At 40.4% G+C, this 576,716-nt stretch overlaps 19 protein-coding genes, 2 long non-coding RNA genes and 3 other non-coding genes across 47 annotated transcripts; 15 read left to right on the top strand and 9 right to left on the bottom strand.

The window, feature by feature from the left end:
* The first annotated feature begins 393 nt into the window (after positions 1-393).
* On the top strand, positions 394-4,578 carry LOC120433560 (CD209 antigen-like protein E). The gene is made up of 6 exons (XM_039599925.1): positions 394-493; positions 605-691; positions 1,778-1,921; positions 2,241-2,383; positions 2,846-2,949; positions 3,425-4,578. The coding sequence occupies exons 1-6, from the start codon at positions 439-441 to the stop codon at positions 3,555-3,557; spliced, it is 666 nt and encodes a 221-aa protein (XP_039455859.1). The 5' UTR covers positions 394-438; the 3' UTR covers positions 3,558-4,578.
* Positions 4,579-38,292: 33,714 nt separating this feature from the next.
* Positions 38,293-41,109, top strand: LOC120433679 (CD209 antigen-like protein E). The gene is made up of 6 exons (XM_039600368.1): positions 38,293-38,596; positions 38,727-38,813; positions 39,374-39,478; positions 39,806-39,948; positions 40,426-40,529; positions 40,971-41,109. The coding sequence occupies exons 1-6, from the start codon at positions 38,542-38,544 to the stop codon at positions 41,107-41,109; spliced, it is 633 nt and encodes a 210-aa protein (XP_039456302.1). The 5' UTR covers positions 38,293-38,541.
* A 54,487-nt stretch (positions 41,110-95,596) lies between these two features.
* On the top strand, positions 95,597-107,187 carry LOC120433562 (asialoglycoprotein receptor 2-like). Of its 2 annotated transcripts, XR_005608617.1 has the most exons (5): positions 95,597-95,703; positions 95,797-95,898; positions 102,744-102,886; positions 103,010-103,113; positions 105,197-107,187. XR_005608617.1 is itself a non-coding variant. In XM_039599928.1 (4 exons), the coding sequence occupies exons 1-4, from the start codon at positions 98,971-98,973 to the stop codon at positions 105,345-105,347; spliced, it is 510 nt and encodes a 169-aa protein (XP_039455862.1). In that variant the 5' UTR covers positions 98,956-98,970; the 3' UTR covers positions 105,348-107,187. The 2 variants fall into 2 exon arrangements, 1 of the variants encoding a protein (XP_039455862.1); XM_039599928.1 differs by lacking the exons at positions 95,597-95,703; positions 95,797-95,898 and adding an exon at positions 98,956-99,082.
* Positions 107,188-110,735: 3,548 nt separating this feature from the next.
* On the top strand, positions 110,736-114,749 carry dnajc15 (DnaJ (Hsp40) homolog, subfamily C, member 15). Its single transcript, XM_031732745.2, has 6 exons — positions 110,736-110,867; positions 112,282-112,333; positions 112,475-112,548; positions 113,050-113,126; positions 113,226-113,296; positions 113,432-114,749. Exons 1-6 carry the CDS (start codon positions 110,763-110,765, stop codon positions 113,500-113,502), a joined length of 450 nt encoding a protein of 149 aa, XP_031588605.1. The 5' UTR covers positions 110,736-110,762; the 3' UTR covers positions 113,503-114,749.
* Positions 114,197-136,607, bottom strand: sestd1 (SEC14 and spectrin domains 1). Its single transcript, XM_039599901.1, has 19 exons — positions 136,310-136,607; positions 134,645-134,714; positions 134,404-134,512; positions 133,666-133,756; positions 133,432-133,545; positions 128,108-128,221; positions 127,897-127,991; positions 127,729-127,784; positions 125,413-125,490; positions 123,634-123,791; positions 121,242-121,364; positions 120,884-121,078; positions 120,606-120,720; positions 120,342-120,507; positions 119,521-119,602; positions 119,308-119,430; positions 117,566-117,757; positions 117,331-117,434; positions 114,197-116,668 (listed from the first exon to the last, which is right to left on the bottom strand). The coding sequence occupies exons 2-19, from the start codon at positions 134,712-134,714 to the stop codon at positions 116,395-116,397; spliced, it is 2,259 nt and encodes a 752-aa protein (XP_039455835.1). The 5' UTR covers positions 136,310-136,607; the 3' UTR covers positions 114,197-116,394.
* Positions 136,608-137,633: 1,026 nt separating this feature from the next.
* On the bottom strand, positions 137,634-147,992 carry LOC116314660 (solute carrier family 22 member 4-like). Of its 3 annotated transcripts, XM_039599904.1 has the most exons (12): positions 147,580-147,992; positions 145,589-145,837; positions 144,125-144,340; positions 143,566-143,669; positions 143,035-143,189; positions 142,589-142,760; positions 141,534-141,660; positions 141,257-141,441; positions 140,041-140,255; positions 139,582-139,764; positions 138,717-138,852; positions 137,634-138,339 (listed from the first exon to the last, which is right to left on the bottom strand). In XM_039599904.1, the coding sequence occupies exons 2-12, from the start codon at positions 145,796-145,798 to the stop codon at positions 138,225-138,227; spliced, it is 1,818 nt and encodes a 605-aa protein (XP_039455838.1). In that variant the 5' UTR covers positions 145,799-145,837; positions 147,580-147,992; the 3' UTR covers positions 137,634-138,224. The 3 variants fall into 3 exon arrangements, with proteins under 3 accessions (XP_039455838.1, XP_039455837.1, XP_039455839.1); XM_039599903.1 differs by lacking the exon at positions 147,580-147,992 and having other exon boundaries at positions 145,589-145,962; XM_039599905.1 differs by lacking the exons at positions 145,589-145,837; positions 147,580-147,992 and adding an exon at positions 144,524-144,643.
* On the top strand, positions 143,688-149,489 carry LOC120433565. Its single transcript, XR_005608620.1, has 3 exons — positions 143,688-143,812; positions 146,465-146,618; positions 149,124-149,489. It is a non-coding gene; the product is annotated as an uncharacterized LOC120433565 (long non-coding RNA).
* Positions 149,490-152,290: 2,801 nt separating this feature from the next.
* On the bottom strand, positions 152,291-163,209 carry LOC116314663 (solute carrier family 22 member 4-like). The gene is made up of 12 exons (XM_031732750.2): positions 163,034-163,209; positions 162,642-162,917; positions 161,461-161,679; positions 159,755-159,858; positions 159,347-159,501; positions 159,034-159,205; positions 157,663-157,789; positions 157,483-157,583; positions 156,267-156,481; positions 155,355-155,537; positions 155,019-155,154; positions 152,291-154,537 (listed from the first exon to the last, which is right to left on the bottom strand). Exons 2-12 carry the CDS (start codon positions 162,849-162,851, stop codon positions 154,435-154,437), a joined length of 1,725 nt encoding a protein of 574 aa, XP_031588610.2. The 5' UTR covers positions 162,852-162,917; positions 163,034-163,209; the 3' UTR covers positions 152,291-154,434.
* A 10,974-nt stretch (positions 163,210-174,183) lies between these two features.
* znf385b (zinc finger protein 385B) lies at positions 174,184-227,207 on the bottom strand. Its single transcript, XM_039599907.1, has 11 exons — positions 226,945-227,207; positions 201,718-201,855; positions 201,478-201,621; positions 201,125-201,238; positions 181,226-181,362; positions 180,971-181,081; positions 178,976-179,171; positions 178,502-178,867; positions 176,431-176,615; positions 175,570-175,665; positions 174,184-175,444 (listed from the first exon to the last, which is right to left on the bottom strand). The coding sequence occupies exons 2-11, from the start codon at positions 201,851-201,853 to the stop codon at positions 175,175-175,177; spliced, it is 1,755 nt and encodes a 584-aa protein (XP_039455841.1). The 5' UTR covers positions 201,854-201,855; positions 226,945-227,207; the 3' UTR covers positions 174,184-175,174.
* Positions 227,208-235,099: 7,892 nt separating this feature from the next.
* On the bottom strand, positions 235,100-249,660 carry cwc22 (CWC22 spliceosome associated protein homolog). Its single transcript, XM_039599900.1, has 20 exons — positions 249,580-249,660; positions 248,803-248,859; positions 247,592-247,812; positions 246,188-246,465; positions 245,587-245,841; positions 245,118-245,246; positions 244,673-244,841; positions 243,530-243,583; positions 243,279-243,414; positions 242,721-242,927; positions 242,566-242,628; positions 242,382-242,480; positions 240,849-240,930; positions 240,272-240,332; positions 237,906-237,983; positions 237,303-237,455; positions 237,079-237,206; positions 236,705-236,806; positions 236,236-236,414; positions 235,100-235,915 (listed from the first exon to the last, which is right to left on the bottom strand). The coding sequence occupies exons 2-20, from the start codon at positions 248,855-248,857 to the stop codon at positions 235,317-235,319; spliced, it is 3,048 nt and encodes a 1,015-aa protein (XP_039455834.1). The 5' UTR covers positions 248,858-248,859; positions 249,580-249,660; the 3' UTR covers positions 235,100-235,316.
* A 3,405-nt stretch (positions 249,661-253,065) lies between these two features.
* On the top strand, positions 253,066-253,137 carry trnag-ucc. Its single transcript has one exon. It is a non-coding gene; the product is annotated as a tRNA-Gly (tRNA).
* Positions 253,138-254,838: 1,701 nt separating this feature from the next.
* On the top strand, positions 254,839-254,910 carry trnag-ucc. The gene has a single exon. It is a non-coding gene; the product is annotated as a tRNA-Gly (tRNA).
* A 949-nt stretch (positions 254,911-255,859) lies between these two features.
* itprid2 (ITPR interacting domain containing 2) lies at positions 255,860-301,374 on the bottom strand. 4 transcript variants are annotated; one of them, XM_039599893.1, is made up of 22 exons: positions 301,243-301,374; positions 293,391-293,510; positions 292,739-292,876; positions 291,757-291,802; positions 288,513-288,562; positions 288,315-288,368; positions 280,522-280,561; positions 279,939-280,034; positions 277,908-278,055; positions 275,683-275,743; positions 269,538-269,645; positions 268,841-269,210; positions 267,282-267,465; positions 266,453-266,498; positions 265,350-265,435; positions 262,978-264,708; positions 262,794-262,853; positions 262,330-262,454; positions 262,122-262,236; positions 261,534-261,599; positions 261,079-261,426; positions 255,860-259,430 (listed from the first exon to the last, which is right to left on the bottom strand). In XM_039599893.1, the coding sequence occupies exons 2-22, from the start codon at positions 293,431-293,433 to the stop codon at positions 259,323-259,325; spliced, it is 4,023 nt and encodes a 1,340-aa protein (XP_039455827.1). In that variant the 5' UTR covers positions 293,434-293,510; positions 301,243-301,374; the 3' UTR covers positions 255,860-259,322. The 4 variants fall into 4 exon arrangements, with proteins under 4 accessions (XP_039455827.1, XP_039455829.1, XP_039455830.1 ...); XM_039599895.1 differs by having other exon boundaries at positions 268,841-269,207; XM_039599896.1 differs by having other exon boundaries at positions 268,841-269,066.
* Positions 301,375-306,515: 5,141 nt separating this feature from the next.
* neurod1 (neuronal differentiation 1) lies at positions 306,516-312,185 on the top strand. The gene is made up of 4 exons (XM_031741454.2): positions 306,516-306,644; positions 307,853-308,126; positions 309,647-309,876; positions 311,032-312,185. Exons 2-4 carry the CDS (start codon positions 307,864-307,866, stop codon positions 311,592-311,594), a joined length of 1,056 nt encoding a protein of 351 aa, XP_031597314.2. The 5' UTR covers positions 306,516-306,644; positions 307,853-307,863; the 3' UTR covers positions 311,595-312,185.
* A 4,065-nt stretch (positions 312,186-316,250) lies between these two features.
* On the top strand, positions 316,251-349,084 carry cerkl (ceramide kinase-like). Its single transcript, XM_031741429.2, has 15 exons — positions 316,251-316,288; positions 316,376-316,529; positions 319,701-319,816; positions 326,997-327,227; positions 334,416-334,547; positions 335,305-335,368; positions 338,041-338,171; positions 338,294-338,368; positions 342,108-342,285; positions 342,874-342,939; positions 343,399-343,436; positions 343,536-343,644; positions 343,771-343,867; positions 345,652-345,848; positions 346,858-349,084. Exons 2-15 carry the CDS (start codon positions 316,381-316,383, stop codon positions 346,934-346,936), a joined length of 1,662 nt encoding a protein of 553 aa, XP_031597289.1. The 5' UTR covers positions 316,251-316,288; positions 316,376-316,380; the 3' UTR covers positions 346,937-349,084.
* On the bottom strand, positions 347,318-370,719 carry itga4 (integrin alpha 4). 2 transcript variants are annotated; one of them, XM_039599899.1, is made up of 29 exons: positions 370,353-370,719; positions 368,753-368,938; positions 368,215-368,333; positions 367,889-367,989; positions 366,512-366,644; positions 365,525-365,592; positions 365,095-365,230; positions 361,517-361,602; positions 361,310-361,372; positions 361,092-361,232; positions 360,681-360,789; positions 358,323-358,417; positions 357,831-357,921; positions 357,702-357,747; positions 357,283-357,437; positions 355,965-356,119; positions 355,689-355,841; positions 355,090-355,166; positions 354,600-354,741; positions 353,689-353,790; positions 353,307-353,383; positions 352,970-353,059; positions 352,702-352,789; positions 350,646-350,753; positions 350,415-350,540; positions 350,168-350,293; positions 349,987-350,085; positions 349,746-349,865; positions 347,318-349,547 (listed from the first exon to the last, which is right to left on the bottom strand). In XM_039599899.1, the coding sequence occupies exons 2-29, from the start codon at positions 368,923-368,925 to the stop codon at positions 349,446-349,448; spliced, it is 3,081 nt and encodes a 1,026-aa protein (XP_039455833.1). In that variant the 5' UTR covers positions 368,926-368,938; positions 370,353-370,719; the 3' UTR covers positions 347,318-349,445. The 2 variants fall into 2 exon arrangements, with proteins under 2 accessions (XP_039455833.1, XP_031597298.2); XM_031741438.2 differs by having other exon boundaries at positions 370,376-370,719.
* Positions 370,720-410,105: 39,386 nt separating this feature from the next.
* trnae-cuc lies at positions 410,106-410,177 on the top strand. Its single transcript has one exon. It is a non-coding gene; the product is annotated as a tRNA-Glu (tRNA).
* Positions 410,178-413,394: 3,217 nt separating this feature from the next.
* On the top strand, positions 413,395-416,660 carry rpl8 (ribosomal protein L8). The gene is made up of 5 exons (XM_031741437.2): positions 413,395-413,561; positions 413,649-413,790; positions 415,390-415,608; positions 415,701-415,816; positions 416,462-416,660. Exons 1-5 carry the CDS (start codon positions 413,424-413,426, stop codon positions 416,618-416,620), a joined length of 774 nt encoding a protein of 257 aa, XP_031597297.1. The 5' UTR covers positions 413,395-413,423; the 3' UTR covers positions 416,621-416,660.
* Positions 416,661-417,866: 1,206 nt separating this feature from the next.
* Positions 417,867-456,333, bottom strand: usp9 (ubiquitin specific peptidase 9). 9 transcript variants are annotated; one of them, XM_031741449.2, is made up of 48 exons: positions 455,867-456,333; positions 451,543-451,811; positions 446,765-446,910; positions 446,323-446,402; positions 444,762-444,874; positions 442,459-442,677; positions 441,394-441,509; positions 441,036-441,287; positions 440,806-440,941; positions 440,559-440,711; positions 438,588-438,692; positions 438,241-438,447; positions 438,008-438,144; positions 437,025-437,063; positions 435,461-435,594; positions 435,276-435,366; positions 434,963-435,076; positions 434,625-434,853; positions 434,154-434,249; positions 433,794-434,005; positions 433,349-433,589; positions 432,996-433,145; positions 432,682-432,802; positions 432,425-432,555; positions 431,629-431,907; positions 431,388-431,513; positions 430,912-431,037; positions 430,562-430,728; positions 430,353-430,461; positions 430,115-430,261; positions 429,849-429,995; positions 429,511-429,718; positions 429,194-429,414; positions 428,702-428,889; positions 428,007-428,180; positions 427,777-427,918; positions 426,800-427,556; positions 425,449-425,572; positions 425,128-425,353; positions 424,869-424,998; positions 424,518-424,703; positions 424,002-424,222; positions 423,804-423,892; positions 423,557-423,713; positions 423,187-423,399; positions 422,593-422,622; positions 421,211-421,309; positions 417,867-420,027 (listed from the first exon to the last, which is right to left on the bottom strand). In XM_031741449.2, exons 2-48 carry the CDS (start codon positions 451,642-451,644, stop codon positions 419,791-419,793), a joined length of 7,827 nt encoding a protein of 2,608 aa, XP_031597309.1. In that variant the 5' UTR covers positions 451,645-451,811; positions 455,867-456,333; the 3' UTR covers positions 417,867-419,790. The 9 variants fall into 9 exon arrangements, with proteins under 9 accessions (XP_031597309.1, XP_031597308.1, XP_039455823.1 ...); XM_031741448.2 differs by having other exon boundaries at positions 430,912-431,049; positions 455,867-456,332; XM_039599889.1 differs by having other exon boundaries at positions 430,912-431,049; positions 455,984-456,332.
* Positions 456,334-460,288: 3,955 nt separating this feature from the next.
* On the top strand, positions 460,289-472,628 carry med14 (mediator complex subunit 14). Of its 3 annotated transcripts, none has more exons than XM_031741435.2 (29): positions 460,289-460,854; positions 461,331-461,357; positions 461,474-461,579; positions 461,676-461,849; positions 461,959-462,088; positions 462,201-462,329; positions 462,445-462,552; positions 463,392-463,524; positions 463,622-463,772; positions 463,886-463,997; positions 464,296-464,421; positions 464,566-464,644; positions 464,965-465,124; positions 465,259-465,453; positions 465,619-465,753; positions 465,861-465,937; positions 466,067-466,215; positions 466,441-466,587; positions 466,691-466,935; positions 468,087-468,356; positions 468,762-469,011; positions 469,477-469,599; positions 469,819-469,995; positions 470,130-470,368; positions 470,718-470,897; positions 471,083-471,190; positions 471,334-471,459; positions 471,595-471,784; positions 471,913-472,628. In XM_031741435.2, exons 1-29 carry the CDS (start codon positions 460,679-460,681, stop codon positions 471,984-471,986), a joined length of 4,296 nt encoding a protein of 1,431 aa, XP_031597295.2. In that variant the 5' UTR covers positions 460,289-460,678; the 3' UTR covers positions 471,987-472,628. The 3 variants fall into 3 exon arrangements, with proteins under 3 accessions (XP_031597295.2, XP_031597294.2, XP_031597296.2); XM_031741434.2 differs by having other exon boundaries at positions 466,067-466,227; XM_031741436.2 differs by lacking the exon at positions 469,477-469,599 and having other exon boundaries at positions 460,291-460,854; positions 466,067-466,227.
* A 1,136-nt stretch (positions 472,629-473,764) lies between these two features.
* si:ch211-218d20.15 lies at positions 473,765-477,724 on the top strand. 2 transcript variants are annotated; one of them, XM_031741428.2, is made up of 8 exons: positions 473,765-474,082; positions 474,369-474,487; positions 475,775-475,835; positions 475,922-475,989; positions 476,139-476,241; positions 476,846-476,964; positions 477,079-477,224; positions 477,315-477,724. In XM_031741428.2, the coding sequence occupies exons 1-8, from the start codon at positions 474,022-474,024 to the stop codon at positions 477,421-477,423; spliced, it is 786 nt and encodes a 261-aa protein (XP_031597288.1). In that variant the 5' UTR covers positions 473,765-474,021; the 3' UTR covers positions 477,424-477,724. The 2 variants fall into 2 exon arrangements, with proteins under 2 accessions (XP_031597288.1, XP_039455848.1); XM_039599914.1 differs by having other exon boundaries at positions 474,369-474,493.
* Positions 477,725-480,972: 3,248 nt separating this feature from the next.
* si:ch211-269e2.1 (cohesin subunit SA-2) lies at positions 480,973-498,303 on the top strand. Of its 3 annotated transcripts, XM_039599897.1 has the most exons (32): positions 480,974-481,129; positions 481,466-481,561; positions 481,655-481,742; positions 482,307-482,471; positions 482,681-482,777; positions 482,862-482,938; positions 483,030-483,101; positions 484,948-485,152; positions 485,240-485,391; positions 485,482-485,555; positions 485,658-485,781; positions 485,863-485,961; positions 486,236-486,315; positions 486,403-486,510; positions 486,589-486,709; positions 486,836-486,953; positions 487,157-487,260; positions 487,358-487,450; positions 487,568-487,654; positions 488,523-488,723; positions 488,859-488,935; positions 489,024-489,111; positions 489,199-489,279; positions 490,505-490,597; positions 490,683-490,857; positions 492,705-492,841; positions 494,618-494,719; positions 494,819-494,970; positions 495,061-495,189; positions 495,274-495,464; positions 495,550-495,625; positions 495,706-498,303. In XM_039599897.1, the coding sequence occupies exons 2-32, from the start codon at positions 481,512-481,514 to the stop codon at positions 495,845-495,847; spliced, it is 3,558 nt and encodes a 1,185-aa protein (XP_039455831.1). In that variant the 5' UTR covers positions 480,974-481,129; positions 481,466-481,511; the 3' UTR covers positions 495,848-498,303. The 3 variants fall into 3 exon arrangements, 2 of the variants coding, with proteins under 2 accessions (XP_039455831.1, XP_031597305.2); XR_005608615.1 differs by lacking the exons at positions 495,550-495,625; positions 495,706-498,303 and having other exon boundaries at positions 480,973-481,129; positions 494,819-494,945; positions 495,040-495,189; positions 495,274-495,412; XM_031741445.2 differs by lacking the exons at positions 480,974-481,129; positions 481,466-481,561; positions 481,655-481,742; positions 482,681-482,777 and having other exon boundaries at positions 482,348-482,471.
* Positions 497,299-516,800, bottom strand: ppp2r3b (protein phosphatase 2, regulatory subunit B'', beta). Of its 4 annotated transcripts, XM_031741457.2 has the most exons (15): positions 516,599-516,800; positions 515,787-516,180; positions 505,642-505,827; positions 505,168-505,271; positions 504,415-504,517; positions 503,013-503,087; positions 502,839-502,925; positions 502,372-502,528; positions 501,674-501,722; positions 501,498-501,587; positions 501,217-501,392; positions 500,475-500,593; positions 500,269-500,375; positions 499,413-499,457; positions 498,318-498,442 (listed from the first exon to the last, which is right to left on the bottom strand). In XM_031741457.2, the coding sequence occupies exons 2-14, from the start codon at positions 516,138-516,140 to the stop codon at positions 499,442-499,444; spliced, it is 1,623 nt and encodes a 540-aa protein (XP_031597317.1). In that variant the 5' UTR covers positions 516,141-516,180; positions 516,599-516,800; the 3' UTR covers positions 498,318-498,442; positions 499,413-499,441. The 4 variants fall into 4 exon arrangements, with proteins under 4 accessions (XP_031597315.1, XP_031597318.1, XP_039455842.1 ...); XM_031741455.2 differs by lacking the exon at positions 499,413-499,457 and having other exon boundaries at positions 497,299-498,442; XM_031741458.2 differs by lacking the exons at positions 499,413-499,457; positions 515,787-516,180; positions 516,599-516,800 and adding an exon at positions 509,440-509,852 and having other exon boundaries at positions 497,299-498,442.
* Positions 516,801-516,857: 57 nt separating this feature from the next.
* Positions 516,858-570,640, top strand: LOC120433564. The gene is made up of 4 exons (XR_005608619.1): positions 516,858-517,014; positions 517,489-517,618; positions 527,551-527,704; positions 570,091-570,640. It is a non-coding gene; the product is annotated as an uncharacterized LOC120433564 (long non-coding RNA).
* The last annotated feature ends 6,076 nt before the right edge of the window (positions 570,641-576,716 follow it).

Here is a 576,716-nt window from a genome sequence, read left to right as displayed (position 1 = left end):
CACACACACACACACACATCTATCTATCTATCTATCTATCTATCTATCTATCTATCTATCTATCTATCTATCTATCTATCTATATATATATATATATATATATATATATATATATATATATGTGTGTGTATATATATATATGTGTGTATATATGTATGTACACACACACACATATATATATATATGTATATATATGTATAGATAGATAGATAGATGTGTGTGTGTGTGTGTGTGTGTGTGTGTGTATACCAAAGGATGCAGAAGTCAAACTATACATACTTTTAGTGGTAGCAAAGCTGCGCAAACCACATATTAAATAGGCAGCTTCCTCTGAACTTAAAATAAACAAATAAACTGAAAGTTTGTGAGACTCTCACACTTCACATGTCCTGTGCCACAGAGCTGAGCTCTCAGAAATAAGCCACATCCTTTCATGCAATGGAGGAAATTTATGTCAAACCTGCCAACAAGACTTTTATTAAAAAACACACAGGTAAGAAAGAAATTACAAAAATTTAAAGTTTAAATTTGTAAATCTTTTATTACTGTTATTCACCCCCTCCACCCCTCACTACAAACATAGTTTTTTTTCTTTTCTTTTCAGGTCAAAGGAGCTGCAAGGGAAGCATTTATTTAGTTGTTATTCTGTTGTTGGGGCTGCTGGCTGGATTTCTCACTCGTGCTTTCTACTGTGAGATGTGTTGTTTTTGTCTTGTTACATCTATATCTATATCTATTTATATATATGTATCTATCTATATGTATATATGTATATGTGTATATATATACATATGTATATATATGTATATATATATATACATATATATATAAACGTATGCCGTATTTTTGGGACCATAAGGCACACCGGATTATAAGGCATATAAAGTGAAACAAACTTTACTAAACTCATTCTTTTTCTTCCTTCACTTCCGTACCATTGATTAATTAATGTTGAATTCTCTCTCAGCTGCTCTATTCCCATGTTGTTGCAGTATATTAGTGACTAACCTCGTATTGTGGATGGATTATCTCAGTTGTTCTCCTGACTGAAGGTTGTTTATATATTAAAACAAAAAAAAATCCCCTCTTAGTTGTTCTTAGAACTGCGCTCTTCTGGACAGAGATCTCCGATGTCGTTCCTGGGATCTGCTGGAGCCACTTGCCTAGCTTGGGAGTCACCGCACCTAGTATTTTTATTTCTCAAGCTTCTCTTGTTCCTTTTTCCCGGTGGTGCTGTCATTCGGAACCACAACATCAATCACTTCTCTTTTGTTTGTGAGTCTTTGCTTGGGGCTTGGTACCCAATCTCGGGTGGAGGTGATGATATCTCCCCCCTGATGTCTCATCCTGGCTCCCCCTTACTGTAGAATGTGTTGTGCCTCATCAATTTCTAGCTGTGAGAGCAGTCCCTTCTGCCGAATGTTGAAACACTGAGGGTATCAGTATCGAAGCTTCCATAGGCACCTCATCCTTTTCATGTAACCCCGTTCCACCGGGGTTACTTGCATAGTAGCATTCCAACAACGCCCTATCATCAGTGGGTGCCCTGGTTCCTCAACACCTGACGCGGACCTTGTTGATCCATTGATCTCTCTCTCGCTCCCTCTCTCTCTCTCTCTCTCTCTCCCTATATATATATAGTATGAAATTCACTTTCATATTTTAACATATTTTCTGTTTCATTAACTACTAACAAAAAATAAAAAAATATTTTGCTTAGCAGAACAGTGTCTTTTAGTGTATCAAACACATCACTGCTTATTTATCTGTATTTCAGACAAAAACTCCTTACAAGATTCAGCTCAATATCTCTCAATGAGTAACAAACTTTCCTCAATAACTGAGGAGAGAGACCTGCTGAAGGCCAACATCACTGATATGACCAAAGAGCTGGAGAGACTGCAGGGTTTGTTCAACCAGAGTGAGTCCTTCTCTGTTGCGTATCTTTGAAAAGGGTTTTACTCCAAAATTCAGTGATTCCGTTTTCCAGCAATAGATGGAAATATTTTGTCATTATATCTGAATTGACAGAAATTTTAGAAAGCAAACTTTAATCTTCATGGATATGTTTCACATGAATCATTGTTGCATCTCCTCTGCATTGCAGTGTCAGGATCACAAGGCATTTTATATATAGATGGTATAAAATATAGATTCCAGTTAATTAACAGAGACCCAATAAATCATTGCTGAATGTTTCATGTTGGTCTTTAACATTTCTTATTTGATGTTTCTTCCAGAGAAAACATGTCCTGCGGGATGGAGCATGTTCAGATGTAGCTGCTATCTCCTCTCTGAAAGATCTGACTCCTGGCATTCAGCTAGAAAACACTGCACAGACCAAGGAGCAGATTTGGTGGTGATAGACAGCCCTGAAGAACAGGTACAAAGTGCATGCGTGTGTTGTATTGTGTTTTTTAATGAATATTGACTTTCAAACCCCACGTTGTTATGAACATGACTTTCCCAATTGGAATAAAAATGTTTCCATAAAAATTTCATCATTTGACTAGTTTAACAAGGAACTATCAAAATAAACAGCAAACATGAGACTCAGACTGAGACATGGACTTGACACTTGAAGAACAGACATGAAAGCATGACTTGACTAGATGTGACGCAAGGAACACAGGGGAGGCAGAGAGACAGAAACCAAGAGACTAGAAACTATAAATAACAATGAAATCAACGACTATTAATAATTCAAAAACACAAAACATGGAAATTCCCCCATTACACTGAAAGAGCGTTGGGTATAAAGCTGATGAGAATCTGTAGCCAGAGGGACAGAAATAAAAAGAGTCTAGTGATTCATAACACAAATGTTTGTGTGCTTGTTGAACAGGACTTCGTCACTTCATTCACCCAGAAAGAGACTTGGATTGGTTTAAATGACATAGAACAAGAGGGAACGTGGAAATGGGTAGATGGATCGCCTCTGACTCTGCAGTAAGTCTTCGAGTTCACCCAGTATATTAAATATATTTGTAATAAATAAATATTTTTATAAATAATATTTATTTACTAAGTAAATATTATGTTTTATAAATAAAGAAGTAATGTTTTTTAATGTATTTATTCCCTTGGTGAAGTTATTTCATCAAGAAAATAACTTCATTGATAAACCTAGACACCAGGAACTGAAAATCTTAGAGACTGTTTTGGCCTTACCCGGATATGACTTGTTATTAACTAAACATTTTATGATGAATAATGGAAAAAAAACAGACCCAGGAGACAACAGCCAACACTATCATCCATCCATCCATTTTCTTACCCACTTAACAATTTGTTATTAGAGACAGAGAGTTGCGGGGGTGTCCATAATTCACAATGAGCTAAACATGCTATCAGTAGTCATTTTTCCCATGTTGTTTTATATCTAATTCAAAGATATTAATTTTGTTTTTTATTGACTCACCAGATACTGGGCATCTCATCAGCCTGACGACCTGTTGTTTAGTGAGGACTGTGCTCATATCAGATATCAAGAAACTTCCTGGAATGATGAAAGATGTGAAAATTCTCTCCAATGGGTCTGTGAAAAACTACTGTAACAGTTGAATTTGTTGGAAAATTGGATTTGTACATATGTTTCAAATTAAGCTGTGATTGTTATTTTATTAGCATTTCTATACATCCTTTTCTGAATAAGTATTAAGCTTTAGTGAAAAACAACCCTTGAAATATACTTATGCCTGTAATAACAATAATAATAATGAGTAACTGACCAATATTACCTTTTATTATAGCACTTTTAAAAACATACAGTCACAGCACATAGTTTTACTTTAGAGAATCAAATGCAGCCCCTTATTAGGAACCAGACTGTAGTTCCTGTCATGGCGGGGAGTCTGTGGTCTGCATTAGTGTGTGCTCAGTGTGGTTTCAGTCAAAAATTACTGTCACTGGGGAAATGGTGTCAACATGTTTTGAATAATTCTGTGGTATTTTTATTGATAATGTTGGTTTATTGCATGAGTTCTGTTTAGATTCTTTCAGCAGTTGTAACAGTGTTTTGGCATCTCAAAGATTAAACCTAAGAGCTTCATCTAGAGCAGACTGTTAAAATTGTTACATTTCAGTCTGCAACATGTGGGCATTATCGAGTAATTTACCATACAATATTAGAGTGTTTTTAGTTTGAAACATAGCTAAAATGTTCTCAGGTGTGCAGACATGAAACAGCACACAGTGGCTTCTACTGGTTGAAATCTGCACTGGTTAAACATTTGCATTTCATATTGCAAATGCTCGCTTGTCATTGTGGCTGCTGAAAGCGTTTAAACTAATGTTATCTTCACTTTATTGTTATTATTCTAGTTGGAAAACTGAGATTATTTTCTCTTGCTGTGTGTGTGTGTGTGTGTGTGTGTGTGTGTGTGTGTGTGTGTTTAGGGTGTTTTACTGTTTTTATGTGTTTTTCTTATTTTTTCAATCTACTGTACAGATTACAGAAACAATTGCTTTTACATGCATAAAGCATTTTACTTGCTAAAAATCTGAAGCAGAAAGTGATAAGGTCTTGCCATTGTTATTTTAACATTTTTAATCATTAAGTGATGCATTCTTATTGAAATGCAGCATGTCAACATGTGTTTGACAGACATTAAATTGTGATTCATCTTCAGAAAAGTGGACAGAAAAAGAGTTTGACTTCTGTGTCTTTTCATATGATTATGCACACCCATAGAACAGTGATATACCCCGCCTGTGATATGTGCAAGAGCAGGAAGGTTAACACCCCCAAGCAGCTTTTATGAAAACCAGTGGGAATGTCTTCTGTAGCCACCAGGGGGCGAAATGGTAACGGAAGTTCATTCACATACACATACAGTCCGGGTCAAAAGTGGCTGCAGTATCACAGAGGGTGGCTGTGTGAGCTGGTCACACTTTATACATGTAGAGAAAACATGTTGAAATCAGTTCTAATGAAAGTAACAGCATGTAGTGTCCACGCTGTCAGTGTTTCTGTTCAGTGACAGTCACCCAGCAGCAGCAGAGCCACCGAGAACATGTTGCTACTAAAAATCTACTTCTCTTCTTCTGCTGCAGCCAACTGCAATAATATCAAGTCTTCATATTAGTTTGGGAGGAAGTTTAGTTTGATTACAGATGGACACTGACAGAATGCACAGAAATATGGATTAAAGTGTCAGCCACTGGGTAAAGTTTGATCTTTTTAATGAAAAAAAATAATCAAAACAAGTTCCAGTGTTTTTTTTAATTATGCATTAAAAACTTTTACCCCAAGTTGCTAAAGTCTTTAGTTTTGCATTCACTCAGTCTCTTCAGGAAAAAATATCAAAGTTTCACAAAGCTGTGCAATGACTTTTTTTCATAGTAAATCCTTTTGAATTCATCAGTGGTGTGAGGGCTCCTCCTCTGCTGCATGTTATAATTGTTTTGGCAGTGAGCGCTTCCAATTCAGCTGTACTGATGGCTGATTACTGTGAGTCTCTGGTTCAATAATACACAGTAGTGTCTTCAGGCTGCATAATTTGTCCAGTTACAGTCACTGCTTGGCTGGAAGAGTCTAAGTTCATACTAAACTTTCTCTTTAGTGAATCTGTCCAGTATGAAAATCCCAGATTTCATCCAAATCCACTCCAGTCCTTTTCATGCAGGCTAATTAATTAACTAACTAATAATAAATATTAAGTGGCCAATTAAGGTGTGGCTTTTCTGAAGAACTATTTTAATAAGTATGAGATTACTATACATCGTAATGTGGCCTGAAATCTAAATAAGATGGACTGAGTATTATTAATGATTACTAAGTTGATCCTTTGCAGATCCTTGCACTTTTACCGTTTTTTTTTTTTCAGGGTGTCGATGACATTGAACTGGAGTTAATTTCTGAAAATGTGAACTGCAGAAAGCAAATTTTTCTTTTGTGATGCGTCTGAAGTTTTTCTCAGTGTTTCCTCATCTGGCATCACTGTGGCTCTCAAGCACAATAATAAACAGCAGAATCGTCAGTAGTCAGACTGTTTATCTGCAGATACATCTGCTGTCTGCTGTTGTTTTTTCTAGAGATGATAAATTGTCCCTGGACTGACAGAGAGTAATAGGTGCTACTACTATCAAAGTAGATCCAAGCAATCCACTGCAATCCTATTCCAGCATCATGGCTGAGCCAAGCAGCATACATATGAATTCTAAACCCTAAATATATACAGACCAGTCTGTGGGATTCTCCAGACCTTTTAATAACTATTTCAGACTGAGTCAGTGTTTAAGCATCAGTACCTACAAATAAATAAATAAAGTCATGGTTAATCATGTAGCTCCAGTCTTACATTCTGAGTAACATATTCAAACATGTTAGCGGTTTGCATTTGTTCTTCTTGTTCTTCAAAGAAAAGAACACATCCTTTTCTTTGAGGGGGTTGTCCCCCCCCGTACAGGCCACCAATTAATAGCATCTTTTATGAGGTCTTTACTTAGGAACATAAACCACTTTAAGGAGTCTTGTTGTGATCTGGTGCTATGTAAAGAAAACTGAACTGAAATGAAATTAAGAAGAAAAAATAATATTCAAAACACAAATATAGTCTTTTATGTATTTTATGTTTATGTGAAAATACTTAAAGTTAAAAAAGAGGAACGAAGCATCACAAAAATATTTCCCTGTTAAGCAGCTTTATTGTATCTTTAACTTTGTTGCTGAGTCACAGTTTATTCGTGTACCTATGAGGTTTAAAAAACAGCTGAAAAAAAGTTTTTGATGTCTTTTGATGTGCTGACATTTTGTACAACATTTCACACTCTTATGTGTTGATCTGTGGCACCAGCACCCCTGTACATTAATTTTGATCACTCTTGCTTAGACACTATCAGGAAAATTTGGTAACAGTGATTATTGATTTTTTGGGGGGAGTTACAACATGTTGCAGGTTAACTAGAATGTTTTGCTGTATGAGCTGTTGGAGAATTTTTCTTCAGTGTTGAGGAAAAATCTTGCAAAAAAAAAGGTTTAAAAGCAACTGAGTAAAGTTTTAATTTGTGCTGTTTTGGGATATTTATAATAGATAAATCACTGAATTTTTAGATAAAATGAAGTACATAGACTAAAATTGTGGTTCAAAACTAGTTTTTTCATCATGTTAAACAGACCTTCCTCTCTGCAATCACCAATGAATACACTTGGAATGACAAAGAACAGGAGGAACATGGAAATGGGTAGATGGGACTCCAGTGATTTTCACGTAAGTAGGTTCAGTCTAGAACTTCCAACAGACATTTCTACATATAGAATCACACTGGTCAGTGGGCAGAGCCAAACTATAAGTCCAAAGGTTTAAAGATAGTATACTAATGACTTGGTTTTCATCTTCATCGTTACCTGAAATTCATTGATCCTAATGTACATTAGGATCAATGAATTTGATGGAAAAATTTAGCTGATGAAATCCCCACACCAACACCAAACATCTGAATTTTTCCTCAATAATAATAAGATTTTTGTTGTTTTTGCTCACCTGCGAGGTACTGGGCAGAACATCAACCTGATGATGGTGGTGGAAACGAAGACTGTGCTCATTTCAGAAATGATGAGAAAACTTCCTGGAATGATCTTCCATGTTCAACTTCTCTTAATCGGATCTGCGAAAAAGCACCAAACAACTTTATGTTTTTTAAAAGTATACAATCACACATTTTGCAGTTTTAGCCGTAATTTTAATTCACAAACTAAGTTTGAGTTTTGTCTGTTTTATTCTATAATGGCTTTGTGTTCTGCTGTTACAAATTTCTATTTCTGTCATGTTAGTTTCACTTCTTGCATCTGTTTTCTCCTGATTTGAAGAACGTTCTTATCTATGTAATTTCTTTTACTTGTGTCATAATTCCCTCCTGTTTGTCATTTCCCAATCAGCCACCATTGTATAAATAGTTTTTACACACTGACCTCAGTAGAAAACATAATGAAGGAGAGTTCATAAGGACTAAGCAGCATTAAAAGCTGGTTTCCATTTCACTTCTGCCTCCTCTTCTCTGCATTTGAGTCCACAATGATCAGCTCACACAGTCACGTAGATGCAGAAACAACCTCCCTGATGAGCTCATGTGTCAGTGCGATGAGCAAAACTTAGGGCAAAAGCTTAAATATGTGTGGAAAATATTCATTATTGGCATTGAGAACTTGTCAGCTATTTCCTGAAGGCATCATCACCCAAAGGCATATTATCACTGTAGATATTTTAATGGGATCACTTTATGAGAAAAAAAAATTGTTTCCCTGATGCCAGAAAATTAAAGTGATCAGTACACTAAGACTGAAAGATTTTACAGTTCAGAATCAGAAAGGGTTTTATTGCCAAATGTTGAGCAGGTTTACAACATTAGGAAATTGCTGCGGTACTTAGTGCAAAACATACTGTCAGGCAACGCTTAAATAAACAAAAAATAAAAATTAATTATTATATTATTGTTCATGAGTCCAACAGCAGAGGGAAGAAACTGTTCTTATGGTGAGAGGTTCTGGTGCGAATGAACCTGAGCCTCCTGCCTGAGGGGAGCAGGTCAAACAGACTGTGTCCAGGGTGAGAAGGGTCAACTGTGATCTGAGCTGCACGCCCCAGTGTCCTGGAGGTGTACAGGTCCTGCAGAGATGGGAGTCTGCAGCCAATCACCTTCTCAGCAGAGCGCACAACATGCTGCGGTCTCTGTTTGTCCCTGATAGTGGCTCCAGCGTACCACACGGTGATGGAGGAGGTGAGGATGGACTCGGTGATTGTGGTGTAGAATTGCATCATCGTCCGTGCTGGCAGGTTGAATTTCTTCAGCTGCCTCAGGAAGTACATCCTCTGCTGGGCTTTCTTTATGACGGAGGTGATGGTGGGCTCCCACTTCAGGTCCTGGGTGATGGTGGTACCCAGGAAGCGGAATGAGTCCACAGTGGTGATGAGGGTGTCAGTCAGGATGATGGGGGGAGTGGGGCTGTGTGCTTCCTGAAGTCCACAATAATCTCCACTGTCTTCTGGGCATTCAGCACCAGGTTGTTGTGGCTGCACCAGGACACCAGACGTTCAACCTCCCTCCTGTAGGCAGACTCATTCCGAGCATTCAGATTGGTTGTAGTGGGAGAAGGTGGTGTGAAATCCTCCTGGGTGTGGGGTGAGGAGGGGGGTGTTGTAGGTGAAGTGTTTGATAGTGGTGATGGCTCTATGGAGGGGGAGAGGTGGGGAATGAGTGTCCAAAGTGTCTCTATTGTTGGGGCTGTTGGAGGTGTGAAGGCTGCTTGATGGCTCGTCAAAACGGCAGTAAAAGTCGTTAAGGGTGTTGGCCAAGCGCAAGTCATCAGTGGAGTGGGCGGTTTTAGGCTTGTAGTTGGTGATATTCCCAAAACTTTTCCACACAGAGGCCGAGTCATTCTCTGAGATCTGCTGCTGCATCTTCTCAGAGTGCTGATGTTTAGCAATGTCCACTTCTTTAGTGAACCTGTACTTGGCCTCTCTGTAGCAGTCCCTGTCTCCGCTTCTGAACGCCTTTCTCTTTTCCAGCCACAGCTTTTTGAGTTTAGGAGTAAACCAGGGTTTGTCATTGTTATAACTCACCCTGGTGCGTGATGGCACAATGCTGTCCTCGCAGAAGTGGATATAGGAGGTTACAGTGTCCGCAAACTCGTCCAAACTGTTAGAAGCAGCCCTCATTGTGTCCCAGTCTGTAGACTCCAAACACGTGCGAAGTTCCTCCACAACCTCGTTGCTCCACAGTTTTTTAGTCCACACGACAGGTTTGGAGAGCTTCAGCCTCTGTCTGTACGCAGGAATCAGGTGGATCATGACGTGGTCAGAAAGTCCGAGTGAAGTGCGGGACACCACGCGATAGGCCCCACTGATCGTGCTGTAACAGTGGTTCAATGTCCTCCTCTCTGGGGAGAGGAGAGGACATATATACTGCTTGTATTTGGGAAGCTCCTGGCTCAGATTGGCTTTGTTAAAGTCCACAAAGCAATAATGAGAGACCGGGAATGTCCGCTCCATGTGCAGTATCTGCTCCGTGAGGGCGCACTGAGCTGCCTGCACATCCACATCTGGCGGGATGTAAACAGCGGCCAAGATGAATGAAGCAAACTCCCGCGGAGAATAAAACGGTTTGCAGTGAATGAAAAGGTATTCCAGAGAGGAAGAGCAGTGCTGAGCAATCACTGTTACATCTGTGCACCAGCCACTATTAATGTAGAAGCAGACGCCTCCACCTGTGGTCTTACCAGAGAGAGGCCTGCCAGTCCGCAGATGAAAACCCTCCAACTTGAGCGTGCAGTCCAGGATGTCCTCACAGAGCCATGACTCCGTAAAACATAACATAAACATAATAGTTCTCTCTAAAGAGAGAATTAGTGAGTCATTATTCCCAGTGGATTCATTAATTTGATAAGGAATTTGCTGTTAATATCCTGAGAGTCAACTGGTAAGTGTTACCTGTGTTGAGAATAGATTCCTTAATATAGATCAGAGTTAAAGAGAATATAGTTTGTGATTGCTTGCAACATTATAATATTGCGGTTAATGGGTGTAAGAATACAAAATAGAAAATAGGCCTGGGATGGGAACAAAGAACTGAGGTGCAGGGCAGAAGGACAATCAACCCCCACCCCAGGACAGTAAGATGAGTTACTGAGGGTGAGGGGCAGACAAAGGTCAATGGACACTACCTTAAAAGGAGACGGGGGTCAGGGTGTCAGCACCCTTGGCCACTGTGTATTTCCATTGGGGGTGTTTACTGTGTGGGGGAGGAGACCAGAGGTTATAACTGTAACTGTTGTGTGGAGTTCTTTAGATCAGCCTTTAGCATAGGACTGCATAGGAATGCAGTGTGCTGATCTCCAGATGCATCTGTAAGAATAATGGGTAATAAAAGGATTGTGTAAAACATGGAAACATCTCAGCGTGATAAGATAAGATAAGATGGCCTTTATTAGTCCCACAGGTGGGAAATTTGTTTTGTTACAGCAAAAGTGCAAAGTTATGTAGCAGAAATTAGAAAACACTGGAATGCAATAAAATACAATAAAATAAAATAAAATACTATATACAATAGAATAAAATAGAATAGAATAATATATACAATAGAATAAAATAGAAATACAAATACTATATACAACTGAGTAGGAAAATACAAAAACACAACTTCTGATCTCTACCAGTGATCTCTACCAGGACCAAAAGAATCGCAGAGACCGGCGTTGTGTCAACACCTGGAAAATTACGCTCATATGAGAAATAATGAGAACAGGAACTGGAATGATATTTTATATACAGCTTCTTTAAAGCGTATCTTTAAAAAAAAGTACCATAAGCCTGTATAGTTTATTGTATATCTTATATTTCTATATGTCCTCCAGTTTAATTCTGCTCTGTGATTGTTACTCAGTTCTACATTTTAATTTTTTAATTCAATTGTGTCTGCATTTGTATCTGTTAAAAAAAAAAAAAACATTTTTAAATGAGCAAATGTATATTAGTGTCAGGAGAAAACAGCTAGTTGATATTTGATATACTTTTATTAGTCCCACAAGGGGAAATTTCATGTTAAGGCTGCCGATCTATTGCACGCAATGGCAGCGCCATCTTACCCTCTGACCATACATACATTACACAAAAACATCACATGGGGAAGACAGGTCAGAGAGGTATAACAATGGAAAATGCACCACATGAGGAAAGATAAGGAGAAAAAATAACTCCCCAGACTGAGCTCCAACAGGAGATCAGTTTGAGAACAGAAAAACACCTCTGCACATAGCACATGAAAAACTCTTAATACACCAAAGAAACACATGACAAGCAACAGGGGTGGGTAAAGGGTGAGAGACAGCCGATGTAGACAGTACATCCGGGCCTGCAGCCTATGCGCTGGTCTCCTTGATCCACCGTCAGCATCGGAAGGGAATAAGCGTCGAAGGCGTTTGAAGGGGGGAGGGGGGATGAGTGTACATCTGCATGTGTATATATATGTCTGTGTGCATGTGTGTGTGTCCAGAGTTCAGCTGAGACAGTGTCCTTCGCCCTGCCAGGCTAAGTAAATAGTCTTCCAGCCAACCCAGGTGGCCTTGCATAGAATGGGAAGAACAGTCTAAACACAGTCGTTATCAGGGTGTTGTTGTTCAGCTCCAGCCATGAGACCGCTGCTGGCGCCAAAGGGGTATCCGCATGAAGTGATGGTGGTTTTTACTTTAGTGCAAACAACTCATATGAATTTCAAAGCTGTTCTAACAGTCCAACACTGGTCTCTCAATCTCCCGTTGGAGAGCCGTGAGTTTCTCCATGATGTTATCAACCTTACGCTCCGTGATGTTGTCATTCTTGTGCTCAAAGAGGCAATTTCTGAGAACTCACGACCGCAGTGTGCTTCTCCAAGATGTGATCCAGTTTGCGCTCAGAGGTGTTATTCCGAGCGAGCCCCTCCAGATGTAATCCAGTTTGCACTCAGAGGTCTTATTCTGAGTATTCACGACAGCTGTAAGCTTCTCCAAGATCTTATCCGTGCTGCACTCAATGACCCATTTTGAGAAACTCACGCCTCGTCCCATCATTCAATCCCAGCGGGCAGCCTTGTGGGCGTTTGAACAGCCGGTTCCGCTTCCTTAATTCTTCGATAAGCCAGGGCCAAGCCAGCTCCGATCAGCAAGAACCCTGTTATCATGGTTCCGAATAGGTAGATATCTTCAGCACTCAGGCTCACCCAAGCCCAGACTTCTCGTTGAGAAAGGCGTGTCAATTGCATTCAGGGACCAGTTGATCAAATCCATAATTCTCTTTTAGGTTTTAGAGAACAGACTGTGAGAGAGTGTTCCAGGGAAAAGTAATACAAAAAAACACGAGACTAGACAAGGACACAAGAGGCTAAGCAGGGAAGCTAAGGGAGAGGAGGAGGAGGAGAGGAGAAAAGTGCGACCGCCTTCGTCAAGAGCAGGAGCAGAAAAAAAAAATACTGTGGCAGTATTGCTGTTTACATGATTTGATCAGGAAACAGTTTTGCTTTAGATAATCAAAGACAGGCTCTTATTCAGTGTGGAGGGCCACAAGTGCCAACATGAATGCATCATTAAACAATAAAATACATCGTTAATTATTTTAAGATTGGAAATGATTAGTTATATATAAAACTAATTAAATATCAATTTATTTAATTTAAAAAAGACAACTTAAATATTTATGTATTTTTAATCATTTAATGATTTATTTTTTATTTGCTCATTTATTTCATTTTGACACTTTTGGCCTTCCACAATTAGGAAGCAGACAAGGATTATAGATTTTTCCAAAGGAAGCTACCGTGCTTTGCTGTGGTCAGTGCACTCTTACTGAACTGGTGTTTCTCAATAGAGGAACAAAATGAAGACAACAGCACAGCTGTAGAAAATCCATTAAGGCATGAACTCACACAGAGTTTGTAACATGCAATGCTGGCCACTAGAGGGCACTGTTATGATACATTTTGATGCATTTAAAGCAGCTGTGTGTTGAGAGTGCAGTACTATTAAACATTTTAAATGACATATTCCCAGGTCATGAAGCTGTGTGACAATTTATGTGACCAGAACTTATGAAATGTTTGTTCACAATATATTTCTGATCCCTGAAAATGTGCTTCCTAGATGGAAAGTATTATTGTATGTTATGTTCTTTTATTTTTATGTTTCTTACGTGGTTGTTATCATTTATTGTTACCCACCCATCATTACAGGTTAAGATTAGCTTTTAGTAATGACTCGCAGAATTAATGGATTTGTGTATATCAAACATCTCATTGTGTATTTGGCATAGAAGGCTGTGTGGTAGGCAAGAGTAGGACCGAAACGAAACACGACACTCAGAGGCAAGAGAAATAAACACAGCTTTATTTGCTGTGATGCTGTGATGCTCAACTAAAAAATGAATCTAAACAACACGGTGCTTCATTAGCACTGAGTCGAGGCTTGATTCATTTGACCAGAGTCATCAATGACGTCAGAAACTTCATTTAGAGCCTAACTGCTTCGGTACTTGATTCTATGGTTTATAAGGAAGTGAATCATTCGCGGGATTTGTGGAGTGTTTTGATGGTGAGAGATAGCAAACCACTGATCGTTCTATTGAACGATACGGAGCCAGCGAGGAAGAGAGGAGGTCCTGTCATGTGGGAGTATTTTAAGTTGATTTTGGTCAGTCAGGTGGGTTTGCCAGCTTTGTGTTCTTGTTGTTTGCCTTTGTTTTGTGTGTGTTTATTTTATCTGAAAACGTGAAAAACGTAAAATATCTTAACAAAAGAAAAAATCTACTTTTCATAATATAAATATCATTATATAACTTTAGAAAGACTTCCATTTGACTTGAATTTAATATAATTAAAAAAAAAATTTTTTTTAATAATCTTAAAATGTTATTCTACAAAATTTGCAGCAATGTCATTTTTCTTTTCTGTCTATTCTTTTTAGGTGACAGAAAGACCGTATACCTGCATCTCTACCAACTTACATTGCAGTTTCTGTGCACTCCAGCCTCTTCTGTTCCATGTGAGAGGATTTTCTCTAAGGCAGGAGAAATTATCTCCAAGAAAAGAAACAGACTCGGCCATTGCACAGTGGAACAGATTCTCTTCTTAATTAAAAACCAAACAGGATAACCTTAAATACATAATGGTTTTACTTTACAAGCACATGAGCATGATCCTTTCCAGTTCACAATCAATTCTACCCCCAGGTCAAAAATATTGGCTTAATATAATATTATTTATAAACATACCTGTCCAGCTGTCCAGTGAATAACACAAGCATACTCCATAATGTGTTGTACATGAATATATTATGTATTTTTCATCTATTGTATTTACTAACATCAAGAAGTAACAAGAAAAGAAAGACCACACCATGGTACATGTTTAAACAAGGAAATAAACCTAACAATTTTTTCATGCAAACCATACATCTTCAAAGCAACACAACGGTTGCCCAAAATCAGACAGAATTGTGAACTTCACTCTGCAGAGTTGGCAGTCATAATGAAGCAGTTCATTTTATTTTGTAGATTCAAGCTGATCTTCATATTTTTGGCCACCAGATGTCACCAGAGAGGACTGTGTTGAAAAGCTTCGAGTAATGAACCGTTTTTCAACACAAGCTTCATTTGGCCGTCACCAATATTCCCTCTAAGCTGCGCGCGTGCGCAATTGCGCACTGCAGGCACGGTCTCTGCGCGCAGAAAATCTGCGTTGCGCACAAAAAAATCTAACCTGAATTGAAATTAAAATTAAAACTTTAACAATTCTGTTTTGCAGTGTTAGTAAGTGACTGGCTGCTCCCGTATGGGATTAGAACGATGCCACCTTATCCCATAGTCCAGCCAATGATGCGATTGACATTCGTATATTCGTGGTTGAAAGGCTATGACAGCGTCCTTATGTGCAGACACCGGTGTTTTAGCTAGCAAAGCAGCGTGGCTGATGTGGAGTGAAGCCACGTTAATGACAACGTGTACAACCATTGGAGATGTGAGCAATCCAACCACAAGACCATTAGATCGCTCTGTGTATGTATGCATGCTGTATAACCCTAATTTAATCTACTGCATTTTAACATACTGCTGTTAGCCCTATTTAACCAAGATACTGTAACTGGAGCCGTTATGTCATGAACACAAATACGTTTTCACAATTATCAAGATAATTACATGTCTTAGAGATCTGTCTGTGTACAGGATAGTGAGGAAGAAGTAAGTGAGGATGATGAAGGTGAAGAGAGCAAATAAAATAAACATTCCCCTGAGAGTGATTTGAAAGATGGGAGGAGGATTTCTCATATTGCAGTTATTTGCATTTTTGGCCTTTGTGCTTTTGAACTACTAGAGTGTAAGTCAGGAAAATATTTACTTCTTTTGTTTTGGAAAATAACACATATCTCTGTTTATGTGTTGTTGCCCTTCTTTTAATTTTGCAGTGCAGTAAACATATCTCAGTGTAATCGTTGGAAAACTAAGATTTCATTTTTTACGATATTTAATACAGGGGAATCATAACTTGTCAGCTCCACTATAAAGTTCTGTGGTTGTTTTACTTTACATGTAGCTTCTGTGACAACCTGTGTTTACTGATGGTGGTTTTGTTGATCTGAGGACATGCAGCGATTTCACACAAGAATTTTTTTATTTTATTTCATTGCTTCATGAGTGATCTGTACGTTTTTTGTTTGTTTTTGTTTGTTTTGAGCTTGTAATTCAAAGATTTCTCTGGATTTTCAAATGGTAACATTAACAGTTGATAAAATCTCCTAATTGATTTGAATTTTACATTTAAAAGTATAATTCCTAAATGCTCATCTAGCTTATGACAGATAGCTGAATCTTTTCCATTTTTTTAACCTGTCAAAATATATGTATATTAAAAATAGGAACATTTCTGATGAAGGGCCAGATGCATGCAGATGTCTGCCGTATTTTTCGGGCCATAAGATGCACCAGATTATAAGGCACACTGGTGATGAACGGGTCTGTTTTCATACATAAGGCGCACCGGATTATAAGGCGTATTAAGCGAAACAGAACAGCCAGATAAGTCAAACTTTACTCAACTCATTCTTCTTGCTTCCTATACTGAACTTCAGGTAAGAAGTTATGACCTGCAGTCTATCTGGGGCAGATATAAACCAAGTGTAGGTGCAGTTTAGTTGTGCTAACTTTTTACAGTCAGTTACAATAACTCGTACTGCGTATTAGCTAGCATTACGGAGTTTCTATACTGCTGGGCGGGTGCTATGATGTTACTGATAGTGAACATTAGTTTGCTCATAAGGTTAGTAGAGTTGCCAACGGAATCGTCCCATATTCAGAGAAAATTATTTAGTATTGTGGTGAAAATGAAAGCAGTTTGTCCCGTACTTCAGCTAGAATGAAAAAGACACAAAGCTGGAGTTCTGTGTCTTTACGCTGTTAGCTGCCTCTTCTTCTCGCATTCTCTCCCCCTCTCTTTCCTGTTGCTACTTCAATCATGAAACTGATCAATGATCAGCTGATCGGCTTTTTTTTGATCAGTGAATGCCGTCGGTGTTTACTGATAGGAAACTGTGGTATGGAAGGACTGTTCTGTTTATAATATTTCTAGTGATACTCAAAAGGTCTCATCAAGTCCTGATTTAATTCGATTTATGCTATGTTATCAGTGTTTGCAATAAGAGCATGGCTGTGGTGTCATATCAATGTATGCTCTCGGTGTTTGCTGATATCAAACCGTGGTATGAGGACCACTGTGGGTAATCTTTGTAGTGATACTCACTCCTTCTTATTTTTTATTTTTTTATTTAGACCTGGTTTAATTCTGGTATAGAACCAGTTGAATATTTGTATATAATCCCTGCAGCTGTCGGACTCTATAACAGGGGTCACCAGCCTTTTTTAAAACTGAGAGCTCGATAAAATTGTGAACAGTTCATCTTTAGTTATATTATAATAACAATTCTATCTTGATATGCTGTCTTATCACAGGTTAATTTTTCAAAAAAGGCCTGGGTTGTGTAGCAGCCAACAGCTCTGAGCCACCCACAAACCTGCCTTTTTAAAATTTTCCTAATAAAGGGAGCTCTACTCCAAAATAAACTAACCTCTCTTTATTCTCTTAAATAATTGGTCTTCACTATGTTCCTATATAGTAGTATATTTTTTCATTAGTATAATATGAAATAAATTCTACATGTGTCAAGCTGTGTGCCAATATTTGCTGTGTAGTAGAACTGAGACATTAGTCATTACAAAAATTTATTTCAAATAATATTAAAATTCTCAAACAGAAAAACATTAAACATAAATATATAAAATATAACTATTTACAGAGAGACGGGAATAAAAAGGACCCAGCTTAAAGTGGAAGAGCCTCAGGGAGAAGGAGGAGACAAATAAGAACATTGTTTCTGCCCTGGAGAGCCTGCTGCTTCATCAGAAAACTACTGATTGCTAGGGTCCAATGTTTCAAAATTTAACACAGCTGTGCTGTTTTCAAAAACGAATTTATAAATTTGAATTTTTACAAATTCTCTCGTGTGAGGCGGCATGCTCTCCAGAGCAGGAACAAGGCTGAGGAGGAAATGCTCCGTTGGAGACTGGCGTGGCCTCTTCAGGGACTCCAGGATGGCCAGCTCCACCGCCGATGGACCGTCCTGGGACCCGTCCCTCGTCCGCCTCGGAGCTGTCATCCTCTGTGGGCCTGTAAAATACAGCACAAAACACCACAAAGAAATGAGAAGGCTGCTACTAGATTTTCATTTTCAACAATGAAAAAAACAGGATATAAACAGATTGGTTGTAGATATTTAGTAAAGGTAATCACAAGGGAATCCAACCGAGTAAAAAGCTATCAGTGCTTGCTGTACATCTGTTGCTACAATTACATACCTGTGGTTGCAGCAGCAGGAGCTCAGGGACTGGGGAGCAAGGAGAAGCAACAGGGGATGCTCTGCTGCAGAATATTGTCTTGACTCTGTCAAGACAATATTAAATGTTAACAGGTTGAAAACAATAGTCATAGAGAAAGTATATACAGTGGTCCCTCATTTACTGCAGCAGGGGTTCTCAGAATAACTAGCCCCTTGCCACGTACTTTCAGGGGCGGATCTAGAAGGGTGGCATGGTGGCAAGTGCCACCCTAAAATGATCCCTTGCCACCCCAAGTGCCACCCCAGTTTTGCATATGACAGTGTTGTTTGTTAAAATAAGATAGCATTAACAGTTTGAGCGTAGTTACAGTCAACAGTGAATATAAATGCTAAAACTGAATATATTGCATAGTGTTCCCCCCCTCCACCATTAACAAATGGTTCAGCCCATAGCAGGACTGGCTTTTTTCTTGTTTTCAGTAACAAGCGATGTTTATGATTGTGCCAGAGCACATTTTGAACAACACCATGGGAATATACTTGCCTACATATGCTATTCAGCATGCTTTTAAACCATTTAAAATTACAATTCATAGTTTTATATGTGAATTATATAATGTTAAATTACTTAAGTATTTAAGACTTTAGTTTACTTCAGCCATATTCCATATAAATCAGGTATCATACAAAAATAAAAATAGAGTCATGACAATAAAAGAATATGACTTTAAGGACTTAACAACATTAGTTCAGTTATAGTACACCAACATCTCTGATACATTAGTACTAAGGGAACACTGAATGACCTGGTGGTTTTTGTCCATAAAACTACTCATCTAAGATTACCACAAAGTAAAAGATCTCTCAGCAAAATTATGCAACATTTAGGCACTATTGCCCCGATCAAATCAGAGAGCTGGGATTTTTTATTCTAAACATGAACTACTGTTACAGCAACAGACATGGACTACTGGTGCCCCACACAACAACTCAATGTCCACTATGTGAAGGAGCCAAACACATGACTTCTCCTCTCGTTAACTGAGATAAACTGCTGGCATATTTGTTTTACATCTATACTGTCCAGTCTCTCCTGGTGGACATGGCATACAGCAGCATTGTTTAATCTCATTTGAGTCATTGTTAACCTTAGCCATCTTTTTAGTCTTCTGAGAGCACTGAAGCTTCTTTCAGCCTCAGTATATGCGTTTTATCCTCAGATTAAAATTATTATTATGTGCTTGATGTGCCTCACCTTTGGCCCTGGCTCCTCCCCTCTGACTGCACTAGGACATATTGCCACCTGATAAAATAACACATTGATTCGTGCCATATAAAAAGTGAGACATGTCAATTCAGATTCTTTGTCAAATATACACTAATGAATCAATTTACATCAGCAGCCTAACAATTGTCAAGATAATAAATACTAGTTAATCTTTAGCACCAAATCATCAGTCAGTCACCTGTGACCTCGCCTCTTCACCTCTGTCCAAGCTACAACATGGCAGAGCTGCCTCTGTCACCTGATAAATAACAGTGAGACATTCCAAATACATGCAGTCACGCTTGTGCTTCAAATACAGTAATGAACCAACAAGTCATCATCCAATTTCACCTGTGATCTTGTATCACCATTACTCTCTGAGCTTTGTGTTGGTTCTTCTGTCACCTGACAAATAGGACATACATGACAATAAGAATAAAATGTGTAGCTGCTTCAGTGTTTCTGTCAATTTGTGCAGATCTTGACTCATCAGTAATGTTTGTAGGGTGAGTGCATTTTTAAAACAATTTGTGCAAACTGCACTACAAGGTGGAATATTTGCAAAATCATGACTACCTCATTATATTTTGTCTCAAAAATTAACCCTATGATTATGTCAGTGCCATTAGGATGTAATATTTTGTCACCAACATTTTAACGTTAGACATCTAATTTTAACAGCCTCTGTAAACTAATATCCTGGCTTCCTCGAGGCTGCCGTTTTCTCTGACAGTTTCAATCAAAATTAGAAATGCTACTCTGGGAGACTGAGATAACTAATAGCGCTGCATGTTGTGCAGTTAGTTTCCAAAACACGTTATTCATGTTTACATACAATTTTAGACTGATGTGGGCCAAAGCCTAGCATAGCCTGTAACGTTATTATGACGGACACATTTTATGAGTGAACTTGGCTTTAAGTGACTTACAGGTTTCCTTTGTGCTGCCATCCTCCTCTCCTCCTTGCAGGTCCTCGCAGCGCAGGCTTGCCGCTGCTAAAACTAAACAGAGCTCCCTGAAAGGCACAGCCAATCACATTGGCCATATTTGTCACATGAGGTAGGACTCCAGTAGAGAACGTAATTTAACTCTTTCTGCACTGCTGGGTGAATGAGACGTTGACAGATCGTTTTTTTCTTTCTATCCGGTTTGTTTTTCTTTGCTCGAAGAGATCAAATTATTGGTGGAGACAATTCAATAATCGCTGGATACTGGTGGGGACATGTCCCTTCCGTCCATGCCAAATCTACGCCCTTGGATTTAAGCTGACAAAGCAACAAGCTGCAGCCACGCTGAGTCTCTATTTCAGCCCATATTGAAAGTTCGGACTTCAAAGTTTTTAAATTTTAATTACAGGCCAGTAAATCCAGAGTTATGATAATATAAGCCATGCTTTTTTTCTAAATACTGTCGTCATGTTTTTGTGTGTGTGTGTTTTAAGCGTTTTCTAAGGACAGCGCGAAAACAGCAAAGAAAGGAAAAAAAGCCACCTCTTTCCTATCGGTGGAAAAATGTACCATGTCAACCAATTAAAAAAAAAAGTCAACAAGTGGGATTTGGTTGTTTAGGAAGAGGGAAAAGTTTTGGGAGTGACGGTAATGGCAACGAGACCGAGTGAGAGAGAGAGAGAGAGTTTTTAGATGTGGGAGATTTGTGACGTTTAGTGTGGAGTGTATACTTAGTGTGTTGTGCTGTCTTGTGTAGTTGTTCTGTTGTGTAGTCGTTTTGTTTTGTGTGTCAGTGAGGGCACTAATGAATGTCACAGAGGCACATTTGCAACGTAAACAGTGTCACTAAGTAGAAAACCAGCGGAGTGATACACCTGCTGCTGTCAGGCCTGCAGGTTTATCCCTGTGCTGTTCTCCTCTGTCTTTTGGTGGAAAAACTTTTTTTTACTGGCACACATCATTTGTGGGGCATCTTATTGCAACACCTGATTGTTCTCTCATTTTAGTTTTAGTAGTATTTTTAAATGGTTGTACAAGATGAAAAAAACGGCAGGTGTATTGGCTGCATTTTTAGATAAATAGTTGTATATGTTTATAAAATGTACAATTTATATTTGCATTTCAAGTTATAAAAATTTACTCATGTCTGTGTTTTTTTTTACAGTAAAAAATACTACTAGGCTTGTAAGTTCTTTGTGTGATTTCAGATCAGTAATGCTAATGCAGTATGTCAGTGAAAAAAACAACTAAATTCAGTTGAGCTGAAAAGAACGATACCAAACAAGGCAAGGGGAAAAAATAAAATGAAACAATTTGAGGGTGAAATACAAACGTAAACTCAAAAGGAGTCAAAAATGGCCGGTTGTATTTGAGACCTCAGTGGGTTAATCCAACAAATCATGAAAAATTAGATTTATATTTTTGTTCATGACAATGCAGATTTCTGACATTTTGTGTAATTTAAGCTGTAACAATGTGATTGTTTTCTAACAAAAAACACTGTGAAACTGAAGTTAGACTTTGTGTTCTATTGTGTTGTGTTTGTAAATGAACCGCCCCATGTTGTGTAGTTTTCTGGATTTTATACTTATTGGGCTACATATTTATTTATTATACAGGCTATACAGTACATAAAATCAAAACTGTAATTATGTGGGCTACAGACAATAATTAGGGTTTATGGACTATATATATATGAAAAACGTGTATACTTACTGCATTTGAATCATTTTAACCATATGTAACCACCTGCATATGTGTTTGAAAAAAAGGCTTTGATTTTGCCACCCCATTTGATTTCTTTGCCACCCTCATGCCACCCTAAGAAAATTTCTCTAGATTCGCCCCTGCGCACTTTATACACTTTTTTTCACACACACATGAATATTACTCACAGTTCTCACAAGTTGATTCTCAAAGTGCAAACCTTTGTAGATTTTAAAACATAAAAGTATTATTATGCCGCATTTTGTCTTTGTCTGCCTGCCACTTTTGTGCGCCTTTTTCCCTCCCGGTGCAGGTGTCTATTTCCGAATGAGGGTCATAGTTATGGGTGTTTTTGTGCTGTTTTTTTTATTGGACGTGATGGTTATCAAAACCAAACATGACAAATTTGGTAAGCGCAGGAGACACGACATGGAGGAGATTTGTCAATCAGGCTGTAGAATGCAATGCGCATTGTTGAAAGCTGTACGGTGCAATAAAAAAGTCAGCGAAAAAGCGAGGCAGTGACGGATGAACAGCGGGACCACTGCGTGCTGTTTATTAATAAACAATAACATATATTTCTATATGACAACATGCATAAGAGCAGAAAGGTATTTGTACATCAGTGGGAAAATAGCGGGGCAGTAGGCGGGCTTGCTAGCTTTTGTGCAGCTTCCCCGGGTCAGTCAAAAATTTCAAAAGAGAAATGAATGAACTTACCAGGTTGCCAGCTTCACATATCTTCCTCCAAGCTAGGTCCTTTTTATTCCTGTCTCGGTACAGAAAGCACCTGGTGTCCTACAGCTCCGGGTGGTTTGCTACGGCGCTGATTAGCCTTTCCTCCATATTGAATGAAGTATGAAGGGCTTTGGCTGGACCTGCCCCTTTGACCTAGGTCAGAGCCACGTCACCAGGCTCCTGATTGGTTGTCGTGGCGTGAATTGATGCTGGAGTTCAGATTTTTCCAACTCGAGTGGTAGACGCGATACGCGCGAATGCACAAAATGCAACACAAAAACTGACGTGCGTATTTTTATTCGCGCGTCAAACACGCCAGACGCGCTACTTTGACGCGCGTTTGACAAGTTTTCACGACGCAAATCTGCTTCTGAATTTTCGCAGAACCCGCAATCGCGCATCATCGTGCTTCTCCATTGACTTTACATGTAAACCTGATGCTCTGGTCGCGTCTATCACGTTCGGTGTGAACACACCGTTAGACAATCTGGATGACCTAGCAGTTTCATATACTTTGTTTTAAAAGAGACTTTGCAGTAATCATAGCAAACAGGAACATGTAGCATAAGGTCAAGCTTTGTACCACCATTGTTTACGTTTCAATGTTCTTTATTAAGGCATGTTTTCAGTTTTAAAAGATGCAGTGCAGAACTCTCGGGAAAACCTCTGGTTTCCCAAAATTAACCTGAAGGGGTCTGAAAAATGCTCTTATTAGGTCATAAGTAGCAAAAATAAATAAATAAATAGGTGGACATTTCTGGTGGTGGAACATTTTGGTAATCTGACTCTAGTGAAAGAAGATAACATTGTTAATAATGCAGATTTTTGGTAATATGGAACACTACATTAATGTTAGTAGTAAGCCCATTTTTAGTAAAATCAAAGAAAACTTAGCTTTGACAGGTGAAAGAAATGTAGCAAAAGTAATCATAATTCTATTCAGGTACTAGAGGATTTAAATGGTGCAAAGTCAATGCTCAGTTTTCAGGATCTGGTCACTCGCACTCAAAGTAATCATTATTTCACTGTTTTAAACTACTTTCAGCTTTCAAATCTCATAATAGCCAGTGGGGAGACAAGTTAAAAGTACACCCAATTGTAGAGTTGGCGCAATACTCACATAAGAGAATAGTTTCATTTATCTACTTGAACCTACTAAAGCAGTTAAAATCCCAAGATTTTTCCATTAAATAATGATGAAAAGATCTGGAAGACCAACAAGGGAAGATAGCCTGGGCCACAACTTTGGCCAATGTTTTTGGTTGATCAGATAATCCCAACCACCAATTTATCCACTTTAAGATATGTCGTCAAACATGCCTAACCACACAGAAAAGACTGCTGATGAAAATAACCTCTCACCCATGCTGCACATTCTGATCGACTGACGTGTTCTTATTCTGGGGCAAGATAATAAAGATACTGTCATTACTGACAAATACCAGTCTTCCTGTTGACCCACTACTACATCTTCTACTTAACAAATCCACGTTTTCAATGCCAACGAAAGTGCGCAAATTATGGTTGGCAGGCATAATTATGCCAAAAAACTAGTGGTTCCGTGGTGGCTCCCACCTCGGTGAAACACACACTTTGTTACATATCTTGTGTACCTAGAACTATCATCAGTCAGAGTTAATCATGCAAACCCCTCAACAGTCCAAAACTACCTAAAGGGAATTAGACTAAAAGATTACTCAGGAATGTTTAATAGGCGAGTTTATACGTGTATTTTCTTTCTTTTTGTTTGAAATTACTGGTCTATTGTGCCTCTTTCCTTATCTGTTACACCAACCTGTGTTGTCATTGGTATGTTCTGGTCATGCTGCAAAGGTGATATGTGTTGGTAGGGGTGGGGTGAGGTGGGGGTGGAAAGGGACTTGTAGGGTTTGGGATTGGGGTAATGTTCCCAGGGAAACTCACTATGATGTATGTTTGTGATGTGCTGTATAAGACAGTTTCCCTTTGTTCTAAAAACAAATAAACATTGCATTACAAAAAAGTGATCAATATAAGTCCTTTATGAGTCGGGACTTGGATTGGTTGAAAAATAAAATATACTGCATCTCTAGTGTCTTTTTTTTCACATTTTAGATACTCCAGCAACTTTTTACTGACAGGTTTTTCTGTTGAATGTTGGTGGAAGAGTTAGGAGCCTTACTGTCCCCCATTAATAAATATATTTTCATGGCACTAAAGAGTATTTAAAGGTTTAAGATCCTAGTCAGCAATCTACACTATTCATTGCTGAGAATAGAAGACATTTTAAAAAAAGAACATTGAAAGTTCTTTATAAAACTGTGGAAAAAAAGTTTGACTTCTGTATCCTTTTATATGAATACCACAGGTCTACCGGCCTAGTTTCAGTGGTAGTGTGGCACTATGTTAAAGATAGAGACATGAAAATAGTAGCCCCCCATTTTTATTTTATACTCAAAGACACTTTCTTTTAGTAAGGCCACTGTAATGTCAGTTTTACTGTTATATAAGTTCCGCCAGCACAGGGCGCTCAGTCTCGTACGCATCGGTAGCTGACGCTACACTAGAAGAAGTAGGCTGTATCCCAATTCAGGGTCTGCAGCCTTAAAGGCCGCATTTTAAGGCCGATTACGTCACAGCGACGGGACGAAGGCTGTCCCAATTCATAGGCTGCTCGAAATGCGGCCCTCAAATGCGTCTTTCATTTCCCTGAATTTTAAGGATGGGTCCGTGTATCCAGTGGCGGTCCTAGCCTGTTTGACGCCCTGGGCGAACACTCCCTCTGGCGCCCCCCCCCCCCACACACACACACACACACACACACACACACACACACACACACACACACACACACGCACACACACACACATATGAAGAGAGAGAGAGTATGCATAGTATGCAAACGGCTACTAAACAGACATCATAATTCGTCATACAATTAGAACAGGACACATCAACAATTGACACGGACTAATTAATATTATATTATTGTATATATTGTTTGGAGTTTAGTCTGTTACTATTACTATTTTTACCATTTCTTCTTGGAGGAACTGTAACCCACATAATTTCCTTAGGGATTAATAAAGTATTCTGATTCTGATTGTTTCAGGATGACCTGCCATTATCCAATGACACATCTGCTTACCTGTATCTTTTGCTCGTTTCTCCTTGTAGGAGCCATAATTAAATGTATTGAATTTTAATGATCACTGGGTTTTCATTTGTTTGGTTGCTATGGTGATGTGTAACGGGAGTCACGTGGGTGCTAGCAGTGACATTAAGAGGGCGCTGTCAATCTGCCTTTAACTGGTTTGATTTTGACAGAGAGGGCTGGGTAGCCGTAGTTTTTGTTGACCGCTGCACAACGAGTTTCCCCTTGTTGCATTAGAGCCTGTGATGTTTTAAGAGTTTGAATCGCAAGCCGATCACATTGCTCTGTAAACTTTTCAAGCACTTTAATAAACAAGCAAGCAATTCCACCTCTCGCATTATTGCGTAAAGTTGACAGCGCGTCAGGAAAATAGGCAGGCTCAGTCCCCCGGCCTCTAGCGACTGTGGAAGTCACTACACTCCTCTTCTTTCTCTTTTTTTTAAAACTTTAAAAACGGGTTGTGTGTGAGACTTTAAATCAACAAAATATAAAATATACATTTTAAATTATTATTGATCCCTTTACCCCGAGTCCTAAAGTGTATATTAATGTTTTTACTCGTAACTATTTATTGTTCGTTTACTAGCACTGTTTTAACTGGAGCCTCGTCGTCTCGTCTCTCTATATACCGGACTTTATGTAGCGGAGATGACAATAAAGTATGTGAGTGAAGTTGGCCCCCCCACCTTCTTCAAATCCAACAAAAGTGGTATCAAACGTTTGTGCTACGTTTGTGCTGGTTTGTGCTGCAAAAATTTTTGTTTGTGCTACTATCATTTTAAAGATATTAATAAAAATTTCTAGAGGTCATCAGAGGTCAACCAGCCCCCCCACATTAATTAAATCAAACAAAATGGGTGTCAATCAACTGTGCTACGTTTGTGCTGGTTTGTGCTGCTAAAATTTTCGTTTGTGCTGCTTCTGTTTTAAAGATATTAATGAAAATGTAAAGGTCAAAAGGTCAACCAGCCCCCCCACATTACCCAAATCCAACAAAAGTGGTATCAAACGTTTGTGCTACGTTTGTGCTACGTTTGTGCTGGTTTGTGCTGCAAAAATTTTTGTTTGTGCTACTATCATTTTAAAGATATAAATAAAAATTTCTAGAGGTCATCACAGGTCAACCAGCCCCCCCACATTAATTAAATCAAACAAAATGGGTGTCAATCAACTGTGCTACGTTTGTGCTGGTTTGTGCTGCTAAAATTTTCGTTTGTGCTGCCTCTGTTTTAAAGATATTAATGAAAATGTAAAGGTCAAAAGGTCAACCAGCCCCCCCACATTACCCAAATCCAACAAAAGTGGTATCAAACGTTTGTGCTACGTTTGTGCTGGTTTGTGCTGCAAAAATTTTCGTTTGTGCTGCTATCATTTTAAAGATATTAATAAAAATTTCTACAGGTCATCAAAGGTCAATCAGCCCCCCCATATTAATGGAATCAAACAAAATTGGTGTCAATCAGTTGTGCTATGTTTGTGCTGGTTTGTGCTGCTAAAATTGTCATTTGAGCTGCTTCTGTTTTAAAGATATTAATGAAAAGGTTAAGGTCAAAAGGTCAACCAGCCCCCCCACATTACCCAAATCAAACAAAATTGATGTTAAACGTTTGTGCTACGTTTGTGCTGGTTTGTGCTGCAAAAATTTTTGTTTGTGCTGCTATCATTTTAAAAATTTTAATAAAATAACGTCTTGATGCGTGCTTAATCATCCAGGTAAGTAAATCCCAAAAGGTTGATTCTGTTCATCTGGACATTTTCAGTTGGAGAAACGTTTCGTCACTCATCCAAGTGACTTCTTCAGTCTCAGCTGACTGCAGGTTTCCCAGATCTTATAAACACATGTGAGTGAAGTTGGCCCCCCTACCTTCTTCAAATTGAACAAAATTGATGTCAAACATTTGTCCTGCAAATTATTTTGTTTGTGCAGGTTATGTTTCCCTAATTTTATAAACAGTACATGTACAGTGTGAGAGAGATGTTACATCTGTCTTCACTTGCATCCCAGTCACAGAAGCGTTGGAGGTAGTTCATAAGAGATTACAGGATCACCCCAACCTCAGCAACAGGACCACTCTCAGCACTGATCAGTTGTGTTTGCTTTTGGAACTGTGTCTTAATTCCACCTATTTTGCATAAGGGTCAGTACTACAGGCAGAAACCTAGGTGTGCCATGGGTTCCCACAGGCCCCTGGTCAAAGTCACCAAACCAGTTCGTAAGCAGGTACAGGTGTGGCCAGAAGGGTCCTCAGAGGCACTGCAAGACTGCTTTTCCACCACAGGCTGCCACACACAACAACACCACAGACTTTCAGGAGTATACAGAAACTGTCATTGCCTACATCCCAAAATGCATCGATGATGTCACAGAGACCAGGTGTCACGGGTTGCTTAGAGGATCCACTCGCAGGACTCCTGAGTAGCGTTTAAACAGAGACGGTTTATTTACAGATCTTCACCAAGTGTATGTACAGACAGTGTGGGGTTAGTGCTATATACAAGACGTGAGGGGCAGGGGTCCAGGGCTCCAGGAAAACGGGGAAATCACACACGCGCTCAGTTCAACCTCTCTCTTCTCCACTAGCGACCAGTCACTCCTTCCACACTCCACACGGGGAAACACGGGGACGGGTCTGGGGAATCTAGGAACAAAGAAACACTCGTTAAGTCTCTGAGACGGAGGCACAGGAAACTTGAGCTAGACGTGTACTGACTAGAGCCTTCACAACAATCCAGCGTTGAACAGCTGATCTCCTCCTTCTAATATACCAGCTGGTCTGATGAGGCCCAGGTGTTCCCAATCCAGGAAGGCGTGGACCGAGGGTGTGAAGCCGCCATGAGTTCCGGCAAAACAGGGGAGAGAAGGAGAGAGGGGGAGAGAGAGGGAAAAAGAGAAGAGAAGGAGGGCTAGGAGTGGAGAGATTCTGATCAGCACCTTGCCGATCCTGCAGGTCGTGACACCAGGACTATCACTGTCCGGGCCAATCAGAAACCATGGCTCACAGGTCAGGTTTAAATGCTCCTAAGGTTGAAAAATGCAAGCCTTCAGAGCCGGGAATTAGGTGAGCCAAAGAACAGCAAGGGCAAACCTGTCACGTGGCATCAGCTACAGCAAAGCTTCAGCGACAGCTGAGATACTTGGAGGCAGTGGCAAGGAATACAAACCATCACAGACTACAAGCCCACTCTGCAGACCGTGGTGAACAAATCCCCAGACAGTGTGTGGAGATCCCTTGCCAAAATCAGTACACGCAAAGCTCCAGGTCCTGATAACATCCTTGGACGAGCACTGACGGACTATGCTGTGGAACTCACAAATGTTTTCACAGACATCTTTAACACATCACTAGGGTCAGGCCACCGTTCCCACATGCCTCAAAGCCTCCACCATCATTACTGTGCCCAAGAAGTCATCTACCTCCTGCTTTAAGGACTACCGTCCTGTCAAACTCACCTCCATCATTATGAAGTGCTTTGAACGGTTAGTCATGCATCAAATCAAATTATCGCTTTCCCCCAACCTGGATCCATTTGAGTTCGCATGCCGGTCAAAACGCTCAACCGATGATGGAATTTCAACTGCCCCTTACTCAGCCCTCACACATCTGAACACTAGAGACTCATATGTCAGAGTGCTGTTCATAGACTTCAGTTCAGCCTTCAGCATCATCATTCCCCAGCAACTCATTCACAAACTGGATCTGCTGGGGATCAGCACTTGCTGTATAACTGGCTGCTAGATTTCTTGACAGGAAGACAGCAGATAGTACGCTCGACAGCAACACCTCCAACCCAAGAACACTGAATACGGGGCTCCCCAAGGATGTGTGTTGAGCCCCTTCTCTTCACTCTGCTGACCTACGACGAGATCTACTACAGGGGTGAAGTTAACCCTCTGGCAGAGTGGTACAGCAACAACAACCTGTCCCTGAATGTGGAGAAGACCAACAGCGACTCTACTTCCTCTGCAAACTGAGAAGCACAAGAGATTCAACCCCATTATGAGCACCTTCTACAGAGGCACAGTTGAGAGTATCCTCACCAGCTGCATCACTGTGTGGTATGACTCCTGCACTGGGTTCTGCAGGAAAAATGACAACGGGTAGTGAGAGCAGCTGCACCTGCCTCATCTGGAAGGTCCTCTCCATTACAGGTGACTCCACTCATCCCTTCAGCAGCGTCTTCAGTTTGCTGCCATCACGAAGGATACTGAAGAGCCTCCGGGCCAGAACACACAGACTGAGAGACAGCTTCATCCATCGGGCTGTCAGGATGCTGACCATCTCTGAATCGAGAAGGGGGGCCCAAGGGTACATCTTTCGCCATCCTACAATGCTGTGATTGTAGCCATTCCCCACTTTCTGTGAATGGTACTCATGGCCATTGATCAGTAGGCTTTGATTAGTTGTCTTTGATCAATGGTCATAAGAATTTGCATACTAACAATCATGGAACTAACCCCCCAGCACATTGTTCATTCAGTGGTGCTAGTTTCCTTCACTATGCAAATGTACTGTTTATAAGAGCTGGGAAACCTGCAGTCAGCTGAGACTGAAGAAGTCACTTGGATGAGTGACGAAACGTTTCTCCAACTGAAAATGTCCAGATGAACAGACTCAACCTTTTGGGATTTACTTACCTGGATGATTAAGCACGCATCAAGACGTTATTTTATTAAAATTTTTTAAAATGATAGCAGCACAAACAAAAATTTTTGCAGCACAAACCAGCACAAACGTTTGACATCAATTTTGTTTGATTCCATTAATGTGGGGGGGCTGGTTGACCTCTGTTGACCTCTAGAAATTTTTGTTAATATCTTTAAAATGATAGCAGCACAAACAAAAATTTTTGCAGCACAAACCAGCACAAACGTAGCACAAACGTTTAACATCAATTTTGTTTGATTTGGGTAATGTGGGGGGGCTGGTTGACCTTTTGACCTTTACCTTTTCATTAATATCTTTAAAACCGAAGCAGCACAAACGAAAATTTTAGCAGCACAAACCAGCACAAACGTAGCACAGTTGATTGACACCCATTTTGTTTGATTTAATTAATGTGGGGGGGCTGGTTGACCTCTGATGACCTCTAGAAATTTTTATTAATATCTTTAAAATGATAGTAGCACAAACGAAAATTTTTGCAGCACAAACGTAGCACAAACGTTTGATACCACTTTTGTTGGATTTGAAGAAGGTGGGGGGGCCAACTTCACTCACATGGTGTTATTAGTCCGCCCAAGATCCTGAGGCAACAAAAAACACAAACACTGGGTGGGCAAGAGAGACAGCAGGATAACCGAAGCCCCTGACAGAGACAGAGCGTCCAAATATTCATAAAAAGGATCAGCAGACCTGAGAAATTGTGGAGAGGCACAATTGCCAAAATGAATTAAATGAGTACATCATTAAACAATTTATTAAAAATCTGCCTTTGGGTGGATAGAATTTGAAATAAGTGTTATAAATGAAATTAATCAGTATTAACTAATTAATTATTTTAGATTTTAATGATTAATGGCAAATTCAATTAATTATTTTATGACATATTTATTTAAACTATTTTGAGGAGAATCCTTATTATTTTGACATACAAAATAATTCTGTGTAAAACAGCAGTTTAGGAAATCATGGTGGTGAAATCATATGCGCGATTTGTAGTCATTTCCTGGACATTGTTATTTTAACATGGCAGACATCCAGTGACTTTGTTAAGGAGAGTAGAGAATGTTGTTCAGGTTCTCAGCACACTGCTCTTCTGTTTTCCAAAGTCCTTATAAATTCTCCTACCCACCTGATAATATGTTCAGCAAGGAAAACTGGTTTGGAAGTTCATAGCATGTACTTTCGGAACGTACACTTTGATTGAATTTATTACTTTTACTCAATTTCCAGCAGGCATAGTTTCATGCAGAAATAAGCTCACTGGTGGGCTGAGCTGTCAGTGGGTTTAGTCAAACTAGTCTTTTGTAAAATATAATAATTCTCTTGTTCACTGACTTGTCAGGAACTGGGTAGTAGAACAACCGGATAAAGTGGGGTGAAGAGGACTGCGTTCATGTACAAACTGATGCATCATGGAATGACCTTTCATGTTCAGCTTCTCTAAAGTGGATCTGTGAAAAACATACAACAGAATAATGCAATATCATTTCCTGAATTCATTGAACAATGCCTGAAATGTATGTACAAATTTAGCTGTGACTTTTTTTTTCTTTTTTTGCTGTTGCTACAAATGTGCAACCCTTTTTAATCTAAAGTTAAAGATGTGTATTCTGAATTTATTAAAAAAAAATCAATCCCTTGTTAAGGAATAAATAAAGATAAAATCTCAAGTCTTGTGTTCTGGAGAACAATGGCTGCAGTCACATTTAGTCTGAGCTCAATGTGGTTCGGTGGATATCAAAACGCCACTGGACTAAATAACATGCAGTCAGAGTGTATATAATTGAAACAATTTTAATAAAATTTGTCATTTGCTTTGACAGTGTTGTTTTTATGTGTAATGTTGGTTTATTTCATAAGATGATCCTAAATTTAGCACCACAGCCCCTTTAACACTTCTTTTCCAGTTAGCCAGCTGTGATGAGAAATTATTTCCCCATGAAAAAATAAGGAAATACTTTATGAATTAATGTTTTATTTTAAAACTGTAAAAGATTTGAAAGTCTGTAGTCATTGAGCTGTGCAACAATTGATGAAGGCAGCACAAAGCACAAGACTGAATAGCAGGTACATTTTTATGCATTATTATGCTGTTGCATAAAAATGCATGGAAGGCAAGCTTTTTGCTTTTGCATCCAGCTGTATTATTGATATGTGTATTGCCTCTAGGCTGTTTCATTGTTGGTTAGCACCCTCAGCAGTCATATGAAAGGAGCTTTAGAAATTATATGCTGTAAAATGTACATTGGTTTTACATGTTCTCCAATTTGAAAGTGGTCTCTTAAATTAAAATGCCTTAATAAATACAATTTTTTAAAATTGTCTATGAAAGTATGATTAGCTATGTAACCAAACAAAATAACTGCTATACACACACATACAAAGGTCGAGGACTGAATAACCGAGATGCCAGGTTTAGATAGTGTGTGTTAGCAGTCTGAATGGTCTGGTCATGTTGCCAGCCTGTTAATGGTGGTGGAGACCCAAAGTGAGCTGAAGAGGACTGTGTTCTTATTAGAAGAGATGAAAACACTTTGTGGGACTTCTCTGAAGTGGTTCTGTGAAAGAATACTGTAATGCATAATATATGCACACACATTTTACAAGGACAGGTATTCTATTTTCAATTTTTTCAGATGTATTCCTTTCTGAATAGGTATTTAGCTTTAGTTAAAGTGCAGCTTTCTGGTGGTGAAAAAAATCAAAAAGAAACAAAATTCAGGAAAACATAAACTGAGGTCCCACTGCTCATACCTTTTCCTATATATCTGATGATTAATCATTATAAAGAGCGCCCAAAAGGCATTACTACAGGAGACTCTGGATAGGAAATTAACAAAAGAGCTACTGTTATACTGATGTATGACATGTATGAATTATAATTTCATTATAATTTCATGACTAGGCACTACTCTTTGTGGTTATGGACCCTGATCTTTTATTTAATAAGTAAGTGTTTCGTTCTTCTTCAGAACAAAAAGAAAGTTTGACTTGTGTTTCTTTTCACATGGTCATCAAAAATGCTGATTCAGTTGGACATTTCCTTTCTCTGAACCCTGAATGTTAACTGAGTTGGTGTTTAACTGTCATTATCAAAAGTTCCCTTAACCCAGTGGTTCCCAAAGTAGGGAGCGTGCCCTCTGGGGGAGGCAGAGCCATTGCGGGGGCGGTATGAGTTAAAAAAAAGAGTCCTTGGACACTGCTAGCTTTTTAACAGGGTAGCCACACAGCGCAAAGAAGAGAATGAAGCATCACAGAATATGCTTCCAAACTGAAACAAAGACTAGAAAATATGATGAAGTATATTTGCCTTTGGCTTCACCTGCATAATGGTAGTGCCAATGTAGGTATCCTCGACAGAATTTGTTTCCCCTGCATTGGAAGCATGCGCTGGGCTGTCCAAATCACAGACAAACAGTATCCCACAGTTGGTTATGTTTTTTAAACCCATTTTGCACAGAGAGGCATTTTTGAAAACATGAAAAAATGTATTGATAGCAATGTCGAATATTCTTACACAGTAAAACAAACAAAAAAAAAAAAAACTACACGTAAAATAATTACAATAATTTTCTGTTATTTGCTTTTCAGTTTATTTCATTGCAACCTGTAATTTATCTGTAAAACAGAGAGAGGGAGAGTCATGAGTATATGTGCTTTTTTCTATAGGCCTGTATAGCACACATCAGAAAAATTGTAGCACAGGTGTAAATTATACACACATTCACATACCTTCATGTGGTTATAGTCTGTTATCATGTGGCGTTTCTTCTTTCTGCCGTCACCAATCGTCACGTCTTGGTGCATGGAACTTAGAACACACACAGTCTTGTTTTGTTTTGTTGTCAAGGAGACACTGCCACTTCTAAGCACTGAAGTGGAGAATACCTCTTGCTGTGCAGTGTCTTTTGCAAGTTGAGGAAGTTCACGCCAGACTTTATTCACCGTGCCCAGTAACGTTGTTTTGCAGCAAATTTTTCTGTTTTCACCCGTTCTGCCCGCGTGTCCTTGTCATCAAATCGAAGGTGTTCCATGATTAAAATGAATCTATCTCGGGACATTGTCTCTTTGATTACTGGCACCAGAAATCTTTCTGACCAGCAATCCACAATGGCACCAGTGGGACACATTATTGCTTATAGGGTTAGGGTTTTTTTTTGTTTGTTTGTTTTTAATTTTTGCTATTTTTACATGAACAGGCAGAGGAGAGAAGACTTGTGTTTTCATATATTGTGAATGTGTGTCTTTCATATTTGCAGGTCAGTCAATGTGTGGGATATTTTGTATAGATACGGCAGGCATTTTTGAGGGTTGTAACACAGATTTTTCTCCTGCCTTGGATCTGAGCTACTCTGAGTGAACAAATGCAAATGTGCCAGGCCTCAAAGATAATGGGTGGTTTGCACAACAAAACCAGGAGGAGAATCGAGCTCACAACCTGTGAAAATCTCAGCAGGGGTGAATAACACCTTGGGACTTGCACCAGAAAATAAAAAAGCCAGTAATTCTAGTAGGTCTTTACGCAAATTTGCGCTGGGTTAGTAAATTTAGCCCCCCTACACACACATAAAACATATTAAGGATTGTACATTAACATAAAACTGTTGTCAGAACCATACTGAATTTCACCAGAAAAACACATACACACACGAAGAGAGAGAGAGTATGCATAATATGCAAACGGCTTACAAACAGCCATTATAATTCATCAGACAATGAGAACAGGACAAGTCAACAACTTAATATTTGTCTGAACACAGTCCAAAAGATTCAGTAAGCTACATCAGTGTCTACTGTTTACTATCATAGCCAAGTGACTAACAAACGTAAACAGACGTTTTCACCATGCCATTCCCAAAATGCGCTGGCCTGATGTCAGGGCAGCATGAGTACGAGCACATTTTTATTCTTATTTTTTTTCCGATGCCCATGATGCTGCCCCCCACCACGATGCCGCCCTGGGCAACCGCCCATGTCGCCCGTATCAAAAACCGCTACTGATCTCACCTATCTGAATTTACAGTTATTTTTTCATTGACATACTCTATTAACACTGAAATGAAAGTCTTCAATTTGGTTCAGTCTATAACTTCCAACAGAGATTTCTACATTTAGAATCACACTGGTCAGTGGGTTAAGCCAAAAAGTCCAAATGTTTAGAGATTGTATACTAATGACCTGGTTGACTTGGTTTTCATCTTCATCATTACCTAAAGTTCGTTGAGCCTAGTGTGTTTATCAACCTTCTCAAAGTTAATCAAAGCTGTTGATGGAAAATTTGAAATTTGAAATCCACCACACCAACATCAAACATCTGGATTTTTTTCTCAATAATAATAAGAAGGTTATTGTTTTTACTCACCTGCTAGGTACTGGGCAGAACATCAACCTGATGATGGTGGTGGAAAAGAAGACTGTGCTCATTTCAGAAATGATGAGAAAAAGTCCTGGAATGATCTTCCATGTTCAACTTAAGTGGATCTGGAAAAAGCACCAAACAACTTTATGTTTTGTTTTGTTTTGTTTTTTAATGATACAATGACACATGTTTTACAGTTTTAGGCATATTTGTAATTCACAAATTAAGTTTGAGCTTTGTCTGTTTTATTCCATAATGACCTTGTGTTTTGCTGTTAAAAATTTTTCTGTCATGTTAGTTTCACTTCCCTCTTCTGTTTTCTCCTGATTTGAAGATTATTCTTATCTGTGTTATTTCTTTCACTCGTGTCTCAGTTCCCTCCTGTTTGTCATTTCCCAATCAGCCACCATTGTATAAATAATTTTGCCACGCTGCCCTCAGCAGAAAACATAACGAAGGAGAGTTCATAAGGACGTTGGAGCCTATCTATTAGAGTTAATTATTTTAAGATTGTCATTAGGGCTGCCACAAACGATTATTTTGATAGTCGACTAGTCACCGATTATTTTGCGATTAGTCGACTAATCAGATCATGCATCCATTGGACGTAAAATGTACACCTGAAAATATGTTAAACGTTTATTTTGTGACCCAGAAAGAATAATAATTGTAATATTAAAACTAACTAGCTGCCGCCATTGTTGACAACTGCGCTGGGCGCGCTATGAATTCTGGAACACAGTTTCTTCTTCTTCGGGTTTAACGGCAGCTGGCATCCTTGTACATGCAGTGCTGCCATCTTCTGTTTCAGTCCGTTATTACACTCTTAAATACTACTACTTATTCCTGCGTCTTTTGGGATCTTACAAAGCTTCAAACGACGCGTCGACTATTAAATTAGTCGTCGACGATTTTAATAGTCGACGTAATCGTGACTAGTCGACTAATCGTGGCAGCCCTAATTGTCATTTGTACAAAGTCATGTGACCATTGCTTTTATGTGTCCTAATATGGTTGTCATTGTGCAGTAAGAGTTAGACGAGTAGGAGCTTTATTTTTCAGCTTTGTACAAACATGCTATAATTCTCCATTACACATTTCGATTTCACACTTCTATGGCAAGTTCCTGTTTTTATAGTTCAGCAAGATGCTCACTCACTTTTTCAGCATACCTCATCCTGTACAGGGCAACTGAAAAGCTTGATAAGGAACCATGCCTTATATGGTGTTAGGAAATGATACACACACACACACACACACACACACACACACACACACACACACACACACACACACACACACAGGCAGCACACAAAGTGAAAATTTGTTGGTAAAAATTGACTAAAAGAGTTGAAATGGAATAGAAATAGACCCGATCGAATTGAATAAATATAAGTACAAGAGAAATAAAGTAAAATAAACAAAAGCCTAAATTAAACTAAAGCTTAACTGTAATGTATTCAAACTGATAATAGCTGATAATAGTGCTTTACACATTCAGTTATCCACCCATTCACACACTGGTGATGGCAAGCTACATTGTAGCCACAGCCACCTGGGGCGCACTGACAGAGGCGAGGGTGCCGGACAGTGGCGCCACTGGGCCTTTCTGACCACCACCAGTAGGCAACTGGTGAAGTGTCTTGCCCAAGGACACGACAACCGAGACTGTCGGAGCTCAAGAAAAGGTTTAGTTTTAGTTTCAGTGGTAGCACAGCTGCGCAAACAACATATTACATAGGCGACTTCCTCTGAACTTGAAATAAACAAATAAACTGAAAGTTTGTGAGACTCACACTGTTAGAGTCAAATTGTTATGTGTTGCCATTATTGTACTTGAATTTGTAAGTCTTGGTTCAAACTATATGATCAAGGACATTCCTTTGTTTCTATTGCCCTCCTATTATCGGCACATCCTATGTGAGGGTTCTGTTTTCTTGTTTATTAAACCTCCTGCCTTTATGACCCTTTTGGTGAGCAGGAGGCCACACAAACGCACCCCCCAAAACAAACACACACACACTCACATGCACATGAATATACATACAGACACGCACATACATACACACACACAACCAGTGCCTTATCTTTTATAACCAGGGGGGGGTGTTTACAACGGGTGTTCGTGAAACTGTGTGTCACAGAAATAAAAGGCTGCAGGGGAAGCTGGTTCTTCGGAGTGGTCGGACACCGAGGGCAGAAGGGCTGCTCTGAGATCCTTCCCTTGCTAGCAAGTAAAATCGATCGATCACTGTTCGTCTTGCTTCGTTAACGGGAATAAGTCTCTAAACCAGCGGGGCCTGTGGAAGCGCAGACCCAACACACACCTTTCTCTTCCACAGAGCTGAGCTCTCAGAAATAAGCTACATCCTTTCATGCAATGGAGGAAATTAATGTCGACTCTGCAAACAAGACGTCTATTAAAAAACACACAGGTAAGAAAGAAATTACAAAAATTTAAAGTTTAAATTTTGTAAATCTTTTATTACTGTTATTACACTCTCCTCTCCCCTCCCCTCCTCCCCCTACTACAAACACAGTTTGTTTTTTGTTTTTTCTTTTCAGGTCCAAGGAGATGCAAGAGAAGCATTTATTTAGTTGTTATTCTCTCGTTGGGGCTGCTGGCTGGACTTCTCACTCTTGCTTTCTACTGTGAGTTGTGTTGTGTTGCTTTGTTGTTGTTTTTTTGTCTTGTTGTATACACACACACACACACACACACACATATATGTATATATATATAAATCCTAGCTGTGAGAGCAGTCCCTTCTTCCGAATGATGGAACACTGAGGTTATTGAAGATTCCATAGGTCCCTCATCCTTTTCATGTAATCCCTTCCGAGAGGGTTACTTACGTAGTAGCATTCAACAATGACCTATATACATACATATATATATATATGTATATATATATATATATATATATATATATATATATATATATATATATATATATATATATATATATATATATATATATATATATATATATATATGTGTATATATATATATATATATAGTATTATATTGACTTTCCTGTTTTAACATGTTTCATTAACTACTCACAAAAATATTTTGCTTAACTTTAAAATAAATCAGCAACAGTGTTCGTTTGTGTCTCATCAAGATTCACCTGAATACCTCTCAATGGGTAAAAAGCTTTCCTCAATAACTGAGGAGAGAGAGCTTCTAAATGCAAATGTCTCTGCAGGGAGTAACAAACTTTCTTCTATGACTGAGGAGAGAGACCTGCTGAAGGCCAACCTCACTGAGATGACCAACGAGCTGGAGAGGCTGCAGAGTTTGTTCAACCAGAGTGAGTCCTTGTCTGTTGTGTGTCTTTGTAAAAGGGTTTTACACTGAAATTCAATGATTCCCTTTTCCAGCAATAGATGGGAATATTTTCTCATTATATCTGAATTGACAGAAATTTAAGAAAGCAAACTTTAATCTTCATGGATATGTTTCACATGAATCATTGTCATCATTGTTGCCTCTCCTCTGCATAGCAGTGTCAGGATCACAAGGTATTTTATATAGAGATGATATAAAATATAGATTTCAGTTAATTAACAGAGACCAATAAAGCATTGCTGAATGTTCCATCTTGATCTTTAATATTCCTTATTTGATGTTTCTGCAGAGACAACATGTCCTGCAGGATGGAGAAAGTTCAGTTGTAGCTGTTATCTCCTGTCTGAAAGATCTGACTCCTGGCATTCAGCTAGAAAAAACTGCACAGACCAAGGAGCAGATTTGGTGGTCATAGATAGCCCTAAAGAACAGGTACAAAGTGCATGCATGTGTTATATTGTGTTTGTTAATGAAACCCCACGTTGTTATGAACGTGACTTTCCCCAGTTCAAATTTTTTTTTAATAAGACTGTCAGCATTCGACTAGTTTAACAAGGAACTATCGAAATAAAACACCAAACATGAGACAGACTGAGACGTGGACATGACACTGGAAACGCTGAAGAACAGACATGAAAACATAACTTGACTAGACGTGACACAAGGAACAAAGGGGAGGCAGAGAGACAGAAACCAAGAGACTAGAAACTATAAATAACAATGAAGTCAACGACTATTAATCATTCAAAAACACAAAACACTTGGTTACAGACCCAGGATCATGACAATTCCCCCATTACACTGAAAGGGCATTGGGTATGAGGGTGATGAGAATCTGTAGCCAAAGGGACAGGAAATAAAAAGAGTCTAGTGAGTCATAACACAAATGTTTGTGTGCTTGTTTAACAGAACTTCATCGTTTCAATTACCCAGTATAACACTTGGATTGGTTTAAGTGACATAGAACAAGAGGGAACGTGGAAATGGGTAGACGGATCGCCTCTGACTCTGAAGTAAGTCTTCGAGTTCACCCAACATATTCAATATATTTGTAATAAATAAATATTTTTATAAATAATATGTATTTACTAAGTAAATATTATGTTTTATAAATAAAGAAGTAATGTTTTTTTTAATTTATGTATTTCCTTGGTGAAGTTATTTCATCAAGAAAAGAACTTCATTGATAAACCAAGACACCAGGAACTGAAAATCTTAGAGACTGTTTTGGACTTACTTGGATATAACTTGATATTAACTAAAGGTTTTATGGTGAATAATAGAAAAAAAAAACAGACCCACTTAACAATTTATTATTAGAGAAAGAGGGTTGTCCATGTATCCATAACTCACAATGCTCACAATGGGTTAAACATGCTATCAGTAGTCATTTTTCCCATGTTGTTTTAAATCCAACTATAATATATTAATATTGTTTTTTATTGACTCACCAGATACTGGGCATCTGGCCAGCCTGACAACAAGTTGTCTAAAGAGAACTGTGCTATGATCAGATATAATGGAACTTCCTGGAATGATGGTGACTGTGAAGCTATTCTCAAGTGGGTCTGTGAAAACTACTGTAGCAGCTGAATTTGTTTGAAAATTAGATTTGTACATATGTTTCAAATTAGGCTATGATTGTTATTTTATTAGCATTTTTATATATCCTTTTCAGAATAAGTATTAAGCTTTAGTGAAAAAACAACCCTTAAAATATAACTATGCCTATAATAATAATAATAATAATAATAATAATAATAATAATAATAATAATAAGTAACTGATCCATTTTATTTGGATAGCACTTTTAAAAACATAGAGTTCAATTCAATTCAATTCAATTTTATTTATATAGCGCCAAATCACAACAACAGTCACCTCAAGGTGCTTTATATTGTACAATAGATCCTACAATAATACATACAGAGAAAAACCCAACAATCATATGTATGAGCAAGCACGTTGGTGACAGTGGGAAAGAAAAACTCTTTTAACGGGACGAAACCTCCGGCAGAACCAGGCTCAGGGAGGGGCGGGGCCATCTGCTGTGACCGGTTGGGGTGAGAGAAGGAAGACAGGATAAAGACATGCTGTGGAAGAGAGACAGAGATTAATAACAAGTATGATCTATTAACACATAGTGAGTGAGAAAGGTGACTGAAAAGGAAAAACTCAATGCATCATGGGAATCCCCCAGCAGCCTATGTCTATTGCAGCATAACTAAGGGAGGATTCAGGGTCACCTGATCCAGCCCTAACTATATGCTTTAGCAAAAAGGAAAGTTTTCAGCCTATTCTTAAAAGTAGAGATAGTGTCTGTCTCCCGAATCCAAACTGGAAGCTGGTTCAAGAAAAGAGGGGCCTGAAAACTGAAGGCTCTCTCTCCCATTCTACTTTTAAATAAGCCTGCAGTGCGAGAGTGCTCTAATGGGGTGGTATGGTACTATAAGGTCATTAAGATAAGATGGGGCCTGATTATTTAAGACCTTGTATGTTAGGAGCAGGATTTTGAATTCAATTCAATACTAGAAAAAGTTGCATTTCCTGCAAAAATATTGTGTGAAGCATAGCTAAAATGTTCTCTCTCATTTGTGCATACATGAAACAGAACAATAGTGGCTAGTACTGGTTGAACTCTGCACTGGTTAAACATTTCCATTTCATATTGCTTAATGTGTGCTTGTTTTAATGTGACTGCTGAAAGCATTTAAACTTCACTTTATTGTTATTGTTCTAGTTGGAAAACTGATTTTTTTTTTTCTCTTCCTGTATGTAGTGTATGTATCTGTGTGTGTATCTGTGTGTGTATAGTGTTTTACTGTATTTATGTGTTTTTCCTTTAAAAAAAAAAATCTACTGTACAGATTACAGAAAAATCACTTTTACAAAAAAGCATTTATTGTGCATTCTACTAAAAATCTGATGCAGAAAATGTTAATGTCCTGCCATTAAAAAAATACAGTTTCATGATATATTTTTATTGAAATACAGTTTCCTCAGCATGTGTTTGACAGACATAAAATTGTGATTCATCTTCAGGAAAGGAAAGGAGTTTTACTTCTGTTTCTTTTCACACGTTTTCACATGACATCATTACGAACTTGTAGAACGAAACCCCCCAACTGTGATATGTACAAGAACAGGAATGTGAAAACCAGGCATAATATCTTCTGCAGCCACCAGGGGGCGCAAAGCTGTCACTTCCTACACATATATAAAAGCATGTTTTTGCTTTGGGGGTTTATGTAAATTGTTTTGAAACGTTGTGCACACCAAAAAGGCAGGATACAGCAGAAAGCAAAAGGTGATGTTTGCATTTTATTTTTATTGCTGAATAATGTTTCTGAACATGAAAGCATGGCACTGCAATGAAAATAAAAAATTAAATGCAAAGTGATTATTGGTCCTGTCAGAGAAGAGTGTATTTTAGAAATGATAAAGAGGGGACCATGATAGCAACAACAATGTATATGTTTAACAGCTGATAACTATTTCATACTGTAACGATGGTTAAATGTTATTTTACAGTGACATGTTGGTTATCTCTGCACACTGTTGTTATTTCTTTAAGATACATGTTTGATTGTGCTGCAGGAAAAAGGGAGTTAATGTGTGCAGGAAGGGAGGGGGTCCTTGTTGTTGTGTGTGACTGTGCGGGGCTGAAGTGAGGTGTTGTATGAGAGCACTCTCCCGGAGTTAACGGCCCGTTTGCCTATGTCACCGAATAAACGGACAAACTGAGACCAAAACGTCTGGTTCTTGAGAACGTTACAATACATTTTCGATTTCGTTTCTTGGAATTGTGCAATCAAAACTGTCACGTCTGCTGTGGCAGACGAGTGGAGCATGAAAGGAACGGGCATTAAAGAAAACCTAAGAATAACCAGAACTAGGAAAACTAACAGAAACAAACCAGAAACAGAGATGCAGGGAGACTCAGGGAAATACGCAGAATGACGGATGAAGATTATCCAGACGAACCAGCAACTAACAGAGGCAGACACAAGGCTTAAATACACAGAGGGATAATGAGGAATGAGTCACAGAAGGAGGGAACAGCTGGAAGTAATCAGACATGACGGGACAGGGGAAACGTAAACTGAGCACACTGACATCAGACACGGACCTTCAAAGTAAAACAGGAAACACACACGCAAAGACACAGACTCAGAGACGCGGGCTTAGCACAGAGACCTGACTACAAGAGAGGGATACACAGAACCAAAACGTAAGAATAAACAAAGATACATCAAGAAATCAAAGATGAACAATACAGAACAGAAAACACTGGGTCACAGACCGTGACATTGTGTTACGTAGACATCTTAACGGTAGTTTTACTAATCATGTGTCACGGGCTGCCGGGGCAGACCGTGTGGAGAGTGTGTGGAGGACTCAGGTGCGGACACAGGCGAGGACACGAAACTGAGTTCGAACGAAAAGCGAGCCTTTATTGTGGCTGGTGACAAGGAGTGCAAACAAGGCAGAAGCACAGTGACAAAACTAAACTATAACTAAACTGGGAAAGTGATACTAGGATAAACTATGAAGACACAGGAAACCATAACTATGAATACAAAGACTGGCTGTGACAACATGGAGGGTGGGAACACAGACGACGCGACACAGACTGCATGAAACACAGAGACTAAATACACATGAGGGATGATCAGGGGAAGTGGCCACACATGGGAGCACAACTGACACACATGAACCTAACGACAGGACAGGAGAGGTGAAACTAAATACACTGACATTGAATACAGACTTTCAAAGTAAAACAGGAAACATGGAGATTAGACATGACATGAACTAAACATAACCACGCAGACATGACGCATGAACCAGGAAGACTTAGTACAGGGGGGAGATGACATAAACAACTAAGGAACAAGACTAAGCAGCAATCTAGAAATAAACTAGGTGAACTAAGCTAAGGCACAAATGAATACAAAAGATACATAAAACTCAAACACTGGGTCGCTCGACCCAGGACCATGACAATCATGTATTGGTTGGAACATTAAAATGCAGTAAATTACCTGCTATGAACCTCCTGTATTTTTTTTCTCTCCTTCCATGCTCTCACATCTCTGATTAATTACTGCACTAATTTTAAGGCCAACTTTTACAGACAGGTGAGAGAGTGCAGACTATCATTAGCATCACAGTTAATTCTTTTCTCACACATTAGGTTATTGTTCAAAATTAAGTTCCAGCAGTCTCAGAAATAACCCCCACATCTGGTTTGGGATCTATGAGGAAGCTTGTGTGCAAGATAATTATGTTCCCTATTTATTTTTCTTTTGAATTGTGTGTATTTATTAGATTAGATTTAAATGAATGAATAAAGAACCTTTAATAGCATACATTTTTAATTTCTCTTTGCTATTTGGGCTGATTGGACCTGATGAATGTAAAACAAAGAATTAACTGATTTTTTTTTTTTTACCTGAGTTTTGTTTCTGAAAAAATGAGATCCACATATGAGAACATTCGCTTTAAATTTCGATAGGACAGTGGCAGTATAATGTCTTTGTAAGTGGATATCAGGCCCTTGTAGAACAAAATTTAGTATTGTGGTCTAGACCAGGGCTTGGCAACCCTGGGCACGGCACACGACCATAGCGGGACTGGCCATTGGGCATACCGGGCCATTTTTTGTAACGGTATGATGAAACAATGAAAGGTGGTGGATTGGCCAGATGCTGGCCAATGTGTAAAATAACTCAGTTGTTTGGTGGTGGCTGTGGCGGAGCTTCCACAGAGGCCAGCAGGTGGATGAGGGAAAGGGAGGCGGGAGGCAGGAGGAGGAGAGACCGAGGCGGCCGCCGGTCCGAAAGTGTCAGGTGAGCTGAACTTCAGGTAAGAAGTTATGACCTGCAGTCTATCTGGGTCAGATATAAACCAAGTTTAGGTGGAGTTTATTTTCGTTGTGTTGACTTTTACCGTCAGTTACAATAACTCGTACTGCGTATTAGCTAACATGACGGAGTTTCTATACAGCTGGGTGGGTGCTATGATGTTACTGATACTGAACTTTATTTATAAGGTTAGTTAGTAGAGTTGCCAACCATTCCGTAAAAAGCGGAATCGTCCCCGTATTCAGAGAAAATATTACGCGTTTTGTATTGAGCTGAAAAGGAACACAGTTTTCCGTACTTCAGCTAGAATGGAAAAAGACACAAAGCTGGAGTTATTCTGTATCTTTACGCTATTAGCTGCCATCTACAAACAAATATAATTCTATAAAGTTGTTCTATATATTGTGCAACTGTTAATATAGAGCGTTATTAAATTTATTGCTAATGCAATCATATGGCACACTGACTTCTGAGGAAATTTTAGATGGCACTCATCATCAGAAAGGTTGCCGACCCTGGTCTAGACAATCCAAAATGTGATGTCCACATATGTGGACGCCAGGAGGTTAAAATGTGACAACACCACCAAATTTAAAGGGTGTTTTTATATATATATATATATATATATATATATATATATATATATATATATATGTATATATAAATATATATTGGAAAACGATCCACCACCAAAGATCCAAAAGAGCTAAAGGCTTATCTGCAGTTCACTGCAATAAAACAAACAACATTAAAATTCACAAAAATCTAATGGGACACTTAGCACCAGGCTCATTGCTCACAGTCAAACAGCAACTACAAAATATACTCCAAGCATACAGTAATGAAACACACACACTTTTAAAACAAAGAAAGTAAAAAGTACACAAGCCTTGTAATTTATACTCCACAGGTGAACTGTCACCTGTGTTGATGATGGTCGTTGTGACATTTGGTCACAAACACAGGAATGCTTTATAGCACTCTCTGTGGGAATTGGGGCAAGTCAAAACATTAAAAAGAACAAAGCAAAACCATAGACAGGACAAGACCAAAAGCCCCAAATAGCAGCTGCTTTTGGGCCCTGCTTTTTCCTGCAGGATGTCTGATCTAAGTTGTCCAGTAGCTCAGAGAATAAGAGACCTGACAGGTGAAGATCAGATGCTGACCTGGCTGCAGAATCACAGAGGCTGGCTGTGTGAGCTTGTCACACTTTATACATGTAGAGAATGCACATTAAATGCAATTCTAATGAAAGTAACAGCATGTAGTGTTCACGCTGTCAGTGTTTCTGTTCAGTGACAGTCACCCAGCAGCAGCAGAGACACTGAGAACATGTTGGTGCTAAAAGTGATCTGCTTCTCTTCTTCTGCTGCAGCCAACTGCAATATATCAAGTCTTCATATTAGTCTGGGAGGAAGTTTAGTTTGATTACAGATGGACACTGACAGAATACACAGAAATATGGATTAAAGTGCCAGTCATTGGGTAAAGTTTGACCTTTTAATGAAAAAAAATCAAAATAAAATCCAGTGTTTTTATTATTATTATTATTATTATTATTATTATTATTATTATTATTCATTAAAAGTTTTAACACAAGTTACTAAAGTCATTTGTTTTACTTTGGTATTTCTTCCTGAATAGAAACAGTCAAAGTTTCACAAAGCTGCTTAATGATTTTTTTTTTTTTCATAGTTACATTTATAAGTGGTATGCTGGCTGGCTTTATGTTATAATTGTTTACACACTGAGGGGTTCCAATTCAGCTGTACTGATGTCTGCTGTCTGCAGTTGTCTCTGGGCATAATTAAACAGCCCTGGACTGACAGAGAGTAAGAGGTGCTACTACTATCAAAGTAAATCCAAGCAATCCACTGCATTTTATTCCAGCATCGTGACTGAGCCAAGCAGCATACATATCAATACTAAACCCTAAATATATACAGACCAGTCTGTGGGATTCTCCAGTTATCCAGTGTGGACATCCAGTGGACCTGCCTGTTCAATAAAACAGCTGGCATTGAACTCTGCTCTTCTCTTGTGAATTTTGGGTTCTCTGAAATTAATTGGATTAATTGGACTCTGAGAACTGAAATTATACAAAATCCCCACTACCAGAATACTCACAAATTACTATCTATCTAACTATCCACTCAATTTAGACTTTGTAGAGGATCTAGACAAGGATGCAATTTTTGTACCTGCATGAAACAATGTTTACCAAATTTGGCAACCTTTCTCTCCTATCTGGGTGATGTCTAACTTAGCAGTCAGGGGTGAGGGGACAGAGGTTTTGGGTGGGCTTGGCATTTATAGGTTTAGTGTTCAGTTTCTAAGGCAACAAGATGCCCCTTGGTTACAATTAGCTGATGTTTGTTCATGTACTTACTTGCTTTGATGATGTTTGCTTTATACTCTATTCCGCTTTTCCAACTAAGTTACTTTATTTCAGTTCTAAATTCTATCAGTCATTGTGTCTAGTATTATTTTGATTATTTGTATTTATTATTATTACTATCAATATTATTATTATTATAACATCATTATTATTATTACTATTATTATTACTTTTAAAGTAATAATCTATCTTTTAAAATCTTTGAATGTGCAATTCATGCTTTTATTACACCCCAGCTGGACTATTGTAACTCCTGGCTGCAGCTCGTCTTCTGACACGTACTAAAAGATGTGAACATATTTCCCCGGTGCTTGCCTCTCTTTATTGGCTCCCTGTCCACTTCAGAATTAATTGTTATTATTTTGGAGGTACTGTAAAACAAAACGTTAAGCATAAGTCTTGTGTGGCCTGTTCATTGAATTTGTTCTTCCTTCTAATAAAAATATTTGACGCGGGAAATAATAAAAGAAATTAATTCCAGATGTCAAATGTAATAATTGGACTCTGAGTTTAAATTGTATTACAATTCCATTACTAATAGAGTTCAACAAGCAACTTTAGAGTTTAGTGGCACTGTGCAGTGCAGATATTCATGGAGGAAAATATTCATTTACAGTGACATTGCAGATTATTATTAATATCCCAGTAGGGCATGCACACACACATCCCATTAGCCACATTTATACATCCCATTGTATAAATGTGGCCAATGACAAACAACACATATCCATTCTCAGTTTTGAGAAGGTGCGTTACGCATCAATTTTCAAATCCATCACTGATGCTACTTTTAAGCTTTTAAGAGGATTAAAAGCAACACGAGCTATTCCTATACTGCAATGTGATCGTGAAATTACATTTTAGATGACTGAGACAGTGTTATTAAAAATGTTGACATGGTAACATGCCTGGTTTCATAGGGACAAGTACACAACATGGCAACGGGCTAGGAAGTATATTTCGCCGTTTGTTTGTTTTTTAATTTGCTGTACCATTGCTAAAAAATAAACACAACTTAAATTTTTATGATGTACATATTTGGCATAAACATTTTGTACTTTGTACTTGTACTACATTATTAGCAAACATCATTCATCATGTATAATGGGCAAATTGTTCCTGTGGAGGACATCCTCGCACAGACATTCAGGTATACCACCAGGATTTATTATATCAGCTGAACTGAATTAAACAGGAAACACAATGAGTTGACGACGACGTAACAAGGAGCAGAGACAAAACCGAGGGATTAAATACACAGGATAATAAAAGGACAGGAAACAGGCAGGAACACGGCTGGTTTATTCTAAATAATGAGGCAGAGGAAATAAAACTAAACATAATGCATGCGGGACAAGACTACCACAATAAAACAGGAAATGGATATGGGACAGCTAAACAATGACAAAAGTCCAAAACCATAAATAAACACTGGGTCAACAACCCAGGTACCATGACAGAGCCAATGTATCTCTGGAGAGAAACAGTGTTTTATACACAGACATGCGGAAGGCTGCTAGTGTGGTATGCAAAAACAGATCTATCCCTGTACACTTCATATTGTGCAGACCTTGTATAACACCTCAACATCGTTAACAGCTGAAAATAAAAGAGTTTGGTTTAGGTATACATCTTGCTTTCCCACTCTCTATCATTCTATCACAGTCATAAAAGGAAGATTCTGGATACAATCCTACATAATATTCATTAGCATGAAATTAGTATGAAATTTGTGTGGAAAGCATCCTTTCTCCATGTCTTCAAAGCTCAATGCCGCAAATCGTTTTGAATGAATCAATCCAGCTCTGCTCAAAATGCACATCATACATCACAATGACTCTGCTTCCTCTCATTGTGACAGTTGGTGTTACTCCTTGCTTAGCGAAGTACTCCAAAAGTGTGTAGTTATCAAAACCTGAAGCGTTGTCAAGAAATTTCAGACACCTGTAGTGATGCACAAATGCACTCACACATGTTAGTGTGTTGAAAAGAACTTGCAAATACATTGCACACACAAAGATAGCCACTTATTATTCTTAAATCTGGCGTCATTATTCCCAATGGATTCATTAATTTGATGTTTGATGTAATTTGTTGTTAACTCTCCTGCAAGTTAACTGGTGATTCTTACCTGGAAAATTGCGCTCATATGAGAAATAATTAGAACAGGAACTGGGATGATTTATATACAGCTTCTCTAAAGTGGATCTGTAAAAACAAACAAACAAACAACAAAGCAAACAGACACGTGCCAATTATCTTTGATCTGGTCAACAGGAGGAGGCCTGACACCAAAAAAGACAAGAGCAACAGAAAACAACAGTGCTGCCTATTATGGCATCTAACACTGTAAAAAAAAAAAAAAAAAGAAAGAAAAAAAAAGCATTTTTTACTGTCAGGAGAAAACAACTAGCTGTGGCAGTATTGCTTGTTTGCATTATTTGATCAGCAAACAGTTTTACTTAGATAACCGAAAACAGGCTCTTACATTCGGTATAGAGGGCCACAAGTGCCAACATGAATTAACTAAATGCACCATTAATTAATTTAAACTATATGTAAATAGTTAAAAATCAATTTATTTCATTTGAAAACATTTGATAACTTATGTATTTATATATTTCCAATTGTAATTAATTAATAGTTGCACTTTTAATTATTTGATGATGTATTTATTTAATTGGTGTTGGCACTTGGGGCCCTCCACATTTAGGAAGCAGACAAGGATTATAGATTTTCCCAAAGTAAACTAAACTGCTTTGCTGTGGTCAGTGCAGTTTTACTGCAGTGGTGTTTCTCAGTAGAGGAAGAGAATCAAGACAACAGCACAGCAGGGGCGGATCTAGAGAAATTTTCTTAGGGTGGCATGAGGATGGCAAAGAAATCAAATGGGTGGCAAAATCAAAGCCTTTTTTTTCAAACACATATGCAGGTGGTTATATATGGTTAAAATAATTTAAATGCAGTAAGTATACACGTTTTTCACATAAATATAGTCTATAACTTAATTATCGTCTGTAGCCTACATAATTAAACACTTTAGTTACATAAAACATGTGAGTTTTGATTTTATGTACTGTATAGCCTGTATAATATGTACAAACACAGGTCTAACTTAAGTTTCACACTGTTTTTTGTTAGAAAACAATCAAATTGTTACATGCTTAAATTACACAAAATGTCAGAAATCTGCACTGTTTTGAACAAAAATTTAAACCTAATTTTTCATGATTTGTTGGATTCACCCACTGAGGTCTGAAATACAACCGGCCATTTTTGACTCCTTTTGAGTTTACATTTGTATTTCACCCTCAAATTGTTTCATTTTATTTTTCCCCCTTGCCTTGTTTGGTTTCATTCTTTTCAGCTCAACTGAATTTAGTTGTTTTTTTCACTGACATACTGCAAGAACTTAAAATCCTAGTAGTATTTTTTACTGTAAAAAAAAAAAAACACAGACATGTTGAGTAAATGTTTATAACTTGAAATGCAAATATAAATTGTACATTTTGTAAAAATATAAAACTATTTATCTAAAAACACAGCCAATACACCTGTCGTTTTTTTTTTTTCATTTTGTACAACCATTATTTAAAAATATTACTAAAACTAAAATCAGAGAACAATCAGGTGTCCCACAAATTATTTGTGCCAGTAAAAAAAATGTTTTTCCACCAAATGACAGAGGAGAACACCACGGGGATAAACCTGACAGCAGGAGGTGTATCACTCTGGTTTTCTACTTAGTGACAGTGTTTACATTGCAAATGTGCCTTAGTGACATTCATTAGTGCCCTCACTGACACACAAAACAACGACTACACAACAGAACAACTACACAAGACAACACAACACACTAAAATATACACTCCACACTAAATGTCATAAATCTCCCACATCTAAAAGCTCTCTCTCTCTCACACACACACACAAACACACACACACACACTCACTTGCTCTGTCTCGCTGCCGTTACCGTCACTCCCCAAACTTTCCCCTCCCCTTCTAAACAATAAAATCCCACGTGTTGACTTTTTTTTAAATTGGTCAACATGGTAAATTTTTCCACCGATAGGAAATAGGTGGCGGGTTTTTTTTTTTTTTTTTTTTTTTTGCTTTACTGTTTTCGCACTGAAAATGCTTAAAAAATACACACAAAAAAACGTGACGAGCATGGCTTATATATATTATCATAACTCTGGATTTACTGACCTGTAATTAAAATTTTAAAACTTTGAAGTCCAAACTTTCAATATGGGCTGAAATAGAGACTCAGCGTGGCTGCAGCTTGTTGCTATGTCAGCTTAAATCTGTCATGTGATTTGGAGGTGCAGCATGTCCGTGGACCATAGAGGGTTAATAACACTCACCTTCCTTCCATTTCCAGAGTGTAACATCCAACCACCTGCGTGAAATCTGAAATTCCCATGGTGTTGTTCAAAATGTGCTCTGGCACAATCATAGGCATCGCTTGCTACTGAAAACAAGAAAAAAGCCAGTCCTGCTATGGGCTGAACCATTTGTTAATGGTGGAGGGGGGTAACACTATGCAATATATTCAGTTTTAGCATTTATATTTACTGTTGACTGTAACTACGCTCAAAGTGTTAATGCTATCTTATTTTAATAAACAACACTGTCATATGCAAAACTGGGGTGACACTTGGGGTGGCAAGGGATCATTTTAGGGTGGCACTTGCCACCCCATGCCACCCTTTTAGATCCACCCCTGCAGCACAGCTATCAAGAATCGCTTAAGACATGAACGTACACACACAGGTAAGTTTATAACATGCAATGCTGGCTCGAAGCTTAACAAAAGCTCCCATTAGATGACACTGTTATGTTAAATTTTGATCTGCAGCATTTAATGGAGCTGTGTCTTGAAAGTTCAGTACTGTTAAAAATTTTAAATTAGATATTCCCGGGTCACAAACCTGTCTGACAATTTACATGACCAGAACTGGCAGGACTGATGAAAAGTTAGTTTACCATGGATTTCTGATCAGTGAAGGTGTACTTCCTAATCAGAAACTGTTATTTGGGGTTTTTTTATGTATTTTATGAGTCTTGTTTTGATTTCCTTTAATTAGTTGTTAACATTTATTGCTACCCACCCTTCATTACAGGTTAAGATTAGTATTGACACACAGAATGAATGTATTCTTGTATGACAAACTTGCAACATTGCGTATTCTTTCCCCCATATTTAAATTTTTTGGTTTGTGTTTGAGGTTGCACTTGGATACAGTCAATATATGGAGGTCCTCCAAATGATGTGACACTAGGGGAGTTTATTGTCATGGTTCTGGGTCTTTGAGTTCTTGGTATTTGAAGTATTTTTGTATTATAATGATTTAAGTTTACTGAGATAACTCATAGTTTGTCTCTGAGTTAACTTGTGATCAGTTTAGCTCCTTGTCTATTAGGTTCCCCCTTGTGTCATTGTCCTCTGTGTCCCTTGCTTTGTGTTTGTGTGCATGTGTGTATCCTTGTGTTTTGTTTCCCTTTTCTGTTCCCTTGTTCCCCTCCTTGTGTGTCATGTGTATCCACGTATGTTTCCCCAGCCTCCCTCCCTCTGACTCTCCCTTCGTCCCTTGCCAGTTCCCTCTGTCTCCCTCTGCATCCCTCTCTCTGTCTCATCTCCCTTAACTGTTTCTCGATTCCCCTCTTTGTCTCTTCCTGTTGTCTCCTAATCCTGTTTCATTCCCTTGAGCATTCCTTCCTCTGGGTTCCAGTGTCAAATACATGTGTCTTAATCTGCATGTTTCCTGTTTTGTGTTGACAGTCTAGCGCCCTGTGTTCAGTGTTTGTTCAGTTTTGCTTCCTCCTGTTTTGTCAGTATGTTTATTCGCCCCCATGTGTTTCCTCTTCCCTCCTCATCCCTCTGGGTATTTATTCTGTGAGTCCCCTGTGTTCATTGTCAGCTCATCTGTTAACCTTCCCTGCGTCTCTGTGTTTCATGTGGTCAGGCATTCCAGGTTTCATGTACTCAGTTTAAAGTTCAGTTTTGCCTCATTCGTCTGCATTTGGGCCAGCATTCATGTAGAGGTAGCTGTTAGTTATTCCAAACAATCAGTCCAAATGTCACTTAAAGCATGAACTGTGTTTCTTTTCATATGACCAGCATTACACAGCTGTAATAAAATCCAGTGATTTGATCTGGTAGATAACCTGAACTTGTGGATCACAAACTCACACACAAAAATAACAATAAACAATTATAATTGATCGATATTCCCTATTGCCAATGATTTTATATATATATATATATAAATATATATATATATATATATTATTTATATATTTGCTTAGCTCTTGTCAGGTAACCAACTGACAAGAGCTGGAGAGATGCCTCTGACTCTAAAGTAAGTCTTCGAGTTCACCCATATTTAATATATTTATAATAGATGTTGAACACACAGAATAACTTCATTGATGAATTTAGATATTATTGAAATCGTAGAGACTGGCTTGTTTTGAGGTGGGGGTTTTATCCATAATTCACAGTGAGTTAAGCCTGCTAGCAAATCACTTGTCATTGGGCCCATAAAAATGTTTCCAAGTTTTAAAGCTAATTAAAAGTTAATAATTCTCTTGTTTCCTGACCCACAAGGTACTGGGCATCTGTTCAACCTGACAAGGTGTTTGCTAAAGAGAACTGTACATATTTTTAAAATTAGACCATGATTATTATTTTATTTGCATTTTTTAAATATTTTTTTTCTGAATGATTAGACGTCTAAATGTACCTCTACTTCCACAGACATATGTACAATAGATACATTTGTCTTCTGCTGGGGAAAAAAATCAACAGAAAAAATTAATTGCGCAAAACATATATAAACTCAAGTAATATTGAACACCCCTCTATTACCTAAATTATCAAATAGCATCTGGAAAAAGCAAAGTATTTTGGATCTTTACTTATTGATAATAAAAAATATATATCAAAATTGGATTTATTTATATTCATTTCAAGGAAAAGGGTTATTTGTTGTAGTATTTTGCATGCTGACCAAATACTGCAATGTAGACAGTTTTACTTTAGAGAATCAAATGTAGCCTCTTATTAGAAAGCCCACAAAGACTGTATTTCCGGTTATGCAGAAGAAAAAAGGCTGCGGTCTGCTTTAGTACATCCTCGATGTGGTTTGCTTCAATACCATCACTGGGGAAATTGTTTCAAAATACCAGCATGGCTAAATATCGGAAAACAGTGAGAGAGTACATGTCTTAAGATAATTTTGTGATATTGTATTTTTATGGCTAATGTTGGTTCATTGCATGAGTGCATGTTTTGCCACCTCTAAGATTAGACCTAACAGGAGCTTTATCTAGAGAGGACTGTTGTGTTAAATTTCATTCTACAACATTTGAGCAAAGAGTTTTCCAGTTAAGGCAACGGTGATTTAGAGTTATTGTTATTTACTATACAATAATACAGTTTTTATTTTAGTATGAAAACATGGGTGAAATGTTCTCAGGTGTGCAGACATGAAACAACACAACAGTTAACATCACCAGGACTGGTTTGCTCTCTATGCATTGCTTAATGTGTGCTTCCTTGTTATTGTGACTGTTTAAAGCATTTAAAGTAATGTTATCTTCACTCTTTATTCTTATTTTTCTATTTGGAAACTAAGATTATTTTCTGTTGCTGTTCGTTGAGTGCGTGCAGGGTGTTATTTGTGTTTTATATGGTTTTGATGTACCATAACTTATTTTTTGAATCTACTGCATCGATTACAGATGAAAATTTGTTTTTAACCCCATAATAAATTTATTGTGCATTCAACTTGCTGAATTAAAACAAACAAAATTAATAAAACAATGAGGTTCTGCCATTGTTATTTCAACTGCTTTAATCATTTTAAAAAAATCACATTTCATGTTGTATTTTTATTAAAATACAGTTTCCATAGCATGTGTTTGACAGACATAAGATTGTGATTGATATGATAAATGAAATGTAATAAGTAAAACAAGAGAATGAATTTAAAAGACAATAAGAAAGTAATTTGAAACGGTTGTATATTGTATTATAAATAATCCAAATATCCACCCATCCAACCATTTTCCACCACTTATCCGGGTTACCAGGTTTTTCAGCCCAATAAAGATTCTTGGGTCAATTCTTCTGTGAGCCCACCACCCACAGAAAGGGGCTGTAGCGTTTCAGTACTTCGTATACAAGTTGGCAGTCAGAGGCGGAGGTACTGGCACTTCAATGGCTGGCTCCAATTGCTCTGCTCAGACTGCTATCCCCGTGACCCGAAACCAGACAAACGGCAAACAATGAATGGATGCTTTTGCATCATACACTGTATTTACACATATTTTTCAGTCAGTGCACTTACACCGTTTTTCTAGCAAAAACATAAAGAAAGGGATGATTCAAGACCTTTGATTCAAGACTTTTCCTACTCAAAACCTAAAGAAAAATTATGGATTTGATCAACTGGCCCCTAAATGCAATTGACACTCTCTTTTCGATGAGGAGCCTGGGTTCGGGAGAGCCCAAGTGTCCTGGAGGGACGTTCCCTGCCGGATACACGATGGATGGTTGGCAGAAGTGGCACGACTTGTGCCTGGTGGGACTGTCGATTGAGGACATTGAAGACTATTTGGAACCATGATAACTGGGTTCTTGCTGATCGGAGCTGGCTTGGCCCTGGCTTATGGGAAATTGAAGAAAGCGGTTACAGCTGTTCAAAACCCCACAAGGCTAGCTGCTATGATCGAAGGTCTGGGAAGAGCTGTGATAACTGCGCGCGTTCTCCATCACCTCCCCCGCCCGAACCCATGCAAATCGGACGCTCCCGGCTTTCACCGGAGGAAAGGGAGCGCTGTTTTCGGGCTGGGGACTGCCTGTACTGTGGGAAGCCTGGTCATCGCATCGCTGCTTGCCCGCTCTGCCCAAACGAACCGGCCCACCGGTAAGTCCGGGGATATGGGTGGGCAGCACTTTAAGCACAACTAGACCCCGATTGTTAATGTCTGTTACCATCGTGACTAACAACGAGACTTTCACATGCCCCGCGCTGGTGGACTCCGGGGCGGAGCAGAACCTCATGGATGAGAAACTGGCTAGGAAGTTAGAGTTATCACTTACTCCGCTTGAACCACCCATCCCCGCGTCTACGTTGAATAATCAGGTGTTTGCTTTTATCACTCACCAAACCGCGCCAGTACAGTTAGTCACATCAGGAAACCACAATGAGCTACTTTCCTTTTTCACTTTCCCTTCCCCTGACACCCCGCTTATCTTAGGTTACCCCTGGCTACAGAGACATAATCCTCACATTGATTGGGCCGGAAAAAGAATCACCAGCTGGAGTCTGTTTTGCTTGGCGAACTGCTTGAGGTCAGCCATTCCCCCCGCCTCAGCGGAACGGATTCCAGCCCCGCCACAAGCACCAGACCTTTCTTCCATCCCCCCAGAATATCATGATTTACAGCAGGTGTTCAATAAAGATAAGGCGCTCTCACTACCACCTCACCAACCATATGACTGCGCCATTGATTTACTCCCGGGAGCTCCGCTGCCCTCTAGCAGATTGTACAACCTGTCTTGTCCCGAAAGAGAAACTATGGAGAATTACATCCAAGAGTCGCTGGCAGCAGGAATAATCAGGCCGTCGTCCTCCCCCATCGCTGCGGGCTTTTTCTTCGTGGGAAAAAAGGACGGGTCGCTCCGACCGTGCATCGATTACCAAGGTTTGAACGACATCACTGTTAAAAATAAATATCCCCTCCCACTAATCAACTCTGTTTTCGAATCACTCCAGGAAGCCACTGTTTTCACCAAGCTGGACCTGCAGAATGCCTATCATCTGGTTCGGATACGAGAGGGTGATGAATGGAAGACTGCCTTCAATACTCCATTAGGGCACTTCGAATATTTGGTGATGCCGTTCGGCTTAACGCCCCGGCGGTTTTTCAGGCCCTAGTCAATGACGTGTTACGGGACTTCCTGAATGTGTTTGTTTTTGTGTACCTGGATGATATTCTGGTTTTCTCCAGGACTCTCAAAGAGCATCACGTCCATGTGAGGAGTGTATTACAGCGGCTGCTCGAGAACAGACTGTACGTCAAGGCAGAGAAATGTGAGTTCCACACTTCATCTATTTCCTTCTTGGGCTACATCCTGGGAGGTGGACAGGTGAAGACCGACCCAGTGAAGGTCAAGGCGGTGCTGGAATGGCCGGTCCCGGAGTCACGGAAGAAGCTCCAAAGCTTCCTCGGGTTCTCGAACTTTTATCACCGCTTCATTCGGAAGTACAGCCAAGTGGCCGCGCCTCTCACCCAGCTCACCTCATCTAAGGTACCTTTCACCTGGCCCCAGAGGCTCACGCAGCCTTCGTTAAATTAAAGCACTTATTAATCCGCACCCATTCTAACCCATCCTGACACTTCTAAGCAGTTTATCGTAGAGGTTGATGCGTCTGATGCCGGTGTTGGAGCAGTTCTCTCCCAGCGATCCGGGCCTCAAGGTAAACTCCGGCCATGCGCCTACTTCTCGCGCCGACTCACCCCCACGGAGAGGAACTATGACGTCGGCGACAGGGAGCTCCTGGCTATAAAGCTCACCTTAGAAGAATGGCGCCACTGACTGGAGGGGGCTGAACAGCCTTTCCTCATATGGACAGACCATAAAAATCTAACGTACCTCAAAACTGCCAAAAGATTAAACTCACGCCAAGCCCGCTGGTCTCTATTCTTCACTCGCTTTAACGTCACTCTCTCCTACCGTCCAGGGTCACGGAATATCAAGCCCGATGCGCTCTCTCGTCAGTATTCCTCCGACAATGAAGCATCCTCTCCCGCCACCGTCCTGCCCACCGCCTGCGTGGTGGGCGCTCTCACCTGGGACATTGAGGAGACCATCCGCCAGGCTCTCCCGGGGGACCCTGATCCAGGTACCGGGCCACCTGGGCGGCGCTTCGTTCCCGCTGCCGCCCGTGGGGCGGTCATTCACTGGATTCATACCGCACGATTCTCATGCCACCCAGGCTTGAGTAGAACGATACACCTCCTTAAAAGACATTTCTGGTGGAAGTCACTAATAAAGGACGGGAAGGCATATGTGTCTGCCTGTGCCATCTGTGCTCGCAATAAGTCATCTACTAAGCACCCCGTAGGTCAGCTCCACCCGCTCACTACACCCCACCGGCCGTGGTCTCACATCTCCCTTGACTTCGTTACCGGTCTCCCTAACTGCTCCGGAAAGTGTGTCATTCTCACCATCGTAGATAGGTTTTCTAAAGCCGCTCACTTTATCCCACTGGCAAAGCTGCCTTCTGCCGCTGAAACGGCCCAAACGTTGGTCACCGATGTTTTTAGACTCCACGGAATTCCCCTTGAAATCGTCTCCGATCGAGGTCCCCAGTTCTCCTCACAAGTGTGGAAGACCTTTTGCTCCATTCTAGGCGCAATCTGAGCTCCGGTTTCCACCTGCAATCCAATGGACAGACTGAACGTCTAAATCAGGAGCTAGAGACTATGCTGAGGTGCGTAGCGAGTCAAAATCCCTCCTCTTGAGTCACTTACCTGCCCTGGGTGGAGTACGCCCATAACACTCTTACCTCATCCTCCACCGGTCTGTCTCCATTCGAAGCGTCCCTCGGTTATCAGCCTCCGCTCTTTCCCGAAGAGGAACTAGCTCTCACTGTACCATCAGCTCCACATCACCTCCGGCGCTGTCAACGGGTGTGGCGCAGCGTTCGCCGAGCCCTCCTTCACGCAAAGGAACGACACGTGCACTATGCCGATCGCCGCTGTGCCCCGGCCCCTGAATATCGGCCTGGACAGGTCTGGTTGGCAGCTGGGAGCATCCCGCTTCGGGGCTATACTCGGAAGCTGGCTCCCCGCTTCATTGGGCCGTATGAGGTAGAACGAAGCGTCAACCCGGTGGCAGTCAAGCTCCGGCTTCCGACTTCTTGGCAAGTGCATCCCACGTTCCATGTCTCTCAGATTAAACTGGTCCGCCACAGCCCTCTGTGCCCTCCTTCCGAGCCCCCTCCTCCCGCCCGGCTCGTCGGCGGCCATCCGGCCTATGCGGTCCAGCGGATCCTGGATGCACGCCGGCGCGGGCGGGGTTGGCAGTATCTGGTGGACTGGGAGGGGTACGGCCCCGAGGACCGCCTCTGGGTCCCGCGCTCCTTCATTATGGATCCTCGTCTCATCTCTGCCTTCCATGCTTCTCTCCGCAGGCAGCAGTCCGGCAACCCTTGGGGGGGGGATGCTCACGCCCACGGGTGTGGCTGTCGACTCCACACCTGCATCCCATCCCAGGCGATTATCAGGTGGACTATTTAATCCAGCTCAGCCAGCTGCTCCACGCCAGTCCGTTAGTCGCCTCTCAGCGGTAACGTACACCCACGGGAAGGCGGTTGTGAAAATCTCATTTTCTGGAACTAACGCTAATCCTTTCCTTGTGCGCTCAGGTAACAGCTCGGCGTGTTTTTGAGCCCTCTCCTGCCTGTTCTCCTGCCCGCCTGGAGTTTGGATCGCTACCGGTACCTATCACCTCTACTTTCCTGGAGCTCCCCGCGGACCCTCACCCCTCCCTCCGGTTCCCACGGCCCCACCTTGACCGTAAGACTAATACTCTGCCCCACGTATGCTGTTATTTCCCCGCTGCCCAGTAACTCTCTTCCTCTTTCTGTTGCAGCCTCCCACAGTCCCAATTACGGTGTTCCTGCGTAACTCATCTCCCGGTCCCTTGGTTTTTCTAGTTTCTCGCGTGTTTTCTCACGTCTCTGCTTCTGGGTCCAGCTTGTGTACTGAACTTCGGTTCATGACAGTTTCGTTCTCAATAACTTCAGTGAAATGCTGTTGTAGGAATGAACCACAAACCTCTGGCACTGTGCGTAAAACTATTGGTCATTCTTGCCATTTATGTTGTCTAAATAACCGTCATAGCAGCAACGATCACAGTCACGCCTGCTTACTCAAGTTGTCCGTTGCTAATATTGGTACAGTAAATCCCATCTATTTTAATACTTTGTGTGTGAAAGTGACATTCTAAATCCAACAACTGGTTCATGTTCCGCAAATAAGTTTCATACCTGCAGTATTTATTTATTAGTTATAGGTAGAAAAGCTGACAGATAGGTGAGAATTAACAGTTATTAGTGTTCAGCCTGGTCTTAATGAGGGACTATACAAACAGTGCTCTCTGCCCCCACAGAATAGGATTTTTCAACTGTAATCAGAGATCATTAACATTATTAATAAATAAACACTTCAATAACAACATTTGTAAAACTGAATTAGGTAGCATCTACCTCCGAACGTTATGACAAAGTTAAAATGAGGGATTTTTGATTTAATTAATTAAAGTAATTTCTACTTTGTGGAATGATCTGACAAGTCATGTCAAGTCAAGTTCATGAAACCTCATCAAAATATCAATCTTGTTTGTATTGGGGCAACTATGACAGCATGTACTCTCCTCCTTGAAACAAGGTTTTAATAAAAACAACAAAAACTGAATATAAAGTAGAAAAACCTGACATTTATAAAATTCACAGTGAGTACAGACTGTATCAATGCATCTCTAACTGGTAACCCTGTCAGGTGGAAGGAATCATGAAGAAAATAGGATTCATAAAGATTTGAAAATAAAACCTCAAGCAGTCAGAAACACAACTGGGTCTGGGTCGTGACTTTATCTTTGAACATGACAAGAATCCAAAACATGCATCGCTCCGAGTGAAGAACAACTGCCAGACAACTAAAGTGCAGGTTACTGACTGGTCTGCACAAAGCCCCAACTTGAATCACATTGAAAATATATTGGGAACTGAAGACCAAGGTCCACGCTAGATGGAGCTTGAAAGGTCTGCCTAATAAGAATCAGATGGGATTAGTCAGGAGACGTGTAAGAGACTTGTTGAAGACTGCAACAAAGAAGAATACATAACTGAATATTAGTGCCAGGGGGGCTAATCATTTTGACCATGGTAAATTTATTTTTTTGCAAAATAATTTTGTTTCTGTTTGCAAAGAAAAATAATGTAAGCAGGATGTTTTGGAAAAGCTGTGTTCAAAATTCCTTTATCTGTTCAATAACACTTCGAAAACCCTTGAGCTTTAAACCATATATTTTACGAACATCTTTCATTGTCTTCTGGTAACATTTTGAAATATTTAAATTTGGATTTATTAGAAAACAGTTCAATTATGATTGAAATCATTCATTTTGATTTATTTCAGATCATGTTTCAGCTACAAATCTCTCTGTCGTGACTAACAACCAAAGAGCTTGACAACCTTCAAAGTTTGTCCAAACACAGTGAATCCTTGTATTTGCTGTTGAGGTTTACTTCTTTTGTTTCTTTGTGTTTTTGTTGAAAGATTCACTGATAAAGTCAGAGTCTTGTGATGATAAAATTATGTTTCATTTCAAATTCAGTGCTACACTAAATTACTTTGACTATTTTTTTCCTATGACTTGCTTTTCAGGCAATCAGGGGCAGGTGGATTTTCACAGATTTTCACACATTCAAGGCCGGAAGGTGTTATTAGTCCGCCCAAGATCCTGAGGCAACAAAAAACAAAAACATTGGGTGGGCAAGAGAGACAGCAGGATAACTGAAGCCCCTGACAGAGACAGACCAACCAAATATTCATGAAAAGGATCAGCAGACATGAGAAATTGTGGAGACGCACAATTTCCAAAATGAATTAAATGAGTACATCATTAAACAATTTATAAAAAAGAAATCTGCCTTTGGGTGGATAGAATTTGAAATAAGTGGTATAAATAAAATTAATCGGTATTAACTAATTAATTATTTTAGATTTTAATGATTAATGGCAAATTCAATTAATTATTTTATGACATATTTATTTAAACTATTTTGAGGAGAATCCTTATCATTTTGACATACAAAATAATTCTGTGTAAAACAGCAGTTTAGGAAATCATGGTGGTGAAGTCATATCCGTGATTTGAGGTAATTTCCTGGACATTGTTCTTTCAACATGGCAGACAGGCAGTGACTTTGTTAAAGAGAGTAAAAATGTTGTTTTGGTTCTCAGCACACTGCTCTTCTGTTTTTCAAAAGTCCTTATCAATTCTCCTACCCACCTGATAATATGTTCAGCAAGGAAAACTGGTTTGGAAGTTCAAAACATTGCCTTTTGGAATGTACACTTTGACTGAATTTATTACTTTTACTGAATTTCCAACAGGCATAGTTTCATGCAGAAATAAACTCATTGGTGGGCTGAGCTGTCAATGGGTTTAGTCAAACTAGAGAGAGAACAAAAGGTTTAGGATACTGCTGACCTATATTTAGCATAGCCTGTAGGGTTAGAAGAACTGCATCAGTTACATTGCTATAAACACTGCATTAAAAAATAGAGAATTAAGCTGATGTTTGTTTGTTTTTTGAGTTTTGTTTTTGTTTTTTTAACAACCAGATAATGGTGGTGGAAACCCAAAGTGGGGTGAAGGGGACTGCGTTCATGTACAAACTAATGCATCATGGAATGACCTTTCATGTTTAGCCTCTCTAAAGTGCATCTGTGAAAAACATACAACAGAATAATATTTCCTGAATTCATTGAGCAACGCCTGAAATGTATTTACAAATTTAGCCGTGACTTTTTTTTTTCTTTTCTTCTTTTTTTTTTGCTGTGGCTGCAAATGTGCAACCCGTTTTAATCTAAAGTTAAAGATGTGTATTTCGAGTATGGACTCAGGGGGCTAAATAATTACGCACACCCCACTTTTCAGTTATTTCAGTTGTGCCATACTCCTCTGTGGGATGTTCAAGGCTTAGGAAATCTTTTTGTAGCCTAAGACTGCTTTAAATTTCTCAATAACCTTATCCCTGACCTGTCTGGTGTGTTCTTTGGACTTCATGGTGTTGTTGCTCCCAATATTCTCTTAGACAAACTCTCAGGCCGTCACAGAGCAGCTGTATTTGTACTGACATTAGATTACACACAGGTGCACTCTATTTAGTCATTAGCGCTCATCAGGCGTGTCTATGGGCATCATGTCTATGGGCAACTGACTGCACTCAAACCAAAGGGGGCTGAATAATTACGCACACCCCATTTTTCAGTTGTTTATTTGTAAAAAAATGTTTGGAATCATGTGATTTTCGTTCCACTTCTCAAGTGTACACCACTTTGTGTTGGTCTTTCACGTGGAATTCCAATAAAAGTGATTCATGTTTGTGGCTGTAATGTGACAAAATTTGGAAAAGTTCTTTTTTTTCCTACATGAAGTTATTCATTTTTGAACAAACCTGAAAACACAACCTAATAAATGCATATCCATTCCACATGCATACTACCCTTTAGGGCAGGGGTGGGCAACTCCAGGCCTCGAGGGCCAGTATCCTGCAGGTTTTAGATGTGTCCTTGATCCAACACAGCTGATTCAAATGACTAAATTACCTCCTCAACATGTCTTGTAATTCTCCAGAGGCCTGGTAATGAACTAATCATCTGATTCAGGTGTATTGACCCAGGGTGATATCTAAAACCTGCAGGACACCGGCCCTCGAGGCCTGGAGTTGCCCACAGCAGCCAAGGAAGAAGGGTGTGTGGGCACCCATATGTCCATCTGTGTGCACAACAGTGTGCTTGAGAGCGCTTGTATTGAAAAGGGTTTCCCATGTAACTAATATCATGTAACTATCTAGAGGGTGTGGGGAGCCATAGCCCTGCCCCCCAAGGCATGAAGCAGGCATGGAGGAGATGCAGGCACCAGACATCCGGAGGCCCCCCAGAGCACAAGAGCTGGAGGGTCATCCGTGCCACCCTCCTGGAAAGAGCTGAGGAGAGCCCCAGACGTGGGGTCAGCCAGCAGCCACGGTGCAGAAGTTACAGGGGGCTGCTGTGGCACGCCCGCAGGCTCTGCCGGCAGTCAGCCGTGCCAAGTGGACTGATTCCTGGGCCCAGAGATCTGAGGGCCCCCCACCCCCCAGATGGAGCCTGAACAAGCCACAGGTGCCAGGCCCCGCCAAGCAACCACCGGGGAGTGAACGGGGGTGTGAAGACCCTCTCTGCCTGTTTATATGTGGTGTTACTGCATGCTGTTCTAAAGTGCATCTAAAACACGGGAGGGGCATGGTGCTTTCTGCCAAAAAGCAGCAGGTGTCAGCACGGCTCCTCCCAAGATCCCTTAATGTCTAAATGTATTTAAAATTGAGAGGTGAGTATTAGAGTTCATTATTTTAAGATTGTCATTTGTACAAAGTCATGTGATCATTGCTTTTATGTGTCGTAGTATGGTTGTCATGGTGCAGTAAGAGCTAGAGGTGTTTTACTTCATTTTCAGCTTTGTACATGCATTAATTCCACATTACACAATTATATTTCACACTTCTATGGCAAGTTCCTGTTTTTATAGTTCAGCAAGACATTCACTTATGCACTTATGCATACCTCATCCTGTACAGGGCAACTGAAAAGCTTGATAAGAAACCATGCCGTGTACGGTGTCAGGAAATGACACACACACACGCAGGCAGCATACAAAGTGAAAATTTGTTGGTAAAAAATTGACTAAAAGAGTTGAAATAGAATAGAAATAGACCCGATTGAATTGAATAAATATAAGTACAAGAGAAATAAACTAAAATAAACAAAAGCCTAAATTAAACTAAAGCTTAACTGTAATGTATTCAATGATAATAGCAAGATCAACAACTATAAACTGGTTTTAATAATGAAACATAGCTGGGACGGAAACCATGCCTACAATGAATGTAGTGAAGGGAATGATTGGAATGATGGGGTCAGCGGGGGACTTGGCCCCAGGGAGGGGTCACTTGACCCTCCCTTCCTTCCCTCCCCATCTCCAGCTGCCTCCCTCTTCCCGCTCCACCACAATCACCCACACATGCAGGGCCTTGGGGTAGGGGTGTGTCACCAGGGTGCAGAGGAGGCATCCCCCCCCGCTGTCCCCTTCTGGCTGCCTCTGCCTCAATTTTATCCCACAACTTAGATATTCACATTACTCACACTCTCATTACACATACATATAGGATCTTGGGGGTGGGCACGCTACACGGAATCCAAATTACCATCAGGGTGTACACCTCACGCCTGGCGTCGTTGCCAACCTCTCAATTTTAAATACACGTAGACATTGAGGGCTAGCAGGAGGGGCTATGCGCTTACCTGCTGCTCTGGCAGGTAGCTCCATGCCCTCCTGGGTTTTAAATGCACCTTAGAACACACATACATCAACACTACATATGAGCGGGCGATCGTGGCCCAAGAGTTGGGAGTTCGCCTTGTAATCGGAAGGTTGCAGGTTCGAGCCCCGGCTCGGACAGTCTCGGTCGTTGTGGGCAAGACACTTCACCCGTTGCCTACTGGTGGTGGTCAGAGGGCCCGGTGGCGCCAGTGTCCGGCAGCCTCGCCTCTGTCAGTGCGCCCCAGGGTGGCTGTGGCTACAATGTAGCTTGCCATCACCAGTGTGTGAATGGGTGAATGACTGGATAAAGCGCTTTGGGGTCCTTAGGGACTAGAAAAGCGCTATATAAATACAGGCCATTTACCATTTACCATTTACATATGAGCGGGTGGAGGGAGGTTTGGAGTCTTCCTACACCCCCGTTCTCTGCGGCCTGCTGGAGCGGGGGGGCTAGGAGGAGGAGTTGGCCGTCCGACTGGGGTCTGGAATGTGGGGCCTCCCTGCTGCTGCGGAGTCGGAACGGTCTACCCCAGCCCAGGGAAAAGGGTAACACCACCTGGGTCTGGGTGCAGTTTCCCCCTCCAGGGGCAAGGGTACCTAGACCCGGTTCTTAGAGTACGCTTGGGGAGTGTGATTGTGTGTACAGCGTCTCTCTATGTCTGTCTCCACGTTGGTTGAGTGTGGAATAATTGTTTATGAGAGCATGAGGGTGGGAATGGATGTTTGTATCTGTGTGTGCCTGTATGTCTGTGTCTATATGTCAGGTTGGGTATCAGACGCCACCTCTCTGGGGACATCTCAGGCAAGGTTTGGAGGCCTATCTCCCCCCACCACTTCCCCTACCGGTGGTGGACGCCCTCAGACATCTGTGCGTTGGTGGTTCTTTGTGTCCGGGGATGGGCGCCCAGGTACACACCGGCTCACTCCTTGGCGGCTGCTTATCGGGGCCTGGAGCCTGGGGCTCGCTCGGGCCACTTCGGAGGTGGGGTGCCGTTGGCCTCTCGGCCCGGGGCTCGGTCACTCAGGCACAGCTGGCTGCCGGCGGAGCTCACGGGCACATCACTGCAACCCCCCCTGGCTTCTGCTTCGCGGCTGCTGAGCGACCCCTCATCTGGGACTCTCCTCAGCTCTTTCTGGGATAGTGGCGCGGCTGCCCCTCTGTTGGTCTTCCTTGGTCTCTTGTGTTCTGGGGGCCTCTGGATGTCTGGAGTTTTGATCTCCTCCATACCTGCTTCATGCCCTGGAGGACGGGGCAGTGGCCCCCTACACCCTCTAGCAGATCATTACATGAAGGAACCTTTTAAAAACAAGCGCGTCCATGCTCACAGGTGTACACACAGGTGATCACACACAAACTACACCCTTTTTGGCTCTTACCTCAAAGCACACTGTGCGCTGTCGATCTTACGTGCTGCACAATAATGTTTAATATTTAGTATTTACTGTCATATTCCCATATATCATTGTGATGTTGTTTATTACTCTCGTTTTTTCTTTCTCAACAGGTGATCCAGGTGATCGATATATGTATTTTTTGTCTGCTTATTCTGTTGGTTGTTGGTTTTTGCCCTTTATCCCCGTCCCTCTTTTCTTTCTCCCCTTTCTTTCCCCCAGTCAAGTCTGTCCCATATTCAGCAAGTGAAAATAAAATAAACAATAAAAGGTGAATCAAATAGACCATTACGGCAAGGCTGGGACGGTCAATTTGGTAAAGTAAATCCGTTGGGTATCTTTCTTCACCTTCAGACAGTAATTCTGATGGCAAAAGAACCAAACGGGACAGGTTAAAAAAAAAAAAAAAAAAAAAGGGAATGATTCACACAAAGACATAATAAATCAAATAGATAGATGTATAATGTATTGTAAGGCTCAAGTATGCAGCTGTTTGTGAGTGCAGTAGCTGCATCAATTTTAACACTAACCTACAGAGTTTTTCTCTCACACCTCTGATTTGTTAGCAGCAGCTTTACTTGCTACATCGTGGCTCTGAACACGAACCTGCTGCTCTCGGCGTCCCACAGGCTCTTGCAGGCCTCTCCCCGGGACCTGTACACGCCAGCGAGTATGAGCAGCCCCACGTAGGCTCGGAACTCGACGCGGCCCATGTCCACTTCCAGGTTGGTCATGCCGATCACCGAGTGCTCTATCTCTGGTGGGAAGTAGGCCATGAAAGAGGACGCCTCGTCTCACGCCGCCGCCACGGCCTCTTCAGTGGGGCCTCGTCCTCGCGGGTCGAGGTCTTCTTCTTCTTTGTAGTCTTCATCTTCGCCTTCTTCTTCATAGTCTTCTTCGTAGTCGTTGTCGTTGTGGTTTCCTCTCCTCCTCCTCGTCGCTCATGCACCCAATGCCTACGGCTTCTTCGTCATAATCATCAGCTCTGTCTGTGCCGCGCGTTATTCCGACATCATCGCGCCCGCAATCTTCAGCACGGCCCTGATCATCAACGCCACCTTCAGTGCGGTCATGATCCTCGCACCAAAGCTCGGCGACCCGCCCCTCGTCTTCTCATCCTTGCGCAACGCCTTTCGAGCCATCTGCCTGGCAACCTTGCAACAGCGGTCCCTCGCTATAACGCGGTTCACCTTTCACCTCGCTGTTTCGCGGATTTTTTAGTGCAAGTTTGCATGCTTTTTTTTTTTTACATCACATTGTGTCCTGTGTCCTGATTGCTGCAGATGATCTCCTCCGTGACATCTCTTCTGTACAGTACAGAATCGCTGCGTCGATCGCTAGCAGTGTGACTGAAGTGCAGTACTGTATGTCCACGATGTCCACGAAACGTTTTGCACCGTCAAAAAATAAAATTAGCTACTTGATTTCACCTATCGCTGGTTATTTTTAGAACATAACACCCACGATAAACGAGGGACAGCTGAGAAATATAACATTTGAATCCCTTCCCTTTTGCTCTGAGGCACGGGGGAAAAAGTATCGACAAGTCGATGAACATCATTTACAGATATATTGGGTAAATGCCCAAGACATCTAAAGAAATGTAAATCGCTGCTTGATTCATTAATTTGCTTAACTTGTTTTGGACCGTAAACAAGGCGCGAATAGGACACCGGAAACAAAGCTCCCCACAGGAGTTTCCACACCGGAAGTAGCATATGCTAACGTGCACATAGTCTATTCACAGTGAATTGTTTTTTATTTTTGTAATGATGTCATATTGCTGTCGGTGGAACTGTTTTTGCAGGAGGATGACAAAGACCAGCGGAGGGGGAGACTGCAGGTTTACATGAAAGTGTGTGGGCCCTGCAGACTTAACCCTTTAACTGCCACTTTTCTGTGTTACTGATTTTTGTGTGAAGGAACCTGTTTTACTGGCTGCCTGTTGGTTATAGTATCACACTGTACTGTTTAAAAATGTTAAAAGTTACAGTTGGAAAAATGTGTATGCAATGTGACATAACTGTGTTAAAATCAGTATCACTCCTTTTACAGCAGCAGGTTGTCAACCACGTGATTTACACCAGGCCTGACCTCAGGGACGCTTCACTGCTAATGTTTAGTTTCTCTTTAGGAGTGCTTGTGAAGGATTCGGCACAGACACAGACAGACATGAATGCAAGATGTGCAGTGATTACAGAACATTTTAGTGTTGGGCTCATTATCACACCACTATTGAGTTCATAGTGTTAAAATAAATGGGTGACATTACTTGAGAAAAGTGTCGAGAGAGTGAAAAGACTTTGACTTTTCACACAACTTTATTTACACCAAATTTAAAAAAAAACTACAAACAAAAACAAAAAACACAAAAATAACACAAAAATGCTACCACGTAATCAGTAACATTCATTGTACACTAAGCATTAACTAAGGTACCCAGCACACACACTTAAAAGAACAAGTGTGCCATCTGCTCCTACTGAACACAAAACCCATCCAAAACCCCACATAGTTTCAAAGGAGTCCAGATTATTAGTCAGAGAGTAAAAAGCATGCTCTACTCTCAGACGGGATGCCAACAATCTCTTTAGACTCTGCACAACATCAGTCCAACCCTGACCTAGCATTTGGTTCTTCCTAGTCTTCCATATTGCCAGCTTGGCTGTACCAAACAAAAAAATGAATCAAAACCAAGGTCCGTCTTTTCTTCACTGAATACTGAGGGCCAAAAACAAACAAAGGTACAGAGAAAGTCTCCCCCAGAGATTCCACCCACTCCTGCAACAAAGAAAATAAACCCACTAGCCGCGGACAACAGACCGCTAAGTGCTCCAGTGTCTCCCTTTCTGAACAAAAAGGACAACCCTCCCCCGTGCTTGGGTCCAGGTAGGCTCTGTGTCTGTTCGTGGCTATTGCTCCATGTACAAATCTCCACTGAAGGTCAGCCATCCGTTTTTCAACAGAAGGCCCTTCAACAGGACCCTCCACCTACCTCAGTCCATTTTGACTCCCTGACTCCAACCAGAGAGCTTCCCACAAGAGCTGAAACCATCCAGCACTTGTGTCCCCAGGGAGAGAAGTATGCCACTCCCCTCAGGCTGCTCCTCAAAGGTAGGACTGACCATCAATGAAGGAAAAACATATTCGCTGTCATGTGGTGGCAGATTTCTTTTCTCATGTATTAATCACATATATAATTATATCACATTAGTTATAGTAATATCACTTTCTCACTTTACTATAGTAAGAGCACTCCTGTCACTAGTTTACATGCATGTGGAAAGTTAACACAGTGAGGCCATTGTAATGAAGACATTAAACAGATAGTGAGACTCCTTCTGCTTATCAGGGATGTAAATCCTTAGGTGACGGCCAAGCAAAAAACAAGGTCATAATTCTCTCTGTGAGGGAGAAGGTATAGCCCCCCGTGAGAGGGGCCAACATGTGAGAGTTTGTAGAATGTTCTTTGTCTGTGTGTCTATATATAAGATGTAAGGGCGGTGGCCACAATTCAGAGATGGTCCTGGTGTTTCACTGGGATGCTCTCTCCACATTGCAATGTGTTTATTAAACCCACTTCAAATCAAGCTCACTGGGTGTGTTGCAGGTTATTGTTAAATTTTCCACAACAGTCATCAGCCCATTGATCAGCTAGGACATGGTCTCCAGGAATATCTCTCAGTGATGGCGACAGAGATTGCCAAATTTCCTTCATAATTTTCTCCAGCACTCTGCCTGTGAAACCACCAAGTGCACCCATTGACATCATTGTAAGATGACCCAGTTTGATAATGCCAGCCTCCACAAATTTGGTCCTTATTGTAGCAGAAGAAAACATAGTGCTGGGAAAAAAGTCATTAAAAAACAGCTGCTCCTCAAAAAGCCACATCCCAGGTCTGGGGTCGGGAGTACGTGCGACCTTCAGTGTCCGCCAGGCGAGCTGTAAAATGTAAAAAGCCGGCCCGCTCTCCTAAGCAGCAATTGAGCAGAAGTCAGCCAGCCGTGACCACAGACATACAGCAGCCTCTGTGCCGTCTGTAGTCTAAAGGTTGTAGTTCTGGACAAAACATCTATTAGGTGTTGTCCCCCCTCCGCTACAGGGAGATACAGTGCCGCCGTACGAAGCCAATGCTGACCCGTCCAGACAAACTTCACTAGAAGCCACTGCACCTCTTCTAGAAGACCGGGTGGTGGCACTAAAACAAGTAATCTGTGGCATAAAGATGAGGCAACTAGTGTGTTAGCTATTAGATCACTACCCCTGTAGGACAGGTAGGGGAGCAGGCGGTTCCATTTAGACAGCTTAGCCTCCACCTTTTCCCGCACTCCCTCCCAGTTCTGCTTCACAAAGTCATCACTCCCCAAGTAAACCCCAAGATTTTTAAAACCGACCTGACCGAATCAGGAAAATATTCCCTTACATTCACTTTTTTTTTTTTTTTTTTTTTTTTACCAAAGGTGTCATCCAGAAAAGCAATGATTTCCTCCAAAGAATACAAATCTGCATTTTGAGAGACACTGTCTGCTACAGAATCAGAATCACAGTCCATGTTATTCACGTCATTAGCATAACAACCAGCAGGGGTCCGGCTGTGCTGCTCCCCCACCCCTCCTTCCCCCAAGGCAAAAACACACTCTATACCCAACTCTGAGCTCCTCATTTTATCTCCATTTTGTGCCGTACTGACCTCAGGTCCAGCCTCCGCCCTCTCTTTCGACTTGGTTATAGTCATGCAATCACTTACCTCACTCCACATCAAAGCCGTAGTGTCTGTAGGAGAAACCCCAACCTCACCTTGCCCCGAAGGCGCAGCGTCCTCTCCAGATAGCGCAGTTTTACCACCCGCTGGAGGCACAGGTCCAGCCGGGACAAGAGCAGCATCATCCTGCACTAGGGCCACAGCCTCAGCCGGGGCACCAGCAGTCTCACCCCACACCAGAGGCGCAGCCACGTTAAGCGCCTGCTGCCCGCTAATCGCCTCCCCAATATCATCCACAGCATGTCCTGTTGCAATCTGCCTGTGAGGACACATTATTTTCTTATGACCCACATCTCCACACTCAAAACATTTCATGTTCCCAGAACTAGCATACATCATGTAGAACCCTTCTTCATGTTTGACACGGAAGGAGACATCCAGTGTCTGTGTGGGGGAGTCTAAAAACATGAACACTTGCCTCCGAAGGGACTGAAAATGCTTTAACTTGGCATCCTTCCAGCCCAGACTCACTGTCCAGAAGCCACTTGCAAATTTCCCAAAGCACTTCAGTTTTTTGCTCCAAAGCCACATTGGGAATAAACGGAGGCACACCCGACACAGTGACCCGAGTGGAGGGCAGTGCGAGGGGTGAAACCTGCATAAATTCATCATTCAAATACAGGCCACTCTCTATAAGCTGATTGACAAACCCCTGCTCTTTCAGGAATATGACAGCCGCTTTATTCATACGTGAAGCATATGAAATGTTTCCATGTCCCACCTGCTCACCTACAGCCAACAACACCTGCACGACAGTGGTGCTTGGCTGTGCAGGTGTTGAAAAACAAACTACACAATCACAGACACCTATGAAACGATCATACAATAAACACAGTGAGAAAACAGGGATAAAAAGCATTCAGTGAAAAAAAAAAATCACACACTCTCACTCAGACACTCCAAACTCACCACCATCAACCTCCCAGCATGCAGTGCGAGAGAGAGATAGAGAGACACACTGTGGAACCCCAACTTACGATATTAATTCATTCCAGAGGGTCTTTTGTACGTCTTTCGTAAGTCGAAGCACCTTTTTCCATCGAAGCACAAGTACAAAAGCTTGCATTTCGATCAGAACCAGCGGATTTTGTTACGCGGGAATTTTGCCGTACACGGGCAGAAATATTGCCATTAAGTGTCTGTGAAGGTTCTCAGTCATCCAGGTCATTGTAGTCAAAGGAGTTTGCAAAGAAAAGCGTCTGGACTTCTTTGAGTTGCTTGAAGACGTTTCACCTCTCATCCGAGAAGCTTCTTCAGTTCTAAGGTCAAATGGCCAAAAGTCCCAGATTTAAACCCAGTGGGAGTATCCCCCCAAAGAGGGACAAAGGACCCCCTGGTGATCCTCTAATCACATGAGCCAAGGTGTGAAAGCGGGTGTGGGACCTAATCAGCCAGGGTTTCGGGTGAGCTCATTGTGAAACCTGAGGGGTGGGGCCAGGTTTCACTTGGGGCCCCCTCAGGCCCCAACTGAAGAAGCTTCTCGGATGAGAGGTGAAACGTCTTCAAGCAACTTAAAGAAGTCCAGACGCTTTTCTTTGCAAAAGAAAAGAAAAAAGACATTGCCGTTAAGTGTCTTCGTAACTTGAATTTTTCATTAAATGGGGTCTTTGTAAGCTGGGGTTCCATTATATCTATATCTATATCTATATAGATATAGATCGATAGATATATCTGATATATTTCTTTGCAAACTCCTTTGACAATAGATAGATATACAGAAAAGATGTAATTCCAGTGATAGCACCGCTGCGCAAACCACGTATTACATATGCAACTTCCTCTGAACTTAAATATAAAAAATAAACTGAAAGCTTGTGAGACTCACACCTTTCTCTCCTACAGAGCCGAGCTCTCAGAAATAAGCCACATCCTTTTATGCAATGGAGGAAATTAATGTCGAATCTGCAAACAAGACGTCTATTAAAAAACACACAGGTAAGAAAGAAATTACAAAAATGTGAAGTTTAAATTTGTAAATCTTTTATTACTGTTATTACACTCTCCCCTCCCCTCCCCTCCTCCCCCTACTACAAACACAGTTTGTTTTTTGTTTTTTTCTTTTCAGGTCCAAGGAGATGCAAGAGAAGCATTTATTTAGTTGTTATTCTCTCGTTGGGGCTGCTGGCTGGACTTCTCACTCGTGCTTTCTGCTGTGAGTTGTGTTGTGTTGCTTTGTTGTTGTTGTTTTCTACTGTTTTATATATACATATATATATATATATATATATATATATATATATATATATATATATATATATATATGTAAAGAGAGAGATAGATAGATATATAGATATAGATAAAGATTTATAGATATAGATATAGATATATATAACATGTTTCATTGCGTACTGGCAAAATTCAAAAATATTTTTGCTTGGGTCGAAAATAAAACAGCAACAGGTTCTTTTGTCTCTCAAAAACATCTTTGCTTATTTATCTGTATTTCAGACAAAAACTCCTTACAAGATTCAGCTGAATATCTCTCAATGAGTAACAAACTTTCCTCAATAACTGAGGAGAGAGAGCTTCTAAATGCAAATGTCTCTGCAGGGAGTAACGAACTTTCTTCTATGACTGAGGAGAGAGACCTGCTGAAGGCCAACCTCACTGAAATGACCAAAGAGCTGGAGAGGCTGCAGCGTTTGTGCAACCAGAGTAAGTCCCTGTCTGTTGTTTCTTTGTAAAAGGGTTTTTCTCCGAAATTCAATGATTCCCTTTTCCAGCAATAGAGGGAAATATTTTCTCATTATATCTGAATTGACAGAAATGTAAGAAAGCAAACTTTAATCTTCATGGATATGTTTCACATGAATCATTGTCATCATTGTTGCCTCTCCTCAGCATAGCAGTGTCAGTGCCACAAGATGTTTTATATATAGATAGTATAAAATATAGACTTCAGTTAATTAACAGAGACCAATAAAGCATTGCTGAATGTTCCTTCTTGATCTTTAATATTCCTTATTTGATGTTTCTTCCAGAGACAACATGTCCTGCAGGATGGCAAAAGTTCAGTTGTAGCTGTTATCTCCTCTCTGAAAGATCTGGTTCCTGGCATTCAGCTAGAAAACACTGTACAGACCAAGGAGCAGATTTGGTGGTCATAGACAGCCCTAATGAACAGGTACAAAGTGCATGCATGTGTTATATTGTGTTTGTTAATGCAACCCCATGTTGTTATGAACATGACTTTCCCCAGTTTGATTTTTTTTTAATAAGACTGTCAGCATTCGACTAGTTTAACAAGGAACTATCGAAATAAAACACCAAACATGAGACAGACTGAGACGTGGACATGATACTAAAAACGCTGAAGAACAGACATGAAAACATAATTTGACTAGACGTGACACAAGGAACAAAGGGGAGGCAGAGAGACAGAAACCTAAAGACTAGAAACTATAAATAACAACGAAATCAACAACTATTAATAATTCAAAAACACAAAACACTTGGTTACAGACCCAGGATCATGACAATTCCCCATTACACTGAAAGGGCATTGGGTATGAGGGTGATAAGAATCCGTAACCAAAGGAACAGGAAATAAGAAGAGATGATTCATAACACGAATGTTTGTGTGCTTTTTAAACAGAACTTCATCGTTTCAATTACCCAGTATAAAACTTGGATTGGTTTAAGTGACATAGAACAAGAGGGAACGTGGAAATGGGTAGATGGAACGCCTCTGACTCTGAAGTAAGTCTTCGAGTTCACCCAACATATTCAATATATTTGTAATAAATAAATATTGTTATAAATCATATTTATTTACTAAGTAAATATTATGTTTATAAATGAAGAAGTAATGTGGGGTTTTTTAATTTATGTATTTCCTTGGTGAAGTTATTTCATCAAGAAAAGAACTTCATTGATTAACCGAGACACCAGGAACTGAAAATCTTAGAGACTGTTTTAGCCTTACCTGGATATGACTTGTTATTAACTAAAGGTTTTATGGTGAATAATAGAGAAAAAAAAACAGACCCAGAAGACAACAACCAACACTATCATCCATCCATCCATCAATTTTTTAACCCACTTAACAATTTATTATTAGAGACAGAGGGTTGTTGTCAGTGTATCCATAACTCACAATGGGTTAAACATGCTATCAGTAGTCATTTTTCCCATGTTGTCCCATCTAATTAACATATATAATTATTGTTTTTTAATTGACTCACCAGATACTGGGCACCTCACCAGCCTGACAACAAGTGGTCTACAGAGAACTGTGTTATGATCAGATATGGAGGAATTTACTGGAATGATGGAAAATGTGAAGCTTCTTGCCAGTGGGTCTGTGAAAAACAACTGTAACAGCTGAATTTGTTTGAAAATTAGATTTGTACATATGTTTCAAATCAGGCTATGAATGTCATTTTATTAGCATTTTATATATCCTTTTCTGAATAAGTAGTAAGCTTTAGTGAAAAACAACCCTTAAAATATAACTATGCCTATAATAATAATAATAATAATAATAATAATAATAATATTGAGTAACTGATCCATTTTATTTGGATAGCACTTTTAAAAACATAGAGTTCAATTTAATTAAATTTTAGTTATATAACGCCAAATCACAACAACAGGCACCTCAAGACACTTTATATTGTACAATAGATCCTACAATATTTGATACAGAGAAAAACCCAACAATCATATGATCTGCTATGAGCAAGCACGTTGGCGACAGTGGGAAGCAAAAAAATCCCTAACAGGAAGAAACCTCCAGGAGAACCAGGCTCAGGGAGGGGCGGCCATCTGCTGTGACCGGTTGGGGTGAGAGAAGGAAGACAGAATAAAGATATGCTGTGGAAGAGAGACAGAGATTATTAACAGGTAGGATTCAATGCAGAGAGGTCTATTAACACATGGCGAGTGAGAAAGGTGACTGGAAAGGAAAAACTCAATGCTTCATGGGAATCCCCCAGCAGCCTATGTCTATTGCAGCATAACTAAGGGAGGATTCAGGGTCACCTGGTCCAGCCCTAACTATATGCTTTAGCAAAAAGGAAAGTTTGAAGCCCAATCTTAAAAGTAGAGATAGTGTCTGTCTCCTCAATCCAAACTGGAAGCTGGTTCAACAGAAGAGGGGCCTGAAAACTGAAGGCTCTCTCTCCCATTCTACTTTTAAATAAGCCTGCAGTGCGAGAGCGAAGTGCTCTAATGGGGTGATATGGTACTATAAGGTCATTAAGATAAGATGGGGCCTGATTATTTAAGACCTTGTATGTTAGGAGCAGGATTTTGAATTCAATTTAAAAAAAAAAGTTGCATTTCCTGCAAAAATGCAGTGTTAATGCCTCACAGCACAACAGCGGCTAGTACTGATTGAACTCTGCTCTGCTTAAACATTTCCATTTCATATTGCTTATTGTGTTCTCTTGTTAATGTGACTGCTGAAAGCATTTAAACTTCACTTTATTGTTATTATTCTAGTTGGAAAACTGATTTTTTTTCTCTTCCTGTATGTAGTGTGTGTGTGTGTTTGTATAGTGTTTTACTGTATTTATGTGTTTTTCTTTCTTTTTTTTAAATCTACTATACAGATTACAGAAAAATAGCTTTTACACAAAAAGCATTTATTGTGCATTCTACTAAAAATCTGATGCAGAAAATGTAAATGTCCAGCCATTAAAAAAATACAGATTCATGGTATTTTATTCATTTATTTATTTATTTATTTATTGAAATACAGTTTCCCCAGCATCTCTTTGATGGACATAAAATTGTGATTCATCTTCAGGAATTAAAAGGAGTTTTACTTCTATTTCTTTTCACATTTTCACATGACATCATTACAAACTTATAGAACGAAACCCCCCGCCTGTGATATGTACAAGAACAGGAATGTGAAAACCAGGTGTAATGTCTTCTGCAACCACCAGGGGACGGAAAGCTGCCACTTCCGACACATATATAAAAGCATGTTTTTGCTTTAGCGATTTATGTAAATTGTTGTGCAACGTTGTGCACACTAAAAAGGCAGGATACAGCAGAAAACAAAAAGTGATGTTTGTATTTTATTTTTATTGCTGAATGTTTTTGAACATAAAAGCATGGTACTATAAAAATTTAAATGCGAATTGATTTTTGGTCCTGTCAGAGAAGAGTGACCATGATAGAAACAACAATGTATATGTTTAACAGCCAGTAAGTATTGTATTTTCAATTTTGTTTCTTGGGATTTGTTAATATCAACACTTCACCGAGTTCTTTTGATTCCTCAGAGGCATCCGATGGAAGACAAAACACTGCTCAGTAGACCATTTAACACTTTATTTCTCTTTTACAATACTTCTAGAAGGGAGATGCGTCCTGCAAGACATGTTGCCGCGGATCTCAAAATGGTGACGGGCACGTGACAGTTTTATTACCGGGCACCCTATTCTAGACTAAACAACAGTATTTTCAGTAAGTTTCCACTACAAGATGGTTCCCTCGTATCTACTGCTCTACAGGAAAACATGGGCGAAAGCTTTGACTGAAGGACACCTATTCTAGTGCCTTTATTATTCAGGGCGTTGTCCACTTAAAACTACTTCTATATGATTATATGACAGTTTTGATTAATACGAAATTAATATAAGGCACAATATTAAAGTACTTCAGATAAGGTCATTCCAACAGATTGCACAATCGTAGCTTACAGGTAAGCTACCTGAGTGAAGTTGGCCCCCCCCACCTTCTTCAAATCCAAACGTTTGTGCTACGTTTGTGCTCGTTTGTGCTGCAAAAATTTTCGTTTGTGCTGCTATCATTTTAAAGATATTAATAAAACTTTCTAGAGGTCATCAGAGGTCAACCAGCCCCCCCACATTAATGGAATCAAACAAAACTGGTGTCAATCAACTGTGCTACGTTTGTGCTGGTTTGTGCTGCTAAAATTGTCGTTTGTGCTGCTTCTGTTTTAAAGATATTAATGAAAATGTAAAGGTCAAAAGGTCAACCAGCCCCCCCACCTTCTTCAAATCCAACAAAAGTGGTATCAAACATTTGTGCTACGTTTGTGCTGGTTTGTGCTGCAAAAATTTTCATTTGTGCTGCTATCATTTTAAAGATATTCAAGAAAATTTCTAGAGGTCATCAGAGGCCAACCAGCCCCCCCACATTAATGGAATCGAAACAAAACTGGTGTCAATCAACTGTGCTACGTTTGTGCTGGTTTGTGCTGCTAAAATTGTCGTTTGTGCTGCAAAAATTTTCATTTGTGCTGCTATCATTTTAAAGATATTCAAGAAAATTTCTAGAGGTCATCAGAGGCCAACCAGCCCCCCACATTAATGGAATCGAAACAAAACTGGTGTCAATCAACTGTGCTACGTTTGTGCTGGTTTGTGCTGCTAAAATTGTCATTTGTGCTGCCTCTGTTTTAAAGATATTAATGAAAATGTAAAGGTCAAAAGGTCAACCAGCCCCCCCACATTACCGAAATCAAACAAATTTGATGTCAAACAACTGTCCTACGTTTGTGCTGGTTTGTGCTGCAAAGATTTTCGTTTGTGCTGCTATCATTTTAAAGATATTAATAAAAATTTCTAGAGGTCATCAAAGGTCAACCAGCCCGCCCCCCCCCCCCCCACATTAATGGAATCAAACAAAATTGGTGTCAATCAGTTGTGCTATGTTTGTGCCGGTTTGTGCTGCTAAAATTGTCATTTGTATTGCTTCTGTTTTAAAGATATTAATGAAAAGGTAAAGGTCAAAAGGTCAACCAGCCCCCCCACATTACCCAAATCAAACAAAATTGATGTTAAACATTTGTGCTACGTTTGTGCTGGTTTGTGCTGCAAAATTTTTTGTTTGTGCCGCTATCATTTTAAAGATATTAATAAAAATTTCTAGAGGTCAACAGAGGTCAACCCCCCCCCCACATTAATGGAATCAAACAAAATTGATGTCAAACGTTTGTGCTGGTTTGTGCTGCAAACATTTTTGTTTGTGCTGCTATCATTTTAAAAATTTTAATAAAATAACGTCTTGATGCGTACTTAATCATCCAGGTAAGTAAATCCCAAACGGTTGATTCTGTTCATCTGGACATTTTCAGTTGGAGAAACATTTCGTCACTCATCCAAGTGACTTTTTCAGTCTCAGCTGACTGCAGGTTTCCCCAACCTTATAAACACATGTGAGTGAAGTTAGTCCCCGAGGTTGACCTCTGTTGACCTCTAGAAATTTTTATTAATATCTTTAAAATGATAGTGGCACAAACAAAAATTTTTGCAGCACAAACCAACACAAACGTAGCACAAACGTTTAACATCAATTTTTTTTGAATTGGGTAATGTGGGGGGGCTGGTTGACCTTTTGACCTTTACATTTTCATTAATATCTTTAAAAAAGAAGCAGCACAAACGACAATTTTAGCAGCACAAACCAGCACAAACGTAGCACAGTTGATTGACACCAGTTTTGTTTGATTCCATTAATGTGGGGGGGCTGGTTGACCTCTGATGACCTCTAGAAATTTTCTTGAATATCTTTAAAACAGAAGCAGCACAAACGAAAATTTTTGAAGCACAAACGAGCACAAACGTAGCACAAACGTTTGATACCACTTTTGTTGGATTTGAAGAAGGTGGGGGGGGGGCAACTTCACTCAGGTCTCAGAGTGGTTCAGTGGGTATCTAAACAATGAAACTCATCTCAACAGTGACACCTGCAGGCCAGTTTGGCCATCGCTACACTTGATGATGCTGTTGTGTGAAACAATGACACAGAAAAACCTTGCAAAATTCAAAGCAAAAATACTTATTAAATCAGACTGTCAATAATTGTGATCATCACGTGTTTTGGAGAAATCCTCGTACAAACAGGGAAGGGAAAAAAAGAGACCCTTAAAGACAGAAAGCTGTGACTGTAATGACCAGTGTGCTTTGGCAAAATTCTCAATTCTCAATCTGTTAACATTCATGTTGCTCACAATAAATCAATTTATAAAGTAAAGTATACAGGCCACAAAGATTTACAGCTGTTTTCTGGGGTGGCATCCAGGGGCGATTAAATCAGACCCCCAAAGATCATAGCTTTGGGGGTGCTGAGCACCCAGAGAGCTGCTCAGCCAGGCAAGATAAACTTTACTCGTCACGAGGAGACTTCTTCCCTGTCTTTGTCAGTCCCTGCATCCTTAAATGTCTCCAGTTGTCCCGAGTTCTCTATGACTGTCTCCTTGTTGCATTTAAACAACTGTTTCTCCCTGTCCTCGTCGTCTGTTGTCTTCGTCTCCGTCATCAGCAGAGATGGGCAGTCACACGTTACTTGTAACGCGTTACTGTAATCTGATTACTTTTTTCAAGTAACGAGTAATGTAAGGGATTACTATTGCAAAAACGGTAATTAGATTACCGTTACTTTCACATAGGAACGCTGCGTTACTGCGTTACTAAAACCGTGATTTTTTGCGAGAACGTCTCATGACAGTGACGTAAGCGAGTGCGACGTTCGTGACAACAGCTGTCTGCAGATCATAATATATCGAAAAGCGGACAGAGTGTAGCATGCAGCGTTTAAAGCGTGGAAGTACTGACCTTATTTTGAGTTTGATTCCATAAAAGTGACAAAAACATTAGTGTCCGTTGTGCGTGGGAAGAAAACTTCTTTTTACAGCGAAAAAAACCCCTAAACTTCCAAGCAAGCACCGAGTGTACTACGACTGTAATGTGAAATTCACAGAGAAACTCGCGGATTCTTCCACTGACCGCTGCAGCACACCTGCACCAGGGTAAACCTCCGCCTACCCCAGTCCTGCTTTACAGGTGAAAATAGAGCAACAGGACCGCTAGTCTTTGACTTTATTTATTTTCTGCTGTGTCTTACTTGCATCTATTTGAAAGAGTGAGTGTAAACACAAAAAAATATTTTATTTTATGTGCTGGAATGTGCAGAAAATAGGTTTAAATGTTAAACAAATTTCTAACAGTCAGAGAATGTTGCATATAATTTAATTTTTGCTTGATGCATAAAGTTAAAAGATTAAAACTAATAAAACAAGTTTTAAAAAGAGACATTTCCATTTGATTACATTTTGTATGATGAATTATGCAGAAAAAGTAGAATTGGGCTGAAAGATCTATCGCTTTATCACCTATTCAGGTTGTAAATCGTGTTTTTAAAAAGTAACTAAGTAACTAATTACTTTTGAAAATAAGTAATCAGTAAAGTAACGGGATTACTTTTGGGGGGAAGTAATCATGTCCCACCGGGAGGAGGCCCCGGGGCAGACCCAGGACACGCTGGAGAGATTATATCTCTCGGCTGGCCTGGGAACGCCTTGGTATTCCCCCGGATAAGCTGGAGGAGGTGGCTGGGGAGAGGGAGGTCTGGGCTTCTCTGCTTAGGCTGCTGCCCCCACGACCCAGCCTCGGATAAAGCGGATGAAGATGGATGGATGGATGGATGGATGGGAAGTAATCAGTAATTAGTAACTGATTACTTTTTTCAAGTAACTTGACCAACACTGGTCATCAGTCATCATAATTTTAACATCTCTGTGCAAGTCTGAAAATTTCTTTATTAAATCATAAGATTCTTAAATTCATCAAGTCTCTCTGTCCCTGGGTCCTCGTCACAAAACATGACATCACTGTTTTGTACATTTTAACACAATTTAATCCCCACATTTGTGAAAGAAAAACAAAACACTTTTTTTGAAAAGTCTGTAACAAAACCATCAAATCTGATAAAGGTTATTTAAATGTTGTAAAAGAAGAATGGATTGGAATAAAAAAATACATATCCTAACCTTAATTAATGGGGGAGAATAATGAATAATGCTCATAATGAGTAAAAAGTAAACTGAGTGCATTTATTGGACAGAGATTCACTTTTAATGTGTATGTATAATATAATAAATGGCCTGTATTTGTATAGCGCTTTACTAGTGCCTAAGGACCTCAAAGCGCTTTACACCACCACCAGTAGGCAACGGGTGAAGTGTCTTGCCCAAGGACACAATGACCGAGACTGTCCAAACCGGGGCTCGAACCAGCAACCTTACAATTACAAGACGAACTCCCAACTCTTGAGCTACAATCACCCCAATAAAGATACATAAAAAACACTCCCAAAACAGAATTATTAGAAATAAATTATTACAAAATATTAACAAAAAACTATAAAAATGGAGGCAACTTTGCCTGTGGTAGAATGTATACAATGTATGAAAAAATCTTTACTCCAGATACTAATTTTACTAATTTAATAATACTAATTTTGTGTTGTAAGATTTATGAGTTTCATGCTTTCATAGTGGTACTTGGGAGAGCACACTTATTTTTATCAGGTGGTACACACTGTAAAAAGTTTGAGAAACACTGATAAGTGTATGTGTGCTTTTGGAAAACATTTAAAGCTGCAGTACAGAATCTTTGAAACAAGCCAGCTTAAATGATTTTAGAATATAAACAGAGCACTCTGCTTCTCTTTACAGCTCCTCACTCCACCAGGGCTGTTTGACACTTTCTGATAGTGTGCAAATGTGATGTACGTACTGCGGCAGTCATTCAGACAACTGGACGGTCCAAAAGTTGGCCTTATGTTGAACCACATAAAAATATATCATTAATTTTAATCTCCCCAATCAATTAGAATGTTATGTTGGAATGTTGTTAAAGAGGGTCAAAAATGTTACAACTCAGTTTGTTTTGCAGATTCTGTATAGCAGCTTTAATATAGGGAGGACACAACTTCCAGATTGTATGAGTAAAATCAGTTTTTTTTTCTCTTCGTCAGTTTAACAGTTTCTGTTTTGCCTGTCACTGTGTTTTGTCTGTTTTCTTACCTGGTTCTTCCTGACCTTGTGCTTTCTCTCCCCTCTTTCCTCTCTCCCTCTTTGGACTGACAATCATACACAAATAGATTGTATTCAATTAGATGAAAAATTACATTAACATGAAGAAATACTATTAAGATTGCTAAAAGTCCTCAGTGTACTTTCAACCAAAAGGCAAATAACCAAACCACATGAACATCTAATAAAAGATATAAATATTGAAACACTGATCCAACATTATTCTTGATTGACGGATCATTTGATTTTACACTTTTACCTGAATGTAGCTCCTTTTTTTGAAAAAACTTCCATATATCTATTATGAACCTGTCTGTCTCTCTGTATACACACACACAACAGGAGTTATAAGGTTAGGGTGCGTACTATAAGTACAACAAGTGCAGAAGTGAGAGGCTTGTGAAATGGGATGGTCGAGCCTTCGGCGCTGCTCAGGTTGCCTAGCAACCATGATACTAACCGCGAGAAACGTTTCATACAGCATTGTTTGACAGAAATTAAGGAGAAAAAAATGTTTTTTTGGTCATTCATTTTTGTTGATTCAAGTTGCAGTCATTTATATTTCCTATCACCTTAAATCTTCACTCAAAGACAAGTATCTTTGACAGTGTGGTGGACCACTGGAGGGCTCCACTCACACTCAGTTCTCAGAAAGTGTTGTTGCTGTGTGTTGGAGGGAAAACTATTCAGTTGTGTGTAGTGATGGGATTTCCGGCTCTTTTTAGAGAACCGGCTCTTTCGGCTCGGCTCACTAAAAAGAGCTGGCTCTTTCGGCTCCCTACCGGCACTTCAGGCTTTTTTGTTGCTTTAATTAATTATTAACAACAATATAAAATTATGCACAAAAGGAATTACTAATGTAAAAAACCCATGGTTTTATTTATATATGTTTATATATAAATATATACGGTTTTCTAGCGTTAACTGAACTTCCAAAACAGAGCTACCTAGATCACATAAATTTCACAATTGAAAGCATATGTTTATTGTTTGTGTATTTATACACAAGCACTCATATATATTCAAATACTTTGAAAAAAAAGTGCATTTACCTGTTACTACCACACACCAAATCCGGTTGTTGGTACTTGCTGGCTTGTGTAGCCACTAGGTAGTTTGCTTCAGAGTTCGTACGTGTTTTGGAGTTTGTACATGCTTTGTCTCTAGGGGCCACCGTAAATATACTTCTATTTATTCACTCCACATAAAATGTAATATAAAAAACAACTTTTTACATTTCAACTTTTAACTATTTACATTTTCAGCTTTTTCCTTTTAAACAAATTTAAAGTGAAACAACACAAAACACTGCAAACCACAACACAATTAAATATAAATTAAAATATGAAAACAAAAAGAAGATGCACATTCTCTGTCATATGGGCCTGTATGAATAAACTTTCTGAATCCTTTATCATCCACAACTGAAAATAGTTGTGGATGATTACTATACGTTTCTAATGTGACGTTGTTGTCCCTGGCTCTCTTTCCCTCCTGCTCTGTTCCTGTGCTACTGCGAGTGTAACTACCGTCCCTCCCCCCTCATCCCAGCGCAAAGCACAAGGCAAGTGAAGCGGAAGAAAAAGTGCGAGAGAGAAGGTGAGAGAAAGAAAAAAAAGAAACCACGGATCTCAATAAGGAGCCGGCTCGCGTCATTCACTTCAAAGAGTCGGCTCTAAGAGTCGTTTCGTTCGCGACCGACACATCACTAGTTGTGTGGTGATGAGTAATAAACGAGGAGTGTTAATCGAGAGCTCTCGTGTCGTCTGTGTTTACCTCCACATTGGTGACCCCTGGCTGGCATGTGGTGGCCTCTCTTGACCCGCTAGCCACCTGTCGTGCGTTGACTCTCCTCCGGGACCCACCCACCCGAGGGAAGTGCGCCGCCCTTAAGGAGCTGCTTCTTCGGCGCTATGCCCTCTCCGACGCAGAGCGAGCCGAGAAGCTCCTCTCCCTCTCAGGCCTGGGTGTATATATAGATGTATTATATAAGAGACAAATATTGTTTGTTTAATATGTTGGCATTACATTACGTTTGGCTTAATGCTTACATATATGTGTAAAAAGAAAATGTACGAGCTGAGCTGTGATAACCGTTTCTGATAGAATGAAGAGTAGACTGATATGTTAAATATTCCTTTATTGGGTGAAAAAAAAATCAGAATATTATCTGAATATTAAACTTGTTGCTGCCTTTCATAGTGTTTAACTTGAAGGCCCTGAGTACTTTCTCCCACACTGAAAACACTGGAATGATAAAATTACTTGAACATTACCTAATAAGACTGATTCAGGACAGACAATTAGTTATTTTACACTTTTCTAGCAGTCCTTCACAAACAGTGCACGGTTTTTACTAAGCTAACTACCTTTAATTTAGTAAACTCCCACTGTAAGGGTGTGTTTTAACTGATGAAACTGTGTCGTACTCAGGCTCGGACATCTGATTGCTGCCTTTTATAAGCTTTATTGCACAAGCATAAGCTAACACCAGTAAAGTAACCGTGCCTTTACAGAAGCCAGGTAATCAACTGAAAGACACAAAATAAAACAACCATACAACATTAACAAAGCAACCCTATTAATGACACTACAGTTTAGTAATAATCATATTTGTAGCTTTAACATGTTATTTAGTCAACACAGAAACTCACCAGCTCGGTTTCATCAGTCATAACAGCAATATCAATGAAAAGAAGATCCGGCAGGTAGGAACTATGAGCGGCTGTTAACATGTACCATCCCAGACTTACATAAATCACTCTGTCTTAAATAAATTTGTCATTTAAAGAAAATTTGGGTCTGGCTAATAATAAATCACAACAAAATAAATTGGCACGTTAGAAATATGGGAAACCACACAAGCAGGGAACAGTCTGTCTATTCTCTCCATCTGTCAGCTGCTGCTGGCTCTTCCTCCTCCTCTTCCTCACACACTGCTGAGTTTGTCCTGGTGGATCGTCAGGGGTGCAAAGCCTCACAGATGATGTGCAGCAGTGGGTCCCTCAGTCTGTCCTCACTCTGGACACTTGCAGTTGTCACACATGGAAATCAAATGTGTGATAAGCTGCAGGATTCAAACACAAGTGTAACTTATAAATACATGTTCATACTTTTATTCCACAATCAGAGAGAAAGAAAAACAGAGAGAGTGCAGGACAGACAGACAGGTGACAGTCTCAGGTGTATACACTGCTACAAAACAGCACAAGAGAAGGAGGATTTAGTGTTTGTGTTATTAGGAGTGCTAAACAAGAAGAGTTCCCAGATGGTCCAGTGGACACATGTGTGATTCCTGTGATTAAAGCATCTTTCTTTCAGCTTAACGAGTGAACCGTCAGCTCGTTCAAACACACGTTAAAGTCCGTTTGGCTCGACACCTCCGAACAGAGACAGCAATATAACATAGCTAACATTAACAGTGCAGTGAATCCTGCTTGTGCCGTTATATTCAGGACTGCAAACCGAGCAGCATCACTGACTTTCAGCTTGTTGTGTTTGTGGATATATGACTGACTTTAGTTATCCATAAAATTATCACATTCTCTGTAAGATTAAGGTCGACTATTAAACGGCGTATATTTTAAAGTAAAGGCTTTAAAACCAAGTTAGTACAAACATCACTAATGTCACATAACTCTGCCAACATGTGGCCAACAGTAATGTTTTAATGTTCTTCATTATTAAACATTCGCATATAAATAAGTGACATCATTTTCAGTACTTACTTTTGACAGTTCACTCTTCGTACTTCGGCCGCTCCGCTTCAGCCGTCTGCTGTATTTTGCGGCAAAATTATCCACACCCACCGCCGTGCTATTAATTGTGGGATATATGGGACCAAGAATCGTGCACCGGACCACGCTTGATATATGGGGAAAACGACAGCGCATTTGGAGTACACATTAAGAGTACACTTCAAATTGGGACAGCCGTCGTCGCGTCGCGGTGACATAATAGGTCTCAAAATTAGCAATTGGACTTAATTTAGCAATGTTTCTGAAGTGATAAAAGCAAGACTGAACCAGAGATTTTACATGAATATCCAAAGTGAGAGGAGAGTCAAAAGTTACCCAGTGGTGTGTCTAGAAAATTTTTGTTGGGGCGGCCAGGTAGGGGCACAGATTTGGAGAAGGGTGGCAGATGTAATTGGCAGATAATGCTAAAAAAAAAAAATTCTACCAACCATTAACCATAATTCAATAACCCTATAAACCTAATAACCGAATGTGCTTTTAACTCTTATTAGAATGAGATTTTAACCACTACGGTGCAAAGTTTTTAGATACTGTGCTGATAATGTACAAGAGATACAATCAGTGCTTTGTCAGTGTTTAGTCAGCATTCAAGGACAGCAATATTTGCATAGTATGTTTACTGACATATAGTGCACATATGTTTTGGGCAAAAACATCTTTGAATATTAAAACAGAAACATTTTTAACATACAATTGGCAAATTAGCCATTGCCAATGCAAAACTTTATCTGCCTATTAAAAAAAGATCTTCTCACAAACTGGTGTTTGATTTTGAAACAGGAAAAAAGTGGGGAAACAACTGAAAAAACTAACATTTGAATAAAACTTGAAAGCAAGTAAATACTTTCTATGCTGCCTTATGGTAAACTTTGGTAATATTGATGTATAAAGAACAACACTGGCTGATGATGAAATACAGTCAGCTGGCATGGTGACACTGCCAGTATTAACCTGCAGGGCTGGACTGGGACAAAAAATAGGGCATTTTGACTACAGACCGGCCCACCAGGTATTAAAGCCATAAAGCCTTTGAATGAAAACAAACGCTGTTGTGACAGTGATGTACACTGTCTTTTTGGTATATGTATGATTTCTATACATTTTACGTCAGATAAAAACTTTGTTCGCAAGATTCAGATAATTATTTAATAAAAGCTAGATATTTTAAATGAGAATAAGAAAGAAAAGTATTTCTTTGTGCCCCCCTTTCCCTGTTAATGCCCTACCTGGCCCCCTGGCAAAACTTTCCTAGACCCGCCCCTGCACAGTTACCAGCTGTCAGCTACTTAGAAAAGGATGCTGGTGTTATTTGTCTCTCAGAAACAGTTAATAACTTCCCTTCAACTCATCCATGTCATCTAAAAGGTAAACCTGTTTCTCCCTCACCTGTTCAGCTCTGATGATTCAGTAAGGACATCTCCTGGTTTCATCTTCATGTTTCCCTCTCACCACATATCCAAACCGACATCATACCAGCAGCTTTTACAGCTGTGGCTCCAACAAACATCAGCTGATACTAGAAATTAATATTAAATAAATTCTAACAACAGCTGATCAAGCTTAAACGTGCTGCTGTTGTTTAGCGCGACATCCGCTGGTTTCCTCTTTCTGGCGCAAAGTGAGTGATAAATAAACAAGAGAGAAAAGCCGATCAGCTGATCATTGATCAGTTTCATGATTGAAGTAGGAACAGGAGAGAGAGGGGGAGAGAATGAGAGAAGAAGAGGCAGCTGTGCAGCGTAAAGACAGAATAAATCCAGATTTGTGTCTTTTTTTCATTCTAGCCGAAGTCCGGGACAAACTGAGAAGATTCAGAGAAAATATTACACGTCTCTTCTCAGCTCAATACGAAACGCATAATATTTTCTCTGAATGAGGGACCATTCCATTTTTTAAGGAGCCGTTGGCAACTCTACTAACTAACCTTATGAATAAAATAAAGTTCACTATCAGTAACATCATAGCACCCACCCAGCTGTATAGAAACTCCGTCATGCTAGCTAGTACGCAGTACAAGTTATTGTAACTGACTGTAAAACAACTAAAATAAACTCCACCTAAACTTGGTTTATATCTGACCCAGATAGACTGCAGGTCATAACTTCTTACCTGAAGTTCAGTTCACCTGTCACTCGGACCGGCGGCTGCCTCGGGTCTCTCCTCCTCCTGCCTCCCCTTCCCTCATCCACCTGCTGGCCTCTATGGAAGCTCCGCCATAGCCACCACCAAACAACTGAGTTATTTTTACACAATGGCCAATCCACCACCTCTCATTGCTCATGCCGTTACAAAAAAAAAAAAAAGTCATCAGCCCACCGGGCAAATGCCCGGTATGTCCGATGGCCAGTCCAGCTATGTTAACCTGTTAATCTTCACCGAAAAATTGTTTTCTGCGGTGCCGTCTTTCCTGCTTGGCTCTCCTACCTTTGCTAACGTGATGCTCTAACACGTTCTCACTCCCTAAGCGTAACATTTTACACTAGGTGACAAATCGTCAACATATTACGTTTTCGGGCACCCAACGTGTTCCTACGTGACGACATCGGAAAACTGCGGACACATGAGAACCGTTTGGACTCAATCTACACATCTTCGCTTTTTCCCTTAAAATCGCTTGGGAAAACACTATTTCACGTCATTAAAGTGCTGGTTAAGGTTAGGAATAAGGTTATGGTTAGGTTTAGGGATAAGGTTAGGTTTAGGGCTGCAATACAGGGCTCGAACCCGCCTTGTACCATAACAATGTGGAAGGTCACCTTTCGCATTCCTCAGGAACGCCGCGGGACGTGACAAAACGTCGGGATGTTACGCCTCGGGAGTGAGAACGGGCTCGATGCTCATAGTGCAGAAGCCCATGCTGCATTCACTTACACTCGGATATCTGAGCTTGACTGTGAAAACATAATCGTACATTTGATGTTTCATTGAATTTTATTGTTTTAGCTTCGGGGTGGCACCTGGGGTGGCCAGTCTGGTTTACCCCTGGCTATTAAAATTAGGGAAGATTCAAGTATTGTGGGTGTGAACGGAGGGGGGGAGAGAACATAAATTATTTCTGTATGCAGACGATATTTTGGTGATGTGTCAGGACCCTACCAATTCTATAACAAAATTGCTAAATGTTATTGGTGAATTCTCTAAGTTATAAGGGTACAAAATTAAGTGGCATAAGTCGGAGGCAATGCCAATATCTCAAACATGTATTGCTAATTCGTTGTCAGCTTTCAGGGATGAAATATTTAGGAATAATACTTAATCCGAATGTTGATGAGATTATGACTGATAATGTAGGAAAACTACTTACTAGCATTAAAACTAATTTAGAGAAATTAGAGAAGAGGGCGCTGCTCTTGCGGCGACCAGCAGGTTGTCTCTGTCTGTCAGTGTCAGTGTTTTAACTTATTTTATTTCATTCTTTTATTCCTTTATTTTATTTTATTTATTTTTTTGCCTGAGGAATCCTATAGCATCGGCTTGTGCTTTGTGGAACTTCTTTTAATGAAGATGGGTTTTTTAATTCGCAAGGTTTTATTGGCAATCCTGACGGTTGTTTGGAGTCAGTGCTACTCTCAAACAATTACATACTCACGGGAGTTTCTTCTGGATCTTCGGTGGAAAGGCCCGTCTCTGGACTCTTTTCACCCTCCAGTGTTTTCCAGCTCTGGATGAGATGAGAGATAGCCTTTATTTGTCAGTTGCAGGTCTTTTGCCCGCAACCGAGATGACAGACCTTGCCGACCGTACATACAATACACAAACATCACATTGGGGAGACAGGTCAGGCTAGGTAGCGAGGAAAAAAAACATCGAAATGTGTAACACAAAAGGATAATACAGGAATGCACAGATATCAACACACCATAGCACAATCAACACAGACAAGCAACATGGGAAAGAGTTCCAGTGTGTACATCTGATCTGGGACCGCTGCAATCTTTCGACTGCGCCTCCAACTGACCCGATGTCCACATCAGAGGGGAGGTAAGCGTTGGAGGTGGCGTTGGATCCGGGGTAGGGAGGGTGATGCGTCGGTGAGTGCTTATCAGTATCAGTATATGTATGTGTGTGCGTGTCCAGAGTTCAGCTGAGACAGTGTCCTTCGCCCTGCCAGGCTAAGTAAACAGTCTTCCAGCCAACTCAGGTGGCCTAAAATTACCCAGATCACAGAAACTGTGCCTTTTGGGGGACAGAGGCAAGGTGCCACAGTTAGACAAAGCAGGCTTCAGTGTTAAACACTGGGCTTGTGACGTGTGTTCGTCTCATTGTAATACTTTGGAAAGAGCCTCGGACTCCAACCCCAAAAAAGTGGAATGACAAAATGACTGAAAATGCCGCATGCAAGAAAATGCTGGGAAGACTGAGCAGCAAGACAGAGTCTCTAACAGAACAATGGGACAGTTTTTGTTTTTATGGGTCTACAGCATGATGACAATGCGGGATACAGTCTGAATTAACAATTAAGGGTCTTGTCTGTGCAACAGTTTATTTATTTTATTTTTTACTATTTACATTTTTTTTCCCTCACTGAGTGTGGTTTTTGTTGTTTTGTGTTGTTATGTTTTTTGTTTATATGATCAAGATAATAAAAACTTTGATTACAAAAAAAAAAGGTTACCCCCAAGGTTCCTGACAGATGATTTCACAAATGTCGACAGGTGACCAAGAGCTTTCATTATCTTAGGTACAAATCTGTCAGGAGCATATATAAAAACTTCAGTTTTTCCTTAATTAAGTTGGAGGAAGTTGTCAGCGAACCAACCTTTAATGGAGTCCAAGCACTCATTCAGTGTCTGCTACTTAGAAACATCTTGGGGCTTAAAAGAAATGTAACTGAATATCATCTGCATAGCAGTGATAGCAAATGTCCTCAAAGGGGCTCAAAATATGATGAAGAGGAAGTAGATGCATTAAAAACAATAAGGGCCCCAATATGGAACCTTGTGGCACACCATATGTAAGGGAAGTGGAGGGTGACCTGTACTTAGAAACCGCCACAGAAAAGCACAGTGCTAATGGAAGTTTATTCACTAAAAGTTTTCTACACATAGCCTATGTCAGTGCGTGTTTATGTGTTGATCAGGGGTTCTATAAGTATTCAGTTCAATTCAGTTTTATTTATATAGTGCCAAATCAAAAACAGTTGCCTCACGATGCTTTTTATTGTAAGATAGTCCCTACAATAATACATACAGAGAAAAGCCCAACAAACATATGATCTCCTATGGGCAAGCACTTTGGCGACAGTGGGAAAGAAAAACTCCCTTTTAACAGGAAGAAACCTCCGGCAAAACCAGGCTCAGGGAGGGGTAGCCATCTGCTGCAACCGGTTGAGGTGAGAGAAGGAAGACAGGATAGAAGACATGCTGTCGAAGAGAGCCAGAGATTAATAACAAGTATAATTCAGTGCAGAAAGGTGTAGTAACACATGGTGACTGAAGAAGAAATACTCAATGCTCATGGGAATTCCCCAGCTGCCTAAACTGCCTAACTATAACTAAGGGAGGATTCAGGGTCACCTGATCCAGCCCTAACTATATGCTTTAGCAAAAAGTAAAGTTTTAAGCCTAATCCTAAAATGGTAAATGGCCTGTATTTGTATAGCGCTTTACTTGGTCCTAAGGACCCCAAAGCGCTTTACACTATACACAGTCATCCACCCATTCACACACACATTCACACACTGGTGATGGCAAGCTACAGTGTAGCCACAGCCGCCCTGGGGCGCACTGACAGAGGCGAGGCTGCCGGACACTGGCACCACCGGGCCCTCTGACCAGTAGAGATACAAATAGAGGTTGTGCACACTGAAGCGAGATACAGCAGAAAACAAAAAGTGATGTTTGCATTCTGTGGTTATTGCTGAATAATGCTTCTGAACATGAAAACATGGCATTGCCATGTTGTTTTTCATTCAAAAATGAAAATTTAAATTTAAATGCAAATTGTCTTGATGCATGCAAGTAAGGAAATCCCCCCTAAAAAGTTGATTCTGTTCATCTGGACATAGCGTTTTCAGAGGGAGAAATACTTCATCACTCATCAAGTCAGAGTCAAGGAGAAAAGAGTACTGAAAGTAGACTGACACACAGACACTAACATACACAAACAGGAAGAAGAGCCTGCACACTAGGGAGTGGCCCCTTCTTTTCTTTGTCTGGAGTGCTGGACAGTTGAAATTCTAGAAATTAAATTATTAACTTGAAATTCCAACCACTAAATAATAAAATCTGAAAACTTAGACTTTGAGTTTGTGTGTCTTCCCGAAAGCTGTTACGTGGACACTCCAAATGCTACAACAGATACAGTGCCTGTACCACAAAAAAAGAGTCCAACCTTCCAGATAATAAAACAGTGCAGTAGCTCATTTGATTTTAAATTTAAATTTAAATGAACTCTGATTGTGCAACAATATGTATGTGTGTGTATTTCTGCCAGAAATAGTTGGTGTTTTGTTCTCAATAAGTTCAGTGAACGCTGTTGTAGGAATGAACCACAAACCTCTGGCACTGTGTGTAAAACTATTGGTCATTCTTGCCATTTACACTTTCTAAATAACCGTCATAGCAGCAACGATCACAGTCACGCCTGCTTACTCAAGTTGTCTGTCGCTAATCTTGGTACAGTAAATCCCATCTATTTTAATACTTTGTGTGTGAAAGTGACACTCTAAATTCAACAACTGGTACATGTTCCGCAAATAAGTTTCATACCTGCAGTATTTATTTATTAGTTATAGGTAGAAAAGCTGACAGATAGGTGAGAATTAAGTTATTAGTGTTCAGCCTGGACTTAATGAGGGACTATACAAACAGTGCTCTCTGCCCCCACAGAAAAGGATTTTTCAACTGTAATCAGAGATCATTAAGATTATTAATAAATAAACACTTCAATAACAACATTTGTAAAAAAAAATTAGGTAGCATCTACCTCCGAACATTCTTGTTGATGTTGTTGTGAACATGTGTGACTTCCTCATGATATATAAAAAAAACACACACACACAAGCAGAACTGTTAATTTTTAAATGACCAAAATTAAACAGTAAAATATCCATTATCAATTTAGAAACTGACTCCTCATAACTTGACAAAAGAAACGGACTCCAGTTTTTAGTATCAGCATTTTAAACATTAAACATTTTTGAGTGTTGAGTTGGCATTTTGTTACTAACATGTTGAAATACATCTGTTTGCTTCTCTTTCAGTTCTTTCATACCTGTGGGATTTAATGATTATTAGGTTTGGCCCATTCAACATTGACATATATTTCCTTTGTGGCTCATAAGGATGCAAATTATATCTCAGAGCTCAACTCTGCAGCAGAGAACATGCAAATCATATCACTAGTGTTAGTTTATTTGGGGAGTTTGAGGAAGTCACAATTTAGCCTTTATAGTCGCACAACAATATACCAGCAATGAAATGTGAAAAGGAGCAAGTCTAATGCTTTTTTGTTTGTTTGTTTGTTTGTTTTCTGAAGAAATACATTTACACTTCATTCTAAAAAAGTTAGTTTGAGTCACAGTTATAAAAGGTGTAGACTGCTGCCCTTTCTTTTTGAAAACAATACCATGCAGATACATGGTGGACAACATTTTTATTATAAGTATTTAGCAAGAGTGATTGATAATCTAGACATCTACCTTATATTATATGCATTTTTGTTTTAAAGTACGTAAGACCAACAGTGACACAAACAACAGGGTTTGCATAGGACTCTTTGCACCTCTGTGAAAAACTAAATACACCCTTACATCTTTCACAAGAATAAACCACAGCAATGAACACTTAACCAAAGAGAAGTTTGACGTTTTGTCTTTTCACATTTCAGTGCTTGTATAGTGTTATGTGAAAGTATTAATATCTGAAATGTGTGACTTCCTCAAAGGAAACTGACACCAGCAGTGTTCAAACAGTTCATATGTCCTGTGCTGCAGAGCTGAGCTCTAAGTAATAATCTGCATCTGAACCATGGAGGAAATTTATGCCAATGTTGAATACCCCAAACATAACAATTCAAAACCTTCACCAGGTCACACAGGTAGGAAAGAAGTGACAGAAAAGAAAATGTATTTTAACATCTATTATTACTCTTGTACATCTCAAATGTTTCTGTGTTTATTTCTATTTTAAGGAACAAGCGGCCGTGAAAGGAGTTTCCATTTAGGAATTATTATCTGTCTGGGAATGCTGAGTGTTTTCCTGCTGATTGGACTCATCACCCTTGGTGTTTACTGTGAGTTTGGTTTTTCATAAATGATCACTCAAACACTCATCAGCCCACATATAAAAAGAGAAAAAAATGTAAAATGGCATCAGCACGTTCTATAACTAATTTGACAAATTACACAAGTTTTGAACTTAATAAGTCTCACTGATCCTAAACATTCACAGAACACAAAAACAATAGTTCCTCATTCACAGTAAAGCAATTTTTTTACTCTCATTTTCCCAAAGATACATACAGGATATGACACGGAATACAGATGAGGACAAAATTATTGACTATGTGCACGAGAAAATGCTAACTTCCTGGTTTGAGGCCGGATGTGGGGTTGCACATTTCCGGTAGCTTTACTTTGCGGTAAATTGCTACTGCGAAGATATATTCCAAAATCATGTCCAAAACTTGAAAATGGAAAGATTGCGTTAAGTTCCAAAGAGCAGAAGGTGGGAACACTCACCACTGTTGTGTCACAAAAAAATCTAATGATAGATTTTGACGTTTAACCACTTAAGCCCCACGTCTCCAGTACCGGGGCCAAAAAGGAGGAGATCACGTTTAATCGGTTATAACGCGGGTTGAGAAATATAAGTCCAGACATGTGTGGTGTCCACAGAAACCTCATAATCTCAGCTAAAATGTCATATAAACCATTTCTACAACCACCAAACACACCGAAAATAAGCCGCGATTAAACGAGCAGTTACGTAAATGTGCAGAAGTCCGCTAAACAAACAAAACCGAACCAGAAATTATTCAGACTTCATGTAAGTAACCGGTTAAAGATAGGCTGGTTAGCTCCCAGAGCTATCACTGACTCCACACACCAAGTTTCACCACGATCAGACCAAAATTCACTGAATTAGCCGCAAAAGAAGACCACAAAAACACACAGCGGCGCAAATGCGCTAAAACAGAAATTGGCTTACCGTCAGATTATTTTCGCAGGTAGCCGGTAACCACGTGATTGACGTTTGAAGAGTTTAGATCGATCGGTTGTTTGCATCACTCAACACAAGCAGAACTGCATCACTGCAGCATAAGACACATCGTCCACATTCAGAAGCACATCTCTGTATAGTGACTGGTCTTATTCTTTAAACAGGCAAATGTTCAGCATTCAAACTACAGATGAACAACAGTCACAGATGTTTCCCGTTATGTCCACACCTACACAGCATGTTAACAAACCGTGAAAAAAGCCACACAAAAAATGAACGATTGCTGGTGAGGGTTTCTATACATTAGTATGAATGAAGGGTATGTTGTGACTTACCTTCTAAATTAAAAAGTGCAGTACTGGATGTCCACGATGTCCACGCATCAAAAAAATAAAATTGGCTACTTGATTTCACCCATCGTTGGTTATTTTTAGAACATAACACCCGCAATAAACGAGGGACAGCTGAGAAATATAACATTTGAATCCCTTTTCTCCTTTGCTCTGAGGCGTGGGGGCAAAATATCGACAAGTCCGTGAACATCATTTACAGATATATTGGGTAAATGACCAAGACATCTATAGAAATGTAAATCGACGCTTAATTCATTCATTTGGTTAACTTCTTTTGGACATTAAACACCGGAAACAAAGCTCCACACAGGATTTTCCGCACCGGAACTAGCATATGCTATCGTGCACATAGTCAATTAGCTTACAACTCAAACAATATGTCCAGACAAGAGAAACACAGTGGTGGCAGTATTATGCATTATGCATCAAGCCAACCTCACTGAATCCACCAAAGAACTTGAGAACCTTCAAAGTTTGTCCAAACAGAGTGAGTCCTTGTATTTGCTGTTGAGATTTACTTGTTTTGTTTCTTAGTGTTTTTGTTGAAAAATTCAGTGATAAATTCACAGTCTGGTGATGATATAATGATGGAGCATCTCAAATTCATTGCTACACTAAATTACTTTGACTATTTTTTTCTATCACTTGCTTGTACAAAACAGCCAGTGTTGGCTATGTTGTGTGCACTGGTTTAAAAAAACGACAATGGTACTTAAGGCTTAGTATATTGTTGTGAAGTTTCAAGATGAGCCATTCAAAATTGTAGGTAATATGACGTTTTTATGGTTTTTAATATTGTATGCAACCTTAACCCGATTTTCACCTAAATTAAATCAGCTCAGGCTGTTATTGATATCCACCATGACAAAGAATTTGAAAATGATATCTCAAAAACTGAGGACACTATACTGCTAACAAACACATAGACCAGGGGTCTCAAACTCACGGCCTGGGTATATTGATGTGAAGAAATATAATGCAATTTGGCCCTTGAAGTTGCTTTTTTTTGTTTGGGAGGATTGGTTTGTTGTTTAGTGCAATGTTAAAATAAGTTCTTTAAAAAGCAAAAGAAATATTTAATATGAACATATTGAGCAGAGAGTACAAACACGTTGAGGGATTGGCCGTGTTAGTTCAGTGAGAGAGTTATTTATAAAGAAAACAGTTTTCACTAGCAGTCAAAAACTAATGTGTACACTTATGTCTGCATTTTTATTTTGTTAAATACATACAAAATTACTTTAATTATTAGCAGAAGTGCTGCCATGTGTCTGGCCAGAAAGAGAGTACCAGTGAGTTTATTTGGTAGTTCAATGAAAGACTTTTAAGTCAGTTAAGAGTGAGATGAAAAATAATTGCGTTCACGTTTGCAATTGTGTCTTGTTATACAATATTTTAAATAAAAAAACAAACAAAACACTAAATTTTTGGAAATATTTACGTGTGTTTTCTTGTTTGTTTGATTGTTGTTGTTTTTTTGTACTACATGAACACTAAATTGGCCAATGCGATGACTCTGTCAGCAGTGGCCCACAGCTCATTTAAGTTTGACAACCCTGATATTGACAGACGAGCAAACAAATCAAATTGATTACACCCTACCTCCCTTAAGGGGGAAAACAAAAGGTGTCAGCTGGATTTACCCGGTTAATCATCAAGCCTCCTCTGCCCGCTCTGCGACACGCTTTCCTGCTCGGATTTGGATAACGTCGCACCAACCGGGAGTTTGTCGAAGCAATCTAAGCACTCTACGTCATGTTTCTAGAGGTGACTTAGTACCCTGGCCACGGATGGCACTGCTTAATGTCAGGTCGCTGGTAAACAAGACCTTTGTTTTAAATGACTTCTTCTTTACTAGCCGCCTTGATGTTTTATTCCTTACAGAAACCTGGATTCGCCCTGGTGAGCTCATCCCTTTCTTTGAACTTCTTCCATTGGACTGTGCCTTTTTTAGTTCACCGAGGCTTTCTGGTAGGGGAGGTGGTTTAGCCTCGGTTTTTAAAAACGTATATAATGTTCGGCAACTTTCCTCACCTAACTTTGCTAGTTTTGAAGTTCAGTTATTGGAGATGACTGCTTCCACGACCACTTTGTGTGTGTTGGTCTACCGACCGCCCAAATATAACAAGTGTTTTATCTCGGACTTTGCCGACTTCTTGGGTTCCGTTCTTTTTAAATATGATTCTGTTCTTATTCTTGGTGATTTTAACATACACATCTGTTGTAAGGATAACCTGCTTGCTAAAGACTTTCTTGCTTTAATGGACTTTTAACCTCCTTCAGTGGGTAAATGAACCAACCCACGTTAAAGGCCATATTTTGGACTTGGTCTTTACGTATGGCTTGGATATCTGTATTAAGGATATAAATGACGCTGGGATTTCAGATCATTTTCCAATTTCCTTTGATATTGGTTTATCTGCCACTGGACCGCAGTCTGGAGCTCTTTCTCATCCGCTACGTGTACTGAGCTCTGAAGCTGTGTCAAAGTTTGCTGTGTCTTTTTTTAGATTTGGCATTTATGATTCCTGACTGCTGCTCAGTTCGCTCATCTGAACTGTTGATGGTTATCTGCTCGGTTGATAGTTATGCTAATATCCTGTTATCTTTTTGTTCTTCTATTCTTGATTCTGTTGCTCCCATCAAAATGAAGCGCTCTAGAACCTACTCTCATTGCTGGCTAAATGATACTACACATGCCTTACGACGTGTTTGTCGCCGTGATGAGAGGAGGTGGATAGTTTCTTATGACTTACGGACTAGCCGCTCAACCTTTCAAACTGCTGCTAGAATGGCTAAGGCATCTTTTCTTTCCAAAGTCATTCTGGCTAATGGTCACAACCCCCGTATGTTAATCCTTGTTCTGATATGCCTTTACTGTATTCACAAGCTCTTTGTGAGCGTTTTCATATTCTTTTTTTAGATAAGGTTTCATCCCTTAAGCTTTCCTCTTCGTCTGCCTCTTATCCTGTCTTTTCCTCTGAGTGTAATTCAACTTTTTATCAGTTTGAGCCTGTGTTACCTTCGACTCTGAAGCAGCTGGTTGATCAACTGAAAAACACCAATGCTGTGTTTGATATTCTCCCATCACACATTGTTAAGAGCTGCTTGGATGTAATTGGACTGAGCATTCTATTCTTAATGAATTTTTCTTTACTCTCTGGATCTGTCCCACTGGCCTTTAGGCATGCTGTAGCTCAGCCTATTCTGAAAAAAAGAGTCTTGATTGTTATGATCTTTTGAACTATAGACCAATCTCTAAGCTTCCGTTTCTGTCCAAGATCCTGGAGTGACTAGTTCATTCTCAGCTTCAGGCGTATTTAGATGCGAACAACATTGCAGAGAAATTTCAGTCTGTCTTTAAGCCACAGCCCAGCACTGAAACGGCCTTGCTTAGAGTTCTCAATGACCTACTTGTAAGCACTGATTCTGGATGCTCTGTGTTCCTTTTTTTTATTGGACCTTTCCTCTGCTTTGGATATGGTGGATCATAACATTCTTCTACTAAGACTTGAGCATACTGTGGGTATAAGAGGCACTGCCCTTAACTGGTTTAAATCTTATCTCGCTGACAGGTCATTCTCGGTTAATTTGGGCAACTTCTCATCTTCCTCGGTACCTGTACGCTGTGGTGTGCCTCAAGGATCTGTACTAGGCCCTATTCTCTTCTCACTATATCTGCTCCCTCTTGGAGCAATTTTTGAGAAGTATAATATTGCCTTTCATTGCTATGCTGATTATATACAGATTTATTTTGAGATTACTGATGATCTTGCTATGTCTTTTCACTATTTTCGTGAATGCATGCGTGAGGTTGAAGATTGGTTCAAGAGTAATTCTCTTGTCCTGAATGAAAAGAAAACGGAGATCGTGGTGTTCGATAGTAAAATCCCCCGTGACCAATTGTGTGCTGCTCTGATGCCTTTTGCTAGCTCCCCTTCTGATTATGCCAGTAATTTGGGCATATTACTGGATAGCTGAGGTCTAGTTTTAATCAGCTGCGCCTCATTTCTAAGGCTAAGCACTATATTGTGCATAATGACCTGGAAAAACTTCTTCACGCATTCGTGACTTCCAGGTTGGACTACTGCAACTCTCTTTACATTTGCCTTTCCTCCTCCCTTCTACTTAGATTGCAGACTGTCCAGAATGCGGTGGCACGCCTTTTGACAGGTAGCAGGAAATTTTCTTCTATCACTCCTGTTCTTGCTGGCTTGCACTGGCTGCCAGTTAAATGCCGTATTCAATTTAAAATACTACTTTTCACATACAGAATTATCAATAATTTGGTGCTGAGCTGCCTCAATGAGCTTCTTAGGTTACACACTCGTGTGAGAGCATTTAGATCTGCTACCCAACTTCTTCTGGAGCAACCTCGTTCTCGGCTAAAGTCTTGCGGCGACCGTGCGTTTGCTGTAGCTGCCCCAGTCTTATGGAACAATCTTCCTGTTGCTATCTGGGCATCTGACTCTGTGCCATTGTTTAAATCATGGCTGAAGACGTATTTATTTAATCTTGCTTTTCCACCTACTTAATATTTGGTGTGCATTGATACATTTTTATCCGTTATGCTTTGTTAACTACTTTTATGTATTATGATTGTCATGGTTTTATAATTGATACGTGCCAGGTCCTTTCTCTTTTCCCTCCCATCTCCTTTTTCCTATTTTATTTTTTGTCAAGCACCTTGGTATACCCTTGGTTTTTTTAGTGTGCTTTATAAATAAAGTTTATTATTATTATCATTATTAACTATAGGTTGAAGTAAAAGTTGTAACTTTTAACTACTATAATAAAATCCTGGGTCCTAACGAGAACAAGATACTTGTCATTTGCATTCTACCTAACTGCTAACTGGGATGTCAGGCCATCTTTGCATTTTTTTGTAACTTCTTAACCGTTTTAGGGCTGAAGGGCAGGACTCTACCATGGCTTTTACAGGGGAGCACCCTAAACGAGTTCCCAGTGTATCAAAGACTTTACATAGGTGGACGGACAAGCATTAAATGTTATATCTGTAGCTACAACAAATTTAGAATCACAAACAAAACTAGAATATATGCTGGGCAAAGACAATGCAAACTTAACAGAGAGAGGACCCAGCAGAACCCAGAAACCTACTGCAGTTTAATGTGTTGACCACTGTACCACCTCGATCTCAGACTAAATACTGTATTATGTTATTTCTTGCTTAGGGGTGGGTGACGACAATAAAACTTTTTGTGAACACTGCCCCGTGGTGATAACAAATCTAATTACATATGGCAAGCATGACATTTGATTTACACCTTCTTTTTTTTTTGTTAATCCAACTACTGCTGAAAAATGTTTAAGCACATACAAACTCAACTATGAACTAATGATTACATCAACTTTCAGTGAAGCACATATTAATCAATTAAAAAAAAAATATCGCTGAGGAAACATTGTAACATCAGTGACATAATGTCTTTGTGTGCATTTTATTTGGCCTATTTACAGAGTGACATCAAGAATTCACAAAATAGCTATCATGTGCCAGGCCTGTGCATCCATAATGCCTCTTGTTCAATGTTTTTTGCAGAGAAAGTGTGTCCTGAAGGATGGAGAATGTTCTGTCATAGCTGTTACGTATTATCTGAAAAGCTTGGTTCCTGGGATGAAGGTAGAGATGACTGCAGAAGCAAAGGAGCAGATCTGGTGGTGATAGAAAGCCTTGAAGACAAGGTACAGCATAACTAGTATGCATGTGTGTCATTGTGTTTGTAAATAGTTATTCAAAATCACACTCCTCAAAATGTTTTATATCAATTACTTTACTCACTGCTTTAAACAATAAATATTTTACAGACATTTATATCTAGTTACATTAAGGAACGTGCTTGGATTGGTTTGAATGACAAAGAAGAGGAAGGAAATTGGAAATGGGTCGATGGAACTCCACTGACTCTACAGTAAGTCTTCACTTTGGGTACGCTCCAGTGGTCTCATTTACTCAGGAAGGTTCCTAACTGAGTGATGTGACCCAGGAGAATCTGCATATCAACTATAGTAAATGCTGTTTGAGTACTGCAGTTTCCTAGGAAATGCTCCTTTTTATTACCTCATTTAACATAAGATTCACTGGAAGTATCCTTTATGAAAAGCAGACCTGACAAATTTTGGAAAGCCAAAATGAATTAAATGACTATATCATTACATAAATGATTAAATGTCATTAATTGATTGAGATTGGAAATCATGGATAAATAATTGATTACATTTTATGTTATAAGAGGCAGAAAACTACACACACCACGTGTATCCTATCGCTATTTATTGTGGTTTAACCTGTCAAGGACAAAAACGTACAGAAATCATAGCTTTCCTACTTTCGTTGAGCCTGGATCGGTGGTGTGGTGGATAGTGCTGTTGGCTCACAGCAAGAGGTTCCTAGCTTCAAATCCACAATCTGGCTAGTTTGCAGTAGGTTCTCTCTGAGTATTCTGGTTTGCTCCCACAGTTAAAAGTCATGCAGTTAGGTTAATTGGTGATTCCAAATTACCCATGAATGTGAGTGCAAATGGTTGTTCGCCTCTATGTGATAGACTGGTGAGCTGTCCAGGGTGTACCCTGCCTCTTAACCTATCACTTCGCGGTTATGCCCCCTGCAACCCAGATAAAGATAGGAGGATGGTAGTCATTGTCAATCTCTTCAATTTTTATGTTAACCAGACTCTAGACTTTGTTGAACATTATGTAATATGAAGGAAACATGTAGTATTTAAGTAACCAAGTAGTATTGGGGTAAAAGTTATTGAATAGTGTTTGAATAAAATGACAAAATTGTGAAGAATTAAAATATTCCAAGAACTCAACTTACTTCATCTAAACATGTTTCAATCACATTTCATTAACACCAAATGCACAGGTTTATTGAATATGAATAACTTGTGTTGATTTAACTAAGTTGTTTAAGTTTCTGCCAAAGCAAAACAATTGTGTGCAACCAATGTCCACTATTGAATTAAGTAAATCCAACATGCTCTTTTTTTCAGTGAATAATTCTTCTGATAAAATTTCTGGGCTCTGTGTGAGGTCCTGTGGACTGAGACTCAGATGAAGCGCAGGATTTTTCCAGGGGGAGAGCCTCATTATTATAAAATGTTCCACATATAAGTCCAAAATTTGTAACAGCTTTACAATTGTAGAAGAAGACAAAACATTTACCATGAGATCACAGTCTCTGTGTGAGTGATGATGCTGTTACTGTACCATGTGTGTAATATGAGAGCATTAGATTTAGAGCAATTGGCAGTAAATTGAGTGCCACATATGTTAATAAATCTGGCCCTAAATATTCCTTCTCCTTTAATGTCACCCTTTGTAATTAAGTTTTATTTTCCACAGGTGTCAAAGGTTGACCTCTGTAAAACAGTAGTCATATACCCGATTTGTAGTCATTTCCTGGACATTGTTATTTTAACATGGCAGACATCCAGTGACTTTGTTAAAGAGAGTAGAGAATGTTGTTCAGGTTCTCAGCACACTGCTCTTCTGTTTTCCAAAGTCCTTATCAATTCTCCTACCCACCTGATAATATGTTCAGCAAGGAAAACTGGTTTGGAAAAGTTCATAACATGTACTTTTGGAACGTACACTTTGATTGAATATATTATTTTTACTGAATTTTCAGCAGGCATACTTGCATGCAGAAATAAGCTCATTGGTGGGCTGAGCTGTCAGTGAGTTTAGTCAAACTAGAGAGAGAGAGCAAAAGGTTCAGGATACTGCTGGGTTATATTTAGCATAGCCTGTAGGGTCAGAAGCACTGCTCAGCAAATTACCAGAGTTATATTGCTATAAACAGTGCATTAAAAAATAGAAAATTAAGCTGATGTTTCTTTGTTTTTTGTGTTTAGTTTTTTGTTTAGTCTGTTTGTTTGTTTGTTTGTTTGTTTGTTTGTTTGTTTGTTTGTTTGTTTGTTTTGGGAGGGGGTCTCCTTTATATAAGTCTTTTGTCAAATACAATAATTCTCTTGTTCACTGACTTGTCAGGAACTGGGTGGCAAAACAACCGGATAACGGTGATGGAAACCCAAAGTGGGGTGAAGAGGACTGCGTTCATGTAGAGCCTGATGCATCATGGAATGATCTCTCATGTTCAGCCTCTCTAAAGTGGATCTGTGAAAAACATACAACAGAATAATTCATTGACCACTGTCTGACATGCATTTACTAATTTAGCTGTGACTTTTATTCTATCCTATCAGTCATTTTCACTCCATTTTAACTTTTTTTTTTTTTTGCTGTAGCTAAAAATGTGTAACCTTTTAAATCTAAAGTTATGCTTATGCCAGTAGAAATACCAGATACTTATGGAAGTGTTTTGTGTATTCCAATATTATTTAAAGAAAAAAAATCAATCCCTTGTTAGGGAAAAAATAAAAATAAGGTCTCAAGTCTTGTGTTCTAGAGAACAGTGGCTGCAGTCACATTTAGTCTGAGCTCAGTGTGGTTCAGTGGGTATCTAAACGATGAAACCCAACTCAACAGTGACACCTGCTGGCCAGTTTGGCTATCACCACGTCTTGATGATGCTGTTCTGTGAAACAATGACACAGAAAAACCTTGCAAAATTCAAAGCAAAAATACTTATTAAACCAGACTGTCAATAATTGTGATCATCACGTGTTTTGGAGAAATCCTCGTACAAACAGGGAAGGGAAAAAAAGGGACTCTTAAAGACAGAAAGCTGTAACTGTAATAACCGGTGTGCTTCAGCAAAATTCTCAGTCTGTTAACATTCATATTGCTCACAATAAATCAAATTATAAAGTAAAGTATACAGGAAAACCCTGCAGTGTTTACTTTAATAGCCACAAAGATTTACAGCTGTTCTTTGGGCTCGTTCATCTTTGTTTTTTGCTCACAGCCCAATGACAACAGATAAATTATCCCATATGTTAATTCTCTGTAGTAACTCCAAAATGAACTAATGAAACAGTACAAAGCACCACATGATGTGTTGTCAGTGAAAGGTGCAGCTGTTTTATTGATAAACTTAAAGACAAAATGTCAAAGGGATTAATCATTCATGTGACTGTGTCACTATATATCAGCATTAACAGTGCCTCAGTTTAGTGTTTCAGACAGCTGCTGATCTCAGACCTGCACACTTTCTGTTTTAAACACTGAATGTACTCAGGTGCATGAAGAGCACATGAGATTTTCTGACACAAATAAATAAACCTGATGAAGGTCAAAGGTTGCCACTCGTATGTAGAACTAAAAACTTGTGATTTTGAATTCTTTCACTGTTTTTTGCCAATAGTGTGTTATTTACCATAAAGTAATTCAGTCATTCATACCAGAGTAACCAGAGAGGATGATATATTTTTAAATATATAACTTTCTACAGGACTGAATAAAATATCTTTATGTAAAAGCCCAGGGCCTCTGAGGATTATACAAGTATTTATAACATTAGACAAACTAAAGATCTCCATCAAAGTGTTGATGAAATCCTGGGTTTATCCATCTTCTGGGGCGGGCCTACAGTGGAGCTCTGAAGATTTCCCTGTAAGGGAGCTGGTGGTGAAGATCATGAGTCCTCCTTGATCCCTGCCTTTAGCTTCAGTCTTCCTGATGTTTGTGAAAGGATGCCTCTCTCAATGAGTGAACAGAACATCTGGCACAAGACAGCTGATGGTCTCCCTCCCCAGTTTTCCCCCCAGGGTGAATGTAGCTGTTGATTCAGTAAAAGGACTAGATGTAACAATCCCTGATAATGCGTTATTATCTAATGGGGGGGGAGACAAATTACACCTATGAAACCTCTTGCTGCTGCTTTTATGTAAAGTTTCCATGTTACCAAGCTGTAGAGTGCTCTGTGAGTGTAATGCAGGGGTCGGCAACCCTAGGCACGCGTGCCAAGGGTTAACTGATGGCACGACCAATGCTGGACTGGCCATCGGGCTTTTGCTCGGTGTTTCTATACAGCTGGGTGTGTGCTTTGATGTTAGTGATACCATAGTGAACTGTATTTTATTCATAAGGTTAGTTAGTAGAGTTGCCTGTAAAAAGACGGAATCGTCTCGTATTCAGAGAAAATATTACGCGTTTCATATTGAGCTGAAAAGGAACACAGTTTGTCCCGGACTTCAGCTACAATGAAAAAAGAGACAAAGCTGGATTTATTCTGTCGTTACGCTGTCAGCTGTTTCTTCTCCTCTCATTCTCTCCCCTCTCTCTCCTGTTGCTCAATCATGAAACGATCAATGATCAGCTGATCGGCTTTTCTCTCTTGTTTGTTTATCGCTCACTTTGCGCCAGAAAGAGGAAACCAGCGGATATCGCGCTAAACAACAGCAGCACGTTTAAGCTTGGTCAGCTGTTGTTAGAATGTATTTAATATTAATTTCTAGTATCAGCTGATGTTTGCTGGAGCCACAGCTGTAAAAACTGCTGGTCATGATATCGGTTTGTATATGTGGTGAGAGGGAAACATGCAGATGAAACCAGGAGATGTCCTTACTAAATCATCAGAGCTGAACAGGTGATGGAGAAACAGGTTTACCTTTTAGGTGACATGAATGAGTTGAAGGGAAGTTATGAACTGTTTCTGAGAGACAAATAAACACCAAGCTCCTTTTTTGTGTAGCTGACAGCCGGTAACTGTGCAGGGGCGGGTCTAGCAAAGCTTTGCCAGGGGGCCAGGTAGGGCATTAACAGAGAAAGGGGACACAAGGATATACTTTTCTTTCTTATTCTCATTTAAAATTTCTGGCTGTTATTAAGTAATTATCTGAAGCTTACAACCAAATTTTTTATCTGACATAAAATGTATAGAAATCATACATATAACATCGAAGCAGCTGGAATCCACAGCTGTGCATGTTCATGGAGCTTGCATTTTCACCTGCTGGACATCACTACCTGACAAGTTTAACTGTCTTCAGAACATTGCAGAGGCCTTATTGACAGTATTTGGCTCTACATATCTGTGTGAGCAGATTTTCTATCACATGAGTGTCCTCAGGTAGCCGTCTGAATGCTGGACACTCAGAGACCCGTGTCTCTGAGTCGGAGACCAGAGATCACATTAAGCTGAAGCTCAGTAAGGCGCCACTCCGACAGCCAAACCCATCTGTTCTCTGGTTGGATTGTTAAATTTGTGATTGACATTGACCAAATCTTACATTTTGAAGAAGAAATAATAAACATTAATTTGGTTAGTGTGTATAGTATATAGTCTGCTGTTTGTTCATCCAACTTGCAACAGATTTGATTACACTCACAATACTTTACTAGAATTTTTGTCTCTAATAGTATTTTCTATTCTCATTAGAATTTACCATCTATGTTATTTTATTATAATTTAAGTTTAAATCTGCCTTTCTCTTCTAACTCTTATTGTTTTATCAGACATGTCCCCCAACAATGCCCACGACAAGGTTGTCCCAGGAGGCTGGCTCACCTCCAGATCCTCCAAGTACCAAATTTGAATTCTCCTTTGAGAAGGGTCTTATGGCACATTTGCAAAATGTGTCAGAAAATGTGTGATCTCCTGATGTTTGTTGAACTCTAATAGTGATAAGATTATAAAAAATAATCTGGTCTTTTATTTTATTACATATTACTTTGCTTTATGTGAAAATGCTGTTCTCATTTAAATATGTAATTTAACATATGGCATGATTCATTGTCTGCAGCGTTAAGTCCTGCTGTGAGCACATTAACAGCTTTAAAATAAAGAAGACAGGGATGTCAGATAGCGGGACAGAATTTGGCACCAGACAACCTGCCCAACAGAACTCCCACCCTTGGCCTCCACCCTTCTTCTCAGAGGAGCAGCCTCAACGTCATCAGCCCCAGTCACTGTAAAACTGCTCAGACATTTCCAATCAAATCACACTTTAAAAGAAAGCATCTGGAAGAAGATAAAAAGGATCTGAGTGACCCAGATCTTTAAAAAAAAAAAAAAAAGGATTGATTGGAAAGACATGAGGAGAAAAATACCGTACCAACATGAAAGGTCAGATCATGACCAGAAGAAATGCCATCATTCTACGGGTTCATCTTGCTCAACCAGTGGCTACAGGACACAGAATTCCATCTTGGCAAGTAAGAGGAAGCCAGACCAAAACTGCTTTGACAGGTCAAATGAGAGGGCCAGAGCAAACTACGAAGATGGCAAGAGCCACGTGTCCGTTAACACCTTCAATCACAGTCGGGCTGAGGACCACCGCTGCAGAGAAGCAAAAGAAGGGCAAGCAGAGTAACACTTGATTTTTCTTACATGACCTGAGTGCCTCACTTAATCTCACTTAAACAAATTTAAAACTTTTGGCTATTGAAAAACATAGACTGTTAAAATTCATCTCAGCAGTAATGAGGCCACTAAAACTAATATTGAATCAGTGTGTAATGTCACTAACATTGTCAGACTCTATAGGTTTCCCTGGTCCCTTTCTCAATCTTGTATTTCAGTGATTCCACCACTGCATATCATTAATGTCTGTCTTCTCTTTCCAGTAGTTATTTCTCATCTCTATACTCTCCTTTCTCTATACTCTCACTTGATTCCTTATGGAAGGTTTTCAACTTACAGCATAAAGTTCCTTCAGGTGAGTTTTGTTGTGAATTGGCATCACAGAAAAATTGAAATGATCAATTTCATTTTTTGAAATAAAAATAAAGTTGTCTACATTAAAAAGCAAACAGTGTCCCTGTTATTGTAATAGTCAGCTAAGTAAGTTAGAAATGATAACAGCCAGACAACCGAGTAATATGCATTATATATGGTTAAAATACACCAAATGCAGTAAGTATACTCGTTTCATATAAATATAGTCTATATTGGTGGCTTTTTTGCTGCCGTCACTTCCAAAACTTTCCCCTCTAACTAAATAACCAAATCCCACATGTTGCCAAATCATTTTTTTTTTTTTATTGGTCGACATGATTCACTTTTACACCAATAGGAAAGCGGTGGCATTTTTTTCCGCTTTTCTTTTTTTTTGTGCTGTGCTTGGAAAACACTATTTTTACAGTTTCTTCTGCGCTAAACATGACAATAGTATTCAGAAAAAAGCATTGTGTATATATTTATGCTATATACACAATGATATAGCTTGTTTGACACATGCGCATACATGTGCAATAATGTTGTGGCTTTATGTTTTGGAGATGAAGCATCAGATTTTATTAGATTTTACTTAGATTTGTATTATTACTGGGTTTTGGGTTTTTTGGGGGGGGGGGGGGGGGGTTGTGGTGGGGTGAGTGTTGGTTTATTTATGGTGTTTACTATGACTTAGCTGGAATGCTGTACTTCAAGTGAGCAAACTTTCATATTCAGCATGAGATCCAATAATTTTTCCTCAACAGTGTTTTAACTGAACTATTTTGAAGCATACTGTCATTTCTGTTTATTTCATTTAAATTAAGAAAATGATTTTTAATGACATTTAGTTACTTAAAAATAAATTCTCAATGTTCCCTGCAATTAGCCACACAGTCCCCACCCCACTAAGTCTATGCAACAAATATGACGACTTTATTGTGAAAGTCACAACCGGATGTGCTCTGTCATTTCTGGTTTTAACAGTTGTGAGGCAACATGGCGAACGCCGGTGGAATGACCGTGGATGGAGACCTGATGCGATGCGCTGAGTACTCGCCAAAAAACAGTGTTAGGTGTGACGCGGAGATAGACAGGCAGCTAGTAAGTACCTGTTTTAAATACTTAGGACTTTTGTGTCTGTCAAACTAAATCGAGGTGGTTTGATAGCAGCTGACGCTTCTGTTAAGTAACCTCAATGACCGCTAATGGTCTATTGCATCAGGTACAGAAGCTAGCGAACTAACCCGAGTAAAGTAAGCTTTAAAGGATGTCTCACAGACACGAGCTTTCAGGGCTAATTGGTGCAATCTTCATTTTCTCTGGGTTAAACAACAGTAGATGAGGGATCGTTACCTGGTTAGCCACAACTAGCTACATGTGGGTTACATGTATGACTCCAAGGAACAGTGACGTTTGTATGTCGATGGGTTAACACAGTGCAGGCCATGTGTGACAGGAGCCCTTGCAGAGCTTCTTTTACATGTCATTAATATTTATTGTGAGGCTTAAAAAATACAATGCAAAATATACTGAGGTTTAAACAGGTCAGATTTGCCTGAAACAAATCTAGGGGAAAGACACGCTTTAAAAAATGCACGTTTTCAGGTCCCATTTATTTAATTATGGAGGTAGGGGTGTTTTAGACATACCTCTGGTATTGAGAAACAGTAAACTATCAGTAGTAGAAAACTACCACTACTTAAATTTTCTATATTAAATATCTGGTACTATGAACATGGAGAGTTACATTACTGGGACAATTTCTAAAAATCTTATTGGGAAAATAAGAGCGATCACCATGATGAATATTGGATATAAGATGAAGATAAATTTGTGCATAAATTGGTACATGGTGTCATACTTGGTATTACAGGGAAGCTGGAAGAAAAGGCATTTTGTTTATTTATTTGTTTTTATTTATTTATTTTGATAATAAGGCTTTAATATCTGTGAAACCATTTACTTTCACATTCATTTGGACTGTTTGGGGGAAAAAACAAAAACACGTGCCTCGGATATGAGAAGCTGTAAACAACAATCGGCAACACGCCTCCAAGTCTGCTTTTAGATATCGGAGGTCCAAATAGTTTGGGCTTGAAGCATCTGGCATTCTGGCATAATTACTCACTTTGAGCTCCGTATTCGTAGCGCTATAGTACCAGACATTCACCCTAACGAATTGAAGTGCCTAGCTGAAGTAGTTTTCTAGATAATAGAAGTTTAAAATGGCCATTCAAAAATGATGCAAGAAAAGCATCAATTTTGGCCTGTTTTTCTCTGTAGAAACATGACTAAAAGCCAGAGTCAGCTTTGATGCTATGGATCATGGGAGGGGATAGAGAGAACTCCAAAGGAAAAGGTGTCTGTTTTAAAGCAAAGGTTATTTGCTTTAAAACACTGTAAACATGATCAGCAGACACACAAGTCAATAAAGTTTAACTTTAAATAAGTAGCTGTGTTGAATGACCTGTCTGACCCAGTGTGCTAACAGCTGGATGTTTCGTTTTGATGACAGGGGCGGACATTAATTGCAGTTGGTCTTGGTGTGGCTGCAGCAGGGTTTGCAGGTAATAATGGTTTGATTAAAACCAGATACACTAACTGGGCAGATTTCTAAAAATCTTTGAATTTCTCTAGTTTAAAAGCTTTCTTTTTTTTTTTTTTTTCTGGTTTAAAATTCTTGTGCATATCTTGTGTTTAATCTACAGGCCGGTATGCATTCCACCTTTGGAAGCCTCTTGGCCAAGTCTTCTCTGAAACTGTGAAGAAGATGCCTACGTCAGTAAGTAAATGATGAACATCCTGCACATCCACTGTAATGCTTATATTTACTCCAGGTGAATAATTGCAACACACTGTGCCACATTAACATGTTGATCTCAGATATTACAGGCAGGTGGATTCAGGAAATACTGGTCTTGAGTCTTTTTTACCTGTCATTACCCAAACCATGTGAATAATAAAGGGAACTATTTTTAGGTTCATAAACTTTTATGCATTTTTTTTTTATGCCTGCGTGTGCACTTGTGGTATGGATTCTATGTGCTGTTTTTTATAAATGTTCAGCATTTGTCGCCCTGAATGTTTCACACGTCATTTAAAAAGTATGTTTGAAATATATTCCTCCTCAGACTGTTAACCTTCTTAAAGAAAGCCAGAGGGTGCTGTTGCTTCAGCCTGTCTTTAGAGGAATGATCTAAAAAAAAATAAAAATAAAATCTGTTCTATCATAAAGTTACTTGGCATACATAACCAAAGGTCTAATACTGTGGTGTCTCCTCAGACTTTTTCATCATACTACAAAGGAGGTTTTGAGCAGAAGATGTCCAAACGAGAGGCCAGCCTCATTCTGGGCATCAGGTAATGCATCTTCTTGGTTTAAATAATCTTGGTCTTCTAAAATGTGGCATATTTTTATCATTTATAATTAATCACATGGATGTATCATGTTACATCCAGCCCAGCCAGCACTAAAGCCAAGGTACGAGAGGCCCATCGGAGGATTATGGTCTTGAACCATCCGGATAAAGGTAAACATAAACCAGATTGATCTGTTATGTGATATTAATTCAAGAGCTAAAGTTGCCTCTAACCAAAGCCTGTCTGTTAGACTGCAGGTAGTGCCGGTTTAGTGAGTTGCACCAAAATTGTTTTTGTGTTTGCAGGTGGTTCCCCGTATCTCGCTGCCAAGATCAACGAAGCTAAAGACCTTTTGGACAAAGAGACTCGCCGATGACGCACACTGTCAATGAGCACTTAAGACTTTCACCCCCCCTCAGCTTCAAAGTACTGCTCGAATGAGCATGAATACCGTACAGGGGAACCCGCTAAAGTTCAAGAGGATCGTTAAAAGGATTCTTTGTTAAGCTGCCAGAGTAACTTAGGTTTAACTGAATTTGTCACTCCTGTGATTATAAGGTTAATACATCCTTAAAAGGACCTGCTGTTATTTTACACATAGAAGCAATGTGTTGCATTTAAATGAAGGGGTTTGAAAGGATATATACACCACCTAGTGGCAGCTGGCTGAAAATGGAACAGTAATTGTGCTGAGTTCATTATTGGCTGTGTAAATATAATGAATAATGATTTATTTAAGCAGCAAGAGAATAAACTCTGTTTATATATTTCGATGTTTAGTGTGGAAGTGAAAAAATAAACTTAATTTGCAAATATTCACAGTAGGATCTATTTTTAGATATCAGTGCACTTCTGTATTCAACTTAAAGTTTCAGAGCTATGTTGTAGCTGTTCTATTAGAAATGTTGAACAATAAGCTGCCTCTGGCAACTCAAACCTTAAAATAACAATACATTTTGTAATTTACCTGCTGTTTCTTCCCCTGTAGCCATACATTTACCCATTAATCTGTTTTATGCTTTGCTCTGCTTGATACAAAAATTGTCATCATGAAGGTGACAAAAAATCCATGAAGTTCAAAAGCTTTATTTAGAGAAGGATGCTGTATTGATGTCATGGTACATGTGAATAGACAGAAGGAACAAAGCATATAGCAATTACACTTACAGCAGCAATTATTGGTCAAACACCAACCAGTTACTGAGAGGTTTGCTTGAAAAATGTCAGGGGGGGGGAAAAACTGTTCTTTTGGGATGTTGCTACGTTGGCAAATGACAACCAGTCTCAGTGCTTTGAAACCAGATACTGGCCTCTGAGTGAACAGCACATGGTCTGATTTCCACTATGATAGGAAGTTTAACGTTTCAAGTCCTTGACAGACGTAAGAATCATGAACACAATGTTACAACAGTGATGGATAACATGTCCCAGAGACCGCATCAACGGGAAATAGTTAAAGTCCAACTGAAATGAAAAAGAAATCGCTCTCCTTTATGCACATTTATTTGTTCGAATGTGTAACTACAGATATGAAGGCCTGAAACCCCTCCTCCACAAGAGTTTAAAAAGAATACAAAAACAATATTTTGAAGAAATGTTTTTAAAAGAAAAAAAACAAACAAAAAAAACCACGGGTCAGTGTTCTAACAGCCAAAACCCTAAATATATATCTGGATATAGCATGTCAGTCCATGATCAATATAAAGCTGTATTAAATGAATAATCTGACATTTACATTTTGATATACTTTATTACATCACACTAACCGTTGTAATCACACACACTGCTCAACCCCAGCCATGATCAGAGTGATCCATCTCCTTATCCTGGATCATGACTCACGTACAGGAAAATGGTGTCACCTGATAAAGAAACTACACCCACTCATTTGTACAAAGCAGTGTGAGAACTGCTGACTCAGCCACACTAAAGCAAGCCATGTCAAACAGTCTCTGCCTTCACTGTTGAGTTAAAACTCATTAACATAAAATTAATGGTAGCTGCTCATCCAGAAACTGAAAAAAAAAGTATGCACATTCATGACCTTTAAAACGGTACCTGATGCTTAGACACCTTTTCCTATTCCCATGTTACTTTGTTTAAATTACAGATGCAAAGTTTGCTGGTTACTAAAGTCAGTCCTTTAGTACATGTTTACCTTTACTAAGATATTTGCAGGAACACAGCTCTGCCATCTACTAAGTGGCTCATGTAACATAAAATGAAGCATCTGAAAAGCTCGGCTATGCTAATGCTAACTTCTGTCTGTGAAGCTCTGCTCTTGCAGGTCAAAGTTGTTTTTTCTCCTGTGTCCAAGAAAATAAAGTTGGACTTTTGTTTTTGTTTTTTTATCTTAAAGCAGAAAGAACTTCATCCAAATAAGAGCCTAAAAGCCATTTTCACTTAGCATAATTTATTTGAGCCGAGTATTAGCTAACGTAGTTTACTACTCTATCTGATGCCACTTTCTCTGAACCCTTGGTAGCAGAAGGCAGGTGTCCTTATTCTATATATGATGTACTGTTTAAGGTGTACAGGCTATATTCCTGCATTATTCATTATTATAAGAGTTTTTATTGCTGGAAAAAAGGAATGACGTGTGTAACACGCTAACATGAGGCTAGGAATAAGGTGATTAATGTAGAGAAAATTTTAAACTTCAGGTAGACTTTAAAACAAATTCCAACCAGTACAAACATTTTACTTTACACCGAATGAAATTTGTTCCTGATGCCTTTTTGAACTTTAAACATTTCCTCGAGTTCCAGAAAGCTGGACAAAAGCTTTTTTTCCAGCCTGTTTGTACTAAAGTATCAGGACTGTTGATGCAGGAATGAGACCAACAGGAAGCTGGGGAAAGCACCATAGAAGCTCTGTGTACTGTAGGGATTGAGGAGGAGAAGGAGGAAGCAGTTAGATACAAGCTGGGACTATTCTCACCTGAAATGGATTATTTTACAGTTGATTATCATCAAAGGATGAGACATTCCAGTAAACAATTCCAGTATTTTACATTTGTTATGCCTGATCTTCCAGAACCAGATGGAGGAAAGGTGTCCAACATGTTTATCCTCTTGCAGGAAGGGTTATGCAGTGATGCTGATGGTGCAGTGTAGTCTTAATGTAGGGAAAAGCCGCTGCAGTAAGAGAAGCAGCCGACAGAAGGCGATCCTGCCCTAGGCGAGAACACGAGAGGTCTGTAGAAATCAGCAGCCCTTCGCTGACAGGCTTCATTAAGGCTGCTCGGTTTAACATCGTCAGCGATCCATTAGCAATCCTGTGTAGCCCTCTCCAAATCTTCTCCCCGCTGCCCTGCATCCTCCTCCTCTTCATCTTGGTCTTCTTTCTCATTAAGTTCCTCTCCGATTACATCTAGTCTTGCATCTTGCCCATTCAACACTTCTTCCTCCCCCTCATCCCCATCGTTGTGCAGCCTCGCCTCCTGCAGTTGCAGCCGCCGCTCTTCCACCAACAGGAGGCGCTCTCTGACACCCTCTGCTGCTGCCGCTGTGTCGCCGGGACTCCCAAAGAACTGCTCACTCCTGAAATCACAACAACTCCAATTATGAGTTGCTTTTGCATCATTACTGACAGGGACTAGAGATAGAGAGCATCCCATATCGGCTTCTCTTCAATGGCTCCCAGTTAAATCCAGAATCAAATTTACAATCGTTCCCCTCGCACACATGCTCTTGAATAACCAGACTCCATCTCATCTTAAAAACCTTTTAGTGCCATATCACTGCAACAGAGGACTTCACTCTCAGACTGCAGGCTCATTTGTGGTTCTTAAGATATCTAAAAGTAGAATGGGAGGCAGAGCCTTCAGCTTTCACACCCCTCTTCTTCTCTTCTGAAAAAGTCTTTACCTTACAATATAAAGGGCCTTCAGGTGACTGCAGTTGTGATTTGGTCCTATATAAATAAAACAGAATTTAACTGAAAACTGAACTCATCAGGTTTGATAATCCAGTCATGTTTCAGAGGACTATGCTGTGACATGACACCTGTAAGCCATGAGGTAGTTTATTACATTTCTGTGTTGATAATTGTCTCTTTGTTAGGTTTATGCCAGTAATTACTGGTAACAAAAGCAAAGTGAATTCATGTGTCTCTAAATAGCCAAATAAGTGTTTGCATGATTCAGGATAGCATTAAACATATAAAGTCATAATTCAGGTAAGTCAAATGAATGTGTACATACCCATCAGGGAAGATCACCGGCATGGTCAGTCTGTCCAGCAGAGTTTTTCCCAAAGAGTCGACTTCATCCAAAGACTCCGCCTCCACACGTTCCTGCTGTAACACCTGGACCATAATAAACATACAATTTAGACTTTAAATAACCGTGTGGCTTATTTTTAGTCAATACTGGCATGCTGACGTGCCCAGACTTGACACTGATGTAACATCTGACAGTTTAAAAGTGTTTTTCTCACCCTCTCAGCAGCAGTGTGGAAGTTGAGAGCCAGCTCCAGTCTCTGCTGTCGCTCCTCGGCGCTGACGCTGAACTGTTTCCAGACTCTGTTGAGGCGAGGCAGAGTGTCTCCGGACGAGCGCGTCGTACAGCGCAGAGACTGGCAGAGGACGACGGTGGCCTGCAGCAGCTGGCGGCCATAATCGTAGGTGCTCTGAAGGAACAAGAAGACAGAAACATATTCAGTTCAATAATATCTAATATTAATATTTAAATATCATAAACTGTTAGACTGACTGCACTTCATTTTGTGCAGACATTCAGACAGAAACGGCACCTGGATGATGAAACTCGAACGACATTTGTGATCCTTTGGCATCATTAGCTTCACAGTCTTGGTTTTGAGTAGCCAGCCTTAAACTAGCAAATGGATTTCCATGAAACTGGTTTGGACACGCTTCCAGCGAGATGAAACTAATTTAGTATGGCTTCTTTGCAAAATGTTTCAATTTTCAGCTACTTGGAGAGTTTGAGTGCCCATTAAGGTCATACTAAAGCATCTCATCTTGAATTGAAGTCCAGACTTGACTAGGGCACTCCAAAAGAATCATTTTGTTTTTGCTTTTGAGCCATTCAGAGGTGGACTTGCTGTTGTGTTTCAGATCATGTTCCTTCTACATAATCCAAGTGTGCTTGAGCTTGTCCTGAAGCAACAAAGCAACCGCAGACCTTCAAACTACTACCACCAGGTTTGACTGGGGTGGCTGTAGCTCAGGTGGCAGAGCAGGTCAGCCACTAATCAGAAGGTCGGTGGTTCGATCCCAGGCTGCATCCTGGCTGCATGCCAAATATCCTTGGGCAAGATACTAACCCCATGTTTGCCTACTGGTGGTGGTCAGAGGGCCCGGTGGCGCCTGTGTCCGGCAGCCTCGCCTCTGTCAGTGCGCCCCAGGGCAGCTGTGGCTACTATGTAGCTTGCTATCGCCAATGTGTGTGTGACTGGGTGAATGACTGAATGTAGTGTAAAGCGCTTTGGGGTCCTATGGACTAGAAAAGCGCTATACAAATGCAGGCCATTTACTGTTGGTATGTTTGTTTTATTAAATGCTGTGTTAGTTCCACTCCAGATGTAAAAGGATTCAAACCTTACAAAAAGTTAAACTTTTGTCAGTCCACAGAATATTTTCTCAAAAGTTTTGGGGATCATCAAGATATTTTTTGACAATTGTGAGACGAACCTTTGAGTTCTTTTTGATCAGCCTTCAGTCTCTCTCATTATTAAATCATGAACTTTGCCCTTAACTGAGGCAAGTGAGGCCTGCAGTTCTTTAGATATGTTGTTCTGTGTTCCTGTGTGAGCTCCTGGATGAGTGGTCGCTGCACACTTGGAGTAGTTTTGGTCAACAGGCCATTCATGAAAGGTTTGCCGCTGTTTCAAGTTTTCATGATTTGTGGATAAGGACTCTCACTGTGGTTCACTGGAGTACCAAAAGCCTTAGAAATGACTTTGTAACCTTTTCCAAACTGTTTCTTTAGATTGTGGCTTGATGAGTCTTGATTCAGCAGCTCTGGCAGTAATCAGGGGCGTCTCTGTCTAATATTTAAATTTGTTTGATAATTTCCAACATTTAAGTGTGAAAAATACACAAAACACTAAGACATGAGGAAGCAGGCAAAAACGCTATCAGCACTGTCATGCTGATGTTTAGGTACATCAGCTGGATTTTTTTTTACATTAGCTAAAGATCAAGTGAAGCGTCTCACCTGAGCGACATCCACAAACTTCCTGTGTTTGTCCAGCATGGTCCTGGTCTCCTGAGAGTCGTCTCCCAGTCTGACGTGAGTCTTCAACAAGGCGTCCAACAACTCACCGAGCCACTCCACTGCCTAACCAGATGCAAGCACGAAGGGATCATAACATAAACACGTGAAATCCATGTGTGTGTGTTTTGTTGCGTTTTGTGTTGCATTCCTCACCTGCAAAGCATCTTCTTCACATTTAAACAGTTGGACCATCTGTAGCATCTTCAGCCTCCTTACGTCCACCATGTCCTCACATCTGCAACACACACAGTTAAATATGCCTTCAAGTCTGGAAAACAAACAACAGAACAGATTTTCACACCACATGCCCTTCCTGCCACAACACCACAGGGAACTGTGTCTAATCTCCTGGGGGGGGTTTGCTTGTTAGGTAATTGTGTAAACTGCTGCCACTACCACAAACAAACCACATACCTCCGAATCAGAACCATTAATGGAGCAGCAATACAAAGTTTATCCTGAGGGTGGAGCCAGAGGACAGGGAAGAGAAAAGTTTAATATTTGAACAGAAAGTTTCTCATTAGAACAACTCCCTTTTTTGTGGGTGTAAACGTGAAAACCCAGAATGTAGATGCAGCCCAAAACTGGAAAGTTCACTGTGTAAAACATTTGATATTTTCTGGAATTTCTTTAAAACATGAAATTAGCCTTGTTAAAATATAAACAAAAGGACAGCAGTATTTCTTTTAAATATCCACATGCATTTTGCACAGAAGCAAGCAATTCTTTTTGCTTTATTCACTCATTTTTTGAGATTATTGCATGAGTGCGCTCTGAGGGAACCACAATCAGGATCGGGGACTTCAGAAATCGGCTTTGGTTTTTATCCTGTTAGGAGTGGGAACAGGCAGTTTTTGACTATAGCTTAAAGTGGGGAGTTAAATACAGCTTCCTTCTTGGCAAAAAACCCCTCCAAAAAAAAAAAAAAAACCCCTCACTCACCCCTCCCTGTAGCAAAACAAGACAAAAGTAACCTCTGCTTGCGGAGCTGCATGTCCTCCATCACAGACTGGATGTGTTGAACGCTGTCCTGCTGTTCTGTGGTTGGACTCTCAGTTTCCTCCAGAGGCCAGGACGGCTGGCTGCACACCTGCTCCAACAACAACGCCCCCTTCTGTCGCAGGGAGGCAAGACCTGCCTCTGCATTAGAGGAGATGGTTAATATGACGCAGCAGCTTCATGAAAACCATTAATTATCCTGACGGAAAATAAGGAGATTGATTGTTCTGGGTACAAACCAACAGTCTGCAGCTTCTCCTCCAGCAGTTTGAGGTTTTGTTGAATAGATGCTCCATCAGCTGGAGCCACATCAGCACAGAGCATGCCCAGCAGACCGTCCAACTGCTGAGACAACTGCAGAGACAAACAACGAACCTGGATTAGTCTTAAGAAGTGATTAGCATTTTCACAGGTCTACCCATCCTGGATAATGGCTAGACACAACATTATAGGTTAGAGTAGATTTCTCTTGATCGAGCTAGGCTAATAGCCTAGCAGTGCTAAGACTGTGCTTTACCTCCTGCGTGGTGGTGTGAAAGCCCTGTGCTGCCTGCAGGACGTTCTGTCGGCTCTCCAGCTGAGCTGCCTGGCGGTAGCAGACGTCGCTCAGCTGCTGCTGCAGCGCCTTCAGCTCGGCCACTTCCTCCTCCTCTCCGGTGCTGAGCAAGGCAGCAATCTGCTGGTTCAACTCCACATAAACAGCAAACCACTCCTGTACACACAGCGAGAGACAGAGTTAGCTCGCGCCTCACAGTCCTCAAACATCGAAAGCGAGTTTCTGTGATCTTTTAACAGGGAAACTGAAAACAGCAGCCGACTCATCAGATTGTTCAAATCACATGATTCTGATCACGGTGATGTGTGTGTTTCGTTACACTGTGCTGGCTCTCGATCTCCTCGTGTTTCTGTTGCAGAGCCTGAGCTGATCGCATCGAGTCCCCGATCGTTTGCTGAGTCTTCAGCAGCTCTGAACCCGGACCCTGCAGCCAGGTGACCACCTGAGAGAGAGAAACACAAAATACATGATCTCCTACAGTGTCAGGAGGACAATCTACTTTGGGTACCTTTGCAAGCTGGCAAACTTGAAAAATGGCAACCATAAAAATATAAGATAACATGTACATTTGGTTGACATCTCACACAGAGCCAGTACACTGAAACTGAAGCATCTGTGATGAATTTGGCTATTTTATTACCATTTTCTTTCATGCTTCCAGTTAAAAAGCAATGAAACTGTCAGCAACTTCAATGTGAGGCCGATAATGCATGAAGGAGAATTTGAAAGAACTTAAGGGAAACCACAGTGCTCAAAGAATCTGACTGCATTAACTACACTGCTTAATAACGTGATGTTAATAAAATAAGAAATAAAAAGAGAGTCTACTCTTTTGGGCCACTACATTAGGCACACTGAATACAAATCAACAGTCAATAACATGGAAGCAATTCCATGTGTTTAGGCATGTAGATGTGATCAAGACGACCTGCTGAAGTTCAAGGTGAGCATCAGAATGAGAACTTTGAAGACTTGAACGTAGCTTGGTTCTTGTTGCCAGACAGGTTGGTCTGACCATTTCAGAAACTGCTGATCTGCTGGGATTTTCCCCCACAAAACCATCTCTGGGGTTTACAGAGAATGGCCCGAAAAAGAGAAAACATCCAGTCAGCAGCAGTTCTCTGGGTGGAAATAGGTTACAGTAAATTAAATAACCGCTTGTTATAATCAAGGTATGCAGAAGAGCATCTCTGAACGTAATAAAACATTGAAGCAGATGGGTTATAGCAGCAGGAGACCACACTGGGTACCACTCCTGTCAGCCAAGAAGAGGAGGCTAAGGCTACTGTTCACAGCTGCTCACAAAATCAGAAAGAGAAGACTGAAAAAGCTTTGCCTTGTCTTCTGTGACATTCAGATGATAGGGTCAGAATTTGGCATAAACAACAAGAAAGCAAGAATTCATCCTGCATTGCATTAAAAATTCCGGCTGTTGCTGATGGTTTAATGGTGTGGGATATATTTTCTTGCCACACTTTAGGCCCATTACATCAAACAGAGCATTGTTTAAATGCCACAGCCTAACCGTATTGCTGCTGACTATATCCATCTCTTTCCTGCTTCGAGACCGATAGACAACTATGTAACAAAGCTCAAATCATCTCAAACTGGTTTCTTGAACATGGCAATGAGTTTACTGTACTCAAACGGCCTAGGTAGTAGAGCCACTCAAGCATCTGGCTTGCATGCACTTCTGGATCATTTCACTCTCCAACAGGAGCCTCGGTGCATCTCAGCGCAGCAGAGTGACCAGCAGGATCTTTGAACTTACTGCTGTCAGACGTGATATCAGTATACATCATCACATGTGATTTCATTAGATACGAGCTTGAGAATTAAATTAGAATGATCAGTGTAAAGTAAACCAATGTTTAAGCAATTAAAAAGGATTTCTCCTTGTCAACATCAAACAGTGGAGCCACACTTTTTCTTTTTCCCCCCTTCTTCACCATGCAAACCTATGTTTCCTTTAAAAAGGAAGCATTTACCTCTGTCTGGTAAATGCTCACTTGTCACAAACTCTAAACCCAGTATGCCTGTTCATGTCGTGAGTTTTAAATACAAGGAAAAACCAGGATGCCAACATCTGTGACATCACATCAAGAAAGTGGGCTTCATGTGCAGAATTGGTGATGGGTCTGAAATGTGTGTAAGGTTTCCCTGGAAAGCAGTATTTGCATGATTTAATCATTTTACTCAATAATCTAAAAACTATGCGAGTAAAGTTACAGCTATCAGTACAAAGGCTGTCTGTGTGCTTGTATTTGTACAGCACGGTAACCGCTTATCCAGGTGTGTGTGTGTGTGTGTGTGTGTGTGTGTGGATCATAACTTAATTGTATTTATCAGGTCAGTGATGCCTTGAAGAGCTTGCGTGCACACATGAACAGTTTGATCAAGAACTAGGCCAACCTTCCACAACTACCTCAAATCCTCCGAGCTAGTGACCGACATTTTTCAGTTACTACGGCAACCCCAGGCTCATCTCCAAGACACTGGTGTTAACCATCAGCCCCTGCAGCTGAAGGAACTCCAGAAACAAGAGAGTTTACTTCATCTCGCCCTCAAGTGCTGCTGAGCAGTGAGGCAGCTCAGTGACACCAAGGGTCAAAAATAAAAGTTGCTAAAAAGACTAAAAAGGATGAAACGCGTGTTTACACATGAAACTGAAATATATTGAGATGGACACTCGATGCATGTGTGCGTGTTACCTGCATGACTTTGGCGTGGATCTCATCTAGCTGGGTGCGTTTGTTTCGCTGCCTGCAGAGCTCCTGGTATCTGGTGTACTGCTCTCTGAGGGAGTCCAGCAGCTTCATCACCTGAGGCTGAGCCAGCAGCTCCTCTTCCATTGGACACCAGGCTGGACCTGAAGTTCAGAGAGAGGTCAGGAAGAAGGTCTGTGGGATTTTAGCATTTCACATCTCTTATCTACTCTTACAAAATTCACTGGCAATGGTTCCTCTTCAGGAAACTGAAATATCTTGTGTACGATACCCCGGCACTATAAAATGAACTGCTCAAATAAAACTTTATCACTGTCTTTCTAAACATTAATAGAAAAACTGAGCTAAGGTGGATGGAGAAAATAAAATAAACTGACCATATGCAAGTGTGAGCACCTCTCTAAAGAAGTAGTTTGAGAAGTTTGCTGCACTGGAACATTCAGTTGTTTTTAATACAATGTCTCAAACCTCCCAGGAATAGATGTCCCAGCAAATTCACTCATGTCAGCCCATGTAATATATTCAGGAAAAGAAAAAACCCTCAAAAGTGGCATCTCATAAGTTCATGACAGTGCAATTAGAAAAGACTTAACAAGTCTGGTTTGTGTTGAAAAGTTGGAGAAAGCCTCAAAAAAAGCATGGCAGCACGACTTAGGTTTGAAAAGCTGCATCCGAACAAACCACAACACTTCTGGAACAATGTTCTTCGGACAAACAAACGACACCACAGTGGAGATGTTTGGCTGTAACGCGCAGCACCACATTTGGTGAAAATCAAACTCCTCTTACCAACTTTCAAACACAGTGATGGAGGAGTGATGATTGAGCTGGTTTTGCAGCCACGGGACCTGGGCAGCTTGCAGTCACTGAATTGTTCATGAACCTCTCTGCACACCACATTATTCTAGTCAAATGTAAGGTCAAATGTGGATTATGCAGCAGGACAATGATCCCAAGCACAGGAGCAAATCTACAACAGAATGACTGAAAAAGAAAAGAATCCAGAGTCCAGAGCTCATCCCGATTGAAAAGCTGGGATTTTAAGAGAGCTGTGCATCAACAGATGCTCCAAATCCAAAAAACTGAAGCAATGGTGTAAAAAAACAAACAAAAAAACAGTGGGCTAGAATTCTTCCACAGTGATGTGAGAGACTGATAAACTTTAAGCTTTGTCAGAGTTCAGAAAGGTTCCATCTAAATTTACTTTCATTTCCATGGTTATGCTTTTACCAACATGTCTGTTTATAATGGAAAAAAAACAACCCTCCATATTTCAAATCACAATTCTTGTTCACTGGGCCTGTTATTTTTCACAGGTTGCAAACAATGGCTAGCAACTTTTCTGGCTCTCTGCCAGTGTAAGGTTTAGTCCCATCAGGCCTCGCGATACTGCGCTGCGCTTACCTCACAGCACTTTGTCTGGTAAATTTGTGATGATTCTACATGTGCTGCTTCTTGAAGACATACCACAATAGAAGCAGATCAGTATGAACTGAATTAGTGGATGCTGAGATCTCAGCTATGATGTTGAGTAGTTGTTAAACAATGCTACACAGAACTCCAGTAGCCAACACAGCATCCACTTACACAGCGTCACACTGTACTGTACACAGTGCATAGTACTCTCCAGGAAATGAATGGCTGCATTCATGCGCCAAACTCCAGAGAAAACAAAGGACACCTCTTAATTAATCTATGCATCACCCTTCTGTCTGAGCTGAGCCAGCAGAGCGACATCTGGGTGACTGACAGCTGCTTGCTCACCTCCCTGTCCTCCTCCTCCTCCTCCTCCCTCTGAGCCATTAAAACGTCGCTGCTGCAGCTCCGACAGCAACTCATGACCTTCAGACAGAGAGAGAGAGAGAGAGAGAGAGAGAGAGAGAGAGGCGGGTTGAGATTTAAAAAGGTGGTTTTAAAAAAAAAAAAAAAAAAAAGCATCAGAAGCAATAATGAGTCAATGCTTGTGTACATGCTGCTAAATTATGAAAGGAGCTGGTGGAGGGAGGAGGGTGGTACTACAAACAAAGACTCCTTTCACCTCAGCCCAAGACGCACGCACACACACACACACACACACACACACACACACACACACACACACACAATCATAGGCCACTCTGTACAGTCAACACATCCATCCTTCCTATGTTTTCAGTGTGTTCTTTAGATTTTGATGGTAGCAAACTTGCAATTGGAAAAAACATATTTAAAAAATAAAATAAAGAAAAAACATTCCCTGTAAATGCAATGATGAAAAGAAAACAAAAACCACACAGCTTGCTTTGTTTAAAGGTAGAGTGAGTAAAATCTCACCAGTAAATCTCAATAGATTGCAGATTGCCGTCAACTGAGTCCTGTTTTTTTCCCCGCTCCCAATTCAAATGCATAATCCTAGCTACAGTAGCCACTGTAGGACAAACAACTCTGGCTGCCATTCATCTGTATTAAGTGTAGGCAGTCACTTCGCTGTTTATCCCAGCTATCGATATGTGTCCACATCCCTTTACTCTGGAGGAGGCCGTAAAACTTTGTGAAAAAAATCTGATATGAGTTGATGAATTAGTGAAGATCGCTTCTGTTCGATGACAGCGATACTGGGGTGATTTGTTGAGGATATCCTGAACTTTTTTGTCGGCAAGCGTTGCCTTTTTTGCTGCTGATAGCCTGTGTTAGCAGCTGTTAGCCTGTGTTAGCAGCTGTTAGCCTGTGTTAGCAGCTGTTAACCCACATTAGTGAATCTGTCTTTAAAATGGATTTAAATAATGTGGCCCATCTCTAGCCAGGTCCAGCCACCGTTTTCAAGAGAGGTGACATGTAGCTTCCACAAACTAGCACAAGCTGACATGTTTTGGGGTTTTTAATGAATTAGTTCGAAGTTTATGAGAGTGCATCAATTTGTTAGAATACATAATGACACACTACTCCGTGTATATTTATGAGTAAAACATTATTTCTTTTTTGCATTAAATAATAAAAAACTACTCTGCTCAATGGTTCTGTGTGTTCTTTCAGTTTTGTGCCCATGGCTCAGGACTGGAGAACACAAGTGTGTTGTGCTGACTGGCTAATCATTAATACCTCCGCTGTAGTTACTGAACTGCAAAACCACCACTTTCTAGAATCCAAGAACTCAATCAAGTGGATAGAGAGTCTCGAGTGGGAGTGGAACGCCCACCTGCCTGATCAATCAGCACTTTTCATTTGACATCACCAGTTAAAATACAGGTTTTAATCAGCAAATAACCTTAAAAACAGCCCCATCCGAGCACCCAGAGTGGCTGACTTCTTTGAAATCTTTAAGAAACATCTGTGTTTATTTTTTTTTTTTTATTTCCACAGTATGCAGCACCCACACACCCAAGCACACTGTAGCAAAGATTATGCAAAATGCCTCGACTTCCTAAATGATCATTCTGGTCTGGTCTATAAAAGCAAAATTACTTTAAATTGTGTCACTGCCCAAATACTTGCAGATGGACTGTTTATGCTCTTGGCAAGCTGTAGTTGTCATGTCTTTGTAAAGCACTCCAGTCAACATTTGATGTATTTAAACATGCTCTATTAATTTTTCCTGTATTAGAATTGTATGTTTCTGCGGCAAGAAGAGCAGAATGATTGTTCAGTCAACCATCATGTCTGTGCTTCAGAATCGAGATATTCTCTACCCTCCTGCCGCCTGCTTGACCTGAAAGCTTGATACAGTTTATCGTTGTGCTTTAGGAGATATCGTAGACATCACTGTGTGCATTGTGAAGAAGTAGGTTGGACCTCAATGGGGAAAAGAAGAGGAATGCATTACATTATTTTTCCATTCAGAAATGTCCACTACCTGATTTTCAAAACCACTGCTCGTCTAATCAGGAGTATTTAATCACTCCTCAGGTCAACAGTAAACAGACCTTTCACTCCACTGAATCATTTAAAGAGGCTTAAAAAAAATCTGAATGCCTCCTCATGCTGGGCGTTGTTACTATCGAGAGTTGCGTGTGTTTTACCTGCTAGTCGAGCAGTACAACTGCAATCAGATTTACATAATCTTGGTTCCTGAATGAGGATAAAGTAAAGAAAACTTATATTTACCAGTCTGAAGGACAGTCTCAGGATCAAACGATGGCAAGAGGGCACAGTCGGCAGATCTGCAGATGATAGACAAGACAGACGGCTCTGGATTTCACCCGTCTACCCTCAGTGAGGTTTAAACTGTAGACGTGTGTGTGTGTCTGTGTCTGTATGTGTGTTTAAGCATACTTGTCCTTGTCCACTGAGCTGCTTTTATCAGCATCATTGATGATCGACAGCTCGTCCAGCAGTGATGTAGACTCCTTCGTGAACTTTTCAAAAACCTGCAACAAAGCCAAACACTCAGTTCTGGTGTCAGGTTACCGTGGCAACAAATATTTTAAGTTACAGAAATACCTTGAAAGCATAAAAAAATAAATAAATAAATAAAAATAGATACCAGTCTCTTGTTGAGCCAGTCGATGTGGTCATAGTCCAGACTTCCTCCGAAATCATCCGTCAGCTGACACGGTTCAATGTAACGAGTCAGCTTATTGGCTGAAACCAGGATCACCTGACAGGAAGCAGAGATGCCAACATGCAACACATGAGTATATCTGTAGAAAAAAAAAGGGCTGTTGTGTTGTCTGTCTAACACACTGTGTGTAAACTTGTAGTTTTTGCAATTTTGAGAAATGTCATGTAGGTTTCAATATAGAAGTAACACAGAGGTCAACCTGAACTATAGAAACTAATACTAAACTACAGAATACTTCAGAAGTTCTAAGTCATCCAGAACAGACAGTCTATCATAAAGCCACTCAATATTACTTTCAGATTTACAGTTTGTGTGACCTTTTAAAACAGGGGTGGGCAATTCCAGGCCCCGAGGGCCGGTGTCCTGCAGGTTTTAGATCTCACCTTGGGTCAACACACCTGAATCACATGATTAGTTCATCACCAGGCCTCTGGAGAACTTCAGGACATGTTGAGGAGCTAATTTAGCCATTTAAATCAGCTGTGTTGGTTCAAGGACACATCTAAAACCTGCAGGGACACCGGCCCTCGGGGCCTGGAATTGCCCACCCTTGTTTTAAAAGAAATGCTTTACTAATTCTTTGAACATCATACCTTTTGTTAGAAGCATTTACTAATTAGTCCATGGCTTCATCACATATATGTAACAGCAAACTAAAGGCTCAAGGGCCCAAATCTGGCCTCCAGTGAATATAAATCTGGCCGTTCTAGTTGTAGCTGTGATCTGCACATCGATATGCAACCTGCACGCACCACAAAACTAAATAGAGAGGCGCACTCAATTGTACCTGCAAGCTAATACAAGAAATAAAAAAGGAAGAAGAAAAAGAAACGTTGAGGGCAGACTATTTCAAGACGGTTGTTAGACAGTACTTCATCCATTTACCATGAGACACTGTTATGTCTTGAATTTTGAAACCACACAACCAGCAGGGAAACTGAGCTACAGACTTGGACGAGAGTCTTCAGAAAGACACAGGCACATACAACGACGAATAAAATTTCTTTCTATCAGCCAAATCTCAAAGTTTCATTAATGGCTAAGTGGTAAGACACCAAGGCAACTTGTTGATTATCTATTGATTTGTTGAGGCTTTTATGTGGATCAATTTGTGTAAATGTGTAATGTAAGGCTACATGGGACATGAATGAGCATCCACTCAGGATATTTTATTTGGATTGAAGTAGGGCATGTCAATAAACTCTATACATTCAAGTCCATAATTTGTTGGACAAATGCTATTTTTTTACCACCACAGAGGATTTTCAATCAAACAATCAACATGTCACTGAAGTGCAGAATATCAGCTTAAATTCAAGGGGATTTAATTAAAGGATTGCATCAACTCTGTGGAATTACAGGTTTTAATACATAGAATCCCAATTAGTCCTCTGGCATGAACCTGAAACGGGAAGAAAACGTCTTAAAAAAAATAAAATAAATAAATGTAAAATAAAAACCTGCACAGTCTTGAACCGATGAATGATGTGTTTATTGATATTGTGACTGTTGATAGGAGAGGCAGGATGAATTGTGAAGTGTACAGGGCTAAAGTCTCTGCTCAGATTCAGACAAATACTGCAAAACTGATCGGACTGTGCATCACTGTGTAAATCAATAATGACCCAAAGCATACTGCAAAAACTAACCAAGAGTGTCTCGATGCAAAGAAATCAAGATTTCTTCAGCGGCCAAGTCAGTCACCTGATTTCAGCCCAGCAGAGCGTGCATTTCAGTTATTAAATACAAAACTGAACGCAGAAAGACTCACAAACATGCAGTGACTGAATGCGTCTGCAGCAAAGGCCCAGCAGAGCAGCTCTAGGGAGGAAACACAGCATATGGTGATGTCCATGGATTCTCCATGTCAGTCACTGGCTGCTACGGATTCTAACCCAATAAACAATCCTTACATTTAAAATCATGTTAGTCTGTCTAATTTGAGGCTCTGATATCAGTGATTGGCGGATTAAACACAGTTTCCTCAATCTCTGTCACATGCCAGGCAGCCAGTCTGTGTGTTCATGTCTCAGGAGCCCTCCTGTGAGACGTAGGTGTCTGAGGAAGGGCATACATAACTAGTCCTTGTTTTCAGAGGACATTTAGAAGCCACTGCACTGAGCGCCAATTGCTTGGATCCATCAACCAAGCGGAGTGCTTAGAACACTTGGAACACTTCTCTTTTGGCTTTCTGAATCTGCAGATGGAGCTTTCAGCATTCCTGAAATGTAGCTTTTAAAAGAGAGCAAACAAGTATGAAGTGCCTTTTGTTTTGTTTTTTTAAATTGCTGCATTGTAAGTAAACCTGCAAAGACAGCTGGCGTCGAGTCGAACTTCCAGTTGTCACTGCAACAGATGCCGGCAGACAAATTGGACTCAGCTAGCGTGTGTCTGCATGTTTATTTAAATGTGAGGTCAGATGTTTGAGCAGCTGTACAACACACACACCCTGCTGTGTCACCCTCAAAGACACTCCATAGTTCGGATGAGTAACATTTCAGCACCATCACTGGAATCTCTAACAGCTGTGTGTGCGTGTGCGCAGAGGGGCGTGCACAGCAGAGATGTGGCCACCAGTGACAACGCAGCATGTGTGAAATTCAGCAACTTGTAGCGACTACAGGAAAAAAGAAAAAATAACCGCTGGGTATGCCAGTGCATACTTAAAACAGGTACATACTTAAAACTTATCTAAACTTTGAAGCAACTGTTAATACATTTAGAAAAGAAAATATAACTGTTTGAGATATGACAGTGTGACAAATATATTAGAGGTTTAGCTAAGCAGCCGCAAGACCACCAGCAATCAGCCACAAGCTCAGTGATGATGGTCTGTGTATGGGCGGTAATACTCCAGTACATTGAATGAGACAGATGTAATTTATGAGACCACCAGCTCTCTTTCTTCTGACCATATCATTTTAAATATTTAGCAGTTCCTGTTGCTCCTGACTTCTGAAATGTCCACGTGTCCTTAAACGCACCACCAGGGAGATTTCTTGCCCTGAGAACAAAACCAAAAAAGCTCCAAATTCGCTACTAAAATAAAGTCACCTTAACATTGGCTGTGACGGATTATCTTTATTTAACAACTATCAAGTCGATACAGATCAACCAACTTGCTCCGGTTACCATGGTAACAATCGTGGAGCCAACGTGGCTGTGGAAATCTGGGTCACAATGACTACTGATCTCTGTCGGTAAAACCATCTGTTGTAATAGAGGAGGAGGCAGACACACAAACACACTCACACTCCATTGATCCTGTCTCAGGTTTCCAGCAGCACTCAGGACAGTTAATGACGCTCAAGGTTATTATAACTGACGTACTTGCTCTGTGCGTGATATCGGGTGACAACAAAGATCAGAAGGTGTGTGTGTGTGTGTGTGTGTGTGTGTGTGTGTGTGTGTGTGTGTGTGTGTATTTTAAACCAAAATCAAGAGGAAAAGAAAATGAGAATGAAAAAAATCGTTTGGTTCATTCCAATGTTGGAGAAAAACTGGGACATTCAAACTGGTCCAAGTCCTCCACGTAAAAGCAGCCATTTCATCCTTTAGGTGTGGCAGTTACACTGTTTTTGTCTGAAGACGAGGACACAAAGTTGCACCAACAACCTTTTGGTGACTGAGAAGAAATCAATTCAACTTTATTTACGTAACGCCAACAGTCACCACACGGTGCTTCATACTGTAATATAAAGACCATACAATAACAGACAGAAAACACGAACAATCACACGACCCCCTTTGAGCAAGCACCTGGTGATAGTGGGAAGGAAAAACTCCCTTTTAACAGGAAGAAACCTCCAGCAGAACCACACTCAGCAAGAGGCAGCCACCTGCTGTGACTGGTTGGGGGTGAGGGGAAGAAGACAAAAGACACACTGTGGAAGGGAGAGCCAGAGATTAATACTAAGTAATGATTAAATACAAAGTGTTGTATAAACACACAGAAAGTGAAGAAGAAACAGTGCATCATGGGAAGCTCCCAGCAGTCTCAGCCTCCTGCAGAGTTACTAAGAGAGGATTCAGGGACACATGATCCTTTTATCGAAAAGAAGTGTTTTAAACCTAATCTTAAAGTAAAAGTAGCGAGGGTGTCTGTCTCCCAAATCCAAACTGGGAAGAAGAGGGGCCTGAAACCTCAAGGCTCTGCCTCCCATTCTACTTTCAAGTATCCTAAAAACCAAAGATTTTCCAGGATGAATAGTATAACTGATTATTTCGCATAAACTGCCCCAAAAGTAACCAGTGCACAAGTGACTGAGTTAAGAGTCAGCACAAAACAAAGTGAAAATAAAATAAATACAATATTAGAACCACTTCTCACAGCCGCAGTAACAGGAGTCTGGAGCCACGCAGCTGTGTGGGGCTATACTTAGGGCAGAGCATTGCACTGCGAGAGACGCCAATATAAGCACAAGCAGCCTGCTGATAATGACCAGTACTTACAAGGTTAAGTTTTACAGGTATCCCACTACCGCCTCTATAGTTTAGCATAAGCACAAAGTGAAGCCGATGCTGATGTGAGCACAGTTTGTAAGGTATTGCCCTGATGCCGATGTGTGGCCATGGATTTCCGTCATAAAATGATGAGCATGATGAAACATGATTGCAAGCAGATGTTATTTCCCCACAAGCAGGTATCCCAACACGTAAACTTAACAACTGCATGTGTAAAACTAAGCAAACAAAGCAGCCAACATATGCTGTTAGGCCCTCTCAAGTGCTAGGGGAAGTACTACCTGCTCTTGCGAGCAGCTGCTTGTGAATTTAAAAGTACACGTGGGAATCAACCTGATTTTTGACAGGCTGGAGATGGAAACTAAGAGAGTTTACACCACGTGTGACAGAAATCTAAAGCCAGAGCTTTGGATTAGGTGCCATCATTTCTCAAAAGCAAAACATGTATAATACTGCAAAAAATAACAGTGTTAGTCTCTGTGCTGTCTTCGTAAGGATATATGGAATATGTGCAGTGTTCACATGGAAAGTTGGAGCAGTGATGAAGGGAACCAAACCCCACTCTAATAATCTGAGGTTTACAAGAAATGCTTCTCAAATGCCGACCATTTGTTTAAAATGGCCCCAGATGGGGAAAATCCCAGCTTCACATGGGGCAAAATATGACTTTTTTTCATTTGAGGTACAAATCTTCAACATCCACAAACCCACTGCTCCGGAGAGAGCGGGTTTTAAGTGTAAAGTTAGCTGCAAGCTGAAGCAGAAGCAGCTGAGAGACTCACCTCAAAGCCCAGACGGTCTTTCTCCTTCCAGAAGCAGAAGTGTGTCACCTTCTTATCCCAGAATTCATCTGGCTTCACCACGCAGACCAGCGACACTTCAGGTGGGATCACATTCTGAAACAGCATCAACGCCATCATTAGCCCACTGCTTTTTAAAGAACACCCATAGCAGCCAATGCATTAATGCAGCTTAAGCCTGCGTTGTGCCTGCAGGGACTCTAAATGTGTTTCTACCTGCAACATGAGCACCACAGTCTTCACGGTGTTCCACTGAGACTTCCGTCCATCCACGATAACAGTGAAACCCCGAGCCTTACACTTCTCACTGGCACAGACAAAGAGAGAGAGTGTGTTACCAACAGCGCACCCACACCCCATCATTTACATACACAGTTTCCTGTTTGAGCATCATTTGGGTGGCCAGCTCACCAAGCTGTTGCTACCGAGGCTACTTTATGTTTTCTTCATCAGTACAAATAGTAACAAAAATAAAGCCTGAGACTATTTTTTTTATTTGTTTTATATGCTATTCACACATTCCCAGCATCGCGTATATTTCTGCTCCTCTTTCAAGTCCATCTATATACCGATTTGTCAGCTATAAGCAACCTACAGGAGCTTGAACAGCTCATCCAGCGTGTTTTGGAAGAAACGAAGCGTGAGCTGAAGAGGCCAGATATGGAAAATGGGACTGAATCACCTGTCGAGCTGCCAAGAATTACAGCTGTCAGATCGTGCTGGGGACGCTCAAAAAGGACGAGCTGAAAAATAGTAACACTTAATAAACTAGAATCATCCTTTAAGCTGGATTTCTACACTCGAGCCACAGGGTTCAGATCCAGCAGCTCCTCGCTGACAAGCCAAAACCCAAACATGTCTAAAAGCATTAAAAGTGAAATCCAACAGTCTCCGGGTGATAACACTGCTCTGGGACACACACCAGACTGTCCTCAGTCGTGTCTCTGTGTGTACCTTGGGATGCTAAGCAGGTAGTCCAGCGTGGCGCTAAGCTCCTCCATGCTGGTCTGATCTGAACTGAGAGGGATGGTCAGGATCAGACCACTGCGCCGGTCTTTGCCCCCTAAAGAGTGACAGGCAGACCGGTGGGAGAGGGGAGGAATCAGATTACAGCTCAAACAGCAGTGCTAACTGGGATGACCCCAGGATTGAGGAAACAGGTGTCGATATTTTATTTTAAATCGAAGTGTTTTACCTGACAAGAAGGCCAGTTTCTTCTTGAGAATGGGGAGGATGGTGGTCGCTTCCATTGTGACAGCAGACATCTGTAAACACACATGCAGACAGTTTTTCCTCCTTAAGTCTAAGGTATCCTTTCTTAAACTAAAAGCAGTCTGAGTAAGTGGAAACGAGGCCCACAGTTACACGTGATAGTCAATAAACTCCAACACTAGACCACAGTTTTCAAACCTGCACGATCAGATGTTGGCCCACAGGCTCACACTTTAATCCACAGCTCTCTGAGGGGCTTGACCAGAATGTGAATGCGCAGTAACTACACAGAAATCCCACAGCTATCGAGGGTACAGCGTCCTTGCAAGTCAGTGCAGGAGCACAACAGCCATAGGTGATAAAACACAGCTCCGGGGGTCGCTGCTAAAACGCTGCGTCCAGCTCCGAAGTGTCAGAGCAATATCAGCGGAGCAGCACTGTGATTTTCGTGTGCGGATTTTCTCTCAGCTGGCGCTTCTCCCGGCCGATTCAGATTCTTGGCTCCGGCCTCGGCCTGCGATTTACTGCCTGCCTCATCGGCATGTCAGCGTGGTTCAAGCAGTCAGCCAGTAAATCAGTCAGTTTGCATTTCTGTCAGCTTATCGGCCGACTTAACATCTGTGGTGATTTTTTTTAACCCCCACCCTTTCTACAGTTGTTGCATTGTTTCTCACACTCTCCTATTAAAGGCTGTGCTCCTTTAAAGAACCAGTCTGGGCTTTTCAGTTAATTACAGCACTGCTGGAGGACTTAATGTAGGCTCTACAGAAAAATGTCAAACTACTCCTTTTTTATTCCATCTCAGCGTTTTTGTAGATTTAGCTCCTTACCATCTAAGCTGCTTTCTGTTGCTTGTAATTTGAGACACAGCAATCACCCCCATGCAAGCCATAACACAGGCTTGCAACTCCTTTAATTTTAGTGTAGTGTTCGGATTCTGTATTCAGTTACACAGGCATGCTGAGTGCAATCATGCAATTCACATAGTGACCTTGACGTGATGTGGCACACAGACGTCATCTAGCTTCTAACTTGAAGTTATATTAAAGCTTTGTGTTTGCAGTATTCTTATTTTTGTCCTTACAGTGAGTCATGTCGATCTGGTGTCTGGAGAGCTGTGGGGTTCTTACTTTATTACATTTGATCACAGTTCTGATGACTAGTTGAAGATTTTGTAAAGGAAGTTTTCTTTCAGTCACTACATATTTTATCATTTTAACCTCTTTCTTAAAAAGTATAAACTCATGCTCCACTATCTTCTGTTTCTGTTCTACTCCTCTGCTAAACTTTGCGTCACATTTATGATTTGGCACAAAGGTGTTCATTGTGCTATTTGCAGCAGATGTAGTATTAGTTAGATTAAGTGATTTGGTCCCTGCAGCACCAGTCTGTGTCCACCTCCTCCCCCTGGTGCTGCTGCTGCTGCTGCTGATGGGGCTTCACCTTCGTTCTCCTGCGGCTTATCCGGCCCAGCTCGGTGTGTCTCGGCTTGGTTCGGCTCGGCCCACAGACACAATGACCTACATTCACAGCTGCAGACTGCGGCTGCTGCAGCCGTAACCTCCCCTTCACCGCAAACCTCGACCCGCCCAGCCTCGGCAGCTCCGGGATCCACAACAGTAGCTATTGATCCCGCACGTTTTCTTACCTTTTCAGTCAAATCTGCGGCATTTTTCCCTGTCCCGATTTTTTTCCTCCTCCTAGTCCCCCCTCCTCTTCTCCTCTGTCGCTTCTTCTCCTCTGCAGTTTTTCCCTTCTTCCTCTCGCTTCCCTCCTCCTCCTATTCTGTGTCCTCTCTGGCGGATTTATCAGCAGATAGTGAATCTGTTCTCCATGAAAAACACCGAGGAGCTCAGCGGGCTCACAGTACGCTTTCAACAACGCTGCAGTCCTGCTCCAAACACACACTCTCACAAGGCAGGCGTTGGAGCTGGCTGTTGTGCGCAGCCTCAGTGTAGCCAAATTAAGAACGCGACTTCCGGTGAAAACGACTTTCCAAATAAATGCCTGGAGGAACAATTTCTCACCACATTACAGAGGAGCCAATGTTTAGTTATGCATTACTTATCACATTTATTTACAACCACGATTTGCACACTTTTGCCCCCTTGTTTTTTGTTTTGTTTTTTTCAGAAACCTTGGAAATAGTTTGTGTGTGTGTGTGTGTGTGTGTGTGTGTGCGTGCGTGTGTAAAGTTTTATTTTCCCCACTTCCTCAGTATTCATTTTACATCAGGGCACACACGTGGCCACTTTGCTAAATAAATAAATATAAATACAAACATAAATATGATGATATATGATAAATGTGTAAGAGTACAGAAAAGTAGTTCAGTGCAAAGAATGCCATGTCTTGTAATTATAAAATATCAACTTTTTCTTAATTGACAAAAAAATTCCTTGAAAAAACAAACAAACAAAACTATGGACTCACTGTAATAGTGGGAAAAGAGGAAGTTTAATTTAATTGTTTATCTGTGAATTATTACATTGGTGTAGTAGAAATTCTAGTCTGGCACCCATCCTCTGTGGGAGGTTTAGTTTTGTATTTATTATTGTTATTATTATCATTATCATTATTATTATTATTATTATTAATTATTTAATTCATTTTGATTTTTTTTTGAAAATTAATTTTAGTTTCATTTCATTTGCAGAGTGGATTTTCTTGTTTTACTTTAATTTTTATTGATTGACAAGCTCTAGTTTTATTTGAGCTTTCATTAGTTTCAGTGTTGGTTTTAGTCTAATTTTTATTGTATGGATGGCATGTGTTTTTAGTTTTAATAACTATAACAACCTTGGTTTACATATATTACACATTCCATATAATGAAATGTGCTATTTAAAGAAAACTGTAATTTTCTTTGCTTATTTCAGCTCACCAAAAATCAAAAATGTGAAATTTTTTGTTTCAGTGAGTGTAGTTTCAAACCAGACAAAACTAGAAATTCAGAGTCAGTGTGAAGCCACTTTTGATTTTCTCACTGATTTATTTAACCACACATAAGCATACTAAGAAATACAAGATAGAGAGAAAGAGAAAGTACACACAACAAGTCACATTTTTTTCTCATTGCACACCAAACCAAATCAGAGGATTTTATTATTAATATTACTGTTCTTATCTTCATCTCTATTATTGTTATTTTTATTATGTAACCACCAACAATCCAAAGCATCGGTAACCAATGCAAGCACTCCACCCTCACGTCTTATATGGTAACTCCTGAATCAAAGTCTTTTTATTTCATCACAAATGATATAAAAAAATTTGTAAGTTTTAAACACAAATTTAAAATTGTATAATCCAAGCATGGCAACTGCTCACACGACTTAAATTCAAGTTCATTTCAAATTTAAAAAATTAAGTTTTTTTCTTTTTTTGTTTCACTTCCATATTCTTGCTCAGGCTGAAGTGTTTTTGTGGTGATTTCTGCTGCGGCCTCACAACAAGAAGGTTCCTGGTCTTCCTGGTCTCATGACTGGGGCCTTTCTACATGATGAGGTAAAGTATCATGTAAAGCAAATTCAATTCATTCGTTCATTTCTGCATCAAGACCTTTAAAAGGCAGTTGAGCATTTGATCTCAGACAGAGAAGTCTCGCTGACAGCTGGCTCCTGGACTCCAGGTGAATTCCCATCAACCTTTTGGTGACAGAGCCCTTTAAACTTGAACCTAGAAGCCAAATGAGGAGAGCTGAATCAGTTAGGCTATATTAAACAATGGATATTTGATATATATTTGCAACAATTGTTTTGTTTTTTCATTTCAGTTTTTTTTCACATTGTACCCGCCTTTATTTTTGATATTTCAAAATGAACTGTATATTTCTTATTCTGGTCTCATGACACAGACCTACCCACATAACACTTTAAGACTGTAGTACTGTAAACAATCAAACCAGATTTTCCTATTTATATATATTTTTTTACAATCCATTCATAGGATATCTATTATCTATTATTATATCTATATACAGTGCAGACATGAACACACCTAAATATACAACCTGCAAAAGCAGCATCACTAGCATAATCAATAGACAAGCTTACTTCTTAATGACTTGCATCTGGTCGATGGTATCAGGAAGCGGTTTTCCAAATGACTCCGGAAGGAAAAGGGAGACAAGGACACTGATGACTGACAGGGAACCCACAGTCAACCACGGCAGGAACTCGTAGAACACAGCTGCAGACAAAACCAGAGCCGATTATTCAGATACTTTCTCTGCTACAGACTTCTGTCATCACTGAGCTGCAGGTCAGTTTGTTAGATTTAGAGTTGAGAAGCTGTGCATTAAGGATGCTTTTGTCATTAAAGTGAACTAAAACTTCATCTCTACACACCGACATCTGTTGCATAAAAAAGGCATAAAGGTTCTGTGTATACTACAAAGTGCTCTATCCCAGAATAATCATCTTAGTATGATGTTTCCACAAAAGTAGGGACGCTTTGCAAACATGTAAATTAAAAACAGACCGCTATTAGGATCATTTAAAGCCTACAGGGCACTGAATAGAGCACAAGGACATTGTAACAAAAACATATTGAAACAGAATGAGTTGTTCAATTTTCCATCTGCTATTTTTTTAATGCACTGCACAACTTTCTCAATCATTTCTCGCTCTTGCCTCAAAACGGAGTTTAGCGAAGTTGTGAAATTTCACTTAATTTCAACATTTTTGATATACTGTCTTGGATTATTTGATTAATTTTGATTTTCATCATATCCCAATAGCTTTATTCTTTTCTCAGACCCAAGACAAGCAGAAAATGTTGGAGAGTAAGCTTAGGACATTTGTAATACGAGTATCCTCAGTTGTAACAGTTGTCCCAACTTTAACTTTCTTCTTCCTCTTTTATTCTTTTGTTGGGGGAGGGGGGGTGGGGGGGTGATTGTGATGCCAAATATCTCACCCAGCTGCAATAGGTATGGGGCGACAGAGGACCCCACTCTGGAGAATAAGGCAGCAGACGACAACATCGTGTTCCTGATGACTGTGGGAGACAGCTCTCCAGTGAGCAGGTGCAGGATCCCTTCGGAAGCCAGGACTCCAAATTTACCCATCAGCACCAGGGTGAGGGTGATGTTGTGATACTCTGAAGGGAGGAGAAGGACTTTAAGCTTATGAGGAGTGAAACAAGTTATTTTCAAACATTGGTGAGCAGGTTTACCTTCTCTCAAATAATCCATTAGCAGCTCTAATTAAGCATGGCAGGATATTTTGTCTATAAAACTCATTTAGGGCAGCACCTCTGACAAAGTGGCTGTGTGTGTGAGGCCTTGTTGAAAAGGCTTATTGTGTTGATATTTTTCAACACAATCAACAGTTATATTCACTAAGAGAGCAAGAAAAGGACAGTGGTCTCACTTACTGTGCAGAGTGATCTGGATGAGGAAGAGTGGCAGCGCCCCCAGCAGGGAGAAGCCAATAAAGGATATGCGACGAGGAAAATATTTTGCGCTAAACCAGCTGACCAAGTGTGCTGGCATCTCCATTAATGACAGCAAGGCGTAGTTCAGAAAGGGGTTGCCATAGATAGTAGTCATATTGAATGATAATCCAAAGTAGCTCACATTCAAAGAAAACCTGCAAACAACAAGAGAACAAACAAACAATAAATAAAATGAATCCTGTTAGGATCGCTCAGAGGCTGCAATGTCAGTTATATCAATAGGCAGTTGTAAAACATGTCAGAGTCCCTGGGGTTCTGAGTTTTCTTTATATTTCTATTCTCTAGTTTTAGTTTCACATGTACTTCTGTGTGTGGTTTTAGTCTGGTTTATATTCAGTTCGTTGAGTTGCTGTGTATTCCCCTGTCTTTAGTCTCTTTTTATGTGTGTGGCCTTTGGCCTGCTGCAGAGGAGGGGTGACACAGTGAGCTCACAGGGCAGCGCAGAGGTGGAGAAGAGCAGGTCTGCTGAACTGGACTGATGAATTGCAACTCTTTTTATGTCTTGCAGTGAGACAGAGCAGGGAGAGTGACAGTTGCAGAGGAGTGCCTGTGTCCTGGGCAGAAGCCCGAAACCACAGTAATCACTACTGTCAATAAAAGCACTGCTAACCGACAAAGCTGAAGTGTCAATCCTTGGGTCCTGTTTCACAATGTGTTTTTTTACTTTCTGTGTGTTCTTTATGTTCAGTTGTCCTCACCTGTGTTGCTACTTGCTACCCCTCTCCGGTTCCTGCCCTGTTATTGTTTGGGATTTTTGCATTTTTTGTGTGAGCCAGCATTAAAGCTCCTTATTTTGAGTTCATGTTTTGTTTCCCAAGTCCTCCATTTGGGTCCACAACCTGCCCGCTACACAGCCAATACATGACAAAATGTAAGTTTGTTCTGAGCGCGATGGTAAAGGAAAGTTCACGGACTGTTTAAAGGGTTCATTCTCTGAAATTTATAGAGAGCAGAAATATTACTGCAGTAGGACGGCAAAATATGTGCTGATGGTGATGTCAGTATGTTAAAAGAAAGGTAGGACCACCACTGAAATCATGGATTAGTAGTTTTTACTGTGTCTTCATCTGGAGTCATAAACCTATCAATTATGTTATCGCTAAGTGAAAGGTTCATGGAGAAAGCTTTAACTCACCAGAGAAACCACACTACGAGTGTGATACTTCGAGTGGTCGTGTTCCTCAGCAGACCCAGGTAACCAGAAACCTCAGGTTGCTGAGGTTGTTCAGATTGCTGAGATTGTTCAGGTTGTTCAGATTGCTGAGGTTGTTCAGGTTGCTGAGGTTGTTCAGGTTGCTGAGACTGTTCAGACTGTTGAGACTGTTCAATGTCCCACATAGAAAATTCATTGCATTAGCCAATGTAGTGTAGCGTGATACAAGTTGGACAAGGATAAGGCCAGAGGCTCTTACTTTTGCTGAGCGAAAGAGGTCAGATGGAAATTCCACTCCGTTCTCCAGAGCAGCAAATCTTAGCAGGAGTTCTGCTTCCTTAAAACGGCCTTTGGACAGTAGCCAGCGAGGAGATTCTGGAACCAGCCTGGTGGACAGACAGACACAAATATGTAGTTTGTTACTAAAGTCAACATAGGTGGGAACTGAGGAAAAATACAAGAGCCTCCTGCTCCATCTATCTGTGTTTGTGAGAGTATTTTTTATTCATCAAGCTGATGCTGGAAAAGTTAGAATCTGGATGTGATGAGTTAGAAATTATCTGGATGCCACGATTGTCTTCTTTTGGCTGTCCCTGTCCAGGTAGCCACAGTGGATCATCTGAGCGCCATAATGATAACTGTAAAAATCTGTGAAAAATGTACTTTGCCAGAAGCCAAAGATTTTGATTTAACACTTTGTGCTTGACTGTGACTGCAGATACAACCTTTGGACTTTGATCATCGAATCTGACAAAACAGGTTCAACAATGTTCAGCTGGGAGGAGATCTATAGGTAGAACGGGAACTGGCATAAAAAATTATAAACTCCTTTCTGGGGTGGCTGTGGCTCAGGTGGTAGCGCAGATCAGCTATTGATTTGAAGGTTGGTGGTTCGATCCTTGGTTTCCCCAGTCCGCATGTCAAATATCTTTAGGCAAGATACTAACCCCAAGTTGCCCTCTGATGTGTTCATCGGAGTGTGAATGTAGAGTAGTTTGTTAGAAGTGTTTGTATGAGAGAGTGTGAATGAGGCATGTTGTATACAGTGCTTTGAGTACTCTGGGAGAGTAGAAAAGCACTATATAAGAATCAGTCCATCCTTCTTTTGTCTCAAGATCCCCCAAATGGAAGGAAAAGGGCATCTGAGGAAGTGGAACAAAATGATGGGTGGATGGATGGAGGCGCACATTTAGTTTACATTACCTTGACAAATTCCACAGTTACACAAATTCCTCAACAACCTTTTATATGCTAAAAAAAATCAGCAAATACTCAAGAAACAAAAATCCTAATAGTGTACTGAGGTCGATTTACCACCAAAAGGGGAAACAGGCCAGACCAGGCAAAGCCATAAACAATGATAGGTGTCTCCAGTTCCTGACTACGTAGGCGGTGCCAGGGAATGCCATCATACCAGCCACATAGAAATAGCTCAAAGCAAGGCTACTGAAGAGAACTCTTGTAACACCGACTAGGAGCTCAGAACCTGTGATGAAAAGGCAAAGTTTAAATGTAATCAGGAAGTTGTACTTAATGTTATATTACAACTAATGTCCAATAAAAGAGTTTTTTCTGTTATCTGTTTACTGCACATGTGTAAATCACAAAGGTCAGTCAAAGGTTGTGACTAGTTGACTATTTGACAATACAAGACAAGTGGTTTCCTTTTTGTTTTGTTTTGGGTGTTGGCTGAAGGCTTATTACATTAAAGACAGCAGCAGTAGAGCAGACTATCCCTGAAAATAAAGAAACACACTTACCAAGTACAAGAAGAAGTATGTAGATGCTGAGTTGACACATGCCCACCATGAAGAAAAGCACATTGAAGACGGCCCAGGACTGAGCAAAACTCAAAGCGATGCTGAAGACACTTAGTATGAAAATGGAACTGAACAGAACAGGTTTCCTGCCAAACCTACAGTAAAAATACAGCAAGAGAGCAATCAGCCACAACATGAGCACATATAGTTTTCTATTTAGATGTTAATGTTTTAAAAAATAGGGTCATTAGCCTCAACAGGGCATTAGCAGCTAGCATGACAGCTAACCAAGAGCAAAAGAGTCATGTGCTCAGTGCACATACATCAGCTTTGAGAGTCAGTACAAAATGCAATTCATTTAGCTCAAACTTAAATGTAACTCAGATTTGGGAAGATAGATCCTTTATTTTATTTAGTCGCATGAGTTAGTCGCGTGAGTTAGCTCACAGCTAACTAGCAGACATATTTTAGTAAAAAACATTGCAGGTTTTCTAACTTTTGAGACTGATTAAGCTGAAACTGTGAATTTACCGGTCAGAGATCTGTCCAGAGAGGAAACAGCCACAGAGTGATCCCAGGAAGTAGATGAGAGAGGACATTGGTTGTTTCCAATTGTTGTCACACACCAGGTTAAACTAGAAGACAGGGTACACATATGGGTAGTCTAAAGCAGGCATAAAAACATAGAAGGAAATACTTGGGCACTAATCTCTATCTTCCAGCAGTCCCTGTGCAGACTGTTAGCTTCATTAGCCTCCATGTTGCTTTGTTGTGATGGGTGAGTAACATCAGTTTGTCTCTGTCCTGATTTTACTCCTCAAGCTGTTTGATTTCATATTCTTGTCACTGTTTGTATGACCACAAGTGGCATAAGGCTAAGATAAACTTTAGAGGATTTCCTTAAGCATTAGCTTCTCATAAATTACTGTGTGGTGGAGGGATTCAATGTTGCCTTTACTGACTTATCATCTGTATTGCGAAATTGCAGTGAAAATGTGGTTAAAAAAAGATTTTAAGCATGTGTTTTATATATATATAATTATTATTTAACCAGGACGTCCTTTGTGATCCAGGGAGACAGTAACCGTACCTCAGTGACTACAGTCGACTCGTAGTGCTCTGTGCCGTAGATCCATCCATCTTTGCACTCCTCCTGCTTCAGGTTGGACAGCATGACCCCTGCACTTGCTTCGAATTCAGAATAGTTGTGGATCTGTGCAAGGTTGGGTTTTATTCTGAGTGCAGACAAGTTCTGCATCACATGCAGCTCATAGCGGCTACAACTGCTTCTCTCCAGATTTGGACCCTGTATAGCAGCAGAGATATTATAAGACACAAACAAGACTGTGAAAGAGTCCTGAATTGAAATTTATGCGAGAATTCTTTAACGTCTGAGTCAACAGTAGAAGCATGACTGCCAGAGGAAAAAAGCCTTTAAAATCTTAAACAATCGGTAAGCTTTTAGCAGATGTGGATATTCTGTACAGACCATTTCCATGACAGCTGATTTAACATCCGCTTTTTGAATCTACAAAGAGCAGTAAAACTCATAGAAGCACACTTCAGGTAACCACAGCTTGTCCACAAAGAAAATGGAGTGGAGTTGGTGATACAAATTATTATGTGACTTATTCCTATGTGAATCCTCCCCCAAATCCAACCCACCACCCACTGTACACTCCACTGCACCCGCCCCACTGGAACTTCACAAGACGTTAATGACAAATAACTGACGTGAACCTCTGCGGTGCAAGAATGCTTTAGGGGAAAGTGACTTGCTGCCGATTTAGGTGAGCCGAGCGTTTCACTGTAAGGCTCTCTCACACTGACTTTACAACAAGGTAATTCAACTACAGCTGCAAACACCTGAGGAACAGCCGGGCAGAATAAAGAAGTCGTTAAACCCTTGATTATACTCTGCTGCGCACACGCACAGCTAGAGTCACCAAGGCCAAGCACGTCTGCATGGATCCTTACACCAACTTGCATCACTCAAAACCAATTGGATCCTAGCGGACTCATGGGAGTGAAAAGTCTAATCAAGGTTTAAACATAACCATCACCACCGAGAATATTTAGCAAAGACAGAAGACATTAAGAAGAAAAGATTTTTTTTATATTAATAACAAGAAGGCACTGTAGCTGACAGTGTTTGGAACCAACTCCCCATGGAAAAATCAAGCTTAGTCCTTCATTATGTTTGCCAGCTAGCTGCTGAGTGGATCTTTCAAATGTTTGGTCCTGTACTGGATGTGTTTTTCTTTTAGAGGTGTTTTACGTGAAACAGGCGTCTGCTGGAACAGAAAGGCAAGTTTTTATTGAATCTACTGCTAAAGTGATCAAAATTTATCACTGCTTTCTCATGTGTGTAATGGAAAGGCAGAATAAATGATAGAAACTTAAGGTTGAGGAGTTAGTTAACAAAATAATCTTACATAACAGAAAAATAAAATAAATTAATTCTTACTGAATCTGAGTTTTCTTAGCCGTTGTCCTTCACTCAAACAATCATTCAAAATCATTTAGCTTGATCAGGCCTGGCTTTGGTTCTCACCTGTATTGGGATACTGGCCTGGATCCAGTCCTGACTCAGGTTGCTGTGTGCTGGGATGTAGCACTGGTGTGGGGGAATGGCCAGCAGAAAGATGACAGACAGGATGTTGTACCCAGAAGGAAAGCTGAGGATACAGAGGAAGAAGATGACCTTCACCTGGTACCAGCCCCAGATCCCTAGGAACGCAATGGACCCCTCGTAGTCCCTCATTTTAGCATTCTATTGTATTCTTCTTCTTTTCAGCTGTCACTGAAAAAAAATGACAAAGTCAGCTACGAGCGGATGAAAAATCTATCTCTCTCTCTTCAAACTGCAAAATCGTATCAAAAAGTTGAATACGGGTCACGCCAGTCGCAGCTTCAGATTTTTTATCCCAGACAAGACAGAAGAACTCCACCTCTCATCCTACTAATTCTAAAACCATCAGTGCATATTAACTCCTCCATACCATAATGTGCTTTCTCACGTGGCAAGGCGCTTCACCACATGTGTGAACGCGAGGGGAAGGGGGCAGGACACAAAAGGACAAACTACTAACTGCCCCTGTGCTCTAGGACATGTATACTCAGAAAAAAAGAGAAAACAAAAGGTACCACGTTAAAGTGTCAGGTTTTGAGTAGGTTGCTTTTAAGATTAAGACAGCCACATGGGTAACACAGCCCTGTCACAAAGTACACAAATGGAAGACGGACAAAAGGAATTTGGACAGTGTTTCATTCGTGGTTAGTTTATGCACAAAATGCGTTCACGGTTGGGAGTTGTGGTGTTCACGGACAGTCATCATACTTCTATATGAAGTAAAGAGACATCTAAAGATCTCAAGATCCAGTTTATATGTCAGTCCACTGTACAACAATGTGTTGCTACTCTTCACAGGAGTGTGTGACCTGCAAAGATTGTGAGAAGAATCGCTCCAGCTTGCTCAAATCTGGGTTCAGATGTCCACTACAAGACAAAAAAAATGACCTAAAGGGCAAAAGCACCCAAAAGAAACCAGTGTGAGATGTTTTGTTACCTCCAGACACGGGAGGTAAAAGTGAGAAGTGAGAACTGCTGCCATGAATCAGAGATGAGATGCTGCAGCTAATAAGAGCTGACTGGACAGACTGTTTTTTGAGTTATTCGGAAGAAAAACTCGATAAACACTTTTAATTTCCAGTGTCGGTACATTAATAGAATAAGAGTAGAAGTGAATCGCTTTAATAGTTATTATTACTATACGGAATTATTTTAAGAGGCCATTTTAGTTCTTTGTCTGATTTGTTTTTGTTCAAAGCTTTTCTGTTTCTCTAACTGCCTTTGACCTTCTGCACTGACACGAAGAACAAATACCAACAGCACGATCTACACCTTGACACTGGTGTTTGGAAGCTGTCTGCAGATTGTGAATTACTAGGAGAGGGAGGACGATGAGAGTGAGCGATTTGTCATCAGTGGTTATACAATGTCAGACAAAGAAGTTAGCCAAGTTGTGCAACATGTGTTAAACTTAATACTGGATTACTGGAAGAATTACTCTGTTTACTATGAACATTTCATGAAACAGCTTCAATGATAATGTGATTCACAAAAATTTCTGGCACAACTTCACCTACTTCCAAGGTGCGTGGAGAGGATGAAAAAATAACAATGCAGAACTCCAGCAACACTTAAAGGGAAGAGGAACAACTTTATTGACTGACCAACGTGTTTCGGCTTACGGCCTTCATAAGGGTCATCATCTGAGTCCCAAGCAAAGCCTTAAAGGCTGCCGTCTTCGGTCTTTCAATGAATATTTTTAAGATTATACAAAATCTGAGCTCATATGACAATCTGTGAAAGAGAGAATAAGAGTCTCACAATCCTATCTTCCACAACGTAAACTATTGATGTTACGCTATAATCAACTGTCAGTCAAAATTACTAGAATCTCATCCAATCTATGTCACATATGGCTGAGTGACATCATGAATCCATTATAAACATCATTCTTCAGTTTGTGTGTTACTAACCTGATTAAATAGAGCGCAGAATAACTGTTCTTGATTTCTGTCACATCCAAATCTGTTAGTTGAGAATTTTTAAAACAGTTTTAATATATTTGGTCTGTTGCAATAGTCAGTTATCTTCTTCTTCTTATGTTCCCGGTACAGCCTGGTGATGCTGTTGCTTCAAGCGTCCATGAATGCACGATTATTCAGTGTGGCTACACAGATGTTAAACAGTTAGTTGGATTTTGGGATGTTTCCTTTCTGGTGAAAATAAATAAAACACTCAGCCTTTCAAGAGAAAAATGCAAATTCGTTGATGGCCCAACTGAGACAAGGACTATGAAGCTTAGACCAGCAGTCCCCAACCTCTTTTGCGCCATGGACCGGTTTATGGTCGACAATATTTTCACGGACCTGCCTTTAATGTGCCGTGGATAAATACAACAAAATAAAACCAGTACCGCTACACAGAAAAAAGAATTATTAATAACACGCAGGAAAAGGCCCAGGGAAACCGAGTTAACGATAAAAACGATAAAAAAATAACAATAAAAAACAATAAACAACCTGAAAACCATAAATTTCACACCTGAGCCTCAACTCTCGTGGTCCAGTACCAAACGACTCACGGACCAGCCTGGGGGTGGGGACCGCTGGCTTAGACCAAAGGTCTATCAGTGCATAAGATTATGCAGGCAATCCTCGGCCTTTTAATACAATCAGTTTGCGAGTAGCCAGTGTGAAGTCTTTATAGACTTAGGAAATTAAAGTGCCTACAAACACATATTGCTGTTCATTTGATCATGCCTATGTCAAAATATTTTTTTAATAGCTTCATTCAAGTATCTGATTTCATGTTGCACAACCAAAAGAAAACAGATGGATTCTGCTGTTGGAAAAAACTGCAGAGAGAGTAAAACCACTCTGCTGACCCATGTGAGTTAGCTTTCAGCAGGACTGTTTTACACAGTGCTGCTTTAAAGCCTCATGAGTAACATAGTTATATATAACAAAAAGTTTTGGTTATAATTCAGTGTTGCCATGCCCTCACTCCGGTTAATTAAATCTGCACAAGAACAGCACCTTCATTAATGTGATTAGTAAAGCATGGGCTTCATGTCATGCTGAGGCCAGTTTGAGCAACATATCTGTAACCGATGACATACACTAAAATACTACAGCACATCTCATCTCTTTGACACGTTTTAATAAACTTCATTCTTTAATGCAGATGTATTCCTCTTAACATGAACAAGGGTTCAAATGCCTCATTTTTAAGCAGAGGAACTTTGCCCTGCCTCTCTTAATATGTGAAAAGTATTTGTTGTCCTTTAACTTGCTGTATGTGTTTTCTTATTCAGTTTTAATGAGAATGAGTAACAACATTTGCATCCTGTGCTGGTTTAAGTCCATTTCCTATTGCAGTATTTTGTTGTCATGTTTGGGTGACATCAAATAATATCATGCTTACAACAAGTGTGTTTGCTGTTTTTATGTAATGTTTGTTTTTTTTTATTCAACATTATTCAACTGTTTTAATCAAGAGTCCACTCTGTTTGGTTTAGGTGAGGGTGCTGCTGGGTGCAGCACGTAGGAGGCAGACCAGCTCAAATGCAAATGGATGGACTTTGGCGGGTTAAAGACTGTTCCATCTGACTGCACCTGCTCATTTCATCCATTGGGCAATGACATTGTCAAAGTTCAAGTCCGGATGTTTGAAAACAGATAATTCAGTCTCTAAAGGTTTATTTTTAATTTTATTTTATTATTAAAACAACTCCCAAAATCCATCAAGAACATGGAGCGAGTGGGAAATTTGGTAAATGGACGGGTTCATTATATGGCACGCTTTTCTAAAGAGTGCTTTCTGTCTAACATTCACTCGCCGATGAACAAAGAATATATTTATATACGAGCCTTGTTTGGAATAAACATTGGCTGACTAAGTGTTGCTTGTGGATTTTATCTTCAGACATTTTAAGCTGTATTCTGCCAAATATCTTTTAAAATGACATCTTCTTTGTGCTGCTCAGTTCCTGGACAAACAAGGTGGACAGCCTTGTTTGTCCAGCCTGACCTGAGCTGGGTCTGGCCTCTACACAAAATGCAGTTCCACCAAAGAAAAGTCTTTTGTTTTGAGTTTGGGAACAGGATCAGTTGTGTTTAGAATCAGTTTTTTGTCACCTCGAGTAAATCGGAATCATTCACTCAGCTTTCCTGGAGGTGGTCCCTCTTTTCTCGTGGATCTGATAATTGTTCTCCAAACAATGGAGGAAGGAGTGAGGTGTGTGTAAGGTGGGTGGAGAAGGATGGAGAGGAGGGATGGAGAGAGACTGAAGGGCTGGAGAAGAGGAAAGTGGAGCCAAGGAGGTGGAGCGAGATTAGGGTGAGAGGCAAGGCTTCACCAGCTCCCTCTGTGGAAAGAAGGAAACAAGGACGGCGGAGAGCACAGAGTAACAACACAAGAAAGACAGCTCTGGAATGAATCAACATGATAAAACTGACTAATAACAATGACAAATAATTTATAGACGATTTAAATTTATAGACGATTAAATTAGTGGACAGTCTGTGAAAATGAGCCTTTGGAATGGTTTAATACTGATTTGTTAAATCATACAGCATATAAACAGCATGTATTAAATATATACACAGCCCTGTGAATTCATTCAGCAAACATGAAACAATACGTTACAATATAATTAGTGAGGGTTCTGTCCTGTTATTATTAATGGACCCGGTGAAACCCGTCTTTGCTATTTGGTGTCAAAATAAAAAGAATAAAAAAGCAAACAGTCTAAGTGTAGTGTCTGTCTTCAGTGGGAAACAAAGGATTCAGAGCTGCAAGACAGAAAGACTAGCTGCTTTAGAGATGGAAAAATGGTGCTGGTTTTAGTGTTTTGATGCGATTTGTTGACAATAAGTGCAAAATGCCGTCTGTTCCATCCTTTAATTTCCCTTTCTGCAGAAATCCTGTATCTTTAAAACATACGAGGGCTGGGACGTCTGAGTGAAGGCATACTGGCAGCTGCAATAGTGTTAGTTCGTGGCCAGTCATGCCTACTGAGTTTTCTGGCATACTAGTTGTGATAGGTAACCTGCCAACATGAGTCATGAGCCAGCATACTCCGAGTGCCAATCCCACGCCCAACTGGGAGGGTTGTATTCCAAAAACCCCCAAATTCTTTCCCAAATCAAATACGAGGATAATCGTATAAGAGTATAAGAGAAGGATAGTTGAAGTTGAACGGCTTTGAAGAGAGGCAAGGTTGCCGTGGTTTGGACATGGGGGAAGAGTGGATATATTGGACAAGATTCATGCAAGAGAAGTGAAGGGGAGGGTGCGACAGAAGAGGATGATAGGAAGAGGGGGCGGCACATGATCTGCTGTGGGGACTCCTAAAGCGAGCAGCTGAAAGAAGAAGAGCTGGAAGGTCCTTGAGCAGATGGGAGAATAGCTCCTCCAAACACCTACAAACTCTGAGAGCTCCGACCTGAGCTGGGTTCTTAGTTCTTCAGCAAAAACCCAACAACATCACTTTTCCTTTTTTTTTTAAGCTGCTTTGTTTGACAGCCAAAGCAAGTCATCAGAACTTCATCTAACCTCAACCTTTGTGTTGTCTCAAAACTATGCATTGATGTGTGCATTATGACTAAACATCTCTACTTTGGTCTCGTCAGTCCACAGGACATTATTGCAGAGGTCTAAGAAGTAGCTTTCTATTGGAAACCCTTCCAAACAAGCCACGCTCTGTCTTTTTCTACTTTGAATCTCATGACTTTAATATTTCAAATTCTGACTGAGGACTGTGAAGTATTGCAACAAAGTTTTGGCAGCAAACTGCCCAAACTTCTGTTGTTACAGGAGTTTTTACATTTGCTTATGATCAGTTAATCAAGTGTGTTTTGTTAGCTGCACCTGGCTGCTGCTTACACTCTTAACTCCTTTGGAACATTTTAGGGTTTGCTTGGTTTTTCACAGAACTGCAAAGAGTCCTGTAAATACTGGAATTTTATATTGGAGTTAAAGAATATGCATAATAATGTAGTAGCACTAAAATTTCAGTGGTTATTAAATTTCGTATAGATCTGATGTTCAGTTAAATTGTAGATAAGCACTTTTTTTTTCAAAATTAAAGACATGTATTTATTTTATTTTTATATTTATTTTACAGCGAGAAAGCACTTGTTTTTACTGATTAATGGCTTTAAAATGCATTTTGAGGTTTCCTGCAACTGAGAATCTTTGAAGTATGTTTGGAGGATTTGAAGGGCGCCGCATTCAGAGAATCATCCGTGTATAGAGTGGTAGCCTTTGAAGGTGGAAACTGGAGCCATCATAGAGGAGCCCACAAGCGCAGTCCCTTGAAATTTGAGAAGGTTTTGTCCTGTTTGAGGCTGGATTTTTTTTTTTTTAAGTCAATAGTAGCCCAGAAATTCAGCTCTGACTGTGGTGATTGCAAAGGCAGGAAAGGACTCTTGTTACTCATTATAAAAAACACGTACAGCATGTTAAAGGACAACATAAAAACAGCTGCCTTTATGATTTACATATTAAAGGGCAAACTTATTTATCCAAAAGCATTTTGGATAAATAAACATAAGATCATTTTGCTCTTATGTTTTGAAGGGCATTAGTTAAAAAAGTTTCAAACACACAGAAAGCCGAATAAACAGATGTGGAACTCCTAAATTAATCATTATGTGAAACTGTCTAAAATGGTCATTGATCTGAGTTGTCATGGAGTCTTTATTTGTGGATTAAACATTATTTAAGAGGAACAAATTCCCACACAAAGTTTGATAAAGAACCTTGAAACTGAATAAGTTAAAAAAACAAAACAAAACAAACAAACATGTAGAACAAGTTAAAACCAAAGAAAACAGGTGAATTTATGTTTCACATATTGAAAGAGGAAGGATAAAGTCCTGTTTTGTAGTCAAAACAATTTGAATCCTTAATTTTCTCTTTGTCCCTTATGTTTTGAAGGACAATACAAAGTTTCAAACACACAGAAACATGTGAGAACAATGAAGAACAAACTTCTCAATTAACTATTATGTGAAACTGTGTAAAAGTTCATTGATTTGAGTTGCTGTGGAGTCGTTACATAAGAAGCTGAAGTGACTGCTGTTACTCATTAAAACTGAATAAGTAACAAAACATGTACAGTAGGCGCTTTCACGATTCACTTATTACATGTTAAGAGAGAAAAGGTAAAGTCTCGAGTCTCTGTGTAAATGTTTGTTGATTTGTGGTGTTGTCGAGTTTCTATGATACCAGGAACATGTTTCTATTAAAGAATACATGCGGGTTATTTCAATTTGGTGACGTTGTGGCTGCCGCTGAGGACAGATGGAGCTGTGCTGTAGTACAGTTCATGTCATCAGTTACAGATATGTCATAGTTTAGAAGCTGATGCTGCTCAGTTTGGCCTTACAGTTGACTTGAATGACAGTTCTGATCTATTCAGAGCCTAAAGTAATCTAACTAAACACCTGTGTTTAATATGAAGTGTCAAAATGACTGCTGTGGAAAAGCTCTATTCTTTGTACTTTGTTTTGCCAAAACATTAGAAAGAGGATTGAAGATGATTCATTTAAATTACTGCACAAATGTTACAGTTTAAAATTCCCATTTGGGATCACTTATTTGGAATTACCAAGCCTGAACCATTCAAATAAGACAGGATGGGCCCTCGCTGTTGTCCAATTTTAAATCCGTGCAAACTGTTGCCTCAGTTTCCTGTTCAGCTCACAGGAATGGAACTTGTTGAGGTTTTCTGCTGCTGTAGCTCATCTGCGTCAAGGTTCAGTGTGATTTTTGTGCACACCTCTGTTGTAACAAGTGATTTACTGTTGCCTTCCTATCAGCCCAAAGCAGCCTGGTTATTCTTCTCTGACCTCTGGCAACAACATGGTATTTTCATCCAGAGAACTGGATATTTTCTCTCTTTTGGACCATTTTCTAGACTCCCAAGAGATAGTGGTGCAGGAAAATCCCAGTAAATCAGCAATTACTGTTCAATTCAGTTTAATTTAAATAGCAGCCAACTCAAAGGCCTTTATGTTGTAAGGCAGAGAACCTACAATAGAAATTTCTGAAATACTCAGACCAGCTAGTTTGGCACCAACAACACACCAGATTCAAAGTCACTTTAGTCACCTTTCTTCCCTGTTCTGAAGCTCAGTCTGAATGTCAGAAGACCGTCTTGACCATGTATATATGCTTAAATGCACTGAGTTGGTGTCTTATGACTGGATGATTAGATATTTGCATTAACGCACAATTGAACAGGTGTACCTAACAAAGTGGCCAATGAGTGCATACCCAGTGGCTAATTGCTATTTGTGTCTGAGCAGTTTTAATGTCATTTTCTGATAATATGTCTTGCTGGACTGAACCAAGAACTCTGTTCTTAATGACTGAAATACAAAAAAATTGCAATCTAGCAACTAAATCTTCATCTGAAATGTATATTTTGTGATCTTTATTTCTTAAACACATTCATGTTCATATGACTGACAATAATGTTTATCTCAAAGGCACAGGTGTTTCAAACGATGGAGGAAAAACACTAAACTTGACCTTCATCGTGGTAAACAGATCACTTTTTACCCCCCTTTGCTTTTAAAAGGTAAAAAAAAAAAATACACTCATTGTGTATTAGCTCCCCTTGTTCTCATCTGTAATGTGGAAAGAGAAGCTGTTGTATCGCTGGAAGTTCTACGGTTTCTCTCACAGTCTTTGAAGATGATGGAGACAGAAAACAGCACAACTATCCTGTCAGAGTGGACTAAGGTCTAATGTTTCACATTCTGGTGTTGGTGGTAGCGTTGGTGAAGGCAGCTTCATCCATTTCTGTGTCCGAAGTCTTAAAAGCGCGTTGAACAGATGATCTCAGGCAGAGAAGTTTGGTCTTTAGCTGATTTCATGTCATCCTTCTGGGGTGGCTTGAAGGCACACGGCCACCTGAATCTGGAAGCCAGAAGAAAAGAGCTGCATCAGTACGGCTGATACTTTGTGGCTTTTTGTTGCCTTTTTTTGTTTTATATGGAAAACACCAATATTTTCTACATATTGCTAGGTCCATATATATTTGGACACTGACAAATTCTATTTTTTTACTGTTTTCATGGGCAGGTGTAGGCAATTCCTTCATTATGTTATTATCAATTAAGTAGATAAAACGCCCATCAGAGAAATTGCTAGAAAGACAGAAAGTGGTAAACAGTGGTGGATGATCACAGGATTGTGTTAAAATGCTTTAGTTCCTTACATTTGCAATGCTTTGTTTAGTCCATTGAATTAAAGCTGAAAGTCTGCACTTCATCTGCATCTGAGTTGTTTCATTTACAAACTTACTGTGGTAATGTACAGAACATTAGAGCTTCAAATATGCCCCTGAAAACAGAGCACAACCCTCAGTAAGAGCAGTCATAAGGTTGGACAGACTTACCTCTGAATTGCTTGCATCTGATCGATGGTGTCGGGAAGCGGCTCTCTGAAGGTCTCCGGAAGAAAAAAGCAGAGCACGACACTGACAAGTGACAGAGAACCCACAAGCATCCACGGCAGGAACTCGTAGAACACAGCTGCAGACAAGACCAGAGCAGATTATACAAGATTAGTGAAGTCAGCCTTTGTCTGCTACAGACTGCATCACTGACCTGCAGGCCAGTTTACTAGATTTAGAGATGGGTAGCTAAGCATTAAGGGTGTTTGGGGTTTTTTTTAACGTATTTTCAACACAACAAGACTTCCCTTAAAGATAATCTGAACCCAAATATCTCACCCAGCTGCAGTAGGTATGGGGAAACAGAGGACCCCACTCTGGAGAGCATGGCACAGGATGACATCACTGTATTTCTGATGACTGTGGGAGAGAGCTCTCCAGTGAACATATACAAAATGCCCGTGCCAACCAGAACGCCAAATTTACCCAGCAGCACCAGGAACAGGGTGAGAGCTGGATGGCCTGGAGGGAGGGGAAAGAGGTAAGCTTTTGAGGACGGAAACAAATTATTTAGAAACACGAACCAATAGTCAAAGAGCCTTCCCTCTCTTAAATGCCAGGCCAGACTTTTCTATATATGTTGTTTTCCACCAGCTGCAAGCAGGTTGCAAGCATTTAAGACATATTTTACACATATTTTATAAATGCCCATGCTATACTATTGTTTGATCTGTGATTTTTGTCTGTTGTTTTGGGGTTTCTATATTGTTGCAATATATCATGCATAATAAAGGTTTTGAAGCTATAAATTACATATTATTGTCGTGAAGTGAAAATCATAGTATACACAATTTTAGAAGGAGTACTAGGAGTATAAATGCACTATAAATTGGTCATTTTAGCCAGGTGGTTGGTGGTTGCTAGGCAAAATGTTGATGTCATAATATCTGATATAGATAAGAACCTTTAAAGGCTTGCAGTGTACCCGTGTGTCAGTTTTGTGTATTATCTGAAAAAGAGTGTTTTGGGCAGCACTACTGGCATATTGGCCCAGAGATGAACTTGCGACCTGTCCAGTCCTGCTTCTCACCAAAAAAGGCTCTTAAGAAAATCAAAGTTACTCTGGGGCTTGGCCAGCCAAACAATTATGTGTTCAAAATATTTATTGTTTTGATAAATTAATAATTATATTGACAAAGAGAGTGAGAAAAGTGCAGTGGTGGAGTACTAGATTATAGTGGTCTCACTCACTGTGCAGAGTGACCTGGATGAGGAAGAGTGCTAGCGCCCCCAGCAGGGAGAAGCTGATAAAAGACAGGCGGCGGGAAAGCCTGCATGCACTTAGCGAGCTGACAGTGTATGCTGGTAGCTCAACGGCTGACAGCAAGAAGTAATTCAGGAAGGGGTTGCCATAGAGGGTAGACATATTGAATGACAATCCAAAGTAGGTCACATTCGTAGAAAGCCTGCAAACAACAAGAGAACAAATAAGAAAAAGAGAGAAATTAAATCCTGTTAGCATCACTGAGACGCTGTAATGTCGATTATATCAATAAACCAGAACGTCAGTGACATAGAAACTTGTCCTGCTCACAATCTATCGCAATTCACCGGTTATGATTATTAAAACAGCAAATGTCATGTGAACCTCGACAACAATTCGGATGAAGACCCATTAGATCAGGGACGTCAAACTCATTTTACATTGAGGGCCACATACAGCCACATTGATCTGCACTGGGCTGAACCAGGGAAACTCCTCTTTCGGTCAGCTCTGTACTAGTTCTGAAAAAACTGGAATTTTTCTCTGTTTTGATTGTTATTGTTTACCTGTTACTTAATTACTTGGGTGTTGTATGAATGACAACAGGGGGTGTCTCTTATCAGTAGAGAAAAACTGTAAAACTTAAAATACAGTTAAAAGTCCAAAATGTCTGCCGTCCTTCATATTTTATAAAGTCATCCAATGGGTCAGATTGTAGTCTTTGCAGTGCCAATTCTGGCCCCGAGGCCTTATGTTTGACACCCCGGAATTAGATGATCATTATATGTAAGTTTAGTTCAATTCTGAACAATTCTGTAGGAGGAGGAGCGAGTCTTGTGAATTCTTGAGGGGCAACTGGATGGATGATGGATGCTTCATTACAGGATGAGCAATAGCAGGGTCCGTCGGCTGGAATAGCTAGAAACTGCAAAAAATGTAAGTTTTTCATGAGAATGGCACTAAAAGAAAGGTCACTGACTGTTCAAAGGGTTCAAAATACATCCTGATGATGTCAGCATGTACAAAGAGATGTTGGCGGCCACAGAAGTCACTAGTAATGTCCTCCCTAGTAACCTTTAAAACATGGATTACTTCCTTTTAATGTTCTTGCTCCAGAATAATGAAACTATCAATTATGCTATACTGTAGTTAGCAAGAAATCAGTTCCTGAGAGCACCTGCAGTGGAGAAGGCTTCAACTCACCAGAGAAACCAAAGTATGAGTGTTACACTTCGAATGCTTTTGGTCTTTAGGAGGTCCAGGAAATTGAGGGTTTCACCCTTCTTGCTATCAGACTGTTGAACCTACAGTGACAAAGAAACGTCACTGCAGTGGGCACCATAGTTTACAGTGTGGAACAAAGTTGATGTCAGAAGCCCTTACATTTGCAGAGAGGAAGATAACAGGAGGAGCTTCCACACCGTTCTCCAGAGCCGCTGACTTTAACAAGAGTTCTGCTTCCTGCAAACGGCCTTTAGACACTAGCCAGCGAGGAGACTCTGGAATCAGCCTGGTGGACAGACAGACACAAATCTGGATTGTCTACAGTTCATTAGTCAAGTCAGCACTTAGGTGGAAACACATCTACCTGAGTAGACTGACACAGTGTTAATTATTCATTAAGTTGCTGTTGGAAAATATAAGTTCAGAATTTATCGCAGAACAATAAGAACACCTGTAAAATTAGTGAAAAATCTCCAAATAGGTGTAGGTGGCATAGTCAAGCTAAAGAAAGGTGTAAAGTTTCACTTCAAACACGCATTTAGTGTTTGCTTAGTTGATCCACAGTAGAAATACAACATCCATGCTGAAAATAAATGAGCAGGAATGTGTGCTAGACGTCAGCGGGTTTGTCTTGAGTCTACAATCCTGTTTGCAGTATTCATGATCAGGATCTGAGCTGAGGCAATAAGGGTCCACTCCTTTGGTAGATAATGTGATCAGAAGGTCACCTTCATTATAATTTTTGCAGCCGAGTGTGAAGTGGCTGGGATGACAATGAGCAACTTAGCCAGAGGCCATGCTTCATTTCAGTGGTTGTTTGTCATCAAACTAACTATTGCTTCCTTTGGGTATTTCTCAATCTAGAATACAAGTGATGGGAACATCGACTATGAGATGGACAGGTGCATTTGTGTGGGCTAACTGGTAATGTGTGTCTTATGTCAGGTCTTTGTGGTGAACAGAGAGCTGAGCCAGAAGGCAATGACTTTGGTTTACCAGTTTATCTATGTTCACACCTTCACCTATGAAAATAAGGACTATGGAGTGACTGAAAAAATGGGTAAGAATGCAAACACACCAAACCCATTTTCTGAACTTTAAAGGGCTTGCCCAGTTTTGCAGAAATGAGCATCTAACAAGGCCTTCTAGGCATGCCCAGCTTGAAGGAGACCTAGAGAGATTACATATCTCTTTTGTCTCAGTTTCCACCGAGGAAGAAACAAAAGGACATCTGGATAAGTGGAAGAAAGTGGTGGATGGATGGATGGATGGATGGATGACGAACAGATACTAAGGTGCACATTTAGCTTAATGTTGGTATTAAGCATCAGTGTTGGACAGTCCTACATGTTTTTGGTCAGAGAGAAAAAGCTCATGATAGGCAATGAAAATGACCTAAAATACTTTTTACACTGAAGTGCATTTACACAAATTCCTCAACAATCTGTCTATAGCACACTCTCCATTAACTCTAACTCTGAAAATGTCACCAGCAAAAAAAATCTTGATAGTGTACTGAGGTCATTTTACCACCAGAGGGGGAGGCTGGCCAGCCCAGGCATGGCCATTAACAGCGACAGGTGTTTCCAGTTCCTGACCAAGTAGGCAGTAGCAGGAAGCAGCATCATACCAAATACATACATGAAAGGTAAACACATGCTGGAGTAGAGAACTCTAGATGAGCCAACAAGGATCTCTGAACCTGTGGAGAAATTTCACAAGAGGGCAGAAGTTGTTGATTAAAGGGTTTACTTTGTTTTTCAATGAAATTTGATTAAGAAAGCAGCAGTAGAACATGCAGCCATTGGAAAGTAGTATCCTGAAAATAAGAGAACACACTTACCCAGTACAAACAGAACTATGTAGCTGGTGAGCTGACCCATGCCAACCATGAAGAAGAGCACAGTAAAGACGGTCCAGGACTGAGCAAATTTCAAAGCAAGGCTGAAGATACTAAGTGTGGCAATCGCACCAAAGAGAACAGGCTTCCTGCCAAAACTTTAGCACAAATACAACAAAAGCGCAATCAGCCACAACATGAGCACACATGTTCTTCTTTTTAGATATTTATCTTTTTGGTTTTTTAAAAGGAACAAAGCATTAGCAGCTAGCATGACCACTACCCAAGAACGCAACATATTTTATTTGGTACAGTGTGAGTTTACTCACAACTAACTAGCAGACATATTTTAATGAAAAACGTTGCATTTATGTTAACTTTAGAGACTTGTTGAACTGAAACTGAATTTACCGGTCAGATATCTGTCCAGAGAGGAAACAGCCACAAAGTCCTCCCAGAAAGTAGATGAGAGAGGTCAGTGGCTGTTTCCACCGGTTGCCACACACAAGGTTAAACTAGAAGACAAGGAAAACATATGGATATTGTGAAGCAGTCATAAAATTCAAGAATATTGCACATGTAGATACTGGAATATAAAGCAAACATGGGAATTTAACCTGCAACTAGAAGGGGACTCAGCAAGCTCACAGGCCACTGCTCTGTCTCACAGTTATACAGAGTTATCCAGATCCCCAGCAACATTAAAGAAGTTGCTCCATTGCCCATATTCACATCTTCACTACATATCAGAGGTGAGAATCACAAAACAGACAGAAAGAAGCAAATACCTGGGCACTACTTTCTGTCTTCCAGCTGGCCCTGTGCAGACTGTTAGCTTCATTAGCCTCCATGTTGCTTTGTTTTGATGGGTGTGTAACATCAGTTTGTCTTTGTCCTAATTTTTTTCCTCAGGCTGTTTGATTTCTTATTCCTGTCACTGTTTGTATGACTACAAGTGGCATAAAGATAAACTTTAGAGGGTTCCCTCAAGCACAAGCTTCTCAAAAATCACTGTGTGGTAAAGGATTCGATGTTGCCTTTACTGACTCACCATCTATATCGCCAAGTTGCCCTGATCTATGTCTCCTGCCTGTTTTCTTGGCTGACTGTTTGCCCGATGTTTTGCTTTTAGGTAACTCCTTTTATTGGCTGAAACTGTCTCTTTGGAACCATTATTTGTATCCTGGCTGTGTTCAAATCACTGTGTGGGCTTAACACGCCACAAAAATAAAATTCAAATAGTGTAATTTACACGTAAATTTGCTAAGCCATCCTATTTATTTATTTATGTATGTTTGCCTTTATTTATTTATTCTGTGTTCCATCGATGGAGTTGCTCCTCCTATCTTAGTGCAGTCATTTGAGGCAAGCCACCAACTGGCGGCTATTGTAACAAGCTCCAGCTGGTTTTACAAACTGGCCAAATCATTATATCCAGTTATTATAGTTTTATATTTTCCAGTTTGTTTTCATGTTGATTTCATTTAGACTTTTCAATATTGTTTTTATTGTTCGAGCATGTTTAGTTTTAGGTTAGTTTTTTTTTCTTGGTTTCTGTCTCAGTTTTAGTCTTTTTAGTTATTATTGTATAGAGGGCATATGTAAAGGGCAAGATTTAGAATAATTATTACAGATCTTTCAATAAAAACAGAGAACTGTTTGAAAACAGTCTTGAAGACATCCAGAGTCTCAATAAACATGTCCACAAGTACTGCATCAGGCAAGTTTTAAATAACAAACTAAGATAAAACTAAGATTTTTTATTTTAGTTAATTTTCTAAATTCACAAAATCATTTCAGTTTTAATCTTTTCTTTTAAATTGCTATTTTTATTTTAGTTAACTAAAATGTTTGTTTTTTTACCCTTCCAGTTTTAGTTTGTTGTTACATTTTAGTTAACTATTATAACCTCGGGCCAGATTGCATCCCAGCTAAATGTGCTCCAATATAAACACTAATATAAAATAGTGAGAGGGACACTTGACTTTAACAGTGAAAACGGGGGGGAAACGATTCTAAGTATGTGTTATATATATATATTTATTATTTAACCAGGAAGTCCTTTGTGATCCAGGGAGACTTGGATCTGGACAATATCATCAAGACAGTAACCGTACCTCAGTGACTACAGTCGACTCGTAGTGCTCTGTGCTGTAGATCCATCCATCTTTGCACTCCTCCTGCTTCAGGCTGGACAGCATGACCCCTGCACTTGCTCCGAGTGCAGAATAGTTGTAGATCTGGCCTAGGTTGGGTCTGATTCCCAGCTCAGACAGGTTTTGCACCAGGTCCAGCTCATACCGGCTACAACTGCTTCTTTCCAGCTGCCCGGCCACCTGTTGAGCAGGAAACAATATATTTGTTATTGCCAACTTGCACTGTAGCAGCAGGGAGGTGACCTGTGCCAGAGCAGGCTACATCAGTTCAGATTAGACCAGTTCTGACTCACAGCTGGATCCAGAGCACCGATATAAAGTAAATGAATACCTGATCATCTGAAAAGTTTTCACATTGTCTTTACATAGTATACATATATCTATATATATATTTTTTAAACTGTTGCTGTTAAATTGTTATTATTTTCTTTCCTCTACATTTATGCATCAACACAATTTAAATTATTGTCTGGCGTGACATAACAGCAACAGCAGCCGCACACCTCTGCTGTAGTTTTTCATTGTTTTACTGTGAGAGATCTGAACGCTCCGTCCGCCCATGCCTCATTGCTGATAACAGTTTTCATTGAGAACAGCTGAGAATGAAATCTTGCACATGTAGCTTCTTAAATATCAGTTTCACTGTTTTGCGAACAATAGTTACTTTACCTCCGCCGTGCTGATATGTGTGTGGGAGTTAAAGAAAAATGAACAAATGTGAGGACAACATGTTACTGACAAAGTAACCGTCATGAGCTTGTGCAGTGCAAGAGACCAGCAGGGGTAAATGACTCGGATATCTTGTTGCAGATTTAGGTGAGCTGACTGTTTTAGTGCGAGGCTCTCTCACGCTCATATTACAACAAACGTTTCTCCCACAAAACGTTACGTCCAGATGAACAGATTCAACTTTTGGAGATATTACAACAAAGTAATTCAACTACAGCTGCAAACAGCAGAGGAGCAGTGGGGCGGAATAAAGGGCTTTTGTCATGTTTTTTAGCAGCAACCATCAGAGTGTAAATACAGTTAAAATTCATCTGCACTGACAGAAATGATACAGATGACTATAAAGATTGTGGATGAATGAATGATTGCTTTTGATTACTCTGTGAATTACATCCAGAATCATTAAATCTTACCTGCAGTGGGATGCTGGCCTGCATCCAGTCCTGGCTCAGATTCCTGTGCACTGGGATGTAACACTGGTGTGGGGGGCTAGCCAGCAGAAAGATGACAGACAGGATGTTGTACCCGGCAGGAAGACAGGTGACACACAGCAAGAAGAAGACTTTCATCTGAAACCGGCCCCACGTCCCCAGAAACGAGATGGATGCCTCATAATCCTGCATTTTACTGGCCTCTGTTGTGTTCTAGTCCACTCTGCTTGTTACTTCTCAGCCTTTAGTGTATTGTCACTGAAGAAATTCAGTCACAAATGAATAAAAAAACATTAATACTGTCACGGTAATGTGCATAGAAGTGGTATAAAAAAATACCAATAAGGAGGCCAAATTAAAATATGTGCAAATACCTTGTGTTGCCTCAAAGAGAAAAAAAACTTCAGCTACTGCTGCATTGAGTGCAATATATCGTGGCTGACTGGATAGAGTTATTGTCAGTGTAGTATCAGTGTCAGCTTCCCTCTGGAAGAGCTCTCTGTTGCTTCAAAACTTTTATCCCTGGCAAGAAAAAAGAACTCCACCTCTAACTCCTCTCATCCTCCTCCTTAAAAATCTGACTTCACATTGAAACTACTTATGACAACTCATCATATCAGAGAGAGAGAGAGAGAAAGCAGGCAGCTGAGGAAGAGACAAAGTGTCTGTTTTACAGGGGAAAGGTCTAAGCAGAGCGAGTGCAGCATTTAGACAGTTGCAATTTATTCTTCTTTTTTTTTTAAATCAGGTTCTTTGGTTCAGGACATTCAATTTGAAATAATAAAAAAACACACTACATTAACTCTCTGAGCACTAGGTTATTATCAGTGATGATCTTGACATGTTTTATCAAATTTGTAATCTGTTGTTGTTACTTTTTGTGTGTCTCCAAATACAGGGTTAGGGTTTTGCCTATTGTCATCAAACCAGATGACTTACAGTGCCAGGTAGTCCCTTTAAGTAGGTTGTTTTTAAGATTAACTGTAAATATTACGTAAAAAAAAAAAAAAGAGGTTGAATGATTTAATGACCCTGGTGTTTGTCAACCACAGTAAAGCTGCTGGTTGCTGTTCTTCATAGAAGTGGGTGCCCTGCAATGTTACCAAACAGTAACATTAATGAACCTCAGAAACATGTGGCACAGTTTGAATTTGCAACAGAACATCTGTTCTCTTCAACAAGTTTTCTTCAACACTTCTGGGATTCATTGTTCCAAAGCAAGATGCCCACACATCCCCACACACAAAGGGACTATCGGGTCCTGAGGACCATCGCTGGAGCAATCAGAAAACACAAGCAGTCCAAAAAGTGACAAATGACCATCTGCAGGCATCATGACCTCAACAAGAGCCTGGCAGGTATCGGTGGACCTCGAACAGCAGCTGAAGTTCCCTGATCACCCTGCAACCAGACGTTTTTGTGTCTGTATCAGATGAGTACACTGTGGACACTGGACTGATTACTGTGAGTAGATGGGATCGAGAGCCAGGTGTCTGGTGGTGGAAGCTTGGAGCAGTGGCTTTGTGTAGCATCTGTAAAGAGAAAAAAAGAGGGCCAAGGGGACAGAGTGGCTAGCTGCTCAGAAACACACTGAGGTATGAATCCCTGATCAGCCCCAGTGGGATCACCTTGAGGGTTAATGAAGCTTGACCCCTAAAACACCCCATTATCCCAGGAACATCACTGAAGTTGCGTCCAGACAGATGTTTGGACACAAACCCATGTTTGTCACTGTGTCCCAACACTATATATTGGGATGTTATGGAACAAGTGCATGACCTGAGGGTTGGGTGATTCAACAGGATACAGGAGGACCTCAAGAACCAAACAACAAAATTGCTAAATTTAAAAAAAAGAAGAGGAAGATAAGATGTTCAGCAAGCACTAGGATGCCTCATGCAGGATGTCTGTTTCACACACCAGCTCCACTACAAGGACCTGAACTGGCAGTTCAGATCTTAAGTTACCTGTGGACTGTGGTAGTTCTGCATCTGTTAGCACATCTTTGTCTTAGATAAATATACAGTTCAACTCCAAAAGAGCTCAGGATTGATAAATCCTTTATTGACCCCCTGTATGGTCATCCAGCTTTAACAGAAGGGCTAAAATCTTGGATCTCTGGAGTAGATTGAAATGTGAAGCTGTTGTTCTAAGGGTGACTTTGTTTGTGCTGATAGCTCATTAAAGCAAACTGTGGATTTCCTAAAATACTCAGCTTGGTCCTTCTGAAGGAAGCTGTATTAAACGTTTATAAGTACTCATCTCTCTGTTGATGTCTGTTCTCTTTTATGACCATGCTGACCTGACTGTGTTATGTGAAAACACCTAGACTATATTTTGTAATGAGTTTTTATTTTATTTATTATCTTTTAGATTTTGATTCAATTCAGTCATTTACACTTTTGTTTTTCATCTTGATGCCATTGTTTACCCATCAGTGCCTTGAACCCATCAGTCACTCCTATCACACAACCCACCACTGTCTCACTCTCCTCATACAGGTCCTTGCTGTCATGTAGACAAACCAAGCTCAGAAAACAGACACTAAAGCCTCTTCATGATTTTGTATTTATATTTTTTGTATATTTTTATATATCTATACAAACATTTTTGTCAGTTTCCATATTCCTCCTTACATTTTGTTTTATTTGGTTTATTTTATTAGATTTATTTTTCCTTTCCACTGAGCAGGATATCTATCGGACCTACTGTAGCCTTATATACACCCGAGAGCTCTTAGATCTGGTGATTTTTGCGCTTGGCCACACCAAAGTCGAGGCTGGTTAATAGAGGCGATCATGCATTTGTGGTGGTGGAACCTAAATTGTGGAATGATTTACCTCTCCACATTAGACAGGCTCCTACCGTCGATCTTTTTGAATCCTATCTGAAAACACATCTCTACTCGTTGACTTTTGAAACAGCATGAGAGTTTTGGTTTTTTGTTATCTGCTATTTGGCATTGATGTTATTTCATACTTGTTATTTGCTATCAGTATTTTAAGTCATTTTACTGTGTAATTTGTATCTTTGTACAGCACTTTGGCCAACACTACTGTTGTAATTAAATGTGCTAAAATAAATAAAATAAACATAAACAGTGGACATCACTGGTGAATATCAGCACCTGTGTGAGAATCACCAAGATATCAGACAGTAAGCTTTTAGAGTCATTTTGAGCTGTTTTATATTCAAGTTGTGGTCACTGGTACGACATTAGTATCATAAGATGAGATTTTATGAAAGCGCTTAAATTCAAAAATGATTTTCTTTGGTCTTTTATGACAATTTTTTAGGATTATATGAAACTCGATGTCACATGAAAATCTGATGATGTACTGTTCTCACTGAGGCAGGTGCCGTACCAGGGGGTAAAGCAGCCTGTCAGAGCGTACAAAGCTTCTCAAAGGTTCGAAGATGTTGAACCTTGAGTTGCTCCCGATGTGTTCATCAGACAGTGAATGTTAGAAAGAAAGCAGTCAGGTTTTGTCGATGGATTTTGGGAGGTGTTTTAATAATAAAATTTTAAAAAAATAAACCTTTAGAGACTGAATTATCTGTTTTCAAACATCCAGACCTGAACTTTGACAACAGCATTCCCCAATAGATGAGTGTATACAGGTGCAGTCAGATGGAGCAGTCTTTAACCCGCCAAAGTCCATCCATTTACCTTTGAGCTAGTCTGCCTCCTACGTGCTGCACCCAGCGGCACCCTCACATAAACCAAACAGAGCAGACTCTCTTCTGCTGTGTGAGAAAGGGCAACGTCAGGATAATGTCCTGATTTCATACACCTGACGCTGAGTTCACGTGTAAAAACAACTTATGTTGGATCAGCGACGAGAGCAGGAAATTAAAGTGCCTACAAACACATATTGCTGTTCATTTGATGATGCCTATGTCAAAATATCATTTTAATAGCTTCATTCAAGTATCTGATTTCATGTTGCACAACCAAAAGAAAACAGATGGATTCTGCTGTTGGAAAAAAACTGCAGAGAGAGCAAAACCACTCTGCTGACCCATGTGAGTTAGCTTTCAGCAGGACTGTTTTACACAGTGCTGCTTTAAAGCATCATGAGTAACATAGTTACATATAACAAAAACATTTGGTCATAATTCAGCGTTGTGTAGGGTCTGTGTGACAGCGTTTCTTCATCGAAGTCTTCTCTTACTTCAAAAAGAGTAAACACGGCTGATGTAGGACATACAGCAGTTTTTAATGAAAAAAAAAAGAATTTACAGGAATAAAATAAGAGAAATGTTGCATAATATAATTTGCATATTCACATCATAATAAACAATTTTCGTTAAAAAAGAAGCTCAGAGAATAAATTCTGTACATAAAGAAGCCGACAAGGGTTCTCTAAAGCAGGAAGACTGGAATATAAAGGGAGACATCTTTCACATTCATCTCGAAGCTGATTTTAACGCACTTCAAACATTTCCATTCAAGGTCAACCGTGAAGGATTTGAATGAAGATGGCTGGCTAAATGTATCGAAGCTGAACCGTGTGCGTCACCAGTTTTTCCTTCCCACTTTAAAACCTGAATATGCTTTTAAAATATATTTGGCGAAAATTGACAAATAACACATATAACACTACACCAAACTATGTTTTGTAGTTATCTCAAATATATGAGATGCTTAAAAAGAAAAAGAAGAAGCCCTGTGTGTAGTAGTTTGGGTGAACCGCTCCTTTAAACATTTAATTCACTTCACCGTTTGCATGGCATTGGTGTTCATGGAAATGAGCTCTTTTGTTGAAAGCAAATAGTCAACATTTATTCCAAGGATGCACACACACTCAAACACAAACACACTCACCATTTAAACAGTGCATCCCTGTTTAATTCATACCAGTGTTGCAACTACACGCCCCTAAATATAAAGTCTACCAAGCCTTAAGTGCTGAGAAAGCAGCATCTGATCTGTACATTATTGCACCCTGATGACATCATGGGACAGGAAGTTGAGAACAGCTGATTCGATGTAAAAGTGTCAGACAGCCTCAGTTCATCGGCATCATTAACACAGATTTGACATACAAGAACTGAAATGAGTTACTGTGCTGTGAGATCAGTTACTGCATAGAAAACACACACACACACACACACACACACACACACACACAAATAAACTGTTTGTTTGTTACTGGAAGACTGAGATGCTTCAAGTTCTTCAGGAAGAGGCAGGAAGACATTTAAAATACTGACCACTTGAAAACACGGAAAATTCATTATTGACGATGACGTTTTCCAAATGAGAGGGTTACTGACTTTTTCTGCTCGTGTTTCTCTTTCTGATACAGTCTTTTAGCTGTGCAGCCTGGTGTGCTTTTTTTCTTACCATGGCAACAAAAGTATTTACATAAAAACAGCGTAGTGACATTTACACCAATGCTGTAAATGGGCTTGTGTTAGCCATTGATCATTTCTAAATGTTCTAAATTTCTAATTAGGTATATGAAACCAGAGATAACCTCCAAAAACCAAAGAGAAAGAAACCATCCTTTAATAATCACTTCTACTTCAAGCAGTGAGGGAGGCAGAAGGAGAAGAAGAAGACTGCCACATAGAATCAGTAGGAGTTAACTCCCAATGCAATGGAAGGATGGGGTCAAAGAAGTAGAGCCATTGCAGTCCTGGAGGGAGCTCTGGGGCTCTGAGCAGGGCTTGCTGGTCCTTCTTCTGTGTAGGGATGGGTATCGTTTAGGTTTTATCCAATACCAGTACCAAACCGGTACTTTTGAAACGGTGCCGGTGCTTAAACGGTGCTCGAACCAGTGCTTAAAGAATGGAGAACACAAAATTGGTCCAAAACCTCTCATGTTCAGCTGTTTTTTGTAAAAGATAACAATGTTAGCCTTTTCTGCAGCTATAGGGCATATATGGTATCACTCTTGGCTGGAAGCAGTGCTTAAACAATGGAAAAAACACAAACTTTGTCCAAAAACCTCTCATGTTTAGCTGTTTTCCACTTTTTCTTTGGTCATTTTAGCCTTTTTGGCCAGGGTGACGGGAGCATCTGCCATCAAACAAGAAGACAGCCGCATGTAACTACGGTGGTGTTTGCTAGTTCACCTTACATGCATTAATTTAATAACGTGGTTAGCCTACTCAACGTAAATTACACACGAACAACATGAAGCTACTCACGCAGAGAAGAACGGCTGCTGCTGCCATCATCATCCATCATCATTTCTGCTACACTGGCAGGGCTAGGGGCCAGGACTCTACTCTTTGGAGGATGTTGCTAACTCCGGGTCCGATAACAGGCAACCCACCCGCAGTAGATGTGCACGGTGTGAGGTCTCGCAGCAAGCTATCAAATACGGCGCATTTCTCGGCTTTTAACAAAATGCTATATGTCGCCAGGTATTTCATCAGATTCGAGGAGTTACCTCCTTTGCACAGAATCACAGTATCACCTTAAAGCACTTGTTGCAGGCTGCTGAGTTTGCATCTTTTGCTGTGAAGTACAGCCAGACTTCTGACTGCTTCGCCTTGGGCATTTTTAATCTGTAGCTCTGCTCTAAAAGAACGTACGTACCCTACTACGCTTGCAAAGGTAAAATGATTGGCTAGAATCCAAAGTGTATGACATCTCAGGGAAAAAAAGCACCAAAATAAAGCACCAGAATGTGCGCTGCTTTTCGGTCTGGTTACTACCGTTTATGTCAGAACCGGTGCCATAATGGCACTGGACACCGGTACCCATCCCTACTTCTGTGTGCTATGACTGACTTCTTTCCAGTCCCAAGCAGCTTTAGCACCTGAGACAAGGAAGAGGATGCATCCTGCAAGCAGTGTCAGGCAGGCTCATGTATCCTGAGCAACATCTTAACTGGATGTCCAGAAGCGCAGCTGGTGGTGGGATGATAAGGTCCTCACAGACACCACAAACAGATTTCTAGAGGGTTAAAGCTAGTTTTCCACTGCCCTCCACTTCTGACTTCAAGCTTCTGACTGACAGACAAGAATTCAGACCTCATAAAGAGGTAGTAGGGATCACGCTCTAACCTATCTAGATGTACAAAAACGTCCAATAAACTGCAGCGAGGCAGGTTCCAGTGTCTGGTTGTTGAGACCATTTCCAAAGTATAGTGTGCATCCTCATTTCTAGACTAAAGTCAGCTGCCGTGGACAACATCCATGAGGAATTTCCTACAAAAGACTGACTTGGAGGCCAAAGGACTAAAGAAAGCCAATGAGGAGCTACAGCAGCCAAGACTAGCTCAAGAAGATGAAGCTATGGAAGAGTTCCCAACAAAGCACAGAGGACGCAGACAATGCTGCCACCAGGCTATCATGTGAAGGCCACCACATGCTGCGCTTCTAAATGTAGAAAAGCATCGCTGATGTTTACGTCACCCTATAACCCTGTAGAAGAAATTAATGTAAAGTTTTAAGAAAATGAGCGCATTTATCCAGTAGTAGACCAATTTTACCATTAAAGGTTAGGTTCACATTTCCTCAAGACTACTGTAACACAGCACTCACATGTCGGTGAGTCAATGCTCAGTGTCGTTGATAATGTTGTCCGTACTGGCTGCAAATAAAATATGAACCCATCCTTTAACTCCAAAGTCATTAAGACTGACACCAGTGTTAATCTGACCAATAACATGCAGCCTTTTACCTGAGCGGGCACGTGTTCCCGCTCAGGTAAAACACACAATATCTGACTGCTTTCCTGTGACATCGCGTTACATCAGAGTATTTGTTTCACAGTTTGATGAGGAGACACCATGACATCATTAGTAACATTAACTTTTTCTCTAGTTTCCAGTGCAACTGTGAAAACAAGAACCTGAAGGTTAAAAGTGCTAAAGGAAGCTATCTGCTAGCAGTACACCAGACTGACAGCCAAAAGTCCTGCTACTGCCCCCTAGAGGCTCCAGTGCTCAGTGTGTTGGACAGAAAACTAAACATATTAAAGCACTGAAAGTTCATCCCTGTGAACAGTTTGTGTGATAATGCTAACTCAAAGGCCCTCTCAAATGCTTTTTTCCACATCCTTCAACCACATCTCCTTAAAGCTTCATCACATGACCTGAATGACTGAAATGGAAAATTGAATTAAACAAAAAAAATCAATTATTGCTTACATAAATCAGCAAATGCGACAGCACCCTATGATTTGATGTCACCCAGACATTACAACAATATAATGCAAATGTAGGAAACATACACAAGGTGAAAAGTGCATTTTAAATTGATAATATTTTCATCGAGCCTCAAAGCTTTGCACCAAAACAAGATAAATAACCACCCCGTCAACAAAGAAAAAAGAAAACAAACGAACGTCACTCTGAATGTTATTCTCCTTTGTTTACCAGGTAGCACAGAAATTCAGCAACGGTTAATCTAAAGACAGGATTTAACTATTGTTACTCATTAAAACTGAATAAGTAACGAAGCACGTAAAACAAGTTAAAAGCCAAGAAAATAGGCCCCTCTGTGTATCACATATTAAGCTGGGGTAAAGTCGTGTTTTTACTCAAGATTTTGTTGCCAAAAAAATCATTTGAGCTCTTCTGGATGGCCTAATTTTCACTTTCCTGTTGTTCTTGGAAGGCTGATTAAATATCCTGCAATGCTGGCGTGTATTCACACACTCAGCAGGTTTGACAACACAGATTTTTCTCTGCTCCTAGATCAAGTCTATTTTTATTATCTTGGGTAACAGAGCTGGACTATAAAGAACAAGTGAAAAACACAAAAACACACCTCAATTCACCCAAAGCTCTGAGATGTAGCTGAAGGTTCAGAAAACAGCCAAGAAGTGGACCTTTGAGTGATGATGAAAACGGTCATATGAAGGCCAAAGAAAGCTTTAAAAGCGAATGGGTTCATCGTGCACCTTGAGATAACCATCCCTGGACCAGAGTGCTAAATGGACCAAAAGTCTTAATTTAAGCATTTACTGAAAAATCAAGAAAAAGCTTTAGGTAAATATATACAACACACAATGTAAAATAAATAATTAGAGCACAAAAATAACCAGAGAAGCATTAATTAAAGCTGTAGGTAAAAGTTTGTTTCGTCGATGGAGAGTCCGTGAGCTTAGTTGCAGGTTGTGGAAAGTTCTAGTAATGTTTTAAAACGTCTCTCCAACTCTTCAGCTTTTAGTAAAAGTTCTGCTCAGATGCTTCAAACTCCAGCAAGTTCAGTGACAGCAGGAAGATTCAATAAAACTAAAGAATCAGACACAAGGCCCTTTTCTCCGTCCAGAGTCCAAAATCATTTTTCAACAGGCAGTGGAGACAGGGGGACAGGACACGGGGACACTAGTCACACATTAGTCACACAGAAAGCAGAAAACAGTCGGCGACAATGATGAGCAAAGCTTTAGATAACCATTAACGGTTATGTAACAATGTTGATCCGAGAGGCTGTCTGGTTTAAACTGCTTCTCATGTTTCCACTAAAGAATATATCTGGTTTATTGCAACTTGGTGAAGCTGTAGCCGCCAGTGAGGACACAGAGCAGGATGTGCTGCAGTGCTGTGTCAGGTCATGTCATCAGTTGCAGATGTTTTACACTTTTTAAGGATTTTAAAGCTGATTTTAGTATTCACGTAGCTCACATGTATCAAAATTCAACTGTTTTGGGGCAAAAAACAGAAACATTTTACACATTAAATTGCATGCTTGCCTGGCGGTTTGGATGGAGGGAGATATTAGAACTGAAAAACAGTTGAATAAAAAGCTATTTTATTTTATTTCTGTTCTTTTTTAAGGAAAAAAGTAAGTGAAATTTTTGGTCAAGTTTTTATACATCAGTAACCAATTAATAAAGTTTTAATGACATCACCAAACAGATCATTAGGTCAAACAATCGCAGAAGCTGAAAACAGGCCGCCTGTTTAGCCACACAGTTCACACCACCATATCCCCACTAATAAATAAAACCATATACAGTTAAGCCCATAATTATTCATACCCCTGCCAAATTTTGACTTAAAGTTACTTTTGTTCAACAAGCAAGTTATTTTTTGACTGGAAATGACACAGGCGTCTCACAAAAGATAATAAGATGATGTACAAGACGCATCATTGTGGAAAAAAAATATTTCTCAGCTTTTATTTACATTTGAGCAAAAAGTATCATGTCCAGAATTATTCATACCCTTTACAAACTGTCACAGTCTCTGGGAAAATCCAAAGTTCCATCCATTCCAAATAGTCAAAGCTGTTCTAAAGCATCCTAATTACCCTGATTAATTGGAAATAGCTGTTTTGATCAACTCAACAGGTGAAAAACGGCAGCTCTCTGCAGGTGGTCTGTGGACATTCATGGCTAAGACAAAGGAAGTCAGTGAGGACCTGCAGCTGTGCATTGTGGCTGCTCACAAGTGAGGAATGGGCTACAAGGCCATATCCAAATGTTTTCAAGTTCCAGTGGCTACAGTGCAAAGTATTATTAAAAAATACAAGATGTTCCGCACTGTGGAAAATCTCAGAGGACGTTGTCGGAAGCCAAAAGTGAAACCTGTGCTGGCCAGGAGAATAGTGAGAGAGGTGAAAAAGAATCCAAGGATCACCACCAAGGCCATTCTGGTGAATCTGGGCTCTGCTGGTGGCAATGTCTCAAGGCAGACAGTCCAACGGACACTGTTGGGTTCCACGGATGCAGACCAAGGAAAACGCCACTTCTCCAGGCACTTCTAAGGCATGCAAAAGCTCGTTTGGCCTTTGCAAATGCTCATCTGGACAAAGAAGAAGATTTCTGGTCTTCAGTGTTATGGTCAAATGAAACAAAAATTGAATTATTTGGTCACAATGATGTTGCCTTTATTTGGCATAAAAATGGAGAAGCCTTCAACCCAAAGAACACCATCCCCACTGTCAAACATGGTGGTGGGAACCTAATGCTTTGGGGGTGTTTTTTAGCCAATGGACCATGGAACCTAATCACAGTAAACAGCACCATGAAAAAAGAGCAATACATGAAGATTCTCAACAACAACATCAGGCAGTCTGCAGAACAACTTGGCCTTGGGAACCAGTGGACATTTTAGCACGACAATGACCCAAAACATACAGCAAACGTGGTGAAGAAATGGTTAGCAGACAACAACATTAACGTTTTGCAGTGGCCTAGCCAGAGTCCTGACTTGAATCCAATTGAGAATCTGTGGAGGGAGCTAAAGATCAGGGTGATGGCAAGAAGACCCTCCAACCTGAAAGATTTGGAGCTCATTGCTAAAGATGAATGGGCAAAAATGCCTGTGGAGACGTGCAAAAAGCTGGTCTGCAATTATAGGAAGCGTTTGATTGCTGTAATAGCCAATAAAGGCTTTTCTATTGATTATTGAGAAGGGTATGAATAATTCTGGACATGACACTTTTGCTAAAATATAAATAAAACCTGAGAAATATTTTTTTCCACAATGATGCCTCTTGTACATCGTCTTATTATCTTTGGGGAGACACCTGTGTCATTTCTGCTCAAAAAAGAACTTGCTTGTTGAACAAAAGTAACTTTAAGTCAAAATTTGGCAGGGGTATGAATAATTATGGGCTTAACTGTAGGCTTTATTGTAAACCATGTAGGTTTCGGAGCTGCACGGCAGGACGTCTAACTGTTTTTAGAGATGAACAAACATAGCTGGTTTTAGTATTTTCATGCGGTTTGTTGACAATAAGTACAAAATGCTGCGTACTCCATCCTTCAACTTTTTTTTAACTTTCTTCAGGAATTATGTATAAGTGAAACACGAGAGAAGCGACGTCTGAGTGAGGGCACGCTGACAGCTGCAGTAGTGTTAGGTCATGATAGACGACATCTGCTGAGTTTCTGACGTCTTATTTGTGCTGCTAAGCTCCTCGAGCAGGTCAGAGAACAGCTCCTCCAATCCTCTTCAACCTCTGAGGGAGAACCCAAACTGGGATCTCGATCAAAATGTTCCCATCAGCTTTTGTGTCTGGCCTCATCAAAAAGTCCAAACTTCCTCAAAACCCACCTCCCAAAAAATCAGTAACAGCACTGTTACCTTTGTTGGTAAGAGTTTGGGAGCAGGTTCTGGGTTGTCTTTAGATTCGGTGTCTTGTCAGCTCCGACAAACCAAAATACGTTAAAAGCCCAATTTTTAGCCAATGCAGGCTGCTAAAAACGGATATTTGTTCTAGACTTGGCTTTCTCTAAGGTAGGCCCTCTGTTTTAGATTCTGGAAGTCTCTACGGTCACTTAGTGCTTTCTAAACAATGTTGAGCAATTTCTGTATTTTTGGTTTCCAGTAACTTCACATGTCTCGATAAAAGAACTCTTTTGATATTTTTTATTCTGCTTTTTCGTTCATCCACTGGTTCTGCCCAGGTTCAGGATTATTTAAACGAACATCTCCTCTTCTGGTGGGCAAGAGGCAGTTCACATCTCTCTTAGTGAGGAGGTTGCAGGTTTGAATCCCTGCAGTCTTAATGCTGATGTCTCCCATGTCCCCGTAGTGGCAACAAAAAGCATGTCAGAGGTCAAAGTTCGCTGGCATGACTTCCTGCTTCTGCTGGCATCAGTACGGCGTGAAGAGAATCGATCCTTGGCTCGCTCTGATTGGTCCAGGTGCTGGACGGAGGAAGGAGGCTGTGAAAAGGGGGGAAGAGGCCGGAGGGCGAGGGTGGATAGAGATTGCAGGTGTGAGGGGGGAGGACGTCGGTGTGAGGAGGGGGGAGGAGGACAGAGAGGATGGAGGGAGTGATAGAGAGGGGGTGAGCGGAGAAGATGGTGGAGCAAAAGGAGTGGAGAGGAATGAAGGTGAGAGCGCAGGCTTCACCAGCTCCTTCTGAGCAAACAAGGAGAAGAGAGAAGGAGAGGAAACAAAGAGACATCGATGAAAAACAAAACAGAATGAAGACAAAAGTAAATAATAATACTTAATTAGAGGAAGGGAGGTAAAGAGACACTCACGGTGAGTGAGCCGCGCTGCTGTTTGTTGTAAGGACTGTACTTGGGTTTGCTGGGTTTTCCTGCCACTCTGTCCTTGTGCCTCCTGCTGGAGATGTGCTGCAACAACAACAAACACTGTCAGAGTGAAAGCAAATCTGAGGGCAGACAAGATCAACAGCGATCGAGACTATAAGCTACACAAGTACAGAAGAACCTGCATCAAATTCAGGATCAAGAGTTCACGATGATTCACAAACTACAAGCAACCAAATATGAGTATGCTCACTAGTCTAAGTTTATTTGTCGCTTCAGGTAAAGAGATGTAAAATACATTAGTCCTGATAACATAAAGCAAAAGCCTTTCTAGAGGTTAAAAACCTAAATAAGATGAATAAACATTAATTTTCCAGTTTTAACTGTGAGAAGACTGTTTGTGCTTTAAACAGAAAATGACCCGGGCTCTGAAACTACATTAAAGGTACAGTATGTGAAATCTCACCACTAGGGTGTGCAGGTTAGAGTCAGGTGAGTTCGATTTTCTTACCCCATCACAATTTAAGTGCATTATCCTAGCTACGGTGGCCACTGTGTGACAAAACTCTGGCCATAGTTCATCTGTAGTGAGTGTAGGCTGTCAGTCCACTGTTTACCTCAGCTGTCAGTATGTGTCCATGTCTATTTACTCTGGAGGACGCTGTAAAACTTTGCGAAAGGAGTTCAATACGACGATGATCACTTCTGTTCGGTGAAGCAATACTGAGGTGAATTGCTTGTTTTTTTGAGCCTGTGACTCGTTTAGTATTGTGTGGCAAATATTTGAGTGCATATGAACAGTCTGACAACCTTCCTTTAGACATTTGTGAACCTGCTGCGAGTTTCTACCTGTTTAAGCTGGATCTCCGAGTTGACATGGACATCACAGATCTGGCAGTGGAAGGTTTTGTTCTGCAAGCCGGAGCCCTTCAGTCCCGAGCTGCTGCCGTTCTTCAGCTTTGCTCCAGGTCGAGGGTAGGCTTTGATCGGCCCAGCGCCACTACGAGCCTCCAGCATTGTTTTATGTTTTGATCCTGAAAGCAAAGGAAAGCAAGTTCAGGAAACAGGAATGTTGGTTTTAAAAATATCTTTAAATATGGGTCTGTTTTTTTAATTTCATCAAAATAAAACCTGTACACATCGTCTGCTTCTATACTGATATCTTCCTGATTATCATCCCGGTTAACCAACCTTTCTATAAAAATCAACTAGAAGTGACTTGCTGAGGATAAATACTCATGTGTGATTATCATAATGTGGCAACAGAAGTCCAGAAACTGTGCAGAAAGCTCTCCCTGTTGATGTATTCCAGGATTTCCACAAATCCTTTTGGCCATATTGGATTATGAACAAGTTTAATAAGTTTAATGCTTGTGTGTGTTTCATGCATGAAGCACAGCATTTGTTTTTTGGATATCTTTTAATGTCACAGGAGTAAAAGTAGATACCAAAGATCTCCAAGCAGGGGCAGCACAGAGCTGCTGAGGGAGATTAACAGACACCTTCCTTCCACCTTTCAGTGTCATTAATCCAAATTCTCCTCTTTCTAAATGTGTTTATAGTTATATAGCTAAATGTGAAACTGTTTATATACCCTTGTATGTTTCTGTGAGGAAGTAAAATAACTACAAGCACTTGAACTGTCCACCTAATTTATAGATTCAGAGATATGAGGAGTGAAAAAAACAGCATATGTTCGGGTGAGCTTCCCGCAGCTTTCAAAAGAAAACTTGGTTCGATGTGAAAGTCTTTTGTTTTCCTTTTTTGGGTCTGACTTAAAGTAAACACAGGACAAGGCCTCGTGGGAACTGCATTTGTAATCTCCATCCAGGAAAATTCTCTGGTTGACTTAATCACTTGATTGCTGGTATTTACAGATGGTAACATTAGTTGAAGCGCTATGCTGAGATGGACAACAGACATATTTTGTATTATTTTAGTTTTATCACCTGATGCTTACTCTATTTTAGCACTGTAAATAATAAGCAGGAGAGCTGCTCAGCCGATATTGTAGTTGGACCTCTCTTCAGATTTACAGCCATGGTAAAAAGACACTCTGTCAATTCAAGAGTTTTACATATCAGGAGATAATAGAAATAAGCTGATGCCTAGCAGGTCTTGAAATTAAGTAAATACAACCTCAGATGAGCTACAACACGTCAAATGTTACACAATATAAATATTTATTTAACAAAAATGAAGGTGATACACAAAAAAAGTTATGTGAAAAATATGTACATCTTTAGTACTTCCACAGGAATTAAGACGATAAGTAACAAAATGCTCAGGAGGAAAGACATTACCATCAGGGACTATCAGCCCATCAGTCTGGGAAGAATTAGAAGGACAGTTACCAAATAATTTGAAGTCTATCATTGTACACTGAGAGATTTTATTCACAAGTGCATGACAGCTTCCAGTCTTTCCAGGAGTGGACATCCCAGCAAATTCAGCCCAAGGTCAGACCGTGCACTGCTCAAAGAAACCAAGAGCTACATCTCAGACTCTACAGGCCTCAGCCAGCATCTTAAAAGCCCCGAATTGGATTATGTAGCAGGGCAATGATCTCAAACACACCATTAAATCCACAACAGCATGGCTGAAAAATAAAAGAATGGCCCAGTCAAAGTCCAGACTTGACACTGACTGAAATGCTGTAGTAGGATGTTGTTTTCTTTTTTTGGAGGGGAGGGGCGGGGATTAGTTCTATCTTTATTAACCTGATTTTTGTACATATTTCCTGTACTGTGCTGAAGATGAATCATCCTTCTACCCTTTAACTTGTCCAGAACCGGCAATTTTCATACATTCAATATTAGGTAAATGTAAGTGTGACAAAGAACTAGAAGCCAAGAAAATGGTTTTGTTTGCTAATCCTAATGCAGATCATATAAAATCAAAGGTACATATTTCTTGTCACCTGCATTATGAGCCTCCAGCTGAGAGAGCGAGTTGACTGCGACTTTACAAAGAGAACAATACAGCAGCTTTTTCGCCTTCTCCTCTTCTGACTCCACTGAAGGTGAAGCATCCTGGGAGGGTGCAGTTGGAAGAGGAGCAGGGCAAGACGAGGTGGTGACAGGAGCGGAAGCGGAAGAAGCTTTGGAAGAAGAGGATGACGAAGAGGAAGAGAGGCCTGGAGCTGGGAGTCCCGATGGGGGGCTGGATGGAGGAGGCTCACTGCCTGCTCTACTCGAAGAGGGGGAGGAAGAAGAGAGAGGGGAGGTAGAGGGGAGGAGGAAAGATTTGACAGGAGACGGGGAGTCTGCAGTTCTGGATAAGAAATCTGAAGGGAGAAGAGTAGAAGGAAAATGAACAAAAATGAAACAATATCCGACAAAAACATCAGCAGTAACATAATTCACATCAGTGTTATTATTGGATAAAAATTAACCTGTGTGTTGATTAGTGCTGCTGTTAGCTGAGACAAAAGGGGCGGGGACAGCTGAGACAAGAGGGGCGGGGCCAGCAGGATTACAGACGCTCCCATTGGTTTCTGCAGGATTTGACAGCTTAGCCTTGGCTTTGTTCTCCTGAGACTTGAGCTTCTTTGCGTGACGACTTCCTCTGTAATGAGCCTCAGCCTGAGACTGAGATGTTGAAATAGAAAAGTTTTAGTTTTGTATTTGAGCCATTCAGCGTCCTCCAAAATAAAACCAATGTGAAAGGACCAGAGACTGCAGTCAGTGTCTGGAAAAGCCACTTCAGAGCAGCTATAACAATGAACCCTGTGCATTGCTTTATAAGGTGATCACCTTACAGAAGACATAAACATGTTTACAGCATACAAAAAGTTTGGTCTCTATGGCTATTCTCCCTTTAGTAATTCAAGGTAGTTGTTGAAACATAGAAGGCATAGAAAAGCATGCTAGCAAAGCAGCAGCAGCACAGCAGCTCTGGAGCTGCAGGCATTCATGCACGCTATAGGACACCTGTGTTTTGGAAAAGCTCAGAGCACAATCGCTGGAGTTACACACATCAAAACAGGGACAATAGGCTTGAAGCATAAAAATACATTTATGTTTTATTTACAGACCTACACATAGCATGCATTAAATCCAGGCCTCTGGGCCACCTGTGTACACAGCTGGACTGATTAAAACAGGACTTTACATATAATGTTAAATGCACAGGAGATGGACCTGAGGCCACGTTCGGGCTGGCGATGCATGAAAAATGTGCAGCCCCCTTGTTCTCCGAATAAAGCCGGAGCATCTGTGCAGCAGGAAGGTTAACAAAAAATTGCCATAGCTATTTTTTTCATCATGCTCAGCTTTTCCCAACAGTGAAACATCATCCAGTAACGTGGCGTTTTGGCCAATCAGATGAATGCGAGCCCTCGTTTTCTGGGTATTCACACTGCAACATGAAGTGCAATGTTTCCCTAGTGTGGAAAACTTTAGTAAGTCATAACCAAAGTACGGAACATACTAAATTATGGCAAAAGGTGTAAAATATGAAGTAGAAAGCTTGTACGAGAGGAGCGTGAGAGTGCCTGTGTTAGGATGTGAGCGCTCTTGTGACGAGTCCAGGTAAACAGATGATCTCTGCACTGTAAATATTGTTTATGTTGTGTGTCACCACACAGAGTAAGAGTGTGTAAGCACCCCGTAACAAACCCCTGGATGAACAGTGTTCCCATGTGACCGTCTAGATGACTCAATTTTTACACAGCCCATTAGACTGAGCTCACGCTCCTCTCTTACTTCTCTGAGCCGTGATTCCTGTTTTCATGTTCACTCATGAATAATTTCACCAGCTCATGAATAAGTGATGTTTGACTGGCATGTTCCTAATGAGGCAGCTCGTTACCGCACAGCAGTCGTCTGTGAATGGGCAGAGTGTCGTTTACGCAGATCTGTGTCATTAGGGTGTGGAAGGGGAGGTGTTACACCTGAGCATACGCACCTGTTCTTTTCCACGAGCACCTCATAAAATTATACAAAAAAAAGAAAAGACTTCATCTCTCTAGTGGTAGGACCCTCCTTTCCAGCAAGACTAACTATAAACTGCTTGAGAATAAACTTCCATCCACAGTAACGCCAGTGAAAATTTAAAATTCAGACAATAAACGGCTGTTTTTTGTTGTTGTTCGTTTTTAGGATCAGATCTCATAAAAACGCAGGACTGAAATGCGGTCGTTAACAGTAACCTCAGATTAGCTTGCATGGCAAATGTTAATTTTAGATGTGCTGAATTATATTTATGATTGCAAAACTAATTCAGTTTCACAGGCTTTAGGTGCTAATGAGCAAACATTTCTAAGACACAGTGCTAACTTTTTCTAGCAAACTTGTAAATGTATTAATAAGCAAACACTTCATTTATATTTATAGCTTGTATATCTACCAGAAACAACACACACACACACACACACACACACACTTACATCAGAGTTGAACCTCAGCTGGCAGACAGTACAGGAGATGACCTGTTTCTTTTTCGGTACCATGGTAACACCAAAGGTGTGGTTGATGACAGCCTTCTGCACCGGGTCCATCTGAATGAGACACACAGAGGTCAGAGGTCACGAGCTTGTTTCAAGCCGAGTACTGATGACACCATGAAAGATTTTTTTGTTCAATCTATTTGACCTGCAGCAATGACACACGTTTACCTGTCGCTAACACACACACACACCTACCGTGTTGAAGTTTGGGAAAAGTCCAACTGGTGACGTTGTCTCGACAGGAAACGGCAGAAACGGTTTCATCATGACTGAGGGACCAGTGGCACCTATGAGACCTGGCAATGCTCCGCCCACTGCACCACTCCCACTTCCTGGGAACAGACACGGAGTTTAAATAATTGATTTCTAATACCCTTGTTTTCACACACTTCAAACAAACATAGCAACAACATGAAGGTTTGCAGGGCAGAGTTTCTGCTTTAAGGGTAAAGTTGAAACTTATATTGACCCAAATCACATTTTCACTTCACAGCGTTGCTACAGTCACACCACAACGCGAAAATAAGGATATACTCGTATTATTCCATACTGGAAACATCTAGAAATGAATCCAGAAAAAAACCCTGGTTGACTCGTATTCACTCGACATAAAACGGGTGAACCATTTTATGATGTTACAGGTTTAGTTTGGTCGCTTTTGGCTACAAAAATGGTAAAAATGCAAATATTGAGTTTTAATAATGATTCCTCAGCTGATTTGTCATTAGTCTGTTGACACTTTATGAAGGTGAAATTAAATAACATTTATTGACACATTTAAGAACTTTTATCCAAACATTTGTTGAATAATAATTTCATAAATAGCCTTTTATGAAATTAACCAGTTCCTGATACTGATGTAAATGTATATTCATCAGGACTGTTGTTATCAGATTAGAATGAGGACCAGAGACCATCTGTAAGGATCAGGAAATATATCTAAAGCTGTGCCTGTTAAAGAGAAAGACACACTTCTTGGCATATTCTCTGTCGAGCAAACAAAGGGAGCCCATCTTTGATATTCTCTGCAGTTACGACCTGGAAACCTGAGCAGCGGATCTGCTTAACAGTACCTAACATATGGATACAGAACATATGGAGCTGCAGCTGCTCGGGGCAGAGAGAGGCAATAATACAGAAAGACAAAGCGAAGAGAGGGTGAACGATTGGCTCACATAATGAGTCCACGTGTCCAGCTGCCACACGGCCAGAAAGACCTGCTCTGTACATGTAAACTTTCAAAAGGCAGGAAGTACATTAACCGAACAACCGCGGTCATGCAGAATCCAAGGTGAACCCATCACACTATACACAACTATAACAAAACATTTATTCAACAAACAAAACTTGAGTACTCTAAATCTGCCTAGAATTATTAGCAGCGGATTATTTGGAGGGCAGTTACATGTAAGCAATTTTAGGAAAACACTTGAAGATGTTTGAATCCACCTGCTGCTGCTAGTTCATTCTAGTTACCTGATGCACAGAAGCATATTATCCTATGTGTATGTTTATAGTTGCAGCATGTCAAAGCCCTGCAGTGAAATCTTTTGTAACAACAGGGTGTGGGTGGAAACGCTGATGCCATCTGAATCAGGCCTGATGAAGGAGGGGGAGGCGGTGGAAGAAGAGGAGGAGGAGGAGGTTTCTGGTCATGTTGGTTTAGTGCATATGTCCAGTGTAATGTAATGAAGGTAAACCTGATTATATCCCATTTTAAATAACAGTCTGGCCAACTCTTTATGACTTCTAATGCATTCATGTGAGCACTATAACCCATTTACATCCACTCTACATGAACTCTAATTGTACCATTATAAAAGATTATAAATAAAATATAGAAATACGACTCTACTTTAAGACCTATTATAATCTATTCTGATGAGCTATAACTGACTGTGATCTACAACACATTAAACCAGTCACAATGTATTAATCTTATTCAGAACAAACAAACAAAAAACTTCACTATAGCTCACCCCAGACTTTAAATACTGTAAAACTCTATGCACTATAAAACACCTGAGAAATCTAGGTTTGTCCTGCATGTAGTCAGTGTGTGTGTGTGTGTGTGTAACATTAGGCTAGCTGTGGAAGAGCTTAGTGCCAGGCTGCTGACTCTCTAAGTTTATCCTCATATAGCAGCACTGTGAGTCAGTGTCTGTATTTATAACTACAGCTGATTATTAAGTTCAGAACAACATGAGACGGTGTTGTAATCGAATGTGAAGGTGGGCAGATACGGCTCAGATCACGATCTGGATCCGGGAGGTTATTTATGATAGTAAATACACATTAGCGTCTATTTTTAAATGTGGCCTATTGTGTCAGCTTGGTGGATCTGTTACAAAAAACTACAACGTCATAACTCCAACAACAAAAATATTTGTTAACCTACTGCGTCATACTGGAGCTCCCTCAGATGCATAATGCCTTCAGAGCTTGTTTAAGCACCACTGAGACCACTTTGATCTTAAGTTCAGCCAATTTAAAAAGCCTTTAAAAAGCCTATTAACATGTAATAAAGCCACGATGTTAAGATTACCTAAAAAACACTCAGGAGAACCACTGGAGCCTCTTCAAACTCCACCGATGCCACGTGAAAAAATGCTTGAGAAACTTTTTTTTTAAAGACAGTAAAAACAAGCTGAACCACAGAAACCACTTCAAGAAAGCCTAAGCATTCTTACTCCTCAACCTCAACCAGCACCTTTCTCTTTTCAGTGATCTCATTAGCATTAAACTCTATTTTTACTTGGGTTTTTTTAGGTGTGACATGTCCTGAATTCTGGGACAATAGAGGATTTACAGTGCTCTAGTCATATTAAAGAAACGGTGAAACTACCTAAAGGACAAAAAAAACTTCTAACGACCTCCCTGAATCTACTCAAGGATGGCTTAACCTTCTTCAAGGACCCTTTTGAGGACTTTTTGAGGACCCTTTAAGCCTTTACAAATCCTGTATCTTAAGCTGGCTGACTATTTTTCTAGCTTTAATGTTTCCTGATGCAAATATCTGTTGACTTTATGTTGTGACTGTACCTGCTAAATTCAGTTACATGTTAGGCTCTGGTGTAGACCATTCACGATCGGTATGAATTGAAGATATTTTTCAGTATGTGTGAGTATGATGAACAGAGTGTTGAGAGAGTGGTCTTAATTCTGTCCTTCTGTCCTCTGAGATCTGGTTACAACACACACACAGTAACCCTTCTCCCTTACACTAAGTTGCTGTTCTAAGAAGCTGCTAAAAATACTGATCTAAACATCTGCTATTGCACTCCCATGGAAACACTTCATAAACCAGCATGAAAACTGGCCAACAGCAAACTAATGAGCCAGTCAGCTTTATTTCAGGCTGTTGGTGATTTGTCAAAAGATCCCCGAGATGCGGTACTAGCTGTAAACAAACACGCAAAAAGTTTCCTTACAAGATTCTTTAAATAAACTATTTCCATTCGCAGCGTGTAACTTTGCAAAGTAGGACAAGCAACAAAAAGCTGACAAGTTGAGACGCTTCAAACTAGAGCTGGCAGGTTTGCACCTGTCTGATAATAACACTGACCAATTTAGGCTGGCGCCCAATATAAAAGTCACTTAGTCTGACACTGAAATTGTAACCAGAGACATCATGAAATAAAGAGAAATAGAACCCTGTGAGGGAATTTTGTAACATTTCTGCCCCTGTCACCAAAACGTCCAATCAACAGTTGAACTGGGGAACATTTGAGCCAATCGTGTTGCTGCACTGATGCATGTGCACAGCACAGGTTCAGAACTGTTTAAACTCTGTGGTGGCAGGATAGATATGCTCCCTGTGGTGGTTAGATATGCTTGCCATTTGCAGCAAAGACATTGTTTTTCTTGGCTGACCATATTCAGAATTTAAATTAGCACGGCATTTGTTGCCATAAAGATGGACCGTGTTGGCACTGAGAACTGAGCTTCAAATTAAGTCATAATGTCTTGTAGCTGTGTATATGATATCTTGCAGTGTTTTTTAATCTGATTTGGCTGACGTCTCAGTAGATGCATTTTTTTATGTCTCAGTAAATATGAAAATTAAAGATATGATTCTCTGGGCTTTAAAAATAGCTACCCAAATAACGCCCCAGAGGTGTGACCAAAATGGCCGTCAAATGGCAAATACTCTGAATTGCCAAGACTTACACAGAAGACTTACCGCCTACCACTTTGGAATGGCCTAAAACTGGAACCTAACTAACTAAGCAAATTAGAGTAGTCTGACACTAGAACTGGATCTGAGTGGATTAAACCAGTAAAAGTGGAACTGCCCAGTTTGGTTGGATAATAGAACCTACCAGCTAAATCCACTCCAGAAAGCACCAAAGGTCATCTGTGCTTCTTGGTGAAATAGACTATGATTTCTCATAGGGATAGACGGAGAGCTAATTAATAACACTCAAGGCAGCCAGGGATACAGAGTGGGTCTCAATCACAAACAGCGTATATGCACAAATCTGTGTGTGTGTCCATGCATATAAACTTTTACGCTCAAATTTGTGTTTGACCAACGCTTTCTTAGACTTTTATTCTTATACTCTCAAATAAACTGAACTGGCTCAGTCAAATGATGAAAATGTGAACAATGTGAGCAAATTTTTTTTTTAAAGTTCAGAATTAGAATTAAATAACTAAATTTATAAGAGATTCAAATACATGTGAAGAACTTAGGCTTTAGCTTAGTTTTTCATTTAATATATTCTAGTCAGAAACCCTTTCACCACCGCGTTTGACCAGTACAGAAACCTCTACCTGTAGTCTGTTACTCTATTTTTAATCTCAACTTTGATATGAAAATTCTTCTTTTTCTTAAGATTAAACAATAATTAGCGGCTTTTTATTGATTTTAATCACAGTCTTGAGAAAACAGAAGGCGTGCAGATCATTATCTGTTGCTACTGTTTCGTTTTCTTGAGCTGCTTTATCAGATTTCTCTTTGAACTTCCCTCCTTCCTTCTCTACACCTTGAGCTACATGCCAGCTAGCTAGGTAGCAATTCTAGTGTCAATCTCTTTGCAAAGTGAGAGACAAAAGGAAGAAACAGCTCCAGTAAATCCACACTTACAGAGTATTATTGGCTTGAGGCCAAAGGACTCTGTGAATAATAAAATTGTAACTAAGCTAACAGGAAAGTCAGGACGCTGAAACCACCCACACACTTCTGAAAGAAGCTGTTGTCATCAAAAATAAATCAAATATTCTGTGTGGGTACACTATGATTGGAGGGTGCTAGTGCGCTATGGTAGCTTCTTCTGTTTCACTCAAAGGTTAGAAATGTGAAGATTGCTTGCTATAGGTCAAAGGTGTACATTCAGGAATTCTCTTATCCTCTAATTAGAGCAATAGCACTGAAGTTACAAAATTCCTGTCTTAAATTCCTGTAGAAATCACACCATGTCAGAGCTCCAAACATTTTAAATGATCAAAGCGTCTCTCCTGGCGTGTCCTTTGCTGACATCGGCAGCTGCTGAGATTAAGCTGCCTATAAACTGATTCTGATCCTTTATTCATTTGTAGCATCCAGCTTCCTGCTGGTCAGCCGAGTTTCCCCGTACAGCAGTGAGATTTATGGCTCTGACTGCAGTCAAGGTCATCTCTGGCATTCACACCTCTCACACACACATCCAAACACATATTTACGCTCGCAGTTAGTTCTGCTCGGAGGCTCATATGATAAAGACATGAGAAACAAAAACCTTGCACGGTGCTCTGCTGCACCGAGAGCTGCAGACTGCGGCTCCTGTAAGTGATCTGACCCGGGCAGCTCTGTGCCCAGTGGGTGTGGTTACTGAAAAATGTGGCTGATATTTAATCAGTCACATGCCCCTGGTGTATAAATCCAAATGGAGTGGATGAGCTGCACAACCTTTCGCTTACAGTAGCAGCATAAATTGATACACAGAGCATTTCTGGTGTTTGCAGCAGGTTAAAGACTGATTTATAGTGATTGAGAGTGTAGAAAGGAGCACTGCTGAGCCACTAATACGGAAGCATTTCTGTTTACAATTGTTTTCTTGTTAAGGTCTATTAGAACTGTTTTTTTCTCAATTCCTAAACATATAATTCAAAAAGATCTGGGCTTTTTTGTAGGACAAGCCAATCCCATTGTTCCGTACATTCAATGTCTGATGAATACTGGAATATAAATACCAATACCAAATACCAATCAATTTCAAAAGGGCAAAAGACATCAGAAAACAAACTGTACACACATCATCATGCACTGAAAGGTCAAAAATCCAACAGAAGTACCAAAAGAGCAAGGCACATTTTTATAGGCTCATGCATTTTGGTGATTTTTTAGGACTTATTTGATAAATAATATTGCTTAGCTGAGCAATTAACTACACTAACAGCCAGCTGAAGACATCTGTGCTCTAGTTTTGGCCAGTCAAGTTCTAGCAGTTTATTAGGATCTTACTTAGCACTAATTAGCGGGTATCCGTGTCTGTGTGATGACAGCATAGAGACAGTATACGGATGTAGTCTGCTAACCAAGATAGCGACAGTCAGACCAATCTGTGATATCACGGTGGCTATGTCTATCTTTTATATACAGTCTAAGATTTGTATGACAATCACTGGCATTTAGTTAGTCAGTCATTTTTAATGCAAACTTAGATGTCTTAGCTGTGACTACTTGACATTAGCGTGATAAAGACGTGATAAACCTATCACAAATGTAACAGAGGGATTACAGAGCAGCAGCATGAAGGCTGACTCTGTGATTAATTACTTGTTCCTTGGTTCTTTACTTGTTTTTATTATAATTGTAATAATAATAATAATTATTATTATTATTATAATTATTATTATTGTTATTATATTAACTGATGTAACAAAAGAACTTCTCAAATCTGAGCTAAATAAAGAACGTCTTCTCTTACCTTATTTTAAACTGTGGTTGGTCTTCACATTAGCATTACCAAGGTCTCAAAACTGCATTAGAAACATTATCTGACTATAGTGGTATTGTTGAGACTAGACTAAGTAAGGATGGCTTATTTGACGTCATTATAAAGACATCTCAGTGTTATCTTTGCAGTAAGATTCCCCTGTGTCCATCATAGGTGTGTAATATCCATAGCCAAGAACAGACGGAAAGCCACTGTTAAAAAGACAAAAAAAAGTCCTAAATGCATTCGTCAGAGACAGAAGACAAGCGGAAAAGGAATATAAAATCGGAGAAAGTGATTAAAGCTCGTGCCGTCTTGATCACTAATCTAGTGTTCCAGAAAATTCCTCGTCAACATCCACAAGGTTCTGTTCCTCGTGGATGTTGATGGGGAACAGAGCCAGAAAATGCTCCTCTGGAAAAGAGAATTGTCTGTGGTGTAATCTTCAGTATGTCTTTATCCACACTGTTAATGCAGCTTCACTCTACATATGATCATCCAGCTCAGAAGACTGAAGAGAAACATCTGGTGCTGTTAATCAGACCCTAAAGGTATTAGAATGGATGGAGCTAAAGTAACTCCACACTGCAGGATGTGATGAAGATGAAAGAGGAGGAGAGGATGTCGATGGAGATGGAGATGGAGATGAAGACCGTGATATTTCTTTGCGATTTAAACCAAATGAATGGTCCTACCTGAGCCAGATGACTTTTTTGGGGGTGGGGGCTTTATCTCAGTCCTGAAGTTTTATTTCCCACTTTTCTTCCTCTTCCTTCTGTATTTATTCAGTTTGACTCTACTTGTCCGTGTTACACTGCTGTAGTCTTTTAACAAACATGCAAACAGCCAAACACACCCACCACGTACTCTGTGTGTGTGTGTTAGGGAGAGAGAGAGAGGGAGTGAGAAAGACAGAGAGAGGGACCGTATCAGGTGACTGGAAAAGAGTGGCATGTGTCATCGCTATCTGGACCCCCGAGCCTCAACGTCAGGTGTGTGTTTCTCTATGTGTGTGTGTTACTTCCTAATCCCTTGCTGCTATTTCCTCTAGAGACAAGTAACTCTATCCCTGGGGATGAGAGAGAGAGAGAGCGAGGGAGAGAGAGAAAGAAAAGACGACCACACACACTACTTACAGATTATACCGGAGGATTAAAGATTACATTACCCCGCTGCAGTCACTGCTGTGTGTGCATGTGTGTGTGTGTGTGTGTGTGTGTGTGTGTGTGTGAGATAAGATCAGAGCAGTTGCCGGTTCACACGTCTACGGTTACCACGGGTATGTGTGTGTGTGTCTGCGTAAGTGTATATTACTCATGTTGTGTGGACATAAATCTTTTTACACAGTCACACTGAAATCACCCGCCTCCCCGTCTGGTGACAAAAAGCAAGTCCCTTTGCTAACTTAAAATGGAATAAGGGCTTATGGCATTTTTAGAAACTCAAATATTATAGCTGCAGTACCGCAAAAGAAACTGGGAATCTGCTGCCAGGCTATCGGCTACCTGTGCAGACGCAGCGAAAGCTCATGTGACGACATCAAAATAACGAGAGCGGCGGAGACAATGAGTAAAAGTAACCATGTGTTTGATATATTGTTATTTAGATAAAAGAAATGCTGACTGATTTAAGTTTGGAGTGGGAAAGTTTTAGCGACATTCCCAACAGAAATGGAAAATTCTGGGGGAAAAAAGCATCGCAGTTAAAGGATACCCCACCAGTGCAAAAATGTGCTCTCAATTACAGCTCAGGAGGCACAGCAGGTCCTCTACTCGGCATGTCAAAGTGTCCTTGGACAAGACGCTGAACTCCAAATTGCTCCCAAAGCATCCATCAGAGTGTGAGTGTGTCTGTGATAATTAGGAGGTGCTTAAAGGCATAGAATAAAGCAGTGCATTGATGCAGCTAGTAGGGCCTTAGGTGCTCAGTTACAGTAGAAAACCATTGAATACAGTTGGATCTGTAACTTCTTAGACAATAGCACGACTTCTGCAATTTTGTTTCTGTGCACCAGTGAAGTGGCTTTATTTGTCCGATTACTTTTTTAGCCTTTGAAAACACGTCTACGTCTAAAAGTGGCTGTGATTCCTAAACAGTTACTGCAGTACTTTTGTTCAATTTACTAAATTAAAGATAAAAGTAGCTGTCTGGTTTAAAATCCACTGTGGTGGTGTACAGATGTAAAATTACAGAAATGTGTTTTTGTCTAAAAAGTTAGCAACGTAACTGTAAATACCAGCCCGTTAATTCAAAACTCCATCATGAGCATCGTGTCCCACCGGTCCCAACTGTTTATCATGTATATCTTATGTGTACATGTTGGTGACAGCCTGCACTGGAACAAATTATGTCCCGTTGAACAAACAATTTCTTGCGCTCATCTAACACAGGCGTTCTACATAACAGACATTTTCATCTGAGGCAGTAGGCAAATACAGATTACTGATATTAAAGGATTTTATATTGTCTGTTCAATCAATATCTATTGGTTAGTTTGCAGCAGTTAATTTTGAAGCTGTTGGTAATTATGAAAACAATGAAGTCATAATGTTTTATGTTATGTTATGGTATGTATGCACCAACTATGACACGACTTCTATATTTGCTTAGCGGCTATGAATGTCATCAGTAGTAGCAGCCTCTGTTTCTGTCTCTGCGTTTGTTGGTTTTCTGTCTTATTTTGATAGTCTCTCATCCCGTGTGTGTTACGTTCAGTTTTGCTTCCCTCGACTCATTAGTTGGATTTTGTTCAGCTGTGTTCCCCAGGCGTCTCCACTCTGCTCTTACCTCATGTGTATATTTAAGTCCTTAGTTTGCTTCTCTTGGTTGTTTTATTATGCTTGATTCTATGAAGGTGTGTGTTTCCTGTTTTCTGGGGTTTTTTTCTCCCTGGTTCTGTTTCTTGTTGGATTACTTGGGAATTTTTTATTAGAGATCAGCCAGCAATAAAGGTTTGCTTTCAGTTCTACTCAGAAGTCCCGTATCCTGCATCCTTAGGTCCTAAACCTGCCTGCCCTGCTCCCCCACTTTCCACTCATGTGTCACTAAAGAGGTTCAGGTGAGCAGCCTACAAGTGGAGCCTCTATGCGCCGAGTTCCGCCTCAGGACATCCTTTACAGTACAGTATCTGTCACCTGCTTCCCACTGCAGAAAACCCTGCAGCTGAAACCACTGCAGCTGCACATGAAGCCTGAAAGTATCAGGATATTAATACACCACTGATCCTTTTGGGAGGAGAACCCGTCTCACTACCTTCATCTGCATCTTAGACATTCCTTATCCACAGAGAACGAGCTGTGGAGGGACATAGGCAGAGTGTGGATCTGCTGACGGCAGCATTAGACATCACACTGCATTATTATTATGCAGAGAAACACACACATTAGCATAACAAGCTTGTGTGTGTGTGTGTGTAAGTAGGTCATGTTCAGAACCTTCTTCATCCAAAAAGAAGACAAACACACCCAGAGCAGACCAATCAAGAATATGAAAGCAGACAGGAGAGCTCCTGTCTGAGACTCGAGAGAAAACAGTAGAAGCAGACAGAAACATAACAGCACAATCACCTGCAGGAGAAAATTCCTTAGACTCTATAGTGGGGGCTGAAAATGTAAAGCTTATCCTGAGGGCAGTGCTAGGGAAAGGTCACTTTCATTAAAATCTTAAAAGGTTAAGAATTATCATTTTCTGCAACCCTAAAAAGAAACACCACGAGACAAAAGACTTTCACTTTGAAATTAGCTGTGAGACGAGCCGTAACAGTGTTTCTTTATATGACCTGTAGCTCTCTCAAAAATATTCTTCTAGTATTTTTTTTACTGCTAGCGACAAGATTGTGAAACTTTAATATCTACATCGTGAATGAAATCTAAAGCAATGATCCGGCAACAAAAGCTACCCTAAATAACACAGCTTAAAAAACAGACTCCTTAGACTCTTCACTTTATCTCCATTTCATCACTTTTCATTACCCACCCACCTGTTAGTGCAGCCACCAGAGATCAAGGGTGTCAGATATCAATTTGAAGTTAAGCCGATGATGCACTCTTGTATCACTTTCCAAATGACACCTTTTCACTTCAGCTACAGGTTAGAAAGCAACAAAAACAGTACAGTAGGACAGTCGATGCAGCTAACTAAATAAAACAAAAGCAGTAAACCTCAGAGTCCTCGCCACAGCACATCTATATATAGCATCACCTGCTAAATCTAGTTGCCATAGAGCAAGAGGTGGGGTTTACCATGGACAGATCACCAGTCTATTGCATGGATGGAGATGGAGACAAAATGGAAAAAGCAAAAACAATCACAACTGCAGTCAATTTAGAATCAGCAGTTAACCGAGCATGCATGTATTTGGACTGTGGGAGGAGACCCACGATGGGAGAACATCCACACTCCACAGAGAAAGGCCTCAGATAACTTAGAAACCATTATGGTGTCAGACGACAGTGCTAACACCACACCACTATTCTATCTGTATTATATTATACCATAATTATTATGCAATATTTATTCAGGTGGAAATATCTCATTTGAATGAGAACAGACTTAAATCTATGAATGTAAGCCTTTAAGGACATCACTTTCAGATTATGTTCATTTGCTGTAGATAGTTTTTTAGGCATGCTGCATCTTTCATCCTCCACTTTTCTAGCCTCCTCACATTTTTAAAGGACACACTGCATACCATGATGAGACATGCCAAGATTTTGACTATAGCTCTTTGGAAATCATCTTGTCGGTGCAAAAATGCTATTTCATGCTTGTCAAACTGGATACATTCTAGGTTTTTTGCAACAGACTGCTAGTAACAAAGTGCTTAAAGATATAATTTAAATTGGTTCTTTGCTAAGATCAAAGCACAACAGTGGTTCATCCTTTGATTTAGGCGTCTTTTTTATGCTTGAATGATTTGTAAGTCATTGTTTCTCTGAAAATGGTCAGGTTCAAAGACTGGACTGGAAATAAGGGGGGAAAGCAGCTAATGTCCAAAGAAAAACACAAAAAAAACTTCTATTAAAAAATTACAAGCAAGTCTGGCTTCTTGGAAGCAACATATAAAAGAATGAGGGGTGAGTCAAGACTTTTGCACAGTACTGCAGTCCACAGATTGTGGACACTGCCAAGAAAGGTTGATCTGCATAAATCAAACCAGACATGGTTGCAGTGGTAAAGGGAATCTACAGTGTGTGTTTTTGTCTCCTAAGCACACGATGCTCTGTGGTGATGAGCAGCAGCGTGCATGTAATCACAGCAGTCACGCTATCTATTATAAGAGGAATGTCAGAACAGCCAGGAAGCAGTCACAGAGTCAGTGGGCTTTACTCTCTTCTTATGTGATACACAGTTATGTCTATGAACCTTCATGTACTACAGGGAACCCTAATGTTCATCTATACACTGAGATTTCTGAAACATATCTGAGCGAGCAATGGTAGTCAGAACAAGTCAGGCAGACAGATCCACTTGTATATATGTTGGTGTGCATTCCCTTTTTTTGCATGTAGTATAAATCCTGAGTGGAAATTCCACCAATTAGAAAGTAAAAAGTCAGTTTATCTGCATGCTTTATGTAGGTACTAATTTTGAACACACTGTAGTGCTAGCTGTAGTGAAGTTGCTGAAAACTATGAGATGAAGCTATGCGAAATTCACACATATTAATATTCCTCTTGTAATTACCTGTAATAACTTTATTCGAGTCTTAAAATGAAAAAAAAGAAGAATCCAAATACAGTAAAACAAATGAGTAAAAAAATGCATTCATGTGTACTGAAATAACAATGCTAGAAACCAGCTCCAGACAATGGTATAGATAACCCTTCTTAAATATGTATAATAATCCTCTGATGAACAGCTGAGTCTTTCTCTTGGACAGTAACAGTTTTCAACCTTTTTTAGACAAAACTCAGCCTCAGTTCAAAGTGTGAATCCAGGTCACAACCTCCAGGTTCCCCCGTAAACACCTGTGTGCCCACATAAATGCAACATTTCAGCCAGAATTTAAAAAATAAAAATAAAAATAGCATCAAAGAACAAAACGTCTGAATGTGGCGCTAAAACAGAAATAAACAGAATAAGAATTTCCTACCTCGACTCATGAAACTACTCCACATTACGGACAGGAAGACAGCTGTCTCACCTCCTCAGCCTCCTCCTCCTCTCTCTCTTTCCTATCATCTGCTCCCCTGATAACAAAAAAAAACTAACCAAGAGAAATCCCACACCAAACAGCGCAGACTCGCTGCCTGACTGTTTGTGTGAACGCAGAGAGACACGTGTGTGAGGGTAGAGGAGGGCGACCGCCACACAGCGAGAAAGAGACAGAGTGCACAGTGTATGTGAATCACTGAGGTGATGATATTCATGGTGAACGGTGATGACAGCCCCTGTGTCTCAGTGGAAATCCCTCTTTCTCTCTCTGTCTGTCTCTCTCTGTGTCACCGGGTTGCTCGCTCACTCTCAGTTTGTGGCATCATGACAAAAAAAGACAAGGAAAGGAACAAACCAACAAATTATTTATCTACTGACCAACAACAGGCTTTGTCCTCTACTGTTTTCAAAAATATCATGTCCACGCAAACAGTGCTGCAAAAAAAAAGTCCGCATAAGCACTTGTCTCTGTCCACGTGCACGTACAAAACTACAACTGAGCGCCATCAAGAGCAAAGGCACACCAGTGAACAGGCTGCAATATAAGCATGACCTCAAAGCCTGGTTGGCCAACTTCTAAGTATTCACCCCTGAATGAGTTTTCCACAAGTCTGTTTTTCTGCAGTCCTGTTAATTTCTACATAAACCTCAGCTAATTTTTCTAATGTCATTTTAGTCCTACCAGACACTAGTCCTCAGCAGCAGTCCTCTACTATCCTGTCTACAAGCTCTCTACTTGATCTTAGCTGGTCCAACGTCTCTTCCACTAGTTAACTATCTCTAAAGTTTTCAACTAGACCTAGAAAAGTTATTTTATTGCTTTTACTAGCTGTACTGTACCAGCTCTCTGGACATTTTCTAGCCCCAGTCCTACAAATTTCTACAAGATGTGTATATGTTCTGCCAGTCTTATCAAATAATGAGTTTTCTATTTGACCTTTGCTGGCAGAACTCTAAAGCACTGACAATCTCTTACTAAAACTTTATAAGCCACACAAGTTTCACTAGTTTTCTGCCAGACTTTGTTTCTACTAGGCCTCCCAGTTTTTGTATGTCACCATACCTCCACTAATTTTGGTACATTCACAGCTAATTTGCTGGACTTTTAAAGTCCAAATATAACCAAGCAAACTAGAACACCTTCTTATTCTAGTTTTTGTCTCTTTATTTGTCAACCTAGTCTGCTCATTTATCCCTCCCTTACTAGCTGCTTTTTAGTCCTCATCCATCCATCCAACCTTTTTCTGCTGGTTATCAAGGTTTGGGGTATGGGGCAGTAGCGGAGCAGAGAGGCCCAGACCTCCCTCTTCCTGGCCACCTCCTCCAGCGAAACACCAAAGTATTCCCACGCCAGGTGAAAGATGTCATCTCTCCAGTGTACCGTTGATCTTCCCAGGCTTCTTCCTCTAGAACATACCTGAAACACCTCACCTAGGACGCATGCCTGAATCAACACCCTTGGATGCGGATCAAGCTCCTCACTCTATCTTTAAGGCTGAGCCCAGACACCACTGCAAGGAAGCTCATTTCCATTGTTTGTATCCACAGTCGCTACATACAGCTCTTAACTATAAGTGAGTAAAGAGACCCCAACTCGTCTCTGGTGCTATTCCAGCTGTTTAAGTGGAGAACCACGGCCTCAGGCTTGGAGATGCTAATTCTAGTCCCAACCATATCTGCAAAAAGTAGACATAATCCCGTCCTGGACGGTGGGAACTCTATTGGCAGGGATATCAGTGGCCCACCTTTGAAAGTGAGTACCTGGTGGCCAGATGTTAGCCCACGGGGCCCAGCTGGGCAGAGCCTGAGAAGATCCACATTGGCCAGACATCCTGTGGACCTACCACCGATAGGAAGCGCCACACAGGTTTGGTACATTGTAGATTGGGCGAAGCCAAAACTGACAGCAGTCAATAAACTAATCAGCTCTACTGCATGCCATACTGCATGTATCAGCTTTATACTGGTCACACTAGTCTTTTACCAGTGTCTTAGCACCAACATGGGCATGAATTATTTTGGGTTAGTGGTCAAGGATATAGTCAGGGAGGCACAGATCATTGGTTCATAGCTGACCGTACATCCTTACTCGGTCGCTACCGCTGAGCCTGTTGTCATCACATACAGCACTATGAGTGTGTGAATCCATCAGCAGGATCTATTCATACACTGCTGAATACATCAACACAAGACCACACATCAACACTTGCTCTGCCCCTTTGCTGTCTAACAAACATGCACACACTGTTTCAATATGTGCCTATTAATAACTCTTTATTTTCCTGCTTATTATGAATGAGGTTTGAGCAACACAACACTGTGACCTTTATTAGCCCAGGAGAGCTAATTAGAGCTAGCTTATTCACGCACACACAGTCAGATGACAAAAGGAAAAACAGAAGGTTGATTTTGACATTTTCACTGTACGTAAGAAGCATCCAATCAGAAACTCAGTTTTTACAATTACCTTTCACCCTTTTCTATAAACTCCAAACACCAAACCCAAAGTACATTCACATGACTTCTGACTCCAAATAATCCCTATAAAATAACTTTATCTTCTCTTAAAATCAAACATTCATTAAAAACTAAATCTATGGAACGTTCATAACCGCACCTCTTCAAGAAATGGAAAACACAGTGCTTCCGTCAACCTTTCAGAACATCACCAAAATACATTTAGTTAAAGCAGTAAACACATTAGACATTCGAAAAAAGCACACACACACACTGCTGTTGTTTTCAGCAGCAACACTGCAGACATAGAGAAGAAAGAGGGGAGAGAAGAAAAGAATACTATCTACAGGAAGAGAAGAGAAAAGACGTAAAGAATATGGAGGAGGCAAAGAGATCTGAAGAAAACAAGAGAGAAAGAGAGTGGAAGTAAAGGAAAGAAATGAAGGAGAGGAGTAAGGAGGAGAGGAGAGGAGCTGTAATATTGTAAATGTAATTAGTCTCATGTGAGTTAATCTCTTCATTTGTACTGAGAATGTGGATCATGGGAATTCACTCATTTAATTAGCAAATTTGTGGGTGTATAAATGTGTCTTTGTGTGGGTACAAGTGTGTATGCTGCCTCCTGGTGGTCACTAATTGCCACTGAGGCAAAAAAAAATACTGTAAGTACACTCAGTACAGCACATCCACACTTCATGTTCTAAAAAGTCATGGCTCTCTGCCTCTAAGCTAAAAACACAATCTTTCCATTTGTAGTTTTTTTTTAAAGCTTAACTGATGGGTTCAGTTTAAAATGTACACTTCACTTAATTAGGTACACCTTGCTCGTCCTGGGGGCTTGCGTGGGAAAAATCCCAGCAGATCAGCAGTTTCTGAGAAACTCAGACCAGCCCATCTGGCACCAAGGACCGTGCCATATTCAAAGTCAGTTAAAGCGGCTTTATCATCCATTCTGATGCTCCGGGTGAACATCAGCACGTCGTCTCAACCATGTATACATGCCTACATGACCTGAATGGCTGCCAAGTGATTGGCTGAGTATATTTACGTTAAGGAGCAGAAGTGGCCAGAGAGTATATTTGTTTGCACACTGGTCACATACTGAGGGACTGACATTTAAAATACTTTACACAGGAGAACTGACAGTCACTAGTGTATGTAGATGTAGATGTACTAAAATCATTTTGTTGAGAAATAGGTGGATGAGGGTGTGATGTTTATCTTCTTTATCCAACAAGATCAAACTCTTCCTTAAGGAGGCAGGATAGACAAAAATGCAGTTTTGGCAGCTGGTTCATTAAACATTAATGTAATACATACAGGAATATAAAGCTGAAGGGTTTGGAGAGTGTGTGTTTAAGTTTGTTATTGAACATGCTCCAAATTGGAATTAGTATTGCACTTTGTCACTGACTTGAAAGTGCAGACTTGTGGATCCAGAAAATGATTTTCCACAGGAGAAGTTTAAACCTGAGGGTTATTTTTTCATATTCCCTCTCTTCTGCTGACATAATGAGCCACGTTGGCACATCAGCTCATAAACAGTCCCATTACTCTTTTTTTAGTTAGAGGTATTTGACTCTGTTTTCTGCATTTTTATTAGAAATCTGCAATGTGGAAATGTTTTTAAATTAGTAGATTTAATTTCACCTGACGAAGCTGAAAAGCAGCAGGTGACACACCCATGACTTCCATTTGGCTTCCTAGCTAATTTTATTAATATCAGGATCATGAATTTCCAATTATCCATGCATTATTCATGGCTGATTCACCATCTTATGCAGTCCTCCTCCTCCTGTTATGTAATTCATGTTTTGAATTTTTACCCACATAGACTCTGTGCACATATTTACGAGATTATCTTCATTTTGTTGCAGTTTCGATGGGTATTTCTTCTTTTTTAGGCAGAAGTTATGATGTAAGTTTTTACTGTACTCATGTATTATTACATGTCTTTGACAGAAAATGTTAATTGTGGTATTTCATCTTTTCCTGGTTTGTAATAATATCATCAAATGTCCTTACCAAGTTTTACCTGCATCATTACATACAGGCTTCTCTCCAGGCAGAACTGGAAGGCTGTTTATGTAACGTTTACACAACAATACATCACTTAGAACTTATACATTTTGCTATATTTATTCATTTACTTTAATTTCCATAACTTGATAGATATGAGTCAGTAATAGCAATCCAGTAAATAGACAGATCCGATAGAGTCAGTCTCTTTCTTGAGTGCAAGCCTCGTAGTGTAGTATTTTTAAACTATTGTGATACTTCTACTTGAGTAAATAATAATTTTGTCCTTCGTTACTGACAGTTTGTAACTTTTGGAGTATTTCTGAGGTCTACTCTTCGTGCAAGAAGAAGAAAAACATAAAAGAAAATGACACAACTTGACTCTATGGACCCGGCTTCTTCGGACAACCAGCCGAATGACGATCCAGAAACAAAATAATCTGCTCTTCTGATTTACAGCAGTTTTATATGAAAGCCATCCTCTCTGGAGCTCACTGATAGCAGCAAATGCCCTCCTGCAGCACAATGATTGTGATGTCATCCGACCTGACTGCTGATAGGCTGCTCAGCCAGGTCACTGTCACACACTGCACGCACACACAAATACACACTTAGCCTGGCCTGGAGGAGCACTGAGTTCAGGCCAAAGAGCTTTTCATCGTCGAGCGAGCATCACGTAATGGAGAGAGAGAAAGAGAGCACGACATGATCATTCAGGCTGAGTGTGTGTGTGTGTGTGTGTGTGTGTGTGTGTGTGTGTGTGTGTGTGTCCAATAGAGAGAGATTTAATCTTTAATCAGCGTTATTGTACCCTGCACACTGATATGGACACACAGTATATAATTACATCTGCTGCACTTGCACATACACAGGTGTCAGTGGGTGTATGTTTCTTGCTCCACTCGACACTACAGCACACCTTTACAAGTGTCCTGCAGCTTTGTGTTTTCAGCAACAAACTGGAACAGTCCGACAGGAAGAGTCACACAAAGATGCCGTGACAGCAGCTCTGCGTGGAGACTAATACATTTAGGGACTAACACCAAACGTTCACAATGCATTTGAGAGATGTCGGGGTGGATTCGAAGCGGTGCCGTGTCCCAGTTTAATGACCTGCTGCTGGCTGCTCCACTTTAACTCCTTTACATCTTACAACACGTTCTCACTCTGCTGACCGGCAGCTTGACTTTAAGGAAGCGGGGCTTAACCTCTGAGGAAGCTCCGAAGCTGTTCCAGTCTCCTCTGATCAAACAGCTAAATGGGGTCGAGGCATGTGAGCTGTAACTTCACCAGCAGAAGGCGCTGCGAGAAATGCTGCTATTGCTCTGTTATAAAGAATTCAAATGCTTTAGGGCTGTTAAAACAGACTCGACATATAGCATCACTTCAGACCCCAAACATCAGTCTCAGGAAAAGTAACCAAATTACTGAAGTCAGTAGGAAACTGTAAAGGTCTACACGGCTGGGTTTTAGGACATGGATAGAAATTATGTACCAGACAATTTTATTATATAAGTGATTACATACTGGAAGTGTTATGCTTGATTTGATATATTTACTGGAATTAATATGTTAAGCATTTGATCTATATATTCAGGCTAACAATTTAGGATCCTGTACATTATCCACATTCTGTATCATATTTCATCAATACTTTACACAGAACACTTACACTGTATTTTATGACCTCATAATTTGTATTAATAGTTGACTTAGATATTCTTAAACCTCTTACAGATTTTTTTTAATGTTGTGGTTTTAATAAGGATTTTAAAATTCTGAATTTACATCTTTTCAGTCTAAAGACGATTAACAAATGCTTTAAATTTGCGACCCGACAATACTAAAACTAAACCAAACCATTAAACCATTTTATTTTATTTAAAAATGTTGAGGTATTCAGATATATTAATTTGTGTTTTAACTATAAGAGAAGTCAGGCAATTACAAAAGTCACTGAGAGCCACCGGGAACCATCACGAACTGCATATAATCAATTTAACACAGATATTTTAGAGTGAATTACACAAATGGACTGACTGATGGACTCACAGCCTATACAACAGCAGCCACAGCATAGCTCACAGTGATGACATAACTAGCAGGTGCTGAGGCGGAGCTAAACATACAGAGGCTGCGTAAAAAACTGCAGCGATGATGTCACTTGATGCGGGTTCAGTTTATCCTGTCAGACCTCAATCTCCAATCTAGCATTCACACACACACACACACACGCACACACACACACACACACACACACACACGCACACGCACAGTGTAACCTCTCCCAGGGGGCAGCAGCTGTTGATGATGGATGAGCCAAAGTCACGCTCGCTCAGCAGACAGCAGTCAGACTTTACAAATTAACGTCCTGTTTAGCTCTTTATGCCCCTCTGGGTATCCTGACAACTCGCATGCCTTTCACTCAAGATGGTTGGCATGGTACAGACTAGTTATTTCCTCTCACGCAGGACACGAATCACCTGCCTGTTGGTCTTTAACTGAAAATGTGAGGCAAAACAAGATGTAGCCCTGGTCCTACCTGCAGTTGTGCTGGAAGGAGCACTGAGGCCTGAACCTAGGCCGGGAGTGGGAGTTAGTCCTCCAGGCTGGGAACTGAGCCCTGTGACCTGGGGAAGAGACCTGGACTGGGCCCCTGCTCATATCAAAGACATCAAAGACCCATTAGAACATATAAAGAGCCGACAATAAGAAGAAGAATCTCTGCTGCTGCTGCACTTGATTATTATTTAGTTTCTTCTCCATTCAAATCTTTGTTTGGATCTCGGGGAACACAGTTAACAGTTATTGAACTGATCCTACATTAGCTGATCTTTACATGCGCTCATGCAGACGCTGCTGTGATATGACAGTCACATTGCAGAAGGGAATTACCTCCTGCCTGCTGCCCGTTCTCTCCAGCCTGCAGCTGTCTCACTCTCCGGAGGTGAGACCTGCCATTGTAGTGCAGCTGGGCCTGAGCAGCAGAGGTCAGCTGCAGGTTACACACCTCACACAGCGAGTACGTCCCGCTCTGACCTGAAAAGAAAAGCAGGGACGGGAGGAGAAAACTACATCGTTTGCCTTGAGTTGCAGAGGTATACTGTGCTGCTGATCACTTAACATGTCAGTCACCTGAGGATGTGGAGTGAGGGACAGAGAGACTGATGGACGTAGGTATGGGCGTGTCCATCAGCTCTTGACACATCCCTCCAAAGCCAAAGATGTGCCCACTCTCCAGGAGCTGAGAGGGGCTGAGAGGAGTCTTCATCCCTGCAGAACAGAAGAGAGAGAAACACAAATTACAATCACTGTTCTCAGTTTTTATTCAACATGGAATTATTAGGGGATAATTCTTCAAAAAGTTGCATTAAGGTTTAAAATAACTAAACACCAAAGACATCTATACTTTTTCATTTACCTTGAATGAACTTTGACACTTTGAATTGAAGAGCTGACCATCAGAAAAACCCTTATGATACAGGTTTTGTTGACCTGAACATGAGCTAAGCATGTGCTATAAAATAATATATAAAACTATAAAACAGCGGTGCAAAAAGGTTAGAGAGTTATTTTCATTTGCCTACATCAGGAGTCAGTGTGCTAGCTCCAAAGGCTTACCAGCTCTGTAAGGAGTCACTCTCTCAACAATTAAATAAGTTGCAAATCCACTCAGATGACCTTCAAAGAAACTGAAACTGAAATTTCTTAATCACACCAGTTAATATCTGTTACTAGAAGAGATTATCTTAAAGACACTAGCAAAGGAATCCAGAGAAACATCACAAGATAACACTGAAGTGATTCAACATAGCGGCTCTGCCTGCAGCGCCAGCATGAAGGTGACACCAAACATCGGCATGGCTTAAACAGGAAGACTCGCTGAGGGACGGACGGGTGGACGGACAGACACGAGTGAGGCCTGAATGACACCGGATACGAAGCGCGAAGCATCAAACGCTCACAGGGAAAGTGATGAAGTAATGACTAAGAGGAGAGAGAGGAAGCATGACATATGTGTGTGTGTAGGTCAAACCATGACTGTGTCCATCTGCTGTCCTGGCAGCGCTGCCAAGTCACATGACCTCCAATAAAACACACACACCCTTTCATTTAGTTTGGTTTACTGCCACAATGTACATTACTCATATAAATACAGGGACACGATCATTACGGCACTAACTCAAGGTCTACTCCTCTCTACTGTCGACACTCGATTTCGCCCCTGTGCACAGCGACACAAAGTAACTCATTATGCTTGAGTGAAACTATAGTTTCTGCACATAAAAAACATTAAATTAAAAAAAATTATTAAAAGTTGTGCACTGTGTGAAACAGTGCTGACAATCTTTCTTTCATGTGAGTTTGTGACAGGTTACATTACACTCATATAGTCTGAGCCATTAATAATGTTAGGATAGGTATTTGGTGTTTGCAGCTCGAGGAATAAAAGTAAAGGCCCTGCTCATCCCATTCCATTTTATTTATGTAGCGCGAAATCACAACAGCAAGGGCCTTTTCCCCTTATATTTTAAGGTAAAAACCATACAATAACACAGAGCAAACTTCACCAATCACACACCCTCCTTTGAGCAAGCACTTGGTGAAAGTGGCAGGGAAAAACTCCCTTTCAACAGGAAGAAACCTCCGTCAGAATCAAGCTGTTCTTCTTCTTCTTTTTTCTCTAGTTTCAAAGTCACCTGCTTCGTTGCCCATCTGCCTCTCCCGTGACTAGAAGGCTTGTTCTTGAACCCGCTCTTCAACTTTTCAACTGCCTGATTATTCACTGTTCTGCATCCCACAGTGAGCAGCTGGGTATGCTGTTCTGCCTCGGCTGATAAGTCTGTCTATTTGAGCCTTTTGGGTTGATGTGCTTTGCCCATTTCAGCCTGCCATAATGCCATTAGCTCTGAGGTTGGCCACTAGACCAGGTTTGGCCTGAGACTAGCTGGAGTGATCTCTGGTGGGAGAGTGTTTTCTGATCTAGATCAGTTTGCATCGGCCAGTCCAGGGCAGTACACAGGAGCGTAGCTTGAAACATCTCCCTTAGTTTTATTTTCCAGATTTTTCTTTGTTCATTCGTCATGCACAGTTTCCCTGTGTCTTGTTAGACTCACTGGCTCACTGGTAATGCAGCATTTAGTGTTGTAAAGGTAAATAGAGACTAACACTCTAATGTGTAAGGCAGAGACACAAAACAACCCATGTCACGGTTCAGTTATCAGGAGACACTTCCTGTCTCGCTCCCTCTTCCAGCTGGTTGTTAGTGGTGGACTTTATGTTCTGCAGACAGCTGGTTAATCTGCCACTGTGATGAATTAGCTTCAAAATGCACACACACACACACACAGACACACACACACACACACACACACACATAGAGAGAGAGCGAGAGAGCCAGCTGATGCTGACATCAGCTTCAGCAAGGGAAGGATTAAATATATCTGCTCTATTGAGCTGGGAATTACACACACACTCTCACACACAGGTAAATACATGCACACATCTTCACTCTCACACACAAACACACAAAGTAAGACGCAGACAGAGAAAGACTAAGTCAGTGAACTGAGAGTTCAAGATCCAAATGAAATGTGTGTTTAGCTTCTCTGTTGTAGTGTGTGTGTGTGTGTGTGTGTGTGTGTGTGTGTGTGTCTGTATGAGTCTAATCCAGGCTGACCAGGCAGTCAGTAATCAGAGAGGCCAGCTGTGGGTTATAATCTCATACATACATAAGCACACACACACAGACACACACGCACACACTGACACCGGTCAAGCAACAATGTAATTCGTGACTGAGGAGGAAAAGTAAAAATATGTTCAGGTAGAGTTTCTCACCAACCTGGAAAAGACTTCAAAGAAACACCTGACTGAGTTCCAGCCTCATCTGCATGTCTTTAATGTTGCGGTGAAATGCAGTCCATCATCTCTGTCAGTGTGTGAGTCTCAGACTGTGACTGCTGAATCCAGAAGTGCAAGACCATAATGAATGTCGAGAACTGGATACTAAACTCAAAGATGGCACTTACTCATCTGAATTAAAAGTGTTCTGCTGATGGCAACCCCCTCGCCCGCCCCCCTCGCTTCCATACTGTGCAGCCCACTGAGCATCACTGACCTAACAGACACCATAACACTCAGCCTCTAACTTTACATTGGGATGAAGTAGACCGAATAAAGCTCCAGCTAGAGGTATAATACCTCTATGGATTGAAAAGATATATACAAAAACATAATAATCAGCCTTCTTTGCAGTTGGAGGTGTCAACAGTTTTACACACCCTCTTTATAACAGTACTCTATGGGAATAATGCCATTAGGGCCGCTGGGGCTTCTTTTATTCTAACAGTGGCCACACTTTTAACATAAGTGGCCACTGTTATTCTGTGGAAGGCCCTTAACAGAGCTGTGCATAAATAAATGGCAGCAAACGTCAATGAAGTGAAGCATTCTTATAAAGAAGAGTGGAATAAAAGTGCTCCACATAAATGTAAGAGACTAATAAAATCATACAGAAAACAATTACTTCATGTTATTGCTGCTAAAGTTGGTTCCACAAGCTACTAAATCAAGGACTTAGTTTTTCAGACAACGAGTCTTCTGAAAACTTTTGCATAATTTTTGCATAACTGTATGTCGCATTCTGTGATGCATGCTGACCTTATTTGTACAAGACTGACTGAGAAGACGAATTTCAAGCTTTCATTTTTTTCAAAAAATCTCTTCTCTGTTTATAACTAATGTCTTCTATCATCTTCAACATCTTCTCAACAATGTTTTGGTGGGCTCACATAATAAGGTAAAGATTTTACAGAAAAAGACCCAACAAACCAAACAGCAAGAACTTACTGGCGGCAGTGGGAAGGGAAAACATCTCAAAATGCTTTTCCCCCCCTCAGGGCATTTGATAAATCCCCCATGACAGAATTACTTACTTTTTGGGGGGAAATCAGAAAGCTGGCCTAGACTGCTCCGTCCATGGACACGTGAAGCTTGGTAAAAAAGTCCTTGTTACTTTTTAGCTTAGCTAGCAAAGGTTTAGATGTTGATTCCCACTCTGCATCAGCCATTCTTGCAGCTTTCCCCTCATTCAAACTGTAATTCTTAAATTCTTCCCATCATTCCGATCCACAAACTAACGTGTAATACTCAGTACAATGGTGCCAAATGTAACATTACATATAGTACAAAGCACCAGCACCGTAAAATATTCAATAACACCCACACTCCATGGCTGCTGCTACCTACCAACAAGTCCAATATCCTTTTTTAGCAGAACTGTATGTGTATTTATGAGTATTTATACTTTCATATTTGCTACTTTAATGTTATTACACTCACTATTTTGCTCACTATTTAAATTAGCTATCTTATTATATTACGTTTTTATTGTATTATTTAATTCTGTGGATGAATGATGAGTGTAAGCAGTAAGAATGTATGGCTCTGCTCCAGCTTCACTGTACAATGCCCATGTACCTGTATCTGTATCTTTAACATGACGTCGCCTCTGCCTTCATTAAATAAATATTTCGAAGTCTATGTCTTGTTAAAAATTCTACATTCTGCACCAGTGTTTTTCTTTTATGCGAGCTGACATTTTTCAGGTCTAGCAAACTCACATCTCTCACAAACATCCATTTCAATGCATTTACAGTGAAGCTCCAGTCATCTGCATGCACCTAAATAAACTTTGAAAAACAGCAGTCACCATCAAAATAATTTCCCACAAAATTGCAAAAAAAAACAGTAATTCATTCCCTGATGGAGCTTATGAAGGAGTGTTTGGATGTTGAAATGGGAAAACCGCATGCTGTCTAGTTTTCATTTCAATTTTCCTCATGTGGGCCAGTCAGGGGTAACCAAAGGGCCGGATGTGGCCCGGAGGCCGTACAATGCCCAGGTCCTGCTCAAGCCACTGCCAGCTTCACTCAACATGTGCACTACTATTAATGTTAACTGACTATTGTTAGTTAAAAACCATTTATATACAAAATGTATGTCAACTTTTCAGGAACCACCAGGCGTGTGTTATTGTTCAGTGGTGTATGAAATCTTTTATGAACCATTATTATGGTCTGAAGAGTTTTTTTCAAACCAGAGATGCTTTTCAGCTTGTGTGACAACATAACCGATGATACCAGGTCTCCCCGTGTTAAATCTTATATAATCTGATCTTGTCTTGCTCCCACAGTGTTTTTATTTCTGCGAGTGGACAAATGAGAAGCTCGTCTGAGTAGTGGAAAGCTCTGAATCCTGCTGGGGTTAAAGATAAAGAGGCGAGGGGCACCAATGTATGTCACTGTTCCCTGAAAGAGACACCGCATAGACACACGTGCGTGCACGCACACAGCGTAACCTCGGGGGAGGACAGGGAAAAGAAACTAATGGAGATCTGAAAAGACAGAGAGAGATCGGAGAGTGGCTGTCTCTCACCCCGAGGCTTGGAACTGGTAATAACAGTGGTCAAAGACACACACAGTATACGAAGCGGTAGCCAGCAGCAGAGATGTTGAAACAAAGTTCTAGATACAGTGTGATGTTTGTCCCTGAATTAATTTGAGATCCAACATCAGAACAAACTTGTTACAAATTGTGCATTTGTGAATATATGAATTGTATAATCTCACTGCAAAACAGAGTCACATTGTTTAGAAGTAAAACAGATTCTTAATCACATGGGTAATTGCGTGCAGGCCGTATCTTCTTCTGCAGGAAGGTCTTGAAAAATGTCACTGTGACAAACTGTTGCCTCACTGCAGTTTCTGAGGCGATGCACACTGATGCGTTACACATATTTTCACAGCTGTCTTTATAAAGAGGTCAAATCAGAAAAATCTTTCCATTGCTATTTTTCACATATATTCTTGTTTTGTTGTGTTGAGGGGGGGAGGAATCAAAACTGGACGAATCAGTCTAACCAAACAGTTTCCATATAAATGTTTTAATATCTGCTTAGTCTTTCTTTCTTTCTTGCATTTGCACACAGAGAGCTTTCTTGAAGGCTGCGATTTCCCTCCAGCAGAATGTACAAGGTCAACTCTCAGCAAACTAATTCATGTCTAACCTCAAAACCAAAAGTGGAATAGCTCTGACCTGAAACCACAAGCTAAACACTGCCTTTATGAAGGTTATTGTGGGGAAGAGCTACCAGAAAGGCTCAATTCAGGGCTAATTTTTCTGTTCGAAGCTGTAACACAGCTAGGGACCAACTCACAAAACCACTGTAACAATGTTTAATGATTTAATGATTCCAGTTGTCAACACATAAGATAGAAAAGATCATATCGCCGGTTCTACTGCATCTGGTTTGTTTTAAACCCATTTTTAAAGGTTTAAAAGTTCATTCATGTGTAAAACCACGACAGTTCCTAACCTAATCAACCAAACATAATAATAAAACACTGTAATGCACTAAAGAGCAATCTGACTGAAAGCATCATCACAAGTCAGTTCTGTAACAGCATTACATTATAATTAAAAAAAACATTATAATGTTATCTCATGTTAGCTTCTAAAGGGATTAAACAAAAGTTTCTATATCATCCAAAAAATAACTGAAATAAACAGATTTTCAGCCTCATCTTTCATGAGGAAGACAAACGTTATCGTGACCCTAGAATTTTAGAAGGAGGTGAAAACTACTGCTCAATTAAATACCATGCAAATGAGAATCTAATCCACTAATAATTTTAGCATTTTGGCATACTGATGTTTTTTTTACATGCCTAACTCACTGGGACTCACTGTGTTTTCATTGTATCTGCTTATTTTGTCGCATTTTTTTTTTGTATCTTGCTGTTCTGAACATGCATTGTTTCTGTTTTTATTATACACTGTACAATCCTTTCATTCACAAAGATCGTGACCTGCTCTCAAAAATGAGTCTTGAAATTCATAAACATCAAGCGATAATTTTGAGTAAAATGCAGCAGAAATATAGAAAATCAAAGGTTTATTTATTCAAATAACGAATCATCAAATAAAATATGTTTAGTACAAAGTGAATTTATACCAATCAAGTATATTTCATTTGACCAGATTCCGTTGCATTGTACTTATGTAACAAAATTATGTGCAAAACTTACATGTAATTAAATTACTTAAAGTTGGGATTTTGGCCATAAATATTTTTAGGGAGGCGATTTATTTTTCGATGCGTCCAGCTGAACACTTCCCTAAAAGTCTTGTTTTAAGGTTGACACAAGTGCAATAATGCTACATGTTTGCTAAAATGCTACAAGCTGACTTATGTCAGCCTTACACCTTCAGTTTCCAAGCAATTTCAGTCTCACAGGCAATTACTGAGAGTCACAGTAAACTCATGACACTGGCATGCTCTTGTCAATTTAATCATTTAGTGTACGGTGGCCATAAAACTTAGAACATACAAGAAAATCCAGAATGTTTAACAGCTTAAGATCAATCACATACAGGAAGTCGTCAGTCAAATGTTGCCCCTGCTTCCACTTCGGTCTTCAATATTTGTTCTTGTAAATTTATATCAGGGACATGATGGGAAATAGTCTCAAAAGAAATCTAGTTCCAGTTTTGCAAATCAAAAGCCTCAAAGTTCTCCAGTCTTTGAAAAAAAGGTGGTGCACTGCCAGATTGGCTCTCTTTAAGTGTTTTCATTGTCTTCTAGTTTATGTTGAGCATCAGCCTTACCCCTACTTCAGACTAGCTCCAAGATTTATGGGTTGTTGTAGCAAGAAGAAAGCTTAAGCCTGGATGCTGGCATTCAGTGCAGGAATTAGCCAAATATCACATCCATATCTGTATATGAACAGCATTTCACATAAAGCCACACACAGCACTACCAGTGGGATGAGATCGCATTCGCGTTCAGGCTAAAGTGACTCTGAAGAGCTGCAGGGGGCCGAAACCTGAACGCACTGTCAGGACACACGAGGTGATTACCACTCGCGTGCTTTCTCCTGTCTCCAGAGATGTATAACAAGGAATCGGGTGAGGTTTACCATCACTTTGGATATTAATCTTGTGAGCATCTCCAAGGAGACGAAGAGTGAGATGTAAAAACATGAGGAAGCTTTTATATTATTGCTTGACTTGAAAATAACTCAAAAATTAAAGCTTCGAATCCATACGCCCCGTAAAAAAGTGCATAGAAACTCCTGCTTATGGAGCTACATGTCTCACCAGTTGTCCTTAATCATCCACTGGAAAATGTTGTTATGAGTAATTCTTACCTGAGTTTAATCACAGACTGTTTTTGCACTGTAGCCTCATACTTTAACATATTCTGCTGAGCTCAGCTTGTTATTTAAGGTCTGTGAAGGATTATTATAAAATAAAATCCCTCTGTGGACATTAGTAAAAATATAATAATTGTTATTTCTCAGAATCGTTTTTCATGAGGCCACAACAGACTTGTAATATAATAAGTTTTGGAACAGCAGAAATCAGATGAAATGCGCTCTTATTTAAATAAAACGGCTGCTCTTTTTGTTTTTACACATCATTATAGGAAAGTTAAGTTGTTGCCCAAAGCGAAAGCCCATTGCTCATTAGGAAAATGAAGTTCTTCCATCCTTAGAGTTGTGAGGAAGAGACACAAACAAGGGAATGAAGGAGTCACGGCAGCCCAATGGAAAGCTCCAACAGGTGGAATGACACGTTTGCAGACAGTTCAGACTTCTGTGTGACTGTTTTGCGGTTGTCAGAGAAACGCTGTGCTGTAAAAACACCACCGGTGATGTCACTGTGGTCAGTCCACTCACACGCACAGAGTTGTTTTTCCATCACATTAGAGGACATCGCACAGACTGACATTCATTTCCTGTAGACTTCCCCTAATCCTTAACTTAAGTCTTCCCCTATGAAATGTAATGATTTATGTAGACTTGTTTTCTGCCCACAGTGTGACCGTGCAAACAGATTTAAGTCCTCACTTCATGAGTGATACAAGCACTCACATGAATGATTGCCTGAAGATTTTATCTTTAAATAAAAGATAAAATCTTCTTTGTTCACTTTGTCAAAAGGGGAGCTACTGTTTGCCTCTCAGCAGGTTTAGATTAATAAACACACATTTTTAAAACGATTTATGCCATTGCTATTTTCCTGCAATCTCCAAAGCACACTAAACACCTCGCAAACTAAGTATTCAAATTTTTTTTTACCACAAAAGTTCATTTTTTCCAGTGGATAAGCATTTGAATGAATAAACACCATCACGGCAACCTCCTGAAGCAAACCGCATTTGCAAACTGCTTGACTAATCTAAACATCATGAAGTACATATGGAGCACAAAGCTACTGTCCGGTTTGCTTTCAAGCTCCAGCACAGTCGGTGCGCAAGGCGTCAGATTTTGCATGTGGGCGTCTGCAGAGATCAAATAAACAACATGCAGACATCTTCAGATGTGAAAATCATGGATTGGTGGAAAAAATCACAGACACATTTTTGAGTCATTATTGTTGATTGAGATCCAGATATAACCCATTTGATTTTAACATAAAACACCAGCAATCATGTTGTGACAGCCACTGAAACTAAGGCCTGAGTCACACACGCCTGCAACGGGTGAGTGAGTGGTAGCAAAGACGTGTAAGGTGCTGCACTGAACACCTCCATGTAATTGCTTTGGTCACAAGCAGGTTGCCACAGTCGCCAGTACTTTGTATGGAAGATGCTGACTAGTTTGCAAACACTCTGAAAGTACTTGCCAAGAGCGAAAAAAAAGGTCAACTGAGGGTTATTTTAATGGACAATCGTCCAGTTAAACATATTTATACTGCACAGCTGACATGTCATCAGATATCACCAGTTCTCTTTTGATAAGTTAAGAGACAGCCCCAATAGAAGTATTGTTTTATACTGGCAGTGCTGTGGCTGAGGCTGAGACCATTCTTTGGTAATAAATATTTTTTCTTAAGGTGAACAATCTCCGTTTTGGGTTTGTGGAGCTCTTTTTCTAGTAAATGGTGAGTATTTCCAGACAAGTCAGCATCTTCCACGCAAACTGCTGGTGATCAGAGCAATCATAAACAGGTTTTTGGTGCTGCACCTTCATTGCAACCAATTTCACGCAGCAACCTTCCAGCAACCACTCGTCAGCTGGTCAGGGAATTCACATTTTTGCCTAGTGACTGGAGATTTTCCAGGGGGTCACCAGCCACTCTCCACTAAAAAAAGACTAAAGCAGATCCCAGTAGCAGGCAAGAGTCTTGCACTGCAGGGCCGCTGTCACTGATGTGAGAGTGTGTGTGAAAAGGTGAATGACCTAAAAGGTGTTTGAGTAAAAACATAACCTATGCATGTGTAGGTCACATATATGTTAATCTATTTTAGCACATCCCCTTTTCAGATTAATAAAGGAGACTAAATTAAAAGGTCATTATGATAACTGCCTTAATTAATCTGATCGTTTCTTATACTTATTATTGATTTATTAACTGTTTCTCTCATTGTGAACTGAGACTGTTTTCAGGGATTTAATTTGGATCATGTTTAGATTCAGGGTGTGTTTGTATGAATTTTATGACTGACATGATATTGTACAGATTAAACACACACATATTTATAACAGGAGGCGCAACGAGATTGTTTTATACGTCCAACCTTCACTTCAGGACAATGTGACTTCAGCTCTGTCTTTAAATAGCTGCTTTGCTCCATCAGGACCTGACACTAACTGCTCAAGGTGAACCTCCAGTTCCACACTAAAATCCAGGACTGCACTGCTAGCACTGACTGCTACTGCTAACAAAGGTACCCGAGACCCCAGGGGCCCCGACACTAATGAACGGCCTTCCTGTCCCCACCAGCCACAGGCACACTTAGAGGAAGAAATATACCATGAAATCATTAGACCCACCAACACAGTTATGAACATTAATCAGTTGGAATGAAATGTTTTATGTTGTAAAGCTCACATTCTGAGGTGAAAAAAGAAAAACGGCACCACCGTAGACTAGTTTCTCTTAAAGGTGTTGTGGTTGTTTTTCTGTCTCAAAAACTCCCCACTAGGCTAATTTGAGGATATGATACTCATTTAGTTGAAGTCTTTTTAATGACATGTACTTTAATTATTAACAGATAAAAGTATCTGTAAATGTTATTTTTTCCATATTCTGTTTTTCACCTCCCAAAAAAGGAAACTTCAGGGTCAATGAGATAAACCAGATGTTCCTCTATTACAGACTGTTGGGGATTACCACCGACAATCACACACAAACACACACACAAACACCCACGCAGACACACACACAGATAAACACACTATTGAATGTAGGTTACCCAGCAGGCTGTGCAGGATTTGGTGGGACATGATTGGTTGAGCCAGACGGAGATTGTGGGCCTGGGATTATAATCCGAAGATAAGTGTGTGTATGTGTGCGTGTGTGCATGTCTGCAGTTGTAGCTCATTTAGTATAATCTGTAGTCTAATAATAGAGATTACCACTTGCACTCTTCTGAGCATCTACTGACAGTCGTCTGACTCGACTGCCTGTTCCTCACAAAAAAACTCCTCTGACCTCTCTGTGAGTGTGTGTGAGCACTTCAGAATATCATGGCTGTCCACTGATGGTAGTACACACCAATTATATACCACTGATGGTAGTATATACCAGTTATATACCACTGATGGTAGTATACACCAGTTATAAACAACTGATGATAGTACAGACCAATTATACACCACTAATGGTAGAACACACAAATTATACACCACTAATGGTAGAACACACAAATTATATACCACTGATGGTTGAATACACCAATTATATACCACTGTTGATAGTATACACCCATTATATATCCCTGATGGTAGTATATACCAGTTATTTACCACTGATGGTAGTATATACCAGTTATTTACCACTGATGGTAGTACGCACAAATTATATACCACTGATGGTAGTATGCACAAATTATATACCACTGATGGTAGTATACACAAATTATATACCACTGATGGTAGTACACACCAATTATATACCACTGATGGTAGTATACACAAATTATATACCACTGATGGTAGTATACACCAATTATATACCACCACTGATGGTAGTATACACAAATTATATACCACTGATGGTAGTACACACCAATTATATACCACTGATGGTAGTACGCACAAATTATATACCACTGATGGTAGTATACACAAATTATATACCACTGATGGTAGTACACACCAATTATATACCACTGGTGGTAGTATACACCAATTATATACCACTGATGGTAGTATATACCAGTTATATACCACTGATGGTAGTACATACCAATTATTAGTCCTCCACAGTCTGGACTCTCTGCTCAGTTTAGCTACAGTTCCCCCGCTGTTCTGCATGGCCACCAACTCGCCCAGCTCTCCAAATCTCATGTCTCAATATTCTATCTGTATCCCCTTCAGTCTCCAGTAATCATCTCCTTTATCGAACCACAGTTCGCTAGTTAGTTAATGAAAACAGGCTAGTCTTATGTTAGCATTAACTAACATTAGTCTAATGTGGCTATTAGGTAATTGCTAATAGTTAAACGGCTAATGATAATGTGTGCACTGGCCAGGTTCATGTTTATAACTGCTTAATACTTCAGTGTTGTTGAAACTGGATCAACTCTGATCTTTAATCAACTCTGAAATTCCTCCTAAAGTGTTGTTCAGCATTATGAACATTAACTACTTCAGCTGTTAGTGAGGGGAAGAGCCGTCTGTCTGACTGTTTGCGGTGGTGCTTTGTGAATTTGTGAGTCAGCTGGAGGAAGCATAGATGGCTTTCTCCTGTCAATACTGTCGGAAATGTCTGTCTTTAGTAATGTGAAATGTGTATCTTAAATTAACATTAATTTCAGCATCAATTAATATCTGAGTATGAATTTTCTTTATAACCCATGTATCTACAGAACTTCAACAAAAATGGGGCATCCAATGTGGAGACAGCTGCAACTGTCCAAGGTACAGGTTGTACCTTCTGCTACTAGAAAAAAGAGAAGAGAGCTAGCAGAAAGAGACTGTATTGGCAGTCCTACAGCCTACTGTACCTCAGCTTATTGGATTTCAGAAAATAATTCTGATAGTTTTGATATCAAAGTTACGGTTACACGTTCTTTATTTGTCGTTGTCAATCATCATGAAGAAACACGACAGAATGAAATAACGCAAAACGCAAAACAACCTGTTCCCCTGGAATAACATCTGAACTGTGATGGCTCTTAAACCAGATGAGCTACTATGTCTGGTTGTCATTTTATTTTGTTAATCAGTGTTGTGCCTCCTTGCAAATTCAGCCTAGTAAATAATTAATTTGCAAAGCGCACCAAAGTGGGGCCTCCCTCCACAGGTTACACCGCCAATCTTCATTCACCGGACTCCCAGTAGAAATGTCTAAGATATCAACCAGCCAAAATGTGCATCAGTTTTATTCACAGTAACAGAAGCTAAGGACTCAAAGCTGAGGCCAGAAAAAAACATCTACTTTGCCCGATAGATGAGAAGATGACTACGGCATCATTTCTTTCTCAACATGCTGACTCATCAAACATTCAACAGTTGCTCCACTTAACTAATGGAGGAAGAAACACGAGACAAAAGCAGAAACGCACACCTTGGCAGACAGTTTAAGTTTCTCCTCTTCCAAAGGTATTTCAGACAGCGCGTTGAAGTTTAGAGCTGACTGAATGACATCACAGACGAGAGGATGTTAAGTGTGAAAATGTGCCACCTTTTCTATAAACGGAACACCCGTCACCTTCATGTTGAGGACACTGTGACTTTGTGTTTTATGGTATTAACTTTACTGATGTTTTCCTGCTGACACACACAGTCGTCCTAACTGAGTGGCAGGTATTTCAACACAGGGCCAGTCAAGTCACTAAACAAATCTTTACTCTTTTTGTTTTTGGCGCATTTTACTTGCTAAACATGCAAGTTTAACAGCCAAAAAGGAGTGATGAATCTCCTTTACCATAGTCCAAAATGAACTGATAACAGGCACTGTGTGTGTAAAGCTTGGTATAGCTCATGTCTTTGTGCCAAGGAGCTTCACAGACGTCCAGAAACCTCTACTGCCATACTACTGCACTGGCTGACATGCTCTTTCATTAGACTGAACAAACACAGCTTCACTCAGTACACACCATCCCTCTGTCTTGGGGGTCAGAGGATTAAACAGTCTCTACAGTATAAAATGTGGATTATTCTACTGCTGAAGAGGGTTTCCAACAAATGCAGTAATTAGCTCTGTGTCATTACTGAGGCTCCTCAGTAAAATGTATATTATATAAAGCAAACATTGGACTTGAAGCAGAGGTCCAGAGGTTTTACTAGATTTTTTAAATTTATAGTAGTGAAATAACAGAGTAGGTTAAACCTGTTTAAAATATGTGATTAACAGCAGGCTACCGGTTTTCCTACACACAAAAAAGCAGAGGCAGAATTCAAAAAGGAAAGAAGTTCGAATCCACTGTGTTTCCTCCCCTGTCCGCTGACAAATGCATAAACAGAGTTTGAATGGTGGATCAGATTGGGGAAGTTGCAGAAACAGTGTAGCACACTGTTTTTTGAGTGTCAGAAGCATTGGTTTTGGATTTTCAGTAAGAGTTGTTGACAGTAATAACAAAGCAGAATAACATATTTGTCCTTCACCACGACAGCCTCCTGAACACATTCTCCATAATTACTCGTTTAAAATGTGAAGGTATCAAACTGCAGAGCACAGTTTTCATCAGCATGTACAGTAGTGTGCAAAAGTCTTAAGCTAACCTTCTTTTCTTTATATTATTTGGTATGACCACATTTTCTTCAATACAGTCTGAACTCTTTTAGCCAATCTTTCTTTTAATTTCTTCCTGAAGGACTCTTTGGATGTTGGCTGCATTTCGTTCTGTTCTCTGTCAAGACAATCCCACACTGCTTTAATAATATTGAGGTCCAGGCTCTGGGGATCCAATCCATGACTGACAGTGGTCAATTGTGTGTTTTTCGATCCAGGTATGCTTTTACTACATTTTCAGTGTGTTTGGGATCATCGTCATGCTGAAAAATTAATCTAGATGTTCTCCAGATGGTTCTGTATGGTGAATCAAAATCAGATGGTAATTACAGATTGATTGCTACCACTTTTGTCAAGATCAACACCACTGACTGAAATGTAGCTCCACACTGTTAAAAAAAAATCCTAAAAAAACAGTAATATTCCGGCAGCTGGGGCGCCAAAATAATACCATAAAATAACAGAAAATAACTTTCTCATAAAAACACAGTTATTTTCAGTAATGACAATACAGTTTGTTGCCCTAATTTTACATGGGATTTTGCCTTTTTCAAGTGCTTTTAAACATTAAATTAGGAACATGTTAATGTGATTAAACAATGAAATTACCTATAAACAAGGTCAATGAATGTGGCAATATGAATAATAATACTTAAATGTACAGAAATATACAGTTAACAGTTGGTTTAAATAATAATGGATTGGATGCCCTGGGACAGACTGACAGAAGCGAGGCTGCCATATCACACCATCGGCCCCTCTGGCCATCTTCACCAAGGACACAACGACCGAGAGCGTCCGAGCCGGGGCTCGAACCGGCAACCTTCTGATTAAAAGGCGAACTGCCAACTCTTGAGCCACGATCGCCCTAAATAGCAATAATTATTATTATTATTTGATGCAAAAAAAAGTTTATGACAATCATTTTATATACTTTTCCATAGCATTACATTTGAATTTAACAGTTCAATCTTTCAAATAACGGACACATATTTGTGAAATCATGATACATTTGTGAATGTATTTTAACAATCTAAATATGCATATGTACAGACAAATACATTTAAAAAACAAGAAAATTATGTTTTATTACATTACAGTGATTTTACGTTAATTTACATTTGAAATGTGAAATCACAGTCTATTTATGTAAATTTAATGATATTCTAGAAGAACAGAACAAAACTGTAAAATACACAGTAAAATACTTTTATATTAGGATTTTTTTTTACAGTGCAAACCAGAGAGCCTCAATATGTGTTCTGTTTTTCTATCCAGGTATATTCTTACTGGGTTTTCAGTGTGTTTACGATAATTGTCAAGCTGAAAAATGAAGTTGTTACAATACGAATTTTTTCTGTGTTCTATTCTGTATTCATTAATTTTGACAACGTTCCCACTCCCCTGTACATATTGATGACAATTTGAACAAACAATTTCAAATTTGGATTTATCACCGTATAAGACTTGTTGGGACTGATTTTCAGCCCAGTTCTTGTGTAATTTGTCCTATCTCAGCCTTTTCTCCCTGTTTCCCTTCCGTAAGAATGGCTTCTTTCCATTGAGACCATTTGTAATGAGGCTTCAGTGAACACCTGATGGATTAATTGAGGGCCCATTATTCATCTAACAGGTTCTGTGTCAGGTCTTTGCTGGAACACGACTACCCCATGCTGTTCATCTGCTAGTTTTTAGGCCTCCACATGTTCATTTGTCCTCCACTTGTCCAGTTTCCTCATATCCTTTGAGAACACACTGCACACCATATTGGGATACACCAAGGTTTCAGCTAATTGTGCTTTCAAAGTCATCAAACAATTTTATGCCAGTTACTTGTGTTATCTTTGGCATTACTCATAAATACTACTATAGAAATGGGAACAAACTCTGAGTTTGCAACAGAGTGCCTGATGATAAAATTTCAGATTGGTTCTTTGCTTAGTTGTCTGTGTAGTGTAGACACGACACTGGCTTATCTCTTGGGTTAGGTGCCTTTTCACGCTCGAATGACTCATAGATAAATGTAAAGTTGCTTATTAAAAATCATCTTAAAATGTTGGAATAAAAACTTTGAAAGACCCTCAGAAAACCTGGAGGAGTATTGCTCAAGACTACTTTAAAAATCACAACAAAATCTGGCTGCTCGGAAGCTAAATATAAAGAAATGCAGGGTCACTCAATACTTTTGCACAATACTGTAGCTATACTGATTCTCTTAGACGGCCTTATGATCAGTAAAACAGCAATTTCATGTCTGAGTGCAGCAGAACAGAAGTTACTATCTATACGTTAACAAGAACTTCTGGGATCAATTCAATAGTTTCTGCTCTTTTAATTATATGGTGATAAAAAATATAAGAACATGTCAATGACAAGAATTAAATTGTGAGATCAGCTATATATTAAAAAATGATTTATGAGATGAGCATGAGAGAAGGCAAGGTTTAAAGAGATGACATATGAGTATCCATCACTATCTTTTCACCACCTGCAATTTGCCATTTTACAAGACATTATATGATTGACCGCCTCAAGGACAGTGACTTCCTGAAGTGTCCTCTGGTTGTCTCTGAGCTTACAAGCAGTTCAATGAATAATCCCTCCATAAAAGGATTGTCAGAATTTCACAGAAAACAAGGATACAATATGTTACTGCATTTTAGAGGACTATACATTAGATTTTATGATTTTGTGTATGTGAAAGGCATTATTGCAGTCCTTTCCCCTGAATGCTAACCACATGATATTCAGCATACAAACAAGGTCTTCCGTCACATTGCCCCTGACCAACCCAGACCAAAAGATAATATGTTTTTCTTATTGTTTCAGCTGTTTCAGAGCACAAAAATCCCGAACATGGACGATAATTTCAGAACCAGCTGGATTAGTGTGGACGTGGTCTGAGTGTCTGTCTCACAGGTGGAACTCCTGACAACTTTCCACAGTCTCTCAACTGATGACACAGCGTGTGAGAGTGTGTTGTGCAGTGTGACCTTCAAAATCTCAGTGTGTGTGTGCGTGCGTTTGTGTGTGTGTGTGTGTTTGTGATACCTCAGAGACATGAGTCGCATGGAAACACTTCATCACTGCCATCCTATTTACATGCACACACTTTTTTCTTTCAAACACACGCCCACATATACAGCCGACTTTTCCTTCGTATGCTTCTGTTCTTTTTACACAGTGACACACATACACAATGGTGTATCTGTCAATTGTGTTTCTGATAATAATCACCCAATCACATTTCATTACTGTCAACATTTACTTTTTGTCACATGACAGAAATTTAATTAAAACTTCCTGAAACAACATGGAAGCAGGTGCAAACACACACACACACATACACAGGTAACGCCATAAATCACAGCAGACAGAATGGGAGTAATGAGGAGGCTAGCTGTTAGTGCTATGCACTGTAGGAAGCATGTAGCTAACTACTCCACATACCCTCTGTGTCACTGCTAAAGTCACAGCACACCGCATGCGAGGGTCAACACAGTAGGGCTGTTTCACACTGTTGTCAGGGCGAACAATGTATATGTGCTTCAGCATTATCTGAAACATTCGCTTATCAAAACTACCAAGCAAACACTACTTACTCTGAGTTTTATTTCAGATGTATCAACAGTAATGCCATGACTGCACTGATGCAACTACATTTATTTAAAGGAATAATCTGACGTCTTGGAAGTGCCTTTCTTGCTGTGAGTTGAGAAGAAGCTACTCTGGTGTGTTTCTGTTACAAGATTACCTACAAAATATAGCTTCTCTGTCTAAAAAAAAAAAACACTCAGCAAATCTGGAAGAATGGGCCAGCAGGGGAAAACTAATGTGATTATGAAAAAACTTCCAGCTCTATCAAAGGGAAACAGCCCTCAGCTCCCTTCTTCTGTGACCTCATTAAATATTTTCCTGATGACTTTATGGTCTCAATTACTAATTTCAGATCATTCTAAATTAAGGCTAAAATTAAATAATTCAATTCAATTTTATTATACAGTGTATTATACAATTCACAACAGTTACATAAAGCTGCTTTATATTGTACGGTAAAGACTCAATAACTTAGAAAGAAACCCCCAAAAATCAAGGAGCTAGCTCTTGGTAACAGCGGTGAGCAAAAACTACATTTTAACAGGAAGATACCTGCAGCCGAACCAAGCTTAGGGAAGGACAGCCATCTGCCACAACCAAATGGGTGTGAGCGGAAAGATTAGAATGATCATATCTGAACTGAGCACTAAATCAGAGAAAAAGTCTGTGAAATCATAAAGATATTCTAAGTAAGAGTCAGTTAGTTGATAAATAACAACAACTAAAACAGTTTTTTGACTTTTCCAATTAGGATGGATACGGCTAAGAGAAAGGCTTTCAAATTAACTGGAACTCTGTTTGTGCCTATAGTTGATTAATAAGCTAGAAGGAAAGAATGCTGCCACTCCTCCTCCTCAGCCGATGCTTCTGACAGTAAATATGCTGATTCCTTAAACTAATATCTTATATTTTTCTTTCTTCATGATTTTTTTATACTTACATTTTTTTTATTTATTTTTTGCTGAACATGGTGTCTATAGGAATGAGGTTTGTGGGGGAAGAAGTCGGAAACTACAGAGAGACATGTGAGACTGCAATTCTCCTTCCTGGTTCCAACTCTGGATACTGACATGTTGGGGTGTTTAATATACTTGGGCAAATTTCTCGAAAGCAAACCTGCCTCTAAAGTGGGAAGGATGCCATCTTTTGTAACAAAGCTCATTAGAGTCAGAAAGTAAGATTATCCAGGGTGTGCTCATCTCTCAGCCTCTTGTCCTCACATCAGCAAAACACGATATATCTATAAAAGATAGACATAACTTCCATATATTAAAGACAAGGTTTTTAATGCGGATGCGCATTAAACCTGTAATGTTTTTAATAATCACAGGTGCGATAACTGTGGTTGTAAAAAAGACTTATAGTTCTATAGAAGACAGTGGAGAAACAGCCCTGCAACTGATCTCTGTAAAACATTTTCTGACGAGTTTATTGACTCAGTCACTCATTTTAGGTCATACTAAAAAAAAGATTAAAGTCCCCTACACAACTGCATCAAGAAGAACATCTGGCATTAAATTAAATCAAACACACAAAGCTATACGCTGTAGTGACCCCTTGTGACAAATGACCAGTTTTATTGTACTGAATAATAATACGAAAGTCCATTTTATAAGTTTTGGTCACACCATATTTCAGAAAGTAGGGTTATTTATGGTAAACTGTGATTTCACACTCTCGTCCGTTCCTTTCTCATCACATGTGGTTTCAAAACATCAAGATGGCAACGGTAAAAAAACTCATCTTGAGACTTTGATATGGGACCTGACAAACAAGTGGATGACTTCGAGGTAGCTACTTCCACTTTATATACCGCCTATGTACAACACTAAACTAATTTTTAAGTTTTAAATATTTAGAGTTGAGGCTTAATATTTGATTTCACACATCACTGGGTGGCCATTTATACTGTATGTGGTTTCAAAATGGTTAGCTTAGCTTGTCATAAACACTGCAATCTCCAGCTCCACCACAGACCGACCCTGACATGTGACATTATGTCATGTTGTTTTTTGTTGCTGTATGGAATAAAGACAGAATTACATGTTCACAAGCTTTCAGATGTTGGTTAGTGGATTTAGGATGTTAGGCCAGCTGTTTTTATATATTAAGGTAAGCTGGCTGGCTGCAGGCTTCTATGTTATAGAGGGGGATACTGACATTCTCAGCAACAGTTACATCCCCACCTCATATTAAATAATTAATCCACACGTAATGTGATCTTAATTAAATATTGATGTCAAATCTCTGCTCTAACTGAACAAAGATAAAGTTGTTACAGTGAGGACATTACACCTGTCTGCTGCCAATCAACACACACACACACATATACACACACATAGAATAAAACTACAATAGATTTTGTACAGAAAGAACAGTTTGTGCTTACATCACGATGTGCGTGCGCGTGTGTGTGTGTGTGTGTGCTCTCTGCAGGTTTCTAAACTAATCTGTCCTGACGTAACAACATGCTGCTTCTCAATCTGCCCACTGCTGGAGTCCTGGCAGACGGACACACAAACGCAGTGTTTAGTAATGTAGTCATGCTCTATAAATAGGTAAAATTGATTTGTGTGGAGGAGAAGTGTGTGTCTTACAGTAGGACAAATCTACATTTACTGTCCAACTGGACAAAAGAAACCAACAATCCAGGCAGTCTGATGGTTAACAGCCCATCCCGACGACCCTTCAGCAGCTTAATACAGTCTACATTTTTTTAAAGACAAATGCCTCTCCATCTGTTTGAGAGTATCTTGGGTTTAGTCCCAAAGATAAAGGTCAGACAGCCAACATGGACGAGGCTCTGTGAACATTTTGCCAGTTTGTCTGTCCATCGCCACCTGAACATCGTATCTATTAACTCAACATACTGCACGGTGTTGTCAGCCACAGTAACAGCTCTCATTGTTGCCTATCAGACAGAACTGTCATCTCATTAACTCTGGAAATGGACTCTATGCAATCCTGTGGAAGACTAAGCACACCTTATGACTCGTATAACACCATTAGCAACAATAACTTGGACTTGATTCTTTTCTTTTTCAGTCGTTCTGCTGTGGATTTGGGATGTGCCAGGGATCATTGTCATGTTGCATGACCCAGTTTTGGCCAAGCTTTAGCTGTCGGACACATGGCTACACGTTTGACTCTTTGGTATATAGAGGAGTTCATGGCTGCAAGGTGCCCCATCTCCACTTTGTTTTTGTCTTTGTGAAGGACATTGTTCCAGATGTTTTGTGGTTTATTCAGATGCAACTTTACAAACCTGAGCCTTATTACCATGTTCTTTTTAGAGAGAAGAGGTTTTCTTCTGGCAGCCCTCTGGCAAAATGCTAACTCTTGGGTTTTTTGCAGTTACTCTGAGCATTGTTCAGTCTTTACTTGGTGGGAATTTGCCAGGATTTCACTTCTGGTAGGACCTGAAAATACCTGACTGCTACTTACCCTCTGAAGGCGCATGGGATCAGTAAGGATGTACTTAATATTTCACAGGACTGCCCAGAGTATTGGGAAAACTTTCTGTTTCACATGACTGTAGATGCTACAATTTAAGATGTTTATAGCAGCTAGTTTTTTAGCTAATTAAACTTTTAAAAATATACCAAACAACTTGATTAAAGGTTTTAAAATATCAGCAGCCATGCTGACATCAGCATACTGTACTGAAAGTGGTTACATTTCTGCTAGTATTCCTGGTGCCAGTTAACAGTGATAGTAATCATTTACTTGACTAATCACACAAATCCTGACCTGCATTGACTTCAGTCACGAGTGGATTAACTTATGTTGCTGGGAGGGGGATTGCTTTTTTATTCCATCCATTTTCTTTGCCCCTTTTTCACCACAACCACAAGTTGAATAAGTGCGCCCTGACTAGACAGGTTGCTGGGGTCAGCACAGAGAGACAAATAATCACACACTCCCACAATCACACTGAAGCCAATTTAGAATCACCAATTAGCCTAACACGACCCACAGTGGGACAAAGCTAGAGTACCTAAAGAAATCCACAGAGAAGGATCAACCAGGAGGTTTGAAGCAACCATCTCGTTGTCAAGTGATAGTGCTAACCACCAGCATGCACCAGCATGCACCAGCATGCTACCCTCAGTTTTCACACAAATGCTATCATAGCACGTATTCTGCTGAAATGTCAGGGAGTTTATATATCTAACAGACATTTGCTAAGTTAAAATGGTCCAACACACACAACAACAGTGTAATAACCAGTGCTCAATTTTACCAACAGTATTTATTATTCCCTTGATCAAACTGTTAGCATTCATATACTCTACTCATATATATCCAGTTTTTCTGGTTCTCTTTTGCTTGGGGGTTTCTTTTGCTCACTGCGAATGTTTTCATGCTCTCTCTTTGACTTTCAGCATCCCCTTTACGTCTTTAAAAGAAGGCTTCTGCTTTAGTTAAGTTGATTGGTGTTAATTAGACACAGAGGGGACAGAGAGACATTGAAGGTCAAAACAAAGAGTAGCAGTCACAGAGCAGGGAACGAAGGAAGGAAGAAAAACAAGATAAGGATGGATGCTCTGCTCACTGCTGAACAATGGGGAAAAAAAGGTTTCCAGGTCACAAAGAACATGCAAGAAAAACTGAGGCACAAGGAAAGGAAAGGAAAGGAAAGGAAAGGAAAGGAAAGGAAAGGAAAGGAAAGGAAAGGAAAGGAAAGGATTAGGCATCTTAGGGCAAGTCTGGTTCTGTCAGAGCAGCAACAGTCCAGCTGATCAGGGAACCAACATTAGAGTAATTAACTCCATAACATTCCCGTAACCCCAAACTCCAGGGCTGTGTTAACTCTTTTACAGTGTAAACCCAGCGCAGACACACACAGACACACACACGCACACTTACATCACACTGTCATCTATGTGAAAATTAACATCTCCATGACAAAGCGAGAGTGAGACAGGACAACGCTGGACAATTTGGACTCTGTGTGTGTGTGTGTGTGTGTGTGTGTGTGTGTGTGTGTGTGTGTGTGTGTGTGTGTGTGTGTGTGTGTGTGTGTGTGTGTGTGTTAGTAACAGGCATGAATATGCTCTATTCTCTCTCCCCTTTAGTCCTGACTTTAAAATTATATTGAACAGCATTTATATTTAACTACAGTTTTTAAAAATGCTTAAAATTTCATAAATGAATCAGGCTGATTTTCATCTTCTTGACTTGCTGCGGTGTAGTCCCTGGGCTTTCCTTGAGTTCATATTCGTTACTTGTGTTATTTTGTTAATGAGGCTTCCGTGTGCACTCTCCTATGATCCCCTATCCTCATGTTTCACTGTTAGTTAACCGTCCTTTAGTTACTTCCTGTTTTACTTAGAGAGTTTGTTTTTTCATGTGTCTTGTTTCTTTTTCTTTGTTTTGTCCTATGCTTGGGTCCTCACCACCACTGCCCCAAACCAGTGTATGATATTCATTATTTCCTTTTTTCCATGTACAAACTCAATTTGAAAAGTCACTACTGCTTTGAAAGCATTTTCTATTTAAGCTAGTTAATCCGCTGGTGAATCTATATACTGCTACTACTAAAGACTGTCAGGTACCTGCGGTCATACTGATACTCAAATAACCACTCGTTACAACCAAGGTGTGCAGAAGAGCATCTCTAAATGCACAACACACTGAGTTCTGAAACAGAAGGGCAGCAGCAGAAGACCACACCTCGGTGCCACTCCCGTCCGCTAAGAACAGGAGACTGAGGCTACAATTCACACAGGCTCAAAACTAAGGATTTAAAAAATGTTGGGCTGCAACATTTGGATGGTAGGCTCTTAATTTGCCATAAATAACATGAAAGCATTGATTCACTCTGCCTTGTATCAGCAGTTCAGGCTGCCGGTGGAGTAATGGCACACTTTGAGCCCCTGAAGCATAATGTGTATGTCTCAAAGCTCAAATCATCTCAAACTGATTTTTATAACATGACAATCAGTTCACTCAAAAAACCTCCACAGTCACCAAATCTCAGTCTGGCACCTTTTTGGAACAATTTTTCATGATAGACGGGCAGCTGATAAATCTGCAGCAACTGTGTGACGCTGTCTCGTCGATAGGAACGTTTCCAGCACCTTGTTGAATCTGTGCTGTGAAGAATTAAGGCAGTTCTGAAAGTGTCTGGTGAGTCAGTGTACACCTCTGTATAATTCTGAAGTACAATACCCGCCTATTTAAATTTTACTTTTACCTCATGAGAGTTAAAAACATTATCCTTTTGCTCACTGCTGCAGTCCCTTTGTTGGACTTTTATTGTGTAGGTTGTGCAGTGTTGGTAGGTATCTTACTCAAGTACGTGACAAAAGTACAAATGTGAGTTATTGTTATTTCTTTTAATAACTTCTGCAAAAATTCAAAAACAGCTTGATTGATTGATTGATTTAATTAATCAAGACATAGGTGATTATCTTTAGTGACGCAAAGAATTTTTCGCCATATCACCAACTTTTAAAATATGACTACTTGTGGCGTTTTCTCAGTTAAAGTGAATAATTTAAAGGTATGACTGTGAAATAGGCAAGTGATGGTGTCAGCTGAGGACTCTGGGTGATTGAAAGAGATGCGTTTCTCTCCATCTTCCAGCATATTTATAATGCAACTCAAAAACAGAAACCTCAGCAACTATCATTGCGTCGGTGATATCAATTTGTGACATGTAACCGAACCATATTGAGTTTGCTTGTAATGAAATGTGCTATATAAATAAAATTAGCATTGCCACACACTCTTAGGGGTCATGTCTCTGCATTTACATTTTCTTTAATATGAGACTTTCAGTGCCCGACATGGTGTAGAGTAAATGAATGTATGCTCAGTCTAATCATTTGAGGCAGTAGAAGAGAAACTGGCCACAAATTTAAATGAGATATATGTAAATGGGAAAACTATTATATTTAAACGCTCGTGCTAAAGCTTTATTTATCAAAGGAAAGAAGAGAAAAGCAAAGACGCGTGAGCAGGTGAATGAATGAGAGGAGAGAAAGAAGCAGGTGGAAGGTGACTTACCGGAGGACGAGGATGGATGGATAAAGAAAGTAGAGTCCTGCTTGGTTTGAAGCGCACAACTCCGCTCGCGCTGTCAGCTCCGTACCATTCACTGATAATCAATACTGAACCGATCCGAGTCTCCGCTCTGTGAGTGCCCGCGTGCGGTTTAACTGATCGGTCATCGATCGTCCATCCCATTCATCCATCAGGTATCCGGACACTGATCAACTCTGTAGGAGCAGCGGAGTGCCGCGCGCTCTGCGCTGCACTGACCAGAGAGGTAGTGCTGCGCATGCGCCGCCACACACATAAACGCGTAACCCCATACACAAACGGCGACAGAGAGCAAAAGAGAGAAGCTTAAATACACCCGATGAAAAACAAAAAAGAAATACACGTGGATGGACTTCAAAGAAGACGGGCCTTTACCTGCCTGCGCGTGCGCCCGTTTGAGTGAGTGCGCGTGAAATGCAGCTTCTCCTTGATTTGTTTTCAGCCTTTTGTTGTTGGCAGAAAAAAAGCAGGTGAAACCCATTTAAAAACTGTAAATACTGGCTGCAGAGCGCGGACACACACACACACACACACACTTTTGCCAACGGTGCTCAGTGTTTGTTGTCCTCTGTCAGTATTTACTGTCAACTCACCTGACCGTGACGTCAGGCGTCATGGGTGTTATTTTATGCTTTCATTAAGTCTCTGGCATTTCAAAGACTAATCAAGATCATCTGCATCAAATACTGTATAACGTTCAATTAAAACAATTAACCTTTTTTAAATCAAAGTTTCATGTTCAAAAATTCATGGTTGTGTCCTTGTACCTGACCATTTTCCTACATGTATATATATATATATATATATATGTATATATACATATGTCCTTGGAAGCTTCTTAAAGAAGACCCCAGGTGCAGTGCTATGTAAAGATGCCCCTGAGACAATTCAGCACATAACAGCAGGGTACAAGGTGCTAGCAGGCAGGATATACATGGAATGCCAGCTGGGCAAGTGGCTCCAGTAGATCCCAGGAAGAAAATCGGAGATCTCTGTCCAGAAGTCCTAGAAACAGCTAAGACACTGTGCAGGACCCAGGCCTCTGGTAGAGGACCCGAGCTTGAAGATTAAAGATTGCCCGCAGCGCCGAGAGGTGAATATATATATTTACATTTTTTTTCTTGTTAAGCTACCTAACACAGATCTATGAATCTTTCAAGCGTAAAAACCCTACTACCTCAACTGATTAGCCAGTGTTGTGTATACACTAAACAGACAACGTAGCAAAGAAGCAATTTTAAATTGTGTCATCAGGCACTTTGTTTCTAGCAGTCTGTCACAAAACTTTATAATTTGTTCCCATTTCTTTAGTTGAATCAAAGAAAATCCCGGGGATAATACAGTTTGACCAATAAGAAGATGATTCCAAAAACCATATCTCTGTATGGTGTGCATTGTGTCCTTAAAAGAGTTGAGGAAACTGGAGAAGTGAAGGACAAAAGAAGATGTAATACCATGTGGAAAGCATCTAACTAGCTTCATTTTCAGTATGGCAATGTTTCCAAACACACTGCCAATACAGTAAAAGCATACCTGGATAGAAAAATGCACAAAGGAACATGGATGATGGATTGGCCTCCCCAGTGTATGGACCTCAACATTATTGAAGCAGTGTGGGATCATCTTCCAGAAAACAGAAAAAAAGCAGACAATTTCTGAATATCCTTTAAGAAGCCCGGGGAACTATTCCTGAAGACTACTTAAAGAAATTAGAAGAACGCTTCGCCAAAGCATTTTGTTTGCATTGAAAATAAACGTGGTCATACCAAATATTAATCTTCTATCTACTAATATTTATTAATATTAATATTAACTCTGTTTTTGCCTTATATAATGGAATTCAGTTTACGTTTGCACATACTTAAAAAATCGCTGCACCCCTCCCAAAAATTATACATACATATATATGTGTATATATACATATATATGTATGTTTTAGAAAAAGTATCTCATCTTTCTGGCTCATAAAAACTGAAAACTAACTAAGGTTAAGACCACCTGATAATACAAAAAAACATATGTAGAAAAAGGCTAAATAGGAGCTGATGAATGAAATGTACTCTACATTTTAAACATTAATATAAACATGTCCCTGTCATTACCAAACACTGTTTACTTTTATTTATGCATTTGGTCGTTTAAGTCATGTTTTGCTCTCCATACAAAGCAGTCCACTGACAGGAGGTAATATTAAGCAGGAGTTTCATCTGTGCCACACTGAGCCTAACACACACACACACACAAAATCAGCTGTTCAGTCCCTACATCATTTGCTTCTTGGACAGCCGGGTGCAGATTCTTCACTTCAAACAGTTCAAACAGGTAACGCACCGACAGAGAGGCGCGACATTTCACACTGCTGAGACAAATGCTCCTGCCCGTCTCTGCCAAACCAAGGCATGATGGGAAACTCCTGGAGGTGACCTCGCGTGTTCTCTGTAATAAGTCTGGCGTGTTGTTATAGTTCTCTTTCTGCAAACACACAAGCACACTGCTGCACTTGATGACACGATTCTCCACACACTGTAGTTCATTTGGATCCACATGCCATGTTGCTGCCCCAGATACTCTCTGGGACACCAGCTGTGTATTAATCCACCACTGAAAATACTTTAAGTAACATGTGCTAAAAACTACAGTCTGCAGCCCTTTTAGGGCATTACTCAGCATTTTCTGTTTTTTAAATACAAGTACATATTTGTGAGCTGTCTTCAGTAGGGGGGAAAGGCTTAAATTTGCAAAAGGAAGGATGGGGGGGGACAACAAATATTGGCAGATTTGGTTTTATATTTTAATGGGATTTACTGATGGTTAGAGGAATATTGGCAGCTGGTTAATCCTTTAAGAGGGTCTCTTATGTTCATTTCAGGTTCTCTCTATTTTTTGGGATTCCAGTTGAGCAGCTTTGCATGATTCACAGTTTTTGTTTTTAAATTATTATCTGTCCTAAACTGGTCCTTCATACAGACCCTATGCTTTATCCTGTCTGAAGTCAGCCTTTTTTAAGCCAATCCTCCCATTTCAAAGAAGCACGTCCTCCTGATTGACCAACTTCTGGAAGGATGCAGAAAAGCAGCACGCAGTGTTTGCAAGCTGCAGAGTAGATGTCCATATAAGGAAATCCACAGTGAAAACTGGAAATCTAGTAATTGCAACATTAAACTTCCTTATCCTTACCCTGAGCCACTAAACAACAGACCTAAGTGTGGAGTTTGCTGTGGTGCAGGCTGTCGAGGCAAGACTGGAAACACCAAGCCTTTACAGAAAAATTGCTATAAATTAACTGGCCCATCAGTATTCTGCAGCCCAGAGAGAGAGAGAGCACATTACACCTGTCCTTACATCTGTTTCCTGTCAGTTTTCATATTGATTTTGGGAATCCTTTACTTGTTGTTAAAACACTGAATGGTCTTGCCCAGCTGTATGTCTCATATACTTAGAGTGCATGAACTAGTATGGTCCCTCGGGTCCTCGAGCACAAGTAGCTCCAAAGTGCAGGATAGAAACATTTGAGGAGGCAGCTTTTACTTTCATGCTCTGACCTGCAGTCTGCAGGAGGGCTTGAGGTGAAACTGGAGATGTTTAAAATCTGCTCAGGGACATTAAAACTGAAACCCTCTTTAGCTGAGCTTTTGATTAGGCTTTAATTCAAGTTTCAGTTCAGCTCAGCTGTATTTCTATAGCACCAGTTGACTTTGTTTTATTAGGTAAAGACCTTGAGGGTGACAGTGGGATGGAAAAACTCCCTTTTAACAGGAAAAAACCTTTACAGATATTGGTTATTTTTTATGTAGTTACATTGTATCCAGATTGTAAAATTTGTATTTTTTAATGGTTTCTCTCCTTAAATCTTTTAATGGATTTCATCAGAATGATTCCATTTTATTCACTTAGGTACTCTGCTGTATATGCTATGCATTCTGTTCTATTTATTTAATCATTATATCTTTTCACATATAATATGTATTTTAATATATTACTTATATGTGAATATGTATTTTGTTCATATTATCTGCTTAAATATTTGAACATATATATGCAAATTAATATTTTATTTGTTTTTAATTTCATCCAAATGTTCACTAAACACTCCATTTTCAAAAAATTTGAATTTTCTGACAGTTATGTCATGTTTCAGGCTTTAAAGGTTTAACCAGATGCTCGGACCACCTTAACTGGCTCCTTTGGATAGATATTAAGTAAAATGTTTTTCGGGTTGTTTTTTTTAATACGTAAAAAAATCTAAATGCCTTACTAGATGTGTGGCTACGTGTCCAATATGTGGTGCAGAGTGTGTTCAGGTTGTTGTCGCAATTCACCAGGAGACAACAACTTGAATTGTAATCTTTGACTGCTAACTGCTGGATGAGTAAATAAGCGAACGCTAGCAAGCCAAACGTAACTTTACAAAGTGGTAATATGTGAAAAAACTCAGATGCTGCAGACTTTAAAGTCATTTCTTTCCACCAGATGCCTCACGAACAATTGTGTTGCCGTGTTGTGGCAAACTCAGATGCTCCTGCATATAAATAATTCAGCTTGATTTACTTTGAAGCCATGAAAAGTTTGGTATAAATAACCATATTGTAAAGATGGAGAGAAAAAAGGAGTCCTCTCACAGGATCAGCAGGACACACCTTCCTCTCTCTCTCTCTCTCTCTCTCTCTTTTTCAGCGCAGGGCCTCGCTGTGCTTTCCCAGAATTCCTTGCAGCTCTTCAGTCCCAGTGGATCTGTTCTCCTCTATTTGCTGTGGCAGCAAACCAATCCAGTCCCTTTACTCCTAAGGACATCCAGCCAATCGCAGCCCAGCACTGCAATGACCCACTTAGGCACACGCACTCACATCTCTCTACCTCTCACCTTGAACATCTCGTCAAGGTTGTGCAAGGGTACCAAACTGTGTGTGTCTGTGTGTGTTAGGTAGACAGCACCAACAACCAGGAGACACTCCTGTCAAACCAGCACTAAACACAAACAATCTCACAGACACCTCAGAACAATTAGATTCCAGTTTGGCATGAACTTTCTGATCTTCTCACAAAGTATCATGTCAATCAGAAATGTTGCTTCTTTACGCATTATCATTTGTATCATCATATCTGCAATGCAAGGAGAGAGTTAGCTTAACAGAAAAATAGGAGGAATAGGCGAGAGGGCTTGCCAGCCTGTGGCCAAAACATTCTTTTTGCCTTTTCATCTCAAGCATGCTAATTAAGGCGTTATTTGTATTTCATTATTAAAAACAAGCAGAGACTGTTTGTGAAGTGAGTTGGGCATTGTAGCTGTGACACAAGATAGAAACACCCTAAATTATATCTTGCTTTAAAGGAAAGAAGTAGAGTTTATTTATGCTTTTGTGCTTTTCAAGTTTGTGTTTTTCAATATAAAATACGATACGAAATAAAAGCAAGTTTTTATTTAGCTTCTTTTAAAGGCATCAACAGTTTCTACAGTTTTAAGGTCTAATGGAAGCGAGTGCCACAACATGTCCTTAACCTGAACCTACAGCAGGCACTGCCAACAAGCACTAGTCAGCTGACCTCAGAGAAGTAGTAGTTGTATGTAAAATAAATTTGGGCAAGATCGCCAACATGCTTATCAAAACTGAACGCCTGCTCAAAACTATCACAGAGATTTCTCACAATTTAGAAAACTAAAGATGAATCAGATACAAGATTATCATTTTATGTGGAAACACAGTTGTTGGGGACAATATTTACAGACAGATAATTATTTAGCATCCAGTTCTTTATACCATGAATGCCGTCCTGAAGAACAGACAGTAACAGTTTTACGATGTGTCCAAACAGAAGCTTATACAAGGCAAGCAAAATGGAGCCCGGGACTGAACCTTGAAGCACACCGTGACTTAAAGCAGCAGAAGAGATCACAAAAATTAGCAGAAGGAAGTGAAAAACTGAGTGAGGAGAATCAATCCTGAGCTGACCCAGAGATGTCCATTCAACGTCTAAGTCTCTGAATCAGGATCCTATAATCAAAGGCAGCAAAGATCCAATAGTACCAGAGCTGAATTGTCTTTTTTAGTTTTACTCTAAATTATTCTCATAATTTGCAAAATGAACCTCATGCAATATCAAATAAAGCTAGAAATCTAGTGATTATTAGCATAAACTCAGTGGGAAGATGTTTACTGGTGAGAGGTAGCGTCATCGTTCCTCATAGATTTGTGTTCACTCAAACTTCTTTTGCAATCAGACCAGTCGCCCCCTGCTGGCTGTTAGAAGACTGTAGGTTTAAGGCAGGCTTGGCCAACTCCAGGCCTTGAGGGCCGGTGTCCTGCAGGTTTTAGGTCTATACACCTGAATCAAATGATTAGTTCATTACCAGGCCTCTGGAGAACTTCAAGACATGTTGAGGAGGTAATTTAGCCTTTTAAATCAGCTGTGTTGGATCAATGACACATCTAAAACCTGCAGGACACCGGCCCTCGAGGCCTGGGTTTGGACACCACTGGTTTAAGGCACTTTTACAGTGGCTTCACTTTTCAGACATGGGAGATATGGGCATGTTTTATCTACAGCCGGTAACTGTGGCAACAGAAATATTACAATATTTTTTTTTAAAGTAACCCAACTTTAAACTAGGAGGGTGAAAATGCAATCATATATAGCATTTATGTGTGTCTATCAGTGCAGTAAAGACTTGCTGAATGAAAAGACCTACACTGCTGTAGACAATTTCAAATTCCACCACAATTAAGACTCCACATAACACAGAGGTCAAACTTTTAAAGAAAGAATCTTACAATTAAATCTTTTGCCCTTGCTCCACCTTTTTGTAATGTCTTGCTGACGAGCAGCACACAGCAGTGCTGATGACATGTAGCATCCTGTGTCTCCCCAGAAGAGCGAGACGAAAAGTACCACCATGCAAGGTTTCAGCTGATACTGGATAAACATCCAAATGCTGGTGTCAGCAACGCTGTTGATATATTTTGTTGATCTTAATTTTGATTTAGCGCTAAAAACAAAGCAGAGCATATTTTGACGTTATCACACCGCAGGGGCAAACTTAAAGCATTATCAAAGTTAGACACAGGGATCATCATGATACTTTAACTGTGGAGCCACCAGGCCCTGAGTTGAGATCTATCAGAAAAGCACAATGTCTACAGCCTGGATGTCAAAGTCTCAAATAGCTCTTGAGGTATTTTACCCCGGAGACTGACGCTGCTAATTTTGCAAAATAACTATTTGATGGGGCGACCGTGGTTCAGGGGGTTGGGAAGCTCATCTTGTAACCAGAAGGTTGCCGGTTCGATCCCCAGCTCTTGGGCAAGACACTTCAGCCTACCGCCTACTGGTGTTGACCAGAGGGGCCAATGGCGCGATATGGCAGCCTCGCTTCTGTGTGCCCCAGGGCAGCTGTGGCTACAACTGTGGTTTGCCTGCACCAGTGAGTGAATGAATAGTGGAATTGTAAAGCGCTTTGAGTGTCTAGAAAAGCGCTATATAAATGCAATCCATTATTGTTATGATGTGACGCATGCTCATTTTAGATATCTGGAAAAAGTGACCCACTCATCACAGACAGAATAAATAGAAAAGGATCTTTCCTGTTCGTTTATTAAAACTATTTGTTTCCGAGCGTGTGCCTTCACAGGTGGATAATATGGATGAGTGCAGGAAGGAGAAAGCAGTCTGAGAGGAAAGTTCAGAAACTGTTGCTGCTTGTGGAGAAGTGCAAACATCAGCATGTTGTGAGCTGACAATACGAGAGGGAGATGTTTATTGTAAACAAAAATACTGCTCTCCCTCTTGAAAAACTTTTGGCTCTGTTGCTTTTTTCTTTTTGTAACAGGTTACATGTCAGCCAAAAAAAAAAAAAAAAAAAATGAATGAAATAAAGTAAAATAAAAAAGCCCTCAGTTCTCTCGGTGTTACTGAGGTTTAGTTTGCCCCGAGGGTTAGAACGTGTGTAAATGCTTCGTCAGTCCTGTTGTGCTAATATCGCAGGTATGATATTAACCTGCAAACGTGCACGGCAGCAAAGAGAAAACATAGTTTGGTCTTTTGCGTTTTGAGAGTGAAAAAATGAGGACAGTAAAAGTGTAAAAGTGTTGTGCAATCGGTCAAAAGTCAAAAGAGTTCAAACAGGTACAGGTAATAAAAAACATCGAATGCAACTTTAATGGTTTTTTTTTCATTAAGTATTTCATTAAAAACAACGAAAATCAATAATAAACACAGATAGAATGGAGAATGGGGTCAGATCCACAGCACCACAGGTTGGGCTGAGGTACAGAGGGGTCACAGAGGGAAAAGATGCCGACTTAAAGTCATTAGTCCATCACTGCTGCTCCCGTGATGAAGGCTTATCTCCTCCTCCTCTCATCTCTCTCTCTGTTCCGGTCTCTGTTCTCTTTATTCCTCTCTTTGTCCCTCTCCCTATCCCTCTCCCTTTCTCTCTCCCGCTGCTTCTCGCGCTCCCTCTCCCTCTCTCGCTCTGCCTCATACTCTCTCTCCCTCGCTCGCTCCCTCTCCCTCTCTGCCTCATTCTCTCTCTCCCTCGCTCGCTCCCTCTCCCTCTCTGCCTCATTCTCTCTCTCCCTCGCTCGCTCCCTCTCTCTCTCCCTCCCTCTGTCTCTCTCTCTCTCCCGTCCGTCATCTCTTTGCCTGTCCATTTTTCGTCTCCTCTCCTCCACCGCCGCCCCCTCGTCCTCCTCTTCCGATCTGTCGTCTCGTCTGCTCCGCCGGGCGCCGTCGCGTTCACGCCCCTCCGGGTCACGTGCGCGCCCCCTGTCGTCTTTCTTCGCCCGCTTCTCGCTGTCGCTGTCCTCATCATTGTCTGCTCTGCGTCCAGCTCGCTTCTTGTCTGAAGATTTCTTCTTCTTGTCCTTCTCTCTCGTTTTCTTCCTCCCCTCTTCGCTCTGTCCTTTCCTCTTCTTCTTCTTCCTGTGTTTAGAGTCTGAGTCTGGAGGACAAAAAGTAGAGAGAAAAAAAAAATCACTCGTGATCGTTTCTGAAGCAGGAGCTCACATCACTGAAAAACTGTAATAATTCAGACATTCAACTGAACACAAATATGTGTTTAATAAAACAGAATTAGACACTCCTATGTTGTTGTATAACCGGAATATTATATTAATGGTACAATATTAAACCTCCCAACTACTGCAGCACTGCTGTGAGCTAGAATAAACTGATAACAACACAATGTGCCTGCGTTTAAAAGTGAAATAAACCAGTTTGTGATTTTCTGAAAGTAAATCTTTAGGTTTCAGTCAGGCGTACCTGAGCTGCTCGAGGAGTCTGACGAGTCTGAATCTGACTCGCTGGATGAGTCGGAGGAGGAGGAATCTGACGAAGAAGACGACGAGGATGATGTCGAGGAGGAGTCCGATGATTCGACTTCCTGGTTCTGAGTCATGATCATCTTTGGCGCGTTTTTCAAATGTTCCCTCAGCTCATCACTAGGAGAGAAAACGATGTGGGAGAAATGTGAGAGTTCAGTGTTTCTGTGTGAACGTAAACTGCTACATTCATCATCCAATGACATTTTAGATGCAGCGAGCATCCCACACTTTGAGGCCAGCAGAATTTAACAGAATAAACAACCATTATTTATTGCATATATTAGGAAAGCACTTTACAGCATCAGTTTATTCCAAACATAACACAGTTAAGCTAAAAGTTTTCTGATTCTGTTTGTAAAAAAATGTGACAGCCGTGTTTCTGCTGTTTCTTGAAGTGTGGCCCTTACGTGAGTCCTCCCAGTCCAATAGAAGTGAAGAAGTTGATGGCGAAGCGAGTGTTTCTGGGATTATCACGAGGAAAGAGACCTTCAAAGAACGGCTGCAGGGTCCTGTAACACACGCAGAGGTCATGATTTATTGTTACGTCCTACTTCATTTATGGGCTTTTTAATTATCACTAGGAGCAACAGTAGCCAAATAAGAGCAAGAAATCACATTTTTCTAATTACGTTTCCTTAAATTTGATTTACTACCTCACTCGACTATATCATTAACATTTAAATGTTTTCTGAGTAAAAACTTTGGCTGCCTCTGCAGCAGCTTTAGTAAAGTACAGTTTGAGTGTTGTGCGTGGCTGTGGTGGGAGTGTGTGTTTTCGTACTGGTCTTTCAGCCTCTGGTTAAGTTTTGGCAGACCCATGTAGGCACAGAGCTCCTGGAATAGGATCTTTACAAAGATCCTGCTGGACGACGTTGTGGTGTCCTCACTCATCTTGATGCACTCCAACACCTGTGTGAGACACATTCAAGAGACAGAGAGACGATCTAACCAGAGTGGAATGAGTTTCATGGTCACGCCTGGGAGGATCTTTCTTTGTGTCCTTACACTCCACGGCACAGAATCTGTGTAGAGCAGGTGAGCGAACAGTCGGGCCACGTTCCTCAGTTTGTTGGTTTCCAGTCGGTGAATCGTGTCATACTGCTCTGAAAATATCGCCTCGAAACTCTCCATGTACTCCTTCTTTAACAGACAGAACCTCTACGCACACACACAGACACACACGCACACACACACACACACACACACACACACACACAGTTAACAGATAGAAGCAGTGCTTCACTTCAAAATCAAGTTGAATGCTCTCTGTAGTTAAATTAATTACAGCAAAACTTAAGATAATAATAACAAAAAAGATCTGAGGTAAACATGATACATGCCAATAAACATAAAAAGCTTGAGCGCTTCCTTTTAGTTGTTCTTTTCTTTTAAAAAGTGGCGCAACAAGATTTATATGCAGCTCAGTGAAAACTGTCGCAGAAAGGGTGAAATGGTCACATTCATCGTGCAGAGAATAGAAATAACAAACAAAGATCTATGAAGGGAAGATGGAAAACAACGACTCTTTAAAGCAGGTTTGCCTAAAGCAACACTGTTCTCACGATTGTGGAGACGAAGAGTGTGTGTGTGTCTGCGTGTGTGTCTCACCCCAGCCAGCAGGCCAAAAAACTTCTCGTAGGTCCTCTGCTGAGCGCAGCAGTCCAGGATCATGTTGCACAGCTCCTTCTGTTCATACAAACACAACACTTTCATTAACTACAGCCAAACTACAGCAGTCACATCAACTTGCAGGCTGCGGCCAAGCTGTCAATGGTCCTATTAGGAGTTAATTTAACATTTGTAGACTTTTGATAATGTAGTCAGAGGGTCTCTGATGTTTCTTATCATTTATGACCGCACTGTTTCAGAGACGCAGAGGAGACACATCTAAAGATAACATCTGTCAATAACAACTCGTTACATTACTGTAAGTTTTTTATTGCTGGATGATTTTCGTTAGTAATTTTCGTTTCGTTAGTAATTTTGTTTAGTTTCATCTGCCACCACTTTTCCAGCATGCTCTTAGGCAGTGTAGGTATTTTTTATGCCTTTTTCTCTCCTCTGTCTCACCAGAACAGCACCTCCTCTTTGTTCCAGACTTCCCGTCATACAAATTACACACAGCTTTCCTCTCCTGCTTAACAAAACACGCACTTTAGCAGTGTGAAATGGTGCAGTGTCTCTCTCCATGTAGCAGGAGAACTTGTGAGTGAGTGGGGTTAGGCTGTCATGCTGCATTTAAGCCATTGTAAGGGAAGAAATGCTTATTTATAGGGTTTTAAAAATTATGTTTACCTCCTCCTATAGTGGTTCTTACACCTGTATGGCCTGCTAGTAAAGCGGCTCTAGAGACAGCCCTACTAATCCACCACAAATGGATGTAGTGCTAATAGCAAACAACACAGACCAGTTGAGAATTATCATCTGGGTTTTTGTTCAGATCAATTTACAAAGATGCCTTTAGACTTCTAATTCTGCCATGAAAGCTGTGAAATTGAATGGAAATGTGTTTTTTTTCCTTCAACAGTGAACTGAGTCAGTGCTTCATATCTAGGTTAGTTTAGGTCCAGACTTATATTCCATCAGCAGCTCAGTCACGTTTCACCTTCACCTTACTCTGGATATGAGATCGAACATTTCAGCCTGCATGCCAAAAATATACTTTTGGTGGAAAGGGGAGCAAACCACAAGTTTCAAAGTATTAACATTCTTAGGCTGGTAGGCTGACTGAAAATAAAGATCTTTAACACTGGACCAAAAGCAGCCAAACAAAAGGTAATTTACAACCTTTGGACTGAATACCATCTACAGTATGTTAACTACCATCAAAAGCAGCTGCTCCGTGATGCTATCAGGTTCAATCTCATGTCCAGCTTCTTACTATTAAAACAATAAAAGACAAGAATGCTGCCTAAGATACAAGTATATAAACTAATTCATAACACTACTACTGGCTCTGCAGCACAGTACATATAAATACACTGTCATCACTTTCATTACACGATTAACAAAACGAGACGCTGCTTTTTCAGTCTCTTACAGGTATCGACCACCAAAACACTGGTTGTGACAGTGATGCAAACAACCACACACACAGCTGATTGTCCTCTGTAAGAGTTTCTCACCACATGCACACACAGCTGACCTGCACCTGTGAAACCTACTGCACATAATTATCAGCTCAACCTCCATCGCAGGAACACAAAAACAATTACAGTGTTCCCTCGTTTATTACAGGAGTTACGTTCCAAAAATAACCCGCGATAGATGAAATCCGCAAAGTAGCCAACTTTATTTTTTTACAATTATTATAGACTCACTACACGCTCTATACACTTTTCTCAGACAGGCATGAACATTTTCACACTTCTCTCTCTTGTTTAAACACTCTCAATGTTCAAACCTTCGTAGAAAAAAAGTCCAGTATTATAGAAAGAAACCAAAGGGACCCGCGATGTCTTTGACGGTGGAAAACGTTTCATCGACCTTTTTGTGTTTGTTGGGGAGAAAACTTACAAACATACAGCACTTCAGAGTCACACTGCTAGGGATCAAAGATTTATGTAAATTTGACAAGCTGAACACATTCTGTACTGTACATTAAACACGGAACCTGATTGATTAACAATGGTCTACAGCCAATTAGGACGCAGAACAATGCACTGTAAAAGAAAAAAAACAACAAAAAAAAACCAGCATGCAAAATTGCACACACAAAATCAGCGAAACAGCGAGGCCACGAAAGGTGTACCGTGCTATAGCGAGGGACCACTGTACCCCACAGTTTCAGCTGAATTCTCATTTTTGATGGCTAGCTGAGTGTTCAACAGTTAAAGGATGCACGCCAAGTTTTCACCCAAACTTCAGTATCACGATAGTTTTAGATTAATCCACTGTGGAGAAACTCACAGCGATGAAACTTTACAATTGTGCGTTTTCATTGTAAGTCTGTTTGTTTGTTCGTGTGGACTCACCGTTTGGCTTTCCGGGAAGTCCATCTTAATCAGTTTGTGAGCACACTCCTCAAAGTCCAAGCTGCAAAAACAACCAATCTATTAATCAATCAAACAATCGATCACAGGTGTACAATTGTGAGCTCATGCTGGTGTGTTTCCGTTTGTGTCGTTTAATCAGTCGGCTTCACTTTTTCATCCTGTTGTCCAAGCTTGTGAACCGTTCTTCAGTGAAACCATGGTAACTAGGTTGCTCACACACAGGTTTGTATAGCTGTCTTTGTGAGCGCACTCTGTGGCCTGATACATTTTCGAGCACTAAACTCTTAACTCAACCAGCCTTGAACAGGCTTTTTGAAGGGAGGATTAGCCAGAGTCCTCCCTCCTAAGGTTTCAAATTCAAACAGGTCCTCAGAAAGACACGCACGCACGCACGCACGCACGCACACACACACACACAGCCTTAATTATCAGTCCAACTCAATCAAATATAGTGGGAGCTGTAAATAACTGCCAACACCCGCAGAGAAAACCAAGTCACTCACTGTATGAATGTGTATTTTTAGGAGTGTGTTCCACTGTGTTTGTGTGTGTGTACCTGGACTGAATAGCGAGGTAGATGGTTCTTCTGAAAGCAACCAGGTTGACTTCTGTCTTATCAAAGATGGTGACTTTCTCATCTGAGAGGGAGACAAACACAGAGGTCATCTTTAAAAAGGAGCTGATTGGATGTGTTAAAATCAGAACAGGAAAAATGTTTAAAAATCAAAATAGTTAAATGTAAACACAATCGGTTCTTAATGAAATGTCACCTGAGTAATTATCGTTGATTAGTGCAATATAGAATTTACATGAACCAGTGATGCAAGTAATCTAATTGTGGTCACACAGCACACACTTCACTTTTAATAAAACTCAAACTTAGTAATTACTTGCTTATTACTTGTCTTGATGTAACAGTATTAGTTACATCAAAGGTGCCACCAAAAGTGAGTCAGTGACACAGACTCGTGTTAAAATGCCCACATTCACACATGAAAACAACATATGTACAGTGTGGTACAATAACGGTTCATATATAGTTTACGTATTATTTTTGTAACTCATACATTTGGATAGAGTCCAGGCTAAAAATTTGTGGTCTGGTTCTTCTGCTTGATAGTCAGCTGCAGTTTGCGCTCCTTCAACAACTTTTGCTAATCGGATCTGAAATTAATTTAACCAAATTAACTAGCAGGTATTTCTGTCAGTGTAACATCCATACAGTTTATGGATGAAACTTGCTAACCAAGCTGGAGGGCATTAGCACACTCTTGTTTAGTCACTCCTGGGCAGGAAAAAAACGACAGCATAGCAGTGCCTAAAATGCACACTGACTCATAACATTGACTCATGATGTTATGTTTTTAAATGCTTTACTGTCCGTTCTCCTGTAGCTGTACTCAGAACTATATTTAGTTAGTGCTAATGCTTTTAGTGTAATGCAGTCACAGGAAAAAAATGTATTAAAAAAAATTTACTCAACTGCTTTTACTGGCAGCTGATTGTTTTAAATATTCCAAGAGGTAATGAGCCATTCGATGAAAGTCTGGAGGCAAAAGACTCCAAACAAATTTCTCAGCAAGCTGGCCAACTCCTTTTACAGAGCTCTGCTGCGTTTGGAGAAAAAAAAACCCTTAAAAGTGAAAATAATCTGGACTGTCCAAGGCATGACAGCTAAATGGAAATTACAGAAACATCCTCAGTACAAGAGTTCTGTTAGCTGGTTGCACTAAAGCTGAATCAGGGCTGAACATCAAGCAATAGTGCCCTAGATATTTGTCTTTGCTTACAGCCCCGGAGTCAGAATCGCACTCCATTTTAAAGCTTATAAATTATATTTCTGAAAACGTTAAAATGATTTATTATGGAACAGACTTGGGGGTTATTTCATGATACCATCTTTCAAAAAAGTCTTTAGTCTCTAACTATTTATTATTTGTGATGTTTAAAATAAATATCACTGTGTTATTTTGTCAGATATCAACACAACTGTTTTCACAGGCCAAGTGTTTAAAAAAAAAACAATCAAAAACAGCAGACTGACTCTTTTAGGCAAGAAAGCCTCAGCAGATTAACTTATTTGTCTCACCATCTCCTTCCTCCTCATTCTCATCTTCATCATCATCGTCGTCGTCATCACTGCCATCTCCCTCCTCCCCTGAATCGCTGCTACCCTCATCCAGGATATCTGAAATGATGCGCCATCAAACTTTGGTTAAGCTGTAAACGAACAGACAGGGGATTGGACAGTTCAGAGTGCGATGATTTCTTACCTTTTTTAATAGTTTTATATTTCTCCTCATTCTCCAGGAAGTCTGGATCCATCTTAAATACATCTAAGTGAACAAACACACAAAGACTGTGTAAACATTTCTGAAAAGTCACATGACTCCTCCCTCCCTCCCTCCCACTCTCCCTCAGGTCTTACTGAGGATGTCCTCGGTGTTGTATTCATCATCTAGCGGCAGCATGTGAGTGAACTGGTCATCCTCATCCACCAGATCCAGGCCTTCTGGGATTACTGGATGATCTTTGAAACCATCTTTCCTGATAGCAAACATCACCTCTATCATGTACTGGACCCTCTTGTCAATGGACGACTCGTGGAGGACATTCCTAAGACGCTCAAATATAGCTGAAAAGAGAAACAGGGAGAATGTGCATAAACTTTCTGAATTCTTAAATTCAGAAAAATGAATTCTCACAAGTATTTCAAGAGAAAGAGATGACAACGCGAGGAGAAATAAAGTCTCTTAGCAGTTAATACTGTTGTAACGAAGCAAGGATACTCCTTTTTTTGTGTGAAATCACAAAGGCAAAAGTAAATTCTCCAGTTTCAGGAGCTCAGACCAAACAATGTTTGAAATGGCTGCAATTAAAAGTTTTAACTTGTTATCATTTATTGTTCTAATTAAAGAGCTCAGCCTATGCCATCATCTCCCACCATGAAGAAAGAGACAGTTATAAAGCTGCTGCTTCAGCGTACCGTTGATTCCTCGAGGGGACACTTCGGTCAGCTTGAGACCACATTCCTTCAAGAAGGAAATGGCGACCTCCACACTGTCATCAGTTGGACGCTCGAGCAGCAGAGTGAGCATCTCCAGACACAAAACCTCGTGGGCCTGGAGGCGAGTGACATCAGAGCAGAAAGCGACAGAAAAAGCATGCACCCAATTAGAATCTGGACGTCAACACTCGAGCCCTCGGTCAGTATTTAACTTTGAAATCCGGACCTACCACGTTCTGGTTGATGAGATGAGCCACGAACTTTGACGCGGTCAGGCACTGTTGCTAGAAAACAAAACGCAGATTTTAATGCATGACTACTGCTGATAATTACTCGAGCACCCATTTAATATCAGTGTCATTAAAAAAAGACATTTCTGCCTGCATTTGTTACAGACAATTTAATTTCGTACAGACTGTTCAAGCCTTCAAGAGATCATACTAAAATTATCCACAGCAGGTAGAAACACACTCTGGACTGTGTTCAGAAGCTTCCAGTACTGCCAGTTATTTCTCTTATTTAGATCCAGTTTCTTTTTTATCTCAGTAATTTGGACACATGCGGCATCAGTCTGCTCAAATTGGAACATTTCCACCTCTGTCACTTGAGAAAGGACTTTTAGATTCAGACTGATTCTCATTCAAAACCTATTCTCAAATGAATAAATAGAAAAGGAGGCCTATTTTTAGCCTCTTACTCCAGTAATATGCAAAAAGAAGCATAAATAGTAGAATATGCAAAGTCCAACTGATGAAGGTCAAACAGGCATTTGAACTGCCTCATGTCCCAGCATGACACACATGCTCACAACGCTTGCTGTTTGTTATAATACTGTAGGCAGAAGTTTCCAAAGTAATCAATTTTACTCATAAATATGCAAATGAATGCAGCAAGGTGCTCTAATATCTAATCAGATCATCTCCTCCACATGCAGCATCTGTGATTTATATATGATATGCTATTCATGAGTCATTGTGTTTAGCAGTGAAAAGTTATATTTTTAATACCAGAATGACAGGTGCATCGTTTGGAGGCATCTTATTCTTTGTCTTTATGAGAAGAATGACATGAAGGTGACTGTTAGGTGTTATTAATGTTTTGTTTTCTGCTGCAATTTTCCTAAAGTCACCGTCCTTCAAAACACAAAAGTGAGCCTTTGGAAGTGAAACAGACTGTGCACAGGGTCATTTCCTTCATCCAACCTCAATAAGTTTCTAAAGTGCTGCAGTGTGTATTGGTCAGATGATCTTGTTTACTAGTCCTGGACTTCAATGTTCAGTTGTTATAAGTATCTGGGCGTTTACGTGTGACAGTAACACTTCACTATCACTGTTTGTGGGTCCACTAATCAACAGCAACAGACAGATGGGTACCTTGAGGTTGCGGCGGTAGCTTCTCCTGAAAGTCAGTATGAGACGTTTAAGGATCAGCTCTCCGATCTGAGGGAACTTTGAGTTGATGATGGCAACGACAGCAGCGTAGACATGAGTGAAAATGGGAGAGGCCGTCTGAGCCTGCAGTATCGAGCGAGCCAGCAGTCCCCTGACAGGCAAAGAAGCAGTTACAGGGAGAGCGTCAGTCACGAAGGTCTTTTTTCACTCTCTTTAATCAATCACACTGATCTGGAAACCTAAAGCCAATAAAGTGTTTTATGTCTGTGCAAAAATGACAGGCCTCTGCTGCACAAAGCCTTATCTTTAAATTTACACGAATGAATGCATTTTCACTTTCATCTGACAGATACAACAAACTCCATTTGACTTCAAAGGTCATTGAAAATGTAACACTGACGTCTCATTGGTGTGTGTGTGTGTTCACCTTCCCCTGACGATATTTTCCTGCAGCAGCTCCTGGATGATGTTGATAATGTTGGATACGTTGACTTTGTTGATAAGACCGTTGATGGACTTCTTTAGAGCTTCCCAGCTCATCCTCTGATAGGCCAGGCTGTACAACGGACAGGGTGTCATCGATTACATGCTGTTCTTTAAATAAACAGCCTTTTTTTAAATGCAGTTTTACTGCAGGTACATTTGTAATGAATGCAACTGATCTGATTTGTTTTACTACTGTCTGTTATGCAGTTAGGTGCAGGAACAGTTTATAGTTTGGCATGGTGATGTGTCCAAGTATCACAACAGAATAAAAAGAAAAAAAATGTTTTTGAACACTTCTAGTGAAATAAATATAAACATTTCAAAACATTCACACCTGGACCTGGACTACAGCTTCAGTGACACTTTCTAATCTTAGTGTACAGGATTAAAGTACTGAAATGCTCTCTTACCTGCTCTTGTCAGTGATTTGCTGCTGCATCAAGCGCAGCTTAGCGGGAGGAATGTAAGCGCCTCCAGTCCTCGTCAGGATTGGATCAAGCTCCTCCTTTTTCTTTTTGACTGGCGGCTCATCGGCCGCAGCTGGTTCCCTGTCAGCCAGAGGGGAAGCGGAGCGACCCCGCCTCCTGTAATCTGAATCAGCCTCTCGATTGGCTCGTCGGTCAAAACGGCCATCTCTGTCATCACGCCGATCATCATAGCGATCCCTGCAGCAAAGAAGAAACACAGGAGCAGGTTACTTATTAAGTAACACTTTTCCTTAAAAGAAAAAACTCAGGTCTGAATATGACTTGATTAATCCAGAAAAACCAAATCATATCAACACCGTTATGCTGAATTGGATTTTTAAAGTTTTCGTTTTAGCAGGATTTATAAAAGTTACCAAGCAGCTTGGAATCTAACATCTAATCTATCTATCTATCTATATATATCATATTTCTGTTGAGTGAAATCTTTCTGAAACTTGCGAAACTGAAACTTGATAACCCATATGGACTAAGGGCCACATCTGTGCCAAAATGAACACCAGCCAACCACAAAAGCTGCCTTTACCGTGCATAACGTCTTCTGTCATAACGGTCCCTGTCCCTCTCCCTGGATCGGGATCTGTCACGTCCTCTTGACCTCGACCTCTCTCTTCCTCTGGATCTTGATCTTGATCTCGCCCTCCCTCTAGATGTAGATCTGTCCTTTTCCCTGGATCTGGATCTGTCTCTTTCTCGGGATCTATTTTTCTCTCTGGATCTGGATCTGTCTGTATCCCTGGATCTGGACCGATCTTCTTCCTTGGACCTGGATCTGTCTTGCTCTTTGGATCTTGATCTTGATCTCTGGAACAACAAATAAGCACAGTGACAGCATTATTTTTTTAAGTTTTCATGTGTTAAAATGATTTGGAACAATCTGAATGCAAGAAGGATTTGGACAACACGGAGAACACCAGAGCAGCACAAAACCATGCTGTCATTTTTAAAAGTTTGAGTTCAACTGAAAAAGAGAGACAACCCAGCAATACGAAGTCGGTCTGCCTCAGGTCCTGCATCAAGTAAAAGCCTGTATGCACCTGGGGAGCTCGTGTCTAAGTTGACAGTAATGGAAACAAAGTCCTCTTTGATTTGTGATTCTGTCAGTCAACAAGTTAAATCTTTATTCAGTGTCTTCTTCACTGGGTGCACTCATAAATCAGGCCAGCTGACATTAAACATGCTACTGTGTCTTACATCGGTGCCTCAAGCTTAAACTGGGTCCTGTTCTCATGGTAACCATCTCTTCAGACCAAGCAGTTTTTCACACCAGCTGTCCAGAACTGCAGCCTGAATAATCTACTGTGCAATGTGCACACTAATGCACAGCCACATTTTCAAATGCAACATAATCATGTCTTAAAAGCACAACATGAAAAAACACTAAGTAAATACGCTTCTTCTTCAGGTACTTTATTCAAAACTATTCTGACATTCAAGATCATTTTTAGGCAAGAATAGTAACAAAATGCTTCAGTTCACATTTCCACACAAAAATACATCAACTGAATGAATACTGTCAGTTCCTGAACTCTTCTTTGGACAGTATCTAAAACATAACATGGATCACTAAACTCCAGTTACCAAAGCATCTGACTGCATTAACTTTTTAAGATTTTGGTGTTTCTGAATTTCTTGTTTTGGCCGGATCATTTTTATTAATACTGTGAATCTCAACTATTGTTCGGTATATATTGGGGAAATCAACTTACTTACTCCACCTACTATTAATGGCATTTCTCACTCCAAACTCAACATTTTTGATTGATGAGGAATTATAATATACAATATATATATTTATAAATATAAAAAAAGGCTTTCAGCATATGTTTCACCCTCTGTAACTATCTGAAAGCATCTGATTCTTCCATTTCTACCGCAGTAGTCTGTACATTATGAAATGTGACAGACTAGTAAAAGCCACATTTCTTACTTTGATCTGAGCCACGCTGCTTCGAATCTTTCTCAGTGCTGAATGATGTTCATCCTCATCACTGCTGCTGGTGCTGTCTGAACTGCTTGAGGATGGGCTCCTGGAGGGCCTGCGGCCCACAGGACTTGGCTGTGGGGACCGTCGCTCATTGGGGCTTCTTTCAACTGAGCCAGCCTGCTGGGGTCTGCCTGATGCTGGACTAGAGTCATTCTCTGAAGGTCCTGCAGAGAGAAAAATAGATCAAGAGCAGTATTAGTATATCCATTCAACATATCCTTCTTCTTCCACTTACTCAATTTAGGGATACTGTGGGGCAGAAGGCAGGGTAGACATCGAACAGGTCACCAGTCTCTCACAGGGCTAACCGGAGACTTATGCTTTGGACTATGACTATTCAATAGCTACGCCATAACCGCAAACTTTGCGAAACTTGTTAACCCATATGCCTGGTGGCCACGTAGGTGAAGGACAGTCAAACAACTAAACAAATAAAATGGACACCAGCTAACCACAAAAACGCTGTTTCTGTTACCATTCATACCGTGCACCCTACAGTGCAACCTAATTACATGTTGCACCAATAGATTCTTCTCATGCATTTCAGGCTACTTTTTCACAGCAGTTTTTGAATTTATCAGTGAGAGAATAACAATCATCATCTCAACATAACAGATAATAATTATAGCATCAATATAAGGACTCACAAATGTCAGCAAATTCCTGAGGAGAAACTGCCAAAACTATTAAAATGGACGTGTGGGAATGTACAAAGAAGATGAAAAACTTGAGACAAATATATTTGCCTTTAAAAAAAACTGACCACTACAAAACTGGAGGGAAAAGGTCCGTGCATTTTATTTGTTTCTATCAACTGGTACTGAATGAAAAACATGTACACAGACCCACACATTAATTTAGACATAATGCACCAGCACAAACACAACACGTAAATTATGTCGTTAGCTCTACAAAGATTCACCGCAGAAATCTAAATCAGGACTAACAGGTGGAAGCACACCAGAGTTCCCAGCAAGGGGTACAAAGAAAATATGCAGAAAGACCCGGCTGCTGGACTCAAACCCAGAACCTTCTTGCTGTGAGGTGACAGCTAACGATTGCAACATCGTATTGCTCAAGTATAACGGATGGAGATTAAAGCAACTCTTATTACAAGAACATTAAGTGTAGGGTTCACAGCAGCATTTACTCACCACTGTTTTCTCTCTGTGCAGGACTGGGACTTCGACTTCTGTCTGCAGAGTCCATACCTGGAAGGGGGGGGGGGAGACAACTAAGACATTCACTTTGATAGGTAAAATGCATTTCCACAAACCCCGTTACATTAGGAAAAAAGAAAAAAAAAACATGTAAATGAGTTAATAAGATTTAATAACTTTCTGACATGGTTCTCTGACACGATCCACGTATTTCTACGAAGGACTCTGTTTACAGACTTGTTGATTTGACATTAGTCTGCTCCGGATAAACTTTACATTAAATCACCAATACTCAATGCAGAGCAAAGGATACACTTACTGTTTATTAAGCGTTTTGTGAGTGATTAACGATAAAATAAGAGGGATGATGACTTCCTGGTAATGTTTAATCGCCGAACAGAGTCAAAAATTATCATTGCCAACGGACGGAAGAGGTAACAATATGGTAACTGGGCATTTCCTGAGGTAAATATTACCAAATGATCAAGTTTGTACGTCTTAATAGCCGAATAAACATATTTTGGGAAGGTTCTTGAAACAGCAACACCACGCGTTACTAAAACGTCTTTTCAAATCAACTCCTCAGTTTTATCGCCATGTGTGTTAAGCTGAGCTAAAGTTAGCTTGTGTGCTAATGCTGTCTCGGCTATTGCGATCTAAGCTTCTCGCTACTAATTGCTGTCACTAAAACCTTTAAGATTTTATTTCCTTCGTACTTTGACAGAAGGTCTGTCGAGCTAAATTGCTTTGTTTGGGTTTTAATGTCCTTACCATACAATTTCCCGGCTTTCCTTAAATCACTGTCGTTCGTCTGGCGGAAAACTTCCTATAATAACCAACATTACTTCCGGGTGACAGATCGCTTCCGGATTTCACAATAAACGCAGTTTGTGAAGTTTGGTTTACTGTTTTTGTTGTTATTTTTTCTTTTCCAGTTTAACTTTATTTCAGAATTTAATATTTATAAATAAAGTTGTAACACAAGAAAAAAAGTGTATAAAATAAAGTAAAACAAACACACAGGGCCTTGTGTACACATGAAATTTGTTCATTTATTGTTTCATTCTGGGTTTTTTTTATTTTCAAGGTCCTCAGTTGTGGTTTAAAAGGGAATATTGAGCTTCAAAACAAAGCTTTATTTATCTAAATAAATCTAAATATCTAAATAAATAAATAAATCTTAGTTTATTTACTTAATCACTCAAAGTTTAGAGTTGCATATGTGAAAATTTTCACTTAGCATCCTGAAGTTTTTACTTACTTCTGAGTGCCTTGAAGTTTTGGGATGCTGAGCAAGTGGGAATTTTCAAAATTTCCAGATACCATACACAAAATTTATTTGACTAATCAACCCAAAGGTTTGACTTTATATTTTAAAAACACTTTTTTTTTTTTTTAAATTTGTTTTTACATGAATACCTTATTTGTTAAATCTTTGAACATAGAGAGGCACAGAAAGACTTTCAGCTGTATGGGAGGACACATTAAATCACTGTTTAGTTTTTTAGAACAGTTATGGAAGAACATTCAGGAAAAATAATGTTGTCATATGGTTTACTATATCATAATACCAAGTGTGTAGTAATGTGAAGTTCTGTGAGTAAGCCCCATTTCCATTAGTAATACTTCTTTTTTTGTGTGTGTAGGTTTAAAGGTAGGAAAAGCACTGGCCAGTTATACTGAGAGCTTGAAAACAAGACAACTGTAAACAGTTGACTTTTTTCTTAGAATTCTGGAAAAGAAGAAAAAAAAAAAAGACCTGCGCACTTTTTTTCCCAGTGGCCCTAATCCTCTTCCGTACAATCCCATTAGCTTATTTTTAAAATATTTGAAGGAAGTTTATATTCCCCAGCACTGCAGGCCTTCAGACATCAAAACGATTTGAGCCTAAACGGAGGGATTAATAACACATAAAATACAACCCTGTTGGTGTATCCATCACTCCATTGCATACAGAGATGAAAGAGGCAAAAACATACAGTTTCTGCGTTATTTATAGCAGTGTGCTCGGGTTTAAAAGGCCCCCGACAATGACGTAGTCTTCACGGTACTTCAGCATCTAGCTAGCACTACTAAAGAGGAGCATAAAAGGAAGAACGTGTTGCGGCAGGTCAGTTCAAACGCAAAATTTCTAAAAGCTCAACACACAAACACACACTTGCTAATGGTAAAACTGGGAGAAAAGAGAAAAGAATAAGAGTTAAGTTCACTCAGAGATGGAGAACAATGTAAGGAAGAGAGGACAGGAAGAATACCAAAAGGCAAGTACTGCTCAGGGGTATTTGATAAACTGGAAATTTTAAATTTTGTTGTATTTATCCGCGACACCTTAAAGGCCGGTCCGTGAAAATATTGTCGGGCATAAACCGGTCCGTGGCGCAAAAAAGGTTGGGGACCGCTGCCTTGGACCACTGTGAGACATCAGACGTGTGCACTGTGGTCACGCCAGCATCTAATCCATCCAAGTTACATGGTTTATTAAAATAATCAAATTACAGCATTTACATTTATGTTAGACTACTTTTAATTAACTGCTTTAGCCCACTTACAATGAAAATTTAAAAAATCTTGTTCATGACCTGTGTAGTATGTTAACACTATTGGAAGTAAAAATAACTTGAACTCCAATTTTGAAAACACAACTTTCTTTCTTTTCTTTTTTTTCATAAAGCTCTGACTTGTATTATGAGTCTGTGGTCTGGGAGAGAGTCCTATAACTCTCTGTCTGCAAAATACAGTATATAATGACCAATGTTGGGCAATTAATTATATAGTTACTACTTCAAAAAAGTAACTCGGTTTGGCAAACAACAAAGTTTTTTGCAGCTATTTATTTTTTTTAATGCAGCCAAGGCGTTTTTTTAAATAAACATTTCAAACTATTTACAGAACAATCAGCTGTTCTGCATCAAATCTTATGCCACACAAATTATTTGCGCCACTCCAAAAAATAATTTCTGTCCAATATGAGATAAAGGAGAACAACAGCCTGATACCTGCAGGCCTGACAACAGGAGCTGTATCACTGCTGTAACACCTGTAACATTCAGCAGCCGCCTCATTGTTCTGACACACACAACAAAACTATTGACTACACTACACACTGACTACACACTAACTACACAAGATTTGCGCTAAACGTCTCAAATCTCTCACATCTCAGAACACCACCGTCACTCCTAAAACTCCCCCCGTTTCTTAACAACTAGATGCCACGTTGGCAAATCATTTTTTGATTGGTCGACATGGTACATTTTTTGACCAATAGGAAAGGGTGGGGGGTTTTTTGGTTTTGTTTTTGCTCACAGGCGGAGAGTGCTTTCGAGCGTTTTCCTTATAAAACGCCGTTTTTACCATTTCTTCCCGCAGTAAATATAAACAACGATAGTATTCAGGAAGAAAACCAAACATTGCAGATATTTTTATCATAACTCTGGTTTTACGTGGCCTATCAACACAATTTAAAAACTGGTATAAAGTCCGTCAATTGTTCCGTCTGTCCTGCTCACATCTCCAATGGTTGTACACGTTGTCATTAATGTGGCTTCTCTGCACATCAGCCACGCCGCTTTGCTAGCTAAAACACCGGTGTCGGCACATAAGGACGCTGTCATAGCCTGTCAGCGACGTTGATTGGCTGCGTATATACGAATGTGAATCGCATTATTGGCTGGACTATAGGATAAGGTGGCATCGTTCTAATCCCATACGGGAGCAGCCAGTCACTTACTGACTAACACTGCAAAACAGAATTGTTAAAGTTTTAATTTTAATTTCAATTCAGGTTAGATTTTTTTGTGCGCAACGCAGATTTTCTGTGCGCAGAGACCGTGCCAGCAGTGCGCAATTGCGCACGTGCGCAGCTTAGAGGGAACATTGGTTTCCACACCACTGGAGTCGTTTTACCTCTCTTTTCAACCAACGGCATTCTTTCTTCAGCAGCCATTATCCTCTCCTCTCCAAATAACTTCTGCTTAGCTTTCCGAGCTTCCCTCGGGTCCTCTTAATTGTTGTGACGCGTGTTCGAAACGCAGAGAGGTGCGCTCGATTTGCCACACGGAGCAGCGCGAGAGTAAAGCACGAGGGAGGTGCTAATAATCGGCTCAGTCATTTTTAATGATCGTTGAAAACCCAGATCGTAATCGAGATTAAAATTCGATTAACTGAGCAGCCCTAATGCTTCTTTTCTTCCTGCTGTTTTTATACAACCATATAAACTGGCGACACAACAGAAGCTCGATTCCAGATGTGCTTATAGCGATGGTGGTATAGTGGTAAGCATAGCTGCCTTCCAAGCAGTTGACCCGGGTTCGATTCCCGGCCATCGCAGCTTCGTTTTGTGACAGAGCAGTTAGGGAGGAAAAGAAACCTATTTTATATCAGAAAGAAGATGATATATAGTATTCAATAAATGGGTATTCAAAGTAAAAACAATTTATTGTAAAAAGATTTTATTGATTTTCTTTTACTTTACTAGAAGTTGAATCAGTACTTTTTAAACAAAACTATTTGTACTTCTACTTAAGTAAATCCTCTCAATATCACCATATGCTGTGTTTCCTCCTTTGAGAAGCTCTGCTCAGCCTTTACTGGAGTCTCCTCCAATTGTTTCTTATTTGTGGGTCTTTATGCATTTAGTTTTGTATTTAATAACTAAATAGCACACTCTGCTGGGCTGAGATCAGGTGACTGACTTGACCATTGAAGAATAAGGTGGAAAAAGGGTGTTTCACAAAGTGTGCAGAAACCTGATGATCTGTGAGTAATACTTCTTACTGGCCAGTAATATTGAGAGCTTAAAAAGAAGGCAATTTGACTTCTTTAGATATTTTCAGGATGTTTCACTTATCATCCAAGAGGCTTTGTCATTCATAGAACAACTGGTGCAGAGTCCCAGGTGACATGCACCACTAGGGAGGGCTGTTCCCTTGGAGAAGTCATAACCCACAAAGATGGTCGATCATAGTGGACATACATGGCCTCATTTACTGTTCTCTTAAACCAATTGTCTTTGTCCAAAATGTGAACACTGGCATCCTGGGAAGCGTGTCCTTTCTTAGGTATTGCAGGTGTGCCACTGAGTCTTGTCCTCCCGTGTTGCATTTGTGGACTGGCTTGCAGCATCCACTGTTTAAGTCTCTTCACATTTAAGTGACATACAGCTCACATGATGGTGGGGTGGGGCAAGGTCTCACAGAGGTTTCAGTTGTCGGCCAGGTGATGGGAATGACTCATGTTTTCACACCTTTGCTCATGTGACAACTCACATGATCAATAGTAGGTTAACATCCCTAGGAAGTACATCAATTTTTATACACAGCACCCATTTTCAGTCTCAAATTAAACAGACTAACATCATTTTAGATGATGTTATGTTTAGGAATCCTTTGCAGTCAATGACTACTTGAAGTCAAGAACCCTTGGACATCAGAGGTGGGAAGTAACGAAATACAAATACTTAGTTACTGTACTTAAGTAGAATTTTCAGGTACCTACACTTTGAGTTTTTAGTTTTCTGATAACTTATAACTTTTACTCCTTAAATTTTAACATGGATATCTGTACTTTTTACTCCTTTCATTTTCAAAGCAGGCCTGTTACCTTATGTTTAACATATTTGAGGGAAGTTTAAATTCCCCAGCACTGCAGGCCTTCAGACATCAAAGCGATTTGAGCCTAAACGCCTGGTCGCAGCTTGTACACAAAGAAAATCTCCCGAAGCTCACAATAGAAATGATTGTGAGTAGTGATTCTTTTTCCCTCTGAGCTGAGCCACTATAACCAACCTTTAAGTTCCTCCACCTGCTGAATCCCAATTAATCCCTCACATTCAGGCAAAAAAAAAAAAAAAAACATGCCTGTACTGTGGTGAGGGAGCTCTGCAAGATTAGTAGGATGTGAGAGAAGATGGTACAATCTTGTGGTTTCTAACAAAACCAACTTTTGGTCATGCTTCACTTCTTCCTGCTGTTTTTATACACCCATATAAACTGGCGACTCAACAGAAGCCCAATTCCAGATGTGCGCATAGCGATGGTGGTATAGTGGTAAGCATAGCTGCCTTCCAAGCAGTTGACCCGGGTTCGATTCCCGGCCATCGCAGCCTCATTTTGTGACAGAGCAGTTAAATTAGGTTTCTTTTCCTCCCTATGTCAGAAAGAAGACAGTATGTAGTATGCAATAAATGGGTATTTAAAGTTAAAAAAAGTTTGTGTTGCCTTGAAATAATATTACTTTATTATTGTCATATTAACATAGCATGATGTTCGGTTAGTTTTGCACAAAAATAGCTGGCACAAATGTCTGTCAAAGACCTACTTTTTACTTTCCTACTCAAACTACATTTCACAGCCTGGTTTTATTGATTTTCCTTTACTTGAGTAAAGTAGTTGAAACAGTACTTTTTAACAAAATTTTTTAAACAAAACTATCTGTACTTCTACTTAAGTAAATCCTCTAGATATCACCAGATGCTGCGTTTCTTCCTTTGAGAAGCTCTGCTCAGCCTTTACTGCAGTCTCCTCCATTTGTTTCTTATTTGTGTGTCTTTCTGCATTTAGTTTTGTATTTAATAACTAAATAGCACACTCTGCTGGGTTGAGATCAGGTTACTGACTTGGGCATCAAGGAATATCTAATTTCTTTCCACTGAGAAACTTGTTTTTTTCAGCACGTTTTGGGTCATCATCCATTTACACTTAAGTGCTGTCTGTAGCATTTGGCTGAATCTGAGCACAGCGTTTAGCCCTGTGCACTTCAGAATTTATCCTGCTTCTTCTATCAGCAGTCACATCGTCAGTAAACACAAGTGACCTGGTTCCAACTGGAATTCCCAAACAATTAATGCAAATCTTAAAAAAAACAATCCCCAAAGTAAAGCTCATTTCCTACACTTTAATCACATCTTAATTGTTTGTTTTCAAATCCGCTGTGCTGGTGGCAAAATTACAAAAATAGTCTTTGTCTAGCAAATTTTGAGCTTGTCTGTCTAAATATCGAGCATTTATGGGATCCTGAGGTCCACACACAAACACACGGTACACCACTCCTCTGTACTGAAAATAAATACATCTTTATTTTCTCATCTCTATAGAGTGTCCCCTCCTTGCATCCCATTTAAGACATCAGTACAAAATACACATAATCAATATTAGACATTAACAGAAATGAGTAGACACCCACAGTCCGACATTAAAATGAAATTAGAAGTGTGTGAAGGATTTCTGATCAGCGAGCACGGAGAGAAAGTTTTCCGCAAACACAAATTCAGCAAAGTCTGAAGAGAATCAGAGGACAAAAGTCTCGTTCATACCAGTTTGGACTGGACTAAATATTTATGCCACATGACAACACCTGAGCCAGGTGCTCGATGACAATGCTGATGCTAAATGTTGCTGAAAGCTTCACATGACTAGGGAGTGCACCTTGGACCTTAGATATATTGTTTCCAAAGACAAAGGACGTACATCCATACACACAAAGATCAGCTTTCAGGACATAATTTCAGTCCTAATGCAAGTATGCGTGGAAGTTCAAAGTAATCACGACAAGATCATAAACCCAACGACATGACTTAAAAACAAAATAAAACCTAATGTTTAGGGCGTGGATGCCTTAAACACATTCAGCTCCCACATTTACATTTGTATTCATCAATAACTAATGGTACATGCAGAAAGCTGAGAGCGACCACATAAACAAAGGCTTTAATGCTAAAGAAAACAGGTTTTTAATGCTTCTGTGATCAAGCAGAAGATTCAAATTTCCCAGAATAAAAGCAGCAAGTTTCAGGTTTATCTGTATTAAGACATGCGGTTTGCACTGATCACATCTGAAATGTTGGCAGTTTATCAACAAGATATCCACAGATGAGCTCCGTATGATCAAAAAGCACATTTACATTATTGCACAAGTGAAACTAACGTGCCAATGCAGCTAAATCTAGCTAAGCTCTTCTCTCTGACTTGCCAGTACATCATCATCCACATCATCATCACGGTCCCCATGACAACTTACAGAAATCTCTGTCATCTACAATGTCAGCATCTCATGACTTTGCACGCTGACTTCATCACCTGCTCAAGCACGATCGACATGAAGAAAAAAAACCCAAACAAACACACGAGAAACAAAAACTCCCTGATTTTACAGCTTAGCTTAGCACAAAGACTGGAAAAAGGGGGCTAGGTGTTGATGTGGCTCATCCAAAGAGAACAAAACACCTTTTCTCGCAGCTCCAAATCTGTCAAATTCAAATGCTTTTTTTTTGGTTTGTTTTTTGTTTTTTTAAAAAGCTGGAGGCCATGATAGCACGTCTATCAGCGTCATAGACATGCTAACAAATCTTGCACCTGTTGTTATGCTGATAATTTCTGATAACCACAGGTTATCCATATAAACAAAACTTAGTGTACTCTAACATAAAATGGGTTATTATTAAAGTTACTGTGATCTGAGTAGAGCAGCAGGAGGACTATGACGATAATGGAGGCGATGATGATGCATCAGAAACTCTTGTCTACTTTAAAACCCTTTTTAAGCAATTAAGGTGAAATGTGCATGGAATGAGTCATTTTAAGGTGGAAAAAGTTCAGCACTATTATTAAAGATTAAGGAATGCAGACCTTTACAGTCTCTAACAGTGTACAGCTTAATGGATGATTGGGGCATTTTTCTTATTTTTAAGGCTCAATTCTGCCTAATTCAATAATAGAAAGAAGTCTCCTTGAGGGTAAATATCCACTTTCTGGCTCCACCCCAACATTGTGTAGGACAAAAGAGTTTCACCTGTGGGGTTCACGCCATAAAGAAGTTTTTCAAATGTTTGTTTAGGGGGCTTAGAAGCAGCTGCTTCATGTTTAAAGCATCCAGCTGATTAAGAAAAAAAGAAGGCAGCTCCACGATGTGACAAAGTGAAACAGAGTTGAAGTCAGAAGCAACTGCTCTTCAAACATGAATTATTTTACATACTGCCGAACAGCCCGGGACTACAATGCTTCAAGTGCCCCTGTTGTTCTTGTTTTTGCCCACCTTTCCTTTAGGTCTGCTGTATAGCTTATGTGTGAACTTGGAAAGTCCACATGTTTGTTGCTCATATGGTTCTTCTGTTACTGTCTAACACACTGGCCTCCCTGACAGCTGTCAGAGGACGAGTAGCTGGGAACAATTTAGACAGTGCAAAGAGAAGCTGCAGGAATGTGCAGAATGATTAAATACTATGTCATCTATAATATATAAAAATTTGTGTGTGTTTTAAGTTAAAAAACCAAACAAACACAATATGTAAACACATTCTAGTAGATCCCCCAAAATAAAATTGAGTCTATATTATGAGCATAACATGGCTCTTTGAAATTGTTAACTTTAAAAATACTCAGATACATAATGCCCAGAAACAGTTTTCACTGCTTTTTTTGTTTTTAAACAACTAATAAAATATTCCCAATAAAGGTCCAGGGAGAATTCTGAGTAACCAAGGTGCCGTTTCACTTTCAGATTTATTAAATTTCATTTTTCACTGCTGTGATCAGCACAAAATTTAATTAAATTAATGCTCATCGTGGAACAGAAGCAAAAATTTCAGATGTTCTAGAAAATTGTAGAGCTTTAAAAAAAATAAAGCAGGAAGAGAGGAAATATACCCAACGGCCACTTCATTAAACCCATCTGCCTAACACTGCTTTAGGTTCCCATCATTGTAATTAAAACAGCTCTGACCCACTGGGGCATGAACTCCGGGATGTTCTGTGGTATCTGGCACCAGGACACTGACACCAAATCCTTTCCTGCTGTTGTCGTTTGGCTGTGGAGTGCAGCCTGTTTTATTCTGGCAGTGTTTGCAGTGCACTTGGCACATCGTCCTCGCTGCACCGAGATGAGCGGTGGTTCTAATGTTGTGGCCGACTGGGCTGAACTAAAGCTTTAACTGCTGAGGTTTTGAACACTGACGCCACAGTTGGTTACATTCAGTAATCTTACATTGTTCTTTAAAGGTGATCATGGACAAGATAATTCTGATTAGTATTATGTGCAGTTGCACAGTTCAGCTCTATGATTTCTTTAAATACAATTATCCAAACATGTCTTCCACTAGTGTCATCTGATTTCCTGCTGGGATCAGAGGAGATTTGACAGAACTGGGATTAGTAGTGGTCATACTGGCAGGTGTGAGCAAACTAGTATACTAGTATAACTAGCATAACTAGCAAAAGTGGCAGTGGTTGTAGTTAGGTGCGTCTGCTGTTTGATCACAACAGTTTAGAAAGGGAAGAAGGGACGTCGCTGGTGTCTCTGGGTGGCATAGCCATGAAGCATCAGACCACTGCAGTAGATGCAACCAGGTGGGGGCGGGGCTATTCACATACAGGTGACGTTTCATCATCAGTGTTAGAGACGTACAGTGTACCAGACACACATTGTGTTCCACAGTGTTACGCAGCTATACAGTGATACAGACAGACAGTGGTGTCTCTCAGGCTGTGATTGAAAGGGGCGGTGCTCTGCTGTTGCTGTGACTACACGGGGGGTTGCCTGGCGGGTAGTGGTGACGACTGTGGTGAAACGGCAGCCAAGAGCTCGCTGTAGATCTCCCGTCGCACCTCTTGCGCCACACTCTCTCGAATCTGGAAAACAAGAGATAAAAGAGGTGAAATTGCTTATAAACTTGACCTGCTCCCTCAGATTGTTGTGGAGAATCCTCCTTTAATTTAAGCTTTTAATGGAAAGACGCATCATATAACCAGAAAACCCGAGTACAATTTTAACACAGATTTTTAAACATTTTATCGTTATCTAGCTTTTATATCTCTGGAAACACTGAGCACAGGGGGATAAGATAAGGTGTGGAAAGAACTGACGATTTTAAAAGAATCTCCTTCTAAAAATGAGAAGAAATATGAAATGAAAGATAAGAGCAGCCAAACTCAGGAAATAACTCTTGGTGGAGCCAGTGTAAAGAAAGGATTTATAAAACTCCACCCACTGCAATCAGCAACTATTTTGATAATTCTGATTTATTGTTTTGTAGCACATCCCCGTGCTGCAGATTATCTGCCATGATAACGCTGTTGGAAATCAAATGAAAATGACTCAGTGTTTTTATACGGTGTTTTATATGTGCTGCAAAGATTTATGATTTTAGCGTATTGATGGGCGGTAGGTAGGAACCTGATGGTGTCATAGTATCTGATCTAGATAGGAACCTACAAGGTGAGTGAAGGAGAAACGCCCAGTGTATCTAAGAGATACAGTGTAACTAAGAAGTTTCACCCGATCCAGCTCAAAGGGAAGTTTTAAGCCTAATATTAAAAATAGTGAGTATTTCTGTCTCCTGAATCCAAACTGAGAGCTGGTTCCACACAGGGCCTGAAAACTGAAGGCTCTGCCTCCCATTCTACTTTTAAATATACTAGGAACCACAAGTAAGCCTGCAGTCTGAGAGCGAAGTGCTCTTTTGGGGTGATACAGTGATATGGTCTGTAAGATAAGATAGAGCCTGATTACTCAAGACCTTGTATGTGAGGAGAAGGATTTTTAATTAGATTCTGGATTTAGCCAATGGTTGCTCAACTCTTGACTGTGTAGCCAGAAACAAAGGAAACAAACACACATTTTTTGTCCATGGTCTTTGGTTCCATGGCCAAAAAATGTGTTTTGGATATTTGCTGCTTTTCTCTGTAAACTGAAAGACTTTTGTTTAATTTTACTTCTATTATTGTAGCCTGACTCCTGGATTTCTTGTTACAGGATGTGGAGATACAGGACATGTGTTTAGTCCAGAATGCCTGCTCAATGTTAAAGGACTATTTAAACCGCCTTTGCGACTACTCCGCCTCCAAGCCACGTGCTGCTTTGTTTGTTTTGTTGTCGTTGTCATTTTGGTTTGGTTTTTCATGTACAACACACACACGTCACACCTGCTAATGCATTCATGTATCCATTCACACCCCTCGATACTGACTTATTATTGAGTTTAATAAATATTATTAATCATTGTTAAGCTGGGAGTGCGATTACAGTCTTTAGTGAGACCTACGAGCGTCTGTAACTGTATTTGTAAATGTTTTTTCCTCTATAAACATAATAACAGAAGCAGCAACACTGAGTCAACAACACTGTTTGGGCAGCTGGTCCTCGCGCTTAACAAAGAGGAGAGCTATGATATGTCGGGCAGGAATTCCAGAGTGCGATCCCAAAAAGTTGAGCTGTAAATGAATTTCCTGACCTCAACCTTGGCTTAGATCTATCAAATAAATTGCTTTAAACCATTACCTCTCTGATGAGCTGCTGCAGGCTATCCACTCTGACTTCCCCCGCTGCTCCTTCCTCCACCTCTGGTGCTTCTCCTCTGCCACCTCCTCCTCCTGCTGCTAATGCTGCTCCATCACTGGCTCTCTCCTCCTCCTCAATTTCCTCAGTGTGTACGTTGGGTCGAGGAGGGGGGGCAGGGGTTATATTAATTGATGCCCGATACATTCCTTGCTTCTGTTTGCCATCTCCTCCTCCTTGATCTTCTCTGACTGGACTGACTGACCTCGGGGAGGGGTTTGTGTAGGAGGAGTGGCGGTCAGAGCCGATCTCTGACTGCAGGAAGAGCTGCTCTCTGAGGAGGTCTGACACCTGGACAGATAGGAAAGACGGGCAGGAAAAGGTTAAGACATTAGTATTTATAGCTTTATGTAACAAAAACATTGCGTGCACGTGTGTGTGTGTGTGTGTGTGCTGACCGGCTCCATGGCTCTCAACGCAGAGGCGGTGGACAGACTTTCAACACTGCAGTCTCTATGAAGACCCTGAGGAAAAGAACAATGGCAGTATTACAACAAAGTAATATAACAGGCCTCCTGCCTTTTTCTCTCAGAATCTGCTGATAGTTTTTGTACAAGATTATTTAGCAAAAACATATAAAATATTATGTTTATGCTTCAGTATCATGGAATATATCATAGTTTCAGGAGCAAAACTGCACTGATTTAATGACATTTAATGTGGTAAACTTTGAAGTGCTGTATCATCATGTGGGATAGGTGGCTGGTGAAAACAAGTTACAGCATATGAAAGGCCTCCTTTTTAACTATATATTTATACCAGCCTAGCTGACTCTGAGGGGACCAGTCAGAACGTTTTAGCCCCACGTCCTTTGTTGTGTGGCTGTACTTTACTCATCTTCCATTACACTTTTCTTTTACTACATAAACTACATATATTTGTGCCATTTTACAGATTTTATGTTTCAGGGTTTTTTCCCAGAATTTAACACAAAAAGCATGACAATAGCTGGTTTATACTGCACAAATCCTCTGGTGTGCATTTACTCTGTGCTGCGTGCGGTGCGTCAGCTCCATCAGTCTGTCTTCCAGCTGCTGTTCGAGCTCCTGCAGTTCCTCTCTGACTGCTGACCTCAGAGACTGGAGCTGCTCCAACTCCAGCCTGCAAACAAACACACACAAACACACTCTCCAGGTTTGCTTTGCATTGTGGTGTCACGGCACAGTCACATTTCTGTTTGCTTTTGTGAGTCACCTGTCAGCAGGGCTCAGGTGATTGTAGACCGGAGCCTGCTGTCGGATGATTGCCAGCTCCAGATCCATCATCTGACTGCGGAACAAGTTCAGGCTCCGCCTCTTCTGCTGAAACTCCGCCAAAGTCTGAAACCAGAGACGGACGCAAAGTGAATCACACATTTATTGATAGTGACAACGGTCTGCTCCAGTGCTTTCTGGTAGAACAAGCACTGAAAACTAAGTGTGTAGGTTTTCAGTCATGCAGTGGAAAATATGTAAATATGGATCACAAGGTTCTTACATGTAAATAGTCACCCAGTAAAAAAACCAAAAAACACTTGCTGCTTTCAGTGTAACCAAAAAGCAACATTTAAATACTGAAGGTTATATATCCGGGAACAAACACTGTTGGATTTAACATACAAATGTCCTATGTGGCCAAAATAGAGAAAGCTGTGCAGGCATCAGAGGAGATGATGGTACCTGGTGATTAGGCAGAGTTGCTCTGGGCTCACTGAACGTGTCTGGAGTATCGGCTCGGTTCTAGATGGGGAAAACAGCGATAACAACATAAGAAGGGAAACGCCGAATAAGAAGAAAGACAACAAACCCCAGACTAAACCTTAATTAACAGGGTGATAAGAGAGTGTGACTGAGGAGGACTGACCAGACTCTGAACTGTTCCCCGGATCTCGTGCAGGACTCTCCTTAGCTGCATCTCTGTGCTAGATGGGCTCTGGCCGGGTCCTGGACCTGGAGCATTAGCATCGCGAAGCCCTGAATGGAGGTTGTGACCTGGGCTAAGGGCCGAACCCGTGGCTATGTGGAAGCCAGGAGGAGGAGGAGCCAGCCCTGGATACACACCGTGTTCTGGGGACACTGTGAGATGGGTGTGGTGGGGAAATGACAGGTAGGGGTTGTAACCTTGATGACTAAAGTAGGGCGAGCCAAACTGTGAGACTTGAGGAGGGACCTGGTAGGGTGGCTGGTGACTGTATTGATGGTTATAGACCTGGTGATACATTCCAGAAGGTCCAGGATGCAAGTGACCCGGAGGGATGTGGTGAGGAGATGTGGGAGTTGAAAGGGGATGCAAGTTGGCCATGCTGTCATGCTGGGAGCCTGGGGAAGTTGAAGGCTGGTGGAGACTGGTTAGACTAGAACGGTGGTTCACTGAAGGGCTGTGGTGATGGTAGAGGTTAGGAAGACTACCGTGTAGATGAGGAGAGGTAGGGTTCGACATCAAGGGATGTGGGCTGGAGTTAAATCTTGGACTAAGATTTGGGCTGGGATAAGGGTATTGAGCTGAAAGGTGAGAATAATTGAACAGATTCTCCCCTGGATTCAAACTTGGCTGGTTTTGATTGGCATTCATGTTTTGCTGGAAGTGGGCAGGCTGCTGCCGATTGGACAAATCTGGAACACTCTGGGTGCTCCAAGATTCAGCACTTACTCCTGATTGCCAATCAGGAGGGGGGCTGGTGCTCTGTAGGGAATAGGATGGCCGCATCAGATACCGAGGTATGGGCTTTGGTGGAAAGACAGCTGGTGAATTTTTTTTGGAGCTAGATGAGGAGGCAGGATTTATGATCAGAGTTGACAGGCAGTTGGTTGGTTCTTCCTCCACTTCTTCCTCTTCCTTCTCCTCTCCTCCTCCTCCTTCTTCTTCTTCTTTCTTGTCCTCAGGCTCAGGGGTATATTTAAAGGAGTACTTGGGCTGGGTGCAGGACGCCAGGCCTTGCCCAAACTGGATCCTGACAGATGATACAATCTTGGAGGGTGAAAGGAGTGAAGAGGGCAAGGAAGAGGACCTCTCTAGGGCTCTATGGTTTGACTGTTTGGCTCGGCGTAAAGCGCTAAGGACCGGAGAAGCTGGAGCCACAGGACAAAGTGATTCAGAATCATCCAAGATCTCAGAACTCGTTTTCTCTGTGGATGTATCTGTGTCTCCTTCAGTTTCTGTCAGGTTCTGAGTGGGCTCTGGTCCTTCCTCTGAATCATGTTGGGATTCCTTTGACTCTGGCTGTGCTTGTTGTTCTGCAGCAGGCATACTCTGAGCAGACTCAGGCTCAGGCTCTGGATCAGGATCACTCCGGTCACATCTCTCAACATTCTCCTTACCCAAAGTTTCATCTTGCTGTACTTCTACTGGCCTGCTCCTGGGCAGATGGTGAGCTGTGTACTGTGGAATCTGCTCCGAAGTCTCTGTATCCATGTGCTCTTCCCTGGAGCTGTTACTTCGATCCGACTCTGCAGCGCCACCTGGCCTCGCCTCTTCCTCTCTACCATCGGGCAGGTCAAATGCTGGCTTGTCCATTGCAAGGGGAGTAGCCACGTCTTGTGAAGGGTGCGACGTCACAGTGGTCTCGCTGTCGCAGCTGTCACTACTCACCTGCACCTGATTACAATTAATTCAAATTTTACTTAAATCCCAAATAATCATAAATATTGAAAAATATATGACTAATAGTGAAAGGGCACAGTATTTCCCCACAATGAAGAGAAATAGAAACATAAAATACAGCGTTACAAAATCAAATTATCAGGTTACAGTGACTAAATTTTTGTGGTTGCAATTTTCTGGTGGTTGCACTTTTGAAATGTGCTCTGCGGTAATCTTTGTAGATCAAAATTCCCATGTGTGACCAAAACACGTATTACTTGCACACACTTTAGTGTCCAATTAGAGTCAAAGTCACTAGCTGCTATTTTATTCAATCAGGACACCTTGATTTATATTGGTGCTCTTACCACTCTGAATGCTCAGTTCCTACTTGCTGAATCTGATTTATGTTAGGTTACATAGGAGTACCTTTTTTTCTTTAAAGAAGAGAATAAAATAAGCGTTCTAGGCCAGATTTGATTAGGCTGCAGGTGTGATTCTCCTCCTGCTTTCACGAAGGTTTGTCTGGGTTTTCATGATTCATTTCAAATAAGCCTGAAGGTGACGGCCATGAAAAAAAAAGGAGGGATGCACAGAAGAGACTTTTTTAAAAAAAAAAAAGAAAAAAAGAATGAGAAACAAACACACAAACAGACCTTAAGGTGGCTGTTGAGATCAGCAGAAGGCTCCTCAGCAAAGCCGCTGCTGTCAGACTGTTCGCTGGCCGTCCTCGGGAGGTCTGCTACAAAGAGAGAAAGGGGAAATAAACAGCTTTAATTCTTCCTGCATTACCCGATCTGTCCTGCAGGTGGCAGAGCAGAATCATTCATAGAAAACATGTTAGCGTGCAAAAAGAAACTGTGTAGGAATTCTATGTCTAAAGGGACCGAGATTCTTAGTTCATACTGAATAAAGACACATTAAGATGGAAAGAAAGACGAGGCTCTTAAGTGGATCAAAGCAGATAAAGAAGGGCTGCAGATAAAGAAGGGCTGCAGATAAAGAAGGGCTGCAGGAAGCTGCTGAACTCTGAAAGGATTTTAACTGGGAAAAAAGAGACATTACACTGGTTTGTTGTATGATTTACTACAAAGCATTTAAAAAATTTAAAACAAGACTTTCTGACATTCTGTTAGAAAGCCTATAAATTAAAAGAGCCCCACCAATTATTTTTCCCATTTATAATGAAAGAGTTGAGTTCTTTTAAGATTTCAACAATGTTTTTCTATGAGATCTTATCATATTGCATATTTTAAGCATTATCAGATTCAAGCACCAATAGGAGTGTTTGGTTTGGAACTCCAGTGAACTATATATAGTTTTGTGTACTCGATCTGGCTAGTTAAGGATTAAAAGATGGGCTTGCGCTTCTTACAAACAATGCTGTGACTATATGTGTGATGAAGATGAACGACAATGTTCATAACGGGCTCAAACAGAATCCTCCTTAACAGGGAGCCAGTGTTAATGACAGAAAAGTCCACAGATATTTAGAGCAATAAAATGTTAAGAAGTGAAATTTCAGCCGTGGATTTCTTCAAAACGTCATTTTCAAGTAAAAAATTTTTGTATTATTCAAACGTATCTTGGTGAGTGTTTCACAAGGAATGAAATGGATTCAGTCAGTCAGCCCTCAAAGACACAGTACACATTTGCATTTTGCTGAAAAGCACTGAATAGAAACATGACCATCTGCTTGTTTAGAGGAAAAATGCAAGTGAAACGATAAGGTCATTCAGAAACTCAAGTCAGCGCTCACCTCCCGATCTAGACGTCCTGTGTGGGTTAGCCTCGTCTTCGTTAATCTACACGACAAAAACAGACTGAGTTTTAGGAGAAAGAAAGAACTGAACAGAGTCCTTCCCCTAAATAAAAGCTCAGGCTTTTTACCAACTACTCCACTTCACTGAGCAGATTCATGCAACGTGCGTCAACAAGCTCGTTTTTCTAAAGCTGCAAAGACCAGTGCACACGGGTTCTCATCTACTTGACATCCATTTGTCCCTTTTCTGTCTTCAAGAGTTTTTTTAACCCCCCAACACAATCAGCAAAGCCCAAGCTCAACAAGCAGCAGTTCAAGTCACACTGTGAAGTATTAAAAATACAATAGAATGCTATCAAAACTATATAAATTAATGTTTTAATTTTGTCTTTATTCTATGTCTATGTCTTTATTATAACATGTATCAACTCCCATAAAGATCAATCATGTTTCACTCTGCGCTTCCTGATGAGGTCAGCTGTTGTGAACAGCTGGTTCTGAGGTCTAAAGCATAGCCTAAATATGCTAAAATTTCACTTCTGCCAGTGTATTACAGTAAGTAGAGGATTTTTGTCTTTATTTGCATGAATTTGAATCCTAGAGTATCTTTCCGAGCCAAGCCCACTGGCTAAAAGGCTACAAGGGAACCAGTCTGTGAGAACCGACAGCATACATGTAAATGTGAGATGGCTTTGGAAACCTGGGACACAATCACAAACACAGGAACAGCTAAATAGTAGTTGGTGACAACATTGTAACATGCCCATGGAAAGAGGTCACCCAGTGATTTGACCAAGGAATATGAAGCCCCCAGAGAAACCCGTACCTCCTCTATTTCAAAAGAGTCTGCGTTTTCTGTGCGAAGATGTGCCAGCCGCGACGGGGCCAGGGTGTGAGGAGCTTTCTCTGGGGTGGAGTTTCTTTTCTCCACCTCTTTAATCACCTGAGTGCCTTCCCCTGTTCTCTGGTTGGTTGACTGAAGGTCTGGGTCGGTGGTGTGCTGTTCAGGTCTGATGGGAAGTAGAAGTTGGTCAACTGAGAAGTAACTGGTAGAATATTTTGTTATTCAGTTATTTATATAACCTTAGTTTGATATCTGAGCAAACTGGGACAGTGGGAGCTTATGTATGGGTACTGCAGCTTTGGATACATGGATTCAAGCCAGCAGTGAAGTTTCATACTTCATGTCTGATAGCCGAGTCTGATATCGGTTATCAATAAATACATGAGAGCAGCTTACATGTTTTGAATTAAAACACGGATGCTATGAGTAGCATCAGGATGCTAATATGACAAAAATTACATCCCAAATTTGAGGTACAAATATTTTTCCTCCGTGTGATTCAGTGAATAATAAACTTTAAGTAATTCAGAGGAATAGTTTTAAATGGAAACTTTCTTGTTAGCCATTCTAGTCATTTCTATTTACAAACCCAATTACATAAAGGGTTCATGCTCTGTATGTAAATAAAAATAGAATACGTTGACTCACAAATCTCAAACTCATATTTTATTCACTGTAGAAGATAGCTAATGCTTGCACTGAGAAACTGTGCCATTTTAGAAAAAAAATACCAGCTCTTTTTAAAATCTGATTCTCAGAAGTAAAAAATACGCACAGGCTAATTCTGATCATCTGCAGGAGTAAGGGATAAGGCCAAGAATCAATACTGAATCATGAATACCAGAAATACCAGATGTGCAATGATGCCTGCATCATCATCCAGTGCGATTCTGACGGTTAATGATGGTCTTCAGAAGCCTGTTCTTGGAGAGTGGCACAGATCTTTACATGCTAGCTAGGAATACTCTGACTGCTGTTATGTGCAGGGATGCAATCCTCAGATCTATTACCAGAGATGATTCAGTGACACCTGGGTTACTCCTTGTACAGGACAATGCCCAGCCTCATGTTGGCAGTTCCTGAATGACGAAGTAACTGATGCCACTGACTAGCCGTCACATTCCTCAGACCAGAATCCAACTGAGAACCTCTGAGATGTTATGGTGCATCTGAAACCAGAGACAGACCGTCTAGGAGCTTACTAATGCTCTGATCCAGATCTGGAAAGAGATCCCAGGACACCATCCAATATCTTATTTGCTACAGGATTAACAGTAGCAAAAAGCAAAACTAGAAATGGTCTGTGGCCACCACTTGCTAAGCATTTCCCTTTTGTCTCACTTGTTGCCTCTCCATCACACCTGCTGTCACTGTTCTTTGTACTAAAGCAGGTGAAATGGATTCACAATGTAATATGGTTCCTAACTGGACAGACCGATATTACTGAGATCTGACAAAGTTTGAAAACCACTGGCTTCAATATCGATCTATATGTGCCATTCACAGCTTCAAACTGGTTTATATGCATTAAGTAATTATACCTGCTGTCTGTTAGGGAACCTGTCTCTCCATCCCCACTGATTTCCTCGGTAACTGTCGCGAGGGGACAGTTGTCTTTCTTGCGGATGTGTTTCGGGCTAACCACCTCTGCCTGGTGGTGAGACTCGGTACTGGATCTGTCCTGTTCTGTGCCGGCTGGTGCGTCAGCAGGAGCTGCATGTCCGTTGGTTAGCGTTTGCTGGTTAGGTGTTTGCGCTTCAGTCGACTCTGAGGTGGACGAGAGTAAGTTGCGGCTGCTAAGACGTCTCTTGAGGATTTTGGCAGCGTTTTTTACATTCATCTTCTTCAGAGGAGAAGACTGCTCGTCTCCTCCTCCCTTTCCTCCTCCTCTTTTTTCTCCTCCCTCTACTTCTGGGAGACAATTATAAAAAGTTGCTGATAATGTCTTATTCAAAAATGTCTGTTCATCATCTATTATGTAAAATGATCCTTGTTAGAACATAAAGTTGAACAGATATGACTAAAAACCATATGGACTTTGCTTTCAGTATTAAGTATATGTCTACCCTACTATTCAGCTAGTGATTTTTATCAGTGTTTTTCTAGTCTGATGACTTCAGTTAAACAAGCCCACAGTAATATATTAAATACATAGTGTTTGTGCACGACTCTCTGCGCCTCTCAGCCGGTCCAGACTAAAACCATCCTTCAGTGGACTTTGGTGGTTGTCGTCATTACCTTGATCCGTAGTGCTGATCCGCTGGACCGAATGTCCAGTTACTTGACTGAAGAGGTCGATGAACTCGTTCGCTACTGTTGTCAAGACCTCGATCTGACGGAAACGACCTGAGAAAGAAGACAGACACAAAACGGTCATAACAGAGTGCTTCAGAGAGAGAACAGCAGGAAAACAAAGAAAGAAAAGGACATGTTCAAGACTTCCAGCCTGGACTGCTGGCACAGGACGGACTGTAGCCATGAATTTATGCTGACCCTGCTGTCTTCAATATGTTCAACAGAACAAAACACATTTTTTTAAAGGGCGTAAAGCATCAACCAATTACAAAGCAATGACCAATTTGCTTTTTAAGTGAAAAAGATCTTAAAGTATAGATTTCTGTAGCCTGTATAGTGCTGAGTAAAGATTCACAGTTTCAGAAAACCAGACACCAGAGCTGTGACACTGCAGGACACCAGAGACACGAACAGCAACTGTCAGAAACTATGCATTTTTTCAGTTTCCCCTGCTTTTGTATTGGTACAAGCTAAATGTGTGCTCTAGGCCACAAAAATGAAACGGACATGTTTTCATCCGATTCTCAATAAAGCTCCATAAATGTAATTTCAGCCTGTTACAGATGAAAGTTGACAGTCATGAGTTTGGCCTTTGCTCTGAAATAGAGCTCACTATACAAGTGTTTATTAGATGAGCAGAAATAAGGGAGTGAATGGTGGAGTGATTCCACAGCATGACTTCATTCTTCAGAGAAATTGTTATTGTTAAAAATCATTCATGTCACTGACAAACTTTAAAACTGGTTTAAAACAAAATGAATGTTTGGAATTGAAGAACTGATCTGAGAAAAGAAAAACATAAAAAAGCTGAACACGGACGTCAGCTCCGCCACTCCTTCCTCCTCCTCCCTCCTCTTGGGGTTGTGTAAGTCGAGCTGTCAGTCTTATTTCTAACAGGATGATGACTTGCATACTTTCCTGCCTTCCCTGCTCCCCCTGTCTGTCTCTCACTGTCTAAATACTCATCAGTCTGTTATAAAAACACCGACTTCTGTCTCCTGTCTTTATGTGAACACGTCGTTTCTCGCTTTTATGCAACCACCTGAAACACAGATCTGCTAACGCATATTTCCCTCACCTCTGACTTGCAAATCCAAAACAACAACAACAACAAAAAAGTTTTTTTTTAATTTATACTGCATGTATCGTCAGAGATACATGCAGTATAAAAGTAAGCACATCATAACTGGATCTGTACATTTGATGGTGCTCTCACATAACAACAGGTTAAAAGGAAAGGCCAAGTTGTAGTTCAGAGTTTAGTCAGCATCTAGCCTGCTTTAGCTCCTAGTTTCGGTGTAAGGGTGCTTTCACACCTACAGTTTGTTTAATCTGGTTTGAATCAGTGCATGCTCTGGACGAGGGGATAACAAGGATAATTTTACTCCAAACATCCAGCCAATATTTCAGGCAAAACCATAAATACCAGGCTAGTTGCTACAGTTTGTGTACTCTGCAGTCTGCCACAAAGTATACCAGGCTACTGGAAGATGTTTAGCTCAAACTTACAGCTCGAGTCAGTCAAGGTTAGCATAAACGAACTTTGTTTGGAACCAGACGAGACCACCGCCTCCAAAGGGTTTCGCTGTGGTCGCTTTGATCTGCACCCGAGTGCGATTACTGTGTTCACATCAGCACAAATGAACTGCACCAATGGGGAGACAGACCAGAGGTGGCTTTAATTGGAATAAGCAGTGCAGGTGTGACACTTTAACAACAAAAAAACAAACAAACAAAAAAAAAAAAAAGAATGAAAAGAGCGCAATATAAAAATGTGCACAATGGTGCAGATATTCTAGGAGGAGAACCAAAGGAGCACGAATACTGGAATCATTGAGGAGTCAAAAAGCAAAAAGACCCTATGCGATGATACAGATGTGGACGTGGTCTTTTCCTTAAATTAGCTTTTACCCCAAAGTGGCCCAAAAAACCCAAAACCAATTAATGCACCTTTAAAATAAGCTGCAGATCAGGCTGTCACTCACAACTCATGACTATAGAACATCCTATTACGCATACAGCTGTGTGTGATGATAGTAATACTGTGCGAGTGAGTTTCCTGCTCACTGCTGACTCTGCATTAATGCTCATTCTGAGGATCCTAATACAGGAAGTGAGGATTAAGTGAAAACGGCACACACTCTTTTTCTGTCTCCATCCCTGGAGATTTCTTTCTGATGGTGAGAACGCAGCTTACATAACAAACAACAACACACACATGTATGTCTGGGATCTAGGGAACCAGTGGACGAGTATGAGAATGTTCTGGAAAAGAAGAAAGCCTCCAGGAACCTGAGACGGGCCAGAAACTGTTAAAGGAGCAGTTCATCTTAGACACCCATCTGTAACTTTCATACATTTAGCTTTGAAATAAACATCTACTTAATCTTTTAGCTTTGGGGACCTGGACTGTCTTTTACTGTTACAATGTGCAAGTGTCCAGGTATGTGGAGGTAAAAAACAAAACAAAAGAAAGGCTCCTCTGAAGTTTCATCTGTGCCTGTTATTTACAACCCTGGTCCACAAAAGTTGACATATTGTGTAAAATGAGCACATCAGCAAGGCAAAATATCAAATGTTGAGACAATACAATACACCTTTTTTTATTTAATGCAAGGGTGTTTCAAAAAAACGTTGAGGGCAGAGGGACGTTTACCATTGTGTTACATGACCTCCTTTTGCTTGATATGGGGTTTCAACAGTTCAGGGCGTTCTTTGTTGCATTTTTCCACTTCGTAATGCTCCAAATGTTTTCAATTCATCCGTTGTGACCTTCAGAATGTGGTTTGTATCATCTTACAAAATTAAGCAAGGAAATACTTGAAAAACACCGGCAGATATGTAGCACGTATCATAACATTTCCCCCATTTTCACAGGCTTAAAAGTAATTGATGCACAGTTTGATGGTCATGTGAGGCCTGTCCTCTTCTTATTTAATGTCAAAATGAAGCAGACGTATCTGAATTTGATTCAAAGGTTTTCAATCTAATTTTAAATGAGGCCCAAAGAGCTGTCAGTGCAAGTGAAGGCAGGTCATCGTCAAGCTGAAAAAGCAACCTATCAGAGACAGCAAATATTTTAGGAGTGGCCAAAACAACAATCGTGAAATAAAGGAACTGATCAGCTTAGCAACACTGAAAGCTCTGAAAGATCACAGGAGAAAAACAGCTGATGATCCGAGACAAACCTCATAAAATACATCTGCCAAACACGGTGGAGGCAATGTTATAGCATGGACGTGTATGGCTGCGAGTGGAACGAGATCACGAGTATTTATCGCTGATAGAGCAGCTAAACTCTCCTCAAATTCAGATTCAATGCTGCAAAACTTCATTTCCAAAACAGTGCAAATGAATGATGAGCTAAAGCATACCATCAATGACCGCAAATGATTTTCATCCAAATATTTAAAATAATTATGAAATTTGAAAAATCATACTGAACTTGAGAGACTGCTGTCAGTGCATTTGTGCTCTCCATGTCCACAAATGAAGGCAGTGTTAGTGTCCAGCCAAGGTTCGCTGGGCTCTGATGTGTGTAATAAACAAACATTGATAAGAGCCACCGCAGACCTTTGGATAGTGTGTGAAAGCATTACTAGAGTTTGTAGCAATGGACTAAATACAAAAACCATTAGAACAATGTAGACCGTGCTTGTGGCTGAAGAGGCACAGCTGCTCAGTCAAGACGGCTGGAGATTTCAGCGAAACAGGAAGAAGCCACTTGAAGTTGTTTGTCATATGGAATTCAATGGAAGCCAGCGGGACTGAAATTAAATATGAGAAATAGGACTGCGCTTTTCCAAACAATACAAGTCAAGAGACAAGGTCAAAGGATTTTTATCATTAATAAATACAAAGAGGTTTTCTTTCCTGTGATATTACCGGGACAAGTTAAGGTGCAATTATTTCTTTGCACACATAAAAGCTCACAACAATCAGCAACGACATTAAAACAAGAGCGAGTTGAATAACAATCAATCACACCTTTATAACTCTTTATAAATATCCTGCTTGGAAACAGTGGTGTATGGCATTTATGCAGGTGCTCCTTTGATTCGGATCAACTAAACAGTGCCGCAGAGTAAGCATACCCTCTTTCGTGGAAATGGTACTCCCCAGAAAGCTAACACACCAAACCACACCATAACCCTGCTGAGGGTTGACCCGAGGACCACAGCAAAGAGCTAAAGGTGATGACTTTTATCTGCCCACCACAACTTTGGCTTTGACTCGCTTGAGTCACTGAGCTTCAGTTTGCGTGCCATCAAACATCTTGTGACTCATATAGTTATTATTGGGAGCTAACAAGAAAATGAGGTCGTGACCCTGAGATACGCAGACAGAAATAATATGTGTACACGAGCAGCCACACCCGCTCCTGGTGTCCATAATGACCTGCATTAGGGTCATTGGTTGTTTTAGAAAATAAACGTCCAGGCCTGGGACCTTTGGTAAACTAAATTTCAGGATTTCTATTTGTTCGTGATACAGATTACTTCATTGGCTACTGTCTGCAGCTCACACTCACAATATTAACCTTTCACACCTAACCACAACGCTGTATGTAGAAACATCCAACAGCTGTTGAGATTAACTTTTGTTAAATTTAGTTCATTCTGCAACACACACACACACACACACACACACACACACACACACCTTGAATGACAAGAAGAACATGGAGTCCTGCAACAGATGGCATGGCTCCCACAGAGCCCTGATCAACATCACAGAGTCAGACTGAGATCACATGATGAGACACCAGGCGCTGACATGGACTAAATCCAAAGTGTGGCATTATTCTGCAAAATGCCAAAGCCTGCATTGGCATACTGATGAGTCGGCATCAATTTAAACCTCTATTCTAAATTCCAAAGAAGTGAGGGCGCTGTGTAAAATGTTAAAATAAAAAAAAAACAAAACTAATGCAATGATTTGCAAACCAGATTTTACTCACAGAAGAACGTAGAAAACATTCAAAAATTTTAAATGAGATGCACCATTTTTAAGAGGAAAAATATTGGCTCAGTTTGAATTTGATGGCAGCAACAAGTTTAAATTTTAATTTTAATTAAATACTGAAATGTGTCAGTTTAAACATCTTATATATTTTCTATGTACTACTGTGAATAAAATAGGGGGTTTGGAACTTGCAAATCAATGCATTCCGTTTATATTAACATTTACACAGCATCCAAACAGTTTTGGAACTGGGTTTATATTTGGGTTTGCAGTTGAGACAGATGTTCATGTGTCATAGCGGACAACACAAACCGCATTTTATGTTAGCCGTTGACAAGTGTATGGTTGGTTATGTGATATGATTGTGACAACAACTTACTTGCAGGTAATAAAACTAAAAAAACAAGACCAAAAAAGAAAACAAGGCAGAGCTCGATCGGCTGTATGAAAATATAAATCTGCTGCCTTCAACGAGCACAACAGCAGCAAAGAACAGCAAACAAGAACAAGTGAGACTTTATCATCAATAAACTGGAACAACTAAAAAGGAGAAAAGTGACCAAAGACTCAGTAAAAGTATTCTTGATCTGAACTAATTTCACCTCTGAAGTGATTCATCTTCTCACACACACGCACACACACACACGCAGCTGACGGTCCTCTTCTTGACAGTTTAACAGTGTAAGTGCAGTAAAAAAAAGAAATGCTTTGCCAGATCCTGTGTGTGTGTGCGGTAGCGAGCCAGTACCTTCATGCAAAAACGTATTTGAAAACAAAAAGAGGCCAGGATGTTAGCGGAGCAGGTCTGTGTGCGCGTGTGCGTGCGTGCGAGTGTGTGTGAGTTTAGGACAAACAGATCTTTGTCTTTGCTGGCAGTGTTGTCCAGGCAGTTGGCAGAACAGCTAAAAAAGCTGAAGGACCCCACAAAACACCACAATAATACTGGGAACAGGACACACACAGTCACGGAGCTTCACTTCCTCTGCCTACAGTTTCAGGACGTGAACCTCTGAGCTTCTCATCACTATCATGGTTAACCCTCCACCTGCAGCACTGAGGCTGTAGAAAGTAAACCCAAACACCAGAAGAGATGCAGCGGCGTTAAAAGCGTGGAGGTACATACTTGTCAGGGCGTAGTTGGGGTTCTCCAGCTCCATCCGCTGCAGCTGAGCTGCCAGGTAGACCTGTATATGTAACACAGGAAATAATGCCATTACAAACATTATCTGTAACTGATGGTAATAAAGGCAGCAGGTTTTCCCCCCACTGATGTTTACTTAATATAGAGGTAACTCAGAGTCACTGTGGGGAATTTTTTCTTCCCTTTATGTTTGCATTCTGTCTGATCAATAGAGAAAGGCAGAGCTTCACTGTGACAACAGTATGAGTCACTGCACCTCGAGCTGTGGGCACAGGTCTGTACCAATACAGCTGGAAAAGTAACTAGAGGAGCTGGTTCACCAGCTCTCTCCCCGAGCACCGCCAAGGCTGATCAAGACAGGCCATAACTCTGCTTAGCTATGGCTGTGCTTTGGTTGTAAAGTCTATGGCTGTGACACATTAGCTTGTAATTTGGGTAAGACAAATTGCTTTCAATGGTTGCAAGTGTGCGGTAAATTTAATTTAAGCTACTCCTTAGTAAGCATCTCTGTCACTGTACCGAAGCAAAAGAAGTGAAATAGAGTACAGCTTAGTTACGTGCATAACTTAAACCTCAAACGCAGCTGAAGTTTTAGCAGTAAGCAAGTCTGTAGCCACTACTTTGCCGCTCTCATTGACCACATACTGCCTTAGATTATGCTTGAAAAAGAAGGACTGAGCATTGTGAGGTCTCACATTTGCCAACACACAACTTCGTGGACCACAGGAAATCCAATAATGATTCCTTGGGAATGTAAGACTTTCAGCGAGGGAATGCCAAAGGGTTTAAAAAAAAAATAATTATTTTACACTCAACATCTATACAAGCCACAATTTTGCACAGAGTGAAGATCCTTGGTTCAGCGTTCCTCATTAGCATGCACATGGTAACACTGTAGACCAAGTTTTGCACACTAGTATCATGGCTGAACATCTTGTTCTGGTTTTTAGAAACCCCAACAAGAAAAAGCTTACTGCTATTTGAGGGCTCCAATAAAAACTGGCCTACTGCTAAAAGTCAGAAATAGTATTATGCTCATGCCTACAGGGGTATTAATGATAAAATAAAAAGATAAAACATAGCAAAGATTAAAAAAAAAAAAAAAATAGGAATAGGAATACAGGAATATATTCCTGTGTAACAGTCTTGACCCACCACACATTTCTTCATATTTTGCATCCAAGGAGCCAAACTTTCTGAAAGTGGTCTTGATTGTTCTCCAGGGTTTCTTAAGGTCTTTCCAAGTTTTTCTTTCAACATTAGCTGTTTTTTCTCTCGTTTTTAGTCATTTTAAAGAACCGATTAAATTGTAACTTGAAGCCACTATGTTACCAGCAGCAAAAAAAAAAAAAAAAAAAGCCAACGATAGCAGTTTGACAGGGATCAAATTGTATTTTTGCACCAACAAGGTGATTCAAGGAGATATTAGACAAAAACTTGGATTATCTCAAAATGGTCATCTTAAAAAAGACAAAACGGGACAAGAAGAAGCGGCAGAGCTAAAAACTATGTACAGCAAATGAACTGTAGCTGAAAGTCACGTCTTAAATAAATAGAAAAAACTCCAGCAAAGAGAGAGATGCATGATGATTTCCAATTTCAATAAAACGCTGCACAGATTTCCTATTTTCCTGGCAAAATGTAAAGAAACGAAGGGTGGCTCAAAACATTTGCACAATACTATGTGTCAAAAAACTTTACGTCCCTTAATATGGCTAGTGTACGACTTTAAAAAATTAATAAAACAACTGAAAAATGAATGTGAATGCTTAACGTTTTCTAATAAACTGTAAATATAAAGTAATCATGCGAATAAAGAAGATTTCATTGTTTTTGGAAGTATCTGGTCACGAGAGTATTCAAAAAATTTACATGTGGATCAAAATAAATTAAATTCACATGAAAGTTATTAAAAATCGTCCTGCATGAGTGAGTGTCAACAGAAGAATTTGCACCAGACCATCAAGTAGACGGTGAAACATTTCACTGAGTAAGTTAAAAGTTGGATCTGCTTGTGCCATTAAATGCTAAGTCAAGTATCACTAAAGTGAGCTGGACGTATCCTCTGTGCTCTGTACGACAATGTACGACCAGCGGCCTTCTGATCATTCACACGTGTGCATTATAAGAGTGCTAAACAAACTACAACGATGAAGTTTAAAAAACAACAACAAAAAAACCCCAACTTTTTGTTTGTTTGTCTGTACCTTGATGTCGATGCCTCGCGCGGAGGAGCTGCTGTTGAAGAACCTGGAGGGAATCTTTGAGGACAGGTCAGGTTCTTCTCGACCAAAGCCAAGGTTTAACAGGATTTCCTCAGGATCCTCCTCGTATAGGTCCAGCAGCTCTGACACACTGTGGAGAGACACAGACTAATTCTGAACTTTCTCTCTAACCGCAGAGTGACGACTGCAAATCTGAACCGCTATGAAAACACACAGCCAGCAAGCAGAGTCAACTATTTTACTGAGACCTGAATCCTGACCAGCAGCAGAAGACTAATCCATCCAGGATTTTCACCTCAGGTTTTGCCAACCAAACAAATTGCTATTTGTGTAGAGCAGACAGTGTAAAGTAGTTATGTAAATGATTGTATTTTATATTGTATTTGGGTTATTTTAACACAATGATAGCATTTAGATGAGGCTGCTGTGGTTTCTTTTTCTACCTGCTAATGTCTGAGCGAGATAATCGTCCTGCACTGTAGCGTGATGGTGCTACTTATCTTCATAATACAGTTTCTACTTTTATGCATGTGTGAAATTATAAGAAGGTTTTGAACCACTATACATCATTTACCGCATTTAACACCAGCTAATAACGTCAGCCGCCAGACACGTCTGCTGCTCCGACCTCATCGCTTTATCCTGTCCACTCACCACAACCACTATCATCCTGATAGTTTACCCACCACATGTATTTATAGGTAAAGGATGTGGACAGCAGATATTTCTGATAGAGCAGTGACACTGCAAGCCATTATTACTCTAACCAAAAACAATTAACCTAAATTTATTTCAACACTAGAGTTTCTTGATTCTTACATTTTATTTATTGTCTTTACTTTGACTCACGACTTTAAAAAAAAATTAATTAAATAACAGGTAAGTGTCTGCTCATAGCTAGTGCCCATTCAGAATTAACCTGATGCTAATGTTAATATATTTAGGTGTTTGTTTTTTTGCTTTTTAAATTTTAAAATATTAGTACGTAAACGGAATATAAGAGCATACATTTTTATAAAAAAATTTTAAAGAGCTTTGTCATAGATTTGTAGTGATCAGGCTGTTTATAGTGTAAATATTGAATTAGTCAAGAGATCTGATATGACAGGGAAAGTGAAGAAAGGCGGACAGCAATCACTCCGACTAACATCAGTGTGATTAGATTAGAAACAGCAACAGTGCAGTTTCCTGTAGATCTCAACTAATTGTAAAAACTTTCATAAAGAGAAAAAAAAACCCAGCAGAATTTAAAACACTGGATAACTCCACAGATTTGCTCAGTCAGGAGTCTCCTAACTACTGCTCGACATCCAAGGAATTTAAAATAAGATGGTTGATGGTTTTTGGACAAAAACTCTTGCACTCCTCTTGAATAGATAACACTTCCTCTTAGAAATACACCCTGACTTTGACCTTTATGGACAGTGATTTTGTTTGGCTACAAATGAATAACCTGAAGTACCGGACTGTTTCTTAAAGAGAACCATCGGGGCACTTCTTCTGAGAAACTAGTTTGAGAAATGCTGTCATTTTATTACTTGGCAGATGATTGGATGAACCATCTGTTTATCACCATCTATCACAGCCAAACTTCAACTAATCAGGTCATCAATTCACAGGATGCCGAGCGTGCAAAGGAGGACAAACTACCATATAGTTACAGCAGTGCAGCTGCCGATTTATTTTCATTTAATTTATTTATTACTGCACTGAGGGGTGGTAATAAATAAATAAAATCCTTGGCATTTGATTGGATAAAACATCTGGCTAAAATAAATGCATAACTGCAGCCGCATTGGCTAAGTGCTGATTGGTCAGACTTAGGTTTAGCTAACAGCACACAACTTAAAACCTTGCAATGCAGATACTCTGGTGATTAAAATCTTCAACTCCCTTGCAAGGTAAACTAAAGAGTTCTCTGCCGTGTCATTTACCTGGTTTGAGTTTTAATATCAGAGTTATTTCTGCAGATTCCTGCACAAATCTGAGCGAGAAGTGAGCAAATGAACTGACCTGGACACAGTGCTGCTCTTCCCAGAACCTGTGGAGTTCATACTCTTTCCTTTCTCTTTATATTGGCTCCTTTTCTGATCCGCCGCAAGACCAAAACTGCACACGAAGCATTAACATACAGAAAGGCATTAAATCACACACGTGTATGTGAGAGAGGGGAGAATCTAAAGCTGTTTTTAAACATGAACTCTGGAAAACATCAGGAGAATCAAATCAAATCAAATCAGGACATTAACCACATCTGCTGCTTTTTTTTTCCACATGTGTTCTCAACACTTGAAATAAACTGGTTTATGCAAGCTGCATGAGTCAAGCACGCAGGAGGCAGGGCACAGGACAACTGCTGCTTACTGTGAATTCATAGTAAGCATTCAATTACTTACTCTTGTCCTCACATGAGTGAAATTAAACATTTCATGGACTCTGACAGAGCTGGATGAGACATTAAATGGCCTTTCTCGTGCCAACTCTTTAGTACAGAGTCCATTTACGTCAGGTAATGTCTAGAAATGGTTCAGGCTTAATGCACCAACCAGCTGCCACTTTATTTACTGAATGTAGAGAGTAAAACAAGTGAACTCACCAGGCTTTGGTTTTATTATTATTGCACTGAAGATAGTTAGCTGCAAAAGAAGAACATGAAAATATGAAGTACACATCCAAATACAAAAAGCTGAGCAGCATTACTGTGTCACTGCTCTGTGCCTTTAATCAATAATCTATCAGAAACTTTCCCCCTGACCAAAATCAACATAACGAAAAACACAGAACAGGACAAAAGGAAACCATAAAGTCCCAATAAATCAGCTATTTAAACAAGTTTTGACTTGACCAGAATCCAGAGGGACTAGAGGTTGGACAAAACCAGCCTTAAAAATGAAAAAAAAAAAAAAAAAGGAGTCAGGATGTGAAAGTCATAAAATGAAAATACTGCATTAAAAAATGGCAACAACCAACAACAGCACATTAAAATGCAGAGTTAGAACATTTAAGAAACAAAAAACAAAACAAACAAAAAAAAAAAAAAGCATGACATGAGAGCCCTTAACCCAAACAGCTAACCAGGGGAATATATGTGGATCTTTCAAAAAGATGAAGAATTGTCAACAGCAGGGCGGTACTTAATGTGGGTGGCTGATTTTTTTTCCCGGAGTCTGGCAGCAGCAAGTGGGAAATATTTTGGTTTTAAAGGCGAGAGTAGGCGACTACGAGGAGTTAATGGGAGGATGATGCAAGTCACCTTGAGGCGGATTATGGCATTAGAAGCCTCTTTAGAGCTGCTCTGCAAAGAACAAACAGCTGCACTGGTTACCAGAGAAATACATAACTGATGTAATGCGATCTGGAATTTTACTAAGCCAATACAGGAGTGATGTCTTGTCTTTTCTTTGTAGCAGCTGCATCTTGGACAAACACTAGTCAAGAAGGGGTGTAATGAGATAACTATGTATAGGGAGGTGTAGAGTAGTCTAGTCAAGAGGTGATAAAACAAATACTGGATGAGTCATTGTGGGATAAAACTGGTTTCAATTGAGCTAAAATTCCTAATCTGATAAAAGCTATCATTCACAGAGACCGCTAATTTGAAGAAACCATTAAAAAAGAAAAAGATTTTTGGGTTTGACGTGAGTAGAAGAAGAACCTTTTAAAAGGTTAGTAACTAATCTGATTTCACTTTTGCCCGTGTTTAGCTGAAATATGTCTTTCAATATGACAACAATTGGACGGTCAAAGAGGTTCTTCAGTGAACAAGCTGTGTTCACAGACAGACTTCAGGGAAAGTAAACATAATCGAAATAAGAGAGGCCCTGAAATTACTCTTGGGGGTTGCCATATAAATTGGGGGCATCATGTAAAAAAGGTTTCCTGTTGTAACAGAAGATTCCCTCTCTCCGTCTCTCAGATAGAAAGACGACAACTATAAATCAAGGCTCTGCAGAAAGACTTTACTCTAATGTGACACAAAAACCTGAATCAAAAGGAAGCAGCCACTGTACATCCTGAAGACCGCAATCACTACAGCCAAAAGAAAAAACAAAACTTTTAGATCGGAGGACAAGTTTTTGTAAGACCTTTTCAAATAGGCCAAGTTACAACAACTTACAGTTATTAAGAAGGTTCAAGTTGACTTTTTTTGCATGGGATGCACAGCTGAATGCTTGAAACTAAATGGATGACTTAATTAATCAAGCAACTATTAGTTATAGATTAAAAAGGATAGGGAAGTGAGTGGCACTTCTGTACAGGATACTAGTTCAGTTGGTTGGACTTGCTCGCCATTAGCCTCTCCTTTACTTTACAATTCTGTCAACCATTTGCTATAAATCTCCCAGAAAATGTGAAGGTCTTCCTCAAGGTCCTTTTAAAATCACCTACAAGGACGAAAACAAAAAAACAAAAATCTGTGACCATGTCTTAAGAAACTAACAAAAGCCTTAATCTATTCGTAGCTACAGCAGAGAAAATCTGCCAAGTTTTTATTTCGTAACACTTCAAAATAAAAAACTGCTTTTGCGCATCTTGGTTGGACTCAAACCAGCTGTCCTAAACACGTTGAAGTTTAATTACTGTGTCGTTTACCGCGGTTTGTTTGTACTGAGCGCTGATGTAGGTACACTTTCATTGTGTCAAGCAACTTTAAAAAAACCCATCACTTGCTGCAGGTCTGACTGCTTTCTTTTCCATTTAACAAGAACTTGTTGAGACATGTCGCCGTCCGTGTGAGAGCGTCTTTCTATTCCAGCTCATTTCAGATGAACTTCTTGGAATCAACGATGTTTTTCTTCTCTAACAGACAGCTGGATTAAAGGAGCCAAACGTGACAACAGTGACATCCACACGCTAATTCACTGATTCAGTTCCATACCATTCACCCTGAACTATTTAATTCACTAATTCACTTCTATCCCATTCACCCCTTAGCACTTTAATCCCTTCCTATCCTGTCCTCCTAATGTTGAACAGCATAAGAGACAATTAGGATCTGTCCATACCTGACATCTGGAAAATCCTCCACAGAGGACATCAGCTACTCCTGTCAAATATCACTCTCAACATAATTAAGGCACTTACTGTCAGGATATAACATGAAGCAGACAGAGACACTCAGACTAAAGAATCCTAATGTCACCTTTGTATAAACACAGACAGCTTATACAAAATCAAATGGTGAACACAGCCAGGCTGAGTCCTTGATGCTCAGGAAATGTTTAGTGACACTAAACTAAATATCCTTAGACATGAAAGATTTGATGCAGGTATTTTTAGTCAAATATGCATTTCCCATTTCCCAAATGTTTTATAAATTTGGTAATGTGATCCACCAAATTCTACAAACTTATGCTTGCTTAATGTAATAGTTGTCAAAGTATTAGGAATGCTGCGGTTTTTAAATCCTTCAATATTTCTGCATAAAGCACTTCGCAACTTGTTCTCTAATGCATTTCTCTTGCTTTGTATGTATGTAAGGACTATTGTAGTCTAATCTATTCTATAAAAATACCCTAAAAATAATAATTTTCACACAAGTCCTAAAGGGAGATAAAAGAGAACCCAGTAAAACTCAATGAAAATATAAAAGTTTGTAATTTTATTTATTTATTTATTGAGCACTATGATCCATCTAAACGGGCAAAATGCATGTACACAATCTTAGACCAACTCCTGCTGATCGCCACATTTGTGAAAATGAATAACTGCACAAACAACAGATTTTACTTAAAGACTTTACTTAAAGACATGAGCCAATCAGTGGGAGGAGCTTATCAGGCTGGAATGTGTTACAAATTTATCTTTAAAGAGTTCAGACTCTACCAATCCACAGTCAGATAGGCTGTGTGCAAACAAAAGAAATCTTAAAGTGTCATTAGCCTGCACAGGAGTGGTTGACTGATAAAACGCTCTTCCTGTGCAACACAGGTCAACTTCTGAGGAAATGAAGGCTTTTCTCACATAGGCTAAAGATCATGTTATGAGTCCAGCATCAGGAGTGTAATGAAAAAATGCCAGGCATGGCTGGCCCGAGAAAACTAAGCTGTTGCTCTACAAAAACATTGCTGCTTGATGCCTTTGACTAAAGATGACATTAGAAAGCCAGAAGGTTGCTAAAACGATGCTTTGATGAGAGACGAGACCAGAATAGAACTTTTTGGTTTAACTGAGAAACATTATGGAGAATGTAAAGGATAAATGAACTGTTATTTATATACCGCTTTTTTTACTGTGACTGAGCACGCATATTTTTACCCATTAACACTCATACAAGCACTTTTTATCGATCACACTTGCGTGCACTGCACAAAGCAGGGATCAGCCACATCAGTTCTAATTAGCAGATGACCCTGAACCACAGCAGTCCCACACAGGGAAGGACAACACTAGATTGCAGCTACTCATTTATGAAACATGGCAGTGGTAGTATCATGGTTTCGGTCCATTTTGGTACATCTGGGCCAGAACAGTTTGTCATCTTTGAACAACAAATTCTGACTAATTCCAGTAATTGCTAAAGAAACTTTCCAAGCTTGGTCCATGAATAGAATCTCAAGACAGGATGGGTCAAGCAGCTTAATAACAATGTAAAAACAAATTATCATCACATTTTAAAATGACCAAGTCCTAATTCTAAGCTGACAGAAGGGTTGTCGAATAGCCTGAAGTTCAACCCCCACCCTCGATACGCAATATTAGATCATTTTCCTCAATAAATAAAACAACCAGATTTCACAGAGTGGTACAAGTTACCCTTCTTGGACATCAGTGCTTAGAAAACTAAATTGATGGTTGTGGATTTTACAGAGAATTCTACGACTACCTGCCTTCAATGAAAAAAAGATGAGGCTACTGGGTTTGTGCAGCAGTGTAAATAACTTGCCACTTTAAGTGATAACAAGCTGACCTTTGAGCTTCAGGTGGAAGCCATGTGTGGAAAAGCTTACCAGCACAAGTGTACTTTTATCACAAGCTTTGAGGTTTCCATGTCAGCAGCACGTTTATGAGAAGGTTTTATTGAATCCGTTCTTACATTCTCATTTATTAGCTGGCACGGGCCACTGAACCTCAACAGCAAAAATAGGCTGCAAGGTACTGTCTAATGTGGAGCTGTGTAGCAAAGTGGGACATGTGTGCCTTAAAGACCTTCCTCATCTGTATAAAGTTAGGACTCTGAAGAAGACCCAGTCAGTTCTGGTTGATCCTAGCCACCACTTGTCTAAGATGTTCAAGTAGCTTCCATTTGGCCGGATACAGTATATCAACATGCAGGACAGACTCTGCAAACTCATCTGTTGTCTTTTAAAGGGGGCGATCGTGGCTCAAGAGTTGGGAGTTCGCCTTGTAATCGGAAGGTTACCGGTTCGAGCCCCGGCTCGGACAGTCTCGGTCGTTGTGTCCTTGGGCAAGACACTTCACCCGTTGCCTACTGGTGGTGGTCAGAGGGCCCGGTGGCGCCAGTGTCCGGCAGCCTCGCCTCTGTCAGTGCGCCCCAGGGTGGCTGTGGCTACAACGTAGCTTGCCATCACCAGTGTGTGAATGTGTGTGTGAATGGGTGAATGACTGGATATGTAAAGCGCTTTGGGGTCCTTAGGGACCATAAAAGCGCTATATAAATACAGGCCATTTACCATTTACCATTTACCATTTAAATGAGTATATGCTTTTTTATTCTAGGCTTACAATCTTAGTGTGTTTTTGTGCTATTTTTTATTGCTTTTACTTTATAACCGCTTTCTGCTGACACAAGGTAAAAACTTGTAGCATTAACCCATTAACACATATTCAGCGCCAAATTCCACCAACTGATCTCCAACCCCCCCACACACACACACACACACACCATTTCAATAGAAAGCCATTACAGACTATTGTTCAGTTGGTAACAAATACACTCTGCCGTCCTTACAAGATCACAAATATGATGAACACACACACACACTCAGTCGTGCGTACAGCGTGTTCCCACACCTCTGCCACTGTTGACTTTTCCTTCAAGAAGAAACAAGACTGGAATGAAGATGAGGTATCACAAGATATTCTGTTGATTTAAGCACTGTTTTGTCAGACCTTCGTCTTTCATTTAAAACACATGATCAAAAGGCACGTGGGTCAAAATAAATAGTTTTATCTATATCCATTATTCTGACATAAAAGAAATGTCAAAAAGTCAACTGCCTTTCTCTTCTATGGGACTCCTTAGGAAGCTCTATGGGATATGCAGTCCTGTGAAAATCAAAGTCTTCCCAGGACTATAAAATCCTGTAAAAAACACCAAATTACACTCAATGATTAAATAAATTGCTGTGGATGTCTTTACTGCATTGCTTCAATTCATTGATGTTTGTTGGCATTTGTTTATGCACATCTCTCTTAATGACTTGCCTCTCGCCTTTCATTTGATTTTGACTGCAAGACTAGATTTCCTGCTGTGCTTTAGCTTTTCACGCTTTAGCCGTCTCACATTTGACTCTTTAATACTTTGGTATACAAAGGAGTTCATAGTCGAATCAATGACTGCAACATGCCCAGATTCTTTGGTTGAAAGTCCAAATCATCACACTTCCACCACCATGCTTGACAGTTAGTATGATATGTTGTGTTTGGTTTACACTAAACATTAAAGCCATACATTTCCACTTTGGTCTCGTCTGTCCAAAGGACATTGTTCCAGGAGTCTTGTAGTTTGTTCAGATGCAGCTTTCCAAACCTAAACTGTGCTGCCATGCTCTTCTGAAAGAGAAGAGGCCAAGCCATACTTGTTCCTTCTTTGCACAGTCATGATGTCAATTAAAATTTAACATGCCAACAGGCTTTTCTTCAGTTTCTCAAAGCAGTGCAGTCTGTCCGCTCCTTGGAAGGTTGCAACACTCTGCTAACACAACCTCTGAATAACTTCTGCTTTTACAGAGGTGCTCACATTTACTGACGATCAACTAATCAAATGCATTTGAGTAGCAGCACCTGGCTGCTACTTACCTCTTAATTCCTATAGAAGCATAATGGTGCACTTATTTTTTCCAGAAAGTATCTTTTGTTTTGTTTTTTTACATTGCTGTAGGACAGTTCTCTATAATGGGCTTTGTAATAGTTTGCTAATCGTTATAGGCCATTGTTTATCCTTCTAAAAGTTGGTTTTGGACCACTGAAGTTTCTATCCAAGTTTCTCTCATGACTAAGTACAAAGTAACTCATACTATGTTGATGACACTACACTTTACCTGCATTTAGTTTCCTCACACAGACTTTCCACTGACAGATCCGTAATGGGGAAAAAAACTCAAACCTCCCACACACTCTAGATAAAACCCTCAATGGACATAGACCATGTCTATGCGTTTGTGGCTTGTACACTACACAATGCAACACACCACATGATGACTGCATGACTCAACAATTGACTCAATTGAAACAACTGAAAGTGTTGGAATAACTAGAGGGTGTTCAAAATATCAACTATTCACTTCTCAGCTCAGTGGTGATTTAGGAGCAAGATGCAACAAATCTGTTCCTGACTACAACTCATCCAAATCTAAATAACCTGGTGTCTGCTGCCTCTGTGTATGGAGTCACAGTAAAACTGAGAACCAAATCCAGTTCATAAAGCTTCTAAAGACAACCATGTCATATAGTGAAGTACTACAATTCAGCAGCTTTGTGTTTAGGCTTTGGTATCATAGATTTCAGATGCTCGCCTGTCCAAATAATAGTAAACATTCATTTTAATCTTCAGACCAGAGCAACCCTTAGTGGTAATATGAGTAATTCAAGTAAGGATTACGCAATTTCCTAATCAGCAGTAACCCAAGCCAGGGAATCTGGAAGCATATATCGATTTTTCCTGAAGTGACAACCTGATAACTTCATATAACATTTTATAAAAGCTTTCATAACGTTTTTCCACAGAAGTCAAAAATCAACTACAGATGTGGTTAGAACAGAATCCAGTTTCCATCAGGTCAGAGTCAAGAACTACAGGGAGGTAACAGGAAAAAAAACAACTTTATTTAAACACTCCAGGAAACCAGAAGGATTTTTTCCTGGACCCTTGGCAGGCTGGCCAACGCAGGACTTCATATTATTGAACAGTAACTATGACCATTAGGATTCTGTTTGCATTATAATTATACAAGATTAATATATTCCTGCCAATAGAAGTTTGACATTAGTCCTGATTAGTTTTCTTAACTTATCAACCATTAAGGTTTTGTGTTGGGGGCAGCTCTGCTATTATCAGCTTTCACACTCGGGCGGAGAACACGTTACCAAAATGTCAGTGTTTCTATTTTTAATATGCCATTTAAATCAGGATTCAATTACACAATTAGCAGAAAATGGAGGGAAACCGTTAACAATGAGAAGAAATTGTAAATCTTGCGAACTGACCTTCAGCCCCCAGTGAAAGGTCATCTTCAAAGCTGCAGCCGTTCTTCAGAGGCCCTGTACACACACAGACACACACACAGAGTTGTAATGACGCTGCAAATATATTCTGATGCACTAAAGTCTGAAGAGCAGAAGAGCTGTCACCATCAGAAGTTTGACGTTCTCACTGTGTACATAAACAGCAAAAATATGGATTACCTCTGCTTGGAGAAGCACTCTGGTCATCTAGAGAGGCTCCAAGGGGAGTTCTGGAAAACAGAGATGATGACTGAAATAAACTGAACACACACACAAAATCCAACATCAGCCACCAGTGTTAGGTGTGCTGCTATTAACATACACTAAAAATGAAATTAGAAAGTACTATGATGTACCGATCCACATGCTCTCTTTCTTTTGGTAGTCTGTGTATAGATTTGTACTGTGTGGCTGAAGCCACCTACCCTTAGACTATGTCGTAGTAAATTCAAGACAAATCCAAGGTTAAATACCCATCTCACAAATATCCCAGATAATTGATAATAATGCTGTATGGCTTTTTATAGCAAGATATTTCCTAACTTGGTTTAAGGTTAGCACATCGAGCGAACTTGCTGCTTGTCTGAGGCTGAGTGCCAACTTTTAATATCTCTCAAGTCAGTAGTCTCGGTAACCCAGACTAACCGGCAGTCAAATAAAGGCCAATATTTCCAGTCTAAGTCAGGTCAAGCTACTTATTCTGGTCAATCACATCCTATACCAATTATCCTAGGTTAAATTTTGGTTTTAGAACCTTTCGCGGTTGTACTGACCAGACTAGTCGCTCCAGGCTAACTGGCTGACAGATTAGGCTAGTTGACAGTAGCACTGAGGCAGCGGGTCTGAGCTGCTGTACTGTCTGCAGCAGGATGCTGGAGAGATTGTGCTGTTACACAACCTGCAGCTTTTATCAATGGCACAAGTTCATGGCACCAAATAAAACACACACACACACACACACACACACACGGACGGTTGTGTAATAGTGCGCAGTCGCAGTGTTCACTATTCCTCCCACTTGCCAAAATCAGCCATGTTGGCCCCAAGTCCCTACCCTGGGACTGTTGCTATAGTAACCTGCTTGCCATGTTACCACGGTGCCGTGTCATGCTGTAGACGTTTCTGAGTGACAGCGGTTAAAACTGTGCGTGTGTGATAACAATGTTGATTCAGCAGGAGGAACCCCTCCTCTGTTTGCTCTTTCTTTTTCTGCTTTTCTTTCCGTCTTCTGTCAGCTTCTTCCTGCATCTTTCTCTCCTTACTCCACTTCAGCCGCTCTGTGCACCCTATCTCTGGGCGTGGGTCTGCTGTCTTTGTCTGTGTTTGTTCCCTGTGGTTCTGTGTGTTCTATGTCTAGGCGTTGGCTGCGCTTCGGCTCTACGTCAGCAGCTGATAAAAACACCTTTAAACACACACCTCTAGACATCGGGAAACCATATCTTTAAGTCATGAGTCAGGCTCTAAAAGACCAGAACTCCAGCTGTTCATATTTACATTAATGACTATGTTAATCTTTCTGTACCCTCACACTGATTTTCTTATCTTTTTGATTGTAGCTAATTATTGTAGCAAAGCTTTTATCTCAAGCATTTTAGATGAATGTTCCGACTTTAAGTGCTCAAATGCCCATTTTCCAATCTTTGATTCTAAAATAATATGAAGACATATGTGTTTTTTTTATATAGTGACAACAACTAGGGTGATTCCCATTCCCATTCAAATAATCCCATAATTAATCAAACCTCAGCACTCATTAACTTAATTTTACTGTAATGCATGGCATAATTAAATTCAGTAATTATCAGTCATATTTTGACTTGCATTCAAATTCATAATTCATGCATTTTTACTGTAAATACATGCATGAAAAAGCTTTGTGAACTATCCAGAACTTGCAGAAGTTAACAGCATATCATGTCCGAGCCTTCAGTGTCCCTTATGTGGGTCTTTTTACCTGGCTAAATCACCATGGAAACTTGGTGAGCACACACTCTGTTTGGTGATTGTTTTAGTTACAATATCCTTTAAGTGCAATACAAATGCTCTGCTGAAGGAACATATTTTATATGTGGTCAAATGTAGCCCAGCTGTATAATTACAGCAGCACAAACTGCGTTGTCACTGGAATTTGCTTGTATTCAGATCGTTATGTTTAGTGCTAATCAGCTGCCGAGTATCTTATACAGATTGTGATGAAAACATACAGAAAAATATCTATTCAATCAGTAAATTAATCTCACTTTCATTGGGCAACAAACCAAAAGTGATTTCCACATCTCTGTTACTGTTTAAACATCCTTTAATTCTGAATAACCTTTAATGTGCCTGCAGTTTAAAGTTTCAGTGCTCAGATACGCAGAATCAATCCCCCTTTCAAGTAAGTGTGCAAACACACTCAAGCAGATAGCCTGGGTTAACAAAGAACGTTGATAACCACCTTCTTACTCGTTATCGCCAACTGAGGTTTTAGGTTTAGTCAAGCCAGCTAACGCAAAGAAAGCCCGGCTAATGTTGAACTTTCTTCATAGCATGCCCCTCAAAACTAGATTAGCACAGATGCACAGTTACTTTTAACCAGTCGAAGTGTCTGTACAGGTGAAATTGTTTGTAGGAAAAATGAACAATGATACCAGCAATAAAACACAATCCAATTTATATATAATGGAAAAATTTCCAATATTTTTTCCTGAAATGCCTCACTTCAGAAGCAGAAGAAAAAGCCCATAACGCCATAATTTTAATAAATCATTAACAATAAAAAAAATAATACAAGTACAATTTTAGTCAAACAAAGCTTGGAACAAAATTATCCACAAACTCTTGTTTATTTTCCCTAAAAATAAGAAAGAAAATCCTGTTTTTTTAAGCCTTTCAGTTTCAGGAAGTTACAGCACACAGTTTGGCTGCGGTTAGCTGACCGCAGCATGGCCAAAATGACCAGAAACTGCAAAGCACTCTGTTCTCCAGTGTTTGCCTTTTCTCTTGTTTTGTATATGTTCTTCTTGATTGCATCCATTTCTCCTGTTTGTTATTTATTCCTGCTCTCTTGCCATTTATATTTTATTCCTGCACAGTTGAAGGACTGAAATTTCTTTGTAAATATGCAATGACAATAAGGGGCTTTTTTATTCTATTCTATTCTGTTCTAAAGTGTTTTTTTTAAAAGAACTCATTACAACAAAAACAGAGAAGAGCAGGTTTTGGTCATTATGAATAAAAATGTGAATAACATAATAAAGGACCTGTGGGATTATGATACAAAACAAACCTATTTTTTAAACTTCTTACATGCTTAAAAACATTCATTTTAAACTGGCATCATTAAATTATTGGACCGAATCATCTAGCATGTGTGCACTACTTTAGCATGTGAGAGATTTACTGAAAACAGGATATTTAATCAGGTGGTGAATGGATACTGTACCTGCAGTCATTCAGCCAGCTGGCAATCTTGTTGTTCGGAACTGGCCCTAGCAGAAAAAAATGAGTATGTTAAAGCAATAAACCAGCGCGTGCTGTACTGTGCAGTGATTACAACATGCTATAAAACTATTACAGTGGTGCCAGACATCAGGATATGTAAACATTACAGTAATTTGGTCTGCAGTCTGTGTTTCCACTGGTTTAGACGTAAGCGGTCCACATCCAACTTTTCTTCACAATGCTCTGACCACTAATAATGATTCATTTTATGGTTTCCTTAACTTTACATTTTACATGTATAATGATTAAATGTCACATTTTTATTTTAAATGTGTGCAAAAGTGCATAAAAAGTAATCCCTGTGGCCCAAAAGTTTGGGCTTTACACTCTAAATAATACGTTTTGCTGTGTTCTGTTTTTTGCGATAAGAAGGCACTCAGGCTTTTTTTTTTTTTTTATATGCGTGTAAAGTGATTTGATGATTACACTTATTAGGGCTACAAGCCAAAACCTGAAAAACACAACACACGCCCGACAATACCTACTCAATCAGAATTCATTTCACTTGGATCTGCTGACAAACTAAAGTTATCTCCACATCTCCTTTATTAGACTGTAGGACAGTAACGTGTTTAAATGTATCCAGTTAAAAGCTGCAAAAAGACCTCAAATCCAATAGAAATCTATGGATAGAAGTCTGGGAAAAGTCTGTGGCTTTCTATCCTGACCTCTGTAGACGTTTTTCCTGCTTTTTTCCGGCTGAGTCACATTTTGTGTCATCTTGAATAAGAATTTGGGTTTATTCTTTAAGTCTTAGTCACACCATGTTTTAGAACAGAGGCTTATCTATAACCTTTTCTCTTTCAAAGGTTCATAAACAAATAAAAGCATATCATTAAGTCAACAAATGTAAAACCTTGGAGACACGGGTATTTTAGGTAAAGTATTTAGCAACAGAGGCTAAACAGTTAAGTTCAACTAACCTTGTTGTGTGGGTCCCTGTGTGTTCCCATTACTCGGACTCGGCTGGGGCTCCTGGGGGCCAAAGAGGTGTTCTGAGGTCGAATCTTGCCAGACGGATTCTCTGGTTTTGGCCCAGGCCTGACGCCTTGATGTGGGATCTAAGGATCAATGCAGCATACTGTCTGTCAACATGATGGCTATTAAAAGGTTGTTAAAGCAGAATTACTCATAAATGTGCGTGAACAGTTCTGTAACTATTTCAAATCGTCTGCAGTACCACATTTGTAAGAGTGTAATGGAGTCTCTGAATGCAAAGTAAGATTTGCAAATGTGTCCAGTAATCTGAAAATCTGCTTTCAAAATCAGTGTGTGTTATCACATGGCATATTTGTAAATATGTCTAGATTTCCAACACACTTTTTATCCATTTGTTTTAGCATTTTGCTCACCTACTAAGTGATCCCTTTAACTGATTAGTTCAAATGTTTATTTATTTTGGAGGTAAGATACAACATTTTTTATTCACCTCTTCTAACCAATTTGAAATTATTCATTATTATTGCTTGTTATTTCAAGTGTTTAATTGATAGTCCAGTATTTTATTTACCCATTTCAGCTGCTTTTCCCATTATTACAGTATATTCATTCTGAATCTAAAGAAAGGTGACGCACCTAGACCAGTACTGACTTCCATTGCCAGAGGTCCACTCTCCATTTCTCTGGTTGGTTGGATGCGGTCAGTCAAAGAAGACTGACGACTCTACAGCAACATCAGCAAAAGACAACATACACCTGCAAACATACAGAAACACGTTTATATTTAATAATTCATTTAAGATGCACTTAAAACATAGATACTAATCGTTGAAAACAAAGCAACTATATAAAGAAAAGATGAATGATGTTAGTAAATATATATTTAACTGTTAGTTACTAATGATCACTTGCAAAACAGAAGCAATTCAAAATATAATACATGGAAAGTAACACAATAGAGAATATTAGTTATAGCAGATGCTGTGCTGTATTAGTAAGCTCTAGCTGAAACATGCAACCCAAAAACATACAGTACACAAGAGAGTAGAGAAAAGATCTGAATCACTAGTACAACTATCACTTTTGGACAGTATAAAGAATGTGTAGATACTAATCCTGATTTAGTGTCAATAGGAAACAAGGGGCAAGTCTGAGCAAATACCTACAACTATAACGGAATCGTTAAGTCACAAAATTTGTTGTATACTTCTAGCATGTAGCAAACAACGGTGTATTTTAGCAACAATTCTTACCTTTACTGGTTACATTTGGTCTGTGTGACTCAAATGTTAAAACTCTTACGCAAACAAGTGACTTCTTCAGAAAACTTTACATCTTTACTTTAATGTGCTTCCTGATAATTACCGTTTGTGCAGTAAAGACCAGTTCTGGAGGACTAAAGTAGAGGGAAGCTGCTTTGTAGTTCGATGAGAAGAAGAGAAGTGGCCTTTATTATTGATGAACAAGTTACCCACACTGAGACACACACAGTCATAGGGCTAAGCAGCAGAAGTGCAGTGCTGACGCAGTGCAATAGTGCAGAGAGAAAATATAATATTCACAGTTAGCTTAATTGCTTGAAACTGAGTTTTCAAGATATTAACTTTTGGTTAATAAAGAAAAAATGAGAGGTTAAATCTCTCATCATGATATTTAGGGCCCATACAAAAATCTACTGTCAGGGTTCACCAAAGAAGCATAGTGTCAGTCCTGCAGACCAAAAGCCACAGGGCAAACTAATGTGATGACTCATCTGCAAAAATGTACCCAGAGGTGTAAAAAGTTCTTTGGGTGATCTACTGACTCTCTTTCAAAAATGATGACGGACTGAGGGACCGAGTTATTTCCTAACAAAAATGACACAGTGTGAAGATAAATGAGAGGACACTGAAAAAGAATCAATATGATTTTCTATAAGGGAAATTACATGGACTGCCTGAGATGGTGAGGACTGAGACTCCATCAGAGCACAGAATTTACCCACAGCAGCTCCTCTGCATTTAACAGCCAACCCGTACAATGTGAAGAAAAACACCAGATGTTATTTGCCATGAGAGCCCAAGCCGTTTGTCTGTTAATCAAGGTAAGTTTACTGCACCAGGGTGTGTAAATGGGCGCATCCTTCTGGTTGGTTATTAAAGTCTGACACACTAACACAATCAAATTAACAGCTGCATTTTGACAGACATTTGAAAATGGTATATATGGCTCTGATATAGAGTACACACACATGCACAAAAAAAAATAAAACTAAAGCTAAAAATCTACATGAAAATCACTCTGTGTGCGCACTGCTGAGAAAAGAAACAAACAAAAAAAGAAAACCAAAACAGATGTTTTAATTATGTACCAACCTCCCTGCCAAAAGGTGGCTAAAACTTAAACGTTCCATTTCTGCTCAGCTTCAGTAAAGTACTAGTGTTACTAAAGAGCAGAAAGGGACTTAGGGAAGACATATAAGACGAAAGGTCACAGTCATCCACCTGTTACAGTTACACTTTCTGATAACATTTCCCACTCGGTTGCAAATAAATGAAGAGTTCAACTGGCACAAACCCCACAGCCAACCACCTTTCAGTAGTAAAACAGACATTGCACCTCGATGTTGAATCCCAAAAAAAAGCCAAAAGAGGGTTTTCCTATTAAGTATTAGTAAATCTGTCCTGTTATTTAAGCATTTGATCTCATTACATGTGTATTTGTAGGATTTTCCTTTTCAGAGCTCATAAACACACAGAAAGACAATCAAAACCTTTTTAAAGTGAATCAATGGATTTGCAGGTTTTTGAGAGTTTTAGTCCAATTACAGAAATGAGCACAAGTGGAGATATGCAGCTGTGCAACAACACAAATTTTCATTTACTTTGTTTTCCTCTCAGATCTATAATTGAAAAAATCAAATCTGTTAAAATGCTGCAGTTACTGGGACCCATCAAAAGCATCTTAGATTAATATATGAATTTCTCAAATGCATAATACTAGCTTTAATAAATACCTAGCATTACATGGCATACAAAAAAAAAAGAAAGAAATCTAACAACAATGTGCACATGACACAGTTACTGCTTGACTTCAATACACAGACAGATTGGTATCTGATGGCAAATAATGTTTTGTGTTTTGTGCATACCGTACAGGTCAACTGTAACACAGATTTCAGGTTTGCAATAAAGACAGCTACGGGAATCCTGCCTCCACCCGAGCTGTCAATGACTTGTGAAAAGTTGTAGATTTCAAAATTCACCAGAGAACCAGACAAAAAGCATCAACATTACGAGCGAGCAGGCAACTATCCTGCAGGAAAGCATTAAAAAGAGGGAGGCAAGACACATCCCGAGAGAAGAGAGCTGTAAGCAGTTAGTAAGAACTGATGAAAACGATCAGACTGGTGACTATAAAAGTATTTAAGCTCAGTCTGACATTTGATCACTTTTGCTCAGTCGCAGTTAAATAAAGTCAACTTGCCAATGTGGCAAAATAGCCTTAGAAACAATTACAAATCCAAAAGTACATGTGACTGCGCACACTCAAACACTTCTTAAACAAATAGGAGTCAAACCCAAACAGCGAGTCAAAACGGATGTTGTAAAATTCTCTTTTAGTTGATTAGATCGTTATCAAGCAAATTGAACACACACTGATTGTTTCTGTACTCTATGGTGCCACTTAACAGTCACCCAATACTTTGAATGCAGGAGTCGCTCTGGAGTTGATGTTTTGTCTACTAAAAATATGTGTATATGTGGACCCGGGCCTTTCATTTTCCATTCCAAGTTAGAGCAAGTACGAAAATAAAACTATGCAAATTTAACTTTTCTGTGTGACACTTTGTTTTCACTTTTTGCAGCTACGTAACTATTAATATTAAAATGACCCTATAACATTTCAGCCTTTAGCCATTTCTACATGAAGGAATGAGTGAAAAACGTAACTTGCACAAAACGCTGTTTTAAAAGCTTCCAGACAATAAAGAACTAAACACATTAATGGGAAGAAGAAGAAAAGAAAAAAACCTCTGGGTGCCAATATAGTTATGTTGTAAATTTGAAGGTCTTCACTCAGTGCTTTATTTATTAGCTAGCCTACTTGGCAAAACAGCTACAACACCAAGAATGCTAACAGGCAGGTGTGCGGTTTGCTAGCAATGTGGCTAATCATCAACACAGGCAAGTTAATGAACAGCTACCTTTACATTTCACAGTAAACAATACAGCTTTAAAAGGGATTTCAGAATGTAACTGCATGGTATATGTATCCTACTGCGCAGCTATTCATTTTTTATACCAAATACTGAGCTGACTTTACTTACAAGAGCCGAGTATTCACAATTTTAACACCTAGGACTAAGTTTCTAACCTTCTTGTGCTGAGTCACTTTTACTGATAAAGTCCACTGTGTAAAAAATTACCCACTAAAAGCTAAAGCTGTGAGCTAAAAGTCAAATAGCGCTCATGGAGTTATTGAAGGGAGGAGGAGAGTGATGGAGAGGAAGAGGCAGAAGCCTGGAGGAGCATGAAGCCAAATCTAAAAGAGAACGTGTGAAACAGGAAACGAGTGTTTAGAATGAAGAACAGAACAACTTCCTGTCCGAGAGAGAGAGAGAGACAGACAGAGAGAGAAAGAAAGATGAGGGGTGAGCGAGGGACAGCTATTTTTAGAATTCTCTTGTAAATGCAAAACAAAGTGGACAATCTGAAAACAACTGCACGCACACAGACAGCGCGGACAGAATGAATCAGCTGCTTTAACAAACATCAGTGACACAGCAAGAGTGACACAGGACCAGTGGCTAGCAGGTCAACCACTCTTCATCCTCCAAGTCATCTTTAACTCAGAGTGCCCTCAGTTCCTCATAATTTAAAAAAGGTCATGAAGAAATTTTAGCGTTACCCTTTAGAGATAACAGCAGTCATTACAGGATTCAGCTTTGACATTCACAACACTTCCAGCGACAGGCTCTTTTGAATTAAGATTTTTCTGCAAATATAAAACAACTCCATTTAAAACTCAGGACAAGCTGATGCTGTGGTCACAGAGCTTCCATTAAAGCAAGTCATACATCAGACTGAACCAGCAGAGCGGGAGTTACTGTTGGCTTAAGCCTGCAGCAGCATTTATGAAGCTCTGTCAAGTCAACGATGCAGTGACCATGACAAAAAAAACAAAACAAGTAAATGCTGATGCAGGAGTGTGAAGTCTACATTTTCATACTCCGCATGTCGCCACTTAAGATGCAGGGAAAAGGATTCTGCAGCCAATTTGGAATATTAATCACTAAACTCAATTTTCTACCTAGAAATGCCAACGTTTTAAAGATTCCAGTATCTGACGTGGTTAATTAATAAAAACTGAAATCTTTAAAAACGCTTACTTTTCCTCATATGAGAGGTTATTTAGTTGATCCACAGTCTGAAACAAGCCATTGTAGCTCTAAGAGTCAGAGCATTTTCCTCATATGACCATATTTGAGATATCGGCTCTCTGTGACATCATACAGATCCAAGAGCAGAAAAAAAGACAAAACAACTATAACTGAGTTTTTGGCATCATTGTTTTAACTTTGGTTATTTCTAATATGACATAAATATACATTAAAGGCCGCACAAAAGCACAGGAGGTCAACCAGCGCACACCTCACGCTTATAGACAAAAGACGATCGAGAGTTTGCAGTTAGGGCCCCTCGGCTCTGGAATGACCCGCCTTTTGACTGTCTTCTTTTAAATCGCTGCTGAAGACTGATTGTGAAACTTTTTTGTAAATTTTATCATAAATTTTATATATAAACATCTTTTGCTTAACTCCATCTTTTCTTTTACCTTAAAGACAACAATAACAATCTGTAAGTTATTCATTATACTGGAATCACACTGTATCTTATTTACATTTTGATGTCTTGCCTGTCCCGTCTGAGTTTAGATGCAAATCCTTTTTATAATTTCCTCCCAGCTTGTTATTTTTATTCCGTGTTTCTGTGAAGCCCTTTGTAACACTGGTTTCGAGAAGTGCCGTACAAAGAAATGTTATTACTATTTATTAGCATTTAGACTTAATTTCTCCCTTTGTCCAAACTAAAGATTTGGAAAAGCAGCGGACGACCAAAAGTGAGAATCATCTGGTCATTCTAAAAAAAAAAAAAAAAAAGCATCATCAATTAATATCGAAATCATTCAAATGGCTTTATTTCAGCTAGATGTCAAGTTTAAATACGACACTTCTTTCGTATCTGCTTTACTGTTGAGAAGTGACTGCAGTGCAGATATTAATATCTAGTCTTCAGAATCTAGTTTTGAACTGGAATTTTATGTTTTAAGAAAATGACTCAAGCACAGGAAAACAGTGAATGAGGAACTAATGAAATACTTAAAACACTTAAAAATACTTTAAAAATATAATAAAGTTATTCTGGGACTTATTATCTCTATAATAAAAGTCATTTCAGTTAATATTATTTTAGGGTATTACAAGATCTGAGCTGGCTCTGGAAAAGGACATTCTGGAAATCAACAATTAAAACTGAAGTCAGTGAAGAATTAAACACGATGCAGGCGACTGAATAATATACGCAAATTTATTATTGGAGAGAGGAAAAAAGACAAATTTAGCCTTAAGAAATGACTCCTCTTTGAGTTGTATTACATTTTAGCAAGGGTAAATCTTGGTTGTCTAATAATCTCTTTGAAATGTCAACTTTTTCTGGCTTTTCTCCGTTTTATTTTAAAGTAAACTAGTCATCTCTGAGAGAAGAGGATGACCCACTGACTGCAGGAATATCGAGCCTCAGTGTTAAGTTAACCTGTCGACTCTGACAGAAGCCAGACTCAGAGGTCGAACTGCAAAACGCAACACAAGCCTCCACTTTTTCCAGGATCGGCGTGGTCACCGTACACGGCATAATGATAACAGAAGCATTTCTCTGTGGAACGCTCGGGAAGCATGTGAGGCGACAAATAAAGTCGGCTATTCAACTTGACATATCTGTACAGGGGACAGTTGAGCACTTGGATTTCATAGACATATTCTGTAATTACTGCACTATATTTAACACTAGTTTTAATGTAAATTCAAATACTGAATAAAAATTTCACAATAGTTGTAATATATACTTTTAAAAAATGATGACTGTGGTCATTTTCGTGTAAAAATATCAAACATTTTAGAAATGTGGGGATTTACTGCTTGACCTGAAATAGATTTATTGAATAATTTCAAGGTTTAATGTGTTGCAGGTGAGAAACTGCCATTTCTTGCATGTTACCAAGCAATCGGTGAATGCATGTGGAAATTAACCAAGCAGACTGACATTCAACAACGCAGAAACAGAACAGAAACCAGCTTCAACTTAACCACCTGAGTTGGAGCATAATGTGTTTAAACATGAATGCATCACTGCTAATAATAACACGTCATACCGCCCCAGGTACTTTGCCTGCTTTAGGCATCTCTAGTTTTGGCACTTAAAAATCCTTTACTCAGGAAGCTTCCACCACTTGTAGCTTTGGTACTTTTACATAACTACACCACAGACTGCACTGCAAGTGAAAGCATTTGCATTTTCTAAACTAAATCACATATTTCAGACTGAAGAGAATGATGGTGAGGTTTGGTCTTTTCAACATTATTTCTCCTATTTGTTAATAAGTTACTATATTAGCCTGACCCACAGCATTTACAGTAATGTGGACATTTAAAAGCAAAAGACACATTTTTACAAACAAACCCTGAAGTTATTAACATTGAAATGATTATTAGTAGAAAAATACAAGCTTACATTTTTGTAATATTAAAAAAAAAGTAAGTAGGTAAATCAAAGACCATTTTGGTTTAACTAAACAAACAGTAACAGGAAAGTCTTTAATAAGGAGGCTGATGATCAGTTGGTAAACATTTCTGCTTTGTCATGTCATAGTGAATTCTATTATTTAGGTTTTAAACTGATTGCATTTCCCGAAGGTTCAAAAACACACCCGAAACTAAAACTTATTGATCAGCTCCCTGCAGGCTGACTAATAAAATCATCTGATGCTAAAGTTTCCTTCAGAAATGTAACCCTGCATTCAGCTATGTGGATTAGATACACCTTTAAGTGATTACAAGCAGCAGCAGCAGCATTTCAGAGCCCGCATTTCACTGCACAGCCCGACAGCTTGTTAGTCAATAAGCTTTTTTAACACGCCACAGTTTGCAACACACTCACGCACAGATGAAGACCTATCTTACACCCACTGATGGGTCACTTTTCTTCAGATATGTGCGGTTTGAACCCCATCCAGCCGACTTTAAACTCACTTTTCAAGCCTGCGCAGCCTCTTTTCTAAATCGTCAGCAAACTTTCTTCTCCTGCTGTAAAATCAAGCCCACTTTCTGATCCCGTTCACTCGTTCCTGCTCTGTTATGACACGAAGGACAAGGCTGACAGCAGCCTCACCAAAACTCTCAAACAGCCGCAGAGCAGCGGGCAGCGGCGGCGTGAGCGCCCCGGTCACTCACCGTCATGTTCCTCCGCAGTTTGCGCCTCAAATCCCAAAGTGTCAAAGTTGACCAAACTTTTCTAATAAACACTCCAACATTCCCGCTTCCGCTTCCTGAAACCTGCTGAAGCAGTGACAAGCAGCGTGCGAGGAGGACGGCGACGGGGAGGGGAGGAGGAAGGAGGTGTGTCCTCAGAAGGGTACGGCGGAGGAACAGCGACCCCTGCCGGAACCCCTTTTTCTTCACATATCCTAGCTTGTCGTCTTTAATGGCTACTGTTGTCTTTAATATTCACTGACTGCAAACATAATGTAATATCAGCTAGAATTCAGTGAGGTTAAAAGATTCAAATGCCTTGTTTTTGAAGTACACACACACACACACACACATATATATGTAAAACAACAACCTCACAGTACTGCTTTAACTCATTTTAACTAGTCACAGAAGCTCTTGCAAGGCTCCCTGTAACCAACATTTTCAGCAGGATTGGGTATTAAAATTATTTTGTGAAATAATTTCACAGAACTTTATTAATCCCAAAGAGAAAAACAGTCATTGTATTAAAAAGATAGAATAAGAATACGTTGATCAATTAGTGAATACAAAATATATTAATTATTAATCATTTAAAATGTAAAAAAGTACACACATATATATATATAATAAATTAAATTATTTTTTTAAATTAAAAATATCCCCATTACTTTCTCATATTTCTTGCTTTGCCCTCCAAAGTGTTATGTAATCTAATCGCTATTGATTTTTTTCCCCCAATTTTAGTTTGTAATGTAGTTTTAGTTTACTGTAAACGTGTAGCAGCAATTGAAAGGTTGCTGGTTCGATTCCATCTCAAGACAGCGCTCACCTTTGAGGGTGCATTAATAAATGCACCTGGTGTATAACCCTGCCAAATGAAACATGCAGAGCTATCTGCTGTCGTGACCCTTTGGGGAAGGGAACAAAGTGCATTTGTTTTAGTTAATCAGCTGACCACTTCATCTCAATTATTTTAAAAGGCTAACAGCAAAACACCTGCATAATTCTTTCTAATTCGCTAAGATTTTGGTTTTTGTGTCCAGAAGAAAAATACAACTTTTCCGAACTGTGACTTTGGGCTGCTCCTTCTGACATGAACACCTTGCATCCACTGAGTAAACGCGCAAATATCAGGATAATTTCAAGGTGGCAGTTTTATGACATGAGATTTGGGTCATGCAACAAGACAAGGACCCAAAGCATGTACGCAACCAGCAACAGAATGACTGAAAGCAGATTTTCCAGACTTTACTGGAAGGATTTTGCTTTAACTATTTCTGTGACATGACCTGAATATAAGCATTTGCCTATATTACCCAGCTGGTGCTGTGACTGATCACTCAGTGTAGTCAAAAAGAGCTAAGAGAAGTACACTTTAATCAGACAGCATTTGTCAATAATTAGACTTGGCTCAAGATCAGATTGATGAGAAATCAATTCAGACATAAACAAGTGTTTAGATTTTTTTGTATAAAAGTCAGCGTAGAGGCTAAATGTTCACTTCTTGTTTTTATTATTCACAGAAATTCTGAAGAATTCAAAGAAACATTTGAACTTTTTAATCTGCAGTACCAACATATGAGCACCAGATGGAAACCAAACACTACTGCAGTGCAGCTGATCTGCACTGAGAGGCTTTGTTGCTGCCTGTTTTCAAGTTCTAACACGTCCCCTCACACGTGATAAGGATCCTAGATTATTTGCATTAAACTATGCAGGTCAGATGGAGCACATCTACGCCCATTTTAGTAATCATTAGGGTCCGACCAGGTGGGGCATTGTCACCTGTTCTCATCAGTTTGTATATTGATGGATGGATGGTTAATGATCCTTACAGCACGACAACCAAGGACAAGAAGCTAGTTTTTTTCTCTCATGGAGACTAAAGTCAGATATTTGGGTCACATAATCAGGAATGAGCTTTTTAATAATGATGATGATGAGCACTTTTAAACACCTTGCTGTACTCCATTTGTGTTAAAAGCAAAAATGAAAATGCTGCTGGTGGCATGTGATGACACTCATGCTCAAGCAAGATGAATAAATGGAGTCTGAGTATTTATAACTATACTGTTTCCAACTGTAATGCCATGCTGAGTAATTGTTTGTACAAACGTATGTGTCGATTAAGTGATTCTAAAAACGCGGCCTATGCTTTAACTGGCACAAGATATTCCTCCTGTCCCTGGAAACACTGTAAACATTGCCCATTTGTGCAGTGATCGCTTGTGATTGCATTTTTGCATTGCTGTCTTCACACTGTTACTTTTTGTGTATTGAGATATGTCAGAAATAAAGTTTCCCTATTTAAAGTTTTTAAAAAATGTCAAGAATTTTACAGCTACACCTCCAGACATTCAAACCAGGAAGGAGGAATCTGCTGTTACTTTGAAAGTCATGTGGGAACACGTTGAGTTATGACAGTTTGAGTCACGCCTGCCAAAAGAATGAGAAAGAAAAAAACTTTTAAAAAAATAGTGTAGGGGACTGACTGTGATTGGATGTTTGTTCTGCAGCTACTTCCTGTGGTGCTTCTGCTTTATGTCGCAACATGTTTCTAAAAACCAGTCTTCTTCCTCTCGGTGTCACGTGTAAATATGGAGCGGCCTTCAGTTTGCTTATTTATGACCATCATATTATTTTCAAATGCATTTTAACTACATTAAAGCTTAATGCAGTTCTGCTCCTGCAGAGCTGTTTGTCTTGTTTCTAGAGTCGTGCAATAAATTTATTCTCTATAATTTCTTCATTTCTTTTTTTTTAGGGGTGAACTTCTTTTTTGTTTTTATGTGTTCTAATGAATCTTTGTTGTTTGTTTACTTCTCTGTTTATTTATTCAGGTGTGGCCTAGATACTAGATACTATTGTGTGCGTTTTTTGCATGAATAAGGCAATCTGACCTTCTACATACACACACAGACGCCCACACACACCTGGCAGTATGGAATAATGATGATTATTCAACAGTGAGTTTCTGTGCTGTTTGTGAGCTTTGCTCCAAAGAGAAGATTCATTCATGTCGGTGCCTTCTGCGGCCTGTGAACATGTCAGGTAAATATAGTACACCTTCTGCATTTAAAATGCAATAAAACCGTAAGCACGACCTCGCTAAAAGATATTTACAGCAATAAAAATCCATCAAGTGGAAAAAGAGAAAACTTTGATTCTTTTTTTCATTATTATCACTGCTATAAATCTGATCGGACAAAGTTTCATATTTATTTAAAGCTGAACTAAGCAGCAGAGAGACTGAAGCATTGATTGTGCGTTAACCATTACCTGTCAGATGGTTCAAACCGGTGGACAGACACAGGTCCTCCACAGTTACTGGGTAACCACCTAGCAACCATTCTATCATCACCATAGCAGCGTCTTCACCGCAGAGCAGCCTGGTCCAAAGTCCTCTGCTTTTTTCTTATTGGCCCACTGGTTTCCTCCAGCTCTTCTTCTGTTCTTTGTTGACTTTGTCAAACATGTAGTGGAAACATTCCCTATGATTATGTTTGACCAAGACTGACCTAATGCTAGAAAATACTTTTATGGGCCACCTTTGAAGAAAAAAGTTTTTTATATATAGAGAACATTGTTCTTACGACCACTGCTCAAAGGAAAGAGGGGAGACGCAGTAACTGTTTAAAAACAGGGATAAAGGCCAGAAGTTTTAAAAGACATTTCTAATGTTGCTCCAGATTGTTCAAGTGACTAGACAAGTCCTCCAACCTCAATACGGGGCGTGTTGTTCATACTTACACTCTGATCCATATGTGTTGGTAGAAACTGTTTGCTTGGGTTTAGGCACAAAATGAAATGTCATAATGTCATGATAACAATGACCGTATCAGTTAAGGCTAAAAGACATCTCAGGCACTAAAAATGAGTCATAATAAACCTCTGATATCGTAGATGAACATGGCATCAGGTCACCTCTTTTCTATAGAAAGTCACAGTCATGTACGATCAAGCCTCATCATTAAGGCCCTGAAGAACTAGTATATGTTGTGCTGACTGCACTGATTTGATCAAGTTCATGTGCCACAGTTGCAAATCTGTACACACGCCTTTTAAAAAATAATTTTAAAAAACTTCCCATTTATACTAAGTCTTATTGCATTCACTTAGCTCTACATTTGTTACAAACTAACTGGCTTTATGGAGACAGACGTTGACTATGTTACTGAACAGTAATGTGGATGTAATGTGGGTCTGTTGTAGAAAAGAGTGAATGTAAAGTGAACTTGTTGAATGAGTCGTTGATCTGTGTGACCAAAGGAATGAGTTTATAGATACAAGTGGCAGAGGGCCTTTGTTACTTCAGAGGGGTTTAGAGGAGAGCTGCTACTTTCCCCACACTGAGCATCTTACCAGGATGCTTCCTGGATGCTTCCTAGGTGTTTCAGGGATCTCCGGCTGCGTGAAGACCCTGAGGCAAATCCAAGGCATGCTGGAGGGAAGGTCTGAGCTGCCCTGGAAGTGCCTCGGTGCCCCTCAATACCGAGCTGAAGGAGATAACTGGGGGGAGGAAATCCCATATCTGGATAAGTGGCACAAAATGGATGAATGGATGGAAAAGGTCAGATAAAATAAACTCAACAGTAATCCTAATACAAGTAATCCAGGTACAGACAAAATATTTATAGGCACACAAGTTTTTGTTCGTTTTTACAGCTGCTGAGTCTTTCCTCTGTATATTTCCTCTGTATATAATAAACATGTAGAGTCTACATGTTTATTATATACATAAAGAATCTAACAGCACTAGGACCCATCCATGAGTATCTCCTCAGCAGGAGATATTTATGTTAATTATTCATTAGAAAGAGACGGAGTAGGTCAGATTTCAACAGCTCGAGATGTTGTTACTTGTGAGACAAGTGAGCTGTGATTCAGAGCCACAGGTGAGAAGCTGTCGCCTAATCATTTACAAATCATTTACGTTTAAAAACATACAGCAATGATAAGTCTTTGAGGCCTATAGTGACCTCAATCATCACATGCAACACTCGCCTTCCAGCAGTAAGTTTAAATCTACGCATGCGTAGATGTTGTGGCGACAGATGGTCAACTTACCTCACAAAAGACAGAGAGAGGGAGAAAGAGAGAAAGAGAGAGACTGGATGGCACAAATGGAAGATTTGTCACGTGATCCCCGAGGCCGTTTTAATGACGCAAGCACCATATGGCGCGTGCCAGGAGGGCGGGGCCTCAATATGCTAATTACCCCCACCAAACCCCGCTGCGTGTGTGTACTGAGTATAAAACCAGCAGCATCCCACACACACACCTCAGAAAGCTCATAGCAGATCACGCACAATCACGCACGGACACGCAGACAGAGCGCGCGGGATGCGTGCGATTTGACATACAGCGGCTCATTACAGCAGGTAGGTTCATAACTGAATAATAATCAATATGCGATTGATGAATTCCTCTGGTTGCTGGGTCTCGGCGTTGTCTGACCTTGGGAATGATGAATGTGGTTTCTTATTTGTGATTAATTTTTTAAAAAATATATTTTTTAATTAATTATTAGAACGTTAATGATCACTTTACTTACCAATGAATAAAATAGCCCATTTCGTCTCATCTAATGTATAGAAAATTAGAAAGGACAGTTTAAAAAAAACAAAACAAAAGCAAAGGCCTGTACCAGATTAATTTTTGTTTTGTAATAATTAAAAACAGTTTCCTTTTTTTGGTTTATATATTATATATTTCAGTTTTTATCCTGTTTGTTGACCAATCTGTTACACACATTTTCCTAAAATAAAAAATGTAATTTAATTATTAATCTGTTTAGTTTCGATTGTATTTTATATTCGTGTTAGTACCGAATGTCTGCTCACCTGCAGCCGTCTGTCGGTCTGTTAAATTGACGGAACCAGTCAGCAGAAAACGAAAAAGGAGGGAGTCTTATTATTATTTTATTACTATTATTAGTGCAACTTCGCCTTTCAAAAAACTATACATTTTATCAATAAGCTGTAACACAACGCCTTTCGCATTTCGCACACTTTGTTAAATACTTTAAATGTTTTTAATACATATATTTATTTAGAGTTTCGATATATGTTAAAGGCTTTCTGTTAAATCATTAAAAACTTTAATTCTGAACAGAGACGTGATTGCGTCTCTCTGGAGGCAGTTTGCATCCTTTGCGCGGGTGTTACCGACAGATTCTAATATCTAACACACCTTGTCGCTAATTGTGCGGCCATTCTTAACACGGCAGTTTTCTCTTATTACGTTATTTTTTTCTTCTATAGAGATGATACTTTTGTCTGCACATTTTATGTTTATTTTTGACATTTATATTTAATATTGGATTCGGTTCAACAGACGATCTTTCTTTCTGTCTCTCAGCGGGTAAATTAAAATATCCAATTGCTCCTTTAATATCGTCGTCTTTGTTCTGTTTTATTTAAATAAAGACCATCTAAATAAAATTCAACCAAATGTTCTAAAGTCAGGGACTAAATCTTGAAATCCAAAACTGTTAATTGTTCTCTGTTCTGTTAAGTTTAAGTGTGACAGCAAACTTTCAGGGGTGTTTTATTCTTCTTTAATATCCGCTAATATTGTTTTCCATCAGAAATCAGCATCATGACAAGGTCTGTGCTGGAGGAGCAGATGTCAGTGGAGTCGGATGAGCAGCAGGAGCTCTGCAGCCCTGCAGAAAGAGAGAGGAGTGCAGAAGGAGTTACAGGTGGAGGAGGGGAGGAGGAGGAGGACCGCTTCCATCATCTAGAGGAGGATGAGGATGATGATGAAGAGGAGGAAGAGGAGGAAGAAGAAGAAGACGGGGAGAACAAACCCAAAAGGCGAGGGCCCAAGAAGAAGAAGATGACAAAGGCTCGTCTGCAGAGGTAGTTTCTCTTTTCCTCTGCTTGCTCTCAGCGTGACGTGAAAGCAACACTTTCAAGTTAAAAATTAAAAACCCAAAGTTGCACTAGAGGAAGTCTCTGCAGAGCAAGACCCATTCAGTAGAAATCACTTTCATTGGATTAAGCTATAAAAAAGTCACAAAACCATTTAACAAGAATAAAAAAAAATCAAAGGATGGTTGAATTTTTAGTTTTATTTTTTGTAGTTTTCTGCATTTTGTATTTTTCTATGATCACACTTGTACAGATCAATAGATATCTGGAACTCAGATTTACGCTTTATAATGAAGGTCACTTTTTTGGCTCACACAGATGTAATTTTTTTTAAGGCTCTAACTTGCTCTTAGCTCTAAATGCAGAAAATTATAGACATGAACAGGATTCATCTTCAACCAATTTGACAGAAATCATTTACAATTAAAAAGAAATAAATAAAGCTTAACAGGTAAAAGAAAAAGAAAGATGATTTGTTTCTTTCTTTTTGCAGTTTTCTGCATTTTTAAATATGTTAAAATGATACATACATATATATATATATATATATATATATATATATATATATATATATATATATATATATATATATATATATTTAATCACATAGTATTAACATTTATTTTATAGACACAAATGCGACACCGGGAAGCTAAGAACATTGGTATGACTGCGTCCTAAAAGTGTGCCTGTGTACAGTGGCATCTAATAGAAAATAATTCAAATTTTTCAAACTATAAGGAAGGAAAATAAAATAAGACTCACACATTTAGTCACTAAACTGTTCTCATTTAAAATGTTCTTTGTAAGGCAACTTTCCAAATGAATGCCGATTCTGCGTTTTCAGTCAAGAGACGTTTCTGTCAATTTGTGCAGTACTGTTTAGGAGTAAGATAGATGTGGGCATTTGTTAAAACTTACAGGGCTTGTCAATCATCAACATTCATTCTGTATGCATAACAATTGCTTTAGCATGTACTTAGCCTCATCCTCAGCACACACACAGCTGATGTCAAAAGGCTCTGTGTGTGTGCTGAATCACTGAAGAAATAGAAACTTATAACTTACAAATTAAATAGAAACATAACTGGATACATAAATAAATAAGGGGAACAAAGAAATGTGCTGAAGGTCATTTTCACAGGTTCCTCCCACAGTTTATTGAAGTCCGTCACTGAACCTGTCACTACAGGCGGCTCTGTGTTGGAGCTCAAATTCAATCAAGCTGTCTGCCACAATTTTCTCTCCATGTTTCTCTGGAAAACATGTTTTTGTTCAGATTTTGATTAGCAGAAAATTGTTACATACATTTGATCAATAAGTGCTTGCAAAATACCACAACACAGAGTAAAATCAATGTGAGACAACATGCAACGTTTTACACCTACATACAATTGTTTGCAAACTTATGCAAAAGATTACTGAATAAAAATGAACACTACTAAGATGTTTCAGAGGAAATGAGAGATAACCCAGCTAAAAATAAATCTGCTTCATGTTTTTTGGAGGTTTAAGATCCGTCGGATGAAGGCTAACGCCCGGGAAAGAAACCGGATGCACGGCCTGAACGATGCCCTGGAGAGCCTGCGAAAAGTCGTCCCCTGTTACTCCAAAACGCAGAAACTATCCAAAATTGAGACACTGCGCCTCGCCAAGAACTACATCTGGGCCCTGAGCGAGATACTGCGCTCTGGAAAGGCACCTGACCTCATGAGCTTCGTCCAGGCGCTCTGCAAAGGTAAATCCCACCTAACAATAACATAATACACTGGACTGGACCGAAGGCTGACGCGGTCTGGTCTCTGATTATGAAACAAAAAGGGACAACAAGGATTTTTACCCAGGAAGCATTTTCCCAATGGGCACAATGAGCATGTGTACTCCTTACTATCTTTAGTGTGACAGTTTAGCTGATAGATGAGACTGTAATACAGTTTTTTTACAACAAATATTTATAAGTGTCACAGTAGGAGCAGCACAGGTAAAATTAATGATGTCTCATGAGTAACTTGCGGTCATTAGCAATATACTTGTTCTTCTGGGATCACTATTCCTAACACTTGGTAGGGTTCACCCTCTGGGCACCATGAATCCACAACAACAGGTAGTTTTTGTAATGAATGAGTTTGGTTCAATGAGGTCAAGCCGTCAATACATGTAATGCAAAATAACACAATTCCTGAAAAGTCTTCATAAAGAAATTAGTTAGATAAATGTATAATGTCTTGTTACAAGTTACAAGCCACATTTAGCTCATTGGTTCATCTACTTATTCATAGTTTACTGGTGGATGCATGCAGATTTTCTGGGATGAGGTCATCTGATTTCATGTATAAGATTATGTCTATTAAACTAGCCCTGAATGTGCTTAAAATAAGAGAAATTACTTGACTGCAAACAGCAGTACTAATTACATTTTTTTTTAAATAACCTTGTAGGTGTCATTGTCCAACTAAATTTTGGCATAACATCTCTGCATTTTGTTTGCTTGTGTTTTTTTTACATAAAATATCTTACTATAAGGAAAATAATAAAATTAGTTAATTAGTCACAATTTTAAGATTCACATAAAACAGCATTTATTAATATGTACTGGCATTTATTAACAGCTATTACAGCATACAGTTATAATATTTAAATTCAACTTAATAAAAAATAATATTACATTACATGGATGATTAGTTAACAAGTGCTTCTATTACATTTAAAAGCAGGTATTCATATTTAACATGCATAAATGAACCGTGTGGCAATTGACTGATACCAATAAACTGTGTTTATAGGCATTAACAAGTATTGACAAGCACTAATTTTTAACTATTTAATGTTATAAAGAAATAATGACCAGCATGTATTGATCAGTATTGACTAATCCTTGTCCTTCTGTTGTCAGGTCTGTCTCAGCCGACCACTAACCTGGTGGCGGGCTGCCTGCAGCTGAACCCTCGGACGTTCCTGCCAGAGCAGACTCCAGACCTGCCGGCTCACCTTCCCCCTGTTGGTGCCAGTTCCTACCCTGGACATTTCCCCTACCAGAGCCCCGGGCTTACGGCCGGCCTGCCCAGCCCCCCCTATGGCACCATGGACCCCTCTCACATCTTCCACCAGGTCAAAGGTCAACCCTACGGCCCACTGGAGCCCTTCTTTGATGGAGTCCTCGTATCGGACGGCCCGGCGTTTGACCCGCCGCTCAGCCCACCACTCAGCATCAACGGGAACTTCTCCTCGTCCTTCAAGCACGAGGCCGTCGCAGCCACCGATTACGACAAGAGCTTCTCCTTCAGTGTGCACTATGGAGGCGGGGGAGCTGGAGGACACCCTGCCATCTATGGCAGCGGGGGTTCCAACCCACGCTGTGGTGACCTACAAGTGGACGGGCTGATGGGCTTTGACGGACACTCACACCACGAGCGGCTGATGAACGCCCAGCTGAACGCCATCTTCCATGACTCCTGAGGAAGAAGAGGACGAAGGACTGAGAGACTGATGAAGACAGAGAGACCTTTGTATGGAAAGACAGTCTTGTGTACTTCTATCGTTTTAAAGCTGTCTTTCTGTCTGTCCTTGCTTTTTTTCTTTCTGTCTGCGTCAGGCTCTGCTACTCATCCTGACGACGGCGACGTCGCAAAGATGTCACCTTGATGTAACCTTCTTTGTAGCACTTCATCCTGCGGGAGACGCTCTCTGAATGTCTCGTTATTATCCATATTATCACTTAAAAATAATCAATAATCAATGAGCAATAATCTGGAGTAAACTATGCAATTTTGTTAAAAATCTGAGTGACCCTCAGTATAATAATTCCAAATGCTGAAAGAATAAAGATTTCTCTATTTTTGGGTCAGTGTGTGAGGCAGCGTTGGGCCGGCGATGGGCCGGTGATGAGGCGAAGTGTTTATGTGATTTTTACTTTTTGCTTTTTATAACATTCCTGTAGTGTTCTGTTAACATTTCATGTGACTCTTGTTCATATTTTATAAGATAGATGTTTATAAATACCTTTTATTAAAAGGGATTCAATGTGATCTGTCTCAGAGGCTCTCATTATGTGCAGAAAGACAACAAAACAAATAAACACAATGTCATTAGTTTTGGTCCTGCTGTTGTTTTAGAGCAGTATATAATACGCACTTAGTGGTTACTAAGGTATACACTGTTAACCTGCTCGTTAATAGAATTATCTAATCAGTCATATTAGCAGCAACTCCATGCATTTAGGAATGTAGACATTTTCAAGATGACCTGCTAAAGTTCAAACCGAGCATCAATGGCAACCACAGTCACCAGATCTCAATCCAACAGAGCACCTTTGGGATGTGCTGGATCGGGAGATTAATGTCATAAAGGTGGATCTGACAAATCTGCAGCAAATGTGTGATGCCGTCCTGCCAACGTGGACCAACATCTCTGAGGAGATTATACAGCACCTCGTTGAATTTGTTCCAGTCCTGAAGATAAAAGGGGGTCCAACACAGTACTAGCAATACATACCTAATAAAAGTGGCTAGTGGGTGGATACCTCATATGAAATAAATCATTCTATATATATGTTGATGTATTTTTAAGAATTTATTCAGCCTAATTAATGTGAATAATCATTTGTTTTCTTAGTCTTTTTTGTTGGAAACACCCTTCAATTTCAGAAAGTCTAGACCAGTGGTGTCAAACATAAGGTCCAGGCAAAAGACTACAACCCAGGCCACTGGACAGGTTTAGAAAATGTGTAGAGGTGCATAGATTTGGGACTTTTAAAAGTATTTTCACAAGTTTTACACTTTTTCCTACTGACAAACGCTTCCGTCCCCCATTGTATCCATACTACACCAAAGTACAAGGTTTCTGTAAATTAATTAAATCTTTATATTTTAAATTTAGAATTGCAGGACCGTCTGAGCAATGACTAACCAAAACCTTCTGGTTACAGAACCTCCTCTGTTAACCTTCTCTGTTACTGTTACACAGTGGTTTCACTGGTTCAACCAGTGGCCCACGTTTTAAAAGAGTTTGACATCCTTGGTCTAGACACCAAATCAACATCCCGCAACCCGAGTTGCTGTTTAAGGGGTTTAAACTGAGGTTAGGTTTTTTTTTATGCAATGTAATGAGTTTTTAACCTGAAGAGGAAGAAATTGGCTGCTCGCAGCTATGCGAGTATCCTTGAAAAATTCCCACAAGATCTGATGTCATAATAACGTCACAAATTGTGCATGTGGCGGCTGCGTTTAGGCTCCTTGCACAACACTAAACACACAAGGGAGAAATTCATATCTCCTTCTAGAGGAAATCATGCTAATGACATTATCACGCCAAATAAAGGACAAAACTCAGATTACAGTCTCTCTCTCTGTGTGTGTGTGTGTGTGTGTGTGTGTGTGTGTGTGTGTGTGTGAAGGGCACAGATGTTCGTTCTGCAAGCAAGATTTTAATTTATGAAAATGATCTCGTTTATGCATGGGAGCCCCCCTCCACACACTGCTGTCCTGCTGAGTATTGGTGCATGTGTGTGTGTGTGTGTGTGTGTGTGTGTGTGTGTGTGTGTGTAAGTCAACAGGGACAATATGGTGGCCATATCCCACCATTTAGCCTTCCTGTTGGTGGAATAAATGGAATAATAATGAGAGAAACTTCAACTAAAGCATAAATAAATCCTGGTCAGAACTCCAGAATATTAAACCACAACCAAAAGATTATATAAGTAAAAAATGCATTTATTTTTTTTTTTTTACTTTCATTAGACAGGATGATTTAAAAGCAGGCAGAAAATCACAGAAAGGGTAAAAACAAGTGACAAAGGCTCTTATCTACACTGTTAAAAAAAAACATCCTAAAAAAAACAGTAATATTCCGGCAGCTGGGGCGCCAAAATAATACCAGAAAATAACAGAAAATAACTTTCTCATAAAAATACGGTTATTTTCAGTAATAACAATACAGTTTGTTGCCCTAATTTTACATGGGATTTTGCCTTTTTCAAGTGCTTGTAAACAGTAAATTAGGAACATTGTAATGTGATTAAACAATGACATTACCTATAAACAAGGTCAATGAATGTGGCAATATGAATCATAATACGTAAATGTACAGAAATATACAGTTAACAGTTGGTTTAAATAATAATGGATCGCATGCCCTGGGACAGACTGACAGAAGCAAGGCTGCCATATCGCACCATCGGCCCCTCTGGCCATCACCAGTAGGTGAAGAGTCTTCACCAAGGACACAACGACCGAGAGCGTCCGAGACGGGGCTCGAACCGGCAACCTTCTAATCACAAGGCGAACTGCCAACTCTTGAGCCACGATCGCCCTAAATAGCAATGATAATAATATTTATGTGATGTAACACAAGCTTATGGGAATCACGTTATATACTTTTCCATAGCATTACATTTGAATTCAACAGTTCAATCTTTCAAATAACGGACAGATATTTGTGAAATCATGATACATTTGTGAATGTATTTTAACAATCTAAATATGCATATGTACAGACAAATACAATTAATAAACATGAAAATTATGTTATATTACATTACAGTGATTTTACATTAATTTACATTTGAAATGTGAAATCACAGTCTATTTATGTAAATTTAATGATATTCTAGAAGAACAGACCAAAACTGTAAAATACACAGTAAAATACTTTTATATTAGGATTTTTTTTTTTACAGTGTACAGTCAAACAGTGGAAGCTGTAATTATTGGTACGGATCCTAAATATCAGGAAGCTCTGCAACCCTCACTTTGAAATGGTCATGCTTCCAGTAAAGGGACACTGTGAAGGCAACTGTGGAGCTCTGGAAAAAATCTGAATGACGGCTGCTTGTGTAAGCTGCTCACAGTGAAACTGCAAATGCGTTATTACACTCAGAAGGTAGCTTTCGCTGTAGCAGCAGCAGCTGTATTATCAGTATTATTAATTAACAGTATTAGCACAAGTCTTTGTGATAGTGGTTTCGCGTTTCAGTCTGTTGGCTGATCATAACACTGATTAATGCAGCTTTAACTCAGCCATCTGTCAGCAACACACACACACACACATGGTTGTGTTGTGGCTCATAATATGGTGTTTATACCAGAGTCACTTTCCTCTTTGATTGGCTGTCTATTATAGCATATAAGAGGACTTATGCCTTGACTATAATTAAAGTGTATCAAAATGCAGGCAGTCACATCAAAAGTATTGATGCTTTATGTTCTGTTTGCTGTTAACTGGCTGTTGCTAAATATGCTATTTGTCTCTCAGTATTAGGGAGGATCTAAACGCAGCTTTTATTTGTGTCTTTAGTTAGTGGAGAAGATGACAGAGTGAAGGCGTCTGTTAAGGGACGATAACTGAATCACTTTCACTGGTTCCATTATACATGAAAGTCACATTATCATAGCATATTGTGGTCAGAAATTAGCTACAAATCTATGTTTGTGTATAGATTACATTAGCAAAATATGCTAATAGACATACTATTTAGTGAGTTTTAGAGGTGCTAGAATGTCTGTGTTTTCTCCAAGTGAACTCAAAGTCTACAAACACATGAGAATGTTTAGTTGGCTTATTGGCCAGATGTATCACCTGTTTTGGAACAGAATAAACACCTATAGATGTGAAAACACAATTAAATTAAAATGCTAACTTTACATAAAATAAAAGTTTAAATCCTCCTTAACTGTCATGTAGTGAATTACAGATGCACCTTATTAACCTGTCTAGCTAGCCTGCGACAGTGTTAGCTTATTGATTCCCAGTTTTAAAAACAGTGAAAAATAAAAATAGAAAAATAAAACAACATGGAAACATAAAATACCAAACTCCTGAAATATCTTAATGCTATGGTATCAAAGGTAAGGTCTACCTGTTTTAAATAACTGTCCTGCTGTTTAGCCTGCAATGTTAATCATATTTTGGTCTCCAGTGACTCCTATAAATATAATTAAAACATTTGGATTGCTAATCACATTCACACTAAAATGCAGCAGTAAACAAACCCGAGTTTTGAAGCTCACACAGGTGCGCGCGCGCGCTTGTTGATTACACACCAGTGAATCTGCCGCGTGCTCGAACTGTGCCAGTCCGCTAAAGCCGCTGCCTGTTGCCATAGCGACAAGACCCGGAAATACACCGTGATCAGCTTACTACGTGTTTACCAGAGGGTATCAAACTCATAACGGTAGAGTTTTTGTTGTTGTTGTTTATTTGTTTTTGTTTTTTTGTTTATTTGCTTGTGCGTAAATAAACAGTAGATATGTCGGAGCCCGAGGAGCTGCCGCAGAGAGAACAGCGAGAGAGCACGAAGAAGAAGAAGAAAGCGAAGCGGAGTGTGAAAAAGAAGAAGGAGCAGCGGGAAGGAGAGGAGCAGGAGGAGCAGGTGGAGTTTGAGCAGGAGGTGCAGAGGTGAGTGGATCTTGTGAGTTTCCTCCAGGGTCGCGTTATACACAGACCCACGTTTTGGACCCACACATCTCTCGGTTCATACAATAAAGTGACATGGCAGAGGAGAGAAAGAGCCGACTTCTCGTAGTCAAAACCCGTCTCTTCAGAAAGCTTTTCAAAGTAAAAGCACAGCAGTTAAATCCTTTTAAAGTCAATAAGTAAATAAATGATTGTGCCAACGTGCAACTGTTACTCTTCCGGTTTAGACATGTTATTGAGGTACTATTTCCCGCAACCCAAATAATACATATTAAAATGGGCTAATTGACCTTGCAAAGCACATGGCTGTGCACTGTGGTTATGAACAGACTCTGAACTGTTTATGCTCAATAAAATAAATGAAATTAAAATGTCTATGTCTATGAAGAAAAGTGAAATTACATGCAATATATAGATAAGTACCTTGAATTAACTACGAACCCCTTTTATTTAAGCTATAAAAGTAGTACAAAGTAACTCTTCCTTTCGCTCTTTTTTTTTTTCAAACAGCCATCTTGACCATGGGCTTTTTGTCCAGTTTAAGCCCAATTTAAAAGTGAAGCATCATGAATACTGTGATATAACGCACTGTACATGTTTCATAAATGACACATTTTAATCCTGCTAGCAAGCTTTGACTGATGGACAACAATTGGTACACTCCCACTTTGTTTCATGAGCAGCTTGAATGTTCTAATTTTCATTCAGGGAGATGAAGTATGTCAACATATATAATAACTATTTGGCTCACGACTTCATTCATTCTTGGTACTTGGTGCATATCTTTGGTTTTCACCACAAATTTGTTTTTTCTTAGTTTTTATTCATTATTGAATCAATTTAGCTTAAGGATTCAAAGAGGAGCTAGAGAGGAAGTTTGATATTAGAGCACGTTTCAGAGAAAGTCTGATAATCAGTCCCCTTGTTTGCATATTTAATCAGGTTACTTCCTCAAACAGATAACATAAAATTAGCAAACACAAAGGAAGACTAAAGAGTAGCTCTTGTCTGTATGTACACTCAGCGGGGTTATTAAATTAGAAAAGCTATTTTAAAGCAGTACAGAATGCCTGAGAGTCACACTGCATTATCTTCCATTATATGCTGAACCTTGCCTGATGTTTGTGTTGTCATTTGCAGAAATAAAGAATGAGCAATAATCTGGAATAAAGAATGATGTGCAATTCACAGTTTCCTGGGGAAGGATCTAGAACGCATTAACAATAAAGTTACAGCATTAACATTGCATTGAAATAGACTTTCTTTTTGTCTTTTTTTCTTTTATTTAACAGCGACACAAATCTAAACATGCCAGATTATAGCAAAACTGCTAATTCACATCTGTATTCCTGGGGCAGATCACATAAAACTTTATTATAAACAAAAAAATACAGACATGTGACAAAAACTTATAAAGTAAAATTATATGAAGTGTGTTGTTATGTTTACTAAACATAAAAATGTATTATATTAGAGGTGAGACATCTAAAAAAAAAAAGTGCAGACACAAATATTATCCTGTTAGATTAAGACCATTATAAATAAGACCTTTATAAAGTTATAAATGGTCAAGACTGATCATTTCTGCTCCTACATTAATGTTACCATTTTGCGATTAGCCATAGCAGCTACCTTAATGATAACAGATGGCTAATGTGGCTATCGGATAAAAGTACCTTCGGCTGCTCTCTCATTTTACAGAGGTTGCCACAGCAGATGGGTCCACATGTTTGATTTGTTCCTGACACAGCTCTCCCGACTATCCAGGCTTGGGACCGATGTCATGCCAAAAAGTGATCATCTACTAGCAAGCAGTTGCCAGTTTTTTCCAAAAAATGATTTTCTGTAACTGCTGTAAAAGACTTGTTGAAGACTTCTTATAGTTTGTCAAATATTTCTGTCTTGAATGGTATAAAATCAGTTTGAGCCAGAAAGAACATTTCTGTTTCAAGCAAAAGCTGCAGTCAGTTTTTGGCAAAGTGCAAAACAGGTATTTAAAAAAAAAAAAAAATGTAACTAGTAAACCCCCGTGCTACATGCAGGAGACAAGAAGCATACAAACATACTTACATAAGCTACAATCATTATAGTATGATTTATTATATTGTGACACACCATTCTAATCTGACATTCCATTCAGTGCTCAGTTGAACAGTGAAATGTACAAATATCTAAAATTGTGGGATTTATATAAAACACTTGTAAACGCTATACAGATGTTGTCACTCATGGTGCCTGAGGCAATGTGTATGCAAAGTTTCATCAAGTTTTGTCTACTCGTCTAAGAGGAGAAAGGGAACGTACGATCAGACATACAGAGATACATTTGCAATGATCATTATAGTGTTATATATAATCTCTTCATAAATCCTGTTTATGCAGCCTATTTACCGATATATAAACAAGGTTATTAGACATAGAAAACATATACAAATTGTCAGACGTTGGTAATCATCTTTTGGCATGACATCGGCATTTGGATTGCACTTGCTTGAGACCCCCTGAGGTTGGGTTTGTGGCTATCAGGTAACTGCTGATACTTAACTAGCTAACAGTGGTGTGTGTGTGTGCTAGGTTAACGTTTATGATAACTGTTCGGTACCTAAATTTTTTTGAACAGGAGCCTTACTCACCTCTAAAGTCCCCAAAGCGTTGTTCAGTGTTGTGAACTTCAGCTACTTCATCTGCTAATGAGGGACGGGCTGTGTGACTTCCCATTGGCTGAAGTTGTGTGTCAGCTGGAGAAGCCAAAGATGGCAATGTTGGTATCGATAGTGTTGCAAAAGTGTCTAATCCGATAGTAATTTGGGGTATCAATTAGAGTTTGGGAATCGACTTTTTTTTTCTTTTTTTTTGGACCACCTCATTTTCAGCTGTTGGTGGAGTCAGAAACCTTTACCTTCACAGGCTATCGTAAAGTCTTCTATTCACCATTTTCACTAATTTCCATTTATTTTCTGACAATTTAAAGGCTAACAGACTAAGCAGTAAAATGATGAAAGAAATACTTAGTAAAACAATAAATTTTTTCTTCACTTTGACAATTATATAAATGTATAAATTTGTTATCAATCATAGATGTCAATATATATATATATATATCTATGACTTCCTATTGGACAAAGTAAACTGTGTCTGTTTAATGTCTGTCAGTGTCAATGAGTGCGTTGTGCTGCACGGGATCTTCAAACTGGGCAAGAAGAGTCACGACGTCCTGCTCACCCGAACCAAACTGACCTGGACCCCCATCATCCCGGAGAACCCCACAGGTCAGTTTCCATGGTGATGGGTTGTCATGGTGTTGAGGGCTGGTGTCAGACAGACAGACTGTGGGTGTTTTTCTCTCTGTATCTAGAAGCAGCTGGTGTTGTAATGGAGAAGTTATCTTGTGTTGAGACCACCTGAAACTTGACATCACACGCACGCACACACACGCGCGCGCACACAGTTCCATTGTGACACAATTAAATCCCCCTCCCCCTGGGTATGCTCCCTATTGCTGCAGTATGCGGTTTTTATTATTTGGAGGGAAAAGTCCTGTCATGCTAACAGCCTAAAGCTTCATCTTTTCAGTGTGAAATTGGCTCTTGTAGTTGACTGTGGAGTATGACTACAGCTTATCAGGACACTGATAAATCCAATACAGTTTGCCAGACTGAAATCTGCTGTCTGCACAAGCCTGTGTAAAATCATCAGATGTGTTTTTTGTGTATCTAACCCCTGTTTGAGCTGTTTATGTTTTAGCGTACATGTGGGTCAGGGAACAAACGAAAAAAGACCAAAGAAACATTTTTAAAAATGTTTACGTTTAATTCTGTTTTATAGATTGAATGACCTTTTTCCTGTGATCCTTTTTTGGCCCAAGTAGGATCTTTGTTCTGATTCTGAAATGGGTTAAAAATCTTCTGATCCATACAATAAATGGAAGGACACTGCATTTGCCAATGAGAAACTGGAGACGTTATCTAATATATGGTATAATGAAGATAAAAGATCATAATTATACATCATGTCCTGTAACAGGAGACATTTTTAGCTTGTATTTATTTACATTTAAGTAAATTAACTATAGCACTTTAGCTATTAGGAATTGACAGCCATAATTAGAAGATTATGATTGATTATGAGATGAAGTGTATCAGACTAATAGGGCAAGAATTGATATTCACACCTATATGCATTACTGAGGTAGCGTCATCGTCCTGTCTGCCTAATTGTAGAGATGATTAACCATCTTTATCTCACCTTTAATGATGAAATGGGGTTTTATTTATTTATTTATTGTGAATGCAGTTTGTCTTTAAGAGTTCTGTGTCTTCAGATGACTTTCATTGGGCTTTACACATCACTTGTTAATTCGCTTTTGACCCATGACTAGAGTGGTTGGATTTGTTGTCCTTCTTGTTCATTAATTTTTGAGGTTTTGAGTGCATTTTACCTCTTTTAGACAGTAGCAGTAGCAGAAAAGAGGAAATCTAGGAAAGGGAGTAGAGGAATGAAATGCAGCAAGCTCACAGGCTCAGAGTCGAATGAAGGACTCATTTACTGAGGGCATTTTTGACTCTGGGGTATGCACGCTACCCACTCTAGTAATCATGCTGTCTTTAACCTTCAGCTTGCATAGCTAAATAAATTAAATGCACCTCAACACTTGACTTAGTAGAAGATCTCTTCCCTCTTCACCCTTTTCCCCTCCATCTTCACCTGTCCTTATATCTACCATCTATACGTCCAGGCATCAGCACTCCATATCTCAGCAACATCTCCAGCATGCAAAACCAAAAGCCAGCACTGTGGTGGCTTTGAAGCTTAAACGACTCTGCTTTATTCTTGTGTAATATGGTGGTATCATTTTGCTGTGAGATTTTTGGTTGAAAACCGTTCAAACAGAACTGGTTAGTGAAGCAGGATGAAGGTGTAATTTAAATGTGTGTGTGTTGTTGAAGCCAATCTGTTTTGCTGTATTTCATCCAAGCTAATGTCATTAAGCCAGCACTGTGTGTGTGTGTGGGTGTGTGTGTATGTGTGTGTGTTTGTGTGTGTGTGTGTGTGTGTGTTGGCAGTAGTAGAGAGCAGTTGGTTCGGCCCGTGGGGGGTTATTAGAGTCTCTCAGTGTGAGGAGATTAACACACACACACATACAAACACACACACACATAGTCAGCCTGTCAGCATGCTGTGTGTGTGTTGATTAGATATTTCTATATAAATGGATCAGCTGTTATTGTTTGTTTCTACACATAAATCCATCCTGTCTGTCTCTCTGTGTGTCAGGGAGGTGAGATCTGAGCCATCAGACAGTTGTGTTGTGTCAAAGCAGGAACTTGCAGCTGTGCTAAAGAATTTAAAGCCCAAAATGCAGTTAGTGCACAAGAAATCAATGCACTGTTGGGAATCATTATACTGCCAAACACCCCTTTTTTGTAATATAAGAAACATGTTTACCTCAAGTTGTGTTTCATGTCGTAAGCAGTGAAGTTTTTGCAGGAGTGAAGCCTGTGCTCACATTCACATGAAGAAACTGAAACAATAGCGTCCAAATGATGGATGTGGTTTTTATTTTAAACAGAGGGATGATCGCTATTGTTTTGTTTTGTCTTTACAGTGATAAGCGTACTACATTCAGTCAACTTATACTTTATTATTATTGATTTAACTCTTCTTTGAACTGTTTTTGTCTTTGTGTTGGAAAACTGTAAATAATAGCATTTTATACCATCATAATTATTAATATTACCAATTATCATATTATCTAGGTCTCCATTTGTTTGCAGAAAAAGAACAGTATCTGGGTTAGGGGTTAGGGTTAGTTTTAAATAAATCTGCACAGTGATATGATGATACACACAGTTTAAGCACAGATTTATGTGTTACCACTGTTTGTGAATGTGGCCCAAGAATGAGATGACCTGTGTTTGATGCCCCTGATGTCAGATGTGAGGTGTGTATTGGTAGAATTTAGAGTCTGTACAGTAAATAACAAAAATAATGAAAAACTAAAAACGAATTTGAATATTATCCAGATAATATACCACCGAATTTCTGATGCTTGCCAAGCTAGAAAAGTTTAAACAAAATGTTACAGTGAAAACAAACTTTTTGAATTCATGAAGCACTTAATTTACCACAGAGGGGACAAAATTGTTAGAAGAAGTTAACACGAGACATGTGTAGAGTAGTGCAATCTGATTTCATACCTACTTCCAGAAACAAATGCACTCCTTTATTCACGTCACCTTATTGTACTCACTTTTTTTTGCAAAGGTCAAATTACTCCTGACTGAACAATCAAAGCCACTCCCTGCTTATCCCAGTACAGCCAACAGTAGTAGATATGTGGTAGAAATAGTGGTAAAAATGCACATTAATTTCCACTTCTTGAAATTGGTGGAAAACTTGTTTAAAATTTGTTGTAATTTGACTGGAAAAACATTTTAACTGTTCCCATGATACTGAAATGTCAGTTGACCAGAAGAAAGAACATTGTGTCTGTTTAGGATTATCATATTCGATGGTGGAGTAATGTATAGTGTAGGACTCCAGGAAATGAATGTAAGTCAGTGTAATGTTCTCTGAAGTGATGGAAACATGACTCCGATCCATAACTCCCCACAGTTACCACATGGCCTGGTCACCAAGAGACTGAACTGCCACTGAGAGTGTTTGTATGTGTGTGTTTGGGCCACGCACAGGTGCTAACATTTCATTTTTCCCCATTTTAAAATTATTTTAAGAATCAAATGATAGAATCCTCTGGGAAGTGAGTGGATAAATGGTTATTAAAATTAAAAGTAAAAAGAATAATTACATGACTAATGGCACATCAGTTTTATATAAATATATCTGCGTCTGTGTGCATGTGTGTGTGTGTGTGTGTGTGTGTGTGTGTGTGTGTGTGTTAGCACAGCAGGATGTGAGGACCTGATGGGAATCTCATCTCCATCTGGGAATGAACCAACGTGTGCGTGTGTGTTCACAGTGACTCTGTAGGTCCTGTCAGCTCAGATCAGAGTCATCTTTATTGGGTTAGATGGAAAATCATCTTCCTACCCCTGACAGTGTTCTGCTGTGTGTTTTTCTATCCAGGTATGCTTTTACTGCGTTGGCAGTGTGGTCGGGATCATTGTCATGCTGAAAAATTAAACCGTTTCCAATCACATGCCTTCCAGGTCATATTGCATGGTGGAACAAAATCTGATGGTACTTTTCTGTGTTGATAATTAATCAATTGAGACACAATCTCCAACACTATTGACTGACACAAATCATGACAGAGCCTCCACTGTGTTTTACAGATGGTTGTAGACAAGAACTCAACTGAAAATGAGTAAAAAAGCAGCCAATGTCCAAAGAAAAACTTTGAAAGACCTTCAGAAAGCCTGTTGCTCAAGACAACTTTAAAAATCACGAGAAAGTCTGGCTCTGTGGAAGTAAAATATAAAGAAATGAGGGGTTACTTCTGTATGTATTTTAAAGTTATATGTTAGACTATGTTTTAAAAAATTTATTAGATGTCTGTCTTTCTTGGATGTGGAGGGAAACCAAGGATAGAGGGTGCCTGTTAATATGTTAAAGCCACTTGAAAATAATTTATGATAATAAAGTAATGTGCCTTGACTTATTTTTCTGCTTCCAAAATCCACTTGTGTTTTTTCTCAAATTTAAAATGCATAAATTTGCACAAATGATAAAAATGGTTCGATTCCTCACCTTTAACCTCTCGTTTGACTCAGAAGACAAATACTTTAAATGCAAATAATATTAATTGGACACAATGAATGAAGACTGAGCAACAACAACCAGACAGACTGTTGTTACACACACGGTGACCCTGACATATGGATGCTGGTCTCTCTGGGGAACAGGGGAGGGTGACGTGGGCATATTTGGTGTTTGATAACAGCAGGAGGTATTTCATAGAGAAGGGGGTTAATCAGCTATCATTTATAAGCTTTATGAGCTGTTTACACTGTACTGTACAGGTGCTTTGCATCAGGTTAATATTTCTTTTTGTCTCTTTGAGCACAGAATTGATTTTCCTACTCTGGGTTTGTTATAGGGCTGGACATTTTCCATCATGTTCCTTAGCCTGTTTGAGTTCAAATTACATGAGATGTCAAGAGGCCCCTGTTTTGCGATTGTTAGATTATAACAGTATTAAATGAATACTGGCCAAACTGTTATTAGTTCATCATAAAATAAGCCACAGTTTAAGTGCAGCATTATAGGTTTTAAATCTGGAAGGATAGAAATATTATTTTTTTTAAAACATCTCTGTAGATTTGAATGTTTCTGGTGATTAAAGTGGAGTTTGTTTTTGTTTATGCACATCTACCAGCTGTACAATGCGTTTGTCTATAAAGCTACACATCTAATATGGCCATTTTCATTTTTTTCCCCCCAAAGGGAGGGAGTATGTAATCGGTTATGTTTTTCTGTCTGTCTATTTGTAAGCAATCTAGATACCATTGACAGCTTGAGCTGATTTTATTTGAGTGAAATTCTGGTCAAGGTCAACATCGCGCCCTTTAGGGGGCGTTGTGCTCTCTGAATGCTCTTATTGTTGCTATTAAAATTATTTTCAAGTCTGACTAACACTTTCTCTGAATTATTACAAAGGTCTTCAAGTAAATTTTTTAAATTCAGGTTGATAAAATGTCTAAAAATCTTCTCTGATGTGACGACTTTTGAAAATTTAAATGACGCTTAATTTTTTAAAAACTAGCCTTAGTAACTGACAAAATTGCTACTGTAAATATTGGATTTTGTTTTGGACATGTCGATTGTTCTTATTTCATTTAAAAATGTGTAATTTTGAATTAAATATCGGTATAGACAATAAATTCTCATCAACAAATGTGCTGTTGTTGAGAGGTTATTAAAATTCCTGCTATAAGTTCCAAAAAAGACCTCTGGATGTGCTTGAGTTCTACTTTTGTGCAAGTAGAAAGATGTTTTAGTGAGGTGTTGCCAGAGCAGCTTTACTGCACTGTGATACTGTATCTGGTCTCTAGACGTCTGCTGAAGTGAAGGAACACAGTTCTTTAAGAGGTAATTCAGTCCTAATATTATGACCACTGACAGGTGAAGTGAATGACACTGATTATCTCTTCATTGTGGATGGGATATACTGGGGAGCAAGTGAGCATTTTGTTCACAAAAGGAAGGAACAGTGGTGAACCAACGACAGGGTCATGGCCGGCCAAGGCTCACTGATGCATGTAAGGAGCGAATGCTGGCTCGTGTTGTCTGATCCAACAGACTTTTCTGATAGAGAGGTACCAGAACACACGGTGTGTCACAGTTTGCATGTTTGTTGTTTAAGTATGGGGCTGCATAGACGTAGGCTAGTAGTCCTGGAAGTGACCACTTACATCAGGATAGAAATATTTTATCATAGGATGAAGGTGATCACATCTTATAAAAAGGAGGGCTGAATCGATCATGAAAAAGGTGTTCCAGTGATCATCCACTGATCAAATGGGCACCTTGTTAATACAAACTTGAATATCTGTGAATTATTCTAATAGTAAATTTATGAAGATAATGAAGAACATCTTTAAGATTTCTAAAGCTGAAATGGCATCTCTTATCTGGTAAATCAGAATCCAGGCAAATTGGCAAAGTCATAAATTTTTTATCTGAAACCAACCAGTTTAATTTAATGTGAAAGCAAAAGTTTCCATAAGTTTGTTTATAAGTTTACATACTGTAAAGGGTATTTACAATTATATAAAGGTAATTATTTAAGTCCAAAGCTCCTTGCAAAAAAAAAAAAAACCACTCCAAAGTACTTGCACTACTGCCATCTGCAAATGAGCCACACACAAGCTCACTCAGACACAAAGTATTTTCTTTGTGCCTGAATACATATGTTATGTAACTCTGAATGGACTGTCTGAGCTATGCTAATATTATCCTCGGAGGATTAGAAGATTAATATGATGCTGGCCAATCAGGTTTCAGAATTCTTCCACGATTGTACTTGTTGATACTGTACTTTACATTCTGCTGACAGCAGCAATGTGTGGCGTTCATATTTGATTGACTATTCAAAACAATTTAAACATACAGTAAAACATCAATCAGACAAATAAATTACAGTGTTTGTTGTTAATGGTAATATCCTTTTATACACTTATTTTTTCGCAGTGGATTTGACTGTTTTATTTAACAAGACGTTAGTCTTAATGTTTAGAAAAAGAAAAAATGGCATTTTGACATTTGGGGTAAATCTCAGCATTTCATCTGTTCACACTGGTCAAGGATGTTTTTATCTTAGTTAAGGACTTTGGGTTAGATGGGTTAGAGACTGGAAGCAGAGGGAATCTGTTAGTCTGGTCCCTTTCAAAAACGTACCCAAACCTCTCAGATGTCCATCATGTACCTTGTTCATTAAACAGTGTGCTGTGTTCAAGTGCTGTCTGTTAACTACCTTTTTCTCTGCAGGTGAGACTGGTGTCCCACAGTCAGGTGAGGTGCTGCTGCAAGACATATTTGCAGTGAAGGTGAAGCGGAGGCGAGCTGCGGGCCAGGAGTCAGGGGGACCCGTGCTTGGTGTGGCTCTCTTCTGGTGTAGGAGGAAAGGGAGAAGGCTGGAAGAGGACACGCTGCACCTCCACAATGCCTCCTCAGAACACACACACACCTGGTACAACACCCTGAAGGAGCTGCTCACAGGTAACACAGACATTCAGACTGTCATGCAGTTCCTTCAGCAAGCACACAAAAGCAAACCAGGAGTTTAAAGTATTTAAACTCCTGGTTTAAATACTTTAAACTGTGGGCCCACATTGAACATCCAACTGTGATGGACTCACTGAAATGACACTGGCAGTTTGTGTTACATAAGAGCTGAAACAGGAGAAACGTGAGTCAGTGCTTCAGTGAGTGTCATACTCTAAGATGATTATACTGTACACACACACTGCTGAGTAATACTGTTATAACTAGCACGCTTAGCAGCTGTCCATTAGATGGTTTGATGAATGGAGACTTATTTAGATGGAGTTTGTCATTAAATTCACAAATGACAAATTTAAACTCATATTTTTATTTACATCATAGCTCATACAACTGTTAAATGAATGAATAAATACATGGATTCTTACTAGATATACAACATCTATATTTCTACACGTTTTTGTACAAATGTTGTCAGTAAGGTATCCTAAAAATTGCCACACCCACAACTGTAAATAAAAGGCAGCACCCTTTGTAGCAGAACAAAATTCTGATGCTGGACTGTTTTCTGGGCTCTGATTATTTGGTATTTTTGCTGATGAGATGCTGCCATGGCATATTAGTTGATTTTGGAGTCATAAAGTTTTTGATGTTCACTTTCTTTAACAAGAATGTTCTGTTTGGAAAAGCTGAAAAAGAAAAATTAAGTAGTAAAGTGTTGATAAAGTGTTGGAAATGTTTGCATTGTTGGAAAAATGAATTGTAATACATTTTTCATTAGGCCAGAATTTTAATTTGTTCTGATATCTGAAAAACTGTCATCGCCATCAACCTCAGCTGTTCTTTGTGTTGAGTGCTCATTCAGTGAAGATCGTCCTCATGATCTTAGCTTTTTAAAACCAGACACTGTCTTTGTGGGGTGTCTGACTTTGAAACCAGTGGAGGATTCTTGTCATGTTAATCTCAAGTCATTAGCCAGTGAGATAACTCTGCTTCATGCTCCTTTCTGATAATAATGGGGATCATAATTTACAAAATCAATGTTTTATTCAATAAGACTTGAAACTAGCTCGGAAAATCATTATGAAGTGTTCACAGAGGTTGCAGATCATGGAAACAAACCTTTGTGTCCAAAAACCTCTGTCCAGGGTTAAAGCACTTGTGCATTGGCTACAATTGTCAAGTCCAAAAGCTACATCCAGCTTTTATATACAGTCTGTTTTGCTAATTAGCAAATGTTAGCATGCTAACATACTTAACTAAAATACTGAACATGGTAATTAAAAATGTGGTTTATTGCAAGTGATTGCAATAAAACTTTGGCTTGCAAATTAATCTGGACCATAAACTGTTTAGATTGACAAAGCAGTTTTTTCTACAGTCTGTGGAAAGGTTGCAGTTTTTTTACTGGTTGTTCTGCTTAAATGTACTCACACCCTGCCATACCCATAGTTCAGCGACTTTAATGTATAACTTTTTAAAACCTTAAGTTATTTGGAACAAAACTAAGCTGAAATCTGTGCTGATATTTTTCTAAGCCAACATGGTCAGTCAGCACTGCAGCTGCCCAAGATATACCAGGATTTAAGAGGCACACCTTTGTGTTTTGTACCTCTGCAGATGATTTGCATGATGATGCAGTGCTAGCCGATTAAAATTTCATTGTTTTCTATCTGTTCATCACTCAGTTTAATGAGGTGAGTCACAGTTACATCAGACCGGAGAACTAATCTGCTAATCCACAGGAACAAAGACAAAGGATTACACACACGCACGCACACACATTTAGCAGTACTCAGTAAAGTGCTGTCAGCAGTTAAATCATGTTGTCTGCAGGAGAGATTAGTTACTGTCTGCATGAACACGTGTGTGTATACAACCACTTCATATTTAGTGCATAAGAAATATCTCTGAGGCTTGGAACTTTAGACAACATACACTGCAAGGCTGAAAGCATGAAGACGTGATTTTTTCTAGTTTCAGGTTTTCAGCAATATTTCTGAATCTGCAGCTGCAATAGCTTTAGCGTGGTCTTATTTAGGTGCTGGCCTGTTCAAGTTCAACCAAAGGTGTGCGATGTGTTTGACGTCCGAGCCTTGAGTTCAGTTCTTCTTCACCATGCTGGGAAAGAACCCCCAAAAAGCAATCTTATGTCTCTAACTCAGTCTCAAGTATCAAATAAAGTGCAGAAGATGTCACAGTTGTTTAGTTTCTTTATGTTCTATAGAAAAAATACACTGATGTCTAAAGTTTAGAATAACCTCTTCATTGCCCAACCACCTGCTGCTAAAGCTCTGGATGTTGCTGCAGTCGGACGTTCCCAGACGCTGATTTCCCAGGTGCACTGTAGTGGGCGGTGCGTGGCTGACAGTTAACACACAATAGAAATGTTGGAGTGCTTGTTGTGTGGATTTAACTCACATGGACACATTTTACATTTCAGTTCTTCTCTATTTGTCCAACCACGCCAACTGCAACAGAGACATTACAAGCTATCCATAAATGAAGAGGTCAGAGGTCACACACACATTACTGTCCTTTTGTCACCATGGCATCAGTCTGACATGTTATCGCTGGTCACCTGTCTGTCTGTCCATCTGTCTGTCTATCAAACCAGATTACCCATGAGGCCCTGCAGCAAAGTCACAACTTCTTCAAGTCTTTGTCTTATGGCCTCGCACTCACACTCACAGACATGAATGGCCCGCAGGTCGTGTGTCAGCTCAAGTGGTCACACTGCACATCAAGCTGTGACGGCTTTTGTGACTTTACACACCGCAGCAGAGGAGTCTGTGTGCCTGTGTGTGTGTGTGAAAGGTAAACACAGTCAGTAGCTCTGCCGCTGTGCGGACATTAAGCCTATTTTCCAGCCAGAGGTCAGTGTGAAAAGCGTATTGTTGTGCGAATCATGGCGTCACCGAGCGGGCAGTCCCGCCGCAGCCGACGCCGGCACCACTTCTTAACCTTCGGGTCTGAACAGTCATCTGCACAATGGTGAGCACAGCGCAGACACTTCCTGTTTCTGGAACCTCATTTTGTGTTGTTTGCTGTGTGAAGCAGCTGCAGAATGCTGTTCAGAAAGTGAATGGCAGTCAGTGACAAAAGGCGAGAACTGATGCCGTATAGACTCCAGTTCCATACACACAGTCAGTCTGCAGGATCAACTGACCGCAGTTGTTTAACACCACAACAGACTGACAGGCCGGTGGAAATCACAGGACAACTGAAGTGAGCGTTCATAGGTCACCAGGTGCCACAGCGACCCCTCCCAGATCTTTTGTCTTGAGGTTGCTGCTCGCTTACAGAAACCTTGGGGTCACAGTACCAGAGTAAAATGGGTGTTGTTAGTCCAGTGGTACTGTAAGTTGTCATATGGTCAAAAGGACAACATCAAAATGCAAGGTTGTACCTCTAGAAATGGAGTATAGTTGTGTTTTATTAAAGTCAGGAACCTGCTACCCATGCACTGTATTTTCCATCGCCTTTTATTTATATATAAGAGCTCCCGGGACTCCCAGGAGGATGAGTGTTACCATCTGAGGTGGCTTTCTTTACTCTCTTTAGAAAGGTGTTGTCTGGATTGTTCCACCTCAAATCCAAAATCTTGAACTAGTGAACCATGTCATCGTGGTGGACAACCAGATGTGTGAGTGTTTGAGCTGCATACTCCACGGGTGCAAATGCTCTGAGCACCATGTCACTAATAGTTTGATATTGATACCCTTGCTCCCTTTTCCTATAACCCCTGTCAGCCCGCACTGTCCACTGTGACTATCATTTATAATTATAATCCCCTTAATTACAAAATGTTTCAACTTGCAGTGATTAAAAAAAAAAGTGTAAAGTAGCACATTTTCACACTAGAGAAGCTGATACAGACTGAGATTGATCTAATGACTGCATGCTAAATGCTTCACAGAAAACTTGTGTAGGTAACATGCTTGTAATGAATCTGTGAAGTAATTAAAAATGATCTAAGGATGGAAAGATTTGGATTTCTTTAGGTTTACCATGACCTGGATGACTGAGAACGTACACAGCCAGGAAAAATGATGTTTGAAAGCTATAATAAGATGGAGTCTGTTTTTGTAAACAACATGCAGCAGTCCAGTCTTAAGTGCTCAGTCAGAAACTCAACACTACTCCTTGACGACACAGGGATTGTTTACCATGGTAACATTTCAGCAGCGCCATAGCAACCTGTCATTGGTCAAGGCTCGGAGATGATCTGATGGATACTTGACCTCTTTATATCTGTGAGTCTGTCGTCTTCTTACATTTCTTGTGAAGATGGTTCCTTTATGATAGAAAGCATGTGTTTATGGATCAACAGTGTGAGAGTGATTTCGGTCATTTTTAACACATTATTAGCTTTTATAAGCAAGTTGCCAGTATACACTCTGTAAAAGAAGTGTAACTGGTCTAAATGTTAAGTCTTTATTTTTCAACATTCTGGAAAACCCACTCATTTTCAAATGTACAGTTCCCTATTCCTGGATTGCATAAGAAATTGAAAGCACAATGTCTAGTAAGAAAGATAAAAGCCATCTGTCATCAAAAGGTCTATCTAAGCTTATGTGCTGCATGTCTGCATGTTCTGGAGTTTTGCTGTAGACTGAAGAGTCACTTGAACCAGAACCTGCAGCAGGTGGAGAACAAGACAAAGACAACCACTGCTAACGCCAAAATCTACCACTACTGTACTGTGCACTGTTACTACAAGAAAAGATCTCACCATAAGAAAAGTCATCAGTAGTCACTAAAACTAGGCAATCAGTGGGCAATCATGTCATTATTTTATTTAATTTACATGTATTTTATTTAGTATGGGACGCAGCGAAATCTATTTTTTTTGTTGTTAATTGGTTAAAAGTGTGCAGTCATTTCAAGATGTTGGGAGTGTGCATGCACTCCCTGCTGAAGTTACTCTCTTTCTAAAATTCATCCAAGGTGGCTTTAAAAAAACTGCAACAGAATCAGCTGCTCCTGTGTTTTGCTCAGTTTAAGTAACACTGATGGATGGTGGTGATACCAGTAAAACAGCTCTGGTGGTCAAAAGAGGTTTCACAAGTATGGGACAGAAGTTACTGCAACAATTCCAGTTTAGGGTTTCCTGGTATTGAACTTACTGAACTAAATACTGACCTGATAGGCAGTTTCATAAGCCACTTTAAAAGTACTGCCAATCCCACCAAAGAATACTTCCAGATTTCAAAATAAAGGTTTGTTTGGTTTCCATTTCTCTTGTTATTAGCAGTTGAAGAGCAGAATAATCCATGCTCGTTAAACTGAAGGAGAATCAATTACAGCACACATGAATAAATATTGAAAACTAAGCAATCCAACTTTGCTCCTGATGATAATAATGAGACCCTCAGTTATCATCACAAGGTCCTTTCTTATAATTATAAGATCAGTAAGAGATAAGGTGTCTTTTGAGGCCTTTTTTAATTGATTTCATTTCCACATAAAACCAAAAAGAAATGTAGGTTTATTCAGGTTTGTTTGTTTAGTGCTGCAGCACAGATGTGTTGCTTAAAATGGAAATAGGCCTGAGATTTGTGGGACAACGACAGGGTGGAGATCCTGGTATTTGATGGGGGACCACTAGAGAGAGGTGGAGGTGTCGGGTAGCTCCTCACAGGAGCTCCGGAGAACCTGGTCAGAGCCGTGGGGTGGAGTGATGGCAGGAGGTGCACAGTGTGTATATGTGTGTGGGGGTCATTAACAGGGCGAGGTCACGGCCTTTTGGGAGCAGATTATAGTAATGAGAGGGATAATGGAGCTGGTGTGTGTGTATTGATCTGAGATGGTCCAGAGGGATTCATAATGCGGTCTCTAAATCTGCCTAATGATGCGTCATACAGGGGGTCTGTGTATGTGTGTAGTGTGTCGATATTATGAAACAACACACACACACCCACACTCAGTGTATCAACCAGTGTTGGAGATGTAAACAATATTCTGATCTATCAAACAGGCCACCTCCACATATACTGAAGCAGTTGTTTAGACACGTGTGTCATCTGTTTATTTATATACCTCTCTGGGTTAATACTTTAAATTTAGGGTGCAAGTCAGTTTCTGATCCATGCAGAATTTTAAGTGAATATGTTCTTCAGTTTGTTCAGATACTTAATGTCAGCCACAATAACAAAGTGTGTTATGATGAGTGTTCAAGTAATGACAGTCAGCTGTTGGGCTGATTGATTATGTTTGTCATCACTTGGTAAGTTGATTGTTGTTTTAATGAATTCATTAAGTGCTCATATTAAAATGTTAGTAATTTTAGAAAAATATTTGCAGTCTTCCAGATCTCATTGTCTAAATTGAAAAGTTATTTAATTTTTAATAATTAATTGCACCTTTTGGGGTGCAATTACCTGCTTCACCAATCAGAACATAGCTGCAGGAGGACGTGAAGTGGAACCCTCAGCTGGCTATGATGAAAGATAGTTCATAGACATTTTATAATCCAGAACTTTATGTAATCAGCAGCAGTAATGTTTCTATTGTATCTTATTTGTTCACTAAAAGTAGCACATGGACACATTTTTTTCTTTCATTTTTGACTTTTTAAGGGCACTATACTGTGGACCAAAACACACAGTGACATGTGGTGTAGTTCGAAATATTACTTACAGTCAAGGAGCTATGCTAGTAGCAGTGTAAAGCCGCCAGTATACCCCATTGCAACGGTTGCTTCAGGTACTGCCGGTAACGTCATCACACAGCAACTCCTGAAAAGCAGATGTCACTACTCAGATATTTGCTAAATGCTAATAAACATGAAGTGCAACAGAGTCTCAATAAAGGAAGATTCAGAGGATTAAAAACTCATGACTGTGAACCAGTTTGCCACCAACTGGTTTGCACATCTGGGCAAAATCTCTTAGTAATGCATGGAGTCGTTTTTGATCCTCTGAAAATGGGGGGACTCTGCATGAAAATCACTGTAATTACTGAAGTGTTAATGGAGAGCTTTTGAATTAAAGCTGTGTCTACTTCACATCTACTGTTGTGGTATCACTGTGCTAAGACGTATGGACCTAACTATCTTTTAGTCTGCTGAATAATAACTGACTCATAGCCCATCACTAGTGTTGCTAACCAACCATTGCAGGGTTTCATTTTCTTTCAAAATCCAACCTGTGATCCACTTGTTCAATGTGTGTGTGTATTCAGGGTTCAGCAGCCGTCCTACGTATCTGAAGGTCTTCATCAACCCCAGCAGCCACAAGAAGGAGGCCGTCCACATCTACAGAGACCACGTGGCTCCTCTATTCAAGATGGCTGACATCCGAACCGACATCACCGGTTAGTCCATCCAAGTATTTATTTTTCTGCTCAGTAGAAACACTGAAAAATTAGATTAATAAATATAAATTAATTTACGTATTTTTGTGTGTTTATTTTTTAAATATAAAACTGTGTGAGGCAGGGTTTTAACAGCTAGATCTTTACTGTCACCAGACATGATACTGAAATCTGTGTGCGCGTGTGTGTGGAGGGAGTCCAAAGGTCAGAGTTAATGGCAGTTTCTGGTCGCTAGGTAACCTGATATAGGGGGCGGAGCTTAGCCCATCTGTTGTGACAGAGGGAGACAGCCTCCTCTGCACTCCTCCCCTCATCTTCTCCATCTTTTTTCCTCTCCTTTCCTGTCTCCTCCTGTTTCCAATCATTTGCTCTTGTCTCATTTCCAGTGCATCTCCTCTCCACTATTCTCTTGTTTTCTCTCCACCTGTCCTCTTTTCACCTTTCTGTTTTCCTCTCCTGCCTCATATCCTTGTTTCCTCTTTCCTTCTCATTTCCTATCTTCTTCTCTCATCACTTTTCCCATGTTTCCTCTTTCTCCTCCTTTTTTCTTGATTCCTCCTGGTTGCTTCTCCTCTCCCCCTCTCAGCAGATGGTGTGATATCCGCTGTCCCACTTTTTTTTTGGCAGTCATCAAACACACTTCATCTGACCACCACACATATGCACGAACACTTTATCTCTGTCCATCTCAATGTCTCTCCATCTGCTTACTTATTTTTCCCCCTCTCTCTGTCTTTACCTGTCTTTCTCTCTCCAGTAACAGAGAGGAAGGGTCATGCTCTCTCAGTGATGAAGGAATGCAAACTGGATGAATATGATGGGTTAGTCATCTATCTCTTTGTTGCTTTCAAAATCATTGCTTTGTTGGGAATCATCAGGATTTTTCCGTTAAAAAATCCAGAGTAAGAAATTATTAAAATAATTTATAATTTAAATGTTGCCTTTATTATTTTTCATCCATAGCTTCTCAGTATCATAATATGTTGCTTTCTGAACCAATCTGTGCCTGATTACAGACAGGTGGAGCCACCTTTAATTGTGCTGAAAGTAGTCAACGCACTTGAAGATGATCACATGATCTGCTGTATCCACTTAGCTGGCTACAAAACATTCACAAGAAAAAAGGGGCCTCGGGCATATCAGTGTGTCAAATATCAAGTAGACGTTTCTGTATGTTAAACTTAAAGCAACCCGCTGTCAGCTCTGTGAGATCGATGAAACTGTCTGTAGCTTTTCAACTGGATGAGTCTAAAATATGCACTTGAAGGCGAAATAAATGATCTCAGGTCCAGGTTAAAAGAAAGCCAGCTGACGATCAGCTGGTGCCTGTTCCTCAGGAGGACAGGTGATAGAATTTTACAGTTGGAAATAGTTGACTGTTTAAAGGTAAGTGCGCTGACATGAAAGTTACCATGTTTAAGTTGTGACATCATCCTGCAGCTGAACTGAGGTGAACTGGATAATCAAACAGCAGTTTACTGTCAGAGGCGGACACTGAAACACACTGACCCTGACTGATCTCACACACACACACACACACACACACACACAGATAAGATGATCAAATACCAAACATTAACTGTTCACTTTGTTGTTAAAGTTATTATTAGTTAAATAACTTCTCATTCCAATGATAGAACAGCAGCTACAAGTACAAAAACAGCTATCAAATTCTCATCACTCTTTTTCTGATGGTTTGTGTGCGTGTGTGTGTGTGTGTGTGTGTGTGTGTAAGCAGCTTTTGTGCTCAGCCCTCATAAAGCTTAATGTGCTTAGAGAAGATTAGCTCCGCGTTGCTAAGCTAGCTGCTGAGTGTGGGTAGGTGGGTGTGTGTGTGTGTGTGTGTGTGTGTGTGATTTGGTTGAAACCTACATTTGCCAATTAGGTTGGCTGTCACCGTGGCGACTACAGCTCCAGGTAATCCCATACTCAGGAAGAGGGGGAGGGGACGGAGACTGTTCACCTCCCATTTACTGCAAATAAAGACTCGGATGATGAACCTTCTCACTTTCTCACTTTTCTTTTACTTTTTTTCATTAATACTAACAAACAATAACTGCCTCCCACCCTACCCTAAAATAAAATACAACTTTTTTTTTTCAAAAGCGATCAAAATATGAGTTTTATCTTTCGTGTGACTCTGTATGGGTCATTAGTAGAAATGTGAGTGTAAATGATTCCCTCTCTGTCTCTTTGAGCTTACCATATGATAGACTCTCCAGAGTGTATCCTTTTTCTCACCCTGTGATTGTGATTTTTTTATTTCTTTTCTCTCCATCTGTTATGGTTAAAATATTGCTCGAAACCATTTCACACCATGAGTTACATATAATATTTGTTTGTGTTTTATAGTCAACTTTATAAAGATTCTAAAACACAACCAGAGAATGTAAATAAAACACAAGACATGGATTATACTACTGCCTGTTAGTGTGTAGACCTTTAAAAAAACCCAGCAATCATAAATATTAAAGAGTTCATGAACTCTGGTGACTGTAGGAGGGCAATTCACTGGAGCCTTTCAAAATAAAACCCGTCACAGTCATTCTGAAATCCAGTTTCTGTGTGTCTGTTGGTCCCAAAATAAAGCTATCCACTAGTTTAGTTGTAGTTTAATTCTAGTATCAAAACTTGGGTGCTGATGTTTTTCTACTGAACAAGAAATGGTGAGAAATATTTGTGCTTAATTAAAATACAAACCTTTGCAGTGAAAATACAACCTAGAGTATTTATAAATATCCATTCACCATCCGTCGATATTCATCAATACAGGGCCGCGGAGTGGAGCTTGCTTCTGGTGTCGTAGGGTGTGAGGGAAGGTATAACCTTCACACCTGCAGCCTACTTTGAACCATCATTTAACCTGCATGTTGGGTAACCTGGAGAGAACACATGTAGGCACAGGGAGAATGTGCAAGCTTGATACATTTGTTAAAAGAAATAAGTACTCAGCATCACACATTCAGGACCACTCTGCACAAACACTTTAGTTAGTGCCCAAAAACCTTCAGGTTACTTACCCTGTTGTATTATAAAACAAATTGTCAGTTTTACTAGAAAAGCCACATCCTCTGCTGGATGGTTATATGATTTTTCATCCTCAATGGTTTTCCTTTAAATCATCAGGAGTTTGAGATCTGTCAAATGTCTTCTAGGTGCATTATACTTTTTGTGGCTGTGAGTTTGTTAAGCCCGCTTGGGTCCAAATAATGTAAATGTTGTCATTAGGTGCCAAGATTGAGTGTCTGACAATTTTTTGTGGCCATGCGTCTATGGAGACTTTACGTTTCAAAGAGCCAACAATGGATCAACACTTCAAGCAGACCTCAAAAGCGCTATAAGAGGACTATAATGTCAGTGAAGTCTGTGTCCTTGACTTAGTACAGCCATCTCACTGACCTTCACAATAAACCCTTATTTAGATTTGGATGATTGAGACTGACTTGTACATGTCTACCTGTCCTCACACTAGTTTTTTCCACCTGTCCATCAGGGTGGTGTGTGTCGGTGGAGATGGTTCAGTTGCAGAGCTGTGTCATGCTCTGGTCCTCAGAGCCCAGCTGGATGCAGATTCCCCAGAAAAACCAGTGAGAGCAACACTGCCACTGGGAATCATCCCAGCTGGTAAGAGAGGGCATTCTCATATAGAACCACTGCTTTAAGGTCTCGTAAGGTTTGGTATGTTGGTGTGCAAAAAACACGACATGAAGTATTTTTATTAACTGTCTGTCTTCACATGTTTGCAGGTTCCACAGATGTGGTTTCCTGTTCTGTTCATGGAGTCAGAGATCCAGTCACTGCAGCCCTCCACATCGTCTTGGGTAAAGCTTACTTGTTGTAGATCTGTTACATAGATTGGGGTTGGTTGGAATTGTTTTTAGTAAATCTATATTTGGATCACCTAGCGTCATCTATGCCTTTTTATAAACCTGTCACGTTTATGTCGAAGATGTAACATTTTCAAGGACAAAGCTCTGTTCTGGTTTAATATTAAATCTGTGGCAATCGTAGCCAGGTTCTTCGTGTAACAAACATGTAATTTCCTTAAAGCATATCACAGGGAGCCAATCAGGAGCTTGTGCCCTTTCTAAGCTTTGCTGTGATTGATTGAGTGTCAGTCCGGCAGCAGGGACAGTGTTTAAGAACAAACAAACATGCAGACAGACGGTGAGACTGGACTCTGGAGGGAGTGAACAGACAGATGTCTAACAACAGGGTCTGTTTCACTCGAAATCCCTAAATCACAGGTTTACACTGTTCACAGCAGCCCCGCCCCCTTTGTCTCTGCCCACCACACTGTCAGGTAAACACGGTAACCAATCAGACAGCAGCAGGGCGGGCAGCTGTGTTTGAATGACAGCTTATGGCGTGATGATGTTTCATTGTCACTAATTAATACTGCGAGCTGAGTTCGTATGTGTGTGAGACAGATGGGAAAATTCAATAGCCCTAATGAGACTACTTCCTGAACAATAGAAAACTGTTAAAATTCCCAGGTAGGAAGCTGTTCCCACGGACTGCAGGTGAATTTTCCTGTCTTCATAACACTGATGAGGTGGGCTCATCCACAGTCACATGATCTCATTGCTGGACGTTAAACTACTAACAGGGGCGGAAGCATCAGTGCTGTTGCTACGGTTACCAGAGCCTGAGCATCCCTTGAAAATAGCGGCTTAACTGTTGACCTTTTATCAACTTATGTTTGGTAGCTGCAGCTGACACTTAAAATGTTCTGTATGTGAAATGGCCTTAAGTTGTTTATAGGCGTGTGTCAAACTTTTGGTATTTCTAGCTGTTATTTTGTATATAAAAAAGGGTTTCAGCTGTAGTGAGATCTACTGGTGAAAGCTACAACAAATGGCTGCAGGCTGCTATCCAACAAAAAGGAAACACAATTGGCTATTAGCATTGCAGGGGGGCCGGGGGGGTGTTCTGTGTGCAAAGTAAAATAATATAAGCATCCAAAATTAAACTAATGTTTGGAAAAGCTGTGTTCAAAATTCATTGCTCTGTTTAACAGAGGCTGGAAAATCCTTCATAAGGGCCAATTCTGTCCTCATCTCTAAACATAAATATATAACAGCATGACATGAAAGTCACCAACTTGACCAATTTGCAATAATCTCATCAATGATCATCTTACCCGTTTAAAGCAGTTTGCCTCGTTCATTGGTGTATGAAAAACTACTTCTTGCTCACAGAGTTAAAATTTTTCCAGAAGTTCAAAACCTGCTGAGTCTTTTCTAGCCTGGCTCGTTAGAAACCTTCACTGCAGCTATGAGTGGAACAAAAATAGAGACCATTTTAGCAATATGTGAATTTCTCTTTTCTGATATAGCAGCAAACCCAAAGCAATGCAATAGCCTATACACTGAAACTTCAGCATACTGTATCTCCAGACTCACAAACAGATTCAATATTATATTGATATATATTAAATTAATACTTGATGGTTGGTCCTCCTGGTGTTTGGAGGGGTATCTTTGTTGGCACTGTCATCATAGCAGTAACGAACAACCAGAAGGCAAGCTGGTCGAGGTTCAAATAGCAATCAGGATTAGCCAAGCTAGCTGTCTGGGAGTAACAACAGCCTGATGTAACTCATATACAACAGTCTGAATAATTCGATTTTTGACATTTTGATGCCAAAAGTACAAGCAATATGGCACATTTACAAGTGCATAAATGAAGCATGAAACTAGTACATGTGAACCCTGCTTTACAAAAGTGTCCGCCTGCATCGGATTTTTACCTGCATTTATGCACAAACCAGTAATTTTTGTGCAGGTCATCTACTAATTAGTACTGGGCAGTGTAGAAATATTGCAGAAAATGTAGAAAGTTTTGTTGCTGCTTTGTCTGCAGGTTTTTTTTTCATTATGAACACTCTGTTCACTTCAGGCACATTACAGTAATTTCTGCCTTGGCACAGAATGACTATAAGTCTACCATCATTAATGATTTACTCAAAAACATGAACATTGGAAGTTATAAGAACTGCCACAAGTCCTGAAAAAGTCTCCAAGCTTTCTCCATGAGGATGTTTCACAGCGTCAACAAACTAACCAGCTCCTCAGACACTGAGCCGACTCCCTGTTCGCTGTTTGCTCACATGAACGCATTAAAATAAGTTAATCATTCAACTCTTCTAGAGTTTTTAAATGTTAATAGAATGAATGTATCAAATTCTGATGATAATAATAATTAGAGCCATTTCACTTTGACATATTACATGACAGTAATAATTTGATTGCTATGCTATCAATCCAAAAAGCCCAGCAGCCTTCTTATACAGTGACATAACAACATCTCCACAAATTGCTGGGGTACTTTTTAAAGTATGTTTTAGAAAAGCTCGTTTCACGAGGGGGAAAATTATGGTTTAATTCAAGAAAAAACAAAGTTTAAAGTTACAGCCTTGGAGCTGAGCAGCAGCCCTAAATCCTCTGCTGGTGGTTTCATGTGTCCATTTTTAGCGCCCCCTCAAAAACGAGGGCTACCCTTTAAATAAATTAAAATTCACTTATGTTGCAGTTGTGCAGCAGTCTGTCATCGGTCATCCAGCTCGTGTGACGCTAACACAGCTTTCTAATAATCAGTTAGTTTACTGCTGAATTAACTCAGTCATTTTGGTGTTTTTACTTTCACTGATTATTATATTTGTACCTAATATATACAAGATATATTAGGTACAAATATTTTTTTTACATTCAACCAATTCATCCACTATATTTTTGAATAAGAGCTACCAATATGGTATGGAAATAAATCCTAAAGGTGGATTAGGAGCCAAACAGAAAGATAATGACTTTGTGATGTAAATGAATATTGGTTGGACCTTTTAAGAAGCGCCGCAGGTTTGATCTCGGTGACACACTGACCGTCTCAGCTTTAATCCTGTGCAACACACACTGACACACAAACACACTGACAACACGCCATATGGTGAGGAAATCAGATTCTGTCCAGAGAGACAGACAGGCAGTCAGACAGACAGGTGCGGAGACAGCAGTTCAGTTCAGTAGGTTACAGCAGGTATGTGGCCAGATGGCCCGCTTAGTGCGTGTGCCTTTGTGTGTATCCATCTAAAAGCTGATGGAGCATCTCAGTAAAGGAGCTTGGTGGAGAAATCTGGTTATTTTTTAAATTATTTTAGTTATTTTTATGGTTTGTGCTGCGTTCAAAGGCTGTAGAAAAATAAAGCCGTAAGCAGTGTTTGACGTGGAAGCCATATTTTTACTACACATATAAAAAGAAGTTTCCTCAGATTCATTTCAATCCTCGGAGTTATTAATCGGCTTCACACATTTGCTTAATTAGCCGTATTTTAGACTGTGTGTATTTATACGTATCATTTTTTAGGGATAAAAACCACAAAATGTACAAACGCATAGTAATGTTACAAAATTATTCATTTTCAGTGTGAAGGCTTGGAGTAAGAGTTGTGTGATGTCCTCTGAAGTGATGGAAACACAGCTGTGTGTGTGCTGCATCCTAACTGTTTCTAATGAATCGTTTAAAGGGTCTTCTCTCGGTGTGCTGGTGTCTCTCTGCCTGCAGGTCACCTGCAGCAGGTGGACATGTGCAGCTTCTCGTCTCATGGCCAGTTGGTGCGATTCGGTTTCTCTGCCATGTTTGGCTTTGGCGGGCGGAGTTTAGCGAGGGCAGAAAAGAAGAGGTGGATGCCATCGTCACGGCGGCGAGAGTATGCTCTGGTTAAGACGCTGGCTAGGCTGAGGTGACACACACACATATAATTTTTACTTTTAAATGTAAATGTGCATTCCTAAGGCCTCAGTCAAACAGACCTGACTGACTGACCTCAGTGACCCCATAGCAACCACTGGTCACTAAGGAAAACTGTATTCCATGACTGTTTGGTTGCTGGAGGTTGTTAGCTGTTGCTGAGTGAAACTGGTCACAAAGAGGTAAACAGTTCTCCACGGTGCTTGTGATGCTTTTGATTGCTAGAAGGTTGCTGAGGTCACTCGTAGTTTGTATGCATGACACTGATTTGTCTGCAAAAATATTGTCTGTTTCCTGTTAGCATCCAATTTTTATCATTTCACTAAAGCTAGAGTCTGTGTCTTCCATGTGGCAATCTGCTAGCAACACAAGCAATCACAAGGTGATTTTTGGTGCATCACTTTCTTTGCCACCATTTTCACACGCTGAAAGCAAGCATCCTCCAGCAACCACTCGTAAAATACATATTTTTCCTTAGTGAATGGAGGTTGCCAAGGGGTTGCCAACTTGTCTGACTGAGGTCTAGCTAGGTCTAGGACTAGCTGGTTTCTTATTTCTTTTTTTTTTCTGTCTCCCTCAGACCGGAGGACTGTCAGCTTTCCTTTTTATCAGCAAGGAAGTCAAACAGCAATTTGTTTGTACAGCGGTGAGAAACACGCGCGCACACAAGCACGCACATACGCTCTGTGATGTTGGATGGTACATCTAAAGTGTCTTCAGACCACCATAAAAAACAATATGCATTTGTTTAAACAGGTTACAAGCACTCAGAGGAGACTGTAATTGTTCCACACCAACAGTGTTTGTTAGTTTGCTGCGCTGTTACATTTACTCAGCAGCTGAACCAGAAAGGCAAACACACCACGTAACAGCTCGTCTACTACAGAGACTTACAGCATAAATCTACCAGAAACAAAATCAACGTAAATTTATTAAGAACAGTGTGGAGGAGAGCCTGTTTGAGTCGAAACTGTTGTTTTACCATGATTAGTTTAATAACTGGCTCTGTGTTTGACGATATTGGTCCGTTATATAAATTTTCTTCACTATGAATGCAACTCTTCTGTCATGTTTGAAAAATTAACTTGATTTTTTTGCTTCTCAGAGATAAGGACCAGGACCAAGACCAGGACCCAGAGTCCGGTAAAACCACTACTTCTCTATTAAAATGGACAAATGAGATTTTAATCGCTACCAGCTACTCTCTGTCTTACTTTTTCTTTCTTTGATTTGTGTGTACAGAGGGGGAGGAGTCCTGGGTGACCAATCAGGGCCTGTATTTGAGCATCAGCATCATGTCCATCCCTTGCCTGAGTCCACACGCACCTCAAGGACTAGCTCCAAACACCAGGTACACAGTGTATGAAGATTAGCTCAATCTTCTGCTCTTTGGCCATGAATGCATCACAGTGCATGTTAATGCATGATGATGTTTCTAATAATGCTAACAGTCTCCACCACTTCCTGTTTGTGACAGTTTGGCAAATGGCAGTGCAGCGCTGATTGCAGTCGGAAACACCTCCAGGTCCGAGTTTATTAAACACCTAAAGAGATACAGCAGCTCTACTGGACAGGTGAGAACACCTGCCAGAGGTGAAAATAACATGAATCAATTTATTCCATTCAAATCCTCACTAAAACCTTTAGCAGATCTTTTAAGGCTCAGGAATTGAACATTTGCAGTCTAAAATCTAAACAATTCACAACTAAGGAATGTCGGAGTACGACAGCTACCTTTTTTCTTTACAAACTCCCAGTTTACTCTAAAAAATATGCATTTTTTTCTGTCGGGTGCAGTTAAAGTTCAAGTGTTTGCAATTTCTCAATGTGAAATTGCAAACGATTTATGGATTTCATCATCTACAGTACATATTACTATTAAAAGAATTTTAAAAAATGGGGCAAATCTTTGTACACAAGAAAATAAACTAAAAAAAACCCAACAGCATAAACACACAAAAACCTGCAGAAATCAACATTTCCAAGACTGTTCTGAGTGGACATTGTGCGTCAGTTAAACTCTATTGTGCAAAAAAAGCAAAGACAACATGTTGATGTTATCATGATGGGCTTAGTTTAATTGCACAGAGCTGGTGCAGTGTGTAGATGATGCTGATGACAGCCTCAGCTGTTATATATGTTTCCACCCGGATGTTTTCCACCAAAGAGAGCAATTTATTGTCGTGGGAACTCACTCTTGACTTCAGGGTCACACAAGCACTTTGACTCGGGATTGTGATTGTGTTACAGCCGATTAATGGCTGCTGATTATACCACAATCCCTCAATGTGCACATCACCTAAAGACTCTAGAAGATGGGAAAGTAGGTCCCAGTTTTAAAAATACCGCAATTTTCCTTGAAGTTAGTGAGTAGATTAGCCTGGTTCAGCATGACCTGGTCTGGGCAGAGAGACTGCACACTAACCCACTTACTAAATATACTGGCAGTGTGGTGTTCAGACTTGGAGTAAACAGGCTGTTTACTGACTGGCCTACATCCTGCTAGTGTCCGTCCTGACATCTCAGCAGAAAGCACGGCAAAAGTGGGTGTTCAAGTGGAGCTGCCCACATGTGACCCTTACAGTTTATGTCCTACTGTGGACTCTAAACCTCTCCTGTCACTTGTGTGATGTAGAGTGTGTGAAAAACTGAATACACCTTTATTAATCAGATGATTTTCTCAAAATAATTTTAAAGTTTCAGTGCTTTTTGGTGCAAATCCTCCTGTGTGTTGGTATTGAAGCAGCATTAAATTGAAGTGGAGCTGTAATTATATATTAACCTGCTGGATATTTCCATGATCAATTAATCATATCCTTTGCTTTGATCTATCCCTCTTTAATAAGATGCAATAAATTCAAATTCATATTATCAAAGAGTGGTGACAAAATATTAGAAACTGCTAGAGAAATATTTAAGCCATCAATTAGGCGTAGTGGAGTAGTGAAATATTTCTCTCTACAATTCACAGTCTCGTAACGGTACATCAAGTGTGTATTTAAGGACAGTACAAGAATCCTCTGGGCTCTTGTCTTAAGATAGATGTTAATCTGTCCTATAAGAACGCCTTTACTTTAAGAAAGCGCAAACCTACAGGAGAGGACAGCAGACAGACAGACAGACAGCGGGACAGTCAGCTGGTCTTTGCTGCCCCCTGTTGGAGCCTCACAGCAGAGGACAGTGGACCGGAAGAACCACAGACAGATCCTGCTGCACTCTAACAAGCTGCTTAACGGAGATCTTAATGGCTCTTTCTGACCTCATCAGCTCAGCTTTAATACACACACACACACACACACACACACACACACACACACACACACACAAGACAAAGCTCTGACTGATTATCTGTGTGCAGTTCAACTTCTCCTTCGTGGAGACGCATGTTGTGTCAGCGGTGAAGATCCGCCCCTGCTCGCTGATTGGCTGTTCTGAGGATGAGAGTGAAGAGGAGGGTGACTCGAAAACCACACCCTTCATCCACACAGAAGGAACAACCTTCCCCTGGAACATCGACGGAGAGCTGGTGGAAATCGCTAATGAAGTGCTCATCAGGTGGGACGCTCACGCCCTCGTTATTAAAGATATATCCAGATAATACAGTAAATACAAATAGAGGAATTACTCCTAATGAGTTATTGATTAATTCAAGCACTGATTATTGATGATCAAGGCACTATTTTTCCTTTTAGTTCAGATCAATAAAATACAGCAAGAAGAGGTGAACATAGAGGATGATAATAATAATAATAATTATTATTATTATTATTATTAATTTGGACAATGGCTGCTCTTTCACTTATTTTCAGTCCAGTCCTTGTACCTCATCATTTTCAGAGGTATCTTGTTTTGTTTATTAAAACATTAACAGTGATCTATGAATCTTTCAAACATAAAAAGGACCTAACACAAGGGCTGAACCTATGTTGTGTCTACAGATAACAGACAACTTAGCACAAAATAATATTTTTGCACCAACATGATGATTGCCAAAGAGATATTAGCCACAAACTTGGTATATCTCTATGGAAGAGGATTAGGGAAAAGTCAGAATTCAGACTTTAATCTCAGAATTCTGACTTTCTTCTCCAGAATTCTGGCTTTTTTTTCTCAGAATTCTGAGATTAAAGTCAGAATTCTGAAAAAAGAAAAACAAAAGACGTGCCTCCTGTTTTTTCTTTTCCAGTGGCCCTAATCCTCTTCCATAGTATCTCAGTATGATGTTCAGTGAGTTCTTAAAAGATTTGAGGAAACTGGACAAATGGAAGACAAATGAATTAGTGACCGGCCTAAAAAGCAGATAATATGATCTGAAAGTCATGTCGAAATTCATCGAAAGAAATTGAAAAAATTAACAAAAACCTGAAAATGCATCTGATCCATCTGCTGCTCACTGAAGCCTCATTTGAAATGGTCTCAGTTTAAGTGTGGTTGTTACATTCTGTGACATTTACATCAATATCAATCAAGAAATGCTCCTGCAACCATAGCAACATGTCTGCAGGTCCTTAATATCCACCTGACTGTGTGTCTGTGTTTCTGTTTGTCTTTGTGGTGCATTCAGAGTCCACCCAAGACTCATCACTCTGTACGGTGAGGAGGTGGAAGAGGCCGAGTCGTCTGTCTCCTGCAGCTGCATCTGAGAACAACAAGGGGGCGCTGCTCTGTGTGACACTCACCACAGTAACCAAAATGACTCAACAGTGCTCTTTGTACAGACTCTGAACTCACAATTTGAAACTTTGGTCGTCCGCCCATGATTTTACCGATAAATACAATAAAAAAAACTCCTTTACTTTAAAGCTAGATTAATTTTATATTCTTTTTATCAAAGCATAATGTGAATGTTTTGTAAGTTTTATTCATGTATCAGCTGCAGAACTGACCAATGTACATAAAAATGGTTTGTTTACAATTTACTACAGTTTCATTACCCATTTCTCTCAGATCATGTGACTTTAATTTCATATGTTGCTTTTTTTCATCCAGTTTTTGTTTCTGTGGCAGAGAACAAACTTGTTTAGTTTGTGTTCAAAGCCCAGTTTATTTCACCTAAACTGATTCCCAAAGGGTTCATGTTTGAATAAAGGTATTAATAGGTGACTTTTCTATCTGTGCAGACGATGGTGAAGCAAAACCAGACCTGATGTATTCATTGCATGTAGATTCTCATTTTGACTCAAATCATACTGCGACTGGAATAAAGTATAAAAATCAAGCTGTTTAAATAGAAAATCATTTATTTTAATAGAAAAGTGTTGCTAAAAGCAGTGAGACTCTCCAGTGCAGAACAACTTCACATAAGAACATCAAAGTCACTTATTAAAATATTAAAACACTCGGTGTGACTCTGTGAGGTGCATTTGTATTAAACGCACACCGGAGGGGAGGGCAGCAGCTGAGTGAACAGTCTGCATGGAGACCGTTAACACAATGCTTTTTTTAAAAAGTTTTTTTATTACTTGAACCAACAAGTTCTCAGTTTCAAAAGCCCAGGTGTCAATTTTAGGAAGTATGACTGAGAAAACTGACCACATCAAACTTGTTTACTTAGTGTTTGTGATGCGTCTGTTCAGAAGATGGAGCTTTACTTTGAGAGCTCAGGCCATAAACATTCTTTTAAAAATGGTGATTTCAAGTAGTTGTCGATCATTAGATCTCCCACCTACCTCACACTGGTAGGAGTGGTTAACCTTAAATGTGCTTTATTTAAAATGCATCACATTTATGTTTTTTTCCTCTCTTGTTTTATTTGTATTAATTTTAATTTAAAGAACTCCCACAGGACAAACTTTTTCATGGGCATCACATTGTGATTGTTACCACATTAAAAGAGCCTTCGTGCCTCATTATGTTTGATTCTGTGTGTTTGACACTCCTGGGCCCAAAAGGAGAAGGAGTGGAGGAGAAATGCTCATTTCTAGCTGCCCTGCGTGGTGCACTTGTGCTCATGTGGCTGTACATTGTTCTCATTGTTTTTCCCTCCACATACCAGCATGGCTTCCTGTTTTCTTCTTCCCTGCATGGCTTCCAAAATGAAGACAAAGCGTCAGAGAAACTGCAAACAAGTGTGAAATGAGGCTCACGGGGAGGGAGGTTAAGGAACCATAGCACCAGGAGGCAGCACAATGGAGGATTCACTGTATTAGAAAGATCCTGCATTCTGCTAATTTTTCCATCCTCTGCCCTGAAATTTCTATAAATCCTACTTCAAAACTGCCCTCAGTTTCCTCTATGGTGAAGCAGTTTGCAAAAGCAGGAGGGTAAGTAAAAACAGATAGCGCTAATAAGCTGATCATGTCCTCCACATTGGAGTATCCAGCCAGTGGTCAGCATTAGCTCAGTGAACTAACTTTGTGCAAAACAAAAATGTGTGGATTTGCATCAGATGAGCTGATTGTGCCATAAAAATTTGCTGGTTTAAGCAGAGGAGACACATCCCAAAACAAATAGTGGGAGGCAAAAACGGTGTGATCACCCCTGTTACCAGCAAATCCCAGCAGCCATCACCTTCTTCCTCCAGCTGGACGACATCCAGTGTGAGCCACAGGCGTCAAATGATGCAGCACAGCCAGTGAGTCAGCTCTTTGTGTGTGTGTGTGTGTGTGTGTGTGTGTGTGTGTGTGTGTGTGTGTGTGTGTGTTTTGGTCAGCAGGTGAACAAAATTCAGAAAATAAGTTACACAGACAAAAGGAAGGTTTCCCAGAGCTACGAGCCAATCAGAGGCAAAGTTTAAATCACCTGAGATCATAGAAAGTGATGTTCTTTGTTTTGTTTTCTCCTAAAAAAAATGAAGGTCATTAATCCCAGGAAGCTCCGAGGCTTTCCGATAGGTTCAGATTTGATGACTTCCGGTTCACTTCCCTTTTAATTAATCCTCTATCCATCGAACACTGCAGTCTTTTTTCTTTCAGGTCTTTGGATTTCTCTGGTTCCTTTTTGTGAAGGCATGTCGGCAAAATAGTTTAAAAGGTCACAGTCAGATTCAGGAGGCGTTCACTCTCACGTGTTAGACTCAAACCCTCGGAGCATAGACGGATTTCACTGACCGATGACGTCCACAGTGCTGCAGTAAGACCGTGGCATGATAAACACTCTTTCATAGGTACAATGTGAACTCCATCAGGTCACGGGCAGAGAGAACAATCCGGGTTAGGTAGTGCTTTCTCTTTTGCTGTGCTTGGGAACGAAGTCCCAGCTGTCTCTGTTGAACTCTTCCTCCTTATGATGTAATTCTCTCTTGAAGAATCCAGCCTGACGGACAAAGAGAAGGAGAAAACGTGAAGCCTGTGTATCAACTGCAAACATTAAACTGCAACATAATGTGGTTGATCAGTACCGCAGAACTGAGGCATGATATTTTACAAGATGGCAGATTGTTAAAATACACCAGTTATTGTTGGGAGAATCGTCACAAAAATGAGTTTATGTTGCAAAACAAAAATTGAGTACCTTCCACAGACACCAGATGAGAGCTGCCAGGATTGTTAACCCCACAGCTAAACTAACAACAACAATGAAGATTTTCACCATTGCTGAGGGTTTCTGGGTAAAAACAGCTTCCACCAATACCTGGAAAAAGTGCAACATACATCTTTAACATTGCTGCACCACGGCCCAGACTCAACTGTGAAGCCCAGACTCTCGGATCACACAGCAGTGTGTTCTGATTGGCTGCAGGGTTTTTTTTTACCTGTGCTACAGGATGATCCTGGATCAGGATGGTGTTATTATCTTGTTTAGGTGATGACATCACTGCTGTGCTTTCCAGGATCATGATCCCATGGCGACCCTGAGACACGGAGAAAGGCATCAGGGACCAGAAACTCTGGCAAAATGCAGTGAAATCAGTCGTCTGCGTGTGAGTGTGTTACCGGAGCTTGCCGTAGTACGGCAGGATTCAGGTTGGCTTCCAGTTGGATGGTGACCTCTCTCCCCGCCTCCAAATTACCGAGGCGACACACCAACCACTCACAAGCCTTATCAGTGCGGCCACAAAACTGAACATAGAGAACAAAATTCAAGTTTGCACCCTTGCATAAGCTGTATCTGAGAGACCACATTTTTATGTGTGTGTGTGTGTGTGTGTGTGTGTGTGTGTGTGTGTGTGTGTGTGCGTACCATTCTACGGGTGGAGGTGGGCGAAAAGAAGAAGATGAGTTGTTTGATGAAGGAAGCTTGAGGGACGTCGCAGTCGTTGATGACTGAAACAGTTGTGTCACTGATGTAACACACACCTTGAGACGACTGCAGAGAGAATTCATGTGTTAGTACGGTCTGTCCTGTCGCCATTTACGAATAACTTTTTTCACGCTAGTGTCAAACCCAATGCAGATGTTTGTGTTGATGTACCTGCCAATCGATCACTTGCAACAGCCTGTGACGGTAAGGTGCGAGGATCTTCGGCAGCGCAATTTCAACCACAGTGTCGACTGATCTGCTGGGACCGGAGTTTAACACCTGCAGGCAGATGGAACAAGATGCTGAGACTCTCTAAGGCAAGGACGTGTTCATATCAAGAGTCCTGTGTATTTAGCTTGTCTTTTTTCACCTTTTGATGTGTGGGCACCAGTGAAAGTAAACCAAATGAGCACAAACATAGCAACAACTTCCTGTTTGTTTCTGAACACTTCCCTTTAAAGAGTTGCTAAAAATTGTTGATTGGCTCCAGTTTTCATGATGTGCTACTACTACTAAGACCAAAGGTTCCCAATTGAAACCAGAAAGACCAACTCACAGATGACCACTTTCCTAAACTCTTCATCCAGTGTTGATGAAATTGGACTTGCTGTGAAGTTTTAGCTTCACATATGAAATTGTATTTTTGGACAGCTGCATATATTTTTTATTTTGGCCAAACTAGTCATTCTTCTGTTCCATTTTCTTTCACAATATGCTGTTGAAAGTACCGTGACACACAGAACTCTCACCGTGATCTCTGCATTTCCTAATTTGCTGACCTACATTCTTAAATAAATAAGTTTGGTCATGTAGACATCTATACACAAAATGTGACCAAGTGATGAAACCAACATGTGCACTTAATATTCTGGGGAACTTATAAAACTGATGTTGTGACACTTCAGTGTGTCACAACATCCCACCTTGACACATCTAACTCTTCATAAACTCAGTACATAAGTCCATCCATCCTTTTCCGCTTATCAGGGTTGTGTATGTGTGTGTGTGGAGATGGTGGAGTCAAGCTCAGGACCTTCTTGCCTTGAGGCATCAGTGCTAACCACTGTGCCACCGTGCTGCCAATACTCATATAATATGTCATATTTATATAGTCTTTTTTATATATTTATAGACCTCTGTTTTGGATTTTTCTATTTTTCCATAATGAAGAAAGGTAAAACGTCAGGTAAAATTGATCATCAGTAGATGAGAAGATGTAAGTTTAAATTTACGATTAAAAGGAATCCTAAACGATAGCCAGTCAGTTCAGAAGAAGCAGCATAGTTTATCTTTAAAGCAGGCGACTCCTGAAAATTGTTGACCAGCAGCTTTTAGATCTTTTTTATGTTTTTTTGCTATTTTGGGACAAATGTGGGAAAAAACTTTCAGATTTAACACGTTAAAGAGATACACCCAGCTCTACAGCATACAGTTCATTTAAAAGATTAAAGTTGACTGTAATTTTATGAATCGGCTTATATTTAAGACACAGAAGAGGGTTTAAATACAACCTCTTTGTAAATAAAGTGAATGACGACTAACTGATTTTTTTTAGCTTCTGATTCAGCGTCAGGGTCCTGCTACTATACTTTTTTATTTTACTTAGATGTTTTTTTCCTGATTGCTTATGCCTCAAAGTTGGAGACAGTAAACATTATTGTCTTTAAACTTTGCGTTTGTGATCAGGAATAAAGCTTGTCATGGTGTAGTGGTTTAAATTTGCTTAAAAAAGATCATTGTTTGTTTTCACGAGAAGACACAAACCCCGTTTGGGGTTGTGTCAGGAAGGAGATCCGGCATTAAAAATCTGCCTAAATCAAATACACAGAGTTGCGATCCCCTTGTGAATATGGGAGCAGCTGAAAGTAGCTTTTTATTGTCCTGGTCACAAAATCAAATTTTGACAATAACAGTATCATTTTCATTTTTGATAAAATGGAAAAAAAATGGGAAATATAGTATTATAATGTTATACTGAGTGACATGTTTTAACAGAACAGATTCACTGTTTTTAGTATTACTATAACATACATAGGGGCAGACATACACATAAATCAAACTGTCTGCAAATGCGTATAAGTCTGCCAACGTTAAATGTTAAATTTAACCTCAATGAGCTCCATCTGTTACTGTTTTGCTTGTTTGGCATTTAAAGAATCCAGAAGTGTGTTTGCATTCTGTCTGATCACATATAAAAAAAAAAACCCTCTGAATCAGGCTGACCTACCTTGTATGTGTAATTGAAGCTTTCTGAATAGCAGTTAGTGGGAATCAAGTCTTCATCTCCAATTTCAAAAGAGGAGGGAGTCACAAAACTGTAAACAGGCAGACAGAAAGCATTGGGATTACTTATCTGGAGTTAAATATGTCCTTTATTTCTGCACTCTGAGGAAAAAATGTCGTTCACATGAATTTCACTGACACGGTTAAAAAAAAACACCCCAAAAAGGCTTTGACAAAGCAAATGACAGTAATGCACAACAAGGTGAGCTCACCCGTGGATGTTCACGTTGACTCCATATTTGAGAGGAAGGGTGAGGCTGATGGAGTTGTCATGGAGATATTCCCTCCTCTCATAGTTATCACTGAAGAGAAAATAAATTTCACGTATTTTTACTCCCTGATGGTTCGATTCAAGGTTTAAAAGTCTATAAAGCTATTTCATATTCAGTATTGTTTCTTCTTCTTCTTTAATGTCCACATTAATGTGCATTCTGCATACTCCTTTATAAATAACACTTTAGCTTCATACATTAGTTTGCTTTACTGTCTTAGCTTCCTTGCTGCGTTGTTCTCCTCAGAAAAACGATGAGGTGAGCAGAGGAGATTTACCTGCTGGCGTTGACGTGGATGAGGTTTTGGCCAGGTGTGCTGTTCTGGTTGACATCCAACAGAAAGCTGATCTTCAGCTACAAAAAAAAAAATATTACTTAACATCTTCCTTCTTTATGACTTTGCTGCTGGAACTTTTTTACACAATACGGGAATCTCTACTCTAAACCAGCTACGGTCCGTTTCACCAGATAGTTTTGCAATTTAATGATAAGCCGAAGAAAAATGGAGAACTGAAAGTGCAAAACCCCGCTTTGACCTTTGATCTCTGGACCACAGGAAGTTGAGGACAAATAATAGCTGGCTGGAGCACGACATTCAGGTTCCTCATAATTTTGGTATCTGATCAGTGTGTGATTACCTCCAATTAGCTCAGGCTTACCTGGGTGTGCGCTGGAAGGAGGAAGCTGGTGACGCTGCAGTCAACACCCACTGTTGTAGCGTTGACTTCCTGTGTGACATCACATCTGACCACATTGTCCTCCTGGTTGAAGAGAAGCAGGCTTGTTGTGGATGCGTTATGTATTTTAATGTTGACAATCATCATTTAACAGTTAATGTTGAGTGACTGTCTGTTTACACAGCAGTTTTAACTGTAAGACCAGCCATGAAACATACTGCTGTCCATTGTATCTACCTATGGTTGCTGATGACACTGTCTAAGAGAGTAGCAGTCTGCTGTTCATCTTCATCTAGGTTCTCAAATAGAGTTCTTTTTTTCCAAGAATGATGGCACTTTTTTCTCATTTTACCCAATCAATTTACCCTCTGGCAGCTTACTCAGCCAGGACCATTTAGGAGTACATACATGACGGTAAGTACGTTTTTCTGCCCTAAAAATGACCCTGAAACACACAAGCTACACACCATTTATCTATTGATTCAGTTCAGTTTTATTTATATAGCTTCAAATCACAACAATGGTTGCCTCAAGGCTCTTTGTGAGGTAAAGACCCTACAGTAATAGAGAAAAAAACGAACAATCAGAAGAAGAAATCAGACTTGGCGACAGTGGGAAGGAAAAACTCCCTTTTAACAGGAAGAAACCAGGCATAAGAGATTAAAGTTAGTAACTGATGCAAAATGGTGTATAAACACATAGAGAGTGAGAGAGCTGAGGCGTGTAAAGAAAAACACTTGGTGCATCATGGGAACCCCTCCCTAAACCTATTGCAATTTAACTAAGGGAGGATTCAGGGTCACCTGATCCAACCCTTACGATAAGCTTTGTTAAAAAGGAAACGTTTAAGCCAAATCTTAAAAGTAGAGAGGGTATCTGAAAGTTTGACTCACATTTTGCAGTACTTTAATGTAGTGGATGTTGCTCGGCAACCGTAGCGTCAGTCGTGGCAGGAAGGCATCATCTCCAGAGTTCAGCAGTGAGGCTTTCAACATGATAGTCTGCCCGGATCCCAGCGCAAAGTACTCCTGCTGACTGAAGACAAACACGACAAACAACAAGCATCGCTGGAGTTACAATCAGAATCAAACTTTCTCTACTGTTGAAATACTTTTGATTTCTTTTTTGGTTTTAACTTGCAGATTTTTACAGTTTGATCTCAGGAGCCCAAAGTGTGAAGCTGAATCTAACCAGTAACTCTGGCACTTACTAATTACAACAGCATACAGCACACATTTATTCTCTACACAAAAATATGCAAACACAACAGCTTGATATCCTTTTTTCTTTTTTTTCACGTATATCCCGGTTGTTTCCCAGGTTTCTTTTGTCATTCACACACAGCTCCCTGCAGTGTGTGTGTGAGAGAGAGAGAGATCTTACTGTGGGAGCACTAGATGAGCTGACAGCTGCATGTTTGTCGAACAGTTCACCAGGGAGCAGGAACGAGCAAACCGAGTCTGAGAGAAAGAAAAGAAGCAGCGGGTTAGCGGCAGCCGTGAGAATAAATAAACATTTCGATTGTGTTACTTCACTGATAACATCAAACAACTTGAGAGGTTTAATAAAAAACCCCTGATGACTAACTCCACCTGTGAATTCCTACTTGTAAACTGTTCCTGCACTGCTTTATGAGTGTGAGCAACATGTGGGGGACACACACAGCAGGAGGGTGTTAATGTGCTGAGATGCAGCTGAAAGCACATCTGGATAGGCAAGATGGTGTGTTGATACACAAAGGTCGAACAAAGATAATAATAATTTGCAGATGGCTTAATGTGTTAGTTTAGCAGTATGCTAAACCTATGTATAGGTTTGTATTCATTTATAGATGATTAAGCCAAATAATTGTGTTGTAACTGCAAGTAGAAATTTTTCATTTTTTAATGAGAGCAGATTTATAAATATAGATATTGATTACTGCATGCATGATGAGCTGTTCTAGCTGGTATTTGCTGGGTGTTTGTATGCTAGCTTGGTACCTGGCTGGTGATGGTGTTGCGGTGTCCTGCGCTCCGCTGCAGAATGGGTTTTAACGGAGGGAAGGATGTAGAAGAGGCTCTGCGGCTGTTTGTCTCCCTGAGACTGTAAGAAACCACAAACTGAACCGGCGTAAAAATGTCCCTCACATCTTTCTGTTGGAGGAAAGAAAAAGGAGTCAGAGGAGGAAAGATAAACTTTTTAGCATCACTGCTGTTAATCCAATCAGTGCATCACATGTTAATATGCCCAAAGTAGACAGTGGGTGAGTATATTACCCTTTGGTAAGCCACATGGGTCACACAAGTGAGATGCCCCTGTCGTGCTCGTACACGCTCATTTGTGATATTGGACGATCCGTTACCGTGGAAAAAGAACCGAGGTGGGAAGGAGGGTTTATGGAGGAGGTCAGAGGTCAGATTATACTGAAGATCTAAAAAAGAGAAGAGAGAAACAACCTTCAAAAATCAGACTGTGCACTTTGTGCAAAACAAATATTGCGATTTGGAAAAGCTATCATCCAATCCCAGCACTGAAACTCCAATTAGGCACATTGCTGTTGTACAAGAGAATAGAGGGACAAAGAGAAAATGGCTGGAGGGTTGCATTTACGTATTTTATGATAAGGACAGTAGGAGTGTGACTCTGCAGCTTTGGCTGACTGATTACATAAGATTGACCACTACATCTGTTTATGAGATCGTGTTAGAAAGGTTTAGTTCAGATGAGCGGAAAAGCAAAGCTGTCAATTTACCAGTCAATCTATGTCCCCACCCTCACCAATGGCCACAAGGGCTGCACAGTGAAGGAGAAGTGACGAAAATGAATTTTCTCCAGAGACTGGCCTCTCCCTTAAAGATAAGGTGAGGAATTCAGGAGTTCAAGAGTGGCTCAGAGTAGAGCTGCTACTCCTCCACATTGAAAGGAGGCAGTTGAGGTGGATTGGACATTTGAGTAAGAGGCCTCCTCAGCGCCTCCCGGGTGAGGTGTTCTGGGCATGTTCTTCCAGGAGTAGGCCCAGCGGTAGCCCTAGGGCATGCTGCACAATTATTAATTTACATACTGTAAGGTAAAGACTCTGCAATAATAAAGAGAAAACCCCAACTATCAGATACACTTGGTGACAGTGGGAAGGAAAAAATCCTTTTTAACAGGAAGAAACCTCCAGCAGAACCAGGCTCAGGGTGTAGCAGCCATTTGCTGTGACCAGTTGGGGGTGTGGGGAGGGAGACAGGACTAAAAAAACACTGTGGAAGAGAGCCAGAGATTAATGTACAGTTTATATATCTTAGTTGGGCTGGGAACAGCTCAACGTTTCCCTGGATGAGCTGGAGGAGGTGGCTGGGGAGAGGGGACATCTGGATTTCTCTGCTTAGGCTTTGGGTGCCACTGGGGATTGTTGCTGCTGTTTTGGTGAGTAACATCCACAAGAATGACTGGTTCCCCAGCAAAATACTGCATTATAGCAAGTTTTTCCAGTCAGCTCTCAGTGACTCTAATGATGTGCTTGACTGGTGTTTACTTTTAAACATAGGTAGCATTTAAATTTTATAAATTAACAGATAATAGACTAAAGAGGTGCATTTAGGGCAGTACCTATGTGCCCTCTGAAATGTCTGGATTGGACACTGAAGCAGATGGTAACGTTAAAGCAGGGAGCTGGATGCCTGAGCTCTCGGCACAGCGCCATCCGATCGTCGATCTGCTCCGGCAGGATCAAAGACGCGTTCACTTGAATCACTGGACGGGTCCTGCAGCACAAGCACACAGTCAGAGAAATTATCACAGCATGCAGACTGGGGTTTATGAATCACTGAAAACAACTGAAAACAAATAAAGCAGGTGGATTTTGTTATTTTCACCATATTTTCCACAGATGTTGGGACACTTTTGGTTCTCTTGCAGTCTACATACATTAAAAAAAAACATTCCTGTTCACTACTATGAGAAGAGGGTAACTACAGATGGAGTCTTTTTGGGTAATGTTTCAACAGGAAGCTTCAGTGAGGACTTACCTGAGAACCACAGCTGAGTCAGAAAGGAACGCACCAACTGCCACATCTGTAGAGATAGAGAGGGTTCAGCGTGCTTAAAATTATCTAATGAAACAAATATGGCAGAAGTTGTGGCACAAAATTGTTTACCTTTGTAACCGTTATCATCAATGTCAATGCCAGAGCTCAGCGACTGGCCGAACATCCTGAGGTCATGGCCAAGGGTGGATCCAGTAATCCTCTGAAAGCACAACGGTAGGGATATCATGAAAGCTAGTGGTGTAATGGTATTACTTAAAAGCACAGGAGGATATAAGTACTAATGTAAGCAAGTGCAAGTAAGTGTTCAACAAAGACCCCAAGGTCTTTTCTCTTCACCGACACTAATATTAATCTATTCTATTTAATTGTTTATTAATCTCTCTTTGAGATATGACCGCAAGGGGATCAGGTCAGATTTTGCATTTTTCTTAGACATGTTATTGCACTGGTAAGTAAAAAGTAAGTAAGTGACATTTTTACCTGCACGTCATCCTCATTTATAGCCCTTGCCTGTCACTGAAAGACATTCTTATCTTTTTTCATTTGAGAACCTGCAGTTTTTCTTTTTTTAAGCCCTGGAGGTTTTTGCTCAGTTTGTACCTGGGATGGAGTTGATGAGATGCCCTCTTTTCTGCCATTGTAGATGTAAACGGCTCCTTTAAGGTCGTCTTCATGTGGAGCACCAATCGCCACATCTACACACACACACACACACACACACACACACAATTTTGTATTAATATACTTGAAAGGACTCTTGTTTTCACTTGTCACTAACCTACAGTGCCATGAAAAAGTGTTCATCCTCTTCCTGATTTCTGTCTTTTTTTTGCATATTTGTACTTAAATGTTTTAGATCAACAAAGAAATTGTAACACTAGTCAGAGAAAACCTGAATAAACACAAAATGTAGGGTTTTTTTTTTTACATAAATTATGATTTAATTTAATAAGGGAAAACATTTATCCAAACTTACTTTATGTGAACAAGTAATTGCTCCCTAAGCCTTATAACTGGTTGTGCCACCCTTGGCAGCAAGAACTGCAGTCAAGCGTTTGGCAATGAGTCTTTCACATCACTGTGGAGGAATTTCGATCCACTCTTCTTTGCAGAACCTCAATGTGTCGGATTTATTCAGAATACACTGGAGGGTTTTGAAGCACGAACAGCCAAAGCATCTCAATCAGATTTGAGTCCAGATTTTGGCTTGGCCACTCCAAAAAGCCTCGTTTTGTACTTTTTGGGTTTGGTTTAACCATTCAGAGCTGGACTCCCTGCATGTATCTGATCGTTGTCAGGCTGTGAAATTAAACATTTTTTAAAAACTGCATTTTGTATTTACTCAGGTTATCTTTAGGATGGGACAAATTGTTTTTCACAGAACTGTTTCAGCCTAACCTCAGCTTTGATTTCTTTTCTTCAAAGCAGTCGTTAGTTCTTGTGACTTTTTACATAAAATTTTCACACACTTTACCATTTACTAATCTTTAAATTCACAGGGTAATATTTGTCCTTTCTTGCTTTTTCAGATGGATAAAAGTATGCAAGAGTATATAAACATGAGTAAACACCAGTATGGTCTTTTAATATTTAACTAAAGTGTTCTTAAAATATTGAGGTCATGGACACACTAATGCACTCAGAGATACTTCCATTGTTTCAGACATCAGCACACTGATTTACATTTATTTCTTGCCTTACCATATTTCCTAGTTTACTGTAAAGCTAAACTTAAAATCAGTCTTCATAGTAAAATTTCATGACTATAACTTTTCCTTTTTTCTCCAAAAGGTAGGTGGGTCCACCCTGTGTGTGTGTGTGTGTGTGTGTGTGTGTGTGTGTGTGTGTGTGTGTGTGTGTGTGTGTGTGTTAGTGAACAGATACAGTGTGTCCCCAGACCATGGGTACACACACACCCTTTTATCTAGCTGTGGCAGATTAGAGGGCATGTTCAGTTACAGAGCAACAACAGTATGTCATTAACGTTTAATGAACATAATAACACCCTCCACCCCTCTCACAAACACACACGCGTACAAACACACACACAGAAGGTAGGGGTCTTCATGTATGTGTTAGGGCGTTGTGTTGAAGTCTGTGTGATGTTCCTTATTTATCGGGAAGTCTCAAGTAGTAAGGCGCATAAAATACATCATCACTACATAGCATGTTTTTTGTTATGTAGCTCAACAGCCAGTTAAGTAATGTAGTAGCATTTCTAATGTTTGTGCTAATGGAGTAGATCTGTGCAGAAAGTAAAGAGAGCAGCACTTAAAGCTCTCTAATTACCACTGTCAAGGTGCCCTGGAGCACACAAGTGAACCCACAGCTGCTCACTCTGGGTTTTGTGCTACTGTGACAGCTACTGAAGCAACAGCAGAGCATGTGCTGTTAGCAGTAGCAAGAGCAGAAACAGTAAAAGCAGGAGTCGTTTCTAAAGTATAGTACTTATCACACAAGTATAGTACTTATTTGCAGTACAAAATCTTCTGTTATTTGTAGTACTTGGAAGAGAATGAAAAACAATGTTGCAATACTCTTAGTGCTAGGTATAACTAATAGGATTTGCAGGCAGGGTCGCCAGCAGTAATATTAGCAGTGGGACTAGTAGTATCTGAAGTAACAGGGTAACAGTTACTTAGACTTCATGGTTTTTGTACTAGAAGACAGTTAAGGGGATATTTACATTTTGCAATAGTACTGCCATCAGGATTTATCTTTACTTTTATTTTTATTGGTATATATATTTTCTTTAATGTATTTTTAATACTAAAAGTATTTATAGGAGAAGTAGTCTTCAGAAGCATGAAAGAAAATTTTATAAACTTCTAGCACTAGCATTAACTGTCACATATTCAGTAATTCTGGTTGTAGTAATATCAGCGGTGTTGTGTATACCAAAGCTTGCTCCACTAAAAAAAACAACAACTTCTAGATCGGTTGGCGTTTGTTCCCTACCAGGGTAACCATCGTCATCCAGGTCTCCCAGGTCTGCGATGCTCTCTCCAAATCGGGCGGCGTAGGCGTTGCTGCCAGTCAACTGAAACTGCTCCTCCTCTAGCTTTGCCTGAGAAAGGACACAGGACACGATAACATGTTGTCCCAGAAAGTGTAAAAAAAAAAGAAAAGAAAGTCTGTGTTCACGATCAGGTTCCTTTATTTTTAATTTCAAACACTCGTCCGCATAGCGTCAAATAAATAAAATAATTTTTCAAATATAAGAGATGAAAAATAAGTTTTCATCTCTTCAGGGAAAGTTTTACTCGTTATACATGGATGTATGGAACTGTGAAATAGGGATTGACAGCAGAAACAGTCAACACATCACAGCATCACAGTAAAATAATACCATGCTCAGTGTTTGCTTACCTGCCCCTGGTTGATGTACACATGGACTCTCCCTTCTTCTCTCACGTTGCCCGTTGCCATCGGAGCACCGACCAACAGGTCTGACAATCCATCGGCGTTTAGGTCCACCACACAGACGCTGGAGCCGAAGTAGGATCCCAGCTACACAAAGACATGAGCTAAGTGCTAAGCAGGCAGTTGCTTTGAATGGGGAGTGTTAATGCTAAGGAGCTTCATACCTCTTTTCCAGACACTTGCGCGACAATCCGTAGCACGCTGTTGTCTGCTGTAAAGATGAAGACCTGCACAGTGTATACACACAGTCACTGAATTTAACATCACATCTGCTGTACATAACACAAATCAGAAATCTTTACATCACTGCACCAAAGATGCAGTGAGGATGAGGCTGGCAGTGCGGCCCTTGCAAGTCAGGTAGGTCTTACCTTTCCCTTCTGATTGTATTGTGGAGCTCCACCCACCACCTCCACACTTGCAGGACTCAGGAAGTGACCAGCTCCGACAGAATAGCCTGAACAACAGCAGGTCACATGATTAATTTAGGTAAACTTTAATTTGGGTAAAGTTTTGATCCATTCTCATCTGCTTATCCTTATCAGGGTCGCGGTGGGGCTAGAGCCTATCCCAGCTACAGGTCACCAGTCTGACACAGGGCTAACACAGAGAGAGTGCCTGGGTGAAGTTTACTTTAATATTAATACTCCACTAAGTTTTAAAAGTGTTAATATTCTTATGTTTGCCATACTCTGCCTGATAATAACAATTCTGTCCTTTTACTTAAACTGCTATTTGCACAGTGTGGCACTTTTTCATATGACTGAGGCGTAGCCGTGGGCACAAGGATCCACACGAGTGTGCAGGCATGTCACATAATTCACACTTGTACAAGTACACATACACTTGTAGGTGATTCTAGAGCAACCGATTCAGGAAATGTCTTGTGAAGCAGGACAGGAACCATCAGAGCTCTGTTCATTCATTTGGCACAAGCCTGTGTTCACAGCTAACCTGCAAAGCTATGTTGTTACGTATTTCCACCACACAGGTGGCTGCTGGACTTCCCAGTTGAAAACTTTTACCAGTTCCTGACTAAAATGTTTTCAGTATGGCTCTTTAGAGAAAACTGGATATTTCTTTTACTTGTGAAAAGACCTCAGCTAGCTCCTACCCCATTTATAGACTTTAATGCTAAGCTAATCTTCTGCTTCTCAATGTAAATAAATAAATCCTTATGTCATTCATATTATTAAAGCTGTATAAAAACTGTTTACAAAGTGTACATCAACCTGAAACGGCAAAATAAGGTAGAAACCAGTCTGTTGGTTGACATAATTTTACCAGCAGTGGTGAAAATTTGGTTTATTGGTTAAGGTTTCAGATCAGGTTTGGCATGTGGTCGATCTAAACTGAGGTAAACCATCTGTGTGTGGCGATGCATAGATACAAAAAAGTCAAAAACAACCACAGGCTTAAAAAGAAAAAAAAAAAAAAACTTCCTGAAACTGTTTCCTGTGTGTACACACACACACATAACCACATACACCAGTGGCCTGAAGACAAAACTCAGTAAAGTTTCAACCCCCATCATAAGTGAGAAGAAACTGTTTTGCAGTCTGAGCTTGTATAGTTGTCATTTCAGCAGCTCCTCAGCTCCTCATCACTGGTGTTTGTGGTTTTTTACGTCCCGTGAGAACCGTGAAGATGTTTTCACCTACAGTTTTCAGAACATAGCACCTCTCTGCTTGGCTTCCTGTTTCTCATGAACCCTGAGAGGTGGCGCATATACTAAAATGAGTTCGTATAGCCTCTATTTCTGACATTATCTTGTGAGAGTTTTTTCTCTTGGTTTCTTAAATGAAAACATAAAAAAATATGACCAAACGTCAAATGTCATGTCTATAAAAGCGCTATATAAATACAGGCCATTTATATGTAACCTTTATCCTCCTTAACACATGGGCCAATTTGCACCAACATCATCACAGATTAAGATCTATATGTTATTAGAAAAATATATAAATCTCAGTTCCTTTGATTTTTGTATTTACTATGTTCATCTAATCATCCCCCTGCAAATGCGATGTTATGATCTCTGTTTTCAATTGTTTCACGTGTCGCATTCAACGTGCGTAACTTATATTGTATATTTGTATATAATATTATGTGCAAGTGTGTGTGTGTTTTCGGCATCTGACTATATACACACATAAATTGCTCAAGGATTAATAAAGTATTATGATTCTGATTATACGGCGGTATAAGGCACATATTCAGAATACCAAGATAAATTAACCATACATGTCTGTGCCACACAGGAGTGATGCTAAAAAGTGCAAAACAATGCATCAACACAGGATGTAAAAGTGTACATGCAGGTGTGATGATACGTATTCCTGCCAATGTTTTTAGATAAATCTGCTGATCTAAGAGGCACAAACAAAAGGAGGAGTCTACCAGCAAAGGCAGTCAAGTTATTAAGTTAACATAAATGTAATAATTAGACTTTAAATTAACTTTGCAAATATTTTACAATAAAGAAAAATCAATAAATGAAATAACGTTTGGGCTACGCACACTTTATTTTATACAAGAAAAAACCACTGGGCAACGTGTTCACTGTGAAGCCGTGAGCCTTTTTAGCTCCTGCAGCTATCAGCGGTGACAGTGTTTGCTTTAAGTCAGATAACGTGGCGTGCCGATAATTTGGCGCCAAAATGCAAAATCAAGACTTTAAAACGAGACTCTGCAAACCAATGGGTGGCATCAGCGTGGTTATCTCTGTCACATGCAGTTTATGATTATGAGCACACTGTATATATGTGATACAGCTCAAAACGCATGTAACCAGTTGACGTTGAAACCAAAGCTACGTGTTTGTCCCCAAATACTTAACAAAGCTTAAAATTGGTTCTCCTGCTAAGCAAAATACTGAACGCATAAAGTCTGTTTATATCAACTTCCTTACACTTCCAGGACAGATTTCCAAATTTAACCTCCACCTGGAATCATTTTATTGACTTTAGCAAAGCTAGTTAGACATTTTAATAAATGTGCAGGTTAAGTGAACTCACACTAAACTACGGTTTGTGTTTCAATCAGCTTTTGCTGTTTGGCCACTTCCTTTGCTAAAACTGTTTACACCAACTTCAGCACTTACAAGAAAAAGAGAAAAAGCCAGTGTTCCTCTCTTTTAAAGCCAGAACTGCTTTAATTGTTAGTTTAATTTAATAGTCTTTTCTTATTGGTAGTAAGAGGGAATCATCTTAACAGGTACAGTCAAATAATGACCAGATAGAGTTTTTTCAATGTTTTTGTTTCTATTATTCACATCCCTGTGAAAGCTCCATAAATGGATGAAAGGAAACCTACGACAGTAACTGTAACTAAAATTAAGTTGGACACTGAAGTGAAAGTAAGGTAAGTATCATATTCACAGACAGAAAAAGTGCTACCTCTGTGTGACCTGTTATGATGTCTCCACAGCACACAGCATAGCCATGAGCAGCTGTAACAGTGATCGCATATCCTGGAAGCTGCTTCTTATGACATCATCATGCTTATATTTGAGTTATTATTCCCTGCAGTATTTAAAACTTATGCTAAGATCTGAATAGGTTTGTTGCTTATAGACCAGATCAGACTATACTTAACAAAGCACAGAACATTTCCTTTGGCAGGAAATGTTTGCATGAACAGTAACTAAGGTTGTCTTCTGACCAACATCAGCTTTATGTGAATACCTGTCAGTGAATCTCCTTTCAGACGTGAAACATTTTACTTCAACATGGTGGCTACAGTGTGTGAGTGAACAGCAAGCTTCACCTTCACATTTTGTCAATCCAAGCTGCAGAATGAGAATTGTGTTTAAAGGAAGGGACAGAAGCACAGACCGACTCTCTCTGATGAGGCTTGTGGTGAAAGCACATCACCGGTAGGTAGCAGCTGTATTCTGGAAGCGGGCTAACATCAGCAGTGCTGGTAGAGGGGCGGGTGGACTACTTACCCAGGTAGCTTCCAAATTTGACGGCTTCAGTGTTGTCATTATCGAGGTAGGCTGAAATCTTCCCGCTGGTGGTGTTATAGACCAGAACTGAACCCGTCCAGTAAGATGTCCCTGGTGCCCCCATGATGACCAGATCCTGAGAAAGAGAGAGCCTCTATATTATAATGTGATGACTTTATTTAAGCTGCATTATATGTATAGCTGAATATCTTAGATTAACTCTTACATATGCTGCTTTAAAACTGTACTTCTGATTTGATAATGACACAGTTTTGCTCTTTTTTTAAAACCTTGAATTTATTTTTCATAGCCTGAGGAGCAGCAAGAGGAGAGCAGATGGCTTTTTAAAACATGAATGGATCGCGTTCAGTCTGCAGGAGGAAACGGGGATGACGCGATTTTAACAAAGCGTGTTGCTTATGTTACTGACCTCTGTCAGGAAGTTGGAAATACCCGCCTGACATGATCCATAATCCTCCCCAAACTTCCTTTGGTGGTCTGTAGGAGACACACAGGCATGTCAAAAGGTGAAGGTGAACAAACGAATAAATCCCCCCACAGCTGAACAGCTGCTGGTTTCACATGCACACACATTCATATCGCTACAGTCACAGTCATGGTTTTACATATCAGGACATTATTTAAAGATAAAAAGCAAAATAAAAAATAGTCCTTACCAGATGTTACCAGATGTTAAAATCTGGTAAGGAAACTTACAGTTAAAAGACTGTCCCGTTTTCTCTCCCTCCAAATAAGCCATCCTTCTTCAGTCTTTTTTTAATTGCACTGTTATGAACTTTTAACATACTAACTGAGGCCTGTATAGTCTGGCATGTAGCTCTTGGGGTTTTTTGTAATTTCTTTGAGCATTGCACGGTCTGACCTTGGAGTGCATTTGCTGGAGCGTCCACTCCTGGGAAGTCTGACAGCTGTCATGAATGTTTTCCACTTGTGAATAAACTCTCTCAGTGTAATAATAAATGAACCCTTCCCCGACTGATGAGCAGCTTCTCTAAAATCATTGCTGATGTCTTTTCTCCTGAGCATTGTGCTGCTGCTCCAGACCAGCAAACTGCCAACGTTTAATGCATCTGGCTCTTAATTACCTTCTTAATTCCTATAAAATCAGGACTGTGTCTGTGTTTTGACCTAATAGCTGTTAAATGAATAATATCACTGTGTCATTTTAAGACCTGCCACTTTATTTGTATTATGTCCTGATATGTAAAACCACAGAACTGTCAGCAGGTGAGTTTCGTTTTACTATGACAACTGTATGTTTGTGAGCTTTATTGACATCATGGAGTTCTGTAGTTCTTTACCCTGTTCTACAAAAGGTTGCTAGGTCAAAAAGTTGTTCTCTCTAGTAGGAAGAGAGGAATAAGTGTAACCATTAGAGCAGCATGTGTGTGTGTACCTCTGTAACAGGGGATCATAGCCTTGTAAGTTTTCATGTCGCTGCCAAAACGATAACACACCCCATTGGGAAGCTTGTTGTTCTGACCATCTTTCTTTGAGTAGAAGACGTTCTTCCAGCGGTGACCACAGGCCTGAAAACACACACACACACACGCACAAACAACATGTGACATGCACTCATTACTAAGTCACACGTTGGCAGCAGAGTGTTGTTGTTCCCATGACCTAAGTCACTGTAACAGAAACTCTGTGTGTGTGTGTGTGTGTGTGTGTGTGTGTGTGTGTGTTGAACATTATCATTGTATGTTTCTTTGCTTATTTCCCCCCCTGTGCAACACAGACGATCACAGGAGACACTCGGTGTTGTAAATACTTTCTCAATCACATCACTGCCTCCACTGTGTGTAACAGAAATGCCTTCAGGCTTTTCAAATGTTGCTGTCTGTTGTGCAAATGTTTCAGGCTTTCTAAGTGACTGACCTGCTGTTTAATGACTGCTGACTCTTTGTCCTAAAGCTGGAAGTAAAATGCATTTTTGTTTCAAAAAAATAAGAGTCCATAACCACTGAGTTTGTTTGTGACACTGTGCTAATGTGCGTTTACTGTTTCTCTACAGTGACCCTGCACCGTGGATTAGTTTCTTTGAGTTCTCTAACTCCCTCTTTTTGCTTCATGTTGTGAGTCATAATGGAGTAAAACAGGGAGTGCAAGAGATATTCATTTGTCACTATAATAAAAAAGAGACACATCCCTAAGTGTGTGAGATCTGCTGATGGCTCAGTGAGCACTGAATTGTGGACATCATTGCTAATGTTACTAATCTAGTCTGATTACCTACCACTTTCCCAGCAACAAACAAACCTAACAGCACAATAGCTCCTCTGAAATGCTTATACAGAGAGACGGATTTTACATAACCAGCACTAAAAGGGATTTCCATAAAAATTGTTAAAAAAAAAAACTTTTTTAGGTTATATATTATATGATGTGGACCATGCCTTCAAAGCACACCACCAACCATCGCTAGCCCTGAAATGTTAAGCACTGCAAACTCTTATCTGCTGGCATTTACAGTCTTTCAGATGGTGTCTGTCTTTTATGACATGCTGGCCTACCTCACTGGAAATACCAAAAGTTTACAGCTTTTCTGAACAGCCACACTGTAAAACGGAGGGAAAAACCACTCTTCACCCAGAATGGTGAACTGCATTTCGTTAAAACTTGCGATTTGTCTGACAGAACTGCCACAACGGCCATGTTGAGGAAACTGCTGAACCAATGAAGATGATAAAACTAAGAAAACTGTGTTTAGTGTCGCTCACTAAGCATTAATAACATGGGGGGGGGGAGCACAGAGAGAGTGTGTGTGCGTTACCAGGATGTGTCCTCCTTCCTTTTCAGGTTGTCTGGATAAACTGACGCCCATCCACTGGTGATCACGCTCGGCTTCACACGTCTTTCCACACCGAGTCACATCTGCATACACATGGATACGTGGTTGACTGTCAGCATATCACCTTCACTCACCTTATATAGCATCTACAGTACATCCAGACTTATTAAATATATGTGTTTATAACACTAGCACACTAATGGATGTTTTGGCTGAACTTGCATCTCTCATCTGAGTTTCATCTCCATCAACAGCTGGAGTAATGCAGGGGGAAAAGACTAAACACAAAGGCTGACAAAAACACACACCAGCAGTCATGTGGTGGCATTCCCGGGGTCCAACAGCAGCGATGCTGCAGCGGAGAACAGCTCCTGGAGACATTGAACCATCGAAGGATGTGTTTGCGACTGGCGCTCCAACAACTAACCTAAAAGAGGGAAAGAGAGGCATTTAGCACTGGTTTTGTCTTTGTCTCAAGTATCTAAATGGCATCTGTGTGTGAAGCATCAAAGAGCTGCTCTCATTGGCAAGAACTGGCTAACTGGTGTGGGCACACACACACAAAGTGATACTGTGTGAAGATGGCAGCTTACGGAGCATTACTATGGTAATTAAATCAATTAGAATAAGACTGTAAGAACAGCTGTGAGTTGTTTTACAATTTAAAGTGCATGAGTGAGGTTATTACTAGCATGTAGCATTCTTTGAAATGTAGTTTACGATGATCAACAGCACATCAGTAAACAATCAGTAGTAGATAAACAGATCAAAAGTCAGGGTTAGGGTTGGAGGGGGCTGGGGAGTTGTTAGTAAACCAATAACGTGAATACTAGTAAGGATCCAGACCAGCTCTCTGTGTTGTGGCGATACAGCAGGACTGAGTATCCGAACATGGAGGAAGGCGGGCCTTTAAACTCCAGACTGTGGTCCTGATCCAGACTGTATCCTGCAGCAGGAGGAACCAGGGCCTGAACTAAGACCATGACCAGTGCAGACACACTGGCCGCGGAGACCTTCATGATGGAGGGCAAACTGCAACAAGAAAACAGAGGTTATGCTGAATGAGTACAGGAATTTACATTTTATTGCTACACAGTTGGTCATTGAAGCAAATCTTTAAAGTTTCCTTTAGATTTTTCCCAGATTTTTCTTTTCACAGTTTAGTTGTGTCTGAGTGGGATTTATGTGACGATTGCCCAAAATGTGGCATTCCACAAGTGTGAGGTTATTACCAGCGTTTCCACTGTGGGACATCAGTAATTCATTAAACTGGACTTTATTGAAAAAAGGGGAAATGACTTGTTTGTTGTTGTAATTTCCCAACAAATAACAGAAAATGTATTCTAAAAAAATAAATAAAATCAGCTTTAATTTACTTAATTTATGAGCAATTAATGTCAATCGATACCTGTGATGGAACAAAGTATGTTTAATTCGAGCATGCATCACTTTATTTAACACCACAGTGAGATCAGAGACTACTAGCACGCTAAATATGTCAGCCTGAGTTTTGGCATATGTAAATAAAATAATGCAATCTAATTAAAAGATGAGTTTTTGATGTTTGAATGTTTCACTGAGTCTAGACATGAGATAACCGGGTGATTAAACCAAAAACACCCATACTGATATATATCAACTGTCAGACAGCCTCAGAGTTACTTAGGAGACACACCCCTGTGAAGTACGCTGGTGTCTGGTTTTACATGAAACCACAGGCAGTGGCTGCTTGTATCCAACCACAGACTAAAAGCAGAGGAAATCACTTAATTTGTTCAGGTTAAAGAAAAGTTACATCTACTGTTCCATCAGTATAAAAATCAAAGAGTTTCTGCTGTCTGCTCAGGCTATCAGTTTCCTCTGCTTCCAGCACATATGCAAAGCTCAGCTAACTGTCATCTGGCTGTTTCCTAATCTATACAGCAGGAGAGAGAGTGAGTGAGAGTGCTGCCAATCTTTCTTCTTGTCTAACAGTGAACAAGAAAAAGTCAATCAAGTCGATTTTCCAAAATTGGAGAACTGCCAAATCTATTTTTCATTGTACTTTTGTTTCTCTGGATTTGTTTATTCATCTTAATTTCCTTATTTTAGCCTGTTTGAATCATGGTGGGCTGTGGTTGCTCTTACAGAGTCAAGTACAAAGTGAGCGGTTACACTTTTCTAAATAAACATGAGCTTAATAACAGCTAGTTAAAAACTGTAAGTAATGATCCAGACATTCAAACACACTGTTGTCAAGTTTCCAGACCCCCAAACTTTTGGGTCATATGAAGAGTTATGACTTTACCGACTGCTGCCATTATTACCAGTTTATTTACAGACTCATTGAACAGTTAACACAGAAGTGCTTTTTTCAGCCTGACTCCTTAACCACAGCAGTGTTTGATTCTTCATCAGCTCTATCAGTCATTCACTGTATAAACGGTCCACATTTCGGTTACTGTACCGCTCAGACAGCAGAAAGCCTACCCCGGGTCAGACAGCTGTTATCCCGGGTCAGACAGGTCCAGGGACTGCCGGTGACAGACTCAGGAGAACCGCAGCGCGTCAAAGAAGTCTCCGTTAAATCCACCTTATTATTCCCCGCGGGTCTCGCTCGTGCGTAAATCCTCCTGTTGCTCCTCAAGTCTCCTAAAGAGTCTCGTGCGTGCACCGGCTTCGCACGAGACTTGTAGGTTCTTATTCGGGCAAACACGTGCAACACGAAAGAAGAACTAAGACGATAGAGTCTGAATGTTAAAAACAGAAAAAACACAGTGAAAACATGAGTTGAGCAGAGTTTCACATGGAGTCAATGAAACTGAGAGATGAGCGCGCGGAGACCCTCCCCTCTCTATTTGCGCGCGTGCGTGTGTAACGGTGTTTCCCCCAAGCCCCGCCTGAGCGCGCGCGGTGTGCGTGTGTGTTAGAGTCGTTTCCTCTTCAGTTGTCACTAAAGTGTGAATGGAGTTAGCGCTGCCATGATCTAATGTGACTGTCTGAACCTCTGTGTCTGAACCGTGCAATGCGCGCAGGAAATATTCAGAAACAGCAAATGTGAGAAGTCCTTCTCTTACAGTATGAAGACAAAAAACACAGCAGTCGTGGCCCTAAAGTTTAAAACAGTCCTTTATTCTAAAAAATCCATCCTCACAACGGATGTTTCTATTGTTTTCATTTGTGAAACACGTGAAGCTTTAAGAATAAAGCACTATTCGGCCTGCAAATTATTTTTTTTTTAAAAGATAACGAGTTTGAATTCGAAAGGTTTTTTTTATCCAAAATTATGAAAATATAAATGAACAGAATAGATACTAGAAATGGTTTAATTAAGTATAAAAAATAAAATATCCACAATATGCATTGTTTCAAGTGCTATTAAAACCCGACTGAATGCAATGAGATGCTCGTAAGACTCACAATAACAATGTAAAAAATATAATCACTATTTGGGATTTGGATCATTTTTGCAGTACAGGTTGTTTTCCTGCCAGAAAATATAACTAAAGCATTAAAAAATAACATTTTTCATTTTTCATATAATGCCGTAATATACAATTCTGAAACAATTTCTACAATACTACTTTTACTTTATAGGTCTGAGTATTTCTTTCTCTGCTGCTGAATTATAACTTCGTATTAGTTTCCTCCAGGCCTCTAACTTAATCTTGAGAATTATAATGAAGCAACACAGGGATTGCAGTGAATGCAAAACTCCTTGTTGTTGTGACATTTGTCACCAAAGTTTTTTGCAGAAAAAAAAAAGACCTGATCTGCTGATCACTCAGTGAGTACAGCAAGAAAACATCTAGTGGACATCATTGCTAACAAGCTTATCTGAATATGTTTCACTTTCCCAGAAGCTTACAAATGTATGTACATAACAGACATAACCATCACTAAAGGGATCTGCATTAAAAATGTAACATCTTCATTACATTTATGAAAAGAGGATGTTACATTTTCCTAATGTACTTTTTGCTTCTATTTAAAGTAGTTTATGTCTGCAGTGTGAGCACAGTGGAATGTCTCAGTCATCATGTGGTCTCTAATTCTGGTCAGCTGACCATCTAAAGTATCGTTAACGCTGTGTTCAGAGAAGCAGCACTTCAGGCAGTGTCCAGTCTTTTTTAAACGCCAAAAAACAAAGAAACAGGTAAATAGCTGAGGTTGATGGCAGTGTTAGTTTTGCAGGATCTTGGTTACAACTAAAATATGGATCCAATGTAGGATAACCAGGATTCACCCTCAGGGAACTCTGTAACAACTCTTATTTGGATTAGCTGTTGGAAATCTGTTATGCTTCACCAAAATGGTGTTTGGAGCCAGCAAAAGCACAAAATGTGTTCAAAAGAATGCACGAAGTCCATCTTTAATCAGGTAACTTACAACAGTACAGATTCTGGTGGTCAGATTAGGATACATAACGAGGGATTCCTTTAAATAGCTGCCAGTTATAGCCTGCTGTTTATAGCATGTGTATATTAAAATGATAAGTGGATGATAGAAAAGCTCTCTCGACAAGAACCTTGTGAAATCATTAGCACAGTTCCTTCTTCAGTAAAGATCAATATTCTCGCACCGGGAGAGCATTAACATGCGGATAATAGTGTGTAGCACTTCTGTAATTCCCCTTTCCAGATTTTTAGCACATCTGTAGACTTTCAGCTTTGTAGTGTTGCCTGTTGGTCACCAAGGGGACAAAAAAGCTCGCCTAAAAAGCAGCCTTTCATCTGATCCATCCGGCTACTCGCTAAAAATAAATAACTACATCAGAAGTACTTTGTGTGACTCCAACTGTTTAATTCACTGTTACTGGACTCAGTAAACAATGACTGCATAAGTAGTGTGAAGTAGTCTGTAGTGATGAACAGCTGGTGTTAGCCATGTTTAGCTGGAGATCGGGTAGTGGTGGGGGGGCAGATTTCCCAGCAAAGTCACTGAAGATCTCCAGCCAGTCTGTGATTCAATCCAGACTTTCAGCCAGTCATGATTAAATAAACCAAAGAAAAGATGAGAGGATATGTTTGCAGAAAGTCATAAACATGAGCAAAAGGCAGCACAAACGTTTTAAGGGAGTACATTAAAACTCATCCTTTAAGTTTCTTTAAGTAACAAACTTCTCCTGTTCAGCAGAAAGGAGAACTGGGAAAAACTCGCATAAAATCGGCCTGATTTTGGCCATTCAGATAAAAATAGCTACAGCATGAAAAACAGTTATGGTGGATGTCAGACAGGAACTCGGCTTCACGCACACATACACATTCACATACACATTCACTCAGTGTGTTTGTTGGTATTTCCTGTTAATGACCCTGCAGTTATTATGTAGCAATCTGACGGGCCACTGTTCCCACCCTTCTGCACACTCTGAGAGTCCATACGTTTAAGAAGTAAGAAAGAAAGAAAGTCATGCAAGCTTAACACAGAATAACCCAGAATAATAAGGTCAGCTAACCTCTACCGGTGGCGGAGTCGGTGGCTGAATCACTGTTACTGTCACACAAAGTGTTATATACATTTAACACTAGTTTGATCTCAAATGCTCATATACTGGTGCATGCTATTTTATGTGCAAAGGTGCATTTAAAGTAGGTTTTGTTAGTGCTTTGACAGACTGGTGAACTGTCTCAACTGAACATCACAAAAACTGGATGTATGGATGGATGGATGGATGGATGGATGGATTCATACTGACAAGAGTATGGCTACACTATGAGCGCCCAGATGGTGTAACCATAACGGCTGAAACAAAAGGAACTTTGTGCACTCCTCACCAATCTTCAACCTCTGAGTCATGTAGCAACCAATTTTCTGGCAGCGCATACGTCTAGCACCAGAGAGGATGTTGCCTGCTAACAATACAAGATTTTTATCAGTCACTGAAAGCATGTGGTTTGGGGTTTATCTTCTTCACTAGAGAAGCTTGTGGCTTTATTGGAGCAGAATTGCAGAATCACAATCAAATGCTAAACCTGCTTGAGTGGAGACAAAACCACTCTGGGAATTAACACTGAATAGGTTAACATCCAGCACACAGAGTAAATTGTGGAGCTAAGTGAAAGTAGAGACAGTCAATAACTTTAACCACATAACTCCAAGGATTTATCATGTTCACACTTCCTTGAAACTTACCAGGGGAAATACTTTTTACCCGTAGGTGTGTTTTCAAATGTGTGCACTTATTCTTTTTTATTTTTTTATTTGTTTTGTAGTCTCAGCCCCATTTCCTCGAGAAGCCTTCATATTTTCTAGGCGGCCTTTGTAAATAAAAACATGTTCTTAATGTCATCGTTACCATGGAATCGTTACCATCTTGTGCTACAAATTGATGCTACAGAAAAGTGCGGCCCTGCTGCATTTTAACTTGAGTAAATATCTCGTCAGCTCAGTGTTTTTTTGACAGTGTTTTTGTTGTAGTGGTTGTCTCTTTAACTTCTGTTGATAGCTTACGTTAATTTTGCTCAGTTTGAGAAAGTAGCTAAACAAAAATTTACAGTATGTACCTTTAAGTCCAACCTGAAGACAAAGGCACTGATTAGCATAAAGTATCACGTTCCTTAAGGACAAACTGAACTATCGCTCTTTTTTTCCTGCAGAGTATCCATGTGAGGGAAAAAATTATTTTAGGAATGTTTTGCCTTCTGGCTGTTGTAGATTAAGACTCATTAGGCACTTTCACCCATGTTGTTTTCATTTTAAACAAAAACTTATAAATAGACAGTAGAGTCCTCTGTAGGGCTGTTTAGTAATCCGTACATGGTTGGGGTCACATAGGGTCCATGTTACACAATATTTCTGGTAGATAAAGCTGGGAGGATCTCACATAGATAGCAGAGATTTCAAATATCTCAGAAAAGACAGAAATCTTTATTGTAAGCCAGACTATCTGATAACTGAAGAGGCTGTGCAGAGTTAACTAGTTGCTTTATTTTGAACCGATTCATGTTCTTCAAGTATCTTTTGAGCTCGGGAAGTCATGAAATTAATGACACTGGTTACATTTAAGACATATTTATGCCCAAAGTGATTACTATCAAAAGTAATTTGATAACACGTAAACTGTCCATATAATTTTGTTACATGGAATATAAAATGTTACATTTAATGGACTCTGTAATCTGTAAATGGTATTTACCAAGCAGTGATTAATGAATCTATTAACGTAATCATTACATTGATTTAAATAAACACACTTTGGATTTTATATATCTCTGTTCAAATTTGTTCAAAGTTGTTACTTAATGTTTATGAGAGCAAAGAATCAATTTTTGAGTTTTAGTTTATATAAAAGTTGCTTAAGGTTTGTTTTTGTTTTTTATTACATCAGCAGTGCAGGTGTCACTCTTGTGACTTTTGTCAGCTTCAGCTGAAATCTCGCAATCACTGTTTTCTGCACAACACCAACTTCCGGAAAAGTTAGGGTGTTGTGCAAAAAAATAAAAAAAAGAATCCGCTCTCACATTTTATTCACAATAGTACATATCAAGTGTTTAAACTGAGACAATGTACAATTAGAGAGGCAGAGTTTCTCAGAAGTAAACGAAGGTAGAGTTTTGTCAATCTGCAAAAATCATCAACAAATTGTAGAACAATTTTACAATAATGTTTGATAAATTGAAGAAGAACAAACTGCAGTTTGGGGGTGGGGGTCTGAACAACCAGTGTTTGTGAGTTGTACTGTGCAAATATGAGAAATTCAGGGCTCAACATACCTGCTGTACCAGGGGTGGATCTACAGGGGGGCAAGGTTGGGCAACTGCCCCCCTGTTGTAGAGCCGTGGATATTTTGTTGACTCCGTTTACATGTAGGAGATTTCCACATATTTCACTTGAAGAGGCATGTGCCACCCTGCCTAGATCCCTCGCCCCTCCTTTGCTCCCACATCTGAATTTTTTTAGATCTGCCGCTGTGCTGTACCTAGTTTGATTGACATTTATATACTGCTGGCTCTCACATGACTGATGCAATAGACACAAGTAACAGGTTTCTGTGCGAAGTTTAAAGTTGCTATTCCAACAGTATCTGTCCCATTGAAGAGGAGGTGAATTGTTCTGATACTTCTCAGACAGTAAGGACGAACAGCAGAATAAGATGTGAATGAAGCAATAATGTGTTATCAATTTGACAAAAATGCACTGCAAACACACACAACACAACAGGAAGGCACTTCATTCAGCCCAGAGGACAACACAATGTCCTTCCAGGGGTCACAACAAAGTGATGTACCTGGCTGGAGTTCAGTGCTTTGTGACTATAACACAGCCGCTGGTGAGCAGTGTATTTAACTTAACGTTTTTTGTGTTGCCTGAAAATGTTTCCATTTGTGCAACTTGTTTTTGGTTGTGTTTATTTGAACCACATGTGTTCACAAACTGATGAAGAGGTTTTCCTGATTCACTTTGTGTTTGGTTAAGTTGCAGTGCAATGAGCTCTCTGGCTCTCTGTGTTTCAGTACTCTTTACTGAAACGGGGTCTTACATACCTGCTGTACCAGGGGCCTGAATGGCCTTTTAACCATTTCTAACTCATTTGTAGCATACCACAGCACTGCTTTTGATACTATAGATCAGTGGTGTCCAAACCCAGGCCTTGAGGGCCGGTGTCCTGCAGGTTTTAGATGTGTCCTTGATCCATCACAGCTGATTCAAAAGGCTAAATTACCTCCTCAACATGTCTTGAAGTTCTCCAGAGGCCTGGTAATGACTAATCATTTGATTTAGGTGTGTAGACCCAGGCTGTGATCTAAAACCTGCAGGACACCGGCCCTCGAGGCCTGGGGTTGGCCATGGCTGCCATAGATCATGGTGCCCTCACCTCTCAGTTAGACCACTCGGTCAGAAACAAAGGAATTTCTTTCCAGTGGTTTAAATCTTATTTAACCAACAGAAGCTTTACAGTTAAGATTGGAGAACCATCATCCTTTAAAAAAAATCCACTCACATGCGGGGTCCTTCAGGGATGCACTGTTGGCCCTTGATACTTGATATGCTCCCGATGGTTTTACTGTTTTATATAAAAAATGCTTCATTATGCTGATGATTCACAGACTTAGCTGACTGTCTAGAAGATTTCAAGATACGGATGATTTTGAATTCTCCTAAACTGACTAATGATAAGAATACATGACTCATATTGTTTGGAGTCACTGAACTGCATGACCTCAGCTCTGTATGCAAAACAAAACAACCAAGAAGAGATCTTTTTTGAAAAAAACCAAACCCTGTATTTTACCTGTATTTGTAAGGACAGTGAAGACTTTTCACACAGGAGACGAAGGATAAAGATTAAAATTGGCACGGACATTCAGCGGGGGGCTCTGGGTTGAGAATTGAAACCCAGGCTGCTGTATTGAGCCTTTTAGCATATGGTCACCTCAACCAGGTGAGCCAAACTAACACCCTCTGGGAGGAGCCTTTAAGATATATGAGACCTTTATAGTAGCTCCTCCTAAACTGTTGAACAAACTGGCTCTTTATACCAGCACCACCTCGAATTTTTTAAACCAGACTGAGCTCTGATTACTTTTTAACTCTGCTGTTTTATTAAATGTTGTCATTCTACGTTTGAAACTAAATTACTTAGGTCTCGGCTGGATGTTAGACTCGTATCTGTGCTTCTACATCCTCTTGATTCTTGATTACTCACAAGGCTCCACTGCATGGACTGTCTGCACGTAAACATTAGCTGTACCTCTTAGTCATACTGAACTTGGACAAACTGGATTTTTATTGAATCTCCTGTCCGTCTCCCTTCACCCTCAACCGGGGATGGTGCTCCGCCCTGGGCCTGGTTCTTTCTGGAGGTTTCTTCCTGTTAAAAAGGGAGTTTTCCCCTCCCTCTGTTACCAAGTGTTTGCTCAGAAGAAATCATCTGACTGTCGGGTTTTTCTGTGTATTATTGTAGGGTCTTTACCTTACAGAATAAAGCACTTTGAGGTGCCCATTGTTGTGCATTGGTGCTATACAAATGAAGCTGAAATGAACTGAATTTGTGATCATGTATAATGAAAAAGAACTCTTAATCACAATGACTCGACTTGTTTAAGGATTTTTGTTTAAAAGATTTAATACTAACAATTAAGATCTTCTCAGTGATTTGTGGGTACAATTTCTGGTCTTGAGAGCTTGAAAAGAGGGCTGAAGTAGGCAATTGAACTTCTTTAGGTTTCTGAAGATGTTTCTTTTTTGTGGTTGCACAAAGATTTCCTAAGAAGGACTACAGAAAAACTACAGCTAGTTATTTTTTGTGCATGCTGTTAGCCTCTTTGAGCATCTTGACGATGGTGACAGATAAACTGCTGCAGAGAAAAATCCAGTTTGAAAACAAAACAGGGCAAAGAGAGATAGCCCATACACACACAGCCAGTAAGCATATAGGTTCTCTTTTTCATATAGAGAGCAACAATACTGGTTATCATGCAGATACAGTATGATGGTGGTTTTGTGCTACAAGTGAATGTGCTGACAGCACACTGCTCCGACACTTCCTCTGTTCTCTTTCGTTTCCCTCTTTCTTTTCACTCACTGTCACAGTTCTCACAGTTTCTGGGGTATGTAAGACCCTTTACCTCCTGATTTTTGCCCCCCTTACCCTACCTAAAGCAAAAAGGAGGAACAAGAAGAAGCTTGTTCGTTGTTGTTGTTATTTTTTTATGGTCGTCAGGTGTTTCACTGAGTGATACAATGACCTGAATGGCACAGAGAGACGAGCTTGTAACAATGCAGGAGTAATGAGATTGTTAAAACTTAAAACTCGGCTCAAAATTTGCCAGAATTACAAAAGACAAGTCTTGACTAACTAATGAAGTGTCAGCACACTCTAGAGCATTTAATTCTCACTAATTTCCTTTCAGAGCAGTGTGCTGCACGGGGTGCCCCTACTTTGCGCAGAAGCCCAGAAACAAACCAGAGAATTACAGATAGTTAATCACTTTATTGCTTTTAGAGTGTTCTTCAAAAACAGTTCACAAAGTCAAACGGCCAACATGCACATTCATCATGACTGCCTCTCTGACATTAAAATGTGCCACACTGACTGTGATGTGCACATAAATGTTAACTTAGTTTTGAGGATTTTGCAGCACTTCATTAAATTGCACTGGTGTGAAGTGGAAACAGTGTGTGCAGCAGTGCAGTGCAACTCTGAGCCAAACTCCATCAAGTGAAGTCTTCATTCAGTGAATCTGATAAGTGAGTGGCCTTTCATCACTGCTTTCTCTCTTCTGCTTCCTGAAGCTGTGACATGTCTCAGTGTTTACAGATACAGAAAGGTGATTTGGTATAATAGCAACAAAGAAGAAAAAAAAGACCTAGTTTCTTCATGCAGCTGCAGCTGCAGCAGCAGCAGTGCAGAAGTTATCTGCAGTTAGCAGGCAGCATGTTTAAGCAACCATCAGATCGATTTGTTGTAGTGCCGGGGGAGTCATGGCAACAGGAAAGCAAACATCAGCAAGAAAATCTGTCTAACATTATACCGAAGCACGAATTCACAGGCCTTACCTCACTAACAATCTAAAGCAAATGTGTGAGTTCATCAAATGCTGCTCAAAGTAAATGTTTTCTGAAGGATTTTGATCGTTCCTATTCATGATTCATCACGAGGCAGCTCCAGTTTACTTTGAGTTATATTAAGCTCAGCTGTTTAGCTTTTTAATTGGGTGTACATGCTCATTTTATTGAGTTTTAATCAGCATTTTTTTTTATTTATCCTAATTTAGTTCTGATGTTTGTTTCTTTATTTTCAGTTAAATATTTAGTTTCAATTTTACGCCTCTCTTTAGTCTTTTAGTTGATTTTTCATGTTCTGCCAAATAAAGACCAAAACCTGACGGTCTATAAATGATTTTTTTTGTTCCCAGCTCTCTTCACACAAAGACAAAAACATTCACAGATTAAAGTTCTGTGTGTGTGTGTGTGTGTGTGTGTGTGTGTGTGTGTGTGTGTGTTATCTGTGGTATGCTAATGACAGCAAATTCCTGCTGTGTTCACATGAATTGATCACAGATCAGTCGAATCAGAGCCAGATACAGAGCTTTCATCTCAACGACTCTGTGTGTGTGTGCGTGTGTGTGTGTGTGCAGACTGCATACAGTCGGGGTGGAGGTGGGTGCAGCTGCTGACATTACTGAAAATAGAAGGAAATGACTGTTTATTCCTCCTGTACATACTGAACTACTGTCTGCATCCACATTTCCTTCAACACTGACACAGTTTAGAGAAAAAGACAGAGAGCTATAAATAGTCATGGCTTAAACTGTTTATTTAATCTAAAGAAGTTCTGCTTTGTTGTTGCTGTAGTTAATAAAGAATGATTACATAGCAGCTGAAGTCAGTCAAAAATCATAAACAGCAGAGTTTAAAGAGGAACACATTTAAGTTTTTATTTGTATTTTACTCAATATTAGACGCTCACAGAATATTTAAGCCTGGTCTGACCCTCTCTTATAGAAAGGTAATGTGGGAGTTAGAGTAAACCTCAATCAGAGGAGTCGATATTTTGGGATACAGTTAAGAGAATCAAAAAGCAGAAGGAGCTGAATTATTTCCAGCAGGTTGCTGACATGACACCAAATCCATGAAGCTGCTCATGAGCAATGAGGAATAAATGATAATCAAATAGGCACTTACAGCTTTCATTACACAGACTGTTATCCGTGGATGTGTATGGAAATGCCGTGGGTCACCTTAGTGTCTCAGGTTTTTAGAATTTGAATCTTGAATCCATGTTTTTAGTTCCACATGTCTTTAAAGTTGAATGTGGCACTTTCCGTTTTCCATTTTCCGAGGGGGTTCCTCGGTAATTCAGACCATGCATGTTAGTCATATGTACTGATGTCTGAACTGGAAAGGATGTGCTCCGACAGTGAGTCACAGAGCATTTTGGTGGGAAAAAAAGTGACATTTGGAGTGAGGTCTGTGTGATTTTTAATGCCCACGCAGCTTCAACTCTCCCTGAGCAGCTCATGGATGCAGTGAGATGTAGATTTGGTGTGGATGGAGGGCTTAAATGTGGGAGACAAATGTAGCTGAGTGTGAGTAACCTTTCAGACAGAAAACTGCCTGATGTTAAACATGAGGACACACAGAGTGTTGTGAAGCTCTGTGTGTTTCGAGCCATATATGGTGATGTTCCTGTGACTGAGGTCATTGACAGATAGCCATGACATCAGACACGCGCAACACACACACACACACACACACACACACACACACACACACACAGATACACAGATTAATGTAGGTCAGTAATATAAACCGTAACACACAGAGGACTGTAAATATTTTAGGAGTGATGTATGTGCTGTGACACACCCGCACATACACACACACAGACCCCCCGGCGGGAGGAGGGGATGATGGGGGTGTGTGAACAGCTTGTGACGTCTCCAGGCCATGATAACGTCTGCTAATTGGTTCCATCAGGCCTCAGTGTGTGTGTGTGCGTGTGCGTGTGCGTGTGTGTGTGTATGAGAGAGAGAGTGTTCCAGTTGCAGTCACATACATCATGCCAGTTTGCTTCAGTTTTAAGATACTTTTTTCATGTCTTTCCAAAGAACTACGACAAAAAAATCCAACATCTTTACAGTCAATACAGTCTGAAAACACATCAAATCAGATTTTCAAGTAAACCTGGAAATAATCAAATGGTTTAAGGATGTGGAAACTAGAAGAGGTAAAATGTAAAAGAAATATTTGAGGGCAACAAATCTGAAGTGTTCACCTTGTTAACTTTTCTGGCACACAAGAAATCAAAAGTGAACACACACTCTGCTCATTGAGAGATTAAAGAAACCCAACAATTACTTAATAAGCACAAGAGTCAAAATGTAACTCAAGACTGAAAATGCTTTGTCGAAAGAAGTCTGTCTGATAGTGACCTCAGTGTTTGGGTTGGGCTAAGGAATAAAGTGTTTTTGAAGTGGAAGTGAAACACGGTGGTGAAATATTCAAGTCTGGGTTGGGGTTTTTTGATACCTTGGAGATGGACAACTCCACCAAATGGACCCCACCCTGATCAAGATGAAGTGCTTCTCCATTCTTAAGAGACATGCTCCACCCTCGTCTTTGTATCTTCATATTGTTTGAGGTTTGTGATCTCAAGAACAGCTCAAAGCTTTTCAAAACCTACTCAAAAGAAGGTCTGACCATCATGGACACAGCCTGTCATGGACCATCTGTTATGCTGACATTATAAAGTTGGAAACAAACGCAAAAGAAGTAGAAGTAGAGGGCATAGAAGTAGAAGTATAATACATTGGTCTTCCGGACGCTGATGGAAGAAAGTCTGTGAAGAGCAACATTTGCTGTCAGCTTGTAGATGACAGCAGAGAGGATTGCGCCTCACCACACATGAGGAAGAACGACACTGTGACACCACATCCTGAAATCACTTCATACATTTGTGTGATGCATGGCACATGCATGTGACCTCACACGTCCTTAAATGGTAAATGGCCTGTATTTATATAGCGCTTTAATAGTCCCTAAGGACCCCAAAGCACTTTACATATCCAGTCATCCACCCATTCACACACTGGTGATGGCAAGCTACATTGTAGCCACAGCCACCCTGGGGCGCACTGACAGAGGCTAGGCTGCCGGACACTGGTGCCACCGGGCCCTCTGACCACCACCAGTAGGCAACGGGTGAAGTGTCTTGCCCAAGGACACAATGACCGAGACTGTCCGAGCCGGGGCTCGAACCGGTAACCTTCTGATTACAAGGCGAACTCCCAACTCTTGAGCCACGATCGCCCGAAATTCAAAATGTGAAGGACACAAAAGCCCCTAGTCTGTTAGTACCTACTTGGATCAACTCAACACAGCCCGACTTGGATTGGCTGGTTGTCCATTACAATCAAGTACCTCCTAGTGTGCGTGGTTGTCGGTATAGCCGACAACCACGCACATTATCCCGTTACGTAATTAGTGTGCGACAAGAACGCTACAACAAAGGTGCTCGATCTGTGGCTTTTCATCAGACTCAGGGATACAAAAACTTGGTTTTTGTAGCCATTTCCCTCATTGATGGGTTTCAAAAATGGCTGATTTTTGATATTCGTAAACGGCTGATGACTCATCGCTACTGACCAGCCAATCAGTGGCATGCATTCTGATGATATTTCAGTGCCTTGTACCAGGTACTATGCCCTAATGGAAAACCCTGAAAACTGATGACCCGTGGCGAGTCGATCCGAGTAGGTGCTGATGAAAAAGGGGCTAAAAACGTTCACGGAAGGGCCCATTGATGCTCCCAGCATTGGTCGATTTGCATTCAAATAGTGTAGTCCTTCACTTTTTATTGACCTTTCATATACTGAAGGAATGAGTACTTGTAACTCCTCCCCACCCCCAACAACAGCATCCAATACACACTCAACACAAGCCTGTCTCTCTCAACCACCCAGGTTCGGAGGGAACTGAGGAGGATTAAAGCCAAGAAGGCAGCGGGTCCAGATGGCATCAGCTCGAGGGTCGTCAGGTCCTGCGCGGACCAACTGTGTGGTGTGATGGAGCACCTCTTCAACCTGAGCCTGAGGCTGGGAAGAGTCCCACAGCTCTGGAAAACTTCCTGTGTTGTTCCAGTGCCAAAGACTTCACGCCCCAAGGACCTCAACAGCTACAGGCCGGTGGCTCTGACATCCCACCTGATGAAGACCCTGGAGCGGTTGGTCCTGGCTCAGCTTCGCACCTTGTGAGCTCATCACTGGACCCACTTCAGTTTGCCTACCAGCCTGGCATTGGAGGCGGATGATGCCATCATTCACCTCCTACATCGTTCCCTCGCTCACCTGGAGACCGCTGGGAGCACTGTGAGAATCATGTTCTTTGATTTCTCCAGTGCCTTCAACACCATTCTTCCCTCGGTTCTGAAGGACAAGCTGGAGAACTCTGGAGTGGACCATCACCTCACTACCTGGATTTTGGACTACCTCACCGACCGACCACAGTATGTGAGGACTCAGGGCTGTGTGTCGGACAGGGTCGTCTGCAATACGGGGGCCCCACAGGGAAGCGGTTCTGGCTCCGTTCCTCTTCACCATCTACACTGCAGACTTCTCCCACAACTCCACCCAGTGCTTCCTGCAGAAGTTCTCTGATGACTCTGCAATAGTCGGCCTCATCACTGATGGGGACGACACAAGGAGTACAGAGGACTGACTCAAGACTTTGTGGACTGGTGCCAGCTGAACTACCTCCAGATCAGCGCCAGTAAAACCAAGGAGCTGGTGGTAGACTTCCGCAGAGCACAAGCATCCTCCACTGCAACCACTGAACATCCAAGGTATGGACATCGAGGCTGTGGACAGCTACAGGTACCTTGGTGTTCATCTGAACAACAAACTGGACTGGACTCATAACTCAGACGCCCTCTACAGGAAAGGGCAGAGCAGGCTGTACCTGCTTCGGAGACTCAGGTCGTTTGGAGTGGAGGGCCCACTCCTGAAGACCTTCTATGACTCTGTGGTGGCCTCAGCCATCTTTTATGGTGTGGTCTGCTGGGGGGGCAGCATCTCTGCTGGGGACAGGAAGAGACTGAACAGGCTGATCCGAAGGGCCAGCTCTGTTCTAGGATGCCCTCTGGACCCAGTGGAGGTGGTGAGCAGTGTTGGGTAAGTTACTTTAAATTAGTAACTTAGTTACATTACTAGTTACTTCTCTAAAAAAGTAACTCAGTTACTTCAAGTTACTCGTTACTTTCAAAGTAACTAGTTACTAGGGAAAGTAACTTTGGTTTTACTCAGAATTCTCTTGTTAATGTGTTGCTTCCGTAACTGGATACCCAGCCAGACTGCCAGTCTTCTAGCTTGCTTACTTGCCACAAGTGCACTGTGCCACCTACCAATAGAAAGGAAAAATAATGTGCACATTTCACGAGAGAAATCACGCCTGGACCGTCGTTGACCGCCATGATTCTAGCCTGCTTTTTACATCCAACACAAAAACTGCAGTCGTGGTGCTTTTGATTGTACTCAGAACTCGGAAATTCTGCCTTCTGAATAGGAAGATGTAGGTAACACCAGACTGCAGATGAGCTGCATACAGAGCTGGACTGGGACAAAAAAATCGTCCCGGGCATTTTGACTAGAGACCGGCCCACCATTATAGGAAAAATCATAAAGCCTTTGAATGAAAACAAACACTGTTGTGACAGTGATGTACACTGTTCTGATGGTATATATGTATCAATCTATCAATTGTTTGTTGTAAGACTCAGATAATTATTTTTTTAAAAGCGAGACATTTTAAATGAGAATAAGAAAGTATTTCTTTGTGCCCCCCTTTCCCTGTTAATGCTCTACCTGCCCCCTGGCAACACTTTGCTAGAGCCGCCCCTGCACAGTTACCAGCTGTCAGCTACATAGAAAAGGATCCTGGTGTTACTTGTCTCTCAGAAACAGTTCATAACTTCCCTTCAACTCATCCATGTCACCTAAAAGGTAAACCTGTTTCTACATCACCTGTTCAGCTCTGATGATTCAGTAAGGACATCTCCTGGTTTCATCTTCATGTTTGCCTCTCACCAGATATACAAACCGATATCATGACCAGCAGCTTTACAGCTGTGGCTCCAGCAAACATCAGCTGATACTAGAAATTAATATTAAATAAATTCTAACAACAGCTGATCAAGCTTAAACATGCTGCTGTTGTTTAGCGCGACATCCGCTGGTTTCCTCTTTCTGGCACAAAGTGGGCGATAAATAAACAAGAGAGAAAAGCCGATCAGCTGATCATTGATCAGTTTCGTGATTGAAGTAGAAAGCGGAGAGAATGAGAGAAGAAGAGGCAGCTGTGCAGCTTCAGCTTTGTGTCTTTTTCCATTGTAGCTGAAGTCCGGGACAAACTGTGTTCCTTTTCACCTCAGTACGAAACGCGTAATATTTTCTCTGAATACCAGACGATTCTGTTTGGCAACTCTAATAATTAACCGTATGAATAAAATAAAGTTCAACATCAGTAACATAGCACCCACCCAGCTGTATAGAAACTCCGTCATGCTAGCTAGCACGTAGTACGAAAATGTCAGCATACCGAAAATAAACTCCACCTAAACTTGGTTTATATCTGACTGATAGACTGCAGGTCATAACTTCTTACCTGAAGTTCAGTTCACCTGACACACGGACGCGGCCGCCGCCGGGTCTCTGCTCTCGCCTCCCTTTTCCTTCATCCACCTGCTGGCCTCCACCACTTGCTAATGTTATTGAATCTGTGGAAGCTCCGCGATATCCACCATACTGAGTAACGAGTGTGAGCCTATCTAAATCCCAGTAACGATAGTAACGCGTTCCTGGTTTTGGCATAATAACTAGTTACCGTGCTCGTTACCACAATAATAACGTAGTTACTGTAACGCGTTACTTAATAACGCGTTAGTCCCAACACTGGTGGTGAGTGACAGGAGAATGGTGGCTAAGCTGTCATCCCTGTTGGACAACATCTCCCACCCCATGCATGAGACTGTGACAGCACTGAGCAGCTCCTTCAGTGGGAGACTGCGGCACCCACGGTGTGGGACGGAGAGATTTCGCAGGTCTTTCCTCCCCACTGCTGTCAGACTCTACAATAAAGACTTTTGCAGCTGATCAAACACACAAACCCACACATGTGCAATAAGACTGCTATACGTGCAATTCTTCTTCTGACGAAGTTGTGTTTTTGTATTTTCCTACTCAGTTGTATATAGTATTTGTATTTCTATTTTATTCTATTGTATATATTATTCTATTCTATTTTATTCTATTGTATATAGTATTTTATTTTATTTTATTGTATTTTATTGCATTCCAGTGTTTTCTAATTTCTGCTACATAACTTTGCACTTTTGCTGTAACAAAACAAATTTCCCACCTGTGGGACTAATAAAGGCCATCTTATCTTATCTTATCTTATCTTGTTGCAGTATTCCTAGATGAAACACGCCGCCACCCAAATAAAACCTCTTTCTGTCAGGGCTCTGTGTGCGGGCAGGCGGAGATGAGGATCCAAACGCAGGACTCGAACACAGAATTGTAACTCAGAACCTCAGCTTTATTGCTGGCATGAAAACAAAACATGAAGTGAATACTGAAACCAAAAACACACAGGCATAATCTGAGGGTACGACGCGACAGAGAGCACAGGAACACAGGGCTTATATACACAGGGAGGTAATTGGGGAATGAGAAACAGAAGGGAGACACAGCTGGGAGAAATTGGACTAACGAGACAGGGGCACAGTAGAACTGAACACACTCACATGAGACACAGACCTTCACAATAAAACAGGAAACAAGAACCCACTAAACAAAGACGCAGACAGAATATAACACATGCAACTCAAACAATACATGAAACAACAAATCCTTAAACACGGATAAACAGAAACAAGAAACTAATAATAATCTATCATCACCACCACCACCACCACAAGCACTACAAGAGAATAAGAAAATAATCCATAATGCAAAAACACACCAAAATAACTGAAACACAGATTCATCATAAAACCCAACAAAGCACCAGAGAAACATAAAGAACAATCCATCATTCAAAAATAAACCAAAACATAACAACCCAAAATACTGGGTCAAACTGACCCAGAACCGTGACAGTACCCCCCCCCAAACAAAAAACAGAATGGAACAAGAGCACCAAACCAGGGCGGGCGGAGGATCTCAACACGAGTCCACGAAAAAGTTCAGGGGGTCGACCATGCAGACGGCAACGGTCATGACGGGGAAACAGTTCTGGGGGCCAACCGTCCACGTGGCAACGGCGGCGGCGCAGACAAAACAAATCGGGGGCCGGCCACGTGGAAGGCAGTGGCCGCAACAGAGCAGGTCCGGAGGTCGGCCGCGATGCCAGCGGCGGCAACGAACTGTCTCAGGAGGCCGGCCTCGATGGCCATGACGCCCAACTAGAGGCCAGGAAAGCGGCCGGCAGAGACGAGGCAGGACCAGACGAGGCAGGACCAGACGAGGCAGGACCGGGCAAAGACAAAGATACCGAAGCTTGACCGGGCAAAGACAAAGATACCGAAGCTGGACCGGGCGAAGACAAAGATACCGAGGCGGGACCTGACGGCGGCGGGGCGGCGGCTGCGGGACCTGACGGCGGCGGGGCGGGACCTGACGGCGGCGGGGCGGGACCTGACGGCGGCGGGGCGGCAGCTGCGGGACCTGACGGCGGCGATGTGGATGCTGCAGGCCGCGATGTGGATGCTGCAGGCCGCGATGTGGATGCTGCAGGCCGCGATGTGGATGCTGCAGGCCGCGATGTGGATGCGGCGATGTGGATGCTGCAGGCGGCGATGTGGAAGTCGCAGGGGATGATTCAGCAGGTGACAGCTGAACAGACTTCCCCGGACCGTCAGCAGACATGAGGATGTCCTGGCTGGGTCCTCCAGGACCCTCAGCTGATGAGGCATGAGGCCGGACGGGCTCCTCGGGCCCTCCAGCTGACGAGACCTGAGGCTGGCTGGGTTCTCCCGAACCCCCAGCTGACGAGACCTGAGGCTGGCTGGGTTCTCCCGAACCCCCAGCTGACGAGACTTGAGGCTGGCTGGGTTCTCCCGAACCCCCAGCTGACGAGACTTGAGGCTGGACGGGCTCCTCGGGCCCTCCAGCTGGAGCAGATGCAGGGCCAGAGGCAATTGGGACGCCTGGCTGAGAGTGAAGATGAGTGGCTGACTGAGCAGATGACAAAGTTAATGATTCCTCTACTAGCTGCGCTACTGACTGGGCTATGGACTGTAACAAAGTTTGCAGAAAGTCTGATTGTGGTAGTGACTGAGCTATGAGTAGCGGGGTTGAAGACTGAGCAACGGGTGACTGAATTTGAGATGAAAGTGGTGGTGCAGTAGGTGACTGGGTTACAGGCCGGGTGGCTAACTGGGCTACAGGTGGCTGCTGAGCAGGGGACACTGGAAACTGGGCTACAGGTGGCTGCTGAGCAGGGGACACTGGAAACTGGGCTACAGGTGGCTGCTGAGCAGGGGACACTGGAAACTGGGCTACAGGTGGCTGCTGAGCAGGTAACTGAGCTGAAGGTGGACGGGCAGCTGACTGAATAAACATAGCCCCAGAATAAACAGTTCCAGATGAAACAGTCTTAACTCCTGGGTCCGAACCAAGGGGAAAATAATCGTTCTCAAAACAAATACTTTTATTTTCCCGAACAGGAGAAACACGAGCTCTAGTGTTCATGAAGCTGGCATTCGCAGCTTTGGGGGAAACAGTCTGTCTATCCCTTGACACAAAAGGCGAATGAAGGGAGACTGTCACTCACCCTAGGCGGTTGTTTGAAAAGAATCCCAGGCTCCTGCTGGAGCTGTGAGTGCTGGCGGCGCGTTCGCTGCCTCCCTGTTGAAGGGGGAGCAGCGCTGGCTGAATGCGACGATGGAAGACTCAGCTGTGGCTGCTCCTGCTGTGATGTGGAAACGCTGGGTGAGTCGGGTGGCACGATAATAATCCCTAACATCTTGTAGAATGCTTGTGCAGGTGTAAGCTGGTTGCTCGTGGTCTCACAGTAAACCTCCCGGGACCGGCTGGAGCGTTTTCTGTGAGACCAGGGCGTCCGGGGGGAAGAAGCAGGTGCGTGGGCCGAAGGGTAGGCTGCTAGCGAGGAACGGCAGCACGGAGTCAGTGAGTCCGCTGGATCCATTACTGGTCGTGTCATTCTGTCAGGGCTCTGTGTGCGGGCAGGCAGAGATGAGGATCCAAACGCAGGACTCGAACACAGAATTGTAACTCAAAACCTCAGCTTTATTGCTGGCATGAAAACAAAACATGAAGTGAATACTGAAACCAAAAACACACAGGCATAATCTGAGGGTACAACACGACAGAGAGCACAGGAACACAGGGCTTATGTACACAGGGAGGTAATTGGGGAATGAGAAACAGAAGGGAGACACAGCTGGGAGAAATTGGACTAACGAGACAGGGGCGCAGTAGAACTGAACACACTCACATGAAACACAGACCTTCACAATACATGGAAACAAGAACCCACTAAACAAAGACGCAGACAGAATATAACACATGCAACTCAAACAATACATGAAACAACAAATCCTTAAACACGGATAAACAGAAACAAGAAACTAATAATAATCTATCATCATCACCACCACCGCCACAAGCACTACAAGAGAATAAGAAAATAATCCATAATGCAAAAACACACCAAAATAACTGAAACACAGATTCATCATAAAACCCAACAAAGCACCAGAGAAACATAAAGAACAATCCATCATTCAAAAATAAACCAAAACACAACAACCCAAAATACTGGGTCAAACTGACCCAGAACCGTGACACTTTCCAAACAGTTGAAGCATCCTTTCCATATAGTCTGTGAATGTCCAAGCTTCTTTTCTGATATATTATTAAAATAGCAGTAAAAACCACCACGATCTTGTCTAAAACCCAGCTGTGGCGACAGGGGGATTCACATAAAGTTAGGCCAGTCTGTGCCAGCAGATGTGACCTCACTTGTAGTACAGAGGTCCTTTTCCCCCAGATGTCAAACTGTCTGATCTAGGAGTGACGCAACAGCATACTGGCTGTTTCTTGTTATTTTGAGGGTTTTTTTGTTTTGTTTTTTTTGGTTCTCAGATTCACAGACAGAGCCTGGTCTTTGTATGGCCTGTTTAACAAGTCACAAATACACAGTAGTGGCTGTAAAGGTTTGCTGCGCTGGCTCTTCCATGTCTTACCAACTTAGAAGTCTGACTCGAGGAGGCGTTCCAGCTGAAATATCACACCGGAAAGTTTTCAAATGGAAGACAGCCTGTGACTACATGCAGTGCAATGGGGTAAAGGAGAATTACTACTGTGCAGAAATATGAGTCCAAGTAAGGCATTAAACATTTTGCAAAGCATCTTGACATCCTCCAAAGATCAGTTGGTCATAATAACCAATTCATCAGTGTGGAAAGATCATTTTGCTGTTGCAGACATGAATTCACAGATAAATGTTAATTGTTTTGTGACCAGAGCATATTTCAGGGTCTGTCCTGAATCATCTCAGTGCATGTCAGGGTCTTAACCTGGACAAGGACTGCAGCAAGAGAGGACTGGATGTTACAGACTGGGCGGAAACATGGAAAAAAGGCCAAAAATAGCTGGACAAGAATAGTTGAGCTATAATTGAACTGAAGAAGAGAAACATCTTCAGGAATAAACCAAAGAGGATCCAGCTGTCTTTGACTCAACGCTGTGAGCGGAACGACACGGGAGTCCCAACTGTGAAACACAACGTAAATAAACTCAGTCCAGCAAAAGTGGGTCAGAGTTCATACCATCTGTCCGTCTGTCTCATTTTAATACAATAATACAGTAATTAATAACAAGATCACAAGAGTTCAAGTGTTTACTGTGTGGGTTTGTGTATGCATGGCTATGTGTTAAATTTTTAATGAGCTACAGGCCTGAAGCAGAAGCACTGTGTGAGTATGTGTGTGTGTGTGTGTGTGTGTGTGTGTCCGAAGGCATCTTCTTCAGTAACAGCTTGTGCTGCCTGTGGGACAACACTCCCCCCCACACACAGACACACACACAGAGACACACACACACACACACACACACACACACACACACACACGTATGACTTCACCGGCTTCAGCTGAAACAATTTCAGTGTTTCAAACCATATTCCAGGGTTTTTAGTTCACCATTTATGAGGTTTCAACACGAAATAAAAGACACATCTGAATGTTTGAAAATGTTTTGGAAAAATTCTGTAAAGATTAGATGAAAATACTCAAAGGATCAATTAAGGTTGGTTTGCCGCAGAAACCTCCGGCAGAACCAGGCTCAGGAGGGGGCAGTCAACTGCCGGGACTGGTTGGGGGGTGAACAGAGGTGGAGGAAGACGAGGCTACATCAGGTGAGGAAGCAGCAGTGTCCCTCCTTCGGAGCAAGTGGAAGGATTTTTTCTTCCTTTTCATGCACTTTTCCATGAGCGCTTTTTTCTCCAGGATGAGGTTTTCAACTCATCGATTCTTTCTGTGTTTTGGTTCTGAAGTTTCTTGCATCTTTGTTCCACTTCTTCTAATGTTGCGTGTTTTTCTTCAAGCTTTACTCTCAGTTCGTTGGATGTTGCCTCCTGTGTTAGCCTTGCCTTGTGCATGTCTGCATTTCTCTGTTGTATTTCTTTGTGCAGGTCTTCTAACTGCTGATGTCTTCTCTGGATTTCTTGGAGCGTACACTGCAGGTCTTCATGTATTTAGTGTGAATGCTTGTAAAAGCATTCACAGTATTGTTGTTGTAATCTTTATTATTATTTTTTTTATATCATCTTCCGTACGTTTTTTGAAGTCCTACTCCTTCAAAACCGTTCAACTTAGAAAAACCATTCAAACACCGTTAGATTCCTCTTCTTTAGGACATGACTGCTTCTATTTTTCTCATTTTTAACATTTATATTTTTAATTTTATTCAACTTTTTTCAACAAAAATTTCCCATGTATTTCAATGGGGAGACCCTTCAAATCCTCATTCAACTTACTAATTTTTAAACTTCTACTACTTCCACATATGTTGACATAGAGCCACCATTCAAACTTTAAAACGAAGACAAGACATTCAACTATTCAACTTGTATTTATCTTTTCAATATCTATTATACTTTTTCTTCAGTTCCAGTTTAAGTTTCATGATGTTTTTCAGCCGTTTCAGAGTTTATAATGGGTGTGTATGGGACGGAATGTTGGGGCTAGAGTGAGCCAGCTCAACTGCTAGAGTGAGAGGAGCAAAAAATTAATCTTAAAATCTTTTAAAACTGCTGCTGTGTCCGCGGCGTTTGCTCTACAGGTATGATTTTACCCTCAAAACGTAGCCATCGCTGTCCTCTTTCATCCAATGTGTTTACTATTGTACTAGGTGTTATGGTTCTTTCATAAATGTCACCAAAGCACAGCCTCCTCCCTCCAACTCTTCCATAGACTCTAATGTTAAAATGGCTCAGAAGGTTCGTTTGAAAATCAGAAGAGCATGGTGTCTTTACACTGTCACCACGTCCATATAATAAACTCCACAGGCATGAAAACTGAGAATTAGGTAGACTGGACATTGCTGGCGCTCACGGTGAAAGAATTTTGTCAATACGAAATGTACTTTTCATTTGGGAGCGATTTGTTTCGGCCTGACTTTTCTGTTCATTTTAAGCAGCAAAAGTGAGGTGCATGTCTGTGTGCGTGTGTATGGAGCCAGTGGGTGCAGTCACTATAGCAACCAGGCTCACACCTGCCTGCCTAACGAGCTCTGTCTCTCACTGTGCCAAGATTCATCTTAAACACTTCTCTTTCAACTGCTGCTGTGTCCACAGTGTTTGCTCTACAGCCATCATTTTACCCTCAAAACGTCGCCATTGTTCTTCTCTTTCCAACAGCGTGTCTTTCAAAGCTCAGAGATGTAAACCTTTAAAACTGTGTGGATCCAAGTGGAGGAATCACATTTTAGTCATTCAGTGATTCAAACAATATGAACTTTTAATATTCACTCAGATGTTTTCTGACTCTAAATTTTCTTTTCTCATTTCTTAGGTTTTTCTAATTTTAATTTTAAAACTTTTCAGCTGTTTTCCAACTTCTTCTCTGTGGTTGTCAGCTTTTAGCAGTTCAGCACTTTTGTTTTCAGGTTAAACTCTGTATTTTTCATCTCATTCAACATTTTTAACTTAAAATTCAGCAATTAATTCATTTCAGTGCATACATTCAGATTCAAGCATTCACACTGCAGTTTCTTCAGAAAATGCACTTTCTAGTTTGTCTTGTTGTTGTTGTTTTGCCTGCATTTCAGTATTTTCATGCTTCAAGTTGTTGAAGGACAACAATATCCCCCTAATGAGCTCTGAGTTGTTTCTCGCCATTTGATTGATTCTTTTCTCCATCTGTGAGCATTGTTTTTCCAGTTTTTTCTTTTCTTCCAGTTCAGTAGTTTTTTCCTTCATTTCATTACAAAATTCTTGCAGTTTTAGATTTCCTGGAAAGTGCTGGAGAATAACTTTTTTTTCTTTTAGTCTTTCACTTGAAGTAGGTCTTTATTTTTGCCCACTGTTTGATCCAACCTTATTTTCAGCATTGTATATTTTTCCTCCATGCCTTTGAGTTTGTGCTGCATGTCTCTTTGCTTTATGCCCTGTTCTTCCTTCTGTTGGAGGATTTCTCTATTTTTTTCCACAGCTTCATCGAGCTTTCTTTGGAGCAGCTGATTCTTTTGGTCCATGTATTGGAGATCCCATTGGATCTTCTCATTAGTAGCTTTCCTGTCTTGAAGCTGGTCGGACATTTCTTTTAGTTCAGTGCTCTTTTGCTTGTTTTCTTTAATCAGGAACACAATCTGCTCTCAGGCTTGACCAAACTTTATCCCCCAGCCCTTAATAATTTTTATCAGGCTGGCATTGCTGTCTTTCTTCCAGGTGTTTATTTTGTGCTTACATTTGTCTGCACTTCTACTCCAGTTGAAGTTTCTCTTCTTCAATGTGTTTAACTTTGTTCTGGAGATGGTAGCTTTCCTTCCTACTTTCCTGTAATGCCCTTTGGAGGGATAAGACGCCATTTGGGGAAAATGGCCGGCCATGCCAGGAAGGAGAGGCGGTGTAATCTTTTTGTCTTTGTTGGTGTTCTCTTGGATACATGTTGGAGTTTGTATACCATGACTCTGAAAAGGTTTCCAAATGTTTCCCTGGTGAACGTTTGAAGGCTGCGAACACAACTTCTGAAGAAACGAACTAAAAGTTGCTGCTTCTCACTCCTCTTTATGCAAAAACTTCAAAGGATTTAAGATTCTAAAGCTGTCCTTATGATGTCATCAGTGCGTAAGCCAATGAGATTGTCACATAACATTTTGGAATGGGGATATTTTTTTAAACCGTTTTCAAATTTAACTTAATATTTTCTGAAATGGCAGGATGGGTGATGGTGTCCCTGTTTTGTTGGTCAAAGCAGGCAAAGAACTGGTTTAGGGTGTCAGGTAAGGTGATGTCCGGAGAGTTTGTTTGTGTGCAACTGTCTTTGTAGCCAGTGAGTGTCTTGATCCCCCAGCCACACGTTTCAGGAGTTTCTGTTAAAGTGTTCCTTGATGCACTGTTTGTATTTGCGCTTGGCTTGTTTTATGCCCTTTAGCAGAGATTGGCGTGCCTCTTTGTAAGCTTGTTGGTCTCCTGATTTGAAGGCATTGTCACATGCTCTATAAGAGCATGTGACAATGTGTTTATGTGTTCAGTATGTGGGTCAGAGTGAATGTGGATAGACAAAACATACTATGACTTGTGAAGGCAAAACGGGATAAATGTTTGTGGTACATTTAAGTTAAGTACCAAAGAGAAATGGTCAGGCATGACATTCTCATAATAAATCAGATAAAATAGTGCAAATAATTATTTCTGCATTTGTGCGATTGAAATGAATTAAAAATGTGTATGCAGTGACACCGTTTGAAAGATTTGGCTGAAATAATTTTGGAGTGAATGAGCCTAAACATGATGACCTAACTAGTGACACCGTGTCACCTGTGACACACACACACACGAGTGAAATCTCTCCTGGCTTGAAATGATATTCATGATTAACTTTATCAAAAAAAAAATGTATAAAAATATTCAAGGACATATTTTAGTCCCATAACTCCAACTAGACAAAGCACAAATGTAAGCGACCAGTGTCAGACTGAATGACATCAGTCTCAGGGAAAGACTGTCACTCATGATCACAGTGGTTGAAAAAAAAAATCACAATGATGTCATTGTAAAAAAAAATTTAAAAAATTACTATCAGCCAAATTAATCTGATTTCATTGCACGTGAATCATTTTTGGCACATTAAACAAACTAAAGACATGTGTGCATGGAGACTGAAAGAGTTTCCAACCACAAGTGTACCAAAACCTAAGAAAAAGAACAACTACGCAACATTTTTGTGATTATCTTAAGTGTAATCTATCTAAACTAGTAAGACACACACAAATACAGATGGAAAAATTAAGTACACTGAAATACATAAACAAAATACAGATACGGATTTAAAACACAATCCACATATCCTCCTGATGAACTGAGGGGAAACAAAGTCAGTTGACCTTTTATGTGATTGGACAGAAGTGAAAGGGAGTTTCAGGAGGGTAAGCACTGTAAGGATGCATCACATCCAACACAGACAAAAAGGTCGAAGGACTTGATTCTAAAGTAAAAACCTAGTGTCACTTTAAGTTTTCTCCTCAGTTTTGTAAAAGAGAGACGTCAAACTGTGTATTACATTTCTGGTAATTTTCAAGCACCACAAAAAGAGTCCAAAGAAAACTAATCAGCCGGCGTGACCTGTCTGCAGTTACTCTTCGAACCTGCTGCAAATAAACAAGGTTTTGGCCACAGTGGTGAAAGCAAATACTTAAAAAAAAATAAAAATCATCATTCATTGAATTTTTGAAAGTTTTTTGGGACACTTCCTCCTGAACACTGAGTGAGGGAAAAAATAATTTTTGAATAACATAGTCTGATATCAGACTGCGGCGGACCCACAACAATGAACAAACACCACTCTGAGACCTCTGCTGTAACAACAGTGCACATCAGGACACAGGTGGGCTGATACGCTGCCTCCATCTTACAGGAGATGCAGAGTTTCATCCTCTGGCAAAGTCCTTGGTTATGATGTCACATCCTGTCTGAAACAACTGCCATTGTGCTCTCCGGAAAGTAAGCTTCCCACGCAGAGCTTGTTCTTCCCATTTAGAATCAGTTCAGTCTGACACTCATGATGCTGCTGGACAGGAAGAGCCCCGATGAACATGCAAGCCAGTGTTTATGTTGTTTTAGGTCAGTCAGATCTTTTTCCCATTCAGAAGCTGGACAAGTTCATGGCCTACATTTCACATCAATAACAATAAAAACAAGCTTTTCAACTGATATTTACTTATTTGACTAAAAATCAGAAGTCATTCACCTTAGAACCGCTGACTGAAGAAAGAAAACTTATCTCATGGTCTGATGTGCACATGGATGCTACTAAAGATTAAATCTGTGCTTTTCAAACATTCTGGTTTACAAGTTAAAAAAAACAAACGTGTGGGAGATTTACAAGTCATTAACAGTTCTACTAAACAGTGATTTCCCCTCTAAACCTCCCTTTCCTTCCACTTAAACAACTGTAATTACATTGAGGGAAATAGTTATTTGAGCCCCTGTTGAATTTGTAAGTTTGCTCACTTAAAAAGAAACAAACTCAAGACATTAGCTCCCTCCACTGATTTTTAATAGGACTGAGGTCTGCTATACACTGGGTAGAACACTTTATAACCTTAATGGGCTTCTTCTTTAACCACTCCTTTTATCGGTATCGGTATCTTCTATCGGTATTCAGTGTTCTTGCTGAAGGAAAGAGGGTCTTGATTTTACAGTACATCCCCATCAATGCAGTGAAGTCACCTTGCTTGACTGTGTGTGATGGAGAAACTGGCATCCAGGCGCTGAGAAAGTTTGCAGCTGCATTTACCTGATTATTCTGTCACAAGAAGTTTATGTTAAGTGTTGTGAAACTGTGATTTAATTATGGTTTCATTTATATAAAGGATATGAGTACTTTTTCTAGCTGAAAGTAACAGCTGCACGCTGGTGTTCTGAAAGCAAATGGAAAAGCAAAGCATTCTTGTAGCTGGGCAACATGCAGAGCTCACAGGGGTGACGCGGTGATGATGGACATGATCAGCAAACTGCCTGCAGCACCAGAGCCTCAGGGTCCATTCCTATTCCTCATTTTTCCCATCCTCCCTCTACATTTCCTGTCTGTGTCTACTGTTAACAGCAAATTAAAGCCATAAATGTCTTTAAATATAAGGACACAACATTAAAAAAAATAAAAAATCCTGTTAATTTTTGATTTCCATTCTCTTCAGTGGTAATGTCAGCGAAATCAAATCTAATAGAGAAAAAATGCTTATGTCTGCCCTTGTAACTACACATTTTCTCACACACGATTACCCGAAATTAAGATGAAGTTATCGTTATATTTAGTTCATGCTTTTTGCTGTTGGTGTAAATCTCAGCGGTTTTCTTATCCAGCAGTTTATCACTGTAGTCGAATTTGGGATTTTTTTTTTAGCCACAGAGTAAAAAAAGATCCTTTTCTGTGACAGTCACTCGGAATTTGAGCATCAGCTGTTTAACCCTCATTAAATAATGAGGGGGTTGTTTGTTTTACGGTATCTCAGACTCAGCACCGCTGACTTTCAGAAGAATTTTCCCCGACAACTGACCGTGTCCGCTTGAGTCCATTTGGACAGGATGAAATAAACTAGATACCAGTTACTAAGTGTTTACATTGGAAACAATGGAGGGAGCAGCAGCCACCTTAATAGACTAAACAGTCCCCTGTGTGTTATTACACTGCACATGAAATGATTCTGCATATGGGAAACTTTCATCTTATACAGGGGTTTTTCCCAAGTGTTAACCTGCTCTGAAGCCGGTTATATTCAAGATAAGACAAAACAGACGTACAAAATCAGCGCTCACTGACCAACCAGTTTCATGGAAAGGTCTGTGGACTTCAGTGCACACCTGGGGGGTCTGTAGGTTTTTGTTTTTCTCTTTTCTCGAGCATCGATCAAAGAAAAAAAAAGTTAGGAGCAACTTTAACTGGAGCTCAGATTGTCTACCAACATGAAGGTGGATGGGGCGATCCCTGATGCATGCATTGGTGTGTGATTGTTAGATAGATATATAAAAGCACCGTATAAGTACTGGTCATTTATTTGATGGTGCTGTTTCCTGATTGACTCCAACAAGTTTAAAGCAATGTTATTGTTTTGTAAGCTTTAATACAGTAATATGATCCTAAAACAGGCACCCAAGATTTATACCCTATACACCTTATATATGCCTTCTTCTCAGACCATCTTTCTTTTAATTAACAGAAGATGTTATTCTAAATCTATTCGTACCCCAGCTCCTCCTATGCTAACACAACATTCATACAGCACTTTTTAATCCTTTACTTACTGGATAATCTCACACACTGCCACTGTTTCATTCAGCCTGTATTACCTGTTTAACCTCTTCATGTTTTTGTTGTTTGATCATCTCTGCTTTATCTCCTGCGAGCAGACCTGCTCATGTTTCTGATTGGTCGTGTGCTGCTAACACTGACTCTTTCTTGTGGACACGCTCTTGATTGTGAAACCCCGGTTTGACTTATCCAGCTGATAACTTATCCTTCATGTGAACCTCAGCCAGACTGCTGATGTTAGGAGGAGTGGAGCCAGATAAGGAAAATTTGTGCTGGGTATCCTGAACCTGATTTATAGCACAACGCTGCATTGTTCGCTCGGTAATATTGCAGCATATTGACTAGTATGTTCAGCCAGAACAAGACAGGCTCATGGCCATGCAACAGCATTGTCAATTATACAAAGTGAATAACATGTTCATTATTACATTCATACTAGTTTCTGTTTTATTGTTCATTTTTGTTACTACTATGATTTGTACTAGACTCCACCTGCCATTTAATAATGCCTTTTAATAACTGCACAGCGCGAGAGCCTTAAATGAACACCAAGGACTGTTCTGTCTGTTAGCCTGCAGTTTCATTAAGCTAACGAGCCTCAATTAGTTATGTTAATGAGCTACAGTTAAAATCTCTCCTGGAGGGAAACAGATAGTCTGTTGACAAGCTGATGGCTGGTTTAAGCAGTCGTTAGCTGCTCTGTGTGTGGTGTGTGTGTGAGTGTTTGTGTGTGTGTTTGTGTAGTAGTAGTGCGAGATAAGCAGGTCAGGGCTACAGAGAGATAAAATTCAGGATGAAGCCCCCCTCCTCATTCACAAACACACACGCACAAACACACAGACCTCTTCCTGTCGGGCAGGAGACAAGGTCTTGGGTGTGTGTCTGTGTGCTGGATCCAGCTGTTGGCTTCATTTCTGTGACCTCCTGTGGTGGGCGTGCGTGCGTGCGTGTGTGTTGGGGGAAGGAAGCGATGACAGGCTCCCGCCAATATCATCTCTAATGAAGGCTGAGTGTGTGCGTCTGAGCGAGGGTCTGGCAGATGGAGGACATTTACCAAACAGGTTAAGTGAAGTCAGATTTGTGTTGACAAAATGCACAATTTAAACCATTTACTTTATCGCTCATTTTCTAAAACCATGTAAATCCTTTTCTGTACGGGACCTCACTTTTCTAATTTAGTCTTTTTCTGAAAATGGTCACAATTATACCCGTTTTTAATCAGTCTCATGCCTCCCCCTCCCTTCTCTTCCTTTATGGCCCTTTGAATATCCTTTATTAACTTCAATTACTTTCCTTTGACATGGCTCAATGGCACTTCTTAAGAACTAGGTGTAAGAGATCACTAGGTGTGTCTGATGTAGACTCTGTGCTCAGGAAGTAAGACTTATCCACTGGCAACAAAGGGGGAAGTTGCTGGAGGTCAGGGCAGAGCGATGGGTCAGCAAAACAGCAGACCTTGACAGCAGTTGCAATATTCCTCTAGGGAAGTGGTGCTCGGGGGAAGCCAAACCCTAACCATTGTTCACATCGTGAAACTGATTTATTTTCAACAATTTCTAATCATTTGTGGCTGATTGAATGTTAATAAAACCACTATTCCTCTAACTGTGTGGCGTGTGGGCCACAACAATGCAAAAAAGCTAAAAATTCATACACTGTTGAGACATCAACAGCAATGTAAAGCGCCTTGAGGTGGGTGTTGCTCTAACTTGGCACTATCCAAATAAAACTGAAGAGAACTGATGATGAAGAGACGTCAGTGTTAAATTTAGACATTTTAGCGTTCACTCTGGTAAAGTATACTAACTTAGTTAAAGAAGTTGGTATAAGCTGACATTATTTAGGTTTTTATAGGACACACGTTTGCATATTTTTAAAGTAATATCTGCTTTCCAAATTTTACATTGGTCTGGGTGGAGTTTTATGAAAAGTACCCGAGTATCTGTTTGCTCTATGCACAGTGTGCACATACTTTCCAAAAGGTATTTCTGCTGAACCCTCTCAAAGTCTCGTTTTTGTGGTGTCACTAAAAATAAAAAAGGGAGATGAAATATTTGAATTTTCGGGAGCATCCTGTCTGCATCAGGTTTGTTTGAGCTGAGTGAAGATTTTGCACCCCTGCGTCCTCTGGCATCATGCAAACATTGACAAGCACTGATAGCCTATCAGCTCACTGGTGGCTGTAGGTCAGGTTGAGTCAGTTAAGCTGCTCTCCACTAACTGCACATCTACCCCTTTTCAATAATTTAAGTTTAAATCAGTCTTTTGATAAATCAGTCTTTCTGATATCTTCCATTGAATTTGGACAAAAATAATAATTACAAACAGTAATAACTAACCTTTTTTTAATCTATAACATGCCAGCAAGTTGATTAATAACTACTATGCCATCACATCCAAGGCATTGCATTATCCAGTGGTGGAAGTAAAACTGGATTGTAATCCAAATCCAAAGAATATTCCAGTGTATAGTAATAGTAAAAATAATAGCCGCTCCATTGCAAAACAAAAGTATTCAGCAGTAAGCAGCTGTTTGATGGTGTAGCTTGTCTAAGGATTTTAATATTGTTGTGTATATTAATCGTATCAGTATATTGTAATGTGAAAGACATGTTTTAGATCACATGTTTTGAATCTGACCTGAAAAATCAACTTAAACAAACTGAAAATTGGACTCAAGCAATGTAAATTAAGCACTCAACACAAAACCTTAAACTTATTGTTTTTATCCTCATCTGTTCATCCTGGAGCGAGGTATAAAGTCACTTGAGGATTTAAAGAAGAATATACCAGTTATAGTTTAGGTTTTTCTGATTTGGGGGATTCATGAAGGTGTGACTTCTAATCTAACAAGCCTTTTCTTCCACAGCTAGTATATCATTGTCACACCCTTTTCTCTTGTCTATTTAAGAGGAAGCAAAGATGGGGCTTTACTCATTAACTTCTGCTTTGAAGAAGAAAGATAAAACAATGAGCGGCTGCTTAGGAGAGATTGATGGAGGCAGGAAGACAGAGATACAGGAGTGTGTATGTTTTAGTAAAGCGTGTTCAGGATGTTGTTTTTCTCACTGACAAAAAGATGACACAAGGTCGGCATGTCGTGCTTTTATTTTGATGTTGTTAAAAAGGGAAGACCTTGACATAGGCGAACATCCTGTGACAACGGGAAGAAGGAGAGGCACAAACATGAGTCATCAGCTGTCCAGTGTTGCACCAAAACCTCCATCCCTGCTGTGGAAGAGCACAGAGGAAGTTTGGTGCAGTCGGCATGGTTACCAAGGTATTTACAACCAAAATCAGCTGAGGGGAAGCAGTGGTTAGTGTGGTGAACTTTGACCTTGGGTTACTATGTAATCACAGACCTTTTACTGGGAGTTTCTCTGGAAAACCTAAAAGTGGTTTAAAAACAACTTCCAGAATGAGTAAGACTGAGTAAAACTAACCAGTCACTATTGTCTGCCAGAAGTACGTGCTTGACAAGTTATTGGACACTGACGTAAACAACAGTGTTTTTGTTTCTGGAATAACCACACTGGTGAAGACAAGGAAAACTGTCTGATGGGGTTAAAGACAATTCTAAGGCTTCCTCATTCCTCAGAGACACATGACTCTCAAAGCACCCTAAACAGGGACCAGAGCAGCGAGACCTCTGGGAGGATTTTGACTGAACTGGTTCTACACTGAGGAAAAAGATGCTTGTGAGGTTGTGCTCTTACACTATGCTGCTTTAGGGTAAATCCCAATATCATTATTAAAAAAAAACACATTCAAAAGCTGCATTCACAAGCTATACTGGTGCAAGCCTATATAATTAAATAATTATATCTCAGATTCTTGCTCACACTAAATGAAACACAGACTTCTTGCTTGGAGTTTACTTCACAGCAAGCCATAGGTACTATTAGTAGTAGTAGATGTAGGAGTAGTATTTGTATTAAAAATGCTCCCAAAGGCACCAAACACAACAGAAGTTGAGCGACACACCTGTCAATCAAAGTGGCCACGCCCCTAACGCCAGTATATGGATATAAAAACAGTTTTTATCCCTTTTTAATGCTGTAATGTGGAGCATTTTAACACAGGAGTCTTAGGTGACTGACTGCCTTTTGGTTTGGGAGCCAGCCTCTAGTGGCCAATAAAGTAACTGCAGGTTTGGGGTTTTTTTGTTTGCTTTTTTTTGTTTTTGTCATCTTCAGCTTTAAGTTAATTGTTTCAGCCCCAGATGTTGCCCTTTGATAGTTTTACTTTTGAATTGCTTCATGACACAGTTAAGGGTTACAAGTCCTTGAAGTAGTTGAAACCTACCAGAAAAAAACTATATAACCAGACTGATTCTGTCTCTAATGTAAAAGTCTTAAATTATCAAAGCTAAGTTACCAACCTACTGTTCAGCCTCTGTTCAGTAAATAAAGGATCAATTGTGTGCTGGACAATGAATCTAATAAAAAAAACATAAGTGTCTACGTTTTGCTGTCGAGCTCTAAACCTTAGAAATCAAAAGCACAGAAACTGTATGTCGCCCTGCCAACAGTGGTATCGTGCCGCAGGTCAGTTACTCATTTACTAACTTACTGTGGTGGATTTGGAAATATGGAGAGCAGTTAGACTCTTAAAAAGCAAAAAATCGCCAAAGCAAAAGCGGTCTAAGATGAGCTGTGTGATGTGGCCAGAAGCCTCGTGGCACTTCCTCTGACTTGGATCAGATTTCCTGATGAAGTACAGCTGTGTGCATCTCCGTGTGACAGTACGCAACGACCACAGCGTAGAGGACAAACAGTTCTCCAACACAATGCTTCGCATCAGGAGAGAGAGAGAGCGCTTCACCTCCAGCGGAGCGTGTTAATGAATCAACAGTTGGAAACCTGTCTGTGGGAGACGACACAGCTGCTAACGTGAGAGTGTTTTTGCAGTGAAAACATCACACTGCAGTGTCTTTCATACCTTTAACGCTGACACAATCATTTTCCACCCCAAGAAAGCTGTAGGTTGAAGGAATAGAAGAGGGTCCCAGTCAGTGACGAGACCCTCTAATTTGTCAAAGTGAAGGTTAATTTAATGCACTGCGTTCCCGTCCCCACTCTACATACTGACACTGTAATCTGCACGCTGCGTAATGAGGCTGACAGCACGTTATCGTGGCAGTTAATTAACATCTTGTCCTATGTTCTTTTTCTTTCTTTTTTTTTTTTAAATCAGCAGATTATACAAGATGTCAAACTGTGGAGTGACAATTTAAAAATGTAACACCTATCATACAGGAAGAAAAAACAATCAATCAGTGTCAAGACATTAAACAAGAGGCGGGTTTAAGTTCAGTGTTGAATCAGTTTTCATCAACGTGATTGGCATACACTCAACATTCAACACGGAGCTTATGTCACTTTAAACTAAATGGACCTGACTAGGAAGCAGCCTAGAGGAGGCAGGTCAGAGACAAAAAACTGGAGTCCATGTGGATGGTCATCAACGAGCTTCAACCCTGTTTAATCCAGTCCCAGTTTAATCCCTATTTATACTTCACTCCTTGCTAGTAGTGGGTTGAATCTCCCTTTGACTTCAAAATTGCTTTTCATGGCTTTCATTAAACTAGGTGCTGGAAACACTCCTTAGAGATTTTGGTCCATCACACAGTTGCTGCAGATTTGTTAGCTGCACATCCTTGATGGAATTTTCTGATTTGAGTACAATTTTCACGTTCAAGAAACCAATTTTAGATGATCTGAGCTTTGTGGGTTCAAGATATATTGTGGTCATGAAGGACATGGTCAGCTACAATACTCAGGCTGTGGAAATAAAAACAAATGCACAGTTAGTAAGAGGCCCAAAGTGTGCAGAGAAAAGCAGGTCATCTCGATCATGTGTACATACTTAAATGGACTGAGTTGCTGTCCTGCGATTGTCTGCTTAGATATTTGCCCTAACAAGGAGATAAACAGGTGTATTTAACAAAGTGGTTGGTGAGTGTATAGTTCTTCTATAATACAGCCTAATATAATTATATACTTATATAACACTATTTTCTAGTTCACCTACCCTGGAGGGTCTGCTGGCCCTGCCGCTCTGACACTAAAAAACATGGATCTCTTAAAGTGAAGCTATAACTGGTCAGAATCATCTCTAATTACAGCTCGTGTGGCTCTGTCCCCTTTATTGTCTGCGGATGAATATGCAAGTTTCTATTTACCACTCATTTCAGTCCAAAAGACAAGTGTTTAAAATGATTTCATTTAGAAGACTCCTGTCCAGAATGTTATATCCAGCAGCACAATTTAGTTACAGCTTGAGGTCCACGGGTAGGTGCTGGGTTGGTGGAGGGGCTGAAACAACAGACGGGGATGCAGGACAGGAAAAGCACTGACATGTCAGAGGAAGGGATGGAAAATTCTGCAGTTTAAATAGACTCCCAAACCGAGAGGTTGTGCTTGGTGTATCGTGTGAGGAGAGAGGCATGCTATGTGTGAATGACACACAGCATCTTGACTTGTCTGCAGGCTTTGCTCCATCCATGGAAAAATCCACATTTGTTGCAGTGCTGCAGGGAACTTGTGCTAGTTTCCCTGACATGTGCCATTTTGTCTGACTCTTTGTTTTCCTGTGTCTCCACAATGGAAGAGTGCAAAGTTGGCTAAACTCACAGTCATTATTGACAGGCACATTAATGGGAAATAAGGTAAGTTGAAATAAACAAGAATTATCCTTTGAATGTTATCTTTACTTGATTGTTTTCTTGACAATATCTCCAGTGTTCATTCATCTCTCCCAAACAAGGAGGAAGTCTTCTCAACCAGCTGACAGCTGCACTCAGAGAGAGAGAGAGAGAGAGAGAGAGAGAGAGAGAGAGAGCAGAGTCTCCATGGTAACCACTTTGCACAATCCCCATCACGTTGTTTGTTTTCTCGGCTAAAAACCCCCCAAAAACAAACAGGAAGTGAGACAGGATGAGGGGGAATGGGATGTCCTGTAAGAGGACAGCCTCAGTATTAATCCAATCCAATCGGAGACGGGAGCTGCAGTGAGGTACTGACCTGACTTCCTATCAGGTCAGAGTCATCACAAGGTACACTCTGAAACAGCTTTGTGAAGTCAGAATGTGTGACTGCTGCAGCAAGCAGAGAGGAAGACACACACACACACACACACACACACACACACATCCTCTGTTTGTCCTAATGAAATTGTGTTGGGTTTTTTTTAGCTTCGTGGCCACTGTGTTATTATTTTTCTTGGTGTTGCCAGTAGCGATATTGACATGAGGAAATAGAACATCTGCCATAACTGGAGGCATCGCCACAGCAACCCAGACCCACAATGCCTCTGGAGCAAAGCAGCTGTTCTGTCCAGGGGCGAGAGACCCAGAAAAAGACAGAGACTGTGTGTGAGAGAGAGAGACACAGTTTTACTGACATGGCGGCTGACATTGGGGCGCACTTACTTGTTGGATCCCTCCAAGTTCCCACACACAGTGGAATGCTGACAGCATCACTATCGGAATTCCTCGAACATCACTCTGTCCCAAACTGTGAGTTTCACTTCATTAAAGGCAGCTTCAATGGACCTTTAGTTTATTTAGCTACACTTAGCCTGAAAGCTCATCTCTCGGTTCTCACAAGCATTCATACTTTTGTTTTGTCTATCGTCATGTTACATCAGGTAAATTTGGGGTTCAGCAACCTGTCCAGCCCCCATGTAGACTGTCAGAGCTGGGAATCAAAAGAACTTTATAAGCAAACTGTTTCACAAGGTTAGAAAAATGAAGCAAGGGGAAATGATGAAACTACTCATTTTTGTTGGAAGAAGGGTGGATGCCAGAATTTCGTTTATAATTCACTCACAACAGCCTCTCATTAAAAGCCATGTCAGACAACCGCACCACCCACCAGTATGTCTCCTGATGTGACACCATGAAGAAGAAAGATATGAAAGACCTTATTTAGACCTTTACTTTGATAGGAAAGCAGAGAGGAAACTGGAAAGTAGCGAGAAAGCTAGGTTTACTAGCAAACAGGAAGTGTTCCAGGGCAGTTTAAAACTCAACTCTGCTCTATTTCAAGCAAGCTTTTTTTCCTATTCAAACAGCAACCTGCAGGCTGGGAAATTCAATTATGTACCAAAAACTGCAGTTCCTCTAATGGCCACTGGAGGCCGGCTCCAAAAGTAAGTCAGTCTAAAGCAAGGACCTATGCCCTCTAGAGGGCATAGGCTCCAGCCCCCCGGGACCCTGAACTGGATAAGCAGAAGAAGATGGATGGGTTTTCTTACAGCTCATCCATTTGGAATTTGTTAAGCCTTAATGTGCATTGACACATAGAATAGAATAGAATAGAATAGAATAGAATAGAATAGAATAGAATAGAATGCCTTTATTGTCACTATACAGTTGTACAATGAGATACAGAGCATCTCCTACTCAGTGCAAACATGTGCAAACATGCTGGGGGGGGGGTACAGTTCTGCAGCGCTATATACATATGGACAGTATTAACAGAGGGAAAAAGATATATAGATATATATATCTTGGCACTATCTTAATATGCTTATTTCTGGCTCAGAAATCCTAACCACGAGGCTTCAGAACAGAGCTTCACAAACCAGTGGGTGACATCAAGGTGGCTACCTCCATCTTTTATATACAGGCAATGTTTCTGCTGTGATTTCTGTTTTTTCTGTGATCGGGACCACCAACCGCACAAGCATAAACAGAACAATGTGTGACAGAGTTCTAATAAGAAATATTATTAGATGTTATTTGATGTTAACCCTTGAAGTCCAAAATGTTCAATTTAGTTTATTTTTGGGGGAGAAATGGATTATTAAATTCAGAATATTGACATTGGCAGAGGTCTGTGCTGTCGTAGTGCACGCCCAGTTTTATTAAGTTAAAGAGCAGCTGATTCCACTAAATTCCTCTAATATTTTACTCATTATTTGTTGATCTACTGGTTGAGAAACATATCAGTACCCTCTGCAAAACTGCAGAGCATTTACAAAGAAACAGTGGCAACGCCGAGATCCGACCTGAAATATGAATCACAACCATGTGTGTGTGTGTTTGTATGCACGCACATGTGTGTTTTAAAGTTAATTAAAGTTTAAATTTGTACTTCCTGTCTGTAGTTCCCATGGAGACTGTGGGAGAGACCGAGGATGTGTTTGATTGTATAGCAACGCACAAATACACACAAACGTCCATACGCAGGGTGAGCAGAAAAGAACTCCACAGGACAATAGGAGCCTCCTTGGTGTGCAGCAGTATACAGGGAAGCATAACTGTGCAGCTGCAGTGGAGGAGGAGAACCACTGCTGGACATTTTCTGATTAAATTGGAGAGAAACGGGACAGGAAACAGTAGAATATACAGAAGAGTCTATGTATGTTATTGGGGTTTTAGCTCTATTGTTCTGTTTTGTCCCAGATCTGACAAAGCTAACTGTATTAATGATGAAGAGGCTAATATACACACACGCACGCCGAGGCAGTGCAGTGTTTAGTTGTTGGACAGCAGAATGGAGCTCTGTTGTCACATCTGCAGCTCTGTGCATTTTCCTTCATACAGAGGCCGAAGGTTATTCCACCACTGGGAGGTCAGAGGTCAGAGGTCACCTCCTCCTCGTACCCGGAGCCGCTCCCTCCCTTTCGGATGTCCTGAACCTTGCTTTTTATGAGGAAGCAGTTCATTTTCATTAGCCAACAACATGCTACAAGCATCAACTACAATCACGGACAGTTTATTAAGCACACCTTACTTTTACTTACTTTTGCCTTCAGAACTGTCTTAGCTGCCTTCTTCATGGCATAGACTCAACAAGGTGCTGGAAACATTCCTTGGAGATTTGGGTCCACACTGGTATGATAGCATTATGGTAGATTCCCTGATGTCAATCTCCGGTTCCAGCACATCCCAAAGGTGCTCGACTGGATTGAGATCTGGTGACTGTGGAGGCCATTTGAGTACCGTGAAGCTATCGTCGTGTATGAGTTGATTTGTGCTTTGACATGGGTACACTGTGGTCATAAAGGGGTGGAAATGGTCAGCAGCAATCCTCAGGTAAGCTGTGGGGTTTAAATGATTATCAGTTATTATTGAGGGGCCCAAAGTGTGCCAAGAAAATATCCCCCACACCATCCTACTGAGCAGAATAGATCCATACTTTCATGTTGTTCGTGCCAATCTCTGACCCTACCATCCAAATGTCACTGCAGAAATCGAGGCACATTAAACTTGCAGCGTTTTTACAATCTTTTCTTGTCCAGTTTGGGGGCTTGTGTGAATTGTAGCCTCGGTTTCCTGTTCTTAGCTGACAAGAGAAGCACCAAGTTTGGTCTTCTGCTTTAAGGTTTGACTTCTGCATACCTTGGTTGCAATGAGTCGTTATCTTAGTTACTGTTACATTCCTAACAGGTCAATGCCGTCTGGCCATTCTCCTCTGACCTCTGACTTCTGACCTCTGGATATTTTCTCTTTTTCATACCATTGTCTCTAACCCCATAGATAGTTGTGACAAAAAACCCAGTAGATCAGCATTTTCTGAAATACTCATACCAGCCTGTCTGACACCAACAACCAAATTCAAAGTCATTTAAATCATAATTTTTCGCCTGTTGATGCTCGGCTTGAACTTCAGCAGGTAGTCTTGACCACGTGAGCTGCTGCCGTGTGATTGGCTAGTTAGATAGTCGAAAAACAAGCAGTTGAAGGGGTGTGCCCAATAAAGTGGGTATTAATCAGATACCAATGAGGAGCAGTGAAGATCAGCAGGTATGTGAAAAGTTGTGTTTTAAATGCAAAACCACATGTTCTTTCTTTTATTTAATGGGCAGAGCTTCTTTGCACTTCCACTCTTTCCACCTAAAAACTGTAGCAGCCTTTAAATCTGTGGCATTTAGAGTAGAGAAGTAATAAGCTGTAAACACAACATTACCACCTCATAAAGCTCAGACATCTGCGTCCACCGGATGATTTCCAGTGCAGCACTCACTCTTTAGCTTCATTTTTTTGTCTTTTTGTCTCTGTGCTGTTGGTCCTGTGTGCTGCTGAATGCTGAGCAGGCAATTCTGGTTTTCACTGCTGTTCCTCCACTGCTGCGGATCAAACGATGACTATTTTGACAGTTTTAAAGTTCATGGAAAAAACTTCTGCGTTTGGATTGCCACCAAGCTCAACAGCGCCATCTGGCGGTCAAGTGTATTAAATTCTGATTGTAGAAGTGCAGAATGCGTCGCAGGTCCCTGGTGGTCTAGTGGTTAGGATTCGGGGCTCTCACCGCCGCGGCCCGGGTTCGATTCCCGGTCAGGAAACATCCTTTTCTACCAACATTTTGAATTTTTCCTGTCTTTTTTTTAAGATTATTTATATTTTCTTAATTTGTATTCTAATATCTATAACTACTAAGCATGGATTTTCATCATGTGTTATTATGTCAATGTTTTTATACCAGTGCATATATTGTATGATATATTCCATTTCTGTTTTTGCATAATGACACCAGGACAAATTCCTCATGTGTGTACAAACTTAGGGATAAATCAAATTCTGATTCTGATTAAGACACACCAAGTAAAAACCTTGGTGTATGTATCCGTATGACGTGTTATTGTGAGTGGCAACATCTATATGGCGTATTTTGTACAAACACCACAATCGTATATATTTGTATGTTTGTGTATCTATATTTGACAGTTCAGTTCAGCAGTTGAGGGATGTCAGGTTAGACTGGAGTGTCACAATATAATGCATCATAGCATCATACTGTAATGATCATATGTATGTATGTATGTACTGCCTCCCACAAATAGCGTGGGAATTTGTTAGTGTATATATAAATATAATGAATTAAGGATAGGTTTTATCTTTTAGAGAGACACATAGATACAGTTTTTATTAGCAGCCTCAAGCAAGGTAACCTTGCAAGGCCCTCTTAGATGAAGCAATGAGTAGTGTGATTGAATGATATTTTTCTTACCTTTTTCTTATTCTTGTCAGGGTCACATGGCTCCGGCCAGGTGGTTGAATTGAACTGTTCTTGCTTTGAGACAACAGTGCTAATCACCACGTTGCCGTGCTGCCTGGAGTTTCTTACCAATGATGATAAATATTCTTTCATCATCTTTCTCACTTAAGCGTCCAGGTAACACAATAATACAGAAAGGAATGCTTTGTTTCTGAGCTTGTATGAACTCGTTTCTCGCTTTTGTTGCAATGATTTAAAGTGACTGTTTTATTTCAGTGCATTAAACAATGAACAGAAACAATTAAACATGGATATGTCTGGTAAAGACATGAAGATCTGAGACTGCAGTGTATTAAACAAACATCTGCAGGGTCAGTTGGAGGATCTTAATTAGGATGACTTCTGTGTCCTCAGAAGAAACAAAAACACAGTAACGTGTAAAACCTGTGTGTATGTGTGCAGCATTTATTCATGTTAGGCCTGTGGGACTTTATAAAACAATGCAGCATCATAATAAGTGAACCACCTATTTATCATGCACAGTGTCAGCTCTGTGGGTGTGTGCATGCTCCCATTAATCACAGTGGAGTGGTTCCACCAGCGGGACACTCCGATCTCAGAAGGGGAGCCAACTGTTGCGCTCACATCTTCTTCTGTGGTGAGAAAAATCACAGGGGACTTGAGGTGAATTAAAGACCTGAGATGATAAAATGCCTTCTTGGTTGAGTTTTGCATTAAATTTACGCTTCCTGCTAATTTTCCCATTAAGAGTCAGTGCATCTCGATTTCAGCTGTCCGTAGGTATGCACTAATACCACCCTGCTGACTTTCAATGGTGAAGCTAGAGGACAAAATAACAGAATCCCAGAGTCCAGTGGTATTACTTCAGGGGCCACATGAGCTTTTAGAACTGGGATGACTTCACCAAACATCACTAGAATGACAGTGCAAGCACATTTCACTCTAAAAGTACTGATAATATCCCTAAAACATATTACCAACATTATTTAACACAGGCCAAAAATTCTGCTTAGTAGTTCACAGCTCACAAATGTCACTGATTCTGCTTTAGCAAGCTTTGCTTTGCTTATAAGCAAATTCATATTTAATCAATTTTTTAAATTGTCAGAAGCTTTAATTTTCAAAAATATTTCAGGCAATTATTTCATGGTTGAGTTTTTAAAAACATAAAAACCACTCTGACATTATTTTGCTGCCATCTCCTGGAGTTCATTTATTCCCACAGTCTTTCTTTTTTCTTTTTCTTTTTTTAAGAGGGCTGTTCTTCTGTCATTATACTCCTCAGTAAAGACTCAAAGACTCCTGTATACTCTTTTTGTGTAATGATCAGCTACATTTAGAAAGAAACTATTTATAGGCTACTATAAACATCATTATAGCCAAAAAAATTGATTATTTTTGTTATTTATGTATCTTCTATCATTCAACGTGTGAAAATGTTTGTAATCCAAATTGCTTAAAGATAGCGTTTAGGTTTATTTATTCTGTATTTATGCTAAGATTGTGCTCCCATCATTTAACACATATAGACTTTTAATGCCTCGAGCTGCGATTCTTCTATTTGCGACAATCGCTGCTTACTTCCGAGTTAAAATAAGAAAACGAGGACGAAGCCTACATTTCCCGTCGGCCCCCGCGGTGATTTCTCCGGAAGAAAACCTTGGCTTTTTCCTTTGCACTTCCTCTTTCCGTCAACGGAGTTTAGGTAGGACGTCTACTTTCTGTTCCCCGTCCTAAAAATCTGTTCTAAATCCAGATTTAATTGGGCCATCCGCTTTAAAAAGACATTTCTAAATACGGAGCAAGTGTATAAGACTAAGACCTAACGAGCATTTTAACGACAGACTTTTGATTTTAAGCTTTTTTTCGTGCTTGTGTGTCCCTGTTTGGCGACATGGCGCACTAACAGCGGTGTGCTGGTAGCTAAAAGGCCGGCAGCCATTCATATGAGCAAATTTGACAAGCTACTAATAATTAAATTTGTATATACGCGTGTAAATGTTGGAATAAAGGAAATTTGTGTTAAACCCGAACCGTTACATTAACAAATTGACTTAACGGAGGCTAGCTTGTCGGGCTAACGACAGCTAGCATTATGAGAGATGTATTACTGCATATGAGAAGCCAAACTCGCTTTGTGCAGTGTTTCAGCCACGATACCGACAAACACACATAAGCTGTAGGTTATGTTTCCATAAAGGAAAAGTTAACTTTACATTAGTAGCGGGCCTCTGTTAGCATTTCATATGTCAAGCCGACAGATACGTGTCTGTTTCAAGATTTTAAAAACCAGTGGAGCTCATTAAACCCCAACATTAAAACATTTTCTTTAACTTGCTACTGGTTAAATGTTTGCTTTAGTGTTTTTATGTATCTTATAAGTTAAGGTTGGATCCATTCAGTGAGGTTTAGCTTTAGTAATTACTACAAAGGTCTGCTCAGAGGGGTAGCCACATGTGTTTCTCTGTTTTGGCCTGTTTGATGGAGATGCTGGATTTAATTTTATCCTGTACTAAACTAGAAACTAGAATGTAACATTTTTTTCATTAAATGCTCTGTTTTTCAGTACACGATGGGACGTGTGATCAGGGGACAGAGAAAAGGTGCGGGCTCTGTGTTCAAAGCCCACGTCAAGCACAGGAAAGGTGCTGCTAAACTCCGTCACATTGACTTCGCTGAACGCCATGGTTACATCAAGGGGATTGTGAAGGTAATTTGATGATAAATCCGAGCTGTTTTGGGCAGTGGTGAGGGTTGATAGTTTTGTAATGTCTTTCCTGCTGGTTTCCCCTTGCAGGACATTATCCACGACCCTGGCCGTGGCGCCCCCCTGGCCAAAGTGGCCTTCCGTGACCCATACCGGTTCAAGAAGAGGACGGAGCTCTTCATTGCCGCCGAGGGTATCCACACTGGACAGTTCATCTACTGTGGCAAGAAGGGTAAGACGCTGAGCAAGGGTGTATGAGCTGCTCTTAAATTTTTATCTGTTGCCATGGCTCTTTCCACAACGTGACACAAATGCGTGAATTATATTTCTGCGTCCGATCTTACGCCATAGCTGGATCCCCATTTTAACCTTACGCCACAACCTGCTACGTAATCTGACATGCATCTCCTGAGAAATTTAACTAAACAACAGGTTGACACATAAAAAGATGACTTGAATGGCGTGGAAGGTTGAGGTGTAGGGATGAAAGTAGTTTCCGGTTACTATGCAAGTTATGACATAGATTTCCCGCAGAAGTCTAAATCAAGCTTGAGGAGGAATTTTGGACCCCTGTCTCACTCAGACTCTCTTTTTAAAGTTCCTGTTAAGATTGAATGGCTTCAGAGGTGGCAGTAGTTCTAGGGAGCCATGTAATGATATGATTTAATGTTTTCCTGTCATAAATTTTGTCACAGGAGTAATGATCATATGTGATATAGGAGCTCATAGAATATGCAACATACAGAGCAACTCGACAAGAAGCTGCCTGAATGTTTTCTGCTCTTTGATAGTTTGGATTAGTGCTGGACACACTTGAGATCTCACCTTCACTCTCTACGTTTTCACTCATAAGTCGTAAAGTCCTTGCAGGATGTAGCTGTTAAAGTTATTTTTTTAGCTTTAGTCAATTAAGCTTTAGTGTAATTACGCTACTTTGATTACTTTTATTTGTATTTCCCTCTACAGGAATAAAAATGAGCATTTCTTTCATTGATAATGGTGCTGTTGTGCAGAGAGTCAGCTGTTTGGGAGTGTGGTGATGTTTTTTGTTTTAATATCTGCTGACAGAAACTCAACAGTTTGAAGGCATTTATACAGCTTTTTTTTTTTTGTTCTTTTAAACTTGGTATCTGTTGTTTTGGGGCTGTGGTCCACACTTGTGCTTTGTGGGGACAGGAGAAGCACCCAGTACCATGTGTTTGGTAGTAGAAGATGGCAACAGTTGCTCTCCCGTACTTTTTATTGGGGTTGGAACCAGCAGCTCTATTCTGATATATAGGTCAGGACTTCAGCTGTCCTCAGCCACACTGCCCACTTCAGGGGGATCTCTGTTTTCCCTGAGACTTTTAAGTTGTGGTTGTTAAATGACAAACATGATAACAGCAATTTTAAACATGAAGTGTAATGTTTGAGCTTTCATCTGCATGGTTAAATATTTTATGGTCTAAAAATCATGAATCTGTCCCATTGGTGGTCCGTGTTGGAAAAGATGGATGAAGTTATCTGAATGAACCACATGATGTCTTATTAATAATTTTCAGTCTCAGTGTTGGTTCTAATTGAACTATTGCGTCTTATTTAGCTCGTTAAGCAAAGATGAGCATCCGTGAAAAGAGCAGAAGAATTCTGGGGTGTAATCAGAGGGCGATTATTTGCTATTGTGCTGTGCAGCACCTGCTTATCTGCTGCCTCGTGTTTCTGTTACATTTTTTGATCGCCTGTCTTCAGTCAGCCTCCAATGAAACGCTAACAGAGCTGTTGCTTAGATTAAACTGGGTTCCGATTGTCAGATGGAAGTTTGAAGCATGTCCTCTCATCCCTTGTCCCACAGCTCAGCTGAACATTGGTAATGTCCTGCCCGTTGGCACAATGCCTGAGGGAACCATCATCTGCTGCCTTGAGGAGAAGCCCGGTGACAGAGGCAAGCTGGCCCGTGCTTCAGGAAACTACGCCACAGTCATCTCCCACAACCCCGAGACCAAGAAGTCCAGAGTCAAGCTGCCCTCAGGCGCCAAGAAGGTCATCGCCTCTGCCAACAGAGCCGTCGTTGGTAAGAAAGCGTAACGAAACAGCCGCGCGTTTGATCTAGTCTTTGGACTGAAGGAAGTGTTTCAACATGTCCACCCTCCTTCTGTGTTAAAGGTGTTGTTGCTGGAGGTGGACGTATTGACAAGCCCATCCTGAAGGCCGGTCGTGCCTACCACAAGTACAAGGCCAAGAGGAACTGCTGGCCACGTGTCCGTGGTGTGGCTATGAACGTAAGTGAACATGAGCGTACCAGCGCTGTGCTGCGATTAGAAACGCATACAGGACTGAAGACAGAGCAGCAGACAGATGCATGTATTTATGCGTTGAGCTGAAAGACATGTCATGTAGGCAGATAATCAGACTGTTATTTTGGGCACATTATGCAGTGTTCACATTGAATCTTTAGAGAAGTTTAATATGGAGCCCCATGAAAAGTCTCAGCACTGATGCAGATGATTGCCTATTCTCAGAGGAGGTGAAGATAATAGCTAATCACTCGGTATTACAGTTACCCTAATGGGTTTCCAGAAGAGTCTGCAGAACTCTTACACACTGCAACGAGTCTGTGGGCGGGCGAATCTCAAAACGTTTAGAGGAACAACCTGCTTTGAGGTTTTAGATGGTGCTGCCTGTGTTTTCAGAGCACCAACCACATTAAGAAAGTCCATGTTTGAGCTTTTCTGGTCACAAAGAAAACAATCCTGTTGGTTCTGATACTCAGAGCTGAGAGGCTGGTGAAAGGATGTTTATCACAATACCTGGTTGTGTGCTTACTGTTAAATAAGTGAGGGAGAAAAGAGAGGATGGATTCCCCTTTGAAAGTCCTCATACTAAAGTTGCTACTTTTTTTTTCCTCCTCTCCTGTCCTCCTGCAGCCTGTTGAGCATCCCTTCGGTGGTGGTAACCATCAGCACATCGGCAAACCCTCAACAATCAGGAGGGATGCACCTGCTGGTCGCAAGGTCGGTCTTATTGCTGCCCGTCGTACAGGCAGACTGCGCGGAACAAAGACCGTCCAGGAGAAGGAGAACTAAATCTGACCGTGTTGATAATAAAAACCTGTTCCAAAACTTTTGATTGGGTGAAGTCATTCCTGAGTCCACACCACATACAAAACAATGAACCCAATTTCAGTGAGGTGGTGAGATGAGCAGGTTTTCCTTGTGTGAAACTGAGTAGCAGAATTTTAAAGGTGAAGCTTCGATATTATAATCGAAATTATATTTGACAGTGTTGACTGCACAATATTTTGAGACTTAAGCTCAACAAGCTTTCAAAATGCACAAACTTTGGGGAGTTTTCTTCCTGAGTTGTGATGGTGATCAAGAGCAGGTGTTCCAGCTGTTACACCAGTAAAGCTTTAACACACTTTAAAAAAAATAGAACTCAACTGAAATTTTTAACCCTGTTAAGTCTAATTAATTTTTAATTTAAAAGAATCAATTTGTATGTAAGTTATAATTTGCATCAGGTTTTAAGGATTTAGTCAGGTTTTACAGGGAGAAAACAATCACACTGAGGTCACCAGTTATAATTTTACTGTTTGGTGACAGGAATAACTTCAGTTATACCAAATCCCTTTGTCTTAATCTATGTTTTTAGGTTATGGTCTTTGAGGAGGGAGGGTCTGATTGTGTTTTCCTTATCTGAAAGATTTAAAGAGCTGTTTGGGTTTTTTAGAAAACCAGAAATTAATTTTTAGCTGCTTTACTGTAGTGACCACTTCTAAACACTAGAGGGCATCTTATTGGGCAGGTGATTGAACTTTCAATGCATTGAAGTACATAAGCTGTAAAATAGCCTGACCTTAGTAATTCATCCCTGCTCTCCTCTGTCCTCCAGCCTTCTGAGTGTGACCCAGAAATGAGTAATAGTAAAGGGTATGTGGAGAACAGGAGAGTGGAGACTTGATGGAGGCCAAACAGCCACATCCTTGGCAAGAGTTTTGTAAAAGTCCTAAAGAGACTTAATTATTTTGCTCTTGTGGCCACGATGTAAGATTCACACTTTCAACAAATACTATGTTCTTTTCAAAGTATGACTCCCTTGAAGCTGGGCCTTTATGAAGGCAGATTCAATAAAAGTCACACTGCACTGACATCCATCAAAGCAGGAGCACCACAGCTGTCATTTATTAGAGGTGCATTCCATTTAGTGGAGACCGTCCAGGGACAAATCGATGCACGTTTATCAATTAACCAATCGCTCAACAGAACAGTTCATCCAGAATTGAAAACAAGTATCTTCTGAACTGTCCAACGATTAAAAATGACACGCAGGCAAGATTCCATGTTCTTTATTTGCTAAGGGCGCAATGCTTTTTTTTTTTTGTTATATTTCTGTGCACAAAAAACCTCACAAAGTGAAAGTCCACATCGCGACTGTAGCTCCAGAATTCAACGTCACACCATGGCCAAAACAAAAGTCGGCAAAAAACAGGGCGCAGAACTCTGTACAGTCAAATATCTTCTTTAAAAATAACACAAGGACAAAAATGTTCCTCTTAAATCAAATTCTATTTTTTTTTTAGTGAAATACAACAAAATAAATTCTATAAAATAAGAGCAAAATATTTAAATATAATACGGTGGGCAGAATATTTTCATTTGCAGGAGTATTTGGTATGTTTTTGACAAAAAAAAAGAAAAGAAAAAAATGAATAAAAAAAAAGAAAATTACACGCATTCAAGTTACCAATTAAATACAGTATTTACTGATGTTTACCTTTACTCCTACATAATCACAAGTTAGCTCAAGTTGCAACATGACTAACCAGCCGCTATTCTTACGGTAAAACCCTGCTGTGGGACCTACTCTCTGTGGAGCAAAGGTGGGGGTGGGTGGGGTTAGGTGGGGTGGGGTGGGTGCTCGCTGCTGCTCAGGATCAGTCACATTATCCCAAACCGCAGCCAGACGCCAAACCTGACCAGCTCCACGGCAGAAAGGAGGCCGATGGGCAACAAAGTCTGTCTACGACTAGGCTCTATTGAAGAGACAGAAGCAAACCACACAGTCTATTATACACCAGAAAGCCCAGTGCAGCAGTTCTGTTGCATATGTGTTCATTTTCCTATAGATGAAAGCTAAAGTTGTCTAACCCACCGAAACTGACTGCCAAATGTGAAGTTGGAGGATTATAATGTGCAATTGAAAAGCCACTTAATCATACATTGGTTCCAAAAAAAAAAAAAAGTTTCGCCCTCTTGTTAGACAGGGTAGATGAGTAGAAAAAAAAGACAACCTAAAGGGTAACAACACCCCTCTGGAGATGTGGATTAAGAACAGCTTTTAGGTTGTTATGATCACAAGTCTTCCCTTAGGCTACACTATTCTGGTGAGAAGCCATGCTAAATGTTACAGCATATTAACTAGAGCTTCAGAAAGGATTGAATTAATTACCAGAACAAAAAAAAAAAGAAAGAAAAAGAAAAAAAAAGACAAAAACAAAAGTGAGAGAAAGGCAATGAGTTTCAGAACAATGTTGCATCAATGCTTTTTCACATCAACCAAACACCATTAAAGTCCACCCAACCATTCCACGTCTCGCAGTAAAACCCAACCACAGCTCGCGGGTTGATTTGGCGTGGGTCGTAAGGTTGCCAAGGAGCTTAAGAAGAAGAATATAATTATGATGATAACAATGCGTCCTTCTACAGGTGAATGACCAGAAACCGTCCGATGGCAGAACAAAGTTTTACTGCTGAGCATGGGTGATAAAACAAAGAGGAGTTGTTGTCTTCTTACAGTTTTTTTTTTTCTGGGGGGGAATTTTTATTATTTATAATATCCATTTTGTTTTTCATAACATCTGCAACATCTCCCAACAGCAAACCACACAGAGTTATGCTACTGGGGGATCTGAACAGTCAAAAACATTAACATACTATGTACACCTTTTCGTCGTGTAGACAAGCGCATCAGCATCGTCAGCTCCGGGTAAATTTGTTTTTTTCGTTATTAGAACTCTTGTCCACTCCCTCGCCTCTGCAGCCGCCAATGGGCCCCTGTCGCACGGTCAGGCGGCCTCAGGTCAGGGGAGAGCGCCTCCCGCAGGCTGTCGGGGGGAGTGGGGACAGAGGAGAGAGAAGTGGCCTGGCTCTACCCTGCCCTGGGGCCAGAGAGAGAAAGAGAAAGGTGGGACCCGGCGAGAGGAGAGAGCGGGACGATGGAGGCTCGAGGCACAGCAGAGGAAGGGAGGGGGAGGTTACTCCTTAGGCGGGGCGGGCGCTGGGGTGGAGGTGGGGGCGGGGGCGACCTCCTCTGTGCCCTCCCAGTTCTCTTGTGCTCGCGGGCCTGTTCCAGGAGTGGTACCGGGGGCAGGGGCGGGGGCGGAAGTCTGGGTCGGGCCTGGAGTCGGAGCAGAGGCCGGACCGGGGCGCTGGGGGTTGTTCATGTGCTGAGCAGCAGGCCCGGTGTACGGCTGCCCGTGAGGGTGGTTGTTCTGTTCGGGAGGAGAGCATGGAGAAAAATCAGCATATCGTATAAGAAATGCACTCAAATCAAAACATGACATGCTTTAATTGCATCCACAGCCACGTGTTTTGTGCACGTGCAATGCTGCTTGGGCCAATAACTCCAAACTAATCTAAACTGACAGACCTCACCTCTGCTGCTGAATCAGTAAAAACATCAGAGAGCCACATTTCTTCACTACAGTCAACATGTGCACCACAGATTGTTTTTAGTCAAGAGTTTGCTTGCTGTAAATGCACTAAACAGGAAATTACTCTGCCTTTCTCGAAGCAGAACCTATAAAAAAAATGTAAAAAATCCCCATCTATGATTAGTAATGTATGTCTTCAGTAGGGATAAATGCCCTGAGAGCCACAAAGTCACTCAAGGTGAAGCCACATGCCGCTTCCTGTCTACATTTTACTTGCACTTGACCTCAAAGACGGATGAAGTGTTTCTGATGAAAGAAATGAGCCTGGTGTGGTAAATTACTGTATACGCAGACAAAACGTGCCAAAATCAATGTAAAGGGATGAACTCAAGTACAGTTTGTACGCGTGGAAGCACACAAAGTTGTCTGCAGTGCAGTATTATCACAAACTGACAAACTTGAGCCTCTGATTGTGTGAGCGCTCGAGCAAGAAATAATACTCAGGAAAAAACACTTATCACCATGGTTACCAGCATCATTAATAGATAATACAAGACTCGCTACGGGGATGGAAACCACCGTCTAAGACTGTGTTCTTTTACCTGTGCAATATGAAAACTTGACAACATCCTGTCTCAGAGTGACACTGAAAAAACACTTCACAAGCTCCGCACTTCTGAGATGGATTTTTTGGGGGGGGGTAAAATCAGGTGTCATAAACTAAATCCAGAATTCATCTTAAAGTCTTTCCTCTCACACACCAAAGTTCAGAAACCCCATGTTCAGCTAGCGGGCCCCTCTGCTGTGGACCGAGCTCCCGGTTTGAGTATGGGAGACAAATACTTGAACTGTACTGTAAGATTATACTTTTTTTCTTTAGTAAAGAGCTGGATACTCTTCGTTATGCTGCTAAAAGCTTAGTCTGCTTTCTATTGCAAGTTCTTTTCCTCACATGTTATGATTTAGAAAGATAGAACCATCCTTTGATGAGAATGGGCAGTAAGCTGTCCTCAGACACTACCTGCTGAAACTGGGTTGTTCCAGGAGAATGTGGGTACAGAGACGTATCCTCAGGTGGGGAGGAGTCCTGATCATCAGGTGCTTCCTGTTCATCTGGCTCCTAGAATAAAAGAGATAAATATATTTTTGTAATCACATATCAAGACAAAAACTGGAAATGTGCTCATCTATTTGAACAAAGTATAATAGTCTGACATCAGAGAGTAGCTTGTGTGGGAAAGTCAAACTTCCTACTGTGTTGTCAAGTAAATAAGGTTTAGGAGATTGAATTATGTGTGTGGGTGGCGTCTACAGCTGAGAGCATGAAAAATGGAGCTAACAGAAAGTGCACATGAACCTCTACTGTGGAGGTAATTTCAGTGCGTTGTTTTTAAAGGACAAGGCTCATTGGCATTTGTACTTTTATCATGCTATATCGAATAACATCAGCCTCATCGTTTTACAGTCTTATCTCTGAGGCAAGGTCAAGTACACATCAACATTACAACATGATGTAACGAACAGGACCTGCAAGCTATCTGAAACATCACGAGTTTATAAACTTTTCAATTTAGCTTTTGTTCATTATTTAGTCACAGATTAAAACTTAAAACTACGAATATAGTTCTGGCTTTTGATTTGATCCAAATAACAAAAATGACAGCTTCACATTAGGGGCTGCTTATGCCTTTAAGAGTAATGTGCAACTTTTGAGATCTAGAAATGTACAAATCTGCAACACAGCGGCTAAAAAGCACAACGGCTTAACAGTTAAAATACTGTAACTAGCATTGAATGCTCAAGTACAGCTGAGGCTAGGAGATGCAGGTGGCTGGCCGTACCACACTGCAAGTTGGGGAGGAAGCAAAAAACTGGCAAAAGAGCACTAGACTGAGATTGAAGACTGGCTATGTCAGTGCTGCTGAGACTGGGCAACAGGACAGGAAGAGAACAAAGACCTGTTCACTGTGTGCAGCTGCGTAACATGACTTCTCATGCTTAGTTACACTACATAGCATCTCATATCTCACCAGTGGCCAGTACACCTTGCCTTTTACTTGAACAGCCAAGAAATGATTTTTTTTTTTTTTTTAAATAAAATATCATGTATGCTCACAATCTGCTTTACCTACGCAGAGTGGACATGTACAAAATTGGAGTAGTTTTACTCTAACTGCACATCCTAAATTATTTACATGACATTTAAATTGAAAATACATGCAAAAGGCTCATCATCACAGTGTTTCGAGCCTCTGACTAATCTACAAGAAACTCAAAGCTGTGCAATTCGATTTAAACTAGTGTTAAATGTGATGGAAGCTAAAACTGTTGTTTCTCTGCTGATTCTTTTGGTAGGTTTTGTCTCACTTCCTTCTTTTATGTCGTGGTGCCTGGAATACTGACCTTCCCTGGGCTTCCCTGAGTACACTTGAGCTGTGTATGGAATATTACAGGAGAAGTGTGTCATTTGACTGGATTTTCCATTCATAAAAAATATATACAAGTAACGCATTTTAAGTGAAAACAACACAATCATATCTGTGTGTATTGTGAACTGCAGCCATGTAAACAACACAGAGTCAAACATGGTAAGCTGTACTTTAATCAAGCTCAGATTCTTTTAGCTGAGCACTTAGATTCCAGATAATTTACTCTCTGTATGTTTTTTTTTTTTTTTTTTTTTTAAATCAGGATACAAAGCTAAAAATACACAAGACATTTCGTGCGTAACTACAAGAGGTAGAGAAAATTGTAAATTACAAATTTTCTGATCGGCTTAATATTTGATTAATCGCCGTGTTATTACTCATACATATCCACATGTTAAATGCTGGTCATGTTAGACCATTCATTGGGCTTTTTGTCTTGAAGTGATGTGATACACATTCACATTCAGCCTCAGTCTTACAATATTTTTTCTGTTACCTCTCCCTAAGACTGCAAGATAGTGTTAAAGAGAATTTGTGGGTGTGTACAGTACAAGGTTAATGGTATTACCTCCTCGGGACAGAGCTCACAGGCCTTGGCCAGTGTCATACGTGCACTGTGAGAGCGCTCCAGGAAATATCCGTTGGAGGTCTCGTTGCTCTGAACAGGAGGGGACCAGTTGTTGTAGGTGTACTGTGGATTTCCTGTGTATGGCCTCCTTTCCAGCTCATCGCCCAGCCACTCCACTGCCCACGTCCACTTTCGCTTCAGGTCACCGTTACTCTGTACAGACAAGCACAGAAATGTAACAAACGTTTAAATGTTTTAAAGTTTCCAGCCTTTTCACATGCCAAAGCCCATCAATATACCTCGGTCTTGTTGTTATGTTACTTAGTGCTTACTTTGGTCTGCATTAGTTAAAGAGAGACAACCTGTTTACCTGTAAGATCTGGTAAGCCACAGAGCAGTTGCTGAAAAGGGCCACCATGCACTTAATGCACTGATAAGCTCGTTTCTGATAGTGGTTCTTGGAGCGCTGGATGGTGTCAAAAAGCCCATCTCTGTCATCGGGAATGCCCTTCAGCGCATTGTGAATCCTACACACACAAAAAGAAGCAAAGGAGAAATTTAAAACCACGTTCAAGTTTAAAAATTGTAACTTTCTGCACTCAGCAATCAAGTCTAACCTGTGTGTTTGCCAGGAGTCCTCGATGAGCAGGATTTGTAGCAGCAAGTCCAGGTAAGGCCTCAGCTCATAGGTGTACGAGTACGCCACCTGCAGACAATGTGTACAGTCTAAATACAAGCACTTGTAGACGTTTATAAGTAAGAAACCTATGGAGTTCTGAATATCATGTTGCTCTGAAGAGGCATTAGATGTTTACCTGCCAGAGCAGCTCACTGAGCACAGTGGAGGAGAACTGAGGGTTCTCCCAACAGCTGAAGCGAAGCAGCTTCACTGTCTCTTCAGAGTTGCTGCAGTCCTCAATGATCTTCTTCACGTAGCTCGTCCTCACAAACAGGATCTCTGCCACCAGCTGCTGCACAGGCATCACCGGAGCTGTCAGGTTGGTGTCCCCATATGGGTTAGGAAGAGGGGGATTACCTGCAGGAAATACAAAACAAAAGTTAAGATGGACTATCCTAAAAATGCAGGGGGATATTAGCAAAGTCCCTCATTCATCATCTTTGAGAGCCCTCAGCTCCAAGCTGTGCCTACACAGCACAGAGGCTCAGAGTGGCTGTTTTGTCAGTCACTAGATCCTGAGCAAGGATGAAAATCCTCACTGGGCTCTCACTAACCCGTTTCACACAATCACTTGTTCACTTTAACTGAGCTCATACAACTTGTGCCTAAAAGGAGAAGAGAGGGGGAAAAAAAAAACCCCCCAACAACTCACCATTGATGGAGGACTGCATGCGTGAAGAGACGTCACAACAGCGAACCAGCTGAGAGACGACAGTGTAGAGCTTGCCCAGCTCAGCATACTGATACTTAATTGGAGGGCCAGGCCCCTCGTCCAGAGCGACCAACATGAATGTGGCAGGAACATTCAGCTTCAGCAGTTGGGTCTTTTCAGCCAGGCCTGCATGTGGCAGGTGTAATGACCGGTCAGGAGAAAGTAAAAGCATTCCAAGCACCAAATAACTTTAATTATTAAAAAACTGAATTATAGTTTACATAAAACTCTGTAGAATTCACTGAGGAACAAATGTACATAAAAGCTTAACAATCTCTGTGCACTCCTTACCCAGATTGGCGTACATGACAAAGAGGTTGAAGTACTGCTGCAGATGACGGCCATGCTCAGAAACTTCTCGTCTCAGCAGGTTGAGGACAGCTCTCAATAAGTGGTCACTTAGACTGAGGTTATCACAGCCCTAAAACACAAACATGAAATCAGTTGGAGCACAGCAAGAGTCCATCAAAGGCATCGTGGTAACATGTGACGCCAGACAGAGCTAATTAAAGTCTTTTCTCCAGTGCCCAGATGTAAGTCTGGCACCAACCTGAGCTGAGGGTCCAGGCGAGGCGGTGGGGGAGGGGCAGGGGCCGTCTTGCAGGGAGAAGTGAGCGATGAAGACAATGAGCTTGGCAAATGCCCCACGGACCTCAGCGCTCGGGCACTCGAGCAGGTACTCAGAGAACCGGTTAGGATAAGCAAACAGAACGTTGTGTGCAAACCAGTAGCGTACATTCTTACTGTGTCTCAGCAGGATGCAAAGGGCATCATACCTAGAGGGGAAAACAAGATAAACATGTGTAAACAAGGGCAGGAACACTTGAGGGAAAAAAAAAAGAAAGAGGAAAAAAGAAACCGCAAGGCTCACCAGTCACTGGCAGGACCCCGTACTACTTTCTTGGTGTGAAAACCTGTGCTGAAGAGAAACCTAGCAGCCAGCTGAGCACTTATCATAGCAATCTCCTCTGCCTCTGGCAAAAGGTGGTCTTGTCCTAAAAGAAAGAGCAGCGGTTACCAAAACATAAAGAAAATATTCCATGTAACTGCAGGTAATTCTTCAATGCTTAAACATGCAACTAAGGCTTCACCCAACCACTTCTCCTTAAAGTAACTACTGCACATCAACAGAGCTGGCTAAGACAAACACAAAGGAAGTGAAACATGCAACTCCACTGGAGTGTGTAAATAGCAAACAGACATTTCCTTTGTTTGGAGTTAGATGAAACATGAAATGCACGTAATGAAACAGCAGATGGGAAGTTGTCGGCTCACAAAATGAGGCAGCAGCTTAAAGGCTCAGAGCAAGCTCAAATACAATGTGAAACTAACCAAACTGACACTGTATGTCGGGTCAGTGCGTGGGCTAATCCACGTGTCATACATATAGATAGATTTTCTCATGATCAGAACAAATTCTGTGTTTTTGTGGATATGACATCACTGGGCTCTGTTTCAAATAATAATGCATCAGAGCTCTGTAATGCCTAACACAGAGGTAGTGGAGTATTCAGCAGTCTGTGCTAAACTACTAAACATCAATTTTTTCCCCCTCCATGAGAATTTTGTTTATTAACATCGAGCTGAAATATATATATATTTTTTAGGCAGAGATTAGTGATACAAATAATTATGGCAGCAGCTGTATCTTTAAGAGACAAGCTTTGAAACCCACAGATCGGATACAATGAGGAATTAATCAAGATCAAAGTAGGTTTCAGGGGGAATTTAAGAGCACAGCCATTACTGGAGGAACAACACAATCTGTGCATCAGTAATGAAATACATGCTATTATTTTTCATACAACCTGTCAACATGAGCTGTATGGTTGGACTGTCTTATCCGAGTATTGTTTATTTTATTCTTGCTGGTATCATTTTATCGATTGCCTGTTTTCGTTGCCATCTTGTTCAGGTCTCCCTCTCTTAAGAGACTTTCCAGATTAATGGACCTTACCTTGATTAATAAAATGATCAAACACAGCTCTATTAGCTGGTGTTTGCAACCATGATTTACCAGCATGATATCTGGCAGCAGATGGCTTTGTAAACATCTGTTACAGTTAATGTTTGCAGTATTGGAACCATGTCTCAAAAGGTCTGCGCAAATATAAAGCAAAGCGAAACTAGCACTAAACTCTAACTAAAACTAGAGTCATTTGCTTTTTCTGATCCAAAGAGTTAGCTCTGAATTTACCCAAACACACAAAACTGATGCGTACCTGGAGGAGGGTTTAAATAGACACTGTTACAGGTCAGAAGTTTCTTAATGAACTGGAAATATTCCAGGCTGTATTGCATTCGGTTGTGCATGAATTGGACGTTCTGTTTGCGGACGCTGCACTCGATAACACCAGGCATCTTGACCTGATGCGGCTTAGTGGAGGAGATATTCAAGTCCGAGATGTATTTGACAAGCTCGCTGTCCTTGTCCATTGAGTCCATACGTTCGTAGAACAGGATGTAGGCATTCCACCAGCGTTTCTGCCTCCTGTACGACATCCTCTTCATCATATGATCAAAAACCTCGCCCATGTATTCCCCTCCAAAGCACTGGTTCTTCATTTCCTCCTCATCGTCCATCTTGCACTCAGTCACATCACCATCATCAAATTTATACCAGCGGTTCTTCTCACCATCACCCCCATTCCTCTGGATTATGTACGAATAGTAGTGTCCGCCACTGGCCTGGCCTGAGTGGACCAGCACTCCCACCAGGCGATACTTGGAGCTGCCTGGTGGCGTCGGTTCAGAGGGCTCATTCTGTTGGATAACCTGGTTTTCCGGATTTACATCGTCGCCTTCTAGCTTGGCCACACCTGCTACCGTGTAGGGCTCCATGTCAAGCTCCCTAGGGAACTCAAAATAGTCATTAAACTTGATGGCACACTCCCTCTCCCAGTCGTAGTCGAAGCGCTTCAGCTGAATAGCGAGGACAGGAGGCAGCTTCTTGATCAGGAGACGTTTCACTGTGTCCACCTGACAGGGAGAACAAGCATCACAGATTATCTATGGCTCCTTTAAAGCAAAAAGAATAAAAACAGGTGAGGAAAAGGGAATTGAGGAGATTCTTTAAGTTAAACAGAGGACAACAAAGTTTCTTCAGATTCAGTGTGAAAATGATGGTAAAAGTTGGCGTGAATTTCCCATGAACAATTACAAGCATCACATACTAAACAGAAGGACACCAAGTTCTCACCTTTTTGTTACACTTCTCACAGTGGTAGGCGTTTGCTCCTTCTAACAGATCTCCTTTTACATACTGCTCCATTGAGTCCAACAGGTTCTGATGGTTTCTGATGTCTACATTGAGTGTTGTGAACGACTCTTCACACTCATATCTGACAACACATTTATTGGGGGTTAAGTATACGGTGTCTTAAACTGCTACCCATATTCAGTCACCAAACACATAGCATGTGTACTTACCTGTGTGGGCAACCTTGACAGATTTTCTGGTCAGCAAAAGATCCTCCCAGCACCTTACTGAGCATGGCAGGGTGGCCCAGTGCTTTTAAAGCCTCGTCTAAACTGTCCACCAAAGAGTTGAAAAACTCCAGTGCATCATGCTGTTCCCTCAAGTTAACTGGCTCGCCCCATAACCTAAAACAGGAAGACACGGATACATTACGGTTGCTACATTGGTCGCCTTGCTAGCAAACAATGACACCACCACAGCTCTGAAACCATTTATAGCAGCGCTGAGGGCACAGGCACTCAGATAAAACATCAGCATCGACGCTGGTGTAGGAGTAAAAGACGTTGAAGCTGGAAGCAAAGAAATCAACAAGTTTCTTTTTTTCCCCCTTTCGACGTCATTTTCTTTTCAGGGTTTTGCAACAGCTCCCACTGTATAATCTGGAACTCGCTAAGCTTCTATATTGATGTGGCATTGACATTGTGGTAAAAACTGACATGATCATAGACTGCGTCTTCAACTCAACCACTGTGGTGCCCATGGCCGGCTGAAAACAACACAAAAATGCCGCCTGTGGCAGGAGATCTGAAATCCCTCCTGGAATCCCCCATTCGCAAGGACGAGAACATAAGAGCCCGCTAGACTTCAGGAACAGGTAAATAGGCAAACTGCTGATCCAATCAAAACAAATGAGTCTTTGCAATACCTGAACTGTTTCCAGAATCCCCTGGGGACGTAGTACTGCAGTCTGGATGCAGCCAGGTGGCCAAAGATGACCTGCAGGTGACGCAGGACCCCGATGTTGTACTCTTTCCTGTCTTCTGATTTACTGGAAGGTTTGTCATCAAACTGGTGATGGTAGCTGAACACCTCATCACGAGGATCTACATTGCTCTGTGGAAACAAATTATGCAGGTGAAATATTGCTATCCACATGTGTCATTAAATCTAAAATTGTTTCTAATTTTTAACTGCTGCTGTTTAGTTGGGAAAACAAATCATAGCAGCTAAATGAGAACTGGGAGGGAAAGTCACTGTGTGAAGTGATTTGCTATTTGGTCTTGTAGTTATGAACCCTCAGCTCAAAGCTCTACCTAAATGACCTCCATGCTTGTAGTTGGCCAGTCTGTCAGTCACTGGATGCTGATAAAGGATGAAAACCAGAAAAAATTTCTTGCTACACAAACTCTCACTGTACCTCATTTTCCTGCTTCTCATCCCCCGACATGTCATCATCCACATCGGTCCCCGTGCCCTCAATGGCAAGGATGCCATTGCGGATAGGAGGGATCATGTATAACTGCTGAATGACAGAGTTCATGTAACAAGTGGCCCCAGCGTTCTTCAGACCTACAAATCCTTTGTTGGGCCGTGGCCCCACTGGAGGCAAGTACTCCCACTCTGTCAGCGTCTCACAACCTAGATGGAGAGCAAAGTAAAAACACCCTCATGTATACTGTAATTTACAAGCTGCTTGGGAGCTTCATCTCTAAAGCCAAAGCAATATCTCCATACCTAAATAGTACATGTCAGTCAGAGTGTCGACTATCTGTTTCAAGTTGCGGACACAGCCAACAGCCAGCGCCACGAGGAGCTCAAAACCAGCATTGATGGAAGCAGGAGTGCTGCACACTGGGATGGCCTGCTCTGTGGGGAACTCGCCAGTCTTCATGTACTGCAGGTAAACATTAGATGCTGGGAAGATGAAGTCATCAATCAGCTCCTAAATCAAGCAGGGAAAAAATGGAGAAGAAGAAGATATGGTTTCTTAGTGATGTTATGTGAAACAAGAAAAATACAGGATGGACATATTCTCATTATAGTGGCACTGTTTTAATGAATGTGTGTTTCACCTTAATGAGGTTTGCTCCTCCCTTCTCGCAGCCGATGTAATACTTCTTCTCTGGGGTTTGGAAGGCAAGAAGCTCTTTGGTGACTCCAAGGTGGCCCTCCAAGATCGTCTCCTCCACTCCAGTTTCCCCTGTCCTCTTCACTTCGTCCTAGCAAATGAGAACATACAGTGCACCATCACTTCTGCCTCAAATAACTAGTTGAACAACAGCTTATATTATAAGTCCTTACACATTTTGCATTAACAATGATTAAAAGGCTGTTTTACCCGTATTCGTTTCAGCCAGTCGATCTCATTGTTGAGTAGCACCTCAGCATTTGGCAGGTTGATGTTGCTATTGTAGGCATAGTTTAATAAATGTCTGAGCAACGTGAAGTAGTCCCCAGCATGCTTGGCTCGCTCTTTGGCCGTACTCTGGAAACAGACATGGATTAAATTAGGATTCTGTAGCATGGACTGCAGTGATGTTATGGTATTAAAATACGAAAAAAATATAGCCACTCACCCCTAGTACAGTAAAGAGGAGGGTGATAAAAAAGAGAAGGGGTCGATGGCCCATACAGCACCTAGTTGCCATAAGGAAGAACTGCTCCTGGGCCATTTGCCGCACAGATCTGTTGAAAACAGATTTCAAAATCAGCATCATGTCTCCGCCACCCAAAGCTTAAATCTCATGCCTCAGAAGGTGGCTAGAATGCAAATTGGTATCCTTACTTGCTGTGGCAGTGTAGCAGCAAGTCTATGATGAAGGTCTGCCACGCCTTCTCTTTACTGAGTGTGTCCAGAGCTGTGGGCATGAGGGCGAAACACAGTGTCATCACCTCCAGGGCCTCACAGCACACCTGCTCATCCTCCCCATCTGGTTCCTTTGCTGCATTCGTCTACAAAAACAAAGACAGATAAAGGTCACCAGGATGATCAAAACCTCATATAGATTTAGACTTTTGCTGATCAAGCTTTTGCCATCTTTCCTCATACATCAAACACCTGATGGTAGACATTTTAAAGTGCTGCTGGAACACAGTCAACAAAACACATCAGCATTCAGAGTCATTTATTTTTACCTTCTCATAGATTTTGCTGATTTCCTCATTGGAACTGAAAACAAGCTGCACTGTACCACAGCCTGATGCCCACACAATTTTCTGTATAGCACGGATCACACAAATGTCCGGGATGTACTTCGATGCCTGGAAGAAATTCTAGTGAAAAAAACAGTTCCAGAAAATCTATTGTTACAGACATAATAGCTCAAATAGGTCTACTCATCCAGTGTTTGCTTGAATAGATTTTATGCTTTTCATAATAACATATAATCATTTTAACTAGATATCAACCTATTTATGTCAGCCCTTAATCCCAGCCCTTATAGTGCCTATAAACACATTTGCCTTTATCATAAAAAAATCAAATAAAACAATTTTTTTTGAAAAGAAAAGAAAAGCTAAGATACCCTGACCTCCCTACAAAAAAAACATGGAAAAAACAGAAAGAAAAAAAAAAGAAATCAGTTCCTTTAACTTTTCTCACTACAATTTACCTCATCAGAAATCTGCTGGGCCAAGCGAATGGCTACATTTCGCAGCATGCATTCTGAGGCAGGGTTGGGGATGTTTTGCAGGGCACTCTGGAGGACCAGTGCCTGGTCATGAGTAGCCTGATTTATCTGCAGAGAGGTGTTGAGAAAGAAGCAGGCACGTAAAGAGTACGGCAAGCATATGTGCTAGTGTCAAACAAGTAATACAGGTTTGTCTATGTGTGCATCATGAGTGTGACCTAACCGGAGAGACAGGAATATTTCCCTCAGCATTAGGCTGGCAGGCCTCAGCAACGGCCTTCACGTGTCCAAAGCCTACTGCAGTCAGGAGGAGCTTGGCGATCTTGAGCGCATTGAGGTAAGCTCCACGCCGTGTCTCCATGTCAGCAGATGGGAGGAAGTTGTTTCTGGTGAGCATGCTTAAAACCAGGGGCAGACCACCGCTTTTCAAGAAATTGTACTGGAAGTCGCTGGCATCCTCGCCCAGAGTGGCACTGGCTGGCATCAGCAAAGCATACACAACCTGGAACGCACACAAGAATAAAATCAATCTTACATTTTTCTAACACGCCCCATATCCAAAAATCAAGCCGGTTAAAAAGCCACACCCCACAACCTTTGTCAATTGTTGGGACTGAAAGTTTAATCTGGATGAAATAACCAGCATGGCAGCTTCAGCAAAGTCTTTTTTTAAAAACACATTCTCAGCAAAAATCATATTCATCCAATGTATATTTATTTCATTTTTCTCCCTTGCTTGTCTACTCCCCATAGGCAGTGACTGCATGCCTTATTAGTGGAGGGAAAAAAAGTTCTTTAAAAACATGATGAGGGCTAAAAAAAAAAAAAAATTTAACAAAACTCACCTCTGTGTAATATTCCTATTAAATACAGATTATACTATTAAATTACAGGTGCCAGTTGAGTTGTTCCACTTCTGGTCAATGTACAGTAGCATACATTACGTAAGTCTGATAATGAAGGGTATATAGATAAAAGGGAACACAATGTATAACAAGGTAGGGCACAGTGACACTCACCTCAATGAGGTAGAGCACTTGTGAGGGTGAGGGGCCAAAGAAGCGTGAGTCCAGAGAAGGACTCAGGCTGTTCTCACCAAGCTTGGCATGGTCCAGACAAACAGCTCTCAGATTCTCCACTGTAGTGTTATCTAAGGACAAAGAAAGAGCACAAACAAGACCACTGAAATAACACCGTCTGTGTGCATTAGCATAGGAGTACGTTATCACCAAGCAACCTGGGTGTGTAATATTGTGAGCACAGGTGTGTGTAATACCTGGGGGCATGAGTTTCATGAGATCTCGAGCTCCATCTCTCAGCAGGGGCATGTTAAGGTTGCACCCCAGGTCGGCCACTTGCCACAGGAAGGAAATGTAGCGCAGATGCAGCGACATAATCTAAAAGAGAGCAGAGGGTGTTACAGTACTTCTGCTTACATACTGAGCAGCACATAATTGCATTACTGCATCATATTTAGAGGGGACTGATTAACTATCAACTAGCACTTGTTAGTGCTGTACAAGTATATAGAAGAAACATGGAAACAGTCCTGGATGTGCAGCTTATGCAGAATCTGTTCACTTTACTTACCACACCCGGAAGACAGCTCTCCACCTCAGGGTTGGGGCCATCACTGTAGTGGTTACCGTGGTTACCAGGAGAGCCAGTGGATGAGTCAGATGAGCTGTCTGGGCTCGAGGGCATATTCGCACTCACCTGGGTCAGCTTGGCTGTGATAAGCTGTATAAAAACAGTTACCATTCTGAGTGCAAAGACACGTTTTTATTTCAAAGTCTTAACATTGGTATAGGCAGCATTAACGCATTATTAATAAAGAGCAAAAATAAACATATTAGGAGTACATTTAAAAAAAAAAAAATCACAGCACAGCTGCTTCAGCAGAGTGATTCTTTTGTCAGTCCAACAGAATATCACTCTCTCACCGTTTTGTCCTTCAAATTGAGCTGTCCAATCAGCTTCCTGTCGTCAGCTGGATCAACTACCTCTCCACCAATAAAGAGCTCAATCTTGGTATGGGCAGCATTAGCTTTTATCCTGTTTAGAATACCACGCCGAACCGAGCCAATTGTGTCATTTGTGTGTGACCAGATATCCAAATCATCCACCTGTCGACCTTGGTTGGGGAAACGTACAATCAATGTGATATGCTTCCCACGGAAAGCTCTGCAGGAAGAAAAGAGTAAAAAGGTTTAAATAATTAAAATAGAGTAAAAGTAATGTTAACACCTTACTTATCTCATGGAAAGAAATGTGGCAAAATATTTATGCTGTAGTTTTTTTTTTTTCATGTTTCATGTTTTTATTCATTCCACAAATGAGATATGGGCATTTATGATAGCTGAAACAATGATGTAATTGCGACAGTACCTTGACATGGGCAGTATAGTCCTCTCCTCATGGTAGTCACTGTCACACTCATTGATGTACTCCTTAAGCACAGTGAGAACTCGTACCATGCGGATGGCCTCCTGACGGGCACAGTTAATGCTGTCTTTATCTCCATCTAACACACAAAGGGTGTCGTAGGATGCCTTCAGGCGGTCAAAACATGACTGGATGAAGTCTTCGTGAATTTCAACCTAAAGGAAGGGGGGAGACGGCCAAAGATTTCGATATTACTAATGTATATAGTACATTTATTAAATGACACATGCGAACTAACAATTTGATAAATGCATATGGAACAACACATGAAACAGTTTCTCTAACTGAGATAAGTCACAGTACCTGGTTTACTTGTAGTTTTGGTCCCAGATTGGTGTAGATCTCTTTCAGCAGGTCTATGGCTCGGTTTGCAATGTCGTCACTTCCTTGAATCACCACCTGGGAGAAAACAGAAGAACTGCAAGTCAGTCTTTCATGCATTCATGTGTGTGGATGTCTGCGGTAAGTGCACAGCAGTCTCATCTTTAAAGGCCATGTGAAAACATTAATAACCCAAAAATCAGGTAGTTGTGTGAAGTTTTAAAGCTGCAGACACAGTAAATATTTATTAAAGCACCTAAACAGAGAATTTGTTAGTTGGACATCTTAGCTCTGGGGCACTAAAGTGGCAAGAAAGGTGAAAAAAAGAGAACGTGATTACAATCTTCAAGGTACAATTTTTTTTTCTCCTAAATCAAATTCGCATGACATCAAAAATAAATGTTAAAGAAAAATAAAATGTTCATGTGTGCCTGTTGCAACTTCTCTCCTCACCCTCCAGAGATAGTCCAAGCCTATTAGTTCCAGGTCATCCATCATGTAGGCCCTGCGCTTTGCTACCAATTTCCCCTCCCTGCAGTTGACAGCCTTGAAGAACCTCTCAAAGCACTTCATCCCATTCTCTGTCAGCAGAGAGGGATCCAACTGCAAAACATTGTTCTCAAAGAAGTCCTTATTGATGTCTGGGTCCAGGTCTGGCTCGTCACCCATCAGTTTGGAGTACCTATTAAGTGATGGGAAAGAGAAACACCGTTCACAAAGCATCATTTGTGATTTTCAAATGTCAATTAAGAAACTAATTATGCCATAGGCAAGGAGAAATAGAGCCATACCATTTAAAGCAAGCCTCACGGTCACAGAGAAACACTGCGTTCTCAGCCAGACACTTCCAGATCTGCTTAGCCTGAGGGGCACACAGCCACAGCTGGCCATCTTTTAGCAGAAACCTGGTACATACAAATTTAAATTTAAATGGACACTGGTGGCCAGAAGGTCAGAGTGATGTTGACAGCAATATGTGGACTTGTATCATATTTGCACAGGATCCTTTTTTTTTTTTTTTTTTTCTTTTTTTTCCAAGGGGTACTACTTTACTTTACTACTACATTTCATATATTTAACTATACAATGCCCAAAGTAATGTACCTTAGGAAGTTGAGCCTTTCCTGGACTTCCTGGACGTGGCTATAGCGGCTTCCTGGTCTAACTGTCTGTGGGTCGAATTCTGCTTGTTCCTCTGAAAAAGAGACATTTTGAGTCACAAAGCAGGTCGTACACAATTCAACTCCCACAACTAAACCAGAGTACCATATCTGGTCTGACCAAATTACCTTTAGACAACTGCCTCATGGTCTCCATGTAGGCTGAGAGGTTCTCAGCCACAAGCGTCACCAGAGCATGGTTATGCTGCAGCTGGTTGATCAGGTCATGGCGGTAAAAAACATGAGGACTTCTCTGAGTTTGACTGAAGAGAGAACAGCAGGAGGATTGGTGGATATAGGGGGTTTTAAAGCAGTGAATGAAAAAGCAAGACTGTTGACCAGCCTGAAATTGAATCTACATATTTTTAGTGATACAACTGTGATTGAGAAAACATAGCAAGACTGATTTCTCATACGTCTGTATTAGGGGCATAAATAAAGCAGCTTTTATTGCATCTGTGTATGTATGTATGCCATAGAATAACCAGCAAAGAAAGTCATATCAATAAAGGCGATTTCATGCCTTATTTCCACAAGAATGTTTTGGTCTGAAAATGAATAAACCTGCAAACCTGCACTTTTGAGAGCCAGTATAAACTATAAAGAGTCCTATAAAGAGTGGGAGTCAGCAGATACTTAAAATCATTTTAATATGATTTTTTCTTTTCCCCATCTCATTATGATTCCATTTTACTCATCAGCTATATTATCTTATAAGAACAACTAAAAAAAAAAAAAACAGTACGGTGATGACACCAATTATCAATTTGAATGCATAAAAAATTTAAAAAAAGAAAAAAGAAAAAAAAAAACATGTTAATATAAATGAGAGATGTGGATCCAAGGCATGAAATACCCCTGATATTTTTGCATTGAATGATTTGAGCTGAGAGGCATCAGGAAGAGCCGGGCTCCATCTCAAAGGACCTTTCATTTAGCTGTGCAACTCACTACTAGATTAAATGCTGTGTATGCACCATGGCTCCCACCAAGAAACTCCCACCAAGAGTCTCCAGAGAAATTAAACACACTAGAGTTTATCCAGTGATGGCTGTTCTTCACCTATTATATAACTGCATTTTACATCATTTAGGAACCGCTTTAAAAGAATCAACCACACCCTCAATGTTTTAATGTCACCATAATTACAGAGATTACCCTCATTCTGTTTTCTGAGTTCAAAACTGTGAGCACAATGTTAGTTACTCATGTAACCGGTCCACAGACCTGTCACACTTAAGTTGTTAGAAGCCTCATGTGACTTCAAAACAAAAATCCTTACTAAAGATAGTCATCAATTACAATTATGCAATAAACTGATGCAACTTTGGTATATAAGCTATAATTCTCTGTAGGACTCATTTTTGCTCTTAAGGGGAATTGCTCCTATAAACAACCCGACAGCTAAGCAAACACTTGCCACCTGGGTCACCAAGGTTTCAAACAACACAACATTAATGATAAAAGTTAATGAAATTTAGAGCTGTCTTAATCTTGTCTGACCTACACATGCACAAACTTTATGAATTTGAATAAGCAGCAAGTCATTTGAGATGAAACCCATGAAGGAATTGCTTAAGCGTATTCACGGCAGGGATTTTGCATTTTGTATACATTTTAATATGTCAAAGAGAAAGTTAGACTTGACGTAACACAGAAATAGGAAGAGCCCTGGAATTAGCATTAAACTTACCCCGCTAAGCTCGTTTGTATGTAAATTGGCATTTTCTTTCTGAAAAACAACAGGCATGTGTGCTACATATTTTCTACAGTTACTATTAAAGAAAAACACTACTCCAAGTCTAAACAATTTAATGTTGTACAATCAAACTTAAAATTATTTATTATAGTAACTTTAAATCAATGCTATTCTGGGGCCTGAAGAACCTGAGTTGCTGGAGCTCTACAGCTATAAAAAAAAAACAAAAAAGGAAAAAAGGACTGCAAGATAACCTGATTCACTCCCAGAACAAGCTTTAAAGTATGCTTGACTTACACTTTGGGAAAAAGCCAAGTGTTAATAATTAAATTGATAATGGCTGAATTCCATTAAGGTATATTTGTGATCTGTAAAGTTTCTCAGATTAACTTAAATAACTAATATTATTTACTGGACAGAACTAGTATCGTGTCTATAAAGTATTGTGCATTTTGACTGGCATGATGTGATCTTATGTAAAAGCTTTTGGTCCATAATAAAGCGGAAAGTGCAGCTTTTCAGCTCTTTCCAGTGTATTCAAAACAAAATGTACACCAACCCATGCTGCTTGACTGATTTACTGAGAGATATTGAACAAATAAAGAAAAAAAAGTGGTTGTCCAGCTTTGTTGGTTAGTGCTGATGGATAATTAGTGCACTGGAATGAGTTGCAGACAAAAAACTCAAATGTTATCTTGCAGCGGTGTAATAAAATGTAAACTGCAATGCCATTTATTTTCTGGAATGCAAAACTGACACGCCTCAGCCATTGTGACAAATGCTCAGCTCAAACACAGAAAAATTGTGTTTTCTTTATGAGTGTTCAGGCATTCTGTGCAAAATAAATATAAATAATTCATAATAAAGCATTAAAAGTACAGTAAATGATACCTTTTTTAAAAAAAAAAAAAAATGCCAATATTAGAACTGTGCTTTTTGTGCATTTATGTAGGAATAGATTTCCACCATGACCTTACCTAAGGTTTTGAGGAGCTTCTCCAAAGAGGCTACAGATTTCTCTGATTTGCTTAAGGGCAGGGATCACCCATTTGTCATTGGTTCGTAGCTCCTCTATGAAGCGATCTATCCATTGAATCTTCTGGGTGTCTCTGTCCTGTGAATGAAAATTAAACATCATCAGTTTAGAGTTAATAAAGACCAGCCTATTATTTTCATATTTTTGGAGTCAAACATAAACCACAGCATGTACCTGTGAGCAACTATAGTCCAATATCTTGATGTGAGCACTGAGAGCCTGGTCCATGATGTCTACAGGCACATCATCGCTGTGTGCCAGGTTCCACAGCAAGTTAAGGACCTTGTGGGCCATCACACCATCCTTATCATCCTCAGCCAAGCGGCGAATAAGTTCCAGCAGTTTTTCACGCTGCTTCTTGCTGGCATTGGTCCAGCTTGCCTATAGAAGGGGGGGGAGTTACAGTAGTACCAATGGAACAATTAAACTGCAGCACGATTCGGCTGAAAGGAAATGAAAAATATACATTGTGGACAAAAATCCTTTATTGCCTGTAACTACTGAGGACAAGTCTTACTCACCTTGAAACAGTCAAAAAGGTGATCCAGCTGCTCAGGCGAGAAGTCCCACGCCAGCTTAGCCAACAGGTCATGGACATTTTTAACGATGGCCTCATGTTTACCAGCCTGCAGACATACACAGAACAGTTCAGCTGTCAGTTTCTGGTAGAATATAAATATTGTGACCCTATGTGATAAAGGGTTTACTCTCGGTATTATAAAGACACTACAAAAAGTATGTGCTAATTTGCTTGTTTAAATGAGAGAAAATCCCCTATTCACAGTGGATAATTTCAAGTCAATTTACTAGAATGTTGGAAGCTTGTGAAGCCTGGAGAAATCCATATATACGTAGGCATTATGCTTGGTCCAGAGCGGTTTACTTTCCAAATCATGTCCTTTTCTTGGCGATGATAGTATTCTACATGCTTCAGGCTCCACCCCAGCTCAGCCCTAACTCACCCTCCATCTCATACTGTACTTTCTACTTTCTATCTAACCCTCCAAAACCACTTTTTAGATGAATTCCTCTAAAAAGTCTTACAAATACTTGGGTGTCTTTGCTTGACGGCAGACTTTCATGTATTTGTAAGACAGTATCTACCATAGAACACCACACTTTAAACTTGTGTATTAAAAAGGTTGGATTCAATTGCTTTTAGCTAATAAGTAGCGGTGCTTTGTAAATGTCATCCATTTATAAGAGACTATTACTGCTCCCAATCCTCCTCATGTTTCTCATCTCTTTAAATTTTCTAACTACAATTCAAAACCCAATAAATACATAACCTTCAATATTCCCCAATGTAAACAGCAAACTTGGCATGTCAAGTACATATGCACTCTTCAAATACAATAAAGTCGAACCTGTCCTTAAATTAGAGTTGTGATCATTGCTAACAGGTTTAATTATCCTTGGAATTATTTTGAATGATTCTTTGATTATGGTTTTGTTCTGTCTGCTGATTGTATTCTTGTGAATCTTTGCCAGCTCTCTCTTGTAAGACAGCTTTGAAAGATGATGTATATATTCTCAGTGAATTATAGGTGTGAGTACAGCAGAAATCTAGAGCTCTGTCCTATGATCACTCCATGAAGGCACAGTTTGTACAGATACTGCACAGACAGGGTTGAGGTTAGAAAAAAAAAAAAAAAAAATCTATAAAACACACCTGAGCAAGGACACATCTTTTTATCTATTTATTATTTGTTCCACACTACTGACAAGAATTTGGCAATCTTTAAAATCTTAAGATTGTAAAATATAGTGCCAGTGCAAAACAATTATAAATTTCAGGATTCTCAGAAATCACTAGTAAAATCTCTCTCTCTAAAACAGAAAAAGATAAAACAAAACCACACACTTAAAAGGTGCTTTCACGCTGCAATCTGAAAGCCATCGTTTTTAATGACTTGTACTGTGCTATGGCAGTCTGTTGCCATGCAGAGCAAAGCCCAAGCACAGAGCTCAGGAGCTCTTGTGAAGAATGAAGTTGCCTTTGCTACAGCAAAAGGGAGGAAAAGTTGATATTGCGTGTTGGTTCATGTATGCTTGTATTATTGTACTGCATTTCTTTTCTTGGAAAGAGCTGCATTAGGTATGCATTTTAACAGTGGCATAGCTTGCTGTATATCCACAATAAGGGTTAATAGTTTAGATGACTGACATCTTGCACAAGTTTTTGAAAGTGCCCATTTTGCTCCTTTGGCCACAGGTCCCTGAAATAGTGCACTGAACCAAATGTCAAGCAGAGTCCGTACCACGTCCTGGATCAAAGCCCCATAAGACATGTTTTGTAATCTTGCAACAATGCCGTACTGTGCTGTATTGCTGCATCTGTTCAGGCATCTGCAGAAGGTTTTATCCAATTTAGATTTTTGCCTCCTTATGAAAATAAGAGTAGAAGCAAAAGCACTCTTGATAAAACCACAAGTAAGGGCTCTTTGGCTATAATTTTTTTTTTTTTTTTTAAATGCTCAATTGCAGAGTACCTGTGCAGCCCAGATGTTGTCCAGATCCTGCATGGTAAGAGCTTTCTCTTTGATAACAAAGCGAAGGATCTTCTCCAGTTTCTCGACATACTGCGGCTGATGCAAACTGTCCCTCAGCACAATGGACAGGATGTGGTTCTGTTGGATCCATTCCTGAAGCACCATGATGAGATGTGTAAAGGAGAAATGAATTTCACAGACATTAAAATCCCTGATGTAAAACACAAATGTTAAGAGCTGAGCGTACCGCCATACGCTCTGCAGTCAGCCATTCCTCCTCCTCAGGGTTATGCCGATGAGTGTAGTAGGACACACTGGAGATCACCTTGTTAACTTCATTTAGTGCATTCATTTTGCCATTAAAAGAAGAAATTTGCAATAACCTGGTGGTAAAAAACAACAAAAAAATGTTTAAAACCTGATCAAACTCAAAGTTGAACAAAATCTTTATCAGAGAAGACAGAATTTGATACTTACCTAAGAATCATTTTTAACCTAAAAATCTCTAAATTCTTCACGGTCTCCTCCTGCCCTGGTACACGAGAAGCCAGATTCTTCAGAGACTTGATTATCATGGACAGTGCATCATTTTTGGCTTCATTCTTGGCCTCTTTCTTTAGCTCCTCATCTGTGAGATTCTCTAGAAACTGGGGAACCATCTCGATGACTGGAAGGAAGTACTTCTTTACTGTGTGCAATGTGAGGAACTCATAACACTGGCCAAAAGGCCTGTAAAACAGAAAGTAGAAACAGAAATTCAGTTCCAGAAACAAAACCATTACACCAAAAGCACTTTGCAACGTGGTGTAAAACCTTGTGCTGTGTCAGCACTTACTTGATAAGTGCAGCGATGATCTGGACGTTCAGTGCTTGGCCGCTCATGAAGCGATCGTGCAAAATTTGAAACCCGTTTAACGTGCCAAATTTGTTTATTAAGTCCACCAACCAACCCTGTGATCAGAATAAACAAAGGACAAAAACAAACTGTATAAGCACCCTTTAATGTGAAGACAGGTTGGTTACACATGCTAAATTATCATCAGCGTCCATTCAGAGACTTTAGGTTTAAACTACAACAGACATTGTTTTCTCTGTGAAAATGAACAACTTCTCCAACTAAATTGCCATTGGCAAGCTTAAAGAAACATATCTATTCTTTCTATATTTATTCTGAGTTGAGATGCAAGAGGCACACTGCTAAGGGGAACAAGCTTTAAACTTCAACTCTTTTATTTTAATGTAGCTGGTCTTCCTTTAGCTAAAAATTAACTTTAAATTTGACACTGCTGTTAAATATTTAGTAATGAGTAATTTGATTTAAACCCCTAAAAATAATAATGATAATAATAATAATAATAATGATGATAATAATCTCTGACGTAACAGCACAGTAAAACCCTAAGTAGTCCTGGGCCCCCTGCCAATAGACAGGCAGACAGGCAAGCAATACTGCAGTACTGCTTCTACTGACCCTGTGCCCACACTGCATTCATCACTCCTTTACTGTACAATTCTTATTCTCTGGTGTATCCACCTTCCCTTTTATACAATCTGCTTTCTGACATAAGCATTAAATGTCTTAGGGACAGTGAAGTCCATGTTATTCTTTATCAGGCAGCTCCAGAGAGGGATTCTTTATTTCAAAAGGGTCTTTAGGGCGAGACTAAAATGTCACTTGATGGAGTTTGTCTTGAGGAAGAAAGACAAGCTAACTCTCCTCAAAAGAAAGAAAACTCAAAGCTCATCTTCTGCATGACATATCTTGACAATTTTCCATACACCTAAGTATTTGTTATACAATACAAAAGGCATGACTGGATCAGACTGGATCACTTAATGCGAATCAGATTATAAACTAGTTATTTTACAGTTTTTATGGTCAACTGTTGTACTGAGTCACCTTGGGAGATCGAGGGTCTGGTGGTCGGGCATAGAGTTCATCATCAGCCAGCTGTGCTCCAGCAGGGACGGTCTCAGAGGGCCGTGTGCCATTGTAGATGTGGAACTTGCAGTGAGGGTTGGTGGCCATGGCCAACAGCTCCAGTAGAGGAAACCAGTCCTGAGAGAGCTTGGCCACACATAGCTCCACCAACCGGTGTGTGTTATTTATGATACACCTCTGTGGAATAAAACCAGGGTTTAAAAGAAAGAAAGGCAGGATCACAAGAACAATATCAAGAACTGGAAAAAGCCCAGCCTCGACACTGCTGTGATTAACTTCTGGTTTAGTGACGATAACAAGAGTTTCCTTAACAGTCTAATTAAACTATATTAAGTCACTACCAAACTAAATCAACAGCAGTGAGTTGGAAGATCATCTTAGCATAGAAACTAGGCAGGCAGCTCAGCTCTTGAAATTTCAAAATAAAAACATTTTACACTGAATGTTTATAACATAAGAGGGAAAAAAGTGGCCAAACCTGATGCAATGGCATGCAGGGCCATACCCATGTAAGAATTTACAGCAAAATTAATCTGATTTTGGAGTTTAGATTAATGAAATCATTTAACTGGTCATTATTAGTTCTTTTTTTGTTATTTATCTTATAACCGCAGCCTTTATAACAATCTTACAACACACATTTTACTATTCATGGTTTCTCCCCAATAACCTTGAAGTCTGACAGGCTTAACTCTTAAGCTCCTAAGCTAGAGAAAAATCGCACATTTCACTCATTACACCCACATTTTGTTGCCTTTAATCAGGATTCCACATTGTCAACAAAAAAATTACACTTCCACACAAACAAAGGAAGAGCACTCCTGCTAGTCACGCCATTGGTCAAATTCCAGCAACCAGGCTTTTCTGCATGGCTCCTGGCTAGTTCACATGTCTGTAGAAACCAGATATGAGCAATCAATACAGGACTGACTCATCACAGCATTCCCAGCAAGCTTTTAGACTTTACAAGTCTCTGGCTGCTTCATCTTCTCAGTGTCTAATTTTAAAAGGAGCTGCAGGTGACAAGCATGATGATGTATAATATACTGAAAAAGATTAGATTAAAAAAAAAGGAAAAAAAAAAAAAAAGAAGGATCCAGAGTGAGGAAGAGAAACAAAAACCCCTTTTCCGCCTTTAAATCCTAACGCATCTGTCTTACTGGTTTACTTCGAGAAGTTCCACAGATCAATTTCGAGAACAAGAGCTTAAGAAAAAAAACAGATCACTGATCACTGCTGGAAATGCCTCTTTCTATTAAATCTACAAAAACTCACTTTGCTGATCAACCTAAGATCTGAACAATGGATGTATCTAATGATAGGGCTGTTCGATATAACGATATATATCGGATGACGATAGAAAAACGTCTATCGTTTCATTTTACGCTATCGTTTGTTTCGTGGTGTCGCAAAATAAACTGTTTACGGCAATATTTTTTCATCATTTTGATGGTCACTGTAGTGGCTATATTAATTTCTTAAAGTTCTCTCTTTCTCTTATATTTAATATAACCACACTACGGACGGACAAGCGCTTGTTTTTTATGCGTTTTCGTTAGCAACAACGACGGTAAAACCACCTCGTGTCCGCTTGTTTATTTTCCACATAAGCCTTTCACAATAAAGCTCAAGATCCTGTTGAGGCTTTTCAAAATAAAACGAGTCACGTGAAAGATGCAGAGTATTAACGGATGAGAAGCAAAAAGAGCCGTCAGGTGCTAAAAATAAACCTTAGACTCAAACGTTAGAACAGACTTTTCTCCGCAGCACGCTGTGTAATAAATACTCAAAGAAAGCGGCGGCCGTTACAACTTCACGTCTAAAATGTATAGTTCCATGCATCAGTTAAAACACTCGACTCCAGGTACACGACGCCCAGCTGGAAACACTTCACGCAAGTCGAGATGCCCGAGATTCACAGAATTTACAGGAAATGTTACATTTTTGTAATTTATATCGTTATATCGACGATAGATGTCTTAATATCGGGATATGAGATTTTGGTCATATCGCACAGCCCTATCTAATGAGATAAAGTCAAAGAATGAAGAAACAGGTTTTACAGACTGCCATCCCTCATCAGGACAATCTGCACATTTAAATCAAATTTTTGAAAAACATCTAACATACAACAACGATTTTGTATCTCATAAAAATGTGAATTTGCTTTTAAATATACTATATAGGTTCTTTATTGTGATTATTTGAAAGCATCTTAAAAAAAAATCAAACCAAACTGTAAGACAAACAAAAAAACTCACATGAATTTCAAACTTCCAACCACTGACTGCCTCGTCTGTGAGGATTTTTGTGAAGGAAATGGTCAGACCATCTCGGAAAAACCTCTGACATGCTTCACACTTCACATCCAGTCCTGCAAGAAAAGACACCCATCAGAATAGAAAACAACAAAGCATTCATATAAAACATGGTAGTAAGTGAAAAATATATTTGAGTTGACTATCTTCTGATTGAGTGCCTCTCATAAACAGATGGTTTGGAAAGTAAAGGATTTCCTTTCTTTCTGACATTATCCAGGGCCAACAGTAGAAAAAGAAAAACACGTGGAAAAAGTCTTCAGACTCCTCTAAACACTAAGAATAATAAACTTGTTCAGTTAACATAAACATAAAATAAGAACCTAACTAAGGGCCTGTGTCTATATGCAGTTTTATGCGCTGTCAGCACATCTTTTCTATAGAAATCCTATGAAGCTGAGCATTGATACAACTCATAGTCCTCAGAGCAAAAATGCCCTCAGGCACACAGCATTTTTCTGCTGCGCTTTACAGGCCTCTCAGCTGAACACAGGTCAGTTTTGGGAATACTCCTGCTCTCATCAATGTCACTTCTCTCCTAGAGACCAATCAGAAGGGGCATAACTTACAGTAGCAACACTAAAAATAATGACAGAGGAGAAAACTTTAAAGAAGATGGTTTTGTAACCTAGCAACAACAAGCACCTGAGAGAAGCCTCTGCTAAGGAGGTCATGGGCACTTCCAGTACAAAAAAATGTCTCGGTATATAACTCCCTCTTTTTGATTCCTCGCTGACTTTGGTGGATTTCATCAAAAAGAGACAACTGCCCTATATGCACGAGATTAATATCATCACTGATGCAATTTAGAAGTTAATCCCTTATGGTATACTTCATATAAGAAATACAAAACATATGTTAACAGCATATTTTGATTGCATAACTGTAAATCTTGGATCAATTTAAAGAACATTTAAAAAGTAACTGTTAGCAAAGTTATAGGCGGCACAGAGCTGAACACCTACACTGCAATAGCAAGGCCAGTTCTTCACTGTTCTCTTTACATAATTATGTCAATATTGCAGATTAAGTAAAAGTAAAGGTTATGTGTATTTGACAAAAGTACAAAACCAAGTACCAAATGGGAAAATGTTTGAGTTTAGTGCTAATCTTTTTAATCAATTAATCAATATGGTGAAGTTCTTAAAAAGTTACAAAAACACTTGCATCTGACATTTACAACTACACATGAAGATTTTGTAATATTCCATTTTATTTCTTTGTAAATTATTTAAGTATTTTTACACATCCAGGAGCTCTTGATGTGCAAAGTATGCAAGGAAAATTAAGTAAAACAGGCAAAAGAAATCACTGACTATTTTATATTCTACTGAGTGTTTCATTATTTAACAAGCTCAAAGGAAAGAGATTTCCTACATCTGTTAGATGTTTCACATTATATTATACTGACAAAAAACTATCCAGTGAAAGCCATAAGCACAGACTGCAGGATGTTAGTGCCACAAAGCTCCTCTATGAAAAAGAACATTCTGTGCACTCCCACCTTTTTTACTCAGGTCTATAGCAGCTTCCAAGAGGACTTCTAACTCTCCTTTTGGCAAAACTGGAACAACCCAACGAGGCCTAGGAGTACAGAAAGACATGAATCACCAGAAAAAAAGAGGAAAAAGATACTGTGCAATATTTGTAATATTCATCTGTGTAAAATGCATAAATATTACATGGATATTGTCTACCTGCACCCCAAACAGCTATATTTACTTTGCTGTTAAGCAACTCTGCTGTAAGAGTGTGAATGGTGTGATGTGTTCAGACTGAAGACGAAGCAAACTTTAAATGGACTCCACAGAGTTTACGGACAGATGCCAGAAGACATGGGTCCTCCCATCTCCCCAATTTGAGAAATGTTTTTAACCGAGTTATGTATGCCTACAAAACAATTTAAGTTTACTCTCTGTCATAGCCGAGACTTAAATGTGACCTACCTGTTGATCATGTCATCGAGCTTGGCTAGGTCAGTGTGAGGAAAAGCTGGCTCTTCCTCTTCCAGCTGAGGGGGACCATCCCCCTGGCCCTGGTCATCTGGTGGGCTCACTGGAGAGTTCTCATTAGATGAGTTAGGAGATGACGTCTAGAAAAAATGCAGACCATCAAAATCAGATCTCATGTAATAATCGTTCTGGATTTCAGGTCTATCCTGCTATGAAAGGAAAAAAATCTTAAAGTAATACAATGGCAGACCAAGTATCAAAAGCAAATGTAGCTTAAAAACCAAACTAAAAACCTAATGTCTTATAGATGTGTTTAATTATCAATGCAGAAACAAACTGAAAAAAAAAAAAAAAAATGCACTCACACATTAACAATTCCTAGCTTCAACAAATCCAAATTAATTCACCAATTCCAAAAAAGTGCAACAAACAATAAGTTGATGTAAAGAAAATGCCTGAACCAGCTTACAAACACACACGACACCACGGCCCTCGTTGTGCAGTATGCCTCGTTTCAAAAGACCTGCGCCTGGGCAGCATTGTGGAAAACAATGACTTTATTCCAGCACACTCACTCCTTTGTTTTTACTAAAACATCTAACTAGTGTTAGTGGCCAACTAATTATATTTTCATTTTTCCTCAGTTTATTTAAACTTTAATACCCCAACCTTTAAAAGCAGCATAATCTAACAATTTCACTGTTCTCATCTTTTCTGACAATTACCTCCATTAAATCCAGTTCACTTAACAGTGAAAAAAATAAAAAATAAAAAAAAATAAAAAAATTAGAAAGATAGGGGTGCTATTTTATGACTTCTGTCTTTTGCCCACTGAGCTAAAAAAACATGAAAGATAACTATCTTTCATTTTTTTTAGCTCAGAAAATGAAAGATAACTATCTTTCATTTTTTTTAGCTCAGTGGGCAAAAGACAGAAGTCATAAAATAGCACCCCTATCTTTTTTTTTGTTGTTGTTGTTGTTTTTTTGTTTTTAAACACATCCAAATTGTTATTTTCTCCATGTCCAATTGGACACAAAAAGACAAATTCATCAAAAACATGATAGAGAAAACTGCAACTTTTTGTCTTTTCTTTTTAAAGGCATGCCAGTAGGGCTGCACAATTAATCGTTAGAAAATCGCGATCTCAACTCATACTTATGTGCGATCTCATTTCCAAATGACAACGATTTAAAAAAAGGATGACGATTGTACCGCATTTTGATCCGGGACATAATCTGCATGAAAACAAGCGCTCACTCTTCCTGCTCAACAAATGACAAGGGCGGAGCCTTATACCACGTAATACCGAAGCCAGCTGGCAGGGAAAAAAACAACGGAGAGCACGTGAGAGATGACGAAGCTGTAAAGGCCAAGAAAGTGACAGGAGAAAATCCGTCCCGGTCAACCACATCAATAATGGGAACCTTATACAGCGCTTACCCATACCCGTCGAACTCCCGCAGGCACAAAGAAATTACGGAAGCTATCACTTATCACCTGGCTAAAGATATGACTCCCATCAACACTGTGCAAAACGTGGGATTTAGGAAAATGATCAACACCCTAGACAAACGCTACACAGTGCCGTCCCGCAACTATTTTTCAAATGTTGCACTACCTGCTCTATACACACAGTGTCGAGAACGGTGGAAATGGAATTACAAGCAGTACAACATTTTGCGGCAACGACAAAATGTGAGACATTTATTGTTTTTATGTTCATTTATTGTTTTTATGTTCAGTCTCAACTGTTACGAAGTTGATGTGCAGTTAATAAGTGCAATAAATATTTATATTGGAAAAGAAAATCGTGAGAGAATCGTGATCTCAATTCTAAGCAAAAAAATCGTGATTCTCATTTTATGCAAAATCGTGCAGCCCTACATGCAAGTTTAAAGACATGAGAAATACACGGTGGGACGAGGTTGATGACACACAACAGAGGTTCCAGGAATGTCATGGTTATCGGCCATGTGTACCAAACGACTGTGCCAACCCAACCAACTAAAAGGATGCCTAGACAGATTTGTTTTGGGTCTTTTACGTATGGGTGATGAAATACAATTTGGTCATAGATTAATTAAAATGGTATAGAACTGGCACCCTCACCAGTATGGAGGACTGAAACTGCCAAAATGAAATAAAAACCTGAGTATCTTAAATAACATCCCATTTAATACAACAGAAATATTTAATCCATCCATTCAATTATCCACCTACTCATCTATATTTGCCCCTTTACATTTCCCCCAAGGGTATTTTTTTTTATATACACTTCTTCATGCATTGCTGCTTTTTTTTTTTTTTTTTTTTTTTTTTAATGACGCTCTTTCATTCAAAGTCTAGTTGAGTCAGCTGCCTTCGATTAAAAAAAAAAGAAAAAGAAAACAAACTCTCTCTTTATGAACAGTTTCACCGAGTGTCTGCTAACATCACCCAGGAACCACTAACTAACCAGTGAAGGAATAATGCTTTTGTTCCTTTGTAACTTGGGATTACCACTGACTGACTGATTTCTAGGCCTGTATGACTGGGGCTTTAGCAATCGATTTTATAGTGACTGCCAACAACCACTTGCCGACCAGTCACGCAACACACATTGTTTTCCTAATGAGCAACGGTTGCCAGAGGCCAGCAACTGGTCTCTAGGCATGCTTAATTCAAGCCTTAGCTTGTATAGCTGAAGATCACACTATCACTCAGGATCATTTACTTTTTCGTGTGGACCCCTGAGGCGAGTGTAAATGTGTTTTGGTTTTTTGTATTTTTGACTGGGTTAAGGTTTAGAGCTTAATTTTCAACCACGAAAAGCAAGTAAAGAGGGAATTTACCAAAATATAGATATATAAATATAGAAACAAATAACTGAACATGTTATGTTTCACAAAGGAAGCTCCTTTATTTGCATAGCTTACTTAGACACATTTATAACTTTATCAAAAAATGAAAACCCACAACATGGTACATTTACACATCACCTGTGAGGTACTGCTAGCAAGCCTAACAATGGGCGGGACTGTGTCAAGCAGGTACATTCAAGAACCAAAAACAAGGCTGGAGATGCACCAAAAGACTTGCTCAAAACAGGGGCTTTTTGTTTCTGTTTTTAGAAAAGGAAATATGTTCTGCTCTAATGCTGTTTGTACCACTACTGATATCACATTAGTGTGTGTCTTAGAGTTTCATCACTGATGAGGTGAAAGAGGAGCAGGTTGTTCCTTTACACAACACAGTGGTCAAGTCAAGACAATATGTTAGTTGAGGCTAAAGCCATTTGACAAGAAGTCCCACATTTTGTTTAAAAATCTGTCCTAACAATGAAAACACTTACAACTAACTTAAAACAAATAATCTAAAGATACAAAAAGCAGTGTTTTAGGGACTGAATGATTTACCTCATGGAAGATGATAAATATTTAAGAGTATTTTTCCAACAAGCCAAAATAGTCTCCATTTTATTTGTTTTGGTCTGTGGTTTGATGACACAAGTTTTTGTTTTTAAAAAAAAATATATATATTCTGTGTACTCCTGGCAGCAGAATACAGCTGCTATAAACCTACATGGCTGCCCTGCTTTTACACAGTCAACAAAATATCAACAAGTGGAATATGTTCAGAGAGGCTTATGGCAAAGCCTAACAATGTCATGACAAAAATGCTTGTTAGTAGATATGGGCTAGCACAGCCATGATCCTACGCTAAGCAAACAACTAGGGTCAGCTTTGGAGAGGCTGCATAAGGATCTCCCAATAGGGGTGCAATTAAAAGAAACTGCACTACATACAGTTTCCAAGAGAACTGACTGAAACAAAAGCTTTCAACCGACAAACAGATTTTAAACTGTTTGGCTTGATGAGATAGTGTCAATAGGCAATAAATACTGAAGTTGGCATGCATTGTCATGAGAGAAGATTGGATTCCCAAAAATAAGGTAGGAGTGGAAAAAAAAAAGAAACCTTTCACATGTAAAGGGCTTTTTTCCTCCAAATTAGGTCCTATGGTTACCAAACAGCTAGGACAGGATCTGCTAGTTTGTGACCACCTGCTCCTATTATAGGAGATCATAACTCTGATACTTTAAATATGAACTATTACTCATTTTACCATGCAGGAAATATAATAAGACTTGACATGGGTGACATATAAATGTGTTAGTATGTGGGTGAATCTTAGCGCTACACTGGAAGTAAGAGTATTTGAGAAATGCAATCAAAAATGTACATCCATGAATGTGCATTTAACCACTTTATTTTCTCTTTCATCTATTGAGCGTGCATCAACAGTGGTGGTGGTGTGAGCAGCTGTGTATAAGAGTAAAGGAGGGATACTCGACGTGGAAAGAGATGCATAACTGAGAAATATAAAATGTGGGGGTGTGTGGTGAAGGCTCCTTCTGCTTGGCTGACCTACATAGGCAGCTTGCCTCTCACGTCTCACCACAGCTCATCTCTAACCAACACAGGCCTGCTCACGCACAAAGACGCACACACACACACCCTTTATCCATCACTCAGGAGGCTCTGTTCATTGATGCTTTGCCTTCTCTCCCTTTCTCCCTCTTTTTCCGCCCCCATCTCCCCCTCTCTCTTCATCTCCCTGGGCATCTTTGTGTGGTTAGGTACGAGCAATATCAGCAAAAGAAGAAAAAAAAACTGTGCTGTGTTGACTGAGAAAAGCAAAACAAAACAAAAACATTTTTTTTCATTCCTTAAACAGTTTTTTTCTTCATTTCACATATCTAAAACGAGTGTTAGAAAGATGATGCTGACCTGGTTCTGTGGCAGTGGGGGTTGGCTCTGAGCATCAGGAGCCTGGCCCTGCCCCTGACTGTCATTGCCCCCCACCGGAGAGCCACGCGTGGTGGCCGTCATGCTCGCCACGGGGCAGATCTTGGCAATCTTGGCCTCTTAGGGAGCGCTGGCCAGGAGGGAAATCACAGCCACCTCAGCTGTAGAGCAGAGGGAAGAGAGCCGGAACACACGAGAGAGGGACACAAGCACCTGGAGATCTGGGTGTGCTGCTGAGACCATTGCATAACCTGGAGCAGAGAAGAGGGGGCAAAGGTCAGAATTATCAGCTGACTGATTAAGTTACACATAACATGTAAAAGCTGAATGGGTTAGGACAGCGGTCCCCAACCCCCGGGCCTCGGACCGATACCGGTCTGTGAGTCGTTTGGTACCGGGCCGCGAGAGTTGAGGCTCAGGTGTGAAATGTATGGTTTTCAGGATTTTTATTGGTTTTTAGCGTTATTTTGTTATCGTTTTTATCGTTAACTCTGTTTTCCTGGGTCTTTTCACGTGTGTTATGAATAAATCTTCTTTTTTTCGGTACCGGTACTAGTTTTATTTGTTGTATTTATCTGCGACACCTTAAAGGCCGGTCCGTGAAAATGTTGTCGGGCATGAACCGGTCCGTGGCACGAAAAAAAGGTTGGGGACCGCTGGGTTAGGAGACTTTTAAACATGTATTTTAGATATTACAATCTAAAATAAACTGAACTGAGCTGTGCCTGTCAGCTCAGTTCAGCTTATATCACTCAACTTTTCAGCGACTGCCTACATGTGCTTTTCTCTCTTTTATTCAGAGACGAAGATGATTTGCCAAAAATGACAAAACTGGAGAGTTCAGTCTCAGCCCATGCAGCCTTAAAGTAATAACACTACCCCTTACTAACTTAATAAGAAAAGGAAGACTAAGAACAATAAACTACTATTGTAACACTTTGATATATGTCCCTGGGATTAGCCAGTGTGATGCAAACCATAAGTCATCATCCAAAAGCCAGTTTTCATTAAAACTTTAATATTTAACCCAGAAGATCCTGTCTCTCTGAATCCCACAACATGAAAAATAATCATCTCAAAGGCAGACATAAACATCAGATTGTGTATGAAGGAACGGGTTAACAATGGAGTGTATAGGGAAAAAACAGCTTTAGTGCTACTGCATTAGTTATCAGCTAATTGATCCCTTCTTTTAAACTATACTCCCATTTAAGACTGATAATTATAGCTTTTACACCATCATGAAACACCTTTTGAGCACTGTCATGTATTAGCTTACAATACCTTAGTTCACATTTATTCTGTTTCTTACTCTTCAGCAATCATTTTTTAGATAACAATACAAGTGTGCCGGCCAAAGTAATTTCTGAGATTTGACGACCTTGGTGACACTGCTAAATGGTACAGTTCAATGGGACAAGAACCCCAAGCAGCTCATGATTAGACAGTACGGCAGCCTGGCCTGATTATTTAATCACTTTGCTTTACTTGAATGCAAAACCTGTTATGTCAGTAAAATTCTCCCACTGCATTGCAAAACTATGTGTCCATGTGCAACTGTGATGAGAAGAGCAGGTCAAAGTTAAGCCAGGAAGTTTTCCTGTAAACTGTCAAGGATGTCTAACAAAGAGAGCTTGGGTAATACCATTTTCATTCACATTTTAAATTAAATTCCTTGTCCAATTTGAGTTATTTTGCTCAGTGCCATAGACAGAACACATCACAGCAAAGAATTTAATGAGAACCACAAAATAAATGGAACAACATATTCCCTTTAAGGTCAAATATGCTCATCAGTAAGACATTTTAGACACCAGTTTAGCACTGGCACTGTGTGAGGGGGTCACCGATAACCACATATTTCTGAAAATAAATATCATTTAACCTCCTCCCTGCATTTCAGTGCTAAACCATCATACCTTTAGATCACTTTCATTACCATAAAATAGTCTAAAGCTCAACCCATTTTTTCTATTCAAAGGAATACAGAAAGAAAACCAATTTAAATTGATACTTTAAATATTTTGTATTTATCACATTGCCTAAAACCACCACTAGAAAGTCGTCCCACTACAATAGTCAAAAAAGAAGTGAAATTTCAAATTACCAAAATAAAATGTTATGTTGCTGGAGCAAACCTTTTAGGTTTTCAGTTATTAAAATGAGCACTTAGGATATATTCTTATTCAGAGTGAACGTGTTTTCCATTTAATTTCTTTCCCCACACAAATCAAGAAGGAGCAGATATGAGAGATTTACTGACTAGGTCTGAACCCAGAACCTTCTTCCCTCCTGCAATTCCCTTGTAATAAAGAGGGAATATCAACATATTCTCTATATCATTTAACCAGCTGAAAGAAGCTGGCATGGTATAAAATCTAACAAACCCCAGCTCAACTTAAAAACATCATTTAGCAGCTCAATATATGGCTAGAACTACGAACATAATTGAAACATAGCGCTGGTTGCACATTATACAAAAAAACAAAAACAAAACGAGATACACATAAGACAACCCATAACTTTAAATTGTAAACACCAAGAACCACAACTGCAGCTGTTCTGCTCCCTTGTATCATACTAACGGCCTGAAAGCAAGTTAACATGGGTGTGGAAAAATAGCTGATTTAATATTTATTGGTTTAACAGAGGTGAAACTAGCACAAATCCCACTTTACATGCTACCTGCTGCACCACCAACATTTTGATGGTGCAGCAGGTAGCATAACATGCAGTCCATAACAGTTATTAATAAAGGCCAAACCTTAGAAGTATCTTTAGCTTGCAAGGAACTAAATGTCACAGCATTTAGCCAAGTGTGCTATCTGTAAAGCCAGCCATTAGCTAACTATCTGCCAAAACGGGGACGGGTGGGTTACTTTCATGACGCACGAAGAAAAAAAACAAAAAACATACTATCATGTTTTGTTTGTTTTTTAACCAGAGTCAACAAAGTGATATACAAATTTAACAACAGCCATAACTAACGCTAGCTCTCTATGCTAGGTGCAACTGGGGCCTTTTGGAGCGCCCGGCTTTGAAATAATAGTGTTATTTAGCGACATTATTAACGGGTAAATCGGTCATGTAATGTCATATGCTCTATGATGGAATATCTTCAAAATGACACACAGCCCAGATGCAGATGAAGAAAACGGTCACATTACGTAACTGTCGTTGCAAACTAGCGCCGTCAACTACTACTAACAGCTGGTGGTCTAGTTAGTTAATAACCCTGGCTGCTAGCTAGCTGCGGCAACTAACGATGGTTAGCCTGCAAGGCGATCCGCCCAGACAGCACAGCAGTGAAGGCCTGGTCGTCCAAAGCCCACTGCGCTGAGACACACAGGCCTCATCATTCGCTCAGGCCTGACGTTATAGTTGCCCTGCAAACCTCTGCTGCATAGCCGAGGCGCATAAATACGTAGAGAATTTGGTTAAATAGCTAAAACCAATACTGAGAGAATATCGCGTTTCTCCTCACTACTGTCGACCATCTGTGTTATCATAACGCCATTTGCAAAGTACATCAGTCGAGCTAATAAGAAGTAATCTAAACAGTTAATGTTAGCCAGCCGTTAGCTTGTGTTTAAGTAAATGTATTCACCGTAGCCAACCTTTCTGTTTTGACAAGCGGCTTGCTGAGATGACTCGACAAGTAATTAGTGTTCAACCTATAAAATTATAATTTTCCTATTCAACTCAATGCCACTTCGTGGCCATTTTAGCTTTCTGGGATAACGCATAAAATGTCAGTGACAGTGGAGCCGTCTATTTCCTGAAATTTAACTCACTGTTCTGACCCGTATCGCCTAACGCTAAGTTCTAACTTAGCTAAAACAAACTGAAAATAACATATCAGAGGCCCGGGTTATAGAAGAGGTTAGCTGCAATGTAGTTTTGATAAAGCCGCTGTAATAAAACAATTAACAACTCTGGGTGGATGAAATTTAAAATTTCGCCAACATGTAAACATTAGACGTTTAAAGGAAATGTTCCTTCTCAGTCTGTAGACAGAACCATTTGCAGGTAGCTAGCGCTAGCTTGACTTCAGTGAATCTAGCGGGATGAGCTAGGCAGCCTGCACGTACTGTCAGGACTATGAATTGCAATTTAATCGCATTGACATTGTCAAAGATTCAGTAAGCAGTAGCTAACAGAGAAAACTCCATTAGCAAGTGAATAACACCAATAACCCAAAATGCTATAATGTTACCTTTCATACACCAACAGCTGACGCTAGTACTAGCAGTAGCCAGCTAACAATCACCAGCCAGCACAGCGAGCTAGTTGGCTAACAACTCACCAGGAATTTGATATGACTTCCCCTCTATTCACGGGCTACGTCCAGCCTTGAACGATGGTGTCGTCGTGTATTACATAAACGTGGCCTATATCAGTGACAGTTTCACAGGACACAAACCTGTTACTAGAATGATCTAATTCCTACGTTTTTTTCCTCTGCTTCTGGGTGTTTTTCCTGCGTCACCGGCGCGGTAACAGCCCCCCTAACTCTATCTAGTCCGATTTCTGGGGCTTGTCACTTCGGTCCCAGCAGTCAGTCACAACTTGATTCAGTTCAACATGGCGGAAGCGCAGTCGGACACAAATGCAGCTCACTAAAACAGACCAGACGACTGTGTGAACTCCAACAGTCAGCGATGTCTGTGAGCTAGTTTGCACCACAACCGAGCACAGCTCAGCTAACACAACACCCGCTGAATGGAAAGCGAATAAAACCCCTTCTCGATTCTGATAACGGACTCCAGCTCCAGCATTGATATCCGATCCATAGTTTGAACAAAACCAGGCGGAAAAAAGCCGAGCGGCACGATGCACTTGACTATATCGCCTCCTATCGCTTGGGGTGGTCATCAATTAAAAAGTAATGACAATGAATAACAGAATGCGAGGAAATTTAAACTTAAGCACTTACCAAAGAAGGCATAGTACTGTGCAAAAGTCTTGAACCACCCCTCATCTCTTTAGATTTTTCACGGTTTGTTCAGTTCTAACAAGCTTGAAAATCAACATTTGGTATGATCACCTTTATTCTTCGACACAGTCTGAACTGTCTTAGGCAAACTTTCATGTCATTTCTGTCTTTTCTGGAGAACTAGTCCCAAAGACTACTTCGAGAATAGTTCTTCAGGCGTCTTGAAGGACATTCCAAGCTCTTTTTTAAGATGTTAACTGTCTTTTCTTCTGTTCTCTGTCAAGATGATCCCACACTGCTTCAATAATGTTGAGGTCTGGTAGTGTTCTGTTGTGCCTTTGTCTATCTACGTATGCTTTTACTGCATTGGGAGTGTGTTTGGGATCATTTTCATGCTGAAAATTAAGTCAGTTAGATGCTTTCCAGATGATATTGCATGGTAGATCAAAATCTAATAGTACTTTTCTTCATTTTGTCCATCAATTGCAACAAGCTCTTTAGGCACACAAAACCATGACAGAGCCTCCACCCTGTTTTACAGATGGCTGTAGACACTCAGTCTCTCCTGACCTCTTCTGTATATACTGGTGATGAGTTCAAGCAAAAATTTCACATTTGGATTCATCGCTGCACACCACCCACTGCCACTGATTTCCAGTTGTAGTGTAATTTTTCTTCCTGTTTCCATTCATGAAGAACAGCTTCTTGATAGCCACACATGAACTGAGACCATTTCTCATGAGGCTTCAATAAACAGTAGACAGATCAACTGAAAGGTCAGATGCGTCTCTCATGCCCTGTGTCAGATCTTTGCTGGATCTTTTTCTTAGATATTTTTAGGCCTGCCACTTCTTCTTTTGTACTCCACTTGTCTATTTTCCCCAGATTTTTTGAAGGACGCACTGCATAGCAAGCTTAGATATGGCAAGTTTTAGAACTACAAACATTGAAAGGCTTTCAAAATGCCTGGATAACTATTGCTAATGACCACTTTAAAAATGAGAAGAAAGTCTGGCTTTTTGGAAGATGTGGAGTGGCTCAAGACTTATGCACAGTACACTGTGACTGAAGAGAATTTAAATCAAGAAACATTTTTGCAAATGCTTACTTCATATATTAAAGTATATTCAGGACTGGTTTCAGGATCTTTTAAATGTTATGGCATTGGTAGGGACCAAGAACCAGTGAAAAGGAGTCTGAAGGAAATTTAAATAAAAAATCTATCAGAAATTATTATGGGACTGAAAATTGAGTTGGAAAACACCGAACAGGTTTTTTCGTGCACCTTTACAGTGCCCAGCATCATAATGTGTACGTGAACAACACATTAGCACAAGACAAGATTTCTGGTGAAAGCTCCACTGAGGAATGAAGCTTGATTGTGTATAAGTTAACAGCTCGCATTGTGAGCAAAACAGGGATTGCATTTGTTGAAATGTCATCTTTAAACCCTTGGTCTAATAACAATATGGCTCTTTAATTATCTGGCCAGTCTTTCAAAGGTCAAGGCAGCAGACCAGCCGAAGAATTCTCTGATTACCTCCACCCCAGTACACATGGTGTCACGTTAAATAGCACGAGAGATGGAAAATTACAAATTTAGAAGAAGAATTCAGATCCCTCACACAAGTAAAAGTTATATTACAGCAATATTACAGTGTAAAATCATAAAAGCAACAGTTGCAGGCAATAGAAAGGTTTCTTGCTTGAACTTATCATTTTAAAATGTTAGCCTCGAATTTGCAGGATAGTAATTTGAATAAACAAATTAATTTATCAATATAAGCATCACATTCGTCGCAGTTTTACTGTTGCCATTCGAGTGCCAAGAATGGAATAGCAAGATATACTCCAAACAAGCACCGCGTGGTATTTTTTCATGGTGAGGGTCAACCTTGTTAACATCTTTACTAAAACAGGAAACAAATCTCACAGGTTTGTTTCCAATTTGATCAACAGCACTTCCTTCTGCTTTATCAGTGTGCAGCATTCTGACCACACTGGTGCTGCATGCAAAAGAGGTCCTGGTAAGAGAGATGTAGATGCAAGTAGGTGGGAAGAGGTAACAGTAAATTACAGAGATACCTGATAAAAATATACAATTATCAATATAGCTGTAAGCAGCAGTGAGGGGTAAAAGCAGTTCAGCAGGGCATGGTTGCCATGGCAGCTTGACTGTGTAGCTGTAAGCACTAACAGGAAAAAAAAAGGGAGGGGGGGTGTCATTTTTTATCATGCTGTACAGGCCAAGTGATGGAAGATGCGTAGACAACTACAGGAAGGTGTTGAGAGAAAACACAGAAATCAAAGCACGAAACAGCTGAGATGACCCCACCTCCAACGTGACTGCTTCACTGCTGTTTAAACTGGCTTTCACAGACAAGGCATCTTGAAGACTCACCAGATAACTTTTGTGCACTTTATATGTAAATTGTCTGTATGTGGCTTAATGCAAGGGATAAGGCATATAAGGTTCAATAGCTACATGCATATGCACCTCAAACTTTGATCCAGAGTGCTCATACACTGCTACCTGTTTGTTATAAACAAACAGACTAAATTGCAGTAGAACAGAGTATATTAAATATGTGATCCAACTTTTTCAGATTCTTTATTCTGTATTTAGTGATGAGTTAAAGAAAAAGTCATTGTGGATACAAATTTTGGTGACCGTTAATTTATATAGGGGCGATGTATGGTATGAGTATAAATAACAGTTATATTCAATTAGATGGTGCACAAAATAGAAGAACAGATAAATATACTGACATTTATAAAATGTTTATACGTATAACATATACATGTATATTATCCATATACAATTATATGATCAGATATCCCCTGATGTTGTTCCTACTTCATCACAGCATTGTTTGTCTGGGCATTCGGTTAGCATTAGCCAAGAAGTAAGCTAATGCTACTAAAAAGTAGAAAAGCTACAGGATTAACCTAAATTTGGCTAACAGCAAATTGATAATATATTTGTTAAATTGCATACATTGATAAATAAAACGCTTTAAATTTTGTACATTTTGTTTCAGAAGATAGTTTTATGTAAACAAAGCTTCTTTCTTTTTTTTTATTTTCCCACCACATTTCAAAGCTATGACATCACAACAACATGATTGGTCAGTTGTAACCTTGATCCTGGACCAATATTTTATATGATGATGTAGGAACAACAACATGGAGATAACAGATACACCGATACTGCATATGCGTACATATGTATATAAGTGGATTTGTGTTTAAAGGATGTAAACAATAAGATTGTAAATGAGGATATTGCACATTAGCACATCTACAGACTATGAAATGTACCGAAAAATGGTGATTATATAAACATCTGGCTATGTAAACATTTAGAGTTAAACAGGAGAATATTGTACTTTACCTAAAATATTTAAAGACCGTGAAATGTTCATAACGTAGAATATATGAATACATTTATAAATATGAGATTATGTTGGTTATATAAATATATGTATATTTCTGAGGGGTGTAAACAAGGACAATTGAGCAGAATAATTTTGTCATTAGAGCTATAAATAACTTATTGACAGATCAAGTTCATGTAATAGATATTAGGAAGACTATTTATCAATCAGATATTACGAGTTTAATTGGTTAAATGAGTAGTATTAAACAGCGTTAAGTAGAATTTGTCGGAAACAGAAAAGGGAGACTTGTTCAGAATGCGTTTCGTTGTCATTAATATTTTATTATTATTATTAATTATAATAATTTGAGACAAAGAATTGCTTTCAAACTGAGCCTGTTAACACGAAAACATTGTGCACGGTTTTCATAGTATTGTAACTGATGTCAAACTCGGGCTTTTGCTCTGGAAACAAACACATAGACTGTGCGGTGTCCTTGTTTGTCGTTCCTCTAAGCTCTTGTCTGGGTTTTTTGTCCGACCGCCTTCTAGGTGATCAGACCCGACAGAAAAGATGGCGGCCGAGCGGCACTAACTGTTCTCTATAATGAGTTACCAAATTTTGTCTATTTGTTGAGTTTTCTTCTGGACAAGAAAAACAAGTCCGTGCGGAGAACCTCTTCTGGGCAAGGACATTTTGAGGGACAGAAAAGCTTCTTTTCTGAAGCAGTTAGCTGCTACAGCAGTTTGGTGTAGCAGCGCTGGCTTCGGCGTAGCTAACGAGTCTGTCTCGTCATTGTAAAATGGCTCCGGTGCAGATCGGCTCAGACGGGCCGCTAGTCCACGTCGGAGGTATGATTGTTTCGGGTCCACAGGCACCACCGCTCGGTGCCCCGGGCACACCGGGGGTCCGACTCAGCATGCTTATTGAGTTTCTTCTCCAAAGGACCTACCAGGAAATCACCACACTGGCGGAACTGTGAGTAGCGTTTACTGCTGCAGGCCTCAGAGCTAAGTGATGTTGACCTGGCGGGCTAACCTTCTGACATGAGTAAACTGTGAGGATGTTCGTCTTCCAGATGCTAAAAGAAAGCCTAACAGCCTCATCAAACTGGGACCATCAGTTTTATATTTATATTCAAAGGAGCAAAAAGCTTTAACAGTATAGAAGATTAGCACAGTAGCACAGGTAACTGCTGATATGTTAGGGGGCGTACATGTAAACAACACATGGCTATATGAATATAGAGCCAGGATCGGTGATTATGTTTGGAGATGAATATCTGATTGCTCCCATCGAGTTAATATATTGGTACCCTTTGACCGAAATACTGTTATAAATAATGTTTTCGTTGTAAAGACCAAGGATACATAATTTGATAATTTGACAGGACATAGGTTTTGAGTTCAAGAGCTTAATAAATGATGCTTAAAGATCTTTTGTTGCTCTTCCAGGCTGCCCAGAAAAACAGACATGGAGAGGTATGTTTGTTTTCTCACATTTCATTCATTCATTCATTCTCCTTTATCCACTCACACACTCAGTAACTGTGTCATATTTTAAAACCCATAACAAAAGACTGCCGTTCCCCCCTTAGGAAAATCGAAATCGTTCAGTTCGCCAGCCGGACTAGGCAGCTGTTTGTCCGTCTCCTGGCGCTGGTGAAGTGGGCGAGCAATGCAGGGAAAGTGGAGAAGTGTGCGGTATGTTGTGTGTGTGGATTAGTAACATTATTATTAACATTCATTCTGATCATCAGAGCACTAAATTAAGTTATGCTGATCTCTCCATGGTAACAGATGATCTCCAGCTTCCTGGACCAGCAGACCATCTTGTTTGTAGACACAGCTGATAGACTGGCATCACTGGCCAGAGAGGCCCTGGTGCATGCTCGTTTGCCCAGCTTTGCCATCCCCTTTGCCATCGATGTGCTCACCACTGGGTCGTACCCACGCCTGCCCACCTGCATAAGAGTAAGTCTTGGACTTCTTTCCCTGTATGAAATGATGGATGCAGCTAAAACTTGCTCACTTGAAGGTTTTTGGTATGTGAGCCCAACTGTTTCTGTGTCTATTTGCTTAGGATAAGATCATTCCTCCAGACCCCATCACCAAGGCAGAGAAGCAGACCACTCTGAACCAGCTTAATCAGATTTTACGACACCGCCTTGTCACCACAGACTTGCCACCTCAGCTAGCAAATCTCACAGTCGGTAAGCAGTTTGTGTAAACCCCTAGTGTGGTGTTTTAACTGGCACCATTCTCATGTCTTAATCAGATTATTTTCATCTATGCTGAAAAGCTCTTGTGTGTGTGTTTATGTAGCTAATGGACGCGTAAAGTTTCGTGTGGAAGGAGAGTTCGAGGCCACCTTGACCGTGATGGGGGATGACCCTGATATTCCCTGGAGGCTGCTGAAGTTAGATATTCTGGTGGAGGACAAAGAAACTGGAGGTAAAGGGGCAGGGGGGCACTCTCCGACACAAACTGATTGATAATGTACTCAAGTGCTAATGCACTCAACTGGTTTGTCTTTCTGTCACATCCCCTTCCCGCTCTATTCTAACAGATGGCCGAGCCTTGGTCCACAGTTTGCAGGTGAACTTCATCCACGAGTTGGTCCAGGCACGTCTTTGTGCAGATGAAAAACCTCTTCAAGACATGTACAACTGCTTGCGTATCCTTTTTTTCCTTTGTATTTACACATACACATGCACATTTACACATACAAACACATTTTCTGTATGTCCTGTCTGCATCCACTTGGCTTTTATCCCAGTCTGCTCTCAACTGCTGCAGTAGGGCGGGAGTGTGTGTCGGAGCATATAGAGTATTGACCGGTCAAGCAGATGACTGTAGAATTCCAATGAGAAACACAGCTGCAGGAGTGAATCCTGTGTAGTCCCCCCTTCACTAAAACAGCCTTTTGTTAATGACAAGGAAAGAGCAGCACTGTTCTGACTATAACGAGGTCACCCATCCAGGTCAGGTGCTTCAGTATTTTAACCTCCCTGAGAGATGTGGGCTTGTTAACGTCACAGTGGAGAAAAAAAAAAGTCCTTTTTGTTTATTCAGTTTTCTACAAAATACAAGTATTATGTTGTCAACCTCAAAATCAATTGAGTGAGCATATGTGTAGATGATATCTGGTAATAGTGTCGATTTGTTCCCATGTGTCAGACAGTTGTAAGTCTTTGGTTAAGTGTAGCTTAAATGCAGAGAGAGGTAAAAAAAAAAAAAACTGTTAGTGAGCAGCATTTGCACTTTAATCAGAGTCCTTAATCAAGCATGCGAGCTGAGCACAACTGTGCTTATCACAATGCTAATCAGTACATCGCTGCTCCGCCTTTTCCCCCCAGCATGTCAAAGAGCAGTCTGTATGAGGCACAGATACCTCTTTTACTACTGGACTGTGTGTTTTGAATTTTAATGGGAAGATGGGTACATCACTCTACCTCTACCCACCTGGCCCGGTATTTTCCCACGGTGTGTTTTCTTTAACCTCATTGTTGCCAGACTCCTTCTGTTTGTCACTACAGCTAGAAGTGCTCCACTCTCAGACTCTGATGCTGATCAGAGAGCGCTGGGGAGACCTGGTGCAGGAGGAGAGATACGTGCCAGCGAAATACCTCACACTCTCTGTTTGGAAGTAAGAGCTTATAACCGGCCCTCACATGCATGAACACATGAACAGTAACACAGAGAGAGGCTGAAGCTGATTTTTTTTTTTTCTACTGTTTCTCCAGTCAGCAGGTTTTAGGTAGGAAAACGGGTACAGCATCAGTGCATAAGGTCACTATCAGGATCGACGAATCAGATGGATCGAAGCCATTACAAATTTCTCACGAGCCCCCTCTCCCTGCCTGTGACTCCAAATTAATGGAGAGAGCAATGAAGGTGAAACGCACACGAATATCAGTATTTTCACTGTTTTACAGTACAATTACCTTCCAGTTTAGTATAATTTTTCCCCCTCTCTACTTTTTTTTTTTTTTTGTTTTACATTTTAGATTGATCACCTGTCAGTGGAAAAGCTTTTGATTGACAGTGTGCATGCCCGGTCACATCAGAAGCTGCAGGAACTGAAGGCCATTCTAAAGACCAGCAATCCCAGTGACAACTGTATGCATCCACTCCTCATTTTTTATTTATTTATTATTTTTAATCCCTTCAAACGTGTTTATTTAGCAAAGCCTTTTAAACTTCTGTTTATTTCTATCAAGTGCAGCCAGACTTAATCAGCAGGCTGCAGATAATACTGATGAGTTTTTGTGGTCACGAGTTAAAAAAAACTCAGCTTAGAGAGGTTGTCGTTCACGCATCCTACATTCTCCTTCTGTCAACTAGTATCTGCAACCAGTCCTTTTGAGTCATTCGCAGTGAAAAGACGCACACTTAAATGTTTGTTTGTTTATTTCAGCATTCATCGAGACCGCTTTACCTACACTTGTTATTCCAATACTTGAGCCCTGCGGCCGATCAGAGTGTCTACACATTTTCGTAGACCTGCACTCGGGCATGTTCCAGCCAATGCTGTATGGGTTAGGTAAGCTTGTGTTTGTGTTGTATTACAATAGGAACATGTATGTATTTAATGGTAATGTGGATCACATTATTTGAATGAGCCTACACCTTTAACCCTTTGTTGAAGATAAAACCTTAGGTGTGCTTTCTCTCTCTCTCTCTATAGATCAGTCCATATTGGATGACATTGAAAAAACCATCAACGATGATATGAAGCGCATCATCTCGTGGCTTCAGCAACTGAAGTAAGTCCACATCATATAGAGATACAAGTCAGCAGTACATCTTTACAGCTAACGGAATAAAGTGTTGTTAGCACACATTAAAGAAGCAGATGCACAAAGGAGTCAGTAGTAGGAGATGGAGTCTGACGCCTGCCTGTAGCTTGTCAGAATTGACTAATTGCAGTCAGTAGCAACACTTGGCTCAGCAGGTGGGATGATGGGTGTTGAGATGAATTGTCTGTGCTGTGAGTCTTGCACGAGTGAACAGTGATTGGTCAGTGAGTATCAGTTTCTGCAACTCGGCTCTCATGAAGACTGACTCTTTCTTTCTTTCTGGCCAGGTTCTGGTTGGGAGAGCAGCGCTGCCGGCAGTCTGTGAAACACCTTCCCACTGTGTGTACTGATGTCCTTCACCTCTCCAACTCAGCTTCTCACCCCATCGGCAACCTGTCAAAACACAGGCTCTTCATCAAGCTCACGCGGCTACCGCAGTACTACATAGTGAGTTTTTCAGCCAGTACATTACCGACAAACGTTGAGCTAGAACAACTCTGTTACTTAGATCTTTATGTCCTCCTTCCAACTCTGAATCTTTTCCTCACATCTGTTTTTTTGTTTGTTTGTTTTGTTTTTAGATAGTGGAGATGCTTGACGTGCCTAGCAGTCCCACAGCGTTGCGGTACAAGTACTCTTTCCTGTCAGTGTCTCAGCTGGAAGGAGATGATGGACCGATGTGCGCCCAGCTTCTGCAGCATTTCAAACCCAATCTAGAGCACCTTGTGCAGGACTCGACAACAGGGAGAGGGGCTCAGCCTGGGACTAAGAGAAAGGTAGCTGCACAGACGGCTTTCATCACCCACTCACACACTCATTTTCTTATGTGTGCCATGGCATTGCTAGGGAAAAACATTTGTGGTCAGTTGGACACTTAAAACCGCAATTATGTCCTTTCAATATGCACTGTTTATTTAATTTTTGTTTCTGTTATTCTGTAGATTGTTGGAGACCAAGGGGAGCCAGAGCCAAAGAAGCCTAAGCGGTCTGGAGAAATGTGTGCCTTCAACAAAGAACTGGCTCACCTAGTTGCAATGTGTGATACCAACATGCCTTTTATTGGCCTTAGAGCAGAGGTACTTCAGAGTGCTTGGATACTTTGAATCATTCCCGCGTGTGGTGATTAGACAAGCCCAGTTTGGTGTTTTCTGGTTGATGCTGGATCCCTTTCTCTGCCTTTTAGATGTCCAACATGGAGATTCCAAATCAGGGCGTCCAAGTGGAAGGAGATGGCAGCAGTCATGCAATACGTCTAATAAAGTAATTATAAAAGAGTCACAAACATAGAGACACATATTGACACAATTTATTTTAATTAAAGTGTTATATACTGTAGGAAAAGTGAAAACTCCACAGTGACTCCACGGTTTATTTGGCTTTCTTTTACAGGATTCCTCCGTGTAAAGGTGTAGGAGAGGAGACCAGGAGAGCTTTAGCGCGTTCCCTACTGGACTGCACCTTCCGCCTGCAGGGCAGGAACAACAGAACCTGGGTGGCTGAATTGGTGCTGGCTAACTGTCCTCTTAACAGCACGCATAGTAAGGAGCAAGGTGCACAGCATTTACAGAGTCTTATTTATATATTTTGCTTTAGTCTTGAAACAGCTGTAGTATTAGTATTTTTATGTGTCCAAATTACATGGTAAAGACAGGCTCTAAACTGGAGCAAAAAAGAATAAAATATGTTTAGTGTTTGAGAGCAAGGAATCTGTATTTTCTTCATATACCAGCTTCTAAACACCCCCATCTTTTTTGTTGTATTAGCCTCCACGCGACACGTGTATCTGACCTATGAGAACCCTCTGTCGGAGCCAGTGGGCGGGCGGAAAGTGGTTGAGATGTTCCTTAACGACTGGAATGCCATTAGTCAGCTCTACCAGTGTGTCCTCACCTTCTCTCGTGCACTGCCAGGTGAGTGCATGTTTTTTTTCCGAAAAGTGAATCCCAGATTTTGATTGTCACATGTACACCTGTTTAACGTAGCTGCACATTATGATTTTTTTCCCCCCTCTAGAGATGCCATCTCATTTGAGTACCTTCTCAGAGGTGCGGCTGTATAACTACCGTAAGCTGGTGCTGTGCTACGGCACCACCAAGGGCAGCTCTGTCACCATCCAGTGGAACTCCAGTACTCAGCGTTTCCACCTCGCCCTGGGAACTGTCGGGCCTAACTCTGGCTGCTCCAACTGCCATAATATCATCCTCCATCAGCTTCAGGAGATGTTCAACAAAAACCCACAAGTGATGCAGCTGCTACAGGTACACTGTGACCCAGTTACAAAATGTAACCACGGAATGAACACATGCACTTTTTGGAGCTGGATTAAGGGACGATTTGAAATTAAATAAAATCAAAAGGATGTGATTGGATTGCTTCAAACATTGGGTGTGGCTTAGTGAATGCAGCGGTGTCGTATTACATGCAGCACTGTGGTGCCGTTGAGTTGCAGTGCTTTACCCAGACCTTCAAAAGCTGTGCGTTTAGTCCAGGTGGAGGAGAAATACATCAGACTGAACCTTATTTATTTCTTATATCAGTTGTACCCGATTAAAATCCAAACCCACACTGCCCACTGCGACACTGCTTTGCTTATGGAATTGTATTCAAGTTAAAAGATCTGTGCGAGAAGCCTTCACACTCCTGAACCATTAGGCTGTAGTACAATATCTCGCACTTTATTATATTTAATTAAAAAAAAAGAACAGAAACTGAGGATCTGGAGAGTAAGGGTGGGTCAGGATCTAGGATTTTAGAATAACAGCCAAAACAAAGGCATATTTACCTTTGTTTTGGTAAAAAAAAGTTGCCCAGTCTTCAGCAAGGTAACTGCATGTACTGTGACTGGATGGGACTGCTTCAAAACGTGCCTTAGGATCCTCTAATTTATTTATTTTTTAAGATTTCTTCAGCGTTAAAGTAATCCACTGCTAGTTCTCAGTACTGTGGCTGATACACCTTTAAAAAACAACAAAAAAAAAAAACAGCCGTTGATTCTCGAAGCTTTATTTTCCAAATTGTAATCCTATACTGTATAAAACAGTGCCCACGCTGCTGACATGATGCAACTGAATTTAGCAGTTAAAACTCAGCCTGCCAATCAGAGAACACGTACTTTGAAAGTGACCACTCACACTAGTTCCCTTCCTTCTTTGAGCGATGCCCCTCAAACTGTCAGGTGAGAGTCATTGATGAGGAGAATTCAAGTTTGAGATCAGAGCTGCTGGTGAAAGTGCGAACCTCCTGCAGCACTAGTAGACAATCTTGTGAGTGTAATACTTTGTGTCCTGATTTTACATGTGAGGAACTGAATTTTGCGAGTGGCAATTAATAAATAATTACCTGAAATTAATGTATTTGCTTTTTTGTTTAAATTAAATGTTTTTAATTTTTACATTTTCTTTCTCTCCAGGTCCTTTCGGACACACAGGCTCCTCTGAATGCAATCAACAAGCTACCTACAGTGCCCATGTTGGGCCTCACCCAGCGCACCAACACTGCCTACCAGTGCTTCTCCATCCTGCCCCAGTCACCCACACATATCCGACTGGCGTTCCGAAACATGTACTGCATCGACATCTACTGCCGAAGCCGCGGAGTGGTTGCTATCCGAGATGGAGCCTACAGTCTCTTTGACAACACTAAGATTGTAGAGGGCTTTTATCCTGCTCCAGGATTAAAGGTATGCCAGACACACTGGCACAGTAATAATGTAACAGACAATATGCAGCAGAAGTCCTTTAAGCTTAAATTATTATTTGAACTTCCACACAAAAAGTCATTACACTTGAAGCTGTCATTACAAGCATTGTGACCTCTTGAAAGGACACAAAATATTGGGTGCTAAATATTAAACCACTGCCTGGAGCATATTAGCTTTCCTTCCTGTAAAGACTAGAGAAAAGGATGCCCAGCCCAGCTCTGCTGCAGGGAAAGGCTGAACTATCACTGTTTTTGTCTGACACTTGCCAAGCACACAAATAAGCCAGTTTCCCAGATGTTGAATGACTTTAAAATAGATTGAGACATTAAAATGGATCCAATTAAGTGTGCAGGTACTTCCTAATTTATTCTCTTTTCTTTCTAGACATTCCTAAATATGTTTGTAGACAGCAATCAGGATGCTCGCAGGCGATCGGTCAATGAAGATGACAACCCGCCTTCACCTGTGGGTGTAGATGTTATGGACAGTCTTATGAACCAGTTGCAGCCTCAACCACAACCACAGACTATGAGAGGTGGTCCGGGAGGAGTATATCCTCCCCTAACTTCACCGCCACCCAATTATTATGCTAACGTTACTCCCTCACCATCCATGATGCCCACCCCATCACCAGGTATTTGGACCTATTGTACTCTGATTGCTTAAATGTGCCTGTGTGAATGTCGCAGTAAAGTGTTTGTGTCATATACGCTTGTTAAGCTGCCATACAGCATTGTTTTCTCACCACACATTGTGTCATCAGCCACCCCGCTGACTTATGCATTTGTTGCAATAGCAAATTATGGCAAAAGAATGCGATTGCGCAACCATGTGTGCCCATTTTAATTTTGTGAAACCATGCGATCAGTTGTTTCTCTTGCAACATGCACACCTCGCAGCCAAAAGGGAACAAAGCATGCGTTTAGTCATGCTCCTTCCATTCCCCTCCATCTCAGCCCGTCAGCCAGAGACTACAGCCCTTCCGCCCAGCTTTAGCTTGTGTGCACATGGAGTGAGTGTGTGTAAAGAGTACTTGTCATCTTTAGTCTGATGAGCCCTTTGATGTGTGTGCGTGTGTGTGTTGTGCGGATGTGTGCAGGGAACATCCATGCCTCTGGCTCCCCTAGTGGAGCTCTAAGGGCACCCTCTCCTTTCGGGCCAACCCCGTCCCCGTCTTCTTTGGGCATAGCCATGGGCCAGACCAGCTTTGCCAGTCCCCACGGTAAGCAGCAGGATAAATACTGGCCTGGTAGTAATTCTGTTCTGCTGGGCGTGGGCTGGAACGGGCTGGACTGAATCTTTTCTAGGCTGCAGACATTAACAGGCATATGACAAATGGTCTACAAAGCACGGGCACACAGTGGTTTATTTATCTGATTATGTTTATTGTTGTATGAGAAGTGTGAATGTGTTGGTGATGACTGACTCTCCTTTAACCTAGGTGTTTTAGACCCCAGCTCTCCATATCCCATAGTGTCTCCCAGCAATAGGAGCCAGTGGCCAGGTTCACCCCAGGTCTCAGGGCCTTCTCCTGGGGCAAGGATCCACGGCATGTCCCCTGGCAACCCTTCGCTGAATTCACCCATTCCTGACCCGAATTCTCCACGTGCCGGGTCCAGTAAGTACTGCCTCACATTATCTCTGTATCCTTGTATTTAAAGACAAACACTTCATAATATTAGAGTTTAAATATATTTTACATATATTATTAATTTTTTACCTTTTTAACATGTGTCTCTGTCTTTGATTTAGGTTCGCAAGTCATGCCTACCAGTATGCCTCCACCCCGCAAGCTACCTCAGCGCCCCTGGGCTGCCTCCATTCCTACTATCCTCACCCACAATGCCTTGCATGTGCTTCTGCTCCCTTCCCCCACTCCCTGCCATGTGCCTGGCCTGGCAGGAAGCTACCTCTGCTCACCTCTGGAGCGCTTTTTGGGTTCAGTTATTATGAGACGGCACCTGCAGAGGATCATCCAGCAGGAAGCCAATGTGAGTGACGAGCAGAGCCAAAAATCAGTCTGTTGTGTTTCATTTCCTAAATGATGTCATCTGTTCTGCACTGTGCACTGAAAAAGTTATGGAAGCACGCAACAAGGCCATGTTAACCAACATGAGTTTTCTCAGTTGTAATTGGAGCATTTTCATTTTATAGATTAAACATCCTTAAATATAGTATATCACGTAAAAGACTAAACTGAAATATGAATTCAGTCATGTCGGCTATAAGAAGTCTGTATGTGCAAATTTACCAACTGCCCAATTGGCTTTTTTGTTTTTGTTTGGTTTTTTTCCCCGTCCCCAGTGCAGTAATCACTGTGTCATCTTTCCTCTCCTCCAGTTAACTATCGTGAACTCTAACGAGCCGGGGGTGATCATGTTTAAAACTGAAGTGCTCAAGTGCCGTGTGGCTCTCAACCCAAATAACTACCAGACGCTGCAGCTCAAAGTCACTCCAGAAAACACAGGTCCCTGGTCCCAGGAAGAACTTCAGGTGCTGGAGAGGTTCTTCGAGACCCGTGTAAGTCTTCATGTTTTTGTTTATTTATTTATTTTGTCTGAACTGATCATAAAAATGGGTAAAAATCCCTTGCTGTTTTGTATCCATTAAAACATAGTTTGAATATTATATGATATATGACTAGTAACAGACACCAGCTCCCATGTTGTGATCATTAATCCATCTACTGCTGTCCTCCCTTCTAGGTTGCTGGTCCTCCCTTTAAGTACAACACTCTGAATGCCTTCACTAAGCTGCTGGGTGCACCCACTAATATCCTTAGAGACTGTGTGCGCATCATGAAGCTTGAATTGGTAAGGAACTTCTTTTATATGGAGTGTTGTTGCACATTCGGAACTGGATTGCAGTTCCAAATGCCCCCCCCCCCTTTAACCCCCACTTAATAGTCTTTGCGTTTGAAAGGTAATGCATGAATAAGCCTTTTCTTCTCCTGCAGTTCCCTGACCAGGCTGCACAGCTGAAGTGGAATGTCCAGTTCTGCCTCACCATCCCCCCCAGCGCTCCACCCATCGCTCCTCCTGGAACCATTGCTGTGGTGCTCAAATCTAAAATGCTTTTCTTTGTAAGTCACTGCAGCGCTTTACCTTTTTGAAACATGTACTTCACTTTCATTTGATTGAAAAAAGAAAAAAAAAACATGTACACGAATCTGTTGAAGCCACCTCACCCTTTGTATTTGATCTGTTTTGTCCTACAGCTGCAGCTGACCCAGCGCATCCCGGTACCCCAGGAACCAGTGAGCATTATCGTACCCATTGTGTACGACATGGCCACAGGCCTCACTCAGCAGGCTGACATCCCCAGACAGCACAGCTCCTCTGGAGCCGCAGCACTCATGGTCTCTAATATCCTCAAGAGGTTCAATGAGCTGCATCCTGCCAGACAGGGTGAGACTCTGCCCTCCCTCACCTGACGAGCACTGAATAATTTACTGTACCTAAACCTTTTCCAACTGAGTATTCTAATTAGATGTAAAACAGCTTTGCTAACACTGACTGTATTCTTTTCCTCCCAGGCGAGTGCACCATATTTGCATCTGTTCACGACCTGATGGCCAGCCTCACCCTTCCCCCTGGCACCCGTCAGTAGAAACGATGACGTCAAACCCAGAGCGGAAATTCAACCCAAGTCCCTTTAAAGACAGAAGATGAGCCTCACCCTCAAGCTTACTCGACGCATGAGTGTAAAAGCTGTGGTCCCGAGATGTCAAAATCCAGCTTGCGTCCCCTTTGATACAGCCACTGGACTTTGATGTGATGGATGATTTCAAAGGGGATTCAAATTTGACAGTCTTGGAGACTGTCTTTAAGATTTGCCATTCAGGTAGACCTTAAAACAAGGACGACATTGGATGCAAATGGATATAAATGTTTGTTTGTTCTTCCTCCAGGTGCACTTGTAAACAAAACTTATGTATACTTTTTTTTTTTTTTACAGAAATATGTATATTTAAGTGTTTAAAAGAATGAGGTGAGAGATTTTTGTTTTTGCTAGAGCGCTGACTTGCTTTTTTTGGTAATGCTGATATCAAACTGATATTGTTGTAGTATCAGGAGATATTTTCCTTAGCACACTATTTAACTGGCTTCTTGCCTTTACCTTGTCATTCCTCTGCAATCTAATTTCAGACGTACACTTTGGATACTGTAAAAACTGTGATAAACTTTATAAGCCAGTTGTATTTTATTAAGAACCATTTGGAGTCCTGATTAAAGGATTTGAGACATCTTTTCTGATTTGGGGTATTTTATTTAACCAAATTCTGAGTTGGTTTGTGGTTTGAGGATTTTGCACTAGAAATAGAAAAGAATCGGATAAGTTACCAAACAAACAAACCCAAAAAAAGGGTGTTAAAAGAAAAACTTTGCATTATTTATTTTTTTTCCTCCATTTGATGTTTTTTCACGGTGACAGAGAGCGCTGTCTTAAATAATCTGTCCCAAATCTCCCCAAAAGTGTCATTCCTGCTCATCAAGCCATTCAGTGACCCTGAGTCACTGAGAGATCACTTCCACTGAGGGAGAAAATTGTCATTGTAGGATAAAAGTTCAGTGGACCCAAACAACACCAAAAAATGACCCACAGTAAGTAAAAGAGCCACTGGATGGCCTACTTAAATATAAAAGGCCAAGGCTTTGCTTTCCATCCAATGTCTCCCAGCTGGAGCATACCCCAGCTGTCAAAGGTGGAGTACACTAACCTGTCATAGAAAAACACCCGTTCACACCATTTAACCTAACCCCACTGTGGAAGGAAGCTGGAGTACCCAGAGAGAACCCATGTATACTGCACACAATAAGAAGGGACAGGGAATTTAAAACCCTGATGTTCTCGCTGTGAGGCAGCAGGACTAACCACAGCTCCACCATGTTACGTTTTTTTTTTTCAGTCCTTTATTTTCCAAAATTATTCTGCAGTCTCATTATGTTGTGAAGATTAGCTTTTAGGAAGTGTTTGTTTGTTTGTTTGTTTTCATTTATCAGTTGCAAAAATACAATAATTATATAGATTTTTTTTTTAGTGTGCAATAACCTCTTCTGAACATTGATTGTGAATATAAATAACACAAATACTCAATCCAGGTCGTGAAAGGAGGTTTGTTTCCCATGAAAAAAACCCATCTCTGTTTTCTGCCTGCATCCTCACTAAAGTGATGCTGTGCTCCTCATCCCTAAAGCATGACATCATTGTGAAAGGCTGGTCCTCTGCGCGCGTGCCGCTTGAGGGGCGTTCAGTGCCGCAAATCACGGGCTGTGACTGCGCCGCCGTTGTTGCAAAAGGGGCGCGGGCTTTTTATTGTTACCGTCATTGCATCAACCTTTCAGCGGCTGCATAAACGAGGCTCTATTGATCAGTGCGCGGTTGCGTGGGGGCATCGTCATCTGAGAGGAAGCGGCGAATCAGGGATGAAGAAACAGTGTTTCACCTGAACGTTTGACACTCGAACGCACCACCTGCGAAACAGACTTCCGACCAAATGCAATAAAATAAACCGACAGATCTGATCTGTTATTATCTAGTCCCACTCTAGCAAGTTGTCATCGCGTTCATTGTCTTCATATGGCTTTAATTAGCGGGACCGAATCAGGAGAATAGGAGTGATATAACACAGCCGGTCCAAGCCATGGCAGTGAGGATATCGGAGGCGCTCTGTCAGCCCTGCGGTTACCATGAAGCTTTTAAAGGTAAGTCCCAGCATCACGCTTTTTAGTCGGGTTCATGCAGCGTTTTGAGGCGTTTCAACATCATCTCGGAGGAGTGCGCCCTGCAGGCTCCGACTCCTTATACCCCACTGACCACTCCCCTTCAGTCCTCATCAACCATCCTTCCCTGGACCTGTAGAATAGACAGCATGTGCGCATTGATTTATAGTCTGCAATGGTGCACCCGTGTGCTTGTGTGTGTTAATAGATTGTTTTTTATGGCAAATAAGAGAAATGTCATGGAGTGATGTGACTGCTCTGTGGTCAGTGGAGTTACAGGTGAAGAGACCTCTGATGCCTGTCCAGCTGAGTCCTGAGCAGGTGGGCCTGGAGATGCTGTGTCTCTGTGGGCAGCTGGACCTCCTCATCAGGTCACAGATGCAGCAGGTAGATGTATGTCTCCTCAACTTTGTGTTAGTTTTCATCAATTTCCAAGTGAAACTTTAGTCAGATGTTCCATCAAACATTTCATTATTCCAATGTGAATCTGGTGAGGATATGGAGGGCCAGAAGTGCCAAAATGAAATAATAAAATAAAATACACACATCATTAAACACAAAAGTAAATGTGTCATCAATTAATCTAAATGGGAAAAAATATGACTTATACATGTTGGTATGTGGTAAGGACTTGAGGAAGTCAGGGATCCTAGAATGTATTCTGAACAAAATTACAAGAAGCAGTTCCTACGGAAGAGGATTAGAGCCACTGGAAAAAAAAAAAAGTGGGCACATCTTTTTTTTTCTTCTTTTCCAGAATTCTGACTTTAATCTCAGAGTTCTGACTTTTTTCTCAGAATTCTGAGGTTAAAGTCAGATATCAGATTTTTTTTTCTCAGAATTCTGACTTTTTTCTCAGACTTCTTTTTTCTCAGAATTCTGACTTTAATCTCAGAATTCTGACTTTTTTTCTCAGAATTCAGGAAAAGAAGAAAAAAAAAGACATGCCCACTTTTTTTTCCCAGTGGCTCTAATCCTCTTCCGTAAGTTCCCAAACTGTAAGTAAAGGTTTGCAATACTACTGTTTCTGTGTCACCAAATACATTTTTTAGGATTTTTAGGTGAGACCACAGTGGCATAACCTTAAAAAATCTGGTTGATTTGTCAAGATAGAGTCAAGAGAGAGAGTTTGCAAAAGTGCTCCTATGCTGGTGACACAGAAACTGCAGTACTTTAAAACTTCACTTCACAAGTTTTTGTTTTTTTTTCTTTTTAAATGTTGGTGCTCTTGGATTCCCATAGATCTACAGCAAATAAACAGACATTTTGGATGCACAGCTAATGTTCCTACACACCTAATAAATCAGTTAATTAGCTTTGGGTGGGTAGCTGGTTAATTACTCTGTACTGTCACACACAGACCTTAGATCATAGATCATTGTATTAAGAGAACAGGACACTGCACTGGACAGGAGCTAATGAGCAAATGAATGCCAATACACATATTGTGACCTAATTTGGAACGTGCACATGGATTTTTTTCCATCATCGTCATTTCTTTCCAGCAGCTTTTCTCGAGCTTAAAACTAAATAACAATGTATAATTACAATGTTTATTATGTTAATTATGATGTTTATAACACAATAAATAACACCAGGAAATAGTGGTAATTATGGTGTAACATTGTTCAGTCTGTACTGCTTAGATGTTTAATCACTGTTACTCTGTCACAGTTCCAGGAGCAGTTAGGACAAGGTTGTAGCCCGGAGGAGTCGGACACATTCCAGGCTCAAGGTATGTGTGATGAAATCTAAGAACAAAAGATGTCTTGGATATTTTCTGATCTTCTGTATATATATAATTTTGTTTATGTCTTAAAGGATCTGAGATTCTTGACCAGATGCTGCAGTGCCTTGAACATCTACCAAAGCCTATGCCACAGTTAGAGGTATGACCTTCAACGGTTCTGTCCTAATGAAACAGTAACATTAGAAACACCTGAGCACATCACATATCACCTGCCCCCAACCCCCTAAAAGAGTGAGTTATAACTGTTAATGTTGCATTTAGGATCAAGTGGTGCATGTGTTTCCTCAGGACTACCTGGACATGGTGGGACTGTCAGCAATGTTTCCTCGAGTTGAGGTGTTCCTTATTCAAGGTAGTCCTGTTGACATGCTGGAAAGGCCGCCAATGGATGGTGAGAGGAACGTGTTTCCAATTCGTACACACAAACACGTAACCTTTCCTGTATGTTGGCAGTAACATTATTAATTTATTGTTAAATCTTTGAGCATAAGGCATCTCTAATGTGTTTCTAGACTGACAGTATATTGAGAAAAGACCATCCCCTTGTTACTTTCCTTTCTTTGTGGTCACCCATATGGAAAAGAAATAGCAAAAACTTATAAAAGACTTGCATAAGATGTGGCCTACTTCATATAGTGAATCATATAAGGCTTATATGATTTACTCATGAAAGTGGCCACTTTGTCATTACTTTCATATATTGTTTTAGTGAGTATCTGAAACATACAAGTTTCATTTATATAATATTTCAAGGGATCTTATATCTGTTTTCACTCAAGTTTCACACAAGACAGATACAAACTTTATAAGATTTATATATATCTTTTCCATATGGGCATGGTCAAGTCTCTGTGAACACTTCCTTGTAGATGGTTCTTAACTAACAATGTCTATAAAACAAAAAAAAACAAGCATGTGAGAGTTTCTTTGTAGTACTTTTCCTTTTATTGAAGTTTTTGACTCTAAGTTTTGCTGTCGTGATACTTCTGTTGCAGAATACTACTTCCACATTGCCAAACTGAACCAGCTCCTTGTGCTGAGTCAGCAGCTAGAAGAGGATATCAGGCACCTTGGAAGTCATAAGTACATTGCCCACCAGCTCTCAGTTATATATGTAAGAATGATGAACTATAACCACCCTCTTTTGAGCTGTGCCCTTTGTAAAATGTGTGCATTTTGTTTCATTCCACAAAAATTTGCTTTGTGCTATTTAATGTCTGTTTTACAGCAAGTCCTCAGCTCTTTCAGGGGAATTCAGGTCTTCTCAGAAATAAAGAAGGATATTGAGGCCAACTTCAAACAGATGAAACAGTCTCTGGTGGTAGAGGAAGGCTCAAGGCACGAGCCTCAGCTGGCTGTTCATTATATCAACTGGTGGGTTTACATTGAAATAATTAGCCGGGGATGAGGTGATGATTAATTCAGCAAGAATCTGATGGCAAACACGTTCTGTTCTCTGCGCAGGATATTAGAAATAACTCAAAGCTTAACATCGATGGTGCTGTCACTGCCAGACGAGCTGACAGACGACGTTCACCAGGCCGTGACCTTCGTGTCTCAGTTCCTGTCCTGACTCACGCTGAGGAACGCCTCTGTATCTATGAATCCTTCTCCAGGGCTCTCCTGCTTCAAAAGCAACTGATTATGTTACGACCATTAAAAGGTGCTACAGAATACGATTCTACTGAATAATAGTGGGGTTGAATAGCCCACCTGTTTAAGACCACATAGGTTTTTTGTACATCGTCTTTTGGAGTGCGGCCCTTATTAGTCCCTGTGGTGAATCAGTTGGTTGGAGCTGAATGTAAGCTTATTGAATCCCATCTTGCACTAATGTTACATTTTTTAAAACCTAAAGCAGAATAATAAAACTGAATGCAATGAACGCAAGTTGCATGACATGTTTGCTCTTTGTGGCTGATAAACTCATTGATGGATGAGTGTCAGAATCCAAAAACCGCTATAAAGGGACACCAGGTAACATAAAGACCACAAATTGATACAATTTGACACAAAATAACCACAAAGTCACACCACACAACCACACATCTACAGTGACTACAAAGTAGCATTAGACTAAACATGCAAAATGACCCTGAAGTAACAAAAAATCCTGAAAAAAAGGCAAAGGTAACAAAAAATATCATGAGACAGTACCTTGAACTCATGGGCCAGATACCAGGACATGGGCCATTACATAATATGTCCTATTAGGAGACCATCTCTCCTGGTATGAGGAGAGATAGGCCGGCAGTAGAAGAGCATCACCACTCTCTTCATACATGGGAGCAAGTTCCCACAGAACACATGGTGGTGAATGTTACATTGCTTACATCATCCAGCATAACGGATTTGGCAGTGGGTCATTCATTATCTGGGACCACGTGCTCTCCATGTATTCACCAACACCAGAATATGTAAAAACTTCACGGATGACGAAGACACAGATGTCAGTGACTGGTCCTTGGGTTCCCCAGACTTGAATCCAATTGAGAACCTCTGAGATGTTATGTGTCAGTGCATCCAATGCTGCCAACAGCGCAACAGACTGTCCAGGAGCTCGCTGATGCCCTGATCCAGGTCTGGGAGATCCCAAAGAACAGCATCGGCTGTCTCAGTAGGAGCATGCCCAGACATTGTTGGGAGTGTATGCAGACATATGAAGGCCACACACACACAGACACACACACACACACACACACTGAGCCACATTATGATTCACGTTGGATGAGCGTGTGATTTCAGTTTTTATTAACAGCATGAAAATGAAAAGGATGGAAAAACCTTCAAAACCCTCATTTCACTTCAGTCATTGGTGCAACCTGAGAAATGTTATTGTTTTGAATATCAGGCCACATAACCCCAACTAATTAGGTAAATTGGCAACAGGAAAGTAACACGAGCTGCTATAAAAAGAGCATGACTCCATTAAAAGAGGTCCCGAACTAGCGAGCAGATGAAACCCTATCTCAAGCAAGAGTGGGAGGACATTTGGCTTTCAAAACTACAGCATCTGCTCTCTCGAGTACCCAAACACTTACAAAGTGGTGTTGTATGAAAAGCTTTAAAAACAAAAACAAAAAAACAGCATCAAACAATAACATATAACTATCTTTAGTTACATAGAGGCTTTAAATTATTGCATTTTGCTTTTGAGTTACATTTTACACAATGTCAGAAGTTCAAGTTCAAAAACAAGTGAAGAGGTCGCGTTAAATTCACTTTAATGTTGCATCTGTTTCACTTCTGTCGATGATGCCAGGAATGTGAAAGTGGGACGACTGCATCCATCAATAATTAAGTTTATTAATTACACCTATGCTTTCTAGCTACTATGTGTCATCAGATCTGCGGTGGAGAGAGTTGTCATGCTTATAATGTTATTAGTTACACCTCAGCTTTTGTGCTAAGACATAATCATGTGTACAGGTCCACTGAATGCTTTGTTCATTGTTTGTTGGTCCGTCCCTTGGGCCGGATTGGAGTCGTGCCAGGCCGATTCTGGCCCCCAGGCCTTATGTTTGGCACCCTTGACCAAAAGGGTCTTCAACCAAATTGTTTTTAAGATCATGGTCAAGGTCACATTTGTTGTTTTGTACAGGAAATGACCTGCAAATTGTCATAGATCGTGAGCTGGATCAGCTACTTATATCATTGTTATAGGTAGCTACTTACATTCTGGTTCTGGTGACTTCCCCTCAGTTTGGCATCTACCCACTATGTCTGGACAACAGTTACTCATATTACAAGAATAAAATACTTGGGACTAACAGAAAAAAGTTGTCAAAGTACACAAATGCCATAGGTGCCCCATTAAAAACTCACCAGGAATACACCAGTCAGAGTACATACAGAACAATCAGCCTACATCTTTTAAATGGAGACTGAGATACAGGGTGAGCTCAGACTTTCAAACCAGTATTTCACATTTACTAATTGGAAACAGGTTTACTTACACTAAACGTGAGCTGCAACAATAGAAAAGCGGTTAACTGTGCATATTTCAGAGTGTTTCTGACTGACTTTGTCTCTGATGGAGACTGGTTTTCAGCATTTAGCTGCAGCAGCTTTTATTCTCCCCATCTGTTGACTAATGTCATGTGTAGATAAGCAGGTATCTCTTACTGAGAGGGAGAGAGAAAGAGAGGCAGGTGTGTGCAACCGTGTGCTACACTCTGTAGGTGAGAGATGTCAAGAACATACATGATCTTAAATGGGCCACACCAGTGAAAACTCACATTTCTATCAGAAGTAAGGAAGTCTAAGTACACATTTAACCTCTGAGATATCTAAATATAAGAAAAAGAAAGTGCAGTTTCAACAATACATACAGTTTTTCAACGTGACAAAGAAATGCTGATGTACTAAAAGAAAGAAATCTGTCACCAAAACTTTAAATTGTAAGAAATAAATGTGTAAAATTAAACTCTTCCCCCCCATTTCTGTAGTAGATACTGAAAAAACCCTGCAACATTTGTGTTATTTAATTAATAATTATTTGGTGTAATATCAGTGTAATATCATGAGGAAACTACAGTGTTTACTAGGTCGCTTCTGTCCCTCAGGCCTTATGTTTGACACCCCAGCTGTAGGTGATGCAGGGGTTCTGAGAGAGCTTTCTATTCTTCCCTGCATTTATAATATTGCTTTTCAAATCCTTCCCATCCTTAAATCTTCGCCTGTGGGCTAAGGTGCTCGCATAAGATGAGTGAATAGCTCCCCCTGCTGGTCAGGTCATACAAATACTTAAAATCAGGAAATGCCATGACATCTCCCTTCTGAATTGACAGCTGCTACTGTGCTTAATTAAATTACACGGGAAGCGCTTTTGGGACCGAGGTGTGCAGGATATATTACATAAAAAATTACAGCAGGACCAGCGAGACAACTAAATGTGCTGCATTTTTAGTGGTAGCACATAAAGGCACAATCTTCCTGTTACTCAATCGCTAAAAGTTCATACGTCGACGAGTCTCTTCGTACAGATGTTTACAACGCTGTGGCCTGACGAAACCCGCTCTGTACAGCAGCCTTCTGTCACCGCCGCCTGAGGAGGGACTCAGGTCACACTGACGTTTCCCGCCAGCCAATCGCATCATTCTATTTGGGCTCGTTAGCCAATCACGACCCGTTAGGCTGTCCGTCAACTTGACTGTGAGAGCTGGGGCTAAAGACGGAGGATATCAGTGGAAATACTTGAATTAAATGAGTCTGACAAGCTTCCAATTCAAAGGCATACACTCATAAACATCGAGGGGGTATGCGTTTATGCGAAGAGGGTAAGTTTGAAAAGTTTATCAGCGACCTTTGAGTCTTTGTCTTACCTTTTAGTTTTAATCCGTGCTTGTTATATTCTGCAAGCCGAGGCACTGATAATTAGGCTAGTCCTGGAAATTATTACTTATATTTTTTGATTTAGTAAAAGAAAGTGCTCTGTTCAACTTCCATGGGGGCCACTATGCCCAAGCGTCTTTAACTTACCCTTTAAAGCACCGCGGTAGCTCCTCCCAGCGGAGGGGGCACGCAGAAAATCAGTTAAATGCAATCCTCTGCCCCCACCCTCCAATGCATTGCTTAGTTTTGGCTGCACAGACTGTCTGGTACTGTGTTTGTAGATGCAGAGTCACACAGCTGAGCCCTGCGTGAACGTCTGAGGGAATCATGATACCAGAGGCCACAGCTGCAGCTGCATCCAGGTCCTCAGAGCAGAAGTAAGTTAGCAAAGTTAGTCGTTATTTGACAGTGGCTGCTATAATAACCCAGCTTCCCTCTGTTAATCAGTTCTCCTGTTTCTGAATTCCCAGTAAGAGCTCTCGTGCCAAGGCGGACTCCTCTGAAGCCGTCGGTCACTCAGAGGAGGACTCTGGGAACGAGAATAGGCGAAAGAGTGTGGTAGGTGTTATCCACTGATGCTCATGCAGGCTTACACAAGAAAAACGCTTCTTCTGCTTCTTTTTCTTCTGCTTTTTCTTCTTCTTCTTTCAGCTGCTCCCTTTAGGGGTTGTCATATCTGATCCCCTGCTTCCACCTCCACCTATTCCTAGCATCCTTTTCTATCACATCAACCCTCCACATGTGAGGTCTTCCTCTTTTCCTTCTGCCTACAGCCTTTGTCCAATTTATCCATTAGTCCTCCTCTGCACATCTCCAAACCAGCTCATTTGTAATCTTGTCCATCCTGGCACCAGTTGGTGGAAGCCACCATGTTGACCCACAACATGAATACAGTGGCCCAAGTGGACATTGCCGTTCTGCCTAATTGAGTTTAGTGTATGTGGCTACAGACCAGCCACATATGTGGTCCAGAGAAGAGAAGTCGTAGGTGTTCTAATGCTGTGGAGGCAAATTTGTGTCTGCGCCTTCAGACTGATTTTTACTCTACCTCGACTGGAAATCGTTGCAAATTATTTCAGCCGGCTGTATTTTCTTCACCTGTCATGTTTTCAAACCCCGCAGAGACGAAGGAGACGAACACACGAGAGCTCCGAGAATGTCAAGTGCAAAAGTCCCAAAGCCAGCTGCAGTGGCGCGAGGAGAACAGGAAGAGGACACGGCAAACAGAAGCACGTGGAGGCCGTCACCTTGTTTGAAGTGATCACCATGGGCAGGAGTGCCATGCAGGTAACTTCGTACACATTGTGTCGCTTTGTTGAATTTAAAAAGGGAAACGCCATAATCTCTGCTGTCTGTCAGAGCTCCTGATTTCACCCTGGCTATTGAGCAGTTATGACAGGCTATAAAAATCCCACATCCTCACTGTAGAAATGGAAGATTCTTGGTGGTGCATGATAATATTATGATTCACCGGGTCTTCTTTGCTGCCTGAGCAGGCGGTGATAGATGACTGGATTGAGGCGTATGGGTCAGACAGAGACTCCTCTCTCCTCGACCTCATCAGCTTCTTCATCCAGTGCTCTGGGTGCAAAGGCAAGCAGACCTGCCAGTGCGCACATACGTGCAGCATACCAACAAAGGGCTTTGTCTTTAGCATGCTTTCTGTTTTTTTTTAAGGTGTCGTCACAGCAGAGATGTGTCAGAGCAAAGAGGACAGCGAAGTCATGAGCAAGATGGTCGAGGAGCTGGATGAGGTAAGAGGATTTCAGCTTGGCGCTCTTTCGTGTTATTATGTGAAGCATGTTTTGGATGTTGTGGAAGAGAAACTGTATTTGCGTGTTTCAGACTGCTGGTCTGCAGTATAAGAAGTTTCTGGCTTTTCCGTGGATCCTCACAGTCACGTGGCCCATGGATACAGTCAGTACCCACTCACTGCACTTTAAGCACTTCATGTCAGCAATGGCCAGTTACTGCTCTTCCATTTTTTTGTGAATGAACTTTTAGTTTCTTTTATCAGCTTTAAACACAAAGTGACAAACGGAGTAGTGTGGCATATAGAGATATTTGTGGCATCTTGGTGTTTTTTACTTTGCTTTTTCTTCTGTTTACAATATATTTGTTGTTATTTCAGCTACATTCACACGTTTGAAATAAAACAGTCAATCAATCAGTCAAGTAAAGCTGATGGTTCAGTAGCTTGTAGAACCACCTTTAGTTGCAGTAACTTGAAGTAACAGTTATATGTATGACTTTATTAGTCTGTCACATCACTGTGGAGGAATTTTGTCCTGCTCTTCTTTACAGCGTTGCTTCAGGTCATTGAGGGTTGCAGGTATTCGTTAATGCACAGCTCTCTTAAGGTCCTGCCATTACAATCTGATTGAGGTCTCAGTGACAGGGCCATTGCAGCACTTTGATTCTTTTCTTTTTCAGCCATTCGGTTGTAGATTTGCTCAGGTTCTTGGGATCATTGTCCTACTGCGTCACCCAACTATAGCTAAGTTTTAGCTGGTAGACAGGTGGCGTTATATTTGAGTCTAGAGTACTTTGGTATACGGTTCCAGGCCACTCAGTGACTGCAAGGCGTCTGTTTCCTGCGGCTGCTTGACAAACCAAATTCATCACGCCTCCACCACCGTGCTGACAGCTGGTATGATTAGTTTGTGCTGATATGCTGAGTTTGGTGTTCATCAAATGTAGTGCTGTGCATTACATCTCCACTTTGGTACACTTTGGTACACTTAGTCTTGTGGTTTGTTCGGATGGAACTTTGCAAACCGCAAAATGTGGAAGTTTTTAGTTCATTGTTGCTGTTTGTTTGTTCACACGTGGTGGATTGACTGAGCATGAATCCTGTTTTGCAATAACATACTGTTTACATGTCAGGCTCAGTTACTTTCATTTTCACATATAATTCACTGAGCGGTTCCACCAGAGCGGCAGGGCGGGGTTACAGTTGTGGTCAGAGGTTTACTTTCACTCATCATGAGCATGAATGTCAGGGTAATTTGGCCTTTAGCTATTTATTTGAACTTTTCGTTTTCCAGGTTGGAATGATTGTACAGTATACATCTTTATAACTTTAAACAACAAGAACTGGATGCACTAATTTGAATTTGTTTAGGATTTTCCTGAATATACACAGGGTCAAAAGCATATTTACAGACCAATTTTCTCTCATTTGAGGGTCACAATTTAAGTCTTCTTCTAGACTTTGGCAAAGTACTTACGTACAGTTTGAAGTGATGATCTTGGAATCTACACTTGTTTAGAAATGCTTCAAGAGATTGTAGAACCTTCAGCACCACTTATTAAAAGATTTTAGTGAGTGTAGGTATATATTTGAGGCTCTATGTGTACTTATGCACTTGTGGATAAGTACATATTTGAGAAAATCCTAAATAACTTCAAACTTGTGCACCCAGTTCTTGTTTTTGAATCATGTGTGTATTTAAACTTCTAAGCACAACTGCAAACTGGTTTTGCTTAGAAGTGGCGTATACCTGTGTTTAAAATGAAAAGGCTTGTAGTAGTAGGGGTGATGCAGTACGGCTGCTCCTTGCACAATTGTAGGTTTTACCTGATTTTCTATACATGTTGCAAAATTAATAGCATGAATTTTCTTGTTCTTGAAAACCTTCAGTAAGAATCTGATATACTGTATGATACTGATCACCTGGAAAAAGCATTTCAGTAACATTTTGGATACTTCAAAGGCCTTAAACTCGCTAAACTGGCTGTCTCTTTCTCTCATCCACTGTAGGACAGTGTTGAGTATCCTCTGGTGCAGTCTGGACCGTACGGCCGCTGGTTTCACTCCGAGTTCTGCGACTTTGTGTCAGTGCTGGTGGCTCAGTGTCAGCACAGCATCATCTTCGACGGCTACCTGATGAACACCCTCATCTCGCTGCTCACCGAGCTGTCAAACTCTTACGTGCGAGCGTTCAGACACACCTGCACACTAGCGGGTAAGAGCGAAACTATGTGAATGCGCATTCAGACACACATATGCAGATAAACTAACCCGTATTTTCGATGTGGACTTCTCTAATCAGCGGTGAAGCTGTTGAGCTCTCTGGTGGGCGTGGCTCTCACCCTGAGCGCTGGGATTGAAAACAGTCAGAAGCTGTATGAGGTGCAAAAAACAAAGACGATGAGGCAGAAGAGCGCGCAGCAGCTGGAGAAAGTACAGAAGAAGATCGCAGAGGTACACAGCGAATGAGCAGGAAGAAACTGAAAGGATTTTTCCTTTTATTGATGGTGTTGCTTCTGTGTAACCTTCCTGATGCTCCTCTAGTTGCAGGAGAAGCGAGCAGAGATCGAGAGCATGATGGACATCATCTTCAAGGGAGTTTTCCTTAAGCGATACCGGTACAGTTTTCTCTGACATGCTTCATTATTTCAACTTTTAATCTATACTGCATTATTATTTTAACTCAACTCGGGTTTGTGGGTGTTTGCGTGCTCGTGCAGTGATGTGCTTCCAGAGATCCGCTGCGTCTGTATGGAGGAGTTGGGTTTGTGGATGAAGCTCTACAGTTCTGTGTTTCTCAGCGACAGTTACCTCAAATACGTGGGCTGGATGATGCATGACAAGGTAGCCAGCAGCAAAATAACAACAAAAAAATCATCATGGGATGATTTTTACAACGCCGCCTGGCTGCTGTTTATCTTTCAGGTACCAGATGTGCGTCTCAAGTGTGTGTTAGCTCTACACGGTCTGTACGGAGATCCCCTCTTCCTGCCTAAACTAGACCTGTTCACCAGCCGCTTTAAGGTAATCGAGCCTCCATCAGGACCGGTGAAATCTGAATCACCTACACTGCCTTCAGATATCACTGGCTTGTCATGTCATGTTCGAGCCTCAAGAGCTCAATATAGCTGGAGATCTGGACAAGACTTTTATTAAAGCGCTGCTCATAATAATGATCTAATACCGCAACTACTACTACTGATAATAATAGTTATAGTAATTGATAGGGTTTTTTGTACAGCTCTGATAAAAACAAGCATCACAAAGTGCTTTAATACTCTTGTACTGTTGTTTACAGGAGCGGATTGTCTCCATGACCCTGGATAAGGACAGTGAAGTGTCAGTGCAGACCATGAAACTCCTGGTGCTCATCTCCAAGTGAGTCGGTTTGATCTGTCATCTAATCTTCTCACTCATTTCTTCTTTCTGTTCCTCTTCACATCCACTTCCTTCCTCACTCCTCAGGACATCTGACGATGTGCTCACTCCAGAGGACTACAAACACCTCCTCCAGTTTGTTTACTCTTCGCAGCGCCCTCTTGCGGCCACTGCGGGGGAGCTGCTCTTCTCAAGGTATGTCTTCCTATGTCACTTTAAAAACAACTTAGCGGTTTATTAGTGCTTCCATCTGATATAGTTTGTCTCTGTCAGGCTTCTCAATGCTGTAGCCCCAGCATCTGATACTCAGGATGGATCGAATGAAGAGGAAGCGTGTAAGCAGCAAACATTTGCCAGACTGAAGGCTCTGCTGCACTTCTACCAGGAATCTGAGGTGAACACAGACTGGCTGTTTCAAGTCGAAGCTCCAGTCTGAGCTAAGAAAGGACTTCTTCTCTATTGTGTTATCACCTAGTTTACATCTGTGATGTTGTGAATCATGTAAAGTTTATGCTTTCAGCTGCACAATCACGTAGTGTACTTGGTGGACAGTCTGTGGGACTGCGGTGGAGCTTTGCTGAAGGACTGGCCCTCCTTCACGTCTGCACTGCTACAGGACTCTTCCTCATGCAGTCCAGGTAAGAAAATGTATGTGTTGTCAGTTCCTAAGAGTCTGAGAGTTTTCCCTCACCAAAGATTTTTTTGTGGATTGAAAGCATCGTTTAAAATCATGCACAACCTTCATCTTCCTCATTCTGGTTTTCAGTTGTTTCCTCCACAAAAAAACATGTTAGATCCTCTGTGAGCTCCTGCTTTTCAAAGTATGTGTGTGTGTATGTAGGTTTCACCCTAGCTGAACAAGCAGTGCTTGTAGAGATCCTGGTAGCGTCGGTGCGTCAGGCCTCAGAGGGACCAGTGCTGGCAGGGAGGAGTGGAGCGAAGAAGGTCAGTGGAAGATCTCTGTCCTCTCTTTGTATGTGAGATAGCACACTGATAACTCATCATAGTTCAAGAGACATAAGTGTTTATTTTGTTGTTTCAGGTAATGAGTGCCAGAGATAAGAAGATTCAGAACGATGACTGTTTGAAGTTCACCGAACATCTACTGATGGTGCTTCCAAAGCTGCTGTCTAAGGTGTTTATTCCACATGTAGCTGTTGGTATATAAATCGGTGTGATTCTGTATCCGGGCGTCTGTGCTGCACTATTAAATTCTGGTTGTTATATTGTAATGTCTCTATTCTCTCTGCAGTTTTCAAGTAGCAGTGACATCCTTGCCTCCCTGATGAGGATTCCTCAGTACTTCCTCCCAGAGTGTCCGCACGCTGAAAACACACAGGTGTGTGCACACCTGCACTCAGTTTACACTATTTAATCATACAGAAATGGGAATGTGGTAATGTGCTTTCCTTATCCTGAAAGGAGGCCTGTTCCGCTCATTTCCATCCATGTGTTTTTATTCACGGACTAGAGCAGCGGTCCCCAACCCCTGGGCCACGGACCGGTACCGGACCGTGAGTCGTTTGGTACCGGACCGTGAGAGTTGAGGCTCGGGTGTGAAATTTATGGTTTTCAGGGTTTTTATCGTTAACTTGGTTTCCCTGGGTCTTTTCCCGTGTTGTAGTTGTGTGTCTTATTTTGAAAGAAATATTTACACGTTACCATAGCAACCAGAGAGCATTAAGGGGCAGAGAGGATGACGTTACTCTCAATGTTGTTGGCGCATTTCAGGAGGATGCTGCTAAAAAAAGTTGCACAATTACACAGTGAATTTGCATTTATTATTATATTTACAAAATACCAAAGTTTTTGTCTTGGTCATATTAATTTACTTTGTTGCATCTATCTGCGACACCTTAAAGGCCGGTCCGTGAAAATATTGTCTGACATTAAACCGGTCCGTGGCGCAAAAAAGGTTGGACACCGCTGTACTAGAGTATCTTCGGATGATTCATAATAGAAGATAACCTTCAAGTGCTTTTTTAACAGAGCGAGGGATTTTCAACACAACATTTCTCAACATACTACTACTAGTTCTGTTTGGTAAGCTTAATGGTGAAATGACACTACTCCAATACTCAGCTGGGCTGTCGTCTTTGCCTTTTTCTTTTCATTATACATCACAAAGCCTGCAAATGAGTTTTGATACCAAATGCGATGTTTTCAAACTGCTTAAAAGTATAACATGAGTCGTGTCACTCCTGTAGGCGGCGTCCAGCCTGTTGACAGAACTGGAAGCTGTTTTAGACGTCCACTCAGGCCCGGCTGTTCTGGAGGGAGGGGCCCGCGCGTTCCTCTCCCTTTGTAGCGAGGAGACAGCCTGGTGCTCCCCTGCCCAAGCTGCTAGAGACTCTCTGGTCCAGCGTTGGGTGGACCGACTGAAAGCACTGCTGGGGGAATCGCTCAAGGTGAGTACTGCTGGATTTATGTGGACGCATAAATCCTTGTACTTCTATTCTGACTTTACTTTAACTCATCACGCCTGAAATCCTCGAAATAAAATGTTAGAGACTGAAAGCCGCGTTCTGACTTCTCTTTCACAGGGCGACAGTTTCTCTGCTGATGAGGAGAAAATCAGAGAGATTTTAGCCATGCTGAAGAAACTTAGAGCTTTCAACAAGTAAGACTTGACAGTCGTTTAAAGTCAAGCGTGAGTATGGTGCTGCTGATGTGCATTTATGTGGCTGTTTCTCTTCATGTTTCCATAGTTGCCATGACCTGAGCCAGTGGGGTCTGTTTGATGTGCTGTCTCCTCTCCTGTCAGTAGAGAGCAGCCTGGAAGGAGCTCCACCTGAGGTATCAACCCTGCCTGCTGTGTAGACAAATATGGTCTTTGTACTGCGCACACGTCTTCAGTGTATTTCCACCTCACTGTGTTTGCAGGTGCTGCTGGAAGTACTGCAGTGTTTGTCCTTTTCCATGATCTGGTCGCTCAGCACCAGCAGTCAAACTCTGACCTGCAGGGTGAGCTGCATCCGCTTTACAGCTCAGTCTTTAACCCGTGTGAATGTAGTGATATAGGGATGAGGTGTTAGCAGCGATGTATGTGCACTTACACAGAAAACACTCTGTGTGTTCCCAACATTCAACAGATCGTGTTTTATTTTAAAGTCATACGTAGTGTTTCTTTTTTGCTTTTGTTTGGTTTCTTTGAGTCTGGATGCTTTGGTCAGACTCGAAATCAAAAGACATCCCCTCAAAACCGCATTATTAAAAGTGAAGGAAGATAAACTGCAAATAAAAGTATACTACTGTTCAGAGGTTTTGGGTTCTTGTCCCTGTAAATTAAGGATTTCAATTTTACTGTTTAAGCTAAAATAACATAAAAATAATATAAAACCGGTTGTTATTGTGTTAGCCCTGCGACAGGCTAGAGACCTGTCCATGGTGTACCCTTCCTCCCATCTTATTACAGCTGGAATAAGCTCTAATCCCACTGTGAGCCTGAATTGGATAAATGGAACAAGATTGATGGATCTACCTAGGCTTACAGAGGCTCATTTTCTGTGTTTCTGTGCTATTTTGTGTTCCCTAATTCAGGGTTATCTTTTGAAAGGCTGATTTATCAGCTGGAAACAGTTTTACTGATCAGACGAGAATAAAATCTGCCTTGTTGAGAGTCTGTAGCATCAAACTCTGTGGTTTTAATACACTTCTGAGGCTTTGAAGGGTATACCATGCAGGAAACTGCTGAAAAAAAGAAGTTTCTGTACAACCGTGTGTACTACTTCCTGGATTGTATGAGTAAAATGTGATGAAACAGCCAGCTGAGGAACTGTAATGTGTCAGTTTCTCAAGCTCTAATATACTTGTGAGCTGATCATTTTACCTTCTGCTAATGCTATAAAAGGAGCAGTACACACTGTAGCAGTCTAACTCTAGTAGCAATCTCCCAGATGTAATAATCTATTTCTTAGAAATGTTCCTTCAAAAAATGACATTTTTAAATGAACCTGAACTTTTGAGCAGTAATGCTCATTTCTTGACAAAAAAGGAACAAATTTTATTTGATTTGACAGTTTCACACCTTAACAACACCTTGGGAAGTTTTCATTAATTATTACTGTATTATTATGCAAATCAATAGAAGTTTAAAGTCATATTTACAAGTTATTACAAGCAGCCAGAAACAGAAGAATTAGAGCTGAAATGATCAGTCAGTTAATCAGTCAACACTGTTTGTGTTTAGGAGAAGGCGCAAGCCCAGAGGCTCCAGCTGCGTCTCTTCTGCGAGAGAAGTCATCACTGTCTGTCCCACGGTGACCTCAGTGTGAGGCAGCAGGTACGACTGCTAACCATTTCGACACTTCCTTCTTCTTCTTCTTCTTCAGGCCTTTCTAACGTCTTCTCATTTTTTCCAATTTCAGGCCTTCCTGGGCGTGTGTGACGTCCTGACGGCTCACTCGTACCAGCTACACGTGTGGGATCCCACCTCTTTCGGTCCACTGCTCTACACGCCCAGCCCCAAGCTGCAGAGGGCGCTGTTGACCTTTGTGTGCGTGCACGTCTTTGTCGGCTCAGACTGTGACAGCCAGAGCAGGGGTGAGACGCCAGCCTGTTTAAGTGGCTTTATTTTTTCTTATCCTTACCTCACTTTAAAGAATGTTTTAGCCTCTCTGTTCAGGATGATCTAAGTCTGCAGGCAGTGGGTGGCTCTCTCTGTGCTCACCTTAAATCAGGCTTTAAGATTTCTGTGTATGTTTGATTGTGAGCAGAGAGGAAATAAGAGAGAAGGGGAATGAAGAAGTACGAGAAGTGAAAGCATTAAAAATGTGACCCGAGCAGAGGAATAAAAGTATCATTAGCAAAATGAGCTTAAGTACTCTCCCGGTGATGGAGTATTATTTATGGCATGATTGGATTGTTAATACTAATGCATCAAAGCCTGAGCAGCATTAGCTGGTCGAAGTTTACTTTTAATCAGGCCTCCTCTGAAGGCTCACAGCATGAATCTTTGGGGATCGTAAAAAAAAGGATTAATGGGTCAGGAAAGCGGAGAAAACAAAAATCCGATGCTACAAATTTGTATTCATTTCTCTTTAATCCTTCGATGCAGCGGATGGAAGGCAATGGATAATTTGACCTCTTTGGGTCTCGAACATGTAGTTAAGTGAAACCATCTGAGAAGTTTAAAGGGGAAATGACTCTCTGGTGAAACGGCTCAGCAACTCATGGATATCTGAAACACGACAAGGGGGCCAGCGGCAGGGGGCACAAAAAGCCAAAAAAGTGTCTAAGGCATTGGTTTTCATTTTTATTTTAACTTCTTTTTTTTTTCTAACCAATGCAAAGTATTAGGATTTAATGTTCGTTTTTATGGCAAGAAAAGTAACTACAGCTGGTTTTTGGAATAAAGAACAGAATACTGAAGCGAGCCAATTGCAGCGCCGCGCGGTAGATGGCACTCTCACTCTGCCGCTGCTCTGAGTGAGCCGCTGATTGAGTGTGGCGGCCCCGCTGTGGTAAAAACATGCAGATATTAAATGCACGGCCACACATTTGGCTTAATAAGTCGCTGCAGAGCCGCCTGCTGACTGTAAATGGGGTCTGATTTCCAACCTGACCTGACAATTGACCCTCAATTACAAAGGAAGCCTTGTTAATGTCCTCAGACTGAAACAGGGTTGACTAATTTGTAAGAAGGGATGTTAGACTTTGTTATGCAAAGCGATGCAGCTTGTAAGCGGATGACGGCGGCACGCTCCTGTCTGCTCTGAAATGAAGAAAACAAGATTGACATCTTGGAAATACATAGTTTTTTTTATCCTTTATAAAGTCCTGCAAGTAAACTTATGAATTCATCCATAGCTCACTATATCTAAAACATTTTATTATCTTTACTATAGCGTCTGCTTTCAGAGACATATTGCATCCAAATATGGGGATAGTCTAGAGAAGTCAATAACTGTCCTGGTGGGAATCTCTTAAATGTTCAACCAAATACGATACAGGATTATTGGTTTTTGAACATGTAATAAAAAGCTATTGTTTTATTGGATTTGCCTGGTAACGATTTTGTTCTATAGACAGTGTTTTCTATTAGCTGCTGGATCAGAGATCACTCGGAGGGCAAGGGCACTGAGTTAAATCATAAAATCAGGGCAATCTCTTTCCGTGAGAAAATTCCATTAACTCTGGCTCACCTCCGAGCCTATTTTATTAGCCTTGTGAAAGATTGAAGCCACATGGTGTCACAACCATAACTCCAGCGTTATGTTATCTTTGATATCCACCTGCTAAAGCCATTGTCCTGAAACCAACTAAAACACTCTTTCCTGTGTCTGCTTTGTTCTTTTCTTTCTGTTATACGACTTCTCATCATTAATCACTCTTTGGCGTTCCACCACGTCGCGACCGATCGCACGCCCTGCCTGCTTTTGGGCTCTCAGTCAGTGAAAACTCTCAAGTGGAGAAGCTGGAGGACCTTCACAAACGGAGAAATGTGCTCGCAGCCTACTGCAAACTGATAATACACGGAGTGCTGGAGATGAGCATGGCAGCTGAGGTCTTCATGTACTACATGAAGGTAAAGGTGAACTCCTCAAATGAGTAGTTTGACATTATGGGGAAGAGCACTAATAAGCTTTTGAGTAGCGAGGAGGTCGAGTGCCTCTCTTAGCATAAAGGCTGGAGCCAGTAGATGCTGTAAATGACAGCGTAACCTGACGTGCACCTCCTGAAAAATGTAACGACAAGTCAGGTCAACGCGGCCCACGATGACTTGAATGGCGTGGAAGGTTGCGGCTGTACGGGTTAAAGAGGCGTTTCCAGTTACATCGTAAGTTATGAAGTCTTAACCAAGCTTTGTTCGATCTTCTTTGGTCCATTTGTAAATCTTGGTCATACTATCAGAAAGGTTCTTTATCACTGGGTAATGGTATGATTCACCAATCATTAGCCAATGAGCATGCAGTTTCACAGTCAGACCCGCCCCCCTCTCATCACATCAAGTTTTAGAACACCAAGATTAACACGATGAAACCCAGTTTGTTTTACACATCTGCAAAAAGTGATTCTTCCTGTTCTGTCCTTTCAAAATAAAGGTCGTTAATGTATACACTATTTGATTTTAAAAATTCTGATAGTTGCATGAGCTATTTTATTTAGATACAAACAAACACAAAGAGATTGTAATATAATTTACAGTTAGATTAATTTTTTGTATAAAAAAGCAAAAAAAAATGAAGTGTATATTTCTTTGTAATATTGCTATTGATGTGAACATAATATGCAGGTGTCTTGGAACAAAAATGCAGCAGCTTTAATCCAACACTAGCAAGAAGACCTCCTTATAATGTGTTGTGGTGACAGGAAGTACACATGCGTAAAACAAATCGAGTTTCCGTGTACATATCAGGCAGTGATGGGCCTTCAGAAACCAGTGGTGAAACCCTAAATATGTTTCATTAAACTCTCTTAATTTATGTTTAGTGTTATAATCTTGTGTTATTTAGGTTGCAGCTGCTTTGCGTGTGGAAATAAAGTCTTGTTTTATAATATCTGTGGTTTGTTTGGCCTTGTTCAGCATCCAGTTGAGCTTAAAACCCTTTGAAGGACCTTTTCAGTTTCTCCCATAAGTTAGTTTTGTGTTAAGCCTGTTTCATATTAGCCAAAATAAGCATCTCATTTAATATCACAGGGAATCATCTGCTGACAAAACTAACTAGCCAGTGGGAGCATTAGCCACTAACTCCCTTGCTTTACCCTCTTGGCCAAATTCGGTTGGGGGAAAAAAAATTGGTGCTAGCAAAAATTTCTAACTTTGAAACATCAAAACAGTAATGATCCATGAACCTATGGGTGGCATCCATCTTTTATATACAGTCTAGACTTCGTAAGAAGATTTTTCTACTAACTTATCCAAGAAGTAGTTTAGCACATAACTACAAAAAACACAAATCGTTGTGGGTATTGAACTAACATGATATAACATGTTAAACAGAGACTTTTAAGGGTGCTGCTGGGAGCATTTTATTGCCTTTGAACCGAGCCAAGGCTGTTCCCTCTGTTTTTGTGCTAAGATATTCAACTCAGCCTCAGTTTATGTTTCTAATGCATTATCAATAAATCCCCAAAATACTATTTTAACCATCTAGCTTTATGTGGTTTTGTGACTTACAAAAGATGAATACGGTCGGGTACTTGAATCAGGACATAAAGGTGCACTTAAAAACCATTTTTATTTATGGAGGGATGTTTGGGTTGCCTTAATCAAATGTAGCGCTTTAATGCTGCTGCTGTTGCTTCACTAAAGATCTTTGGATTAAACGTCCAGTGTCATCCTCTGCCTCTTTGTCTGCAGTATTACAATGACTTTGGAGACATCATCAAGGAGACCATGTATCGCACCAGGCAGATGGATAAAATAGAGAGTGCTCGCACACTGGTGCTCTGTTTGCAGCAGGTATTGTCACTGAAAAACACCTGAAAAATATAAACTTCAGCCCCAAACTGTCACTAGAAGGCAGCGAGATACTGATGTGCTGTCGTGTGCACCTCCCAGCTGTTTGTGCGACTTAAGCAGGAGCAAGAGCGCGGCGGCAGGCCTCACCCAGGAGTCCAGACTTTCACCAGCATTAAAGAGCTAGCTAGGCGATTCGCCCTCACCTTTGGGGACCTTGTCAAGTTTCGTGAGTGTGTCGTCCTGATCCACAGGTTGGCACGTGACCTAATTTCTCTGTTTGTGTTACTTTTTGCTGATATTTTTCCTTTTTGTTCCTAAAGTCTGTGTGTATACATGTTTAGGAACGGCATCGAGTTTGTGTTCCAAGACTTTACTCAGACTCCAGACTCCTCTACACCACTGTACCTCTCCTACCTGACCATCCTCAGCGAGTTCTCCAGCAAACTGCTCAAACCAGACAAGAAAGCAGTGTGAGTGCTGAAAGCAACAAGCAGGAGTTTAAATGGTTTTTAAAGAAAAACAAAAACCTCTGAAGTCTGCTCATGTCTGTGCAGGTTCTCCTACCTTCAAAAACACACTGCTGAGCACATTATTGACCTCAGGGAGGAGTGCTGGCAGCCACTCATCTACTATCGCGCATCCCTTTTTGCCTTAGCCGAGGGGGAGGACGCCGTATCCTACGTAAGCTCGGACAGGAAGGCCAACCTGCCCAATCGCTCACCCTTCTCCAAACAAAAATGGGAAGGTAGGACAGCCGAGTTCAGTCAAGCACAGAGTAATTTCCTCAACATCACCAGCTGCTTCAGGTGTGTATCCTTTTTTATTTTCAGGAAGCAAGTCCCCCTGTCTGTTTAGCCCTGGTGAATCCAAAGTCAGCAAGGTGCGCAAACCGAGCTGCAACTCAAGGTGAGCCCAAGTGAAGTGTTTTCAAACCAGCTACGAAGCAGGTCTCACACGTATCACTGTAACCTGACCTCTCTCATCAGCCATCAGGAGAAAGCAGCTGATACAGATCCATTTTCTGTCCCTCTGGATCCTCCACCCAAAAGACTGCACGCTGAGGGATCTGTAATCTGTGTCACCAACGAGCCAGATGATGGTGATGGCACCGTGGAGGTTGAGCTCTGAGTGTGAGGAGGTCGGGAGAATCGGTGCTGCCGTCTACACGACGAGACCTCGACTGATGTTTTACTTATGATGCACCTTGTTGCCAGTGTCCTCTGTGTGTGGACAGAAACTGGTGGTTTTTTTGTACAATGATCATGCAGCATGTCATGTTTTCAGAAGGATGTGATCAGAAAGGATAAAGGTGGCAATATTCTGCCATGCAAAGACCAAAACCACAACAAATGTGTTTTAATCCACAGCTGAAAATAGTTCCTTACATTATTACCAATCACTGCTGTTTCAGTAAAGTTTCCCCAACAATGGACTTCCCAGATGTTTAAGAAAACAACTGAGGTTGTCTTACAAAAAAAAAAAAAGTAATCCAATTAGGGATAATTTAAAAAAAAGATTGAACATTTTCTGAAACTGTACATGAGATTTGAGTGGAGTGATACAGACTGGGTGAGTCGGGGACCAGAAGCACAAATTGTTGGTTTTGGCCTTTTAATGGAAAAATAATGACCAACACCAGGATTAATCTGATGTTATGATTTACAGACCACTTTAATTTGAGGACCATTTGTATCAGTATGTGCATAGATTTTTTTTCAAACATACAGCTTTACTGTAAAAAATACTTGATTTTTTAAAAATGACACTAAATACTTTCTTTTAGTTTTCCTATTGGACACAGGGTCAATTAAGAATTGTAGTTTTTATTTTGATACCTGCTACTTATGTATTTAATATCAATTAATGTAAATTAAAAAAAATATTGCCTTCAAGTTAATAATATATTCTATACTTGGAATAAGTTAACAAGCACTTTGTTACTTTTTGAAACAGCTGTACACTTATGTATGGTTGTGCACAGAAATATTGGTTAGTCTGGTAAATGGCACTCTCTTATGACTAACAGTGCAAACACTTGAAATGTGATATAGATAATTTTCAGCTGGCACAGATACACTTACCAGCCAGTATGTTAGCTACATCTTTTTCACCACACGTTAATTCAAATTTCCAAATCAGCAATTCGGTGTGTGCAGGACCTGGACACGATAACCTGCTGAAGTTCAAATTGGGTATCAGAATGAGAAGGATTGAAGTGACTTTGAGTGTGGCGTGGTTGTTGGTGCCAGACAGGCTGGTGTGAGCATTAGCTGGTCTCTATGGTTTACAGATGGTCTGAAAAAGATGAAATATCCAGTGAGTCACGGTTCTCTGCGCGAAACTTCCTTGTTGATATCAGAGGTCAGAAGAGAATGACCACACTGCTTTGAATAGGAAGGCAACAGTAACGCAAATAACTTGTTATAATCAAGGTATGCAGAAAAGCATCTGTGAACAGCAGCAGAAGACCACTCCTGTCAGCTAAAAACTAGAAACTGAGAAATTTGCACAACCTCCCCCAAACTGGACAACAGATGGCTGGAAAAATGTTTCCTTCATATAAAGTACAACACTGAACATAACAAAAAGCATTTCTTTACATCACAGACCACATTACACTGCACACTCGGTTTTCTTTAGTCTTCCATTAACCAAGGCTTTATTATTAATTTAAAGAAACACAAAACATTTGAAAATGGTTCCTTTTGTTCTGTCAAAGTAGTCAACTGAAGTACTCTGTGACATAGAAAAAAAAGGTCTAAAATACTTGCTCAAATCACATTTACAGCACAGCAAGCACAAAATAAATATTTACATTAATTTATAAATTCATCTCTAATAAATTATAACCCCATCTTGCACACACATTAAAGTCATAACGAATATAGGTCTGTACAACAGATGCTGTGTGTGTGTGTGTGTGTGCCTGTGTTTGTGTCCAGAAGGCTTAACGGTGGCTTGTTTGGCATTTACAGCAACCTCCAACTCCACTGACGAGTTTACAGCAATATAGAAAACGCTTCGTTGTGATCACTGGAATGTAAGATTAGCCAATAAGTTCGATATCTGAATCCAATCAGCATGGTTTTTGTCCAAAATACAAAACAAAACAAAAAAACCCCAAAACTCCCGGAGCTCCAGTGTGTGATTTTTATGTGACTGTGATTTCACAACATTCATGTTTAGATGAAACAAAACTTGCCCCAAACATTATTGATGACCAACCATTACATGCAGAAAACAACTTGTTAATGTGTGGGGAAGGAGCAAAGGTCTAACGTGTGTCACTCGTGACATCTTGTCAGCCGGGCTGTTTACTGTAAGTGTGAAAATGTAAAACGTCTGGTTCAGTATTGAACTACTGTCTGTACTTTAATGATTTCTTTGTCAAATCTGTGTCAGCATGCACGTTTCTCCATCTGTTTGCAGAAAAAAATATGGCACTCTGGCAGTGCTCGACTGCATCTTTCTGGTTTACTCTGTTTGGTGATGTTTGTCCACTAACCCAGGTGCATGACTTGTGTCTCTGAGGGTGGAAGGTGCTCAGCAGCTACACTACAGGACCCAAAAAAAAAAAAAAAAAATCATTCGAAGTCATCCTCATACTCATATTCATCCAAGTCCAGGTTGCAGTGCGGGGTGGGGATCTCAAAGAAGTGTCTCTTAGTCAGACCCAGCTCACTGGAGATGTGCTGCCCTAAAGGGCTCAGCGGATTTTCATACCTAAACAAAAATACACACAGACAAAACACTCAGTTTCATCAGGGAAAAGATACTTTAACACATTTTAAACTGTCACGAAACAGAAGTCAGAAGTAGTCAGGCCTCCACACGAACAGTTAACCTGTTTTTCTTTGCTGTCAGGCCTCCTGTTCTTTCAAATTTAGCAATGTGGGATAAAATTCACAGGCAAAGTTTAGAACGGTGACAGTGAAACTTCGGAAAGTACACATCTGATCAAGCCCCATATTTCCATTCTAAAAACGTCAGAATGCATTCTGACACTGAGTGAGGCCAGTCAATTTTTCCCTACACCTGTTCCTTCTTCACAGCTTCTATACTGGCCTCAACCCATAGAAGTCATTCAAAGTCATTCAAGAATAAAACTGAATTTGACCAACATTTACAGAAATGTTGGAGACATAGTTGGGAAATATATATCTGCCTTCTTTAAGAGAGCTAGATGAAGTGAATGTACCAGGATATCAAATGTAACAAGTGAGAAATGTGTATTATTTTTCCTCTGATTTAGTTGTAAAGTTTATCAGTTTATTAGCTTTAGGGGTGAGGGTGATTGGATCTTTATTTAGAGAAACAAGTCTTCCCATCTAATTCTTAGCAAGAAAGTATATTCCCCAAAAATGTCAAAGTACTTTTTCAGTAACTTAAAAAGAAACTGGGACACAGGAGCACCACATAAAGGCATGAACAGAGGTGGAAAAAGTTCATTCACTTATTTTAAGAGGAGGAAGGATAAAAACAGAAGCTGTCCGGTTCAAAAACAGACTCCCAGGTCCAGGAAGTGGCCACGTTCATGACACCTTGCTGGCTGACGTTACAACTATCTGCCCTATGCCCAGATCAGTGACGGGACAGGGGGACACGTAGACGCTAGGAGTGGGTTTAGGACTAGACTTTCTTAGAGGAAGAAGAGGAGAACAGCTGAACCCTGATGGCACCCTCAGTGTCTTACCTGCTCTGGTTAGCAGCCATGCTTTAGAGTTAGTCGGTAGTGTTCCTAAAAGCGCCACACAACATAGCTGTCAACAGTCTCATTTATCACAAACTGCTCTCAGGGCGGCATTGAGCCATGACTCCTGAAAACTTAACAACACAGTGCACTCTCACTCATCTTATGACTTTATCTATGCCATCTGTGAATACTTTACAGCACACTTTCACTCTCCAAACAACAAAATGACTTTACTGATAATAATGATAAATTTTAGATTTACATAGTCAAGCTTAAGGTTACGTGCCTGCTGTCCAAAACAACTAAAACAACTTTGAGTAATCAGATATATGCTTACTAAGAGCCACAGTTCATGTTCCATCTTATGTAAACAGATTACATTAAAGTAACCATCATACAGATGCCATTTATAATGCTCAAATAAGGACAAAATAATCAGTAATTGCCTCAAAGGGGAAAAGTTCAAATTAAACTGGAGGCACTACGACTTTCAGCTGCTGTTGTTCAGGCTTGCAAGCAAAATCAATCCCAGTTTTATTCTCATTTTTTTGCACCAGTGAGAACAAAAAAAACATCCAATTGCAAACAAGGAGGCTAAAGCTACCATATTCCAATTTATCATATTGCATCAGCTATTCATCATCAAACTTCAGAGACCTCTGGTGCCGTCCTAAATGTAAAAGCATTTTGAATTTGTAAGAAGAAAAGAACTTTTCTTAAGACTACGAGTGGACATGAAAGTGAATCCTTTTTTCTTTTATCTTTGCTTAAGAAAAACTAAATGTTTGAGAAAAACTGAGCCCTGGATTGTAACTGCTGCCATTTCTGACAGACCTGTGAGTAACATCACACTTACACATCGTTACACTGGTCATTGGCTGCCTCCTCGGCTACCAGTATGTCGTACTCCTCTGCAGCATATTTCTCCCAGTTTGACAGCTCCTGTCCGTCCGTCTCCACCTCCTTAAAAACACGACAAGTTCCATGATCCACTGGCAGGAAAACGAGACACGATGCTGTGTCAAATCTGGTGGCATCCAGTCAGAATTCAATCTTGCTCACCCTTATGACAGAGAACGGGTCCTTTTGCTCGTGGTCCAGGTACTTCTCAATGTTGAAGAACGTGTCAAAGAAGATATGAGCCAACTTGCACCTCTTAAGATCCCGCAGAGTGATCTTACCTGGACGAGATAAATCAGCTACTTCAAATGGAGCATTTATGGTGTGGATATTAGGTAACTTTTATCTGTCTATATGAGGTTTAGCCTAGGAAGTAGTACTGATAGCCCAGCTACAACAACTACTAAGTCACTTTACGGTTTGCCTCATCTTGGTGAGGGATGGGTGTGGTGTTTTGTCCTCAGATCAAAACAGAATACGGCTTTGGTGACAATATTTCAAACTCTGGCTGCACATAACAATTTCCCTACGGCTTATTTTGACAATAAATACTTTAAAAAGTAAACTACACTTAATGTTTACTTTCTTGTTTGATTATATTAAATTAAGAAAGAAAAATTATTAAAACAAAACATGTTTTTTTTAAACAATTCAGGTCATAAACTTAATTTCACCTAAGTAAGCTGTGCTGCTTGGTGACTTAAACACAGTGAAAGTGATGGAGGGAATTTATATCACCCTGTGGATAACACCAGCAGCTGTCTCTCATCTATCAGTGTCCCCTGAGCTAATGATCAATGACCTGGCCTCAAAATGTGTGTGCACGCATGCCACTGTGATTGTGGACAAAGTGGAAACTACACTGTGAATGTCTGAGTGTGTATTAATGTAAAACAGGCCTGACCTTCGACCTCAGGCTTGACAAGGTCAAGCATTTGGCAGAGGCAGTCCTCAAAGGGCAGCGGCTCAATAGCCATGGCCTCCAGCTTCTGACACTGCTCCTCGTAGAAGTACTCCAGCTCATACATGCTGAGCACCCCGTCCCCATCCAGGTCCATACAGCGGAACCAGTACTCTATGCTAATCAGACAGAGATAACGTGAAAGAGGAGGGGCCAGATGTGAGTACAGACGAAACCTCTAAGCAAAAGGATGATGCAATCAGTGTGACTGAGTGTCAAGATACCTGGTGTCAGTCTTCTTGTCTTCCTCAGAGATGAGGAACCAGACGAAATCAGCGTAACTCAGCCGCCCCTCTTTATACACTCGTCTGTCCCTGATGGAAAACACACAAAACCAGTATTAAAGCTGGCAGTGGAGACGAGATAAGACTTTCATCTTTTTAAACTTGATTACATTTACCTTGTTACTGTTCCTGAGAATATTCTCTCAATCATCTTCTGTGAAATGGCTGGAAAACAAATGCACAAAGGGGTCACTTCCAATCCACTGTGTTTGGAAGAAATATCTCTTTTCCCTCTTAGACAACAGCTCCTTCAATTACTATACAACTTTTTCACAACACATGTAATCCATTCTCACAGTCTGTAAATCCAGACTGGCTAGTGTAGCTCTTTTTTATCTTGACAATGCTATAAATCCTCTGGTCATCATTTCGACTGTACGGTGTTAGAAATTGTTCCAGACATGTCGTCATTGGAACCGAGTATATATGCTGCTCTCTTATTGATCTTGTGTCTCATTTCCCCTGCTTCACTCACAGACCATCAACCAAGAACATGTGGTGTGGAGTGTGTGGGGAGGAAGTGTCAAAGACAAATCTTTTTTTCCTGGCTGCGTGTTTGTTTTGTGAGGAGTAAGCCCGGACGGACCAAATAACATTTACAAATGCCTTTTCTTGTTCTATGTAGTTTCAGCCTACTGACTGTGCTGCCACTGGCAGGAAGACTTAAGCAAAGTTCATTTGGTTCTGATGAGGCTGAGCACTACTCTTCTATCTTCTGTATGCATTTTTATAAAATACATGTTGATGGGACATAAAGAAAAAACTAAATTGACCAAACTAATGATTTAAAAAAGGCAGGGATGTGTTTGTGCACCTTGGTCATTGTGTCCTGCTAGGTCCTTCTGGTCTATGTAGAGGTCGTGATCAGTGTCCAGCTCCCAGAACTTGCAGTAAATAACATAGAAATGTTCGTAGGAGAAGAACTCCGTCAGCTGGTTCACGTCCTCTTCTTGCTCCAGCAGCGCCACATTCTGCCCAGCAGGAAGTAGAAAAATCTCTCATTATGATTATAGGCCTGTTACTACTGAAAATGATTCTTTTAACAGTTTATAAAGTCTCATTGCTGTCTATGCAATTATATGCCCAGAGATTGTTTCAAGCAAAAATGATAACAAAGATGGAAGTTAATATGCATTTCCATATTGATGTAATTTCATTATTCATTATTATTTTTTGAAAAGAGAAAAAAAAAAAACTAGATGTTTTAGAGTCCAGAACAAACTGAGTGAAATGGTTATTATACATCTCTGTTTAAATAAAAAAATAAATGTGAATAAATACCTGGAGAAAGTTACTCTTCCTGAGCTCAGAACATGTTATTTTCCCCGTCCATGAGCGGTTCACATTGTAAAATACCCTCTGAATCACCTGAAAAACAATGGACAGTCTTATCTTTGAGATAATGCCATTTCCGTGTTTCACTACAAAGTGCAGTGGTGTATAATGGAGGCATACCGTTGTGATGTATCGCGAGTGAAAGTCTGGTGCCTCTTTTAGAAAGGCCAGGCCCGGGTGTGAGTTCACCACATCCTGGGAACATAAAGAACAAACCAGCTCACTTTGATGTTACTCTGCTTGATTTATATAGCCAAACAAAACAAACAAAATAAACAAACAAATCCAAGCGATAAAGATCACCTCGATGACACGCTATGCCTTCTGCACTAACAAAAAGATACGCTCAGTTAAATTCTGCAGTTATTTCCAGACACCAGCTAAATGACAGACCACATCTGTCTTTCTTTACAGGTATACAAAGCACATGATTTTCCAAGAAGGAATGAAAATGAACAAAACTGACTCACACATCAGAAGCTGCCAGTGTTTATACTTTATAAACAGTGCTATGTATAGAAATCCTCCTTTTCAGGAAATTAGAATTTTCTTTGATTTACAAATTGTTTTTAAATCTCAGCCAACTTGTTTTGGGATGAGCTTGAGCCCTTTTTAACTGACAACAAAGTGTTAGGAAGGCCAAAAAGAATATGTTTACTTAGTGACCTTCTCTCCTTTCTAACGCCATAAAGTCGCAGTGAGGGTGCTGCATTTCAAGTGAAGACTGCAGCTATATTCTTGCCGTGAAACTCCCTCATGTCGTTTCTTTATTCTACTCCCCGTCTTTCTACTGGAGGAAAGAATTGTTGACATAAATGTGAAGGCGGCAATGAAATTAAAAGGCCTTATTTCAGGGCAGCCGTCGTGCCTCTTTGACTCTTACTGTGAGAAATTAAATCATAGAGAAACACATAAATCACAGGGCACAGGAAACAGGCGGGGACAGTCAAATCTACTCCACTGCAATCCGCCTTTCATTCATCAAAACAGTCAAAGGCGATTCGCTGAGTGGAACCATACAAATTAAACGGCGTGAGCCACAAGGCATCTCTGGTGGTATGCTAACGGGTGTTCAGCTCAGATCGCCACTTCTGCCAGCATGAAAATGAATCAGGTGTAGGGTGGGGCCTGTGTGGCACACCGACAGCTTGTCAGCTGGGATGCGAATACAAATAGCTGCCACAGCAGGTCCACATGGTAAGAATTTCCAAACAGTCAATTAAACCTGTCTTTTGTGGACAATAAATGAACCATAAGTCCAGGTTTTTGTGACTATTTTAGCACCATAATGCATTTATAACATGAGCCACATTTTCATCTCTATCAGGGGACTCTTCTCTCATAACACTATATTCCTAGCTTACAGTAAGGTGCCTGAATTAGTCCTCCGCCACATGAAAAAGCACAGTCTCAGCAGGGCAGTCTAAAAACATACGTCCAGTTTGCACCACCCAACCAATGCTATTTTGCCATCCCACACTGCCAAATCCAGCCCTCTCCCTGGGTGTGCTACAGCCAGTACCTGCAGGAATGGAATAAAGTCATCTTGTTCCAGGTAATTACAGCCAGGCTTGGCCAAGAGGTGCACGAATTTAGAAGCGTCATCGTGACAGGTCAGCAGAGTTCTGGAGAAGAAAAGAGAGAACAGATGGTTACAAGGTTACTCCCACTTTGGCTGTTAAGTTGCCTCTGTCCGTTTTATCATTCCTTCAAAAGCATAAGTTTGACAATGTTGTACTAAAAAGTGCTTATGTGAAAGTATAATACATTCTGAAATTAGGATTCTGTATCGCTGCCGGGTGATTATAAGCATGGAGTGTTATGGTAGCAACTCAAAAATAATGGGAGTGTCTGTTGTGGCCTCTTCTAAGAATGGCTCAGTCATGAGCTAAAGTCAAAGGGCAAGTCTGTCCAGTTCTCTGGAGGCTTAATATATTAATACAAGAGCATGCCTATTGCACACAACCACATTCAGTGCAAATCACCAGTATAAAAGCTCCCCGGTATTCCTTTCAGTTTCATGTAGAAAGACACTGAAAGGATGTTTTCATTTATACACTGTATATATACAGAGCGTCTTTCCCCTTGTGGTGTTTATGAGGGCAAAGATTTTTGTTTAGGAATGAAAAGGAAAATGAAATAACAGCAGAGATAATAGCAGTGTATGTTATTCCCAGCGAGTGGTCATCATTGTTCAAAGGAGATTGTTTAAGCCATTTGGCTGTGAGTGAATGCACCAGTGGTCTAGTGAGAATAAGAGAAGCTATTGTCTTACTTTCTCCACATAGCCACAAACTTGTGCACGGACACGAAGCCCGTCCTGTCGCCTCCAGCTGAGCAGAACAATGGCACTTTCCAGTAGAGGGGACACTCACAGGCCTATGGAGACAAGGTGGCAGAAGAAACGGGGTAGTGTGTGATCAGGATTTAGAGAAGATAAGAGGGGAAAGATTAAATGCAAACTCCACAAAACACACGTGACCATTAATGCAGAAATGAATAGTGAAAAGACATCAGAATTAGAATGAGTGTTTCACGGTTTAAAGACTTCCCAGAGGAAACCTAGCTGTCATTGCTCTCTTTACTCAGGTTCCCCTCTGACCATCACCAACCTTCTTCAAGGTCACGGAAATAATATTTTTCCAGGAGGTTTTAAACATCAGCAAACATTCGTACAGTCAGGAGCTAAATGGCACTAATGAAAATAATTTGCTGTGTGGCAGCTCCATGCTACAAATGATGTACTCACCTTGGCAACCTGCCCCATATCCTCAATGGTGGCCCTTTCATTTGGGAATTGGGAAAATATTTTCTCAATTTTGGAAATGAGGCCGTCAATGTTAAGGTTGGCTTGGGGGCGGCCCTGTGGGAAGTAAAACTTGGGAATGCTTTCACTCAGTGCTGTGGTGACTGGCTCCTCCGTCCTCACCTGAGCCTGGGATAAACACAGAGAAACAAGCAGTTAGCGGCTGATGCTAGCAAAGGCTAAGACCACTCAGCTCAAGTATTCCAGCATGTGCTCGAGGCTCGCCTGAACACAAACTCTACACATTGCTGGCATTCATGTAACTATACCTCTCAGCAGCCCAAAGGCCATCAGGGAAGAGTTGTGACTACTCAGCAATCACAATTATTCATGTGACTGACATTTCGCTCCAATAAAAATTCACTAAAAGATTTGAAATAATATATCTGCCAGTGTTTGTAACTTATAATCATTTATTTATGAAACTGTGTCAAAAGGATTTAAGAATTTAGGGCTTTAGACTGGATTGGCAATCTGCAGATAGTAGAAGTCTATAGTCATGATGTGGACAACTTGGGCTACATTAGTCAAATGATTGGTCTAAAGGGTGTTTTGTTTGAAATCTTACTGGAGAATGAGCAGTTTGTACTGAATAATGATTACAGGCTACCTGTGGCCAACTACAATAGGGTATTATGCTAAATTTAGTCTTGCAATTTTTGTGCACTGTGATTCAGATGTAAACATGGTGACTTAAAACAACAAGTGTGTTTTAATAAGTCATTTTAAAACCGCTCTACTTTTGTTTCCACTTAAGGAAAACAAAGAATTTCAAGATTTTATCTTAAATGTTAAAATCCATATAAAGATAAGTGAAAAAAATAATTGCAAGATTTTAATACAAGCTTCCTAATAAATGCATGTAAGTGGAGAGGCACATTATCAAACATAGCAATAAATTAGCCTGTTCACGGCAGATGTTGTGACTTAACATATAACATTATGGATGGCTCTTTCAAGTACCCAAGTAAATCACGAGTGACAGTGTTATCACTTAAACGAGTGCTGTTCGTCTACGGCCACTATAGTTGTCTTTAGTGGAGGGAAACACAGCTGAGGAACTAAATGAGTTACGGACTGCAATGTTATGAATGTGTGCCTCAAAAGGAGAGCAACCGCTTTTTAAAAACAGAAAAATGAAAGCCTGCCTTTTTTATTTGTTTTGTTTTAGCTGTGGGTATTTTTCTTCTTTATTATTGACTGTGATCTATTTTATTCTGTTCTACGAAGCACTTTGGAGTTATGTCTTGAAAAAAATGTTATACAAATAAAGTTTATTTGTTTTATTGGCAGGATATTATAGGCAAGAAACAAAAGTGAAACAGGATTAAGTCAGGGATATACTCTGCGTACACAGCAGAGGCTAGTGGTTTGAAATGAATGTATTTACCTTCGATGCTTGTGTTTGCCCAGTTTCCTAAGTGATATAAAAACCTGCCTTTATGTTGGAGCTTGCATACGTCTGTGTCTGTTATTATTACTATGATCCCAGGCAGAAAACATCATGTTTTATTGTCAGAGCTTGGCTGCTTGTGCTGTATAATTATTATTTTGTTCATTTATGCTTTGTTTAACCATGAAAACATGTGTTTCCTGACAATGGAAAATAACATATTCTCTATTCTAACAATGGCAACATAACATTATGCCCAAGAATGTCACAGCGAATCCAACTGACCACACCAACAGAGCATAGCTGACATATTAGGAAGATATCAAAGTCACTGATAAAAATGACCACTGTGTCACTCACACGGTGCTATGATGTAGAAATCAACAAGCCATGAAGATATTTTCATAGCCTTACACATAAAAAGACACAATGCACTCAGTGCCAAATGTGTTGTTATGCTGCACTTATCACTATGCAGGCTTTAAAAGACGAACAAATTACCTTGTAAAATCATCACTAGGAACTTGACTGACTGTGTAACCATTAGACTACTTTTTATTGTTGCAATTTTATTTGTTTGTCTGAAACAGGTCTCTCTTGTAAATGAGACATTGAGTCTCAATGGGACTACCTGTATAATAGGGCTGTGCGATACGACCAAAATCTCATATCCCGATATTAAGACATCTATCGTCGATATAACGATATAAATTACAAAAATGTAACATTTCCTGTAAATTCTGTGAATCTCGGGCATCTCGACTTGCGTGAAGTGTTTCCAGCTGGGCGTCGTGTACCTGGAGTCGAGTGTTTTAACTGATGCATGGAACTATACATTTTTAGACGTAAGTTGTAACGGCCGCCGTTTTCTTTGTGAGTATTTATTACACAGCGTGCTGCGGAGAAAAGTCTGTTCTAACGTTTGAGTCTAAGGTTTATTTTTTAGCACCTGGCGGCTCTTTTTTGCTTCTCATCCGTTGCATCTTTCACGTGACTCGTTTTATTTTGAAAAGCCTCAACAGGATCTTGAGCTTTATTGTGAAAGGTTTATGTGGAAAATAAACAAGCGGACACGCCGTGGTTTTACCGTCGTTGTTGCTAACGACAACGCATAAAAAACAAGCGCTTGTCCGTCAGTAGTGTGGTTATATTAAATATAAGAGAAAGAGAGAACTTTAAGGAATTAATATAGCCACTACAGTGACCATCAAAATGATGAAAAAATATTGCCGTAAACAGTTTATTTTGCGACACCACGAAACAAACGATAGCGTAAAATGAAACGATAGACGTTTTTCTATCGTCATCCGATATATATCGTTATATCGAACAGCCCTACTGTATAAATAAAGGTTAAATGTAAAAAAATAAAAATAAAAAAATCACCCAGTTACTAAATACAGCCCGAGCAGACTATACTTTGCTCTCAATCGTCATTCTCAAAGACTATTCACATGAGTCAAGAATGCTCTAACCAAACCATTTTGTGAGGCCTCTAATAACTACATAAACACACCCACGCTTTGCTCAGTTAAGACACCAAAAATAACATCTTGCTGTTTATTTTGGTCAAACATGTATTCTACCCAAAGTTTATTAGACCAAGTCTCCATGTAACATCATGACTGTAACAATAAAACATCCAACAATAGCTTAAAAAGGCCTTAAATTAAGATCTAAACATACCAGTGTGGTAAATCTTTCCTTGCCAGCTTCTACTTGTATGACTGTTAGTACTGTCTGAAAATGTTTTGTTGTACTCTAATAAATGATAAATGCTGCTGATCCTCTGCTCTTGTCCTCTGTGTTGGTGTGAGCCATGGCTATAAAAGGACATAAACATCTCCCGTTGCCCTGCCCCGCACTGTCCCCTCTTTCTCTCTCTTCATGCTAACCGCTAGCAAAGCTCTTGAGCACAACTGCTAAGCCACATGACATTTTACATATTCCCCATGATGTGGTCTGAAAGAGGACAGAGAGGCAGCTGTGCATAACATACCACAAAAGATGAAACATCATCCAGTACGCTCAAATTTCCTACAACTCCGTACAAATGAAGAATACCTTCATTAACTCTAAACTCACAAACAAAAAGAAGAACTGATTGCACAACAACATTTCACATGACACAGCTGTGCGTGAAAGCAAAGTTTATAATATGCCCAGAAAAAGTGTTAACTACTACTTTGCCTTTATTTGCCTAATCCGTTATTGTACTTTAATTAGTAATTGTGCTACAGTGACATCTGAATACCAAGAAAGTAAGCCCATAAATACCAGTCAACATTAATAGACTTGTCCCCTCACTGACAGGCCAGCAAAGCCTGTGTGAAACAGCGTACACTCACACAAACACCTGCCTGTCCTTGCTGGAAGGCTCTCAGCCTCTTCTTAAACCGAGAGGGCAGAACAAAGTCACATCCACGTGCCAGCAGAGCCAGCTCCTTCCTCAGGTCAGGGTCCTGACGCAGGGATAGCTCCTTCATCCTCATCCTCGCTCCACACAGGACGAGGAACACATAAACATAAACAACACTCAATCCAGCGTTATCCCCTTGACCATGCAGTCACCACTGTAAGTTAAAAGGCAATGGAGGCAGTGAAGCTTCTCTGTGCGTATGTCCCTGTGGTTGTCCTCCGTTTGAGTGAGAGCCACTTAATGCATGAGAGCAGCTGCTACTGTGACTCTCTCTCCCATTCCAGATCTGGTCTCACAATTTCAGCTCAGCCTGCTGCTCTGTCCCAGCCTCTACCCAACATGCACACGCACACACACAGACGCAGCAGGGTCAGGGAGCCCTTGCCTCAAAGCTGCTGGGGAGATAAGGAAGAACTGGGTGCATGTGTGTGGGAGTCACCTAGTGTATGTGTGGGATGGGAGGGGGTTCAATGGATCTGCCCTTTCCAGTTTGCATTCCTGAGTCCTCATTGAAGGTTATGTAAAGAGACAGACCTGTTGTTGCAGCTAGCAGTAGCCAGAGTTCAACTGTAGGATGGCTCTCCATATGACAATGTCACACTGTTCAAGTTAACTGGCTTTCCTTCTGAAAGGTTCCACAAAACAAGAAAGATGGGAAACTGACCTCCTTATTCTTTAAAAGGCATCAGGGTGCTAATGAGTACATTCAGAATAAACCCCTGAAGTGATGGAATATAATGAAAGCTGCATATTACTTCTACTGTCACTAAATCTGGCTTCAAACATAGATCACAAAAAGAGAAGGGAGCCAGGACAAGCTACTGATGCATGGGTATGTAAAGTAAATAAGAAGGGTATTTATTTAATACTATTTAATGACAGAAAACAAGGGTCCACTCATCAGATCATATCTAGACAGCCATACATTTTCCCATACGTTTTGCATGCTGTCTTCTGGTGGTTTTTGTTTTGCCTTCCCTTCGCAAGCTTAGGCTGCCAGCCATTCCACGTCTTATTATAGTTGATGGGCAATAGAGCGAGGCAACGGGACATGCCAAATTCAAAGACTGATGACCGAACCAGTCTGGGCCTATTAAAAGCACCACCAAGCACTGTTTGGGCAATCCAAGAAACTGGATCTGGAAAAACATGAGTGTATCTTTAGTCCTCAAACAAACATCTACTTCCGATTGCTGTTATCCTGAAATGACGGCAATTACATCAATTCTCCATAAACGCACTGATCTAACAGCTGTAGAGTTGCCTTGACTGCAGAGATTGTAGACAGGGCAAAGCCCAACGCCTAAACACCTTCTCATGCAAGTAGCTAATCAAACAGAAATGGCATAGAGATGTCCGCATCAGAAGACTATGTAAATAAACCTGTATCTGTTAACGTCATTGTCCATAGAAACTAAAAGCACACCCACTGTATTTTTAGATGACAGGACTCCACAGTTTTCCACTGGTTTCTGCTCAATCCCAGTCCCTGGTGTCTTCCCTACAGGATGCTGCTGCTCGATAAGCTGTTTGTATACATTCATTTCACATCAGCTGCTTTATGCTGATGCTCATCAATACAAATGAAACATAGAAAGGAAAGCACAACCAAAAGAAACAAAACAAAACAAAAAACCCCAACAAACCCTTGACCAGATTCAAGCTTGAACTCTCATCTACTGTTCAGTCTATTTTTGCATAAGCAAACAAAATGTGAAGTCTGTTCCATAAACAGAGCCATCACGACACAGCAGGGATAACAATGTGTTGTTTTACACATGTAAAAATAACCCCATGGGTGTGAGAAGTGATGGTGCACAGGTTCTGTATAAAGTTTGTGCTTTTCAATTAACTAGATAAGACGAGCTCCAGCAGGCGCTATAACAAACTAAATCATCTTAGGGCCACTCCAGGAAAGTTGTCTGAACAGCACCTTGAGAGGCAACTATCTTACAGACAAGCTGCTAAACATCCACAGTCTGATGGGCCACTTAGTAAACAGAAAAGCAGGAAAACTCAAGCTGACTCCATAATGTGTCCAATCTCTAAACTGTGAAATCTGATTTGTACACAACCATATGTTAAGTCATGTTGACTTAACTGAATTACAGATGAGATTATGAAACACACTGTTCACTGTTAGAGACCTCTGGCAGATCTACGTGTTAGCATTTCAAGCACTCAGATGGCAAGATGAAGCTGGATTTTAGATGGGGTTCAGCAGACTCATACTCTACAACTATGATATTCAAGAGACCAAACCCACCAATCCTATCTGACAGTGACATGATTTCTACATCCAATCAGTGGCAACTTAAACCATCACAACCCTTTGGTAGAGCCACAGCTTGTTCACAGAATGAGAACAAAGCCAGTGCTACAGGAAAATCCAGAAAGCTCTAACTCAAATCCCCACAACTAGATGTCCAAGATGTGAATTTGGGATAGATGTGAATGTTTGTCAAACATGCAGCTAAGTAACTGATAACACAGTGGTCACAGATAGAACATGATGTGAGTAACAAATGTCACAGCAGTCTAACCTAGACATTTGAATGAAAATCAGTGTAACCAATATGGACAAGAAGTACAGCAAGGGGTCTGTAACAGTAAAGGAAGAAGCTGTAGCCAAGAAGTCTCCGTACACAGGCACACCAGTACTTGTATAACAGCACTGCAGTCTGTTTGTTTAAAGATTAGACTGTAAAGGAACCAACACAGCGCAGAGAATTTTAAAGTTTTTTCTTCTATTGGCACCATAAGATATTTAAGCAGGATGATAAAATTTAGATGTACCGTACTTTTTTGACATTAATGGCAAAACTAGGTAATAGGAATTAAAATGTCAAACAATTACACTTTTTATCAAAATACTCAAATCTCATGAAAGTAGGAGATGCCACCACTGAAGAAATATGCTTTCAAAGCATCCTGTAGTTTTACAGAAAGCTCACAGTACTAGTTGAAAACAACATTTGCTATTGTACAATGTTGACACACAAATGACTGAGACTCCAAAATAATAGCACTTGCGGGAAACACTTTAACACCTGGCGCTCTCTGACAGGTCAGACAACTGATAACGTGACCCCAGACCCCCTGCTTCAAATAGCTTCTATGTTGCTGAGTGCAACCAAGCATGTTATAAAAAGATGTCTTAAGAAATGCACGATATACCAAATGCAGATGCGGAGAACAGAAAAAAGTGAAACCCTCAAATGCAATGTGCTCTCACTGCCCTATATTTCAATAACTCACTGTTTGACCAGTTGGACTCCTAACACTGAAGTGATTTTACGTGTTGAGCTACACAGCAGCTCTGAAAGCCAAGCATTCACGGGAGGGCTTATATTTACTGTACATAGTGTAAATAAAAGACCTGCGACTACATATGCTGACAATGAGCAGCATCTAATGGAAGCAGTTTCAAAGGAAATTACGCAGAAGATGAATGTGCTGCCACACCTCATCTCACTGGCAGAGTTCTGGGTATCTAATGCCAGCACAAGGGAACCAAGGCTATCTATATCAGTGTCTGATGTCAAAGTCAGACCAGCTGTTCCAGGCTGCATCAGTGTGACATAAATTGAATTTTTTAGTAATCCTTTGAAGAATGCATCTGTATGCAGGAATTCATTTTGTTGTCTTAAAATAGAAGTATTGCATTTATTCACCCTCACAATCCCTCTAATATTGAGTGACACAGTGTGGCCACATGCCATGACACATCACAGCAGAATATACAAACTGTCCAGCAGTTGCCTTATAACTGATTGATCAGCGGAGAGAGGGCATTAGCGGGCAAATTTCACAGTGGTGTGTGAGAGTGTGTGTGTGTATGCAAATATCCAAAAGTTTAGATTCAACTGTCAACCCTCCAACTGTTCAAATGATTAAGGCTCAACATAAAGAACAGAAACAAAGGAAGCTCCTGATAGACAGTTAAAGATAATTGATTACTCTAGTTTCAAAGAGTGACTCTACAATCCACACTTCCTCTTGTGGTCAGGCTATTAAATAATCAACTATAGCTATGAAGAATGAGTTTTTACCTCAACCCAAAAATTTATAATAGCTAAAAACTGATGGATGTTTAATTAGTTAATTTCATTTTATTGTCCTCAATTGAAATACGTTGTTTGTCTGAGCCTATAAGGCTACGTAGTAAGTTGTAAGACCATAGATAAGCATAATTATTTATTTTATAACATACTACTTCTACTGCTACTACTGGTACTGCTAGTCATGTTTCTAATATATAAACATGTAAGTTGAAACAAACATTAGATCTCATTCTCCTGCTCTGTTGTTTTACATGTGTACTTGAAGATCTCCTCATGCACCTCTTTAGCATGTCACTAACATGTAGAAGGTGGGGTCCTGAGTAGCGTATGCCTCCAGCTGTCTCAGGCTGTCTCACTGTCATCACATGCACTAATGTCCATAATCTATCACTACTCTAGGCTTTCACGTTGCACTTCTCATCCTAACAGATTATGAGTCCTTGAGCAGATATACAAAATATTTACGGGCAGCTAACTATTTTGTGTAGATTCTTTTTAGGCCATAATCTAAACAATCCAAAGTAAAACACCTTGGCCCCAGCACAGTAAGAAGTACAGCGCACAGACTGAAAGATGTAACCAGAGCGCCAGGGACAGGCTAGGTTCAGACACTCCCACTTCTCATACCACACTAATTCGTGGGTGAGGCCTGAACATTTGGAAAGTATTTGACTAATAATCACTACATACGCCTACAGACAAGAAGGCTCCACTGTGACAGGGCAGAGTGGACAGCCTCTGAATGTCTTTGATGCTGTAGGCCACTCAGCATCCTCTTGTGGCCAGTCAGAGCAAACAGAGATCTCAGAACGTACAAGTGAGGCAAACTTGACATTTAAATCAGTTTAATACAGAATTTAATAAAAGAATTACAAAAAATCTTTGCAAAGACAGATGCTAAGCAAATATAAGCCAAATGCACACTATGTCCATTTAGATGTACCATTAAACTGGACATGTATGCTTTGTATGACAAAGCTCAACTTTTGGCTAAAACTGAATTTTTTCTAGATTGCAAAAATGTAACTAGAAGGAGGATAACATTAATGTTTACGATTTTTTCACATGAGATATTTTGATGCTAAAGTAAATTATCAGTGGCAGAAGCCAATGTTTATCTAGTGTGTTGCATCAGTTTTGCCCTGGTTAAAAGTTGTTTTAGATCTTGTTTAATATAGTGTGATGAAGAGGGAAGTTTCTTTTTTTTCTCCTTGTTTCCTTGTTCCAAAAAGGAAAACTAAACAATAACAACAACAAAAAAGGCCCTACAACTCTACCACTTTTGGCTAAATTGTCATTTTTAACACTGACCCAGAATTTCAAGCTCAGACATGTCCTTTTTGCAAGTACATTAAATTTGTCCGTCATTCATTTAACTCACATTAACATAGCAGTTGTTATGGTCATTACTGACTGGAAAACCACCAGTTTATGATTTCAGCTAGTTTCATTAATTAGAGTTTAATGAGGCCGATAAACATTATTTGATCCTAAAATGGTCAGAAATAACAAGAAAACCCATAGTTTTCTATCAAATAAGGTACCACATAGTGATTGCATTTCCTGTTCCACATCATACTCGCTTTGCTGCTGCCCCACCAAAAGGCCCATTCTGTGCCAGGAAAACCCTGGTTTAAATGTGCAAATATGGATTTAATTTCAGGTTACTGTATGGATTGCACAATACCAAAAAGATATGCAGATAAACTGCCAGTTAAACATACAAATAAGTGCACTAAAACTATAAAGATAAACTTACCAGACTGATAAGCTGTTGTGTAAAAAAATGCCAAGCCAGGACTGCTTTTATAGTTGGCTTACCAGAAAGCAAAGAGAGGTTCCCCTTTCGACTTTTAAGTACATGTTTACTATCGGTATGCAAAGAGTTTAAAATATTCAAATCATTGTCCAACACACCCTCAAGTACCTCAGGTGGTTTCAGGAAGAAAAAGAACAGGGTGGCACACCTTATTTTTCATAGTAGTAAATCAAAAGCTCTGTAGTGTAACACCTTTAGGATTAAAAAAAACAAAAACTGACTAACAGCTGACTAACAGCAGAACTCCTTGTTTAGTGGATCTTAGTATGTGTGTGGATTTTTTCCCTGCGGCACCTTAAGACTTTTTGGCTACATTTTTCAACAATGAGTTACATGCTTATCAAAAAACATGGAAAATATTTATTGGAGTTATTGTTTGAATACACAGTTTACCTTCTTTGTGCTGAGAGATCTCCGTAGTACTCTTCCACTTGGTCCAGTCATTCTGGTGTTACTGCTACTTCGGGAAGGCAGGGTACTGGTAGATGGGGTGCTGAAAGGTGTACTTAAGGGAGCAGGCTTCTTCTCTGCCAGGTTCTTCTGTGATGCCACATTGTTGTTTTCATTGAAGCTTAACGACCTTTTATCTTGAGCGTCCCCAATACTCAATTCAACAGGCTGTCCACTTTTGATTAGATCAAGATAATCTTTGAGTATTGACTGAGTTGTAGGATCACTCAACCAGTTGAGAAAAAGCTCGTCTACTTTCATTTTAAGAACCGGCTGGAGAACTTGTGGTGACGGCATTTTGGGCAATGATGTCTAAAGCTTCCTCTGATGACCGTACCTGCGTAGAAATAAAAGCATCTTTAACCTCACACCACCAATATCTGCCTCCCACACAAGGTCCATAGATGACACGAAACTGTCAGAGCAGCGGCGCTGAGTAGGTCACTGAGCAAAAAAAAAAATGACACGAGCAGTAGCCCTTGCTTTGAGTACAAACCAACACTCACTCACGTTATTGAATTTTAGCGCGAAGCGTCAATGCTTTAGCCCATAGGCGAAAGTGCGGAACCCATATTACTTCAATAATATTTTAAGCCAATTTTAATCCACCACATGGCAAAAACGGCTGCATAAAGTAAACATTTCAAAAGCTTCCGTCAATTAAACCTATACTACTATGGACGATAGGGGACTACAACAGGTTTAGCTACTATAGCTTTAGCAGCTAGCGCCAACTAGCCAATAAATGCACCCACCTTGCCGTGAATGGACAGCAAAGCAAAACACGTTAATATGACTCTACATTTCCTTCATAAGCGATGATGCTCAGCGTACGTTCGGCTAACAGTGAAACATAAAAGCAGCACCGAAAATCCGGTGAAATTCATTTCTCTGGGAGAAAACACAGCAGACAGGAACAACTTTTCAGGCTCTCGTTCCCCTGGTAACCACACAGCGTTATCGCGAGATCGTCCACGCTGTGGCAGCGGTTTCTCCCGCGGGATCAGTAAGCGCTTGTGCTGACGCACACCTGTTAAAATTAAAAGTGCGGACGTATTTCTCATTTAATGGTTCTTTTTCCACCGTTAGCTTAATAACATAAGCCTATTGTAACACTGCAGTATTCTCAGTTATAAGTAACTACAAAAGCCTTACTGCCAAGTCTGTCTCAGTAAGTATAAACATTATACAGTTTTAAACGTAGCCCGTCGACTTGGACTTAATAACGTACCTGTTGTCCAATGATTTCATCTCCTAAGTTTAATAAATTCATTTTTATGACTGTTAAGTATTATAGTTGTAAAAAATATATAAACATGTAATATAATATATAATAAGTTTACGATATATTGTGGATTAGTGTAAATTGTATGAGATTGCTATTATTGCCGTGTGCATCTTGAGACACTAATTTAATACAGGCGTTCATTCAGTCTTTTTCTCATTTAACCTGTACATCTGCATTCCCTTTGATAATGTATGGTCGGTTTGTATGATGTCCGGCGAGAGCTGTTCATCAGTGCACTACTCATTTCCATGAAACTAGTCCTGTCTATCCAGTTCAGCATCGTACAAACCTGATTCTGACTCTGTGCATGAATAACAATGATGCATATGTGTCCAATTCCACTCTGTCTTCTCAAAGCAGCTGGACTGAGCACCTGCTGTATATGGAGCTGGACATACTTATTGATTAATGTGCGGGGGAGTGGCCCCAGACATCGTGGCTCCCTCATTGCATCCCCAAGCATAGAAAACAAGCAACACAGGAAAAGGTCATTTTAGATTATTGATACCATATATGACACCTGCAATAAAAGAAAACACAGTGGAGTATTATTATGTTTTTTCATCAGAAAGGCATGCTTTATAACAGACCTAAGACCCAGGCTTCAACCACTGATTTAATGGTTTGGTGTTTTTGTACTTGAGTCTTGTCTACATTAGTAAAACTGATTTCATGATCACAGGGTCGGTACTAATGGCACACCAATTTCACGTGGAATTCTTCTCATTTACACAAGCACTGCAGCCAAAACTAACATGTTGGTTATTGTTTGTTTCTGTGAATACAATGTTGCTGGGTAATTATGTTTATTATGCAGCCAACAGAACAAATTTTGTCTGGACTAATCTTTCTCTTTTGGCATTGACTGATTATGCCTGTAAACATTTTTTCTAAACACCAGTTTTTTGGCATTTGCACTGTGTGTAATTATTTGTTTCTAATGACTTTAATTTACTTTATTGGAGCTTTATGACTTCTGACATGACGGATGTATTTTCGAAGGTGATTTTGAATTTTTAAAAAGTTACTTTTTGATGGAGCCCATACCGCAGTAGTATGCTGACGGGCTTTACTGATGTTTCTCTTTCTTTTTGGCATGAAAGACATTGGGGACACCTATCACTCCAAACCTCTATCTCGTTAATAAGAACATTCAAAGTGCCTGTAGCTTTGTTGTTAAGAGGGCATTAACGGCGGTTCCGCAGTTGTGAAAAATATCGACTGAATTCCTCTGATTGCTTCCCTTGATAACGCGAGTAAATCAAATCTGAAACATCCAAAGTTGTCTGAGGCGCGGCACGTAATGAGAAACCTCTTTGTTCTGTAGAGCAGCGAGCCTTACATGTGTTTTAGAGCCCAATCAATATCCGAAATGAGAAGAGAAAAAGTGAAGGTCTTGAAACTTTAGACTTTGCAACTTTTCAAAGTGTAATTATAGTGTACAAATAGGATTTTACCCAAAGCAGTGTGCATGTTGTTTTTTCACGCCTTGAAGGACATTTCAAAGGTTTGGCCGAGTCTGAAACCACAGGGGGACAGCTGGTTAGCGTAGGAAAGTGTTAGTGAGGGGTTTATGTGTGCAGCTCGCCCTTACTGCTGTCAGCTATGCTATATGGGCGCTCTGTGAAGTAGACGATAAGCAATCTGCTCTAATAAGGGGAGTGAATAAAGTTAAAAGTGTTGTGTTGTGGTTATGTGCTGTAGAGAAATATTTGGACCATACCGTACTCACATGCTAGAAAAGGCAATGGGCCATGGTTATTTTAAGGTTTAAGTTTGTTTGACATTGGTAAGTTTAGCTACTCTTTTCTCTTCATTTAAAAGATCCAGATTGCGATGTGAGATTTTTTTGTGGCTGAAGTTTCACATAAATTACTTACATAGAAGGAGAGCAGTCTTTAATAAGTAATGTACGGATAACTTTTGTTGTGTAAAAGTGTAAAAATGGCTTTAAAACATACTGTAGACGGATGGTCTACAGTGCTTTTACTTACACTCAAAGAAAATCTGATAGTTCTCTCAAGCTAGTTGTTCTTGAACATCTTACAGGATCTGATACCAATCCAAACATCTTCACCTTTGACTTTGGCTTTCATTCAGTAGGGACGTTTACAACGCAAAGTCAAGACAGTGACAAATTTGTGAGCAACGTTGCCACCTTTGTCTCAATTGCTTCTAAGTGGTCTTAACCTCTGTTGCACATTTGTTTTAAACCAGCTCATTTGGTACATTTTTGTACAAGGCAGAGATAAGAACAAGGCCCAATCAGACAAACAAATGACTTCTCCATCTGCTTGAAATTTGACAAAATGACCCAAATAGTTTTAACCGATTTCCCAGAAGATATGTGGAATAGCAATTTAATATTTTCTTTTCTGTTTTATGACTTTGAATATATAACAACTAAATAAGTACATGACAACAGCGAGTTGAAAAGATTTTGATTGTGAAATGTAAATAATATGCAGTTACTGTTAAGTTACGGTGATATTATTCCCCAATCATTTTGCAAACACAACAGAAACTAGTAGAAAGTGCTTTCTTAAAAATTGTATTTCATTATGTTGTTAAACTATTTGTTCAGCTGCAATTTATGCGTATGTTGTTTTAACTATTAAAATAACTCATCGTGGCACTGTTCTCCTCCTCAGCGACACACGAGCAGACTTTGCTTCAACATACATTGTCAAATGTGTGCTGCAGAAAACAGCAAACTGCATAAGAAATGATTTTAAGCTTGGAGTACCAGGAGTAAAAGTAAGCAGTAGATGCGTAAAAAGTAATGCTGATACAGACGCTGCTTCTTTTCAATAACTCCACATTTAGAGCAACATATATGGTTTTATCTTCTCCAGGCATCTCGTTCTTTTATCTGTGCTCCGTATAAAACATGAGTGTACTTGCTTTAGTTAAAAAAATACAATCCTACTGAACCAAGAGCCAGTGTTAGCACTGGGAAAACACATTTCAGCCTCTATGCCTGTCAATGGGACTTTTAACACTGTAGAAGAGTAGATTTACATTTTTTAATGTTAGAGGTCTTATTAAAAGTCCAAATAATTGTATATATAAATTATAAGGTGGACTATAATGAATGAAAATCATTTAGTGTAGGAGTAGTATTGACATGTTTAACCTCCTAGAACCTGGCGTCCACATATGTGGACATCACATTTTGGGCTGTCTAGACCACAATTCTAAATTTTGCTCTACAAGGGCCTGATATCCACTTACGAGGATGCTATGCTGCCACTGTTCTATCGAAATTTAAAATGAATGCCCTCATATGTGGATCAAATTTTTCTCAGAAACAAAAATCAGGTAAAACAACAACAACAACAACAAAAAAAACAGGTAATTGTTTGGTTTTACATTTATCAGGTCCCAATCAGCCCAAATAGCAAAGAGAAACTGAAAATGCATGCCATGAAAGAGTTCGGGTCTTAGGAGGTTAATCATTAATTAAACACAGTGCCTGTTGTTGCAACTGTTTAAATGCAGGAATGACTCAGGAACCCACTTAGCTGGAAATATTTTAAGCACAAAGTTTCTATACTGAAGTGCATTAATATAATCAGAAAGTTGCTCCCATCCTCACTAGCCTTTATTAGATTATTTTTAAGGATTTTTATTCTTTTGCTGTTGTTGTTGCACAGCAAGTGATGAAACTCTGGCTGACAGGGTGATTTAAACTCTCACATTCCTGTGGCATGTAATACAAAACAAGGTACACGAGTTACCACTACAGTCCTGAAATGTCATTTTTATTTGCCTCTGCCCATTGTGTTTGTTTTATTTCCAGACACTGCTGAAATAATTGTTAGCATAAAGCAGGAATTTTACAAGAATGTTTCTATAGTCTAGTGATATTTTTTGAGCAGAAATGGCTTTGATCTTGGTCTTAAACAATCCTCTGTTTGATATGGCTTTCAAATGAACTGTGGTATGAACCTCACGTTCCGCCTCCCAAAATGGCATCGGGTAGTGATGAGCCTTCTCGTAGCTCTTTCATGGCTACACTGTAAACACGCAACGCTGTTTTTATTCCTTAAGAAAATCACAGACACAGAATCAAACTGTCTTCAGTCAACATTTAGATTCCTAATATGCTGTGCGAAATGGAGCCGCGGAGGAGGAGACTTCTTTCATTAGACACTTCACTGAGGCTCTGAAGTTCACTCCTTCCATCTGAGATGACTTTAAAAGAGAAACAATGCATCTGCCTATTGGGGTCTTTGGAGATTTTCTCTCTCATCACATATTAATGAAAGAGGTGCATGTATGGAGTTGGAAAGCTTAAGAAGGAAAACCTGGTTTTGAGCATACCAAAGAGAGTCGACAGATATATAGATATATATATTTAATGGAGTCATATATAGTGTGTAAATGCAACTCGGTATACTGTATGTTGTTTCTCAGGTGAGCTTGCAGTGAAATACTTTGCAAAATCTGCACATTTTCTTCAGTCTAGTTCTGCAGATGCTATACAAGGATGTAAAATGTGTAACAGTTGCCTGTAGAGGGTGCACTTCACTTGGGATGTGTCAGGGCTGTACTCCTCTCACTTGCTTTCTAAGCAGACACAGATACATACACAAACAATTCACTCAAGTGTAATGATCTTATATGAGGCACACAGACAGCATGAATCAGAGGTGAGTTCATGCCAGTTATTCTGCTGAATGCACCGTACATCAGTTTCTCACATTGGCCTCCATTTCTCCTTTAATGAGACAGGCCCATCAAGACGGAGCGGGAGCTTTTTGATATCCTCAGAGGGGCATGGTGAGCAGACACATTAATGCTCATAATTCATAGCAAATCAAGGAAGATTTTGTTGGAACAGAGGATCACACCAATTACCAGTTGTTTATTGTTTGCTATTGTTGTGTTTACTGCAGTCTAATCATATTTGGAGGTCGGCCACAGCACTACATCAGCTCCAAGTGGAAAAGCTCTTTTGAAGCCTTTCATTTCGTTGTGCCATATTAGCTGCACTGAGCAGCCCTAGACAACATGCTGCCTTTGCTTTCAAGATAAAAAGAAGCAAGCATTACATCACTTTCTAAATAACTTCACAAATTAAGAAAATTGCAAGTAAATTGGTCACCTAGAAAAAACAAAAAAAAATAAAACACCAGCCCATTAAGAAAAATGTGTTTCATCTATTAATTTGCTTCGAGATAATAATCGTTTCAATAATGGCTTGAACATGGGAACGAGAGTTTGTGTTCGATTCTGGGCTGATGTTGTTGGTCGCTAATGTTTGGCCAGACAGAGCTCCGTCTTTTCCCTTCTTGCCCCTCCTATGGAACAAGCAAATTCGTGGCATGAAAGCAAGAAAATCATGGAAATCAGCAAGGCCTTCATTATACCAAGGTCATTACATCTGGCTTTTATCCTCCTCTGTACTTATAGGAGGTAAGAGAATCCTATTCTCCATCACCCAAGGCCTCACCTTTGAACACACACACGCACACATAGGCTTATACCAGAGCCAGCATTTGCTCATGCACGGGCACACACATATACACAGGCAAACACACATAGGTTTCTCTTTCATTTGGCCTGCTTGAATTTCATCATTCATTTTTACATCACATTAGTGTGGTGTGTTAGTGGTCGACTTGTCTGCGTGTAGAGGGCGGCTGTTACTTCAGGAAAAGACTGAATAATGCACGGGAGAAGGCAGGGAAAGGCTCAAAGGGGGTCTGTAACAGAAGAGATGATTGCCTCCTTACATTATATATATATATATGGCACAGTTAGGGTGCACACAAAGTGAGGTAAATAGATCAGAGTGTCTTGAATCTTGCTTCATGGTAAACTAGAATGTAGGTGGGCTGTTTTTGGGCCATGCAGTAGAGTAAGGGTGCTTAGTTGATTTTTTTTAATGATAAATCACACTGAAATGTTGTGTCCTGTCCCCTTACATCAAAAAAAGACCAAGAAGATGGAAAATATAAGCAAAATTTGAGCCAAGTGGGTGAAATGTCCTGCTGTTTTGTATCATTAAATCACATTCGGTTATTCTTGGAAAAATGGCAAGTATTAACAGCAGATTTCGTTTCTCTAAGCAGTCAAGGTTATCATTTCAGATCTTTTCAGAGACATGCGAGTATAACAATACATTAAGTTACTGTAATTAGGCCATTACTTTCAAAGTAACCCAAACCTACAATCTGCAGGGGAAAAAAACTCTCCACCTTTAAAGTTAATATTTTTAATGGGCATCACAAGACAGTTGAGTCTTACTCAATGCCTCCTTCAGAAAAAGCAATAACTGTGATGTTAAGGGGAAGAAAAGTGTTCTCTTAGTGTGCGCCAAAGATGGTCTCTTTTGTCTGCCTCACTGGCTGTGTCTAACTTAAAACTCTCGATTGATCTGATACCACCAAGAACTGGCCTGCATATTAAACCAAAGCTGCGATACATCTCCTCTAAGACGGATGAATTCGGTGCATGTGTGTTTTAGTGGGCTCGTGGCTGCGGTCCAGGTTCGGATTATTACAAAAAAAAAGCAGAAAAAAACGTATTCAGCGTTTGCTGTTGTCCATTAATAGTCATACACACCGTAATATCCCTCAGAAGTCCAGCTCAGCGCCTGCCAACACACGTTGGCCTTCGCTTCTGATGCTGACATCATTTAATCTTTAGGAGGAGCTTGGAGTTTCTATCCCAAATCCTTGATCTGGTTCACCTTACAGGATGAGCCTCTTTGTCTCTAATCCAAAATAAACAGACTCGTTATTGTATTCTCTCTTGTCCAAGGCACACTGACTTCTTTGCCTGTCTTTAGGTAATGGAGTCTCTCTACTTTGCTGCCCATCCACATTGACAATAATTAAAAGAGCAAAATGAACACAAATGTCCTCATCTGCTGTGCATGGGAACTGACAAAAAGCCAGGAGATATCCCTTTTCAGAAAAGCACGCGTACTGCCAGCACATAAACACACACAAGTCCTTTGTAGATGTATTCGGTACAACAGTATGAAAAACAATCCTCTGTTGTCTCGCTGTTTTTTTGTGCCTGGGTGTTTTATAAGCATTGAAAAGGATGCACACTTCTCAGATTAGGACTGGCAGAAGTGCTCGGGAGAGTGCGCCGGGAAAAGGATGAACATTAGGCACCTGATCAGACAGGATCAATGAAAAGCAATTAGATGATAAGTCTGCAGGAGCAGACCTGCGTGCGCATGACTGCAGGGGCCAAGACCTTTACAACAGCCAGAAGAGTGAGCGAATAAACATATCTCCTTCAGTCTTTATTCAAGAAGTGAATAAGGCTGAAGGAGTCTGTGACGATCTGTTTAGTGTGGTACAGTATTTATGTGCGTTTGTCTGCTTCTGCCTCCTTGTGCGGCTTATGTGTTTTGCCTAACATCTATTGTCATAATGATGTGTGATTATTAAGGGAGCAGGGATTTCACAGCAGGGGAAAAAAAAGGGGCTGAGCCGACAACAGGTTGGGCCTCCCTTTGTGTCTTTGTTTGAAAGCTCAGCAAATCCATATTCATGCTCCCTGTATGCACACAATAGCAATATGCAACACATTTGTTTATAATCTTTGTTTATTTGGGTTGCATACATTAACAAATTCCCATTTCGTGCTGCTGTAATTCAAAGGTGAGGTAAAAGGTAACGGTAAGGAAAGGTTTCTCGCGAAAGAGGTGGACACAGTCTCTAAGAGCTGATGCCTTGTTATTTCAGTTCTATCCATGGGAGAGGTTAAGCTCTTGCAGTAGGCTAGCTATTAGGCTAAACCAGGGTGCGCTGTGTTCTGTGTGGGTTGAAAAGACGAGTTCTGACCATTAGCGTAGCTCCCGTTCCTGGTTGCATAGTACAAAAGCACATAAGAGTTTTTCTTCCAATTTGTGGGTGTAATGACGACACACACAACAAATAACTCAGCGCTTAATCCAGTCTTTGTTAGTTCATTGAAATATTTTTCCCTTTGTCTGCTCTAACTAAAATATCCATCATTTGTGGCCCTTAAAACTAAATGGAGGTGTAAACATAGCGTATAGGATACAGTAAAGTGCCTTTCCTCCTTACTTGATTCCTGCATGTGCTCATTTCCAACACTAGATGGCTGTCTGTGCTGTGTATGCTCTGTGTCAGCACCAGTGCAGCCTCTTCATGCTGCTTTTTATTGGCCTTAGAAATGCAAGGCTGAGCAAAAGATTTTTGTTAATAATGCTTTGAGACACTCGGGTTATGAAAACACAGGGCTGCACAGACACAGCGCCCAACTTAATGTTTTGATGTTTGAATTTGCCAGCCCTTCATTTTTTTATGATGTCACGAGCAATGGATTAAATACACTGTCATCAGAAAAGTCAGTTGCAGATTCGCACACACGGAGGTGAAAGTGCATTTGAGTGCATTTAAAAATAAACTCTATGCAATGTCAATTCTAATATATATTCCACATATTTCGATCTTTTTAATGTCTTTTAGGAAAGACTTCAACTAAGCTGACAGATTTCAAAACAAGTCAGAGGTAATGCTAATGTCAAAAAACCCACCAAACACATAATTTATCATTCCAGTTATCGTATAATTATTCTGACTGCAGCGCCATTTGTGTATGTGCTTTGTTTGCGTTGTATAAGAGGCTATTTGTAGTTTCATTATGTGCAGTAAATGGGACCACATAGAGCACTTGGTTGTATTGACTTTGAAGATTGCCTTTCTTCCTTCTTCAGAGGCCGTCCGTCTCTTTAGCCTGAAGCTCCCAAACCACACAGCCGGCCAGTTCATGGTGGCCTTTTATTATGATGTCAGCACTTCGCTTAAAGAGCATTCAATATCTGCAGGACGGCCGTTGGTGGAACATCAATAGAATAACACAGACGAGCAATAGATGGCTATTCCTCATAGCCGGTCAGTTCATTTGCTCATTGATTTATTGGTAGCTGACAGTGTAATGGAATTAAGTAGCAGTGATTATCACAAGCAAACAGGTTATTTGTTTGTTTGTTCTTCCTGCATCTGTTTGCAGAGTTTCAGCACTAGCTGTGCGCAGGTCAACGATTACACACGCGCGTACGGACACGTAAATAGATCTACGGGAACACAAAGTTCTACTGAACTATTTGAACCAAATGAGAAAGGTCTCAAAGTGCTATATATGTTATGTGATTTATTATTAGACACTGGTCTTGAGGGTAAAAACTAGGTAATGCAAAGGAAAGAGGAATGAAAGAGCAGGGAAAACAAAAGCATCCCCAATGGAGGGGAAAGCTATTGGACACAGCCTGATTTTCAGGCCTATAAAAAGATGGTCATCGTGAAAGCAGGCGGAACCTTGTAAAACAATTGAACCAAAATCACCCAAATAAATCAGAGCGTGATTACCTCAGGAGCTGGAGTTATTGGGTGTTAACGTTGCTGTGCACACGCTTTAACTTATTAACACTCTTAATAGTGAGGGACAGATTTTAACAGAAGTCCTGCAAAACGCGAATGAGGTGGAACAACAACAGGAAACCAAAAAAAGTAATGTATTCAACTGGTGTTGGTCTGTTTCATCTCGATAGAGGCACCTTGATGCTGAAGTCAAAATCCTCCAAGATTTGACAAAGTTCGGTAATTCTGTGTTGAAAGGTTTCTCTGTTTTTTTTGTAAAGGTGTACAGTCATATCTCTCCATCTCCATCTACTACAGCATCCCTGGTTCTGTAATTCATGCAAAATGAAATGAAAACCTTCTTAGCAATATGCAGATTTCTTTATGCAAAACAGCATTACCTATGGTGCGCGGACGGCAGCTAATGCCTTTGATCAGTCTCTCTGACATTCTCTAACTACTGAGAAGAAAAGAACTTAAAAATTGTAAAGGCTCTTAATTGAAGTGAACATAAAAGAAGATACATGGTGTTAATTGGTATACGCTAAGAATAATCTAGACCTTGGAGACCACTGTCCCTTACCGGCCCCCCTGCCAAAGTGTCAGGATTTACATCTTTAATTCAAGATTTCCCCACATTAATTACCTCGCAGGCAGCGAAATGCGGATTACTTCATTTTAAAGTATAATAAACATCCAAATAGCCCCTCCACCCTCCTCATCCATGAATATAAATTTTGGTTAGTGTGCAAAAGCAGCACTGGGTCTCCTGTTCTTAAAGAGGCTGCACAGCAAGCATGTGCCTCAGAAAGAATTTGAATTTAGTAAAAACATAATTGAAGTACACATTGTTGGATGAAAACCTTTAATCATAACAGTTCAGAGTTATAACAATAAAGTTAGAATGATGCATATGGAGAATTAAAGATGAAATTATACTTAGAGGTCACTGTGCAGGTGTTACACCAGATTGTTTTGGAAAATGCAGAACATATTTGGCATGGTATCATTTTGGCATGACGACTAATTTGTATGTGTTTCTGTGTGCGTGTGTGTGTCTTTTCAGTGAGGTAAAGCAATTTGAAAACTGGACTCCAATATGACCTTTGATTATGAGAGGAATAAAGCAGTGCTCATATCCCAGGCCTCTCCGTTTCCTCTCAACATGATGAATGGGACACCCTGAGCTGCAGGACAGAACAACCATTTGAGAATCCAGGGTGACACACACACACACACACACACACACACACACACACACACACACACAGAAGCAGATACATGTACACGCACACACACAGAAATGCTGACAGACAAATGACACTCTGATGGAAAGTGAAGCACTTTTAAGCCCTTAAATGCCACCACCACCAGCACACACGGACACACACACACACACACACACACACAGTCTGTACTACTCTAGCCGCTGCACTTATCTCCCAGTGCACATTTAACACTATACTGCCCTTGAAAATAACCAGCTAAGTTGTGGCTTTTATCTCATGAGCAGGTTCATGTATGGATTTATTAGTGGAAAATAGACACATCTACCATGGCTTATTGAAACAGTTTCAAACGCATCCCAATGTGGTTAATATTATGCAGTTTATTAAGCAACAATAAGCAATTTATGTAAACACAGTTCAAACGAGCGCCGCTCCTGTACACCTTAAAATCCTCCTCTTTTTTTGAAGTGGTGTTATTTTGGGGATTCATTGTAATTTATTGGCTCAAAGTGCACAATATAGTGTTCAAACTGATTTGATATGGAAACCTGCAGGGACATATTAATTAAAATAGCAATCTAATTAGCATTCCACTGTGACCTAAAAGTTGAATATTATTAGAGCTGCAACCGTCGGCTGTGATGAAAAGAGCTTACATGACAGTGAAATTGAAATTCAAAGAGCTGGAGATAATGTACACACAGATCAAAAGAACAAACGGTGGGGAGAAAAATAACACACCAAGAAGTTTTACATTTCCTCACAAGGGGGAAAACCAGTGTGTTGTGCACACTCCTGCACCCACATACACACATATGAAAACACAGTCTTACACTCAGTGTTAGGGAGTTGAGTATAATTTAACCTAAAAATGTACCACGTAGAAATGTCAGCACAGTGACAAAGAACTTACACCGGTAATGTAATAGCAGGTAAGTTCACTATTTATAAAGTTTAGGAAGAAGAGTAATTTGGGCTGACATGAATATTTTTATCTTTAGGTTATAAATTGGCTGTTGATGTTTTAATTCACATCAGTTCATATGAAGACATGATGTTAGAAGGTTGAAAAATGTATCAATAATACCAAGTAACTTTTTATGTTTCTACTTACTCAAAGACTATTTTAGAAGTTTTAAAGCCTATTTCTCTGCTGGAGCAGGAAAAAAGTACCCTAATTGCAGGACCTACATTATACTTTGTGATCCGATATTAGGAATGTGCCGATATGCTGGCTGAATATAGCAGAAAAGACAATATAACACTTACTGTAATCAGTGGTTGATGTTTGTCTGTTGTGCTACATAATTAGTTCTAAATGTTTAAAGATAATGTAAGGAGCTGAAAGAGCAATGTTTAACTGACACACACAGGGAATAACAACAAAACGTTCTTATCAGCACTCCTGGCTTTCACAATAGTTGCATAGTTTTGGAAGTAGCGCTCGGATTCTTAAAAGAAAGAACCCAAAAGTGTATTTTAAAGTAAGTGCTTTCGATCTAACAATCACGCACATTCACACTTGAGGTTTATCTTACTCAAGCATACTTTAGCATGCAGACTGGAGCAGCCAGAGATTCAATGAGAATTAGGTAGCTGACCTGCTCTACCTCTTGAGCCACAGCCGCCTCATCAGGATATGAGTAAAAGACCAGTTATTATAATATTTCTATGAATAAAGTTAAGAGTAGTGCATTTAAAGCACTTGAAGTAGAAGTAGGACCGCTCATGATGCAAAATGACTTTTTTGTTATGTTATGACATTTTGTGCTTTTATTACACAGTAATATTGTTTCTCTTATTATAAAAAAATAATGTAATATTTTTCCCCAGTGGAGTATAATGAGGCATGCAAAATACCTGAAAACTTAAGTGTTCTAAATAAACATGCTTGCTTACTTTACACCACTGCTGTTATCACACTGTCACAATAGTACGTCAGAAAAGGTAAAGAATGTACAGACAGACACTTTTCTATCCTGATCTGTTGAAAGAAATATTGTGTTTTCAAACCGAATAATAATACCAAGAGTTATTGATTATTTTGTCCACAAATGACTGTCCTTGATTACTGAAATCTTCCTGTACGCCTGTTGCGGTCTCTTTTTCCTAATGATTTTGTGCTCTTGTTAAATAAACACTTCAGATAAGACAAAGCTGACAAATGACACGCAGTAAGAATCGAACCTGAGGACACCCTGCTCTGAGCAGCAAACCAACTGACTATCTGGACAGCCCTGGTTTTAATATTTTATGATGATTGCTGACTTTAGGTCATAGGTTTCCAGCCTGTTTTCCCCATCTCTTGGCTCCTGTTTGAAATCCAATAAGCAGTTCTTCACAGTCATATTGAAGTATAGATTACCTGCAGTACACAGCAGGAGGAAGCAAAGGAGAGGTTTACATTGCTGCGATCATTGACTCTACACCTGGTCTGACAGATTTCATCATTTTACCAAAGCGGTTAACCTGTATTAACTGCCACAGCTTTCCCCAATATACATTAAGCCTAACACAGGTCATGACAATCAAAACAGTCCTCACAGGGGTCAGTGCGCTCCACTCTACTCATTGTTACTTTGGTTTAACCTTGAGGGGTTGTATGCTTTTCCCTGCCTCCCTTTGGGGAGACTTGCATATTTCTGCATAGCCTTGTGCACCAGTTGAGGTGCCTGTTCTCTGGGTAAGGGCCTCTACGCTTCTCCTGCAGCTCTACAAGCGGGTGTGTTAACATGTGTCCCTGCAGTGGGCCGCCGCGCCAGCCAGCAAGTGATAATTATTCATTAGTATTCATTAGTGTGAGGTGCTGGCCGGTGCAGAGCTCATGTTGAATCAGTGTTCTGACGAGGCCTCGGCCCGGCGCGGGTCAGTGAGGAGCCAGTAATTAGGCCCACCAGTCAGGAGGCATTTTCCTAAGCACAACACATGAGCTTGAGAGAGAGGAGATGCAACCACCAGGAGAGAGGCTGCAGGACGAGAGAGAGTGTGCATTTTATTTTTAAAAGAAAGCCAACCTTGGCCTCCTTGCTTCCCTGCCTGGGTAGTGCCGAGTATCTTAACCTTTCTCCATCACTCACTCCATCTGCGGTAAAAATGCGAGATAACCTTGGCTGTCTGCTTTGTTTGCCTTGTGCGCTTATTCTTACTTCTCTTTGAAGATTTTTTTTAATCCTTTTTTTTTAAACTTCCCTCAGCTCTCCTCTCCATCTTTTAATTGAAGGATATATAGCGTATATGATCCTGTTTCCTTAAATCTAATATGTCTGTGCTGGTTGCATATGTTTATTTATGGATCTTTGCATGTCAAATGGTTGATAATAGCAGCAGTTATTATCACTTACAGAGATAATTGTGTAACAGTTAACATGACAGAGTGGTCGCCTCCCAGGAATGCTGTTAGTATTGTAAATGCGACCGAGGCCTAACCGAATTAATCTAATTGAAAGATAATTACACTGGCTGCAACAAAGCTGGACCAGATTCATCAAACTGCTTCCTGCCCCCGTGAGCAGTTAAGAGGAAGAGATCTACAAGCAAGAACGGGAAGGTTAAAGGCATCCGGGGTGCTCAAAGCTGGCTGTGCCGAAGCTGTCAGTACATATCTGACACAGAAAAAGAGGGTTTGACATTGACTGACAGCAGCTGAGAAAACAGGGGGTCAAATGTTGAGCTGTTGCGAGACAGGCGAGAGGAAAGGCACGAACCCCCCAGATCCAAGTCTCTGTGGAGGACAGCAGAAATCCAAGGAGATGATAGCTTATCCTGTCAACACATAATGTCAGTTTCCCTTGAATATAAACAAAGAGCATAAGACGCTGACAACCTCTCACTCTGCTTCTCTTTCTGTTTCTTTCTATGTTGTTTTTTTTTCTGCTTGTTCATTCATGTGCAAGCAGGGGTACACATGGATGTGGGAAAGGGAGTGCCTCACATAACCTCGCAATATCCTGACATGATTCCAGATTAGACGGATTCCCTGAACTACAAGTGAATGGCACGACACCCTCGTCTTTCCCAACAAGCCCCCCTCCCTTTACATTTCCTCATTTCTTCCCTTGGTCTCCGGCATGCACATTTTTTTCTCCTTTGGATTTATCAGATTGGCATATAGGTGGGTTGACAGCTCTCAAACTGGCACTGCAGAAGGGGGAGATCCCAGACTGTGAAGGTTAGCTGGGTAAATCTATCCGGGGTCTGCCCAGGAGGAGAAGAGGAGGAGAAGGATGAAGAGGGTGTGTATGAGGGGGGAGGCCATGGGAGAGCTGGAGAAGGGGAGAGGAGAGTGAGGGAGAGAGGCTTGGTAGGGCCCCGCTGAGCACATAAGCTTCCATGCTGAGCGCAAACGTGGCTGGCTGACAGTTGTGCTCAGCCTTCACTGTAATAATGAATAAAAGGAAACTCCCTGCAGATTACACATCTTCCGTGTTTTGACATTGACCTTAATACATAATTTAACCACAAAGCCTGAAGAGTGTGTAACGAGATAAGAGAGGACCAGAGGATAGAAAAAGATGCCTGGCCTAAAACATACAGGCCTGTGAGGACCAGTATTTTTTTCTCTAAACAAGATGGGAGCATTTGTGGGAGAAGACTGGAAGATTGAAGGCAGCAGGAAAATTATGGATATGTGTGCGTGCGGTGTGTGTGAAAAATACAGTGATTTTCCTGCTTATCGAATTCCCACTGGGAGGAGAAGGTAGTGCTGCTAAACCTCAATAGAATAGTAATGTGCCAGCCCCGGCTGTTGTGTGTGTGTGTGTGTGTGTGTGTGTGTGTGTGCTTCTTCCCCCTGTTCATATAGTTCTGTTTAGTGTGTAACTGTAGACTGGCTGAGTGTGATATCTGAAAGAGGTATTTGTCACTGTCATTGTCACTTCTCGGTCTGTGTGTGTGTGTGGCATCGTGTGTTTGTGTGTTTTCCTCGGGGCGTGTGAGCATTGTGATGTTTGAGTGACTGTTAAGCGCAGAGTTTGCTGAGCCAGCACTCTCTGCCACAGGTTATGTCACTTCAGCTGAGGTCACCATGTCACCCAGACTGTCAGGAAAAGCTTTCTTTAGCCAAACTCCCTAAGGAGAAAGCTACCAGACTCTCTCACACACAGCCTTTAGCTGAATGTGTCCTAAGTATTCACATCCTAGATGAGCCACCATTAAGTTACCAGCAGCTCGAAAGGCTGCGACATAAAGAGGGACACAGCAGTGATCTCGATGCCATTTATTTACTAAAACACAAACAAAGAGAATAGAGTAAGCGCAATTACTTAACGTCAGTTTCTGTATCTAACCGTTCATGCCATCATGGATAATTTGTATCCAGAATCATTTAGTACTAAATGTTATTCATTACACATGGAATCCCATGTGGGATCAATGTTTTTTAAACTTCTTTTACTATTTTATTTACACTTCCAGCACATGTTCATTTGCTTTGCCCTTTAGTTGTTACTAAAAGGCATGAAAACTCCTTGTTTAGGTTATGAAAAGATTGTGCTTTAGGTTAAAATACAAAGAAAACCACTTCTTTTAAAGCTGTGATTATTAGCTTGTCTGAGTGGCACAGCTCAGTTGGCATGTGTAGTACAAACACACACTTTGTACCCACACAAAGTCAAGAAAAAAAAGGCGATTCCTGCCAATGCACACAAAAGAATAGACTGAATTTCAGGCTTAGCCATGAGACTAGGAACCACTAATACAGACCTGGCCCGCATCCTCACACAGTTTCCTTAGGGTCATAATCAGGGTCAGCACATTGAATGTAAGGACATAGCGACTGGTCACAATCCTGGTTTAAAAAATACACCCTTATGTTTTCCACTTGCATTTGGTGCATTCATGTGTGTTTTACTGCTAATGGCAAATGCTGCAGATTGAGAATCATTACTACCACATTAAAGTGATGATTACATCACTACTCACCTGCTAGGTGCTGTTGAACACAGATACAGGTCTTAAATAAGTATTAGTAAGGCTGTACTTGCTCCTTCCTCTCTTTGCCCTTTCATCCTCTTCATTGCTCTCACACCCTTTCGTCTTCGGGCTCTACATGGACAGACTGTTCTGTAATTGAAGCAGCACGTCAGAGCCGTCTTCCTGTCTGCATGTAACCCTCTGATTCACACTCTTCTCATTAGTGTCATAATTACCTCGTGTTGAAAAGCAAGGGCCTGAACGAGCTCCTCAGTGAGCGCTAAGGTGAGAGTGCGGGCCTGTGGCACTCTTGGTTGGGGGGGTTGAGGCTGACCTCCAGCCCAACAGGGGGCAGTGGTGATGTACTGAACTCAGCCTGCATGATGTGCACAGCTGAGCGCATGAGGTCTTTTTAAGGGCTGCCTGCTGTTTTGCATGGTAACAAGCAGTTGTGAAGGGAAAACTGATTGGGCGATAAATGAAACATGAAAAATTGTTCCCAGGAATAGATAAGTGCTGCTGCTTTTTCATACATTTTCTGTTTCTTCTATCAACTATCTTTTATAAAGCCGCCTCCTTCTCTTTGTTATGGGAGTCCAGGAAAATATACACACCTGTCAGTCTGTGCCTAGTCCTTGGACTAGACCTTTGTCTCAGAGCCCTTGGAGTTCTTCAGGGGATTTGCTTGGCTGCGGCCTAACCGGCCCTGAACAGCCCATAAAGTGGTCCAGCTGGGTAGGACATCTAGTATGTGTGTTGTAAGTATGCCTGTGTGGACTTGTGCCATCATGGCTCAGTTAGCACACAGACCCACAGCTATGACTGTGGTGGCAATAGTACTTTGGTGCTTTGCCATCAGGCTTCCCTCCAAGGACTGTGTCAAGACAGAGGGAGTCTTGGTCTGAGTATAGATGGATGCGTGTGTGTGTGTTGGATGATGCAGGGTGGTGCTCTACTTCTGCAGCAGTAATCTAATGAGCCTGTAAACACACTCATTTGACATCATTAATTGGAGGGAGATCAGAGATCCAAGAGGGGGTGTGTGTGTGTACAGTGTGTGTGTGTGTGTGTGTGTGTGTGGTAGCAGTTGGAGGGTTCTCCCATCAGAGAGGGTTCTCCCAGATCAAAGATTTAGAGTGTGAAATCCCTGATTATGCGACAGAGAGACACATTAGAGGCAGTTTTCTGCCAAGCTGAGAGAGCAGCAGAGTGTTTGGTCAGTGCCAGCAGAAGGCCTTGTTTTCAGCAATAAAAAGCACTAAAGCAACACACTTGAAGCTGCCCTCTGTTTTGTCAATTATACAATGAGTCGATAAATCAAAGTTGGAAGACATGGAGTTTATCTGCGTCCAGTTTATTGATTTTTAACTATTGCAGGAATTGTAAACGTGTGAAGCTACATTTTAAACGCATGGTGACAAAGCTTCTCGCGGTGCTTTTGAAAAAAGTTTGAATCCTCTTTGCGACTGTCACAGAGTGCGATCCATTAGCTTTAATTGTGCTGCCATACTGGTTCAGTCACATTTGTCAGCTGGATCTAAGCGGGGGGGAAACAGAGGTGCAGTGCTAGAGTTGCTTGCTACTAGTAGTCCTCTGCTCTGAGAGCAACCCAGTCCAGTCGTTAATGATCTATCTGTCTACCACCCGCACAATGGCCCACACCGCTGTTCGCTTTCATTTACAGAGTGCCAGTCTCTGAACTCCCCTCATCAGCCCTTTGTTCCTGACTGTTTAATGTTTTTTGGGGAGTTGATTGGTGTAGCTTTGTATGGGATACTTTTGAGCAAGTGGCTTAGAGAGACAGCTAGAGCAGGAATTTTCCAGTGTAATACATTATGAAGATTTCACTTTCTGCCTTTGATTCTGTACTGACAGTTATCCTTCAGTCCTCCTTTAAAGTCCCACTTTCAATCCCTAATGGCTGTCATGTCGCTGCACTCTCTGGACTCTTACTCAAAGTGTCATTGGCATAATGGTCGGCAGCCGTTGGCCTCTTTTGATCATCCATGCTGTGTGCGAGAGCAACTGGAGCTGAAACAGTGAGGTGTATGAGGTGTGTGTGTGTGTGTGTGTGCGCGCGCGCACTGCTTGCGCCTCTGCTCGGCTGCCACTCCCAGGCAGAGCTCCACCACCGGAAATCTAAAATTCACTTTCAAATAGTTTTCCTCCTGTTCTTGGTGCCTAATAGCCACGCAGTGCAAAGTGTGTGTGCATGTGTGTACTCATTAAAGGGATAGCACAGGTTTCTCCTGTATCAGCATCTCAAGCTCAGCCCAGTTTGGCACTCTCTCAATGGTTATGCATACTCCAACAAAGAGATGAAGGGCCGCAAGGGAGTGAGAGAGACCAGGAGTGAGAGAGAGAGTGTGTGCGTCTGTGTGTGTGTATGACGGTGAGCTGAGGCCTTGGACGAAGCCAAGCTCAAGTTCAAACACCCCAGCCTACGTTCGTATGTGTCATGCCAATCCAAGATAAAATCACACTCACCAGGCCAGAAAGAACACATCTAAGCAAGATGATCGGGGCCAGGAAACATCCGGAAGGGTTCTGAGGCTTTCCAGCAGAGACGTGCTTGTAATAGAAGCCAGTGTGCACTTACTGAATGACATTATGTTCAAACATCCTGGGCTGAAACCCTCTGTGCTTGGATCCAAGTAGTGCAACACTTCCAGGATCAGTATCCTCTCATTTTCTGCCTGCTTCGCTTACCTGCCCCACAGCAGCTTAGGCCTCAATCCAGGTGTTAGGCAGGCTCGGTCCAGAGCCCAGGGCGCTATTGATGCTCAGACAGTAAGACTAGCCGCAGGGCTTCTGCACATCAGTGTCTGTGGTTTCATGAAACCAGAGCAGGTATTCTGCTTTGATGGACTCACTTTGAATATATTCCTTGAATTTGACAAGAGCATAATTTATTGTATAGATATTAGTGAAGTAAAATCTCTTCTAGCAATGCTATTTCTTTCTTAATGGATTCTCTGCTGCTGTTTGGTCCTTTGTGGCCTTTTTCCTGAATCTGCTGTTGCCTCCATTGTGTTGTATTATCAAATTTTCTCCCAGTCTTCCTTCAAACCCTAAAAGGCTATTAAATTATACAAAGAAAAGTGCTTTTCACTGTCTGAAATTTGAACAACAGTTGTTTCTCAGGTGATAAAGGCTGGTTGTCGACTAAACTCAGGGTTGGCAGTGCGATCCTGGCCCCTCTCATTACAAAACACCCTTGGGCAGGAGAAAACTCAACCTCAAGTTGCTCCCTATAGTAGGCCAGGATGCACACTCATACTCACAGTCACTGTGGTGTGTGAGTGTGTGTGACTGGGTAAATGAGAAACACATTTTGACGCACTTTGTGAACCTAGTTAAAGGTGGTATATAACTCGGTGCACAGAGCGTTAGCGTATCCCGTCACATTGCTGCATGTAATATTGTGGTTTCTCATCATACGTTGTTTTTTCTGCAAACTTTCCCCAGTAAACTTCTGCTCTTCTCTGTTAATCGATTTGCCTTTGGACTTATTTATTTAATGCACTTACTCGCACACACATACATGTGCAGCCCTGCCCTCCCCTTTATCCACAGAGGGATACAGATCAGAGCACTCGGCCAAGATTGTGTGTGATGTAAAGTTCTGGAGAATAAAAGACGTCTCTTCCAATAACATATTTCCGCCATGTATCGAAAGACGTGTCAATTTCAGTTACACCTGGCGCGGCAGCTGGAAAACAGAGAGTTCTTCACTTCTAAAAGACAATGCCATAACAGTCACTCCCCACCTGAATGACTGATACATTAAACATGCAGAAAGCAGCGGGAGGACACTAGGGAGGGAGCGTTCAAAGACGAAAACAACGCATCCAAAAACAGAAAAAGAGAAATATGTTGCTCGCTACAGTACAATGCAATGCACCTGTCTGGTGATGCTGACTAGCAGGAAGGATTAAGGATTAAGCATTAGTTTTTCCAGGAAAAAAAAGAGTATTTTACTGTACAGACAGTAAAAAGTAAGCCCTAATATACTCATTTTGTTGCTGGATAAATCCCAGAAATTCCGTGTTACATTCCAGCTCCCAGTGTATTTCTCTGTCACTGTATTATTCCAGCTACGCAAATATATCTTGTCCCCAGTTCTGGTCTTATCCATGGTCTGAAAGCAATCCCAGAAAGGCAGCTGATCACACAGGGCTTTTGTAATAGCAGCAGAGGACCGTCTCTGTCTTCTAGTTTCATGACAGGACTGTCAGAGAACATGCAAGCTTATAGACCAGACGTGCTAAAATCTGCAGCCCTTGCCTTGGTTATGAACTGCTGACACAGCTGCTCTGGCCTGTTGTAGAAAATTAATTCAGGCAAGTCAGAGGACGCCTCAGTCAGTGGGATAGACAGACAGAAGGGGTCCTGTAAGGCAACAGTGTGAAGAGGATAAGAGTCTGTGGTCCTCTCTGTTCACTGCTGGACACATTAAGACTCCATTAAGGAAGCCTGACACTGACGGTGATGGCTGCCTTCGTTCTAACTGAGCAAGAAACTTGTTAGAGAAACTTCTGCTCTCTGTCTTTTACTCTGGCTCACATAGAAGTCCACATGACAGTATTTAAAGTCAATGAAATGTTTGTTTTGACTTGAGTCATTATTTAGACAAAACTTAAAAATTTGACACTATAATTTGTGCTATCTAAATTAATGAATTGTAATTTATTTTCATGAGCATTAACATGGTTTAATTTCTATTTTGTAAAATAGAGTCACCAAGTAGTCATTGTTCAGTCTAAATTTGAGTAGTAAAACAGTGTTACACAAGTATTAAATAAAACTTCACGTCTCTAGCACTGGCTGCAGCCAGATTTAAGTATTTCTTGGAGAAGGTGGCACAGAGTGAACAAAAGTCTCTGCATGATGATAAATGAGAGATCCTGTGTGATCCAAAATGATTTCAAGTGGATTGGATAAACATCTCTAAACGATAGGTAGAACTAGTCAGGGAAACTTAGTCAATTGAGACATAGCTTACGATTTCATACTTGTATATCATTTATACATTAATTATAACATCCTCTTCTTCTTTCGGCTGCTCTCTTTAGGGGTCACACACATCACCTGCCTCCATCTTATCCTATCCCCAGGATCCTCCTCTGTCACTCCAGCCCTCTGCGTGTCTTCCTTCATGACATCCTGAATCTTCTCTGAGGTCTTCTTCTTTTCCTCATGCCATCCACTGGCCCATATATCCACTATTCCTCCTTTTCACATGTCCAAACCATCTCAGCCTTGCCTCTCTAACGTTGTCTCCAAAATGCTCCTCCTGAGCTGTCTCTTTGATATACTCATTCCCAATCCTGTCCATCCTGGTCACTCCCAGTGACAATCTTACCATTTTCAGCTCTGCCTCCTCTCCTGTTAGTACTACTGTCTCAAAACTGTAATATTGAAAAATATTTCTGTCCCCCATCAGTGGGCTGACTTTAGACATTAGTCTTGGCTGTATAGACTAGTATAGTGCATCATACTTGACCTCTGCAGCTATAAAAGTTTAGCTATAGTTGTGCCCATAGCAAAACTATAGTTGTGTGTAAATAAATGGTTCCTATTGTTATGACATAATTGACAGACATAATGGAGCCAGACTCCATACCTGCTTGTAGACATCCCCTTAAAATATAATGTGGGCTTCACACAGCACTAATTTTGTGGGAACGGTTAAAGTTAGTGGGAGTAAGCAAGGTATGAAAAGCAGCAGCTTCAGCCTTTCACGTAAAATCATGGCAGCATAGCTCAGTAGCTTGCACTTTCTGATTGGTTGAATATTGTAGATGCCATAAATTGCCTACAAGACATAATCATCACTAAAGAGGAGGAAAAAAAGGACAGAAAAACATGTTTGTTTCATTGTCGTTAGGTTATACAAGGCTAGACCAGTCAGTACAACTGAGCAACAAGTCCCTCAGCAGCTGACACACAAAGTCTACCCAGCGGTTTGAATATTCTGTGTTGATACAAACAGGTGACAAGTGAAAGGAAAAAGCATCACAGTTTCATGGTTGAGAGCACTATCTAACACATCTGTCCAAGCTCTCCCACAGGTGTTCATGTGAGGGTCTTCATGCTGACTCTGAAAGCCATAGCATATGAGCCATGTTGCTTAATAGTATGCTCTAGCATTCAGTGACCCTTATATGGATGGAGACATCAATATAGATTTTTCTTCAAAGAATACAGTATAATTTAAGATGACAAATGGACTCAAACCATGCCAGCAAAATAACCCCCAAAGCTTAAAACACTGGATACTCCCACAGTGTGAGACAAACAGTTTTTACCTATAATTATCAAGAGAAATGTTTTATCCCAGTTTGGACAAAAAATGCATAGTGGTATTATTTTAGGTGGTAATTATTATAGTAAAAAATGAGGAAAATTTCTAATTCCAGTCAGGCTTTCAGACATCTAAAATAAAAGATAAGAGAATCAGCGAGTGGACTGAGTAGCTCCTAACTGCTTGCCAAATCCTTCACATTTACCCTTGATTAATATTACTAATTGTGTCTTTCTGCAAGTATTTTATCTGAAGATGAAACTGTGATTTTATTTAATCAGCTTGCAACTTCTGTTTCTAGCCCTACATTCAGATTGCAGACTTAATCTTTAGTCTTTAGTTAGGCCTTGGGGAATCCTTGTTAATAGATCTTCTTGCTTAGGGCCTCTGGCTTAATCCTTGCCATTTACCACTTCCTGTGCTAGTTTTCTAAATACTCTCAATTAGGTGGCTGGCAGGGCATTTTGTATCACTCTATGTTCTGACCACTCCTCTTTTTTTTTGTGCAAAAGGGTTTTGGGGGGGTGACCTTGGCGATTATAGATATAGCCATGATTGGACCTTGGTGATTCATCTTCAGCATCTCTCTGGATATACTGCTAACTTCATAGTGAAATGATAATTAACTCCCAGCATCAATTAGCATTCACCATGTAGAAGGGTAACGAGGAGCCAATTACAAGAAAATATACATAATCAATTATTTATTCATTCTTAATTACAGTGAGTTTTACCCTGTTACAGCAGCGGTAGTTCAATTAATGACCTTCAGCTATCTTCATTTGAAATTGCCACGGAGCAGAGGAATTTACCAAACCCCAGTGTGAAACAAAGCCGGGGAAGCACAAACACACACATGCACGCACACACGACAGACACGCACAAGCTGAAAATGAATAAGAGAAAGCAAGAGGGAGAGAGAGGAGAGAAAGAAAGAGATGTAGTGAGAGAGAAAAGAGAGAGGAGAGGAGGGAAGGGACTGGCACTGTCTGTCAGTCAGATGCCCAGAGTTGCGGTGTGCACGGTGTCACCCACACGACCGAGCCGTCTGTCGAGGCCACCTGCCTCATTATGGGAAATGTATGCATCTGGGGCAGGCTCTGGCTGGCTCATCCTCAGCATGGGCAGGGAAAATGGCACACTGGCAACTATTACTGCATTATGTTAGCAAGCTGTACACACTGCATGCATACATAGTGAACCGGGAGACAGGAAACTAGCAAGCCAAGAGTTTTGCCGAATGGACTGAAAAATTATGGAAATGACTCTGTATATGTGTGGATTTGTCACATGACTTCACACTGGGATAAGACTGATATTGTTCTAGGAATGCTGGTTTATAGCATGTGGCAGTGTGCCACATTAAAAAAAAAATTAATATTTGATGAGGACGAGTTCACAGTAACTGCCGTTTTAAATTTGTATGCACAAACTTCTCAAAAGGAGCGCGATCTTAGAGTTAAGTTTGACGGATGACAAAGAAGCTGTTTGTTTTAGATAAGCACAGAAGACAGCATGTCAGTGAGTAGACAGCTGCATGCAGACCCTGTGTAGATGTCCTCCTCTCTGGCCACAGGGTCCTGCAGAAACCAATAAGCACAAACAGAGCAAGCTGATCACAACAGAAAACTTTCTCCCTGTCCATCCCTGCTTCCCCCTGCGCCCGCCTTCTGCCCATACCTGGCCTGAATACCATTAGACTTAATAGAGCGTGGTGTGAGGGACAGCCAATCATGATGGCGTCCCGTCAGTGACACCGACATGTATCTTGGTGCTCATTATCATCCTTGAACAGCGCCAATTTACATCTGATGCTCTGACTAATTCTGCTCCAGTGTTGTCAAGAGGCATAGGAAGTGGCCTGGCCGTGATGACAGCGCGGCTGTCAGGAGCCCGTGGATGGAGGATTCCTCGGGGCATGATTTAATGCCCATGTCAAGCCCCGCTGTCAGCCTCTCTCTCTCTCCCCGCTCTCTGTGCTCCTTCTCTCCATCCAGCCATTAGGATTCAGCCAGCGGAGAGATGGAGCAATAGAGATGGCGATTGGCCTGCTTAGGATTCACACTCTGGGCAAGAAAATAACACGCCCTGTTTCACAAGTGATTACCCTTTCCTTGTAAACTGCAATTAAGGCTAAAAAAGAAAGGCAGCAAAGAGGTGATGGAGCAACAAAACGCACATGACCGCCAAGCGAAGAGGAAAACCTTGAGCATTTTCCCTTGCTGGTTTTGTAGCTGCTTGTTTGTCTAATTTCCATAGACAACTTTTCACTGGTATTTTGCAGAGTTGTTTTGGTTTCTGTTTGGTTGTATAACACCCACAGATTTTGTGCCCCTCGCTCTCCCTTTTGTAGAGTGATTAGCATATTGCATGATGTCTCTGCGGATAGTTCCAGTTGCACTATGCAATCCTCTCTCGCTCTCTATATATTTATTTTGGTCAGGATAGAGAAGAACTGTTGTGAAGTCCAGCCCAGCCATCTGAAAAGTTTATTTTGTATGAATTTCTAGAACTCGAGACTTGTTAGGGGGTTGAAAATAACACTGTGCATGCTTTTGCATATGCATGCGTCTGTGTGTGCGAGAATAAGACAGGCACTCTGTGCTTATCTGAAACAATGGTCAAACCTGAGACACCTGACCTTTTTGACCTTTGCTAAAGGTCAGAGGTGAGCAGGCTACAGATGGCTGGAACGGCTAATCAGGACAGAGAGGACCAGGGTGCAGAGATTTTACAGTCCCATGATAGCAACTATGCGTCATACGAGTCTGAAACATCGATCTGCAAAGTATTCTTTTTTTCCCCCCTCTCAGTCTGTGTGAAGGTATTCTTGCAATATGTGGCTGCAATATGTTGCCCTCCCTCAGTCTGTTGCCTCTGTAACAAGGCAATGATGGATGACCAGAGATTTTGCTGCCTAATGTGCAGAGAGTGAGGACATATGGCTCAGTTTGCTCTGTCCTTGTGAACGCTCTTTAAACATGAGAACAGCACTGAACGAAAGGAAGAACACCGCAACTGCCTCAAAATAGAGGCCGGCACAGTAGCAGAAATTAACCTGGCCGTTTCCCCTGCTTTAACATTTAATGAACATTAATTAGATTCGGTCTGCCTTGTGCATGTTTTGGCACAGCTTCATATCCTCTTTGGCCACATTAGGCTTCGCTTGGAGCACTGATTGCAGCACTAACAACGCTTTAGCTGTATGGGAAAAAACACATTCGGTTCACAGCATTAGCACTGGAAATCAGTCAAAAACAAGGAATGTTTATGTGTGATTTGGGTGATAGATGACAGGCATTTTTAGGAAGTGTTTCTTTGGTGTCCTTTAGCTATGGCTCAGCAGTTGGCACACTAAAGGAGGCACAGTGGGGAAGTGGGCTGGATTGGGCCAGTTAGCATTGGCTCTGACTGGTAAGTGTCTGGTCTAAACCTGCATGACTATTTTTTAGCATGTTTCCACCACAAAACTGTGAGGAACCTTTGCAGATGGTTTTAACAGTCTCTCAAAAAGATGTTTAAAACATCTGATAATGAGACAAACTAGAAGTTATATGTATGTCTATAAAATCTGAATTCAGCTAAATAACAATTACACCTAAATAAATACATGGAACTACTACTACTACTCAGTCATCCCCCTCAATAAATAAATATGATCTATTTTTACGACAGTTAGCGGTTTGATTGAAGAAAAAGGCAAGTATATAAAATAAGGCTTAAATATAATAAAAAATAAGATGCAATCTTGCTCTGAAATGCTGGGAGTGTGTCCACTAAAGTCACTAATTGACAGCTCTTGCATCAGCCCTAAGCAGGACAGCAGCAGGAAAATATACCCGAATCTATTTTAACCGAGCCACACAGTATAAAGAGGGGGAATCACAATGTGCATTGAGACAGGGAATATTTTTTTCTTTGCAGATGCTTCTGTGGTGTGGACAGTTTGCAACTCTTTATAAATATGAACTTTGTTAACATAAAATCCCAAAGTTTACAGCAACTCCTCATCAGATTTATGATCCATACTGCCCGGCCTGTGGCGCTGGTTTGTCACTATTTATTTTGAGATTAGATAATATGAATAATATATATAAGTTGTAAAAATGTTAGTGTTATAAAAGTAATTCACAAAAGCTAAATAGATGTTAATAATCCTGCTAGTTTATTGATTAATACGTCTATGAGCAGTTAGCTAAAAGAGATACATACATATACAACATATTAAAGCTCATTATAGTAAGGGTTTTGCAAGCTAAGTTAGCAACTATGCATAAGAACAATTGGTAGCTTGCACAAGCATGTAGGCATTGGGGTATGTACTCCAGAGATAACAGTTTGTGATTGGAGGATGAAGCCCAGTGACATCTTGACCTGTTCACCACTAACAGTGGATTGTATGTGAATAAAATTAATAAACTTTTCCTGTTGTAAAAAAATCACTACAGAGAAAGAGGTTGGTAACTTCAGCATTTTAGAAATGTGTCTGTTGAAAAAATCAATCCTGCTCTTTTTCAGTTTATCATTTTTAGGAAATTTAGACGTGGAGCTGTTCTGCAAATTACCAGTCGCAGGATTGATGGTGTGTAAAACCCTTAAGATGTTTCTAGTGCAATAAAACGGGGGTAGCATGAGAAATGTTTATTTTAATTACACACACATATAGCTTACCTGATAGTAGCAGAGTGTTTTCCGAGATAGTGGGTGGCCCCGCCCCCTTGTTTTGAGCCAGAAGTATGGCGACCCCTACATTCCAAAATTGTTTGGAGTGTCGTTTCCATGCCATTAGAGGATGGGCATGATCAGTGTGTGTTATGCCTTGGCTCTCAACATGCTTTGTGAGCCAGGGAAAAGTAGGTAATCAGTAATAAGTACTGATTTGTAAGTAACTGGAACTGAATAACTTGAACTTATTTTCTAACATTATACTACAGCATATTTCTCACTAGCATCATTCTCTTTCTCTTGACAATATGTTAAAGATGTAGCAAATTTTAGGGTCAGCTTGAAAGAAAGGGAGATGTGAAATCAGAGGTCAGAGGTCATATGTGACATGATCTTTGGATGCAAGCTTTAATGTGACATTTAAATCCCCAAATACCAAACAATATACACATATATGTGTATATTGTTTCTAAGGCTTTTTGTCAACTTGACTTTGGGGTTGACTTTGAAGACCTTGGTGAATGTGAGCCAAATCTGAATGGATTGTTAGTATGACCTCACTCTATACCCCTACAAAGTTTAACCAGAATTCATTCAAAACTTTTCAAACTATTGTGTTTAGAGACAAAAAGGCAAAAACGCAGGTGAACTGTACCAAAAACACAAGTTCCTTGGGGAAGGTAAATATAGAGTGTAGATAGTTCAACATGCTGTGGTGGAGAAATAAATGTTCACAAAAATTCCTGAACAGATACGCATAGTAAAACAAATAGATAAAAGGATAAACCATGAAGATTCCTCTATTAGAGTAAATGATGAAACAATGCTTTAGTCTCGCTGAAGGTGCTTGAATGCACTCTGCATCATTTTTAGCGTTTTGTGGGAGTAATGCAGGTGGACTGACCTTAATTGTCGCATTGACGTTTAAACACACATTCTCCAGTAAAATAAATAAGCCGATAGCGTATGAGCGAAGAGTTGTTGTGGCAACAAAGAGCCGACTAAACCATGCAGTTATTATTTTCAGTTTGTGGTTAAGTTCCTGTCTGAAGATGGAGATTGATGGATACCCAGAGTGCTCCTGTGTGTCTTGAAGGGAACTATTGATCGCTGTTGCCATTGGTTTCAGCCTCCATTTGTTGATCTGCCCATGAAAGCCCAACTGCATGGATCATAGAAATGACCTCAGCTTTTTTTAATGATGTTTGAGCCTCAGAGAGAAAAAAAACCCCTGCTGCACCCACTACACTAACAGTCAGGCCAACCGCTCTGCTGTTTCTCTCCAGACGGGCATGTTATGTTTGTTTTTCTGTGAGCTTTGGTCGACGGTTATTAGCATTGATGCTAAGGAATTGGGAGATGCTTATGCAGATGTATGAGTGCACAACAATTGAAGCAATTTTGATAATGATGCTCTCTGAATTATGACAGTTCGGCTCTCCGTTCATTTGCTAAATTGTGTTTAGTGTCGTTTTTATTGCAATTTTTATCAGTGCTTTTTTTCCTCCCCTTTAAGAAGAGAAGGGATCATTAGCTCAGGACTATTCAACCATGCACAGAGGAAAAATGCCATCAAAGTTGTCACAGAAAATGTCCTTGTTCTCTAATTTATAAACAAAAAACACAGATTTTCCCTTTCATGTGGCTTCTTGGAGATAATTATGACAAGATGAAAGCAGTTAAATTCCTCCCTCTGTTCTCTGCTCTTCAGATGGTTCCCCCATTGTCAAAAATGGAGATGAGATTTCATGTGGCTGTCATTGCCTGTGTCCCCGTCTCTCTCCGTCTCCCTCTCCTACTCTCTTGTCTCTTTTCCTCCTACTTCCTGTCTCTCTCTCTCCTTTTCTGACAGTCTAGCTGTTTCACTCCTCTTTGTCAGTTTTTATTGAACTCTGATATTTGAATCTGTAACGCTTTCAGAACTGTCAATCAATCAGTCACTATCTGTCTTAGAGGTCGCTGTCCCCTAATGGAAGAGAATGATTAGCTTTTATCAGCTCACTGATTTATATGGTTTAAAGCGCCTGCGCACAATCAAAGGAACAAATAAGTCCTCTTCTTGCACGCATATGTTTCTGGGCATGTGTGCGCAGAAAAACACACACACACACACGCATGCAGTGTTGATGGGATGTCTACCGACCCCTCCTTCCTCGCCTGCCTCCCTCGCACACTCTGAGGCGACGGGCTGGTGCACTGCAAGTGTGCCATGCAACGCTGTGGTGTCTACAAGTGTGTACGTGTGTGCCCTCCTGGGAGGTAATTACCAGAATAAATACAGTAGAGGCCATGGCTGCTAATTTATGCCTGATTGTTGACAGTCAGAGTATTGTTTAACATGCGCACAGAGGGCCCTTGGTGTTTAATTTCATGAACGTGAGCATGTGAGAGGAAAAGGGGACAATTTTGCATCTTGTTTTATGTTCATCCTCATACTCCTGTCTGAGTCCGTGACCCTGCTAGTTACAGTGAGCAACCATTCAAGCAGTGTGGTTAATGTTGTCTTAAAATATATGTCTGTGCATCTTACATGAGCCCACTGCTTTTTCTTACAGATAATCTTTGGTCATTCGCAAACTAACAAAGCCACGTCTTGCTCTGAGAGATTTCTGTGCATTGATCGCGTTTGTGCTCTTTAGTCTATTTTTGTTAGGGCCAATTTGAGTGTCAGGCCTTGTTAAAAGAAAAGTAAGGACACTGACCAGCCTTTACTTCTTCAAAGACTTGTTTGAGGGTACAGACGTGGTTTTGGTTTTAAGGTTGGATTTAACTTAAGCACGTAGTTCTGATGGTTAAAACCTTGTTTAGACAGACAACAGCACTGCCTGAAACAAACCCAACTAATGAGGCCACTGTGTTGACGCAGCAAGAGTGCTGAAGAAGAGGGCTTCAAGGGTTTAAATTGGATATGCCTCAGCGATGCAGTGTAGCGTCATCTAGCAAGGTGTGATAGCCAATCATGATAAACAAAAGTCCACATTCCTTTCTACGTTATGATCAACCCTGGAGGAAAGATAGTGATGAAGTGTCAGTGCATTGCAAAATCCTCTTAATCCTCTCTATTGTATTTGTAAAGATATTTCCTCATTTTAGTCCTGGATTCTTAACAACCGTGATATCTCACTTTGATTTGTGAAGCCCCAGTTTTAGCATTCTGGCCATTAGAATCTTGTTTTTGGAGCTAGAAGAGGCCACATTTGCATGAATGCATTGATGAGTGATATCAGCTAAAGCCGTCCATAAACTGCAGGGGTGCATCAGACAACCAGATACTTGCTACTTAGTGACATATCAATAAAATGGTAGAATTTTATTCACCAAAAATGGAGCAGAGACTTTTTGGATGACCTATTAGTAACTGTATAATTGCATTAAAATGTTACCAAATGTCCTCTCAGAGTTTCAGTTCAGAGCCTTGAAAGCAGAGGTGAAGTCCAGCAGACTAGCAGACATCTACAGTACCGTCTATCAATGCAACATCACTTTATCACCTGGGTTAGCACCTACCTTTGACTCAAACTGGGTGCTTTCATAATAATAAAAACTTTTTGTAAACTAGTAAGTTAGGTAAACATTTAACCACAATACAGTCAATATGAATTAACCATAATTTTTTTGTACAGGTTATAAACTTGCCTTTTAATGTGTACTATTGAGGATTTTAACACAATATTTTGTGGGCTCTGCATCTCGCTTTTGGACCCAGTCCCCAGTGGCAGTTTGAGGTACTGCAGTTTTTTGCACTTGTGTTGGTTTAACTGTGCAGCTTCAGAGATCACTGCTCAGTCTGAATGCAGTGGATGTGGTAAAGTATGTTTATATACATGTTGTACAATGTTTACCAGACATCCAGTTGTTCTTTTCTGCATAACCTTATCAGGACCGCGGGGTGGGGCTGGGGCTTGAGCCTAACCCAGCTACCACAAGGCAAGAAACAAAAAATTCTCAAAAGACAATGATGCTATTCTATATTTTTTCTCTTTTGTCTGACAGCCTCATGAGATGACCTAAACTAGCAATGCATTAGTTCTTTACTCAAAATTTCTCCTTATGTAAGTTCTTTTGTTTATACTAATGATGTAAACTTTTAACAATCTGTGTTTTCTTTCTACAGTTGGACTAAATGTTTTTTCTATAATACATTTGCTCAAATAAGGTTAAATGAACACATGTGATTGGTGGCTATTTCGAGATAGCAACTTGTACACATTTGCAGTTTACATATTGTGTTAGTATTTATAGCAGGAGACCCTAATTAATTCCAGTAATCACCAGTTTTGGACAATAGAAACGCATTTTGACGAGTTTGGCCTTTACTTGGAATTTCTCGAAACCAAGAGAAATATCAAATAACACTCTTAAATAATCTTTTAAGGTTTTCACTTCTTATTTGGACCGAGTAAAAATGTTTAAAGTAAATAACTGGCAATTACTGCATGTGAAATATTTCTGTGATTACAAATAAATCCTCATCCACTCACTGTTCTTCCAGAACGGCCCACAGCCACACTTTATTGACTTTCTTTCTGTCCCTGAACTACACAGTTGTTATCAGACCGGCCAGCTGTAGTTGTGCAGTTCAGGAGCTTTTAACGCCTCACAGACACCTCATGAACTTTATGAGCATGACAGGATAAAGAGTTCACAGTGCTGCAGCTGAGAGTGCTGCTAAGACTCAGTGTTGCTCAAATTATCTGTGAAAAGTCACTCGAATGGAAGTTCAGACGCAACCACCCAAATGAGGTTCCAATGAAGTTAACTCTCAGTCCAGAACTTTTAACGATAGCCTGGGTCTATCAAAGATATTGGATATTAATTCATTAATAATAGATACTAATGAGCTTTGAAGTGGTGTACTGTTGGACTTTAGAAGTCCCCAGTGAGTAATGAAGCCTGTGGAAACACCTTTGAGGTGCCGGGGGCCTGGGGGTTTGGCTCGAGGAAACACTACAAGTCTTTGTATTAGAGCTGATTGAGCTGGTCTGTGCCCCAGCTTCGTTACAGCCGACCACTTACGCGCCTCGAATTCTACTTAGGAGACCGCTGATGAATTTGTTTAATTGAACGTAAATAATGAATTCCCAAGGAAGAGATTTGGCCCAGTTGTAATTGCCAGAGATCAGAGTCCACAATACCAAACTTCAAAACGCCCGAGCCAGGCGGTCGTAAGAGCCATAACGATGGCTTCGAAGAAAAAAAGAAAGGAGTGATATGAGAAGGGGAGGGGAAGGGGGGGCAACAGAGGAGGAGTAACAGAGACAGAGACGGAGAAAAGAAGATGAACTAATGAGGAACAAAGACCTAACGAGTTTCGCGAGGAAAATGAAGTGTTTCCAAAGTCGTCTTTAAACTTGGTGAGATGAAACGTGGGAGCGGCAGTTGTTTTTGACAGCTCGGGACGAGACAGGCCACAGCTCAGAGAGAGAGGGGTAATTCCCTATTCCTTTATATTACCCGCTCTCTCTCTCTCCCCCTCTCTCTCAGCCTCTCTGCTGGGAGCCTGCTCATCCCTCTCTCCACTTCCCTACATTGATTCTTGAATTAGACTGTTTTATTGAATAATTAATAGGCCTTTTCCCATGATTGATGATTTGCATGGCTTGAATATTAGCTTTTCAATCAAACGCAGCTTGTTCTAATGTAACCATATTGAAAACATGTCAAACACTGTTTACCCACTTTGTGCGCGATGTTGTCTTAAGTTCTGGCTGCTGAGGCCCCACAATGCTCAGCGGTGGGGAATAGCCTTGTCGAGCACTCGCTCGGTGCTGATTACAAGGCCCTAGAGTTATGACGCTCACGCTGAACATGCATATATATACAGACATGCATATACACGCGGCTAAGCATGCTGACATTCAAATTCACTCACACATACACATAAAAAAAACCCCATATAGGTGCGCATGTAAATACAGTCATATACACAAATGCACAGCTACATACACAAAAAAGCCCCTTATTGTTTTCTGTCCACTGAAAAGCCATCAGTTCCCCAAAAGAGCTCGTCTAATAGTTACAGTAGCGCTGTGCTTAGTTTGACTGGCAGCACGGCCAGTCTGGGAATAGATTGTCAGGCATATTGCGTCACATCACAGAGAGAGAACACATCAATGCAGGGAGAGACACATGCATTAAGATTCCCTTTTAATTTGACTGGGATTGAAGTCGAGCGCTAAATTACGCCGTCATCCCCCTGCTCAGGCTCCCCCTCCCCAGCACACCCCACCCAGGCTTGTTTTTTGTTTGTTTCGTTTATTTATTTATTTCCCGCCTTACTTATTCATTCATTCCAAGGGTCCAATTTTCTGAGAGCGTGTCAGCGCGTCACGCGTCGCATGAAAGCGCTTTGCGTGGCGTTGTGTCTGGTGTGTTTAGACGGTTCCAAACATGTGCATGGTTAAATAATTTAGAGGAAAACTGACTAATGACAGGCAGTGATCATGTCGAGACGAAGAGGCCTGGGTGACTGCTGATCAGGGACAGAGCCTGTCTCTTCTCCTTACACTCCCTGCTACTGTGTGTTTGTGTGTGTGTGAGTTTTATGTTGTGGATGTGGGAAGGAGATTTGTTTGTGTTGGTGTCTTAGTATTGCAGGGAACTGCACAGATTGGAGTTCATTCTGCTATATGTGGAGTGGATGGATGTTTCCCAAGACATTTGTTGAAAATTGATTTTGAGTTCCATTCGTCACTTGTGTTTTGTGTGTGACAGTTCATTCACTGTGCACACAAGGAAGCTCTGAATACGCTAAGTTCCCAAGACATTTCACTGAGAAATGCATATGAACCTGAGATTGAATGCTCTGCATAATTTTGTGTCTGATGAAACAATATTCTCTAGTTGTTTATGACAGAGGTTTATCCTACTCAGTTACACAACCAAGTAAATAATTCTTACCACTTTTAATAACAGGGCACATTATCTTTTAACAAAGAAATACTTTACCTGCATTTTTGTCAACGGCAAACAATAGAAAGGAAAGTTAGTGGTCAAAATCATATCTAAAGCTAAATGTAAAAGATGGAGTTAGCCCCTGGAGTTAGTTTGTGGACTCCTTTTAAAGCTCTTGACCTTTGACCCTCCAGTGCACTAACACCTCCAAGTACTTTTGCAGACTGTAAATGATAGATGTAGCCACTACGACATCATCTCATTTTTAGTATCTTGTTTTGTTTTTTTCCAAGCCTAGAGGAACGAGTGTTAAGTTATTAGGTAATGCTTGCAATCCTTGTAAACACTGTACAGACAGAAACCTGCTAATTAAGTGATGAAGTGCTAACATCACATTCAGAAACCCTGGAGCACTGACTTCTCGGATGGGTTGTGATTGGGCTCCAATTAAAAGAACAGAAAGGTATATTTTAGACAATTGCATCAAGAGAGGTACAGGCTAGAAGTAGTGAGAGGAGGTCTAGCAGACAGCTCATGAGCCACCTGTCATGCATAACTTTAGGACAATTTAAATATTTGTGTTAAAAATTTTCATGCCCCATGTACAGTTATCACAAGGTGGGTGGGTTGGGGATTAATGCTGACAGTAAGTGTTAGTGAGGTTCCCCCTTGGTAATGTTAACTTTTGTTCTTGTTAAAAGTAAAAGTAAGAGTAAAGCAAAAGTAAGATGAATAATGCTGCCAATGTTATTAATATCAGGATGTTATATATGCCGACAGCTTTATTTGTCTGCATTTGTAAGGTTAAACACGATAAAGCAATAGCAAGGAAAGAAAAAATATATTAAAAAGCATTCCTTAAATATGCTATATGCATATTTTTCTCGCAAAGCAATCAGTGATTCGTTTTCAGCTAGCAATAATTGCCATATTTTCACAGAATAATTCAATCTGGTTAAAGAGAAATATGAGTTAGGAGGGAACTGCATTGACATTCATATTTAGTAAGAAGCCAACCATCTAAAGAAAGACAGCCAGCATTAAATGAAAACACGTATAGAACAATAACAACCTCCCCAACCTCAGCTCCTCTCACTATAAAGGCACCTTGAAGAAGAGGGCTGCTCCCTGGGGCTTACCAAGTATCTGATCTATTATGCAAAAAATCATTAGGCTAAATTAAAAAGCTGTTTGAGGGTAACCAGATCCTTTAATGAGGTCAGCGAGCAGAGGAGCGACATTAAAACACAACCCCAGAACAGAAACACAAGACAAGAAGAGAGGGAGGCCATCGATTATCAATCACGTAGGTCATTATCTCACTGATTCTCTCTCTCTTTCAGTCACACACACACACACACATGCACAAACAGAAACACACACTCAATTATGCACATTTCATTCCTCTCACATTCTCCTGCTGTCTTTATTTATCAGACAGGTAAACTTTGCACTGTTTCAGTAATCATCCCTTTAAGCTTCCTCACTGGTCAGTCTGTGACAATAGCAGTAATCAGGACGCGTTCTACATCTCCTTGTTTTCAGGAGTGTATATTTGTGCTTGTCTGAGTGTTTAGGTTCATCTGACAGTCTTTGCAGAGTTCCCGGGAAAAGACATCAGTTTATTTGGCATGGTGAATCTCTGTCTATTTAATTAGCAGTGTTGAATCTCAAGCAGGCTGCAGATCTAAAAATACAACCAAAATGATGTTAAAGAGACAAGATACAGTAAAAAGCTGACAATTATGGTAATACGACTCAGTTTTGATAAAGATATACACCAAGATGTGTCCAACCTGCCTCCTGGAGCTACACAGTAGTGGGTGAAATGTGTGTGCGTGCGTATGTGTGAAAAGCTACAAAACAAAAATCCTGCATCTACATTAACTGCATTGATTTAGAAATAACAGATGTGCTCCTGATTATATTTACATCTCATAACCATAAAACAAACACATAATCTGAATCTTAATTGGATGACAGTTCAACACTTTAAAGCTTAAATCTTTTAGCCTGTATCAAACGGGACAGCGGGCCTCATCTATTGATACAGAGTAAAGGTTAACATGCTGACCTCATGTAAGTCAAACACTTTAGTATTCCTTCTCGTGCTGCTCCTGGGATTAGTTGCATTGCAAACAAGTCGCTGTGTACTATTGTTGTACTTAATAGCCAAATGGTAATTAGAGTGATAAACAGTGCTTTTCGAGGAGGCTCTCTAATAAATGCAATGTAAAATATTTGATCTGAATCTAAAAAAAAAACACAGACAGAATGAAGCTACACTGATTTATTCTTCCCAGTGTGTCTACTACTGTACCTCGATAAATAGTGAATTTGCAAACTTTCATGTTGCCCAGATGATGAACTTTATTAACTTACCTGGTAGCAGTAGAATGAAATAAACCCTTTTGCTCTTTAAGTAGATGCTTTCACAATCATTGGATGGTTTGGCATCAGGTTTGGTTCAGATATTTTGATTAAAATAATGGATTTAGTAGCTTGTAACTGAAGTAAAATGTGATAACTCGAGAATGAGGTGACGTAGAAGCTTCAAATTGATACCATCGGTGTTCTGACCTTAAAATCTAGGATGAGTTTGAAACTCAGTGACATTGACCTAAAGGTCAAAGGTCAGGTGTTACATTTTTCTGAAAACGTTTAGAACAATCGAAGCTATAGGTATGTTTACTATGAGCCTCAGGGATAGCACTGGCAGTTGGCTGTGTTTTGGAAATTTCCCTTAGCATTGCAGGGTCTGACCTTTGGTGAATTTGCTGGAAGATTGTGAGATTGTGTTAGCACACGGATGAAAGCTCCAGGCTAAACTACCCAAACTTGTGCTTTTATAGAGGTGCCCACACTTTATGATCAACTAATCAAGTGCATTTGATTAGCAGCATCTGGCAGTTACTTACCCTTTGAATACCTACAGAAGCAGTAAGGGCTGTATTTAAGTGTACTTAGTTTTTCTCGGGACAGCACAGAGACTTGTGTGTGCATATATCTAGTTGCATGTTTGTGTAGACTTGTGGTATTTGGAGGGTTAATTAAAACCCAAAATAGCTACCTGCTGATGTATCCGATCAATCACTTTCGCCCTCCCCACCCTTGTGACCCATCCTGTCTGTCTCTTCTCCCCTCTGTCTGACCAGCTGCATACATTCATTTTCTCATCTGGTATCATCTCTCCGTCACCTGGCCGTGCTCTGGGGACGGTCTGTATGTGCCACTCTGCGTCAGTCGACCTCTTGACCTCTGGTGAGCTGAGTGAGGAGTCTCAGTCAGGGCCAGTATCAAATGGGACAGTTGGCACGGCTCAGTCAGATGCAATTACACTGTCTATGTTCAGCGCTGTCATTGCACAAAGAGGGGCCATGGGTGGAGGCGAGTAGTGTGAATAATGGAGAAGCTGGCGCTCACCAGAGAGCTTCAGCCTTCAGACATGTAGCAGCTTTGGCCCTGACCGCTCTTCACCTGTGAAAGGGGTTGTGTGTTTTTAGGTAGCTGTTATTATGTTACTCACAGTTTTCTGTCATTGGCAACTGTCAGCTGTAGAGGCCGTGAGACAGAGGAAGCCATGATGACTGAAATACTTAAAAGGACACACAGCATTCATTTCACAGGCTGCAGAGCTTTGAGAGCAACAGTTGTCAGCTGATCTGAGGACAATTATTAGAACACCTGCTCTGTGCTTTTGGTAACATGTGGCCCCCTCCCAGGCTCCAGATCACAGACTTGTCTGACCTATATGCTTGAAACACACACACACACACACACACACACACACACACACACACACACACACACACACACACACACACACACCTACCTCCTTCCATCTATACACGTATATATAATGAATGTATGTATACATGTGTGTTTTTGTTGCTTTGTCTTTTAACTATATTGACTATGCTCTACTTAAAAAAAATCCTGTCATAGTTTTCCCAGTGACAGGGGGCCATATGCCAATCAGCCTTTGATTTTGTCCTCACAGTAAAGCTCAACTGACAAATGTGTGATAAGAGAAAGGTATGTGTGTGTCTGTGTGTGTGCGCACAGCTTGCAAAGGTATGATTACTCTGTGTTCTTCCCGTTTGAATGTGATTGAGCACTTCTCTGTGACTGTTAGGTGGTAGGCCTGCAGACTCATGATTAGAGGGTCACCGACTCAAACCCTGCTCCAGCTGTTACCCTTCAATCCCTGCACAGTCCCAGTCACAAATGGGAACATTTTGATGACATCACCAGTCACAGAGAGGTCAGTGGGAAGTCTACACTGCCCCTTCCCCTTACTTCTCGGATGGTGCTAATGAGGCGTGCCCCAGCTAGCTCTCGCTCTCTTCCTTCTTGCCGTCTGCCGTTCTTCAGCGGTCCTGCACTGTTTCAGAGTTGTCAGTCGATCACTCTGTAGACCAGAGACACCCTGCAGCTCCTGCTGGTGCCGCTTTCTAATGATTCGCATGCAGGAGACTGAAAACTGAGCCTGCAGCTCAGCCAGTGAGCAGGCCGGCCAGTCAGACATCTCCATGCTTTCTTGTCCCTTAGATCTCCTCAACCCTGTGCAGTGGGAGTTAACCTTAACGCAGTGGGAGATGGATAACTGGCTTGTGTGCTTAAGGATTTATCAGCCAGATCACTCCCACAGCAATGTTATTTGATACAGGTAAAATTTATTGGCTTATTGTAAGGAAGCTCCATGACCCTCTTTATTGTCTTGGGGTGAAACATCTCTTAAGATACGATAATATAGCTTTTATTAGTCCCAGAGTTGGGAAATTCACAGTTGTACAGTAATTAGTCACAAGGGAGAGGATATAGTAAAAATAAATTCACTTGTTTGGTATTGAATTAACTTGAGCAATGTTTTGTGAAGGCAGAAGCTTCAGCAGGAATGAACAAAAGCAAAAAGGAAGAAAAAATGTTACCAATATGCAAAATTGGCTGAATTGTTTGTTCCCGACCTGTTTTGTTTTGCTTTAAGTAGAACTTAATGCGTTTATTTATTTATTTTTGGTTAGCCACAATGAGGCTGTTGGGATAGTCATTAGGAATTCATAAACAAAATAATGATTGTACCATTTTTATCAGATGTTGCTATTTATTGCGAGCATGCTGCATTTTTTTCATCCCTCTACGGCAGTTCCACGGAGAGTAGGCCGAGCTGCTCTCCCCTCACATCTGCTTGTGTACAGCCTGTGTAGTGAATTCACTTTGCCATGATTGAAGGCAAGGTTTTGAACTCCAGACACAGTTAAAAGACAATACATTTGTGGTTGCATATGACTTTGAAAACTCAAATCTTTTGCTGTTTCTGAAGGGAACACTGACAAGACAGGGAGCGAGGCTCTTTTTCATGCAGTTTTGTTTTTCTTTTAAACAATCAAAAAAAATGTTGCTCACTTTATTTGCCCCTAATCAGCATGCCGCTGCTTTGGTGGTGGATTGCAGAGGTGTAAACTCTGCTCTTTTCCTCTATGGCTAGGACTTTTGTACTATGCAGCTTTCAAAACAAGACAAAAAAAGAGAGCACGCTTTGAAAAAAGACCAATGATTATTTTCTCAAACCTGTTTTATTTTATCTGATGCCAAATATTTGTTAAGCATTTTGTTATGCTCTGATGTTGGTAAGCCGCCGTGCTTCATGTGCTCGCTGCACCTGCAAAGTGTATGATATGTCGTATAAATCCCTCTCTGCCTAAAAACATAAAAACAACTCTTAGAGCAGAAGGCGTGGCTGTGGGTGGTGATTGATTTGTAATAGCTGTTAGCCTGTTAATAAAGTGATGGCCTGCTGAAGTACACTTTTTATCATTGCATTGACTTCACATGATGTAACTGATGTAATCAGGATATCAGGATGAGCTCAAAGCAGATGTTGTTTCGGACCTCTCCAAACCTTCACTTTAATGTGACTCATTTGGCAAATCGTATTTTTAATAACCAGCTTCTCCTCCTCCTCTTCCTCTTTCCCAACTCTATGTCAGTGAAAAGCATTAGAGCAGCTTGTCTTGATAAACAGAGAACTGCACAACGTCTTCAGCAATGCAGCTGGACAGAGGAGTGAAGTCAGAAATTGGAGGTGACCCAGTTGATGTTCAAACCAGGAAAAGTCACAGTGAATGAATGAAACCATTAATCATAATGTTTGGATGCTCTTATATTAGCAGTAACTGTGATCTGTGGTTAGCATCAACACTAAATTAGTGTGACATTTGGCTGGTTTTTAACCGTTTACAGTCACAAGTCGGGGTTAATTTTGAGCAGGCTGTGCCCACTCTCCAGCAGACACACTCGCACTGAGCAGAGCATGTCGAACATGTGTGAGAGATGATTGGAGAGGGAGAGAATGAAAGAGTGAATGGAGCGAAGGCTTTTTCGCTCCAGAGCTCCAACTGCGCTGCACATTTTTCATTTCCCACCAAGTTGAAAAGATCAGGTAATTGAAAAGGAGACAATCCAGCAGCCAAGGCTCCACAGATGCCAATGAAAAGCTTCAGAGATATTAGAGTATTACACTTTGGGCCCTGTCTTTGTATTTCTTTCACATGGGGCCAGTGGAAAAAAATGGCTTTATAATGACAACACCTGAAAAGTGCTTTCCATCAGGCTCATGCATCATTGTCAGCGCGGGAGATGAAACTGTATTGTTTCTTTTTGGATGGGTGATATCAATGGAGAGACAGCAGGCTGGAGAGAGAGAGAGAGAGACAGTAACAGAGATGCAGTGTGGTATCTAAATGCAAAGTACATTGAAATGTAATGCGACTCAGATGTTGAACTTCTCACACACACACATGCTTTACCAAATCATATAAAACTGGGCAGTTCTAGACTTTTATTACTTTTTGTGCATTTTCTCTGGCCACTGTCTGTTGATTTATGCTGCTGACTTGTTCTTGTGATCCCGTGAAAAGTTGTGTCCTGCAGTGCAGTCCCCCCACCCTGCAGAAATCTACACTTAATATTTATTATCAAATAATGAATAACTCATACAACATAAATAAGTCAGCGGTCAGATCTGAATACATGAAAGACTCAACAAAAAGCAATGAGAGTAACTTGAAATTTATATGTGAGCTGAATAATAAGACGACCAGACAATCCTTTAATCAGTACATTGTGGGATTTCTCGTGCATCTTGTATTCTGATGTGGTGCAAGGTTAAATGTAAATGTAAACAAATTAAAATGTATTCAGCTGCACGAGGACGTCGGAATACTTAACACGGATGTCGAATAGGAACTCTTCATATTTTGGATGGATCTCATTTTTCCAAACATACTGCCCTCCGTCAAGCCTTCCGAGTGGGATTTGTCTAAGATTAATAGTTTTATGATTTATAGGCTGGCAGTGTGTGAGCAGCGCTGCACCTCCAAACAGCCAGATATACAATTATCCGCTGCTCTTGCCCTATATGAATGCCATTTCCCCGGCATCCCTCCTTAAAAGAGACACGGGCCATTTGTCTCCCTAGCTGCCTCCTAACCCAGGCCAATAATAAGCCATCTGCTGGATCTGAACATGAAAGATTAAAATGATATACAGTATGAAAGCTCTCTATTCAGTTGCTAATGTCCAAGATCCAGGGATGCAGAGGCCAAAGCTGTCATCTCTCTCAGGAAGAGGTAATTATCACTCTTCCTCCGAGGGGCGGCCGCTGCCTCCGCTTCAGTTTCACGCAGGACCCGGCCCCTGTACCGGCTGCCACCGGCCAAACCTCATTTAGTGGGCCAGAACAATGCCCGACCAAATGTCTGGCTAATCCCCACAATCCTTTGTATTCATTGAGGGCTGGTCGAATGGGCCCGAGGAGAGGGCCCCGCTGCTCGTGTGCACTTGTGGACGTGTATGTGTGTGCGTGCGTGTGTGTATGTGTTTTGGGGCAGGGGGTCAACTTCAAGCCCACAGTGCTACAGGCGAGGCGGGTGATTATCTCACTCACTGTCATTAAGTCTTCGTTTGTATGTGTGTGTGCGGGGACGTGGACATGCTGGTGTGTGTGTGTGCGCGCTTGCATGGGTTAGAGGCTGTCGCTTGTAAAATATGGGAGATTAGAGTGAGACACATTTGTTGCGTGAGTTTGATCTACATCTGAGAAACGGTCCAAAGCAGAGCAAGTTAAATTGGCTGCGTAGAGGCTGGGCAAAATGTCCAAGTCTGATCCAAAATGTATTATATTATTTCAGGATTTGATAGGAATTTACATCAAACTGCACATCATCTTAATCCTAAATATACTGAGAAGTAAAAGTGAGATTGGGGCATGCAAATGTTTTAAAATGGTTCTATTGATTTTGTGATTATGGTACACAACAGATTTTTTTAGATCAGGGGGATTTTAGAAGAAAAACACCATTTGTTAAAACTGTGTAGCGATGACCCAAAAAATTGATTCTGTTCATCTGGACGTGATGTTTTCAGTGGGAGAAACGTTTCATCCAAGTGACTTCTTCAGTCTCAGCTGACTGCAGGTTTCCTCAACCTTATAAACAGTACATTTTCATAATGACTGAAACCAGCACCACTGACTAACAAGTGAATCCAGTTTCACGATCATTAATATTCTCATGACCACTGATGGTCAATGGTCATGAGTACCATTCACTTAGAGTTGGGGAATGCCTGTAATCACAGCATTGATGGTAAAATATGTACCCTTAGGCCCCCTCCTCGATTCAGAGATGGTCTTTTCCTCTTCAAGTAAATGGCCCCCTGACTCCCCGGTCAAACCAGCGTTCCTCCCTGTCCAGGAAGTGTACATCCTTAGCATTGAAAGAGTGTCCACTGGCCTGTAGGTGTAAATAGACTGCAGAGTCCTGGCCTGACGAGTTAGCTCTTCTGTGTTGTGCCATCCGCTTCGCCAGAGGTTGTTTGGCAATCCTCCTGGCACTTAACAGCGTACACTAGTTTACTCTGTTTGTGTGGGGGGACCCGATCCTTGGAGTGCACCAATTTTTTGCCGTAGTGTATTTTGGGGTTTGAAAGCCATGGAGACGTGGTGTTTGGAGAAAATGTGTCTCAACTGTTCTGATACTCCTGACACATAAGGGATCACTAAGGGTTGTACAAAGATGTGTAGAGCAGGTCACTTACTGATTAGAAGGTTAGTGGTTCGATCCCTGACTCCTCCATTCTGCATGTCAAGTATCCTTGGGCACAATACTAACCCCAAGTTGCTCTCCGATGCATCCATCAGAGTATGAATGTAGTTGGGGAGCACTAAGTTTAGAAGAAAGTGATTGGGTGTGTGTGGCATGTTATAATACACAAAATGTATGTTGTATAGAGTGCTTTGAGTACGCCGGGAGAGTAGAAAAACGCTTTATTCTATGCATTTAAGTAGTTTCTAATTGTCACACACACTCACACTCGAAATGCATTTGGGGTTCAGTATCGTGCCCAAGGAAATGTTGACCTTTGGACTTGAGGGGCTGGATAACCAATGCCATCTTCTTAGCTGCAGGTGCCCACAGCAAACTATATAGGCTACTTTATCTATCCACAACAATGGGACACACTGTCCAAAAAAGACATTTTACTGCTGACAACTTAGTAAAAAAGTTCTAGTAAGTAAAATATTTCCATTGTCTTATATATATAAATATCTAACCCTATATGGAACAAGGTGATTTTTATTGCATGAGGTAATAGAAATCTCAAAAACAATATGTCATAACATAACGTTGGAGGTAAGTAGCTGATATTTTGGAGAACTTTATCCAGCACAGTAACCATCTTAAAAGACATGAATTGTGTATAGTGTAGTCCAAACGTGGCAGCTACCTTTTAGACACCACTTTAGAGAATTTGCTGTCTTTCATCGTCATGTTTTTACATCTCTTCTCATCCTCATCTCGCCATTTATTGTGTGCAGTGCTGTGGAGACTCGGGGTCTGAGCTATGAGCTCTAACAGGAGAATAAATTAATTTCCCCGTAGACCAGGCGTCTGAATTCACATAGTCCCGAGAGCTTATTGAGGACCAGTATAAGTGAAAGAGCTCAGCATGCAGGTGGGCTGGGTGAGGAGATCCTGCAGTTCTCCCTGTTAGCTGAGCCCAGCTATCCTTTCTTCCCATCAATGTGCAACTCATCTTCTTCTTTCTCCCCCATTAGATCTTCTGACACCACCCCATCCCCCCGCTCATCCTCCTTTTACTTTCAGAGGAAAAAAAACGCTCCCCTCATTCTCCTTATCATAATACAAGCCTCAATTATGCATAAACATGTCAATTTGGCCGTTCAAAGAGGAGTGACATGGAATCCAGTGGAGAGAGCTGTCTGAAGATATATCTCAGACAGTGACAATGGGAAGCTTAATGCATGTTTTAGTGACTGTCCTATCTCTCACACCTACTTCCCATGTGACCCATCCTCACAATCAGATTATTAAAAGCATCTGAGAGAACTTAAACCTAGCCAAGTGAAATGCCACGATCCACTCCCTAATATATTTTTACATTTCCCTGCTGCTGTGGTTGCTGCTGGGCTTCATCGTTAGTCGAACTTGAATGAAGCCGCCTTCAGGTCTTTTCTTGACCTCAGATTTCCACCAGACTGTTGAAATCAAAATTATCTGAAGCTGTGGTGAACCTCTCACTGCACAGCATTCAAAGTTGAATTGTTCTGTTGTTGTTTGTGCTACAAAATGTTCGAATCAATATGTTTGTCTCCAGGCTCAATACATTTACGTCTTTCCCTGCCTAACGCCTCACTTCTTGCATGTTTAAACTGGATTGTGAAAGAGAAAGAGAGAGAGACAGACCACCCCAGCCTCTGCTGTCTTGTTCTCTTTACCTTCTCCTCTGTATTTTTTTTCTCTTTCATCTGAGTCCAACTGTACCTTCTCAGTGAGACGACATGAGTAAATGGTTCTGTCAGGCCTCCTGAGTGGATTAAAGTGGCCTTCAATTACCTTCATCATTGACCTTATGAAGCTGGTTAACTGCAAAATCCTTAACCCTAAACTCACTCTTTGTGCACTCTAATTCAGTCTAACACACGCAGGGTGACAAACACACATTTGTGTTCACAACATTATAAAGGGGATGAAAATGAGTAGGAAAGAACTGTATTGAAAAAATAGGTTAGGGCTAAAATAATTCATTCTGGAAGTTTCCCTTTTTTCCGATTTTGGTCGAGATCAAAGCTTGGTTTCAGGTCTAATTAACCAAACGAATGCAGATCCCAGACCTTCTGGCTGCGGGTAAGGCCTTGGAGGGATCCCTTGCTGAAAATCCACATTAGATTTAAATAATTAATATGACACCTTGAGCTCCGCAGAGAAAGAGGGGCTCCGTGTTGGAGTTTAGAACAATGTCACTGCCAAGTGTAATGCTGTTTGTCTCCATGAAAATGAGCAGCGGAGAAAGCAGCCACTCTATTGTACTGCCCCCTTGGCGGATCAGGGGACTGCTCTCCCCTTTGTCATGCTAACAGGGAGCTTTAAGGGGCCGTTGGTAAAGCAGGCCTGCGGCCTGGGCTCCATTCCTTACTGGGCCCGGCTGAGACAAGCTGGGCCTGGCTCTGGGGACTTGGCGCTGGGGTCATTTTATGGTTTTTAATCCTCTTAATCCCCGTTAGAAGGGGCTTGGTGGAGACAAATCTGCTCCCAGAGGTCCTTAGGATTCAAACGCTGCGCTTGAGCAACTGTATCATTTGATAACAACAATGGTGGAGGAGAGAGAAAGAAAGGGAGAGGGACAGACGGGCAGAGAAAAAGGAAAAAAGATAGAAATCTACATCATGATTGAGAGATATAGATTTTTATCTTTGCCCTCTGGTTATTAGTGCGACCTGTCAATTGTTACTTTTTGCGCTTTAGTCTTTGGAAGTTTACGTCAGAGTGAATAAACAGTAAAGAAGCCATAAACATACACACATAAACACCGGGTCTGCATCTCATGCTAATGACCCTTATGTTGCCCTGTGGTCCTTTAAGAAATGCAGCGTAGTCTTGTTCTCTGCGTGGCCGGCACAGCAGCCCGTTTTCAGGGCTCAGAGCCGGGGATAATCCAAAGGGTCCTATTCAAATTAATACACTCCTGTTAACCTCATCTCAGACAAGCTCTCGTCATTATCACTCAATTAAAACTGCATATATGAACAGGGCTGGGCTGGAGAGGCCTCAGTCTGTCTGAGCTTAGTGACCAAATAGTCAGGCCAGGGGGGGCGGCGAGCCACAGTGGGAGCTAAAAACAGCGAGTGATCAGAACAAATGGAGGCTTATTGTACACTAGCTAGTCAGAAGGTCAGACACAACACACCAGCTGGAGATCTGACAAATAATAAGTACAAATTATAAGGATATTTAGGAAATATTTGACCTAATTTTTAAATGTTGATGTTCTTAAAAGGCGGGTTTCAGATTATAAGTAGAGGCTGTGGTGAGAACTAGTGGGCCACTACTGTAAATACGTAATTTCAAACAACACTCAGTCTTCTCTGTCACTTTGAGTTGAAAGAGTATGAGAGAGGATGGCTAGGTTGAGTCACAAATGCCCATGGCTCACCAAGAAACCCAAACATAGCCTAGAACGTTCCTTTTGTGGAGAATGACATGAGAAAATTTGAGTTTGTGGTCAGCCGTTTCTTGACAGCAGAAACCAAAGCATGGAGTGAAGCACAGGAAAAGAAAAGTACAGAGGGAGAGAAAGTGATTTAAGAATATTTCTGACACTGTGAGTTTGAGTCTTTAATGTGACAGATTCCTCTCGTATTCAACCACGTTCCTGCTCCGCTTCATACATATGAATAAGCACGCACTTACAGTATTTGCACCAAACCTCTCTCTTCCTCAACTCCTCCTTTTTGTTTCTCATCTTCAAATTGCTCCCCAGATCCATTCTCTGCTAATGTACCCAGAGTTGGGGTATTGGGATGAGCACCTTCAGTGCTGAACCGTGGTGTGGGAACAGGCTAGCTGTCTGTGTTCTGCATATTGCCTGCAGCCAAAGACTGAGAAGGAGCGAGCAAAACAACAACCACAAGTCTGGCTTGTCTGCAGAATGCCAGGACTGCTTAGTGGTTGGCAGCCTCCAACACACCAGGGGTACACTGCTGTCATTCGCTGGGAAGAAATGCTTGAGATCCCAAATTCCACAGGCAGGGCACATGTTACTTGGAATGAGGAGGGTAAATCACTCTCTTTGCATACGTAATGTTGGGTTTTGGATTGTCTGCAGGTACTTACTTCATAGTTGAAACCTCAAAATGAATTTGAAAAAAAAGCACACATCCGCGGTTGTTGCGGCCTAACTTGGAGGAGCTTCAAGTATTTACTTGAGAAAATCTGTATATTGTTCTTTTTCGGCTCGACTACACCTGCTGCTCTACGCCCAGGATGTCAGGTAGTTTGTTAAAACTAGCATCTGCAGAGGGCTTTACGTGAACTGTTGCCTCCTGCCAGAAGGCTTTTTTTCCCTACATTTTGAGAACACACTTGGCATGTATCCTTTACCGCTCTTAGTTTCCCACAACCCTCATCCATCATCAGCATATTAAAGTAGGTGTTGTAAGTCAGTAAAGACCTCTAAACCCGACTCCTTGACAGTCTGCAATATTTTCTTTTCTATTAGACTTGTGGCTAAGGATACTTGGAGTTGTTTTCCATGTGTTGAGTAACAAAAGTAATGCGATTATTTTTGGCTCATTAATGTAAAATTAACGTAATCTGAAAAACATCCCCGCCTGTTCCCCTCAGACTCAACTGATTTAAATGGAAGACATTTAAAATTTTAATTTAATGCTGACAAATTTTATGAAAATGTCTTTTGTCCTGCTTCCCTCCCCTCACCCCCAGCCAGACGTGGCAGGCGGCTGCCCCTCACTGAGCCTGGTTTTGCTGGAGGTTTCTCCCTGTTAAAAGGGAGTTTTTCCTTCCCACAGTTGCCAAGTGCTCACAGGGAGGTTGTCTAATTGTTGGGTTTTTCTCTGTACTATTGTAGGGTCTTTACCTTACAATACAAGCTGTATATTTTGCACTACATAAATTATAAATATTTCAAATTACAGGCTCTTGAGGGGTTGGTCAAAATTTTACTTTTTAGTTTACAATGATCTCAGCATCGGTGGATTATCTGAATATGATGAGGAGATGTGGATACTGCATTGAGCACAAGTGCCACAGTGCAGATGTTCCCATTTAAAGTTTTATTAAAGTGAGTACAAGGGACATGCCATCTTGTTCAAAAGAAAATTGCTGGCTGAACAAGCAATAAAGCGGCACATTATGAAGAGTGTGTCCAGTGTTCCTGGGACCATCTGTGATCCAGGCCCTTCTGCATCCTCAGACTGGGAGGATTTTGGAAAACGTCTGCAGAACCTAAAGTTGTTTGATCAGTGTGATTTGTCCAAATAATTTACAGCTTTGTGAATTCAAATGAAAAATCTAAAATATTTACATCATATCAAGGTAAACTTTTCAATGCCTATAATGAAGTTATTTTGCAAAAAGAAGCGAAAGCATTTGCTTTTATTCACAGCATGAATTGGTCAAGACATTTCACTGTGTGGCAAATAAACATGATCATATATTTTAAAAGCATTTAGAGTTTACAGCTCACAACATCTCCAATTGGAAAATGAACTTTAAAGTAGTAGACTTGTAGTCTTTTGAATTTACAGAGTTTTCAGGCCGATTTAAAGAAACTCTGTTTGCTGTGTAGATAGAGCATTTTATGTTGTACGGAATTACAGCAATGTGTTTATATTTTCTGCCATCAAGAAGAAACAGCAATATGTTATTGTGTGGTGTGTGTGAATGTGGGGGAGTCCATATGTCTCATTTTTACAGGGAAAAACAATAATATAATCTATTCAAGTATAATTAATTACTAGCACTTTTAGGCATCAATAAATAATTTAAAAAATAATATTTAATCACTCTTGTTAAAGATAAATCAGTGCAACAAGATTGCTATGTTATTGTATTGCTAAATTTTATTTATTTATTTGTTTATTTATTGTTACGACTGGATCAGACTGACCCTGAACCCCCCAGAGTTATGCTGCTGGAGGCTTCCCTTGATGCACTGAGGCTTTCTTCTTCACTTACCTCTTTCCAGTCTCACTGACTTTCTTTCGAGTCAGTTTATACAGCACTCTGCATTTAATCATCAATTATTATTAATCTCTGGCTCTCTTCCACAGCGTTTCTTTTGTCCTGTCTCCTTCCTGTCACCCCCAATTGAAATGAATTGAATTAAATATGTGTCCATTTGCCCTATTGCATCCCCTGAACTATGACACACAGTAGCAGGTGTTGCTTTTAGGTGGCTCTGTTGAAGTCCCAGTAGGTCTGCAATGCTTGCTGGATCTTCTCCAGTGTGATAAAACACTATGTTTTTCTTTTCTGGGAAATTGATAAATTAACTAATCTGGAGTTTAAGAGTTGTGTCGATGTGGTCAAACACTTCTCTGTTCCATTGTGTGCATTTGTTTCTGCTGAATGTACCACAGAACCATAGGCTCACACAGGAAGACAGATTCATGGTGCATGACCCCATGAATTCTGAATAAAATAATGAGCATGCTCCTAATTGCATTCCCCACTTGATACACAACCTTCAGGAAAACGGCTGAAAACTGCAGTGTCATAAACTCATCTCTCCAGTAACGGTTCTCCACACGAAATTCAGAGCTGTTTGACACAGAATTCGAGCTTTGGGATGAGACCGCAGACATTCAAGAGCAAAATGTCATAACGGGACTTCCAGGGAATCATTTGAAAAAAACAACAGCAGTGCTGAAGGCAGCCTGTAAATGCAAGAATGGTTTTTAATTTAATGACTTTTGGATCGCACGTCATACATGACTACGTTTTTATGTCTCTTTTTTTCCTGTTTCATGTCTTGAATAACAATAGTAATAACAATAAATCATTATTATGAGAGGTATGAGGTTGCAATCTTAAAAGAAGCCCACTAATGAAAGAAATTCCCTGTGTCTACTGAGTTCACAGTGCAAGTTTGACCCTGTTGTCCTTCTCCGCAGTACCAGCCAAAACTAAAAATGCCATTCGGAGCACCAGATTGCATTTTCCATCTGGTGGACTTTCAATGCGACACAGGAAGACATGCGAACAGCTTTTCGTAATTGTGGTTTCATAAAGAACGCCGGTGTCATTTGTTACACTGCTCTCGCTGCAGACACATTGTTTCACACTGTGGGTTGTTTTCCTTTGTCAGGTCCTAAGTCCTAACTCCAGATCCTTTGATCAGGGCTGCGTTCACCTCCCTCATGTTTCTATAGCCTTTGAGAAAGACGAACACAGGCAAGATACCTGTGTAATGAGCATAGCACGCATGCTTGTGTGTATGTGCACTTTATGAATCAGAGTTCATTTCAAACACTTATTTCTTACTGGGAGTGCAGCTGAGAGCGAAAACACTGCTTGTTGCTGTGAGTGTGTGTGTGTGTGTATTGATGTGTGTTTGCATGTGCACTGACAGCCTTTGAGCCAGTTCTCGCCTTCACTAAAAACGCTTAGGGCACAAAGCAGCCTTCCCCCCTCTGCTCCTGAGCACAGGCCCTGCTCTCGCTCTCTGACAGGAGCTGAAGGTAAGCACCAAAGACATCCTGACACACACGCGTAAAAGCACTTTTGATGCAGGGAAAATGGACCGCTTTGCAGTGTACAAATAACAGCAAAATGTCAACAGAATGAGGCGAGTCCGACGGGAGGCAACAACACAAGCCAGGTTCAAATGATATTAGAGCGAGCAAAACATGAGCGTCAACCACCAAAGGCCCTTTGCTTGTCTACCTCGATCTTCACATTGTTTTGACTTTGTCTGTTTATCAAACCATCCTTTTCTCTTGCGTTAAATCAAAAACGTGATAACTTACAAGAAGACGACAAAGAAAAGACGCGAGGGAAACAAACAAATGGAAGAAAGCAAACGGTTTAGAACCCACAATAGTAAAAAATGCTAATTAATTTATAAAAAGGATTATTTATAAGTTTGCCCCTCACAAAGTCCAACTCCCCCATGCTGCTCTTCTGTCACTGCTAAGTAACTTTAGGCTTACTTGCACATAACTTATATTGTCAATTATGCTGTCAGGCAAAAATTGGAAGAGATGAGGATGAATTTCCAGGCCACGCTTTGTAAATAATCATACTTGAATTCTTAATAAAATAGTAATATGGCAAGGACAGTGTTTAGGTTGCCAGATGGCTTAAACTGCCTTAGACAGGCTGGATATTACGACTTCTTCTTACAGGAAAAGCAGTGGAGCGGCTTATTATTACAGTTCTTTAACTTATGATGTTTAGATGACTAAAACTCCTTACTAATGATTGATCAACATTTATTGCTGCCTTTATGATTTATTAGAAACATAAAAAGAATTGTAAAGGGGTTTATTACAAAACAGAAACACCTGCCAAATGTCATTTTTCATAACCTGACAGTCAGAAACTTTTTATTCTGCTTTATTTGCTGTAACTGAGACATAAAGCATTGATACATTAATTAATCAGCTCTTAATTATTCCTTTTCTTACAGTGTATACTACAGTAACAAAAACAAAAGCAGAATTGAATGGAAATAGCAACAGTAACATCAGAGCTGGAAGACTGAAAAGGCACACTTGGCCGAAGCGTTTCATCCGTCGTGACAATGTTAGGAAAAAAACAAAAAAGAGCGCCGGGTTGTAATATTTGTGGATCGGGTTAAAAAAAAGAGAGAGAATGTGGAAAAAAATAGAATTACAGACCAGAAGAAAAAAGCAGGTGGAGGACAACTACCACCTGATCTGTCAGCTCGAGATTAGACACTTGCTGCAACAAACATCATCAAGTAGGACTGTGTATCGCAAAGAAATGAGGGTGAAAGTGATGAGATCCTGCAAGGATAAAAGGCCGTCGATTTCATTGTTTTTTTTAAACACATCTGACCAATGTTTTAGTACTTAAATTCTTTCAAATATTGTTTTGTAATGGATTTGGTTTGAACACACTAAGGATTTGACAGCCTTCACCACACTTCTCCATCTCTCCATATCAGGGTCTAGGTTTGGTAGAAGTAGTTTTAAATTACTGACAATTTCAGGTTAGAAAATATAGATGAATACTGTATTTGTGAGTAAAACCATTCATACATGTCTGCACAGTTGTGCCTCTGATTTGAACGTGTGCATGGTTCTCTTACAAGCCCTATAACTCTCCCATACACTGCGACGCCTCCCCCATCTGTCTGCCTGCGCTGTTTCTCCTGTGAGGTGTGTTTGGCGAAGGCCCAGGGGTCAGGGCCCAGCGATGCTCAGGAAGATAAGTGTCTGCTCTAACCCAGGGCTACACCTGTAGGTCACTGCAGGGGGATACTAATCCCTCAACCACCCGCTAATACTGATGATCTGCATCTGAGACCCTCTCCCCAGGGAGTGTGTGTGAGTGCATCATGTTGGTGTGTGTGTGTGTTTGGTTTGGATGTAGGGGCAACAGGGGGCCCAGCAACCCGTGTCTATATGTGTATCTGTGTGTGTGTGTGTGTGTGTGTGTGTGTGTGTGTGCTTCTTGTGGTATGGGGGATGGGGAGAAAGTATTTCTTTCTGCACGTTTATGTATATATATGTGTGTGTGTGTGTTTGCAGGCAAAGGTGGAGCCATCTTTAAGGGATGCTGGGAGGATAACCGGTCCATTTTTCTTGGCCTCCACCTTCAGAAGGGGCTCGGATGCTCAGATCCTAGACTGAATAATTTGTCACCTATTTACATGGAGCCAAGAACTGGGGAAATGGAACGAGCAGGTGGTATCTCACTCTCCCTCCTCCCTGTGCCACAGACAGATGTGTCTAACTGCAAACATCCCCCCATCTTCTCTCCTTCTCCTGGGGCTCTCTTTCAATGTGTTGCACTCTTGATGTCTAAAATAAGAAAGGCAAATCACTGCTGCTCAGAACTGGCCTAATAATGTTTTTGTTATCTGACAAAGAGTTATTTTCTTAATTGCACAACAAATTGATGGATAACAGACAAAATTAGATATCACAGTATCACACAGAGCACACAGTTCTATGCACAACCAAGAAAGCTTCAGATTATCTCATTTGATAACCTGGAGCCATCAAATTTTTGGAGTTTTATTCAGGTCTGTAAACACACAGTACCGTGAGTTTGACTGTCTGTTAATGTGTTTCTGCTCCGGCCTCACACTGTGCTATGACTCTTAAAAGTGACATAGAAAATCAACATTTTTCAAAAATAGAAAATAGGATAATAATGTGTAATCCTGGTAATAGTTTTACCTCATGTCCTGGCATATTGCACATTGTGACAGGGGGCATCTTTGTCATTATTTATCATAGATGCCTCACACCAACTTTGTCATTCAGCTGAACTTTCTCTCATTATACTCAAAGTTTTTAAAGAAAAAAAAAAGCATGCGGCCAAAAGCAATTCTGACTTTTCCAGTATTCAAGTATGGATTTAGATTTTACTCAGACTATTAGTACTTTTGCAGCTACAGCTATTTTTGCTTTGAAGATAAAGTTTACATGCAAATCATGCCTTTATTATTAAATTTTATTAAGTTCCTTAGTAAAAAAAAATTAGATTGAATATTTTGTGTAGACTTTCTCCTATTAGAGCTATAAATGCTAATGGAAAACTCCTCACGACATAAACAGATACAGATGGTGTTACCATAACGCAGCATTAAAGAAGATAAAAAAATGCACAATACAGTAATGTGATATTACCTCGAGCTTTATTCTCTCTCAAGGCTTTGCATACGAACTAATTCCTGCTGTTTTTAAGAGGCCAAATAATAAAATGCATGACTGCAAACAGTCGCAAAAGTCACAGGTAACGAGCTAACTTCACTCAACATAATAGCCAATCATAAGAGCCGCTCTTCATGCCCGTTACAACATATTAGAGGGAAATGTTTACAATTGTAGCACTTTTTTAAAATGCTGGAAGACGGGAGAGAAAGTTAACATGTGGTGGTGACGACACTGACGCTTGATTAGGTGCAGGGTTGAAAAAAAACAGTGATTGGGTCTCTCCTCAGGCTACCTTACTCCACACAAACGCACGCCCATACATACGTAAATGCTGCTCGCTAATCACATTTCACCCCAATCACTAAATACACATTCACATTTGAAGGTTTATCCCAGGCGGCCATTTCAAATGATTATGTATGTGATTCCAACCACACAGAGCACAGAAAGTGTTTACTCTTTTCATTGAGGCGCTGGATAAGTTGAGAGCAGAAGCTAAGTGTACTACAGTCTATGGCAGAAGAATAAACATTTTCCTTTATAGCCCGAGGACCCACTTTTCATCTGTCAAGCATCTTTTAATAATTAATCTGTTTAATACACACACAGCATCTGCTGGGTACAACTCCCATCCTCCCATTCAAACTGACTAGCACAGCTGCCACTGTTTGGGTGTACTGTACAGGTCTGGAATATGATAAGATGTGTTTTTTCCCCCCTCCTTTCAATACACAGACAAAATACTGCTATGCATGCTGACATACAGAATACAGACACTTGCAAATACGCAGGAACTTCTATATGCACACACTACTGCAAACTAGTTTATGCAGAAGGGGTGAAGCCCCGACTATGAGCCTACTTTTCCCTATGTGTTTTTCCTTGGTGAGCGGGCCAAATGGGGATTGTGTAAATTAAATACATTTCTTTTTCCGGCAGCAGAGAGAAATGATGCCAGATTAAGCCCATGAATATATACATGGGCCAGGGCTGACCTGTCTCCAGACGCCTGATTTCCCTGGAGGGGTGCTGACATGGTGAGGGGCTTCAGGGGTGTGTAGGTGTGTGTATGTGTGCTTTGGTGCGCGTGTGTGCTGCACGGTGCACCTCAGACAGAGGTGAGGAGATCTCTTGAACAGGTCCAAATTGAGCTTAATCTCATTCCTCATTGTGCTGGAACAGGAATGAAATTGCACAATTGCACTTTAATCGACCATCGAACGCCCCTCCTCTCCCTCCTCCTCCTCCTCCTCCTCCTGTCGTCTTTCTCTCACTCTTCTCCTTTTCATTTCTGTAACTCGCTCTCTCTTTTTTTATGTCATTGGTCTTAAATTCTTCACGTGGGCCGGTGGTCGTGATTGCCTGTTAGCCTCTATTTGTTCCTCCTCCTGTTTTCCTTTTGTTCCAATGGAAGCATCTAATAATGTCGGTTCAAGCAATCAGGAGGTTAATGTAGTTAGGATAAGGGCAATCATAAACCAATAAAAGCCGTCCGGATGCTCCATTTCTCTTTCGGTGCACATCTAATCCAGGGAAATTGCGATTTCGGGAATCCTGCTTTGCATCCGTTGCACTGGAGCGCGTCTCCGTCATGGGCAGGAAGGATTCAGTCAGTCCCCTAGGGTTGATTACACACACACACACACACACACACACACACACACACACACACACACACACACACAGAGCCATTTGTGCCACACAGGTGTGTCTGATTATCTAAGGTAGGAAACCTTGGGTCAGCTTTATATTAGTCATATGAAGACTATTTGCTTTTCCAAGATTACAGAGTTGCAAAAAAAAAAAAAAAGATAATTTCATTACCTGATTTAAAAACAGTTGGGCGATTATATTCAGCAGTTTGCCTTACTAGCTCTCTCCTCGAGACGCTGGCGACAAAATCAAATAAACAAACCACCGTTTCCTGGAGAATTTAGTTTTGTTTTGAGTGAAACGACTTGAGGAAAACATTCACCACGCTAACAATGACTGTGCAGATTAGAGAAACCCATGGAAGTAACCACAGAGAAAGCAGCCACTATGGTTGGATGCATCCCATACCTCAAGTATTCCATTTACGCACTCAAGATGATAAGTGAGGATGGAAATAAAACACCTGTGTTTAAGTGCCGCTGCTACAAGATGTTTAAAAGTTATAAATTGGCACCTAATTCGCTGTCGAGCTTTGGGTAAATGCACATCTAAAATAATGTAACTGTAACCACAGTTATTTGGAATCTATGTGTAATTGTACAATTATTAAAAACACATTTCCTCCAGTAATTTGGTGTTTTTACAGAGCTACGCTCTGCTGATAATGATTCTTCACGACAAAATGTCTATGCAAACATAATGAAAGGAATGCATGTAGGAAAAAAAAACAAAACATACACCAAGGCGAGATCTGCCCCTGTTACATATTTAGATTAAAATAAATGAATGCAGGTACTTGAGCCATGTAAAATGTGTTGATTTGTTGCTCAATGTGTTGGAACAAAACAATGCAACAAAGGTTCCCAGGATGTTGTATCTGGGGTGGATGTACTCATTATGGCCCATAATGAAGGGCCCTGCTTACCGCTGTGCATCTACTCAGCAACACTGGCGGACTACACACACACACACACACACACACACACACACACACACACACACATTTAGACACATACATACACAGGCCAGGCCGCTGCCAGGCTGTCAAGTCCAAAAATAATTAGGCATCAAAATGAGTTTCCCTGTTTTTTTTTTTCCTCCTCTTGTTCGTTTTATTCATGTGCTGGAACTTGGGAGACTGGCTAATGCAGTTAACATGCTCTCATCATGAATTTTCATTACACCATTACATGGGTACATTACAAGAGCAGGGGAGCTGCGACTACAGGGATGCCATCAACATGCATACACTGACAGACGCACACACACACACAGACAGAAATCACAGACACACGTGCAGTAAACCCATACATTTATTCAGATGCACAACTGCATACTAAGTGATGCTGTATTGTTCTGGCAAATTTCTGTAATATACTGCATATAGCTTCTTGAAACATACCTACATCTTGCATCTGTGACACTGTTATAGACTGAAGGGGGAGGCATGGTCAGAAGTTGTGGGAAATTCACAATACTCTCTTGCTAAGAATGACAGCTGATCATAAATATGAAACTGTAGAAGAATAACATAACCTAGAATAACACTGGCAAACAGGTAGCCCTGCTCATTTCAACAGCAAATACATCTCACAAAACAGAAAAACACTTCACTGGTTTATACATTTCTGCAAAACCATATTTGATAACACTTTAAAAAAATAACTTAGTTACTAAACATCAAGTGAGGAACAAACCTGGAGCAAGCTGATGGTGATTTCTTAATATCTCCTCACTCAAGACTACATGATATAGCAGTAATACAGTTGGATGGTGCCGTATAAGTAAAATGCTGGCTTATAATTAGTTTTCTTGGTGAACTGTAATCAATGTAATAACAGTAAGTACACATTTATTACAGAAAATGTCAACTTTATAGACTCAAATGTATTTATTTATTTATTGCCTCAGGTAGTGAAGCATCATAGCAAGTAGTTACTCAGTAGATTGATCTGAAGGTCAAAGTGATAATAATGCTATATATAGCTGTTTGAAACTGTGTTTCTCATTGCTTGTATTGACGGCATATAGGAAATGATCTATGGGGATTGTAATATATCACATTATTTCATTATGACTTTACTATGTACATTACAGTAACAGGTTGTAACCATTAAAATGCATAACAATTTGATTACATGTAAAATGTTGCTGAGTATTATTTGCCTTTGGAAAACAAAATAAAATCATAATCAAAAACGTTTTTCACTTTAATAAGCAAAATTAAACGAATGATGCACATTTCCTATGTCAACATGAATAAAAAATAATTATACTCAAAATTACATTATATGACGTAATTATATTACGTCATATAACAACAGCCCGCATTTTGCACTTGTTTTTACTGCGCTACAAGCTTCTTAAAGTACCTTTAAGACAACAAAACAAAATCAATATATACAAAATGCAATACTATACCCTTAAAAGTAAATACTACCCAGAGAGGGAGCTTCCTTGGTTGAGGTTTGCAGTGCTTGTTGTTGTTGTTGTTTATAAATCTATTAATGATTTTATGAGCTTTAGGCGTCCTTTAAACTGTCTTTGATAACCTTAAATGTTTTTTCTTTTTAATTGTGTTTTTAGATAAGCTAAGGGACTGCTCATGCTATAATGCATTCAATCTTTGTCTGTCCACTCATTCCTCCTACACAGGGAGGAGTACGCAGTATACTTCTACACAGAAGTTGCGCAGCCAAATTTGCTGCACAGGTATGCAGGCCTCTAAAGGTTCTTATCTATAGCACATATATCATGTTACCTAGCAACCACCTACCAAATGACCCATGACACCTTATCGAAACATTGTATTATTTTAATTTCACAACAGTAAAATCAAATTCTCCAAAAATGTAATTATGCATGATAATTTTGTGATGTCATCGTGTTACATAGCAACCGCTTAACACTGAGGTAAAGTCACAGACCAAACAACACTGTAGCATGTACTAGTCAAATATAATAGACAGGCAGGTATCAAATTTGGTTTTAACTTTGGAAGTAAGCAAACACACAGTGCATATCTTTAAATTGTCAAAGTGTTGATGTAATTTTAAGCTTTTCCTGCCTTTTTAAATAACATCACATAGATCGCATTAAGTGGACATACCTTCACTTATTTGCCAAACCATGTGTGCTGAAATTGTACCAACAGCGTTAACCTAGGTTGCCATGCATTTTAATGCACCGCTAGCTCCAAAGGGCTCTGCATGTGTCAATGGGCAACAAGAGCATGAGCATATGTAGGTGTGTGTACGTGGCTCTGCTTCTTAGCACAAAATGGGTTTTCTATTGCTGATCTGCTCATGCTCAATTACCCAAAGTCTCCTGGGGCTTAGAAAAGGTAAACACACATCAGCTGGATCTGATTTATTTTTCTGTCCCACAGCAGCTTAGAATTAAGACGTGCATGCTCTGTTTTTCACAGCGCACTGGCCCTACACAGAGATATGCTTAATATTGTAACAATTACTTACTCACACGTGTGATTATGATTGTAATAGTTGCTTTGTCAGTTGCAGAATTTCACAGAGATAAAACATCTTAAGTAGCCATCCAAACCAGGCACTGAATTCCCAAGATCAAATATTCATAATCATCAGACAGTAATGCTACCGGTGCTTATGCTGCTAAGTTTAGAAAAGTCCTAGTTCTGTGACAGATTAGACAGTGCTTGTGCCTTTGTAACCATGCCAAGGCCCTACATTCCCTGAAGCCTAAATTCTTCTGCCATCCCTGCCAACCTTCCTTCCTTCCTCTCAGTGCCTTCCTTCGCACTTTCCTTTGTTACCCGGCAGGTATCAGGGCAATGTGTGCACTTCACTGTCCTCTGGTTCTTA

This window comes from Oreochromis aureus, linkage group 16 (genome assembly GCF_013358895.1).
Source record: "Oreochromis aureus strain Israel breed Guangdong linkage group 16, ZZ_aureus, whole genome shotgun sequence".
Lineage (NCBI taxonomy): Eukaryota > Metazoa > Chordata > Actinopteri > Cichliformes > Cichlidae > Oreochromis > Oreochromis aureus.
This window is presented reverse-complemented; position numbering and strand designations above follow the sequence as displayed.

Excerpts from the sequence above, each read along its gene's own strand:
- znf385b (XM_039599907.1), bottom strand. The coding sequence starts at position 201,853 with ATGAAGACTCCTCTCAGCCCCTCTCAGCTCCTGGAGAGTGGGCACATC. Across the intron at positions 181,082-181,225 it reads TTTTCCCAAACTTCAACACG|ATGGACCCGGTGCAGAAGGC; the intron begins GTAGGTGTGTGT and ends TGTCTCATTCAG. Across the intron at positions 178,868-178,975 it reads CAGCACTAATCAACACACAG|ATTTCTTATCCAGAACTGCA; the intron begins GTTAATTTTTAT and ends TTCTCCCTTCAG.
- dnajc15 (XM_031732745.2), top strand. The coding sequence starts at position 110,763 with ATGGCGAACGCCGGTGGAATGACCGTGGATGGAGACCTGATGCGATGC. Across the intron at positions 110,868-112,281 it reads CGGAGATAGACAGGCAGCTA|GGGCGGACATTAATTGCAGT; the intron begins GTAAGTACCTGT and ends TTTTGATGACAG. Across the intron at positions 113,127-113,225 it reads AGCCTCATTCTGGGCATCAG|CCCAGCCAGCACTAAAGCCA; the intron begins GTAATGCATCTT and ends TGTTACATCCAG.
- LOC116314663 (XM_031732750.2), bottom strand. The coding sequence starts at position 162,851 with ATGCAGGATTATGAGGCATCCATCTCGTTTCTGGGGACGTGGGGCCGG. Across the intron at positions 161,680-162,641 it reads AGGCCAGCATCCCACTGCAG|GTGGCCGGGCAGCTGGAAAG; the intron begins GTAAGATTTAAT and ends CCTGCTCAACAG. Across the intron at positions 155,538-156,266 it reads CATCCAGGTCACTCTGCACA|GCCATCCAGCTCTCACCCTG; the intron begins GTGAGTGAGACC and ends CCCTCCCTCCAG.
- neurod1 (XM_031741454.2), top strand. The coding sequence starts at position 307,864 with ATGACAAGGTCTGTGCTGGAGGAGCAGATGTCAGTGGAGTCGGATGAG. Across the intron at positions 308,127-309,646 it reads ACAAAGGCTCGTCTGCAGAG|GTTTAAGATCCGTCGGATGA; the intron begins GTAGTTTCTCTT and ends TGTTTTTTGGAG. Across the intron at positions 309,877-311,031 it reads CGTCCAGGCGCTCTGCAAAG|GTCTGTCTCAGCCGACCACT; the intron begins GTAAATCCCACC and ends TTCTGTTGTCAG.
- itprid2 (XM_039599893.1), bottom strand. The coding sequence starts at position 293,433 with ATGGAGAGTGGACCTCTGGCAATGGAAGTCAGTACTGGTCTAG. Across the intron at positions 269,211-269,537 it reads GATCAGCACTACGGATCAAG|AAGTAGAGGGAGGAGAAAAA; the intron begins GTAATGACGACA and ends ATTGTCTCCCAG. Across the intron at positions 265,436-266,452 it reads CAGGACGTCTAGATCGGGAG|CAGACCTCCCGAGGACGGCC; the intron begins GTGAGCGCTGAC and ends CTCTCTTTGTAG.
- rpl8 (XM_031741437.2), top strand. The coding sequence starts at position 413,424 with ATGGGACGTGTGATCAGGGGACAGAGAAAAGGTGCGGGCTCTGTGTTC. Across the intron at positions 415,609-415,700 it reads TGCCAACAGAGCCGTCGTTG|GTGTTGTTGCTGGAGGTGGA; the intron begins GTAAGAAAGCGT and ends TCTGTGTTAAAG. Across the intron at positions 415,817-416,461 it reads TCCGTGGTGTGGCTATGAAC|CCTGTTGAGCATCCCTTCGG; the intron begins GTAAGTGAACAT and ends GTCCTCCTGCAG.
- si:ch211-218d20.15 (XM_039599914.1), top strand. The coding sequence starts at position 474,022 with ATGGCAGTGAGGATATCGGAGGCGCTCTGTCAGCCCTGCGGTTACCAT. Across the intron at positions 475,990-476,138 it reads AGCCTATGCCACAGTTAGAG|GACTACCTGGACATGGTGGG; the intron begins GTATGACCTTCA and ends GTGTTTCCTCAG. Across the intron at positions 476,965-477,078 it reads ACCAGCTCTCAGTTATATAT|CAAGTCCTCAGCTCTTTCAG; the intron begins GTAAGAATGATG and ends TCTGTTTTACAG.
- ppp2r3b (XM_031741455.2), bottom strand. The coding sequence starts at position 516,140 with ATGCCGTCACCACAAGTTCTCCAGCCGGTTCTTAAAATGAAAGTAGAC. Across the intron at positions 502,529-502,838 it reads GGAAGAGTAACTTTCTCCAG|AATGTGGCGCTGCTGGAGCA; the intron begins GTATTTATTCAC and ends CCTGCTGGGCAG. Across the intron at positions 501,588-501,673 it reads TTCTCAGGAACAGTAACAAG|GGACAGACGAGTGTATAAAG; the intron begins GTAAATGTAATC and ends GTTTTCCATCAG.
- sestd1 (XM_039599901.1), bottom strand. The coding sequence starts at position 134,714 with ATGTCTGCTGTCACAATGGAAGCGACCACCATCCTCCCCATTCTCAAG. Across the intron at positions 133,757-134,403 it reads TACCTGCTTAGCATCCCAAG|TGAGAAGTGTAAGGCTCGGG; the intron begins GTACACACAGAG and ends TGTCTGTGCCAG. Across the intron at positions 120,508-120,605 it reads GGAGAAGCTGCAGACTGTTG|AGGCAGGTCTTGCCTCCCTG; the intron begins GTTTGTACCCAG and ends CCTCTAATGCAG.
- si:ch211-269e2.1 (XM_039599897.1), top strand. The coding sequence starts at position 481,512 with ATGATACCAGAGGCCACAGCTGCAGCTGCATCCAGGTCCTCAGAGCAG. Across the intron at positions 482,778-482,861 it reads CCAGTGCTCTGGGTGCAAAG|GTGTCGTCACAGCAGAGATG; the intron begins GCAAGCAGACCT and ends TTTTTTTTTAAG. Across the intron at positions 485,556-485,657 it reads GTTTTCCTTAAGCGATACCG|TGATGTGCTTCCAGAGATCC; the intron begins GTACAGTTTTCT and ends GTGCTCGTGCAG.
- cwc22 (XM_039599900.1), bottom strand. The coding sequence starts at position 248,857 with ATGGACTCTGCAGACAGAAGTCGAAGTCCCAGTCCTGCACAGAGAGAA. Across the intron at positions 244,842-245,117 it reads GAAAATATCGTCAGGGGAAG|GGGACTGCTGGCTCGCTCGA; the intron begins GTGAACACACAC and ends TTTGCCTGTCAG. Across the intron at positions 240,333-240,848 it reads TACCTCGCTATTCAGTCCAG|CTTGGACTTTGAGGAGTGTG; the intron begins GTACACACACAC and ends TTGTTTTTGCAG.
- med14 (XM_031741434.2), top strand. The coding sequence starts at position 460,679 with ATGGCTCCGGTGCAGATCGGCTCAGACGGGCCGCTAGTCCACGTCGGA. Across the intron at positions 466,228-466,440 it reads CACGCATAGTAAGGAGCAAG|CCTCCACGCGACACGTGTAT; the intron begins GTGCACAGCATT and ends TTGTTGTATTAG. Across the intron at positions 468,357-468,761 it reads ATCCTGCTCCAGGATTAAAG|ACATTCCTAAATATGTTTGT; the intron begins GTATGCCAGACA and ends TTTTCTTTCTAG.
- cerkl (XM_031741429.2), top strand. The coding sequence starts at position 316,381 with ATGTCGGAGCCCGAGGAGCTGCCGCAGAGAGAACAGCGAGAGAGCACG. Across the intron at positions 334,548-335,304 it reads CATCCGAACCGACATCACCG|TAACAGAGAGGAAGGGTCAT; the intron begins GTTAGTCCATCC and ends TTCTCTCTCCAG. Across the intron at positions 343,868-345,651 it reads ACAGCAGCTCTACTGGACAG|TTCAACTTCTCCTTCGTGGA; the intron begins GTGAGAACACCT and ends ATCTGTGTGCAG.
- usp9 (XM_031741448.2), bottom strand. The coding sequence starts at position 451,644 with ATGACGGCCACCACGCGTGGCTCTCCGGTGGGGGGCAATGACAGTCAG. Across the intron at positions 428,181-428,701 it reads GGATTCTGGAAACAGTTCAG|GTTATGGGGCGAGCCAGTTA; the intron begins GTATTGCAAAGA and ends TTCCTGTTTTAG. Across the intron at positions 427,557-427,776 it reads GTGAGAAGTGTAACAAAAAG|GTGGACACAGTGAAACGTCT; the intron begins GTGAGAACTTGG and ends TCTCCCTGTCAG.
- LOC120433679 (XM_039600368.1), top strand. The coding sequence starts at position 38,542 with ATGGAGGAAATTAATGTCGACTCTGCAAACAAGACGTCTATTAAAAAA. Across the intron at positions 38,597-38,726 it reads GTCTATTAAAAAACACACAG|GTCCAAGGAGATGCAAGAGA; the intron begins GTAAGAAAGAAA and ends TTTTCTTTTCAG. Across the intron at positions 38,814-39,373 it reads TCTCACTCTTGCTTTCTACT|GGAGTAACAAACTTTCTTCT; the intron begins GTGAGTTGTGTT and ends ATGTCTCTGCAG.
- itga4 (XM_039599899.1), bottom strand. The coding sequence starts at position 368,925 with ATGAAGGTCTCCGCGGCCAGTGTGTCTGCACTGGTCATGGTCTTAGTT. Across the intron at positions 357,748-357,830 it reads TGATGATAACGGTTACAAAG|ATGTGGCAGTTGGTGCGTTC; the intron begins GTAAACAATTTT and ends CTATCTCTACAG. Across the intron at positions 350,086-350,167 it reads CCGTACTACGGCAAGCTCCG|GGTCGCCATGGGATCATGAT; the intron begins GTAACACACTCA and ends TCCGTGTCTCAG.
- LOC116314660 (XM_039599904.1), bottom strand. The coding sequence starts at position 145,798 with ATGAGGGACTACGAGGGGTCCATTGCGTTCCTAGGGATCTGGGGCTGG. Across the intron at positions 138,853-139,581 it reads CCCATACCTATTGCAGCTGG|CTGTGTTCTACGAGTTCCTG; the intron begins GTGAGATATTTG and ends TTTTGTCTGCAG. Across the intron at positions 138,340-138,716 it reads CAGATGCAAGTCATTAAGAA|GTTCAAGTTTAAAGGGCTCT; the intron begins GTAAGCTTGTCT and ends TTTGGCTTCTAG.
- LOC120433560 (XM_039599925.1), top strand. The coding sequence starts at position 439 with ATGGAGGAAATTTATGTCAAACCTGCCAACAAGACTTTTATTAAAAAA. Across the intron at positions 2,384-2,845 it reads TAGACAGCCCTGAAGAACAG|GACTTCGTCACTTCATTCAC; the intron begins GTACAAAGTGCA and ends CTTGTTGAACAG. Across the intron at positions 2,950-3,424 it reads GGATCGCCTCTGACTCTGCA|ATACTGGGCATCTCATCAGC; the intron begins GTAAGTCTTCGA and ends TTGACTCACCAG.
- LOC120433562 (XM_039599928.1), top strand. The coding sequence starts at position 98,971 with ATGGCACTGCTTAATGTCAGGTCGCTGGTAAACAAGACCTTTGTTTTA. Across the intron at positions 99,083-102,743 it reads AGAAACCTGGATTCGCCCTG|AGAAAGTGTGTCCTGAAGGA; the intron begins GTGAGCTCATCC and ends TGTTTTTTGCAG. Across the intron at positions 102,887-103,009 it reads TAGAAAGCCTTGAAGACAAG|ACATTTATATCTAGTTACAT; the intron begins GTACAGCATAAC and ends AATATTTTACAG.